Source organism: Polistes dominula, unplaced genomic scaffold, assembly GCF_049000335.1.
Source record: "Polistes dominula isolate Pdom_NZ unplaced genomic scaffold, Pdom_raw_medaka contig_11, whole genome shotgun sequence".
NCBI lineage: Eukaryota > Metazoa > Arthropoda > Insecta > Hymenoptera > Vespidae > Polistes > Polistes dominula.
The window spans coordinates 4086840-4663555 of NW_028301154.1; the positions used below are offsets into that span (position 1 = coordinate 4086840).

At 32.0% G+C, this 576716-nt stretch overlaps 44 protein-coding genes, 8 long non-coding RNA genes and 1 pseudogene across 86 annotated transcripts in view; 21 read left to right on the forward strand and 32 right to left on the reverse strand.

The window, feature by feature from the left end:
• Nucleotides 1-136477, forward strand: part of LOC107070562 (lachesin) — a 180661-nt gene extending 44184 nt beyond the window's left edge. For 2 of the 3 annotated variants that reach the window (XM_089178478.1, XM_089178480.1), the window contains exons 2-10: nt 50979-51345; nt 92360-92520; nt 112939-113124; nt 113866-114061; nt 115052-115180; nt 127948-128067; nt 130166-130336; nt 134386-134650; nt 135943-136477. In XM_089178478.1, coding sequence (XP_089034604.1) covers nt 51294-51345; nt 92360-92520; nt 112939-113124; nt 113866-114061; nt 115052-115180; nt 127948-128067; nt 130166-130336; nt 134386-134650; nt 135943-135976 — 1314 coding nt within the window. In that variant the 5' untranslated portion in view covers nt 50979-51293 and the 3' untranslated portion in view covers nt 135977-136477. The remainder of the gene's footprint in view (nt 1-50978; nt 51346-92359; nt 92521-112938; nt 113125-113865; nt 114062-115051; nt 115181-127947; nt 128068-130165; nt 130337-134385; nt 134651-135942) is intronic. The other variant, XM_089178481.1, reaches the window with a different exon arrangement.
• Nucleotides 136478-169043: 32566 nt separating this feature from the next.
• LOC149030599 (uncharacterized) lies at nt 169044-170926 on the reverse strand. The gene is made up of 3 exons (XR_016178569.1): nt 170827-170926; nt 170448-170729; nt 169044-170347 (listed from the first exon to the last, which is right to left on the reverse strand). It is a non-coding gene; the product is annotated as an uncharacterized LOC149030599 (long non-coding RNA).
• A 1160-nt stretch (nt 170927-172086) lies between these two features.
• On the reverse strand, nt 172087-173565 carry LOC149030600 (uncharacterized). Its single transcript, XM_089178661.1, has 5 exons — nt 173555-173565; nt 173054-173207; nt 172744-172904; nt 172523-172610; nt 172087-172372 (listed from the first exon to the last, which is right to left on the reverse strand). The coding sequence occupies exons 1-4, from the start codon at nt 173563-173565 to the stop codon at nt 172571-172573; spliced, it is 366 nt and encodes a 121-aa protein (XP_089034787.1). The 3' UTR covers nt 172087-172372; nt 172523-172570.
• A 1048-nt stretch (nt 173566-174613) lies between these two features.
• On the forward strand, nt 174614-175972 carry LOC149030601 (uncharacterized). Its single transcript, XR_016178563.1, has 4 exons — nt 174614-174656; nt 175291-175469; nt 175619-175779; nt 175887-175972. It is a non-coding gene; the product is annotated as an uncharacterized LOC149030601 (long non-coding RNA).
• Nucleotides 175973-197466: 21494 nt separating this feature from the next.
• LOC107070544 (RNA-binding protein 25) lies at nt 197467-208478 on the reverse strand. 6 transcript variants are annotated; one of them, XM_015328848.2, is made up of 12 exons: nt 208327-208478; nt 207120-207262; nt 205795-206149; nt 205436-205630; nt 205238-205353; nt 200781-200998; nt 199556-200174; nt 198886-199306; nt 198390-198608; nt 198129-198307; nt 197850-197996; nt 197467-197692 (listed from the first exon to the last, which is right to left on the reverse strand). In XM_015328848.2, exons 2-12 carry the CDS (start codon nt 207225-207227, stop codon nt 197600-197602), a joined length of 2670 nt encoding a protein of 889 aa, XP_015184334.1. In that variant the 5' UTR covers nt 207228-207262; nt 208327-208478; the 3' UTR covers nt 197467-197599. The 6 variants fall into 6 exon arrangements, with proteins under 6 accessions (XP_015184334.1, XP_015184333.1, XP_089034632.1 ...); XM_015328847.2 differs by lacking the exon at nt 208327-208478 and adding an exon at nt 207810-208033; XM_089178506.1 differs by lacking the exon at nt 208327-208478 and adding an exon at nt 207689-208033 and having other exon boundaries at nt 205795-206119.
• Nucleotides 208479-208769: 291 nt separating this feature from the next.
• Nucleotides 208770-213792, forward strand: LOC149030602 (THAP domain-containing protein 1-like). Its single transcript, XM_089178524.1, has 3 exons — nt 208770-209616; nt 210174-210343; nt 210487-213792. Coding segments are annotated over exons 1-3 (585 nt in total). The 5' UTR covers nt 208770-209615; the 3' UTR covers nt 210901-213792.
• LOC107070545 (opioid-binding protein/cell adhesion molecule) lies at nt 213626-218344 on the forward strand. The gene is made up of 10 exons (XM_015328850.2): nt 213626-213800; nt 213922-214023; nt 214206-214421; nt 215812-215933; nt 215995-216136; nt 216584-216681; nt 216774-217073; nt 217149-217374; nt 217457-217519; nt 217618-218344. The coding sequence occupies exons 1-10, from the start codon at nt 213761-213763 to the stop codon at nt 217746-217748; spliced, it is 1440 nt and encodes a 479-aa protein (XP_015184336.2). The 5' UTR covers nt 213626-213760; the 3' UTR covers nt 217749-218344.
• Nucleotides 218219-225679, reverse strand: tsr (Cofilin/actin-depolymerizing factor homolog tsr). The gene is made up of 3 exons (XM_015328851.2): nt 225523-225679; nt 219655-219897; nt 218219-219238 (listed from the first exon to the last, which is right to left on the reverse strand). The coding sequence occupies exons 1-3, from the start codon at nt 225523-225525 to the stop codon at nt 219038-219040; spliced, it is 447 nt and encodes a 148-aa protein (XP_015184337.1). The 5' UTR covers nt 225526-225679; the 3' UTR covers nt 218219-219037.
• Nucleotides 220835-225516, reverse strand: LOC149030603 (uncharacterized). Its single transcript, XR_016178573.1, has 3 exons — nt 223980-225516; nt 221418-223415; nt 220835-221004 (listed from the first exon to the last, which is right to left on the reverse strand). It is a non-coding gene; the product is annotated as an uncharacterized LOC149030603 (long non-coding RNA).
• A 187-nt stretch (nt 225680-225866) lies between the features above and the next one.
• On the forward strand, nt 225867-228329 carry LOC149030604 (uncharacterized). The gene is made up of 2 exons (XR_016178577.1): nt 225867-226138; nt 226232-228329. It is a non-coding gene; the product is annotated as an uncharacterized LOC149030604 (long non-coding RNA).
• Rtf1 (RNA polymerase-associated protein Rtf1) lies at nt 227144-232435 on the reverse strand. Its single transcript, XM_015328873.2, is given in 6 exon segments — nt 227144-229458; nt 229547-229817; nt 229902-230628; nt 230723-231489; nt 231491-231625; nt 232200-232435. Coding segments are annotated over 6 exon segments (2088 nt in total). The 5' UTR covers nt 232281-232435; the 3' UTR covers nt 227144-229351.
• A 301-nt stretch (nt 232436-232736) lies between these two features.
• Ggamma1 (guanine nucleotide-binding protein subunit gamma-1) lies at nt 232737-233715 on the forward strand. Its single transcript, XM_015328814.2, has 2 exons — nt 232737-232896; nt 233003-233715. The coding sequence occupies exon 2, from the start codon at nt 233056-233058 to the stop codon at nt 233266-233268; it is 213 nt and encodes a 70-aa protein (XP_015184300.2). The 5' UTR covers nt 232737-232896; nt 233003-233055; the 3' UTR covers nt 233269-233715.
• Polr1C (RNA polymerase I and III subunit C) lies at nt 233703-235376 on the reverse strand. The gene is made up of 6 exons (XM_015328812.2): nt 235177-235376; nt 235036-235083; nt 234561-234936; nt 234288-234476; nt 233962-234210; nt 233703-233876 (listed from the first exon to the last, which is right to left on the reverse strand). Exons 1-6 carry the CDS (start codon nt 235228-235230, stop codon nt 233764-233766), a joined length of 1029 nt encoding a protein of 342 aa, XP_015184298.1. The 5' UTR covers nt 235231-235376; the 3' UTR covers nt 233703-233763.
• A 195-nt stretch (nt 235377-235571) lies between these two features.
• LOC107070529 (gamma-interferon-inducible lysosomal thiol reductase) lies at nt 235572-242401 on the forward strand. Its single transcript, XM_015328813.2, has 6 exons — nt 235572-235892; nt 235968-236096; nt 236166-236302; nt 236386-236573; nt 236659-236979; nt 237074-242401. The coding sequence occupies exons 3-6, from the start codon at nt 236191-236193 to the stop codon at nt 237158-237160; spliced, it is 708 nt and encodes a 235-aa protein (XP_015184299.2). The 5' UTR covers nt 235572-235892; nt 235968-236096; nt 236166-236190; the 3' UTR covers nt 237161-242401.
• On the reverse strand, nt 239681-247689 carry LOC107070532 (calmodulin). Its single transcript, XM_015328816.2, has 5 exons — nt 247541-247689; nt 247181-247256; nt 243777-243951; nt 243151-243393; nt 239681-242745 (listed from the first exon to the last, which is right to left on the reverse strand). Exons 2-5 carry the CDS (start codon nt 247181-247183, stop codon nt 242717-242719), a joined length of 450 nt encoding a protein of 149 aa, XP_015184302.1. The 5' UTR covers nt 247184-247256; nt 247541-247689; the 3' UTR covers nt 239681-242716.
• A 399-nt stretch (nt 247690-248088) lies between these two features.
• Nucleotides 248089-257512, forward strand: LOC107070533 (uncharacterized). 2 transcript variants are annotated; one of them, XR_016178574.1, is made up of 3 exons: nt 248089-252838; nt 252928-253124; nt 257372-257512. It is a non-coding gene; the product is annotated as an uncharacterized LOC107070533 (long non-coding RNA). The 2 variants fall into 2 exon arrangements; XR_001476284.2 differs by lacking the exon at nt 257372-257512 and adding an exon at nt 253344-253808.
• Nucleotides 253709-262911, reverse strand: Sbf (SET domain binding factor). Its single transcript, XM_015328815.2, has 24 exons — nt 262131-262911; nt 261983-262068; nt 261626-261913; nt 261299-261518; nt 260959-261200; nt 260568-260873; nt 260299-260476; nt 260017-260221; nt 259076-259933; nt 258759-258996; nt 258486-258681; nt 258107-258416; nt 257840-258033; nt 257360-257758; nt 257062-257278; nt 256775-256976; nt 256555-256700; nt 255630-256475; nt 255409-255556; nt 255168-255313; nt 254875-255101; nt 254584-254790; nt 254390-254472; nt 253709-254318 (listed from the first exon to the last, which is right to left on the reverse strand). Exons 1-24 carry the CDS (start codon nt 262228-262230, stop codon nt 254226-254228), a joined length of 6135 nt encoding a protein of 2044 aa, XP_015184301.2. The 5' UTR covers nt 262231-262911; the 3' UTR covers nt 253709-254225.
• A 265-nt stretch (nt 262912-263176) lies between these two features.
• LOC107070518 (peptidyl-tRNA hydrolase 2, mitochondrial) lies at nt 263177-265224 on the forward strand. The gene is made up of 4 exons (XM_015328794.2): nt 263177-263591; nt 263672-263838; nt 263919-264110; nt 264524-265224. Exons 2-4 carry the CDS (start codon nt 263686-263688, stop codon nt 264704-264706), a joined length of 528 nt encoding a protein of 175 aa, XP_015184280.1. The 5' UTR covers nt 263177-263591; nt 263672-263685; the 3' UTR covers nt 264707-265224.
• A 71-nt stretch (nt 265225-265295) lies between these two features.
• Nucleotides 265296-273512, reverse strand: LOC107070519 (uncharacterized). Its single transcript, XM_089178505.1, has 15 exons — nt 273331-273512; nt 272899-272964; nt 272480-272737; nt 271993-272395; nt 271352-271909; nt 270965-271260; nt 270398-270863; nt 269900-270307; nt 269457-269834; nt 268584-269364; nt 267819-268492; nt 266858-267723; nt 266559-266796; nt 266270-266488; nt 265296-266192 (listed from the first exon to the last, which is right to left on the reverse strand). Exons 2-15 carry the CDS (start codon nt 272920-272922, stop codon nt 265507-265509), a joined length of 6255 nt encoding a protein of 2084 aa, XP_089034631.1. The 5' UTR covers nt 272923-272964; nt 273331-273512; the 3' UTR covers nt 265296-265506.
• A 149-nt stretch (nt 273513-273661) lies between these two features.
• sea (mitochondrial citrate transporter scheggia) lies at nt 273662-277123 on the reverse strand. 2 transcript variants are annotated; one of them, XM_015328799.2, is made up of 4 exons: nt 276626-277123; nt 275754-276188; nt 274872-275092; nt 273662-274801 (listed from the first exon to the last, which is right to left on the reverse strand). In XM_015328799.2, exons 1-4 carry the CDS (start codon nt 276783-276785, stop codon nt 274619-274621), a joined length of 999 nt encoding a protein of 332 aa, XP_015184285.1. In that variant the 5' UTR covers nt 276786-277123; the 3' UTR covers nt 273662-274618. The 2 variants fall into 2 exon arrangements, with proteins under 2 accessions (XP_015184285.1, XP_089034647.1); XM_089178521.1 differs by lacking the exon at nt 276626-277123 and adding an exon at nt 276265-276411.
• Nucleotides 277124-277414: 291 nt separating this feature from the next.
• On the reverse strand, nt 277415-279456 carry Snr1 (SWI/SNF related, matrix associated, actin dependent regulator of chromatin, subfamily b, member 1). 2 transcript variants are annotated; one of them, XM_015328798.2, is made up of 6 exons: nt 279350-279456; nt 278783-279252; nt 278580-278707; nt 278190-278502; nt 277935-278111; nt 277415-277862 (listed from the first exon to the last, which is right to left on the reverse strand). In XM_015328798.2, the coding sequence occupies exons 2-6, from the start codon at nt 279232-279234 to the stop codon at nt 277823-277825; spliced, it is 1110 nt and encodes a 369-aa protein (XP_015184284.1). In that variant the 5' UTR covers nt 279235-279252; nt 279350-279456; the 3' UTR covers nt 277415-277822. The 2 variants fall into 2 exon arrangements, with proteins under 2 accessions (XP_015184284.1, XP_015184283.1); XM_015328797.2 differs by having other exon boundaries at nt 278783-279414.
• Nucleotides 279457-279734: 278 nt separating this feature from the next.
• On the forward strand, nt 279735-284906 carry Lnk (SH2B adapter-like protein Lnk). 2 transcript variants are annotated; one of them, XM_015328800.2, is made up of 5 exons: nt 279735-280892; nt 280979-281868; nt 281969-282168; nt 282251-282499; nt 283079-284906. In XM_015328800.2, exons 1-5 carry the CDS (start codon nt 280456-280458, stop codon nt 283214-283216), a joined length of 1914 nt encoding a protein of 637 aa, XP_015184286.2. In that variant the 5' UTR covers nt 279735-280455; the 3' UTR covers nt 283217-284906. The 2 variants fall into 2 exon arrangements, with proteins under 2 accessions (XP_015184286.2, XP_015184287.2); XM_015328801.2 differs by having other exon boundaries at nt 279736-280892; nt 282251-282583; nt 283079-283270.
• Atox1 (Antioxidant 1 copper chaperone) lies at nt 284900-285494 on the reverse strand. The gene is made up of 3 exons (XM_015328805.2): nt 285361-285494; nt 285217-285292; nt 284900-285125 (listed from the first exon to the last, which is right to left on the reverse strand). The coding sequence occupies exons 1-3, from the start codon at nt 285370-285372 to the stop codon at nt 284995-284997; spliced, it is 219 nt and encodes a 72-aa protein (XP_015184291.1). The 5' UTR covers nt 285373-285494; the 3' UTR covers nt 284900-284994.
• Nucleotides 284900-287762, reverse strand: Poc1 (Proteome of centrioles 1). Of its 3 annotated transcripts, none has more exons than XR_016178572.1 (7): nt 287179-287531; nt 286892-287102; nt 286615-286814; nt 286233-286526; nt 285361-286161; nt 285221-285292; nt 284900-285125 (listed from the first exon to the last, which is right to left on the reverse strand). XR_016178572.1 is itself a non-coding variant. In XM_089178518.1 (5 exons), exons 1-5 carry the CDS (start codon nt 287527-287529, stop codon nt 285856-285858), a joined length of 1362 nt encoding a protein of 453 aa, XP_089034644.1. In that variant the 5' UTR covers nt 287530-287762; the 3' UTR covers nt 285708-285855. The 3 variants fall into 3 exon arrangements, 1 of the variants encoding a protein (XP_089034644.1); XR_016178571.1 differs by having other exon boundaries at nt 285213-285292; XM_089178518.1 differs by lacking the exons at nt 284900-285125; nt 285221-285292 and having other exon boundaries at nt 285708-286161; nt 287179-287762.
• Nucleotides 287763-288410: 648 nt separating this feature from the next.
• On the reverse strand, nt 288411-294158 carry Capr (caprin family member). 2 transcript variants are annotated; one of them, XM_089178510.1, is made up of 6 exons: nt 293709-294158; nt 292428-292646; nt 291977-292324; nt 291045-291866; nt 290630-290945; nt 288411-290525 (listed from the first exon to the last, which is right to left on the reverse strand). In XM_089178510.1, the coding sequence occupies exons 3-6, from the start codon at nt 292292-292294 to the stop codon at nt 290281-290283; spliced, it is 1701 nt and encodes a 566-aa protein (XP_089034636.1). In that variant the 5' UTR covers nt 292295-292324; nt 292428-292646; nt 293709-294158; the 3' UTR covers nt 288411-290280. The 2 variants fall into 2 exon arrangements, with proteins under 2 accessions (XP_089034636.1, XP_015184292.2); XM_015328806.2 differs by lacking the exon at nt 293709-294158 and adding an exon at nt 293440-293645.
• A 359-nt stretch (nt 294159-294517) lies between these two features.
• On the reverse strand, nt 294518-304798 carry LOC107070526 (uncharacterized). The gene is given in 11 exon segments (XM_015328808.2): nt 294518-297945; nt 298034-298216; nt 298321-298604; nt 298688-298812; nt 298893-299014; nt 299104-299241; nt 299394-299420; nt 299522-299658; nt 299661-299933; nt 300011-303703; nt 304034-304798. Coding segments are annotated over 10 exon segments (5073 nt in total). The 5' UTR covers nt 303450-303703; nt 304034-304798; the 3' UTR covers nt 294518-297600.
• A 634-nt stretch (nt 304799-305432) lies between these two features.
• Nucleotides 305433-309574, reverse strand: Tfb1 (transcription factor B1). Its single transcript, XM_015328810.2, has 8 exons — nt 309436-309574; nt 308524-308726; nt 308047-308248; nt 307812-307968; nt 307135-307677; nt 306703-307030; nt 306445-306620; nt 305433-306355 (listed from the first exon to the last, which is right to left on the reverse strand). The coding sequence occupies exons 2-8, from the start codon at nt 308675-308677 to the stop codon at nt 306233-306235; spliced, it is 1683 nt and encodes a 560-aa protein (XP_015184296.1). The 5' UTR covers nt 308678-308726; nt 309436-309574; the 3' UTR covers nt 305433-306232.
• LOC107070510 (uncharacterized) lies at nt 309427-311169 on the forward strand. Of its 2 annotated transcripts, none has more exons than XM_089178522.1 (5): nt 309427-309556; nt 310052-310233; nt 310324-310517; nt 310588-310840; nt 310909-311169. In XM_089178522.1, the coding sequence occupies exons 2-5, from the start codon at nt 310120-310122 to the stop codon at nt 311035-311037; spliced, it is 690 nt and encodes a 229-aa protein (XP_089034648.1). In that variant the 5' UTR covers nt 309427-309556; nt 310052-310119; the 3' UTR covers nt 311038-311169. The 2 variants fall into 2 exon arrangements, with proteins under 2 accessions (XP_089034648.1, XP_015184264.1); XM_015328778.2 differs by lacking the exon at nt 309427-309556 and adding an exon at nt 309837-309963.
• A 341-nt stretch (nt 311170-311510) lies between these two features.
• On the reverse strand, nt 311511-318116 carry LOC107070506 (uncharacterized). 2 transcript variants are annotated; one of them, XM_015328772.2, is made up of 13 exons: nt 317706-318116; nt 316956-317608; nt 316674-316892; nt 316487-316588; nt 316272-316409; nt 315912-316187; nt 315495-315769; nt 315266-315415; nt 315000-315185; nt 313880-314908; nt 313615-313806; nt 313235-313530; nt 311511-313148 (listed from the first exon to the last, which is right to left on the reverse strand). In XM_015328772.2, exons 1-13 carry the CDS (start codon nt 317870-317872, stop codon nt 311711-311713), a joined length of 5121 nt encoding a protein of 1706 aa, XP_015184258.1. In that variant the 5' UTR covers nt 317873-318116; the 3' UTR covers nt 311511-311710. The 2 variants fall into 2 exon arrangements, with proteins under 2 accessions (XP_015184258.1, XP_015184257.1); XM_015328771.2 differs by having other exon boundaries at nt 316674-317608.
• Nucleotides 318117-318296: 180 nt separating this feature from the next.
• neb (kinesin family member nebbish) lies at nt 318297-330444 on the forward strand. Its single transcript, XM_015328773.2, is given in 13 exon segments — nt 318297-318656; nt 318803-319345; nt 319432-319978; nt 320054-320278; nt 320364-320492; nt 326570-326730; nt 326823-327023; nt 327287-327568; nt 328117-328189; nt 328262-328431; nt 328522-328984; nt 329250-329593; nt 329595-330444. Coding segments are annotated over 13 exon segments (3669 nt in total). The 5' UTR covers nt 318297-318549; the 3' UTR covers nt 330019-330444.
• On the reverse strand, nt 321161-326597 carry LOC107070512 (uncharacterized). Its single transcript, XM_015328780.2, has 3 exons — nt 326154-326597; nt 325095-326069; nt 321161-322490 (listed from the first exon to the last, which is right to left on the reverse strand). The coding sequence occupies exons 2-3, from the start codon at nt 325195-325197 to the stop codon at nt 322105-322107; spliced, it is 489 nt and encodes a 162-aa protein (XP_015184266.2). The 5' UTR covers nt 325198-326069; nt 326154-326597; the 3' UTR covers nt 321161-322104.
• Nucleotides 326807-327546, reverse strand: LOC149030605 (uncharacterized). The gene is made up of 3 exons (XR_016178576.1): nt 327405-327546; nt 327067-327335; nt 326807-326946 (listed from the first exon to the last, which is right to left on the reverse strand). It is a non-coding gene; the product is annotated as an uncharacterized LOC149030605 (long non-coding RNA).
• Nucleotides 330053-332296, reverse strand: Pyroxd1 (pyridine nucleotide-disulfide oxidoreductase domain 1). The gene has a single exon (XM_015328774.2). The coding sequence runs from the start codon at nt 332294-332296 to the stop codon at nt 330848-330850; it is 1449 nt and encodes a 482-aa protein (XP_015184260.1). The 3' UTR covers nt 330053-330847.
• An 8-nt stretch (nt 332297-332304) lies between these two features.
• mRpS18B (mitochondrial ribosomal protein S18B) lies at nt 332305-333222 on the reverse strand. Its single transcript, XM_015328779.2, has 4 exons — nt 333083-333222; nt 332843-333014; nt 332650-332747; nt 332305-332580 (listed from the first exon to the last, which is right to left on the reverse strand). The coding sequence occupies exons 1-4, from the start codon at nt 333146-333148 to the stop codon at nt 332305-332307; spliced, it is 612 nt and encodes a 203-aa protein (XP_015184265.1). The 5' UTR covers nt 333149-333222.
• DEF8 (differentially expressed in FDCP 8 homolog) lies at nt 332871-337147 on the forward strand. 7 transcript variants are annotated; one of them, XM_089178515.1, is made up of 8 exons: nt 332871-333007; nt 333401-333670; nt 333769-334060; nt 334143-334313; nt 334472-334525; nt 334690-334931; nt 335027-335262; nt 335507-335930. In XM_089178515.1, the coding sequence occupies exons 2-8, from the start codon at nt 333470-333472 to the stop codon at nt 335751-335753; spliced, it is 1443 nt and encodes a 480-aa protein (XP_089034641.1). In that variant the 5' UTR covers nt 332871-333007; nt 333401-333469; the 3' UTR covers nt 335754-335930. The 7 variants fall into 7 exon arrangements, 6 of the variants coding, with proteins under 6 accessions (XP_089034641.1, XP_015184261.2, XP_089034642.1 ...); XM_015328775.2 differs by lacking the exon at nt 332871-333007 and adding an exon at nt 333217-333336; XM_089178516.1 differs by lacking the exon at nt 332871-333007 and adding an exon at nt 333278-333297.
• On the forward strand, nt 336951-338654 carry LOC107070516 (uncharacterized). 2 transcript variants are annotated; one of them, XM_015328791.2, is made up of 5 exons: nt 336951-337089; nt 337288-337886; nt 337950-338109; nt 338194-338346; nt 338441-338654. In XM_015328791.2, the coding sequence occupies exons 2-5, from the start codon at nt 337319-337321 to the stop codon at nt 338616-338618; spliced, it is 1059 nt and encodes a 352-aa protein (XP_015184277.2). In that variant the 5' UTR covers nt 336951-337089; nt 337288-337318; the 3' UTR covers nt 338619-338654. The 2 variants fall into 2 exon arrangements, with proteins under 2 accessions (XP_015184277.2, XP_015184278.2); XM_015328792.2 differs by having other exon boundaries at nt 336956-337089; nt 337292-337886.
• On the reverse strand, nt 338341-344702 carry su(r) (dihydropyrimidine dehydrogenase su(r)). The gene is made up of 17 exons (XM_015328781.2): nt 344563-344702; nt 344210-344367; nt 343024-343981; nt 342816-342926; nt 342163-342495; nt 341781-342089; nt 341354-341680; nt 341050-341260; nt 340774-340958; nt 340494-340709; nt 340261-340425; nt 340021-340173; nt 339574-339957; nt 339322-339498; nt 339033-339257; nt 338783-338940; nt 338341-338721 (listed from the first exon to the last, which is right to left on the reverse strand). Exons 3-17 carry the CDS (start codon nt 343066-343068, stop codon nt 338646-338648), a joined length of 3075 nt encoding a protein of 1024 aa, XP_015184267.2. The 5' UTR covers nt 343069-343981; nt 344210-344367; nt 344563-344702; the 3' UTR covers nt 338341-338645.
• A 105-nt stretch (nt 344703-344807) lies between these two features.
• l(3)05822 (SH3 domain-containing lethal (3) 05822) lies at nt 344808-347607 on the forward strand. 3 transcript variants are annotated; one of them, XM_015328786.2, is made up of 6 exons: nt 344808-344854; nt 345412-345496; nt 345756-345891; nt 345973-346767; nt 346869-347132; nt 347242-347607. In XM_015328786.2, exons 1-6 carry the CDS (start codon nt 344833-344835, stop codon nt 347371-347373), a joined length of 1434 nt encoding a protein of 477 aa, XP_015184272.1. In that variant the 5' UTR covers nt 344808-344832; the 3' UTR covers nt 347374-347607. The 3 variants fall into 3 exon arrangements, with proteins under 3 accessions (XP_015184272.1, XP_015184268.1, XP_015184269.1); XM_015328782.2 differs by having other exon boundaries at nt 347246-347607; XM_015328783.2 differs by lacking the exon at nt 344808-344854 and adding an exon at nt 344860-344993 and having other exon boundaries at nt 347246-347607.
• Nucleotides 347432-350864, reverse strand: LOC107070515 (uncharacterized). Of its 4 annotated transcripts, none has more exons than XM_015328788.2 (7): nt 350732-350864; nt 350465-350643; nt 350204-350376; nt 349891-350107; nt 349600-349782; nt 349325-349409; nt 347432-349260 (listed from the first exon to the last, which is right to left on the reverse strand). In XM_015328788.2, the coding sequence occupies exons 1-7, from the start codon at nt 350794-350796 to the stop codon at nt 348939-348941; spliced, it is 1224 nt and encodes a 407-aa protein (XP_015184274.1). In that variant the 5' UTR covers nt 350797-350864; the 3' UTR covers nt 347432-348938. The 4 variants fall into 4 exon arrangements, with proteins under 4 accessions (XP_015184274.1, XP_015184273.1, XP_015184275.1 ...); XM_015328787.2 differs by having other exon boundaries at nt 349325-349508; XM_015328789.2 differs by lacking the exon at nt 349600-349782.
• A 27-nt stretch (nt 350865-350891) lies between these two features.
• LOC107070517 (cysteine-rich hydrophobic domain-containing protein 2) lies at nt 350892-354224 on the reverse strand. Its single transcript, XM_015328793.2, has 4 exons — nt 353760-354224; nt 353475-353685; nt 353285-353401; nt 350892-353209 (listed from the first exon to the last, which is right to left on the reverse strand). The coding sequence occupies exons 1-4, from the start codon at nt 353876-353878 to the stop codon at nt 353159-353161; spliced, it is 498 nt and encodes a 165-aa protein (XP_015184279.1). The 5' UTR covers nt 353879-354224; the 3' UTR covers nt 350892-353158.
• A 330-nt stretch (nt 354225-354554) lies between these two features.
• Nucleotides 354555-356899, forward strand: U4-U6-60K (U4-U6 small nuclear riboprotein factor 60K). The gene is made up of 5 exons (XM_015328871.2): nt 354555-354741; nt 354942-355475; nt 355565-355942; nt 356014-356227; nt 356315-356899. The coding sequence occupies exons 2-5, from the start codon at nt 354953-354955 to the stop codon at nt 356772-356774; spliced, it is 1575 nt and encodes a 524-aa protein (XP_015184357.1). The 5' UTR covers nt 354555-354741; nt 354942-354952; the 3' UTR covers nt 356775-356899.
• A 267-nt stretch (nt 356900-357166) lies between these two features.
• On the reverse strand, nt 357167-362528 carry P5CS (Delta[1]-pyrroline-5-carboxylate synthase). Its single transcript, XM_015328870.2, has 6 exons — nt 361869-362528; nt 360643-360979; nt 359275-359922; nt 358381-359198; nt 358014-358304; nt 357167-357935 (listed from the first exon to the last, which is right to left on the reverse strand). Exons 1-6 carry the CDS (start codon nt 361965-361967, stop codon nt 357768-357770), a joined length of 2361 nt encoding a protein of 786 aa, XP_015184356.1. The 5' UTR covers nt 361968-362528; the 3' UTR covers nt 357167-357767.
• LOC149030606 (uncharacterized) lies at nt 360839-363552 on the forward strand. Its single transcript, XR_016178575.1, has 2 exons — nt 360839-360944; nt 362861-363552. It is a non-coding gene; the product is annotated as an uncharacterized LOC149030606 (long non-coding RNA).
• LOC149030607 (uncharacterized) lies at nt 363545-365938 on the reverse strand. The gene is made up of 2 exons (XR_016178578.1): nt 365816-365938; nt 363545-365481 (listed from the first exon to the last, which is right to left on the reverse strand). It is a non-coding gene; the product is annotated as an uncharacterized LOC149030607 (long non-coding RNA).
• On the forward strand, nt 365597-387589 carry Oct-TyrR (Octopamine-Tyramine receptor). Of its 4 annotated transcripts, none has more exons than XM_015328830.2 (4): nt 365597-365755; nt 374695-374832; nt 378077-378475; nt 378828-387589. In XM_015328830.2, the coding sequence occupies exon 4, from the start codon at nt 378913-378915 to the stop codon at nt 380233-380235; it is 1323 nt and encodes a 440-aa protein (XP_015184316.2). In that variant the 5' UTR covers nt 365597-365755; nt 374695-374832; nt 378077-378475; nt 378828-378912; the 3' UTR covers nt 380236-387589. The 4 variants fall into 4 exon arrangements, with proteins under 4 accessions (XP_015184316.2, XP_015184305.2, XP_015184317.2 ...); XM_015328819.2 differs by having other exon boundaries at nt 378077-378276; XM_015328826.2 differs by lacking the exon at nt 365597-365755 and adding an exon at nt 365857-365972 and having other exon boundaries at nt 378077-378276.
• A 1909-nt stretch (nt 387590-389498) lies between these two features.
• Ir25a (ionotropic receptor 25a) lies at nt 389499-394472 on the forward strand. Its single transcript, XM_015328832.2, has 5 exons — nt 389499-390260; nt 390398-391551; nt 391736-392568; nt 392714-393043; nt 393149-394472. Exons 1-5 carry the CDS (start codon nt 390113-390115, stop codon nt 393498-393500), a joined length of 2817 nt encoding a protein of 938 aa, XP_015184318.2. The 5' UTR covers nt 389499-390112; the 3' UTR covers nt 393501-394472.
• A 94-nt stretch (nt 394473-394566) lies between these two features.
• LOC107070537 (pseudouridylate synthase RPUSD4, mitochondrial) lies at nt 394567-395977 on the forward strand. The gene is made up of 4 exons (XM_015328834.2): nt 394567-394790; nt 394871-395057; nt 395131-395329; nt 395400-395977. Exons 1-4 carry the CDS (start codon nt 394577-394579, stop codon nt 395910-395912), a joined length of 1113 nt encoding a protein of 370 aa, XP_015184320.1. The 5' UTR covers nt 394567-394576; the 3' UTR covers nt 395913-395977.
• On the reverse strand, nt 395896-396464 carry mRpL34 (mitochondrial ribosomal protein L34). Its single transcript, XM_015328836.2, has 2 exons — nt 396304-396464; nt 395896-396222 (listed from the first exon to the last, which is right to left on the reverse strand). Exons 1-2 carry the CDS (start codon nt 396342-396344, stop codon nt 395964-395966), a joined length of 300 nt encoding a protein of 99 aa, XP_015184322.2. The 5' UTR covers nt 396345-396464; the 3' UTR covers nt 395896-395963.
• A 2523-nt stretch (nt 396465-398987) lies between these two features.
• Nucleotides 398988-407720, forward strand: LOC107070536 (alkaline phosphatase 4). 3 transcript variants are annotated; one of them, XM_015328833.2, is made up of 8 exons: nt 398988-399171; nt 400841-400948; nt 401680-401900; nt 402764-402956; nt 404242-404408; nt 404906-405217; nt 406136-406565; nt 406760-407720. In XM_015328833.2, the coding sequence occupies exons 2-8, from the start codon at nt 400858-400860 to the stop codon at nt 406996-406998; spliced, it is 1653 nt and encodes a 550-aa protein (XP_015184319.1). In that variant the 5' UTR covers nt 398988-399171; nt 400841-400857; the 3' UTR covers nt 406999-407720. The 3 variants fall into 3 exon arrangements, with proteins under 3 accessions (XP_015184319.1, XP_089034638.1, XP_089034637.1); XM_089178512.1 differs by lacking the exon at nt 398988-399171 and having other exon boundaries at nt 401700-401900; XM_089178511.1 differs by lacking the exons at nt 398988-399171; nt 400841-400948 and having other exon boundaries at nt 401007-401900.
• A 15558-nt stretch (nt 407721-423278) lies between these two features.
• On the reverse strand, nt 423279-428456 carry LOC149030608 (uncharacterized). 2 transcript variants are annotated; one of them, XM_089178528.1, is made up of 4 exons: nt 426944-428456; nt 426787-426867; nt 426550-426664; nt 423279-425689 (listed from the first exon to the last, which is right to left on the reverse strand). In XM_089178528.1, the coding sequence occupies exon 4, from the start codon at nt 425664-425666 to the stop codon at nt 423879-423881; it is 1788 nt and encodes a 595-aa protein (XP_089034654.1). In that variant the 5' UTR covers nt 425667-425689; nt 426550-426664; nt 426787-426867; nt 426944-428456; the 3' UTR covers nt 423279-423878. The 2 variants fall into 2 exon arrangements, with proteins under 2 accessions (XP_089034654.1, XP_089034653.1); XM_089178527.1 differs by having other exon boundaries at nt 423279-426204.
• Nucleotides 428457-500030: 71574 nt separating this feature from the next.
• Nucleotides 500031-504623, reverse strand: LOC107070503 (uncharacterized). The gene is made up of 8 exons (XM_089178523.1): nt 504308-504623; nt 504031-504240; nt 503736-503801; nt 503453-503485; nt 503225-503374; nt 502951-503150; nt 502446-502606; nt 500031-502378 (listed from the first exon to the last, which is right to left on the reverse strand). The coding sequence occupies exons 1-7, from the start codon at nt 504318-504320 to the stop codon at nt 502559-502561; spliced, it is 720 nt and encodes a 239-aa protein (XP_089034649.1). The 5' UTR covers nt 504321-504623; the 3' UTR covers nt 500031-502378; nt 502446-502558.
• Nucleotides 504624-511725: 7102 nt separating this feature from the next.
• On the reverse strand, nt 511726-511845 carry LOC149030609 (5S ribosomal RNA; annotated as a pseudogene).
• Nucleotides 511846-546449: 34604 nt separating this feature from the next.
• On the reverse strand, nt 546450-547807 carry LOC149030610 (uncharacterized). Its single transcript, XM_089178662.1, has 4 exons — nt 547719-547807; nt 547353-547540; nt 546929-547286; nt 546450-546828 (listed from the first exon to the last, which is right to left on the reverse strand). Exons 1-4 carry the CDS (start codon nt 547805-547807, stop codon nt 546450-546452), a joined length of 1014 nt encoding a protein of 337 aa, XP_089034788.1.
• Nucleotides 547808-576716: the final 28909 nt, after the last annotated feature.

The window sequence follows — 576716 nt, forward strand, 5'->3', positions numbered from 1 at the left end:
AATTAGTAATTAAAAATAATAAATAATTGTGATAAACAATGTGTTTTGTATAATGCAATTTTCTTTTTCTTTTTTTTTTCAAGTCAATAAAATTGTTTTATATGTAATTGAAATATTAATTTAAAAAATGCAGAAGTTTATGGTTCCAGACTTGTCTGATTTTAGATTTGTCTGATATTAGACACTTATACTTCATGTTATATATCAATACACATACACACATGTATCCAGAATGTAAATTGTCTTTGTCTTTCTCTCTCTCTTTTTGTTTGTTTTCTAACATGCAAGCCATTATTGAAAATCGATTATATACTTGATTAGATAGTTTGAATGTCTCTGGATGAAAAAAGGGACGAGTAAAGAAGAGTACTTATCTGATTTTTCTTTAATCAATTTATCTATCGTCTTTTAAAAGACACTTTTAGATACACTTAAGTGTTTTGTATTTCTTCCTAACTTTTTTTTCTAAACGTTCAATTGAACAAATAATATTTTTAAATAATAGATTCAATACTTGTATATATTATAGAATTTGAAGTGTATATAAATATATTTTAAGTATCTATATAATTTTCTTAATATATAAATCAATTTTTGTAATAAAAATTATTTTGGTAATATAAATAATATAATATATAATAAATATAAATAATTTTGGTAACACAAATAATTTTGGTAATATAAATAATATAATATATAATAAAAATATCAATAATTTTGGTAATACAAATAATTTAATAATATAAATAATATTATATATAATAAATATAAATAATTTTGGTAACACAAATAATTTTGGTAATATAAATAATATAATATATAATAAAAATATCGATAATTTTGGTAATACAAATAATTTAATAATATAAATAATATTATATATAATAAATATTAATAAATTTTGGTAACACAAATAATTTTGGTAATATAAATAATATAATATATAATAAAAATATCGATAATTTTGGTAATACAAATAATTTAATAATATAAATCATATTAGATATAATAAATATAAATAATTTTGGTAATATAAATAATATAATATATAATAAAAATATCAATAATTTTGGTAATACAAATAATTTAATAATATAAATAATATTATATATAATAAATATAAATAATTTTGGTTATATAAATAATATTAATAATTTTAGTAATATAAATAATATAATAATATAAATCATATTAGATATAATAAATATAAATAATTTTGGTAATATAAATAATATAATATATAATAAAAATATCAATAATTTTGGTAATACAAATAATTTAATAATATAAATAATATTATATATAATAAATATAAATAATTTTGGTAACATAAATAATGTAAATAATTTTAGTAATATAAATAATATAATATATAATAAATATAATAAATAAATTTCCCTATAATACAAATAATTTTGCTAATATAAATAATTTCCTTCATACAAATAATTTTATAAATACAAATAATTATATTCATACAAATAACTTTTAAATGATTCAAATAATATTTGTTATTTTCTTAATTATAAAATCTTACACCATAAAAAAGAAAAGATGAATACCAAGTACTATAAATATAAAGAAGAAATATGTTTTGCATTAAGTTATAGTCTATTAACGAAGGAGAGTAAAAGTAGGTTATATGTTATTATCAAAGTAAATTGAATAAGAGGACAGAAAGTAAGTAAGTAACTAAGTAAGTAAGTAAGTAATTAAGTAAATAAGTAAGTAAGTAAGTAAGTAAGTAAGTAAGTAAGTAAGTAAGTAAGCAAGTAAGCAAGTAAGCAAGTAAGCAAGTAAGCAAGTAAGCAAACAAGTAAGCAAGTAACCTAGCATACGTTCACATACAATAAATTACTCGCACGACCATGAAATTGACTGCGCCTACAATCCTGTGTGTAAACACAGGGTTGGTGGTTCATAACCGTCACGAAATCTGGGGAAGCGATCATCAAACCATGGTCTTGTGTACAACCAACCCAGGGATATGGCCTAAGGGGTAGTCCTCCGTGATATTAACCCCTGCATTGTAAGACGTTGCACGAAATATCCAACCCCCTTTTCCTCAACCACCCTCCTACTTCTCATCCTCCACTTACTTAGTTCATCTTTGCATTTCGTACAGCAATATTTGAGAGAAATATTGAATTTCCTTTTTTTATTTTGTTTTAACATATAAATAATATGTTTGTTGTTTATTATTTAAATAATTTTTGTTTGTTTATATTTTATACATATAAATAACCATACTTGTTATTTTTATTCTTGTTGTTGGGGGTGTTGGGGGTGTTGTTATTCGAGTATTTGCATTTTTATGCATTTGATTATTATTTACGAGGATCTAGATAAAAAAAAAATGTAAAAAACAAGTAGTGTGTTAACTCGATTGATTTATATTTGAATGATATTATTTTTTGTTTCTTTTTGTTTCTTATTGAAATGAAATTTTAGCACAATGGAATATTTTAGTTAGAAATAAAAGCTTTAATACTTACGTATTTATATACTTACGTATGTGTATCTCTTTGAGTGTAGAAATAAATAATGCTGTCTAGTCTTGTTGAACGAATACGACAACTAAAACAATAATAACAAAAAGATCTAAAAGAAGAAGGAAAGAAAGATAAAAATAAAAAAAAATAAAAAAAAAAAAAAAAGAAGGAGTTACATTTTAAAAGGAAGAAGAAGCACTTTTAAAATCTCTTTTTCCGTTCGTTTAGTCGTACCTCTCGTTTTCCCTGTGGAATTTTTCTTTCAAAGAACGAAATAGACGGTCAGATACAGACACAGAAAGAGAAGATAGTAATACATAGATAAAAAAGGAGAGAGAGAAAAGAGAGAGAGAGAGAGAGAGAGAGAGAGAGCGAGAGAAAGAGAAATAGATAGAAAAATAAAAAGAATGAGTTCTTATTCGGCTTTCATCTTATAAAAGATTTACGTCGATTACCAACGACTGGCAAAAGCTCATTGCAAGTAAAAACAAAACGTGATAAGTTGTTGTTGTTGTTGTTCTTATTATTGTAAAAAGAACGAACACAATTAGTATAAATATAAAAAGATAATGGAAAGAAAGATAGAAAATAATTCGAATTGACAATCGATGGATGAATTTTCTTTTTAAATGAATATAAAAATAAAATTTTGTACAATTGTGAATAATATATTAATAATAATAATAATAATAATAATAATAATAATAATAATAATAATAATAATAATAATAATAATAATAATAATAATAATAGTAATAATAATAATAATATAAAATAAATATTATACATAAAAATAATATGAAAGTACTAAATTATATATATTTTATATAATATAATAAAAATAAAATTACAAATATAATATAATTGAATAATATTGTAATTTGATCAATTAAAATAAAATATTAATTTTATTATATTATAAATATTATTAATTAAGATATTAATAATTAAATATTATTTATTATATTATATTATATTATATTTTATATTATATTATATTTTATATTATATTTTATATTATATTTTATTTTATATTATATTATATTTTATATTATATTTTATATTATATTATATTATATTTTATATTATATTATATTATATTTTATATTATATTTTATATTATATTATATTTAATATATCTATTATATATTACATATTAAATTTAATATATTGTAATTAAATATATAATATATTTAATTTATATTATTATATTAATTAAATATTATATTATAAATATAAATAATATAATATTATAAATTATACATATAATACATTTTTAACTGTGAAATTTGAACTTTTAACTTTGAAACTTGAAATTTGAAATTTAAAATTTGAAATTTGAACTTCGAACTTTAAACTTTGAAATTTAAAATTAGTTGTAATGACACTGTCAATTAATTTGTGACTACTTAAATAATTGACCATTCCTGACAATACTAGAAATCACCTATTTAAGTTTTACTATTGTTTCTAATAATAAATTAGAAATTCTATCTTAGTCATTAAACACGTACTTCTATTTCTCTCTCTTTTTCTCTCTTTTTCTAATTCATCAAATAATAAAACAATCGATCATGAAACCCCCGTCGTTTGAAACATTGAAAAACTTTTATCGAACCGTATAATCTTAGCACTCAATTTAGTTTAAAGGATATGCTAAAAGATCAAAAAAAAAAAAAAAAAAAGAAAAAAGAAAAAAAGAAATAGTAAAACCTTTTTTAGAAATGATTTCACTCGTCCTTATTTAACATGATCGATTCCCTTTCTATCAAAAACAATCCGATTAATAAATTAATTAATTTACTTATCTCGAATTAGATATCCATCAAGTAAAAACAAATTTTATCGACAATTGGTCGATTAGACGATTAAATAATTTTATTGGAAAAAGAAAAAAAATGAATAAAAATAGACGAACAGTTTTGATAGGAATAGAAAAAAAGAAAAAAAATGATAGTGGAATTATTTTGATTGATAGAAAATCTCTGTAAAAAAAAAAAAATAGATGATTCGTTTCGAATTGAATTTTACAGTAAAATAGTTATCAAGTGATATTCTATCACATAAACGTTTGATATCATTCCTTTTCATCCGAGTACCACCTAAACGTTTATGTACAAATATGCATACATACATACATACATCCACGTATGCATGCACGCACGTATTCACGCATGCATGCATGCATGAATGCATGTAAACGCGTACAATCTCGTAAACGTCACGCATTGACACCTATGTCTTTACCAACCGCGAATTGTCATGGGGTTTGGAAGGGTGGAGGGTGTTAGGTGATACAGAAAAAAAAATATAAATATAAATATAATAAAATAATAAAAAAAAAGGAACAACGTGATAAAATAATGGTAAAGAAAAAGAAATAGACCTCAAAAAATATCAATAAAATTAAGTAAAATAATAATAAAAATAAAACAACAAAGTGATAACAAAAAATAAAGAAAGGTGAAAGAAAAGTGTGAAAATTGTGTGTACGTGTGTTCCCCTGGTTAAATGGGTGGGGAGGTGAGGTGTTTTACAGTTTTCCTTTTTCGACAATCAGACTCGATCCGCTTTATGAGAGAGGGATGGGAAAAGGGAGGAAGGGAGGAAGGGAGAAGGGGAGAAGGGTGACTCTATATGTTTGACGGTTCGACACGCGTCATGCGAGAATGTGCATTGCAATGTTTGAATTGCTCAAACTGCACATATAACTCTCGTGGCCCAGCGTTACTGTGTTACATACGTCGACGCGTACAGAACCTGTGATACGTGACGTGCATACAGAAGAAACTTTGTAATAGTATATGTGGGTATGATGATTGTATGTATATGTGAAATATGTGTGTGTGTGTGAGTATGTGTTTCGTGAGAATCCTTTACTCTCTAGAGACTTAGAAAAAGAGAGAAAAATATTAGATACCTACATGTATTCTCCATTTCGATATATATGTATATATGTATATATAACTTATATACTTTGTCGATATACTTTACATTTTATTTTTGTATTCTTCTTTTCTACACTTATCGTATTTTTATCATTTCAATATAGTAGTAACTGCTATGACAAATATATATACACACAATATCTTAAATTTATATATTTATATAATTATATATAATTTATATATTTATATATCTAAATATATATAAATTTAAATAAATATAATAATAAAATATATATATATATATATATATATATATATATATATATATATATATATAATATTATTTACCTGTTAATAACCCCTAATTAAATATATATATGTATAAATATAAATTTACTAATTTAATATATATATATCTAATTTTTATATTCTTTATTTTTAAAATTTACCTATTTTAAAATTTACCTATATCTAAATTTACTAAAATAATACATATATCTAATTTTGTATATTATATTTTTTTATATTTATTAATTTAATATATCTAATTTTCCTATATAGTCATATAGAATTATATATAGTAATTTTATTTTATAGTAAATTTAAATTTACTAATAATATTAATTACTATATAATATTATATATATTATATATATTATATACCTATATATATATATATATAGATAGATAGATAGATAGATAGATAGATAGATAGATATTTATATAGGTAACAGTCATAGAAAAGTTCCTAAACAATTCAGGATTAACAGTGACTAAATTTACAAACAACGTTGGCCCGGAACGTTTGGCATGTTTAAACGATGAATGCCACGTTTTATCCTATCCTTTGCACATATACATTTAAACATTTTATTCACCAACCTACACATCCTCACACACACACACACACACACGCACACACACACACATACTTTTATATATATATATATTTATATATATCTATATCTACAATATATATATAAAGCAGTATATGTATATATATATGCACATTTTACATTGTTAACGTGAAAAAAGCTTTAAAACCCTTTTTCACTGGGCAAACATTATTGCGATTTATATCGTCCTCGTATTTCCACTCGGTACGGAATTACGCGCAAAATTCGCGGACTGTTTGACGTGTATAGGCGTCGGGGAAAAAAACAAAAAAAGACACATTTTTCGCATCCACTTCCCCCTACCAACCACCCACCCATCCACCCTCACTCTTTTTTCCACCTCCTCACTTCCAACCCTCTGGGTTCCCATGACATACACGCACGCATATACACATATATATATATATATATATATATATATATATATATATATATATATATAGATGAAAGTCCTTCTATCTATCTAGCAACCAACCACCCCAGTTTTATCGTGTCCTCCATCTCCTTCGATGCGTTTTTTATGGTCCAAGCTGGACGACCATTTACGTATTTTTTATTATCACAGAAATTCTCGACATTGTCTAAAAATGTATATATGTGTGTATGAATATATAAATATGTACGTGATGTTTCCTCTCTTATGTATTAACGCGTAAGCTTATTTTCTTTGTGAATAATATTGCATTTTTCTTTTTTTTTTTGTAAGGTTTATCATTCGTCTTGTAGCAAAATGGGATTAGGAAGATTAAGTAAATGTGTTAAAATATCTAACAATTATTTTTATAATACTTTTTATATTATTTTTTATTACAGTATTAGTTGCGTCAAAGTTGTGGTTTAGAATAATTAAACTAAATTGATGAAGGGCTAATTGCAATTTATAATTTTATATATTTAAATGAAAGTATGAAGTAGTATAGATCAACAATAACATCGACAACAACTTAAATTATTTTAATACAAGAAAAGAACAAAGTTGCAGAGCATATCATCCATTTTGTAGCAAAAGGTTTAAAGAAGATAAAGTAGAATTGAAAATAACTACAATTATTTTTACAGTATTTTATTTTTACAGTATTAGTTGCGTCAAAGTTTTGGTTGAGATTAATTAAACTAAATTGATGAGGGGCTAATTGCAATTTATAATTTTATATATTTAAATGAAAGTATTAAGTAGTATAGATCAACAACAACAACGACAACAACTTAAATTATTTTAATACAAGAAAAGAACAAAGTTGCAGAGCATATCATCCATTTTGTAGCAAAAGGTTTAAAGAAGATAAAGTAGAATTGAAAATATCTACAATTATTTTTACAGTATTTTATTATTACAGTATTAGTTGCGTCAAAGTTTTGGCTGAGATTAATTAAACTAAATTGATGAGGGGCTAATTGCAATTTATAATTTTATATATTTAAATGAAAGTATGAAGTAGTATAGATCAACAATAACATCGACAACAACTTAAATTATTTTAATACAAGAAAAGAACAAAGTTGCAGAGCATATCATCCATTTTGTAGCAAAAGGTTTAAAGAAGATAAAGTAGAATTGAAAATATCTACAATTATTTTTACAGTATTTTATTATTACAGTATTAGTTGCGTCAAAGTTTTGGTTTAGATTAATTAAACCAAATTGATGAGGGGCTAATTACAATCTATAATTTTATATATTTAAATGAAAGAATTAAGTAGTATAGATCAACAACAACAACGACAACAACTTAAATTATTTTAATGCAAGAAAAGAAGAAAGTTGCAGAGCATATCATCCATCTGTAGCAAAAGGTTTCAAGAAGATAAAGTAGAATTGAAAATATCTACAATTATTTTTACAGTATTTTATTATTACAGTATTAGTTGCGTCAAAGTTTTGGCTGAGATTAATTAAACTAAATTGATGAGGGGTTAATTGCAATTTATAATTTTATATATTTAAATGAAAGTATTAAGTAGTATAGATCAACAACAACAGCGACAACAACTTAAATTATTTTAATACAAGAAAAGAACAAAGTTCAAGCATATCATTTGAAGAATTTCTTCAGAATCAAAATCAGAAAGTTAAACCAATAAAATAGATAAATGTAGGATAAAGATAAAGATAAAGATATATGAAAGGAAAGCATAGGTAGGAAGGAATTCGTAGGTTTCTATCAGCAATTGCAGGAACAAGTGGGGTAGGATGTTCTGTTTTCCTGGGGCATTTAACTCGTAGCAGGTAGGCGAGTGCTTTAGGGGGTGGTGTGGTGGTGGTGATGATGGTGGTGTCCTAGCTAATAGGATTATCCGGATTCACTAAGTTTTGCTCAGTGCGAAATGACCGTGCAGAAGGACGCTAACGCACTGAGAAATTTCATGGGTTAGGGGTTTGAGTACGTGGAAGGATGAGGGTTGGGAAGTAGAGGGGCTTGGGTCAAGAATTTCTCTATCCTTTAACCGCGCTTATACTCACCTACTCTTACTTCTACTAGAAACTCGATATTCTGGATTTACCTCTCGTTAAGCGATTTCATACCTTCTGCCCTTCGATAGAAAGCCAGAAAGCTTTTCCCTTTAACTCCCTACAAATCTCAGCTAGCACTCCCCCTCCCTTTTTTCCCTTGTTACCCCACCAATCCCTATTTCTAAACCTATTGAGTTTCCCAACTTATCTTTCTTCTATCATCCATATATCATTTGATTTAGTTTCATAACGATCAAGGGGACCCAATTTACGATATTATTCTAATAACAATTTATATTATATATTATATATATATATATATACTAGAATGTTTTGGTCATGTGTTGATGTGGTTTTGTTATAAAACATTGTATTTAATATAATTCTAAACTATTTAAAATATAAAAAGTAAGGTTAGTTATGTCTTTATGTAAATCTGATAAAAACGTACGACATGAATATAGCAAAATAATTGAATTGTAATACACCGCCATCTAATGAAAATTTTCAGAACTTAAAGACTTAGATAATCTCTAAATAATAAATACTTAAATTATTAATAAAAAATAGAAAGTAATTGCTATAAAAAATATTTAAAATATATTTTATATATATATTATATTATTAAACTTATAAATAACGATTAAAACGCATTAAACGCGTTATAAATTACTTTATAAAATTATGAACATTTTCTAAGAGCAACAAAAGCATGCAAGAAGTTAAGAAGCTTTCTATCCCATCGCTAATCGTCAAGGAATAGAGTGGAAGCATGCTCGAGGTATTTTCCTAAATGCTTTCATTGTTCACAAACAAGCATTTTGCTAGGTATTACATCCTACCATATGTATGTCTATGTATAATACTTAAGAAACATAGTAGTACGTGACGATTATCCTCTTTGTAACAGGTATTTCAACAAATCCTTCGTAGGATTTTAGAAAATTTAAGAAAAATGTATTATTAAAGCTTATTTGAAATAATTTACACTTTACATCAATTTATTTTTCTTAATTACAAAGACTCAAATCACAAAGATATATAATACATATATTTCTAATTTTTTACTAACAAAAATTGGATTAATAACATATAAAACATTACATTTTATTAAATAACATTAATTTTATATTATATTATTATTATTTTTAGATTTATATAAAATCTGTGTAAAATTAATTATCAATTAATTCGAAATAAGTAAACGTAATGAATACTTAAAAACAAAAAGGTTAGGAAAAGTACAAAGAAATAGAAAAATAATACGTAATTATCGTACGTTCAAACCAATGGTTGGTTCCATTTAAAAAAAGCTTATAGCCCATTGATTTAAGTTAACATCTTAAGAAAAAGAAAAAAGAAAAAAAAGGGAGATAAAATTGTGAGAGAGTGTGAAGAAAAAGTATTGGGTGAAAGAGGTAGTAGAAGTAAAACCTCCCCACTAAACCCCCCAGCCCCCCCACCAAACGTAGTGGAATTCCAGACACAAGAGAGGAGTAACATAGTAGAAGTAGCTAGGAGTAGCAGTATCAGTCTGAAAGTTGCACGTGAAGGTGTGTATTCATCCCACCTACCAAGATACACCTCGTCTACCTACGAAACCAACGGTTTCAAATCGCTCGAGTGCCCGTTATATGGGTTCCTAACCATTCTGATTCTGCTGACCACTGCTCCAGCCAACCAACCAACCAACCCACCAACCAACCAGCCAGCCAGCCAGCCAGCTAGCTAGCTAGCTAGCCAGCCAACCAACCCCCTACCCAAGGCAAGCAAAGCCAAGTCAAGGCAAGCCAAGCCACCCTTCGTTCCTTCATTCCTTCATTCGTTCCTTTTCGTAGCACTACTGAAAGATACGTGGCTCGCCTTCGAAACCAAACTAAACCAAACCAAACCCTATTTTACCCCTTACCCTTTCCGTATCCTACACCCCATATTCCTACGACGTTTTCTTCGATCTTATTTTCTATCTCATTCACTCATCTTACCTCTTTAACTCGTTACTTTTTTTTCTTTGACAATTTTTAGTTGTTGTTGATGTTGTTTTACTTTTGTCTCTTCTATAGTTTTATCTGTTTTTATTTTTTTGTTTTTGTTAAAGTTTTTATACCCGTGTAGGTGTGTGAGTGTGATTGTAGGTGGGTGGGTTAGTGCATTTTTTTTTGCTTTCTCTTTTAATTAGAAATATTATTATTATTATCTTTCCTCTTTCAATTTGTTTTTTGTTGTTTTTTTTATTTTCATTTTACTTTCTAGCATAGTTTCTTTTTATCTCGAATAAAGATATTACTTCTTATTTGTAAAAATATGAAAAATTGTTATTGCTTCGAGATGATATTTTTATTTTCTTTATTTGATTAAATTATTTGTTCTATTTCTCGTTTTCTTTGTTTGTGTGTGTGTTCGTAGTGTTCAATGTGTTCATTCATTTTCATAATAAGAAAATATTTCTCATTTTAATTGGAATTATTTATTTGAAGCTTTAATATTTTCCTTTATTTATATTTGTTTAACGAATTATTATTATTATTATTATTATTATTATAATTATTATAATTATTGAAAAATATTTTTCCATTTCTCTTTGATTTTTTCTTCATTGTATTAGTATTGTTTTGAGGTTAGGAGTAAGAAATCATCGAAAGATACTTCGACTGGTGAAAACTTGCAGCTATCGTAAGTTTAACGTTTGGTTAAAGGCATTTTCTCTTTTCTTTGGGGTTGTCTACGGTCGAACGAACTCGAAGATTCACGAATGGAATTTGAAATGAGAATCTCCTTGCTCTTCAGCAGCAGCCTCCTTTTTTTCTCTTTCTCTCTTTCTCTCTTGTTACTGTTGCAATAGGGTAAGGGGAAGTTAAGGGAAAGATAGGGTAAGATGCAGATCCTTTTTCTCTTCTTCCTGTTCCTGCTTTCTCGAAGCTTTAACATTTTTACTCTCGGCAGTTTCGTGGAAAAGAAAGTAGCCTAGGTGAGTGTCTGTATATGTCTGCTGCTGTGTATGTATGTATGTATGTGTGCAGGATGTGAGGTGAAGGGGAAAGCTTGAAGAAAAGTCTCGTGAAAGTTGGTGGAAAGTCGTGGAACGTTTCGAACGAAACACGCCTGAAAATATACTTGTATATGTGTGTACATGTGAGTGTGTGCAAGTGATTGGTGTAGAAAAAGGGGAGGGATGAGAAAGATAAGGAAAGATAAAGAAAGATAGATAGATAGATAGATAGATAGATAAAGATGAAAAGAGTATAGTTTGCTCCCTGTGTTTCCAATATCGCCTAACGTCTTTGATGCATTCGGGGCGCAGGGGGTAGGGTGAGGTAAGGGGTGCTTGGCAAGTAGGTACGACGACGGTACCCACTTGTTCCTCTCGATCTTCGGAATAATACGAAAAATAGAATGAATTCCAACCGTGTCGAAAGTCAAAGACGTGCCCTTGCCTCGAAAAACGCTTGACCTTTCTTTCCCTTATATACAATCACCACCACAGACCACATACTTTTACCCTCTTCTTTTTTGTATTTTTATTTATCTTCTTCTTATTTCTACTATCTTTAACTTTTGACCTTTACCACTCAAGAAATTCTAAGTTCAACACTCGATCGACTTCTTTTTTCTTTGTTTATTTATTTTTTATTCTTTTGTTATTGTTAGAAGTATGTTGAATATTATGTTGGCTTATTTATTATTTAGTTGTATATGTGATATACACATATATATTAATACGTAGACTATTTAATAGTATATTTGGAATAATTATATATATTATGTTTGCATTTAATGGAAGTGTAATATAAGACTTGAAAAATTAAAATATTTTTCTATTTCTTTTTTTATTTGTTTTATTTTTATTATTATTATTATTATAATTAGCAACATGTTGAATATTAAATTGACTTGTTTATTTATTTATTTTTTTTTATTTAATTTTATAATATATAATTTATATTGTTCCTATTTAATGTAAGTATAACTATTAGACTTTGAAAATGAGATTATTTTTCTTTCTTTTCTTTTCTTATTTTATTTTTATTTTTTTTTATTTTTCTTCTTCATTTATTATTTTTATCCAATTCTTTTTTGATTGTATTTTTTGGTTCTTTTTTTTTTTTGGTTCTTTATCAGCACAGACTTTTTCTATATTTTCTTTTATTTGGTAAAGCGAGTGAACGAACGAACGAAGGAACGAACGAACGAACGAATAAGAGATTTTTGCGAGAATAAAATTCTTCGTAGAAGGTTACAAAAGTTGGACAAAGTTTCTGCTTGTTAGTAAAGAGAAGACGTTCTCTATGCTAGCGCATCCTTACGATTTTTCCTTAGATTTCAAACTTGTTTTGGTAAAAAAAAAAAAAAAAAAAGAGACAAAAAAAATGCTTTTCTATAAGTAAGATGAACGAACAAATTTATTTCTTCTTTTTATAATAATGGTGCAGATATAGTTCTAGAGAAATCAATTAATTTATCTTCTATGCATGCAAGATAAGAGATGTGTCGAGGACACAGTTACATACACACACATATACAATATTATATACTATATATACATATAAATGTATTTGCAGTCTTGAGAGTGAGAAACATTATGCAATGCACGCACGTAACGCGTTCATCGAGCGTGCACATCCTCTATCGAGATACCACCCTCTTTTCACCCCCTATTGCTACATATCTTATCACCCACACTTTTCACCTTCAACTACCACCCCTGTTTTGGACCCCTATCATCATCGAGAACTGAGTTTTCCTTTGGATGTGAGAATGCATTCCTATATAGATTATATATATATAAGTGTATATGTGTGTCTGTGTATGTACATTGGAGAAACTCTAGTGAAATTCTAAGCACTTTCGGTGAATCGAGAGAAAGGGATAGAAATAGGAATAGATAGATAGATAGACAGATAGATAGACAGTTAGGAAATAAAAATTGATTATGTTATTCTAAGAGAATATTCTACAAACTCAAAAAATATATATTTAATATTATTATTGATAAATAAAATTGTGAAGATAAAATAAATATTAAAAATATTCAATGATAATATAAAATAAATTAAGATAGATAATTATTATCTATAATAACTATATTGTTTTATAATACAAATAATGCATTTAAAATTAAAATAATTAAATAATAAAATTATATGTTTTATTAAAAATTGATTATGTCATTCTAAAAGAATATTCTACAAACTAAAAATATATATTCAATATTATTATTAATTTAAATGATATAAAAAATTAAATAAAATATTAAATATAAATGTATTTAAAATTAAATTATAAAAATAATAAAATAATATATTTAAATAAATAAAAACATATTAAGTAATGCTATTATATAGAACACACACACATACACATAACTATACTATCTTATATTACAAATAATATATTTAAAATTAAATCATAAAAATAATAAAATAATATATTTAAATAAATAAATAAATAAATAGTTTAGAAATGCACATTGAAAGAAACAAAGAAAAACAAAGAGAAAGGGCAGATAAAAAATAAAAAATAAGTTTAAGATAGGAAATATTTGGAAGGGTCACGCCCAGACACAGGAGGTTTTTTCTTTCAAAGCATGCAAGGGGTGTAACATTGAGAGGGGAGGGTAGGTCGCGTAAAAAACGTCAATTTTCGATCCTGACATTTTTCCGATTTCACTTTGGACTCTAGCGCGGAGAAATTCTGTCGGGGCAGCATCTCTTTTCAAGCAGCCCTACTTCCACCCCTTCTGATCCTTACTCGTCGTCGTAGACCCTTCACCCTTTACCCTGTTTCCCCTTCTTCTTCTTCTTCTTCTTCTTCTTCTTCTTCTTCTCCCTCTTCTCCCTTCGATTTTTCCTCGAGGTGCAAGTTCCTCTTGCACACATCCTTCCAAGTGGTGATGGTGTTGGTGGTGGTGGTGGTACCTTTCTTCGTACGATTTCTGGAAAATAAGGTTGAAGAAGGTTTTAGGTTGAGAGAGACAGAGAACGACTAGGAGTTTGGGGGTATTGGGGGTTGGTGGGGTGAGGAAAAGAAGGGTAAACAGCTTCCTGGTAGACGGAAATCGAGTCGTTGCGCGATTCGAATCGCTGCTGCCGAGTAGACGTCGTCGTCGTCATCGTCTACTGGGTTGGTGATGTTGGTTGGTGATGGTGGGTGGATGGGTGTCGTCCTTTTGGCGGGTCCCTTGGGAATACTAGGTAGAAGGACTCTTTTAGATCGGAAGGAAGGATCCTTGGGATTCGTGATCCGCGTTCCGATGTCGTCCAAATACCCCGATCGTTGACCCCTTCTTCAGAAATCCTATTTACTGTACTATGCTTGCTTAGGTTTGCTTAAGTTTTCATTATTCATTATGGTAACCATATCGAAAACCCCTTCACTCATTCCAACATTTTTTTACTTTAGTTCGTTTGGTTTATTGTTTATTTTTTTTAATTTTTTGTTCTTCTGTTTTGATTCGTTAAGTTTGGGAAGTATTTTCTGTAAGGTTTTTTTTTACTGGTATATATTTATTTAAATATTATTATTATTATTATTATTAGTAGTAGTTGGCAATAGGAGTTCGAAAGTTCATCGCCGCAAATACCAAATCCCGCCATTGTAATTTGGCTATATTCACGTCGTACGTATTTTTCAGATTTACATTTAACATAACTAACTTTGCTTTTTTAATATTTTTTCGTGTATTATTATTTAATTTATGTTGTTTTATGTCTAATTTGAATTCTCATAAATTATTATTGAATATTTATTAGACTAATTTGTTATTTTTTATTGCTACTTTAAGGATTTATTATTTAGAGGTTATCTAAGTCTCGAAGTTCTGGAAATTTTCATTAGATGGCAGTGGATTACAATTTAATTATTTATCATATTCACGTCGTAAGTTTTTCAGGTTTATTTATGACATAACTAACCTTACTTGTTATTTTATTTTAATCATTTTAATTAATATAATTCATCCACGAGAGATTATTACAACCCTTTTATTTATTAATAATAAAAAATAATTATAAAATAGAATATAGAAAGTAAATAAATATATAATTAGTAATAGATAATAAAATTATTCAAAATACTTAGTTGAAGGTATTACTAAATAAAAATTTATTAGTTCTGTACATATATACATATATATAATATATAAAAAGTAAGTAAATATATATATAATTAGTTGCATCAACGCAATAGTAATGAAAGTTACTTAAAGTTGAAGGTTGTTGAAGGGAAAAAAAAGGGGGTAGTAGTGTTGGTTAGAAGTAGACAGGTATATTTCGATTTAAGTTTTGCTGTCTGGCGAAAAATTTGTTTTTTATAATTTCATATATATATATATTGCTGGAACGAGAAAAGGGAATGAAGGAAGGAAAGAGTAGAAAAGGGTGGTGGTAGGGTAAGAAGGGTTTGAGGATAGAAAGGAAAAGGTTGTGGAAAAGACGGCGGCATCTTTGACCGACCAACCGAGTGTATGTGTGCGCGCGCGCGGGCGCACACACGAATCTTCACTTTTTCACATTTATTGCCTTATCGAAGTTCGAACGAACGTCTCTTCTTGAGAACTGCGGAATGCAAATCACGGTGGCTTAACTTAGATGAAGGGACCAACCCCCGACTATGAGAAGGAAGAAGTACCAACACCACCATCACCACCACCACCACCACCATTACCCCGTGGTACCAGGAAAGTCAGAAGTTTCGAATTACCAAGTGCATTATTGGCTCTCTTTCTCTCTCTCTCTCTTTCTCTTTCTCTTTTTCTACAGGGTAATCCGAATGCACGCCAATGAGTTGACTCCTGAGTTACAATAGACACCATAGAAAACGAAAAACTGGTGTGTAAGTCTTTTACATACAACCTCACCTTACAGAATTTCTACAATTCTTTTTCTTTTTCATTTTCTTTTATATTCTTGTTTCATTTATTTCGAATAGAATGTTGGAAAAATGAGATTTATTTTGAAAAACAATTACTCGTATCAATGTTCGATTTGTTCAACACCTGGGATTATTTTTAAACTTTAATTTTATACCCAAAGTAATATATTTTGCTTATATTATAAATGTTTTTATAGTTAAAAATTCGAAAAAAGTACTAAACTGAAATTTTTCTTTTTATTTTGTGTGATTTTTTTTTTTTAACTTAGTATATACGATAGTTCTTGTCGCGTTTATTTTGTATTTTTCATCGCTAATTTTTAGGATTTATTATTTATAGGTTATCTAAGTCTTTAAGTGCTTCTAAATTTTCAATAGATGGCACTGTATTACAATTCAATTATTTCACGTTTTTTTTTCAGATTTACATATGACATAACTAACCTTACTTTGTATATTTTAAATAGTTTAGAATAATATTTAATGAACATTTTTTATAACAAAGCCATAGTAACTCGTGTTCAGAGAATCCCTGTATATATATATATATATAATTATTATATATTATATATTATATATAATATTATATATAATAATTAATTTATTATATAAATATATAATATAATATAAATATATAAATATAAATATATATATATATATTAATTATAATTAAAATATATTATAATTAATATTATAATATATATATAATATATATATATGTAGGGATTTAATTTATTTAGGGTGAGAGGTGCGAGGTGAACATACACCCAGTTTAATCCTACTATAAGATTTATTTAAAACAGGTATTAGAAAAGGTACAATATTAGTTTCACAATCTTACGGTTACAACTTAGATGAGCGACTGAATTCTTACGACTGTTACAACTGATACGACTGCGACTGTTACAACTGATACCTAACTAAGGCTACGACTGCTACTGTGCTACTTCTACGACTGAGACTCTATTGCTTCTACCACCGAGACTCCACTCTCTTATTCCTTTCCATGTCTTTTATATCAGAAATCACCTACACCCCTTTTTGAGAGGGAAGAAGCTTACAAATCTAACTGACCAATAGCATAAGGATCCACCCCATAGTCCACCGACAGGTACAGCCTATGGTTTTTCGGTAGTGGGAACTATGCATACAGCAACTTAATCTAGCACATCGGAATGTCACACCTTTTATGGCATCGCCTATGTTTACACAGGTATCGGAAATTCTTCAAAGGGTCACTACACTGCACACATGGTTTTTTATTACACCAATATCCTAATAACCCTCAAGGTTCGTTTATGGTTTTATGGCCCAACTAATCTTTTCTTTTAATCTGGATAGATTTCTCTTTTTCAAATAAAATGAGATCTACAGAAAGGACTGAATACCAGCTTTTGTCTATCTCTGCTACACTTAAAACTCTCCTACATTCGGCCATTCTGCGAATCTTCGGTCCCCGAAGATTGAGTTTCTTCTTCGTACTGTTTATCGCGTTCTTTTCTTTTTCTCAACAGGCCGTTTTTCAACGTGAAATCTTCATATGGTCGTGGTTCTGCAATCGTCCTAATCGCTTCTATTTTCTTTTCTTCGAATATCAACATTGTTTCGTCTTTTTCAATCTCTTCTTCTTTGATTTCTCCCGTGGGTTCCACCTTAACCGTTGTTTTTATTTTTTCTGGAATTACAACTGCATTTACTGTAGGCTTTTCAAGTTTACTTTTTACAACATCTATCATTGGTATTTTTTCTTTGCTTTCTTCCACCGTGATCTTTATCAAATCTTCTACAATTTTTATTTCTGGTTTGATTTCTGCTTCCTCTTGTATTTTTTCAACATGTTCAGCTAATACTTCTTCTTTAATTTTCATTCTTTCCTGTACAACATCTTCTTTTAATTCCTCTTGGTCTACTGGTTCTGCGATCTCTTCTTTGGCTGGAGGCACGATTTCTACTTTTTCGTCAAACTCTTTAAATTTTTCAACTTCACTAGGTGAGACACTTTCGACACTTTCTTCCAAGTATTGCGTTATCTGTTCGTATAAAATTTCTTCATCACACGGAGCTAATCTACGCGATTTTAACACTTCGGATTTATTATCATGCAACTTAATTCGTACTTCTATCGGAGTTTTTACCTTTTCTACGGGTTTATGATCTTTTATCAACTGATTTACTTTCTTCGCACACTGTGGTCTAATATCTAACTCACGCACCGTTATATCAAAAACACCTTTCGCTGTCTCTTCGTTCAACACTGTGTCGGCGTCTTCTTCGTCGACGGATCTTGCATAATCTTCTTGATCGGCGTGGTTCTTAATTTCTTCTTCTACATCTTCTCGTTCGGCGTGGTTCTGAACTTCTTCTCCTCCATCTTCTCGTTCGGCGTGGTTCTTGATTTCTTCCTCTACATCTTCTCGTTCAGCGTGGTTCTTGATTTCTTCTTCTACATCTTCTCGTTCGACGTGGTTCTTGATTTCTTCTTCTAAATCTTCTCGCTCAGCGTGGTTCTGGATTTTTCCCTCCTCTTCGTTTTCTCGTATTGTACACATTTTCACAACTTTATCCTGTATCGCCATCGACTTTGAATCTTCCGAAGCGGCGATAAGGTTGACACGCTTTTCACAAGCCTTTGAAATGTGTCCAAATTCGTTACAACGGAAACATTTTGGACCTTTCTCTACCATCGGACATTGTTTTATATTATGATCGAGTGAACCACACGAGAAACATCGTAATTTTGTCATCTTAACTTCCTCCGTTCTTCTTTCTCTTTTGTCAACATTATCACCTCTGCTTGAACTCTTCGTAGCTCTTGACTTTCCTTTCATAATGTCGTAAATTTCCATATTTCTTTTTAGTTCTTCTAGAGATCGTGATTGATACAGAATACCTTTATTCATCTCATCGTCTACCACCCCGTTAATTACGTATTCTATCAACGCTCTTTCTTCTACTTTACCAAATGCTGCTATTCCCTTCATCACGTAGATATATTGACGACCTGTTTCGTCCGGCCGTCTCTTTCTTTCAACCAACTGAGCGTGAATCGTCGCACTACTGACATTATCTTTAAACTCACCAGATAACTTCCTTTTTAAAACTGCCCACGAGATGATACCTTGCTCCGATTCTACAAATTGCTTAGCGGAACCTCGCAGCATCAGTTTTCCATAGATCAACTTTTGCAGATCGTTCCATTGGAGGATTTCTGCCATCTCTTCGAATTGGTTTATCCACTTTTTTTACTGAGACTAAACCATCTCCATCAAATTTTGGAAGACTCTCTTCCACATCTCGAATCGAAAAAGGCGACGGTGCACTTCTCTTCGTTTTTTCGTATTCATATTCCGATTCTGTGTCTTCGTCCATCTCTTCGTCTGTTTCTTCGTCTGTTTCTTCGTCTGTTTCTTCGTCTGCTTCTTTATTTATTTCTTCGATATGTGTCAGCAGTCTCTTTCTTAATACTTCCTTCGTGCCGCTTGTTGATAACTGCAGCTTCCTTGCTTCTGCTTTTAATTCAACTGATTTCATTTTCTTAATCATTTCTTTTGTCAACTGGGTCTTGTTATTTTTGCAACTTTTGCGGACCACCGTTCTGTCCGATTCTTTACCTGAGCCGCAGTCTACGGGTTCTACGTGTGCGTCGGTCATCTTACGGTGTTACTTCACAACTTCACAACTTCACAACTTCACAACTTTACGATTTCACAAATTGGCAAATTGGCAAATTGACAATTTGGCAACTTGACAACTTTACAACTTTACAACTTTACAACTTAACAAATTGACAACTATGCAATTTGACAACTTTGCAACTTAACAACTTTGCAACTAAACAACTTAACAACTTCCGTTATGTGAAACTAACAGTAACTTTTTCTTTTACCTTTTCAATCCCGGCTGAGCCCCCAAATGTAGGGATTTAATTTATTTAGGGTGAGAGGTGCGAGGTGAACATACACCCAGTTTAATCCTACTATAAGATTTATTGAAAAGGTAAAAGAAAAAGTTACTGTTAGTTTCACATAACGGAAGTTGTTAAGTTGTTTAGTTGCAAAGTTGTTAAGTTGCAAAGTTGTCAAATTGCATAGTTGTCAATTTGTTAAGTTGTAAAGTTGTAAAGTTGTAAAGTTGTCAAGTTGCCAAATTGTCAATTTGCCAATTTGCCAATTTGTGAAATCGTAAAGTTGTGAAGTTGTGAAGTTGTGAAGTTGTGAAGTAACACCGTAAGATGACCGACGCACACGTAGAACCCGTAGACTGCGGCTCAGGTAAAGAATCGGACAGAACGGTGGTCCGCAAAAGTTGCAAAAATAACAAGACCCAGTTGACAAAAGAAATGATTAAGAAAATGAAATCAGTTGAATTAAAAGCAGAAGCAAGGAAGCTGCAGTTATCAACAAGCGGCACGAAGGAAGTATTAAGAAAGAGACTGCTGACACATATCGAAGAAATAAATAAAGAAGCAGACGAAGAAACAGACGAAGAAACAGACGAAGAAACAGACGAAGAGATGGACGAAGACACAGAATCGGAATATGAATACGAAAAAACGAAGAGAAGTGCACCGTCGCCTTTTTCGATTCGAGATGTGGAAGAGAGTCTTCCAAAATTTGATGGAGATGGTTTAGTCTCAGTAAAAAAGTGGATAAACCAATTCGAAGAGATGGCAGAAATCCTCCAATGGAACGATCTGCAAAAGTTGATCTATGGAAAACTGATGCTGCGAGGTTCCGCTAAGCAATTTGTAGAATCGGAGCAAGGTATCATCTCGTGGGCAGTTTTAAAAAGGAAGTTATCTGGTGAGTTTAAAGATAATGTCAGTAGTGCGACGATTCACGCTCAGTTGGTTGAAAGAAAGAGACGGCCGGACGAAACAGGTCGTCAATATATCTACGTGATGAAGGGAATAGCAGCATTTGGTAAAGTAGAAGAAAGAGCGTTGATAGAATACGTAATTAACGGGGTGGTAGACGATGAGATGAATAAAGGTATTCTGTATCAATCACGATCTCTAGAAGAACTAAAAAGAAATATGGAAATTTACGACATTATGAAAGGAAAGTCAAGAGCTACGAAGAGTTCAAGCAGAGGTGATAATGTTGACAAAAGAGAAAGAAGAACGGAGGAAGTTAAGATGACAAAATTACGATGTTTCTCGTGTGGTTCACTCGATCATAATATAAAACAATGTCCGATGGTAGAGAAAGGTCCAAAATGTTTCCGTTGTAACGAATTTGGACACATTTCAAAGGCTTGTGAAAAGCGTGTCAACCTTATCGCCGCTTCGGAAGATTCAAAGTCGATGGCGATACAGGATAAAGTTGTGAAAATGTGTACAATACGAGAAAACGAAGAGGAGGGAAAAATCCAGAACCACGCTGAGCGAGAAGATTTAGAAGAAGAAATCAAGAACCACGTCGAACGAGAAGATGTAGAAGAAGAAATCAAGAACCACGCTGAACGAGAAGATGTAGAGGAAGAAATCAAGAACCACGCCGAACGAGAAGATGGAGGAGAAGAAGTTCAGAACCACGCCGAACGAGAAGATGTAGAAGAAGAAATTAAGAACCACGCCGATCAAGAAGATTATGCAAGATCCGTCGACGAAGAAGACGCCGACACAGTGTTGAACGAAGAGACAGCGAAAGGTGTTTTTGATATAACGGTGCGTGAGTTAGATATTAGACCACAGTGTGCGAAGAAAGTAAATCAGTTGATAAAAGATCATAAACCCGTAGAAAAGGTAAAAACTCCGATAGAAGTACGAATTAAGTTGCATGATAATAAATCCGAAGTGTTAAAATCGCGTAGATTAGCTCCGTGTGATGAAGAAATTTTATACGAACAGATAACGCAATACTTGGAAGAAAGTGTCGAAAGTGTCTCACCTAGTGAAGTTGAAAAATTTAAAGAGTTTGACGAAAAAGTAGAAATCGTGCCTCCAGCCAAAGAAGAGATCGCAGAACCAGTAGACCAAGAGGAATTAAAAGAAGATGTTGTACAGGAAAGAATGAAAATTAAAGAAGAAGTATTAGCTGAACATGTTGAAAAAATACAAGAGGAAGCAGAAATCAAACCAGAAATAAAAATTGTAGAAGATTTGATAAAGATCACGGTGGAAGAAAGCAAAGAAAAAATACCAATGATAGATGTTGTAAAAAGTAAACTTGAAAAGCCTACAGTAAATGCAGTTGTAATTCCAGAAAAAATAAAAACAACGGTTAAGGTGGAACCCACGGGAGAAATCAAAGAAGAAGAGATTGAAAAAGACGAAACAATGTTGATATTCGAAGAAAAGAAAATAGAAGCGATTAGGACGATTGCAGAACCACGACCATATGAAGATTTCACGTTGAAAAACGGCCTGTTGAGAAAAAGAAAAGAACGCGATAAACAGTACGAAGAAGAAACTCAATCTTCGGGGACCGAAGATTCGCAGAATGGCCGAATGTAGGAGAGTTTTAAGTGTAGCAGAGATAGACAAAAGCTGGTATTCAGTCCTTTCTGTAGATCTCATTTTATTTGAAAAAGAGAAATCTATCCAGATTAAAAGAAAAGATTAGTTGGGCCATAAAACCATAAACGAACCTTGAGGGTTATTAGGATATTGGTGTAATAAAAAACCATGTGTGCAGTGTAGTGACCCTTTGAAGAATTTCCGATACCTGTGTAAACATAGGCGATGCCATAAAAGGTGTGACATTCCGATGTGCTAGATTAAGTTGCTGTATGCATAGTTCCCACTACCGAAAAACCATAGGCTGTACCTGTCGGTGGACTATGGGGTGGATCCTTATGCTATTGGTCAGTTAGATTTGTAAGCTTCTTCCCTCTCAAAAAGGGGTGTAGGTGATTTCTGATATAAAAGACATGGAAAGGAATAAGAGAGTGGAGTCTCGGTGGTAGAAGCAATAGAGTCTCAGTCGTAGAAGTAGCACAGTAGCAGTCGTAGCCTTAGTTAGGTATCAGTTGTAACAGTCGCAGTCGTATCAGTTGTAACAGTCGTAAGAATTCAGTCGCTCATCTAAGTTGTAACCGTAAGATTGTGAAACTAATATTGTACCTTTTCTAATACCTGTTTTAAATAAATCTTATAGTAGGATTAAACTGGGTGTATGTTCACCTCGCACCTCTCACCCTAAATAAATTAAATCCCTACATATATAATAAAATATATTATAATAATTAGATATACATATATATATATATATATATACATATACATATAAAATAAAAAAAATAACAAACAAATCGTACCAATCCTATGGTTACAAATTGATATATATTTCTAGATTCGTAAGAATGATAGGAAAGTATAAGAATAATACAAAAAAAAAAAGTAAAACATGTGTACAGATCACACACGTTAGAAGTGAAACCTTGAAAAAACCAAGTTTCGAGAGAATGAGACGAATGCACAGTATCAAAAGTAGACAAATTTAGGGTCTATTTATTATAATATCGTTACCATGTATAACAAAGGAATTGATAAAGGATATAAAAGGAATAGAATAGAGAATAGGAAAAACTGTATAGATATATTCTATCTCATTCTCTCGCAGGCTTAATCCTATATGTTTGCCTCTTTTTCTCTTCTTACTTAGTATCGCGTGGCCGTTTCATCGTCGCGTTACAATCGCGCCACGTTTCATTTTTACAAATCACCCCCCATTCTAAAGAAGTTTTCACTTCAAAAAGAAAAATAAAGAAGAAAGAAAGAGAGAGATATTGAATTTCGTTAACTTGATGGGAAAAAAAGAAAGTAGTTTTTTTTTATTCTAGATAACGAGAGAAAGTAAAAAGGTATAAGAATAAAATGAATAAGAATAAAGAAAGAAAGAAAGAAAGAAAGAAAGCAAGAAAGCAAGAAAGAAAAGATCTTTTGAAGAAGGTAATATTCAAAAGTAAAAGCCTAAAAGAAAAAGAAAAAGAAGAAAAAGTAGAAAAAGAAGAAGAAGAAGAAGAAGAAGAACATCTTAACGTCGTTCGTCGAGGATATAAGACTATCTTTGTACGCGCTTTTCCATCGTAAGAGAGAAAGAGAGAGAGAGAGAGAGGGAGAGAGAGAGAAAGACCCTAAAAGATCTGAACTACTCAAAGGAGTAGTGTGTTGGAGGTTTGCAAGGTTTTCTCGTCCGACAGGCTACGTCCTGCATCACAATACTTCTCCAATTTCCTGAGCACAAGTTACGGGACACGTTCCATCATGACGTCATGGGAACAAAGCTTTACTTCCAACCCCTCGAACCCCCCAAACCCCCAAACCCCCAACTCACCCTTCACTGTTCCTGCTTTTCGTCCTCCGATCTCTTCTTGGACCTTACCAGTCTTCTCTACTAAATTTTCTTTCTCTCTTCAACTTCAACACTACTACTACTATTACTATTACTATTACTATTACTATTGTTTTATTTCTCTTTCTATTCTTTCGGTTTTCTTTAAGAAAGAAAAGGAAAGCAAAACTGTTAGGGGTTAGGGGTTGAGTTTGGGGGTAAATAAGCACTCTGATAAACTAAGTTTTACAAACCCACGAACACTGATTCCTATGACTTTTCTTCTTCGATTTGATCATTAGCCATTTTCTTCATTCTTTCTCTTTCTTTTCTTTTTCTCTTTTTTTTTTTTTTTCTTGTCCATTGGACAAATAATTTCCTGACATTTCGATAGAATACAATGGTGGGGTATCCATGGTCTTCCATTTTCTTCTTATTTTCTTTCTTTTTCTTTTTCTCTAATTCACCATTCATTAAAAGATCCTCTTTTTTTTCCTCTATGAAATTACTCCATGATTTTCCTACAAGAGTCTTTCTTTTTTTTTTTTTCGTTTTTTTTTTTAAAATATATTTTCTTTTCATTTCTTTTAGTTTCAACTCTCGTTTCTCCATCGAGAGAGAGAATTAGAGAAAGAGAGAAAGAGTTGGTCCTTTGTCTCTCAACGAAGAAGAAAATTATTCCCATCCTATGAAGGAATGGGATACTACTTTATAAGGTCTTAAGTATGTAATTTAAGCAGTGCGATCTTACTGTGCCAGCAGCTATCGGTAGATCTCGTTAATTATGAAAAGGGATGATGATGATGATTAAACTCAAACTAAGACAATTAAAACGCAATTACCGATATACATATATATATATATATATATATATATATATATATATATATATATATATATATATATATATTATAAATATTATAATATATATTATTATATTATTATATATTATATTAATATATTATTTTAATTAATTAATATATCATTAAATTAAAAAATAAATTAATAAATTATATTAATAAATATATATTTTATAATTAATATATAAAAATATATATTTTATAATTAATATATAAAAAAAATATATAATTTTTATATATATATATATATTAAATACAAATATACAATTACAATATATGTATATTTAATATACATAGTTTTATTTATTATTTATTATTTTAATATAATATAAATTATTTCTAAAAACACACATTATTTTTAAAAACATTCTTTATGTAAATTTCAAAAAAAAAAAAAAAAAAATATATAGATAAAATTAATTGTATAAAAAAAGAAAGTGTACATATTATTTTAGAAACATCCTGTATAATAGACGTAGCCAAGGAATATATCCTTAATGGTCTTCCAAGATACTCTCTCTTCCACCTTCTCTTCATCTCATCTTATAATAGTAGTAGTAGTAATAGTAATAGTAGTAGTAGTAGTAGTAGTAGGAAAAGTGCAATCAAGCCGATCACTAATGCTCTTCCGGAAGAAGGGACAGGCTCGAGTATCCCGCAGGACAGGTTACAGTATCGCACAGGACGATTCTCTTCCTGGAAATGGAATTTCCAATTATCCGACATAGTGAGAAGAGTGAGAAAGAGAGATAGAGAAGGAGAGAGAGAGGAACGTGATCTCTCTTTCTCTTTCTCTTGTTCTTTCTCTTTCTCTTGTTTTTCATGGTTTGTGTAAAACGATTTTAGTCCGTTTGAAAGATCAACCGATCGATGTAACATCTAACTTTCAATATTATTATCCAATAATAACTAGTCGTACCTCTAAACGAAAACGATTAGATTAGAATTATTTTTTTGTTATTTTTTTTTTTTTTCATAAAATATATTTCAATTGATATTGTTAAATAAATATTAAAAAATCAGATTGATTCTGAGCCAAAGTATGACGTTTTTCTATAAATAAATGTTAGAATATGTTCAAATGTTTTGTACATGACACTGGACTTACCTGTATCTTTTTTTTATTTTGTTTTAAATGAATTAATTATTTTATAAATAAATTCATGTAATAGAAACATACTGGCATGCGAATGCAACCTTGTGTCAAAATTTTAAAACAATTGGTAAAGTATTTATAATATTTTTAGTGATTTGCGACTAGTCACTAACCAAATCTTCATTTTTACATATGTATATATATAGATAGATTTTAATATTATATATATATATATATATATATATATATATATATATATATATATATATATATATATATAAAATATATTAATTATTATTAAAATATATTAATTATTATATTTATAGAAAATTAGAGTATAAGAATTAATAATATTCCAATAATATAGATATATCAATTCTATAATAAAAATAATTAATAAAAAAACAACTCCACCACCAAAGAAACACATAATAACATAATTTTCATCTGCTAAAATGTTTATTAACGATAATCAACAATAGGGGTTGTGTGTGTATGAAAAATTTCAATCCAAATACTCTTGAACTGTAAAACTAACATAAAATTGATTAATATTAAAATAAAAAAGTGACAGTAGTGGGGTAAAAATGAGAATAAAAGAGAATAAAGAAGAAGAAGAAGAAGAAGAGGGTGAAGGAAGTAAGGGTAAAAGAGATGGGTTGATATTTGACGGCAAGGTTAGGTCGCACGTTTCGTTAATAAGGATGGTGCTACCCAAGTAGCAGGTAGAGAAGAGGATGAAAGGGTGGGGTGTAGCGACTGGGTGTCAGAGGAGTAGGAAGAGGAGGAAGAGTAGGATGTTGGAGGGGGTGTTATAAGGGATGGGGGATGGGGTTGAGGGCAAACTGCCATGCCGTAGCATGGACTGCACGCCCGCCACGTGCAATTAGCAATGTTCCGGGCTTGTCGGGACTCGACTTTAATGGAGCGCATCGCATTAACCTCGGCATTTACACGTCAGACACGAAGATCGAGTGGCATTGGTGGAAGGAGATGGAAATAGAATGAAAGAGAATAAAAGACAGAGAAAGAGAGAGAGAGAGAGAGAGATAAAGAGAGCAAATTTCCAAGCAAGGGGAGATTGTGTTCAATGAATGAGACGACAGAAAGATTTAAATGGATCAAAGGTTAACAACTTGTTTTGTATTTTGTTTTCTTTGGGGAGGGGGTGGATTCTTTTTTTTTACATTCCTTTCGTCGATTCAATTCTTTCCTTTTTTGTTTGTTTGTTTGTTTTTTTATTTCATCTTCTTTTCTAGATTTTTTTATTTGTCGAGAAACACGTAGGAAGAAAAGGGGTGGTGGTTGTAGGGTTGAGTAGTAGGGGGAGTCTTAGAGTTGGGACGAATTTAATTATCTTTTCTTTTCTTTTCTTTTTTTTTCTTCTTCTTCTTCTTCTTTATTATCTAGTGAATTCTATGCGGTTACTATATGTTAGTAGTGAAATTAGAATTTAGCAAATGTTCGTTTGGTCAAACGTGTTAGGATAATGAATTCAATTTGACTTTTAAAATTGGTGCTTTAAAATGGTTCTCTCAACAATCTTCAAATTTTACATCCTATAAATACGAATGAAAAACAAACAAAATAAATAAATAAATATATATATATGTATATATTTGCATATTCCTGATTAAAAATCGATACATTGCAAATGGTGTTTTGAGTAGAGATAAAACATGTTATATATTTATATTTATAATTTATATTTATATTTGTATATATATATATATTATTTAATTATCTCGTTAAAATATTAAAGTACACATTTATTTTTCTGAACATTTATATCAATATGTTTTGTTTTATTATAAAAATTTGATCACAACTATGAAATAACGTAATTTACCATTACTTAGTATTATATTAGTTAGTATATTATACTATAATAAATTATTATATATTATTATATAATATTATTATACTATATTCATATTTATATAATTATATACTATTATATAATATTACTATATTATATTAATATTAAATTATACACTATTATATAATATATTACACTATAATATACTAACTATAATATATACTAATATAATTATAGTATATATTATACCATTATTTAATATTAGTTAGTAATTACAGTAGTTAGTATACAATATTAGTTAGTATACGTAACGAAGTTTGAAAAACAATTTTTTTAATTTAATTTTACATTGTATCGTTAAATTAACTAAACGTACAAATATATACCCAATTCCCCCTTTCCTTCTCCCCACACACATATTCCTAAATATACACATTCTCAAATATATAATTAAGTATAATTAATTCTCTTATTAAAAGAAGGAATATTTTGGTTTTTTTACTCTCTTTTACTTTCTTTTTTTTTCTTTTTCTTTTTTTTTATACTTTTACATATATAACTATGATGTATACTAGTGCATATACTTATAACGATTTCACACAATATTCATACTTACTATACTTTTGCTATAGCAAAAACCTTAATGACTCCTCCTCAGCTTAGAATCAAACGTTTCAAAGCGTAGTGTGTGGCATACGAAACGAGAAGCAGCAGCAGCAGCAGCAGCAACAGCAACTTCAACGACTTCAATCTTCTCACGTGTATAGTATTTTATACATGAATGTATATATACACACACACACACACAGAGACACATAAGATCGACGAGAATGAGCAACGTGTACTCTCTTTTCAAAAGCCCTTTTTTTTTTCCTTCGTTCACACTTTTTTTTTTTTATTATTTCCTTTTTTTCTTTTTCCACTTCGTTTTCTTCCCCTTTTTATATTTTTTTATTATTATTATTATTATTTTATATTTTTTTTTTGCAAGCTTTAAGGAAACACACACAAACCACGCAACTTTCGTTAGAAGAATTTTTTTTCTTTCTATTTTTTCTTTTTCTTTCTAATTTTACTTACATCCCCCCCCCTCTTCTTCTCCCCCAGCCTATCCAGCCCTATAGACGTAGAAGAAGATTTGCTCGAGATGAGGTACACGAAGGGTTCGTTCGTTTGCGCTGGAAGAAAACGAAAAGGGCATAAATCTCCAGACACCTTTGCCGTCGCAGGGACTCGTTAACAAAGTTGATTCGCATATATACCTTTTTCAAAAGAACATATATACACAAACGAATGTGTACACATACACACACACACACACACACACACACACACACACACACACACACACACACATACCAATTTATTTATGTAATATAAATTTTATAATATATATAGTATACGTGTAGGTTTATGTAATCAGAAAAATAATATTTTAGTGGTAGTTGAAAAATTGACGATGATAGAAACTGCAAATTTTGTTTAAACTAAAATAATATAAAAAAAGAAAAAAATATAAAGATAACAAACAAATGAATATATATGTAAAGAATAAATAAATGAACAAGTGTGTGTGTGTGTGTGTATATATATATATATATATATATATATATATATATATGTGTCTGTGAAAAAGAGAAAGAAAGATTTGAAGGACAAATAAATGTGAATGTAAAGAGTAAATAAATGTATACAAGTGTGTGTGTGTAAGAGAGAGAGAGAGAGAGAGAGAGAGAGAGAGAGAGAGAGATAAAAATAGAGAGATAGAGATAGAGAAAAGGAGTAGGTTTCACGCATGAGCAATAACATAGGAGAGATAATAACTTTGTGGTATCCAAAGTGTAAGACGACGGAAGGAAATCACTTCGTGCATGTTGAACAGTTTTCCCTTTGTCAAGAAGACCGCTGTGTAATCGGTGCAACAGTGCAACTCGAATGCTTTAGCGACCGATTTCAAGTACTATGTATTACATTATTATACCTCATATTATTGTCTTCAACGATTCAATATATATATCTTATATATCTTGTTATATATCGTATATATTATAACGAATAATTGAATATATATTAATAATATATTGAATAATAATTTTACTAATATTATTAATACTATACTGAATCATTACTATATTGAATAATATATAATATTCTATATATATATCTTATTTTATTAATATATTATTATTATTTATTTATAATATAAATTATTTAAATTATTTAATTATTTTTTTTTATATATATATATATCTTATTTTTATAATTTTTTATAATTTTTATAATTCAAATTATTCTATATATATTTAATTATATTTATTATTATATATTATATTATATTATATTTATATTATATTATATTTATAATATATATATATATATATATAAAATATTGATTGATATATTTTTACAATTTTTATAATTTAAATTATTATATTGAGTTATCAGGAAAATTCGTATTATATATATATATAACAATATATATATATATTGTTATGTGTGTCTATAAAGAGGGTGGGATGTAGAAAAGAAGGTTGTGGCATAGAATGAATGAGAAAAGAAGAAGAAGAAGAAGAAGAAGAAGAAGACTTTACGTTATTTCGTAACGACCGAACTGTATTACCTGGCTATGTAACGCATTCGATTGGCGCACCTGTTTCCCTCCTTCTTCTCAATATTCATTGGAACGAAAAGCTTTCTACTATGCACTACCCTTCTCTCTCTCTCTCTCTCTCTCTCTCTCTCTTTTTCTACTTCGACACGGTAAAACTCACTTTTATTATTGACAGTCCGGCAGTTTCCTGAGAATGAAAGAAAGAATAAGATATAATATATTATATATATATATATATATATATATATATATATATATATATATATATATATATGAAAATGAAAATAGCAAAAGAGAGAGAGAAAAAGAGAAAGAGAGAAAGAGAAAGTATATCACATTTTACACCACGAAACTGTCCTTTTGTGATCGAAGAAACTCGCCTTAATAATTCTAAGGGATGCACAGAGTAGTCTGCTTTTTCGTAGCCTTTTGCAACGAATAGAAAAAAAAAAAAGAAAAAAAAAGAAAAAAAAAGTAGGAAAAAGAGTAGAAAGGGAAGGAAAGGGCAAGAGAAGGGTGGTGTGTTTGTGTATGTATATGTGTGGAAGAAAACGATCGAATAACGCAAATAACGAGGGAGAGAGACTTTTTTTCTTATTTCTTTATTTTTTATTTTTTTTATATTTTTCATTTTTCTTTTTTCTTTTTTCTTTTTTTTATTCCCCATCTCAATTCACCCCTGTTGTGCATCTTTATCGTATTGAAGAAAACTTGTGTGAAATAATATTTTTCTTTTTTTCTTATTTATAAATCTTTTTCACTATCTGCTGGACCACACTGAAGTAAAACTTTCATTTCATCTATATTTTCTATCCATTCTATCTTTCTATCTTATTTTCATATGTTTATGGACCATTATCAAAAAGAATAAGAGAGAGAGAGAGAGAGAAAGAGAGAGAGAAACTTAAACTACTTTAGTCAATAAAATTATAATACTTATCATATTACGTGCTAGATATTATTTATTATATTAATGTTAGAATAAATTATAAAATATATCCTCCCTGTATATATTATTTCTAATATATATCGTTCTCTTACTTCTTCTATTTCTATTTCTATTTCTTATTCTAATAGATAAAATTATAATATGTACCATACTACGTACTAGATATTATTTATTATATAAATGTTAGATTATTATAAATATATCTTTAAAATAATATATAAATAATATAAATAATATTATTTATATAATATAATATTTATTTTTATATAATATTTATTTAATCTATAATTAAATATATTTTATAAATTATTATATTCATATAATATAAATATATCTATAAAAATAATTATAAATAAGTAAAAATATATTTGTAATTATAAATTTATAATTATATAATTCTATATATCTTATTAATCATAAATAAGTAAAAATATATTTGTAATTATAAATTTATAATTATATAATTCTATATATCTTATTAATCATAAATAAGTAAAAATATTTTTATAATTATAAATTTATAATTATATAATTCTATATATATCTTAGAATTATAAAATATATATCTTTACTATCATTATTCTAATATATATATTATATCTTCCTATTTCTATTTTTATTTTCTATTCTAGTCAATAAAATTATAATACGTACCATAGTACGTGCTAGATATTATTTATTATATTAACGTTAGAACAAATTATAAAATATATCTTTCCTATTATTATCATAATATATTATATCTTCCTATTTTTATTTCTATTTTCTATTCTAGTCAATAAAATTATAATACGTAGCATTACTAGTACTACGTATCTATCACAATAATATCTAGCACGTAGTGATAGTATTTTATTGATTTATTATATTAACATTAGAACAAATTATAAAATATATCTTTCTCCTATTATTATCCTAATATATTATATTTTTCTATTTCTATTTCTATTTTCTATTCTAGTCGATAATATTATAATACGTAGCATTACTAGTACTATGCATCTATCACAATAATATCTAGCACGTAGTGATAGTACTTTATTTATTTATTATATTAACATTAGAACAAATTATAAAATGTATCTTTCCTATTATTATTCTAATATATTATATCTTTCTATTTCTATTTCTATTTTCTATTCTAGTCAATAAAATTATAATACGTACCATAGCACGTGCTAGATATTATTTATTATATTAACGTTAGAACAAATTATAAAATATATCTTTCCTATTATTATCTTAATATACTATATCTTTCTATTTCTATTTCTATTTCTATTTCTATTTCCTATATGATAGTCATTGTTTTGCGTTATCGTTATTCCCAACGAGCCATTCTACTTCTTCCTTATGACATCCTTTACGTGCACATTACCTATAACTATACAATTCGCATATTCAGTTAAAATGTACAATAGTAGTTTGTATCCCATATATTGGAATACGTTACGCTAGATATATCTTTCGAAATAAGAGAAGGTGGATGAGGTGGAGGTGGAGGTGGAGGTGGAGGTAGAGGTAGAGGTGAAGGTGGAGGAAGACAACGAGGGTACGTGGGGGTTGAGGGAAAATGAATTGAAGAGGTGGGAAAGGGGGTAGGTACGGGGGTTAGGGGGTTAGGGGGTCGAAGAGGTAAAACAAATTACTGTGTGCGGCTAGGTAACACTGTAGGTATAGTACATTAGTATTCAAAGGATGTTAAACGCCGAGTGTGTAATTTAATGTTTCTCTACAGTTTCTCTAAAGTATTTTTACAGTTTGTTCTATTTCCTACACCCTTTAACCTCCACCCCGAACTCTCCCAAAAATCTCTTTTCTTTTTCTTTCCTTTTCTTTCATTTTTTTGCAACAATTTATTTTATAACGCATTTTTTTTGGTATTATTTTTTTTTCACTATTTCTATAGTATAAATATATATATTTTATTGTTATAATTTAAAATTATCTACGAATTATTTTCTACTTTTATGTTAACAAATTTTGTGAAGATATTACAACAGGGGATTTGCTTTATTTATACAATTTATTTAAATAATGCATTTTTTGGTCTAATTTTTTGATTTTAGAATAAAATATAATAAATTAAAATAATTATAAATATTATCTTACAAATAAAATATAATAATAAACTTAAATAAAATAAAATAAATTAAAAATTATATTCGAACATTAACCAATTTTTTTGAACATATTATAGGATTTGCTTTATATATATATATTTGTTAATACAATTTATTTTATATTGCATTTTTTGGTCTAATTTTTTGATTTTAGAATAAAATATAATAAATTAAAATAATTATATAAATATTATCTTATAAATAAAATATAATAGTAAACTTAATTAAAATAAAATAAATTAAAAATTATATTCGAACGTTAACCAATTTTTTTTGAAGATATCATAGGATTTGCTTTATATATATATTTATTTATTTATTTATTTATACAATTTATTTTATAATACATTTTGTGTGATCTTATTTTGGTGACTATAGACCGAACTCAAAACGTATGTACGAATCAAGACCTTAGAAACCCATATGCATATGTATATATAAGAATAAGAAATAAAACAGTAGCATTATAGAAATAGTGATAGTAGTAGTACTAGTAGTAGTAGTAGTAGTAGTAGTAGTAGTAGTAGTAGTAGTATTCTAAAGTATAAAACGAAAGAAGATATCAGATTGAAACGTGTTAACGTTGGGAAAGATCGGATGATAAGTTCGAATCCTAAAATCCTGCTTCGATTTCTCGAAGAAGTTTCTTCCTGCAAAGGAAAGTAGACAATACTCTTTCTCTCTCTCTCTCTCTCTCTCTCTTTCTCTCTCTTTCTCTTTCTCTCACTTACTTTTACTCAAAGACGATGGCTTCTGTCGACGTCGCATTTACGCGAAATCGAGTCTACGAATTCAAAGGCAAAACTTTTCGGGTTGGGGCGACATACACGAAGAACGTGGTTGCAGCTTGACGACTTTTCCTAAGCTTTCTTCCCCCCTTTCTCTCTCTCTATCTCTTTCCTTTTCCCTTCATACTCTTATACTTACTCTCTTTTTGTATCTCTGTCACTCTTTCTGCTTTCATTTCTCATTTTGATACTTAGCAGAAGAGTCCTTCTCGTTATTAAAACTCTAGCAATACCAAACGATGTGAATGAAATACTCGATTTTTTATCTTTTCCTAAATGTTTACCCATGAACTATTACTTTATTCAATATTAAAGATTATTACTTTAATCAATGATTCACATACAAAATACTAACAATTAATAGTTCTTATTATATCAATAATAATAGTTATAATAATAACGAAGGATTGAAATAGAATATAATTATAATTAATATATAATACATTAATATTGCTTTTAAATTGATTGAAATTTTATCGTTAAAAATAGTAATTAAATATAAAGATGTATATATATATATATATATATATATATATATATATAATGTATTAAATATTAATATTATAATATATTATATTAATATTAAATATTACAATATTAAATATAATATTCAAATAAAATTTTAAATAATATAAATTAAATAATAATTTAATATATCTATATGTTAAAATAATAATTAAAATATATAATTTATTATATATGTATAATAAATAAATTATATTTATTTATATTATATTTATATTTTAGTTATATATATTCTATATTATTTATACTATTATTTAGTATATACTATACATATATATATATGTGCAGTTCATATATAAAGTCATCCAAAGGTCATAGTATACTACTTCGTTAAATTCATATTAATACGAGCTGTAATACCAGGTGTAAGGTCAAAAATATAAAGGGTGTCATTTAAAAAAACTAAAAGTAGCCTTAAAAAACATTAAAATAAAATATTTCAAACCTTATTTTATTACAATCTATAGTCAATCAAAAACACATCAACTTTTGTTTAATAATTTAATTATTGTTCAGATTATCGCAAATATTTAAAAGATCGTCGAATACAGTTTTATATTGTACACCCTGTATATATATGTATAAGAATATTGTCAGAGAGAGAGAGAGAAAGAGAGAAAGAGAAAGAGGTCCAAAATAAATGTTAACTATTTACGTATTTCCAGATATCTTCATATATACACATATACATACACATACACACATTCATAGAATAAAACACATACAACCATTGCATACCTTCTAAAACCTATTTTATAGTTATATACAGTATAGTAGTAGTCTATTAAATATCTACCCTTCGAATATTTGTTTCTATTCGCAATACTACACTCTCTCTAGAAACTACTACCGTTCACCTAGATGAAATTGATGCAATTCCAGTCTTTCTATATTCCCCCATCCTTAACCCAGCCCCTATTCCCTTTTCCCTTTTCCTTTATCTTTTCGGGTTGAGAATCAAAAGTTTCCTTCTCTCGGTTTTGTCGGTAGTTGATGTGATGTTAGTTGAGTATTGGTTTGTGTATTGGTTAGTGGTGTTGGTTGGTTGGTTGGTTGGTGGGTGGTGGTTGATGGTTACGATGGTATATTAACTGTGCTAGCACGGTATTCAAAAGCTATACTTGCACGACCAAAGCCAGAACCCAATCTCTGTGTACGATCGGAGAATTCCGCGGCATTACTACTAACCCCCACCCTTACCACCTTACCCACCAAGCTTCCCCCTTTTCCCCTCAAACCCTATACCTATCTTCCTCTTACTCCCTACAAGGATTTGTCAACGCAATTAAGCTCGGCGCGGATATAAGCGGTGTTTGCTTAAACGCTCGCGATAAGCTCGAATACTCCACCCTTCCACCATCCACCCTTCTTTTTCTACCCTACTTTCTCTACCTCTTTTACACTCCTCACCACCTACTCCTCTCTTTCCTTTTCCTTCTTCTTCTTCTTCTTCTTCTTCTTCATTTTCTCTCTTTTTCTCTCCTTTGATTCTATCACACGTTTTGTGTGTAGTTTATGGGTATAGGTATTAAGTATGTATAATAATCAAATGTAAAGTTTGTTAATATTTATCCTAGTTATTTTTTTATTGTTTATTTAATTATTATGTATACTATACATCATATCTGTATAGCAATCGGTTAGCCAGCTCAGAACCGGTGATGTTACCTGCAACTATTCAAAGACCATAGTTAGTAGTAGTAGTGGGGAAAATCGTTCAGCACTTCGTTACGCTTTGGCGTCAACGATATTTGATGATGGTACGCGTCGAACAGGGGTAGTATAGTAAGCCCTGAGGGTGATCAAATATTCCTCGAAAATAGTAGTTCGCTTTAACACACCCACACACACACACACACACACACACACTCTCCCTCTCTCTATCTCTCTTTTTCTCTTTCTCTGTGTCCAATAGTAGATATACGTATTTCTAAGCGCACCTGTAACAGAACTGCTTGCTTGTTCCACAATTACATTTTAGCTTTCAATGTTACACCTCTAGTAAGCTGGGTTACGGTTGAAGTTGGGTTTGGGGATGAGCCTGGGTTGTTGGTTTGGTGGTTTGTATTTCTATCTCTTGATATAGATCTTCGAAACGAAAATAAATGAGAATAGTAGGTATTTCTATTTTCAGATAACGTTTTAAACCCTCTACTCCCACTCTTAACACTTAAACATTTTTAATAAGTGAAATGAATTTTTGATTCCAAAATTATACGGGTTTTCTTTGATATATATATATGGTAACAATATTATAATAAAAAAATTCTACAATTATCTTATTATTGATACAGTAAAATCTCTTTTTGTGCGGTCCTTTTTTATGCGATTTTTTTCGTGCGGTTTTTTTTATGCGGTATATGAATCTCAGCGATGTTGGCGCCAGTTTAATGTTTCCTATCAGTGTACATATACATGTTGTGGACGAACCCTGATTACGGGGACTCCTTGACGACAATGCAGATAAAATATATGCAGGGATCCAGATTTCTAAAAAATTGGAAACGCATTTCCTTAAAATAGACACTAATGCCGAAAGAAGCTTGAGATTCCAAAAAGAGCTAAGATCATACATGTCCCACTATCGTGATGTTTACAAGCAACTGACTAATCGACCGTTGTCACAAAAACTGATAACTGATTTTATGGTGCCGAAAAATAAATCAATTGAGATCGTATCTTCAAGCGACGAAAGCGATTTTGAATCAATTAATCGGAAGAAGATGCGCGTTTTGGATTACGACGAGTAGCAGTGAATTATTTAATGTGCATTTTGAAAGCCTCTCCATGTATATGTACGATGAAAAATTAAAATTTTATAAAATATTTTCAGGTATAATTTAATTATTTAATTGGTTTGAAAGCATTTTCTTATCTATTTCGTAAATAATTGATGTATTTTCTAAGTGCGACTTTTTTTATGCGGTCCCTGTCCGCCGCATAAAAACAATTTTAGGTGATATATCGTACAAAGTTGTTTATTACATGTAAATATTTATAAAAATTCCGAATATTTTTTTGTACGATTTCTTTTATGCGGTCCCTATCCACCGCACAAAAAGAGGTTTTACTGTACTCTTAATTCGTTTCATTCTCCCGAAACTTAGTTTTTTTTTGAAGGTTTTCACTTTTTAACACGTGTGATTTGCACACATGTTTTTGTTGTTGTTGAATTTGAATGAATTTGAATGTTATTTAGATAAAGAAGGATTTATTTCTTTTTTTGTTCTCGAGTGTACAATTTGTTTATTTTAATTGTATTGAATTATAATGATTTACGTATAACATATTATGTTACATTATTTGATAGTTCATGAAATTATCATTAATTGATAAATCAATCTCAGTTGATTAATACATCATCAAATGATATATTTAATATTTTTGTTGTTTAATTTTCTGAACATTTAAATATAATGAACTCATTTAAATTAGATGCTAGAATAATAATAAAGAATAGTAACTTTTTTTTCTATTTGTTTATCTTGATCATTGCAAATGTTTAGAACATTATCAAATGACAATATTATATATATATATATTTGATAGAATAATAATTATTTCAATTTGTGTAAATTAATACTCGTCTGATTTCCTGGTTGTTCTCAATGTTTATTGTTTCTATGAAATCATGTTAGTATTACCGATCTATGATTTGAATAATATCAAATGACAATTTGAAATAAAATCAAAATATGAGAACAAAATAATCAAACTATATATATATATTATTTTTAAATTGTCTAATTTAGTTAATTTATAAAGTAACTAGATATCGAAGGTAAAATCATATATCAAAATTTAAATATAATCGAATGACAATTTGAAATAAAATCAAAAGATAAAAAAAAAAAATCAAACTGTATATTAAATTAAAATTATATTAAAATATAAATATAATATATTTAAAAAAATAATATATTTAATAATATATTAAAATTAAAATATAATATATTTAATATAAAAATATAATTATATATATATATATATATTAGGGTGGGTCAAAAAAATGACTTATTTTTTTTTTTTACAAGTGCCACGGAAAAATGGGTTGCTAGACACCTTAAAAAAATATTCAGAGACAAAAATCAGTACACATGAAAGTTTGATGATGAATATCTTTTGAACGCTTAAATTAATCGCCAAAACATACAACACCATTTTTATAGAGCAGTTAATTTCCTACAAAAATTTGTATTGCGCATTTCATAATAGTCATTTATTGTCGAGTAATAAAATTCATAAACGAAAATGAAATTTGTCTAAAAATCATTAAATTTAAATCTTCAATATCATTCAAATGGTGAGATTTGCGGAAAAAATATAAGATACCTTTTTTGTAGAGCATTAAATTTCCTACAAAATTTGTCCAAAACATTTTTCTGTACAATCAATAAATAAGGAGGTATGAATTTTAATCTATTGGACTAAGAAAAAAATAAAATATTGCGATGCGGAGGATTTTCCTATTAAAACTAAGAGCTCATATTTAGTGAGAATTTTTTTAAGGTGTCTAGCAACCCATTTTTTCGTGGCATTTGTAAAAAAAAAAATAATTGATTTTTTTGACCTACCCTAATATACATATATATATATATATATATATATATATTATAAAATACTATTAAATTGTTTAGTTACCATTACTACTTATAGTTAAGCTATTATTGTTACTATTATAACATGTTACTATTAATTATTTAGTTAATTTATAAAATAACTAGATATCAAAGCTAAAATTATATACCAAAATTTAAATATACATTTTATTACTTTGTACTCTTACGACAAATATATAACTAAAATATTAACTATTCATATTACCAACGTATAATCAAAAAAAAAAAAAAAAAAAAAAGAAAAGAACAAGATTCTTCTTCCAAACAAAAATCTCATTTAAGTTCTTGGTGTTTCGTGATACTAAAACGATATTAACTTGCCCCCACCCCTTTTTCTCGCGATAGTTGAGGAAAAAAAAAAAAGAAAAATATAGATTGTACAGTGTCTCTCCTATCACGTTGAAGCTTTTTTCGATCCGACGAATGACCTCGTTTCTTTTTTTTTTTTTTTTTTTTTTTCGTTAGTACAAAAAACACGAGGACAAGTCTTGGTACAGGGGAATGGGTGAAGGAAGGTGGTCTTCTCTTCGATCTTAAAAGAGGAAAAAGAAAGAATCAGAAGAAAAAAATTAGAAAAAAAAAGAAAAACGATGGAAAGGGAGTGGGGCGGAGAGGTGCGGGAGGGGTGGGGGGCTAGGGGGGGAGAATGTGATCAAAAGAGAGAGAGAGAAAGAAAAAGAAGAGGAGGAAGAAAAAAAATTGGTTGGTAGGTAGATAAGACGAAAGAGTAAGTAAGTAAGAAAGAGTGGGTTGGGTTTTGGATATGGCGGGGGGGGGGTGAGTGGGAGGTTAAGGGAGAGATAGAAAGAAGGAAGGAAGGAAGGAAGGAAAAGGGTGGTTCTTCTTTACTGGTTGTAAGGTTTAGAGAACCTGTCGATACCGTGACGTGACGCCGAACCTTTTTTCCCAGCCACTCCATTAACATCTCATTATGAACACTCCAATACCCCCACCAACCCTTCCCTTCATCGTCATTTTCTTCAATGTCGTTGTCGTTGTCGTTTTCGTAGTTGTGTTGATGGTGGTGGTGATGGTGGTGGTGGTACGCTTACACGAAATATCTTAAGTTCGAACTTCCATTAAAATATCTGCCGAGCTTCGCGCGTTTTCATGCCACCATGAGAGAGAACATCTTATATATATGTATATATATATATATGTATAGGTTTCTTCTTTTTTTTTTAATTTTTTTTTTTTTTTAAATCATTTTTCTTTTTCTTTCACATCTTCTAATCTTCTACTTCGTCTTCGTCTTCATTTTTATTTTCTTTTATCTTTTTTTTTTTTGCATTTTATTCTATCATACGTGTATGTGTGTAGTTATGTTAATTATATATATTGTATACTACTCTCTGTGTTGGTTATATATATATATAAAAATGGTTTTAATTATTTAAATATAGTAATTAATATTCGGTGATATTAATTAATGACGATATTAAATTAATTACGATTAAAATTTTACTTTGCAATAATTTATACATATTTATGTGTAAATCTATTTTTTGACGAATATTAGAATTAGTAAATAAATTATTTTATTTTGTTTTATTTTATTTTATATAAAAATTCAACGATTTATTACGCGATATTTATCAACACCTTTTGTGCTTTTATTCTCACCCCCATTAGAAAGCATTTGGATAGAAACGAATCAAAGACTGATTACCTAGATATTATCAAACCTCTTTTGCTTTTAGTTTTATATTATGTAACACACGTTTATTTTGTATTCATTGAAAAAATAAAAAAAATAAAAAAGAAACAAATATACCTAGAAAATTACTAAAAAAAAAAAAAAACCATATATATGACTTGGCATGAAAATTTATCCCAAAATCAGCTTTTACGTAAATATCGTCAAACATCATATCAAAACAATCATCCTAAAACATACATTAACATGGTACAAAAGAAATAAAAACGAAATGAAACGAAATGAAACGAAATGAAATGAATTGAAATGAAATGAAATGAATTGGTCAGGAAGAGAAACGAGGGGGTGTGTGGGGGTGGAGTGGTGGGATGAGATTAAAGAGATGAATTCTTTAAAATGATTCGATCAGGATAACGCACTCTCTGTCCATGACAAGTTGAGTAAACGATCGTTTATCAGATTGTCATAGAGATTGGGTATATCGTAATGAGGATTAATTAATATACTACTGGATCAAGGAGGGGGGGGGTGGAATGGGGTGGGGCAGTGTATAATGATGGATGAGCTTACCAACCACGCCTACTTTTCCCTAGTCAATTTCACTTGCAAAGTGTGATAATGTGATAATATATATATATATATATTTTATAAATATTATAATTATTATATATATTAATAATTAAATATTATTACCATATTATTTATTTATTATATTATATAATTTATAATTTTTTTTTATTATATATAATATATATATTTTATTTTAATTTTATTATATTTTTATTATTTTATAATTTTATTTTAATTTTAAATATTATTATATATATATATACTATATTATATTATTATATTATATATATTAATAATTAAATATATTAATAAATTATTATATATATAATAATTTAATATTATATATATATATATATTTTTTTTTTGATATTTGATATTTCAGATGCAACGTAAATCTATGTATTATGTCAAATACCAACCTTTGTTTTTTTTTTTAAAGAATTTTATAGTTAAATTTTTTTATGCACAAGTGCAAAAGTTCTATATTATTTTTAATTTAAATTTATAATATATATATATATATATATATATATATATATATATATATATAAGGGTTTAAGGTATTTCCCTTTCTTTACTTGTATAGTTCATAGTTATGATGTATTCTAAGCATGGGTTTAGTAAGAAAGTGTTCAAATTTTCAATTGGTTCTGATGTAACAGTTATTTTTTGACTTTCAACTTTTCTCTTTTTTCTAAGAAAATAGTTAGAAATTCGTTGAGAAAACTTTTACACCACATATATATATATATATATATATATATTTATGCATAAATAAAAACTTTTGACTTTTTTGAAAATGGGAGAAAGAGAAGAAGGAGGAGGAGAAGGAGGAGGAGGAGAAGGAGGAGGAGGAGGAGGAGGAGATGGTGGTGATGGTAGTGGAGAATAAAAGTTCGAGTTGGGTAGTAACAGTTAATAACCCTTTGAAAAAAGTTTCAATACTTTTAAAAAAGCAAATTGTATGGGGTTTGATATTAAGGGTTTTTTTTTTTTTTTAAATTATAGGTGGTAGTCCAAATTTATCTATCAAATGAATTACTATATATGCGATATCTCGTCATAATGAAAATATTTAAAGTTGAAATTATTTGTATTTAATTATATAATTAAATTTTGAACAAATTTAAATATGTTAACTCAATGAAATATGACATTTTAAATCTTGAAGAATTTTTTTTATAAATGGATTATTTTTTTTATAAATGGATCGTTGATGAAAAAACAACATTTCGAGTTGACAAGCGTGTGACATGTTTATTTTTAATTTTTTTTTTTTTTCGGTGAAGGTGGGAAGATTAAATAATTGACTACACTGAGACTTGTATATCACACGTCCCATTGACGTTTTCAAAATGAAAACGTCTAGACTGTGTATGGTGGTATTTCTTTCTAAAATAATTTATTTCATAAATATTTCAAATGATTTCTTTAGAATCTAAAAACAATAAATAATTTTAATATCTAAAATACAATCATGCTTAGTGCAGTGAGAAATACAATTCTTTCACAAATAAAATAAAATTAAATAAAATTAAATAAAATAAAATAAAATTAAATTAAATTAAAGTAAAATCAAATAAAAATAAAAGTAAAAATAAAATAATCTTATTTTATTCATATAATTTTATTTATATTAATATTTTTCTTAATTATATAATATTAAATAATATTTTTATTTTATTCATATAATTTTATTTATATTAATATTTTTCTTAATTATATAATATTAAATAATATTTTTATTTTATTTATATAATATTAAATAGAAATAAAATAAAATATAACAAAAAATCGATAGAGAGATCTAAAAAGAAATAAAAATAGAAAAAAGAAAGAAAAAAACACCAAGGACCAAATCACTTCCATTCTAAAGAAGTTTTCACTTGTAAAAGAAATTTGTAAGATTCCGAAAGGACAACAAATTCATAAAAGCATAGAGTTGATCGCATGTTGTAACCGTGGAAAAGGAGGAAAATCGGTTCGAAGGGTTGAATATTCACGATTTCTGTGAAAAAAGGGTTTTTACGCGTTATGGCTTACATACGAGTTCGCATATCTTACATATATTCTTTTATAGAAATATTTTTCCGAGTTTCTATCACACCTTTACACATACACATGTACACACATATTCACGCATTCACGTATTTATATAGATACCTTTTTCTACCTTTATTCATGGTCTTCCAGCAGTCAGAATTCCAATTTTATGTGAAAAAACTTGAAAGAAAGTTCAGGGACCAAAAAAAGTAGGACCAAAATTTATTTATTCATTTATTTATTTTATATAATATATTATATTATATTATATTATATTATAATTATACATATTTGACTTATATTATTAATATATGAGTTATATATTAATTAAAATATTATTTATAGTTTTATTTATTTTATTTAACATTTAATATTTAAATTACTTGTACCTACTTAATATTTCAATATAAAGTAATAATATTTAATACTAAGTAATATTTTATTTTAAATAATATATTATATTATAATATTATATTTAACTTATATTATTTATTTAAATTATTTAATAACTAAAATATTAATTATAATTTTATTTATTTTATTTAACATTTAATATGGAAATTACTTGTACTTACTTATTATTTCAATATATAGTAATAATATTTAATACTAAGTACTATTTAATACTAAGTAATATTTTATTTTAAATAATATATTATATTATAATATTATATTTAACTTATATTATTTATTTAAATTATTTAATAACTAAAATATTAATTATAATTTTATTTATTTTATTTAACATTTAATGTGGAAATTACTTGTACTTACTTAGTATTTCAATATATAGTAATAATATTTAATACTAAGTACTATTTAATACTAAGTAATATTTTATTTTAAATAATATATTATATTATAATTATATTTAACTTATATTATTTATATATAAGTTATATAATAATTAAAATATTAATTATAAATTTATTTATTTTATTTAACATTTAATATGTAAATTACTTCTACTTAGTAATTTATTATAAAGTAATAATATATTTAATACTAAGTACTTTAATATAAATATATATTACTAATACTTAATAACAAAATCTTGTTTATTTAAATATATTTTTTAAATAAACTTGTATTTATTTATAATATATATTTAATAAAATAAATATATTATTTTTCGTTTTGTAATGTGTGTTAGGTTTATAATTAAACATGTGATACATGATGATAAATATTGAATTACGTTTAATTCTACCAATCAATTATATTTATTCTACTATATTATATTGTACTAACCATAATTGGAATTATTATTATTATTATTATTATTATTGTTATTATTATTGTTATTAACAACATTTAAACACGTATATATTCATTCATGTATATTCATTAATAATTCATAATCAATGAAAACCCATTTTTATGATCAACCAAATATACCAATTACCAATAGAAATTCATTATTATTAATAATCGAAACATTACAAAATATCTATGAATATATACATATATATAATTAATAAATATTGATAACGTAAAATATCAAGTTACTTAACTTCCACCTCCACTTGACTATCCATTCAAGAAACCCAAAGGTCACCCATTTTTCAACCCCTTTCTTTCTTCCCATTATTCTATCTTTTACTCACCATTCTGTTATATATATATATATATATATATATATATCTGAAGATAAACAGAGTATTATTATTATTTTATTAATTGCATTATCTGTTCATAAAGTTATAACAAATTTTTATTATTATTATTATTATTATTATTATTATTATTATTATTATTAATAAAATATCCCACTAAAGGTGTATCTATTAATATAAAATAAAGTTAGAAAGTAAAATGGTAGTAGTGATCATATAGATGTATGTGAAATATAACTATGATCTATATACATATTATAATATATATATATATATATATATATATATATATATACATATATATATATGTGTGTGTAAAATATTGGCATGATATGTATATATATTATGTATGTATGTATGAGTAAGTGTTGAACGAAGAGGAAGAATAAGGTAACTTTAGAGACGTTAAAAGACAGATAGAAAGAGATAGAGATAGAGAAAATGAAACAGTGTATATGTATGTGAATGTGTTACGTTCATGTGTGAGAGAAATTCGCGTCGTGTTTAACAAAGAACGGTGATCCAATATATGTCGGCCGTACCGTACGCAAATGTCAGCGACAGCTTAAATAAACTAGTTTCATAAGCGTTCCCCCTTCCCCCATCTTCACCCCTCCCTATGCAATAGGTGTAAGTGAGAAAGAGAGAGTGAGAGAGAACACTAACACACACACACACACACATATTCTTTCTAACTCATTCTATCTCATGAAGGTTGTTCGCACGTTCACACGAGCTTTACCACGTTTAGTAGTGTGAACTAGTTTGTACAGGAGGTCGGAGGTCATGCGAGAAATGGCGACGTGGTGGAGTAAGGTGGGGTGGGATGAGGTAGGTGTAAAGGTAGGGGGTAGAAGCTTTAGATTTATTTCCTTCCTCATAAATTTGACGCAACCCTCCTCACCTAAAATACCTGACTATCTAGCCTACGATCATCGTTGATGAATCGGTCGTGCCATTTACGATCCGACACTCATGCAAGCACGCACGTGGATATGGTGACGGTGATATGGGGATGACTATAGGGTGGGGGGGATGTCAGGGAAAGGGTGTGTAGGGCTAGGCGTAAAAGCAACTACCTGGAATTTATTTATCGTTCATATTATTAAGAATAGTTGAAATAATTATGTATAAAGGTTTTCTTTGTTTCTTTTTATTTTTTTTTTATTTTAATATTTATTTTCTTTATATTTATATTTAATTATATTTATTAATATTGTAAAAGATAGTAGGAATGTTTGTTCAATTTATAGAATACTTGAAATAATTATATTAAAATTATTATATATTATATTTTAATAATAATTTATTAAATTAATACTTATTAATATATTTATATTTAATTATATTTATTAATATTATAAAGGTAGCAGGATAGTTTGTTAATTTATTTGGATAAATTTCTTATGGGTTATTGCTAATAGAATATTTGGAATAATTATGTAAGATTTTTGTTTCTTTTTTTTGTTTTTTATTTTAATATTAATAGATAATAAATAATAAAAAAAATATCTTTTTTATTTATTTTAATTACTTTAATAATTATGAGCACAATTATGATACTAATATAAAGAAAATATTGATTTATCAAAAATGAGATTGATTATTTTTTCAATTTTTATGTATTATATAATATATTTTATATATTGTCTAAAATTTTGTAATATACTGTATAAAATATTGAATGAGAATTGTTAATTAACCTCTTAGGCGCTACGCGCCACTATAGTGACTTCCACGGATGCCATCTTCCAGTACGACGCGTTACTATAGTGGTTTTTGCGGATGACATTTTTTAAAATATATCATACCTAATTGTATTATTAATTATTAAAGTAAATTGTTAAAGTTAAAGTATATGCAATATATTTTAAAGAAAAATTATAATTTAATCATTAAATACTTTATTTTAATGTACTCGCGTAGAGAACGACATAGTCTGTTGAACCCTGCCATACAGAGAAATAGCTCCGCGCAAAATTCAGCCGTGCCTAAAAGGTTAAGAATCACTTTGTATAATATTATACAATATTATATAGATACAGGTAGGTTTAATTTAGTTCAAGTTTATTAAGAATTCGATAGCAAGTGTATTTTCGAGTTTTTTTATGAACGTCTTAACTAACGCCAAGCGTTTCAGGTAGTTTTACCTGTCGTAAAATTGATCGATTGACAGCTCGAGAAGAGTTAAGAGAAAGAGAGAGAGAGAAGGAGATCGATTCTATATCGAGGACTTATTTTTCAAACGTCTCGTCTCTCGATTTTACAAGTGAAGTATCATCGATATCGTTCAAAAATATATGCATACCTGTTTAGATATATTTATATGTGTGTGTGTGTGTGTGTATGTGTGTGTGTGCTTGTGTGTTCGATCTCGTCTTTTGACTTTGAAGCTATTAGTATCACGAAGGTTACTTGAATATTTGGCATTCATCTTACAAAAATATTTGACAGGCATTAATAGTTAGTTGTAAGATGATTGAAAAGGGTTGTTAAATCTACAGAGTGTTTTCCATTATTCTATTTTACAAAAATACAAATACAAATTTTTATTAATATAAAAAATTGCATCAATTTCTTTTATTTTTCTGTTAGTTGTTCAATGCTGTTAAAACTATGATTTATAAAAATGTACAATACTTGATTTATAGTCTTTTGAAATAGTATTTTATGTAAAATTTATTTATTGCTAGAGATATTTATTTTAATAATATTTTTTTAAATATTAAAAAGTATTTTTCGATATTAGAAAAAATCATTTTTCTAAGTACTTAATTCCATATCCTAAATTTAATTCAATTACATTTTGATAATGAAAATTGTCAAATTTCAACCTAAAACAACAACTACATAATCTTGACACAACCCAGAACCATTCGTCAAGAATCTCTCAAGACCTAATCCACCCATTGGACACAATATTATCTTCTTGTGAAATAACAAAGTTTCTCAAACGGTATCCTTGACTCTTGAAAAAGGGAAGATAAAATGAAAACTACCCTTATCCCATGAATAAGATAACAACACAATACGTTATACCAATAAACACACACATACACATACAAAAAAAAAACATTATTTCTTATAAATATTCCTTTACAGGGTTTGATAGAAGAAGAAAAAAACACTAAACATTATTCTAAAAAAAAAAAAAAAAAAAAAATAACCATTGTCATTAATATTTTCTCTTGACAAATATTTCCAATGAAATCGATAAATCAATTTTAACGTATAAAAAAAAAAAAAAAAAAAAAAAAAAAATTTCGACGAATGAAATGGGGGCAAAAACCTTATGAAAAGCAAACAAAAGAAAAAGAAAAAGAAAGAGAACACATTTGTGTAGGTAGAATAGAATAACAAAGTATACGTATATGTATGTGTGTGTTTGTAACTGTGTACTATTCTACGAGATAGAGAGAGAGAGAGAGAGAGAAGTAAACCAATTCTCTATCTTTCTCTAAGGTTTTTACATGATGGTGATGGCAAGGGTTGTGACGGGGTTGTGACGAGGTTGTGTATAGTCAGTTTCGTGGTACAAGGGTTGCTACACATAGGCAAGCAGGAAAGTTCGTTCGGTGGAAACGAACGATAAAGCCGTCAATGACGAACCCCCCATTCGACGGAAGTCTGCCCGATGAAAACGTTTCCGGCCTTACCTTTCCCTCTGACGGTGAGGGACACATTCCTCTCTTCATTTCTATCTTTCTCTCATTCCTTCTATCTACCATCATTCTGTGTCTGCTCTACTATCCTATAACCTTCTGTCCTATTCTGTTAGTCTATCTCTCTAATAGTAGTTTTTCTTTTTTTCTATTTCTTTTAACTTTTGCAAAAATAAAACATTGTTGATGCATACAATTATTTTTTTCGATGATTTAATCAAATTTTGAATGATTTAAATGTTTGTTGAGTATGTATATTTATAGTTTAATATTAATTTAATTATATGTATTTAATTATATATATATATATATATATATACATATTATTATATTAAATACTAATATTAGTACTATTATAGTATAGTATAGTATAATACTAATATTAATACTAATACTAATATTGTATATAATATTTAATATTATTATATTATATATATATATATATATATATATATATATATATATATAATTATTTAATTATATTATTTTTATAATTTAATATTAAAAAAGTTAATTTTGATATTTAATTTATTATTTAATTATATTTATTAATTTTAATATTGATATTATAGGTAGCACTATAGTATCAATATTTGTAATAACTATATTACACTATAAATGTAACAAATGCATATTCTTAATTTTATAAAAAAAATAAAAATACTATACCCTTAAAAAATATATATATATTTTACATTGTTATTTTATTTTTATTTTTATTTAAAAAATAAACAGACAAAAAATAAAAATATATTTTACCACTGTTATTTTATTTTTATTTTTATTTTTATTTTTATTTTACGCAGTAGATATTATTTACTTATTATTTTTATCATAATTAATAATTTAATGAATAATAATTTTTAAATATGCAAATTATATTTTATATCCAAAATAATAATTTAAATAATTATTATTTAATTAACTTCTTTTTTTTACTAACAAATTATGATTGTTTTCGTTTCAGTCATATTATACCTCAATAAACTAACGACGGTGATTTATTATAATTAATAATTTAATAAATAATAATTTATATATATATATATACCAATACTTTTTATTTCATACATAACATAATAATATATATATATTTAAATATTTATCAAAATTATTTAATTTCTTGTTCTTTTTTTAACTAACAAATAATGATTGTTTCTGTTGCAGGGATGTTATACGTCAATAAACCAACGACGGTGGCTCGCGTGGAAGATGATGGGGTTAAGTAGATAAAAAAAAAGATAATAAAAAAAAAAAATAGAAAAGGGCAAAAAAAAAAATAAATAAAAAATAAGAACGAAGAAAGAAGAAGGAGTGTGCATGAGGATAGTGTGGGAAAGAAAAACGTGGAAGAAAAGAGGAAGAGAAGAAGAGAAGCATATTATTTCCTAACAAACCCTTCACCTACCCTTACCCACCACCCTCTTCATTAAAAGACACCATAAAGACGAATCATCAATAGTTGATTCTGATTGGCGCACGATGCTCTGCTATCGCGCACTTGTCTTCCTTTTTGCTGTCAACGTGCCAATCGGTGAGTAAATCTTTTTTTTTTTATTATTAACTTAACTTTATCATTAAAATCAACATAATCAATAATTCATAATAAATAAATCATTAGAAAAATCATCACTCTATTATATAATATAATAATTTATTATAGTTTATAAATTACTATTATTATTATTATTATTATTATTATTATTATTATTAATTTGCATTAGGAATGTGAAAGTTCATAGTTGCAAATTTGATGAATTGTATTTTGTAAATTTACTATACTTTGAGCGCCATGCAAATTCTTCGGGAAATTCCCATCACGCCACAGGTGTTACTTTGTATTGTAAAATAGTTGAATCTGTCAGTCATCGGTGACTGACGTTGTGCTCAAGGGTGTATTCATAAATTATTTATTATTTAATCAATTTAATCCTAATCAAAATTAATTGATTTATATGTTGATAGATAAAGAATGAAAAGAAAAATAAATTGTATAAAAAATATTTTTTACTTATTTTATTTCCAACGAAGTAAAATAATAATTTGAAAAGTGTCATCATAGTTTTGTCTATCCATTTATGTATATATAAGTGCATATGCATGTGCCTATACACATAACTATATATATGTAATAGAATAATTTTATCTTTATCCATTTTTCACATTTACCTGTATAGGAAAACACATGACACGTTTTATTGAAATATCCGCGATAGAGACAGTCGATATTTTATTCGATAAAATTCATTTAATTGTCTCGTACGTATGTATTCCAATATATTCGAATCAATTAAGTCGACCTATAAATATATATATATATATATATATTTATATCTATAAAGAATGAAAAAAAAATGAAAAAAAAAAGAAAGAAAAAATAGAAACTTTTCTTATAAAATAATATAAAATAATATTCAGATATTGTCTACAAAATTCAATAATTTAAACAAATCCACCATTTGTGTAATATCGTATACTATTGAATATTCGATGTACAAATTTATATTCATTTGAAAATTTCTTACATTTATTAAATAACAAATATAATAATATAGTTTGAAAGAAAATTACTAAGAAAAAAGAATTATTTCTGTATAAACTGTATAACCATTGAATCATTTTAATGAATCCTAACTATAAAAATATATCTAAATATTAAAATATTATAGAATAATTATATAATAATATAATATAATAATGATTATAGAAAAATAATACTATATTTCTGTATAAACTGTATAATCATTGAGTCATTTCAATGAATAATCCTAACTATAAAAATATATCTAAATATTAAAATATTAGAGAATAATTATATAATAATATAATATAATAATGATAATAGAAAAATAATACTATATTTCTGTATAAACTGTATAATCATTGAGTCATTTCAATGAATAATCCTAACTATAAAAATATATCTAAATATTAAAATATTATAGAATAATTATATAATAATATAATATAATAATGATTATAGAAAAATAATACTATTTCTGTATAAACTGTATAATCATTGAATCATTTTAATGAATCCTAACTATAAAAATATATCTAAATATTAAAATATTATAGAATAATTCTATAATAATATAATATAATAATGATTATAGAAAAATAATACTATATTTCTGTATAAACTGTATAATCATTAAATCATTTCAACGAATAATCCTAACTATAAAAATATATCTAAATATTAAAATATTAGAGAATAATTATATAATAATATAATATAATAATGATTATAGAAAAATAACACTATATTTCTGTATAAACTGTATAATCATTGAGTCATTTCAATGAATCCTAACTATAAAAATATTTAAATATTAAAATATTATAGAATAATTCTATAATAATATAATATAATAATGATTATAGAAAAATAATACTATATTTCTGTATAAACTGTATAATCATTGAATCATTTCAATGAATAATCCTAACTATAAAAATATATCTAAATATTAAAATATTAGAGAATAATTATATAATAATATAATATAATAATGATAATAGAAAAATAATACTATATTTCTGTATAAACTGTATAATCATTGAATCATTTTAATGAATCCTAACTATAAAAATATCTAAATATTAAAATATTAGAGAATAATTATATAATAATATAATATAATAATGATTATAGAAAAATAATACTATATTTCTGTATAAACTGTATAATCATTGAGTCATTTCAATGAATAATCCTAACTATAAAAATATATCTAAATATTAAAATATTAGAGAATAATTATATAATAATATAATATAATAATGATAATAGAAAAATAATACTATATTTCTGTATAAACTGTATAATCATTGAGTCATTTCAATGAATAATCCTAACTATAAAAATATATCTAAATATTAAAATATTATAGAATAATTATATAATAATATAATATAATAATGATTATAGAAAAATAATACTATTTCTGTATAAACTGTATAATCATTGAATCATTTTAATGAATCCTAACTATAAAAATATATCTAAATATTAAAATATTATAGAATAATTCTATAATAATATAATATAATAATGATTATAGAAAAATAATACTATATTTCTGTATAAACTGTATAATCATTGAATCATTTCAATGAATCCTAACTATAAAAATATATCTAAATAGGAAGATTAGAAGATAGTAAAAACTACAATTCTAAAGAAAATCAAATCTTTGGTGAAGTACGACGAGGGGTCGAGAGAGAAGTTAAAGGATGAAATTGAGGTGGCAGGGGAGTGAAGAGTGTAGGGTGAGGAGGAGGAGGAAAAGGAGGAGGAGGAGGAAGTGAAGGTGGATAGGAAAATCAGTCGTTTGTGCCAACGACGATGTCCGGAACAGACAAGATGTGCAATGCCAAACCCGTGTTATACGATTCTGAGGAAATAGATTTCCTATGTACATGTATAAATATATATATATATATATATGTATATACCGGGTGTGTATGTTCGAACACGATCAGTTCAAATTATTCTATCTTTAGATACATCAAGAAGTTGATCAATATATATATATATTTGATATACAAATTTTGATTTATTTGTGTGAAAACTTCTTAGATTAATTAAATAATAAATGTAATAATATAATTTGGATAAGAGAATTATTTGAAAAAAAAAAAAAATACAATTTCTATATAAATTGTTTAATCATTGAAACATTTCAATGAATCCTTATTATAATAATACATCTAAATAGGAAGATTAGAAAATATAAAATAATTTGAAAGAAAATGATTTGAAAAAAAAATACAGTTTCTGTATAAACTGTATTATAATTGTTTACATATATATTATTAATATATATTAATATTATCAATTATATTATTATCAATTATCAATTAATATATATATATATATATATATTTTAAATAATACTCCTAATATATATATTTAAGTATTTTGTTCATTTAAAAAATATAAATTTTTATATTGTATTATATTATATTATATTATAATTATATATCATTATATTTGATAAAAAATATATAATTATAATTGAATAAATTTAAGACCAAAAAATCTTTAATTAAATTATTAATTAAATACAGTTAAATTACATTAAAAAAAAAAAAAAAAAAAAAAAAAATGCTACCATATTGTAATATTTGTATTAAAATTGTATTAAATTAATTTTTTTCACGTATTGTATGAACAATAAAAAAAAAAAAAAGAAAACTAATGTGTAATATAAAAAATAATCACTTTAGTATATATTCTATTTGAGAAATATTATCTTCAAATATAAAATAGATTTGAAAAGATAAAAAAAATATATAATTTTTATTTTGTTTTATGAGTTCTAATAAAACAGTTGAATATTTTATTGCTGATCACGTTCACGTATTTCACCCAGTATGTATATATGTATATACCTATAGATAGAGAGAGAGAGAGAGAGAGATATTTGTATATAGATAGATAAATAGATATGTATAGAGTAAAGGGATTCCTGGTCAAGTTCTGTTGGTGATGTTTATTCGACGAAGTGGGAGATGGAACGGGGGAGGAGGGGGAGGAGGGGGGAGGAGGGGGAGGAGGGGAGGAGGGGCAGGGGGTGGAAGAGTATAACGCTGCACTTGTCGTTCGAATTAAATTGCCTCCTAATGCTTTTCCGTGCGAAAGGAAAAGCCCATCTGCTTTTGATTTCGTTCAAACCAGTGTTGTTCATTCAGAATCTCCTTGTCTATCCTTTTAACGTACAAGCATTCCTTTTCTTCATTCTTAGAATTTCATTACTTCTTATCAAGAACGTTAAGTTCGCACCCTCCCCCCCCTTCCCTCCCCTCCCGAATCCAGTAAAAAGAGAAAAAAAATGAAAGAAAGAACAAAAATACACACACTGACTTTGATCAATTGCATTTTTATCTATGGTGTTTTTCATTAATATTCATCTTAAAGTATGGTGATTATATTTCTATTTTTTTTATTTTTATTTCTGTGTGTGTGTGTGTGTGTGGGTGTGTTTTTCTCGTTATTAAAGTTAAATCAATTTCATTGTTAGTTATATTTTATTTTATTTTATTTTATTTTATTTAGTTGTTTATTTTGTTTTTTTTTTTGGTTTTTCTTTTTTGCAGGATAATATTTGAATGAACGTAATTTTTAGGAATATTTTGTATTATTTCGTCTTTTTTTTTTATTTTCACTTTCCTTTTGTCTTTTTAGTGGTATAGTTATAGAATAATAGAATATAATTTAATTAAATTATATTTCTTTTTTTTATAATTATTATACGAGTGAAAAGTATATATCTTTATTATTATTATTATTATTATTATTATTATTATTATTATTATTATTATTTTGTTGAGACGTTAGAACGAAATTTGATTTGTTTCCAAAAAAATAAAATGCATTCAATTGAAAAATAATTTTATCGATGAAATAAAACACAAAGAAAATGTATTTGATATTAAAAATATAAAATTTGTATCTTTGGAATAAAAAAATATCTTCTTCTCCTTCTTCTTTTTTTTTTCTATTCACTGAAAATATTTATTTTTCGATAAACATAAATATTTCGCTTATCCTCAGAACGACAAGAAAAAAAGAAAAGAAAAGAAAAGAGTAAAGTAAAGTAAAAGAAAAAAAGAAAATAAAAGAAAGAAACATAGTGAAAAGGGTGGATAAGAGAAAAGGGTTGAAACGAAGTAGAATTCGATCTCCCTTTGTAGAAAGAGATAAGATTGTTTGTCCATAACGTGGCCGGTCCAATTGTTAGAACCAAGCAAGCAAGCAAGGAAGAAGAAGAAGAAGAAGAAGAAGAAAAAAGGGTGGAGACGAAGATGAGTTCAAGGGAGAAAGGGAAAGGGTTCTATTCTTCTTCTTCTTCTTCTTCTTCTTCTTCAAACCCACTCTTATCTGAAAACAACGAGCCTTTCGGCTAAATTGCTTGGCCCGAGCAAAACGTGATTAATTGATCTGGTTTCTTATTTTTTTTTTCCTTTTTTATTTTTTTTTTTTTATTTTCCCTTTTTTTCTAATCTTCCTATTTTTTCGTATCTAAATTATGGTCTACATTTAATTCTCTATAATCGAATAAATCTTTTCATTTAATATTTAACTGGTATAAAATACTACTGACCATTAATATTACATATATATATATATATATATATATATATATATATATATATATATATATATATATATATATATATATATATATATTAAGAAATACTGTCCCACTAAAAAACTATGTTTAAAAGATCATATACACCTTCTACTACCAATTACAATTAACATAATCTCAAACTATTCATTGATTAGTAAAATAAATAATACAAATCAGTATATTGCATTAGGGTTAGATATTTAAAAATAATAAATAATGATATTTTATTTTAACTTTTAGTAAGTTTTATATTAACTGATATAATATTACTGACCATTAATATTAAATTTCATTATATATATATATATATATATATATATATATATATATATTATTAAGAAATACTGTCCCAATAAATAACTACCTTAAAAAGATAATATACACCTTCTACTACCAATTACAATTAAAATAATTTCAAACTATTCATTGATTAGTAAAATAAATAATACAAATCAGTATATTGCGTTAGGGTTAGATATTTATAAATAATAGATAATGATATTTTATTCTAACTTCTAATAAGTTTTATATTAACTGATATAATACTACTGACCATTAATATTAAATTTCACTCTATATATATATTAAGAAATACTGTCCCAATAAATAACTACCTTTGAAAGATCATATACACCTTCTATTACCAATTACAATTAACATAATCTCAAACTATTCATTGATTAATAAAATAAATAATACAAATCAGTATATTGCATTAGGGTTAGATATTTATAAATAATAGATAATGATATTTTATTCTAACTTCTAATAAGTTTTATATTAACTGATATAATATTACTGACCATTAATATTAAATTTCATTATATATATATTATTAAGAAATACTGTCCCAATAAATAACTACCTTAAAAAGATAATATACACCTTCTATTACCAATTACAATTAATTGGTAATCTTAAACTATTCATTGATTAATAAAATAAATAATACAAATCAGTATATTGCATTAGGGTTAGATATTTATAAATAATAGATAATGATATTTTATTTTAACTTCTAATAAGTTTTATATTAACTGATATAATATTACTGACCATTAATATTAAATTTCATTATATATATATATATATATATATATATATTATTAAGAAATACTGTCCCAATAAATAACTACCTTAAAAAGATAATATACACCTTCTATTACCAATTACAATTAACATAATCTCAAACTATTCATTGATTCCATAAAACATAATTCAACATTTCTACATAACTCACTATTAGTTCATTTCTTTCTCCCTCAATTCTCAATAGAATAGAATACCAAAAAAGAAAAAAAAAACCATAAAAACACACATAGAAAAAGAGATAAAAAAAAAAAAGAATAGAAAGAAGGTAGTCTGGTAGCCGTCGCTCTTGGGATTGTTTATAAGACTTCCGGTGGTTGGCACGCTTTTCAGAATTCAACCCTCTTTCAACCAACCCCCTTTTCTCTCTTTCTCTCTCTCTCTCTCTTTCTCTTTCTTTCTCAGGCAACTCGATGCCAGACAACAAGGGAGATTGTATGTATTACCTCGGCTGTCTGCCGCACGCTTGCCCCGGCTCTTCCCAATCTACTTTCGAATCTCACCACGACCTATACAAGGACACAGACAGACAGACATACACATACACATACACATACAAATACACTAAGCAATGCCAGGAACCGGGTACACTCATACTCCCGTGGCCACATTCTCGGCTAGCAATGCAATGCGATCAAATCGAACTCACCGAGTCCTCCTGTCACGAGCCTGTTTTCCTATATCCCCCTTCTATACCTAACAAAACACATACTAAAACAACCTTCCAAAACGAACACGACTCTCTAGACACACACACACACACACATATATATATATAGATATGTCTTCTATCTAACTATCTATCTTTCTCTTCACTTCGTTTATTCTCTTTAAACACAATGTGTCTTTCTATCTTTCTTCTCATCTTGTTTTGTTTTTATATCTCTACTACTACTACTACTACTACTACTACTACTACTACTACTACTACTACTACTACTACTACTACTACTACTATGATGATAATAATAAATAAATAAACTCAATACGTTTGAAAGAATATTATTTTCATTGTACACACGTATGTATTGTACATAACTTGTGTTACGATGGTATTTTATGTTTGAAAAATTGTACAAGGGATTAATAGGAATTAAATTGACGATTATCTATTTTATTATTTTATGTTATTTGATTATCTCGTAGGAGAGATTATTTAGGAATTAATTGATGATTAATTTTTTATTTTTATTTTTTTTATTTTTATCATTTTATTTCATTCTCTTCTTTTAATACAGATCGATTCGTTATTATTAATTTTTCAATTTTAATTATAATCCTGAGATAATCTTTTGAGCTTTGAATTAGTTGAGTATCGATTGTTACTTATAATCAATACACTACGTTGTATCAATTAAATTGTTAAACGTTTTAATAAAAATAGATTGAGATATATATATATGTAGAAAAAGAATATTTTGTTTATATAACAATTTTAATATATTTTCTTCTAAGCTTAATAATTATTTATTACACACAATACAACACAATTTTTGTTATCTTTCTCTTTCTTTTATTCTTTTTTTATTTATACACACAAAAATTTCGATTTGTTTCTATTACATTTCTAATCAATTCATACACAATTTTCATATCATTTAATGCACACATAAGATTTCTTTTTTTAATGTAAATTAAAGATTAATGATTTTTTATAATGAAATAATTTCAATTGAAATTTAAATATTAATGATTTTTGATAATGAAATAATTTCAATTTCAATTTAATATAAAACTTATTAGAAGTTAGAATAAAATATCATTATCTATTATTTATAAATATCTAACCCTAATGCAATATACTGATTTGTATTATTTATTTTATTAATCAATGAATAGTTTGAGATTATGTTAATTGTAATTGGTAGTAGAAGGTGCATATGATCTTTTAAACATAGTTATTTATTAGGACAATATTTCTTAATAATATATATATATACCCATGTATCCCGAAAGGGAATCATTATTTTAAATAAAAAAAAATATATATATATTATAAAATTTCATTATATATATATTATATATATATATATATATATATTATATATATGATGAAATTTAATATTAATGGTCAGTAGTATTATATTAGTTAATATAAAACTTATTAGAAGTTAAAATAAAATATCATTATCTATTATTTATAAATATCTAACCCTAATGCAATATACTGATTTGTATTATTTATTTTATTAATCAATGAATAGTTTGAGATTATGTTAATTGTAATTGGTAGTAGAAGGTGTATATGATCTTTTAAAGGTGATTATTTATTTTTTTAATTCAGTATTCTCCTTAATATATATAATAACATATAATATTAATGGTCATTAGTATTATACCAATTAATATAAAAATATGATCACACTTGTTAAAATACAATATCATTATTTATTATTAATAAACCTTAATCCAATAAACTGAGCCTATTTTCAATACTGACAAATGATTAACATGAAATAAAACATTCTATTTAATAAATCAATCATTTATTCTATAAAAATGACTTATAATAATACAAAATACTGACTAAAAATAAATACAATTTCTTTACCTTTTCCTTTTTTTTAATGTTCTTCTTCTTATCTTTACCTACTTTTTTTTTTTTTTTTGGTTTTTGTGTCAATTTTGTAACGCTTTTTAGAACTTACATACGTGTACACTACTGATACGGTTTGTTGTCGCAACCGAGGACGATCGAAGAAAAGCTCCTTTGCCAAGCGTGACTACAATGGTCAAGTTAAGTATTATATATATATATATAAGTCTTTCTCCGAAAGATACATTACAAAAGAGTAACAAAAAAAGAAATAGAAAAAGAAGAAGAAAAAGAAGAATATGAGAAAGTAGCGAAGAAAAAGAGGATTTACCAGAGTTTTATGGTACACTCGAACGAAATTGACATTTTTCATATTCCTTTTTTTCTTTTTCTCCGTCTTTCTCTCTCATTCATCGTTCTATTTTTCAAATGTGAATTATGTTAATTAAAAAAAAAACGCCAGTACGCATTTTTCATTACTCGATACACTCCTCTTCATATCTCATAACTATATAATAATATTTATTAAAATACTTTTCTTCTGGTATAATATACACATACTATGACAAGACATAAAAAAAAACGATTAACCCTTTTCATTTGAGACTTTTTTCGGTTTGCACTAACCAGCAACTCGACGATGATTTAGACTAAATTAGGGAAACATTTTACATGTACTTTAAAATCATTTATAAACAAACGTATACACAAATAATCAAATTTCATCAATTTATTTATTTTTATATTAAAACATAAGAAAATTTGACAAATATTATAATCTGTAATTAGTTTTTGTACGATATTTCGTAAAACAATAGCCAAGATGCATCCTAGGTGTTTATCAGGACACGTATCACAATAATACATTACTTCCAGCTTACCTCCAGGTATATTACGATCAGAACAAACCTTACAGTCCTTTTTCAACCCTATAAGTATTATCTTGAAGTATATCTTAAAAGAAATATCGTAAATAAGCTGATAGAATAACAAAAGACTTGAAATCAGTTACTGGGCGCCGTATCAGCGCCACTCGACTTGTCACTTAAATAGGCAACTAGGCGCCGTATCAGCCCCGTTCAAGTGCAAAGGATTAATAATATTTGTTCAAAAATGTATAATATATTATAATTAATTAGAATAAATTTTTCCAATGAACATTATATCATTCAAAGAGAAAAAAACATGACGAGACCATCGATTGGAAAAAGAAAAAACGGAAAGTAAGGGGGGGAAAAAAAGGAAAGAAAAGAAGAAAAATTCTGTCTCGCATTCACATTCGTCCCTTTTTCCATTCCTCCCTTCTTCCTAAACCACCCCCCACTACATTTTCACCCCCTTCGCATTGCTATGTATGATAGTACAGACAGACAGCTTGCATTATGCATTAAAGTTATAACACGACCCTTCTAGAATGAGGGAAGATTTGTGAATTTCTTTCATCCTACTTTTCCCTTACTCTTCTCTCATTCCCTTTTTGCCATTCCCTTATTTTCCTTTTTTCTACTTTTCTTCATCTTCCTTAACACACTTTCTCTATCTTTCTTCTTTTCAATTTGTAATCATCTCACATCACATATCGAATCACGCAACGATCAACAACCCAACATCATTTGCTATACCATTTTTTTTCTTCTTCATCTTTCTCTTCTTCTTCTTCTTCTTGTTCTTGTTCTTGTTCTTGTTCTTGTTCTTGTTCTTGTTCTTGTTCTTGTTCTTGTTCTTGTTCTTTTTCTTCTTCATTTTTTTCATCATTTTTTTTTTGTCGTGTCATTTTCTTCTTTTTCTTTTCTTTTTACAAGTTGCATTAAAGCTCAACCGAGAAGCAAGAAAAGAAAGAAAAAGAGAAGGAAAGAAAGAGAAAGAGAGAGAGAGAGAGTGAGAAAGAGAGAGAGAGAGAGAGAGGGAGTACCTTGTCGTCTTTTTACTCTTCTTCTTTTAGCAGAGTTTGCGGAAAAGATCCGTGCCGGGGCTTAAACGGTTTTCTCACGCCGTATTTACAGAGATGAGCGATCTTTCATCCGACAGGGGTTTGTAGTAAAGTAGAGGATAGGAGTTGGGGGTTTGAGGGGTTGGGGGTTTGGGGATGGACGACTCGTGGGAAGAGCCCAAGTTACCGGTGGTATAAGGAAATGAGGTACTAACGGTTAGAAAAAGAAGAAGAAGAAGAAGGGACATGAAAAGAAAGAAAAAAAATTGAAGGGAGTGGTAAAAAAAAAAAAAAAGTAGAAATTAGAAAAAGGGAAGAAAGTAATAATATTAATAATATACACAGGGTTGGTTATACGATAAACATGTAATTTAAATATGATTAGTATTATTTCTAGTTAATTATAATAATTACTATTTCTAATCTTATTATCATTTTTACGCGATTAATATTTCTAGTTAATTATAGTAACTACTATTTCTAATCTAATTCTAATTTAAATGGGCAATATTTCTAATCAATTTTAATAATTATTATTTCTAATTTAATTATAATTTTTACGATTACTATTTTTAATCTATTTGTAATCTATACGATTACGATTTCTAATCTATCTATAATTTTTACGCGCGCGCGATTAATATTTCTAATTAATTATAATAAATACTATTTCTAATCTAATTCTAATTTAAATTTGTAATATTTCTAGTTAATTATAATAATTATTATTTCTAATTTAATTATAATTTTTACGATTACTATTTTTAATGTATTTGTAATCTATACAATTACGATTTCTAATCTATCTATAATTTTTACGCGCGCGCGATTAATATTTCTAATTAATTATAGTAAATACTACTTCTAATCTAATTCTAATTTAAATGGGTAATATTTCTAGTCAATTTTAATAATTATTATTTCTAATTTAATTATAATTTTTACGATTACTATTTTTAATCTATTTGTAATCTATACGATTACGATTTCTAATCTATCTATAATTTTTACGCGTGCGCGATTAATATTTCTAATTAATTATAGTAACTACTATTTCTAATCTAATTCTAATTTAAATGTGTAATATTTCTAGTCAATTTTAATAATTATTATTTCTAATTTAATTATAATTTTTACGATTACTATTTCTAGTAAATTTATAATAATTAATATTTCTAATCTAATTATAAATTATACAATTACTATTTTTAATCTTATTATAATTTACTACTACTATATATATATCTAATTTAATTATAATTTATACGATTACTATTTCCAATTAATTATAATTATTATTATTTCTAATTTAATTATAATTCGACGTGATACATATTTTTTTCTTTTTTTAAATCTTTTATTTTCTAACTATCATTCAATCCATCGAATTTTTATTATATACTTTATTATATAAAATATTTATTATATAATTTATTATATAGTATATTATATATTATTTTATTATAGTTCTAGTAGTTCTCTCTTATCATAGATTTATTTTATTTTATTTTTTTTTTTTTTTTTTAAATAATATAGCTTTTCTTTTCCTATCTTTACTTTAGTTTTCTTTTTCATTTTTTCTTCTTCTTTATTTTTATTTATTTATTTATTTATTTATTTATCATTCATCTCACGTTATTAATTTATTATTTATTTGTCTCCTTCTCTCTCTTCCAAAAAAATATTTGGCATATTCTTTTATTGAAATTTCTTACCAAGCCATCCTCCACCCTCTTTCTTCCCTTCCTTTTTACCAATCTACTCTCTCTGTGTATCATCAACAACGTCACAAAAAAAAAATATTAACGACTAGGATAGTTCTTTAAATTGGCCGACGACGTATCTAGCATTCATGAAAACTGAATGGCAAATGCGAGCTTGAGTATAGTCCCGTAAAAAACTGGACGTTCAAAATTTCTACCACCTTCCTTCTATCTACTACTACTACTACTATTATAACAACTAGTATTACTACTACTACTACTACTACTACTACTACTACTACTACTACTACTACTACTATAACAACTAGTATTATTACTACTACTACTATTATTATTATTATGAAAAAAAAAGTGGAAATATATATTTGAGCTAGGTACGCAAAGTACTTACGTTCAAAATGGGGGAGGATTTTAAAAGTGTGTATAACTCGGATGTACTCTAGAAATTTATATAAACGTGTGTACGTGTGTTCTTTTTCTTTTTTTTTTTTTTTTTTTTTTTATACAATTAAATATTCTTTGTCGACTACGCGACTGTATTATATTTAATGCGCCTATAGTGTTTGCCTTTTTTAATTTTTATTTTTATTTTTATTTTTTCTTCTGTTTCGTTGTTGAACTACAATCATTTTTTTTTTTTTTTTTTTTAATGAATTTTATATACAAACAAGTCTTTCTATACAGTATAATTAATAATTATAATTGTTTCGATCTTTTGAGATACAAACAATAACAAAAAATATTAAAAATCGATTAAAATGAGATTTACACGTGTAATAAGTATTTTACTGTAATTTAATGTAAAATCCACCTTTCGTGTATTGAGTTTTACGCGTATATGTGGAAAAGGGGAAGTGAAAGATGTATACGTGTATGTGTGTATGAGAAAGAGGTGTGTTTACTCTTTGACATTAGAATTACCATAGAAATTGCCAACATTAAAATGTTTTAGTCACTTTTTTCTCTTATATATATATATATATATAACACTATCGTAACACGTTAAATAAAATTACAAATAATTAAACAAACAAAAACTAAATGGATGAATATTAAATATTTAAATTATACATAATATTAATTACTTGAATAATTGTAATATTGAAAAAGAAATAATGAAAAAAAAAAAAAAAAAACAATTGATTATTCAATTATACTCGATGATTGAAAATTTGTCAAAATAAAAAAAAATAAAAAACAAAAAAGAAATAATGGAATTAGTTTACATCGTAAATCAATAATTTATGTTTCTATCCTCGTGAAGGAAAAAAAAAAGGAGAGTATCCTTGTGATGAAATTTAAAAGAAAAGAAAAAGAGAGAAGTAACCCTTTTCCGAGGGTTTGAAAATACTCAAAGAGAAAAAAAAGAAGGAGAGAGAGAGAGAGAGAGAGGGGGATGCTGCGTGCCACGAGTAAAAATGCGATTCGTGGAAAGATGCGAGTTGGGTGGAAAAGTGGGGGGTGGTTGACGATGGTGAGGGATAGGTTGAGGAGAAAAGAGAGGGTTGAACACGAGGCGTGCTCGCTCGCTTGACGAGAGGAAGTATAAAGTAACGCAAAACAGTGCTGCATTATTCACAGCATGAATTATTGATGAGAGTCGCGTAAAATATGAACGCGTTTCGTAGAGTCGTTATCAACGCCGGCACAGCTCACCTTTAGCGTACATTCATACATACCACGTGGACTGATCTAATTCTTTTATTTTTCTAACAAATATTTATATTTATATTTATATATTTTTTTTTTACACAAGAATACGCATTTGTCAATAAACACAATGGATAAACACAAAAATAAGAAACAATTCATCAAAATTATCATGAGAATTCATTCCAAATTATATGCGGGATTTTAGAATATTTATATAGGAAAGTTTTAAGGGGACACGTCAACAACAAAATCGATTTTTTTTTTTTTTTTTGATTTTCTGAAAGAATATTATTTCAAAAATATTTCTTCAAATTTTGGTAAAGATCCGCCCATTATTTACGAAACTGTAGTAGTTTAAACGGAGCGCGCCGTAGCGCTCCAAGTAAGTGTTCTAAACTTTAAACGTTCATTTCTCCTATTCGCGTTTTTTAAACGATTGCCCTCGCTGCATCCAGACCATTTATCCGATCCTTACCAAATTTTGTACAGTAATACTAGATACACGTATCTAGGGAATGAACGAAAGGATTTTTCGAAAAAATGCCAATTCTTTTTTCTTTTCTCAAAAACTCGGCGAGTTTTCGGCAAAAATGCCAATTTTTTCGTAAAAAGTCGACTATTTTGAAAAAAAATTAAAAAATCAAAATCTCCTTTCGTTCATTCCCTGCGCCAACATCTCTACTAAAGGATAACACTCGGTTTTTATGTTTCTGATGAACCAATTTTTGCCAGTGAGGGCAACCGAAAATCACCTTTTTTTTTTTGACTCTTAGAAAAGTGGCCACAGACAACACAATTTACAATATTTTTACACACAAAAAATTGTGAATATAGTTCAGATATATAACTAACATATACCAAAAATTTGTATTGATATTAATAAAACTGGCTGCAAAAAAAATTCACAAAAAAACCGCTTTTTTTTTGCACTCGAAGGTGACGTGTCCCCTTAAGTGTAGCAGATGTAGACAAAAAAACTAGTATTCAGTCCTTTCTTTATATCTTATTTTTTGGAAAGAAAAACTCTATTCAAACTAAAAGAAAAGATCAGCTAGGCCATAAGACCATAAACGAACCTTAAGGATTATCAGGATATATTGGTGCAATAAAAAACCATGTGTGCAGTGTTGGGACTCTTTGAAGAATTTCAGATACCTGTGTAAACATATGCGACACCATAAAAAGGGTAACATTCCGATGTGCTAGATTAAGTTTCTGTATGTATAGTTCCCACTACCGAAAACCATAGGCTGTACCTGTCGGTGGACTATGGGGTGGATCCTTATGCTATTGGTCAATAAAATTCGTAAGCTCCTTCCCTCTCAAAAGGGGTGTAGGTGATTTCTGATATAAAAGACGTGGAAAGAAATAAGAAGCAAGCAGTCTCAGTCGTAGAAGTAGAGCAGTAGAGTAGTAGCAGTCGTAGCCGTAGTTAAACATCAGTTGTAACAGTCGCAGTTGTATTGGTTGTAAGAATACAGTCGCTCATGTAAGTTGTAACCGTAAGATTGTGAAACTAATATTGTACTTTTTCTAATACCTGTTTACCTCGCACCTCTCACCCTAAATAAAATTTACCTACATTTATAATATAATTATTAATAATAATAATAATTGATCCTTCTAAAGGTATAACAAACAATTCCTTTTTTCTCCATCCTTTTAATACATACATAAACTTATTTGTTAATTAACACAAAACAAATTAAAATTTATTCTGAATTATATGGGATTTTATAATATTTACGTGTTACTGTGACTTTGTTATAAAACGTTGATTTTTAATATTATTCTAAACTATTTAGTAAATTATAACAACACATAAAATAATACCACAATTACAATGGAATACATGAAATAATAAAAAGCAAGTTTAGTTACATCAAATGTAAATCTGATTAAAAAAAAACGTGAAATACTTAAATTGTAATAAAACTTCATCTATTGAAAACTTACAGTACTTAAAGACCTAGATAACCTTTAAGTAATAAGTCCTTAAATTAACAAAAATAAAATAAAAATAATCTTAATAAAAACTATCTTATGTACTAAGTTGAACAAAAAATCACACAAAATAAGAAAAATGTCATTAAGATCAGTTGTAGTAGTTTTCGATCTTCATTGGAAACCAACAATGTTACCACTGAATTTTTATATATAAAGATATACGAAGTACGTGTAAGTGTAAGTGTGTACTTTTTTACTTTGTTCATTTTCTAAAGAAGAAGAAAAAGAAGAAGAAGAAGAGAATAGAGTAGTAGTAAGTCCTTAAGTGGTTTGAGTACGACGGATGGTCATTGAAATTGTTCGAACGTGTCCACTGAGAAAAAGTGAATTTGTCCTTCCTTCTTTCCTTCCTTCCTTCATTCCTTCTTCTTCTTCTACTTCTTTTTCTTTATTTTCATTCTTATCCTTTCTCTTTGCCTTTTTTTCTACAATTTCTTTTCCAACCAACCAACCAACCAACCAAAAAAAGAAAAAGAAAGTCAGACTACAAAAAGAACCACCTTCCCCAGTATGTAGGAGTATGTACGTGTTCTAACTATTATAATGGACATTGATCTTATTGGGGTTGTCTTTCTCTGTCCTTTGTACTGCTGATTTGTTCAAGGACTTTTTTCTCGAATGGTAAAGAAAATAAAATGTAGGATAGAAAATGCCAATGGGATTCGTTTCCCTGAACGAGAAGATGGAAGAATAGGAGTTAGTAATAGAAGAAGCAGTTGAAGAAGGAAAGGGTGGGGTAAAAGAAAAGAATGTGTTAGGGCCAAAAAATAAAATCCTTGTTCGACACACGTAGGCAGACAGGACAACGCGATTGCAACGTGTACGTTTGTTCGTTCGTTCGTTCGTTCGTTCGGTGTTCGACCGGAATGAGAGCGAAAGGTTCGGGGACTTGATTGGGTGCTAGCAAACAAGAAAAACACTCTGACAGAGAAGAAAGACACAAGAATAAGAAGAAAAAGAAAAGAAAGAAAGAGAGAGAGAGAGAGAGAGAGAGAGAAATAGAATGAGAGACTAGGGTTTGTTCCTTCGTCTAGTTCAATGCTTCAATACGTCTGTCCAGCCATCATTTCCCGTATTACATCAGAAGGTCTCTCTCTTTTTCTCTACCCACGTCCAGTTATCTTCGCAACTTTCCAAACTGATCCAAACCCAATCTTTAAAACTATCCAAACTTATTGATTCTACTAACGTGAGGTTGGAAAAAAAGGAAAAAAGCAAAAGAACAAAAAAATACAATCTAATTTTCAGTAGGTAAGAATTTTCTTTTCTTTTTTCTTTTTTTTTTTTTTATCACAACATAACACTCATCTTTTCCTGAACAATTAAATCCTACTTGGATTAATTGAAACAACAAATACAAAATAATAATAATAATAATAATAATATTAATAATAATAATAATAATATTGAAAGATAAAAAAGAGTTTGTTAACCCATTGACTGCCAACTACGAGATATCTCGTAATGTGTGTTGCAATTTTAGATTAATTACAAATGGTTATTTGCATTAAGAATTATTAAAAATGTTCAATCAAATATTTATATATGATGTAAAAAACATTAATTATCAATTATTGTAAATATCTTTACAATATTATATCAGTAACTTAATATTATTATATTTTTACAAATTTAAGGCAAAACGCTCTTAATATGTCTGCCAGTCAATGTGTTAATATTTCAAATAAATAACTATTATTATTATTTTATTTCATGTCATTAAATTTGATTTATCTAATTAATAAATATTATTATATAAAGAAAATGAAAAAATTTGCAGATTATTAAATAATATTTCATCGATTTTCTAATCATAAGATAAAAAATCATCTGTCATTTAAATATTTCATTTATATTTGTTACTTTGAAATAAGTTCAATTAAATTACTACCTATTATTATTTTATTTAATGTCATTAAGCTTTCTTTATCTAATTAACAAATATTACAAGAATGGGAATGAAGATGATAAGAGAATTAAGAAGTGTAAGAGAGATAAGATTGTAATGGTAGGAGTAATCGATAGTAAAGTGTTAGTAGTAGTAGTAGTATCCATCGTTCGAAGCTTTTCTATCCCATGGGAATGTAGATATCGATCCTTGACAAGCAATCGACCCCCCGTATGAACTTGAATTACCGTCTATCTCTCTCTCTCTCTCTCTCTGTTCATATCTTTCTGGTTACCTAAAGCTATGGGAGTGGGACATCTTAAGTTCCTTATAGGATTGCACAGGGTGTTTCGTAGTAGAGAACCTAGAATACGACAGAGACAAAAAGAAAATGTTAGAGTAAAAGAAAAAGATAGGAGGATGGTGGTGATGGTGATGGTAGTAGTGGTGGGTACATGTTTCCCTTGAGAACCATACGCCCGTTGCTTTTTTCTTTAATTTGACACGGAACGTTGACTCGTTGTAGTATCAGTGGGGGTAACAGGGAAGAAAGGAAAAGGGATGGGTTGGGAGGGGGGTATCTTTGCTTCTCGTCTTATCCAACAGTAACCAACCAACCAACCAACCAACCAGTCAGCTAACCAACTAACCAACCAACCAGTCAGCCAACCCAACCAACCAACCAACCAACCAACCAACCAGTCAACCAGTTCTTCTTCAGAATTCCCAGAGAAGTTCTTCCTTCAGGAGACAGCTCAAGATCCTGGATGTGGACGAGTTGAGAAAGGACGATCGCTTCGCTAAACATACGTCGAGAACGCATTACCTAACAACCAAACACAAATCGTCTATGAATTATTCATCGATACTTTTATCGAATAACTCAACCTCCCTACCACCCACCCATCCTCCTCCTCCCCTTACCTCACAATCCTAAACTATATTTTCTTTCAACGTTTAGGCTGTTACGTATCATTTCTCCAACTCTGATTGCTAGTTTTTCTTGTTATTTAACCTTTTTTTATTTTTGTCCCTTTAGATGGATCGGTTTCTTTTCTTGTAATTCGATTGGCAGATTGTGTTTGTGTTTGTGTGTGTGTGTTTGTTCGTGGGGATTGAATGAAAGGAAAAATGGGAATTGTTTTGTGAGACGTTTTTAGATAGATCGATTTAATTATTATTAATATTTATACTATCTTTATATATAAAAATACAGTGTCACAATATGTTTATGTCACTAATAACTCCGAAACTATTTAACTTATCTTAATGAAATTGATTTTATTTCGTGTGTTTTTTTATTTTTGTTTCAATTTAAAATATAGGATAGTTTTTATCGCGATTATTTTGTATTATTTATTATTAATTTAAGGATTTATTATTTAGAGGTTTTCTAAGTCTTTAGGTACTGTAAGTTTTTAATAGATGGTGTCGTATCACAATTCAAGTATTTCACGTCTTTTTTTCAGATTTACATTTGATATAACTAACCTTACTATTTATATTTTTTCGTGGTATACATGTATTATTATTTTATATGTATAATATTATATTCACATACTAAACTGACATATAATTAATAATAATATTTATACTATCTTTATATATAAAAATACAGTGTCACAATATGTTTGTTCATCATCAAACTTTCATGTGTACTGATTTTTGTCTCTGAATATCTTTTGAACGCTTAATTTAATCGCCAAAACAGAAGACACCATTTTTATAGAGCAGTTAATTTTCTACAAAAATTTGCATTGTGCACTTTTTAATAGTTATTTATTGTCGAGTTATAAAATTCATCAACAAAAATGAAATTTGTCTAAAAATCATCAAATTTAAATCTTCAATATCATTCAAATGGTGAGGTTTACGGAAAAAATATAAGATACCTTTTTTGTAGAGCATTAAATTTCCTACAAAATTCGTCTTGAACATTTTTCTGTACAATCAATAAATAAGGAGGTATGAATTTTAATCCATTAGACTGAAAAAAAAAATAAAAAACTGCGATGCGGAGGATCTTCCTATTAAAATTAAGAGCTCATATTTGGTAAGAATTGTTTTAAGGTGTCTAGCAACCCATTTTTCCGTGGCACTTGAAAAAAAAAATAAGTCATTTTTTTGACCCACCCTAATAAACATATATATATTAAAACAAAAAATAACAACAATTTAACAACAAATTAAATTTGATATAATTTTAAATATATAAATTTATAAAAATAAATAATGATTGGTTTGGCTATCACACACATGTTGTGTGTAAGCGGCCATTAAAGTATTAATGCAATAATAATAATAATAATAATACTAAGAGTAACTACTACTTTTATACATATATATATATATTTGTTTTTTAAAAGAGGGTTAGTTTTTACAAACAACTTTTTGACTGACGTTTGACCAACCCAAAAAAAAAAAAAGAATTCAAAACAATACCCCAACTATCAAACTATGGTTTCTTTTTTTTTCGTTCGTTTAGTTTTACTCGTAAAAAGTTATCAGAAAGTTTGGGATAGTTCTGGGTACGGGATAGTTAAAAAAAAATATTTAAACAAAAAGATAAAAAAAAAAAAGAAAAGGAAAAAATAATAAATTAGATAAAAATAAAGGAATAAAACAACGATTAGATGAAAAATAATAAAAGAAACGTATTAAAATCAAGGAAGATAGGATAAAATAAAAATAAAAAATGATTGTTAATAAACAAATGGGGGTGTTAATGAACTTTAAAATCGAAGAAAAATTTGTTTTTACTTTAGTGTTGTATTTTTTTTATTAATTTTCATCTCATTTATATCATTGTAGTTGTTAAAATCGAAACAACAACAACAACAACAAAAATGTTTCTTTTGCGTTTTATTATTATTTTTTCTTTTTTATGTCATTGTAATTGTAGTTGTAGTTGTTGTTGTTTCGATTTTAACAATAACAAGAACAACAAGAAAAATAAAAAAAAAATTAAAAAAGGAGACCTCGTGGGAATATTTTCTGAAATAACCACGAAGTGGGACCCGGGACTCTCTATCAACGCGGAGAAGTTAATTGCTGCCACCCATTTCCCTTTCTACCCCTTCTCCTCGTTGCAATCCTCCTCGTTGCAACCCCCTTTTCGATTGCATTGTCCGTTCGATGGTATTTCGTTACAGATTAATGGCCTGCGATGTTTTATCGCTAATATTTCTCTCCGTTTTTGAATTCGACCACGGATCCGCATTGCGTGTCCTTTTTCTCTCTCTCTCTCTCTTTCTCTTTCTCTCTTTCTCTTTCTCTCTTTCTCTTTCTCACTCTCTTTCTCTCTCTCTCTCTCTCTCTCTCTCTCTTTTATCTTTCTCTCTTTAGTATTACGAACGAACACACATTAATTTTTGCAATAATTATCTCGCTAAATATTCGCGTTATTGGTATTACTTTTCTTTTTTTTTTTTATCTTTTATTTTCTTTTTACAAATTTTATTTCTTCAATCGTATATTTCTAATTTATTTATTTAATAATTAGATATTATCGTAATACAAATGTAATGATAAAAATTGTAAAATTTGATTTTATTATATTTAGTACATAATAATAATATATTTTTAAATATATTTGTTCTTCTTATTTTTGTTAAATGACACTCAACGAAATTTCATTTAAATTTTTCATGCGTTCATTTTTTAAAGTATACATAAACAAAACGCACTTAACGACGAATTTTTACGATCTACAAAAATAGTATCTCTTACAAAGTAAACAATTTTATATTTTATTTGAAAAAAAAAAAAAGAAAGATGATAGAAAATTTAGGTAAAAAAAAGTAATTGAGGTAGAATATTAGAAATATAATATTATAAAAAGAAATATACATATATATATACTTCTAATTATAAAATAAATATTAATTTAATAAATTAACTAAATAATATAATTTAAATTATAATATAATTATAAATATAATTATAAAATAAATAATTGTAAAAAGATATATATATTATACTTCTAATATATGTATATATTCTATATATTATATTTCTAATTATAAGATAAATAAATTATAAAATGCATATTAATTTAATAAAATAACTAAATAATATAATATAATTATAATATACTTATATAATAAAAAATTGTAAAAAAAAAGTAAAATATATATTATATTTCTAATAGTCTATACATTACATAATATTACAGATATTATTAGTACATACAGATATTATATAATGCATACAGATTACATATAAATATATATGTATATGTAATCTCTTAAATAAAGAATTTGAACGTGATGGAAAAATATTACAGTTCGCACCGAAAGTAATAATAACAATGTTAATGATAAAAAAAAAAAGAAAAAAAGAAAAAAGAAAAAAAAAGGAAATAAGTAAAAAAGAAAATCTATAATTCTTTCGACGGCTAACCACCGAGTACTACCTGCATTGCTCGAGGCAACTGGAATATACCTTTCCAGTAAACGAATTCCAATTTGCATTCCATTATATTCATTTACATGATGCGCTCTTTAAAACGCGCTGCTCGCCCACAGTTCACTCCGCTACTCTTTTTTCTTTTTTGTTTACCCTTTCTTTTTCTTTACTTTTCTATTTTTTTTTCTTTTTTTCTTTTTTTTTTTTTTTTTGAACGGTTGGACATTTCTCAAAGATGATGGAGTCTTATCTTTAGTATCTTTTCAGACGTATTAACTTTTTTCAAAATTGACAAAACCTTTCAGTCATTTGTTCCCTTTAACCCTTTGACTGCGGAGCGCTCTCGAACTAATCCATTAATATGAACGACGGGCGCGATTTTCGCATGTCAGTTGCTGTGACCTTTTTTTCTATTGACAGCTAACCAAAACAGATAATATTAGGTTGGGGAAAAGGTTATCCATTATTTTTACGTTAACTTCAAACCTTTATTTAACATACTTCTGGTTGTCTGATTTTGATCAAATATGCACAGTTTTGTTCGTTAATTTATTAACGTTTTAAAGGTAGCTTCATAATGTCTGTCTCATAAAAGTCTTGGTCCCTATTTGCGAAAAACTCTTGTGATCGATTTTTACAATCTTCTTTTAATGTCAATTTCTTATCAATAAGAAAGTTTTGCAGTGCAACAAAAAGATGATAATCGCTTAGTGTAAGGTCTAGTCTATATGATGGATGCATCAAAATTTCTAAACCAACCTCCTGGAGGTTCTGGGAAGTCACTATAGTCATGTGTGACCTGACGTTGTTCTGATCAAACACAACACCTCTCCTTTTGGCCAATTCTGGCCGTTTCTGGTCAATCGCTTGCTTTAAATGATCCAGTTGTTGACAGTAAAGATCCGAATTTAGTGTTTGGCCATATTTAAGCAACTCATAATAAATGATTCCTTTCCAGTCCCACCAAATGCACAGTAGAACCTTCCTGGCCGTTAGTCCTGGTTTGGCTACCGTTTGAGCTGCTTCATCGCGCTTTGACCACGATCGTTTTCGCACAATATTGTCGTATGTGACCCATTTCTCATCCCCAGTTACCATCCGTTTAAGAAATGGGTCGATTTCATTCCGTTTGGCCAAGGCTTCGCAGATGGAAATTCGATGCATCATGTTTTTTGGTGTTAATTGGTGTGACACCCAAACATCGAGCTTCTTTTTGAATCCAGCTTTGCGCAAATGGTTTAAAACTGTTTTATGGTCGATCTTTAGCTCCTGGGCGATGCTACAACTACTAAGAAGCTGATCAACTTCGATTATTTCTGTGATTTTATCGACATTTTCGACGATAGGCCAGCCTGTGCGAGGTGCATCTTTAACATCAAAAATACCTGAACGGAATCGACGAAACCAAAATTGCACGTAATTATCTGTTACAGTATTGAGAGTGTAAGCACCATTTACAATTTCACCCGCCTAGCTTGAATTTTCGTCTTTAGAAAAGAAAAAGTGTGAAATGTACGGAATTTTCTCTTTGTTGACTTTCATTTTGAACACCCTGTAAATCACAATTGAATAGACCAAACAAAAAATGGTAAAGGAATTTTTTTTAGCTCTAAATGTCACCTTTCTAGCAAGGATAAATTTGAAATTGTTTGATTGATATTTTGCGAGAAATCGATAACTAAAGTCATCTAACGAAAAAATAATGGATTACTTTTCCCCAACCTAATATAATGGCAAATAAAATAAAAATATAAATTTTGTAAAATTTTGTTTAAGTAATTTAGTTGCTATGTTACATATCAATAAATTTCATGTAAAATTAATCTGTAAAACAGCGATAAAGATGTGATAGTAAAAAAATACAGAAGACGTATATTTACGCCTTTCGAGTATATTGATGGATTTGTGAGAGCGCATTTATACGCCTTTCGAGTATATTTATGGATTTGTGAGAGCGTATACATATATACGCCTTTAGTAGTCAAAGGGTTAATTTTTCATTTTTAATCTTCCAATTTTATTTGTTTAATGTTAAAATATCGTTAAGTGTGTATTAGATATCAACAATATATTAAAATGTGTGTGTGTGTGTGTCTGATTGTGAATAACAAATTTTAATATATATGTATGTAGGTAAATTTTATTTAGGGTGAGAGGTGCGAGGTGAACATACACCCAGTTTAATCCTACTAATAAGATTTATTTAAAACAGGTATTAGAAAAAGTACAATATTAGTTTCACAATCTTACGGTTACAACTTACATGAGCGACTGTATTCTTACAACCAATACAACTGCGACTGTTACAACTGATGTTTAACTACGGCTACGACTGCTACTACTCTACTACTCTACTTCTACGACTGAGACTGCTTGCTTCTTATTTCTTTCCACGTGTTTTATATCAGAAATCACCTACACCCCTTTTTGAGAGGGAAGGAGCTTACGAATCTTATTGACCAATAGCATAAGGATCCACCCCATAGTCCACCGACAGGTACAGCCTATGGTTTTCGGTAGTGGGAACCATGCATACAGAAACTTAATCTAGCACATCGGAATGTTACCCTTTTTATGGTATCGCATATATTTACACAGGTATCTGAAATTCTTCAAAGGGTCCCAACACTGCACACATGGTTTTTTATTTGCACCAATATATCCTGATAATCCTTAAGGTTCGTTTATGGTTTTATGGCCTAGCTGATCTTTTCTTTTAGTCTGAATAGAGTTTTCCTTTCCAAAAAATAAGATATAAAGAAAGGACTGAATACTAGTTTTTTTGTCTACATCTGCTACACTTAAAACTCTCCTACATGTATATATTTATTAATTATTAATTATATACCGGTTGTGATGTAAAATAATTTTTGATTGGTAAAAATAGAAGATGAAGAAAACAAAATGTTAAAATGATTTATTTCGTTGATCTAAATAATATATATATATATATATATATATATATATATATATATTATTATTATTATTATTAATTTAACGTAAAAATGTATATTTAGAATACACAAGTGTGCAAAGGGGACAACAAAATACAATGAAAAAAAAAAATACAAATTCCTTTTTTTTAACATTCACCTTTTTTCTTTTTTTTTGTTTTTTAATTATAACGCATTAATGAGCGCTTGTTCAAGGCGAGCGAATGAGAAAAAGATGGAGGAGTAGTTGCAATCGTTTTAAACCACCCTCTTCATGGCAATTACAGTCAACGAAAAGAAGTGGTAGTAGTGTGGCACGTCGTTGAAGGGGAAACAATTTTTTGAAACAACACGATCTCTTTTCTCTCTCTCTCCTTTAGTCAGACTTTTATGCCCCCTTTTTGTGTGTGTTTTTTCTTTCTCTCACTCTCTGTTTTTATTTTTATTTTTATTTTTTTTTTTTTTACCGAGTTCTCTTCAACACTGTTTGTACGACCCTCAAGTAATTAAAGAGTAGGACCACTTTATATGCTCTCCTAATATAAAAAACAAAGATATATATATTTATTTATTATATAATTTTCTAATATTATAATGTATTATATATTAATATTAAATTAAATAATTACTATATAATTTTATAATATAATAAACAAAAATATATATTTATTCATTATATAATTTTCTAATATTATAATATATTATATATTAATATTAAATTAAATAATTACTATATAATTTTATAATATAAAAAACAAAGATATATATATTTATTTATTATATAATTTTCTAATATTATAATATATTATATATTAATAAAAATTAAATAATTACTATATAATTTTATAATATAAAAAACAAAGATATATATATTTATTTATTATATAATTTTCTAATATTATAATGTATTATATATTAATATTAAATCAAATAATTACTATATAATTTTATAACATAAAAAACAAAGATATATATATTTATTTATTATATAATTTTCTAATATTATAATATATTATATATTAATATTAAATCAAATAATTACTATATAATTTTATAACATAAAAAACAAAAATATATATTTATTCATTATATAATTTTCTAATATTATAATGTATTATATATTAATATTAAATTAAATAATTACTATATAATTTTATAACATAAAAAACAAAAATATATATTTATTTATTATATATAATTTTCTAATATTGTAATATATTATATATTAATATTAAGTTAAATAATTACTATACAATTTCATAACATTAATTTCCTATTTATTTATTTTAATAATGTAATTAATTTATATTTCTAACAAATGCAAATGTTATAATACATAATACGATAATATTAATATAATAAATTAATTTCTTTTCAGCATTGCACCCTCTCATGATTATAATATCACATTAAAATAAAAATAATAAAATAAGATATAAAATATTAATGATGATAATATAAATGTCTTAAGAGAGAGAGAGAGAGAATATTCCTAAAACAAAATTAGAAAATGAACGGTTTGTTTAGTTGTTTTTTTTTTCTATTCCTATACTCTACTCAATCGTAATAATTGTCACTAGAAGCAATCGTGATAGTAAGAAGGGATGAAGAGGGATGAGAAAAAAAAAGGGCTAGTAGAGGTAAAAGGAAAATACGTTTTACGAGCTTTGGTTGACCGTCACCATAAGTGAGTCAAGCGTAAAATAAAAGGGGTGGGTTGGATGAGGGTGAGTAAGTGAGTCTACTACGTGGGTTCGTTTCTGTTCTTTAAGCGAATGGTGTAAGGAACTTTTAGACGAATATATCCGATCTTTCCCATGAGAATACTTCCCTTTGGAAGATATAACGTGTGTTACTCGTTTATCGTCTTTTTCCTATCCCCCATTTTCTTCTTCTTCTTCTTCTTCTTCTTCTTCACTATCTTTTCAACTTTACTTTTTAAATACGTGTGTGTGTATATATATATATATATGTTATTTATTTTTAATTATTTCTTTTCTTCTGTCTTTTATATTCTATTTTTTTTCTTTATTTAATTTATACATTTATTATAATTAAATATAAAAAATTATAAATTAAAAATAATATTAAATATTTTTAACATTATTATTACAATTAAAAATGTTCAATTAAAAAATAATCTTATTTTTGTACACTTATTATATGTATTTTATTTTATTTCTTTTTTTCAGTAAAAATTAATATATGTAATATTTAATATATATATATATATATATATATATATATATATATATATATATATATATATTATCCATTTTTCCTGGGTTTCCCTTTTAGTCGCCTCTTACGACAAGCAGGAATAACTGAGGGGGTATTCTTCCCCGCCACCCCCACGGGAATATATAATATATAATAATTATAATACATAATAAATATAATTTGATTATATAAATAAAAATATTTATATAACAAAATTTTATTATATAAATATTATATTAAATAATATTAATATATATATAAATATTAAATTAAAAGATTTCTTATATTCTTTAATAAATATAATACAAATAATATTAATTTATAAATAATCAATATATTAATATATAAAAAAAACATATACTATCAATTAGTAATTTTTACAAACGTGTCCTTTTTATATGTGTATTTGATATATCCCTCCCTCCCCTTCCTCCCACTCCTCCGCTACTTTTCTTTTAATCAAATTCTCGTCTAGTTTCGAATACAGGTAAATCGTAGAAAACACAAAATAAAAAACAAACAAAATTGAAATGAAGTAGACTAACGTACGATCCACTTACCCATTTTACTCGATCTCTCTTCTTTCGTTGGGAAACAAGTATGCGAAAGGTTTAGGGTGTAAAAGGGGGTAGGGAGAGGGTGACAGAGGGTTTACGCAAATCGTACATTCTTTCTCTTCTCTTTCTCTCTCTCTCTCTCTCTCTCTCTCTCTCCCTCTCTTTCTCTGTCTTTCTCTCTCTATCTTGGAAAATGGGGAACGGGAAAGTATTTCGAAATCAAATCGCAACGGTACGTGAGCTTGGTGCGGAACAAAAAGGGTCAGGAACACAGTTGATTGGTCGTTTCGTCTTTCTTGTCATTCTAGATACCGCGTGACAGATCTGGCCAACCAATCTGTTTCACAATACGACATTCCGCATCGCCATTGTAAAAGCACACGGGGGTTCGATAGAAAATTCTCCTACCCTCTTTTTTTTTTGTTTTTTCTCTTTCACCTACACCACCCTTTTCCCCCTACTCCCTTCAAACATTCACCCACTTTACTATGCTATCTTTTTCTTTCATTATGTTTCTTTTTCTTTCTCTCTCTCTCTCTCTCTCTCTCTCTCTCTCTCTCTCTTTGTGGCTATTGTTTTTACGTTATTGTATTTGTTATTGTTTATTTGTTGTTGTTGTTGTTGCTGTTGTTTTTAGTTTTGTTGTACGATTAACCCATTGACTTTTTTCTGTTTCATCTGCACCACCATCCATTCCTTCAACCCTTCCTCCTTCTCACTCTCTTCAAACATTCACCCACTTTTCTCTGGTATCTTTTTAGTTTCTTTCTGTTTTGTTTTCTTTTTCTTTTTCTCTTTCTATGTGGCTATTGTTTTTACGTTGTTGTATTTGTTATTGTTTATTTGTTGTTGTTGTTGTTGCTGTTGTTTTTGGTTTTGTTGTACGAATAACCCATTGACTTTTTTCTGTTTCATCTGCACCACCATCCATTCCTTCAACCCTTCCTCCTTCTCACTCTCTTCAAACATTCACCCACTTTTCTCTGGTATCTTTTTAGTTTCTTTCTCTTTCGTTTTCTTTTTATTTTTCTTTGTTTGTGCTTTTGTTTTTACGTTGTTGTATTTGTTGTTGTTGTTTTTGATTTTGTTATGCAATTAACTCATTGACCCTGTGTGCCAGACATATTTAGAGGGTGGTGACCTGGGTTCCAAGGGTTTTATGTATAATAATATTTAAGTTTTACCAATATAGTATTGTAAAAGCAATTACAATAATTGATAATTATTGTAATTGAATTATTATTAAATGTATATTGGTAAAGACTTTTTTTATTTGTTATTTCAGTTTAATGTAATACTATAACAAAACGATTATATCGAATTCTGTAAAACGAAATTACCTGTAAAACATTTAAACCACGACTCGTAGAAAAATTTCAATTGTACGCTCGTTTCTTTTATATATTTTTTTATTTTTTATTTACCATTTATATATATATATATATATATATATATATATGTTTGAATTTGTTTGTTTTTCTTCTTTCTTTGGATATTGCAAAATATTACCCCATATTTTATGACAGATTTTAATGCCACCGACTAGTTCACAGAATCATGGAAAAAGGGAAAGCAACGGTGAGTGGAGGGAGAAAGGGGGGGAGGACCGGGAAAGGGAGAAATGTCGATAGAGGAAAATCGTGATAACGTTTTCATTTGTGAATATATATATATACATATATATATATATAGATAGATAGGACAAAAATAATATATGTATATATGCCCGTGAGCACGATTGACAATTTCAATACATTTACGATGTAATCGAGCGTTGCGGATCAACGAAACGAGACGAGCCAATGACGTGTGATTTTTCTCTCACGCACACGCACACGCACACATACATACAAACGCATACTCTTTCTCTCTCTGTCTGTCTCTCTTTCTCGTGTGTAGATTTTTATTTTCTTTTTTTCCTCGTATTTATTTTATCGTTATATGAGAGGTGGAGAGAAAAAAAAAAGGATGAAAGGAAGAGAAGGGAGAAGGATTGGGTGTATGTGCTTAAAAATGCATTCGTTCGATTGATGCGCTTTCATTTACCTATCCGTATTAAATAAATCTGTTTATGAAACGGAAATACATATATATATATCGAAATAAAGTGCGAATGCGAACGACACCCGAGGAATTAACTCGCGTTTTTAATGTATTTCTAATGAAAATGATCAAATAAAAATAAAATATATAAAAATAAAAAAGGAAGGGTGTAAAAGGGTAAAATTAAAAAGAAATGGAATGCATGAGTGAGCATATAGCAACGTATTATGTTACATATAATATAAATATTATAATAAGTGAGAGAGAGAGAGTTTCTTAGTTATATTAAATATAACATATATAATATACTATAATATAAATATTAATACATAATATAATATAAATATAAATACATAACATAAAATATAACTATAAATATATATAATATATTATAATATAATATAATATAAATATAAATATAATATAATATAATATAATATAATATAATATAATATAATGTAATATAATATAATATAATATAGTATAATATAATATAATATAAATATAAATATAATATAATATAATATAATATAATATAATATAATATAATATAATATAATATAATATAATATAATATAATATAATATAATGTAATATAATATAATATAATATAGTATAATATAATATAATATAAATATAAATATAATATAATATAATATAATATAATATAATATAATATAATATAATATAATATAATATAATATAATATAATATAATATAAATATAAATATAATATAATATACTATAATACAAATATAAAAATATAACATATTATAATATAAAAAAAAATATATTATATTGTATATTATACATATAACATACTTATTTTATGATATACATAACAAAACACATATTTAACATTGTTATAAACACATATAACATTTTTTTTTTTTTTATAAACATATCTACAGTAGATAAAGATAGGTATAGATATATATATATATATAATCGGTTGTTGGATAACGAATAATGGATACAGGGAGAGAAATAAATATAAATTTGTCCCAAGAGAGTATTCGCGACAAATCCATTTATCAACATTCCCCTACCACAATGACCACCACCATCACCATCAACCCCCATCCTACCTTCCTCTTTTGTTCTCTGTCTAACTCAGTTTGGTGGGTCATCTATGTTCTCTTGGATAATAAAAATATTCAATTGTGTGTGTGTGTGTGTGTGTGTGTTTGTAACAGGAAAATACTTAAATATAATAGTAGTAGTAAGTAGAAATAAGAAAAGTACAAAAGTAAAAGACAAACCGCGTTTCTCGAAGCAATAACGTAAAGGTGCATTTTAAAACTACCATGACGCACGCTCACACATATACAAAAACACATACAAATACTCACATATGTATATATATATACATATTCGTAGAATGGAACTCACGACCCAGTTACTTTATCTTCTTCGCTTTTCCGGAAGCCGAGAAAATGAAGTTCGGCTAGTCTGCTTGTCTGTTGTTGTATACTCAAATATATATATATATATATATATATACTAACATATATACATTTATATATACATTTTATATATATTTAGATATGCGTGTATATATATTTATATATATATATGGAGAAATGTATGTATTTATGTATATGTGTATGTGTATTTGAACGCGCGCACTTTAAACGGCGTACGAGCAAGTAACACAATGGCATGCCAGAGCATATTCACCCATCGTAAATAACATTGTATTGTGTTGCGATCGATAGAACTATGCGAGCGTTACGATTCTACCACCCTTCCAAAAACCCTTTTTCTTCTCCACCTACCCAACCCCCTCTTCCCATAGTCCTGATGCTATCACGAAACTCAAAAACGATTTTCTTCTAAGAGTATTCTCTTTTGCTTTTCTCTTTTTACTTTTTTTTATTTTTTTATTTTTTTGATATCCGATTGTTCTATATTTGCGTTTAATATAGGACATCCTGTATATATATTTTTGAGTCTTGTTTTTCTCTCTCTCTCATTCTTTTTTTTCTTTGTTATATTTTTTGTGGTTTTTGTAATTTTTATTTTACTTCTCTCTCTCTCTCTCTCTCTCTCTCTCTCTCTCTCTCCTTTATTTTTATTTTTATTTTTCTCTTTTTTTTTTGTTTTCATTATGGTTAATAAATAAAAAACGGATATATGAATATAGAATTTATAAAATTGGTATTTTAAAGTGCAGATAGATTTGGATATTGTTTTAATTGAGTGAGATTAAATTAGAGTTAATAGAAAGTTATACGAATGGATAGATAGAGTAACATTTCAAATTGACATGTAGATAGTTTTGTGGGGTTTCAAGTTTTAATATCAAAGTGTAAAATTAGAAATAATGTTAGTTTAAGAGAACTACAGATAAATAGAGAATTGTTTTTTTTTTTTTTTTAAGTGATTATTAATATCGTGTATTTATAAATTAAATGAACAATGAATTCGTTGTTTAAAAAAACAAAAATTAAAACTTTCCTTCACAAGCGTTTTATCGTTAAAAGTAAATTTCATTCTTTTCGGTGTCACGTAAGTCACATGGGAAGTGACTTACAAATGAAACTATGTTATTTATTGATTAAATAATTAATAATTTCATATATTTGTAGTATTCCTTCAAAATAAAAAAAAGAAATTAATTCATTTTAAATAAATAAAAAGTTAATTTTTATAATATTAAACAATTTGATTGCAGATCAGTCGTAAGTTACATTGGAAGTGACTTACAAATAAAAATATGTTTTTTAATAATTAAATAATTAATAATTTCATATATTTGTAGTATTCCTTCAAAAAGAAAAAAAAATTCATTTTAAATAAATAAAAAGTTAATTTTTATAATATTAAACAATTTGATTGCAGATCAGTCGTAAGTCACATGGGAAGTGACTTACAAATGAAACTACGTTATTTATTAATTAAATAATTATTAATTTCATATATTTGTAGTATTCCTTCAAAAAGAAAAAAATAAATTAATTAATTTTAAATAAATAAAAAGTTAATTTTTATAATATTAAACAATTTGATTGCAGATCAGTCATAAGTCACATGGGAAGTGACTTACAAATGAAAGTATGTTATTTATTAAATAAATAATTATTAATTTCATATATCTGTAGTATTCCTTCAAAAAGAAAAAAATAAATTAATTCATTTTAAATAAATAAAAAGTTAATTTTTATAATATTAAACAATTTGATTGCAGATCAGTCGTAAGTCACATGGGAAGTGACTTACAAATGAAACTACGTTATTTATTAATTAAATAATAAATAATTTCATATATTTGTAGTATTCCTTCAAAAAGAAAAAAAGAAATTAATTCATTTTAAATAAATAAAAAGTTAATTTTTATAATATTAAACAATTTGATTGCAGATCAGTCGTAAGTCACATGGGAAGTGACTTACAAAAGAAACTACGTTATTTATTAATTAAATAATTATTAATTTCATATATTTGTAGTATTCCTTCAAAAAAAGAATTAAATAAATAAATAATAAGTTCATTCTTATAAACAATTTGAAACAATTTTGTTGCATATATTTATCGAAAAAAAAAAAAAAACTACTGACAACTTTAAAATTAGTTACAATCATCAATATTAAAACTAAAAAAACCTGACGACCCTAATATAAGAAGGGGTTTAAGTATTTTACAGTAATTACAAAATAAATTGTTTGTAATAAAAATATATATTATAATAAAAAAAAAAAAAAATCATAAAAAATATATCGTAATTTTCTCTCACGTGTATTACATTAACATGTGAATATTTCGTTGTTGTAAAAAAAAAAAAAAAAAAAAAAAAAAAAAACAAAAACAAAAAAAAAACCAAGAAAGAAGTAGAATAACGTTTGTGACTGTAATGACATGCATTGTTCGAGAAATTTTCAATGGCAGTGGAGGTATGCGAAGCGTTAAGTGGAGCTCGATTTTCCCAATTTAAATTCTCTGCGAGTAAAAGAGAAGAGAAGAGATGAGAAGAGATGAGAAGAGATGAGATGAGATGAGATGAGAAGAGTAGAAGTGAGGAGAAGTGAGGAGAAGAGAAGAGAAAACTCAACTCGTGTGTAACTCGCACGCTTCTCCAGCTGCCATTCAAAAACTCCCCTACTCACTACTACGACAACTAAGAATGCACTTTCGTGCTTATTGTGAACGAGGAACAGTTTTGTTCACCTTCCTCGTGATCTAGATTTAAGTAAGTGCAATCTTGTAATTAAATGCGTCAAGTATGTCTGTGGGTCTTTTTTTTTTCTTCTTCTTCTTTTCTTCATTTTTTTTTTTCTTCTTCTTCTTCTTAGTCTCAACAACAAGAACAGTAATGAAAACAAATATGTTAGTAGATGAAAAAGTAGAAGAAGAAGAAGAAGAAGAAGAAGAAAATGATCTTATATTAAGTAAATCAAAAAAAAATATATATATATATATATATATATATATATATATATATATATTCTAATTTATTTTATCCATTTTAAATTCATATCATTGTATGGTGTGTAATCTTGTAATTAAATATGTTAAGTATGTTTATGAGTCTTTTATTATGTTCTTTTCTTTATTTTTATTCTTCCTAATTGTTCTAACACAAATGAGGATAAGAATTTTTAATATTATTCATTTAATAATGTTGTAACATTTGTCTTATGTTAACACAAGATTATTTTCCTTTATTATTTTTAACTTCATTAAAATAATAAAATAGAAAAGAGAAAATAACTAGATTAATATTTTATTATACTCGGTGGAATATAAAGTTTCTAAATGAGCTAGCCATTTGTTTTTTTTTTTTTTTTTTGAAAATTTGTAAAAGTTAAACCTACTCATTTTTTCAACTTGTTTATAAAAACCTCTAAACTTGCTTTTTTAATCATCTAAACTTGCAACAAAATTATTATATTATATTATTATATTTTTTTTTTTATTATATAATAATAAAATATAATATATAAATTCCTATAATATAATAGTAATTTTATTACATAATAATTATTATATATAATTATTATTATTTTAAATAAATTATATTATTATATTATATAATTATATAATAATTATTATATAATATTTCATTTTATATCACACAAATTCAGTTAAAATATTTTTTCAATTTTAAACATCACATCGACCAAGTTAACAAAAATCCTAATTTCTTTTTTTTACAAACCACAAAATATTATCAAAAAAAAAAAAAAATTGTATTTAAGAGAAAGACCAATTTGAAAAAAAAAAAAAACACAAAGATAATAGGACAAATATATAATAGTATATTTTTCTAAATAAAAGATTTACTTAAGAAAAGTTCAACGAGTGTAATGGTTGAAACGCTTAAAAGCTCGATATCCCATGGGATGAGTGGGTCGGTGGTGGTGGGATGGGTTAAAGGTTGTGGAGTGAGAGTGAGAGGGAGGGAGGGAGGGGGGGGGGGTTAGGCAAAACTATGCGGCAATAAACTCGACAGCGCATTCTTGGTTTGGGGGTTCTTGACGTTGTACGAGTCCGTAGTTCAACGAGCAGCTTGCCTCCTTTATCTTCTTCTTGTAGGTTGACACGGTAAAGATGAACTCGCTTGTGTTCCATTTGTACTCATCTTTCTCCCTTTCCCTTTTCCCTTTTCCCTTACCCTTTCCCTATCCCTATCCCCCTTTCTCTTGCTCTCTTATTTTGTTCTTCCTTACTTTCTTTATTTTATTTTTCTATTCTTTTCTTTCTTCCCTATCATTATGGAACAACACAAAATTACTTCTTATTTTTTTTTAACTAATTAAATAAAAATTAACATCTAATATATTTATTTTGTTACTAGATTAAATAAATATTTAATTTATTAAATGTTAATTACACACAACATTTTTGTAGTAAAATACATGTAATATATAATGCATGTAGTAATATGTTACTTATATTATATATATACATATATATAATCTTTTATATTAATACTATATTATATTTATATAGTAATAACTTAGTATTACTAAGTTAAGTATAGTAATAACACTTAGTATTGTATTATAATAACATTATATTGTATACTATATAATTATTATAGTAATATGTTATGTATATTATAATTACTATATTACATATAATATAATAATATGTAATGTAATAATATGTACATGTGTGTAGTACATGTAATAATAGGAATTATTACCAGACGAATTTTACTTATATGTGTACAAGAACTATTTTTTGTCTAATTAAATAAATATTTAATATAGTAAATTAATATTATGTGTAATAAAATACATATTATATGTAATATAGTAATATGTAAATGTAGTGTATCTAGTAATACATTTAAATAACTATTTTTTGTCTAATCTAACAAAAATGAACATCTCATACATTTTGTTTTTGTTTTAATTTAATAAAAATAGATATTTAACATAATAAGTAAATATTGTGTGTGTAGTAGTTCATGTATAATAGTAATATACATATATGCATTAGAACAACTTATTTATCCTCTTTCAATGTGATTGGAGAGGGAAGAAGGTTTTCTTTTCTTTTTTCCTCTTGTTTTATCTTTCGTGTCGGAAAAGAGAAAAGAAATGTTTAAAGCGTACTTTGATTCATAGATGGGTTACCTCGTTGCCTAGGCACAGAACGTGACCCTGCATTAAGTGTCCTATAAAATATTGCGCTCATGTAAATATCCCCCCACGTAAAATTCCAACGACAATGTTACCTACCCTCTTATACCACTCTCTACTTTTCCCTATCTTACTTATTCTCTAGTCTACATACTTCCCTTTTCCCTTTTCCCTTTTCCCTTTTTTTTTTTCCACCCTTCGACACTACTTTTGTACAGCAATGATATATTTTTTCATTGGTATTCCACAATTAAGGTTTCTTCTTTTTTTTTTTTTTTAAATTAAACATTAAACTTATCAACGAAAGGAATTAAATCGAGTGTTTATTGTTATTTGTTAAAACATTTGTTGAAAAGGTGTGAAATTTATTGACAATTTAATTATCAGTTTATAAATAAAAGAAAATATATTTTTTTTTTTTTTGATATTCGATTGGCTAGAATCTCATTCTGTGTTAGGATATAAAATGTTGTTTTTTTTTTAAATTAGAAAATATTAGAGTATAATTAAAATAAAATAATAGTATTTTAAGTTGGAAATAGGTGTACACAAATAAAAAAATAATTAAAGTAGTATTTTACATGAAAAATAGGTATACATGAATATAAAAATAATAAAACTAGTATTATAAGTTAGAAATAGGTATACACGAATATAAAAATAATAAAACTAGTATTTTAATTACAAATAGGTATACACAAATAAAAAAATAATTAAAATAGTATTTTAAATTAAAAATAGGTATACATAAATATAAAAATAATAAAACTAGTATTATAAGTTAGAAATAGGTATACACGAATATAAAAATACTAAAACTAGTATTTTAATAACAAATAGGTATACACAAATAAAAAAATAATTAAAATAATATTTTAAATTACAAATAGGTAGACACAAACTAAAAAATAATAAAAATACTATTTTAAGTTAGAGATAGATATACACAAATATTAAAATAATAAAACTAGTATTTTAAATTACAAATAAGTATACATGAATATAAAAATAATAAAACTAGTATTTTAATTACAAATAGGTATACACAAATAAAAAAAAATTAAAATAGTATTTTAAATTAAAAATAGGTATACATAAATATAAAAATAATAAAACTAGTATTTTAAATTAAAAATAGGTATACATGAATATAAAAATAATAAAACTAGTATTATAAGTTAGAAATAGGTATACACGAATATAAAAATAATAAAACTAGTATTTTAATTACAAATAGGTATACACAAATAAAAAAATAATTAAAATAGTATTTTAAATTAAAAATAGGTATACATAAATATAAAAATAATAAAACTAGTATTATAAGTTAGAAACAGGTATACACAAATATAAAAATACTAAAACTAGTATTTTAATAACAAATAGGTATACACAAATAAAAAAATAATTAAAATAATATTTTAAATTACAAATAGGTAGACACAAACTAAAAAATAATAAAAATACTATTTTAAGTTAGAGATATACACAAATATTAAAATAATAAAACTAGTATTTTAAATTACAAATAAGTATACATGAATATAAAAATAATAAAACTAGTATTTTAATTACAAATAGGTATACACAAATAAAAAAAAATTAAAATAGTATTTTAAATTAAAAATAGGTATACATAAATATAAAAATAATAAAACTAGTATTATAAGTTAGAAATAGGTATACATTAAATATAAAAATAATAAAACTAGTATTATAAGCTAGAAATAAGTATACACGAATATAAAAATACTAAAACTAGTATTTTAATTACAAATAGGTATACACAAATAAACAAATAATTAAAATAATATTTTAAATTACAAATAGGTAGACACAAACAAAAAAATAATTAAAATACTATTTTAAGTTAGAAATAGATATACACAAATATTAAAATAATAAAACTAGTATTTTAAGTTACAAATAAGTATACATGAATATAAAAATAATAAAACTAGTATTAAAAGTTAGAAATAGGTATACATTAAATATAAGTAATACTAAGTAGTATTAAATTTAATTGTGAAACATCTGCTATATTCTAAAATAATATTTTTCTTTTTCTTAATACAATAAAATATCCTAATTTGTATTTTATATTAAATTGATTTGATCTAATAAATTTATTCCAAGTAGTCTATACATTTAAATAAGAAATACCGAATAGAATAGAAATAATACGAATAGAAAAATCGAATTTATTTCAAAAATAAAAAAAGTAGAATGAAGAATAGGGGTAAGTAGTTAAAGTAAAGGAATAAAAATCATTCTCATTTCTGTTGTTTTCTTTTTAAGTATAAAAGAAAAGTAAGGTAAAAGTAAGGTAAGGGGTAAAGTAAGGCAGCAACAGTAGCAACAGCACACAGAGGGGAATGATATTCAAGAAGTTAGCGTCTTTTCGCCACGGCTTGGCACGAAGAAAAAAAAAAATAAAAAAAAAAACCCCATACACAGAGCTAGGGACAATTTATATCCAACGTCTGGCCTTGTGTATATTCAAATTTAAGCGGGCTAGCTTTGTACCCCACGACGTTAGCCAGGAACGCGGAAACGCAATGTAATTTTTTTCTACGAGTTTCTACACACAGACAAAAATATTTGTGTATATGCATGGTTGCGTTTCTACGTACGTGTGTATTTTTGTGTATTCGTATAATAGCCTAGGACTCTAAAGCTTTCGAGAATTTAAATTTCTAGATTCATTTCATCTCTTTATCTTTGTCTTTCTTTATTTCTATGAAATTATATTCGTCGTGTGTATATGTGTATGTGTGTATGAGTGAGTGTGTGTTGCGATCTGATCCAACGTTGTACAGAACAGGATTCTAAAATTCTTCACGTAGGAAAAAGAGAATTTTGTTTTGTTCAAATATTAATCATACTCCTTCTACATCTCTCTCTCTCTCTCTCTCTCTTTCTCTCTCTCTTTCTCTTTCTCTTTCTCTTTATTATGAATATTACTTTACATCTGGAAATATGAATATGCGTAGTATGCATGATTTTTTAATAACTGTACAAATTTTAGTACATCTCATACGACCAGGTATACTGTCGTACCATACAATAAACACATATAATATTACATTCGTTTGAATATAAAATTCTTAATTATTATACTCTTAATTAGATATATTTATAAAAGTTTAATATTGCAATAAGGCTCCCAGTTATTTTATCTCTTATAGTTAGGTAATAATCATACAATTTAATTGAATAATAAATATATATCTTATACTATTTAATTGTTAGTATTGCAAAAAGGTTGCGGTTATCTTGTTTTTTTGGTAATAAAATAAAATTTACAAATTCTAATTTAATAATAATTATATGTTATATATTTATAATAATTATAATAAATATCTTCTTCTTCTTGTTATTTTATTGTTCTTATCTTTGAAGAAGATAATAAATATATAAGATAAAATATTACTAAAATTACATTCATTTGAATATATAAAAAATTCCTAATTATTATATTCCTAATAAAATATATTTTATAAATATTAATATTGCATAAGGTTGCTGTTATTTTGTTTTGTTTTACCACTACATCACTGCATTTCATTTTTTCAAATCACACCTATTCTAAAGAAGTTTTCACTTCAAAAATATGAACCATCCATATCTCGTGTACCACCATAACACGTTACGTGCCAAGCCCTAGTTACCTACCCACTTGATTTTCAGTGTATTAAACAAATATGTCGTAAGTAAACTCCAGGTGGTACACGTGATAAAAGGAACAGTTTAAATTAAAACAAATCGTATGAAGATAATGAAACAAATGAATACATGATAACATATTTTTTTAAATGATATTTTTCAGTGACAGGGCTAGAGCCAGACTTCAGTTTCCCGCTGCAAAACGTAACGATTCCGCAGGGTCGAGACGCTACCTTCACTTGCGTGGTTAACAACCTAGGTGGATACCGGGTGAGTCCTTCCTCCTCCACGAGCGGAGATCACTCTGGCGGCGCCAAGGCCCGGGTAACTATTTAACCTTTAACCTGTGTCCGCCTATAATGGACCTAAATACCTTATATCTCTCTACTACTACTATCTCCTACTATCTTACTATCACTTTAACCAATCACCCACTATTACTATCTCATCATCATCATCATCATCATTATCATTATCATCATTATCATCATCATTAAATACCAATCATAACTATAATACTATCATTGCATAAAATATCAAATTTGCAATAAACTAATCATTTATACAACTACCATCTCATTAGGCTAATCAAATTATTTTTTGTGAATATTTTTAAATATTATATATAATAATAAATGTAACCCTGATAATATTACAGTATTTAATAATAAATAAATAAAATTATTAAAATAGATTTGAATTATTATGGTTAGCCTAATAATATCATTTAAAAAAAGGTGTTTGAAAGCAAAAACTTACCCCCAATGTTAATCTAGTAAAATTATATATTATATATATATAAGTTAATTATATAAAATATATAATATATTAATATTTAAAATTATATATAACATATATACTATTCTTTCAAACACCTTCTCATTCATCAATTACTAACACTACTACTCTTATTACTCTTATTCTCTCACTAGAGCACAGTAATCAGCACTACTTACTATTAACTAATTTATCACTAGTACAGTAAACTGCACCTATTTACTATATAACTATTATCACTAGCACAGTATAACCAGCACTTACTATTACTATTACTACTACTACTACTACTACTACTACTACTACTATTGTCGTCACTAGCAAGCACTATCACTATTATTACTTAACCAAACCACCACCACCACCACCACCACCACCACCACTACTACCACTACTACTACCACCATATCACCCCACTACAACCACCACCACCACCACCACTACCACCATCACCACTACCATCACACGCGCGTGCCTGCACCTCTCACAGCATTGCATTTAACTGCACTACCGCCCGGCTATGAAAAAGAAAACCACAGCAGCAGCCGCCAGCAGCATCACCGGCAGCCACCTCTGTGTACGACGTCCCCGTTCCACCCCGTTCCACCCCATTCCACCCCCTCACCCTATTCTATCTCTATCTCTATCTCTATCTCTATTTCTATCTCTCTATTTCCAGAGACCACCATACCACACCACTTTGACCTCATCCCTGATCCTTCGAACTCTCCATTTACGGCGACCAAACTCTGGCGCGATCACAAATTAAACTTTCCAACTCGTTACGCTCTTTTCCAAACCCCCTCCCCTCCCCTACAACCCTTCCTTCCCACCTGCCCTACTTCACCCTCCCGCCCTTTTTCTATTTTCTTCTTTGTGTCTTTTTTTTTGTTTTTGTTTTTGTTTTTGTTTTTTTATTTTATTTCATTCAAAGAATTTTCTTCTTTTCTTTTTTTTTTTAACCCATTTCTTTTTACTCTTTGTAGAAAAAAAGTTTTTGATGAAATAATACTATTTGCCCTATCGTTCGTTTCTCCCTACGCTTCTGGGGGGGTTTTGTTTTCTTTTTTGCTTTTTTTAATTTGTCTCAACTATAACGTGAAATAAAATTGTTGTAGTAGATACAAAATGTATTATATTTAATATGTTTTATATAAATATTTTATATATATTAAATGAGGGTTGAAGATTTAAGGGTAATTTCAATTGCACTCGTAGAAAAATATAAATTTGAAATAATAATAATTTATAATAAATAATTAATAATTTAATAATAAAGTTTAAAATATGAATTTTCTTTAGTTATTTATTATTTAAATTATTCAAATGATATTTTGTTAAATATATTGTACTACGTTATTTTTTAATTTCAATTCCACTCGTTGAAAAATATAAATTTTAAATAATAATAATTTATAATAAATAATTAATAATTTAATAATAAAGTTTAAAATATGAATTTTCTTGAGTTAATTATTATTTAAATTATTCAAATGATATTTTGTTAAATATATTGTACTACGTTATTTTTTAATTTCAATTCCACTCGTTGGGAAATATAAATTTGAAATAATAATAATTTATAATAAATGATTACTAATTTAATAATAAAGTTTAAAATATGAATTTTCTTGAGTTAATTATTATTTAAATTATTCAAATGATATTTTGTTAAATATATTGTACTACGTTATTTTTTAATTTCAATTCCACTCATTGAAAAATATAAATTTGAAATAATAATAATTTTTAATAAATAATAAATAATTTAATAATAAAATTTATTATACAAATTTTCTTTAGTTATTTATTAGGTTAATTATTCAAATAATATTGTTAAATATATTGTAGTACGTTATTTTTTGTTTGTATCTTAAACTAATCCTTATTAAATGTTACCCAACAAATAATAAAATTTGAACCCAATTTTTGTTACCCAACGAAATAAAAATTTGTCATTTTTCATATTATTATTTTTTCTTTCATTCACTCATATTCAATTCATATTTAATATAATATTTTTTTTACTCATTATACATTATATTTATATAATTATTTAAGATATATATTCAAAACTAATATGAAATTAATAGATAAATATATTTTTAATTGGTTTTACGAGTTCTTGTTAAATTAAAAATAGAAAAACAAATTTGATCTTGATAAAACCCATATTATTTGATTTCGATATAAAAGTACTCCAAAAAAAAAAAAAAAAACATTTTGAAAATAGTTAAATGTAGTAAGTTGAAAGTGTTAATCCCGTGTATCTACCCCAATCGTTCGTTTTCTTTTAAGATACGTTTTAATCGAGAGAACTAGTATAGAAAATCAAGGACTTTCTTTCGTTAAATTGTCTTTTACCCCTCTTTACCCCTCACCCTCTTTTATCCCTCATTCCATTTCGAATAAAACCAAACCAAACTCTTTTTCTTCTTCTTCTTCTTCTTTTTCTTCTTTCGTTTTTCTTTTTCTATCTGTGTGCTACTTGAACAGACCCTTTTTCTCCTCCTCTTCCTCCTCCTCCTCCTCCTCCTCCTATTCCCTTCGTGAATATATTTAATGGAAGTACAAGTCTAGCATATTGATGAGTTTAGATTGTAAAGTAGGAAGTATAACGTGGCGGATACACCTCGACCAAAAACGAAACAGCCCGAAAGCGAATATAAAATGTTTATAACGATGAATTACATTTTTAAACAAACACTTTTTACCCTTCATTTACCTTAAATATAATTCTGAAGTATACATATATAGAAAAGTGTAAATATTAATTAAATAATGTCATCAATTAGATCGATACTTTAAATTATTTCAATCATTTCTTTTAAATTAATAAATGTTTAACATAAAATGTTTCAAAAACGATGAATGATATTTTTCAATGAACACTTCTTACCCTTAATTTACCTTAAATACAGTTCTCACTTATACATACAAAGAAAAGATTGAACAAATCATTTGTAAACATTCATTAAATAGTATCATCATTAATATCGATCCTTTAAATTATTTCAATTATTTCTTAAATTAATAAATGTTTAACATAAAATGTTTCAAATGATAAATTACATTTTTTACCTTTAATTTACCTTAAATACAGTTCTCATTTATACATATAAAGAAAAGATTGAACAAATCATTTGTAAAAATTCATTAAATAATATCATCATTTATATCGATACTTTAAATTATTTCAATTATTTCTTAAATTAACAAATGTTTAACATAAAATGTTTCAAACGATGAATTACATTTTTTACCTTTAATTTACCTTAAATACAGTTCTCACTTATACATATAAAGAAAAGATTGAACAAATCATTTGTAAAAATTCATTAAATAATATCGTCATTAATATCGATCCTTCAAATTATTTTATTCGTCAAATTTATCAAATATTATTTTTTCTTTTTATACACTCAAATTATTTTAATAAGTTCTTGAACGATTTTAATACGTTTATAAAAATTATTACTAACGCGACAAAAAAATAATACAGGATTATGTTTCACTTTAAATCCCTAACAAAAAATATTTTATTTATAATTTATACTTCACGCACGTATAATTTGTATAATTCCATTACGTATATTAATATAATTCACACATAATAATAATAATAATAAAATAATCTCTGTAAAATAATTTATCCAAGAAAAAAAAATCTTCCCAACCGGTTCGATTGAATAAACAAAATTATAATTTAATCAAATAGGAAAATAATTTGTTTTTCAAAAATCGAACCAACCAACCAACGTAACAAAAAAAAACTCTTTATCTTTTAGAAGCTTAACAAAAATAATAATAAAAAAACTTTATCCTTATATTAAAATATATAAAAATAATTTTGTTCGTAGTTACTTTGTTGTTTAATTTAAAAAATCAATTATATATATATATTGTATATATATTATATAGAATATATATTATATCTAATATATATTATTTGTTATATTATATATATATAATATACAAAAGTAATTTTACCTTATAAAAAAATGTTACAAGTTAAAAAATATTTTTGTTCGTAGTTACTTTGTTGATTAATTTAAAAAATCAATGATATATATATATATATATATATATATATATGTATTACTTTTTTCTTCTCATTTTATTTCGTTTCAAACTTTATTTGTATGTTTTTCAAATTCACAAATTTCCATCGCAATATATTCTTTTCTTTTCTTCTTTTTTTATAGTATGTTTTTTTTTTTTACGAAATATATTTTTTGTATCCACCATAACAGAGAAGATATTTCGACGAGCGGCTAGAAAACGTGGATAGGTAATTCTCGAGAGCATTTGATTTTAATCAAACTCGTTCTGTACACACACACACACACACACACACACACACACATACATATATGTACATAGATAGATAGAGATAGTGAGAAGGGGATAGACACAATGTTAAAGTTTATAACTTGTAGTAAAAGCGATTACTTCCGGTAACGCGTTCTCATGCTTAAACTTTCTATCTCTCAACTATTACGATATAGATACAATTCTTCGCTCGAAGTCACACTAGTTAACGACACCCCTTATAATATCCCCTCTCCTCAAACTCCCTTTTACTCCAACATACCCCCTTTTATCTTCCTTTACTTGATAATGAGATTGAATTGATTAAAACACTATCATTTAAAGGGTTACTTCGATTATTCTAACTAACAAATTTTCTTCTTCAATTTCGAATACATTCAATTAACTTCTAATTATTCTTATTATTTTATTACTATCGTTTATTATAATACTTTTAATTATTAAATACTTTTTACACTCACTGTATATATATATAATATATAATGTTATCTTTGTAAGTAGTTTATCAAAAAATTTCCGAAATAAAAGTGAAAGATTGAATAAACTAATAATAAATAATTTAAATTTAATAAAAATATATGAAAATTCAAATAATATTATTTACAATTATATATAGAAATAATTTAATTGAATTGAAAAATAATTTTCTAAAAATCGATGCAACATGTATAGAATAAACCTGGTTGTTCTTATACATTATAAATAAATTATTATAGATAATATTATATAATAATATTTAATATATATATATATATATATATATATATATATATATATATATATATATATATATATATATATATCTTATATAAATAATACTATAAAATTATATTTATAAATACTTTATTTAAATATGAAAATAATTTTTCCAAAATTGAAGCAACGAGTATAAAAAAACCTGGTTGTTCTTATACCTTGTAAATAATATTATAATAATATATAATAAACACATTATATAAATAATATTATAGATAATATTGTATAATAATATGTAATATATATATCTTATATAAATAATACTATAAAATTATATTTATAAATAATTTAATTAAATACGAAAATAATTTTTCAAAATTTGAAGCAACGAGTATAAAAAAACCTGGTTGTTCTTATACCTTATAAATAATACTATAATAATATATAATATATACATTATATAAATAATATTATAAATAGTATTGTATAATAATATATAATATATATCTTATAAATAATACTATAAAATTATATTTATAAATAATTTAATTAAATACGAAAATAATTTTTCCAAAATTGAAGCAACGAGTATAAAAAAACCTGATTGTTCTTATACCTTGTAAATAATATTATAATAATATATAATAAACACATTATATAAATAATATTATAGATAATATTATATAATAATATGTATATAATATATACCTTGTATAAATAATATTCTCTAATATAAACATTAACTTAAAATTAAAATATAATAAATTTAAATATAAAATTAAAAATAATATTTATATTCTATATTTTTTTTATAATTATAATTACATATCAAATAACAAGATATATATTTCGTTTTTTTTTTTTTTTTTATGGTAAAAATACATAGGATTATTTTCTTCGCGGTTTCTGTTAAACTTTCTTTTCCTTTTCTTTTCTTTTTCTTTTCTTCTTTCTTTTTCTTTTGTATCTTTTCTTTATTTTCTTTTTTTTTTTCATAATTATTCGTGGGCAAATAATAATTAGGCTAATTGAGCGAATCGATTTTCGATTGTCCGGTTGATTGCTCAATTAATTAATAAATTTATTATTATTATTATATCGGGCATTTAATAATAATAAAAATAATAATATTATTATTATTATAAGGTCAGAGAAAAAAATAATAATAATAATAAATGTGTCCAAGATAATATTATCGTAAAAATTATGCCCATAGTTGAAAATAAGTGAACGAATGTGTATGTGTGTGTGTGTGTACTCTTGTAACGTATAGAGGACGCGTGGGAAATAAAAAGAAAGAAACTAATTAAAAGCTTGAACATATACATATACATATAAATATATATATATATACACGGCCTTAAAAAAGCTTGTTAGCGTTAAAAATGTTCCACCGTTAATAAGCATAATTGCTTCGCTGGACGACGATCGCAAGAGGGTTTGCTACTTTTTCTATATATATATATATATATATATATATATATATATATATATATATATATATATGTATATGTTATGATAGTACTTGCTGCCGCTCGCCATTGAGGGAAGGGGCATGATGATTCAGTAATTTTTTTTAACGAGTTGGATGTATATTTATTTTTACATAAAAAAAAAAACGAAACAAGTATTCCAAATTATCGACTGACTAACCTTAGTAACTTTATTATATTTTATTTTGTTTAAATATTTCATGTATGATTCCTTTTTTTATTTTTTTTTTTAATCGTTTTTCTTTCCTTTTATTTTTATTTTTTATTTTTTATTATTTATTTTACATATGTACTTTATATGTATTTATTTTTATTATTACTTTTTTTTCTTTTCTTTTGTATTTAAAGGGGTATTCTGGTTTAAAAATTGGAAAAAATCGATTTTTTTTTTCATATTTTTAAAGCTTAACCTTTTAAGAATATTTACCTTAAGTACCTTTAATTAAGTACCTTTAGTAAAGTTACCTTAAGGGGTTATATACAGTTAGAATTTTCAAAAAATCGATTTTTTTTTAATTTTATTTTCTTAATGTACATATATTTAAGAATACACACAGAAAATTTCATATCGTTCCGGTGAATATTTTCAAAGTTACAAGCTAATTTGAAAAAGCGTTTCAGAGTAAATGCAAAGTGCATTCCAAACTTTAAACGCGTTTTTCTCAAAATGGTGTTATCAAAGTCGGTGACCAACATTACTCGAAAACGGCTAAACCGATTAGTCTCAAATTTTAACACGACCTTCTTAAATATATTTTTTAGTAATTAATCGAAGATTTTTTTCTCTCCAATAGATATTTTTTTTTTTTTTATAAACAATTTAAGGCCGAAATTTCGGTGAAGAATCGATTTTTTTTTTGAGAAACCGCCATTTTGTCAAAAAATTTTATTTTGCTTATTCCTTCGATTAATTACTAGATTTAACATTATTTTAACGAAATCTGTTTGGTTTTTTAATTTCAAATGATACAGTTCCGAGATATAGTGGTCACCGCAAAACGTCTTTTTTGAGAGGAGCTCCTGGAGATCAGCTGTAGCTCTTTTTCAAATAAATATTTTTACTAGTACTAAGTCTTAAAATACAGTTAAAAGATACCATAATATGTGTATAAATTTTTGGATCAATAAATTTAAAAGGTTTCTCAGAAAAAATTCTGGAAAATTCACTTTTTTTCGGCCGTCTAACTGTATATAACCCCTTAAGTACCTACCCTTAAGAAGATTTTTCAAAATTCAAATTATTTTCGGAGATATAGGTGTTTTAGTGACGCGGCTTCCTATATCCTACTTTTATTATGCGAAACTTTGAACGCGTTTTTCTCGAAACTGTTTTTTTTTTTGTCACGGTTGCAATGATATCTCAAGTTCTACTTAACCGATTTATTTGAAATTTGGTGAGAGTCTTCTCTATGCATTTCTCTATCGTACTAATCAAACCTCTTACAACAATTTTCAATTTCTACTATTTTGAAAAAATTCGGAACAGTTAAAAAAAGTGGTAAAAATAATGTATCTTTTTTTTCAGACAGCCGTAATTTAGTGAAAGAAAAATTTTGTTCAATTCTTTTAGTTCGAACGATAGCGGCATTATTCTTAATTAATAATCTTGTTTATTTTTTTATTTCGGATTATTAGAAGAGCTGCAATCGTGACAACCGTCGAGCACCAATTTTTTGAGACCCCCCACTTCATCAGCCTATATCTTTTTCAATTTTGAATTTTTTCACTATTTTCTTTTTCTTTTCATGTATTCTTGAAATATTAATAAATATCTTGTAACATTATAGATAGTGAAAATATTATTCGTCTTTTTGTTATTGCACTTGACAAAGTACCTAAAATCCATGCTTCTAGACCAGAATACCCCCTTAAATCTTTTCACTTTTTTTTTTTTATTACTACAACTTTTATTTTTTTTTTTTTTTTTTTTTTTTTTTTTTTTTTTTTAGTAACGCATCGATGCAAATTATTTTCATAAAAATTATCTCGATAATATTAATTATTTTTGTTTAACAATATTAATAGAATTATACAAGATATTATATATATATATAGTGTATATTTTTAATAATTATATTACACATCATATAAAACAAAATATATTTCGTTTTTCTTTTTTTTTTCTAGAAGATTTAGAAATTATAGAACATTTTTTTTCTCTCTTCCATTTAATGATAGAAAATTATTTCTATTAACAAAAGAATATTATTTATATTAACAATTTATATTAACAAAATTCGTGTGTGTCACAATATCAACTTACATATTTTACTAATAATAAATCCGGATATTCAAAATCCTACTAACATAAGTAAAACTTATAGAAATATTTTTAGTGTTTAAAAAAAAATATAATAAATATATATATTATTTAAATTAACAAAATTCGTGTGTGTCACAATATCAACATACATATTTTAGTAATAATAAATCCGGATATTCAAAATCCTACTAACATAAGTAAAACTTATAGAAATATTTTTAGTGTTTAAAAAAAAAATATAATAAATATATATATATATATTATTTAAATTAACAAAATTCGTGTGTGTCACAATATCAACATACATATTTTACTAATAATAAATCCGGATATTCAAAATCCTACTAACATATGTAAAACTTATAGAAATATTTTTAGTGTTTAAAAAAAAAATATAATAAATATATATATATATATTATTTAAATTAACAAAATTCGTGTGTGTCACAATATCAACATACATATTTTAGTAATAATAAATCCGGATATTCAAAATCCTACTAACATAAGTAAAACTTATAGAAATATTTTTAGTGTTTAAAAAAAAAATATAATAAAATATATATATATATATATATATATATATATATATATATATATATATATTATTTAAATTAACAAAATTCGTGTGTGTCACAATATCAACTTACAAATTTGACATATGAAAAATCCCATATGAAAAATTCTACTTGAAATAAATAAAACTTATCGAAGTATTTCTACTTGAAAAATTTATTCGTGAAATATCTGAAAGATTTTTTTTTTTTTAATTTTTTTTTTCTGAAAAGATAGTGACGCGTGTTGAATATTCGTGCGTTAGGGGACTAGTTATTCACTAAAGTATTACTTATATATATATATATATATATATATATATATATATATATATATACTTAGTTACGTACATAAGCAAATCTTGAGTAAGAAAAGTCAGAGTAAAGTTAAATAAGACGTTAAAGTTCCCGTTCTCCCATGGGACTAGTTGAAGATAATAAACATACGTTTTACAGTTCGGCAGGAACTATCCTCCCGTTATAAAGTTTCGAGTTTCTATCGACATGGACATTTGAGAATGTATTTGAGAACTATTCGTCTATTTGATCGTTCTATTTTCAGGTTAACATATATATATATATATATATACATATAGAGGAAAACTTTTTTATAACCCCATAGATAATTTGTATTTATTGAAATATCAATCTCATTTTAAATACATGACATATAATATAATATATAAATATATACACACATATCTATAGATTTACTAAAATATTTTTATTATAATATAATATAATGTATATAATTATATAATAAGCTTTCTGGCTTTTTCCAGCTTTGACGCTTACTATAGTAAAACGGTGGATGGAGGTGTGATCCCGCCCTGTAGTTCGTAGTCATCGTAACAACCTTAAATATCAAAATTATACTACTTATTAAATGCATCAAAATATTATATATATATATATTATAAATATTACATTACTATAAAATATTTTATAATATTAATTTAAATTTATAATATTAATATTATTAATATAATATTATTAATTTATATTAAATTTTATTATATATCTTATTTTTTTATTATATATATATATATAATATTATATTTTATAATATAAATATTTTATTTATTATATAATTATATATAAAATATAATTAATATTATATTTTATAATATAAATATTTTATTTATATTAATAAAATTATAAATATATATATATATATATATATATATATTATAAATATTACATTACTATAAAATATTTTATAATATTAATTTAAATTTATAATATTAATATTATTAATATAATATTATTAATTTATATTAAATTTTATTATATATCTTTATTTTTATTATATATTTAATATTATATTTTATAATATAAATATTTTATTTATATTAATAAAATTATAAATATATATATTATAAATATTACAGTATAATAAAATATTTTATAATATTAACTTATTATATAGAATATTAATTTAAAATTAATTATTTTATTTTATTTTATTATTTTAAATTAATTGTTTTATTTTATTTTATTATTATATTTTAAATTAATTGTTTTATTTTATTTAATTATTATATTTTAAATTAATTACTTTATTTTATTTTATTATTATATTTTAAATTAATTATTTTATTTTATTTTATTAATTTAAAATTATTATTCCCATTTTTTATGGGTTTCCCTATTAGTCGCCTCTTACGACAAGCAGGGATTACTGAGGGGGTATTCTTCCCCGCCACCCTCACGGGGAAAAATTATTATTAATAATATTATATTTCTTATTATAATTTTAATTTATTATAATTACATTTTTATATTAATCTTACATTATATATTATAAAATATTTTATAATATAAATAATATATATATATTTATTTCGTCTCAATCAAAACTATAAACACATAGTATAAAAGTAGTAACAATATGTAGAATACTAACCACCCTTACCCTTTACCCCCTCTATTTACAATATCAATTCCAAATCGATATACTTTCGATAGTGTACAGTTAAGAAAAAATATTTTCCTAATCACTACAATAGGTTTAATTCATTTTTTAATCATATCAACGTGTAGAATATTGTTTATACTTGTAAACAATTCTTGTTTCACGTTTATATGATTTTTTGTTTAAATTTTATTATCTTTAGAAAAATTCTATTAACAAATTTATTTAAAAAAAATTCGTTCATGGGTTACAAACGACACAAATAATTATCATTAAATTCATTCATAAATTTAATACAGTTCATTCATAAATTTTTTACATATTCATTCATAAATTTAGTACAGTTCATTCATAAATTGAGTACAGTTCATTCATAAATTGAGTACAATTCATTCATAAATTAAGTACGGTTCATTCATAAATTTTCTACTAGTTACTATATACTGGGAATAAGGATAACCAATGGTTAGTTACTTTTTTTTTAAACTTCAATAAACTTTATCTAAGGTAATATTTAAAAATTTATCTAGGTGAGTGAGAAAGACATTTCTATATAAAGAAATCTGATAGTACGATTGGACGACACGATTAATTTAATTTCACTTGTTTTCCTTTTTTTTTTTTTTTGTCTTTTTATTGTGCTTGGAAATATTGTACACAGGTTAGTTGGTCAATAAAATAACCTATTGACCCATATATATATATACCGAGTGATTCTGTTGAAAAAGATTAAATTGCATTTTATAATTTAATTTCTTTCTCATTTTTTAAGTGTGTCATGAAAAAAAAATTGCTTTTTTTATTTATTTAGAAAAATATTTATCTACAGGGTGATGCATTTATTTTATTTTTTTTATAAATATATATTAATATAAATTATTATATATAAATTAATATAATTATTATATTAATATATATATTTATTTATAATGCAATATATTTTATAAATAATAATATTATTTTATTTTACATTTATTTTATTTTATTTATATACATATTAAAATATATTAATATATATAAAAAAATAAAAAATAAATATATATATGATAATAATTATATAATAAATAAACTTAAATAAAAAATATATAATAAAAATAAATAAAATAAACTTTTAATTTATAATTAGAATTGAAACGATTATTTTTTATTTTTTGCATCAACGTTATAATAGGAATATATACATTTTTTTAATAATAATTATAAATAAATTTTTTTTCCATATAGAATGACCACATTTTGAAAAAGAATTTTTCTATCGAAATAAAAATGCGACATTTTGACAAATATTTTTATAAATATAATACAATTTTTTTCATATAACTCATTTAAGAGTGTTTTAATTAAATATATAAGATGATCATTTTGAAATTGACTATTTTTGTTAATATTTTTAAATTAAATTAGAAATAATAAATAAACGTCCTTTGATTTTTTTTAATTTTATGAACAAATACTACGTTGAGATTTCGGGTATATTTTTCTTTCTTTGATTAAAAAGAAAGCAAAATAAAAAAAACAACAACAACAATTCGCAATCATGTTACAAAGGTGTACTTTTGTCAAAAAGGGATCTTTGTTTTTTGTTATCCCATAAAAAAAAAATAAATAAATAAATAAAAATGGTGAACGATGAAGCATGTGTCATGGATGCATGTTAACGCGAATTAAATGAACCATGGAAATCAAAATTGCATGAGCATGTTCTCTTCTTTCACCCACCAACCCCCTTCTCTCACAACCCCCCTAAATAAATAAGCATTAACTTAGATAATATTAAGCTAATAAATAAAAGAAAAAATAAAAATAATAAAAATAATATAAAAACGAAGATAAATATTATAGAATTTGTTTGAACTTAATAAAAATATTTTTGTTCATTTTTTTTTCCTCGTATCTCATGTTTCGACATAAAACAAGATTTCTCTTCAATTCCGTGTATTATTTTAATTCAAGGGATCATTTTTAATAAAAATATTATGTTCAATCCTTTAGGTACATTTGACGTATCAATACGTCATACATTTGTTTAGGTAAAAAGGCGCATGACGTTTTAATACGTCATTGAAACTGAAATGAGATTTAACTAAGTTCATTCCTTGCTTTATTTTAAAGTAATAAAGTAATTGTTATATTTTATAATTATTTATATTATAATATAAAATATTAAGTGTAAGTATTAGTATATTTTGTATTTTAATTAATATTATAATACTTATAATATTAACTATATTTAAATAATACTAATTTATTATAATATAAAATACTTATAATATATATTGCATAATATATAATATTGTATATTAATTTAATATATTTACTATTTATTAATTATTATATATATATATATATAAAATAATTTTATAATATATAAAATATATTATAAGCAAGTATTAGTATTTTATATTATAATTAATACTATAATATATATAATTATATATTATATCTATAATTATATATTATAATTATATATATATATTATATATAATATATATAATATTTATATATTATACATTAATATTTATATATTATAATTATATAATAATATTATTATATATAATATTTATATATTAATAATAATTATATATATATATATATATATATATATATATATATATATATATATATATATATATAAATATATATAATTATATATTATATATTATATATAATATATAATAATTTTATATTATATATTATATATAATAATATAATTATAAATTATACAATATTATATAAAATAATTAAATAATCTATAAAATATATTATAAGTATTTTAATATATTGTAATTAATTTAATTATAATATTTAATATTAATTTACAATTATTATATTTCGAAAAAATTTACAAAAATATGTGTACCCAAAGGGTTAAAAAAAAAAAAAACAAAAAAAAACAAAAAGGAAACAAATGACAAATATATGTCGTCAAATCGGACGATCATGCATATAAGGTTTAGGTTTTTTGTCAGTTAAGTGCGTTTCGATGTAAAACTAGTCTTATAAAATCCTATATTCAAGTATGAAAGAAACCCCATAGCATCAAAAAAAAAAAAAAAAAAAAAATGAAAAGAAAAATACAAGGAGAAAAAAATAAGATAAAAGAAAATAAAAAAGGAGTTGTACGTGTATAGGTGTGTTTATGTAACTTAAAAAGGTATTTCCGGTTCTAAGGGTGAACCCCATTAAGATGTGGGTGAACCCCGTTAAGATGATCCAAAAAAAAAAAAGAATTTTGTGAATGACTATACTCATTTGCATAAACATATACATGAAAATAAAAAATAATAAAAAATAAAAGAAAAAAATAAAAAGAAAGAGAGAGAGAGAGATAGAGTGACTTATATTGGGTGTCTCATTAAACTCGATCAGATTCTGTTAAACGTAAGATAAAACTAAAATAAGAAACGATTAATCTTTCAACCCTTAAAAAAAAAAAGAAGAAGAAGAAAACAAACGGGTGGGGGATATGTTTCTTATCTTTTTCAACTTTTATTCTTTCTACTTTTGTTTAATTTGTTTTAATATCATTTTATTTGATTTGATTTTATTTGTGTTGTATTTTTTCTATCAAGGTCATTCATTTTCCAAACTTTCAAAAGATACGGGTAAAGAAATACAATTGAAAAAGTATTCATTTGAAAGTAAGGAGTTTTAAAATGGCACACACACATACACACACACACACCTCCCTTTGTATAAGAAGAAGAAAAAATGGGGGAGTGGGAGGGGACAGGAGAAGGAAAAGAAGAAGGACGAAAGGACCAAAAGAAAGTTTTAATTAGCGCGAGTTTATCCCATTTATCTACGTGCCCTGTTGAAAAGTAACAGCAACACTCTTATCCCTCATCCCCCATCCAAATGGGGTAACAAACAGCATAGGAGGATCCTTTTTATCTAACCTAAGAAATAAAATTCTCACACCTTTTCTTATTTTGATAAAAGAAAAGAAGAAAGAAAAGTAACAATAATAATAATAATAATAATAATAATATAAATAATCGAATTAACCCTTTGAGTGATGAATACTTATAACTAAAATATTTTGTAAGAATGGACTAATTTATTATTAACTTAGATTCTAATAATAAATTATATTTAATAGTATAATATAATAATATTTATAATATATAGATATATTATTATTATAATATGTATTAATATATAATATGTTAATTAATTAACATATACATTACTTTATTTTACATTACTATTAACAAACACGTATATGCATCGATAGCACTCTAAGGGTTAAATATAGTAAAATATAAAATTAACAAAAAATAAAAAAGTATCGATACAGTATTGCCATAATAGAAAGGGGGGTTGATACCATTAACATAAGTTTCCAAAAATCTCAAAGTTTTCTAAAAAAGTGTTGAAATGAAAAAGAAATGAAAAAAAAAAGTAGGTGAAAAGGGGTGGGAGTTGTGGATAGTCATGAGGCTCCCCTGGCTGAAGAAGAAGCTAAAGGAAAGCTTCCATCGGAGTTGGAAGAAGGGATGAGATAGGGGTTGAGAAGGGGGTTGTTGAAGAAGCTAAAGGAGAAAGATAAGACGACGAAGACGACGACAAGGAGAGGGAAAGGTGAGGTGAGGTGAGGTGAGGTGAGGTGAGGTGAAATGGGGTACGAGAACGTAAAAGGAGTAGTGGGGTTAGGATGAAAGTGGGAGTAAGGGGGTGGGTTAGAGTAAGGGTAGAAATAAACGAGGTGTGTTAGGTAGACTGGACCCGAACCTACCTCCTGATCTCGACAATGGCCGACAATAGAACGTCGACTATGGTTTTGCATATGAAAGAGAGGAACGAGAATGGAACCAGCCAAAGATAGATGCACCCTTCGCGATATTATATCTGACTCCTTCTCTTTCCCTTACTATATCTAACTCTCTCTCTCTCTCTCTTTCTCTCTTTCTTTTTCTTTTTCTAACTAGAACACACACATATACAGACATATATATATATATATATATATATATTGTATATGATCTCTCTCTTTCTCTTTCTTTTTCTCTATTATCCTTTTTCTAACATACACCCACATATATATGTATATATATATATATATATATATATATATGAGTAAAAGAGAGAGTTAGTGATGGTTATGATGGTCGTGGTAGTGGTGGTGATAGTGGTGGTAGGTTTCTGTCTATATTTTATTCTTCTCTCTCTCTTACTTTGTGAATCCTTCCGTTTATCCTGTGAGGGGTCTCTTACCGACGAAGGGCGGAACGATCGTAAGTCGAAAATATCCGGAAAAGGGAGACCCTCCAAGCAAAGAGGATAAACCTACTCGAGATTCTTTATCTCTTCTAACGAGCCTCTTCTTCTTCTTCTTCTACATTTTTCTTCTTCTTTTTTTTTTTCTTTTTTCTTTTTTCTTTTTTTTTTTTTTTTGAACTTAACTCTTACTAGAGTACTATATTTTTTTATGTCTTTTTATTTTATTCATTCATTCCGGTTCCCTTTGATATATATATATATATGGTATAACAATATTATAATTAAAAAAATCCTACAATTATTATCTTACTTTTGATACTCTGTTCATTCGTCTCATTCTCTCGAAACTTAGTTTTTGAAAGGTTTCACTTTTTAACACGTGTGATCTGCACACATGATTCTTTTATTTTTATTTCATATAAAATACTAAATATTATTCTAAAAAATTTACATAAATTAATTGCAATATTAGAGTTCAATTTTTATCATTATTGTAATTTTTTTTTTAATTTTAATTTAATCATTTATTGTATTTTTGATCATTATAAAATATGAAAGAGAGAAAGAGAGAGAGAGAGAGAGAGAGAGAGAGAGAGAGAGATAAACATACGCACGTGTATTTATAATAATTATTATATATTTTTTATTTAAATATACTTTAATCTTTTATGTTTTTTTTTATTTTTTTTTTTTATTTTCTTAACTTTACTTTTACTATCGTTCTATATTTTTCTATGTCTTTATTTCATTCATTTATATTACCTTTATTTTATTTTATTTTAATATTCGTGTATAATAATTCTGATCATTATAAATTATAGGAAAGAGAGAAAAATAGTATACTATTGTTTTTAAAGTAATTATTCTATTTTTTATGAAACTCTCTTTTCATTTTTCATATTCTTTTTACTTATCTAATATTTTGTAAATTTTAGAATCAATAAAATATAAATAAGAAGACAGACTGTATAACTATTATATATTAAATAATTTTTTGAATCACATCGCAAGACTTTGAAATAAGATTTTTGAGTTACCTGATTCGATAGTTAGATCACAGAACCTTTTGTAATAACCAAAGTGTCACGTTTCGGTTCTCGGTCATACCAACACCATAATAGACAAACGTCTGCTTCGTCTATCCCATAAACTACCTCATCGAAAGGTAGTATCGATAAAATACTAGATACGCTTCTGTTACTTCAGTTACTTCCTTCGTATCTTCCTTCGTACCTTCCTTCGTACCTTCCTTCGTACCTTCCTTCGTACCTTACTAAAGAAACTTTGTATCTATAATCGAGGAAACCTTAGCGGTTTGAAGAAAATTAAAGGAGAGAAGAGAAAGAGGAAGAGAAAAGTGAACAGCAGAGTAACCATAAGATATAAATACATACACAAATACATATACATATAATACATACGTGAATACATACATTAATACAAGTTACAAGTATATAGCTTTTAGTAACATTGAAGTTTAAGTCGAAGTGCTGCTGCTACTTCTACTTCTACTTCTCCTTTCGTCTTCTCGTCAAGAGTTTCTTACACAAAATGACTACTGCATCATCATATACGAATACCTACGTAACTTAAAAGTAACTTTAATATATATGTAGTATAATACTCTGTAAAAGAGAAACCTAATCTTTTGGATTGTCTACAATATTCATAAACTCTCAATATATTTAGAAAAACCCTTTTCTTCATTCAATTCTTCTCAACAATAAACATACTTTAAATATGTACTGTACCTAATCTGCAGCAATAGAGTCTAACATTTAATAAAATGATTAAAAAAAAAAACAGAAATGAACAATCAAACTAAGAAAAAGAAAACGAAAGAAAATAAATATACAAAAAAAACATTGAACGAAAATTAAAAATAGAACAAACTAGAAAAAACAATTGTACAAATGATTATCATCATCCAGAATAAAATTATTTCTAATGGAAAAATGAAAGGATAAAAAGAGAGCCCTATAGAAATAGAATATACATCTATATATACACATATACATATACATAAACATATTTATATATAGAAAGGATATATTATATGAAAAAAAAAAGAGGAGAAAACGAAGGAAAAGGAAAAGGAAAAGAAGAAGAAGGAGGAAAAGGAAAAGAGAGGAGGATTCGTGAGCTTAGCATACTCCGCATAATGTATTATAAGTGGAGGCACTCACAAGGCCATCACTACCAAACACTCCAAGCCCTTTCCACCTTTTGCACCCCTTCCCTTTTCCCTTCCCATTTCTTTTTCCTCTTCTACCCCTTTTACACATCCTACACCTTCTTTCGCTTCACTCCTTCTCTTCTCCTCTTCCACCTCTTCTTCCTCTTTTCGTTCTACCCTTTCCCCTTCTTTTCTACTCGGCAAGCAGGGATCTTCAGTTAAGGTTCTACCTTCTGTTCCCTTCCCTCTCTCCCTCTCTCTGTCTGTCTGTCTCTCTCTCTCTCTCTCTCTCTCTCTCGATTTCTCTCTCTCTCTTTCTATCTATCTATACACTCCACTTTGGAGTTATCGATAAGAAGAGAACCGCAGACCTCTTTTGTCGGTTGATAGATAGCCTTTCAAAACGACGCTAAGGTCAGATACTCGACATAGCTAAGGGAGTTCAATTTCGTGCCAATAATATCTATGCTATGGGAGAAAAGCTATGGGTGTCGATAGTCAAATCTATATATCTATATATGTGGGTGGGTGTTAGGTAAGGATATGGAAAAAGAAAATAAGAAAAAGGACGACGAATTGATTTTTGTGATCCTTCGTAATCGAGGTAGGACAAAAAATGGAACAAAATTGATAGAAGTTTTATTTTTTTTTGTTTTAATAGTATTTTATTATTTATTAATTTTTATTATTTATATTATTATAATCGTTATGGGCTCGTCGTTCGTGCTGTGAGAGAAAAGCTATGGGTGTCGATAGTCAAATATATATATATATATATCTATATGTGGGTGGGTGTTATGTAAAGGTATTGAAGAATAAAAAAAGAAAAGAGAGGGACGAAGAATTTATTTTTGTAATTCACTGTGATCGAAGTAAGGACAAAAAATGGGAAGTATGCTAGTAGTTGTCAATTTTGTATAATATTTGATTATTTAGAAATGTATACCTTAGAAAAGAAAATGTTTACACATGTTTTTTTTATTTTTTTTTTTTTATTTTTTTTTTTTTTTTTGCAATTTGTTATACTTTAAAATTATTTTTTACTTTGTTTTTTTTATTATCTAGGAATGAAGAGAGATCTTCTTCCGGGGGTTGTTTGACAAAAATGAATTATTATTTTTCAAACAAATCAAATCATTCAAAATGATATATTGTCGTGATTGTATCATTGAGATGAATTTTTCGAATGAAACAATCGAAAATAAAAATAAAATAAAAATAAAATAAAAAACAGATCGTGTTATAACGTCATAGGAAAGTTAATTTGTGAGGATTAGAAAAGAGATTACTGAGAAATGGGTTTGTGAGGCCAGGTAGCGTGGATCAAGGCGGATACCAAGGCGATCTTAGCAATTCACGAGCACGTCATCACGAATAATGCTCGTCTATCTGTCACGCACAATGATCAAAACACCTGGACGTTGAATATACGTGGAGCCAGGAAGGAGGATGGTGGGGTTTACATGTGCCAAGTTAACACCAATCCTATGAAAAGTCAGGTATGATTTTTCAATCTATTATACAATCTAATTTTATTTCATTCAATCATATTTTATTTTATTTTATTTATTGATTTTTCTTTTTATACGAATAGAAATAGATCATTAAATCAAATTTGAATGAATTTCCTTCTACATTTTTTCTACTTAACATTTTTATAATAGAAATATCATTCCTCTCTCTCTCTCTCTCTCTCTCTCTCTCTCTCTCTCTCTCGCTCTCTTCTACTATTTATAATATTTTTTTTATTTCTACGATTTATTAATAAACGTGAATTCAATGACGTAAGACAATCATTCAATTATACTTTATATACAAGATCTTCCAATGAAAAAACTCCAAATAAGATTTGAAAGTAATTTAATAATTTTCATTTATTATATAATATTTTATCGAATATATTTTGTTGTGTTTCCAATGAAGACACAAAAATAAGATTAGAAAATATTTTAGTTTATCATATTTTCATTTGATACAATATCTTATTGAATATTCACTGTTCGTGTTTCCAATGATGACTCAAAAATAAGATTTGAAAATAATGTAGTTTACCATATTCTCATTTGATATAATATTTAATCGAATAATAATTTCTGTTCATGTTTCATTAGATAATATCATAATTAATATTAAAGATTGATTAATTAAAATATGGAAAGATGTTAATTAAGTTAGATATAGTAAAAAGAAAGAGAATGAAGGAGAGTAAAATGATGATCGATTTCTAACACAAATTACAGAGCGCCTTTCTCGAAGTAGTAATACCACCGGACATCATATCCGAGGAAACGTCCAACGATTTAATGGTTCCGGAAGGTGGTTCAACTAAACTGGTATGTAAGGCTAGAGGATATCCGAAACCAGAGATCGTTTGGAAACGAGAGGATGGTTCCGACATAATAACTCGTGGTGGTTCTACTGGCGGAAGAACGAAAAGTATGAAACGAAATTATATATAATCCATTTTACTTTCATTTTTCATTATTATCTTCCTTTCCTTTTTTTTTCTTTTTTTTTTTTTTTTTGCTAATTTTTTTTTTCTTCTATTAATTATAAAAATATGAAAAAATAAGTATCAATCTTCGTTCAATTTATTATCTATCAAATTTATGTTTTATTTTTTTATTTTTTTATTCTTTATTTTTTTTTCTAATAATTTATAATCAGAAAAATAATAAGTATCAATTTTTGTTCAATTATTTATCATTTATTTTTCTATTTATTTTCTATATAAATTATTATATTTGCTTATTATCTATACCAACACTTCTTAATATATATATAATTATATTTATTATCTACTCAATTTATTTATATCGTATTTTTATCTATAAAATTATTTATTATTTTTATTTATTATTTATAAAAATATATCTCTTTATACATTTATTTTATATATATATATATATATATATATATATATATATATATATATAAAATAATTCAAATTAACACGTACCTTGGCCAAACCCTTTTTATCATCTGCTTTGTAAATGTATTATTTGATTTTTTTCAATAATTTTAATATTATTCAGTATTAATTAAATTAATTTTGTATTAATAATTAAATTAAATTTACTAATTTAATAATAAATTAAATCAAAAAATATATCTACGTGTACCACCGGTGGCACAGGTGACCTAAGAATCAAGTTTAACGTGTACCATCGGTGGTACACGTGACATGAGGAACGTGTTAATAAATAAACAAATATAATAATAAAAAATTTAAAAAAAGAACCCCAATAAATATACGAAAATACGCTGATACCGTTTGTGGTGAAAGGGGTAAAAAAAGAAAAACAAAAAACACAAAAAATGAATTATTCGAGTTATACTACGTTATAATATTGATACAAACAATATATGCATATATATATATTTTTTTTTTCTTGGTTTTCCCCGCATGGGATTTCATTTTCACAGCACAAACTGCAGTCGGTGAGGTTCTAGTTTTATCAAAAATAACTAGAAGCGAGATGGGTGCTTATCTTTGTATAGCAAGCAACGGAGTACCACCAACTGTTAGCAAACGAATAATGTTGCACGTACATTGTAAGTATTACAATATTTCATCATCTTTATAATAACATAATCATTCTAAACAATAATAGATAATAATAATAATAATAATAATAATAATAATAATAATAATAATAATAATAATAATAATAATAATAATAATAATAATAATAATAATATATTTGCTTTATTAGTAAAACTCATTAAAATTCGATATAAAACATGTACCTCATATTATTTCATAATTTCTCACGCTATTATTTAATATAAAAATATATATTATGAAAATAAAAATATATATTATTAAATAATATATATTATATAATATATTGATAATTATTTAATATTAATATAATTATAATATATAATATAAAATTTATATAATATATAATATAATACAATATAATATAATATAATATAATATAATAATATATAATAAAATAATATATAAATATAATATAATAAAATAAATATATAATATAATAAATTGTATTATAATATTAAATAATATATATATTATTAAATTAATATAATATAATATATATATATACCTCATATTATTTCATAATTTCTCACGCTATTATTTAATATAAAAATATATATTATTAAATAATATATATTATATATTATATTAATAATTATTTAATATTAATATAATTATAATATAATATTATAAAATTAATATAATATATAATATAATATAATATAATAATATAATATAATAAAATAATATATAAATATAATATAATAAAATAATATATAAATATAATATAATAAAATAAATATATAATATAATTAATTGTATTATAATATTAATATAATATATATATATATATACCTCATATTATTTCATAATTTCTCACGCTACTATTAAATATATATAAATGTAGGTGTATGGGTGTGTTTGTGTAAGTGTGTATTGTGATTCCATAGAAGATATCCGAGTAATTCCATCGAAATGGGTTAATTGTCTGCAAATACAGTCGGTAGAGTACCGAGAATTTGATCTATTGATGTATAATCCGCGTACACTCGCGCTTAGAGAGATATTACCTGCACAACCTTGTTGTTTCCTAATCCCGCAAACACTATTAATCATCTATTCAAGATAGTACGCAGTTTACCAGACCTCGACTATACGTTGCCGCTCCTCCATTCGTCGTTCTAGTCGTCTTTTATCGTATTTCTATAATCCTATCATTTCGCCGTCGTTGTTCTCTTCGTATATCTGTAATCTTCCTCCCTTTCTCCTTTCCCTTTCCTCCTACTCTTTCTCTTATCTTACCTTTCTTTATTTGTAATAGTCTCTTAATTCTCAGAATAATCGAAATGAGATGTAAACAAAAATAATAGGAAAAAGAAGAATATATATATATATATATGAGCAGTTTATTTTGAAAGTGGCCTAACTCCATTTATGTTTGAATCGAGATATTGAAGGGTTTGCATTTCAATGCAATGAAAAAAAATATACGTACAAGATATTAACGAGTTATACTGCTTAAGTGTATCTAAAGGCTTCAAATTTATATTTCCTATTAAAATAGTGGCAATTATTTAGTAATTAATATGCGTTTTCTAATCACGAATGGAGTTAGGCCACTGTCTACATCAACAATTTGATTTGTTATACAATTTCAAAGGGACTTAACTCCATTCAACCTAATTTAAGATGCTTCAAATTGAAAAAAAACAATACTCAATTTATTTTACATATCTTTAAAACATTTCAAAAAACATAATTTATGCGATTCCAAACATTTTTTAACTACATAACGTACAACATTACAAACATAACCTACAAAACAATTTACTACTCATCTATATCTTGTGTGTGAAAGGGATTTGAAGAAATCATGATGTTCCGATGGTATATATCGTAATAGATCAATTATGTCCTTGAATTTTACTGTTGTAATTTGTCTGATATTTTATATAATGGTGTCAATACAATACTTTCGAACTTTTTTGATCTACCTCAACGTGGTAATAAATTCAGGATTTTCAAATTTTCATTCTCATTCATTGATGTCTTATAAAAAATTTTATATGGTTCATTTCCGACAAAACGCACCCAACATATTTTTTAACCAATTTATTGATTCTTCATCAGAATTCTTTACCCTTTTAAAAATTGCGTCTTCTAATAATTTTGTTCATACAATAACTTTTTGTCTCATTTTATTTATCAATAAAGTACTTATCATATTTACTTGGAATATAAGCAACCTCAAATGCTTTATTGATACATAACATGAAGTTGTACAATAACCACGTGCAATCGGAAAATAATACTTGACAAATGGAGTTAGGCCACTTTGAAAATAAACTTTTCATCATTCCATTGATCGGCAAATTTTCTTGTTACAAAATCTTCATAATTTTATTTATATTTGTAACAAATTGCTTCAGAATAAAAAGATCATGTAAAAATGTAACTATTAAGGTGCGATTTCATGCTGACGCTTGACGCTAGCTTTGAGCGTCAAATTTGACCACATTATATAATTTCGATTGAAGTGCCATCTACATAAGAAGCAACGATAAAGCTGAAAATATTTGAGCTTTAAATTAATTAACTCTGTTATCATTTACTTGACGCTAAAAAAAGTAAAGATACAGGCAGTTGCGCTTGTTAGATATTATTTAATAATTATTTACGAAATATTATAATATATAACATATTATGAATTTTGAAGAGGTAATACCTATAACAATTCTCTGTTTCATATAAATTAAACAAATCATTGTTTGCTTTGTAAAAAATTAAATACTACATTCTAACCTATTGATACTCATAAAAGTATAAACAAATATTTTAATATGCCTTACATGTTATACAAAAAAACAAATGGTCATTAATAAATTGCATTGATAATGTTCATCTTCTTACAAGTATTTTATAAATTATTATGTTGGCACTGTTAATTGTACTGTGTTGTTGTTGATCCGAATAGGTTAGGGAATAACATAAATCGATAAGTCAACTTTCGATTTTTTTTACTTGTAAAACGCTATTTTAATTCGTCAATGTCGCTTGACGCTTGACGCTCAGATTTGAAGCTGCTTCTTATCTAGATGGCACTTCAATCGAAATTATATAATGTGGTCAAATTTGACGCTCAAAGCTAGCGTCAAGCGTCAGCATGAAATCGCACCTTTACGGTAACTAACTCGATTTTTTTGGAAAATGGACTTAGGCCACTTTCAAAATAAACGGCTCATATATATATATATACATACTAGGGGTGCCCCGGCCACGCGTTGCTGTGGCTAATAAATATATAGATAGATCTGAATCTACGCACATAACATTTGTCACATAACATTCTTTTTCTCTTTTTTCTTAATGTCGAACCAACTGCGCATGAGCGATAACATAAGATCACCACTTACTTCACATCATATAATTTTTACATTGTCTGAATATAGGCACATATATCATTCGTCTTCTTTTTCTCTTTTTTTTTTTTTAATATCCTTTTAAAGGAAAAATAATTATGGTGGAGTTACCCTTATCACTCTGGGGTATAAGAAGTATACAAAAAACTATTCTCATACCTAGCGAATATACACACAAAAATTTCCTATAAATCGGTCAAGTCGTTTTGGAAAATAAGAATAACAAACACTGTGACAGGGGAAATTTTATAGAGATAAGAAGATATAAGTATAATATAGATTTGGTAATTGTAATTTAAACCTTTAACTCACACATTAAAACCCAAAACCTATTCCAATCTAACGATCAAACTACTCGTCCTCCCCCTTTTTATATCTTTTTTTTTTTTTTTTGTTCTCGATATTATCCTTGTCCAAAACTTGCGCGAACTATACTTAAAAGTAAAAGAAAGACATAGAAAAAGGAAAAAGAAATAAGAAATAAGAAACAAAAATATACAAGACTAAAGTAGAAACTGGTGTAATAATAGTAGAATAAAAAAAAGTACAGCATTGCAAAACAGCAATGGTAACGGTTCCTGCTACTGCTTACTACTATCGTCCTGATACGACAATCGTCTTCTTCTTCTTCTTCTTCTTCTTCTTCTTCTTCTTCTTTTTCTTCTTCTTTGCATAATTTCTCTCCTAGGAGAAAGAACCGGTAAGATTAGGCAGAACGAGGGAAGAAATGAAGGAGAGGAAGGGGTGTTAGAGAGGATTCGCCAAGGGATAAGTTAAACAAAATAAAAAAAATAAAAAAATACTGAAAGAAAAATGGTATAAGAAAAGATTCGAGGTAAAATACAACCTAAATGGGATAGAAAGAGAGAGAGAGAGAGAGAAAGAGAGAGAGAAATAAAAATAAAAAAATAAGAGATAGGAGGTAAGAGAGTAGGGGGTGGTTACGTCGCTAAACGTAAAGTAAGTTGAAAGAAGATAGAAGAAGAAAAAAAAAGGATATAAAAGATAAAAACTAAGAAGCCGGGAAATAGACCATGAGTTAAAGAGAAAGAAATAGAGAGAGAGAGAGAGAGATAGAATAAGGATAATAAAATTACACCCTTAAGACAATATACTAAATATATATAGTAAAAGTTAGGTTATATATACCTATATATTTATTAATAAATATATATCAATATATTATAATATATAATTATTATATACATATATTATATATAACCTAAATAATATATTTATTATATTATTAATTAATAATAATTAATTATATAATAAATATATATTATTTAATATATATTGGTTATATTATATATTTATTAACATATATATTAGTATATTAAAATATATAATTATTTTATACATATATTATATAAACTTAATTATAAATTATATAAATATATATATATAACCTAACGCGTAACCTTATATATATATATAAGGAAAGTATTGTGTTTTCACGATTTAACAAGTGTGAGAAAGAATAAGAATTTCTTTTTGGGGTAGAACGGTAAGTGTAAGGTTAAGGGTAACGCGTAACGGGTAAGGGTAAAAGAGTTTGAAGGGATCAGTTGAAGGCCATGGGATACTTTGTTCTCTTTCTTTCTTTATCCTTGGAAAGTTGGAAGGGTTGGAAGGGTTGGAAGGACGATAGTGAGTTAAGCAGTGGTTACGACCTCAACTGGCCGTGTCTTAGACACCCCCTAACCGAAAGGTAATTCTTCCCCGGAAATTGGATCTATGGGATAGGGATTCTTCTCTTCTCACAGTACGATCTTTTGCACCTGATCTTTCCTCTTTAAACTATAAGATAAAATCGTCATGGATAATCGAATTTCATTGAATACGTTTATAGTTCGAACATGTTTGTTAGTTTGTTCGTTTTTTTCATTAATTACTTGATTATATACTTGTTTTATTTATTTTTTATTAAATCTAATTAAAAGTTTGACTTATTATTTATTTGTTTTATTCTAATCTATGATTTGATATGTTTTATTCGAATATTTTCTTATGTTGTATTCAATTTTTATTTAATATTAGTGTGTGTAAGTGGATTTGTTTCTTATGTGTTTTTTCTAATTGATGATTTGATACACTTTATTCTAATATTTTTTTTATTTAATTATATCGTATTCAATGTTTTTTTTTCGTATCAGTGACTCGTTTATTATGGGTTGTTTTTTTTTTAATTTATAATTTGATATATTTTATTCGAATATTTTTTTATTTATTTATATCATATTCAATTTTTCTTTCGTCACTATCAAATCATATACAACATTTTATATAATTGTAATATTTAAAGAATTTTAATTTTAATAACAATATTATAATAACCAAGCTCCACCAATTCTTAAACCCAATAACAAAAATATTTCTATCACCCTAATCATCCTAATCAAATTATATACAACACTTATTGTAATATTATTTAAAAAATGAACTCCACAATGCATACAACTTTAATAATAATAATAATATTATAATAATCATCATCTATCAATTCTTAAACCCTAATAACAAGAATATTTCTATCACCCTAATCAACTAATCCAATTATTCGCTAAATCATCAAATAACAATCCAACATAATTCATACTTCTCTCTCTCTCTCTCTCTCTCTCTCTCTCTCTCTCTCTCTCTCTCTCTTTATAATTTCTATTACCGCACGTGACAAATCCAATATTATTATGTACATAACAATGAGCAATCTATTTTCATCCTTTCTATCTTTCTCTCACTCATTCCCTCACTCCCTCACTCCCTCTTTCACTCAGTCACTCACTGACTCCCCCTTTCTATTTTCTTACTCCAATATAGAATATCGAATCGAATGGTACAATAAATTCATCTTTACTCAATCTATCTTACTATTATCTATTTATTATGTGTCTATGGTGTGAGTTAGTTCTCGGTAAAAGAGATACCGTAAACGAAAAGAGGATTCTACATCCGTACGTTATCGTATCACCGCAGAAGAACCTCCAAGAGTGAAATCCTTTGCTCCCAATGCTTGTAGATACTACAACAACCCCCTAACTGGTTGGGTAAGAGGGTTGATTGTATACCATCCTAACCACCACCACCACTACTACTACCACCACCACCATCACCACTACTACTACTACTATTTCTACTTTTACTGGTTCTCTGCTAACTGGTAGGGGTCAATGTTGATAGTAGTAGGTGATAAAGTAGTAGGGGTTGAAGAAGGAAAGGGATGAAGGGCTAAAATCCTACTGCTTTCAGCAAAACCACCGGGCTACGAGCTGACCAGTCAGTCGACCTCGAAACCCATTAAGGGCTAGCAATGTTTCGGCTCGCAGGCTTATTTCATACCCACAATCACATCTATGAAAAGGGAAAGAGAATCAAGAGAGAATGAGAGAAAATATGTATGAGAAAGAGAGAGAGAGAGAGAGAGAGAGAAAGAGAGAGAGGAGATAGAGACGTTTTACCTTCTCCTAGAGAACACCGACTATTATTAGCACAGGATTTATCTCTCTCTCTTTCTCTTTCTCTTTCTCTTTTATCCAATTTAAATGATTTATCTTCACCGCGAACCTTACCGACAAAAACCAACAACCTCGCGACGCATTCTTTCTCTTTTTATTTTTCTTTGTAATTTTTTTTTGAGCTTTATTGGTGGTATGCCAACACCATCGCCCATCTTTTTTTTATTTTTTTGTTTTTGCTACTTTACTTTACTTTACTTTATTTTACTTTTTACTAAACACAGGTAAGGTGAGAGGAATAGGTTACAAGAAGAAAATATTTGTAACTTGTGTAAGGGGAGAAATGATTTTTTGTAAATGGTTTGTTTAACTTTGACACTTTTTTCCACATCCAATGTGCATTAATATGATTTGATATGATATATTTTTTGTTCTTTTCATTTTATTTTGAATAATGTTGGGATAATTATAATTAAATATAATAATTAATATTTGGTATTATTATTGAAATAAATAAAATAGTGGGTTAAAGGTTTGAACAATTCTGTTCTTAAATCAAATAATGTTAACTTACTTTCTTATGTAATCAAATTTGATCATTGAAATAATGAAAATTTAATTGATTTATTAATTTATTTATTTATTTATTTTCAAGAAAAAGAAAAATGAACAGAATTTATTTCAAAATGAATATAATCCTATTCGTGATAATGAATATCATTCTATTTTGTGATAAATCAATGAACATATTTATTAATTTAACAAAAATCTATTATTCTACGAATTCTAAAACTTTGACTTGTTTTTTTTTTTTTTAATTATTTTTTTTTTTATTTTATATGTACCATAGAAATGGTATTACTACGGATTAAGAAGAATGGGATTTTCGTCGTATTTTGTTTGAACAATCATCATTGTCTATGATTGAAATAAAAATATTCGTGTGTGTTGGTCGTTTGGGTTTTTCCCTATCATCGTAAGGATTGATTTATGGTTGTTGCTTGCTCTCTGCTTTTTCAACGTCGTATGATAACGAATTTTTTAATTGCTATGTCTGCTTAAAAGCGTTCGTTCGTTCCTTCGTTCGTTCCTTCCTTCGTTCTTTCGTTCGTTCGTTCGTTCGTTCTATTTTTCTTTAGGTATTTTCTTTTTATTTTTTTTTATTTTTCCTTCTTCTTTTCCCGTTTAACAGCAAGGAAGGAATATCGTGTTCCATTCTTTCTCTCTCCTGGCTTATGTTCGCTCGTTAAAACTAAAAGCGACTTTGATTAAAAAATCGACGCATAAAGCAAACCCACCAACGTTTTAAACTTCGACTTCTTTGAATTTTTCTTTTTTTTTTTTTTTTTTTTGATCGAGAAAAAATAAGGAAAGATATGTCCAAGTGAATTGAGAAATTTATAATAAAAATCAGAAAAAAAAATAATCATAATCCTAGTCTAAATGCACACGCACACACACGCCTGTCCATACAATTTAACACGTGCAATCTGCACACATGATTTTTTTATTTTTATTTCATATAAAATACAAAATATTATTCTAAAAATATGTATAAATTATTTACAAGATTAGAGTTCAATTTTTATCATTATTTATCAAAATATTTGATTTGCAAACATTTTTAAAGTGTTTTATTATTTATTTTCTTTGTAATTATTATAAAAATGCGCGCCTGTACGAATGCAACCCTCCAAACACACTTTGAAAATGTTGCTTGCGAACGCCATCTACTGGGACGGAATTTTTTTCTGCCCGAAAGATAGGCAACCCGTCATACATAGATGTATAAACAATTTTGACTGAAAAAAAATTCCGTCCCAGTAGATAGCGTTCGCAAGCAACATTTTCAAAGTGTGTCGGGAGGGTTGCATACGATCAGGCGCGCATTTTTATAATTAAATTAATAATTAAATAAATAATTACAAATTAAAAGTACAAATAATATTATAATAATACAATATAATAAATTATCCTCGAAACTTAATTATTTGAAGGTTTCACATAAAGTATTATGTACATTACAACATGCACAAAAAATGCACAGGGTCTGAAAGGGGTTAATGTTACTTCAAATAAAAAACTAGAAGGCGTACACAAACTTGAAATAGAATAAAGTAAACAAAAAATATATTTAAACAAATCCATATATATATATACATAAAATCACAAATACCTAAAAAAATTCTAATCAATTATCTGATTGTAAGTAAAAGATAATTCTTCTTATATTAGTACTTCAATGTTCCTGAGATCCAAAAATCCTGAGAAAATAATCGGTAGTATCCTTTCTTACAAATCCGGGATGAGAAAAATCGTGGAGAGAAAAAAGAGAAGAAAAAAAAGAAAAAAGAAAAAAAAAGAAATAAAAAAGGAGTAGAAGGAGTGATTCTCTGGTAAAGCACGTCTTTTCATTCTTATCTCGTAATATCATCTTAATTTTCTATTACCTACCACCTATGTAATATCCGGCTCACATTTAGCTCCTATCACTGTCATGATCTTTATTGCACACTGCAAGACTATTACACCATGTAACACACACACACCCACACACACACACACATACACACATATATACATGCATAGACTCAGACACAGCAACGTGTACAGACATCTTTAGGAAATGTTATCTTTTAATAACGATAGGGATACAAAAGCACTGTGAAAGTGTCGAGAAGAAAATTTGCCACTTTCCACCCATCCCCTTCTTCCTTTTTTTCTCCCTTTTTAATTAATTCATATAATCCTATAAAATAAAATAAAAAATATATAAAAACATGCACATAACACACATTACACGTTGTGTAACCTCACGAATGAATTTTAAACGTTGAAAATAAACAAAAAAGATTGAAAAATAAATCATGCGAATCGTTGGTACAGAACGAATGTGGGATAAAAATTAAAATTTAACAAATAAAAAAATCATTAAAAAATATATATATATATACATAGAAAGAGAGAAAGAGAGATAGAAAAGGGGTCAATTTTATTTCATTTTCTTTTTTTTTTTCTTTTTTTTTGAACTCGCGAATATTTTCCTGCAATTTGGAGAATTTGTCAATTAATTTCAGATACACGAGAACGCGTGAATTTATATATATATATATATATACGTAAATGAATTTAACGCATACGTGTGTATACGTGTGTGTGTGTATGTGCGTGTGTAATCACGAGTATTCCCTGAGAATGGATTGTTTTTCGATAAACGACCGCAATATAGCGAATGCGTTTAATACCTAAATAGAAACATTTTGGAGTAGTGCAATTTTCATTGTATCGAAAGCACTACTAAAATGTTATCTACCTTGGTAGGTAGATAGGTCAGTTGATAATATCTAATGTTAATTAATCGCACATCGAATTACATTATTTTCCTACACGTTTATTTTATATACTATTTTTTTTTTTGTTTGTTTTATTTTATTTTTATTTTTCAACATATATTTATGCTCCATATCATTTAAATGATATACATGTATATATATATATATTATGTGTTTTATATTATCCGAGTAATTTAATTTATTTTCAAATAAATTTTCCACATGTATTATGAATATTTTTCGTAATTTCTTTTAAAATAAGAAGAATTTATAATTATCGGTTAAATAAATATTTAATTTTAAATGCGTTCGAGATAAAAATTATTATACGTTTTATAAATATTTTCTCTTTTTCGTAAAAATCACATTGATTTGCTATGACAAAAATAAAATAAATTAAGAAGAGAATTGTTAATAACATTTAGGGGTTGTTAACTTCAACGTAAAAAAATAAATGAAATAAAACGCATTTATAAAAGGTGCGATTTCATGCTGACGCTTGACGCTAGCTTTGAGCGTCAAATTTGACCACATTATATAATTTCGATTGAAGTGCCATCTAGATAAGAAGAAGCTTCAAATCTGAGCGTCAAGAGTCAAGCGACATTGACGAATTAAATATAGCGTTTTACAAGTAACAAAAATCGAAAGTTGACTTATCGATTTATGTTATTCCCTAACCTATTCGGATCAACAACAATACAGTACAATTAACAGTGCAAAAATAATCATTTATAAAATACTTGTAAGAAGATGAACATTATCAATGCAATTTATTAATGACCATTTGTTTTTTGTATAACATGTAAGGCATATTAAAATATTTGTTTATATTTTTATGAGTATCAATAGGTTAGAATGTAGTATTTAATTTTTTACAAAGCAAACAATGATTTGTTTAATTTATATGAAACAGAGAATTGTTATAGGTATTACCTCTTCAAAATTCATAATATGTTATATATTATAATATTTCGTAAATAATTATTAAATAATATCTAACAAGCGCAACTGCCTGTATCTTTACTTTTTTAGCGTCAAGTAAATGATACCAGAGTTAATTAATTTTAAAGCTCAAATATTTTCAGCTTTATCGTTGCTTCTTATGTAGATGGCACTTCAATCGAAATTATATAATGTGGTCAAATTTGACGCTCAAAGCTAGCGTCAAGCGTCAGCATGAAATCGCACCTTAAAAAAAACAAATACGATCAAATTTACAAATGAAGTATAATAATATTTAAACATAAAACCTAAGAGAGAAGAAATCCTTTTTTGAAAGTACACACAAATCCAAAAGAGAAGAATGTTAGGTGAGGATGAAGGGTCCAGAAATTCATAAACATTTTCTACGAAATGAAAGTGCTAGGACGATGACAACGAAAAGGGCAGGGGAAAGAGTAGGTAAAGGGGTTGTAAAGGGGATAAAACTATACTAGCGGGTGGATAGTAGGATTTTAAGCAGCCTTTCTGTACCAAAAGAGCATTACAATGTTCTCTCACATTGGAAGATGCAGCAAATGCACCAATAGCATCGCATGAGTCGTTGAGTTTCGGTCAAAAGGAACGAACGAACGAACGAACACATCTAAACGAAAAGGATGTTAAAACCTAAGCAGCTTTTCCATGAGCCGTTTACAATATTCGAAAAGGAAGAGAAGAACCCTCATAGTAGTAGTAGTAGTAGTAGTACATCTAGGGACTTGTACTACTCGTTAATAATAAATGTTATATACTTGTCAAGAACTTGTCGGCATTTCATTAACGTAAAAGCTCCTAGTAGCCCGATGGTTGTTAATGAGTAGCAAAAACTTGAATATGAAAAAAGAGAAAAATGATAAAAATATAAAGAGAGATAGAAAGAAACAGAGAAAATAATAAAAGATTAAAATTGTTTCATATCAAATAATTCCCATATATTTATATATAAGAGGGGGGAATGGGGATCTAAGTATTTGTATGGTAGAAATATAGAATTGTATATAGGGTGGTTGTGATATTTCAAATTAGGACAGACACACTATAGTATTCTTTATGAAATAATCTAAAATAGAAGTGATATAATATAAGAAAATATTATATTGCATATAGTATGTTAGAAATTTTTTATTTGGTTATATTTTTTTTTTATATATGGATGCACCGATGTAACACCTATAAAAATTTTCAAATATTTGTAATAATATTATTTCTAATATAACGTGTGTTATTTCTGAAATGACATTACAAAAAAAAAGTTGTATAATAAATTATTTTCTTTTTAATAGTAAATATTATTATAAAATTTCTTTTTATAATAATAAAATAAAAACATATTTATGATTTATTCTATTATCAAATAATTGTCAAATATTAATAACAATATTATTTCTAATCTAACTTGTGTAATTTCTGAAATGACACAAATGTAATCACCAAAAAAGGAAAGAATATAATTATAAGGAAGACGTAAAGGTATCTTTTCGAGAAAAATGCCATTTTACATCTTCCCACCCTCTCATTGTTTTCATTTTCAAAAGCGTTATAAACAATGATAATAGATAAAGATAGAAGAAAGGTATATATATATAACATACACACAGGTTATATGTGACATCGTGATAAATTACAGTTCATCCGATGGTTCAAGTACCGAACCAACTTGTTGGAGCTCCAACTGGAACTAACGTCACGCTGGTCTGCCACGTAGAAGCATCACCAAAAGCCATTAATTATTGGACTCGCGAATCGGGTAAGGGCCCACTATGTGTTGTTTATCCCTATCCTTGTCCTTCGTTAACTACCGAGTAAACTTTCGATGTATACCGCTAAAACGAATTACTAAAAAATCCTTTTTTCTTTTGGTTTTTTTTTTAACAGAATGATCAAATGAATGATGATTTTTTTCTTTACACCCTTAATACTCTTATTATCACGTCCTTTGAATTTAATTAACTATGTTTTACATATATATATGTAGGAATAATTTATTTAGGGTGAGAGGTGCGAGGTGAACATACACCCAGTTTAATCCTACTAATAAGATTTATTTAAAACAGGTATTAGAAAAAGTACAATATTAGTTTCACAATCTTACGGTTACAACTTACATGAGCGACTGTATTCTTACAACCGATACAACTGCGACTGTTACAACTGATGTTTAACTACGGCTACGACTGCTACTACTCTACTGCTCTACTTCTACGACTGAGACTACATTACTTCTACGACTGAGACTGCTTTACTTCTACAACTGAGACTACTTTCCTTCTACCACCGAGACTACTCCTTTCTTATTCTTTTCCATGTCTTTTATATCAGAAATCACCTACACCCCTTTTTGAGAGGGAAGAAGCTTACAAATCTTACTGACCAATAGCATAAGGATCCACCCCATAGTCCACCGATAGGTACAGCCTATGGTTTTCGGTAGTGGGAACTATGCATACAGAAACTTAATCTAGCACATCGGAATGTTACCCCTTTTTATGGCATCGCATATGTTTACACAAGTATCGGAAATTCTTCAAAGGGTCCCTACACTGCACACATGGTTTTTTCTTACACCAATATCCTAATAACCCTCAAGGTTCGTTTATGGTTTTATGGCCCACCTAATCTTTTCTTTTAATCTGAATAGATTTCTCCTTTTCAATAAAATGAGATCTACAGAAAAGACTGAATACTAGCTTTTGTCTACCTCTGCTACACTTAAAACTCTCCTACATTCGGCCATTCTGCGAAACTTCGGTCCCCGAAGATTGAGTTTCTTCTTCGTACTGTTTATCGCGTTCTTTTCTTTTTCTCAACAGGCCGTTTTCCAACGTGAAATCTTCATATGGTCGATGTTCTGCAATCGTCCTAATCGCTTCTATTTTCTTTTCTTCGGATATCAACATTGTTTCGTCTTTTTCAATCTCTTCTTCTTTGATTTCTCCCGTGGGTTCCACTTTAACCGTTGTTTTTATTTTTTCTGGAATTACAACTGCAGTTACTGTAGGCTTTTCAAATTTACTTTTTACAACATCTATCATTGGTATTTTTTCTTTGCTTTCTTCCACCGTTATCTTTATCAAATCTTTGAAAATCTTTATTTCTGGTTTGATTTCTGCTTTCTCTTGTATTTTTTCAACATTTTCTGATACTATTTCTTCTATAATCTTCATCCTTTCCTGCGCAACATCTTCTTTTGGCTCCTCTTTGTCTGCTGGTTCTGCGATCTCTTCTTTGACTGGAGGCACGACTTCTACTTTTTCGTCAAACTCTTTAAATTTTTCAACTTCACTAGGTGATACACTTTCGACACTTTCTTCCAAGTATTGCGTTATCTGTCCGTATAAAATTTCTTCATCACACGGAGCTAATCTACGCGATTTTAACACTACGGATTTATTATCATTCAACTTAATTCGTACTTCTATCGGAGTTTTTACCTTTTCTAATACCTGTTTTAAATAAATCTTATTAGTAGGATTAAACTGGGTGTATGTTCACCTCGCACCTCTCACCCTAAATAAATTATCCCTATATATATATATATATATTTAAGTTATTTATTGAAGAATAAGAAAATAAAATTTTTAAATGAATGCAAGTATTTAATTATCCGTTGGTTATTATAATATATTTGCAATTCATTATTTTTATATCAAGAAAATAAATGCAAAATAAAATGTTTATAGGAAAGTTTACATGTAAAAAAAGCAAAAAACAAAAAATAAAAAATAAAAGAATATTTTTATATTTCATTCTATCGAAATATTTCAACAAATGATGAATTATTTGATCATATAATTATTTATATGATAATAATTTAATTTTATAAATTATATTATTTTTTGTTATAGGTGAAATGATCATAAGTAACATCAAATATTCGATGTCGGAGACAAAGACGTCATCGTATAGTGTGCAAATGAAATTAGTTATAATGAATTTACAAAAACAAGATTACGGTGGTTACAGGTGTATCTCGAAAAATTCGATTGGAGACGCCGAGGGTAGCATCGGACTTTACTGTAAGTTTTTTTTCACGAATTATAATAATAATAATAATAATAATAATAATAATAATAATAATAATAATAATAATAATAATAATAATAATAATAATAATAATAATAATAATAATAATAATAATAATAATAATAATAATAATAATAATGATGCCTTGATAACAATAAAAACACACGCACATCGTAAAAGTCCTGAGGTTTTTTTTCCGAAAAGTCCGTAGGGTATTTCCGAAAAGTCCGTAGGGTATTTTCGAAAAGTCCGTAGTATAATATACAAAATAATATATATATATATATTTAGATATATATAAATTCGTAATATTTTCTGTTAAGGGTAGTATATGTATTAATAATTCAAATATGTAATAAACTTTCTGTGTCTCTTTCTATTTTAATATGTAGTTAGATAAAGAAAAGGCAAAGGATACGATTGAAAGAAAATAACAAACGTACTACGTATATATGTATATCGGATAGATTTCACATGAAATTAATATCAACTTAAAAATATAACTATTTTCATCCTCCTACTTTTACCTACTCCTCTTACCATTTTCTTTCTCTCTCTCTCTCTCTCTCATTCTTCCTCTCTTTTTAGCAATATATATTTTGAATTGATATAATCCTTAGCTTACAAGTTAGGTAGAAATTGAACGAGTTTTGTTGCAACAGGTTTATCGGAGTTACAATCGAAACGATACGCGCGTTTCACGAGTAAGTGTATATATCTGGCTGGTGTATATGAGTATGTGTTTATTTCTGTGTATATGTGTGTGCACTAGCGTGCTTCATCAAAAAGATTATTTTACATAGAGAAGTGGAAAGGAAAAAGGCGTAAAGAGTGAAATAAAATAAAAAGTATGAAAGGGAAGAGGGACAAAATATACACACATATCCACACATATACACACATATACACACGCAATCATTCTCGCACGTATACACAAGTTCATAGAAAAAAAAAAAAAAAAAAAAAAAAAAAAAAAAAAACAATGAATCGCAGAGTAGAGTGAAAAGTGGAATAGTTTTTTGGAGTCACGCGATGAGCTAAATTCAGTGAGATTAACGTTTGAAAAAGAGTAAACGAGAAATGTTATATGGGGGTGTGTTATCTGCCATTCGAAATTGAATTCTTTCATTTTCACATTCATAACGATATGTTTTATAATATTTTATAATGTCCAATCAAAATTTTTATTATAATATTTCACGTTAATTAAAAATATTATATCGTCGTTCTGTCAAATAAAACAAATTTTTATTTTTATTGTTATTGTTATTGTTATCTTGTCAGCAATATCTATATGTAGAATATATTCGTTATTTATTCAATCCAATTTATTAATATAGTAAAAGAAAATGCTAAAAATTATTTTATTTCATTTTTGGAGACTGAGTTGTAACATTGCTTAATAATAATAAAATGATAATATAAAAGTAATAAAACTAACGTGTAAAAATAAAAATCAAAGAATAAAAACGTGATAGTAAAAAACAAAAGAAAACAAACAAACAAATAAAAAAAAGATAGGATATATTATGAAATGAAAAAAAAAAGAAAAAAATTACGCAACGCTAACACAACCGTAAAAAAAAAAATAAAAAATAAAAGATACGTATACGTGTTTGGAACAATTAAAACGATAGAGAAAAGAAAAGAAAACAATAAGTCATGTTTATCTCATAGAAAATAAGGTCACGTCGAAGATTAAAAGTCCCACGAAATCAAAATCTTAGCACAGCATCTTTTTCTCTTACAGTATACCCCTCTCTCTCTTCTTCTTACCTCACCCCCAATCACTCTGATGTGTATGTTGTGTTGTTGTTGTTGGTATCTTTCCTAATGAGAAAGAAAGAGAAAGAGAGAAGAAAAAAAAGGATGATGGTGTGTTTCTTCGTATTAGTTATCGTTTATCAGAAAAGAACCGTAGAAAGAAAAATCAGGAAAGGTAAAAGGAAGAAGATTTTCCACTCTCCTCTTCCTCCTCCTCCTCCTTCTATATATCTGTGTATGTATGTGTATGTGGCTTGCCGAGCCGTACCAACAACTATAGGGAATTGGCTGAGCCATCTGTTGCCAGACATGATCGATAAAACTCTGCCAAGTGTTATCAGTGCTAAACTGCTATTTCGACGAGCTGCCGCGCACGTTTTCTCTTAGCACTTTCCCCCACTTTTCTATCCACTACTACCACTACATTTCACCACTACTACTACTACTACTACTACTACTACTACTACTATTACACTTCGGATATTCTCGGGTTATCCTCTCGACGTATTTCTCCACTTTTCTCTTTCATCCTTCTATTTCTTTTTCTTTCTTTCTTTTTTCTCCCCTCCCTACCCTTGTATCCCTTCTCTCTCTCTCTCTCTCTCTCTCTATCTCTCTTTTACAAATACATGCATATATATGTTTCTGTCGTACAGGTATATATGTGACTTCATGTATATACATATAGGATGCATGTTTGCTGCAAGCATAGTAACGATTTACCTTAAACGTGTATATATATATATGTGTATGTATGATGGTGTGCATATAGAAGAACACACACACATATATGAAGATGATAAGAGTAAGAGAGAAAGTTAGAGAAAAAGAGAATACGTAAAGCTACGCGATAAATTGAATCGGGATTCCTTGTCAAAGAGGAATTCCTCTCGCGTTGGTACATGCATGTGCACTGACGAGGAAAATAAAACACGTGTATGTATGTGTATGTGTGTGTGTGTTTCTTGTATGAACACACCACCGAACCACAGGGGGAAAAAAAATAATATTCGAGGGGTTTCTCACGGACAACTGGTGTCTAGAAAACTCACACGCCAACACCACCACCACCCCCTAACTCTTTCTCTCTCTCTCTCTCTCTCTCTCTCTCTCTCTCATTTATATGTCGAAATAATGTTTTTTACGTACTATTGTTTTTGTTTGTTTGTTTTTCTGTATGTTCTAACGTTTACACGTAGCTAACAACAATAAAAAAAAATAACGGCGTAAACATCGAACTTTTTTTTCTCTTCAATGGATGTTTTTTATTTTATTTGTTTTCTATTTATTTCGTTTCGATTTCATTCATTTGTTTGTTTGTTTGTTTATTTGTTTGTTTGTTTGTTTACTTGTATATTTTGTATTTTTTCCTAATCGAGTGTCTTTTTCTTCTTCTTCCTCTTCTTCTTCTTCTTCTATTTATTTCTGTTGTGTTTACAGTGTCGGTATATTGGATGCCAAGAAAATAAAGTATATAAAGATAATTATGAAACAATTCGAAGATTTTTAATACTTATGCTATTTACTGAATCATATCATTTAAATTTGAAGATTTCATTAATTAATTTTATAATATAATAATAAAAATATAATATTCTAATAAATAAATATTAAACTAATAATTAATTGTATAATATACTTTAAATATTCTATATTCTTTCTCTCTTAAATTTGTTTATCTTGAAATAAATTCTTTTACGTTAAGTAATCAATTTTAATGAAGGATTTCACTGTCTGATTTTACAGAATGCAGAAATACAAACTTATTAATTAAAACGTAAATATAGAGACTTATCAAGGAAAACAAGAATACAGACCTTATTAATTAAAAACAGAAATACCAGGATTTATGAGAAAAATAAGAAATAATTCGCTTTGTGTTTCCTGATCTTCTTTATATACTTCTATTCTCTATTCCAACCATCACACCCCACTTCCTTCACCAGTTATTTTCTCAAATAATAAATCATATTTCTCAGGATATGCAAACCTTATTTTTTATTGGATAGTCACATTGACGTCTACAAAATCTCATTGGGTTTGAAAAATTATTTTGGACAATGAAAAGTATCAAACGTAAATCTCATTGGCTTAAGAATTAATTGTCTTTGACGATGACAAGTACCGAACGTAACAGATTAAAACAAAAAACAAATAAAGTAAACAACCTTAAAACGTAACAAATAATTGTCATAATTTACACCATAAAAAATACCTCAATCAAAATGATCTCTTATCTTCTTATTTTGTTTTGTTTTGTTTTGTTTATAATTTACAGATTTGGAGTTACCAAAACATTTGAAAAAAATAGGAGACCATCGTGGTGATGAGAACACGAACGAATCAATGAATGAAAGGGATCACAGGCTTCATCATATTTACCAGGGTTCACTTAGGGAAACTGGTTCAACCATGGACCCATCAGCAGTTGGTACTGAAGATTCAGCTTCGTCAACTTCATCCCCACCAGAAAGATGCTGGGCAATACTTTTATGGATATTCCTTCATCTTGCTACTAATCGAATAATACTCGTATCATCTATGTAAATAATATTAATAATAATAATAATAATAATAATAATAATAAGAATTTTCCCCCCGATTTCAAATTAACGATCTCGATAACGCGAATTTGATGATCATGCTAGGATATAATAATAATAATAATATGTTTTTGTATAAGTGCGAAAAAAAAAACAAAACAAAAAATTCATTTGTTTAAATTAATTTCAATTTTCAAACGTTTTCAACACAACGTTTAGCGCGTGGGGCATTTGCATTATCTCATATTTGCATATAAACGTTAATTAATAATTAAATTGTTTATGTTGTTATTGTTATTGTTATTCTTGTTGTTCATCGTCTTCGAGAAATCACGAATTTGTCCTTTCTTTTTTTTTTTTTACTCTTCTTATTAATAATTATTCCTATTATTCGATTAATTATTTTCTATTACATACACACACACATTACTGTTTTATATTTGGGAAATATAATTTGTTATTTAAAATAATGATTACGTTCATTTATTATTCTTTAATTAATTATTTAACATTGTAGATAATCTTTCAAAATTTACAGATATATATTTTCATTGTATTAATGATTATTTTATTTATTCGATAACACGTTATTCAAATAATAATGATTTATATTATAAATTAAAACATTACTCAACAGAGTTTTGGTTTAGTATTATAATATATATATATATATAGCTTTTATAGAAATATTAATTATTATTTAAAATCGTTTTTTTTTATATAATATTCCGAACAAATCTCTAATACATATTTATTATTATCTAATTTATTTAAACGATTATTATTAGTAAATAATTTAATAACAAATGAAAATCGATGAATTGTTTGTCTTATTACGATTACAATGAAAATGACAATGAAAATTAAATATTGCTAACAGATTTCAGTTGAAATTCATTTAATTGTTTATTAATTATATTTACGTGAGAGAAGAAAAATCGATTAATCACGTTGCCTATATAAATTCAATTGTTCTATTATTATCACTAGTTCTCTCTCTTTCTATTTAATAGTTGCATCTCTCAATAATTTATATATATTTTCCGTAACTTATTATTATAATTTTATGAATTATCCAGTACACTCATAATTACCTTCTGATAATAAACTTGATTATTATAAAATATATATACATATATAATATTAAATTTAAATGAAAGAAAGAAAATTGATTACTCGATAAACCAATCAACATAATTGCACAAACAAGTAAACAAAATTGATTTTTTATATTATTCATCTAACTTAAGTATCGTGATAACTAATTCCTTTTTTTATTTTTTATTTTCAAGCTGTGAAGGCAAACTTTTTGACGATCATCAATAAGGTACGTGTTTTAACTCTCTGAAAAACAACTGCAAACATGTACACAATTTTCCATTAAAACGATTCAAATTATTTAACAATATATAAAGCAATATAAAAACCTTTTTTCAATGTAAATTTTTGAAACAATTAAATTACCAAAAAAAAAAAAAAATACATATTGCTAAAATAAAGTAAAAAACAAAATTGGATATATACAAACGTATGAGTGATGTAACTGATGTAACAACTTTCTAATTGAATCAACATCATTTAATCAAAAATAAAATATTAAAAAAAAAAAAAAGCAGAAAGAAAAACTCCTTAGACACCCTATATGTATATACTATAAAATCTAATATATACATGCATATATATATATATATATATATATATATATATATATATATGTACAAGTATATTGAAGTAGAGTGTGTCTCGATGGAAAAATAACGCTCGTCTAGAGGGATGGGGATGGGGGTTGTGGGGGTTTACTTACGTTCGCTGCGAATAGCAGTTTTATTTTCACATAAAAGTGGAAAAATTTCTTCGCGGGGCTACGAAACGAACCGTAGTAAGAACATATAATAGAACCCAGGGTAACCGGATTGATTGTTTTACTACGTGCACTGCACCCCCAACCCTCAAACCCACTTCCAACCCCCAAAGCCACCTTAGAAATGAACCTACAGTACCAAGTTTCCGCCTGCGGGAGCTCTTTTTCTGTTACTGAAGTCTTCTACAACACACAATTTCGTGATACTTTAAGATAAATTCTTACCAGAGTGTGTGAGGAAGGAAAAAGAACAGGAAAAACAAAAATAAAAATAAAAATAAAAATAAAAATAAAAAGAAAACGAAAAAGAATCAGAGAAATATATAGTTGAGACGAGAAAAAAAAATTCTACTCGACCTGTACCACCCAACCTCTCTTCTATCACCCCTTTTTTCCTTTTCCCCAAACACCCTTTACTTTTCTTAGCTTCTCCACCCCCATTCTGGGTTTTTTTTTTCTTTTTTTTTTCTTTACGATAAGACATTTATTTTCCTATCAAAAAGTATCGTTTCTAACGAGTGCCACGAATTGGCCAACGGGGTTTATACGTTTTTTATCGATCTCTCTCTCTAAATATATATATATTATAAAAGAAAATACTTTGGAACAAGCACATATGATTGTTAAAATAATATTTGTTTGTTCTATTTTTTTTTTTTTTAATGTGTATATTGTATTTTTGTATGTGTATATTAAAAGAATATCTAATTAGATCCCTTATTGAATTTCAATATACCATCGCTATAATAATTTATTATTTAATTTATTATAATTTATTATTATGTATATAATTTATTATTAGTTATGTAATTTATTATAATTTATTATTATATATATATAATTTATTATTAGTTATGTAATTTATTATAATTTATTATAAATTATATATATTTTTTATAAATAATTTAATATAATTTATATATAAAATATATATAATTTATTATAATTTATTATTAGCTATATAATCTTTTATTATTTCATTAATAATTTCCAATCGTAAAAAGAAAATTAATTTTTCTATAATATTTAGAAGTGTGAATACTTTGAAACCTTGCACACACACACACACACACACACGATTTTAAAATAACATTTGTTTGTTCCTCTTTGTAATTTTTTTTTTTTATTCCTCAAACCTGCAGTTTTCTATGCTAACACAAAAACGAGTAATAATCTATCTCCCTTTTTTATCTCATTCTATCTATCCATCTCTTTCTTTTTCCTTTCCCTTCTCTTCTTCTTCCGTTTCTAATCTTCAAAGAGATGAAAATAATCTTTCTTAAAATATTTCCTGATAAGAGATTTCCGCGATCTCGCGCTCACGTATCCATTTCTCTCTCGTTTGAGGGAAAATCAAGATTCTCTTCCACCCTTCTTTTGTCCCCCTTCCCTCCCCTTTCCGTTATCCTGTTCCCATTCCTTCCTTCCTTCCTTCCTTCCTTCCTTCCTTCCACCCCATTTTCCTTCACTTAAACTTTCCTTTGAACTATCTTTCAATTTTCTTATTTTCAACTCGACGTGATTTTAACTCGAATTGAATCGTTCAATATTTGTGTTAGAATAAAAATTTTGTTTCTGGAAGAGAAAAAAAAACATAAAAAAAAAAAAAAGAAAAACATAAAAAAAAAACAAAGTTTTTCAGAATCGTACGATGAATATGTTTTCATACTAAAATACTTTTATCGTTTTTATTCATCCTAATTAACCCCTTAGAGTGCTATGGGAAACGCATATATGCGTTTTGTAATAATTACCAGAGAGTGGGGGGGGATATCGACGCATAATACGTGTTTTTTAATATTCATGTAAAATAATGTAATTATTATATTAATTAATTAAATTATATTCAAAAAGAAAAAACTTTAATTATTAAATATAATTTATTATTAGAATCTTCTAGTTAATAATAAATTATTTTGTTCGTAAAAAACATTTCAGTTAAAAGTATTCACCATTCAAAGGGTTAATTCATATAACGAAAATTCTGACTAGAAGATTACAGGTGCGATTTCATGCTGACGCTTGACGCTAACTTTGAGCGTCAACTTTGACTACATTATATAATTTCGATTGAAGTGCCATCTAGATAAGAAGCAGCGATAAAGCTGAAAATATTTGAGCTTTAAATTAATTAACTCTGGTATCATTTACTTGACGCTAAAAAAGTAAAGATATAGGCAGTTGCGCTTGTTAGATATTATTTAATAATTATTTATGAATTATTATAATATATAACATATTATGGATTTTGAAGAGGTAATACCTATAACAATTCTCTGTTTCATATAAATTAAACAAATCATTGTTTGCTTTGTAAAAAATTAAATACTACATTCTAACCTATTGATACTCATAAAAATATAAACAAATATTTTAATATGCCTTACATGTTATACAAAAAAACAAATGGTCATTAATAAATTGCATTGATAATGTTCATCTTCTTACAAGTATTTTATAAATTATTATTTTGGCACTGTTAATTGTACTGTGTTGTTGTTGATCCGAATAGGTTAGGGAATAACATAAATCGATAAGTCAACTTTCGATTTTTTTTACTTGTAAAACACTATTTTAATTCGTCAATGTCGCTTGACGCTTGACGCTCAGATTTGAAGCTGCTTCTTATCTAGATGGCACTTCAATCGAAATTATATAATGCGGTCAAATTTGACGCTCAAAGCTTTACGTCAAGCGTCAGCATGAAATCGCACCTGTAATCTTCTAGTCAAAATTTTCATTATTTGAATTAACCCTTTGAGTGGTGAATACTTTTAACTCAAATGTTTTTTACGAACAAAATAATTTATTATGAAATAAATTCTAATAAATAAATTATATTTAATAATTATAGTTTTTCTTTTTGAATATAATTTAATTAACCTTTTAGGCACTGCTGAATTTTGAGCGGAGTTGTTTGTTTGTATGGCAGGGTTCAACAGACAATGCCGTTTTCTACGCGAGTAAATTAAAATGAAGTATTTAATGTTTTAATTATAAATGTTCTTTAAAATATATTGCATATATATTTTACCTTAACAATTTACTTTAATAATTAATAATACAATTAGGTATGATATATTTTAAAAGATGTCATCCGCGAAAACCACTATAGTGGCGCGTCGTATCGCAAGATGGCATTCACGAAAGCCACTATAGTGGCGCGTAGTGTCTAAGAGGTTAATTAATATAAAAATTACATTATTTTACATGAATATTAACAAACACGTATTATGCGTCGATATCCCCCCCACTCTCTGGTAATTATTACAAAACGCATATATGCGTTTCCCATAGCACTCTAAGGGGTTAATTAGGATGAATAAAAACGATAAAAGTATTTTAGTATGAAAACATATTCATCGTACGATTAAAACAAACAAATTTTGTTTGCTACTATTATTTCATTTCTTTATTTGTAGTTATTCAATCAGGTCTTGTTGATGTATAATTTACAAGATAAAACCGTTTAAATAATAACAGATAAAAGATAGATTAAATCGTATGGTATGATCAAATAAAAAATTTTACATAAGTGGAGAAAAATTGATATAAATGGGTGGAAAGATATTTTCTACAGTAATATTTTCATAAGAATATATTTAAATCGAATGCAAATTTTATTTTTTATCGAATGTTTACGTTCGTCATTCTTTTTAAATCATTTTTAAGATATATATATGTAGGGATTTAATTTATTTAGGGTGAGAGGTGCGAGGTGAACATACACCCAGTTTAATCCTACTAATAAGATTTATTTAAAACAGGTATTAGAAAAGGTACAATATTAGTTTCACAATCTTACGGTTACAACTTAGATGAGCGACTGAATTCTTACGACTGTTACAACTGATACGACTGCGACTGTTACAACTGATATCTAACTACGGCTACGACTGCAACTACATATATATATATATGTTTTATTTTTTCTTTTCCTTTAAATATGTGTTTTTGTTGTTAAATGTTATAAAAGGATTTTCGTGAATTTCTCGAAAGACGTTGAAAAAAAAAAGGGAAGAAATATGAAATAAAATATGAATTTAAAAAAAAAAATAAAAAATAAAATAAAATAAAAAACACGATAGAGAGAAAGGATAAAAAAAAAAGAAAAAAAAAAAAAGAGAAAACGTGTGTGAAAACGTGCTGACATAGTACAATATTTAAATAAACAAAAATTAGTCCATATCCGTTGCTTACGCTTAAACTGTTGTAAATAAAATGTCAAAAATTGAACATCGGATTTGTACGATGTGAAAACGAGAGAGAGAGAGAGAGAGAGAGAGAGAGAGGAAGAGAAAGAGAAAAATAAAATGTCAAATATATGCAAAAATGGTTCACAACAATTTTTCGATAATATAAACAATAAATTAAACATTTGATAAATTTGACATGCTTCTAATTAACTCATTCGAGACCATGATTTTTTTTTCGAACACGGTTCAAGGTACCATTTCTTTTTTTTTTTTTATTATATTGACAATTTTACAATGCCAAATTTGTTTTTCTATACTTTAAAGATACTATTTATACAATGTTATATCAAAAAAAAAAAATAATAAATTTATTTTGACGAATACTTAACTTAAAATAATTCATAATAGGTCAACATGAGATTGCACACACAATGTGTGCAATTGGTCTCAAATGAGTTAAAATCATAATTTTAAATAAACCATCCCTACAATTTTATAATTTAAGACAAAATTAAGAAAAAATAAACAGACAAATAAATAAATCTCAATCAATGTAAAAGCAAAAGGACGTTAAAAAAAAAAGTAAATTAAAGTCTTCGAAATAAGTTGAATTCAATTTTGAACAACAGAAAAATAAAACACACTAACAATAAGAGTTCCTTTTTTATATATATATATATATATATATATATATATTCACCTAGTATATTTTGTAAAAAGTTGTTGACCCTTTAATTCTCTCTTTGTCTCACCCTTCTCTTTCTCTCTTATTCTCATGTGTAAATTTACTTCGAAAGCTCGTAGAAGAAAGAAAAGAAGGAAGTAAGTAAGGAAGAAAACTAAAGTGAGAGAAGTGGTAAAACAAAGAGAAAAAAAAAAAAACGAAAAAAAAAAGAAAATGTAAAAAAAAGAAAAAAGAAAAAATAGGAAGGAATAGACGAAGAAGAAAAGGAAATCGCAGTCCATTAAGACACATTAATGTGCCAAATCTATACACCCACACACATACACATACACATACTCATATAAAAAAGAAAGAGACGAATGATCAAAGCATTCACGTTTTACACTTACACACGTGGGTGGTGTGTATATGGTCGTCTAGTTAAAAGCAAAGATCATTAGACCGTTCTTCTATTGATTTTTTTCTTGCTTTTGTCAACGCCCGTTGGTTCTTCTATGTATGTATGAATATATGTATGAATATGTGTATGAATAATATATATGTATGAATATATGTATGTATGTTTCTTCTGTGTGTGTATGTATGATGCAGTGTAGTTGTTTGCATGAGTGTACAATCATCGGCGTAAATAATAATAAAAAAAAAAAAAAGAAAAAAAATATAAGATGTAAACAAATAATAGGAAGAAAGAATGAATATCGTAAAAAAAAAAAAAAACATCAAAAATCATCGTAAAATTCAAACGATAATTATTATAAAATCACTGTCATAATTATCGGCTTGTATATTCGAATAAATAACAAAGAAGAAAGATAGGTGAAGTGCTAAGGACTCAAAAAAAAAAAAAAAAAAAATAAATAAATAAATAAATAGGAAAGAGGGGAAAAACAAATAAAAAGAAAAGAAAGTTTGTCTGTAGATTGTATAAAATAAAAAAAAAAATAAAAAGAAAATGAATAAAAAAGTATAAAAGGTTTAATTATTATCAAAAGAGTTAACGAATTGTTGATTATAGATGTTCGCGTGCGAGAGTTATACATATAGATATATATTAAAAATTAATATAATTAAAACAGGCAAGTCAAACAGGCAGATGTATAACTATTTAAAAACAAAAACAAAAAATAAAATTAAATAAACATTATATTAATTATTATAATAATAACGACGTATGGAGAATAATATGATACACATATACATACATAACATATATGTATATATATATGTTATATTTTATGTGAAAGAAAAAAACATTATACTAAAATAAGTAATAACGCAATGTGGTATAAATGAAAATAATTAATCAATTATTTATTTGATTAATTATTTGTTAATGAATTATCAAAAGCTACTTAAATCAGCCTTTTTTCGCGATAATCACAAAACATCGAAAATGTCATAAAAAGAGAGAGAGAGAGAGAGAGACGATTTTGTTTATTACAAATTTTCTTAATTGTTTCAATTGTTTATTATTAATAGCTATATAGCACGTTGAGCGAAAAAACAATGATAAGTAAATAATTAAAAAAAAAAAAATGACAAGATTACGAAAGCGGAAAAGAAAGGAGAAAAAACAATTTTGTGATGCGATCGTATATATAAATATATTGTATATAAATATATATATATATATAATATAACAAAATAAAATATATACCATAATATATAAATAAATAATATATGCAAAAGTTAAAAAAATAAAGAAAAAAATCAGAGAGAACATTTCTCGACACTACAGTTACACAATAAGACACAATGTAACAAATTATTATTAACATTATTAATATTATTAATATTAATTATTAGTAATTATTAATATTATATATAAATTTAAACGAAGAAAACGTCGTCCGCTTCGTTTCGTGATAAGACCAATGTGTATGACTGTTTAATTAAATAAGAAAAATTTCAAACCCAACAAACAAATAAAAAAAAAAAAAATGAAAAATAAATAAAAATAAATAAACAAATTCACATAATAATAATAATAATATATCTATATCTATATATATATACATAAAAATAATGTGAGAAAATAATATCATCGAAAAGATAAAAAATAATAAATAATTCGATCGAGATGAAACAAAAATATACTTCGAAAACTGCCAAAAAAAATACATATGTGTACGTAGTATACATAACGATAAAAAATTAACACAAATACATATATATCTTCGAACGATAAAAAAAAGAACCGTGTATATAATTTATTATACATAGGGAAAAAAATAAAAAAAATAAAAAATAAAAATAAAAAAAAAAAGGAAAGAAAAGAAAGTTAAAAATGAAAAGTCGCAATAACGAAATCCTTTGGGGAGAGGAGGGGAGGAAAGGGGGGTGGGGGTGGGGGTTTTAGAAAAGATGATTAAAACTTTAGTTCTCTTTCATTTTAAAAAGAATAATTTTTCGAAACTGTTCACTTGTTCACTTTATTCTCTTTTTCTAATGTAATTGTATAATTTTCTCTCTTCTCGGCAAAAGGTAAAGGGAAAAGTTTTTAATCCTTCTTAAAACATAAAAAAAAAAACAAAAAAAAAAGAAGAAAGGAAGATCCTAACTCAGAAAGGACATTATTCAAATCTCTATCTCCCATATTGTTCGAATGATGAATAATTAATAATGAAAATAGGGAATATAGGATAGATAAAAACTAAATAAAAAAAAAAATTACAAACAAAACAAATTAACATTAATGGTGGGATACAAGTAAGTAAAGAACAAAATTCATATTATATCTGCGTACGTGTGTTGTGTTTTCACATATGTTTATATCTTAATTTTTTTCTTTTTAGAAAAATATATATTGAATAAAATGCAATCGTAGAGACATATCAAAAAAAAAAAAAAAGAAAGAACAAAAAATGAATTAACAAATATTTAATATCATTGGACATTCAATTAGAAACATACTATATATGTATAAATGAATAAATTAAAAAAAAAAAAGAAACCAAACAAAATCTATAATTGTAAAAATTTCAATGATTATTCATTATTATTATTATTAATAATTTTTCTATTATATATTTATTATTTGTACGAAAATATGCACATAGAGAAAACAAACAAAACAAAAAAAAACAAAAATAATCTCATAATCTATTATTCAATTAATTTTACCTATATGTATATTTGTTATATAATAATTGATTATACTTTGCGATGTTATATGTATGACAATTGATTGAAGATAAACAACAACAAAAAAGAAAAAAAAAAAGAAAAAGAAATATTCAATGAAAGAAGGTGACGATAATCTTTTCCCATGTTGTGTGTGTGTGTGTGTGTGCTGTGTGAAATAAAATGAAATGAAACGAAACAAAATAAAAAAAAATACATAAATAAAAAAGAAATCGTCTCCTCCTCTTATAAATTAAACATAAGGGGAAAAAAAAAATACAAAAAATAAAAGAGAAAAATGATTGCGCATATTGCACCCACCCTGTATAATAATCACACGCGTACATATGTTACATACGAGATATACATAAGATTAATCATACGAATGCTTATGCGTCGGTGTAATTAATTATTATTCCCCTTCTCCTCCATCTTCTTCTTCTTCCTACCCTTCTACCCCTTTCTATCACTCCCTCAACACCACCACCACCACCATTATCATTACCATTATTACAAAGTAGCATCACTTCTATCGTAAACCATACACACACACATAAACACAATCTCATATGTAATATCACTTATGAAAATGAAAACGATATACGAACAAAAAAACTTGTAACAGAATTCTCCGATTTATATTATACCGAAAATTCGGTCATGTAAAATCAGAACTATATATATATATACATATAATAAATACAACATATATGTAAATATAAATATTATATACAAATATACAGACATCAAAACAATATTAAAAAAAAAAAAAAAGAATACAATTCGTAAATGCGTACACACAAATAAAAATAACATAAATATAATATATATATATAAATATAAAAAATAAATAAATTATAAAACGTACGAGTATGCTCATACGCTTAAATATATATATATATATATAATTCCTAATACATGTATATACATTACGTATAGTCAAATAAAGATACAATTACTGTAAATCATTTTGTTTTATTCTACTTCTCTTTCTCAAATTTTATTATTTATATAATCTTTTTTTTCTATCTTTCTTTGAAATATTAAATTCTAATAAACTATCTCTTTTTCGTATCATGAATTATTGAATATCTTCGAAGGATGATAATGAACATATCGAGATCTAATTTATGCGATTACCCTTTTAAGGTAATAAAGTTAATCCCAGCTTTCAACATTCTCTCTCTATCTTTCTCTATGCATATATGTATACATAGAAGATACATATGGTATACATTGGGTGATTATTTAATCTAACGAACTGTTATAAATCAGAAATTTTCCCATTGAACTGTATGGTATGGTATGGCGGAAGTCAACGTACACGCTCGTACAAATCATTATAATACAGAGAGTAACATATAGGTGTGTTGTGTGTGTTCGATATTCCTTTATTTATCGTATCATTTGTTAGAAACATTTCGAGCAATGATTTTCCACAGATAATAACTGTATTCTCATAATAATGTCAATTATTATAAACGTTTATTATTTTTTTCTTCTCTCTCTTTTCAATTTACAGTCATTAATTCTTGTATAATTTAAATTAATATACAAACGTTTCCCCCTTACGAGAAAAAAAAACAAAACAAAAAAAAGAAAATAAATCATTTATTTGGTTGAATAAATCTCAAACACTCACACACATACCCAGTAAATTTTATAAAATCGTAATGTTAGATTAAATTCCTATTATTCTTGTGTGTTGGTTGAGTCTCCGACACGATCTACTACTACCTGCTGGGATCATTATTCAATTAAATGTGAACCATTATACAATTCTATATGACAAATAAAATAAATATAAAATAAAACTAAAATTAAAGTAAAAATAAAAGGACGGTGTCAATATACATATATTGTATGTATTAACCTGCTAAGGTATATAAATATATATATATAATATATTTAATAAAATTCGTAATTCTCGATGTCAGGGCTGAATTCCTGTTACCTGTGGCCTCGGATATGACCTCGATGATTATTCAATTTAATGAGCCATTGTAGACGGCCTCTGAAACGTGACGTTTACACCGCAACCCGTTTCCAGACTTCGATCGGTCGTTCGTGCTTAACGAGTTCGCGAGACTTTCTCTCTCTCTCTCTCTCTCTCTCTCTCTCATACATTCTCACACATACATTCACCTTTATTCATACTCACACTCAAATTCACCTCATCTACAAGAGGCTGAGTGAAAGAGAAAGAGAGAGAGAGAAGTAATATCAATCTCGTTTCTCTTTCCACTTCTCTCTCTCTCTCTCTCTCTTTCTCTCTCATACACTCTCACATACTCTCACACACTCTCAGTTGCACTAATACTAGCATACATATATCTAGAATTTCTATCCGATGACTAGCAGGCAACAAGACTCGACAGATAATTAGTAGACACTTGGAATCGAATTAATCCGTGATAGGAATTATCAACATGGACCATTAATTAAGAAACCACTCTCTCTCTCTCTCTCTCTCTCTCTCTCTCTCTCTCTCTTCTCTCTCTCTCTCTCGCTATATATATATATATACTGTTAAAGTCGCAAGAGTATTCATACCTTTTTTCATTATAAATTAGAAATAATTAATATATGTTTGCAATACGAATCTTCCAAATTTTTCTACATAAAAATAAAAAAAAAAAACCCCCTTATTTTTAGATAATTCCTGTTTTAATTTCATATCAATTTTATTGATAGAAAAATATGTATAATATGTTTTTACGTAAATGATAATAATATATAATATATAATTAATTAAAGTATTCCTACTTACTTTAAATAATATATAATAAAAATACATTAATTAGTTTTTTTATAAAAATTACTCCTGTAATTACTCACTTTATTATGTTTAAAAACAAAGATAAAGAAAGAGAGATAAAGATTGAGTGAGAAAGGGATAGTAGAATTAGTGGATACACAAGAAAATGTTCTAAAAAGGGTTCGTTAAATCGTCGATTTCGTTAGAAACTGATCGAAAGGAGAGAAAAGAGGATGAGGAGAACGAATGAACATCAACTTGAAAAAGGTACGACGGATTCGATAGGTATAAGATCGTACTATAGTAAGTCGTTTCAAGGCTGATCACGAACGGGCCGGATGGCCCAACCTTGGACCTCTCTTTCTCACACATCCACACACACACACACACACACACACGTATAAAATTTTCTTTCCTTGTCTCTTCAACAAGGGACTCTGAACGTGTACTGAAAGAAAAAAAAAAGTAAAAGAAAGGTAGGTCTACCATAGAAAAAGGGTTGGCTCGTTAATCCAAATCGCTAAAAGAAAACGTCAATGTGTGTGTATGTGTGAATGATAGAGAAAGAAAGAGATAGAAAGATGCTTTCGATCGTTCGATGACGTTGAAACGATTGTGCCCTTACTAACTGTGCAGGAGCAAGGGGATGAGTGAAAAGGGAAGACTGAGAAAAGTGTAGGAGGGAAGATGAAGGAGTTTAGGTGGTGGGAAGAAGAAAACAGAAAGAAAGAGAGAGAGAGAGAAGGGTTCGTTCGGCCCTTTGAAAAGGGGGAGGAGGAGGAGGAGGAGGAGAGGGAAGGCCGACGATAGGATATTGTAAGTGGCTGCGAATCCTTTATAACTGAGAGAGAACTTGTGGATGGGGAAAGGGCGAGGTTGGAATTTTTGATGTAGTAGCAGGCAGATATGAATATCGGAAAGTTCCCAAAGGAATTCCGTAAGGAGGGAATCTGGGGAAGTGAGAGAGGGAATGTGAAAGCTAACAAGAAAAAGAAAGAGAAGGAAAGGTGGATGGAAAGGAAGGGGAAGGTGTGGGTGGGAGGTGAGTGAGAAGGGTAGGTTTGAAACTAGCTCAGGCAACTTTGAGAAATCGCTGAAGAACCGATAAACTTCACGCCAAACAAACAACGACGATCCAATGGGCTGATACACCTTTGACTATCGATAAGGTAAGTAGAAAAGATATAGACAATGAAAATGAGAAAGAGAAAATGAGAAAAAGAGTGAGAGAGAGAGAGAGAGGGGAAGGATGCTGACGAACTGCTTATATTTTATCGATGTATATTTCTAAAGGCCTCGAGAATACGAAAGTTTTCTTTTTTTTTCTTCTTCTTCTTTTTCCCTGAGAAAGAATTCACTTAGAAAAATATTTACCTCTCGGATACTTCAACGCAAAAAAAAAATTGATTGAACGTTGAGATAGATAGATAAAAAAAAAGAGGGAGGGAGAGAGAGAGAGAGAGAGAGAGTGAAATTCTCGTCTGGAAACTTCACGAAAAAAATGATTAATTAATTAAAAATATTGTCCGAGAAGACTAACGTTGAAGTAGTATCCTCTTTGAGAGATATCATAATTATAATGTTGGATGTATCGTTTAATTCATTTTCTATTTTTTTCTTTCTTTTTTCCTTTGATTATTTTCTATATCGATAATATTTTTATCATGTTTTTTCTTTTTTTTTTTTAATTATTATATTTATACATATACAGAAATTATTTTTCCATTTGAAAGAGTACGTTTAATGCATAGATACGCATATATTGGATGAAAAAGGAAAAATATGTTTTAATTACGCTTGATTTAGCAATATTTATGTACCCATATAAAGCTCGAAATTTTCTGCTTTACAATTAAATTATTTATGTTGGTTATAAAGGTACTTATTAACGCACACACACACAATATATATATATATATATATATATATATATATATATATATATATATACACATACTTATGTTTATATAAAAAGGATTTTTCTGTATTTACCTATCGATACGAAACTGATATTAACAATTTTGGTGATATTTATTATTCTTCTATTCCCACAAACGTATATGTGCGTGCCACACGTGTTTATATGTGTGTATGTGTGTATAATGTGAAAAAGAGTATCCTTGTGCAAGAGAGGTGAACAAGGAGAAGGAAGTGAGAGTACAATCCCTTGTAGAAAGGGATTGGAGGTAAAATAATAGTGGAATACGGGGGGTGGTTCAAAAGGAGAATAGGTGTAGAGGTAAAGAGGGAAACCATAGCGAGTTTCGCGCCCTATCGCGAATCTTACCGCACGTGTAAACTCATAAACTGTCAAGCTCTGCTAGCTGAGACGAGAATCGTGATACGCGTTAAGACCTTTACGATCTAAGGGATCCTTTGGAAACGAAAATAACGACACGCCATGTTATGGAATATACGCTGTTTAGTTCTCGGTTAGAATAAGAAAAAAAAAGAAAAAAAAAAGAAAAAAAAAAGAACAAAAAATTTCGATCGAGATTAAAAAGGGTTGGTGGCATTTTTTTATTGACCATATTTGAAAGTCGAAACTATTGACATGGTCGAACGTTTAATAATATAAAATTTTCACAACCATTAATATTTATCATTTGGCTCAAATGTTGAGACAACGTAAATTGAAAAATAATTTGGTATTAAACCTTATACATTTGTTTTTCTTATTTCACAAAAACCAATAGAAATAAAAAAGAAAATATAATTCTACAAGATAATTCTATTGACTTTAATCTACAATATCAACTTATACGAAAAGCATTTACTTTAAAATTTCAGTTTAAAACTGATAATCGTTTTCCAAGAACATTACTCTGTTATAAACATCGTATTACATATCGTGTGGAAAATAATGAAATTATTGATTAAAATAACTATAACCCATAGATAGATGTTTTAATTAAAATACCAAACTATTTTTGTTTTGTTTTTACTTATCGTAAAATCGAGAATCATTTACGTGTTCCAATTATTTTAGTTTAAGTTCTTGATGAAAGAGAGAGAGAGAGAGAGAGAGAGAGAGATGTCTGAGAGAGAAAAAAAAATTATTTCTATGTATATACATCAAGTTAAGTTAAGTTAAGTTAAGATAAGTTAAGTTAAGTTAGTAAAAGCACATTTTCATTTTCCCACCGATCGATTTCAAAACTCGACGTATCTCTTTAAAGTTCAACGCTTGATTCGAAGAGTTCCTTCAATGTGACACGAGCGGAACGAAACCGTCCAACTTTCGAAAGGCAAATATCCGCTTTAATCGAAACGAACTTGGAATAGTCTACTACTACTCCTCTAAAGAGAGAGAAAGAAAGATATAGAGAAAGAGAGAGAGAGAGAGAATATTTTTAATGAAAGTATCACAGTAAATGAGAGAAATTTCTTTTATTTACAAAAAAAAAAGAAAAAATCACACAAAACTAGTTAAACCAAAGATTAAACTATAATATATATATATATATAGATGTATAAATAATTGTTACAAAAAACTTAACGAATTCGTACAAAAATTCTTATTACAATTTAATTTATAATATAATCAATAAAATTAACACGATATTCAATCAAATATTGTATCAACCTTTCTCCAATGGGAATTACAAAATATCTCTAGTTATTCCCCATACAATATATAACAGACTATAGTATAACTTTTGTAAATAAATAAATATTCGTATATCCTGCTACGTGAATAAATAATACAAATTTTGTAAATGTATTTTAAACAAAATGCAATTTTTTTTTTTTCAAGAGTTTAAACCGAACGAATATTTTTCTTTAAAATTAACACTAAACCTAACAACAAGAAGGAATCAAATAAACCACGTACTATAATTTGTAAAAAGATTCAATAAAAATGCATAAAATAAAATAAAATAAAATGTCATTCATTTGTAAATAAAATGAAGTATTTATAAGTTAAACACTATTATATTGGCTAATAAATAATTTCATTATAGTCAATTAATAATATTCCATATTAAGATATACTTTTTAAAGGTAAGTAGGTTTAATGTTAAATATTATACATGTAAAAAATAATATAAATCGTATTAAAAAAAAATAAATTAAAAAAAAATAAGAATAAATATGATTAAAGATGACTTCAAGAGATTTAGTTTATTATAAGAGAGAATCGCGACCTGTAGACGATCGTAAAATGCGGTTTCCCATAGCAAACCGTCGCGTTAATCAATTTCATTGAGTATCCGATTTCGGGTGGTCCAGGTGCGGTGTCGGTCTGCGTAAACCTGATCAAACGATGCCACCACCATGAGCGCTAGATTCATTCTCTCTCTCTCTGTTTCTCCACGTTCATGTTATTAATTGGGCTCCGCATAACACAGCAATAACATTAGCGAAATAATATAATAACACTATCGGCACTCGACCACCATGCCTGACCACCAATGAAAGCCAACAGAATTTAGCGTCTATCCTATACTAGAGCAACATTTGCATAATGCTTCCCTGCATTTAGCCACCCCCTCTCCGCCCCCTCCACCCTTGCAAGCTTCTCTTTTATTAAAATTCTAAAGGCAACTCACTCAACCATTCCTCTCTCTCTCTCTCTCTCTCTCTCTCTTTGTTTTTATTGCATCGAATAGTTCTCTTACTTTCCATTAAAATTCAAATAAAATATATATAGAAATATTTTGTTGAACGTTGCTAGATACAAAAATCAAATAAGATAGAATTTGTGATTTATTTAATATATTTTTTTCTTATCTCTCTCTCTCTCTCTCTCTCTCTCTCTATCCTGTAATAATAATAACTACAAAATTTTCTCAATTAATAGAAAAAAAAAAAGAAATAAATAGATATAATTGATTTCTTTTTCTTTTTATATAATTAACGTTTAGACTTCAAAATAATTTCATTTTTAAAAACGATTATTATAACGCAATTTTAATTAGAATTTAAATTAGAAAATTACATTTTCTAAATAAGATCATTAAACTTAAAAGAAAAGAAAAACTTTTTAGAAATAATTACAAAAGAATGAGAAAGAAAAAGAAAAAGAAAAAGAACAAGAAAAAAAGTGAACGATAGAAAAAGAAAAAGAGAGAAAGAGGGGAATATAAAAATCTCACAGTTAATTTCAATCGTAGGGTAGATTACGAAGAATACCCTACCGAAGTACCCCTATAACCAAGGAAATAATAGAATAGAATAGTAGTCATTTAGGAAACTTTGAAATCCTCGAAAGAGGAGAGAAGATTAGCAAGAGCAGTGAACAAAGAAGAGTCATCATCCTGCTTGATAATCCTGACAAAGTAAGAAGCGACAGGTAGATAGGTAGGTACAGATATCCTACACCATAGTTTGCTAGACAAATAATAATCTACTCTAATCATCTATCTATCTATCGACCAATCTATCTACCAATCTATCAACCAATCTATCTGTTGCAGATATATACATACACATATATATATATATATATAGATATATATTTCAACCACCCCAGCTCACTAACTTGGACACGTAATACGTTGTTGAAAAGGGGGCGGGCAGGAAGGGGCTGGGGGAGGAGGAAGGTGATGGAAGATGGGAAGAGAGCGAGTATGGGTTTTAATTATTTCCACGAGATGAGATTTCGCCACGGTGGCTAGTATTGAGCGTTAGTCCGGTGTAAATTCCAGGATCCCGGGCTAATCGGCATAATTCCACGGAATCCGTAATGGACTTTGGAATGGGTGGGACGTTAGTGAACGCTGGGCTAGCAACACCCACTCTCACCCTCTTGCACCCTCTCGGCAAAAGGTTGGTTGGAGGAGAAGACTGAAGGGGGAGGAAGAGAGGGTGGAATACCTTCAGCTTTTACACCAACGATCCTATGGCACACCATTGTGTCTTCTGTCCTTCTGCATCTTTCTCTCTCTATATATATTTATGTGTGTGTGTGCACGGTAGTCTCTTCTTTACCCCTCCCCCCACCCTCTTTACCTACGGCAAATTAGATCTTCCTAAAGTTGACCAACTTTAAAAGGGCTTAACGCAATAGATTTACCAATCGTAGAGAAAATCTGACCACAGAAGGATCGGTTTTCACGGTGTTAGCTTAGAAGATCCTATATATATATATATATTCTTAACTATTACGTATTCTTTAGCAAATGAAAATTCCACCGATAAGTAACACAATTAATAGATAGAAAACGTGAAACACATTTTTCTTTCTAAACGAATCTACAATTAAGAAGTAGAAAAATACTCTATAGAATAAAAAAAGATATACAAAAGATGATAATTATAAAAATAGACGTTGGAAAATCAGTTTTACCAAAGTTAAGAGTCCCCCCCCCCGGGTCACGCTCGTTAACGTGGTTTCCTCGTTTCCAAAAGACAACAAACATGAGAGAGCTAGAGAGAGAGAAAAAGTAAAAGAAGAATAGAAATACAGTCGAGTGAAACACGTAGAAGCTAGCAACTAAACCTCTGGTCTTCTAACCCTCTACCCTACCTGGTTTTTGGTACTCCTTCAACCCTCTCACGGTTTCTATCCACACACATACACACATTGTTGTCAGGAAACGAATAGGACGACCTAGGTACCTTCTACCTATATACCACAAGAAGAGGTAACCCATAAGAGGAGGAGGTGGATGAGGAGGAGAACTAGGACTAGCTCGAACGAACCAACAGCAGTAGACTTGGACAAGTGTAGTAGACTTGGACAGTTCGACCGGCAGCGTTCGATGCTAATGAAATTCCAACGTTTCTCGGTCGCTTTCGCGGATCGCGTAATCGTTCCGACTGACTACTAACTACTACTACTACTACTACACACCCAACCCTCCCACCCCAACCCTCATCTCTCCTTTCCACCCTCACACGTACACAGATATCTATCTACTCTTGTTCCTACATCTCTTTGTCTATCTATATATATATATATATATCTTTCTCTCTCTCTTTCTGTGTGTCTTGTACTATCTCGTTTTATCTTTGTCTAACTATAACATTTGACTTCCACTGGCCCAGCTTGACCTCCACTACTCAACTCGACGAGCCCATCACACACCGAACACGATTGACTATTACTACTAGTAGTAGTAATAGTAGTAGTAGTAGTAATAGAAATGAAGTGGTGGTATTGGTTACTGGTGGTGGTGGTTGTTGGGTACCGTTGGTGGAAGTAGTATTACTACTACTACTATTACTCTTTGTTCAAATCCAAATCGAGAGAGAAAGAAGCTCGATTTCCAGTCGGAAACGGTCTCTCCACTGAAAACGTAGGATGGAATTTTAGAGTCGTATTTTCTCGTCCATCTGTCAATCTTCTCCGATCATTTCTATTCTTTTCTCTTTTTCTCGTCGTTTCCCTTTTTTTTCTTTTTTTTTTTTTTTACCTGCTTGCTTGCAATTAGAATTGATTTCTTTTTTTTTTTTTTATGCGTGATCCACTAGTTCGTGGAAAATTTTCGAGAGGTTCGTTTAATAACTTTGTTGATTTATAATGCAAATTTATTTGATAATAGATCAAACCTATAAATAATTATATACTATTAATCTTTTATAATATCAAAAGAGTGAATATTCATATTCTTTCTTTCGTGATAATTAATGCAATTAAATAGATTCTTTGGAGATTGATCTAATTATGATATTTCTAAATTGATTTGTTAGAAGATTTAATATCAATTTTCTGCCGTATGTATATATATATATATATATATATATATATACATGTACCATCTCAAATCTGAATAATTTAAAAAATAAAATTGATCCCGTTTGTGATAAGTTTAATGTTTAAAATAGGGATAATATTTCGAAATATTTTCTAAATCAATTTAATTAACTATTAATTTTTTGTATGCAGATAATTTACAGATAGATAAGATACATATACATATATATATATATATATATATATATATATATATATATATATATATATATATTAGGGTGGGTCAAAAAAATGACTTTTTTTTTTCAAGTGCCACGGAAAAATCGGTTGCTAGACACCTTAAAAGAATTCTCACCAAATATGAGCTTTTAATTTTAATAGAAAGATCCTCCGCATCGCAGTTTTTTATTTTTTTCTCAGTCCAATAGATTAAAATTCATACATCATTATTTATTAATTGTACAAAAAAATGTTCTAGACAAATTTTGTAGGAAATTTAATGCTCTACAAAAAAGGTATCTTATATTTTTTCCGTAAACCTCACCATTTGAATGATATTGAAGATTTAAATTTGATGATTTTTAGACAAATTTCATTTTTTGTTGATGAATTTTATAACTCGACAATAAATGACTATTATGAAATGCGCAATACAAATTTTTGTAGGAAATTAACTGCTGTATAAAAATGGTGTTGTATGTTTTGGCGATTAAATTAAGCGTTCAAAAGATATTCATCATCAAACTTTCATGTGTACTGATTTTTGTCTCTGAATATCTTTTGAACGTTATATATATATATATATATATATATATATATATATATTTATAGATAGATAGATAGATAGATAGATGATATAATTAAAACTTACTCAAAATTTATCCTTGAAATAGTTTACATTAGTTACAATTTGAATAGTACGATAATGCAAGAAAACTCAGAAACAAAGTAAAGAGAAATCTTTATGTAAGAAGAATAAGAAGAAAATGTTTTAGAAGGAACTATAATAATCCTTGGGTGCTTTCGGTAATTGATCGGCGAAAGGATTCGTTGGCTTTGCTCAGCGCTATCTTCGGGGAGACTTCATTGCGTACGCACCGAACTATGAACAGTTTGTTGAAAGTTAAAGGCACTTATCGACGACGGCATATCTCTCTCTACTGAGTTTAATCTACCTTGGAATCTAGGTTTCCTTCCTTTCTAGGAAGTCTTTCGCGAGACACTCATTTCCTTCCACCGTCTGTAGCCGATTACCACCCGGGAATGTTTATTAAATCCGACTGTGAGACTCTTTCTTCTTTCCAAACCAATTCCTTTTTCTTTTTCTATTTTCTTTTCTTCTTACCTTTCTTTTTACAACAAAGATCAATTTAATCCTTTTATTTCCTTCCTTTCTTTCCGATTTTCATCGATTAAAAACTTTACCACCCATTTCTTGTTTTCTTTTTTTTTTTTTTTTGTATAAAACATATATATATATATATAGTTTATTTCTAGTAGAAATAACAAGAATCTCATTTTTAATACAAAATTATAAAAAAAATAATGAAGGGGAAAAAATGGATAACGAAAAGTACAGATAATGTTGCAATAGGACAGGTAGAAAATTCAAAACGTCCAAAATGGGAAAATTTGAATAACAATGAGAGAAAGGTAGGAAGGAAGGAAGGAAGGAAGGAAGGAAGGAAGGAAGGAAAATAGAAAATGAGAAAATAATATAATTGTGTCTTTTTAAAAAATTATCGACACATTAGCTGTGAACGCCATTGTCTTTCATTAAATTTATTTCTATAAAACAGAAAACGAAGAAGAAAAAATAATCAAAAGAAAAAGAAAGATAGTATACACATAGTTAGATAAAAAAAAAAACTTTTATTTCAATGGTTAAGAGAGAAACGAAAGCTACGGGGATGAACATTTTCGGGGGAGAAATTTGTTCTATTTTCCTTCGGTTGAATAAAACGAGAGAGAAGGAGGAAAGGGAGGAAGGGAGGAAGGGTTGAAGGGATGGAAAAGAGACACAGTGGTAAGAGAAGTTAGCGTCACTGGTGCGTATTAAATCGCACGCGTTCCGCTTGGTTTACCACGTTGGTGCAACGTGCAACGACGCAAACTTGACACTGGTCCTTTCCGTTTACATTCGCTTTGCGCTCTTTCACGTTGAATGAAATAGTAAAAGAGAAAGAGAAAGAAATAGGAAGCAACTTCGAACCAATTGCGGCACGCAAAGCAAACTGTTAATACATTCACAAAACGTTATTTAAACGAGAAACAGAGAAATGAAAGAGAAAGAGTGTAAGAGAGAGAGAGAGAGAGAGAGAGAGAGAGAGAGAGAAAATGTTTTACAGAGAACTATTTTCAATTCGTATTCGATAGTGAAATCTTGACAAATAGTATTTTTTGTTTCCTTTTTTTTCAACACACACACACACACACACACAATTGAAATATTATATTTATTATTTATTATATACAAATCAAGCTTTTAAATTTGATCAATCATTGAATAGAATATAGGTAGGATTATCGATATATTATTAACGATAGAATAAGATTATTAATAATTATGTGAATTTAATTTTGAATTGTTATAATTTTATTGAATAATTGATTTATATTTTATTTGTCAAATAAGTGAATCTATAGAATTGATTTTCAACGAAATTTATGAAAACTTTGTGATAAGTTATATCTTACAATATAAATGGTTTGTAATTTAATAAATACTCTTTAAAAAACTCTATTTAATGATGAATCGTTTTACTAAAAAAAAAAATAGAATATACTATTTGTTATTACTTGTTTATTTATTATTATATCTTTAATTTATAGTAATAGTTATATTAATGAAACGTATGAACGATCAATTAGAAACTTTCATCTCAACCGTACGAGAATTGATATTATCAGAGAATATCGATTTTAATTACGATATACCATCACTCCTCTTCCACCCACTCTCTCTTTGTTTCTCTTTCTTTCTCTCTCTTTCAGAGAAAATTACTCTGTTGACCTTTTAATAAAATTTTCTCGTTGAAACACTCGATACTGGGGGATACGGTCGAGTAACGATGATAAGGATGCCTTATCGTTAGCAAAAAAAAATACAATTTTTATACATATATACGTGCATAAATGTAAATACATAAGCATTTACATATTTTTATATACATATATATAAAACGAACGAATAAAAATCACGATATATAAGTCTCATGAAATGTTATAACATTATTTGAATACTTAAGTAAATACTTAACTAAAAAAGAAAAATAAAAGAAAAAGAAAAATAAATATAAAAAGATATCTTGCCTTTTATCTCTAGAAAACAAAATTAAACATTCATTTATAAATATAGTAAGTATAATACATAGTATATATATATATATATATATATATATATCTCACACTAACATTATAACATTATTTTAACCAAAGTAAGTAGTATAAAACATAATAATAAAAAAATAAAAATAAAAAGAGAAAAAAAGATAAAAGAAATATTATATCAAAAATCTACACAGATACGCTTATTATAAAACGCGTGCATTTAAACACGCGTATGAGTTTATATTCATATATAAATGTATATATATATATATATACATAAATATGTAAATACTATATCATTGGTCCATTAGTACGAACGAGAGAAGCATTAACACTTGTATTTCGCGGGGATTCGACGTTGCCTTGCTGCGTCTGCCCGTTCGCGTGGCTTACATACCGACAAAGGGCCCTTTGTTCCCTGAAATCGCGTATCCTGTGACCGACAAACTACGACGTTGCTTGCTCTCTGTACTCTAACCAAAGAGAGAGAAACAGAGACAGAGACAGAGAGAGAGAGAGAGTAACTTGGAGAAAGATCGAGAGAGAAACTCCACCCACCCACCCACCCACCACACCCTTCTATTTCTCCCTTCAACTCCTCACCCTTTCACTCCCTGTTTCATTCTCTCTCTCTCTCTCTCTCTCTCTCTCACCCACTCTATTCTCATATAGGCTTGTATACACATACAATTAGACATTTACACGGTCACACGAAGCTGAGTGACGACCGGTTGGGTACTGGCAGAGGGTTCTGCTGGGCTCTGTCTTTGACGTACTCACCGTTACAATGCCAGGTTCTACGCCTTTGAAGCCTAGCTTCGTCGTAGTCCCTAACGTCGCTAGTCCCTTCCTTCAAATATATATATATATATATATATAGATGTATATGCGAATACGTAGGTGGACGGCTACGCAGAACTCTGCACTCGGCATCAAAACGATAATGGAACCTAAGGTAGATATGTGTGTATAGATGCCTGATAGTGAGAATCTGTATGAGAAGAAGAGAGGAAGAGAGAGAGAATAACAACAGGCGTGAAACGTAAATCGACCATCTATATTTATGCTAGAATACAGAATAGAAGAGAGAAAACTCAGAATAATTTCACTGATTGTGAGAAATACTGAGAAATGATTAGGGATTTACTATTTCTTATTCGATTGAGAATATATTGAAGTAGTGTAACTAGGATATTAGTCAGACGGTCGAATAACGAAAGGAAGTAGTCGATACAATGGACTTATCAGACAATCTTATAAGTAGTATAACAGTGCAATAAAAGGTCTAAAGAAAGAAATCAAAGAAATAAATAATACGTACATTGTATAAACTAATAGAAACACATTGCTGTAATAAATAATTGAAATAAATTTCTTTTTGAAAGAACATAATTAATTGAACATATTATTAAGTATTTTTAAATAACCCCTCCTTATCGTACAAGAGTTTAATTCAAAACTACCTTTCGAATCAATTGAAAAATACTACCCTTATACAACCCTTATGCACATATTTTCATATCAGATAGAAATTATACGGGGTCAGTCGTATAATTGTAAATTCCACGTTAATTCGGATTCCTACTCTTCTATGTTTTATTTTATATTATATTATAAATATATATAAAAATATTTCGTACGAAATAAATTATTAGAAAACATTTCAATTAAATGTTTAGATTAGATTATTAAATGTTTAGAAAATACATGTTAAAGATAAAAAGAAACAAAGTTCTGAGATCAATAAAGATAAATATATAAAAAAAAAAAAGAGAAATGAAATGGTTATTATAGATCGATCGATATATAACAATCGATAATTTTCTTTGAAAATTCATTGAGAGAGTATCGATTCGTGGATATATATTTCGATTGACCTACCCCTACGTTACTGCTAATACACACCAGATGAATGACCCCCGTGCACGACATCGTGCCGTTGATTGCGCTTTTCCAACAAATCCAATTTAAATATTATCCTCCACGATCGGAAAGCGTACAGACGAGGATTGCGAATGTGTGTGTGTGTGTGTGTGAGTTTGTGTATGCTTGCGTATGTTGCGCTTAGCTTTATGGTAAAAAATAAAAAATTACAAAAATATTCAACAAAGAGAGGAAGAGAGAGAGAGAGGAAGAGAATCAGAGTTTAGAAAAAAAAAAAGACAAATTAATAGCAAACACAAAGTGAAACGAAAACGATTTAACGATATTTTCAACAAAATTATTATGAATATTTGTGTGTGTGTGTGATTAATCTATATATTAATAATGATATATTATGAATAAACATATTTTTAAAATAATCGATAAAGAGATATTTAAGATAATTAATATTTATTTTATCTATAATGTTATATCAAATATTTTAAAATAAACTCTGATTGGGGTACTTCCTACAATATCTAGTTATTCTAGAATATAACTGAATTAAATACTTTAAATATTTGATAACAATAAAACAGTAATTATTTAAAAAAAAAAAAACTAGTATACATTAAATAATAATAACTAAATTTTCCTAAATATCATAGAAAAAATAAAAATAGAAAATCAATTTTAGTTATCAATGAAACAGTGTAAACGTGTAAAACTAGAATGTGTTAAAATCGATTGGAATGAGAAAAAAAGGGATAGGGTGGGTTGGAATTGCAAAAGTAATATATTTAATCGATTAATTCGTATCTCTCTCTCTCTCTCTCTCTATTTATATATATATAAATAAATATATACGCACGTGTGCGTATATAGAGTGTTGTTATGTATAGGTGAATAGACATTTCCGCACGATCGCGAAATCTCTCACTTCGCACGATATGTCCCGAGAATTCAACGTATACCTAATTTAGTTTCGGCCACGGTTACGCGTGCGTATCCATATCCCATTTGTATTCCGTGTATTACGAAATGGAGGAAGAGGAGGTTGAACAAGAGGAGGAGGAGGAATAGGAAGAGGGGAAGGGGGTGGACACGAGGGGATATAACACGGGAAATCGCGTTCCCCATATCCGGCAATATCATATCCGTCAGACAACTCGACGTTTCTCTCATGCAAAAGCCGCCAAAGCGGACGTTCCTCGTGTCTTCCGCGTCATCGAAACGTCCGTTTCTACTTTTAAAAGATTTTTTTTCATAACTTTTCTTTCTTTCTTTTCTTTTTCTTTTTTTTTTCTTTATATATTAGGTCTACCAAAAAATTCTGTTCATTTTTAAAACAAAAGTAATACATTTTCATATCTCTTGAATTGACTAATATTTATTGAATAAGAATATAATTATTTATAACTTTTTATACCACAACGTGATGACAATTTGGATATTGCATTTTTTAAAAATGTTTTATTCCTAGAGATGAAAAATTGAGACCGGTGTTTGTCAGAACAGACAGAACTTTTTGGTAGATCTAATACATATCTATCTTATTTTTATAATATATATATATATACGTATATTATATTTTGGAAATTTTCTCCAATTATCTTTTTAGGAATTTTATTTTATATTGTATTATTGGTTGAATGAAATTAATAATGAAATATTAAAGAAAATAATCACAGTTTTAGTTAAAATTACATTTAGTATTAACAATTTTAAAACTAATTATAAACCATTAATTTAGATTGACCTAGAATCTTCTAAATTTTCTATTCTCTGACGTTACATTGAATACAATAAAAAAAAAAAAGGAAAAATCGTATTATTGTACACAAATAAATAGAAAAATAAATAGAGCAACAGCGGGAATATTAGAGATAGAGAAGCAACAGCAGGCGTGTTCATCGAGAGAAAGATAGAAAAGAGAGAGAGAGAGAGAGAGAAAGATAGAAAGAGAGAGAGAGAGAGAGAGAAAGAGAGTGAGAGGGGGGAGGGAGCTAATTAGCTTGGCGATGCGCGGAAATTGTACGTCGATTAGGATCGAAGAGAGATTGTAATTAACGTCGATATCATTAAATATTCCAAGTGTAACTCGCCGATGATATCTCGGAGTAGTTTAAATCGCTTTCCTGATTCTCACGAAATCCCGAATGAAATTCTCGTCGAATGAATCGTCATTAATTAACAACCATTTAAATAAATCTAGTTTAATCGTTTATCAAAACATACACAACACAACACACCCTATTCTATTTTGTTCTTCTCTATATTCGTCAATAGCAAATTATATTCTTTCTTTCTCTTTTTTCTTTTTCCTTTTTGTTTTTTTATTTTACAATATATCAATATTTCACTTTACTTTATCCTAATTTCCTAACAAATATTATTATTAACACTTTGTTGACCAATTACGAGTAAACTTTACGATTATTTATTTTTTTCGTATCACGTTATTTAAAAGAAAAACACAGGAAAAATTTAAATTAAAGATTACATTAAAAAAAAAAAAATTACATGAATAAAAGCTGTTTGTACTATTGTTACAACGTTTATCATATTAAAAAAGAAACATTCTATAAGTTTGATATAATAAGTTAAATTTATTCAAAATAACTTATATTGTTTTACTTTTCAATTCAATTACAAATTAATAGTCTGTTATATGAGATAAATTCTTCAAAAAATTGTCGGTCAACAATATGTTAAATAATAATATTACTTTTGTGTTTTGCTCAACGATATGAAAACAAAAAAAAAAAAACAAAAAAAAATTTGATTAAAAAGAATTATCCGATTGATCGTAAAGAAAGAAATTGATTTGAAAAGAAAATTACATATTTTTATCGATCGTATATCGTAAAAATACAAAAATAACATTTTAGAAAAAAAAAGTATACAGAGAAGAAAGAATATTGTAAAGAAAAGAACTTGACCTTCGAGTTCTCGTATCGATTGGAAATATAGTCGAACATATAATATTCTTTACGTGAGAAAAAGATCAAAAAGAGAGAGAGAGAGAGAGAGAAGGGAGAGAAGAAAATCCTGGTGAAACGAAGCAAAGAAAACTTGTGTTAGAGTGTAGACGAGAAAACGTTCCTGGCAATGGGGGTTGGATATGGGTATCTACGGGGGTTTACGCGAATATCGTCCGCCCTCGTCCAATCTCTTTTATGTCCTTCCAGTTTCTACAACTGCCTTACCATGTCAATCGATATCCATACTCGACTTGTCACCGAAAACGAGAAGAATACTAAGGTGAAGTCGTGGAAAGGGAAGGGAATGGTTAGAGTTGGAAGAAAACAAGATTTCTCTTTCATTTTCTTACCTATTTTTTTTTTCTTTACTTTTTTTCACTATCCAAACTTTTACTTGTCCACGTGTCTTTCCTTTGTATTTAATAAAACGCAAATTCATATTTATTCTTTTAATTTATCGTAATCGCGATAACGATTCAAATTTATGTCAATGACTCTCTCTCTCTCTCTCTCTCTCTCTCTCTCTCTATTTCTCTTTTTAAATGATTTAACTTTTGCGTGCATCATGAGCGTGACACAACACTTTTCGTTGAGATTTCGTTTTGAAATTCGTGGAAAATATTTTATTGGAGTATTGATAAATGACATCGTTTATATCAAAGAGTCGTTTAACAGAAATTGCTACAAATTATGTATCTACGTATATGTTTTAATTTAATTAACAGAAAAAGAACGTGAAATAGGGGGTTGAGTTTTTCAGTATATTCTCGTTTTTCATTTTTATTTAAGTTCATCAAATATACCTATCTTAAATTCATAGGGTGTTTTTTTTTTTTTTTTTTTAATCGAAATAGTTAAAAGATAGTTTATCCTTTTTTTCTTTTTTTTTTTCTTTTAAATTTATATCACAAAATAATTGGTTTTAATACGAATAATCTATAAAGTTCGAAAAGTTATACTTTAAATAATAATTATTAATAAAGTTAATTGACTCTTTGATTTAAATTAACGCATGCACACACACATACGCATGAACTTACTCGTGTGTGCATAGAAACATATGCAACTATTTTTTTTTTTTTTTTTTTTTGTTGAAAAAATTATCTCATAGGAGAAATTAGTTAAAAGATATTTGATTTAAAAATTTTTCCTAGTTAATTACATTTCACATCAAAGAGACCTTTTAATAACAGAAATTGATATATAACTTACAACGTAAGCATAATTTAATTATGAGAGAAATACATATACAGATATATAGAATGAGAAATTTTGAATACAACAAAATATAAATTTGCAATAAAATCCAATGAGAAATCTTTTCACTCTCGACTCGAATTTCCTAATTTTGATTGATTCCATGTTCAACACCGTGCTTGATTTCCCCAATTGATTGATTAATAACTAATTACGTCATCGATTACATACATATATATATATATATTTATATGTATATATATATATATATATATATATACATATCCTGAATAGAAATGAATCGTTAAATATCTCATTTTCATTTGCTATGTACTAACCTTCCCTCCTACACATACACATACACATAGGTACACATGGATGTATGTACAATTACATAAATTCATTATTTGAACAATTGTCAAGATTCGAGGTAGTATGAGGAATAGATGAGAAGGAGGAAGAGGAGGACGAGGAGGAGGAGGAAGAGAAAGAGGTAAAATAGATGAAATAAAAAAAACATGAGCTAAGGATTCCTGTGTTCTCATTTGTTAGAAGGATTCACTTGGTTGTAACGTCACTTATTCTTTCTATCGGTAACTCAGTTCGTCCCTTTTGTTCGAACGGATCGAAGGGTGAACTTTAACATCGGACTCGTACGAAAAGTGAATTTTGCAAAAGGGTTCAGTGGACTCCAAGTATCAGATAGTATGAATTATTAAGAAAGGAAGAAAGAGAGAGAGAGAAAGGTACATTCTCATTATTAAATTAAAATGATTTTGTAAGATCTCGTGGACATAACACAAAGGTAGAGAATGAGGAATCTATATATATACAGGGTGATTCAAAAGTTCTTAAATGAAGAATTATGATCCATATAATATTGAAATATTAATTTTGATATCGATAAGTAAACTATTTTTGGTTTATTTAATTATCTAAGGATGCTCACAATTTATCGATATTAATTTTGCAAGTTTTACGTTATAATTATCATTATCTTGTGGTTAATAATTATATTTTTTTTTTTTTTAGAAAAGCAATTGTAATATTTATATGACACGGATATTACAAACTTGTGTAAAAAAAAAAAAAGAAGAAAGAAAACAAAATATGAAATAAAAATGTAATAATTATCAGTAGCCTTATAAATAATAATTATATTTTGTTTCCGAAAAATAATTTCAATATTTATATGATCCGATTTTACAAACTTTTAATATACAATTTATGTGTGTAAAAAAAAAAAATAAAATAAAAAGAAGAAGAAAAAAGAAACATACGGGATAAAAAATAGTTGAAAATCTTGGCGTGTTCGTAATAAGTTAAAGTTAAATAAAATCGTGATAGAAAGAAATAAGTTGTTAACCGTATAGGATATCTAGAAGATGGTGTAGGAGAAATGAATGAAGAAGGGTGGGTGGGTTCGAACGAAGAAGTGTAAGATGAGGAGAAGGTAGTACTAGGGGTTGGGCAAGAGGAGCAACTCTTCCAGTATCCTGGAATTAGACCATGTAAGGAATGGTTGATGGGCGTCTCGGTAACCGGTGAACTAGCCGGTTTTATGGGAGGATGGTTTTACGAGCGCATCTGGCTCATACACGAACCCCCGTTTGCTGTTCGCTTAGTGCTAAGTTTCTATGAGTGAGTGAGAAAGAGGTGTAGATATATACATACACGTGCGTACCTATGTGTACATGCGCCTAATATACGTATATAATATATATATAGAAAGGATATAGTAGTAAGTACACATACACGCAGTAGTTTTACCTGGATAAACGATCTTCGAGGAACGTCCAGAAACGTTGGACCGAGGTCATGTTTCGAAAGACGACCATTTTCTTCGACTTAGGCTTTTACCAACGTTACGAGCTTTTCCTCCGCGATCACTATGAAAGCTCTTCTCTCATCGTGTCGTGTCTTGTCGTCCCTTCGCACTTACGTATACATATCTAAGCTATAGGATTATAAGGAGCCTCTTACGCGTTTGCTAAATCCATTAATTTTGTTTAAAGAAAAAAAAAGAGTAGCGGATAATTTATAATGTCGTATATATTTTTAAATTTGGAATAGGAATTTTTTATTTTAAATAATTATATGGCTATAGCGTTAACAAATATAACACGTTTTACTTATCTTTATAACATTATTTGTAATAATTCATATTGATAACTTCATTGAAATATTAAATTATTAATTTTTTTTTTCTACAAGTTTACACTAGCCCTTTGATAAGAAATTTTTTACATTATACTCAAAAATGAAAGTTGTTAAAAGTATCTGTACACAAAGATATATAAAACATCTTTAAATATTTATTTCATATAAATATACGTAGATTTCATTTATTAACAAATAATTTAATAAAACTTAAATACTTCATTTGATTACTTTCAAAAAAAAAAAAAAAGAAAAAAAAACAATGTGTCAGAAGGACCGAAAGGAAATAAATAATGATTAAACATGTAAATAAATTTAGATTGAATTTAGCACAGCCATTCGGCCCAGATAGTAATTGCGTTATACAGTTTACAATTAAATTTGGATAGATCGCGAATAATACCGGACCAAGGTCTGTCTCACAGCCAGAAAATTACTGTGTTTGGAGACTCACCAACAAGGATTCTACTTTTACGTTTATTTTTCTGAAAATTATCATTCCACGATACGAAATGAGAAAGAAGTAAATCAATAAACTACTACAAAAAAAAATTTGTGAAACTCTGTTAGAAAATAGTGAACCATTTCTTCTTCTGCGTATAAGAAATATTAATTTAGATTAAATATTTATTTTATTAAAAAATAATATGCGAAATCTGTGGTACATTTTAATAAATATTTAAAGCTATATTTAATTATAAAATATCAAATAACAATGTATATATGTCATATTTAGTTTATATGTGTGCCTTCAGAAATGTCTTTATACATATATTATAAAAAAGAAGTCATTGATTTGTTGTTAAATCCAACGAAGATCCCCTGTAACAAAAAGAAAACTATATAATTCATACAATCAAGTGATATAAAGTAGCCTAACATATGAATCGTTCAATTCGCAGATGCACTTTTCAATTGAATTCTTTATTTAATTTAATCAAATCTCTATTTACCGTTGCAATAAAATTAAATTTAAACGCGTAATTTTACATTTACATAAAATATATATATAAAAGGAAATAAAACATATTACGTTACAGAAAAAAGAAATTAAATCTATTAATTATTATAAAATACTTTTAAACTACTATTTTATAGAAAAGAAAAATTACAAGTTTAATAAAATACGATTACAGTGAAAAATCTTAAAGACAAAAAACAAAAAGAGAAATTATATTAATATTCACCAAAAGTTAATTGAACTTAAAAATTTAATAATAAGGGAATTTTCATGCCTTTGTCTCTAATTAACTAAAAACTTCTGCATCTTTTTGACGATTTAGACACGACTTTGATGTCCCCAGGAGATGGAATGGTCCATCATCTCCAATTACAACTAGAAATTAATGACGAGCAAAGAAATAATACAATAAAATATAAAATATGACTAAAGAACTATTCTCGAAAGGTTCGAACATGATGTTGAACCTTTGAAAATAATTCAGTAGTCTGTAGTTGCCCTCTTCAGCCACAATTATGTGGGGGCCTCTTCAGCATATGCCTCTTCTTTCTTCATTCCCTGAAAACTGCATTTGGACATTTTCTACGTGCGAGCAAGATAAGATTTTTCATACTACTTTTGCAAATAAACTCGTATTTTGTTATGGTTCTAGTTCTCAATTATAACAAAATTAATTTACATTTCGCGTTCACTTTTCTAGCTCGTGGACCATCAATGAATTTAGAGTTCATTGACCATACACGAGAACATTTAATCGAATGTCCAAGCAGATAATAATTTCCCTCGATGACCTAATAACACTTCGCACTATTAACGTCGTGTAAAAAAACCGAATTGAAATAAATATTGCAATAAATTTAATGCATTTTCTTGCAATACTTTTATTTCATTAATTTGTTATATTTAATTATATCACATATTTCTAGCTATAAGAGGAAATCGCGATAGTGCGTAGTGCTAATCCTGAAATACTTAAAACTAAGTATCAAATGCATCAAAGAATTTGCGAATATGATTCGACTCTATCTCGTTCGAGATAAAATCGAAGTAGAAATAAATCTTTCAAATGGTTGCAAATACCTTTGAATCATGATACATAATAAAGATCACAGAATAGTCACAAAATAAATTAACAAATTAGGCATAATAAAATGAGGTGATAAAATTTTGTAACAATTCTGTATAAACCAGGAGGCGGAATTTCCACTCCGGAGTGGAAGCAAGAAGTCTAATGCCTTTCCTGGATCCTACCTACTTAAAATTAAAGTTTTTACAGTCATTCAGAGAAGTATGCTACCTGCCTGCCTATTATCCATATTTTTACCCATTTTAAGAAAAACCATACATACCCACCCACTCACTCCACGGTTCTCACACATACCACCAGGGTGCTAAAGCCTAAACTAGAGAGCATGCCCCGGGGCACCTCCGACACCCTAGCTCAACCACGTTTTCTAAACTTATATGCTAATGGGTATACATACGTTTTGCTGTAATCGACTGCCAAGGCTAATGATTATTGCATAAAAAACTAAAGCAAAAATACAAGTATACACTAGCATATATATGCATACTAGTAATATACAAGTATATTGAAGTTTCCACAAATAAATGCAGTAACTATACTATGCAAACGAGATTATCAAACAAATTAGAAATATTTAATATAAATCTAAGAATACAAAAACGCGTATTTTTCACATCACACGTGATATGTAGAAGTAGTGCTTTGAGTATTAAATGATGTATTAAATGAATAAAAAATAACACGAAACGATGTACAATACACACTACCTAATACGCACACACAGGTGTAAAGTACATCGTACAATCACTAGCACAATAACAGCCGCCAATAGGGGAAAAAACTAAAACTAAACCCACGCTAACTGTTTCTCACCCATACGTGTAACACCTGGGCACACGCATACATGAGAACGCAGAAAGTATGGGGGGGAGAAACGGGAGATTAGTATATTAGAAGCTGAAAATCCTGATCTAAAAAATATGATTAAGACATAAACACATAAATACATTTGTATAAAAATTCATCTAAGCGACTAAGGACTCTACAAGTCATTTGGTGAATAATGACTTAAACAAGCGAATGAAAAAAAAAAGTTACCCCATATGAAACAATGATAGTTTCGAGGTAAGGATGTATTAAAAGACTCTACGGTGATGATGGATATTTTTTGCAAACCTCGGACGATTTTTTCACTAAATGGCTGTTCTAATGAAAGAACTGGGCTTTGAGCCACCATTTAATTGCCAGAATCTATCCGTTCGCGAATTTGGTTTGTCTTCTTGCTCATTTATTTAAATTATCAAAGTATTGATATATCAAAATTAATCTTGATTAGATAAACTATGTACGAAGCAATGCATGTAAGACATTTATTACATGCTTTTCTGGACGAAAACGAGTAAATGAATGCTCGATTTCATCACTACTGACCACGAACAAAACACGTAATAAATAAAGAGTGCATTTATTAATTGCATTATTAATTAAATGAATTTAACCGATGAGACAAGAAAACCTATCCTGAACTAATAATAAAACATACAATAAAATATACAATTTTCATGAGTAACTCCTAAAAAGGAATTACTCATGTGCTCGTCAATAATTTATTTAAATAATTACAACCAGTAACTCGTGCCGATTTGGACCTTTCATCCTCGGCATGATTGAGCACTGGAGGGACTTTAAATAAAAACTCATGGTTTAAGAAGTTCTGCGATGGCTCCTAAACACTCCTACTTCGCAGCAAGTATTTTAGTCTGACGATGGAAGTCGATACTCGATTTGCCATTGAAGAATATCCATCGAAGATCCACCAAAAATCCATCAAAGATCCATTGAAGATCCATCGAAGATCCATCGAAGAATTCATCCAACATCTTTGGAAGGAAGAGAATCCATGATTATATCTGTAAAATAAAATAGAACAAAACGATAAATTATCTGGAATATTATTCAAAATCATATAAAATAAAATCGAATAAAAGGTAAATAAAAATGAATACTTACAATGCATTCCAATGGGTCGAAGCTCAATGGCATCACGGTAATGCACACCTCGCGAGAATTTAATAACGCGGTATAAACGTAAATAAAAAACTATAGATGAGTTTCTTATCGCGGAACCGAAATTTCATTATACGACGAACAACACTGACTCTAATTCGCGTTTGATTTTAACATATTACTCGCCCGATCACTGATTCTACAACTAATTCAAAGACTGCATTGCACACAGTTTGATGTTACCACCATAAACACTGCACATATTGCTTCGTGCACAATTGCAATCTGAAACAGAAATAAAAAACAATACTATTAATATCATTACTATTACAGAAAAGCATTAAAATTTTAGAGGAATCATTTAATAGAAAAATATACTTACTTTGATAAGTGCACGATGAATGATGCATAATGGGTCTCTTATCCTTAGGATAACGATGACAATACACAAATAATGACTATAAAACTGCATGTAATGTAGTTAATTCAATTAACACTATATTTATTGACTAAGCAAATTTCATTCATTTTAAACTTTTTTGCTACACATATATAAAATAGAAATATTTTTTTTAAGTAATTTTAATTTAACAAAATTAAAATTTAATTAATTTTAAAATAGAATATTTTTTCTTTTAAATATATATTAAATTTTAATGCTGCAATGAAATATACGTAAATATTAATTCCTCTCCTCTACCCACTTTTTTATTTAAACAATGTTTGTAAATTTTTAAAAAATATTGAACAAATCTAGTGTTAAACGAATTAATAAATGAACTTATTGAATAAAATGTGAATACTATTCAAACGATGATCTGAAACACAAATAAAAACAAGATTATATAAATCGTTGTTATATAAAAATTACTATAATTATTGAGAAAATGTTTAATAGAAAAATATACTCACTTTGATGAATGCACGATAAATGCAGGATGGGTATCCTACCCTTAGGATGACGATGAGCACTCGTTTAAACCGAATAAAAGAAACTTGCGAGTTTCTTAACCGAGCAAACGAAACTTTAACATGCGACGATCAACACTGAATCTACTCTTGTCGACTTTTTTATATTTTATTTTAACACGATGCAACACACGAGAACCTCATTGCCTACGCGCTCGATTGCAATGATTTTCTGAAACATAACAAGAAAAAGAACAATTAATATCATTGTTGTAATAAAAATCCATTGAAATTATCATAGAAATTTTTGATAGTAAAATATACTTACTTTTAGTCTTCGTTGATGACTGCAGGATGGGTATCCTACCCTTAGGATGACGATGTATAAAATAAAATTAAATAAAAAGTCTGAAAAGAGCTGAAACATACTAAAGACTATATTACAATATTTCGTGTAAATCATTTCTGAAGGCAGGGCACACATTAAAACCTTTGAATATTTTTGATAAAATATTCAATGGTAAATATCAAAAAATAATTTAATAATCTATGAGAATTGACATAATTAAAAGTTAAAGTTATTAAATATTTGTGAAATTGATCAAAGTATGCAACTATTTGCTTACAATATTACATATCAAGTATGTTATGTTAGTAAAAATATTAATTCAAAATCTTTAAAGTTGTCTAAATAAAACAGTAATTGTATCAGCAAACTTAATAAAGAGTAACATAAAAAATAAACCAGATTTTATACCATTCTATGCAATGAAAAGCTTTTTTAAACTATTAAAATCAAAAAGATAACGTTAGAAATAAAATTATTAAATAATTTAATACGCCTCTTTTTCGTTCATGTTGTCTCGTTGAAAGATAGAAGGCGAATAAGAGGTATGCTACTACGTAACCTTGGTAGAGGAGATCTCGGGAGTGTCGAACGTTCGGCTATTATACCTATGTTATCGGCTGTTTACGTTTTGTCGTCGGAAATTCGACGAAGAAATTTCCTCGAGAAATTCCTGGAAATTAAAACACACATTTATAATAACCTATATGTCGAGTGTATTGTTTTCTTATTCTTCCTCTCTCTCTCTCACTCCTTCTCTCTCACTCTTTCTGTAGTATTTCTATATGCTTATATGCTTATATTTAAAAGAAATAATGCTCACCTCGCCATATATGGAGAAGATAAAAAAAGTTGCCACAAGGTTAAAAGATTAGTGAATTCGTGTTATAACTCTTCCCATGTTAAGAAAGCTAAAAGAAAGTAAAATATTAAAACGCATATAAAAATTATGCATGTAGTATGCATTTGATATATAACATTCGTTATATATCATTTAATATATAACAGGAAGGTGTACATTAAAATATTAATTAAAACAATTACCTGAAATTAACGGGATAACAAAATCCGCTGCAACACGTATACAGATGACAGATTAAAAAATTCGAAAGATTCGCCATATTGATGTGCATAAAACAGACGCGTAAGACTGGCGCGAAAATACTGCATGCGCGAAAATGTTGCGCAGTAGATCTTCTTTCCACCTATAATAAAGAAAAATTTCGAATGATTAAAAATACGATATAGGACCACAAAAATTGTCAAAAAATATTCAAAAAATCCAAATTGATCCTTTTATCCTTTATATATTATAATAGGAAGGTGTAAACCTTACAAAATATCTTTTAATTACCTGATCGTAACGGGACGATGACACTCCGATGTGTTCTCCACGAATGACGCCATGAAACTGAAGAATTCGGACGAAAGCTTGGCTGTGATTGGCTAATTCATTTTTTTGAACATGAAAAGGGTCATCATAGCTTCTTACACGTACAGAATCTGACCTTCTTCATGACCACGCTGGTCAAACTACATATGATAATTTATTTATTAAATAAATTAAAAATCATTTCTATTTTTCTAATAAATGTACACGTAACTTATAAATATTCTAAAAATAATGAATTGAATAAAGACAATGTAGACATTACGAAAACTTTGTCGTTTTGCATAAAAGAATACAATCGTATGGAAGAGAATTGTCGATATAAAAATATCTAATATAAAATGCAGCATATGAAAGAATAAATTCCCAAAATATGTATCGATAAAGAATCTTTACAATTGAAATACTTTCAGAGATGCATAATTTTTTTAAAAATATTTACAACAACGTTTATACATGATTCACACGAAGATCATTCTACATGATTTCTATGAGATAACTTACTATCTTTAGTCTACTTTCTCTTTTTTTATTCATTATTTTTAGAATAATCATAAGTAGCAAGTAACAATTTTATTTGTAATCGAAAAAAGAAACATACTTTTATAAAATATTAAAATTATTTTCTATTTAATGTACGTTAAAACATATGAAATGTTTAAACCAATGTATATGCATAGAAACAATTTGAAATGTAATTAGAGTATATTAGAATAATAATATTATTGTTAATTAAAGAATGAGTTTGCTTATTTTTATTTAAAAGCTCATTACATATAATCTATGTACCTTTTCCTCGAGATTCACCTTTTGACTAAGACATAATCCTTTATGAAAATACTTTTTTCCAATGTTATTTAGGTTATTTTTCAAATGTTGCCTATTTATTATGCTATTTATGCAATAATGAAAAAACATATAAATAACATTCAAAATAAACAGCAATTCAGAGTATAAATCTATAATTTTTACACTATTTTCACTATACACAATACTTTACACACATTGCATGTAAACATTATAAAAATAATGAATAAAATAAAAAAAGAATGCACAATAAAAACATTATCTCATTGCATTAGAGAAAATAATCATGTAGAAGATAAACTTTGTCAAAGAAATTTGTAAAACAATTGACAATCGTTCAAATGCCAGTATTATAAAGATAAATCCCTATCATAAAAAAAATTCTTACGTTATCCATAAAGATAATAGGGACTTATGTAATGTTGGCAATCGAACGATTGTCAATTGTTTTACAAATTTCTTTGACAAAGTTTCTTTTCTACATGACAATTTTCTCTTATGCAATGAGATAATGTTTACATTATGGATTCTTTTTATTCTATTCATTATTTTTATAATATTTACAAGTAAAAGTGTGTAAAGTACTAGTAAAAAAAGTGTAAAAATTAGAAAGTTATAATGTGAATCTCTTTTTAATTAGAATGTTTTATTTTGTTACATACACATGGGCAACATTTGAAAAATAACATAACCAACATTGAATAAAAGCATTTTCACAGAGGATAATGCCTCAGTTAAAAGGTGAATCTTGAAGAGAAAGGTACATAGATCATATGTAATGAGTTATTAGATAACAATATGCACTTGTATTAATTATTTAACAATTATTTTATCATTCTAATATTCTCTAATTACATTTCAGATTGTTTCTATGCATATATATTAGTTTAAATATTTCATAAGATTTAAGGTACATTAAATAGAAAATAATTTTGATTTATTATAAATTTATGTTTCTTTTTTTGATTAGAAATTAAACGTACACGTTATACATAATTACTCTAAAAATAATGAATAGAATAAAGAGAATGTAGTATCTTATAGTATAGAAATCATGTAGAATGATCTTCGTGTGAATCATGTATAAACGTTGTTGTAAATATTTTTAAAAAAATTATGCATCTCTGAAAGTATTTAAATTGTAAGGATTCTCTATCGATACATATTTTGGGAATTTATTCTTTCATATGCTGCATTTCATATTAGACATTTTTATATCGACAATTCTCTTCCATACGATTGTATTCTTTTATGCAAAACGACAAAGTTTTCGTAATATCTGCTTTATCTTTATTCAATTTATTACTTTTAGAATATTTATAAGTTATGTGTACATTTATTAGAAAAATAGAAATGATTTTTAATTTATTTAATAAATAAATTATCATATGTAGTTTGACCAGCGTGGTCATGAAGAAGGTCAGATTCTGTACGTGTAAGAAGCTATGATGACCCTTTTCATGTTCAAAAAAATGAATTAGCCAATCACAGCCAGTCTTTCGTCCGAATTCTTTAGTTTCATGGCGCTATTCGTGGAGAACACATCGGAGTGTCATCGTCTCGTTAAAATCAGGTAATTAAAAGATATTTTGTAGGTTTTACACCTTCCTATTATAATATATAAAGAATGTAAGGATCAATTTTGATTTTTTTAGTATATTTTGACAATTTTATGTTCCTATATCGTATTTTTAATCATTCAAAAATATTTCTTTATTATAGATGGAAAGAAGATCTACTGCGCATCATTTTCGCGCATGCAGTATTTTCGCGCCAGTCTTATGCGCCTGTTTTATGCACTTCAATATGGCGAATCTTTCGAATTTTTTAATCTGTCATCTGTATACGTGTTGCAGCGGATTTTGTTATCCCGTTAATTTCAGGTAATTGTTTCAATTAATTATCTAACGTACACCTTCCTGTTATATATATGGTGTTATATATAACGAATGTTATACGTGAGTTTTTTCATATTTTACTTATTTTTTAGCTTTCTAAGCATGGGAAGAGTTATAACACGAATTCACTAATCTTTTTTACCTTGTGGCAAGTTTTTTTATCTTCTCCAGATACGGCGAGGTGAGCATTATTTTTTTTAAGTATAAGCATATAAGCATATAGAAATACTACAGAAAGAGTGAGAGAGAAGGAGTGAGAGAGAGAGAGAGAGGAAAAATAAGAAAACAATACACTCGGCATATAAGCTATTATAAATGTGTATTTATATTTCCAGGTATTTCTCGAGTCGACGACAAAACGTAAACAGCCGATAACATAGGTATAATAGCCGAGCGTTCGACACTCCCGAGATCTCCTCTACCAAGGTTATGTAGTATCGTACCTCGTATTCGTCTTCTATCCTTTAACAAGACAACATAAACGAAAAAGAGGCGTATTAAATTATTTAATAATTTTATTTCTAACGTTATCTTTTTGATTTTAATAGTTTAAAAAACTTTTCATTGCATAGAATGGTATAAAATCTGGTTTATTTTTTATGTTACTCTTTATTAAGTTTGCTGATACAATTACTGTTTTATTTAGACAACTTTAAAGATTTTGAATTAATATTTTTACTAACATAACATACTTGATAGGTAATATTGCAAGCAAATAGTTGCATACTTTGATCAATTTCACAAATATTTAATAACTTTAACTTTTAATTATGTCAATTCTCATAGATTATTAAATTATTTTTTGATATTTACCATTGAATATTTTATCAAAAATATTCAAAGGTTTTAATGTGTGCCCTGCCTTCAGAAATGATTTACACGAAATATTGTAATATAGTCTTTAGTATGTTTCAGCTCTTTTCAGACTTTTTATTTAATTTTATTTTATACATCGTCATCCTAAGGGTAGGATACCCATCCTGCAATCATCAACGAAGACTAAAAGTAAGTATATTTTACTATCAAAAATTTCTATGATAACTTCAATGGATTTTTATTACAACAATGATATTAATTGTTCTTTTTCTTGTTATGTTTCAGAAAATCATTGCAATCGAGCGCATAGGCAATGAGGTTCTCGTGTGTTGCATCGTGTTAAAATAAAATATAAAAAAGTCGACAAGAGTAGATTCAGTGTTGATCGTCGCATGTTAAAGTTTCGTTTGCTCGGTTAAGAAACTCGCAAGTTTCTTTTATTCGGTTTAAACGAGTGCTCATCGTCATCCTAAGGGTAGGATGCTCATCCTGCATTCATCCTGCATCCATCAAGGTAGTATATTTTTCTATTAAACATTTTCTCAATAACTATAGTAATTTTTATATAACAACGATTTATATAATATTGTTTTTATTTGTGTTTCAGATCATCGTTGGAATGGTATATATTCACATTTTATTTATTAAATTCATTTAGAAATTCGTTTAACACTAGATTTTTTCACTATTTTTTTAAAATTTACAAACATTGTTTAAATGAAAAAGTGGGTAGAGGAGAGGAATTAATATTTATGCATATTTCATTACAGCATTAAAAATTAACATATATTTAAAAAAATAATACTATTTGTATTTTATATATTTATATATGTAGCAAAAAAGTTTGAAATGAATCTAATGTTAGTTGAATTAACTGCATGTAATGCAGTTTTATAGTCATTATTTGTGCATTGTCATCATTATCGTAAGGATAGGAGACAAATTGTGCATTCATCAATAAAGATTTAAAGTGAGTATATTTTGGTATTAAATAATTCTTTAAAAATTTTAATGATTTTCTTTAATAGTAATGATATTAATAGTATTGTAGTGCAATAGTAGTAGTGCAGTGTTTATAATGGTAACATCAAACAGCGTGCAATGCAGTCTTTGAATTGGTTGTAGAATCAGTGATCGGGCGAGTAATAAGTTAAAATCAAACGCGAATTAGAGTCAGTGTTGTTCGTCGAATAATAAAATTACGATTTCGCGATAAAAAAACTCATCTATGGTTTCTTATTTTCGTTTATATCGCGTTAATTAGATTCACGCGAGGTGCATTACCATGGTGCAATTGAGCTTCACCTCATTAGAAAGCATTGTAAGTATTCTCATTTTTATTAACATTTTATTTGATTTTATTTTATATGATTTTTAATAATATTTCAGATAACTTTTCGTTTTGTTCTATTTTATTTTACAGATATAACCATGGATTCTCTTCCTTTCAAAGATGTTGGATGAGTTCTTCGATGGATCTTCTTCAATGGCAAATCGAGTATCGTCTTCCATCGTCAGACTAAAATACTTGCTGCGAAGTAGGAGTGTTTGGGAGCCTTCGCAGAACTTCTTAAACCGTGAGTTTGTATTTGAAGTCCCTCCAGTGCTCAATCATGCCGAGGATGAAAGGTCCAAATCGGCACGAGTTACTGGTTGTAATTATTTAAATAAATTATTGACGAGCACATGAGTAATTCCTTTTTAGGAGTTATTCATGAAAATTGTATATTTTATTGTATGTTTTATTATTAGTTCAGGATAGGTTTTCTTGTCTCATCAGTTAAATCCATTTAATTAATAATGCAATTAATAAATGCACTCTCTTTTTTATTACGTGTTTTGTTCGTGGTCAGTAGTGATGAAATCGAGCATTCATTTACTCGTTTTCGTCCAGAAAAGCATGTAATAAATGTCTTACATGCATTGCTTCGTTTATAGTTTATATAATTGAGATTAATTTTGATATGTCGATACTTTGATATATTCAATAAATGAGCAAGAAGACAAACTCATTCGCGACCGATAGACTTTGGCAGTTAAGTGGCGGCTCAAAGCCCAGTTCTTTCGTTAGAACAGCCAACTTAATGAAAGGAGTCGTCCGAGGTTTTGAAATATATTCATTAACTATTTTAAATAATATTTAAAGTCATTATTTATGAAGTAACTTGTAAAGTCCTTAGTCGCTTAGATGAATTTTTATATAAATGTATTTATGTATTTATGTATTTATGTCTTAATTCAATTTTTTAGATCAGAATTTTCAGCTTCTAATATATTAATCTCCCGTTTCTCCCCCCATACTTTCTGCGTTCTCATCTATGCGTGTGCCCAGGTGTTACACGGATAGGTAAGAAACAGTTAGTGTGGGTTTAGTTTTAAGATTTTCCAGTATTAGCGGCTGTCATTGGGTTAGTGGTTGCACGATGTACTGTACACCTGTATGTGCGTGTTAGGTAGTGTGTATTGTACATTGTTTCGTGATAATTTTTAATTAATGCATTATTTAATACTTAAAGTACTGCTTATAGTTACTACAGTACATCTACAATTAGGTGCGATATAAAAAATACACATGGTTGTATTTTTCTATTTATATTAATTTTTTCTAATTTCTTTTTTTAAATAATCGTTTTGCATAGTAGAGTTACTGCATTTATATGTGGAAACTTTGATATACTTGTATGTTACTAGTATGTTATTATATACTAGTATATAGCAGTATTTTTGAATTAATCGATTACAGCAAAAAGTACGTATACCCATTAGCATATAAATTTATAAAACGTGGTTAAACTAGGGTGTCAGAGGTGCCCCGGGCATGCTCTCTAGTTTAGGCTTTTGCACCCTGGTGGTATGTGTGAGAACCGTGGAGTGAGTGGGTGGGTATGTATGGTTTTTCTTAAAATGGGTAAAAATATGGATAATAGGCAGGCAGGTAGCACCCTTTTTTGAATGAATGTGAAAACTCTAATTTTAAGTAGGTAGGACCCAGGAAAGGCATTAGACTTCTTGCTTCCACTCCGGAGTGGAAATTCCGCCTCCTGGCTTATACAGAATTGCTATAAAATTTGATCATCTCATTCTATTATGCTTGATTTGTTCATTTATTTTATGACTATTCTGTGATCTTTATTATGTATCATGATTCAAAGGTATTTGCAACCATTTGAAAGATTTATTTCTACTTCGATTTTATCTCGAACGAGATAGAATCGAATCAAATTCGCAAATTCTTTGATGCATTTGATACTTAGTTTTCAGTATTTCAGGATTAGCACTACGCACTATCGCGATTTCCTCTTACAGCTAGAAATATGTGATATAATTAAATATAACGAATTAATGAAATAAAAGTATTGCAAGAAAATGCATTAAATTTATTGCAATATTTATTTCAATTCGGTTTTTTTACACGACGTTAATAGTGCGAAGTGTTATTAGGTCATCGAGGGAAATTATTATCTGCTTGGACATTCGATTAAATGTTCTCGTGTATGGTCAATGAACTCTAAATTCATTGATGGTCCACGAGCTAGAAAAGTGAACGCGAAATGTAAATTAATTTTGTTATAATTGAGAACTAGAACCATAACAAAATACGAGTTTATTTGCAAAAGTAGTATGAAAAATCTTATCTTGTTCGCATGTAGAAAATGTCCAAATGCAGTTTTCAGGGAATGAAGAATGAAGAGGCATATGCCGAAGAGGCCCCCACATAATTGTGGCTGAAGAGGGTAACTACAGACTACTGAATTATTTTCAAAGGTTCAACATCATGTTCAAACCTTTCGAGAATAGTTCTTTAGTCATATTTTATATTTTATTGTATTATTTCTTTGCTCGTCATTAATTTCTAGTTGTAATTGGAGATGATGGACCATTCCATCTCCTGGGGACACCAAAGTCGTGTCTAAATCGTCAAAAAGATTCAGAAGTTTTTAGTTAATTAGAGACAAAGGCATGAAAATTCCCTTATTATTAAATTTTTAAGTTCAATTAACTTTTGGTGAATATTAATATAATTTCTCTTTTTGTTTTTTGTCTTTAAGATTTTTCACTGTAATCGTATTTTATTAAACTTGTAATTTTTCTTTTCTATAAAATAGTAGTTTAAAAGTATTTTATAATAATTAATAGATTTAATTTCTTTTTTCTGTAACGTAATATGTTTTATTTCCTTTTATATATATATATTTTATGTAAATGTAAAATCACGTGTTTAAATTTAAAATTATTGCAACAGTAGATAGACACTTGATAAAAGTAAATAGAGAATTCAATTGAAAAGTGCATCTGCGAATTGAACGATTCATATGTTAGGCTACTTTATATCACTTGATTGTATGATTAATATAGTTTTCTTTTTGTTACAGGTGATCTTCGTTGGATTTAACAACAAATCAATGACTTCTTTTTATAATATATGTATAAAGACATTTCTGAAGGCACACATATAAACTAAATATGACATATATACATTGCTATTTGATATTCTATAATTAAATATAGCTTTAAATATTTATTAAAATGTACCACAGATTTCGCATATTATTTTTTTAACAAAATAAATATTAAATCTACATTAATATTTCTTATACGCAGAAGAAGAAATGGTTCACTATTTTCTAACAGAGTCTCACAGTCAAGAAAAGTGCAATCGTAGAAAGAATGGTTTCGCTTCCTCGAGCAAAATTTAACGTCGTCTCATCGGCAAACGCATTCGTATGAAATGTGGACTAGTCCTTTGGAACCCTCTAGAGTAGAAAAAAGCAACGTTTATCCTATCTTTCATTCTTTTTTCATTCCCATCAGTCGTCTCCTTCCCTCCTTACCTCTCTCCCTCTCTAACCATTCTATCCTGGTCTTTGGTCCCCATACGAAAGGAACTTAAGGGCGAACACCAAGCGCTAACGTCCCTAAGGAACGATTCTGTCTTGGTCTGCTTCTTCCTTTCTTTCGTTCTTTCTTTCTTTCTTCTTTATCTTTTTTTATCATCTTTTTTTTCTTCTACCTTTCTTTTTATATTTCTTTATGGTATCAGAAAGTATGTCCCGTTGAATGTTCACGTTACTGTTCCATAAACAAAATCACTTCTATTTTTCTTATATCAAATTTTATTCTTCCTTTCTAACATCTTATCGATCTTATATAATAATATATTTTTTAAATAGAAATATTTCGTTGTAAAATGTTTTTCGTTATTAAAGGTATGATATTAATTGTTCCTTTATTTTTTGTTTAATGGTAAGAGTAAAAAAAAAAATGATTTCTTTAATCTCGTTCATTAATCGATGCGAAATAAATATACAAATAAACGAAATGACTAATTATTTGTATTTGGCAATGGTCTATATTGTATTGTATGTTAAAACATGTAAAAATATAAATAAACAAAAATATACAAAGGGATAGAGATAAAGAGAGAGAGAGAGAGAAAGAGAGGGGGAGAGGGAGATAGATTTATAGGAAAGGATAGAGTATGCGAATAAATCGGATGATAAGATTTGCATATTAGTAGCGTAACTGTCTCTTCAGGCAGAGTTTACCGCCCCTTTCATGTTGTGCCGGTAGCTGAGCCATTCGTTCGCATTCTCTCAACGAATTTCCTACTCCCGATTTTGACCAGGAGTTTTCCAAACCCTTTACCCAACCCTTTTCCCAAAGCATCATGGAGAGACTGAATCGAGCACTGAGAGAGAAAGAGAAAGGGAAAGAAAAAAGAAGAAAGATAGAAAGCTTCTCCGATAATCTGGCAAAAAAGTTGCCTACCTTCGAGTTTACATTATCAACTGAATGAATCAATGCTTTATATCATCTCTCTTTCTCTCATTCCTAATGCAAATTGCCGAGAGAGAAAATCATCTCTCGCGAGAGGTAGATAGATGGTCAATATAAATAAAAAAATAAATAAATAAAAATGAACAAAATAACGAAGAGAAAATTAATTTATTTGATACTTTTACCAAGATATTATCGAACTTAACGAATTTAACTTTAACGATATTTTACATTGCAATGTTTTATCGACAACATCGTTTTTCCCCTATACACCAACTTGTTTAATGATAATAATCTGCAATTATTTATTTTATTCCTTTTTGTCTCTCTTTCCTTTTCTTATTTTTTTTTGGGAGGGGGGGGGGGGGTTCCTTTTTTTTTTGCCATCAGAATATTTTAAATACGGGTTTTAAGTTACTAATCAATAATATCGTGTATAATCGTGAACCACTATCTATAACGACACACAATCACATTTCATTAACGATATTTCATTCCGATTAAATATCTCGTTTGTTATTATCTTTATGATATCTCGATATTGTAGATAATCGAATAGGGGAAATAACGATAAAAAAAAAAAATTGTGTGACAATTTGATAACCAAAATTCTCTTTCTCTCTCTCTTTCTTTTTTTTTAAGAACAACGTTTCTCGCGTTTCGAGTTTAAGCTTTTCTTTTTTTTTTCTTTTTTTCAAAGAACCATACCCACATTTTTGAGTCATTTCCAAGCCTCGACCCTCGACCCTCAATCCTCAATCCTCAACCTTCAACACTCAACTTCTACCCCCTGTCCCCTCTTCTCGCGCTTACATTACTTATGTAAATTCTCAAAGAAGAAGAAAGAAGAAAGAAGGGAAAAAAAAAGGCATCGTCCATTCTCATGCCAACGTAGCCTGCTCCTTTACACCCTCTAGTCTTCCCTTCCCTCCCTTCATCTCCCTTTGACCTTTTGGATAGAATGAAAAAAGAAAAAAGAAAAAGGCTTGTACTTTCATTGGTCGGTCGTTCGTTCCAAGCTAAAAACTCACCCTCTCAACTGGAGTGTAAGACTCAATGGTGAGGTGGGGTGGTGTGGGGTTAGAGGATGGTGGTGTGAAGTGAAAGGGGGAAAGGGGGAAAGGGGTCAGAGTAGAAAAGTAGAATGAGGATATGGATATCGCGATATCGAGAAACGTTATCCTGAAAGCAGCTTCTCACATTCACTTTCTCGAGAGAATATCGTTTACTATGAAAAAAAGAAAGAAAAAAAAAAATCACACCGAGGAATGTGTACTTCATAGGAATTTTTTTTTTCTTCTTTTTATTTGTTTACTTGGTTTACTTTTTACGATTGCATCTTTTTTTACATCGAATTCGAACTATTTGAAAGATATTTGATTTTTTTGATTTTTTTTTTTTTTTGTTAAGTTTGGTGAAAAAGGTTTCTAGAATTTCGTTGATGAATAAACGAGATTTATTTAATAAATAAATTCTATATATATATATATATATTGTTTTTATTTATATAATAATTAAATTTAAATAAAACTTTAAAATTTATACACTAAATTTTTTAGATACTTCAAAAAGTATAATATATAATATTGTATTAACATATGTTAGATTAATTTAATATTGATAATAATTTATTTTATTTTATTTTATTTTATTTTATTGACGGGATAATCCTGTTATTAAATAAAAAAAAAAGAAAGAATACAAAGAAGTGAATACAGTCAAACAAGAAAAAAAGAAAAAAGTTAATAAATAATATAAATATAAAGATATTTACAAAGAATGAAACAATGAATTAAAAAAATGAATAAATACAATTTGAAACAAGTTATGTTTATGAAAGTGAATGTGTTTATAAGGGATACACGTATAAAATGAAATAATTAAAATGAAATATATATGATTAGATGAAATAGAGATAGAGAGAGAAACTAGAAACGATGTGACACTCTTGTCACTTAAAAAGAGGATGACGAACGATCTTGAAAGTATATAAAACACCAATGTACCATTATATAAACGACACACATATATATATATAGAAAATTCTATCCATTAAGATACAATAACGGGCTCAAATATATGAATTTTTAATTTCTATCGGATATTGGGTAAACATTTTCGATGAAATAATAAAGTAATACTCGTATAAGTTTATGATAATTATTTCAATTATCATTAAAATCATCTCGCACACTATTACTTATTCTTCCTATCATCGATTTGCAACAATTGTTAGAATAAAATTAATAAAGAAAAAAAGAAAACGCGTGTTAACAGGTGATTGAACAAATTGTTTTCGATGATATTTAGATACTTAATAAATTTATATTATTAAATCAAACAATTTAATACAAATTATTTCACATGAAAAAGAAACATATAACTCGTTATTATCTTTAAGAAAAAAGTTTCTACGTAATTTAACAAAATTAATTAACTTTTTTTCTAAAAACTATAAGTCAATTAGAAACTGTATAAAAGAGATCAGACTATATTTCACTATAAGAGATACAAATACATTTTATTTTTGAAATACTGAAAAGAACGATTTAAAGAACTAGTGTTGGTCGACCCTTATAACAACATACGTATGTGTTAGTATTTTTTTTTTTGGATGGTAAATGGAAAAAGACAGGGACACACATAAACGACAAGATAGTTCGTTCTCTTTTTCTATCTCTCCTAGCACCCCCTCCCCAATTTCTTTCTTCCTTTCTATCTTTCTATCATTTTTTTTTTTCTTACCATCCTCTTTCTTCCATCTCGTCGAGACAGTAGCAGAAGCATCTAGCCATTCAGCACTCGCTAATGGATATTGCTCTTACTCCTTGCCCCAGCCACCAGCTGACTTTCGCAGGACGTCTACTCGCATTCCAGATAAATTAGAAGACCTCGGTTTTCCATCCCTCTCTCTCTCTCTCTCTCTCTCTCTCTCTCTCTCTCTCTCTCTCTCTCTCCCTTACTCTCATTCTCTCACGTACTCTTTTTTTTATCTTTCCCTTATATCTTCTCCCATATTCCATCTTCTTCTTCTTCTTCTACTTCTACTTCTACTTCTACTTCTACTTCTTCTTCTTCTTCTTTTATTTCTTTTCTTTCTTTCGAATCATCATTCCGTTACCGCGTGAACCGCAAAGCGCATTTGCATGACAAACGGTCGGCACAATGCATATTTGCGGCTTCCAATTTGCACACCAACCTTCTTTCCATAACTATATATATATATACATATATACATATATACAGGATATATTCAATTTTCAAGTGTAATAAATGACAAATTTATGACTACAAAATTATCGTATTATAAATCAATATAATAATCTACGAAATATGTAACGTAAATAATATATAATATAATATATAGACTACTATACGAATCTGTAATATCAAAAAGAATTCAATAAATAACTAACACACAATCATAAATTCCTTTACAAACTGAACTAACAATAAGCTTTGTCTTATTACAAATTGATTTCAAAACTTCCTAAAAAAAAAAAAAAAAAAAACACATAAAAGAAATAGAAAGATTAGTATAAAAATAATCTCAAAATCTTCTTCTTCCACATTAAGGTATTTCTACTCTTGTATCAATTATTATTATTATTATTATTACTATTATTATTATTATTATTATATAATATTATTATATCTCATTTTCTCATAAAATTGGTCAAGTTCGAGTTTGGTAGTAGTCGAACTCGTTTCAAGATACGAAAATGAAATTTTCACATCCCCCTTTCTTCCTCATATACATCCCACTCTCTTTCTCTCTCACTCTCTCTCTCTCTCTCTATCTCTCTCTATCTCTCTTTCTGATTCTCTTTATCCTCCTTCTCTCCAATCTCGAACGAAACCGTCAATATTAATCTACCGACGAACGCTCATGGAATTTCAAGAGAAGCTACTACCCCCTTTCCATCTCCTGGTTTCCCCTTTCCTCTTCATCCACCCTCTTTCATCCCTCCTCTTACTCCTCCTTCTTCTTCTTCTTCTTCATCTCCTCTTTCCTACAAACGGTCGAATTTTCGCGAGGAATATTAATTGATAAACGAACGAGCTGAACGAACGAACGAACGAACGAACGAATGGAAAGAACGGAACAGAACGGAACAGAACGAAATCTTCCACGATGCAATAAAAGGAAATAACGTTTCGTATTTCCGGTAACGAAATGATACACCATTGGCCGTAAAACTTGTTCAAGAGTAGAGTCTTCCTATCGATGCAATCAGGTTTCTTAGTTTGTTATGGTTTTTTTTTTTCGATTTGGTTTTTTTTTCAAGAGTAGAAGAAAAGGGGAGAGGGAGGAAGTTAAGGGGGTGCAGTGGTTGGGCTTTCATTTTATTTCTTCTTCTTCTTGTTTTCCATCTTTCTCGTAAATCATTTTCTTCCTTCTCTCTCTCTCTCTCTCTCTCTCTCTCTCCCTTTTATCAGAATGTTTCCGCTTTTCCTTCCACGAGATTTCGATAGAAATCTATTTCTTTATTATTTCTTTATTCCCCTTCTTTCCTTTTGTTTCTTTCGTTACACTTTTCTTAGCTTGTCGTTAACTACACGTTTCCCTTCTAATTGGTATCGTTCTTTTAACCCCCTCACCCCATCATCCTTAACTTGTTATTTTGTAATTAAATTGAAGAAAAAAGAAATGTACTTTTCTTTTTATTCTTTGTTTTGGTTGTTTTTGTTTTTTTTGTTTTTTTATTTATACGATTTTTTACATTTTTATTGTGAATTTAACAGTTTAATTATTAACGTTATGTTTGGTTTTATAAATTAATTACGTTTATTTGATCAATTACATTTGATATCATTTCATGATATTTCAATAAAGAAAATCATTTTCTTTCAATTAAATATGATTTCATTAACTTTTCGTGTTTATATTGTTTTAAACACAAATACATTTTATTTAATCAATTTATTTGTTATTAATATTACGTTTTTCTCTCTCTCTCTCTCTCTCTCTCTCTCTCTCTCTCTCTCTCTCTCTCTCTCTTCTGAACTTTTCTTTCTCGAATAAATGCACTTCCGTTTAATAGATAGCTACATATTTTGTCGCAAATGATGTGGAAAACTGTTAAGTTTTTAAAGTGTCCAAAGTTTTAAGATTCTTACCACTCCAGAGGTTTTTCCGACGACGACGACGACTACGACTACGACTCCCGATGCAATAAATCGAAGTTTTCCTAAAAGTTTAATATAAATAATAGAGAGTTATTGGCATTCTAGAGTCTATATACTTATACTACGATTTCTCATATTCTCTTTTTCTATTTCTCTCTTTCTCTTTCTCTTTCTCTTACACTTTTAGATGACTAGCCTCCATCATAAAGAAAAAGTTTCTTGAGTTATCTCAATAAGGAAATCGAGAGAAAAAGTATCGAAGTATCCCCAATCGAAGTAACTCGTTATTAAAGATCGAAAAAAACTCTAGCAAAGAGAAACAAACGGAGTAAAAAAGAGAAAGAGAGAGAGAGAGAGAGACAGGAGAGAGAAACTAACAAAACTCTTTCGTTTATCGATATTCGAGAGCTTCCTACTATATTACGAATTCCGAATGTGACTTTATCGTACTTGAGAGAAATTCATATAATTTCACGAGTAGTAATCTATATATACATATATACATATATATATATATACCTCAAATTACGAGGTCACTTTTGAAACTTGATCCGTGATAACTATTACTCATATAAGAACAAATTTGAACATCATGTACGTGTATAACTTTATATCATACATATACCGTAAATCATACATAAAGTATTATATAAGTATATATATATATATATATATATATATATATATATATATATATATATATATATTTTAAATACATTTATTTATTTTTATTTAATGATGATAAAATTGAATATGTATATAAACTTATAGATTGATATTTATTCTTAAATTTCAAAAGGGAAGCAAAATTAATGTAATTTATTATCTTGTAAATTAAAAATCAATATTTTTATTTCAATCCCAGAGATATATTCTACTTTAGAAAATAAAAAATAAAATGGAATGACTTCTTATTGGAAAATAAATTGTTACGTGAAAAAAAAAACAAAACAAAACAAACAAGCAAATAATTAAATTACAGGGAAATTCGAGAAAGATTTAACGAAATAATAATTAATTTATAAAAGAGAGAGAGAGAGAGAGAAAGAAAAAAGGAAAATATAAATAAAAAAAATAAATTGTGCAAGTTAGTTTTAAAGAGACACGTTCAAAAGAGTCGACAAATGAGATTTCACGAAAGAAACAGCACATTAGCTTAACGATTCTTAATAGCTCTCTTTCTCTCACTCTCACTCTCACTTTTTCTCTTATTCTCTTATTCTCTTTTTATCTTACCTTTTTTTTTTGTACCTCTTTTTTGTTCCTTTTGTTCAAAGTAGTTTCATTAAAAGACCGTCCGTCGCTTTAAACCTCGTTCGGTAACTCTCTATACTTACTGTCCACGGTAGGTTAGCAACAGGTACTGGACCCTAGCTAACACCAAGTGGTTTGGTTTCCTTCATCGCTTCGAATATAAAGGCCGCCAGTATTTTTAAGGTCAACTCTAACGAGATTTTTACAAATGAAATATTAATTTTACCGTCAAGTTCTATCCGTTTTTAGAATAAAACAAAAAGTCATTCATTTTCATATCTCTCGAATTGACTAATATTTCATTGAATCAAAATATAATTATCATCATTATTTATTTCTTCTTATACCAAAGCTTGATGACCATTTGTATATTGCATTTTTTTAAAAATGTCTTTACATCTAGAGACGAAAAATTGAGCCCAGTGTTTGTCAGAATGGGCAGAACTTTAAGGTAAATCTAATATTTTTACTAAACAAAACAATCATTTGATAATGATATGTGTTATTTGAATTACACATGATAGGATATAAAAAATCATTCGTTTTGTCATTGGAAATAATTTATTATCAAGAATATGTTGTATCTATCTATCCTATCTCTCTGGTAAGAGAAAGGGATGGGTATCCCTTGACCCGTTTTAACGCAACTAACGCATATATACACGAACCATTGATTATTCTAATAGCGTGGAAAATCCGGAGCTCATAATTACACGCTTCGGGATCCTACAACGCTGGGTTGAAACTTTATAGCACGATCGTGTATCAAATGTAATTAGCGTTGGGACGTCCAACGTTGTGCCCGGTCTATGACTAGACCATCTCTAGAATTTAATCTACGTAATGAGGAGCCATGGGTTTAAGAGTAACCTACCAGTTCACTATGCATCAAAGATATCTCTATCTTACTCTCTCACTCACTCACTCACTCACTCACTCACTCTATCACTCTCCTTATATATATAATATATTATAGATTATATTAATTATTAATATTATATACGGATATATTTATGTTTCTTGTATATCTAATGTTCTAATTTCAAATTTTTCGTAGTATATCTATATTAAATAAATGGAATATGTATTATAACATTTTATTAAGAAAGTTATAATATTATTCATTTATTATAAGTCACAAAACGAGAATAATTATTTTTGTTATTTTGAATATATTACATAAATGAAATATAAAAAGTTGATCGAATTTAATTATCATATTTATATAGATGAGAATATAAATATTAATTGATATTGAAAATTATTTACAATTGTAATTAATTAACTTTTTAACAAGGATCATGTTATTTTTAACAAATTCTTCCCCACTCCTCCCAACCCTGGGATATATCTACTTGATCGATCGAAAAATAAATTATATTATTTCTCTTTACTCTTCTTTTTTTTCTTTTTATTTTATTTTTTATTTTATTTTAAAATTAAAAGAAAACAACAACGTTGGCGAATAATTATCTATTTATTCTGTATTTTCTTTCCCCTGTGGGCCGTATAATAAATAAATATTTTTACAAAAATAAATTTTATTAATTCCTTATTCGGGCAATTACTAAAAGAATGAAAATCACGTATAAACCATTAACCATCTCTGTACAATGGCCCGAGGCCCCATAAGCTTCAAATAAACTTCATTTCTACAATCGTAAATATCATTCAATATATATATATATATATATATATATAAAAAAAAAAAAATAACAACAAGAAAAAAATGTCCATTTATATTCTTTAAAAATCTGCAAAAATATGATAATCGAATTTCAGTATATTCAATATTGCATACCGTTTTAAATATTTACCAAAAAAAAAATAAACAAATGATTATCATTTGATTAACGACGATACTAATATTCTTACTTTAATAAAACGAATATGTAAGGGAATAATGGTAACTGATTTTCGAATTAAGCGAAACCACACCGATGCTACCGTCCATTTTTTTATTTTTATTTTTTTGTCTCTTCTTTTCTATTTCCCTCTATACTCGTTTTTACTATTTTTTTGTTTTTTTTGTTTTTTTTTTTTTTGTTTCAGTGCTACGTCGACTTACAATCAAACGAAACGTTTGAGAAGTTAAAAGTGGTGGAGGTAGAGGTGGAGGTAGAAGTGGAGGTAGAGGTGGAGGTAAAGGTAGAGATAGAGGTGGAGGTGGAGGTGGAGGTGGAGGTGGAGAACGTGGACGCACAGCGGTTTTGCGTTCTATAGGCTTTACTAATATCCCTAAGTGCATCGTCAGCCGCTTCGTGCGGTCTTGCACGAGTTCCGCTACGATGCACCCTGCGGTACTACCACCCTTTCTCTATCTTTCTCTTCCCCTATCTATCTCTCTATCTATCTCTTTCTGAATCTCTAGCTATGTCGTCGTCTATCGTATCACTCACAAACGGGGAAAAGCTTTATCTACCTTCACCGAAATATAATACTCTTCCTATCGACTTTTCATTTCTTTTCTTTCTCTCTCTCTCTCTCTCTCTCTCTCTCTCTTTCTCTCTCTCTTTCTCTTTCTCTCTTTTTTTCATTTCTTTTCTTTTCTTTTTTTTTTTGTTGTCCCCTATTTTCCTTTTCTTTTTTTTCTAATAAGAAAAAAGTATAAAGTATTCACTTGTCTAGATTACTTTCAATATTATTTCACAGAAGTATACAAAATAAATCAATACGAGAGTTATCAACAAAATAAAATATAATATTATTACAAATTGATTTAAATCAAATATTTAATATAGTATTCAATTATTTCATTTGAAAGTGATAACAAGAAAATAAAAGAATTCATACTTAACATTCATAATTAACACTTTGACTAAATTTATTTGTTTCACTCAGGAAGTTACGATAGTATTTTTATTAATCAACATTTCATAGAAATTAATCTTTCATTCTCAATGTTCAATGTTTCAATGTTTTCAATGAGGCACGTTTTATTTCTAAGTGTATACAAATTAACGATAAGTGTTTAAAATACGCTTACTGTCAATTTTCATTCAACTTTTACAATTGTAAGTAAGTTCAAACACTCCGATCACATATGACCAACATGGCAATCAGGGTGTTAAAAAAAATAATACAGGGAACAATCATGCAATTTCAAAATTTTCATTTCGTATGGTATTTTGACAAAATATAGAATTATTGTCAAGTCCAAAGTTCTATTAGTATCTGAAAGATCAAGAATGATAATACATGGAAGATGTTTAAGTTAGAGACAAGGAATGTAGGAATACGAGGGACGACGATTTCGAAGGAACAAACTGGCCCAAGTTAGAAAGGAAACATACATAAAGAGAAAGAGAATGAGAGAGAGAGATAGAAAGAGAGAGAGAATAAAGGGGTAAGAGGAAGGACAATTCGGTCGTGTTATTCAAGATATTCAAACTGTACCAACCCACATCGGGGTTTCCTCGGAGGTGGCATTTAAGGATTAAGGGAGTTTAGCATAATATTATCAAGCAGTAGGGACAACACACACACACATATATATAATATATACACACACTTACGCAAACGTACACGCGATGAAGGGGGGAGGAGATATGTTTGTGTATATGTGTGTGTGTGTAGATCTGCCATAGGAAAGAGAAAGAGATAGATGTGGAGTGAAAGAGGAAGTAAGAGGTGGAATGGGTGGGGTGGGGGGTGGTTAGGTAGAAAGGTACAGGTATTATTCATGGATTACCTCACTTGTCTCGGCCACAATCCTCCCTAAGCCTCCATTAGAATAATTGCTTCTTCATCTTCGCGCTTACGCGGTTGCTGCGCTCGCTTTCGCGACGTAGAAACGATCCATCCAACCCTCAAACCAACCCCCCTCTCGCCCTTCATTCTCTACCTCATGTTCCACCTTTACCTCCACCCCCTGTTCCTCTTCCTCCTCCTACCGTGTTCCACCTTCTCATCTTCTGAATCCTCGGCACATCGTCTCGTTGTTTCATTCAACCGCATCTCATGCCGCATGTGCATCGGTGTCGTCTCTCTTTCTCTTATGCATTCTTCCATTTATCTATCTTTATCTTAGTCTTCCAATGTATGTATGTATTTATGTATGACTTTGTAATATGTGTGTGTGTGTGATTCCATATGTATTCGGTAGTCTTTTCTTTCGCCTTAGGTACTTTTTCCAACCACCAAAGAGAACATTTCTAAAGTACTGTACTACCTTATATATATATATAAACAATATATATAATTTAATATATTAGGATGAAACAAAAGTTCGTGCGTTTATTGTATTGTTTAAACCATTCGAAAACACTTGCACACCGTCTATGCAATCATACTTAGCTATTATCAGTTATTTTGAGTAAAGTATTCACAAAAAATAAAACTTTTTTTATATAAATAGTATCTTTAAAGTATAGAAAAACAAAATTTGGCATTGTAAAATTGGCAATATAATAAAAAAAAAAAAAGAAAGAAATAGTTCCTAAGAACCGTGTTCGAAAAAAATCATGGCCTCGAATAAGTTAAAATAGTGTAATTTTTTTGTTTGCAGTCAATAAAAATGACTTTATATGCAAATGAAACATTAAATTAAAAAATCACACGAATCATTTTGTTTCACCTTAATATTATTAGATTTAACAAAAAGTTCTGTTCGTTTTTTAGAATAAAATAAAATAATAATACATTTTACATACTTTGAATAAACTTTATTGAATAATTATAATTGCTATTATTGTTTTTGACTTCTTATCAGTGTAATAACAATTGGTATATTTCATTTTTACAAAATGAATCATTTTTGAGTAAGTACTAATAAGACAAGTATTAAATGGTATAATAATCACTTTAAAATAATAAAATGTTTTATCTTCATTTTACAACTGTTTCTATTTAAAAACACGATCCGTTCTTCTCTATTCGTGTCTAATATAAATTAGACATCAATGGGAAAGATTAGATTTACGAGGAACACACAAAACGTCTTGAACAATAATATAAAGGATAAAAAAAGAAAAAGAAGGAAGAAGAAAGGACTCTCATTCGCATTCAAAGATCAAACTCGGCGATAGCAAAGAAGAAAAGAATAAAAAAGAAAGAAAGGAGGGGGGGGGATAAAGTACAAGGAATAGAAAGGGAAGGATGGGGAAGGACGAGAAGGAAAGAGAAAAAGGGTCTAAGAGTACTTGGTAGCAAATGTCGCGTGAAGTGCGATTTTCAGTAAGCGTACTTAGTAAAAGGATCTTTTTCTTTCTCTTTCTTTCTCTTTTTCAAAGATTCGATAATTCTCGTTAGGCTCGTAGAATAAATTGCGTGATGGGTGTTGTATCGTATTCTTATAAAACAGCACTATCTACCATCCCACCCAATCACCTCCTACCTTCTACCCCCTTCCTTTTGTATTCACTTTCTTTCTCTTTCTTTCATAGTAACTCTGTCGACCTTTGGAGAAGAGGCTCTTGTGTGAGAATATTTAGTTACCGTGGACCGTACTCGTTACCGTTTCATCTCCTTTCTCAATGTACGTGCGACGATTCCTTGAATCTTCCTCCTTCATCCTCATTCCTCCCCCTCTTCGAAGAGTATATTCCTTTCTCGCTGATCGACATCTCGAGCACGTTTCACCTGTAAAATGCAAAACGCGAAATGCCTCTCTTCTCTGCTCTCTATCTATCTATCTATCTATCTATCTATCTATCTATCTTTCCAGTTAAGTCTTCGATACCAAGGTAAGAGGAGGAGACTCGTCGTGTCTAGATCGACTACTCGCGCTCGTTAACTCGAGTAGAAATAATATTACTTTATCTTCGAAAAGTTCGTCGTCCCACAACGAACAACCCCAAGTGAACAACCCCCGTACTTCAATAATAGCAGTAGTAGTAGTTGTAGTAGTAGTAGACAAGGCTGGAAGAAAGTTGCACGTTTTAAGGGGTTGTGACTTGTACCACTCATTCCCATTTCTTTTTTTTTTTTTGTACCTTTCATTCTTTATCTCTCTTTCTCTCTCTCTCTCTCTTTCAATAGTCGTCGCTGATGGCGTCGAAAACTGTCGTCGTTTCACTCGTCGGTTGGTCTTTCAAGAATCCCTAGAAATTATCAGACGGTGTGCTCGGCCGAGCAATGTACGTACCTACCTACCTACCTGCCTGCCTGCCTGCTGTTACTGTTGGTGGTCGCAAAAAATTCTTTTTCAGAAAGAACATAAAAAGAGAGAGAGAGAGAGAGAGAGAAATGTTAACTACACAGTTATAGTGTGTTCTGGTGTGCTCATGTGGTCGCCTTCGTCTATATATTTTCAAGCGTTACCGGTACTTCTTGTATTATTTGTTGTTAAGTGCATAAAAGCTTTTTTTTTCGAGGACTTAATACAAGCTCTCCGGTAATAGCAGGGCGTTATTGTGTTCGCTTGTAGAAAAAAAGAAAAAAAAAGAAAGTAAAAGAAAGAGAGAGTGTAGAGACTTACCCAAAGTGTCTCCTACTTTTCGGTACTACAGGAAAAACGCCTCCCCAACCATCTTTTATGGATTCTTTGTAACCGTGCGATTGCGTACCACCCCCAAGATCACTACCCTTCTCTTCCTTCCTTCCTTCCTTCCTTTCTTTTCTTTCTTTTCTTTTTTTCTTTTTTTCTTTTTATTTCAAACTTCTCTATAAGCTTTTCTATTATCCTCGTCTACTTCTCACTCTAGAATATATTATTATTTATGCATCCTTTTCTACATTTTGCGCCTATGTTCGAAACGTTATTTACAATAATACATTACACTACTACTAGCATATATATATATATATATATATATATATATATATCTTATGTTTGTTGTATAGTAGTTTGTTTCTTTCTCTTTCTTTTATTTCTTTCTTTCTAGTTTTATTACCCACTCGTTAACCCCTCGAATAGCTCTGCTACCCTTCTCTCGTTTAGGGGTTGAACGCTGAACAATGATAAATGTACAAGAAACGAAAAATAAGGATACCATCAAATCGTTGATCCTCTCCCTATTTTTATTTCTCTCTTATTGTGATTTGAAGATGAGTATATAAATAAGAAAAAAAGATATTAAAATATAAAAGAAAATATATTGCAAGAAATTTGTACTCGTTATATTTATGTAAAAATGATTTTTATTTCAAGTCATTTGTTTCTTTTTTTTTTCTTTTTTCTTTTTTTTTTTAATCTTTTTTCTGTTCTTTATATTTACATTAACATACTAGTACTTAAATTACTGATCTTCTTCTTCTTCTCCTTTCTTTTTTAATTCTTTTTTAAAATTAATTAATTAATTAATTAATTAAAAGGAACGATATATTCTTCTTGCGATTCGTATGTGTTAATATGGAAATTTCACATAATGATCTTTTAAATATATTTTCTCAATAATGAATTCCTACGTATTTAAATATTACTATTATGATATTATAATATAATAGTTGGTGTACAATTTTCTTCTACTCATTTAAATTGAATTTTGAAATCCGTATTAGACACATATTATATTTAACATATTATACGCGGTATCATACGATATTAATTTCATTTTATATATATATATTTATATGTATATATATATATATATATATATTTATTTAGAAATTTATATATAAGATATACAAGGAGACTGAGATTTTTCCGACCAAACGATATCAGCGGTATTCTTTGTTAGAAAATAAGAAAAACATATATTCTCTAAACATAAATAATTAAAAATTTAATTCCAAACTCTTATGATTTAAATGATAAATATTTAAATTTACTCAGCAATGAAATTGTCTTTAAATGTCCAATCAAATTACGTTTACCTTTTTTTTTTACACTTTTCTATAATGTTTATTATTTTAAAGTGATTTATAGAGAATACCAAATTGATATCTTAGATTTCTCTCTTTAAGTTTTTTTTTTTTTTTTTTTTTTTTTAATTACTATTACCGATTGAAATTCCGGAAGTATTTTTAAATCAAAAATACACGTGCTGTGTTGTAAGAAATTATCAAATGCAGATTTTGTGGCATAAGAAAGAACATCGTTCAATGTTTTTGAATGATCATTCGCAATTAAATAAAACATCTGTTGTTCTTTACATCTTACGATGATGTCAAACTTGCATTCTGAACAAGAAATCAAGTGATTTACAATTTTTATCATAACTTTTGAATAAATCTATTTTTCTATAACATTGTTTTTTTTTTCCAATACATACAATGTACTAACATCGTTTAGACGGAAAAATTTCGAGCACCATGTTTGTATATATATTTTTTGTTTTGTTTTGTATTGTTTTGTATTATAACTACAAAAATGGCTACAAAAATTGTTAAATATAGTTATTTAATTTAATTTCAACCACGAATGTATAATACTTACCTTTTTTTTTTACTGATATTCAATAATAATAATAATAATAATAATAATAATAATAATAATAATTCTTTTTTACATTTGATATATCAACGAAACAAACTTGAAGAGAACTCAAAAGTTTACAAATCGTAATTACAAGTTATATTTAACATTATTAACTGCTACACACGTAGATCATCTATTTTAATTAAGCAACTTGTCGTTATTTTCGTCTTGTCTAATGTGAATAGAGAGGGCAAGGGAGAAGGGATAGAGGGTAACAGGGTAAGGGAGGTGTAGGGATATTTATCCTACATAAAATTATGTATTTTCTTATAAAAGTGCATTGATAGGATTCGCGGCCTACGGATTATATTGTAATTATAGTTCTCATGTTTTGTTTTGTTTTTTTCTTTCTTTCTTTCTTTCTTTCCTTCTTTCTTTCTTTCTTTCTTTCTTTCTTTGTCTCTTTTTCTTTTCTTATTTATGTATAGTATAAATTGTAAATCGATTAACGTTGTAGATGTTACACATTTATTTAACTAAACCCATCTTTTTTGCTTCCACTTCGTAAATTAATAACCTCCACATTTTAACTACAAACACTTCTGCTTCTTCGTCTAATACCTGTAAAGTAAAAAAAAAGAAAATACAGAAGTCAAGAAGAAGAAAAGAAAATATTCTGATAGGATAGTTCTATGATAAAAATTAATTTGTTCGTTCATATAAAAAGTCAAATATTTATAGAAATAAAACAAAAAAAAAGAGAAGATTAAATACATACCATTTGTACGTCGTCGAGTATACCTTGCGGAGAACTACCAGCCATAACTTTGCTGCATATAAAATCAACCAACGTGGGTTCCGGTTCTCCAATGTATTCAATGATTTTTTTATTAATCCACGGTCTTATTCTTTTTTCCATTAATGTCTGAAAATATACATATATATATATATATATATATATATATATATATATATATAATTATTAATTTAATTTATTACATATTCCATGTGCATATATGTTATATGTTTAATTAATAATAAATTGTTTAATACTAACATTGTCTATAACCGTCCAATCAAGTTGATATCCAAATAGGGCATTTTTATCAGTAGGAATTTTATCGATAAGAGATTTAATGTGTTTTCGTTTTTCTTCTTGGCTCTTTGTACTTTCTTCTTTACCAGGCTTTGGAGTAGTTTCCTCATTTACCTTTTTCTTTTTCTCATCGCCATAATCTATGTACAGAAAATACATAATATAATTAATTAATTATATTACAAATAATTAATTGATTCAATTATATTATCACGTGTTTACCTAAAGGAACTAATTTCCGTTTCTTCGCATTATTAGTACCATCGTCGTCATCGTCGTTATTAAAAACATCCTTCACATCTATGCGACCTCTTTTCCTAGTTTGATTAGTCTGTTGAGTATTTGTAATGACTGTTGCACTAGGACTGGCTGGTGTTTTATTACCAACATTATGTTCTCCTCGAGTGCCACCACTTCCCATAGCGAAAGGAACAAAATTACCTGAATAATCAAAATAAAGGATTAGATATTAGCAAAAACTACGTGATTCTTAATAATTCATTATATCCACGTAAAATATTAAAAGAAATATATAGCTGCTATTTATAAAATCAGTATTATTAATAAAACATCAGTATCAGTACCGATGCAACCATACCCTACCCAGCTCAACAAATTCTTTCAAATAAAATACTGATCAAATAAATATAGAAAATATACAAGAAAAAGAAACATTTGAATTAACAATAAACAGCCTCTGCCACATTATAAAACCTACTGCCGCTTGTTTTTTCCGGCTCACTGACAAGGGACATACGCGAGTCCTCATCCAACGATGGTGGAATTGATTGAGCAGGTGTTCCAACCGATTGATGCATGGGTGATGCCCTAATATCTTTTTGACTCTCTTGATCAGGTTCAACAATAATTTCTTCGTTCTCTTCTCCGTCACGATGATGATTTTGATGATGGCGATGATGTCGACGATGATGATGATGATGACGAGGTGGAGTTCTAGAAGGTATTTCTGGTTGAGAAGCATCATCGAATTGGACACCATCGTCGCTGTCGCTTTCGATTGGCTCGGTTTCAATGGGCGGCATTACTTCCTTCTCTTTTTTCACAACCTTCTCATCCTCCTCGTCAATTATTGTTATCACTGGTTTAGGTTTATATTGCTCCTCTCTTTCCGCTTTAAGCTAACATAAATATTTGGAAATAATTAAATGTTCTTGTAATAAATAATAGTTTTTAATTAACACGTTAAATGTGGCTAAACTCTTTTGTTGAACATTTAATTTAGACTACGGTGATCCTATTTACCAGAAAGACATTAAAATGTAGGTTGACTGATGTAACATAGAGACAAAAATCTAAAGCCGTATGTTATTTAACGAGTTAATTAAATCTTAGAAAATTTGTTATAGGAATAATCTATTAAAGAATACCCTTTCGAATTCAGCAGCAGGATCAGGATGCGAAGCATCGGCATAAAGTTTATCACGAAGTCGTTGCAATTCCTGTCTTTCGGCGCACCGATCTTTAGAATCAGCTTCTGCTTCCAAAGCACGTTCCTCCAAACGTCGCGACAATTCTTTACCTTTGTAATATTTGGCATCGTCACGATCATCGTCATAATCCTCTAAGAATTCCTTTAATCGTTTGGCCTCTCGTTCTCTAGCTTCTCTTTTACCCCGACGTTTCTCATTTTCCTTTTCGTATTCCTTTTGTTTACGACGTTCCCGTGTCTCCCATGCTCTCAAACGTTCCTGATAAGCTGCCTCTTTTTCACGAGCTCTCCTCTCATTTTTCTTCCTTTCCTTAGCTTCCTCCTCTTCCTCCCTTTCTCTCATTATTTCTCTTTCAGTTTTTCTTGCCTCTTCCCTTTCCCTTTCTCTTTCTCTTTCCCTATCTCTCTCCCTTTCCCTATCTCTTTCCCTTTCTCTCTCTCTTTCTCTTTCACGATCGCGATCCCTCTCACGATCCCTTTCGCGATCTCTTTCACGATCCCTATCTCTGTCCCTATCCCTTTCGTTTCTTTGTCGATCCCTCTCACGTTCTTTTGACCTAAAAAAAGAAAAAGGAACAAAATATTTTGATATACTTTAATTGTATATAACACGTATATACAATGTTTATAAATATTATTTCTTATAATTCATAAAAATGCTTTTAATATTCCCTAAATTATTATACGTTATAATTAACGTTTCGTGCCAAGCCCTTTTTACCTGACTTGTCTTTCAAGCCATTTAATTTTGCTTTAACAAAACCAACCATTACATTTAATTATTAATTATTGTTAATATATAATAATTAAACAAACTTATGTGCTTTGTTCTATACTGCATTTTGTATAATGCATCAATATTTTAATAGGAATATTTTAAATTTGTTATAAACATATATTTTTAGCGCATTAAATGAATATGTCAAATGGTAAGTGTACCACCAGTGGTACACGTGGCCTAAAGAACAAGTTTAAAGTGTACCACTGGTGGTACACTTGGCACGGAACGTGTTAACGATCAAAACTTCTTAGAAATAAAATACTAAATCAGATAGATAAGTATGAAAAAAACTTAGTAAAGTTAAAATGTTCAAATGTGAAGTGTACGTAAGTACATTGTATGTATCAAGATGATAATGATGATGATTCAGATATTTTCTTACCTCGACTTAGAACGACGTTTATCTCTTCTACTGCTACCTGTACTACTACTTCGTCCTTTATGAGATATAGGACTACCACCAGGTTCACCTTCCTGATCATCTTTGTTAGCTCCATCGTCGTCTCTCCTATCTCTACGTTCTTTTTCACGTTTCTCTCGTTCCTCCTTTTCTACGGCCTCTTTTTTCCTTTTAACTTGGGCCTTCTCCTCTTCCTGCTTCTATAAAACACAAGAATGCGAGAGAGATGAGATCGGATAGTGTTAATACAAGATTATCGGGCTGATGTATAATAATAATAATAATGAATAATAATAATAATAATAATAATAATAATAACAATAATAATAATAAGAACAACAAAAGTAATATTAATAATAACTTGATAATTGAAAAAGAAGAAAAAAAAAAAAAGAAGAAAAAAAAACTAGCAATCGTATATTTGACGTATAAAGAGAAAAAAAAAAATTATATATAAGTGTGGGTAGTAGATGAGAAGTCGGTTCTATTGCCGCAATCAGGTGTAGAGTAAATATAACATGTAAATGAAAGTTTTTTATATTTCATAATAACTAATAAGATTAAATTGTTTGTTTATATTATTAATATGTATATAATAAAAAATGAATATAATAAAATATACGTTTCGAAAAATATATATCACATTTAAATCAGTATTTATTTATTATTTCACTGTCCAGCAGAACGATGCTATTGTATGTATATATAATATATATATATATATATATGTATATGCATCTGCTTGGATATTAAAAAATTTAGAAAATATATAATATGTTAAATTGAATTTTTTTTAATTCTTTTCTTTTTTTTTTCATTTTCATTTTTTTTTTTTTTTGTAATAACAAACGATTACTAGTTGGACAATGATTCATTGTTGAACATTATTTTATATAAAACTGTTCGTGTCAATGATGTATACTCACTCCACTGGAGCATGCTCGTTCAGCAGCATCTTACACGTAATCTCGTTTACATATCAATTACCTAAGTGCAGGTACAAATTTTGGAACAAGCATATAATTTTGTCCTTACATTCTAATTATTAACCCTAATTATCTTAAAAACTAACAGACGCATCGTAGTTAGGCCACCCAATGTACTTACAACATTGCAAATGTGCCTGGAAAACAGATTCTCTAATACTAATTTATTTATAGGAATAAAATATAGTTGAAAGGGGTGAATAATAAGAATTCTTGTCCAAATTCAATAATTATTAGAAAATATTATACCAATCAGAAGCGAAGTCATCATGGAGAGAGAGAAGGGTATCCATCAAAACATCATTTGCATTTGCCAAGAAATATGTTGTCACACGTCTGTCAACATTGTTTTCCTCTGGTTATGGTTATACGCGGCAGCTGATGCAGCAAACTGTTGGATATCAAATGCACAATAGTTTGCTCACCCTTATCGTTCCGTGTTACCCACAAATCGACTTAGAAATAGATTAGTATGCTTCACCCTTAATTTCATACACTAGTACTGATAATAACATCTGATAGATTACTGTTTGGAGAGCCATTACACCATTAATATTAATATTACTTACTATTGTTATACAAATGTAAATTATTCATATATATATATATATATATAAATATATACGTATATATTAAATTATAGAAGCTATTTAATGTAGTATCTAATTGCTTAACAAATAACAAACAAACGAGAAAAAAAAACGTAGTACAAAATAAGAATTAAAAAAAAAAAAAACAAAAAAGAAATTCAATAGATCTACTTTGAATAGAATTGTTGTTGTAAAAAAATAATCAATTAAGTTAGAAATTGTTATACAAATAATCTCCACACAGTAATCTACTAATTGTAAGCTATTAATTATAATGGAAGTTTGAGTGCATAAAAATAGATGCACATGTGAGGAGAAAATAGATTGTTGAAATACGAAATATATCAATGACCAAAGGGATTCAGACGGGCAGTTGACTAGCAAAACTACAAGAACCGAATGGCTGTGTTTGCTCATGGTTGTGGAGTTTACTCACGGTGTGAAGTTGACTTGGTCAGTCAGTGTGGTGGTACCGGAGAATGGAGGAGCGCGCACCTAGGTACTACGTACATGTCTGATCGAGACGCTGACAGAAGCTGTTTACACAAAATAAAGACAACAACTGAACAGTCGTCATTGTGATGATAAAATCATTTCATTGTGTAAATCGTTCGAAAACTCTCGTTCCTATTAATGTTCTATCTAAAGAGACATTAAGTTGTCAGCGTCTAATTAATTGTTGCTTAAATCACATTAATAAATGGTAATTATTACTTGTCCGATATATTATATAATTAGCCTGTGTGTGTATTGTTATTATTATACTCTGCTAGTATATAAAGAAAAGGGATGTAAATTACATGTTAATATAGACACGTAAGCTTATTTCCAATATTAACAATTCCCCTTTCTTTCTTTCTTTATTTATTTATTTATTTATTTATTTCTTGATCTTATTTAAATAGAAGAAGAAAATATCTCAAAATATTGATCTACTGCCATGTATCAGTTTTCCTTGAATGATCTCATCTCCATTCCTTAATATTTCAGATCATCTAGAATGTATGTTAAGTTTGTATATCAATATATATATACGTATATAAAAATAATTACAAAAATTGACTATAATAACAATAGCAAATTTCTATAACATAACTTTAAACTCCTTTTTAATAAAATAAAGAAAATATTCATTCAGCTATTTATAGGCATGCCCGTTACACAGTATGAATGATGCTATATTAGTTTTAGTTTGAGTTTGAGAAATTGTGATAAAATGATATATTTTAGGCAAATGATATTAAAGTGCAAATTTTGTTTTCCATACATTCTAAATGTAATAAAAAAAAAACAACAAACTAGAAAATAGTATTAAAAACTATTTGCGATTAATCATCGACATGATATATATTTCACGATGGAAATAAGACGCATGTTAATAAAATGTGATGTCAGCGTGTCGAGGAGAGAGTTCAAATATATTCTCCTGCCTGAATTATTTTATTACTCATTTTTTTTTCTTTTTTTTTTTTTAATTTTTTTTTTTTCATGTTTTGGTTGGTTGGATATACTCTGACTTACCGACGAGGCTGCAGCCGCCTGCGAAAATACGAGGGTTGTGCTGTGATTGACTCCCTTCAGAGCCAATGAGTGAATGAAAGGGTCGTCCCCACACACAGCATTCCTAGGCGTGTGCGTTTGCTGTGTGCGACGCACGCTGCCTGTTATTATAATTATAACGAACGAGTCACGGCTCCAATTATTTAGAGCTAAGGATAGCACACACGCGCATGTATTTAATTTTTTCTTTTTTTTTCTTTTTTTTTCTTTTTTTTCTTTTTTTTTTTCTTTTCTTTTTTTCGGGGGATTTTCATTTACCGTCAAAATACTTAACAACTACTATTTATTTCTAAATACTTATTATTTGTCCGTCTTGTATATCCAAATGCATTTATATATGTATATACGTATATCATTTTACATATAAATTAATGTACGTATATATATATAAATTTTATGCATATGCTGTGAGCTTAATTTCATCGTCAACTAGTATGAAATATAATAATAAAAACATAATCGGGCATACAGAATCTCTCTTTACATAGTTTTCTTTCTTAAATGTTTTTTTTTCTTTTCTTTTCTTTTTTTTTTCTTTTTTTTTTACTTCCTACAATTTGAAAATGAATTCAAAATCAATCATTAAAATTGTTCAATTGTTCTGATCTATGCATGAAGAAGTCGTTAATTATATTATATTGAATGAATTTAAACGAGAAATATGATTTAGATTTTTTTTTTATATGTGAAAAGAAATGATGTCCGATACAGTTATTAATTTTAAAAAAGAAAAAGAAAAAAAAAAAGAAAAAAAATAATAATATAACATTCAAAAGAAGATACTCTTTATATTATTAATCATTCAAGGAATTCTCAATATTTTTACCGATTATTTTCATTAATAAATTGGATTAATGAAATTTGAATATAATTGTAAATAAATGCATTTAAAGATATTGTTGAAACTTTTTGAATTCATTTAAATGCATTTAACTTGACGATTATAAACAAAAAAATCAATCCAAATAATTTGATACCAAAAAGATATATCCTTATCGGTGACGATAAAAAAAAAAAAAAAAAAAAAAAAGAAGAAATATAAAGAAACAAATTAAAAAAAAATAAAATAAAATAAAAATCTTTACAATACTAAAAAAAATTGATAAAGCTTCACAGATAAGAATTATGCATAAAAAGTAACAAATTATATGCTTTCAAATGCTCTCAGTTATTCTGTACCCCAATCAACATGCCGTATTTCATAGCACCTTCATATTTGATATATTCAAAACCAGGAGCAAAGAAATAGGAATTAAAATCAAGATATAAAATGTCGTCGTATTGTATATATCAAAATAATTACCTTCATAACTTCCCGGAATTTTCCAATTTCACGAGTTATCAAGTCTCTCTTACTTTCTTCGATCTCTGCATCATCCAAATTTAAAGACTTGGCGACCATTTTAGTTTGATGCTCCTCTATTAACGATATAGCGAAACATTAATAACACAGATATTATTTATATTATTTTAAATATATGTATATGTATATGTAATCTACCTGGGGCAACTTGTGCCATTTCTAAATCAGTAGCATGTTCCGTAATTATTTGATTAATACGCGTTAATGCATCAGCATCTACAACTCTCATTCCTTCGTCCATGTAATCTTCGCCTTCCTCTCCTTCTGTACCTTCAGTAGGTGTTTCATCTTGTAACGGGGATTGACCTCCTCTAAGTTTCTTCCGTCTCTCAGCTACAAATTCATATATTGAATAATATAAAAATTAACCAGTTAAATATGAATGAAACATTGTTTATTAGCTATACAATATGATAATAATAATAATAATAATAATAATAATAATAATAATAATAATAATAATAATAATAATAATAATGTAATATACGTATGAATACCTTTAAATTGATCAAGTACAACTTTAGCTTTAGCATCCACTTTAACGACAAGCTTTTTTGTGCCTATTGTCATATCGTGTAACAATCTTACTGCTCTTAAACCTGCATCAGGACCAGCGTATTCACAAAATCCAAAAGCTTGTACCCTTTTCCACGAAAGAACATGGCCACATGCGCCCAATATTTGTCGTATCATAACGTCGGGTGCTCTGTCCATTATATTTCCAATAAAGACAGTAACTGGTGGTCCAGATTCCCTCTCACGACGTCGATTGTTATCATGTCGGTTTTGATTGCGTGCATAACGTACGGCTGGTGCTGAGGTCTGCATCGCAGATACGGGTGTTGGAATCATCTATGTTTTATAAATGGTAGCTTTCTTAATAATGCACATTTCTACTCATGCACTGCATAGTGTTCCCTCCCATTAATTGTGCATTAGTTTGCGTTCTATCTCTTGCTGTACACTTCAACACCGGGTACTAAAAATTGTTCCTACATTGTTTTTTTAACCCGTGCAAATGAAAATTAATTGGAAAAACATTCACATGCATTAAACGACATTTTTTTTTTTTATTAACGATAAATTTCATTAATTTGATAATTAATTAATTTTTTTTCATTCAATTCATATATAAATAAGCAAACTAATTAGTAATTCTAGATCAATAATCTAAGCTCTTATTTAATGATTAAGTAAAAATGATATCTAATCTTAATATATGCATGCTAAAATAAATATACCTTTTGTTATTCACATCTAACCCATATTTATAAATATATATATATATATATATATGCTGCAGAAAATGCAATATTTTTCATATGCACAATCAGATATTAATTATTTATTTTTATTGAATGCAAATGTCACTGTGCTCATAACATTCATTTTTGATTATAAAGAAAGGATATTATTAAAACGATAATATATTGTAACAATGAATTATTTCTAGTTATTAATAATATAATATAAATATCAAAAGAGATAATTAATACATTAAAAACACCACACCAGAGTTCTTATAGATATTAGCCTTTTAAACTTTCCATTCAGACCATTTTGATTATCAACAATTGTTGACATTGTTTGTTTACTTTTCCAGATGAAAAATCATTGTGGTCTGAACAAAAAGCTTGACATTCAATATGTCAAATAGAATAATACAGAAAGCTATGAAATATTATGTTTTAGTAATGACAACATGAAAAAGTAAAATATTATGATAATATGATACGTAAATATTGAAACTAACACACTGACACAAAACAAACATGCACAAATAATATAAATAAATGAAAAGAAATAAAACGTTAATACTTACATGGGCCATGGGCATTACTCCGCCAATAATTGGTGGTGGTGCACCAACCATATATGGCATAGGAGGCATGCCTGGTATCCCCATGGGAGGTTGTCCAGGATACGACATAATGTATTTTAACTTAAATTATGGCAGTGCTCTTGCTGCAAAATAATTAACATACAATATTACATATAATTAAGAATGAATATTAAGTGTATGCACAATGCAATGTGAACTTTGACAAAATGCAGACAAAAAAAATATCTACAATTATCATACCACAAAGAGATAGAGAGAGAGAGAGAGAGAGAGAGAGAGAGAGAGACATACATAACTGTGTACAAAATGATTTGACAATAGTTTTGCATCAGCAATATATAAATAAATACCTGTAAATAATGTAGAATTTGTTAAGACATATGAAATACCTTCATGTTCTCTTATATATAGTTAATTATCAAAATTGTATGTAATGTATATTAAAGGGAAAATGAAGGAATTGTCAAAATGAAATATTAATTCGATTAAAACGTTCTCGTAGAAGAAAATGAGAAACTTTAAATGAAACTAATTAATATATTCACTACCGATAGCTTTTTTGATGGCAGATCAAAGAAGAATAATGGATGCCTTCAGATCCTAACCATTAAAGTAACGACGAAGCGCGGAAACACACACATATATTACTCCTACAATATTCTTACTTACACAAGGAAACCCGTTAACGTTAATATAATATATTATCATTTTTTCTCACTAATTCGCGTCATGGTATTATTTGAAATATTTTCAATACAACAAAAAGCAAATAATGAAGGAATCAAAAATTGTCGCGTAAATTTAATTTCAACAGTCGAATTGAACAACTATTCACGTCTTTGCACTTCCACCATTACAGAGCTTCGTGTATTCTTCCCTCTAGCATTGTGAAAGTTGCCAAAAGTTGTCTCAAAATCAGAATAGCTAACATAACATTTTTTAGGGAATTTTATTATTTGTTTATCAGGTATTAATAATTGTATAGATAAATACTAAATGCACTATCATTTCATTGATAATAATATTAATTAATAATAAATATTGATTATACAGATAACTTCTGCTTAAACCCGTTCACTAAATTTTTCGTATCCATCAATATTCCCATATATCTCTTTCTTTCTATCACTTTCTAACAATTTCTTCATCAATTATTAACAAATAACGTAAAACTTGGTTACTTAACTGTTATTTAACATGTCAATATAAATAAATAATTGTTAATAAATTTATTAATTAAAATATTTTTCTTCTAGAACGAGAAGCACGTTGTTGAAAATTTTTCTACGTTTGATTCACTTTGATTGGTTATTCTCGAATGATATCGAAAAATGTTCTCATTCGATTAGAAATAATTTAATTAATATAATAATAAATTATTTATATTATTAATAATATTATTTGACATTTTATTATATTAATATGTAAGAAAAACAAGGAAGAAATCAATTAATAATAGTCTGATATAGTGTAAATTAATTCCTACAGATGGCATCTCAGTGCTCTAGCAACATGTAGAGGGTTTCTCTATAGTACAAATGAAATTAGACTGAACTTTCTTTGTTACTTTTATTTAAAGGACGCGACTTGCTTTTCTTTGTTGTACACTTATCAACGGCTACGTACAGACTAGTGATCTCAGAGACTTTAGTTCGTTTGATCGACACAGGGGCGTAAAATTATCGTACACACGTCTTCAAGTTCAAAACCCTATCGTAAAAATGGTAAAAACGGCGTACGACAGGGAGAACAGTGATCCCATTCGTACGATCCAAAATTCGTGGCGTACGATCCATTTGGAATTTCGAAAACTTGATGACCTTTTTTTTTTTAGTCAACAAATTTGGGAAAGGTACACCCCCACCACCCCTACTACCACCACCACGTACGATCTGTGTACGATCCGGTCTTCCATCTCCCTGTGGACCGCCGTTTTTATCGTTTTCATGATAGGGTTTTGAACTTAATGACTTGAAAAAATTGGAACTAGCACACTTTTTCCACATTTTGAAAATTTCGTCCGAGAAATTGTAGGATTTTTGTCGAATTTCAAATTTTCCCGGGGCGTACGATAATTTTCTGCCGCGTACGATAATTTTACGCCCCTGTGTCGATCAGACGAACTAAAGTCTCTGGGATCACTGAGGGAGAAAGACTTGCTCGTACAGAGATCGTACACAGATCATATACAAATCGTACGGTGGTGGTTCTCGAAATTTTGATTCACAATCGGAAAATCGTTTGATGACTAAAAAAAAAAAAGGTCATCAACCTTTCGAAATTCCAAATTGGATCGTACAGGCTGAATTTTGGATCGTACAAGGCTTCAAATTATCGTACGAACGGGATTACTGCTAGTGACGGCTTCTTGTAGCGTGGTTCCCTAGCCTTCTAGTAACTTTAGAGGGCGCGACCTTCCGTCGTACCTAGAGCACTATAGAGATAAGTACTCTCATCCGCCATTTTCACTCCTCGAGTGAGCGGAAGTTTTAAAAAACGTATGTAGTGAGTGTTAGTCTGTAGGTTTTATCGTTATTTTTTGCAATTCTTTTAATTATTTGTGAATGAATGAAGAAGAAATTTTATTGAAATCGTTTAATAGTCATTTAATAGTCATTTAATAGTCGTAAACAACTATTAATATCTGTCTGAAAACATATTGAAAAATACATTTTCAATAAAAATTTCTAAGCTCGCTACAAAGATTTTTGGGCTTTGTCTAGCAAAAATTGAAGATATGTTTATTCTTCTTGTATATAATATATTTTGACGCTTGCTTGTAATCATTTCTAAAATCATATTTTACACAACAGAATTAATTATTTTACTTATTACTATCATAAAACCTATAAAACATAACTTCTTATTGACTTGCATTATTCACAAAAGTTACATATTATTTGTATCATTACTTAAAATGTATACAGCAATAATATTATCTTTTAAAAATATGTTTCACTTACATTTAAATTACATACATGTAGGAAAAAAAGTATATAAAAAATGTTTTGTTTCATAGACTTCAATTTTCAGTGCTTCAAAAAGAGAAGATGCCGTGCTGTGCTGCAATTAATTGTAGCAACAGATCAGAAAAAGGCTTTCGGCTGTTTACTTTCCCGGCAAATAGTAAACGAAAGTCGATATGGATCCAAAATATGCGAAGAAACAATTGGAAACCAAGTCCTTTTTCTCAATTATGTGAAGTAACATGTAGTTTTATTTTTGAAACATTAATTGTCTATTGTTATTGATTTATTAGTTATATATCAAAACATACTAACTTTTTAGCATGATTTAATTTATTTTTCCAACGAGAGGTGTTTTTAAAATTGTTTATTTCTTATAGGTACACTTTGAAAATTCTCAATTTGAAAGTAAACGTGCAGATGGTTGGAAAAAATTGAAGCCCAATGCTGTTCCTACATTGTTTAATGTACCAAATCCACCTCCAAGGATTGAACCACTTCCACGGAGGTCAACATATAAAAAAAATAATAGTGATTCTACTCCAAAGGATGTGCAACTAGTCAAGATGATACCTTTTCAACCCCAAACTATGGTTGAACAAGCATCAATTCCTACAATATCAAATAATGTGGATATAATAGAAAGTGATCCAAAGAGTATATTTAAGAAGAAAGATACAAATATATTATTAGAAGAGCAAATTGACGAACTTCAGAAAGAAAATGAAGATTTGCGTAATCAGTTACAACAAGCAAAAGCAACATGTTATGTTATATGTTATCCGTGTTTATAAATCAATCACTGAATAGTATTTTGTAGTTTAATCTATCTTATATTGTTAAAAATAGAAAGGTTAAGTACTAACATCATCTATCAAATAATTTTTTTAATGAAATTTCATACAATTATCAATAAATAATTCAATCTCGCTTGATGTTAACAAACGTGTTTACTATACAAAACCATACTGGTTTCTTCTCTGTAGGAGCAAGAATGGCGGATGAGTGTACTCATCTCTATAGTGCTCTAGTACCGCTACAAACAGCTAGGGACCCTAAAGGGTCTCTAGAAACATTTTAGGGACTCTGTAGGAGGGACGCGCCATGTACATTGCTGGGGGACAGGAACTCGTGTAGTCACGTGATTGCGCGCGAATGATTCAAACGATAAGTTATAGGTTAGGTTTGTACATTTATACTTGTAATTATTAAATGAGTAAATTAAACTTACACTTATAGAAAACTACTAAAAAAAAACAAAACAATTAAATATAAATATCACAATAAAAACTATAATTATTCCAAAATTAAACTAACCACAGCTGTTAATACATACTAAAGATAAACATGGCTGGGCTATGCAACGAAAGCTGTCCCCCCACATTTTCAGCCTAGCAATCACGGAGGATAGATACCAGGAGTCCGAACGTAATGTTGAAAGAATGCTATCAATTTAGGGGACAAGATATTTTGCCGGTAGGGCGCGCTACTTTTCACAAAGTACTCGTTTAAATATTTACGCGGGAAGTCTTGTCGCTATTGACAGCTCTGAAAAAAAATATTTTAAGAAACGTGGAATTAATATTATTTAAAAACTACACAAATGTAATAATCAATTATTTGTTAACATAAAATTTTTAATATTATTTTGAGGTTATTCACTTTTGGTGCTCTGAATAAAGTCACTTTTCCTAAATTTTCACTTGCCTTTCGGCCAGCAAGGCAACCATAAACGGCACAACACTTTCCCATTTTTTAATAAAAATTATTCTAAAAAAATAAATTAATATTTTATATTTAATTTAAATGTAATAATAATAATAATAGTATCGGTACGCTTTGAATACTTGCGTTGCTAGTGGCAAAAAAAGAGAACTATGATCTGGGTCAAGAAATGACTACCACAAAAAATGGGGAAAATCCCATATCGTTCGGACTCCTGGTATTTATCCTCCATGCTAGCAATGTACATGGCGCGTCCCTCCTATAGGGTCCCTAGAAGCATGTAAAACTTTAACGCGCGCAAACAACTGTGGTCAAAATCTGAACTAAAAATGCACCATCCCAATACGTCTTCATCTATATGCACCTAATAATAAGTGTACTTCAGTGATCCCATTCGTACGATAATTTGAGGCCTTGTACGATCCAAAATTCAGCCTGTACGATCCAATTTGGAATTTCGAAAACTTGATGGCCTTTATTTTTTGTTTGTTTTAGTCATCAAATTTTGCAGGTGCACCCCCACCACCACCACCACCACCACCCGCCACCACGATCCCAATCCGTGTACGATCTGTGTACGATCTCTGTATGAACAAGTATTTCTCCCTGCGGTACGCCGTTTGTACCGTTTTTACGCTAGGGTTTTGAACTTGATGACTAAAAAAAAAAAATCATCAACTTTTTCAAAGTTGGAACTTGCACTCTTTTTCCAGATTTTGAAAATCTCGTCCGAGAAATGATCGGATTTCAAATTTTTCCCGGGGCGTACGATAATTTTCCGGCGTGTACGATAATTTTACGCCCCTGTGTCGATCAGACGAACTAAAGTCTCTGGGATCACTGGTGTACTTGTTTACCTTGTAGGTAAACAAGGTAAAGCTTGTTTAGTTGTATCCCTTTTTGATCTTCGATTTGTCAAATGAATAAGAAGAAAATAAATATTATTGAAAATACATAATAATTACTATCAAAATTAGCGATTAAAAGAAAGAAGAATATATTTATGATTGTTTATACACATATACATCGATTTAAACATTACATACCTATTAATGTACTTTGAATAATAAATAATGTCAACCAATTATTAAGTTTCCGGTCGTCGACAAAAAGATGATTAATAAATTTTTGTTTGATAAGCATCGGTGACAAAAAGCCTATTTATAAGCTAGCGGTCGTTAAAGAGTTAATATGATTATATTTTAAATTAGAGAGTTTTAATTTATCTAGTATATTAACCCTTTGCACTCCTATGTCGAGTGTGACTTGACATCAGTTTTTATCTCAAAAGATATCATACACTTGACAATTACAAAATACAACAATTGTCTATATAAATAGATATATATATAATATTATTTAATAAAATAGATATTTCATTTCAATTTATAATTAATTTTTTAGTTAAAGTAAATTACAAATAAAACTAGAAAAACAATGAAAATATAATTCGATATGTTTGGTAAATCCCCGATTTTTCTTGTATCCTTTTAAATACAATAGTATATATTGTATGGTATAACGAATAGTAATATAAGAGAAAGAAAGAATATAGAAAATAAAAAAGATATTTTGTACGGCATGTAACATGGGCGTCTCTAAATCGCACAATGAGTAAATGGTCATAATTACAAGAGCAACGTAGTCTCTTTAACTTCTTGCGTGCATTCTTCAATGTATTCATGTATCTATTTGTACATGTGCGTGTGCGTGTGCGTGTACGTATGTAGGGTGCGGGTGAATTAAGAGCGAATGAGAAGGGATCTCATCTTCTCATCTTCAAAGGAAGATCAGTTTGTATTGAAATGTCTCAGAGATCGCACGCAAGATAACATCAATTATTATACAAGTGTAATTTGGTTCTTCTTTTTTTATTATTATTATTATCATTATTATTATTATTATTCATTTTCGATACGTCGATCAAGAATGATACCACTTTCTTGGATTATTTGCATTCTTGCTATAGGTGAGTTTAAAAAATAAAATTATTATACATATTTACTATTATTATTATTATTATAAAATATGTGAAAATAATTGTTCATTATTAATACTACTATTCGTTTAATTTGGTAATTTATAATCAGGAGTTAACGCGTCAGTGAATGAAAGTTTTGGGAATCACCCGACGGTTGTAAAAGTTTTCAGAAACCATACGGTTTTGCTACCGTGCTCTGTGCAGGATCTTGGTAAGTAATAAGCATGAAATCGGTCATTATAAATGGAATTCTCTAACATAAGCCCGTATATCTGTAGAAAACAAAAAAACAACAACTTCTTAATTAATTTTATTCACAAACTTACATTAGAGAAAAATAAATTGTAAATTCAATAGCCATTAATTATTAAAATAAACGTGAAAATATTGAAGGGGTACCAACCAGAGTAAAATGGTGGGGTAATGGAAGTCCTTTGGCTGACAGCGATGATCCTAAATTGATAATTCCCGAAAGAATTCGATTATGGCAGAACCTAAGTTTAGAGATTTCCAACGTTCAACCAGGAGATACGGGAGAATACGTGTGTCAAGCGTCACGACCAACTCCTTGGGGATATGTTACGCGCGTCCACGTTATCGAAGTTATGTGTGAGTATCCAACTATAATACCATTAGTAAATAAATAGAAAAGAAACTACCCCTATTGAGAAATTACTTAAATATTATATTGAAACATTTTATTAATATTTTCAAGAATGATCCCGTATAGGAAGATATAACAAGTAGGTTCTTTTTCTTTTATATTTGACAATGAGTCGAGTTAGATGAAAATCTCATGGAAACAAAATAGATATTTGTACTTTTTTTTTTCGGATGAGCCAACAATATCTTTTGAAAAATAATCATTTTCATATTGAAAATAATTTCGGAATTTTGGACAATCTTATTATTACGTATATAATACATTAACATAACAAAATTACATTGTAGCATACGCGAATATATTCAAAGAAAAAAGGAGATGAGATCTTGCGTAGGTCGAAAAAACGAGAATTAAGTCAATTCGTTTAACTCGCTGTTTACTTATTTTCTTTGCTTTTTATTGTTTATGAGTCAGTATACGAAATAAATGTACTTAACATTAGTTATATTTAAACAAAATATTCATACACATTAGGGTGGATAAAAAAAAAATGACTTTTTTTTTTGTTTCAAGTGCCACGGAAAAATGGGTTGCTAGACACCTTAAAACAATTCTCACCAAATATGAGCTCTTAATTTTAATAAGAAGATCCTCCGCATCGTAGTTTTTTATTTTTTTTTCAGTCCAATAGATTAAAATTCATACTTCATTATTTATTGATTGTACAGAAAAATGTTCTAGACGAATTTTGTAGGAAATTTAATGCTCTACAAAAAAAGGTATCTTATATATATTTTTTTCCGTAAACCTTCAACGTTCAAAAGATATTCAGAGACAAAAATCAGTACACATGAAAGTTTGATGATGAATATCTTTTGAACGCTTAATTTAATCGCCAAAACATAAGACACCATTTTTATAGAACAGTTAATTTCCTACAAAAATTTGTATTGCGCATTTTATAATAGTCATTTATTGTCGAGTTATAAAAATGGTGAGGTTTACGGAAAAAATATATATAAGATACCTTTTTTGTAGAGCATTAAATTTCCTACAAAATTCGTCTAGAACATTTTTCTGTACAATCAATTAATGATGAGGTATGAATTTTATTCTATTGGACTGAGAAAAAAATAAAAAACTGCGATGCGGAGGATCTTCCTATTAAAATGAAGAGCTCATATTTGGTGAGAATATTTTTAAGGTGTGTAGCAACCCATTTTTCCGTGGCACTTGAAACAAAAAAAAAGTTATTTTTTTAACCCACCCTAATACACATATATATTTATGGAATAGACATGTGTATTTTATTTCCTAGTCACGCCCTAGAAAGTTCGGGTGTCTGGTAGTGCTTATATTTCCTAACCAGTTTCTTTCTTATATTTTTTTCTCTAGATCCACCGAGTATTCACACAATACCGGAATCCGGTGTACTGGAAGTCAGTTTAAAAGAGGAAGTCAACATGGAGTGTGTCCCAAGTGGTGTCCCCACGCCAGTCGTCTCTTGGTGGGCCAAGGTAATAATAGAAAAAAAATCAATTTTCAGCAAAAAGGTTGCATTTTTTGTTCTTTTTACAGGAGGAGAATATACTATTGTTGACCAACAAACCACAATTAAGATTTTACGTGGATCATCGTAATCGTTCAGGGCAATACACCTGCATCGCCGACAATGGTATCGGTGATCCAGCCTTGGCAACGATCGATCTTCGAGTAAAATGTGAGTCTTCCGAACTAAACTAAACTAAAAACAAATAATTGCAAGACCACCCAATGAATAAAGTTATGATCGAAAAAGAAAAGGAAAAAGAAAAATAAAAATAAAAAGAGAATAAGCTCCACCCTTTTATATCCCTCTAGGTATTTATCCTTAAGAAGATTCGAGGCTACTTTATAATTAAATATTCTAACTCGTATTCAGATGCAATCGTGTCAAATTGTATTTAAACGATTATAATTAAATTAGCAAATTGCTGAGTGAGCGCGTTTGTCCTTCTTAGTATTCAAATCATATATACAAGCGTATATATGCGTACGTACATTTATACATTAACCAATTACAAAGCAATTGCTCTAACGGCGGATAACATTTAATATCGTTATGCAAATATCAATAATTATCTGATCAAATTAAGTTATATATTAATATAACGCTTATCAATTGCAGATAAGCCTGAAATTATTATACATAAGCCATGGGTACATGCGTCCCCTGGACTTCGTACCCAATTAGATTGCAATGTTATTGCTTGGCCCGATCCTGAAGTAAGTGTTGAAAAACAATTTAGAAATGATTTAAAAAAAGAGAGACACTCGTTATATAACATAAAATACATACAATGCAAACAATTTTACAGGTTGAATGGTTCTTCACTAACACAACGATACCCTATTCAACAAGAATAATGAAGCACAGTTCAGGACATAATCACAGTTTAATGATAAAAAACGTGATGACGAAAGATTATGGATTTTACTTATGCAGAGCATGGAATTCCTTGGGAATAACCGAAGCAGTTATACAATTGTCAGGAGCCGCAAATCCTGCGGTTTTCAAAGAAGTTAAGAGTATATCCAAAACTGCATTCAATTTCATTTGGGAAGTCGATTGCTATACTCCCATCGTTGAGTATCTCTTCTCATTTCGCCGATACAAAGTAAGTATTATTTATATATAGGATGTCCCCTCCAATTATTTATCTAATTGATATACACTTGATGAATATATACAGAAATACATATCCGAAGATGAAGATTCTGATGAGATGACCATGGCATACAAGTGGCACAGACTTTACATACCAAGCGGAAGCAACGCGATTGGTCCTGTACATGCTCGATCCTTTAATTTGACAGGATTGGATGAAGCCACTCATTACGAAGCTTTCGTGGTATCAAGAAATCGTTATGGTTTTAGTAGGCCATCTAAAATCATTAAATTTGCTACGGAAGGTGCTCGTAAGTTCAAAACAAATGATATATCATTGTTTAAAAGTACAACAAATTCAGTTTTTGCGTATGTTGTTGTTTTTTTCTGCAGCACCTGATGCTGAAGACTATTACAAAACTACCAAAGAAGTGCCAGAAGAAAAAATCAACACTGGTATATATAGATTATTATTAATATTACTTATAAAAATGATTTTGTAATCATATCAAATTTGTATTTACTTAATTTATATTTGTTTTGCTTCATCATAGTCATACAAATGGCTTCGGTATCTCAACAATCCAGTGTGGACAACAACAATGGATGTACTTCTATGACGAAGAAAAGCATTGCTCTTGTCGTATTCTTTTCCTTGTTATGTTCAAATATAAGGTTATTATAGGTTGTCCTACTGTAAGTACAATTATTGCATAAGGAGACTTATCTTCCCGTTATTTCTATAAAAATGAAAAAACAAAAGTTCGAAGAGAGTATTAAAAAAAAAGAATCGTAACAATCTTCATCCTATATTAGGATAGATGACAGTACCTTTTATAATTAAAAATAAATCAATATTATTTTATATACACATACTTACATAATAATGTATTACTATTATTTCTTTGAAATGAAAAACAAAAGATTATTATTTCAATAATAAATCGAATTTATACAGGAAACTATGTTATCAACCACATACTCGTGCAATCCTTGCTAAATTATCATGGAATATGTTCCACCAAAAAATCTAGAATAATATACTCTTATCAAACATACAAACTATATAAATAAAATGTGACAAATGATCCACAGGATATCTCTAAAAGGAAATAGGATTATCACATTATAAAAGATATATCATAGAAAAAGAAATAAACCATTATGAAATGAATTTAATGTTAACATTATACATCCTGTGACAAAAATGTAATGCTTTCATTCTTTTTTACTGCTTGTTGTTGACTGTTGCTTGTAATAAATTGTGTTCTTATTCTTTTACAGAGCGATTACCTTACAATTATTTTAATAATAATAATAGTATAATATTAATATTATCATATCGGAGCAATTCACATAACCGTCCGTAGTAGTAATACGAAAATGGGCGAATGTTTATCTTGTTCATTTTCTTCTTATTTTTTTTATCCTTTCTTATTCATTATTATTATTATTATAATTATTATTATTATTATAATTATTATTAATATTATTATTATTATTAATATTATTATCATTACTTTTTTTTTCATTATTTTAATTCGCATTATGAATTTCGATTCTCGTTTTATGTATTTAAATAATATTTACGCTCTATATATTTCACTTGATGACTAAAATACCACACGTAGCAAAGCAGTACGTGTTTTAGCGCAAACATTTCTCGCGACGCGACACACATTTGGGGGGCGTCACTTTTAAAAAGTGAAAAAATCTGTAAAAACGTGAATCTTCGATTCTACGACGAATATAGGACAGTAAATAGCACTGTTGATGTTGCTGTTGTTGTTGCTGCTGCTGCTGCTGCTAGTTGATTCTGCTGATGGTAGTGGTGTAGACTTTTTTTTTTATTTTTTTATTTATGCTTGATATTTTATTTTTTTTTTTAAGGGAAAGGAGATTGTTGTGTTTTTCTTATCGCTTGATGATTTCTCTCAATAATAGCAATTGTTTTGGATTCGCTGGATTAAACTCCTAATTCCTATCGGTGGCTCGAAGCTTCTCTTCGACAGCTTCCTCCGAGGCCTCCGAAAGGTCTGTCGCCTGTATGTACTTTTGCACCCCTACTAATGATTTCTTCAAGGCATCAAACGAACTAGAATACAACATCTTCTTCTTAACTTTGGCCGTGTCAGGACACCACGACATCAAGAAAAGTTTTTGTTTTTTGGAAGCCTAAAAAAGAAAAAGCATCAAAACATTAGAGAAAAAGTGGAAATTTAAAAAAAGGTCTATTCAATCTCGTCACTCGGGAAAACAACGATAAAAACGAAACAAACGAAAACAACGATAATTCAACGATGTCTCGTCAAAAACTAACATGATAAACCTGATAAGGTGATGATTATTCAAAGTAATCTATCTTTTTCACTCTAATCATAATTGCATATCATCAGACGTATGTACACGTCGTAGAGTGCTTGATTCTCATGTTATCAATGATATCTTTCATTTATTATTTTTATTCGATTACTATCCAAGTTTTTTTTTCTTTTTAAGGAAACGATGCAGCACAACATTTCTATTGTTATTATTGAGACATAGTAAAATTCTCTATAAAAATGACAAAAAAAAAAGAGATTGTTTCTTACTTCGGAAGTACCCTGACACTGATGGGTATATTCAAAGTCGAAAAGACCATAACGGCATTCTCCACTTCCGCCCTTCTGCAAGTCTTCGAGAAAAGCATCGTAGGCCGCGTCACGAGGTCCAATTACTTCAACGTCAATCTGTTTTTCATCTTTAATGTAAAAGATCACGTATCGGTGCTTTTTGTCCTTCTTTATTTCTTCGTACGTCGTCTTACATACGTCCGCCACGGTTACTCCTGATGCCTGAAACAAATCAAATAATACATGTATATTTTTTCTATCTTGTATGCGTGTCCTATAGAAGAATATATGCATACATGTTAATCATATTTTTTCAATGCAAATGATAAATATAAATTGGTTTATAATCTTATAATATTCAATGTATTGGTAGGAAGAATCGACGAGTAGAAATTGCAAGAGTTGCAGTTGCATAACTCAAACAGACAGAAGGGAAGGGGAGAGAAGAAGAGAAAGAGATGGAAACATTTATATAAATGAAGCGCACCTGTTGATGTCGATATTCACCACCACATTTTTACAATGCCAGTTAGAAACTCGTTTTCCATTATAAATTGTTAAAGTAGTCTACTTTACAATTGTATTACTAACAAAATAATATAACAAAAAGAATCTATCAAAGGTCATTTGTAAAATATCTAATTAATAAGATGATCTTTTGAAATGTAAATATTTTACATAGTTATAATAAATTAAAAGTAAAAAAGAAAAAAAAAAAAAGAAGGAAAACGCGCGCGTGACAAAATTCAGTGAAAATGAAGAACAATTTGAAAAAGTTCAAATCTTGCTTGAGAAACGTGGTCGAACGTTACAGGAATAAATACTTCCCACGCGCGAATCATCCAATTCTCTTTTAGAGTTTTAAAAGAGAGAGAGGGAGAGGGAGAGAGTGAGAGAGGGTCAGTTTCTAAAGTTATACCCTTGCGATCTTTGCTAAAAACACGTGCCACGAACAAGAACATGACGAGAGAAAACAAATATAAAACTAAGAGAATGGACAACATTGCAAAAATAAATAATAAAAACATTTATCAAAATAATAATTAAATCGTACGAAATGTTTCATTACAAAATGACGTCACGCACACACATCTAGAGTGAAAGGTTCGAATTCTTTTAAATCCTGATCAATTAGATAAGATAATGAGTGCAACATATGAAATTGATTATTATTGATTATTATTTAAAACAAAAATAGAATGTATTTTGAAATACACCTTTTTGACGTTTCATCGACATTGAATATATATATCTATCTCCCTCCATTTCTCTCTCCTAAAACTGCTGGTAACGTGTGTCGTTTAATAGCAATGAGTCACAACCAACATACTAAAAAAAAGAGAAAGAGATAGATAGAGAAAGAGAGAGAGAGAGAGAGACAATAAAAGCTTGCATTGTTACCCTGCCATATGCAATGCAAAGACAAATTACTTTATTTCACTAACTTATTGATCCTCTACGAAGGCATCGACAGGAGTGATTTTGACTAACGTTGTCTTGACTACGCGCCCGCGCCTATTATTTTTCCATTATAATCTACCAATATTATCTTGCATTCTTAGACATTTTTTTTCATGTATTTAAACAATTAAATTTTAAGTAAAATATAATCGCAAATATCCAATGTCTTAAATTCTCTATTGATAATTTGTTTAGAACTTGATGTGGCCAACAGGATAATAAACGCACGCTCGAAGGACATAAAAGCATCCATCATACATGCATCGTGCATACACACGTACACAATTGTGCAGCCGGGATGCAGTTCCTCGGTCGATATTTCGTGCTACACTACGGTTAGGAATACACTTGGCTCCCTCTAGGACGTACTGTAAACGCCCTTTACGTGCTCAGTCCTCGTCCTCATCCTCATCCCTGTCGCGTTGTGTGTCTCTTTTTTTCTTATGTACAGCTTGCACACATACATACACGATGAGAGTAAAATAGTATGTGTAAGAGTGCATGCTGACGCAAGGTCAAACGAAAGATGATTCACCACGCGCGCAAAGGAGAGGAGGCATGCGCGTGGTTAGACCTATCTTTCTCTTCTAATCGCATACATAAAACATTTTAAATATACATATGTCGTTCTCGCAGAGATATACTAGATATAATACTCAATATTTTCTATTTATTTTCTATTTATTTTCTTGTTTTCTTTCGTTTTACTTTTCAAGCTCTTCTAACGCGTGTTTCCCCATTTTATTCCTTACTCCACCATCTTCCTTTCTATCCCCACCCCAATCCTGGGACGCTACCGGCGTCATTACGAGTTCGACCGAAGATAGCCGATAACGGAATTAAGGACAATGTCATGGATCTGAATTTTGTATCTATATCGGGAAATATCTCGAAGAACATCATTTCCGATCTAAAATATCTACACATGCACCTAATTCCATTGATTTGTTTATTTTATGTTGGTCAAATATTTAACTACAAAATTAATGGGGTATTGAATGAAACTACGTTCACGTTGGTATGAAACGAAATCATATCGCGGTCACCTCTATCATCTGTTATCTATTGCTACTTGAGAGTGCACCATTTTGCTAGGCTATAATATAAAAAATATAAATCGCTTTAGAAAGGAACGTTGTTGAGTTAATGACAGCGAAAGAGAGACGTCGCTTCGTTAAAACGATCATTTTATGTGTCCTTGCTAAGCAGAGAAATAAAGCATATGACAAATGAAAACGATGTAATAGAACGTTTGATTTATCCATCCGTCTTATACTTTCTTTTCTTTTCTTTTTAAACGAGCCATCAGAATCGACCGCGATAGATTCGAATGGTATTTATATTTCAACAATTTGACTACAGTAGTACTATTTTCAGAACAATTTCTACACAAATTTGTTTGAAAATTATACAGGGAATAATTATACTCTCTTATAAATCGTGATTCGTCGAGTAGTTTCATTAGAAAGATAATGTCGTCGTCATTTATCCTAGAAACTATTTCAATTTCGTAAATTATTGCAATGAGATACCTTGACATCATCTTTCTAAAATTAATCGAAAAAAATAGAACGCGTAATATATAGGTTAACCTTTTTGAAGTTTCAAAACAAAAATATAAATTTAATGAAAAATTCGATGGCAATTAAAAGGTTAGGAGTGGCGAAAGAAAATTAGCAGCTGGTTAGATTAATAGAAGCGAAGCTCGATTGAGCAATAAATTAATCAACCTATCGGTCGGGACGTCAGTGAACTTTGAGAGTCACTGTCCGACAAAAGACGTACTGAGTGAGCAGAGAGAGAGAGAGAGAGAGAGAGAGAGAGAAAGAGATATTATGGTCGACCTCCTTGTACACGACGGTAGGAGCGTCGATAGACAAAATTTTTCCTTCTCTCTATCCCACCTTTTCTAGTTCATTGTCACGTCATTCATAGTAAGTAGAGTAAGAAAGCAGAAATAAATACACATATTTCGACCATGAAATTTATACGAAAACAAGTTTTTGAACTAACGACCAATGCGCGCCCTTTTTTCCTCCTTCTTTCTCTCTCTCTCTCTCTCTGCTGCCGCCATTGTGATTAATCACATTGTAACCAACTTCATTGTAGTCCTCCCCGCGCGCGTTCTCTCATTGTCGATACTAATATGATAATTAAAGGATTTTCATTTATTCTTTATTTCTAAAATAAATCATCGTTCGTAAATCTTTTTTCGATTGTTTTTAAACGTCATTTCGTCGTTAAATAAATTCCATCTCTCATACACACGCGCGCGCGCACTAGACCACAAAATACCGCGAGTGAACGTGCGAGAGAGAGAGAGAGAGAGAGAGAGAGAGAGAGAGAGAGCAGCACACGGCACAGCGACAGAGAAAAATAGATTTTAGCAGAGCAAGAATTTCTTGGAATAGGAATAAGATAATAATAGTAGAGTAGTACCAGAAGACTGCGTTACTATTTAAATTCAAACTTTGTCTTTTTTCGTTTTTTAATTAATATAAAAGTTCTAATGAACATATTTTCAAAAATATCCCACAGTCTTCTTTTCTTTGATCCTGCACTACATTATCGACTGTAACGGAAGAATTTTGAAACGCAACACAACATTGACAAACTTCAGGACTTTCCTTGAAAGAAAAAGACTTTTGCGATAACTAAACAAATAATACACATTGATAAGAACCTAAATTAAACTTATCTCTAATCGAAGTATAACAAAAAAAAAATAGGGTTATATATATCTCGAAAAAAAAAAAAAAGAAAAAAAAAAGTATCGTTTTCAAACGTCAAAACTCATCGACCATTCCAATCCATTTTTTGAATTCTCCTCTCTATCGTCCCACCTTTGTTCCACCTCTCTCTCTTTCTTTCTCTTTTTCTCGAACAGCTCTATTCGCTATGTCTCGTACGCGTCTGAAAATATCCAGGCTACCGTCAGAGGAGGAGGAAGAGGAGGAGGAGGAGGTGGAGCATCAGAGGAAGTGAAGAGAAAATGGTCGCGCGAAACGTTCGGCAATACTGAATACTTTTTCTCTCTCTTTCTCTCTCTCTCTTTCTCTTCCCCTCCCAATCCCTCACTAACTCACTCACTCACTCTCTCTCTCTCTCTCTCTCTTTTTCTCCCTTTACACCCACAGTATTCTCCTCACTATCTTAAAAACTCGTCCGACATACACCGATCACATTTCGATTCGTTTTGAAGCTTGCATATCGTTAACGGTACGACATCCATCTTTTTTGTATGTAATATTTCGCATCTGTTCTTTCTCTCTCTTTCTCTATCTCTCTTCATATGTACATTAGTTCTTTTTTATCGATCGAGTAAAAAAAAAAACCGATAAGTCGTTATTAAAAATATTTATCAAGAATCATATTAGATTTCAAATAAAATAAACGATTATTCAGTCGATGATGACTCGTCTTCGATGATTCGTTAAATCGATTCCGGCGAACTCTCAATGACAGCTCTTTCTCTCTCTCTCTCTCTCTCTCTCACTGGTTAAAACTAACACGTAACAAAAATCAATCAAAAAAAAAAAAAAAAAAAGAATAAGGGGAATAATATTACAATTAAGATGACAATGAACGCGAAACGCAAAGTATAAATTACGTGATAACAAACGTTACGTGAAATTTCATGAAAATTAAACGATAATTTAAAATTCTCAAGTATCGGTTATAAAAAAAAGTATTGAAGGAATCCAACGAGTTTGATTGGTCGGTTTCAACAACGGATTGTTGAAAAACATTCGCGTTCAACAGTTATGAAAAATATTAATGATTATTATAATTACATTAAGAAAACGAAAATTCTTTCTTCATGGAAAGAATTTTCAGAGAGAGAGAGAGAGAAAGGAAGGTGATTAAGAGAGGAAAGAGAAAGGGAGGTAGTAAGGAGGAAAACCCCCCCGCCGTCTGGACCGCGACCGGCAGAAGAGCCGAGTATCTCCTAACCTCCTAATGTCGAATTCTCGAAGATACTTAACAAATCAATCGTATTCTTTGACAAAAATAAACGAAAATGGGAGAAAGAGTGTTGTGTATGTGTGTGTGTGTGTAAGAAAGATTGATCGCGCTCGAATAAGGAGAGAACAATCGAATGGATGGTTCTGTGCCGCGGCATATCCGCCGGTTATAGAAATGGCGACCGGCGGCGGCGCGTCCGCCGCGGCCATAACCACAAAAGCGAATCGGTCTACGATTCACGAAGAGAACAAGAATTTAAAGCTTTTACGAAAAGACCGTTTAACTTGTTGGACGACAACTTGATAATTAGGCATATTTATATTTGCCTCACGAATCTTTTCTTCTATAATTATAATGATTAGAACGATTATTAATATTATTATGATTATTATAACGATATATAATAAGGATAATATTTACCATTTTATCGTGATGTCGTGTAGAAACGAAGAAGCGGTGTGTTAAGAATTGCGTTAACGAAGGACTCGAAGATCTCGACCCGACTCGAAAGTAACACTCGCGGTGGCCTCGGCTCCGGGTAGAACTGGATAAGGCGCAGTGTGTCCAGTCGCCGGGGGGTCGCGACACACGAAGGAACGAGAAGGGAGGAGGCCTTCCCCCCTTCCCACCCGCCACCCTCCTTTCCTCTCTCCCTCTTCTACACCCTATCTCTCTTTCCCACTCCAGTCACGGTTCTTCGCCTCTCCGCGAATCCTGTATTCCTACGCCTGCGCGCGCGCACTCCAATTGGCGGATAAGTCTCTATTGGCCCGTTGCGTCTACTTCTCCTGCAACTGCTAAATTTCTCTCTCTCTCTCTCTTTTTCTCTTTCTCGCTTCTTGTCTATCTGCTGTTTGTATGTATGTATGTCTGTCTCTCTCTCTTTATCTTTTTCTTTATCCCTCTCCCTTCGAGTACCTATCTTTTCTCACCTTTTTCCCTCTTCCTTCCAATTTGACAAGAAAAATCGCGATCGACTGCACGTACGAATTGCAGCGCCGCATCATTTGGAAAAAAGATCGTTAAAAGTATAAATGTACATAAAAATGAACATATTCAAAATAAATTTGCAGCATAGGATTATTTTTGATGTTAATGAAATTTCTTTTTTTTTGCAATAAAATTGAAGCCTCAACTGCTTATGAAATTTCTGGATCTAGCGTGGATCGTTGAACAAAATCGATCTATGAACGAGGAGTAAACTTATGTATATATATGAATATATTCGGATGTCTCATCCTCCTAGTCCTCGTCGTCTTCGTCATCGTCGTGATCACGATCGTAGTCGTGGTCGTGGTCGACATCGTCGTCTCGTCGAATCGATCGCGCAGCGCGGCCGATGACACGGAATTCATTGGAATTAGTCATCGGTAGGATGTACCACTCGTACTAGCCAATCCCTGCTCGGGACGTGGGGAAATTACCTTATATGGGCAGCGCCGTGCAAACGACCCGTACGCACCACTCTATCGTATCTTCTCGACTACGCAGCTTTCTGCCATCTCTGCGCGCGCATTTACGCGGGAAAACTCAAAAGCGCCAAATTCAAATCATGTCTTTTTCCTTCTACCGAAGTCCTTTAATATAAAATGCATTAATATATATATTTCTGTATATTAATTATTATTATTATAATTATTTTGGCAAATAAAGAATGATCGAGGATTATTTATAACTATTTTTCTTCTTTCAGATTATATTAATGTATAATATTAATGTCATCTTTATAAAGATTATTATTGATTAACATGACTTAATAATATGATTATAAAATCGAGTAATATTTTACAATCGAAATGAAAATTATTAATTATGGTAAAATAGTTACAACATATCTTAGTAGCACGATTTATATGTATATAACAAATATATCACTTTAAATAATATAATAAACATATTCTAGCATTGAGGGAGTGTACAAATCTTGTTATCGTTTAAATCATACAAGGATAAACTTACAACAGCAATTACAAGTATTTCTAATTTATTGATTACTTAAAGTTAGTTTTTACTTAGATGTAAAATTTTATGAACAAATAGATTATAGTTTCCTAATGGACTTCTATTATTTAGATTTATTTTACAGTGTCTTATAATACATATACATATATATATATGTATATAGCATTACATCTTGGAGTATTATTTTTTTAACATAGCAGTCAAAATTTTTCAATCACACTATTGCTGCGATCTTTCTCTCCCAACAAATATATATATATATATATTCGTCAAATTATATTCGATAATAATCGTCAAACACTCATTCTAATTTTATTGCTCCCTAATAAAATTATACAAGTGAAAAATCGCTTCTTCTTTGGAAAGCGACGACATGGAAGTGTTTCTAAAAATCTGTTTATATAACGTTAATCCTTTAACTGTAGGAATATAATTATCATTACAATTTTGTATGCTTTACTACATACAGAGAAATAGCAAAGATATTCAAAATATTCAGAGTAAAACGTTTACATTTGTCCATATATAATTACTTTTCATCTTTCTGATCTCTTCACGTTAAATATTTTGTTCATTATCATAAAAATGAATGACGAAAAAGACTATAACAGTTAAAGAATTAATTACACAGCCATTGTTTATATATGCACATGTATGATTGCGTATGTCCTACGCATACACAAGAGCAAATACTTTTATAGATAAACAGATTTTTGTTTATACAATGAATCAATTACAATTGACAGTTGCATATTACTAGCTATACAATGTCATTGTCCTTAATCAATATGCATTTAAAAACTGTCATGCATTTTAATAATCATTGAAATAAATTTCCTCATTTTCCAAATAATTGAAATAATGATTTGAAAATATATAAATAATTGTAAAATGTCTGTTATCTGTTAATTTCTTTTTCTTCATGATATTTACAAATTTCATTAATAGAATAAATCACCGCCGGTTTAGTCGTATTTCAACGAGATACAAAACTTGATATTGAAGATACAAGAATGTTGTTTTATTTATTAAAGATACCACGTTTCTCTGAATATAGTTACATATTAAAAAAGATATTTATAACCAGTAGATTTTCGTATAGATTAATGTGATAAAAATAATTTTCTTTAATGACACAATTGTTTTTTCTTTTTTTCTTTTTTTTCTTCTTCTTTTTTATAAGTTATTCTGAGTAGCAACAATTTTCGGTTATTAATCTTGATTATTTTAAAAATTTCATTCACTTTAAAAAGAAAAAGAAAAAGGAAATTCTAAAACGTTAACGCATACTATTCATAAAACAAAAACAAAAATTAGTCAAAATAAGATAATAAAGATATCTTAAATAAAAATATAAATTAGAAATCTAATTAAAATTTCTTTAAAACATTATCATTTTATCAATTACATTAACGTTAATAAACTTCAGTATAACATCAATTCTATTACACTTACGAGAGAAGAAAATAAACAAAAACAGAAAGAAAATATATAAAGTACATATATATACATATAAACATATATATATATATACTTTATACTAATGATACTATAGTAACACTATTAGACTTTAATAGTTATTTATAACTACAGTTTCGTATGTAGTATTTTTCGATGGAATAATTACAAGTTCTATTATGTATGATATAAAAATTTCATGAGAAAGAAAGAAAGAAAATGAGAGAGAGAGAGAGAGAGAGAAAGAGAGAGAGAGAAAGAGAGAGAGAGAGAGAAAAAAATATAAATATATATATGTATAACATTAATTGTTAGAGGAGTGTAAATTTCAGTACTTACAAGAAAAATATTAGAACACCTTGGCACTTAATGCGTTAATGACATTTAAAGAAGAAAAAGTGGAATCAAGAATTTCTTCCAATGGCCAAGTAATAATACCATTTTTTCTCTTTAAGTACTTCTTCCTATAAAACTATTGTTAAAGAAAAATATTTGATCGTAATACCGATAACAATATCTTTTTATACTTTTTAAAAGATCTTCCTCTTAATAATAATAATTAGTAATAGTAATAATAGTAGTAATAGTAATAATAATAATAATAATAATAATAATAATAATTATAGGCAGAAACAATCTCTCTCTCTGTAATCATTTTAAAAAGATGATGATAATAATAATAATAATAATTATTACGAGCAGCTAGCAATACTATAATTTTGACTTTCGATCAATAGTGATAAAAATAGCTATGATTTTTATATCGATTATTATAACATAACATTGATAAATTAATCTTATTATTATTCAGTCTAAAGTAAATAAACTGTTAGATAAGTCCTCGCTTTTTCTTATAATCTTCTAAGTTCAAAGAACGACGAGGTCCTGTATCCTTAATATTACTCACGGGTTTAGGTAAAACGCTAACAGGATTGTCTGAAAATAACAAATATAATATAATATAATATAATAGAAAAGGAAAAGAAATGAAATGGTAGAAAATGAAATGTAGTTGTCAACTTACTTGGAATTGGTACTTCTAAATCTATTGTAATATCAAAATCATGAGCATTGAATAAGTCTTCGGTGCTCTGTTTCTTTTTAACTTCTTGGCCATTTTCTTTTTCATTGATCGAAGAAATAGTATCACCGATTTGTTGAGAACCTGATTTGTCAGTTGTCATAGTCGCTGTAGGCGCGTCCTCTTCATCAGGTTTATAAACCATTCTTGGTTTTGTACTTCGCCTAGTGAATGGGTCATCAACCTTCTTCCCTTTGTTGGCTTTAATTTCCTCCTAATAAATTCACAATATATATGTTTAATATTTAATGTTATTTAATACATGTATTAATAAAAGATAATAAATAAAAAATATTACCATTATGGCTTTCTCCGCTTCTTCAACGTTCTTTTTTCTATTACGATCATTGATGTAAGAGATACTGGATATCGTAGCAGTTCTCATTTTGTCAAGTTCGGATGCACGTTCTTCTAATTCGCTCAATTCTTGATTAAGACGACTCGCTGTTTCGTCATCTCCTCTACAATTGGCTGCATCCCTTTCCCGCATTAATTGAGCTTTTTTCATAGCATAATTATATGGGGTTTGTTTAAATCTTTCTTTTTCTCGAACTATTTTCTCAATATCCTCCTCTTTGAATTCGTATACTAAGGCCTCTTTAATATCTTTCAATTTTTGTTCTACTTCGTCGAACGTAGGCATCGATATGCCTTGCGCAACACACGTTTCTTTCCATTTGGAAAATTCCGATTCGGTAAATTCTTGATTGGATACAAATTCCAATCTAAATACACGCTCCTGAATACCGTGTCTTAATTTTAATCCTTTGTTCGTTCTCGTACCACCCAATTGATAGATTTTACCGGTCTCGCAAACTCCGCTTATTTCTGCTACTCTATAAACTGCTTTTCCGTTATTATTTCCAATGCCGATTCTAACGAAACAACCTTGTACCACTCGATCGAAAAATGGAAGATGAACGAATCTTTCCATTTTATGACGAGATAATCTTATTTTATTCAATTCATCTTTAGTACTAACGAATAATGGTTTCTTCGGTTTAGTTTTGTTACTGCTCACAGATCTAAAATTTTCAAAAAAAAAAGTTACATTCAAATAATGCAATTTACTGTGAAATGTGTTTGTTTTACATATAAAAACAAAAAGAGAATACAAACTTTTTATCCGTGTCAGAGTCAGAGTCTCTACTTTCACTGGAAGATGATCTTTGGTGAGATTCCAGTTTATTTGATTCCTCTTCTCCGCTATCCGAAGAACCGCTATCATCAGAATAAATGTCGGAAGCTTTTAGCTTAGTTTTATTAGCACCTCCCTTATGGTCGTCCTCCAATTCTTCCTCTTCTATGTCCTTAGATTGTTGCTGTTGTTGTTCTATTCGTTGTTTCTCTTTCTCTTCCCTTTCTTTCTTTTCCTCGCGTCTTGCCTTAAGCAAAGACATTGCGTGAAACTTTTTATCTTGTTTCTCCTCTATCGTTTTCTTACGATCCTTACTTCTCTCCTTAGGATCCGGTGCCCTGTCTATCTTTTTATCTTCCACTCCCTTTTCCTTCTTCTTAGATTCCTTTTGTTTTTTCAATTCCTGTTTCTTGGCCATTCTCAATTTTTTCTCTATTTCAAATCTGGTCTTCATGATTTCCCTATGTTCTATTCTTTTAAAAATTTCTTGTTCTCTCTCTTTCTCCGTCATTTGTGCCAATCTTGCTTGATCTTCAGCATCTCCCATTAATTTGTCATCGTAACCATCGTTAAATTCTTCTTGACTAGAATCGGATACGCTAGCATCAGAATCTGATACTTCGCCTTCTTCCGGTTCAGAAACTTTGGCAGTTTCTTTATCGCTTCCGCTTTCCTCGCTGCTGGATTTAGTCATCTTTCGCTTACTCCTTTTAGTCGGAATTTTTTTCTTTTTCATCTTTCCAGTCTTTTGCTCCCCAATCGTCATCGGAATCTGATGTATCAGAATCATGTCTAACATCTTTTTTAGCAATGCTGTTGTCTTCATTGGATTGAGAGTCGTCTTGTGTTTTACCTTTCTTTTTCTTTGCCAGAGAAAGTAGATCCTACATTTTAGAAAATTATTTATATAAGGTACCATTGAACAGATGTTTCAATATTAATATCTCGGATATTTAATTTAAGAATAGATGCAAAATATACAACGAACGCACTTGATACTTGATCAACAATAAGTGTTGCCAATAAAGAAATACATATATATATATATATATGTGTGTATATAAGTAGAATAACGTATATAACAAATATTACCTAAAATCACATAATCTATAAAAACTATCAAAACAATCAAATACAAAATGGCTGTTCGCTATGTTTAATCTTATTTCATTCATTTAAATAAGAAGCATTAGTTTATAAGAAAAGTGGTAAAAGACAAATGATAGTACTATATCGGCAATTAGGTTAGATGATATCGTTTGACTACAATTTTTCTCGATAAAATACAATATTAAGAAATACAAAAATTTGCCATCGAGTTTAATTATAGCAAAACAATAAATGCATACTTTCAACAGAAAAAAATAATAATGTTTTTTATTTCTAAGAAAAAAAAAAAAACAACAAAATATCGACAAACTAAAATATGTGTATTGTGTGTAAGGTTAGGTTACTTACGTTATCTAAATCCGATCCGCTTTCGGATGCACTACCGTTACTTTCCGAATCTATTAACGCTTGATTCTTTCTTTTCGGCATTGTCAAATTAATATTCGCAAGAATATTGTCGAAAGCTCAGACGTTATTAACAAAGAATAATATAACATGCAATACTACAAGAAACAATCCGGAAAAAGACACCAACGCGGGAACTGTAGACGCTAAACGATGCAACTGTGTTGATCGGTAGTACAAGTGTTACAGGTGTGGCAACATAAAAAACCTCAAATTCGTTATATGTTAACCCTAATGATGTGGCTACATGTTCTAGAGACTTATTTTTTTTCTTAATTTTCAATAACATTTATGTATATAATTATAAATATAATAATTGATAATTAATTGATTAGATAATTAAAAGCACATTAATATTTAATTTTCTCAAAGAGCACTTAAATTACACGAGATTAAATTTGATTAGTCCACAATTTGAACCAATCAAAATGGAACCTATTATATCTCCATTATGATAGGTTATTTATACGAGAGGAACAAATAATCATATACGTCATACTTTTGTTGTATTTTAGGGTTTGGTTTCCTCCTTTTCAATTTCTATTTCCTTTTTCTAGTTTCTAAGTAAATACAGTTAATAAGTAGTACAAGAAAATATACAAATACAAAGTTTCTTTTTTGTACATTGAAAAAACCAAGTGTAAGTTTACTTATGAGATAGATTATTTTCAATATTACAAGTGTGGAATTTAACAATTTTTTACTTTGACAGAATTAATTGGATTTGTATGTATTTATTTTTCCAGTATTTCAATATTATTAAAATCAGAAGCATTTAATTAAGTTGATATTAGCTGTTATGGACATGGTGATAACAAATCTCCAACAGCAACGCATGATCACCGAGCAATTGCGTCGTGAAGCTGCGATAAAGCGTATAATGGTCAGCAAGGCTATAGATGATATTATGAAATACATTACTGAGCACGAACAAGAGGATTGCCTCTTGGTTGGTTTCTCATCGCAGAAGTCTAATCCCTTTCGTGAAAAAAGCTCATGCGCCATTCTGTAATATTCCATCATGTTTATAATTGAAATGTTCTATTGTATGTTAATCTTTAACTTCATTTAAATTATTCCAAATTATTTATTTGGCTTCCAAATGATAACATCATATATTTATTACCATGAATGATAAGAAATTTATAAACAAAACTGTAATATAGTGAATTAGATGGCTATTGTATAAAATGATAACTTTACAGTACCGCGACGTGCCTCATATTTTACAGTATGCATATACATTTTTAGAAACAATGTTATACATTTGTCTATTAATGCTCAAAGTTTTTATACAATGTTTCACATATCAATATTTTCATAAAAGTTAAAAGAAGAAGAAGAAAGTATTACTGTCGTCAATATATGTTTCATAAATGTTACAACGAATACACATAACTTGAAAATAAAATATACAATATATGAGGTTCTAATGATAATAAAACATTTATAAAAAGCATTTGTTTTCTTTTATTTAAAATATAATACATAATATCGAATCTATCTATTATGAGGGATTTTCAAGTTCTTCTAAAAATGTTCTACATTTGGATTTTAATATTTTGACTGCTTCTGTAAACAATATGGCTGATGATAATGCACCAACAGATTCAATAGTAACTGTAAATAACATAAAAATAAATAAAATATATATAAATAGGAAAGGTAATTTTTGTACTAATCTAAAATAGATAACAGAACTCACAAATAAAATGATTCGATACTCGACTTAGTTGTACAGTATCCTTCAAATCATCGTAACGAAAAACATTCCGAGAGCAGCTATCATAACGCGCATTCTTGACAACAGCTTCCCATGAATCAGGATTATCCTTATCATGTTCAACAATTTCTATAACACCAGGACTGAAACATTTTTTAAAAAGTGGGGCCAAATCTCCTCTCACTGGTTTTAACATTTTAATCTCCGGTAATAATCTATATGAAGCAGTAGCTGCGTAAAATAATATAAGTTACATTACTTTAATATAATCAAATAATAGAAGAAATTGATAAAAAAAGAATACATACCTACTGGAGAGAATTTGGCATGATCTCTTCCGATACCTTTGACTGCATGCATAAAAGCATGAATTTCTTGCTTTGGCCTCAATTTGCTGATTAAAATATCATCTTCTATAACACCCAATTGTTCTGCACCTCTAGGATACAATTCTGCTTGACGCCCAATCGATACCCACTTGATATCCTTACTGTAAACTAGAAAACAAAAATATGAAATATTTGTTCTCTTTGATATTACTAAATATTACTATTCTATAATAAATATAATCAAAGTATTACCATTATTACATTTATACAGGTCAGATGGTAATTTAGAATCTTTTGGTGGCTGTGGATTCCAAGTGCAACTAGCTTTAATTTCATATCTTAATGTATCCTGATCGCTAACTTCATTTTCATCTTTCTCGTTAATAGACGGATAATCAAATAATCTAGGATCAGCTTTTAGAGGTATAAGTCCAAGTCTGTGCGCCAATACTTCGTCTTGAATTATACTGCTATTATTCAATATAAAAACCTTGTCTATAGCCATAGATGGAACTTCACTTAGGAGTATTCTACGTATAGCATTAACAAACGATGAATGGCAATTGATTAGATCAAATTCTAATTCTCTTTCATTTTGAGATTCTTTTACAATATCTATTTTGAAATTCTGTAAATATATAATAATAAATTAATAGTTGAACATAGAAATTTGCTGGTAAAATCTCATACACCCTGAGTGCATGTTTATATATGCAAAATACTGTACTTTTAAGAAATCTTGTATGTTCCATTTATCGTAAGAACATTCAATTATCTGTAAAATAAAAAATTATAATATGAATAATAATAATAATAATACATACGTTTACAATAATAATAAAAATAATTCATATTTTAATAAACTTACGTTTGATATTCCACTCTCTTCTAATAACACGCGTGATTTTTTTTTATTCTCCATATTTAATTGTATAATATTAATATTAATATTTATTGATATCCTAACATTCCAAATTTTACAATGAATCTTTTATTAAAAACAATTAATAAAATGAATATACAATTCTCAATTGCTTATATCTTTGAAGGTTATATTCGGTAAGCACATGTCTATTTAATGACGCATGCGCATAACAGAGTCGATTTTTGAATGAATATCGATTAGTAAAATTGACGATAGTCGAAGTTACAACCATGAATTGACTCGTTCGATATTGGCGCGTTTTTTTTTTTAAATGACACGCATCGGTAAATTTTCATACTGCCACCCAACGAAAAAAAAATACAACTACGAGCTTGTTATGAGCACTTATAATAAAATATTATAAGAGAAATAAACAAACGTTATCTTTAAAAGTTATCTTTTTAAATGCAACTATGTATATTTTTTTTTAACATTCTTAACATTATCGATTGTACCAGATTATTATGCCTTTTATCATAAATAAGATCGATGACAAATCTTCTCCTTTCTTGGTTAAACCGGAATTCATGGCAATTAACATTTACACGTTTCTTTCTAACATAACAATGTGAAATAATGTATTTAACTGCATAAGAAAAATAAGAAAATAGATTATTTTTGTTTTATCATAAACACATGTGTATAATAAGATTAGGCAAGTACGTGTTAATTTAACCAGTGTTATTATTGTTAATAAAAATCAAATATTTAATGATCCTCTTGATTCTTGACAGTTAACAGAATCAGAATTTGTCTATGATGTCACGTTAAAAATATCATTAACATATGGTGGACCTTTAATAAAGGTATCAAAATAATGTCTATATATTTACGGTTTTTATGGATACATTCTTCACATATTGGTAAGTTAATATCTATAATATTTTATACACACAAAATAGTATTTATTTATCCTTAATTTTCTATTACAGTATTTGTAGAAAATAAATTTAGATAATGGGGTTAGGTAATTTTCGATGGAAGATATTGCTGATTATTTCTGCATTCCTATTATTGTGGCAATCTTCTAAACTATGGTTAATGTTAGCACAAGATAATGTTATGGAAGGTAAAATATTATTTTTATGCATGTTGTATGTACCTAACATAAAGTTAGGTCTTTCTAAACGATTATTTCTTAAACTTACATAGGAGAGTCTTGGGGAAGTAAGTCGATGACAATGAAGCAGGAAGATGAGAAAGAAATAGTTCACATAGGTGTATATTATGAGACACTTTGTCCTGATTCTCGTAGCTTTTTTATAAAACATTTATTGCCTACGTATATGAAACTTAAAGAAAATGTTAAAGTCAAATTAGTACCGTACGGAAAAGCTTTGGTATGAAAAACATAATGAAATGTTTGTCAATCATATGAGGAATTAAAACTTTGCGTAATGTTTAAAAAACTTTCCTACATTCCAGACGACACAAAATGATCATACTTATGAATTTAAATGTCAACATGGACCAATCGAATGTCAAGGGAATATGGTACATGCGTGTGCCATTGATCTTATTAAAGATCAATCGCTTCTATTGAATTACTTGTCTTGCATGATTAAAAACAATATCGAACCAATCAAAATAATGGAAAGTTGTGCGCAGAAGATGAATGTGGATGTTAATGCCATTTCCAAATGTTATTCGGGAGCTAAAGGAAAAGAACTTTTAGCCAAATACGGAGAATTAACAAGTGCACTTAGGCCACAAATTTCTTTCATACCTACGATTTCTCTTAACGATGTAAGTGAAATTTTAATAACACATACACTAGGCTATACTCTTTATTCTGATTTTTCTTTCCTATATTATTTCAATGCAATATCATTATTTGTAGAGTCTTAAGGACCAGCCTAAAATCTTGAGAAATTTGTTCCAAGAAGTATGTTTAATATTTAAAATCAAACCTAAAGGTTGTTTATGATTACATTATTATTATTATTATTCAACATTTATTCCATAATCTACGAGCGCTTCTTTATTTCAATCTAATTAATTGAAAATACATCTTTACGAAATATATTTTTGGAAATACTTATTTATGTGTTTTTCATTACTTTATGTACGAAACATATGTAAAACATAGACGAGATAAATTTGTAGAATATATTTTGTTCTCTATATATTAGTTGTGTTACAATTATATTAGTTGTCTTTATTCTAAGAATATTTTCCTTATTATAATACTGTTGCGAAATGAACGTTACTGTTGCGAAACGCAACACGATACGAATATACCATGAGTAACAACATAAAACAGGAATTACAGAGGACATGTGCACACTTTTATACATTGGAACAATTTATTAACTCAACATTAACATTTTATACAAATTGTGCTGCTTTCTTATTTACGATAAGAAGTGTTAAGAAACATCCATGATTAATTTTTACTATCTGAAAGATTAAACGCTGATTGCAACCATTTTTGAATATGATGCATTGAAAATAGAGGTAAGTACTTCTGCCGTATATTATTCTTTATATTTATAATCATCTTTAATAAGAAATATAAAAGGCGAGCAAATTCTAATCTTACAATTAAATTAATATCCTCCTTGGATTTTTAAGATCAGGATGAAACAATCAAAATCTAATAATGGAATATTCTTTTCAACATAATAAATTTAATTCATTAGTCAAGTAGCTATATATAGATATTTTAAAATTTCTTTCTTTTCTTTTGTTTTCCTTTCTTTTTTTTTTTGGCAACAGAGAAACGCCCTAGTTATCATTTTAAAGAGAAATCTTGTAAAAAGTAAAAAACAACACTTAATAATGGAGCACCATTGAATTGTTCAAACAACAGCATTGTTGATGAAGAGATGAACGTGTTAAATTGCAAGAAAGATCGTCATTGGAATTGACGATTGAAAGATAACAAAAAAACAAACAAAAACAACAACAACAACAAAAAAAACAAAAAGAACGTTCCCTTGGCTAAATGAGAAATAATCAAGCGTCGTGATCTCAAATAGAATTTAAAAAATACCAATTAGTTATGCATTTTGTTATATCAAGCAATGTATGTTACGATTTCTAATATTGATTTGTTGTTATCATCTTTCTTTCATTCTTTCTCGGGAGATATAGATGAAATTGAAAAATGAATCTTATAAAGTGAAAATATATATCGACACATATTGCTTAGACTAATTTTTTTTTTTACCGAGAGACAACTTTTTAATGTTCACAAATGACATCACACGTATGAAGCAATTACCAATTGCGTAAATGCATATTTCTCATCATCATCATCATCATCATCATCATCATCATTATCATCACTAGCATCATTAATCATCATTATCATTATCATTATCATCACTATGACCATCATCATCATCATCATTATTATCAATGTCCTGCGTTGCGATCTATAATATCTAATTTTCACTTTGAGGAAGAGGAAGATTTTACAAGCGAGAGATTTTATTTTATTTCTTTGAAATTACACGCAGATAGATATGTATGTATGTAAAATACGTCATCTTAAAGTTTTTTTTTTTACGAAGTTTGTTTATTAAAAGAAAAACGCGCGCGTTTTCTTTTTTTTCTTTTTTTTAATTGATTACTAATAAATATTTCTTAGCAAAGTAATCAGAGTGCCATTAAGTAAATGCTAAAAAAAAAAATGAGAGAGCTGAAATGAGAGGTCTATTGGTAATTAAAAAAGGACAAGTAATAAATATTTGTGACCTAAAAATGAGGATACATTTATTTTGTCTTTTTATAATCAATGCAATCTAGGTCACCGGAAATACAAGTAGTAGTTCACTCTTTCGATATTTTTTTCCTTTTTTTTTTTTTTCTTTACTTATCTCATTCAATTTCATCACTTCGATATTAAATAATAATAATAATAATAGTAATAATAATAATAATAATAACTAATAATGATAATAACTAATAATAATAATAACTAATAATAATAATAATTAATAATAATAATAATTAATAATAATAATAATAATAATAATAATCGTAATAATAATAATTGCAATAATAATTATAACAATAATAGTAAAGGACAGTGGAGGAATTATTTTTTTTTTTCATTCTTTCTTTCTATCTTTCTTTCTTCTCTTCATTTTGTCTCAAATTAATTTTTATGTATATATAATATATATTACATATATATTATGTCTCGGAACAACCTCCGGATAAGCACACACACGTATTTTTCTCTTGGATGTAATTTTTTGTTCATTTTTACTTTTACCTTTACTTTACTTTACTTTTCTTTATTAATTATTTAATATTTCATTTAATTTATTTTACGCGTCGTGTTACCATGTGTTGTTCTTCACTCTCAAGTTATTCATTTTAGTTTGTTTGTAAATAACATTATCGCGTTCGGATCGCACATAATTTACACCAATACTTCCCCATTTCTGCTTGTGATATTACTCTTTCTTTCTTTCTCTCTTTCTTTCTTTCTTTCTCTCTCTTTCTCTCTCTCTCTCACTATCTATCTTTCTCGAATTTTTATTTATTTTTCCACTTTAAACGAGACCGACGACACGAGACACATCCATGGGCGAAGAAAAGCAATACACCCCCCTCTCGATAACTTGTTGTGTGTAGCTTGACTTTCCTTTAGAACACCCCTATCATCATAATCATCTGCATATCATAATCATCATCCCCTGTTTATCCATTGAAACTTTTTCATCCAACAAAAGTGGTGTCGACGTGAGATGGTGGTTGTTGTTATTATTGTTGTTCTTTTATTTTATAATTTGTATTTATTTCTTTATTATTAATTTATTTTCGCACGAATGTTAATGAGGTTTCCTCGATGGAAGGCAAGATAAAAACAGGAGATTAATACGGAACTGGAGATAAAACACCACACTGTGTTATTTAAATGTTGTATAATATGTTGTTGGTGTTGTTCTTGTAATCGTTTTGTATTTTTTAGTTTTTTTTTTGTTTGTTTTTTAAACATTTTTTTTCTTTTCTATATAAGTATGTTATGTGTATATTATGCATGGAAATTGTTTATACATCTTTTCTTCTTTCTTTTTCACTTTCGCTTAAAAAACTCTCGTTCCATTAATCTCTCTCTCTTTTCTTATTTTATCAAACCCTCTCATAAGCACAATTTATTTCTTTTTCCCCTCTTTCCTTATACGTGTGTTATGTAAAATGTGTGTATGTTTTAAGTGTATAATAATATGTACGTGCACGCGCACAACTTGTTAACGCGTTACGACGCGAACGAATGCGAAACGAGACGCAACGTTAAAAGCACAAGGAAGAGAAGAAGCTTATTTATTCATCATAGGAACGCAGAGATCTCGATCTGGAGCTTTCTAAAATAACTAATCCGCGATACAATTAATTTTTTTCTCCTTGCTTTATCATCTTTTTTTTCTTCTTCTTCTTCTTCTTTTATAATTATAATTATCATAATAATTATCATTATTAATATTAATATTTCTTATTAATATGAATTTAATTTGTTTCCCCCCTTATTAACACGAGTACTACTCGCGTGTGGAGACGTAGACAATTAATCAATCGTAAAGGAGACAAGGTGCCAAAATGTATGTATGTATGTATGTATGTAGTACGTATGCATTATTATTATTATTAATATTATTATTATTATTATTATTTGAGATCTATAAGTAGTGCTGCGCTTGCTCATCGATTTTGTTCTTCCACTGTCTATGGTATAATATTTTCAATATTTTTCTTATACAAATTATCATCAATAATCTATTTAGATTGACGCGCAAGCTTAAAGTGTTCTTTATTTATTTAATTTTTTTTTTTTTTTTCGTAGTACGTGAAGTGCCAACTATCACCATCAGCGGATATTCTTTCTTTTGTTTGTTTTTTTTTTTTATATTAATCTCTTGAAATTTGTTTTAAAGACAATCGACAAAAAACTCAGATTTCTTCGCTATATTTTATTTCATATTTCCCTTCTATATTTCTTTCTAAAAATTAAGATCCAGACCGAAGTCTCCTTAATTTTAAATTGAAAAGATATAGTTAATACTATTTTCACATACACATATTCGCGGTGGAATTTAGATCCGCACAACTGCTCTCTGTTGGGATATTTTATTCTACCCGTAACTCTTTCTCTCCAGTTACTATACACTTCATTTGAAATAAAAAGAAAAATCGATAGATTTACGTACACGCGGTGTGTTTAAATAAAAATTGCGATACAATATATATATAACACGCTTGTAAACATGGCGTTTCTTCTTTCTTATTTCATTTATTTTTTCCCTTTCTTTTCTCTATTTATTCCGGATTAATATGATTTTCCTTCGAGCGCATTTTTATCTCTCGTTTAAATTAATTTTTATCTACAAATTTTGTTTAAGACTATTTCCCCAAGAACGTGTATTTATTATTATTATTACGATAATTGTTTTTTTTTCCTCCATTGATGTGAGAGTGAAAATGAAGATGAGTAGTAAAAGGTAAAACACGGAGAAGGAAAATATATATACATGTGACACAGATATAATAATAATAATAATAATTAATAATAATTAATAATAATAATAATAAGAATTAATAATAATAGTAATAATAATAATTAATAATAATAATTAATAATAATAATTAATAATAATAATAATAATAATAATAATAATAATGATTTACAATTTAAAGAGCGAGGAGGAAGAGATGAGAAGAGATAGATAGAACGAGTGTGGAAAAAACAGATATAAGATGAAAAGGAAATGCACTTCTCTTCTTTCTTTCTCTCCTTCTCTCTTTCATAAGTTTCTTTCTTTTATAATATAAGAGAAGAAACGCGCACAACTATGCATCTTACGTTTAAATGTGGTGGGTTGTGTGTTTGTTTGTTTGTTGTGTAATGTCACTTTTTAAATATTTTTTTTCTATGCTTTTCCTTTGTATTTTTTTTTCTTATTCTTGGTTGGTTGTGTGTTGTTCTTTTTGTTAAAAGGAAATAAAATGATTGTGCGGGTGTATTCGTGTAGAGTGTGTATATGTGTTATACGCGTGTATACGTATATTAGTGTTGTATACGTATATTAGTGTAGAAGATGTATGTGTTATGTATTTTGTAAGTATTATATGCTCGACAGAGAATGATTTTTAGCAGTATAGCTTTTTTTTAATTAAACAGTTAATTTGCCCTGTATTTTTTTTTTTTTTTTTTTTTTTTTTTTACTTATCGACAACGAGAGATGATTAACCGTATCGGGCGTTGACCTTCTGCGCGGATTCTTTTTTTTAATAATATATATATTATATATATATATATATATTTTATATATATTATATATATATATATATATTTATATAGACTTCACATCCGGATATAAGGTTTTGTTGTTTTCACTTTCTGGTTCGCATTTTGTGTGTTTTACATATATATTTTATACTCTGCATCTTGATTTATTAATTATTAATTTTTTTTTATTTAGTACGTCAACACCACTTCAAGTCGCAAGTTCTTCCATTATACAGGTTGCATTCACTTTGATGTCATCATTGTGACGAATTCTGGATAAAGAAATCAAAATATTACTAAAGATATTTCACATTAAATAGATAGATCTACTTTTAAATGTGATAAATAAACAAACTTAAAACAAACTAAAAAAAATGTTAAATTAAAAGTTCTTCAGTTATTTCATTTGAAATTAACAATATACAATCACCATATACTCGACATTAAAAAGGGATTTTGGTGTGGTATACAGCAAAAAAAAAAATATACAAAGGGGGGCCCCGTCAACATTTTGTAGATAATTTAAGAAAAATTAATTCTACAAATAAATAATTTTACATTTTTGTTCTTACAAATCTTTGAGAAAATTGGTACAAAAAACTTGTCTGTAAATGTAATTATTGTTTTATAAAAATAGAATAATAGAATAATAGATAAATAGATATGGATATACAAACCTTCGTAATTAACTTGGCCATCGCCGTCAATATCGGCCTCTCGTATCATTTCGTCTACCTCTTCGTCGGTAAGCTTTTCTCCAAGATTTGTCATGACGTGTCTAAGTTCTGCCGCAGATATGAAACCATTACCATCTTTATCAAACACTCTGAACGCCTCTCTTATCTCCTCTTCGCTGTCAGTATCCTTCATTTTACGTGCCATCATGGTCAAAAATTCCGGGAAATCGATGGTACCGTTTCCTGAAATCCGTCGTATAATATATATAAGGAAAATATGAGTTCCAAGAAGTAGTTGATTAAAAACAATGGCAAATAAAATACAATAATGTCGGTAGATGTAAAGTATGTTATCTTATTATAAAAATATAATGTACTTTTAGCGTTACTTTATTAGTTCGTTTAAATAAAACGCGTCTAAACTTGTTATATATGGTGTATATACCTACATAATTATGAACTAAAAAGAGAAATCTACTTAAGTCTCATGAATCGATAAAACACGCACACGCATACAACACAACATGTCGTAGTGCTCCAGAAAAAGAAAATAAATAGTTAGAAAGAAGAAAATATATAATAATGTTATAATTAAACGATGATCATTTGATTTTGTTTTTTCTTACCGTCTGCATCGACTTCGTTTATCATATCTTGAAGCTCAGCTTCCGTGGGATTTTGACCAAGAGATCTCATAACGGTGCCCAATTCTTTGGTAGTTATGGTACCATCACCATCTTTGTCGAATAGCGAAAATGCCTCCTTGAATTCTGCGATCTGTTCCTCCGTCAGTTGGTCAGCCTTTTTATACACACAAATAATTTCATTTTTAATAAACAAATATCATGAAAATCTGTTTGTTGGAAAAGTAATTAAATAATTGTAGATTTAGTGAAAAGAACAATTAGATGATATTAGTTGTTATCATTCGAGCGGTTAACGGAAAGATAAGAGATACGACGATGAATAAGACCAAGAATTTTTCAAAATATTGCAAGGTGCAGGAAAAGAATCAACTTCTTTATAATCTTATCAATTGATTGAATTTCTATGCGTGTTTCTGATTTTTTTCCTTTTTAATTTCTAATCGTTTTATTTACTTACAAGCGAGTAAAGTATTGTAGATGAATTTTTATAAATCGCGATTAATCGATAAACAAGACGTTCTTAGACATTTCTCTAGGTTGTTTTATTATCTTCCCTTAGAGAATGGCAGAACGAGAAGCACAAGGTCCGTTAAAATAGTATATTTTCTCCTTGAATCTTTTTATCGATATACGATACACGCGTGCGCTATTAGAGCGTCGTCTTATCTTAAAAAGGAAAATTAATAAATCCTAGGAAAAATCAAGAAAATACATACACTTGCAATTACATATTTGAATTTATGTAGAAAGTATAGCTCAACAACGCTACTACCATATCATCGTCATAATACCAAAAAAATCGACGTTAAAGTTTAAAACCTACAACGACGAATTACATTCTTCTTTCTTTTCTTGTAATATAATCTAGAGATATTTCGTTAAAAATGGGCTAAAGAATCATCAGCGATGTGTTGTTACGACTTCTCACACAGTACCCCAGCAAAATTTGAATTTAGTTGATTCCAGGTGACCAAGTTTTTTTTCCTTGTTTATATTTCATTGGTTGCCATACAAGTGTGCATCGCGCCTGCGTCACACCTTGCAATTCTAGGGTTCCTCAGGTATATGAGACCAAAATATCATTTCCAATCTTTTTTTTATTACAAAAGTTAGTTTATAGAATATTGATTTGAAGACTTTGGGACACCTTGCTGATGACAAACCCAGGCAATTGACCTTTTGGCCCCTAGGATAATGCGCCATTATAGAAAATATCTTTTTTCTGCGACATATGATACAAAAAAATCACGAAGGTTAGAAAATTCGTACGAGTTAAGGAATAAGATAGGATAGTAAAGTATACAAAAATTCTAAACAAAGTGTTAGAAATTGGAAAAGTGGGAGAGTGAAAGAGAGAGAGAGAGAGAGAGAATTGGCGTTGTACCGAGACCGCAAAAATCAATAGCAAGGTATATCGTAGAAAAGTTGACTGAAGAATGCCACGCCACGTTACAATACTCCTCTTTTCGCCACGAAAACTGTACAACACACAACATTATACACACAACACACGTATACATATAGAAAATATATGCAGTGTGTCAGAAAAGTGATCTATACATTATTAAATAAACTCTATCTTTACATATACATATACATATCATGCGCACACGCGTGTATGTGTGTGTGTGTGGCGTGTTATACATTTTCTTGAAAGAGAGACACATAAATATGCATGTTATGTATTATCGTGATGACCATAAGTGATTTGAAGAAAGAAGAATCATCGAGAAGCTCTGTCATCATCTCTAAGTTATTTCTATCGAATTACACATCGTTGCAATCAAATTCTATAAATATTGTTATTCTTATTAATTTGACAACACGTTTGAAGTAATAAAAAAGTATACAAATACGAATGATGCACTACAGATAAAAAATCAGTTGAGATTAAGATTATGAAGTTAGCTACATAAATTGTTCAACATCTTAAATTCGACTACGTCATTGGTTACCGGTTCTGTATCTAACTTCAGATCTCTCTTTCTATTGGGCAGTTTGTGATGATAGTTCCCTATTCAAAATATCCTAAAAAGAATACAGTTGACGTACATTTTTTTTTATTGTAATTTGTTATAAAACAATTGAAAATAAAAATGGACAAAATAATTATTAATTATCGATAATTTTCGTACGTATTTTTCATCACGATAAAGAAAAATAAAGCAACAAGAATGAGAAACTAACTACAGCAATACCAACTATACCGTACAAAAAACCCCCGACAGACGGGGAAAGAGGACTGGTCAGAAGAAACAAGAGATGATATTTGTAAGTTGCTTTTTGTTATGTGAAATAGTGATTTTAAGACGATTAACCGAATAGCATTGAATGTCGAGTTTCACAAAAGTGGAACAACTTCAAACTAAAACAAGTCGTGCGTATGCGATATGCTCGTCATCGATCTGACCGTTATACACGTTAACACGGTTTCTCGAGCACATAAGGGCGTTATTTCGCCGGCTGCGACACGATGCTTTTACCCTCTTTTCATCTTCCTCGTCTATTCTTTTTTAAGGAAATGAATTATAATACGTCTATTATATATATATATATATATATATATATATATATATATATATATATATATATATATATATATGTATGTATGTATATATGTATGCATTGTTGAATTTTTTTGTTGAAAATAAAATGACGCTTTTAATGGACGTGTCGCCATCACTCAAGTATAAAAAATCGGTTACATACTTTAATAGGAGGTAGCAGAGCGAAAATAAGAGAGTAAGAGAGAGATAGAGAGAAAGAGAGAGAGAGAGAACGGATCGATGTACCACGCAAAGAGAAAGAGAGAGTGGAAAGAGAGGATATCCGACACGATATCCCGATATGATCCCGGCTCGAGCCGGCTGCTGCTGCCATCGTTGCGACGAGTATTCCTATTTGCCGTTACTCGATGATAGAAAAGGAGCTATGACGATGACGATGATGACGATATAACAACGGCATTGGTAACGGTAACGACCACGAATAATACGAACAAGTTTAACGAGATACGAAAAGAGATATGCATGCTTTTTGGTATATACTTTGTAAAAGGGGGATTAGAACTTCAATGATGCAGATTGTTCACTGGCACGTGCACGCTCGGTGGCGCGTCAACGACGTTAAAAGAAATGGATGGATAGATTGATTGATAGAGTGAAAAAGAGAGGGCAAATAGAAAAAAAAGTCACATGAAAAATAGATGAATTGGATAGATAAAGAAAAAAAAACAATAGTCGTTGAATAGTCGTTGGTTTGGGTTTACAAGAGAGTTTAACTTCCCTTCCGTCCGTCCGTTTGTTCATAGGCTCGTTTGTGAATTAATAAGATATCGCGAAATAGAAATAAAAGAAGAACAATATGAAAAAATGGTGACTTACCATTTTTGTCACTCCTTTTTGCTTCTTTTCTCAGGTTCCTTCGAGAAAGTTACGGAGCTTTAGCCGTATGGAGACACTAGACACAGGGAGAGAGAGCGAGCGGTATTATTCACAATATCGTCCTCCTCGTAACGACGAGTATACGGCGTATATATTATAATTGCGCAGAGGGAATTGAAGAAGCAAGCGAGAATAAAAGGATAAGAAGAAGAGAATAGATATTATATTTATGTGTGTGTTGGTGCGTGCGCGAACGGGCGCGGCGTATAGAGAGATAGAGTAAGAGAGAGAGATAGATAGAGATAGAAAGAGAAAGATGAGAAACAGACAGACAGACAGTGAGAGAGAGCAAAAATATACCGGACAGAGAAATAGACAAAGCGACGGCGACGACGACGACTACGACGACGGACACAGCGATACGACACCAGCGGCCGACGAGAAACGCACTCAGGACAGCAATGGAGTCCACGGTTCTCTATCGGTGTGCGAGGGCTCTGCCGCAAGTCTCGGCCGGCCGGGTATCACTACGCCGGCCAACCCCCACCACTCAGCACTAAGAGCGCCAACCAATCGGACCTGCCAAGAGTCCAGTAGGCGGGGAAAGGTGTAGCGTACGCGCCACTCAGGAGCGCGCCGTTTGCTACGCGCGCGAGAACTAGCACCGGTAAGGACTTCCTACGTGCGAAAAGAACGTCGTACGTGCGTCCCTTCGACGCGTTTCGAGAAGGAAACGTACGCAAGCTCCACGTCGAGCCCCGCAACGAGGCTTCCTCCCTCGGACTTGCGAAGACGTTTCGCATGCGGGGTGGGTGCGGTCCCATGTTTACAGGACAAGTCCGGGCGAACTAAACGGCCCTGTGATTGGCCAGCGCGCACCTGCAATGCGTCAGGCAGCCGCGCGCGGTCTACCACCGCCGCCGCCACTGCCGCTGCTATCATCGCCGCAGTTGCCGCCGCCAAACTTGTCCCCGTCGTCGTCGTCGTTGTCGTCGTCGTCGTCATCGTCATCGTCGTCGTAGTTGTCGTCGTCGTCGTCGTCGTCGTCGTCGTCGTCGTAGTCGTAGTCATAGACGTAGACGATGTCCTTCTCCTTTTCATCTTTTATTCCTTGATATCGTCATCGTCATCCCCATCATTACAACATCATCTACATCGTTGGGACGATCAGGCACCAGGTCAAAGTCGTACCTGTTCCTTCCTTCCTTCCTTTCTTCCTTCCCATTTGCATCTTCCCCTTCATATTTTACTTCCTTTCCGATTCTGGACCACCCAAAGTTAATTTTCTTTATCTTTGTGTTATATACATACTAAGAACCCTACTTTTCCCTTGCCCTTTTACTCTTATCTATATTCTCGATTTTTCTTCAATATGATCGAGATAACTCTTTGACTCGTTTATATTAGACGATAGATTGTACGACCTTTTGAAGGAATAGTGTTGTAAGGGTATGAACCCTTAAACACTTTGAACGTTAAAGCTCTCTATCATTTTTAAAAGCATAGGGTTAGAGTCTGTCAGAGGGTAAAGCATCCCTTAAGAAAATAGATCCGCAGATTCAAATAGTTAGGCGTAGTAATATAATTTTGTTAGTTGTTTCGTCGTTAAGTAAAATAAGACTGACAAGAGGTCTAGATACTTCTATATCGATTACTTGGTCCGTACACGCAAACCAACCCTCCTCCATCACCTCTTTCTTCTTCTTCCTATCTTTCCTTCGATCTTCTAATTTTTATTCAACGATATGGTGTAACAACTAATCGATGTTTTGACGGATGTCATCTATGCGGCGTTGAATGAAAAAGTAAAGGGGGGCATCGTCGTAACATCTGCAATGCTATCATCCCGCCCTTCTCCTTCCCTTAGCCCCTCCTGCCTTTCTCGGCGCGCTATTGCTCCCTCTCTTTCTCTCCTCTAGTTCTCCTTCAAAGTGCCTTTCCGTCTTTTACAATTGTATATTATTAGACTTTCTCCAATATGCAAGCTCCAATTTGTCGGTTACGTTGAAAAGAGACATCTATAAATAAATAAATAAATAAATAAAATAAATAATTATATATGACAAATAAGCTATTAACCAATGAGAACATAAAGGCGGAGGGATAAAATAATAAGAAAAAAGAAAAAATGTCACTGAAAATTCCATTCGGAAAGTGTCTTTCGTGCACGCGGGGAATAAAACGTGAGAGATGCTATTATCTACCCCTAAGTGCTTCGGCATAATTTACACTCAAGGCGTGTATTTTCGAAACTCGAGACGGTACGCAGTATCCTGCATACAAGCTGTAGTACGCAAACAAGCAAGAAGGTAGGTAGGTAGGTAGGTAGGCAAGGGTGGAAGGAAGGCAGATATAAATTGAAAAAGGAGATTGGCCTGCACCAGGGAAAGAGAGAAAGAGAGAGAGAGAGAGCCAAGGGGCGATTATTATATTTAAAGACACATACAGTAAGTGTCCCTTTAAATCTTACACTGTTACGCTTACTAGATTTTTGCTTGAAAACTATTGAGATATAGGGAACGTCAAAACAATCCAAAATATTAGTAGAGTATCATATACTTTGAATGATTGTTAATTTATCGAAGAAAATGTATATTGTAATCTAAAAACATGGATTTACCTTTTGATGTGCCTTCTTCTTCGGAATCCCCCGTTAGACTGGCACATTATCTTCTATCAAAGTTTTTTTTATTAAATGTTGTTTATATGACTTTCCGAAAGTTGCGCATGTTTATAACGTGAATAATATTCATAATAAATAGAATTTCCTTTACCGAAAAGTCATATAAACAAGTTTCAATGAAAGAACTTTCATAGAGGACAACGAGCTAGTCTAAGGGTGAATTTCGAGAAGAACGCTACGTAGAGATCTAATACTTTATGCTTTTAGATAACGATCAATATTTAGTATTATTAATGCAATATAGTTATTTATTATTATTATTATTTGCAATAGTTTTCAAGGAAAAATCTAATAAACGTGAACGTTATATGATTTTAAAGTGTACTTGCATCAAATGTTTTTGACTCTTCTTCTCCCAAGTGAACGATTAATCGCAATTCGGGTTTCTATTCGTAGCTACTAATACCGTACTTGACCTAAAACTTTTGCAAAAAATCTATCTCGCCCTTAGAAAGAGAAAAAAATGAGAGGTTCTAGGTTTCTTTCAGTTTGCGTGCAGTGCGACAACCTTTTAAACATGATCGATAAATTCTCTCTCTCACTCCCTCTCTCTCTCTCTCTCTCTCTCTCTCTCTCATCCCCTTTTGTCTCTTGTAATATACATATGTATTGTATGTATTCTATAACCTTTCGCATATACAGTATGTATTTACGTCCCTTCTTAATAACGATCATTCTATGTTTATTTATCGAGTCGACGTACTCGTCAAACGAGGAGAGGAGACCAGACCAAAATCGCGCTACTGTTTTTCTCCTTTGGATCGATCGACCTGGGTGGAGGAGTCTTAAAAAAAAAAAAAGAAAAAAAACTGTGTCACACACGTCAGAAACCATAGGGCAAAAAAAAAGAAAAAAGAAAAGGGAAAAGAAAAAGAAAAAGAAATCGAACGACGATTACTCTTAACTTTTCACGAGGAGGATTGGTAATGAGATCAGAAAATTGGACGTGGCACATATGAGAGTAGCCGGAGGTCTTGATATGGCTTTCTTCAGCATTTCATTTCGAGTAAGAAAGAAATAAAAGATTAAGAGTAAGGTTAAAGTGTCGGTGGGGGTCGAAGGAAATGTTAAAGTTACGTAAGTGATTAAAAATGTATAGGGGGAAAATAAAGAAGAAGAAGAAGAAGAAGACAAGAGTAGAAGGATAATGGATGGTCTTCTTTGGTTCTTCGTATTTTACGCATAGTCGTAAGCTCTGCAGCAGCACACCACATACTATGTGTGCTATAATGCGCTAAGAACGATGCGAACTACACACACACACACAAACACACACACACGTTCCATCTAATTGAACGGACGTGTTTTCTTTATGTTCCTCGATGTCTGTACAGCACGCGGGTTGCGTCTTCCTATTATATACTATATATACTACATACATACATAGATGCACAGCATATAATAAAGGACAAAAATCAATGTATGACTTTTTGCAAAAAGTTCATCAAATTTGTGTATTAAATATCCCCACTTTGGGATATTTTAATATGGGTTTGGACTTTGTAAGGAAAGTTTTGGAAAAGTTTCAGTGTCTAACTCTTCCCCTGCATTGAGCTTGCGCAGGAATAGACGCGCAATGCGGCACGCGATAGAGTAGGATAGTCGCTTTCGGATTCATAATCGCTTTAGAAAGGAACAGAAAGAGTCGGATTCATAATCGCTTTAGAAAGAAACGGAATGAGTGCACTGGAGAGTGAAGGGGAGGATGGGAGGGCCAGCTTATGAGGAAGCAAGAGAGAAACTAACTGATTAATTTACTGATGCATCATCCACCACGACACCACACACTTTTTTCATCATTACTATTTTATCAATGAATGATTGATGAAAACCCACATTCGTTTAATCGAATAATTTATATGTATTTCTTTAAATCATCATTATGCTTATCAATAATCGTCTAACGAGAGATTGTGTTACCTTTTCAATCAACTATATATATTTTTCTTTTTTTTCCAATACTATACTATTTTTAGAAATATATATATATATATATATAAACGTACGCATTATCTTCGTCTCTACTTTTCTCTTTTGCAAAAGAAATATTTGACATTTATGAGCGTATGTATATTTATGTATCTATCTGTTTAAAAAACAAATGGACATCTTTTTTCGAGGATATGTCAACGATCTTAACGAAACAATAGCATTTAAAAAAAGATATAACGTAATTCTTCCTTTTTTTCTTTTGCTTGTTTTTTTCCAATTGCCATTGTATTACGTATACTTATGCAATCGTTACTGTACCGAAGCGGAACAATTCATTACTCAAATTTTCCCATTATAAAAATTGCAAATGCATTTTATATGCACTCCAATATATAGAAGATATATATTAATTGTACCTGTGTGTTATCATTAATAATAAACTAACAATAAGAAAAGAAAGAAAGAAAGAAGGAAAAGGGAAACAAGGAGACTGTGACGGCGGCAATGATGTGTCGTACGAAAAAAATAAAAAGAAGAAAAAGACACACCTGCTTCTCGTCCTTTTCTATCGATCATTATATCCATGACGAGATATGTAAGAGCGTGCTGCATACGTACGCGTATTATTAAGAACATAGTGCGTGCGTGTGTGTGTGCGAGCAAAAAAAAAACAAACAAAAAATTCAATTAAAAAAAAACCTGGACGTACATATTTTCAGATCGTGTCATAAATAGTTTTGTTCTATTTGATGACGTTCATCTTGCGAAACTGTCACGCTAATCAAGATCCTAAGCAAGATTCTCTAAGCGCTGGATAGATACCTTTCGTCAGGTGTCGATGGTAGGAGGGGGATGATCCAATCGATAGAGGGGGTTTTGACTCATTACCGACGCAAAAAAAAAGTGTGCGAATGAAGAAATAATGAATTAATGATTCATTTAATTATTATAATGAATCATTTCCATTTTAATTGATTATCGAATTATTTTGGATATTTTTCAATGTTATTTCATTGATTGAATTAATGAACCCTAATGTTGAGGTATTTACAAAAAATAATATAGATATATATATATATATATATAGGAAATGTTTCTATTGAATTATTTAATTAAACGTATGTTGAAATAGGAGGAAGAAAAATATTCATTATCGACATAGATAAATTGTTAGGATATACGGTAGTGCACTCTGTATTGGAAATACGCACCTTCCGTACTAAACTATCGTATTGGAGACCTTGGCCTATATTCTCTCCTAGTGGCTTACTTTTAGTATTAAAGTGCGCAGAATGTACACACATAGAAGATGCGATTTATAGACGACGTGTAAGTATTATCTATCTCCTCCCCTCTTCCTGGCATCTTATTTTATTTCTTGCGTACTCGCATTTCAAGATTTCATTCGATAGAATAAAATAATGCATGTGTGTATAATTTTGTTTTTATCTAAAATATCTAAACATTGTTTCATCCACTTTTAACATTTTATTCACCGTATATACATGTATATGTATATATATATATATATATATTTTTGACGATTAGTTCATGTACCTTGCGGTAGTACTCTGTCTGGCTGCCTGCTGCACCCTGGGTTTGACGCATCATTGAATAAATTGAGCATAGATCCTATTTGGGACATCATCGTTGATTCGACTTAACGTAGACGCGTCTCGAATGCTGCTCTGACCTATACAGAAACTCACGCGGTTTTAACGTAGTCACTTCAGCAATCCATTATGGCTTTTATGGGGGGTTTATAGAATATTGACGAGCCCCCAGATTGACTTATTAAATAAAATAAAAAATTAAATATATTCGTGTAGAACAATTGAAACAATGGTTGTGTACGTTTCAATGCTTTTTAAAAATCATATCAGAGGATTTAAATATTAATAATAACAATGAAGTAGTAATAACGTTACATTAATATTACATCAAGAGATAGACACACACATACATATGTGTGTATATATATATATATATACAGAGTGTTTAAACCTAACATTTTGACATTTACATATATATTTTATGATTTTCACTTATACTTTTTAACGTAAATATAAACAAAGTAAAATAATAAAAAAAAAAAGATATTACAAAGCAAATACAGCGGATCTCTCCTCTTCCAGCTGAAATTAACACTTTTAACTTAATGCACTAGCGTGATCACAATGTACACACGCATTCTCTTTCTCTCTTTCTTTTTCTCTACTTTGACATATTAAATCTACGATGCGACGATAATGATAGTACAACACTAGCAATTTTATAATACCTCTGTTCTCTCGAAAAATTGTCAAGTTTGAAAAACTTAAAATAAAATGATCGCAGTCTATACAAGATTATATAACAAAAATATAACTTGTATTATTCTATCAGTCACTTGCACAATTTAAATGAAAATATGATGATCAAGCAAAGGTGTTACTGTAAACATGCTTGGACCTTCTCGATCCATTCTTGCGCGGTCGCTGCATCACCGGCACAAAAATTGTATGTTCTTCGATTTGTACGAAGCTAAAAATATGAAGAAACATTTGACTTAATCGTACGATACTTTAGACAAAATTTGCATTTATGCATCTTACATCAAAAAATGATTTGTCATCTGTTTTCTTTGGTGGTCCTGGCATCGGTGCAGCTGGAGTTACAGACACAACTTCTGCCAAATCTGTCATATTTAATAATACACGTTTTTTTTATACATTCAAATACATCTTTGACAAAATTATTCTTTAATTGTATTAACATAAAACTTGTCTCTTGTACAAATATAACATACCTATATACCCTTTACAATGGGAATCTTCCATTGCATCGTAATACCTTAATTGATGCTTGATAGAATCCAACACAAACCATCTTTGTTTCCAACCTTTTAGCAGAGCACCTCGTTTGTAAAGATATCCTTCGTGAGTCCTATTTTCTGCAACGTTACTGGAGAATTGATCGTAATATTGTTGCGATGATGTTTGTATCGTGGTTACGCCTACAAATATAAACGACGCATATGTCATCAATGATATTTTTATATTTAAACGAATCATTATATAATTCGAGTTAATAATCTTACTCGAATTAACACTTCCATTATCTCCTCCGCTTCGCGTAAGAGTATGAGTCTGTAAATTATCAGTTACTGCTTTGTATTTTGTGCAATTTTTTGGCACCGCATCTGCACACTTATCATGACAAACGTGACCACAATCGACACATCGCAAACCAGCTTTTACGGGTCCCCATAGAACACCGGAACACGCATCGCAATGAGTCGGAGTCGCTGAATCTAATCTGTCAAACCTTTGAAAAAGAAAAGAAACAAAAGAAATATTCAATTGGTTGAATATAATTTCAATGTATAATTACCTATGCGGGTGCGCATAAACGGAGCCTTCGTTACCGGCTGTATTTCCGCCAGCTAATTTTCCTCTTAATAAAAGTTCGAAAGTAGAACGTTTATGTATTAATCTACCGTGATATCTTACAAGTGCTGTACTAAATGACGCGTGTCGCTAAAGAAAACAAAAAATAATAACAAAAATGACTATTAATTAAAATTTCAAAAAAGACATAGATATTTTGTTTCTTTTTATGGTGAGATACGTACGGCCAAAGAATCCGTATTAGGTAATTCGAGTTTATCCCAAAGAACTTTCCATTTTTGCGGTAAATGTCCCAATTCAGTTTCTAATTTATGAATTTCTTCCAAAAGATGAGCAAATTGATCAGGTACCATAACATTAACTCCATCATATCTAAAATATGGACAAAAATATGTTTGAAATAGGAATGTCCAATTTCTGATTGACTGATTGAGATAATACTTACCCTTGCGTAACTACTTTTCTATTACTCTTGACAATACCATCGGCAGCCTCGGCTTCTTCTTCTTGTTGAGAATCTTGTTGTAAAACCTCCAAATCGTAAGCCGGGCCATGGGCCAATTCTTCTTCTAAATAATATTGCCAAATATCGAGATTTGGTAAATGTGAAACTGGTCTTAGAACGCAATATTCAGTATTTGGCGAATACATAAAATTATAAAACAGAGGACACCTTGCATTTTGTCTTTCGATATAGTCAAATATACTCTGACCTAAGTTACAACCAGTATTTGTTCCAACTAATCTACCACCAGGATAAATAGTGTCATCGTCGCTACCAGTATCTACACCTTTGTGATGGCTCGTCAAAGAACCTCTTTTATCTTCTACGGCAGCGATACCACACTCAACTCTATCAGATTCACAATCTAACAAAAATGTGCGGAATCGGCAAGACACCGAATGATATGCCAAAAATCTGAGGTAATAATCATTAAATTCAAATGCCAATGGGAACTGCTTTTGAATTTGATGTATTATATCGAGAAATTGAAGAAACGTAGGCGTGAAATTGGTCGTTTGTGAATTCGCAGCTAAATTACTCCTATGGCCAAATCTATGACCAAAACCAAGCCATTCTTTTTCTATCAAAGTTCGAAAACCTTCAATAGTTCTGTAATGTGGATCGAGACAAACTTGAGCAACTGAACAAACGGTTGCTGTCGTATCCCAGCCATCTTCTAAACAAACTGCCACTGATGAACCTTGCACGTCCATCAAATCTATTACGGCTCCGGATAATTGCATTAAATTTTGTAATTGTTGTAGCCATTCTGAACTTTCAATTAATCTAAATAAAAGAAAAATGTTTCATCAAGAAATATATTCTATATCGATATCGATTTCTCTTACAAAGTTAGTAGACTTACTTGTAAAAGCTTTGATCAGGTTCAACATTTGGAGAACTTGGAACACATGCTCGCATAAGTTTTTTAAATGCAGCTTTGGTATGCCTAACGTCAAAATATTCTACTGGTATAAAATCAGTTTTAGGAGTTGATTCCGCTTTAACACCCTTTTAACAAACAATATTCACATTTATATCGAAATAAATTGCACATAATCAACAAACTGTTTATATTTAATTACCTTCATGTGAGATTTTTCTCCAAGAATATAAAGGGCGGCGCGTTGAAAAGTATGAACACATTCTGTTCCGCTATCCGAGTCAGCAGAATGTCTCACCGTACCACGTTGGTGAACAGAAGTTAACGAAGCTTGAGAATTATGCCTTTTATCTTTGAGTGAACCCCATCGTCCAAAATTTTTGGCTCCTTTACCGCCTGATGATCTTAAGTTATTAAGATAAAGATAAGCTATATTATTATTTTCATCATAAACAATATATAATAATATTACTATAAAAAAGAACATACCCTAATGTACCTATGGCTTTGTTAAAAGGATTTCGTCTAGTTTGTTCGGGAGTGGCATTACGATCCTCTGCAGCTAATAATAATGAATCTATGCTGAGAGAGGAATCGGACATGCCCCAAGCTGAACCTTGCCGTAATACAGATAAAGGAGTAGCAGCTACAAGAGCCATAAGATACTTTTCTTGCTCCAAGGAAGACGTTGTTTCAGATGAAGTTGCTGTAATCATGACATATGATTTATTTACAAAATGCTTTGATTTCATTTATTTACAAATTTATTCATTTATTTCATTTATACCTTTTAAATTAGCGGTAGACGTTGGATGAGCCTTCAACATACCCATGACGCCTTTACCGTGATAACCAGCACCCCTGACAAGAAGTGCTTTAGTTCTTGGATGCCTCCAAGTAATAACTGGAATTCTACTATGTCGATAAAGCCGACAAAACCTTCGGATATTTTCATCCGACACAAATGTAGGAACTATAAGAAGAGCTGGATAACTTCTGCAAATCATATATGCACAATTCACAGAAGATAATCGGAAAGGCTCGTTTCGTCGATTGTTATATGGTCCATTGGCATATAAACCCAATCGATACCAATCTCTAACATAACTACGTTCAGAAAGACGTTCCAGGGTCTTTGCATCGGTTGGAGGCTGACTTACAATTCCTGGTATTTCATAATCATCAACTGTCGATATTAAATATTGAACGTGTTAACTATTAGTCATTTCATGAATTTCTATGGTAATGTAACTACTGTATAACTTACTGCTGAGATCATCGTCGTGACTTAAATCATTATTATCGGTGACCGGTAAACTCATTCGACCAGGCAATGTCATGTATTTATTGTTGGTCATTAAATTCATATTTGGTAAAACATACTTTTGCCTTTTGGACGATTGTTTTGGTTTAAAACCAGCTTTTCTTGCTGTCTTTAAGAGAGTCTTCTTGGCAAAACCTCTGTAAAATCAATTTAAATATGAAACAAAATAAACTAATACAACAATTGTAATTTCTATTACGTTAAGCTTACTTCAGTGTAGCATTTTTTTCTTTTCCTTTATGATGGGCAGTCTGTGTAACGAATGCTTGACCATTAAATGCAAAATGATGAAATATATGCGGCGGGTACCGTGCTTTGTGAACTAATTTCCTTAATGTTTCTATATTTTCCGGCGTAACTTCTTCGTCGAATGCCAATTTGATCAATTGAAATGTACACGAGCGTAACTGCAGTCCTTCCTGAAGGCATTGATCTAAATGCGCCAAGTGTTGTACGGTAACACGCTTTTCCTTGGTTAACGATGTAACGGGAAAAGCTCTAACTACTAGTTGCTCGCAAGCTATTAAAAAAATCAAAGTTACTTTCAATCATTTGTAAATAATGAAATAATGAAATAATTAATAATTACCAAATGGATCGCACGGTATTCCCTTGAATACAATTCTATAATTGGTAAGGAAAATAGCTCCTTCTGCTGGCAACAATGGTGGTATTTTGGGAAGGCCTGCGGAACTTTCTTCTCTACCATCTGGTAGAAGATATACACGCAAACCATCCATAATAACTTCCTCGCCTGGTAACATATTGGGTGTCAAGATCTTAGGCTGCAAAACAAATATGATTTGTTATTTTTTACATTTCTATATAATATACATATATTATATTTGATATATTATACTACCTTCTGTATTGGTGGCAACCTCTTGCTTTCTCTGTGCACAGCCTCAAGAGTTTCAATATGCATATGAACAACGCCAGGAACCATTTGATGAAGACACCTAACGTGTTCGGCGCTAACACCTCCCTCGGTACAAACACGATCTACGAATCTTGAAACCATGCGTATAACTGCACTACCAGTTTCTCCAGGATCAGTTTCCTCGAATCCGGACTCTGCATCACCGCTATCGCTTGCAACACTTATATCCATAAACAATTTAATATCTAGAGAAAATGTCTTAATGACAATTAAAATGTACATATAGAAAAAATTCATACCTGTTTGTAATACTGTTACTAGCTCTTTCGTCGTCGTACACGTTATCCTGACGATGAGTTTTTGCACCGATATCTAGAGGAACTAATAAATATACCATTCTATTGGCGTAATGAATAGTCTGGCTATACATAGTACTTTCTTCACTCGCTATAAGTTCTTTTTGCTTATCCGGATCAATGGTCGGCCAAATTCTCATTTGTTCGGCAGCAATTTCTAAAGCCGAGGGTTCATGAGTTTGATATATAGAATAACGATCGCGAAATGGAAATTCCTTATTTTCTCGTGGACTGATAGGATTTAAAATGCTATCGTTTGTGAGTCTTGGCGGAGAATTATCGCCTGGTAGATATAAACGTTTTATATCCTTCTGTACATCCAGATAGAATGCATCTTCCCAAAATTGTTGATTTTGCCATACAGGATGTTCTTGAATACAAGTGTAGGCAAATTGTATGACACCCGTACATAGTTTCCTACAAAATGCAGTTGCAAGAGGAAGAAGAGCAGCAGCCACGCCGTGTTCGTCCATCGAGGAATCATCTTGTAACGCGCAATTCATCAATCGCACTACCAAATCAAATTGCTGATGTTCTAGCATGGCTTTATTACCGACAACGTGTTGAGATAATTCCATACAGAGAGCTAATCGAGCAGCTTTGCTTTTTAACGCTCTTAAAACTGCTGGGAAAGTTTTACGTGCGTCTGATATCTTATTTTCGAATATACAATTTATACAATTACGCAGAACTTCTAATCTGCGTGCTGAATTGCTCACCAAGTGTCTAGTGTCATGAACAAATGAAATGTGTGGCCCTATAGGTACAATACGTGGTTGAATTGGCCTTAGTGATGTTAATCTAAGTGACATGAAAAAAACAAATTCATTTATGTTTATATTATTATATACAAACTATAAACTAATGAAATATTATATACACACCTAACATTTAAATTGTTTTTGGCAAGACCTTCGTCTATAATTGCTTGTACTTGCTCTGGATTAACGCGAGGTAAAAGAGGTTGATGAATTCTTGCAAAGGCTCCTTCTGGTGGCTTCAAAATTTTTTGTACATATGGCTGAGGATTAGGATTTTCATTCGTATACAATTGTTGCGCAAGTTCTTGAATATGCGTTAAAACAAGTCCTAGAATGTAAAAGCAAAATCTTAGTATTTCAAATGAATACAATATCAATTGTATTCTAGAATTTATCGATACTGACTCTGATCTTGTGCTTCTTGTTTTAATTGGTCGCTCAAACTGCTGTACAATTCATCCCATACATCGCAAGGCCTCCACGGTGGGCCTCTTTCTGCGATAAAAGATGTAAAAAACATACAATCTAAAACTCTTGTTGTAAAGTCACAATCTGTTAAACCACGTTCTCCCAAGAAAGCAGCCTACAAATATAAACATTAACGTAATATATAATGTGCACTTGTATACATAAAAGTAAAAGTATTAGAAAAAATAATGTAAGATAATAATGACCTTGTGAAAAGTAATAACTGGTTTAGGATGAATTCGTATTAACGTAAGACAACTGCGATAACCCTGTAGCAATTGAGCAAAAGCTCTCATAAATACTGCTCTTAATTCTTTATCTAACATCGGAGGATGAGGAGCTCTTGTAGCGAGAGGAGGAAATGCATAATCTGCGCAAGCAAGTTCTGGTTGTAATACAAGAGACAGTGCATCTTGAGTTTGCGAAAGAAGTGGTTCCGGGAGTAAAGAAAGTGATACTCCATCGGGAACCATTATAGATCCGCCATCTAAATCAGCTACTATCACGTCCATCTGCGTTTAAACCAAATGATATTTGTAGAAATAATATTAAGTGAATATTATTCTTAAATTAAACAATAAGCTATAATAATCTTACAAGTTCTGCAACTTCGTGCTTGAGCGAACTGTGTACACCCATAATAAATGGCGTAGGTGTACTGAGTACTTCGACTAGAGCCGCAGGTAGAAGAGGAATGTAAACATGTGTATATCTGAATGGATACATCAATGCAGTTAGAGCGCGACATCCTTCCGTTAATCTAGAATAACTCGCAGAATGAAAGAGTATCTTATGTTCTGTCATAACTGCACAAAATAACACTAGTACGTTGCGAATGCCTAAATAAACAACAAGACAATTTATAGATTAGAAATATTTGAAATAAATAATATTCGATTGTATCCGTAAATATAGAATTGCAATTGTTCGTACATACCTAATTGTTGAAACAAAAGATTTACACTAGTATGAGTTATTGGAAGTGAAGGACTAATCGGTGGTTGAAGAGCCTGACGATCGCTAGCTCCAATACTAAACCGTACTTGTGGTCCTCCAGCTGGTGGTACTTGTATACATCCTAATATGTTTCCTACTAATGTTTCTAATGGTATTCCAAGATTTTCTACATATACTGTGTAAATAATGCCAAGACAATTCTAAAAAAAAAAGAACAAACATTTTGTTATCATTATTAAATCTTGTCGTTTCTTTATACAGTTTTGTTTGTTTTCTAATCAATTCTTTTCAATAATATAGAACATACCCTAAAGGTCTCAATATAATCTAATCTGGAGACCAGCACCAGACATTTAGGAGCATACATGATGCTATGGTGTGCGATGGAGGGCATCGATCTAACCAAAGAACGGCTATCATTGTCAACAGGTTCTTCCTCTTCGTCTACAGGTTTACTTGGCATTATAGAAACCGTCTCATTAAAACACATGCAAGCGCAATAATGACGATTGGCATCGATATCCGTTAATATGGATACGAAGAAGCGTGGCTCTTGTCTTTCCGTAGACAAAGCCCATCCTTGCGGTTGGCAAAACTATTAAATACAACAGGTATCAATGATATAGGACCAATCACATAGGACCTGATTAAATGACAATCTTACCCATTCTATACCCTCGATAAATGGCGTATCAGGCCAATCTTTTTCTGGAAATCTTTGCAGAATAATCCCACTACTAATACCAGCTCCTATAATATTACAATGTCATTATCCTACTGTTTATTAAGAAACAAATGTAATGATAACTTACTTTCTTTCTCATGATCATAGCCCACTACAACAAAGTAGTCGGCTAAACGAGACATTTCTGTATATTCGTGGGATTGAATGAGGGTGGTAGGGCCCAACATCCCACGTAGTATTTGATGAACGTGATTTCATGGACTATAATATCCTTTTCAATAACAATCAATATATCTTAACAACAAGTAATAACTTCTTTTCATTTGGAAATATATCAAAACAAAATTTTTCACAAACATGACACGAACACTTCCTCCCTATTCGTTGTCTTTCATTTCAACGTTGATTACCAAACATTGTTCCCCCTTTTTGATATGCTTTAGATTATATTATTTTAATACTTAAAAACGTTACTTGCTTAAAAATACAAATATGTATATATATATAAAAAAAAAAAAAATGAAAACGATTCACGTATTCAAGTTGTCGAAGTAAAGTTCAACGTCCATCGAATTTTTCCAAAAACGCGCGAAACTTACTGACTAATGATAACTTCTTATATATCCTTCTGACAAATAATTATTTCATTCAATGTTACACGTACAATACATTTAATTCGTTTTATAAATCACGATATGATGCCACACCCCGATGTATTAATCCATAACCTTCCAAACTCAAGCGCCACATTGAGTGTTTGTTGAACCGCGTATGAATGTTGAACGTACCAAAATCATATATGTATACAAGAAAGAAGAAACCTTCTTTCTGTCAAATCTCTACTTCATTTATTTTTTATTTTTAATGCTTCCTTTCTTCTCTTACATCTTTCATCTTCATCTTAAAACGATCTAATATTTGATTAGTCGATTTAAACTCATTTAAAATGTATCAACCAATAAACGTCGAGAGTGCGAAAAAGTTAATATTTTTAAATGAATTATATTTCTCTTTTATTTATATTATATTTATATTCTATTATTATTCATCAATATAGATTTAATATTTATTACTTATCTATAAAGTATAAATATATGAACTTTTAATTTAATTTTCATGAAAACTTGTCTTGTCATTTTATTTATTTTTCTTATATTTCATTATTCAATGTGTGTTGGTCTTTAAAATGGATTTGTATTATATGTTGTACATATGTATATGATATCGTTTCTTTAAGCATCTGGAATACACGTGATTATAATAGTCGATTTTAATATATAATAATTGTTTTAACTAAAATAAAGTACTATTATGCGTATGAAAATAATCTAAGTTATTTTATCATTTATTGTATTGTCACAAGAGAATCAGAGACGAGTTCTGCAAATTATTCACACTCTGTCGGCTCATTCAGGAAATAAAACCCATGCCATAACTGCCACTTCACACACTTGTAACATAAACATCTATTTTATCCTTAGATCACAGATGATTTGTTAAATATCTTTTAACAATAAGCCTTCAAAAGAAAGAAGATATTACAACAATTATAAGAAAGAAGACAAATTTTTGATAAAATATTTTACAGGTATAAAAAATATCTAATATATTACACTAATTTTTGATGAAATGGTGTTTGTTTGTTTTTCTTATTAAATCTTTTTACAGTATTTTATACAAAAATGGATATTATAAAATTAATCTCTAATAATGGCATAGATTCCAAATATGGATTTGCAATTTGTGTCATAACTGGTTATTTTGTCTATAAATATATAATTTATCGAGTACCGTGGATTAAAAAACCTGAGCCGAAAAACAATTCGACGACTGTTGTAAGTATATAGAATATTATTGAATGAAAGATATTTAGTATAATATAAGATATAACTTATTGATTAATTTTATTGTTTAGCCATATGCAAGGTTTAACATTAATGAAGAATGTAAATTAGTATTAGTTGTAAGGAATGACTTAAAAATGGGCAAAGGAAAGGTTGCTGCTCAATGTGCGCATGCAGCTGTAGCAGCGTATAAGAGTTGTTTAAAGTATCCTCTCGTTCTAAAAGCTTGGGAAAAATGCGGTCAAATGAAAATTACTGTTAAGGTATTGTTTTATAATTCTACTATTTGTAATTGTTCGTAATGATCCTACTAATGTTTGGCACTCAAACGGTTAATGATTTACACGAAAAGAAAGAATGGAACAAACAATTTTCTAGCATTTGCATAACAATACGTGTCTATCTTGTTAATATGACTCGTATAATAATATAGCTTTTATCAGACGATATAGTTCAAGATAATATGAGCATTATAGTAAAATATAATATAATATAATATAATATAACATAACAATATTTTCCCTTTATTATATTTTCTCTTTCGGCACGAATACATGTCACAATAATATAATCTAATTAGCTAACCGAAAACATATAAATAGACACATTGTGCGTTACTTTTAATGCAATAATTATATAAAAAGATAATTAATGAAAAAAAAAAACTAATGTTTAGGTGAATAGTGAGGATGAACTAAAAGCAGTATCAAAAGCATCCAGAGAAATTGGTCTATTGACAAATGTAATACAAGATGCGGGACACACGCAAATAGCTCCAGGAAGTAAAACTGTATGCGCGGTGGGCCCTGGGCCAGTGACATTGATTAACTTAGTAACTGGGCATTTAAAACTTTATTAGAATACTTATAAGGAAAAAAAAAAATAAAATAAAATAAAAAAAAGAGGATTTCGTATTAATACCTGTAATATATAAAATATATTTTTCTTCTACCTTTGGAAGGTTCGATCGTAAATATTCGAAATAAATTTCTATAACAAAATTTATTTACGTTAAATACTGAAAAGTAATTGTAAAGCATGAAATAGCTGTCAACCCTTTGGTTGAAAATACATAATCATTGATCTAAAGAAATTTTACAAAGAAGAGATGCACTCGATCGAGTGAAAACATTTTAATTCAAAGAAAAAAATGAAAAATACATACGCATAAAATATAAATTACTGGGAAATACAATACTGTATAGTTAAGTATGAAACGCAATTAATGAAGAATAATCAAAAGAATATTCTTCTAAAAAGAATCAATTGTTTTTAGAATAAAACGAAAAGTATTGCATGTTAAATTCTATTACGAATCTTAGTAGTAACTTTGTATCTTTTATATATTCTTAAAGATAATATAGTACATTGTTCTTATGTTCTTTTTTCCTTTTTCTTCTTTGCATGCAACTACCAAAACAAAAATCAGGTATATCTAGTCGATATGCTTTCTTTTTTTGGGGGGGGGGGGATTTTTCTTCAACCATTTTTGATATTATTAATTGAATAAAAAGTTGATAATGTATCTCTGATTATAATTAATATGTTCCATTCTTTGGTACCCAGTACTATTATCCAGGATTATTCTCTCTCTCACATAGTACTCATAAATATAATATATAAATAAACAAAAAATATATAGTGAAAAAAATATATAAGTTATACTGGAGGTGGTGGTGCCTTTCTATGAATTTTGTTAGAACTGGTGGCACTGCATTGCGATTCGGCAATCGATCTACCATCAGCTTCGTCCCTCCGACATAATTCCGTATCATTTTGTATCCAATTTTGCGTTTGACTATGATTATTATTATTATTATTATTATTATTATTATTATTATTATTATTATTCGTCCTAGAAGTTTGAATTTCCTCCCTTTCAGGCACAGAACTAACTTCTTCCAACAATTTGGACAAAGATGGAGCCAGACCTAATCCCAAGTTTCGTTCGTGATATACTTCGGAAATAGTAGGTGTTAATTCGCGTGTTAAACTTGTTAAAGATGTAGCTATATTTCTTAAGTTTTGTGGATGCGTTTCTGTTGCCTGCGTCGAGTCAGTTTGAGAACAAATATCTTCGCTGGATGTAGGATGTCGTGGTTTTCGAGGAGTGTTGGATCCAACTTCCGTTCTAACGCTCAATCTTTCTAATACGGTCGTTGGTAAAGGTGGCAGTGGTTGTCGTCTTAAAACAGTAGCATGGCCGTTGTCCCAATCTGTCACTGAACTACTTGAACTTGATCCCGGTCTTACATTTTGATCGGGATATAAATTTCTTATACGCGTTTGATGATTCAAATTAAGTGCCACTGGTGGACTAGGTGTAAAAGCCACATCCGATTCACCTGTATTATAATTAAGTATGTGAAATTAGTTTAAAACGTAATGTAAGAAGAATAATTTGAAATTATTAACAATATACCTCCGCCACTTTGACATTGCTGACGAGATATGGTAATTGGAATATTTAGTGGTTCCATAGTTTTTCCATCTGGTTCTCCACGATGTCGTACGTAACTCGCAAACGCTCCTCCTAATCTAGGCCTTTCTATAACATTTTTTTCAGTATGTGCAACCGATGCTAAGCTTTCCATCGAACTGCTAGAATCTATGCTAAGACTCTTTGGAGCCTCTTGTGTATCTGATATAAAGAAAATCTCGTTAGATTTGTAACGTTAAATATCGATCAATATACAAATAGAATAATTTACCAAATAAAGCAAGGAGTGCTTGCAAAGCGAATTGCACAGCTCTACGCGAAGCTTGTTTTCCTGTTCTTAATGTAACTTCAGATTGGCCTACTTCCATAAGATCGAATCCTAAACTTGCAAACAATTCGTGAGATCCGGGTGCTCTCCAAACTTGTACGGGTAAAGAAATTTCTTGTCCTTCGGTAGCACAACTGGCTCTTCTCATAGCAGCGATAACATCTTCTGCCGCTTCTGGGGCCTAAATCAGACAACAAATTATTACAAAATGATAAATTAATTAAAACATTGCTCATGTTTACCTGTAAAAGCCTAGCTAGCGCATGTAACGAGGATGGTCCTAATCCTAGAAGAGCTTGTAAGCTAGCACTACACCTCGTTAATCTTTCTTCGGGATCACTCTGTGGGAAAAATACGGAAGATGGTATACCATTTCCAGCTGGTTCAAATCTGAATCCAACGGACATTAAAAGTTCTCGCCAACCAGCAGCTGTTCCGACTTTATTCTCGATACTACGTTGCGTCGTATACATGGCATTCTTTTGACCGCGATGTATTCTTTGTAATGATTTTTCTACCAAATGAAGAGTTACACGTAAAGCGTCTCGACTCTGTTCAGGTCCTCCGCGTAATAATTCAGCTAAGGCTTGGCCCATAAGAGCAACCTTATTTGATAATCTTGCATCTCCTCCGATTAGTAACCACCCTGCCCAATTAGCTGGGTGAGCGAAATGTCGCGTATGTTGGACGGTTTGCATCGCTTCGGCCAAAGCTCTCGACGCTCTAGCACCTTGCAACATGGCACTATAAAATGCGCGCAATAAAATACTACCAGCTGTAGGAGGAACTGCCCACATGCCTATTAATACACATTGTGCTCCGGCATTTAATAACGCTTTTGTCAGATTCTGTATACCGTTTGACGAAGGTGTCGTATTTTCGTTACCGTTCCAACAATGTCCACTGGATATTACCACTAATCTAGCGGATATTCGTAATTTTAAAATATCCGAAGAGCTCAACAAGTATGCTGGTTTTTCCGATCCTTCTTCGCATTGATCTGAAGTAAGCGCTAAACTTGTAGAATTCCAAAATACCGGTACAGTTAAATGTACGCATTCCGCATCAGGTAGAGATCTTAAAATTGCTGATCTTGTAGCTTCCATTCCTAAAACAACGAAACAACGAAATTTAAATATACAAATGTTTTTAGATTACTTATGTAAACTTTAATGAAATTTTCATTTGAAATTTGAATCAAACCTATAAGAGCACGCGCTTCTAAAAGTTCAGCAACGATTTCAGATTCAGTTTCGGTAGAAGCCGCACTTTCCGGCCATCCATATTCCTCTCTAACATCCTCCGGAAGTGTAGGATTTCCTGCAACTAGAGCGGCCACGGTAGCACCACCCTCGGGCATAGGTGTCTTAGATCTTTTTTTAAGAGCTGCGAGCGATGGTACGACCAATAAAGAAAATCTTTCGCACAAATAATCTTCTCCTGGATTAGATTGTAAAGCTGGAAATGGTGCCAAATATAAAGACTTTTCGACCACCATAATGAGTTCCTTTCTAACAGGAGGCAATAAATCTTCGAACGGTGCCAAGAGTAAATCATAAAGCAACTGAATAGGTAACGGCGATTGCCAAGTGGGTCCTTTAACTCCTCGTCCCCAACGTGCACTTCCAGCTCGCGAACTAACCGAGCCAACGCTAAATAGACTGCTTAAACTATAAGAACTCGCATTTAGATGATGTCCTCTCGTTGGTATTTTTGTCGACTCTTCTGCAAATTCATTGGATTCGTCTAAGAGTGCTTCGCGAGCTTGCAACACTTTTTGTTCCAATGTCACACCATCGTCCAATGTTGTCGAATGAAACCTTAAAAGTCCTCGGCCTGGAGCTAAACACCATGCGTGCAACTGATTGCCCACTTCACTGAAATTTTCAATTTGTTTGTTGATTGTTTATCTTATTTTTTTGCTTGTATTTTTTACCTTATTAATTGTATTTTCATTGATTTGCTTACCTATAATACAATATCATTCCTCTTTGCCTATCTACGATCTCCGAATAATGAGCCGTATCATCCAAAGAATTGCTTTTAGATCGTCTGGATCTTTCGGCCCAATTTAGCGCTTCCTCAGATCTATTTAAACTAATCAATACTTTTTGTAACATTCTATAAGTTTCGGTTAATAATTCGCTTTTGCTAGGTTGTCCGCAAATCAAGGACGAAGATGATCCGTCTAATGATTCCAAAAGATTAGCAGCTTTTTCCAAATGTTCTACAGAAGTTGCTGTTTCTCCAGCTTCCCAATGGACAAGGCCGAGTCTATATTTTAATCTAGCTGCTTCTTCTCTCCTTCCTAAACCTTCGGATAAAGATAATCCTGATTGCAAGTAGCTTAAAGCTCTTGACAAGTCACCACACAAATGATGTAATCTTCCTAAGCTGGAAAATGCTGCTGCTCGGGCTAATTGATCTCCAGCAGCAGCTGCTAAACTCAATGATTGTTCTTGCAATCTTATAGCTTCCTCGTATTGGCCGAGCGCTTCCTGAGTCATAGCCAAATTCGCACAAGCCCTGGCTTGTAATCCAGCAGCATTTAAACCCTCGGCAATGGAAAGCTCTAACTGATGATGTCTTAATGCCGAATTAGGGTCATCCATTAATAAATGAACAGCACCTAATCCACTAGCAGCTTCAGCTTCGGCAGCTTTATCGCCAAGACCTCTGGCAAGAGCGAGTTGATGCGACAAACAACTAACAGCTTGTTCGTGATTTCCTAATGCTGCATGTACTCTTCCTGTTAAAATAAATCATCGATTTAAGAATATAATATAAACGTAAGCATGAGAATTTAATATTATTTATATTATTATATATTATTTGGCAAACCTAAATCGCCGTAAGCTGCCCCTCTTGCTTCTGGACTATCAACTTCGTGCGCGGTTACTAATCTCTTTTCAAAACAAACTAACGCTTCTTGTAAATTTCCTGATGCCTCGCGAGCTCTTCCTAAACCTCTATATGCTCTTTCTTGATCTCTTATGCTTTTTAATTTTATAGACGCGGCCAATTGTTGTTCATGACATTTAACAGCTTCTTCCGGATCTCCCAAGGCTTCATAACAATCCCCTAAGTTTCCTAGTGCTCTAGCTTTGTCAAGTAAAGATGTACCCGTGGTCAATGGTTCCAATGTTGCTAATTGTTGTTCAAAATATCCAATTGCATCTTCATAATGTGCCATATTAAGCCTAGCTATTCCCAGATTTCCTGTATCAATGGAACAAAATAAATGTTAGATGAAATAGTTAAACCTTGTTTATAATTATACGTACCTAATGCTTGTGCTTCAACGCCAGAATCAGCCAGTTCCTTAGCTCTTTCTAATTGTTCTTGATAACATTTAACAGCATGAGTATATTGACCTAACGCCATATGAACGGCACCTAAATTACCATGAGCTCTACATTCTCCTCGTAAATCGCCAGCTTCTTGTCTTAATGTAAGTTCTTGCGTATGAAATCCAAGAGCTTTATCAAGATTTTTCGTCGCTCTATGAGCAATTCCTAAAGCTCCGTAAGCGGCTGCTTCTAAACTACGATCAGCGGCTTGTCGTGCTAAGTTTAATTGACGTTGATGCATTTTAATGGCTTCTTCTGCTTCACCAAGGCGCAAAAGACAATCCCCGATATTTCCCAAAGCCCGAAATTTACCGGCTAAATGCTTAGTCATATGGGCTATGGCTACATTTAAGTAGACAAATATTCAGTGTTTATCCTATAATATAGCATGGTGAAATGATCTTAAAATATAATACAATAGTTTGTTCTTACCAAGATAATATTTCTGACACTCCAAGGCAGTATCCAAATTTTCTAAAGCTAAATGCGCTAATCCTAAATTACAATACGCTCTTCCCATTCCAGATTTATCTTGCAAATCTTTGGCTAATGCCAAATCTTGATCGTAATATCTGACCGCTTCTCTATGATTCCCTAAACAATAATGGGCATATCCTAAAAAATGGCATGCTTTAGCTTCCCCTTCAACATCATGTAATTCCTGAGATAACATAAGATAATGTTCGTAATATGGAACTGCCTCTTCGAATCTTCCTCGCGACGATAAACAATTAGCAAGATTAAGAAGCGCACACGCTTCACCAGCTGTATCCTTCAATTCACGAGCGATCGCCAAGTGTGCTCTGTAATGTCTTAGAGCAGCTTCGTGGCCTTGTACAGCCTGATACGCTACTGCCAAATTTCCGTGCGTGCTTGCTTCCGAACTACGATCATTGACCTAGGAAAAATTGTAATAGATTATGTTAATACAGACTTTGTTGTGAAAAACAAAATACAATTTGAAAATTGATTTGAAGTCGATACTTTTGAAAATATTACCTCTTTACTTATGGTCAACTCTTGCTTATGATACTTAATAGCCTGTTCATAATATCCCAAAGCATTATAAGCATTCCCAATATTTCCATAGGCCCTGCCCATACCAGCTCTGTCACCTAAAGATCGGGCAATACCCAAATGCGCTTGGTGTAACTTAAGCGCAGCATCATGCTCACCGAGTAATTGATAAACTATTCCTAGATTGCTGCATGCCCGACCTTCTGCTACTTTATCTTTTGTTGCTAGCGCGACATCGAGTTGTCTCTGATGCCAAAGCTTGGCTTGAGCAAGGTCGCCTACATTAGAATACATTTGAAAGAGATTACATAATAAAGTTCACTTCTCCATTGCTTTCCTCATTATTTTTCGTTCGGAAAATTATTTCACCTGCACATCTTGCAGCATGACCCAGTCCTGCATAAGCTCTTGTTTCTATTGCCCTATCCCCAAGTTCCTGAGCTATTCTTAATACACTTTCGTGATAAGCCATTGCTTGATTAAAATTTCTGCAATAGTGATGCGACGATCCCAAGTTACTGAATGCCTTTGCCTCTTCCACACGATCTCCCAAGCGTCTTGCTATTCGTAAATGTTGCGTATGACAGTCTACGGCGCTTTCAAATTCTCCCATAGCCAAATAAACTGCTCCGACGTTGCCAATTTCACGAGCTTCTTGAAGACGATCACCCATTTGTTTGACTAATTGGACACATTGCTTGTGAGAAGCTAGTGCATTTGGAAGGTCACCGATGGCTGTATAAACATGGCCTAGACTTGTCAAGGCAGATGCTGCTGCTTGAGTATCTTTACATTTCATGGCCAAAACTAATTGATATCGATGTGCTGTTAAAGCTTCTTTATAACTGCCTTTACTAAAATAAGCCGATCCTAAGTTTCCATGTGCTCTGCATTCACCTTGCGTATCCCCTAAAGATCTGGCAACGCCTGAAAATAATATTTATCAAATGTCAAATAATAATTCCTTAATCTTGAAATACCTTTAAATTTGTTTTCATTATCACACATACCCAAATCTTGTTGCATATAATTGATTGCTTTGTCCAAAGAATTTAACGCCCAATATGCACTAGACAGGGCAGAGAAAACAGAACCTCTTAATTTTAAACTGCATGAACCAATTGTGAGTGCAGCTTCTAACACACCAGCAGCTGCTTTGTATTGTCCAGCGCCAAGAAGTTCTTGACCAACGACAGATATTACAACGAAAGAAGATTCATCTAATTTCATTGCTCGCAATTGTTGAAATGTTGGTTCTAACGTTGGTCTTAAAGGTGATTTCAAGGAAGCTTCTACCAAACCAGACAATAATTGACAATTGGATGGATCGTGAGCTAATCCGGTACTGAATGCTACAAGGGCTTCTCCATGTCTGCCCAAACATTGTAAAGCAACACCTTGACGATAATATGCCTGAAAAATGAATAATATAAATATTGATTCTATTTGTATTAGCATCAATTTATGTAATAAATGAATGAATGAATATACATATACCTTTGGCCATTGTGGACTAAGTTCTGTGGCCCTTACAGCATCCTGAAGGGCAAGGGCAAATAAACCCATTTTTAATCGTGCAGCTGATCTGTTGGAATATAATACATGACTGAGTGGATCCAAGGCCAAGGCTTCAGTATATAAAGTAGCAGCAAGTGCGTAATCTCCATTTTGACATGCTGCATTGCTACGCCGTACAGTCTCTAGGAATAATGATCTGGATCCAGCGGCCAAGGCCGACGTACCTTCGGGCTCCACCTGAAATTTATTCAAATAAGTTAGTCAAATAAATATAAATACTATATATGTAATATTTATATATGTAATATTTATTATAGAAATAAAGATCTAACGAAAATAGAATGAAACTAGGGTATAAAAAATGAATAGAATAATAGTTGTAGACAAAATATGATTACCTCAGAGATATCCCTATGAGACATTGCTTAAGACGAGCCGGGAACATCCTCCTGCATGGGCATTATCTGCCGCAAACGAGCTCCATTAGATAAGGCTTCGAGCTTTAATACACACGTAAGGCCTTTTCTAGTCTTTCTCCCAACTTCTCTTTCTTTTCTTCTTTTACACTAAACTTACAATCTCAATAATATTATTTATTATTTCAAATTAAGTTTAATCCTAGTCCCGTATTTATATTTCACTATTTGGTCTAGGCACCTGAAGTCTTCTTTTCTCTAGACTCGATAAATTGATCCGATTAATAAAAAAGGAGGGAGAAAGGCGTCTTAGGGGGCACCCACTGCATTCCTTAGGCACAGCCATCTTGGAATGTGGGGGGTTTCTCCCTAAGGCCCCTCTTCTTTACTTTTACATGCGTACACCGTACTTACACTTAACTGACCTATGTGTCTCTGCCTGTGTATATATGAATGTAAGATATACATAAGGCCCCACCTGTAAGAGCGCGTAGAAAATTGGAATCTTACACAGGACGTGCATCTTTAAATATATAATCATTAAACATTCAATTCCTTTCTTACTTCTTTCCTTCCATTTTGTTTTTCTCTTATACCTTCTTTAATAATTTTCCTTGTGATTTTTAATTATTTCAATTTGAAAAATTTACAGGTGTGAATTAAATAAATAATATAAAAAATAAAAATAAACAACAGGAAATAATAATACCCAAAATATCTCATGTGGCATATGCGATTGTAAATATTCGATAAAAATATGTATATTATTTTTGGTTACAATATGGCAATATCATTTTAATTAATAATTGTATGCAATATAATACAATTAAAATAATGTGGAATGTGTACATAAATACCTCTCTGAAGCTTTATTGTTATTAAATACATTTGCGTCGTCTATGCAAACTTGTAGTCTCTCTTAAACTTTTTACTTTTCTTTTTTTTTCAACTGATTTTAAATTATATCTATGTACATCATTTAATACATCTTGAATAATGTTTTCTTTTTTCAAGTATAAAACTGTGCACATATATTTATATAAAATTATATTATTATTATTATTATTATTATTATTATTATTTAAACATAGGTATATATAATTTTTTAATATTTGATTTTGTTTTCTGGCACAGCATTGATTGCAATTATTTAGTTCATACAATACTCTCATGCATATGTATATGTGTGTATATTAATATCATGGAATGTTTATGTATTATTTACATATACCTTATTTAAATTAATAAAACCTTGTGCTTAATATACAATATGTCTCTCTATATATATATAAAAAAATGTATTTTGTGCAAACAATAATGTTTCTCTAATAAAATACAGTAAATGATCGGTTAATGAACATTTTACAAAATAAGTGCAAAAAAAACCCGACGCTGTATAGAAGATTTGTAAAACTGTAAATTTATCTTTTTCATGATGATTAGCAGATTATGTTTGTCAACCGACCAACTACTGCACATTAAATGATCGACATCATACGAGACGTATTTATTAATTTAACAAGATAATATCTTTGAATGATAATAAACTTATTATAAGAAAATAATATTCCAGTCATTATCATACAAACATATTACGCAAATGTACTCCCATAAAGGAATGTTCTAATGTTCATATAAAATATCATTTAAAATAATATAATATAATAAAATAAAAATTCTATATAAATATATATAAGTTTTTTCATGGCCATATTTTCTTAAACAGATCCATAAATGAATCGTATATCATGAATGTTATAGCAACATCTAAACATACTCTACTTAATCTTGGAATAGTGCCTTTATAAAAGGCTAATGGACCCTCTTTTTTCCATACTTGGATAACGCAGTCTATACTGCTTTTATATTTTGATGCCTCCAAACCCTAAAAATAAAAGTTCAATTATAATACTGAAAGTTGCTTAAATAATTAAGGAAAGAATATTGTTACGCACCTGCATTCTAGTTTTGACAACATCTACAGGGGTATTTCCAAAAACTGAAGCTGCTCCAGCACATGCACCAAACGCACCGACAACAACCTTAGGAACATTTTTATTATTGTCACCACCTCTGTACCAGTCTTTTAATGTTTCCATTACAAAAAATCGTATTGCTTGATTAGAGCCTTGTTTTAAAATAGTAGGCATAACACCTTGGTATACTCCTTTGAATCCTGTTCAACAAAATAACGATATTAAATAATAATAAATAATTGATTATATAATAATTGATATTGTTGTTAATGAAAACACATTCATGGTAGTAATTTAAGATACATGAAGTATATAATTATTGATATTTTAAGTGAGAGTTTTCAAGGGAATACACACGCATATGATCAATTAATAATATATATAAAAAAGGAGAAAAACATGTCTTACTATCTCAATCTTGTAAACGTCAGCTTACAAGCGGTATTATCTTTCCTTTTCATCAGTCAAGTTAATACGGTTCAAGGACTAAGTCTGCATATACCATTATTCTTATCATTCATTTAAAAGATACTTTTATGTATGTCATAATTTTGTAAATTCTTATTTAAACCAATTACAAAATTATGTATTAGTAGGATAAAAATAGAAATATGTGAAAATGAGCATTTCTTAAAAAACAAAGACTCACACTCATAAATATGTATCTATAGATATTATGTAATAATATATAATTCATCATACTTCAACTGTGTGTAATAAATTTGTGCCAGAATTTTCAACGCTAATGAAAAGAAGAAAAGAACGCTCATGATAATAAAAATGTATATAAGCAATATTTACATCATAAAAGAAATATTTTGGTCACATAAAGAAAAAGTGTAGAACAGTAGAAATGCTTACCATTTTCTTTGACTATCAAACTAACGCCGTGAAAAAATCCCTTAAACTTAGGATTAGGCGATCTCTGATCATTAATAAATTTAACTTTGACCGTTTCCATAGGAGTCACCGCGAAAATAGCTTCGCATACACCAGCGCAAAGTCCTGCCAAAAGTTTTCTCTGAGCATTGAGATTTCCATCTGCGTCGACCAATCTTTTTTTAACTGATTCGAAAGCACCAAAACGTACTGCTGATTTTGGTATAGAGCCATAAAGGAGAACGGATAGGCCTCTGTATAATCCAAAGAATCCACGAGTTTTGACAGTTTTTGTTACGCAATCCCATATTCCTGTATATTCTTTGCCAGCTCCACTTTTACCATCCAATTGTAGTTGTGTTTTTACATATTCAGTTGGGTATGTAATACAAATTTCTATACCTCCGGTAATACCACCTGCCAACAATAAGTACAAAATATATACATTAAAGTCAATATATTCTTTCTTATTGAAGGTTAACGTAGTTTTAACCTTTGAACTGTCGCACCATAGAGTGAGCATCACAAACATTATATTTCTCTCTCTCTCTCTCTTTCTTTTAATAGCTCATTCAATGACCGAAGTACACAAACACGCGTGCAAATCATGCGTGTGATGCATGCATAGAAATATATTTAAATACATATATACACATATATGTATATATATATATATCGAACCACTTGATGGAAATAAAAAATCTAAACTTGACAAATGTCAGAAGTAAATGTTTTTCAGTCAATTTGATAAGATAACGGAAAGTTTCTAGTTAAAAAAAAAAAAAAAAAAAAACACGACCTACTTATTACAAAATAATTAAATAATGAGAAAAAAAAAATAAACAACTGTGTACCAGCAATGATTCCTTTGAGACCAATATTAGTAGCACCGGCAGCAGCCAGAACCGAACCATTCTGAAGCCATGGTCTACTTGGGAATGGATTTTTATTATTGTATGATGATATTAATGACGTTTCTTGTATAAATTGATGCCTTAACCAAACTGGATCCATGGCGATCGCGAAAACTATGACAACACAACAATAACACAATGAGTTTAGTATTCTTCTTTCTTTGAAGTCTTTCACTGAAGACGTCGAAACCAAAAGTGATCCGATCAAGTCATGTGTGACCGTCAATGGTGCGTACAAATGATACTTCTACGATTCCCCTTCTTCTTATTTTTCGTCGTCGTCGTCGTCGTACGACTTCTTTTGATCGCTTCTTTTTCCTGCTACGCGCGACCTCATTAAATTTCGATATTTCATCGAAACGATTAGGTAAAAATAAAACATTTTGTTTGTTTGTTTGTTTTTTTTTTTTTTTTTTTTTTATAAATATCCTTTTTCCCCTATTACCGATGACTTTCAATATTTCTTGAAGAAATTTGATGACGTATCTTTTTTATTTGCTTACATACTTATATTACATTTCATTGTAAGATCTTGGAATTTTTTTTATTAAATCGACGACGTTTTATCAATTATAATTAGTTTTTTATAAAAAAACTAATTCCTACATATGGTATAAAATTGTTTTCTTATCTTATTTAACGTCTCTTATTTGCAAAAAGTACATGACACAGTTTTCTCATGAAAATAAATTCTATAATTTGTGTGGATCAAAATGATTTGTATTTACAAATGATCTATTCACTTTTATTTAATATTAAAGTTCACAGACGACGAGATATATAATTAATTGTTAAATAAAATATCACTTTATAAAAGTGTTTGTTTTATTGGTAGAAAAATTGTAATAATTTGCTTGAAAATTGTTAGAAAAAGAAGAAAAATAAGTAAATCGATAAATAGTTTTATATAAATTTCTTTGCTTAACATCGACACATTTTTTTTAGTACATATTTATATTTTTTCCTCCCCTATATTTTTTCATTTTATTTCATTTCTTTTGTCATTTTTTTTTTCTTTTATTTTCTCTTTTTTAATAAGAATTAGGAAAAGATAGAGTTTAATCTTCCATTCTAAATAAACAATTATAGGAAATAAACATTACTCCTTATTTAAAATAATAATGGTTCATACATTATTTACCATCCAGGTGTGGTATTTGCTAATCTTCGCATACGCCTGAAATATAAATCACAAATTATTTTCCGAATCAGAGAAATAATATTGTTTCTTAATATTGAAATATTTTACCGAGTATTTCTATCTTGATCTCTTATTTTTTTCTCCATTTCCGCGTCGGTTAAAGTTTCTAAAAATGGAGCCCACTGATCGGCTTCGGACGGAGGTCTAAATGGTACTTCTACAGTTGGTAATGGCGCTTCAGAAAATGCATAGGTTCTTTGGTGCCATGATAATTGACCACGAACGCTGACAACGTTCATAAAGTGTAATTATTAATGTCAAATAAAATGAATATTAATGAATCAAAATGAATAATAAAATTACCTATAAGCAATAGCCGTAACAAATTCTCCACCGAGTCCTAATTCAGCGCATAATTTCATGGCAAACTTTTCAGGATTATTTTCTTTCTCGGACATGTCCCATTCTACTTGGTCTACTAAGGATGTATTACCTACATGTATGTTCAATTTAATGATTACTCTTTGATCGCATTGTTCTTCTAAAATAGTTTCTTGCGGGAAGGCTTCTATTTGTTGTCTTATAGCTTGAGCTATCGCAGGAACAAAAGTTAATGGATTCAAATCTAAATCATCGCATAATACTTCTGCAAATTGTTCCGGTGTTATAAGACTTTCTATAAAAAAAAAGATTATTTAACTTTAACTTAATTAATTAAATATTGAAGAGTAAAAAGAATGTAGTAATGCGTACCATTTTTATTCCAAGTAAAAGTATCCCTCAATTTTTGACCTTCTATTTCCATGTCCAAACGTATGGGAACCAACATTTCTTGTTGTGCTGCGTTTTCTAAATTGGCAGAAGGATCTGTATCGTCGAAACTATAGCAGATAAAATAAATATAACTTCTATATTATTAAATGTCTTAATCTTCAATGACTAAAATGATTATTTACCACAATGGAAATGTTCTGACTTTTTTATTGTGGACCCTATTTCGATTGATAGGCGTAGCTTGTGGTACTGCATCTAAATGCGAACTGTTGGGCAAACTTGGTACCCATGCCATTGACTTTTTAGATTTTCCTTCTCTAGGTGCAGGTGGTTCAGTAGAATGCACTGATACAGCTTTATACTTATCATCATTACCTTCAATAATATCTTCTACTTCGCTAGCTCTCAAAAGTGATACACTTGATGCAAGTACATGCTGGCTCAACCCAAGTTCAACTAATTTTTTACGTTCATCATTAGTTATAGACCTTCTGAACATACCAGGATAACGTTTATATAACGACCCACGAAAGAGTCGCAAATAATTGCCCACTTCTGAGCCAATACAATAATATTCTCCATTTTCCTCTACTTGAAAACTTATAGGTTTATCTCCGTAAGTACGCAATGCCATATTATATTTCTTTTTTCACTACAAAATAAGAACGATATTACTTTTAAACATATCCTACAAATATGCTTGTATCAATTATTTATTATTAATTATGAAAAAAAAACTTTTCTCTAACCACTAAACATATAGAATTGAATTTTTGTAATGAAGAATGCTGTTAAATCAACCACTATAATATCAGATTAGCAATAGTAATATATTCCAGTAGATGGCAGAAGGTTCGCTTTATTGAAACTGCCATCTGAAGTTTGAACTAATTACTAACTTTCTAGTTACTCAGTCGATAATCAAATGTTGCGTTACCGACGGAAATCTTACAAAATGGTATTTCATTTTTCTAATATACTATTATATACAATTATATATAAATGTGAATAATTACAAATGAATAAAAGGTAATTAAATGATATAAAATATAGGAAAGGTTCTTTACATTGTAAAATATAAATTTGTCAAAGAAAATTCACATGATTGCGGCGTGTAAACAATATGTGCCGCCAAATAGAGTGCGCTAGTATTCAGAACTCGATGGATTAATTGCAATGAGGGCAAATATTTTCATCGAAAATACGATTATACATGAAAACAGAAGTAGAAAGTAATATCGTCAAAGGATGATTGAAAATTTCGAGATAACAAAGAAAATGCAGATCGCAAAGTTATTAAGATTGAAAATGTTTAACCTTTATCTGTCGAGATTGACATCATTTATAATTCTGTCTTGAGAAGAAATGAGTTGAAAAGTAAATGTGTGATCGGTTTATATATGGCCGGTTTATATCGATATAAGGAACAAGGATTAAAGGGTCGATAAAAATATTTCGTGAAAATAGAAAACATTTTGTGTACTGTTTTTCAATAAAAAATCCAAAATTGAAGTTTCAATGAAATTGAAGTATCAATGAAATAAATAATTGAATTTTTGTTGTTCAAAATAAAGGGTGAAAAATAAATAATAAAGATCCATGTGCGCTTAATCATTTCCCTTTGGTTGCGCATCGTTCCTATTACAGTTTCTATAGATATGTATGCGTGTTGTGTACGCGCAAGTGTACTGTCTCTGGTAATACACATTTCTTCGATTCGTAAAAAGGGGAGTTTTGCTAGGAGGTACTGCGCAGTGAAGCTGTTGTTTTTTAACAAGTTGTAATAAAAAGAAACAAGGCCAATAATAATCGCCTCCCTGTATGTGTTTCGCGCTTGCTAGTATAAACGCCGGTAATGAGTGTTTATACTGGAACGACTGTAACGATATCATCGACGACGACGACGACGACGACGACGACGACGACAACAACGACGGCGACGACAACGACGGCGGCGGTAACGACAACGGCAACAGCAACGGCGACAACAACGACAGCAACAACAGCTACAACAGATACAACAGCAACGACAGCAACAACGACAACGACGACGGCAACAGCTTCGGCGTCGGCGGTTCTTCTGTCGCCAGATTCCGCCAATGGTTGGATTGAATTTTGTGAAAGACACGCCCGTGCCTCGGCCTCTGACTTTGCCAAAGCTTTCTGCACTTATGTCAGCCTAAATCTACCTGAAAGTGCAAGATCAACTTTATCTCATCGTGACTTTCTTAGAAAATTTGTCGAAAGTTTTTGCGAACATTTTGAAAGCGAATACTTACGTCGTACTGTTAGGTCTGTCGAGTTTAATCTTTTGTCAATTTTTAACGTTAACTTGTTTTTTCTCCTTTTCCAAAGCTTATGTTTATTCTATTTTTTAGATCACTAACTGCATACGATGTTCGACAAACAGCGTTCACTGAAAGAGATCCAAATGCCATATCTCAAAATAACAATGCTCCGATTCGTGCTTCATCGCACGAAGAATTTAGCGATTACTCTGAACACGATGGTGAAACAGTATCACCTAAACCAGTTCACAAACCTTTCTTTCGCCGGTTGTCGTTTAAAGGACTTAAAAAAGGAAAGAGTTTCTTTCACAAACAACAGAGTGACGAAGTAGAATTGTCTCACAGTGAACACCGTAGAGATAAACATTCAAAAACTAAACTTTCTAAAATTGTTGTTGAATGTAGAAAGGAGGGTATTGTTAATTCTTTAATGGGGGAGTACATAGACGGAACTCAAAAATGGGAAAAATCTAGATTGGCATTGATAAAAGCAATCGGAGGTTATATGCTAGAATTTTATTCTCCTCCAAAAGCGGTCAAACCACGCAGCGGTGTATTTTGTTCTGCAATAACTGAAGCCAGAGAAACCACAGCACTTGAAATGCCAGATCATGAAAACACATTTGTTCTGAAAACACAAAATATGGAATTTGTAATAGAAGCTCATGATTCTAATGATATGAGATCTTGGCTGGCTACTATTAAATACTGCATGCGTACTGTACAGCAAAATTCTACCACACCTGTCTCTGGTACACGAGATTCAATAGTAGATTCCTTAGGACACTCTTCTACTATTGGAGTTAGTAGCGAAGGTGATAGATTAAGGGCCAATTCAGCAAGTAAAGGTTCTCGAATAACATCTCATGAGCCAACTACAGAGGAAGCATTATCCAATCCACCGGAATTGCCTCCAAGATTGCGTATGCAAAGTAGTAGTAATTTGGAATTATGTTCGTCACAACAAGAAATTGAACAATGTGAGAAATAATATGCATGTTTAACTATCGATTATATTATATATGTATATATATAGATATAATGGAATAAAATCTCAATGAATTTATTGTTTCCTTTTAGTAGCTACAAATGACGGTGAACTAGATTTATCAAGTAGCTTACGAGAGTATCCTTGGTTTCATGGTACACTGCCACGTTCAGATGCAGCACAGCTTGTTTTGCACAGTTCTGCTAATGGCCATGGTGTCTTTCTTGTTCGCCAAAGTGAAACACGAAAAGGAGAATTTGTATTAACATTTAACTTTCAGGGAAGAGCAAAGGTGATTCTATTTTAAAGACTATTAATAAATAACTACTAATATATTGCAATGATATATTATTCCTTGATATTTATTATTTTAGCATTTACGAATGACATTAAACGATCAAGGCCATTGTCGTGTCCAACACCTTTGTTTTCCGGCGATATACGATATGTTAGAACATTTTCGTCAGAATGCCATACCTCTTGAATCTGGTGGAACTGCAGATGTTACTCTAACAGAATTCGTGGTGGCTAATCCTGCTTATCGAACGACGCAACATCATATGATAGGCGTAATGCAACAGTCGCAAGAAAGAAGACCTCCGGTAGCTCCAGAGCCCAGAGAAGTAAGAGTCAGCAGTGGAAGTCTAACTCCTCTTGAATGAGCGCGAGTGGCCAACACCCACAGTCTGAAGTCTGATTTACAGACAGTGAGTAGATAACTAGATAAAGTGATGCGCTCTCTTTCCATTCATCTCATAAGTATAATGGCTCTACCAAATTCGATTTAAATTTTGAAATATATTGCATATAGAAATTGTCTTATATACCATTATTAGTCTCCATTCAAAAACTAATCCTAATATATGAAATTATAATGAATGTTTGGACAATTTCTTCAGATTTAAATATCTTATAGCGCGCTAATGTTTCTATCCTACAAAAGTCTAAGTTATATATTATTGGAATGTAATTATTCTAATAACAACATTTGTTGGCTAAAAAGGAAATGACAGTGGGGCAAAAAAGCTCGCTTTTTCATACGATGATGGTGTATTCTTAAAACTTCTGGTAAATTACGATCAATTGAAACATTAACTTGTAGTATTTTTCCTATATTATCTTTAACGATAACCAGAAAATTTAAGAATTTATCCACCAGTGTTTAGAAGAACATATCAAATAATTGTGTATAATTAAATTAGGTACACACATATGGAGGTTCTATAAGAACACGTACTGAGTCCTTGGAAAGACTGGAACAACTACATAACATTGCAGAGCAACAAGGTTCAACATCGACCACTAGCAGAGCGGTTCAAAATACGTATAGTTTTCTCTGACGATGGATACGTTATCATTTTTATCGTTAGAACAATATTTTATTTCTTTCAGAATTAAGTTGCACTGATAAGACCAACTAAACAAATCTAAATCCTATATTCTTTTCAAGAGCTACGTTGTATTGTTTAAGATTTCATATTTTGCCAATATCATTTTATTATAATCAAGAGTATGATTAATAACTCTATTCTTTTTTATCTCCTACAGTTAGATGACAATTAACAATTACCTTATTTTTTATTAATATAAATTTTACATTTGATATCGCGCGAGTTTTTCTAATCATAACAATTGATTACAATATTGATCAAATATTCATTTCTAAAGTAATCTATTACATTCTGCAATATATTAGAATGTTAAACTTAAGGTAGCATTTGAAGCAGCTTTTAAAAACTTGATTTCATTTTATGAAACATGGTTTTTTTTTCAATCATATATATTAGGTGTAGAAATTAATTCGGTGCCTTTTTTTAAACAATCATTACTTTTGTTCGAATTCAAATCAAGAGTAGTTCATTTACCGACCACGAAACAAGGCACGAAACATTAAAACGCTCAACCATATGTTGCTTTAAGCACGTCAGACGGACTCTATTTATACCTTGGGATGAGAAGTTCTCTTCTCCCTTATCGGCTTACTCTCCGGACCTGGTCTCTTCAAACTACCATCTTTTTAGGGCCTAAAAACACTATTTGTCGAAGGAGTGCTTCAAGTTGCTTGAAGAAGTCCAATAAATGCATAGAAGATTTCATAGCCAGCAAATCACCGTCATTCTACGAGGATAACATTTATAAGTTACCCAATAGGCGGTAAAAAAACTATAGAAAATAACGGTAAATATTACAAAACATAATACTGTACCTAGTATTTATAATAAAATCTCCAAATTAAGTAAAAAATGCACCAAATTAATGTCTACTCTTAATATATATATACATATATAGGAAAAATAAAAGACATTTTTAAATTTATCCAATAAATTTGTGTCGACGATACTATCCGAAAACATTTTAAAACTTCTTTTTTTAATATACATTCAAAAGAAAAAGGACATTTACTTTGTCAAGTAATAACTTTAGTAATAAGATTTACTTTTTCCTTCTTTTCTTTTGTCTATTATTAAAGAAGATAAAAAAAAATCTTATAAAGTTTTGTTGCGTGCGTGAAATATAAAATTGGAAATTTTGGAAAATTGGTATTTTTTTAATTTGTTTTATAATACGGCATCAATTTGAATTAAAATAGATGATTGAGACTACATGAATGAATATTAATATTTAATAGATTTTTTCGGAAACTTTATTTGCTGTCTGCTTGAAATAACATATGTAAGAAAACTTAGGATGTATGTACTTACATAATATCACATATAAGAACATGTTTATACATGATGTACTGCCATATATTACGATTTACATTATCCCTCTCACTTTCTTTTTTTCCTAATTAATGCAATTGATTTTTTATTCTTGCGGGGACTAATTCCAAAGTACTTGGGAGGACGGTCAAAAAGGATTACGTACTTTTTAATATATTTCAAATATATATACACATGCACAAACATAAAAACACCACCATACTCTTATTAATTTATATTTCATTATTAAGTTACCTTTTATGAATTCGATAAGTTTGTTTAGATGTTATCATTTTGAAAACCATAATAAATCCATTTAAATATTGCATTTAACGGTTTAATAGTTCAACAGAAGGAAAATAATATTTGAATTACATAGTATTAGATATATTTGTGTGTTAACGTTTGTGTCAAATTTATTGTTTAACACCTACAAATGTACACTCCTTGCCAGTTTTTTTGATAGTTTGTAATACCTCATCGGAGGATAATGTTGTTTTCACAGATACCATTTTATTAGCTAAGTTAACGTTAATATCACTTACACCTACCAAATAAAATTGTCAATATTACATGACATTAACAAATATTTGATCATTGGGAATATTTAAAAAAAAAAAAAAAAAAAACTTACAAACCTGCCTTTTTATTAAGAACATTTTGAACGGAATTGACACATCCTTCACACGTCATTTCAACTCGAAATTCGTAGACCTTTAAATGAAAATTATTTCATATAATTGACATTTTTGAAAAAGTAAATAAAATGACAATTTTCTTACCTGCGACGCCATAATATCACTGAAAAAATATATAAAAGATTTGACGTGGCATATAACACCAAAGTTACTTTTCTCCTTCTTTTTCTTACCACCAAGTACTATTTCTTGATATACCAAACAAGTTTTTATCAAAAGATAAGTTCTTAATTATTGATGATAATCGTTTGATCAAGTTTTCAACAATTTCACTTATAACTAATAACATACAATCATAGAGGCAATGAGTTGTTCTTTTAGTCCATTTAGATTGACGTGCGTGGCTCCCCCTTTTGTGATCTTTTTACAACAGTCTTTTATAATCATGGTTAAATGGTTACGATCAAAATAAACTAAGGAAAATTTGTCAATAAAGTTTTCTAACTTTTTATAATTATATTTATCAACAATTGTTCATTTATCAACAATTACAACCTACAAATTTTCATATCATTTATTAACTAGTATGTAATAAACTTGTTTTATTTGATGTAATTAATTCTGTTTATATGTGTATATTTATTTATGTTTAAGTTCTTTCTCAACTGCACTTAATCGTTGTTCTAATATACGAACAGTATTTCGTAATGATTCAACTTGTTCATTTAACATTTCTATTATATTACTAGATTGACTAGAATACGAATCAGGTACTTTATATTGTCCAATACAAGAAGAATCTTGTTTTCTTTCCTTGCGTTGTCTCTCTTTTTTCAAATTAATCACTTCGACTTGTATATTTTCATTAGGTAACTTGGGAATAGATTCTTTACAAATTTTAGAATCAAATTTAGATTCCACAGATTCCAGCGATGATAATAAAAACTAAAGAAAATGTCACTATATTCGTTGAAATGTAAACACAACATATAAATGTATTAGATTAGAATCAATACCTCTTGCTGTTCTGCATAATCTTCAGTTTTCTCATGTCTTGATTCTTCTCGAGTATCCGTGTCGCTTGACCATTCATCTTCATCATATTTAATATCTTGGACAGGCGGTATGAATACTCTAGGAACTTTTCTATTGTTATCATCTTTATCAAAATTAGTCTTCCATGTTAAAAGCTGAAAATCAGCACCACCCGATACAAAGTAATCTCCGTTGAGAGAAAAGGCGATTGATCTAACAGCACCATTGTGCCCTTTGAGTGTATAGATTGGACGGCCTTCCAATAAATCTAAAACCTAAAAGAGACATCACACGGATTTTGGTACTTCTTTTTCAAAAGAGAACAAAACTTTACATGTAAATGTATAGAAAGAATTCAATTACTTTCATAGTAGTATCTTCGGAAGCAGTTAACATAAAATTTCCTTTGGGATGAAATTTGGCTACGTTCACAGGACCTTTGTGGATGGCATAATGTTGATACAACGAACCCATCCTTAGATCATATAATTTGATGTATCCACCGGTATTAGCTGATCCAATAACACCACCACTTGGATGAAATTCTACGTATAAGGCTGGAGCTGTAAATTGAAGTTTTATTATTTCATTTGTTTTATTAATTCAAATGCGAAAAATAATTGCAATACATATAATATACCTTTAACTTCATTAATAGTTTTAACACATTTTCCAGTAGAGACATCCCATAATTTAACAGTCTTATCATCGCTGCAAGATATTATAAGTCTGCTATCAGGAGAAAACTTGGCACATCTGACCCAATTTGTGTGTCCATTAAATGATAGAAGAAATTTTCTTTTACATAACATCCACAATTTACAAGTTTTATCATAGGACGCGCTTAGCAACTAAAACACAATTAAATCTATGAGAATAATGTTCAAGGATAAATATTTAACAATTGATATATGATTTGAACAATACCCGTTCTCCATTTGGACAAAAATCTAATGAGCTTACAGCTCCCGAATGCGCTTTGAAATCTATGGATTGTCCTGTTATTCTACTAGGTATCCATATTCTTATAGAACGATCTCTTGATGCACTGGCTATGATTTCTCCAGAAGGCGCGTAACAAACATCCAAGACAGCATCTTTGTGAGCCTTTAATTGAAATCCTCTAATTGAATCACTTAAATTCCATAACATCAAACTTTTATCCAAACTACTAGATACGAGTTGATTATTATTAGGATGAAAGTGGAGACCGGTAATTGCATCCTTGTGACCTTTTAAATGTCTTTCTATAGCAGGATCGCATGCTGTTTCCACCATCACTATAATATATATATATATATATATAATATTACTACTAATAATTTTAACAAGAACGTTATTTAACTTAAATGTAAATATGCTAAATTAACGATAAATAACAAAATGATATCTAACATTGAATTGAACAAAAAATAAATAATCTAATTAATTATTGTCGAATAAATATAATAATGAATGAACTAATTTTTCGTTTAAATGAAATCTTTATAGAAATTCGAATTCAAACGAATATGTACTTGGTTCTACTACTACTCTAGTCTAATAACAGTCTAGATAGAAAATTCATTTTCGAGGTGCCAATTGTGTATCTTAGGGATCAAGGCGCCATCTGACGTAAGGCGGAAATAAACTAATATTCAAATGAAAAACTAATGGAGTTTTTTTTAGCAATATTTCCTATATAATTTATAGTAATACAGCTATGTATATATATATATATATTTTAGAGTGTGATTTTTCTTCAACTTTTATTAACATAAATAACATGTTTCTAATAAATATATATGTTTTTTAATAAAACAAACCACGCATGATTAATATTCTCTTTTGATAAAAAAAGAAGTCTTCAAAAGAGTCTATTGATTATATTTATTTAAATGCATAAAAATAGGCATGGCGATATTTGAAAACAACCGATGCTTAATCGTGTATATATATATACACAAAAGATAAAAGCTCCATCGATCAAATATATGTATATGTACCGTGAAAAATCGAAATTAGAAAATGTCAAGATTCACATGATCACTTGGAGTATGTCGAAATATTAATGTATAAGAATAAACCCAAATATTTTGGTATGTGTTGACAATTTACCATGTGAATCTTAACATTATCAAATTTCGATCTTTCACGGTTAACATATACACTCTATATAGTTTGATTTAGTTTAATATTTATTTTAAAAATATAGTAACGTGTTGCAATTAACATTAAAAAACGCTGAAATTGTAAGAACAATATAATATACAGTATTGAACTACTATATTGAAAGAACAATTGTACGTATAAAGACATTGCAATAGGATATACAAGATTGATGATATCGTTTACGCTATTAATTAAACACGTTATTACTTGGTTTTTAATTTTGTATATTTTTTTTTGTTTTTTTTTTTTTTTTTTAAGAACAGATGTAATGACGAAATGCCTTCATTTTAAGCTACGTGATAAGATAGGCTAATTAGCAGGGTTGAATTAGATCTTTATTTGGAAGATACACAGGTATTGATAGGATAATAAAAATGTAACTGTAGATTAGGGATGATTAAACGAAATACAGTACTTTTCATAACGCATACATAGCGCAATATGTAAAACGCAGTTTTTTTTTTTAAAGGCGTACTTTACAAGTATAACCTTTTATAAATAATTATACATTCAAAGCTCTTAATATTTGTTTCTTTTTACAAAATAATATGAATAATAATTGTTTACTTTCCAAAATAAAGAATCAACTAATCATGCATTTTCAATCATCGACATCGCACACAGTTATGTGTTTTGTTAATAACACTATTGTCGATTTTGTAATAAAGAGTATCATATAAAATTTTGAAAAATGGAATAAAGAACAAGAAAAGAAAAAAATATATATATATTTATAAATAGAAGAAAGGGAGAACAATATGAATCTTCGGAAGAGGAATCACGTAACTCATCCATGATTAAACATTTTTATAAATTAACGTATCCTCATCCATTTTACGACTATAAATCTCAGTAACATTTAATCTAAATGCTTCAAATTCGTAGACCGGAATTGGAATAGAGTCTAGAAGTTTATCACTAGAAGGCATTCTCTGTATCCTTTTTTTTCTGGTATCTTAAAAAATCTTCTAGAACGATGCGCCATAGGACAAAGAAATTAGTCTAGCAGATCGTTCCTATTCTTTTTTTTAATCGTCTTATAATTACATTTTTAAATACGTTCTTCTTCTGTTTCCATGAAATACGTGTGTAATATGAGTTCTCGCATATTTTTTTTTCTTGTCATTCTTTTTATAATAAAATTATTATTATACTTTTTATATATTTATGTAGTTGTTAAACATTTGTTGCCCTATGAAATCTGCTGCTTTTTGTTACAACACAATAATACTTGCATAGTAGGTTCACACTTCAATGAATTTGGTTGATCTTCTTCATCTTATCTCTTCTTTCTTTTTTTATATATCACAATATTACATTTTCATTTTTTCTTTTTCTATACATTAATGTTAATGTTATGGAATTTGTTTTCTTTCAATAATTATAAATACCAAATTCAAATGCAGAGTTATGTTATTCATCGTCCTATTTAAGAAACAATCCTAAGCCAGATGCATAAGTACCAGCATGTGTGTATTACAACAACTTATTGTGAAATAAGAATAAGACGACACTAGGAGAACGTTTGAAAGTTATGGAATAACTTTTTTCCCCATTACATCTATATCTTACTATATTACTATAAATAAAAAGTCATACTGCGCGCGCGCTTTCTTTGTACATGATAAACCTAGTGTATAATGCAACATTAAATATCAAAGATTCTGTTTCTTTTTTCTAGAGATCGCGCTTTTGCGTACATTATACATGTATATACTTATGCTGATGATATCTATTTGTGAATACATCACGTGCTCCGAGTATGCCGAAGATGATGTATTTGTGCCGACTTAGGTTTTTTCATAAATAGACAATTGAATAGTGATCTTAGAGCGTTAATATAACATTTTACTGTGCATTAATTCTATCGTTTAGTTGTTACTGTTGTGCCTGTTGTGGCTTACCGCGAGGTGCATAACCACCACCACCACGATTTCCTCCTCTTTGACCTCGAAATTGTCCCCCCGCTCGTCCTCCCCTATCCATTCCCCGTTCACCTCGAGGACCGCCTCTTGTGTTGCCGCCTCCTCCTCTTTTAAATCCTCCATTATATCCATTTCCTTCATTTGCCCAGGACCGTTGTTGGTAACCATTTTGATAGTTACTGTCATTGCGGTAATAAGCTATTCATTGTTACATAAAGCAAACAATTTCAAATCATCAAAATATATTTCTCGTGTTAATAAATAAATATAAATAATGCTACTAATAATGCTTTATTTTTTACCTTGTCCTGCGCGGCCATTTTGCTGATAACCACCCCTGCCTCTTCCATTGTATCCGTTTGAATTACCTCTCCTTCCACCTCGACCTCTGTATCCACTCCATGCTTGTTGAGCTGCTTGTGGTGGTTGCTGTGGCTGTTGTTGTTGTGTGTCTGGAATTGGCGGTTGTGCTGTTTCTGCTTGATTCCAATCTACAGGTTCTGTTAATTGAACCCAATCAAAAGACTCGCCGCCGCTGCTCGTCGGTTGTTGTTGATCTGCAACCTCTACTTCCACAGCAACTGGCTCTTCCTGTTGTTCTACTACTACTTTTGTTTCCTGTATCATATATATTTATATATTATTATTTATGTTTATTTCCAATTTAAATGTAATATACGAATTGTAATATATTTATATTAGATATTATGTACGTACTTCTGTGTGTTTTTCTTGGCCATCTTGTTGTTGTTGAGGTGATGGTTCAAAATTCGGCCCTGGTGCTGGAATAGGCTGAGATGCAGCTTGTTGTTGGAAACCAGCAGGATGTTGTGGACTAAATTGTATATTTGGTTGATGTGATGGTGGCATTGGTATGGGAGGTGGTGGGTTGGGATTTGAAAATCCAGGAATGTGTGACATGTCTTGTGATGGTTGATGCTGATATATTACCTGTTGGGGTACAACAGTTGCGTTTGTAAAATTCTGATTTGTAAACGTTTGTGAAGGTATAGGTGCATTAACTGCAGGAATGTGTGATACGATAGGGTTTTGGGATGTGACATCTGGCGAATCAAGTTCAGATTCTTGTAAAAAGAAAAAATTTGGTGTCCCAATGACATCATTAATTCTAGGTTGTTGTGGCTGTGTTGGTGGTTGCTGCTGCTGCTGCTGTTGTTGTTGTTGTTGTTGTTGTTGTGGTGGTGGTGGTGGTTGTTGTTGTTGTTGTTGTTGTTGTTGTTGTTGTTGTTGTTGTTGTTGTGGTTGCGGTTGTGGTACAAATCCAGTCGCATTTGTATAATATGATGGTTCAACGGGCGCAGTTGGATGTGGTGGAATTGGTTGGGGTACAACTGATATTGGGCCAGTAACTGGAGCAGTGCCCGATACTACAGGAAGAGGAGCTACCTGAACTGGAAAGCTAGGAATTGGCATTATAGATTCGGGTGGAATGTGCCTTTCGCTGTTATTAAACTCTTCTTGTTCTGGCACAGAAGTATCCGTCGTCGTTACTTGTGTTTCCGTACTAGTGTCATTGTTCTGTAACGAACATGATGAATACAATTAAAATTAATTCAAATAAACATTAATTAATTTAATTGAATAGAATATTTAATGTTACATGAACTTGAATAGGTATACTTGCTTACTTCTTCGACTGTGGGTTCTGAGGCATGAGTCTGATCAAAGTAACCAGACTGATGTATGGAATTAATGATTTCTTTTAATTTATTATAAGTTGTTCCAGCCACTTCTCTTTGTTTACCATCAACAATTGCCACATAATGTTCAGCAGCTTTTTGAATTTGTTGGACAATCGTTGGTTCTCCCTCTTCACGCTTATGCTTCATCATTATTTCCTTATACAGATCGTCTATGTATTTTAATTCTTCATTAGAAATTTGTATAGCTCCATTTGTACCAGATAGAAAGTCTTCTCGTACAGTACTTATACTCATACTCGTCATAATATCTTGTATCAGTAATATCTCTCTAACCTAAATTGTCAAAATGATGAGGATTAGAATTATTAGAAAATATTGTAAAAAATATCAATTCTTTAACTTGTTAAGCATATAGTAAGATCAATGAGATTTTTACTTTAGCAATATCTTGTTGTGTCCTTTCTGCTGCCTCTTTCCGTGCCAATTTTTTCTGTTGTTTGACTGATTCATTGGCAACGCCAACGACTTGTTTATGTATTTCGCGAGCAGTTTCCAAAGATTGCAAAACTCCATCGTATCTGGCTACAGCCTTGGTCTGATCCGCATTCAATTCCCTTCCATTCTTTTGGAGGTCTCTGTACGACTCCAATTTACCCTAAAGACAAACAATTTTTTTTCTTTATAAAAAAAAATGACAAAAAATGACAAAAAATGACAAAAAATGAAAACTAAAAGAAAAACACGAGACGAATAACAATAGAATATATAATCCGCGATAAATTTTCGTCCGTTCCAAATGTATATATTTCGGACTGCTTGAAAAAAAAAAAAAAGAAAACAATTTAAATAAATAAAATACACACACACAAGCTAAAATAAAATTATATTATTCAATTGAACGGACTATTAAAGTATTAAAAGAAATGCAGTATGAAGAAACCGGTGCGTGGAGATAAAAAAAAATGTCGCGAGAAATGGACAATATATATGTAAATATATATTTTTGTCCTAATTTAAGAGCTGTAAGGCATGAAACATATACAGACAAAAATCGAAATTTTTCGTTAGAAAATAGCCAAATAAAATAAAAGATAAATTAAGAATGAAGGTGTAAAAAGAGAAAGTGTTAAGGTAAATTACGGAAAGGAAGTTTTGATGCAACTAATAAGGTACCGCCATGACACGAGGTTTGAAACAACGGAATTATATTTTATACGTCAGGAAATGATAAAAATCTTCTGTAAAAATGACCAATATTGAATGATTCGTTAATTAATTATATAAAGAATAAAGAAATACTACTGATAGAATAATATTTTAATATCGGCGAATTTTCTAACGTGAAGCACATGGCGCATCAAAGAAACATGGCGGATTACACGATAGAAGCCGCCTTGACAGGTAGATTTGATACTAAATATCGATACTTTATTACTTTAATTACTAACCTTGCGTTTTTCTAGATTTCGTATCTTATGTTCGATTACTGTAATCGTTTGCCGTACACAATCTACGGGCTCCGCAGATTGCTGCTTTTCTAATTTTGGATTCGCGGAAGGCATCCTCGAGTTAACTACACGTACTGAAAAATGGAATGAAGACGAAATCCCAGAGGAGCGGGGAAAAGGAAGGGACCCTCGTGCTGTTACTTCGGAGTGGTTAGTGCACTATGGAGGGAGAATATGAGCATGCGCACTGCTAACTTCACGCTGCTTACCTTTCTCCGACTCTTTCTTATAACCAACAATTGTTAGTTTTTTACTTTTTTTCCCTATCTTATTGTCCATTTTATCATATTTATCATTTATTATTAATCTAATTAAATAACTTTTGTTAAATAAACTTGTTCGAAACGTCTTGTTAAAAATTTATTAACCACGTACGTGTATAATTGTTACGTGCAGTATATCGAGATACATCGTTCGATATATCGCCGCGCGCATTTTATAGGATTTCGATATATTTCAAATTCAACTTTTTCAAACAATTTGCTATACACATAAATATGATCTTTTTACTAATCTCTTTTTAATGAATTACCATAAAGTATTGTAATTTATGTAAAAGAGATCATTGTTTTAAGGTAGATAATATAATTTTATAAGTTATATCAAGATTTTGCTATGTAAAAATTCTATGCATATATATATATATATATATACACACACACAAGCAAGCGTATGTTAACTGTATGTCTTTTATTCAAAAATGATTAATAAAAACATAAATTATGTGATTAATATTCTACTATATAATATATTTTTATACTTCGATCAAGATAACAGAAAATACTACACGACTTCGCAGTATTGAAAAAAACTTTTTATAATTCAAACTGTATGATGAACTAAACCTATATAGAAAGCTTTACATAATATTTAATAATAAACAAAGTTCATAACCATCGCTTTAAAAAAAGGTCTCTCATATATATATATATATATATATAAATATGAATAGTTTAATATCGTATGCAATGATGAAAGTATGTTGATCATTGGGCAGGTACTATATACGATATTAGAATATTTTTATACAATTTAATAAGATCGTCTAATTAAATTTTTGTCGAGAAATTTTTCTTTACATCTATTATCATTTTTATATTCGTTTATTTAAAAAAAATCTATTCATCCCCGTACGATGATTTTTATATACAACACCTGCATTTTGTTGTTGTTTTTTCTTTGCAATATGAATTATTGCATGGCACATTTCGTCAGAAAAAAGATATCTTTATATGAATGTATCCTTGTAGCAAGTTCTTTTTATTGTTTCTATTTGTTAGTTAGTTTTTGGGTCCAAATGCCCTGCATCTTAGATTTTCAATATAATAAATCCTCCAATAAATTTATAATACATCTCAAATGTACCTCTTTATGATTCTATCACTGATACAATAATTATGTTTTGATACAATATATGAAATGTGTCCTAAAGCTTGCTAGACATTGCTTGGTTTCTTTTTTCTTTCTTTTTCCTTCTTATAGCCACTTTACAACACACTCCTGTACTAAATTATTTTTTACAATTTACAAATATATTTGATACATTTTCGAAAAATACATTCGCGCCACGCACGAATATTACCACCTTTTTTTCTTCTTTTTTTTTTTTTAGACAATATTTTTCTTTTTTTATTTTCATTTTTCTCTCTAATATAATTCTGAAAAACAGGTCATAAACTTAAACGATACAAGCCTTAAACAAAGATGCGATGACTGCAATGAGATTAATTATTTCATGAATATGATGATAATGACGATGATCAAGATAATATAATTATAAACGTAATAATAATAATAATAATAATAATAATAATAATAATAATAATAATAATAATAACGTAATTTAAATCTAATAATGGTATTTAATGTACAGTAAACTATTATTGAATATCCCTCTATCATTAGGTATCCAATATTGGAAAGTATTTGTAACGTTAATCATATAAAATGTTAGATATCTTTATATGTATATATGTATAAATTGTTGTAAATTAAAAAGAAATTCTATTGAATTACATTATAAAATACTTAATATTTTTACCGATGAAAATAAAATAAATCTAAAAATATTCTAATGACACAAAAAGAACTTTCCTTGTTATTTCTAAAATTCTCAATATTTACAACGCATTACAAAAGTTGGAACTTTATAAATTTTATAATTATACATCGAGGCCGAAAATCTAAAATACACACTTTTTATTATTTTGTTTATACATTTCGAGAATATGCTTGCAACGTATTATAATTTATTCATTTTTATTTTATCGCAATTGCTCTACATTTTGTCAGAATATAGAAACGAGTTCTTTTAAAATGAAGAATTAGCAGTACATTACTGTTTACAAATTTTGTCCTTAACAATGATATATGATATATATAATGTAAAGTAAAATAAATTTACATATATATGTTTATATACAGAGTTACTATATTTCAGATCAGATTTAGGGCCATTTATGTGTTCTTTAAATGATATCAATTATAAGATGATACATTTTATCTGATACTAAAATGATATAATTTCTGAATACAAAAGATGAACAAACTTTTTTGTTCAAACTAATGCTGTATACGATTTGTCTTAAGTAGAGGAAAAAGGAAAAAAGAAAAGAAAATTAATTCACTTAATATTTACGAGGACAAAACTTAGTAACAGTACTGTACAAGCACTAACTATGTATATAATGAAAACAAATAATTATTATTTATGCGTTATAATATAGAAAAAGGCCTCTGTGGAACCTGAATATTGCTATTATTATGACCACTATACGTAAATATTCATATAGCTCTAGGAGTATATTATGTATGCAAAATAATATTTGAAAGTAATTGAAGAACCAAAAAAATATAAATTATTTTCTTTTGTATGTATATATATATATAATGTGGAAGAATTGTATATCTAAATGTTGCACTGAAAATAAAAAATAATAATAATAATAATAATAATAATAATAATAATAATAATAATAATAATAATAATAATAATAATAATAATAATAATAATATTAATGATAATAATAATAATAATAATAATAATAATAATAATAAAAATAAAAATAATACTAATTCTACTAATAATAATAATTGCAACGAAAATCAGACTTAGATATACAATGCACAAGTATATAATGCGTATAGCAAAAAACATAAATTTATTGAAAAAATATTTAATACTTGAAAAAAATGATATAGATTAAACATAATTTCTTTTTGTTTTTGAAATCATGGTACTAATAACATACCTCTAAAGGTGTAATTCTTCAAAACACTTTAGGATACTTTGAACCTATTTGATACACCTGAAATCTTGTTTATATGCTTATTTGTTCTTAGTAAATATACGTATGTACACAACATAAATATTACATAAATATTAGTTAACTTGCCAATCGTATAAATAGCAACTACTTTGCAAAAGTAAAAAAGAAAATACATATTAAGTTTAAAAATGTATACGTACAGGAACAAATATTTGAACAGCTTTCGCCGTTTATTGTTAAGCACGGACTTGGAATCGCTTTTATGTGATGTATGCAAATATGTTACAGAGAAAATCTTTGTCCACATTGTTAACGTCATGTTTTAGTCATGTTAACGTCAAGTTCTATCTTCATACGTTTTTACGATTTATCACGTTGTATCTTCACTTTACATGAGATTATCACGATACAAATAAGTATGTTTAATTATATTCACACCTGTGTCTATCCAAATTCAATTCCACTATTCCACTATTTTGATATCACTATAATGGCAAAGTTTGGGCTTAGACTAATTGCTAGACTAAAAATGTATATATAATACAACATGTTGAAAGTGTTTTCATTTTCATTTATATCTCGATTTACTCTCAATAGCTCTTTCATCATTTCTATAATTACAGTCCCTTGTTAAACTTTAATTATAATTAATTTTTAGAGAGTTTATCGAAATAAAATTATTATTCACAGAGTTAGTTTTTCCCAAATGTTAATATAGAATTCTTCAATGTGAAAAAGAAAAACACATTTGTTCAACAATTATGTATACCACTATACTCGCACATATATTATGACGTTTAAATAACAAACAAAACCATATTGTATAGCACCACTAAGATGATACACTGTTGATTTGCGTATTACAAGACACCGTTAGCAAACTGTTATCAGTGTTCTGTATAGGCACCTGTGAATCTGAAGTATTAGTCGATCCTTCAGTTGCACGCACAGATGAATTATGAATTTTCATTTCTTCTGCATGATTTACTGAAATAGATGACGACGAAGACGAAGTTGAGGACGAAGATGATGTCGACGACGACGACGATGACGACGATGACGACGACGACGACAATGAAGATGACGACGACAAAGTTTCCGCTTGATTTGACTTTACTTTTAATTGTTGTTCCATACTATCAATATTTGCCCAAATCCTTCTTACTTCTTTGAATAACTGGAGGGGGAAAAAAAAGACGGAAAATGTATTTGAATAAATCATTAGTAAAGAAAAAAGTAATGAAAAAAATAAATTAATTAATTACTTGATTCAACCAAGCTTCATCCGCTAATAGCTCATTTAATATTATCGTTGTATCCTTATGAGGATTGGCTGATCTTTTATCCGTCACTCTTCTTGCACATTCCAAAAACATGAGATACTTTTGATGAGCTACTTTATTATATAAAGCTACCTTATTTTGACAAACTCGACATAGCAAAAAATCCTGTAAATTTATCTCATGTCAGATATAAAATAAGAACAATTAGAGTTAAAAGATATTTCATGTTTCATTAATAGACGTTTATGTGCATGTGTATTATACTGAACCTTTTCTAATGGTACTTTTGGATCAGGAGGCGAGCCTTCCAATGTAGTACTATTATATGGCTGACCGTAAAGTAAAACTCTAGCATAAATTTTAATTTGTTGACAACCAGCGCATGGTTTGTTCTTATATTCAGATGGTGGCAAATCTTTTATTACGTTAATGCACGGCCACGTTGAAATTGCAGTTATAAACTCAGATCGCCACTTTGTGGTAGAAAGTAGACGTTGTTTTCTTTCATCTGTTACTTCATCAACTGTCTTTACATTGGATAAGAAATAATCATCTGAAATAAAACAAAAGGAAGAAGAATAATTATAAAAACAATGTAATTATTAATGAGCTAAAATTATTGAATATTGTTTTAACCTTTCTCTTGGAATATCTCAGTTAAGAAATTAGAATCCAAAGCTTGTGAGATTAATGTTTGTATGTACACTTCAAAATTATCTTGATATTTTTCAGTGTCCTTCATTAACTTATTTATGCATTCACTGAAAGTGCAAAGAACAAATTAAATGAGATTTTTACATCCTTTTCTTTAAAGTTTAACAAAATATTATAAAATGTTCACCTGTCATCAATGGTCATTTCGTCTCTTAAAAATTCTACAATAGTTTCTAATTTGGATTGTTGCCAAAATTTAACTGGCACTTGTTGATACATATGGCGATTTTGTGGAGTCCAACCAGAATACTGAAAAAAAATTATATTTATTATATTAATTATATTAATATTAATATCCTTTATTATTATTAATTTTTGTTATTATATTATTTCATTACCGTAGATATGTTTCTATATAATGTCTTGCCATTGGATTTAAATGGCTCATATTTTTGCAACAACGTTTTACCGTCTATTCTCCATAGAGCCGGGTATTTTTCATCTAAATCTGTTTTGATTACAACAAATTCACCTGACTAAAAATATAAATCTATGGTTATTTTATTATTCTACGAAAAGAATATTTGATATACAACATGTAAATCATTGAGGTTCTTAACAAATATATATTTGTTTGCAAATGATCTATGTAAAAATAAAAAAAACAAACAAAAAGAATAGAAATTACCACATCTTCAAAATTGTTGATGGAATGCTGCATGCAATAATAATATTTATGATTTAATTTGTATTGGCGAACCTTCCTCAATGGTATTAACAAATATACAAAATATAATGAAAATATAAAGAAATTACCTGAAATGGAGAAATATCGATGTCATCGTCGCTGGCTGATGTAACCAATTTCTCATCTATTTTAGTCGATATCTTAGCAGAATTGCTACAATTTTTCGAATATACATCATGTCTTTTTCTGCCAGATTTTTCGGAACAATAATTTCGCCGGACGAATAACCATCTTCCTCTAAAGACCTTTTATTTTTTTTCGTAATAAGAGGTCGTCCACGTTTCTTTCTTTTGTCTTCTTCATCTCCAACTAATTTGACTGCCGGAGTCCATGCAGGATCAGAATCAGAATCACCTTGTTCTTCATCATTATCAAAATAATCTATACCCTGTTGTTTATCTAAAAATTGTTTTACTGACGTTTTTTCCTTAGCTTTTCTCTTGGATGTTTCTCGTCTTGGAGGTAAAAGCAGAGGATCCACTAAAAAGAAAAAGAAAAAGAAAAAGAAAATCATCAAGAGATTACAATTTATACATAAAAACGTATTCTAACTATACCTTCTTCGAACTTCTTTGATGCTTTTCCACTAGATGCATGAATAGGTGTTTCCGTGACTGCATTAGCACCGGCGGCGGCAGCAGCAGCAGCAGCGGCAGCAGCAGCAGCAGCAGCTTTTCGTTTTCTATCCGTTGGTCCTCCAGGCTTAATTGGTCTTCCTTTTTTAGATTTACCTTCCGGTTTTGTGATAGTAATATCTGCTGCATTAGTGGTTGCATTAGTAGTTGTTTTCTTTTCTGTTTTTTTAGGCGGAAATAGAAAATCATCATCACTGGTAAATCCATCATCGCTCGAGTCAAAGTTCGGCTTTTTTCTTTCTTTAGGCAATGGAAAATATCTAGGATCATTAGCATAATCAATTGTTGGCATTTCCTTTGGAGGATTTGATTTTTCAGTTAGGATTTTAACTGTTTCTCCATTTGTAGAAGTTTCCGAAGGTTTGCTAGGCTCCATAGGAATATATGGTTTCGACCTACTCCATGTTGCCTTTCTACCACCTCGTATTGCAGGTGGAGGCGAAGGATCTCTTTCACCTTGTAAAAATTTCAAATAACTTGTCATGAATCCTGAATTATTAGGATCTTTTCCAGGTTGTTTCAGATTTTTGTTCATTTGATTAATAGTTTGCAATGGTTGTTGATTTTGTTGAAGAAAACCTAATTCCTCTTCTATATTAGGAACGATAACTTTTGGTTGATCGTCTCGTATTTCTTGATTATAATTAGAATTTTGATTGACTGCATTTTCCCCAAAACTAATTGGCGTTATATCAACAGAAGATTGAAATTCATGGGTATGATGAGGATGATGTCCTGGGGGTATATGGAAAGGTGGAAAATAAGGAATAGGAGGAGGTGCATGATGATGCGGTACCATTATTGACTGATGTTGATGTGCTGGATTTCCAACAAAATTATTCGAATGATGTAACGTTGATTGAGAACTAAATGCAGCAGGTGCACCTGTAAAAATTTTAGACGGAGGTGGAGGTAAATTCCACCTTTCTAAGTCATAGTAACCATTTTGTTGTTGTTGATTTGTATTGTGATGCGCAGGAGGTGGTATTCTACTTAAATATTCTGCCATAGTTGCTCCTGAAAGTTCATTTAGCGTCGATCCGTGAACTACTCCCTTTTCGGAACTTTTCTTCTTTTTGTTAGCAGAATCTACTTTGCGTCTTTCTTCTACTTGTTTTTGTTGATCACTCAGAGCGGTAGATGTTGTATGCTGCTGTTGTACTTGACAGGAACTTTGTTGTAACGTTTGTAAATTTTTAACGATACTCATCGGATCTCCTCTGCAGCTACTTAAATCTTGCAAAGTAACTTGATTGGAATCGAAATAGGGTTGCTGTCTCTCAGAAACATTTAATACTCTTTGCACCTGCTGTTGAATAGGTAACGTTTGAGCATTTATTTCTGTGTTACCAGTTGCATACACTGCCACAGAAAATTTTCTGTTTGCGTTTGTATGCCTATTATTATCATTTTCCCAGCATATTTGTTGCTTTTGGGTTTGAGAGAAGTCCTGTTGTTGTTGCTGTTTGTCATAACTTTTAGCTTCCGTATTATAAGTTGGTTTATTATTTTCTGTAGTACCTAATGCCCTAGTTATCACCGAAGAATATGCAACTTGACCCTGTGATGCAGGCCGAGGAATGGTAACATCAAGTGGCGAAGGTGGTGTAACTTGTTGTTGAACTGTTGCTTTGTACTGTTGTCCGCTAGAACATTGATTTCCATTATTTTCAGTATGTTGTTGCAATGGTGAAGGAGAAGATATTGTTGCCATTGGGCTATTATACATTGGATATGCAGGACTCGGTACATGTCCTAGCGGACTAGCTTGCGAATGTGCTTGCAAGGGACTTGGTCTTCGTGGTACAACAACACTGCAGTCTGGACCATTTTGAGTTGAATTGTTAGAAGAATAAGCAGAATCAGTAGATGCTGTTGATTTGGATCTATTAGAATGGTGATATTCAGTATCGTTTGCTGAATTGGTTACATAGTGTCTATAAGATGTTGCTGATTGCTGCTGTTGACTTAAAACATGAAACTGTTGTTGCTGTTGTGGATGTGACTGTAAATTATTATTTGGTGGTGTCCTTTGGTTACTTGCAAGTTTACCACTATTATTATTACAATTTGTAGTATTATTAGTTCCATAATTCATGCTATGCGTATCCATGATAGAAAAACTGATAGGCGATGATTGATTACTATCATGTCCTGCTTGTTCATTCCTTCTATGTTCGCCATGATTGCTTAATTCGGGATATATTTTTGTTTGTGCTTTCGTCTGTATACTTTGCTGAGATGTTGACGTAGTTTTGTTAGGTGGAGAAGGAAAACTACTATTTTGTAAAGGTTGCTTATCTTGAGCTTGCGACGACACAGATCTAACAGGTGTATTTAAAAAAACTGCTGCCGATCCAACAGATCTTGCCGATCCAACAGATGCTGCTTGAGGAATTCTATATTCCTTGCTAGGAGTATTACTCGGCGTGGAGACAATGCATGATTGTTGATGTTGAAGAGATCCTTGTACCTTACCATTTGCACTTTGAGTCCCATTACCAGTTGTGTAATTATTTGTCAATGTTTCTGAATTAAACGTAGTTGGAACTTGTTGGAAAAATGTTTGACTTGAAATGTTATCTCCTTGAGTAGTCGAGACTACCAACTTTATGTTAACATTTGGAGATTGAGGTCTAATATTTACACTCTTTTTTGCATCTGGATAAGTTGAAGATTTAAAGTCTGCTGTTGAAACAGGAGTAGATAGTTGAGAATTGATGTTGTTTATTGCTGACGTCCCAGTAAAATGAGCATTAAATGTATTTTCGTAGGCAGTGCTGTTGGATTTTGCAGAAGGTGGTCCAGGGGAAGATGCAACAACACTTTCATGTGGTAATATACCAAAAGGACTCGGAGGAAGTTGCGAATTATTTTGTTGGGTCCAAGCGAGAGATGACGCAGTGGGCGAAGAAGATGAGTTTTGATGTTCAAAAAAAGTTTGATGAGTCGAATTGTAGCTTTCTCTCAATGGAGATATTTCTGATTCCGTAGTAGTATTTTGTTTGGTCACAGCTTGCACTTGACTAAGAACTTGTCGATGTTGTGAAACATAAGGCGATTGTTTAGAATTGGGATGATGAAACAAGGGAGAAAAAACGTCGTAGCCCACAGGGGGTGGAGTCATAAACCCCCCTGGGTTGAAGGGAGATGGTTGTCCCGCCAGAGTTGCTGTTGTATGTGCGGATTGTAATAGTAATTGCGATGTTGTTGATGGCACTGCTTGATTGGTAGCAGTTGTTAAATGATGTGATACAAAATCACTGTTGGCGCTTGAATTTATACCTTGAAATGTATTAGCTGTAGTTGCTGTTGATGCAAGGCGATTATATGATGCATACCATGGACCAACAGGATCCATTACCCAAGTTTGGCACAAGGGTGCCTAGTCTGCCGCCTAGTCCACTTACGGCAGGCTTTTTTGCGTTTAGAAACGTTGGTGATAAATTTTAAATCAATCATAACATAACTTTCAATGAAAACTTTTATACATTCTTCTTTGTAATTGCACATAAGAAAAAACCATTCTATATACCTCTTCATATATATACATATATGATATATATATATGAACTGATCATAAAAGCTTCGTCCCAATGTTAAGAATTCTCCACTCTATCCTACGAAAAAAACACATTTCTTTATTCGTATAAGCCACATTAACACGAGAACAAATGCAATAATACACATATAAAAATAGAAAAATAAGGAAAAAACAAAAACATTTACATTAAACTATTTACATTAAACATTCGATAAATATATATATATATATATATATATATAATAATATAGAGAAAAAAAAGAATGAAAAGGAATAAAAAACAACTGAATAAAGAAAATCACACAAGCACTTGTTTGTAATCGCGAAGAAGCGTAGATCGTGGAATCAATCGGGTAATATATATATAAGAAGAGAGAGAGATATTGTAACGAGCACAGTACCTACAACGGTTCCTATTGTCTTACGATCGTTGATTGCTAAAAACTCTGTATTTGTCTGGCAAACAAAAACAAGCACGCGCGCTCTCCTTGGAGTCGACGAGCATCCTTCGAATTAAACGTCTTTTCCTTTTGGTCCTATCCAAACAATACGGTGTACTAACAGTTCACTTCTAATGTTCGGTACTAATGATCAAAGAACGACGGATCGTCGTCTAGTTCTTTCCGTATCTTATAAACTTATTCTTATATGTAACAAATATTATTTCCTTCTTCGATGTCGTAAAACCTTGCTTGGAGATGTTAAAATCTCGCTTATGTTCGCCGGTATGATACGATGATATATAATGTCTTTCTTTAAGAATAACACAGTAAATATGGCCACAGAAACTTCTTGGCCAACGCACGACACACGATCGGGTGGCACCGTTGTTCCGCTCACATGATTCGAGCATACGCAAATATCTGAACATGCCGGGTATACCTCGAGACACCCGGCGCTTCTGCATATACACCAAGCTGATATGAACTCGCACAGGCTCATTTATCGCGGGGAATTTAACGGTATTGCCCCCGTACGCTCATTATACCTCGCCATTTTAATCCAAGTCAACAATAAACTGCGCCATCTATCGATTTGATCTGTATGACCAGCGGGAAAGGATCGATTTTGATTGGTCGACTAATAGGAGGCTATTAATGGCGCGATTTTTTGAAAACTTCTAAATTTTTATAATATCGTCTACTCTATTTTAAAATTATGTGTTAATAGTTAATGTTAACAATAAGTAATACATTCAATCGAGAAAATGTGTCTCGTTTCTTTCTCTTTCTTTTTTTTTATATATCTTTATACATATATATAAAGACAGGTTTTCCACACAATTATTCATAGACCAATCATTCACAATAATAACATTTATTAGAATGATAATGTAAGAATATATCTGTAATTGTTATGATAATAATATTAATAATTATTATAATAATAGTAAACTAGTTTGCAATTTAGATTAATTTCGTATCAATTGTAATAGTGATTATTTTCTGCACAAGTCATGCCAAATTATTGCTATATACAATGGAGAAAGAAAACAATTATGCTTAATAAAATTGTTAAATTTAAATTTTTTATATATAAAAAGAAAACCTTATCTAATAGTACAAAGAAAAAATAGGATTCAACAATAAGACACTTAGTTGATTATATTGCAGATATCAGATAATACGTAGCCACTGCAATGAAATAGAAAAAACAAATCGATATGCTAATTATAGAATTTATTAATAATAGTCGTAATATATTTTTTGTTAGTACTTAATAAATGTTCATACGAATTACTACCTATCATATCTATATATATCTTAATTTTTTTTATATTTAAAGAGACAATCAACAATATGTGTATCATGATATAATTTTATTATTATAACAAATTAAAAATATTCTTTTAAAGCTAATAGTAGTGATAAAATAGAAATATTTTATTCTTCATTGTGCAGTGGCAGTTACATCCCTATTTTGATATCTGGCAATATTCAGACATTTCGTTACTTTTTATTACTCGTACTTGGCAAAACGTTTGTATTTTACATTTTTCTTTTTTAAACCTCCATTTATAACTTCTCCTTATTATATATTTTTGCAAGTTGGAACATCAATAAATTTCTTATTCGAAATAAACATAAATTTCAATGAAATATTTAGAAATATAAAGAATATAACAAATAATCATTTTTGTTTAATCGACAACGACATTGATGCTCGTTCTCTAATAACTTTTACAAAATACCAATATTCTTTTAATTGAGAATGCAATACACGAACATTATCTTAACAATCTATAGAAATTAAATAAATAATCTATAAATTACATATTATGAAAATAAACATGTACTGACGGTATAATTATTATGATCTGACTTCATTTTCAATGAAAAATTTGTAAAAACAGTTTTTTTTTATGATATAAAACATATTTTAAGTATTAATAAATAAGAATAAACAATGCTTCGGGACAGCATAGGATGTGTAACTCAAGTCGGCTTTGGTTTTTGTGAAATACATCCATATCAATACCTAATTACGGTAACGTTATAAAATGCAATATATGTAGGATAATTGGTATTGCTTTGTTTTATTTGTATGTATGTGTGTGTACGTGTTGTTTTTATTTTCCTTTAAAACATATTAATAAGTAGCTATCTCATGTGCATTTTACGTTGTTGCCATAAGGCGAATTTTCTATATGCTGTATTTAATAATTGATTTAAATGACTGGTTAGATGTTGACTAACAGCAGAAAATTCTCTTTGAACGCGATCCTAAAAAATAACATTATATTAATTTATGAGAACAAAATCTAAGTCAAAATATTGATATGAAAAATATCAAAATAATATATGATACATACTTCAAATGGCTTAAGTTTAACCGAATGAAATCTATGTAAGGCTTCGTGCATCCTGATTGCTTTCTCCTCGAGTTGTGGTGTCGTTGGTGGGAAACTCCTCCAAAAATGCCTTAACAGTTGACATATGCAGACATATACATTACGTAGTTCTGTCTCCAAATCCTTTGGTATTAATTCTGTAATAGATAGCTCGAACAGTTAAACTCCATTTATATACGCATTTATTTCACAGATTTATATATATATATATATATTTACGCCCAAGACTTTCTTCTCTAAAGCTCTTCATAAGAGATCCTCCGGGTGTCAATTCTCCTAAGGCTGATACAGCAGCAGCTGGAGTAACTAATGATGTAGGAACTTGTCTAGGTAGACCGTTTCCTGAAATCCAAGAGGCTGCTTCTTTTTGTAATTGATTTACTGCCATTAAAAGTACATCCGAGGGTGCTTGTGTTACTCCAATCCCTTGTACAGGACCATGTAAATATCTGTCTACGTGTGCTAAAGATAATGGTGCACCATTATCTACATTTGAATCGCAAGTAGCATCGAGGTCATCATAAATTAATTTTTCTTGTATCCTAAGCTGTGAAAAGATAAGATATGTAAATGTAAAATCTTTCATGTCATGAATATTATTAAATATATAGGAAGAAAAAAGAAAGAAAAAGAAAAAAAGAACTTTCTTACCTTTTTATTCTTTGGTTGGACATCTGATTCATCATTGGCAGAAGTTTTACTTGCTGATGGCGTTGAACCATTTAACTGCGGTTGATAATTTTGTGTAGATTGTTTAGCAGTACTGGCTTTCAAAACCATGATACTATGCTGATTAAATCTTTTAATCATACTCTGATGAACGATATTCCCAGAAGTTTTGTCAGATTTACTTAAACCGCTTCCATAATTTTCATCTAACGTTTGATCCTCGAAGGAAGTAATATCAATCAAAGGATCATTTATTCCAGATTGAATATCTTTCTTAAGTTCTTGATCATCTATTTTGGCACATTCGGTAAATAGATCCTTGGTCCCTGCATTGATACGATCACGATGAAAATAATGTGATTGAAAAAATTTAGTCCAGAAATCTGCTTCTGTCATTTTGTGAGGCACATTTTCTTGATGTTTTCTTTTGACTGCTGGATAAGTTTTAAATATACATTCTATAACATCTATAGTTAAATTATATTTCAGCCCATTGCAACCATCAGTCTGTGGTTTAATATCAGCCTAAAACGTCGAACAAATGTTTAGTTAGTTAATTAGTTAGTAATTGCAAAATAAAGTTCCCAGTTCATACTTGTAACGTAAAAAAAAAAAAAAAAATAACTACAAACTTAAATAAGTTGAATCATTTGTCTTACTAGAAAAGCACCATTGACACCTATCTCTTGACGTTGGACTTTCTTAGCACGTGTGTATTCTGCAGCATGTTGCGTCCAAAATTCTTCAGAGGTAATCACTTGCGGTATTACAAGATCGCGATATAATTGTAACAATACAGGATTTTCTTGTAACATTCTATAAAAGAACAATATTAATATCGAATGGTAATTAAAAGAAAAAAATACAAATACAAATACAAATATAAATACTTACTTATTTTTTTCTTCCAATTCTTTATTAACTTTCCTTTTAAATTTTGGTAACAGTTGCTGTAATAATTCCTTAACATCGTCACGATCCTTAATTTGTGCTTCCTGTCCATTACGATTGACAAAATGAAACGTAGACGAAGATCCATCGTGCAGAACCACTTGTAGCTGTATCTTTGATTTTCCTTCAGGCGATATCTTTTGTACTAAAAACAAACGATAGAAATAGTTAACAAATGATATTTCATATTTATCTTTTAAACAAACACCATTGACTATATTAATTATATGTAAATAACTTACATATATTATGTTGTATGAAACATAATAATAAAATTTGAAAAGATATGCATAATTGTTTAATACATTTTTCAAATATTTCACAATGATAAATTCATCAGAGATAAAAAGCGCCTTGATTTTTACTATTTTTTTTATTAAACATTAATTTATTAATTACAAAAACTCATTAAGTTCTTACATTTAATATCAGCGTATTTGTGACTGACAGATACAGTATCTCTATTATCGAGCATCCAAGCTATTCGTTCATTCATAACATATAAAGTACCATCTCCCTTCTTGTAACGTACTTGTCCCACTTGCATTAAAACATCTTCCGACGATGTAGTCATGGTGGATGTAATTTATTGTATAATTCTTCTAAGATCAATAGATAATATTCTGTAAAAGATAAATCATAATATTGTAACAATTATCTATTACTATATATCAAGAAAATATTTGAGTTTAAAATTAGCAATGAAAAAATATCTAATTATATACATAATGTTACTTTTAGGTAACATTATGGTTTATTTGGATTAAAAAAAAAAAAAAAAAAAAAAAAACAGTAAAAATAAAATATTCATAAATAACGTCAAACAAATAATGATAAAAATAAAATCTAATAATTTCTCGTCTATACACACAACAAAGGAAATAAGTTATGTGTATGTGTGTGCGTGTATGTTTGTACATGCGCGCGTTAGTAGAGAACACGTAGTTCTATATAATGACACCGATTTGTTTGTCATCATGTCCTTGAGAACGACATTGGAAAGAGAAAAAACTAGAAAGGAAAAATATCATTTCAGTAAAGTGATCAAAAAAATTGGCCGAACATGTACATAATTAAAATCTTCGATAGGAATAAACATGTGTGAGAAAATGCTGTAACGGTGTGTCTCTTTCTTTCTTTCTTTCTTTCTCTCCCCACCCCCTTCTCTCTATCTCACTGTGGTAATACTAAAAGGATGCGGCAGTAGTACGCACTTATAACTTGTAATTAACATTTGCCGATGGAAAATTTCTATTTTACACGATCCTAATGATTAAATAAACTTTTCTCATTCACCTGAAGGAAAAATACAATGATAATAGGGGAAATTACCGGTAGTAAAGTGTGAAAAAGCGTAGAACGATATACGGTCCTTACGGGCGGCACGGCCATGTGCAGAAACACACATCGGTGGACGCATCGCGAAGCGAAGACGGCTACGGACGGACCGTAGGTATGAATAACACCATCGACCAGCTGAAGCCGGTATACTACGTTAATCGAAACTCATACCAAGACATTATTTTCATTTGCATACTTTTATTTTCTTCCCTTTTACTCTCTTACCCGATTATTTCTTATCAATAATATTTTATATTTTTAAACGATCATACTTCATGTTTAATATTTATTTAATTCTTTTTAACGATATCAATTTTTACACTTATAATTGTTTACTTGACTAAAATAGCGTTAATTCACGTATGTAATCACTTTTGCGCATGCGTTTATAAGCCTTACACTTTGAGCGCGCCAAATTTAAAACATCGAAATATTCTGATAATTTTAATTTATAACCTATTTGTGTTCTTTGTATTACAACGTACATACATACGAATTTTTAATTTAAAACAATGGAAGGTATGATGAATTATGATTTTATTTATTTTATTAAGTATATATTATTATTAATATTGAAATTAATGGTTATTTGTGTCCTTCTACAAAGATTTTCAGTATGTAGTTAAAAAACAAGAACGAACAAAAATCTGTTTTGGTTCTGGATGTCCACGCGATATGTCTAAAAAAGGCATGACTTCTTTTATGAGATATTATACGAAAGATAATTATGAAAACATTGCTCCTGGTACATACAACGTTATGAATTCATTTTTGGCTATTAAAAATAAAGTATGTTTATGATTGTGTGTGTGTGTATGTTACCACAGTTTAGTTACGTTACATTATTATCTTTCTTATTTTGTTCTTGAATTTTAATAGCCCTGTTCACATAGTATTAGTAATAAAGGATATGGCGGTATTATTAGAGCTGTAGGCGCAATTGAACATAAGAATGATTTTCCATCTCCAGCAGATTATAATCTTATTGATAGTTTCAAGCCTGTCAAAGAATCAAAAGCTCCCTTTTCATCTTTTACCAAAACATCTACTTTTTCTACTAACATAAATCCAGGGTAATCTATTTAATTAGAAAAAGCGAATAAGTGGTACCATCTATTTATGTTAGATTTTAAATTATCGTAGACCTGGAACATATACACCGGTAAGGAAGAAAGAAATTGCATTTGAGCATAGTTTTGGTGGTAGAGTTAAGATGAAACTGGGAGTTCAATTGAAATGTTGTAGTAATAATACAGATGTGTGTAAAAACTGTGGACAAAAACCCAAAGGAGATTATTGGCATTGGAAGGATAAAATTTTTCTTTGTAGATTGTGCATGATTAATTCTCTCGAAAAACAATCAAAGTATAAGAGAGAAGAACTAAATCATTTTTCTGTAAGTATTTTTACCTATCTCAATATTACAGTGACCACTATTTCATATCATAAGTATCTTTATTTTAGAGAGTACGCGATTGTTCGGACATTCATCGGCATGATGGTACTGATGCTAATATTTGGTTAATGCATCCCAAACTTCTAAGAGAAAGGCTTGTCAAGGAAACATATCTTTCTTCTTATTTAAAAAATTAAATTCAATGCTTCGTCAAATTTTGCATCTTTGTACTCTGACGTATTTATCAATCGATACAAGCAGCAAGGCATTATAAGTAGACTTATTTTATTTAACTTTTAAATAAACTTTATATATAATGCGATCTATAATTTGATGATCTTTTATCTAATTTCTAGCTTATAATGTATAATCAACTTCATATAATATAATCGTCGATTTATAATACATTATGTGATCTTATTTACACAAAGATGATATAAAAATATTGATATATAATTATAATACTTATAATAAATACTTCAAATAATATAATAGACGTATTTCTAATGATAGAATGTGGATAGTATTTAACATTTTTTTTTTTTTGATGATTATTTACGTATTTACGTATACAAGGTAATCAGTCGATAGAGAAAGGACGTTTTTGACAATTTCTTTTTAAATGTCATCTCTTATACCTACACTCTTACACGTTCATATTTGGCAAGTATTAGAAATTAGTGAGATTAGTAATAGCATAATCGTATTACTGTAATAGTACAGATTCATATTCGGTATTTTGATGTTACTAAGAAAGTATTACAAAGTAGCAAATTAAAAAGGCAATATATTTTGGTAAGAAAGTTAAAATTCTGATCAACATTGATTAATGATTTTTGAATTTTATGTCCCTTGTACGTCAACACAATTTTAACTGCTTGACGATAAATCTGACGTATCGGTTGTTTGCTTTTGGGATAATATTTTGGAACTGTCTTCTATAGGATTTCCACCATCCGGTGCTTGTCTCGATGCAGCAGAAACAGATATGTCCGATGAATTGTAATAACTATTTTCATCCAATTCAATTTCACTTTGTCTCGTCGATGACTTACCAAGAGATATAGTAGTTGTTGATTCAGTACTATTACTTGCCATTAAATTGTTATTAGTAGGATTATGAATAACAGTTACGTGAATATTACCATCAACATTTTCTGAAATACCAGAAGGTGTAAGTCTAAAAATTTCTGCATTTCCAGAGGATTCTTCTGTCGTTCCTTTATCTTTTTCATTGATCTTTTTATCTGGCGATAACGTTATTGGTTCTATTTTATCTTGCATATCGTCCAATCCATTGTTTATGACAATGCCAAAACTCTTAGAATATCGAGTATCTAATTGTTCAACTGCTTGTGTCTCCGGTGAGACGCTGTTGGATACTTGAAGATCTGGCACTAAATGTTGATATAAAAGTGGATTGAAAATATTATCTAAATCCATGTGGCGAACATTGGATGTAATAAGTAGATTTGTCAGCTCGTCATCATTTTTTAATGTATCATTATTTTCTTCCGCCACTAACTCTTCTCGTATAACCGTTGATATTTTACTGTGAGATGCATGTAAATTTTGGTTATCAATTGTTGTCGTATTTGTTGTTGTAGGAACGAGGTTTGGATGAGTAGAATTACTCATGTTTTCTACTTGCATAGGTTTCAATTTTTTCATAATTTCATGTTTGCTTTTGTTATTATTTTGTGCATTATCCTTCTGAACGGTTGTTAATAAATCAATTACATTTCTTCTCATAGATGAACCAACTGTTATGTAAGGTTCCACTGGACGTTCTAAAGAAAGCTTATCAAGCAAATGATTTATATGTACTTTTGTTCCTCTTAACGGATATGTCTCAGTATTGTACAACGCATTATCATTTTGCGTATGATAATCCTGTTGATAATGATTATTCAATAAATTAGAGTTTGATTGGGAAATAGGATTTAAAGTATCTCTGGTATTAGATACATTTACATTTGTTACTAAATTATCATTCATTCGTTCAGGTAATTGTTTATATTCATTATTTGTATTATTTGTATTATTTGTATGCACGCGCGTGTACATACAATTGGTTGATGTATTTTGGTGCGTATCGTGCATATCATGCATATCATGCATATCTGACACTTGAGCAGCTGTAGGAAGTATAACGTCTGTATTTCTATTTTCAATATTTTCATTATCGTTATGTATTTCGTTCAAGTCAAAGTCATTGTCAAAATAATCTTCGAAAGCAGTGTTTGTTACATCGTCTAAACGCGACTGTAGACGTTTCGTAATTTCATCTAACTCTGCTAATTTTTGTCTATGAGAAAAATAATTTGAATTAATTTAAATATTATTTATATTGCTTCAAATAATTCCATTATTCTTAGAATATTATTAACTTACTTTAAAGACGAAGAAAGAAAAGACATAGAAACGTCTTCAAAACTTTGAGTAATGTCTATCGTAGGGTGACCTATGTGATTATCAAAGTCAGTATAACTGCTTGTTGTTGTATTATATGTTGCTGTTACAGGAGCTTGTTGGATATTACTTGACTGTATATTGTTCAAAAATATATTATTACTGTATAATGATGATTTGTTTGATCTTGACGAGTCACAAAATGGTATTTGTGTAGTACTCGTTGATGTAGATGACTTTACAAAAGCTGATATATTATCCAAAGGAGTTATTCCTACCTAAAATTTAATTATACAATAAGTAGAGGAAAAAATTAAAAATTACTTGAATATATACGTGTAACATATACATCAAATACATACTTTTATTTGACCATTACATTTTCCAGTAAAATCCATGATATGAAACCATCCTGATACAGATGGAAAACCAGTTGTTAGCACGGATATATCAATGGCAGCAAATCCTATGACTACATCTCTTTCCATATCAATATGTGTACTTATGTCTGGATTAAATAAACGCCAGACTTTTAATATCAGCTGTCTTTCATCCTTAACGGGAATAAGAGAAGGATTAATTTTAATACAATTTACTATTAAACGTAATTATAGCATACATACATACATGCGTTAATAATTCTGTGGGTAATTTTATATCGCATTTCCATTCCCATCTTGGATTACAATTATGTGGATAGACATTAGTTATCGTGTAGGATTGCAATTGATTCGTAGAGTCAGCCTGAGTTGTTTGAAAAGTTACATAAGTACTTGGTTCTATACTTCCATTAAGTTTGTCTACTTTTGGTAAATGTAATGCGCATTCGATCTCGATAACCGCTCTAAAAGAGCTCTCGTCGTTGTTTGTCAAACTGATAGTTTTGTTTTCTACATTTTGTACATTAGTTGGTGGATAATAATAAGTGTTATTATTGTAAGTACTGCTTGGTCCTTGTTTTATCGGTTCATCAAATTCAGCTCCAACGCCAACACTTCTGTACATTTCTGTAGGAAATCTGTAAAGATTGTTCCCAGGACTGTCGCTGTTACTATCATCCGACATACTGTTGCAACGTAAAGAATTAATACATGACTCTTCTTCAATGTCTGTCCGTTTTTTTCTATTCGTTTCTTGTTCAGTTTGCGCCGCTTGATTTTTAGTTTTGGTAACATTTAACGCGTGCGCTAGTCGATCTACTAGCGTATGTAAAACTAGTCTATCTGAATTTAAAACATCATCCTGTGGTATATTGTTAGACATTAACTTTGGTTCTTTAAAAGTTGAAATATCAGTTTGACTTTCTTGAGTTTTAAAATTGATCACATTTGAATTATTTCTGTTAACAGCGTCCATGTGATGCATATGATTATCTTTATATTGAGATATTTCATTGTTTGTTTGCAAGCCAAGATCAACGGTTCTCATTATTTCACTTGTATTGTCCGTTTGTTTCCTTTGATCGTTATAATTATAGGAATAATCATGTATTGCCTGTGGTACCATCACAGTTTGACATTTAAGACCTCTCGACATCTCTAAAAGTGCTATTTGCTCAGCAGTTCCGAGAGCAACCAATGCGTGTAATTGTCCACACGATTGACTAGTAACTGGATTATTGATCGATATCCATTCATCTACACTAATTATTGGATACTGAAAAGAGAATTAAATAGTTTCAATAGTTTTATCCTTCAAATAAAACATCTGACATTTTGATATATAATAAATAAGAGATAAGACATACTTTAGATGACAATAAATGTGGTAGCACGATTGGATCCCTGTAAGCAACGTATAATTGATGCACAGGTAACTTTGCGATTCCCAATAGATTATTCATTCCTATTGAATTTTTATAGTATACTTCTACGATTATATAATTATCTTTGATTCGTTCTAGTAATGCATTACCATAAATTAAAGGTACTAACTGGAAAAAAAAACGAAAAATATAAAATCTTGAAACACAGGAAAAGAATTATCGAATAAATTACATGAAAAAGAACATACTTGGCAAAAATGGTAATACGGGTTTCGTGTGTTACTGCACAATTGACTTGTACCTTTGTCTTGCAACCAAAATGCTCTACATATTAAAAATGTATTTAATTCCAGTAAATCTTTACCTTCCGCTATATATATTAATCCGTGAAGTAAAATCTGTAATATTCAATAGATGTGAACAACTTGAACAATTTACGAACAATTTGAAATTGACAAATTTCGGAAAATTCTTTACATTATTATGATTTTTGCTGTTTGGATCTGCTACATCTACTTTTCTATCATCAATGTTTTGGTCATTATGTTCTGATGCATCTTTTCTCGTAATCATATTACTAGTATTATCCATGTGTAAACAGTCTATTCTTTTTGTTGAGGAAGATTGAGAAGAAACGCTATTATTCGTTTTGGATTTTGTTCCTGTTGCGGTTTTACATTTATCAATATCTGTATTTAATAAAGATTTCACATTTAACACAGGAATATTTTCCTTTCCGGACATTACAGCTTCTGTAATGAAAATGATTGATTTCAAATCTTCAAATCTATATTATAGAAATACTATTTATTTATTTACCATAACCAGAATAATTATATGGAAGAAAGCAGATAAAAATAATATAAATTATTTATATTTAAACTTTAAACTTACCGATATATTGTTTTCCAAAGTGAATCGAATCACATCCTAATTCTGTAGTAATTTTCAACTCTCCTATTTTAATACCTTTGTTAATTACAGCTAATCTTTGCGACAAACTCAAATTTTCTGTTTTTACAATGTCACTGATATACATCATACCCGAACCTAACTCAGTTGGTGATCTCTGATTGAGATGCCGGAAAAGAATTTTGAAACATAATGGAACATCTTGATGTACATTAAATTTTGGTAAATTATATATCCTCTCATTATTAAAATGAATGACTAGAAAAGAAAAATACAAAATTTAGATTATAGTTACTTATTAGTGTTAATAAATATTAAATATTATAATAGTATTATCCTTACCTTGTCCTGACTTATGTTTGGATGATATTCTTATTGATTTATCATCTCTTGGTAGTTTATGATTCGTTTGCATAACTGGCTTAAAATTAGTATTATATTGTACAAAATATGTTACAGACAATAGCATATTATCATTACCTGAAATCAAATATATATTTCATTAATTGAAATTTTCAATTTCATTCGAGATAATATACAGCATCGAGTTTACTTACGTGATACATAGGATGATTTAACACGACGATAACCTGCAGGACTTAACACGAATAATTCAATAAAAATTCGTATACTATCTACATGATCCAATGGAGACATTTCTAAAAAGTAATAATAAAATAATCATTTGTATATAATTAAATAATAATTAAAAACATTTCCACAGACACACAACTCAATATGTACCATTTTGTTTATCCCGAGACAAACACTTTGTCAATGATTCTATCATTGAGTTGGACGTACTTAAAGATGTTTTAGATGTTTTATTATCATTAATTGGCGCATTATTAGACTGAGAAGAAGCGATGGCTTCTGATGCCAAGTCGATTAAACTAGGCGTTGGTGATGTTGATCTTAAAGTATTTAGTGCTTTATGTTCATCGGATGCACTCATTTTTTTGCCTAAAAAATACTCATATAATTTTGCTTCTTTGCAAAGAGGAACATCATTAGGAAAACCATTACTCGAATCAGTGTCGCTCAATGCCAGAGGATCTTCATCATAAGTTTCTTTTAATATTGCTCCTCTAAGTTTTTGCGCTCTAGCAACAACTTGAGCAACAAGCGTATCGGTCACTGCGGAGTTACAATTGTACAAAGGTTCTTGGAACTTGGCCCTTTTAGTTTTTAAAATAGATCTATAGATATCTTGTTTCACAGGAGTGTCAGATCTGTTTTTGTTAATATTAGTAAATTTTTCACTCAAAAAAGTATCACCAATATCTAATTCTTTGTCATGTGAATCAGCATTCCTAGGAGAAAGCAAAACCTTATTCTTAGATTGCTTCTCTTGAAGTTTGTGTGCTTTCAAACGCATAGTCGCAGCTTTAGATGCATTTAAGTTAAACTTTATTCCAATGTGTACCTCGCCTATTTTACTTTTATTTATATCTAATATCGGGAAGTATTTAAAGAAAGGTTTTTGTTCAAAAATATCTAACAATCCATTGATCTCCGACGTTCCTACGATCTCATTTACCTCCTCGTTTATTACAACTAATTCTATAGTTTCACAATTTTTAATATATTCCTTAAATAGATTGCTGTTTGTTCTGATACTATATATCTCTGCTGTATCTTGGCTAGACCTTACTGTATTCGTTTTAACGTCAATAGGTCTAAAAAGAAAAGAAAATTTCTTTCTTGAGTAATATAATCATTTCATGAATATTGACATTTACTTAGACAATTTGGAAAATGTATTTAATAATTTACCTGAATTTAGCATTATCCTGTTCACCCCACCAAGATGCTAAAACTATGGTATTTCCTGGATTATTTTTATACCAAATAACTTCGTCTATGATTAGCCATAAGTAGCCATGAATTTTCCCGTCGACCATAGGTGGTAATGACCTACACAGTCTCACCTTCGAATCCATTTGATTTTTACTATATTATGCATATCTAACTTTCACTTAATCTTCCAAAATTTAGGTTAATTTAAATGGTATCATTTACATCTGATGATGTGAACGATATATATATGTTGATGGTACATTTCATTTACAATACAGCCTTGTCTAATAAAATGTAAATCCTGAAAATAACACTTTCTGGATTTTAACGAGAAAATATACAATTTTATTATTATTAATAATAAGTACAATCTCGGACGCCATATATAAGACTGATATCTCTTGAACGTTACATTATCCTAAAACTTAACTGAGCTGGTTCCCGTATAGGGAGAAGAGGCGCCAGTGCATCAGGAAATTTACTAGATTTCAAATATAGGGAAATTGATTTATTTTAAAAACTAATCTTTATATGTTTCCTATCATTATTAACGGTCATTTATTAAAAGAAATTAATTAATTAATTATTATTATAGCTTTAGAGAGAAGAAGTATCGTTTTGAATTTTTTGGTAATATCCAAAAATCGTAAAACATCTAATAGTGTAAATTTATAGAAAAATATTTTAGTGTCCATTCTTACTATAGTCAAAGGTTAAATGCAACTGTCAGAAGAGCGGGTTTCAGTAAATTTGTTCAGTTTAACCGAAATAGTTTATATTCATGTGTGTTTTTTTTTAAAGTTTTGCATGATTAATTAAAATGTCACACAATGTGTCGAAATCTAGTCCACACGGATTTTGCGATGCAATATTTTCTATGTCGCCGATGAAATTTGATAAAGAAAATAAATCTCCTAGAAAAGATGTGTAAGCTACAATTGTTGTTATTATATTTTCATCGACCACACGGAGTATAATTTGATTTGATTTGATTTGATTTGATTTGATTTAATATTATGTATTAATGTAACATAATAAATGTTTGATTTTAATTGAAAAATTGTATTTTCTAGATCAAGAGCATCATCACGTCGTGATCTATTTACCGAATCACACGTTGTTAAAAATCAAAATAAAAATGTACAATCGTCACATAAAAAACAAAAGTTATATACTAAGAATGAGATTTCACAATTTTTTGATCCATCGAAGAGTTGTTCCAACGTTGAAGATATACATTTGAAATCGACAACTGCATTACTAAATCATGATTCTTTCATATGTGGTAATATAGCAAAAACTCCTGTTAAGACGACAGAATCTACATCAAAAATATCTGGTAGTAAAATTACTTCCGGACATTTACATACGCCAAAACAACATAAAACGTGTTTAACTCCGCGTAATACTAAGATCAATGTATTATCTACCACAAAGACTCCTACTAAAAAATATGTCACCGATCACAATTTATCACAAGCGACTCCTGATTGTTTTAGTAGAGTACAACTTGAAACACCTAGTATTAAATCCAATGATCTTGGTATTGATGAAGGTATTGAAGGTGAAAACAGTAATTTAACAGTGGGTATACGTGTGAGACCGTTAAATTTAAAGTAAGTCGAAAATAATGAAAATAATATCTTCATCTTTCATCATTGTACATGTGTAATACAATGACGATACTATTTTATCTTTACAGAGAATTAAGTGAAGTTAAAATTGCTTCGGTTATAAATATTGATGGACAAAGTATAACCGTTGATTGTGAAACATCGCTACATAAATTTACGTACGATCATTGTTTTGCTTCTTACTCTGATTCATCAATGCCTAAACATGCTAGTCAAGAAGTTATTTTTAATACCATGGCACTACCATTAATACAAAATGCATTTGAAGGTTACAACGTATGTCTGTTTGCATACGGCCAAACGGGATCTGGTAAAAGTTATAGCATGATGGGTGTTGAATCGTTTCAAGAAAATTCCATCGATCTTGATAAAGAAGCTGGTATTATACCACGTTTTTGTCAGCAAATCTTTACACAAATACCCGATAACAAAAATTATAAGACAACAGTGGAGATAAGTTATTTTGAAATTTATAACGAAAAGATACATGATCTTTTGGCAAGTACTACCAATGGAGATAAAAGAACTGCTCTTAAAGTTAGAGAACATCCAGTTTTTGGTCCTTATATCGTAGATTTAAGTCAGCATTGTGTTACAAATTATAAAGACTTACAGGTACTTGTATACAATTTTATAACTACATACATACATACATACATAGGTAAAATTAAAGTCGGATGTTTCTTTTAGATTTGGTTAAAAGTAGGCAATTCTCAGAGAGCAACAGCAGCAACTGGTATGAATGAAAAAAGCTCAAGATCTCATAGTATTTTCAGTATTATATTAACTCAAACACAATTGAATGATTTGAAATGTTCATCCAGTGATGCAAGTCGACGTAGTAAAATAAATTTAGTTGATTTAGCTGGTAGCGAAAGATTAAGTCAAACTTGTGCCAGTGGAAATAGATTAAGGGTATGTATAAAGAGTATACATAAAGAGATGGAATGGTACACAATGAATCCAATATTAAAAATTCGTCATTATATTTTTTTAATAGGAAGGTGTATCCATTAACAAATCTCTTCTTACTTTGGGGAAGGTGATCGCATCCCTTGCAGAAAGTACTAACAATCGCAAAAGAGGTTTTGTTCCATACCGAGAATCTGTTCTAACATGGCTATTAAAAGTGAGTACATTTAATTATTTATTTTTATTTTATGCTTTATCTCGCTTTATCGTCTCAAAAAAAAAAAACAATAAGTTAATTATATAATTTCATATTTGAAATATTTCAAAAGTTTTAAATTAATACTTACTATAAAGTAAAAAACTACAATTTTATACTTACGTAATCTTTAAATACAGAACAACAAATCGGGTTAGAACAGTTTATAAAAAGATAATTATATTTTAATTGGATTGAATTCATTGAGTTGATTATAAGAATGTATCTGCTAATGTAGACGATATTAAGGACCATATTATGCTTGTCGGTTTAGTATTAGTCATCATTGATTGGGTGGTGTTACGTGAGTCCGGTCACGTAGGTTCATTCAAACCTTTTATGTATTTACTCACATGTTGTCTTGCAACATACAACCAACATGGTTCGCAGATTATAAAAACACACGTACATAAACGCGATAAGAAATATAATTATTCTTTTTTATCTTCTTCAGAATCCATCTGTAATTATTTTGTACAATATGATCGATAATATTTTGATATTATCATTCTATTTAAAAACACTAACAGTATAATTGTTTGCTTATCTTATTTCATGCGATACATACGCCCTTGGGATCCTGCACGTATTGCTTTTGTGTGCTCTAAATATAATTTTAAATTCCAAAGTTATTATTATTTTTGAAATATTTATTACAATATGCATTTGACACATATATGTATAATTTGTTACATCTCAAAAATATAATGCATGTCGCATACTTTTAAGTTTTATTTAATTATATCATAAAAAACGGGGATTCGATAGTAACAATAATGTTAAATGCGAAGATTTAGATATATTTTTATTATTTACAAGTTGTACGGATTATTTTGTAATATCCGCAAGATATAATAATAATTCGTAGAAAAGAAAATAATTCATTATTATAAATTCGATTATTATTGTCAAAAATAGCAATCAGATGATTCCATTTGTTATGATTCATTAAAAATGATAAAGGATTTATATATTTGTACTGATAATTTACTCATTCAGTCTTATCGCAGTATTCTCTAAATCAAATATTATAGTTAGAATCAATTAGTAAAATCTTTGTTATTTCTTTTTATAATTAAATGGCAACGAATAAGCTAAATTTGGCACAAAATAATTGCTTTTTTTATATTCGCATTGATAACATTAACATACAAAAATTATACCAATTTTATAGCTAAGATTTATATGGAAATGAACCAAATATAATATATGGGTGTATACATTTAGCTGAATAAATATTCATAAACTAATCTAATAATGAAGAAATAATGATAACGTGTAAATAATAATGTTACGTAATTCTTTTTTTCTCTTTAATTTACGATAAGATAAAGAGAAGGAAGATATTCGTAAATATAAAAAATTGATATGCTTGTTTTTTTGCTTTTTCTGTTTTGTTTTTTGTTTTTTGTTTTTTGTTTTTTCTTAATTTATACGTATAATACGTTTTCTTTATCTCTTCTCCTTCTTCTTCTTTTTCTTCTTCTTCCTTTTTTAATTAAAGTCTTAGAATTTAGGATGAAAAAATCTGAACGTACGAGTAATGGACGGCACGAGTAATCTTCGGGACATTTCACTTTTGCGTCATGCATTTATTTGCAAACTTTTCTTCCGCTTTGAACAATCTCTGATCGTTATTAACGGACGATACATTAATGTCATGGGCTTTATCGATCGATTTGTTTATCTCGTTATTTACGATTTGATTTTCCTCATCATCGATCTCTTCAATTTCCTCATGAATTTCATGACAAAAACTTTTTCTGGATTTTTCTCTAATGTAAAGTGCGAGACTTCGTCGTTTATTTTCTCGACATAGATGACAATTTTTTGATGTCTTTTTTCCTTCTTGGTGATGATATTCTTGGGGTATTATTTGTTGTTGTTGTTGTTGTTGTTGATGTTGATGTTGATGATGTTGTTGTGTATTTTGAAGACGCTGGCATCTAGTCGATCGGTCTAAAATTAAAAGAAACACAAACAAAACATTCATTGTAGAATTCAATATACAATTAATGCATTGTATATTTCCTCGTGATATCATGTTTTAATAACATTGATTTTTGTGGTGTTTCTATACTAATGGTAAGGAGAATTAACAGAGAAAACCGGTTTTTCGATATCTCTTTGTAAAATAGCACTAGCTCGGTATACACGACATATATACGACGACGACGACGACGACGACGACGACGACGACGACGACGACGACGACGACGACGACGACGACGACGGAATCGTATAAAATTTCTGCGTAGAAAATTGTGTTCAAATTAAGTTCAAATTGTATTACATTTTATCAGACAGCTTTCACTTTTGCGTTGCAACTTTATCTATAAGAGGTAGAACATTAAAGATTGTTTGTTTTTTTTTTTTTTTTTTTTTTTTTTTTTTTTCGAAAAACGAACAAGAGTTCTAATGAATTCTAATGGCATTCTAATGAAATTTTAATGAAATTCTAATGAATCTATTGCGTAATCGTAACTTTAAATCTACGAAAGCAATAACGTAGAAACTAAGCACATGTGCAACTATGGTATATATGCATAATACAAAATTGTCTATCTTGCATAATTGTTTTTTTTTTTTTTTTTAATTAACTTGATGGTAAAAAAGATTTTTACTTTTTACTAGATTAATAAATGTATAATATTTGCGTTTGTAACGAGGGCAACCAATTGTGTTTTTCCACTGAAAGAAAAAGAGAGAGAGAAAGAGAGAAATCTATTTTTAGAACGCATAACAATCTCTACTTTGCATATAATTGAGTCCTCTCGTCTCAAATGGTCCACGCATACCTTTCAACTTACGTTTTTTTTTTACTTGATTTTGTTATTTCGTCATAGTGCATTTTATTTCATATAAAAAGTTAATCTTGATATTTATTTATTGTTTTTGTTGAAAACAATATAATGAAAAAAGATATAAAAGACGAAATTGCAAATGGCACTTGAGCGCAACGCACCTTTAGTAAACAGGCCATCCAAAAATAGAATATTACGTGTATTATTATATGAAAAAGCACGATAGTAGTACGCACAACGTGCCTACGGACACGTAGCCCTTGTGTTCGATAAACACCTTAAGAGAAAATAGATATGAAGAATAACGCACAATTTTGATTGAGGATGAAATAAACAATGAGTACAAGAAGAACATTTCAAAGACGCAAAAATGATGGATGAAACATTGGTCTAATATTAGATCGTAATAGTTACTAATTTTCATCGATTGTGCAATATTTTGATCATCTTCAAAAAGTAATCACGCGTAAATAACTTTATTTTGGGATATTTTTCAAATTATCGCGTATATCATCGCGTATATATATATACATTGAATATGTAGTATTGCAATTAAATGTCGTGCATTAAATTATAATAGTTAAATTGTAATAGCGATTGGATTACATAATTGAATATTCTCGAGGTGTTGCTACGGTGAATCAATAGAAAATCAACTTTATTATTTCAATCTAATTTTAATCAGAAAACATCAATCAAAATGATGATGGACATTTAGTCGATAACAAAATGTACGAAATTAATCATGTTCTCTTATCTCCTTTAATATTTATTACATGAAGTCTTGAAAAAGTCATGAAAAAATACAAGTTCTTAAGTATTCGTCGTCATTTTTTTTTATAACTGTTTAATCTCAATAAAAATCGAATAAAATTTTCTTTTATTTTTTTTTGTAATTAACGTTGAAAGAATGCGACTATCTTGAATCTTTTGTTATTTCTTATTTTATCTTATCTATCATCGACTTCATATTATCCGTTATTTAATTGTACCATTTTTTTTTCTATTATTTATTTTTATTTTTTGTTTTGTTTTAACTTTTTGAACAATTTTATTTAATTGCACTTTAAGCTTTCATATCTATATATCAGTTGATAATAATAAAATAGAGTGTTTTTTTTTTAACGTTTTAAAGTCACCTAATTGATTCTTTATCAATAAGTGATTAATTTTAACGTATTATTAAGATTACGTGTTTATCTCTTTCGATAATATGAAGAAAATAATTAAATAAATTATATCGAAACATCAATATATAATAATAATTGGAAAAGATTAATCTATCGAAACGAGAAATAAAATAATATATGATTGTATAGTATTTTATAACATTTTAATGCAACAACTATTTTTAATAAGATAACAAAATTGAAGTAATAAACAATAGATATATCTAATAATTTCCTATCATTTGCTATCAGTGAAAATAACTTTCATATTTGATTGTCAAAGTGAAATCTTGAAGTAAAAATAAGTTTAATGTAATACGATTATCTATGTATATTTATTTTTCAAGTTCAATATATGTGTATATGTAAGATATCTTATGATGATAGTAGCAAACAGCAACAGTGTACTTTTAACGGATCGGAAATAGATATGCCAATGTACCGAAATAAGCACCAATTTTATTTACGTTTTATGACTAATCTAAACTTTATACATTACAAATATTACATCTTTGATAATGCAAGCAACGAACCGACAAAGCCGGGAAATATAAAAAAATTGTTTTTTATAAGAAAAATATTATACATACCATGTCCAAAATAATTCTTGTTCCAAGGTTGCTCGAAATCATGATATAATGGGCTCCTGAATGATCCATAAGTTAATACCTCAGGAATATAGACGAGATCCATAGTAATTTATTTCTCTGTCGAATATTTATAGCTTTCTTGTTATTCTATGTGTTTATATATGATATATTCTCAAATGAGTTTCGCAAGCATTTGAGTTACTACTTCTTTCTACTCTAGTATCACAATTAGCTCGTAACAATTAGCATAGTTAACTCAATGGCATGTTTCTTGCAGATATTCAAACTCAAGGATATATTATTTCTCTGTGCTCTAAAAATTCTTGTCCTTCTCCTCCTTCTGTTTTTTCCTCTTGTTCTTTTAAAAATTTGTCTACTATTTTACGTGTTTTTCTTATTACATTAGCCGAGGAGACAAGCTTAGATCTTTTTTAGATCTTTCTTAGATCTTTCTTAAATCTTTCAGTAATTATTGTTTTCTTTGAGAGATCGTATTTGTTAATATTTTTCTTGAATAACGATAACAATAGTAATATTGCTAAGTTACGATTACTGAACAACGTACGAATGTAAAGTCTTCTCGAACGTCTTGTTTTAAACTGACGAGCCTTGTTGACGGCACGTATGTTTAGCCTATCGATCTCTCTTTCTCTCTCTTTACCTTTTTTCGTTCTATATACTCTTCCCTACCACTGCATTTTCCTACAACTTCCCTCTCACTCTCCTTTAGTATCGTGCCTCCTTGTCCTTGATAATTTCCCCTTCCATTCATACGGGTACTAGGCGTACACTTGAAACGTCTTTTCTCTTTCTCTCAATGACTAACGCCTTGTGATAAGCTCTTTCATTTTATTTATTTATTTATTTTTTTTCTTCTTATCTCTTCTCTTTTTATTGATATTATTATTTTTGTTTCTTTATTCCAATTTATTATTCGCGATATTAACAATGCTAATTTTTATATTCTAATTAATCCTGTAAATATTTCAAAGACAGTTAGATTAAAAAGAAAGCTTTTTATATATCGGTTTTTATAAAATTATTGGAAAATTGTTAAACCTTGAGGCAGGAAGAACAGGACCTCCCAATGTTTATAATATCTTTATATTTATACATATATAATATAAATGATTGCATAACATAACTGCAACAATAATAAACTTTACATCAGGATTAGAATTTCAACTAATTGCCCTTGAATCTTTTTTTTCTCTTCTCCTATAATGAAGAAAATAGAACGAAGCTATTATTTACACTCGGTCTTTTCTTTGCTACAACTCACAATATAAATAATAACAATTATTTGAAAAAAAAAGAAAAATATAGTTTATCTTGTTATCAACGTTAACGTTAACGTTATCTTCGAAGATAATGGACTTGGGACCAGCTACGTATTATTTAAATATTTAGATAATAATTAACTTTAGAACATTTCCTAAATTTAATATGTACTGAAATTAGTTTGAATTTTGTAGGAAAGCCTGGGTGGAAATTCTCGAACAGCAATGTTAGGAACAGTTTCACCAGCTAACATTCATCTCGAAGAAACTTTAGCAACCCTTCGATATGCATCCCAGGCTCGAGCCATTGTTAATCGTATTCGAATTAATGAAGATCCACACGACAGATTAATTCGGTAATTTTCTTTCTTTTTTTTTTTTTTTGTCAATTATATGAATTATATTAATTAGAATGAAATGGAATGTGTTATACCTTCAAATTTTATAGCGAATTAAAAGCAGAAGTTTTACGATTACGAGGAGTTCGTGAAGGATATGAAAGACAACTTAGAATTAGTCCACATAATCATTCAACTGGCATTGAAACAAACGTCAAAGATCGCCAAGAAATCCTACGAAAGCAAGAAGAAATAAATAGATTAAAGGAACAATTGAAAAAAACAGAGGAACAACTGGTTGCTACTCAAAAGTAAGTTTTAAAAAAAAAAACATTTCATATCATAATTACTTACTTATTTCCTGTTCTTTTTTTTTTATATATACATATATATAAAGTGTATGATAATTATGTCGAATTTGGCGTGTTAAATATAATTTATGAACGAACATTATCTCCATTTTAAAGGTTTTAAGTAGGAATGCGGAAATGTTTTTGTTCTGTAGAAATGTTATTGTTAGTAGTAATAATATAACCTGACGTAAACTTTAATGGTCAGCGAATTTCGATTGCAGAAGCAACTTGAAGAAATTGCAGGAAACTGAAGAAAGAAAAAATTCAGAGCTGAAATATTTAAGGCGTTGTGGAATCGCAGTTGAAATAGATTTACGTGAGAGAGATAAACAACCATACTTGATAAATCTTGCTGCTGATCCTATGTTGTCTGGTACACTGTTGTATCTAATTCCACCTGGGTTGGTACGCATTGGAAAACGTTCTGAGAATTCAGATAAATTTCAGCAATTACCACAATTGGATATTGTTTTGGATGGGCCACTTGTTAGAAAATTGCACTGGTTAGTTTTCGTCTTGTAGGGTGATGGTTTTTCTTCAACAATTGAGAATGTTTTTCTCTTAATCTTGTTTTTGACGTCAATCAATCTACAATTTTCCGAAATATTATTTTTATAAATATTATTATATACTCTTCCTTATACTAATTTTCGTATTTTTCCTGGTTCTCCTTCATTGAAACTTCGTTTCTCGTCCAAACCTTCATGTAATCATGTCCTTTCATCATTGGATTCCAGGCGTGGTTGTCTTGTTACCATAATATCCTATTTAATGCATGATTATATGTATTGATTACTTGTTTTTATTGCTGACTTGTTTTTACAATTATCTATCTTACATGATCAATTGGAATAACAAAATACTAATGAAAAATATTTATTTACTACTGATAAGACGAACCCTTATGAAATATTTTCTTTTTTTCTTCTTCTTTTTTTCATTACATAAATTACGTTGCATCATTGGTTTTTCTTCATTATTGCGCATTTTCATTTGTAAAAAGATTATTCAATTTTTATAATCCATGTTTTTTCTTTTTTCTTCTTAACAGTACTATAGAAAATAAAAACGGCAAGCTTATGCTAGTGCCTGAGATGAATAGTGATACTTATGTGAATGGTCAGGTAATATATTAAAAGTATAATAATAATAATATTATAATTATAATTGTATATAATATCTTGAATCGTGCACAGGTGATAAGTGGCAAAATACATTTAAGACATGGAGATAGACTTGTCATTGGTGGCAATCATTATTTCAAAGTTTGTAATCCTCATGACGAGATTGGAAACATACAAATTTCTTCGCAAGCTATAGACTTTGACTTTGCTCATCAAGAAATACTTAAAATACAAGAAGAAAGGTAAATTCTTTTTTAACTTTTTCTTCTTTTTCCAATATTCAATTTATTTAATATAATAATATTATTATTATTATTATTAAAATTGTTTAGATTAAGAGCAGAACTTGAGGAATCAAAACAGAAAGCTATTAAGGAATTAGAAAATGCAAAGCGAGAAGTTGAATTACAACTTGGCTCTCAAAAATCTACTTATGAACATAAAATCGAGGTACTTGGTAGTACATTGGAAGAACAAAAATTAGCATTGGAAGAAATAAATCGTCGTAAACAGGAATTGGAATTAGAAAAAGAGATGCTAGCCAATGAAATAGAAATAAATAATAAAATTCGAGAGATTCAACAAGTGGAAAGTCAATCAAACGTGTCACCATACAAGTCAAATTTTCTTCAAGATTTAGAATGTATATTGAATGAAACGACTGCTGATTTTGAAAGTGCCCTTAAAATGAAATGTAGCGCTGATACTATCAAAGCTGGTGGTATTAGCTTGCACGAGATGCAAATACTCGTTAGAGAAGCAACCGAACGATGCAGAGAAGTTGGCATTAATTATGTGCGTATTCAATGTTATAATCATTAGGATTATCCAACTTGTTTACCTTATTTCATAGTCATTAGATTATATGAAACGATAATTTATTACTTATCTATTAATCGTGAATATCTTAAAAACCCTGAATTAATGGAATATACTCTTACAATAATAACAACTAAATTCAATAGCCTTGAATTGTAAATTATACTGATTATAACAACGTATATAACAACTTTCAGACCGACAATACAAACTTAATTTATTTGTGTTCTTTCTATTTTAGGAATTCAATCAACAACAGACTCTTATAGATAAGAATCTAAGACCCGTGATTCGTGTTCGAGATAAGGATTGTAAAAAGGAAACCTTGTGGGAACCAATGAGATTTTTAGATTGGGTTCATCAATTGCGTGATTATGATATAGAAAATTCATTAAAAGAGTTAACAAATTGTGAAAACGATTGGGTACCTTATGATGATACGGAAACGTTTGAGGATTCTTTAAATAGTAGTAGAATATCTATCAATTTAACACCTGTTAAGAAACATTTAAATGAAAATTTTCAACAATTATCTATGGATACGTCAATCCATGATTCTACGACACAAGAAGAGGCATCTGAATATCAACAACGCAAAAAACGTGTCTACTTATCTACTGCAGATAGAACGAGCTACGCAAGCTTTGAGTATACTATGTCAACGTTGCGAAAGTCCTGAGATCAACAATACAATAAGCGAATCTTTAGATAGAGTTCAAAATATTATCGTTGACATAAGGAGTATGTTGCTGGTTAAAAATTTAAAGGATAGTAAAAATGAAAGTGAAACTTCTAATGGATCTGTTAGTAATAATACTACTGTAATCGAGAAAACCGATTGTAAAAATTCAACATTATTAGGGGATATCGATCATTTCAAAGAAGATGTTAAATCAAACACTTCACCGATTAAATCGAATTTACGTAACAATACCACGACGCACAACAAAAATGGAAATATTCTTAAATCTGTTCGATTTACGGATAAAATTCAACATGATTTGACTTAATGTTACAAAATAGGAGGAAATTAAAACAAAAATATGAAATCTGTGATATTATATTCACTAACAGACTAAATGATTTTTATATTAAAATATTGAAAGCTTAGAAATAAAGTAACACCACTGCGTTGTTAGACGCACAACGAAAAGCTTTCGTAAAAATAAATTTGATGATTGTAATTATGATCTTACAATCTCATTCATTCTTGCCATCTTTATTTCTTAATTTTATTTTCTCAAAAAGACTAAGATATTATTATTATTATTACTATTGTATTGTATTGTGTTATATTTAGCTGTACTTTCATTTTAATCGCATTGATAGCTAAAGATATATTAATTTATGTGTAATGCTGACTATTATAGAAGTAAAATACTGCCAAAATGTAAATAATTAGAAATATATCATAATAGATCAATGCACATATGTAATTAGATTAAATAATTATTTACACAAGCATGATTGATAGCAATACATTGTTCAAATGTAACAGTTTATAATTCGTATGTCATTTTTTTGAAACTGTATTTTTTCTTAATGTAATCTTTTCATAATAACAACGATTATATTTTTCTTTCTGCATAAAAAAAGAAATACTTGAGAAAGGTGATTATATAAGAAGATAATTTTTTATATCTTATCTTACTACGTTGAAAAAAAATACTACGATAAAATTTGGAGATTCAAGCAGTATCATTTTAAATAATCTGTTTTTGCAAATAATCTGTTTAGAGAGAGAGAGAGAGTTATGTATACTCTTCTAATGAACTCAGTATAATAATAAAAAATAAACTAAACCATAGTGTTATACAGCTGTATAACAAGTTTATTTAGTTAATCAAAGTAATCTTCAATATCAATATTAGGATCAAGTATATCATCGCCAAATGGAGTCAAATCTATTTGATTAAGAACAAGGTTCTCACACATTTCTTCCAAATTAGTATCTCCTATAAGTACTGCTCCTTGTAATTTTCCATTTTCTAATATAAGTTTTATATATTCTTCTTTTTTGGTCATTCGAAGCAATATTTCATAATTTTGATTTAACTTTTGACCATTATACAAACCTATTAAGACTACTTTATAATCAAAGAATTTAGTGACATGGGTAAACAGTTCAAAACAAAAATCTTGCATGTAATCTTCTCCTTTATGACTCGATGTCATAGATTTTGCAGCATAAAAGCCCATTTGATGCGCTTGTGTCCAAAGTCTCATTTGAAACCAATGTTTTGCAATATCCCATCTTGCAGTACACACATCTCCCGCTGCATAAATATCCTTTTCTGAAGTTTCTAATTTCCAATCGACACATAAACCTTTATCTTCTCCTTTCTCAAGGTTTTCTAAACCTGTTAAATTTGAGTTTGGTACAACACCTGTTGCAGATACTATGAAATCACAACCGATAACTTTACCGTTTGTTAATTTTACATAGACAGGCCATTTATCTGTATCTTTACATTCGGTTTCTTCTTTTTCTTCCTCTTCTTCCAGAAGAATTTTCTTTACTTCGCATTCATATTCAATTTGGATTTTTCTGTTGGTCGATGAGGAGATGCCTTTTATAAAAAGATGATTATGCCAATCTGGACCAAGAGCAGGTCCTCCTTCCTTAGATGATTCACTAGTGATAGTATATCTCATTCTTCGTACAGGCTTAGTTTCATCAATATTTTCGGATTTATCTCTATCGTAAATATCGTCTAAAAAGAATTCAGCTGCACCTGGATCAATAAATGTCGCAGATATGTGTTTATCCTTAATCACCCAAACTACATCAACATTTTTGACTTCGTGTATAAGTTCAGTTGCGATGCCTCCATTTCCCACAACTACAATTTTTCTAGCATTTTGAATCTTTTGAGAAAATTGAATTACAGATTCAGTATCTCTAATACCTATAACATATTTATTATTTTCCGTTATAAGTTTTGCTCTACCGCCGGTACAAAGACATAATTTTGTATATTTTATTAATCTTCCACTTTCAGTTGTAATATATTTCTCATTAATGTCTATATTAGTTACAGTTTCGTGTATAACTCTTAAAGAAGGATACTTTTCAGTAAGCGTTTCTGCATGCTTTTCTTCAATGTCAAATTGCATCACTGTTTTACCCAATGGAATAATATTTGTTACTGTTTTAATTAATGGACTTGCAGTAATTAATACAGTACTTTCTTCAGGCATAAAAATGCTTATACCTTCCGCGCAAGAAACACCTGCTATACCACCACCTATTATGGCGAATGTACAAACTATGACTTGATCAGACATTTTTATATTTAATGTTGTTGTGTTTTTTCGTTATACCATTCAGAATAGTCGTATTCTCTAAGAGGGACGTCGAGCAATAAAGTACCGTATTCTTTTGCTCTAAGTACAGCTACAAGAAGTTGTTTATATCTTCTTTGACAAATGCCAGTTTTTCGATAACTTAATATTTCACCTGTATGTTTAGAAATGAATTGTTCTAACAATTTAACATTCCTATGATCCAAGATCAAATATTCATCTCTGCATATTGGACAAGGGTTACCAGTACTTATGATACCACCTCTCTAGAAATTAATTAATTAATAGTGAATTAGTTGCAATATAATTACAATAAATATAATATAAATACTTACTACACAGGTTTTTCTTGTTTTTCTTGAAGGAAATTGTCCTTTATGATTTCTTCGATATTTTGTCCATACAGGATCATCCCCGTAAGTTTGTTTATAAGCTAAAATGTTAGAACGTAGACAAAATATTCATTCTAAATCTCAATCTTAATGTAATATTTCTATTATAATATTGATTTAATCAAATGGAGCTTACCACTGCTTAACATATACTCTATACTAGTTTCAACGGGAATAACTTGTCTTCGGTCTTTAGCAGGATCTACTATTATCTCATCGGTATTCTCTATTTCATTACTATTTTCAATTGTATTACTTTCCTCTTGATAGCAAGTGTGTGAAGAAGAAATCAATCTTACAGGTATATCCTAAAAATCAATTGTACTTTGAAAACTAAAAGAAAATCAATTATCAATGGCGAAGATCAATCCCTTACTCTTTTGATTAATGTAGATTGCAATGTTGTTCTGGTTAAACCTAATACTTTTATGAGCAGTGACATAATGTGTTATATTTTAACAATGATTTATTTATTAAATACTTAACACGTTAAACGAAATTATTGGTTAGGAAAATATGCAGTTTATACTGCACTCTCTATAGGCCAACTTTGATACTAACCATAGTTATACTGTTTAACGTGTGATAAAGGTTATATGTTCAATTACAAAAAAGCAAATATTTGAAAATGTAAAGTTAGTTATTAACATGTTGGAAAATAATTAAATTCTTTTACAATACATTTTAATTCTAGATAAATCAATGTAAAACACTCGGTTATCGAGTTGTTATCATTGCAAATGTTAAATTAAAGATAAGAAATATGGTAGACACAAAAGTAATTAGTAACGAGGAACAAAATAGTCAGGAGACTAGAGCTCGTGCAAATAGTTCTGAAACGACAACTTCAACACCTTCTTCGTTATCCGATTATATGACAGGAGAAGCAGATGACAGTTCTGACAGTAAAGGCAGCATACCCTTTAATCTGAAATCTGTAGAACCTTTAGTTTCGTTGTCTCAGGTTTACTATACATTTATGCTTTTCTTTCAATGTTTACATTATCTTTGTCTTTATATATACACATATATTTATTATATGATCATCTTTACAAATGATAGGATACATCCGCTGAAGATCTACAAAGAATGATTGAAAAATGTAAACAAATGGTATTAGAAAGCGCAGAGTGTTCGGATGAAAGGAAATGGCTTGTAAGACGTTTAATTGAATTACGTTTAAGAGTTCAAGAATTACGAGAAACATCAGATCAAAAACTTCTTGAAACTCATGTAATACTTGGTCATCATTTGGTTCCTCAAAAGTATCATATTACTTCTTCTGGACCTGTATATTGCGATCACTGTAGTGGCACCATTTGGATGATGCTGCAGTCTTGGTACATGTGCAGTGGTAAATTCAACTAATTAGTAAACTGCAAACTACAATTAGTAAATGATTCAAATTTAGTTGATATTAATATTGTATGTAATAGATTGTAGGTTCAGTGTTCATTGGAAATGTTTAAGCAATATATGTCGTGTTTGTGTACATGTTATTGCAAGTGAAGCCGGTGGTTATACTTATACTAAAGACATTTGTCCCGAAAGAGGATTATCTAATCAAGGCTACCGTTGCGCAGAATGCAAGATACGAATAACTTTTAGTAAGTGATTTTCCATATTAAATTATCCACGTAAATGATAAGTCATAAATTTTCCATACTATATGATATCTATTTTAATTGTATTCATTTATTAAAATACGGCTAATCATATAGAAATGCATATTATTTAATTACATTAATATGTTATATCTTACAAGCATTCCCAAAAGGATTGTTATTATCTTGTTTTGGCAGCCCTTTTAAAAGTTCAGGTAACCACATAGCTAGTATTCATAATGAAGGAGTAGTCCATTTAGTACTTCATTTCATTTCATTACTACTTTCTTCTTCTTCTTCTTCTTCTTCTTCTTCTTCTTCTTCTTCTTCTTCTTCTTTTTCTTCTTCTCTGTAATGTGTAATAATTGTAAACTCGTAGAATCACCATGGATAGAGCCACGACTGTGCGATTACACCGGCTTGTATTATTGCCAGAGATGTCATTGGAATACAACTATGGTAATACCTGCGAGAGTTATTAGAAATTGGGATATGGAACCAAGGCTTGTCTGTCGTGCTTCAGCTCAATTATTGGCGCTTCTTGAAGATCGTCCATTCTTACTATTGGAAGAATTAAATCCAAAATTGTTTACACTGGTTCCAGATTTGTCTTTGGTAAAAGTAAGATATTAGAAATTTGATGACACAATAAATAATAAGTTTGATTAAATATATAACAATAAATACCTAATCAAATAATATTTATATATATATAGAAAATGAGAGAAGAAATGCAAATGATGAAGCGTTATTTAGTAATATGTCCAGAAGCCAATACGCAAGGATTGCCATGGAAAATTGGTTTACGTACACATGTGATTGAAAATCCGGGAAATTATTCTATAAAAGATCTCATTAATTTACAAAATGGTGCTTTACTAGAAGAAATTCGTACTTCTTATGATATCATGCATACTCATATTACTGAACAATGTGAATTGTGCAAAGCTAGGTAAACTTTCAATTATTTATCTTTTTTTATATATACAGGATGTTTTCTGTAATCGAGGAAAATTAGGGCAATTTAGTATACGTACAATTGCAAATGCAATGCAAAAACAATTTTATTTTACATTGTTTGGCTTGTTTATACCATTGATTACAGGATATCCTGTATATAAAGTATATGCAATTCCATATATATGTATGGATATTATAAATCATAAAGTACATGATATCATTTGTAATATTTTCAGAGGTCATTTATGCGAAATGTGTGGAAACAATGAAGTTATATATCCCTGGGATACTTGTGCAATAAGTTGTCAACAATGTTTAGCCGTATACCATCGTGCTTGTTGGTCTAAACGAAATCATTCTTGTCCACGATGTATAAGACTTGAAAAACGTCGAGCTTTAGAAGAAGGAGAATGTTCAGATACCAAAAGTCTATCTAAGAATGAATCACCTGAACATAATAAAGTTACAAATTCGATTGAGTAATCATTTTCTTCTTACATTTTTGTACAATTGAGTTGGAGAAAAAGAAGTAAAAGAAGAAAATAATGATGTGCGTAGTTACCATTCATTATAAGATGTTACAATTTGTGATGTATAATTTTAAATAACTGTTTTTCGTAAATGTAAACTTGCAATAAATTATAATCTTGTTAATATATATATTTTTGTATTTTAGTCTATTTGTATATGTATATTTATATATACGTATAAGTTAAAATTGATGATTAAGTGTTTAAATCAATATTGATTGACAAATGAATTGTGATTAATATGGTTTATAAGGTAAAAAGAGAAAAGTTTCGCGTTTAAAATTATTTTTAAATGGAAATATATATAGATATATATATTATCGATAAGTAACAAGATGAATATTCTTTATATTTCTTTATATTATTTAGAAATTTCCAATTAAAATTTCATTTCATTTTATCTTCGTGTAATTTTGAAATTTATTTATCGAAGATAACGCAAAGCTATTACTAATAATCTTTATTTTGAGAGTTATTTTTAATAGTAATATCATTAATAAGTGATAAGTTGAATATTCTTTGTATTATTCATAAATATTCAGTTAACGAATGTCTCTCTTACATGTTTTATCTTCATGCAATTTTCCAATTTATTGATTGAAGCTAGCATAATTATTACTATCAATAATCTTTATGTAAGTAATAGTACATATTCTTAGAAATACTGTGCAATAAACGGTAAGAACTTGACTTTGTTAGAGACGCTGATAGATTGTAATTTTATTCCACGAACGCGTCATGTCTTATTTCTTAGTCTTGACATGTAAACATTTCCTGTTTATTTTTCTTTTTTACCCGTATACTTTAAGTTATGTCATTCCAATACAAAACGTATAAAACTACTGATTGTGAGGAAAATTTGAATAAAAATAATAGAATTCATTACATGTTTTTAAATAATTAATTGTCACGGAAATAGAATATTTCTAATTTCTATGTTAATTTCATCTAGTTACTGTATCTATTTACCAGGTTTTTATCCCAACTGTTATTACTATTTAACAAATATATTTCCTGTATTTAAAAAGAAAAACAGAAAAAAACAAGACTACAAAAAATTGATGATAGATGATCAATCTTAACCATTGTTGTTTATATCGTTAAAAGAGGTAATAGTGTTTTTTTCGTTTATTTAGATATTTGCACAATTGTTAAAAGACTAATATTAATGGAATTAATTCCGTATGGCTGAGTCAGTTGGTAGAATAAAAGTTGCAGAATTGTTTCTGAACGAACAGTTCACATCCAACAGAGTCAAGCGACCTGTGACTTGACTTCTTATTTCACTGGTAAGTCGTCTAATATTTAAATAGTTGATTTATTTTTGTTGTTAAGCTTGGTTTTTTTTATAACAATAAAAATATTAATATTGGAAAATCTAAATATTTATAAAATATATCTAAATAAGAGAAACAGAATATAATTTTGTTGATATTTCAAAAAGAAATAATTTATCAAATGAATAACTTATATGAAATGATTTTCAGAAAGATAGATAATATTTTACCAATCAACAAAATGCTCTACTCACGTTTTTTTCTATTAACGTTTTTAATAATCTTAACGATCGACCAAAGTAGAGGGGTAGAATTTGGATCGATTTTTGGTCTCGGCAAGAATGTTGATAAGATTGAAAATCATGAAGAAAATAAACTCGAACACGAGCCTAAACAAAAGGTCGAGCAGAATAAATTAATCAATTTTATACCGATTTTTGATTTTGGTAAAAATGTTGATAAAAATGATGGTAAAAATGATAGTAAAAATGATGATATAAATATTGATGATATTAACAATCAAGGAGAAAATAAACTTGAATACGAAGAACCTGAAGAAAACTTCGAAGTTAATCAAGTTTCTACAAAGCTTTCCACAGTTGAAGAATTTCTTAGCACACTTTTAATACCGGTCGAAGCTTTGGGAAATGCAAATAAAATATTTGGAAAAGGTGTACAGCAAATTATATCGAAAATACCGGATAAACTTAAGGATCCAATTAAAGGATTTGAAATTAATAATAAGACCAACTTAGGATACGGTCAATTTTTGAATTCAATTTCTGATAGATTCAGAGCTATTTATCCAGGTATTTAATTATAATTAATAATCAATAATATAGAAATTTAATTTGATTAAAAATTGATTGCAGGTACCGTTTGGTGTGGTGATGGCGATATAGCAAAAAACGATGAAGACCTTGGTTTCTTTGCAAGTACAGATGCTTGTTGTAGAGATCATGATAAATGTTCCAGTAATATTAATGCAGGCGAAACGAAATACGGTCTTAAAAATGTTGGACTTTTTACGAGGTTGTATAAATCATTTTATATATATATATATATATATACAAATATATTTTTTTTTAGTTAGTTGCTTATTTTTCTTTTTTACAGGTCACATCGTTCATGCGATTCTGCATTTTACAATTGTTTAAAAGGCGCTAAATCAATCATAGCCACCAAAATTGGAATAACTTATTTCAACATTTTGAGTCCGCAAAGTTTCGACGAGGATTATCCTATTGTAAAATGCAACAAGTATTCTGGGTATATATAACATTTCATTTTTCTTATTAATATCTTTTTCTTATTGTATTTATAATAATAGAAAATGTTCTTCATTTCTTTTTTTTCATTTCAGCCTTATCAACAAGAAATGTGTCGATTATAAACAAGATTTACATGCAGATAAGAAATATCAATGGTTTGACAATCCATTTTTTTTAAATTCAAATTATTTGGCAATATTTGAAAGTTGTTTTAAATTTGTAAATAAGTATTCTATTGTGTATGTTAATGTACTTATTAGTAATAATTGATACTTGTTTAAAAATGTTTAAGCAATTTTAACCCAATGCTTCGATGTAACCTTTTGGTGGTATACCTCTTTTAATGATATGTGGCTTTGTTTTTGGAACCATTCTGCAAATAATGATTAATTATTCATTCAGTTATAATTCAAATAATAAATATAAAAACTTACTTGATACAATCAATAATCGGGCATACTGATAAACAAAGAGTACAACCAGTACAATCATCAGTAACTTTTGGTATATGAGTTTCCGAATCAAATGTAATTGCCTGATAACCAGAATCAGCACAAGCCATGTAACATTTTCCACAATTTATGCACATATCCTTAAAAAAAAAAAATAAAATAAAGAGAACAAGGTGTTCACATTAAAACAACATAAGTATGCAAAAATAATGAATATTAATAATTAACATACGTCATCTATTAATGCAATAACTTGCTGTTGATTGTTTAATTCTTTGTAAGCTCCAATATGAGATAATGATTTTCCAATAACATCATTTATAGTTGGTACTGTCCCAATTGGTTCTGGTGCTGGTCTTGTTGATGAAAATTTAACATCTAATGGATTCATTTTTTCTTTTATCTCTGCAATCTTTTTTTCTCGTAATTTTTGATATTCTCCAAAGTATGGTATATTCTGTCAACACGTGTTAATATAAATAATTCTGATGACACAATGATACAAACATATTGATACTTACTTTACCAAGAGCATGTTGCAAAGAAACTGGTTTGCCTTTTTGATGTTTAAAAGTAGGTGGACTCTGACCATCCCAATCTTTTGTTTGTTCAAGACTTTTCAAATACAATAATGTTTTTAAACCAGTCACATAATCGTCGATAAGTGTAAAATCTTGATTCTGAATAGCACTGCAAATCTGCAATAAATAATATCAATATACAGTCAGTTATATATTATATTATATATAGACAAAATGAACTTGAAAAATTACTTGAAGGATCGATGCTCCGCAATGTAAAAATTGCAAAGCAATTTCTGCGGAATCGATTCCACCAATACCAAGTATGGCAAATCCAGGAAGTTGTTTAGCAATAGATGAAACAGCTCTTAAAGCTTGTGGTCTTGTTGCATTTCCAGACATTCCACCGTATGTAGTCAATTTATGATATCCTACAGCAGGCCATGGTATCCCATTAGAATTTAATCCCATTAAACCTTGCACTGTATTAATAGCAGATACTCCATTTGCATTTCCTTCGTAAGCTGCTTTAGCAATTGAAACAATATCGGTTATGTTTGGGGTCAATTTAACAAAAAATGGGATTTTCACTGCTGCTCTGACCCATCTTGAAATATTTCTTACTAACTCTGGATCCTACAAATATTACTGGCATTTTATTTAATTAGTCAAATAAAGAAATAAATTGTTCATACAAACCTGTCCACATGCCAAGCCCATTCCAGATTCTCCCATGCCATGTGGGCAAGATAAATTTAATTCCAAAGCGTCAGCACCAGCTGCTTCTACTTTCCTTGAAAGCTCTGTCCAATCTGCACTGTTATAAGTGCACATAATACTAGCGATCACGATCTAAATACATATATGCACAGAGAAATATATATATATATACTTCATACAGTTAACAAAAATATAAAATTTTATGAAATCTGTAAAAACCTTTTCAGGGAAATCTCTTTTTAGTTCGGTAATACTACGACACCAATATGCTTCAGTTTTCTCAGATATTAATTCAATATTTAAAAAGCTACTTTGTTCAGGTCCAAAATGATGTCTTGATGTTGTTCCTTTAATGATACGTGGTGATACGTTGGTAACCAAATCCTTAAAGTTATATATCACATATAAGAAAATGTAAATTATGATTTTTTACATGGTTTTCAATGATGTACCTTATCTAAAGAAAATGTTTTAGTAACAGCAAAGCCCCAGCCAGCTTCAAATGCACGACGAATCATTGCACTAGTTGTACATGGTGGTGCAGATGCAAGGCCAAATGGATTCTCAAATTTTAAACCGCACATTTCTACGCTTATATCAACTTCATCAATCGGTGTATGGAATTTTGGTAATTGCGGTGTGTCTGGAACCATTAAACCAAAGGATTCCTATAAAATAATTCAATAATAAAATAAAACAATAAAGTAACAAGAGAGTAAGATAAATATGTACCTGTAAATATTTATGAATGTACCAAGCAGCCGTTTTTCCATCATTAACAGATTCCACAGTAGTTTGTGCAACTCCAGCCAAGTCACCACCACAAAATACTCCAGGAACGGATGTGCTCATGGTTTTGGTATCCACTATTGGTAAGCCCCATGTATTTAATTTAACTGGTACCATAGCTTGTTTTACTGTTGAATCATTATCGAGATTTAGTATTTATTTACATTTACTTAAATATATTATTGATTATTTATACTTATATGTTATTTTATTAGTTACCATCTAAATCATGTAATCCCGATCCAAAAGCCGATATAACAAAATCAGCTTTTAATCGGAATATCTGTTCATTGTCCTCAACCCAGTCGCCATCATCATTTTGTTCAGTTCGACAAAATTCAACAGCAACAATTCTTCCATTACGAACGATCACTCGTTTTGGTGATTGGAAAGGTATAAATTCACATTTTTCTTCTTGAGCCAGATCAACCTGAATTATTATAGGATCACAAATGAGTTTGAAGTTTTGTACTTGAGTCAGAAGTTAATGAAATATTTGAAATACACAGTCATAATTACATACCTCTTCAGGAACAGCACGAATATTAGTAAAACCTTTTCTAAAAATAACGTAGACCTTTTTAGCACCACATCTTAAAGCAGAGGTTGCACAATCAAATGCTGTGTCACCAGCACCCAAAACTATTACATTCCCTCGTAGTCGTGGTAATTCTTCGTTACTCTTACAAGAACACATTCCAGGTTTACTACCTTTAGCTACAAGAGGAAGGAAACTTTTGGACGTGTAATATCCTTCGTTTGATGTTAAACCGGAAAATATTGTTAACGTTTTTGGCTCGGGAAGGCCAATGCCCAGAAAAATAGCTTTGTAATTTGCTTTTAAAAGTCCCTGGAAGAAAAAAACAAAAACAAAAGAAAGATTATTTTTCTTTGATTTCTAAATACATAAAATAAAGAAAAATTTCATTGAAATGATAAAATAAATTTACCCGAATCGTTAAATCTTTTTCTGTTAACGATCTACCCATCTCGATTTTGACCCCGAGATCTTTAACCAGATTTATTTCAAAATCTACTACATCATAGGGAAGTCGATATTGTGGAATTTCAGAAGAACTGAGACCGCCAATGTAATTGTATTTTTCAAAAATAGTTACGTCATTGTAGCCTAATCGTGCAAGAAATGTAGCACAAGATAAAGACGCTGGACCGCAACCGATCAATGCGATTTTTGTATCAGCATGTGGAACGGATTGATTAGGGATTCGTGTTTGAGGAACATTCATCTGCTTGAAAATCTAAAAGCATAAATAAAGAATTCCTTAGAAATTGACTAGCAAAGATTTTGTTAAGTAAAAATAATTTGATTACATCGGTAGCAAATTGTTGTAAACCACCAATATTGATAGGTCCTTCCTCAGTGGCATAAAGATTACATCCACCAACACAAAGATCACTTGTTGGGCAAACCATTCCACATGTAAGACCCAAGGGATTGTCCGAAAAAATAGCTTTAGCTGCCCCATAATAATTTCTGTTCGATATTGAAGTAATAAAAGATTTAATATCCAATTGCGTTGGACAAGACTTTTGACAAGGTGCATCAGCACATTTCAAACAACGAGCCGCTTCCTTTAAAGCACCTCTTTCACTCAATGTCGTATGTTTGATGTCATCGAAGTTATTTTTTAATGGTAAACAATTCTGTAATTTTCAGTGAAGTTATTAGATTAAAAATGTATTTATTATACATTGTATGTACAATCTGTTTGACAAAAGCGTTTATGGTTAAATTTTGTTTTCCTATAAACCCCTTTATATAACGTTCGAAGTTTAATAGATTTTTCATTTCTCCATAGAAGAGAATTAATCAAACAAATTTGTGCGTGAAGAAGATACGAGTGTTAATCAGTGATAACTGATAATTCAACAGCTAATAGAAAACAGATTAATTTAAAACTTTAAATAACTATTGCTTCAACAGTGTTAAATGTTGTCAAATAATTATCATTAGTTAAACTTACGTCACATTTATCGTGGATATTTCTTTTCCATTTTTGTTTAATTGCTTTAGTTGCAGTGGATGGAACAACATTTGCAAATGATTTTATTCTTGGATTTAATTGTAATACATTCTGAAATACAATTATTGATACTGTTAGCTTATAATCAATGAATAAATGAATAAATAAAAAAGCTGGAGTCATATTTTATAAATAATTGAGTACTTACTTCAATATCGGTTATATCTTTGCTAATAAAAGTAGACGTTGCCATTTTCTAATATCTCTTATAATAAAAATGACAAATCTAATACTGCCAACTTAATCTTGTAAAGATAGTATCTTCAATATGGTCACTATTTTAACACTATTAATTAACAATTTTCAACTCTTTTTAAAATAACAATAACAACAGTACGAATTTACTGAAGCATCTGACTTCGAGTAAATCACCTCAATGATTTATTAACACCTCAAATGCACAATAATAGCCTCTCTCTCTCTCTCTCTCTCGATACTCTTACAGTTTCCTGCTATACGAATGAACTCGATTCGAAATTCCGAATGAACGTTCACGTACTATCTTATCTTACAAGATAACTTAATGATTACGTTGTATATACACAGATGTATTAGTGTGTATGATGCAATTGAATTTACACGTATATATATTTCTAAGAAAGAGAAACAAAAGATCAAAGTTCTTGTTGAATTTTTATATCAAATTTCACATATTTTGTAGTATGTGAATAATCACAATCTATGAAGTTAAATAAAAAGCGTTATGCTATAAAAATTTATATCACGGTGTATCATTGTAAAAACAAAAAAAAAAAAAAAAGCAAAACATGTATTGTGCAAGATAGCAGAAAAATTGGAGAAATGCTTATCTAGAAGTTAGTTTAAGTGCTTGAAATGTGAGCCATTGAGTAGGTAGTAATCTTGAACTTTTTGTGGTCTAAGCGCTCTTCAATATTTCGTTGTAACAGGTTTAAATTCATTATTCATGACCTTACTAACATAATGTACTTATGAAATCTTATCTCATTTAGACTAAGATTAGGATATAGTAAGATAAAACTTGATGCAAGATGCACCAGTATGCAATGTTGTTCCATGTGTTGATCCACACTCGACATAGGACGTGCCAGAATGAAATGTTATGTCGAGTCACACTTGATATAGGTCTGCAAAGGATTAATAGAGTCCATTTGCTTTACTGAGCAACTGCTATCAATTGAACTAAGATTATAGAGTGGAGTACTTATGTAAGTTATATAGACAACAAATTTATATATGATCCATAAACAAATTTTAAACAGAAGAGGATAATGAATTTAACTAAAAAATAAAATAATATATATATATATATATACGGAATTGAAATAAAAAAAAAATATAGATATTTATCTCACTTGTGTCTGATATAATTACTGGATGAAGAGAAGGATTTATTGTATATTCATCGTTATGCCAGATACAAATCACAAATATGTCATCGTAAAACTAGAACATAACAGTATCGCACAGCTAACATATTGTTTTCATTATTTTTATTCCGAATTAAGAATAACTGTAATGAGAAAAAGAAACGAATTAAGACCAATAAAGAAACTTAAGTTCTATGTACTAAATAAATCTCCAAAAATCTTTCATGATTGTGATATTGTTAGATTCTTCTTATCACAGTTGAAAGTAATGCGTAGTTTCTTTCAGTCAAACGATTATATAGTAATATAATATTTTATATTTAATTGTCGTTATTTACCATTTCACAATTGATCGTTTTGATTATTTCTTGCCATGACAGACAGCTGCATTTTAATGGCATAATAATTCACATTGAATTTCTACAAAGAAGATATTAATTCAGCACGTAATCACGTTATAAAGAATAATTTGGAAAGTTAATTAATAAATCGGGGAAATATTAAAAGAAAGAAGTTAACGGAAAGAGAAAGTATCAAAGTTGTAGTTGAAATTGATTATCAATCCCGCCGCGAGCTCGATAAATCGTCGTCAGCGCGTCAAGCGAAAAATGGCCGCGAACGTGAGAACAGGTGAGTCGTGATACTGTCCTTGTCATGGCCTTTTTTTTTACATATCTCCGTGACTTTTTCCATCATTCGATAAAAGTTCTATTGAAAGAGGTGTAAACGAAATGCTTGACCGATAAGGACTTGTTCGGAATGGAGTTTGGTAAAGAAGTCGATCAATATTATCTGTCTCTTTTTCAATTGTAATTTTCTCGCGTCAGCATACACACACACACACACACACATATCGCAGCTACGTCAAAGTTATCATTTACGAGTGGGGCCTTTAATCGTGCCGTTTTAGTCATCGATAACGAACGTGTCGCATTTCAAATGTATTATCACTTCGTTAATCGAGTTTAACGCAAATCGAGTGGGCGTATTTTTCAGAGGATCGCCCTCCACATTTTCTACGACTTTGAACAAATTATATGGATTTACATTTGACAAGAAATCGTTGTCATATACGTCGTGTCGTGATAGCGTCGTGATAGAGTCGTGACAAGACCGTGACATCGCCAGCTTTGATCTCTTTATTGTTTCATTTGATTACTGCCACTTCCTTGTGTATTTATTTACAGAGATGCGGATTCCTACGCGTACGGCTCCTCGTCCACCAGTCAATTCTCTTCCACAAAGAAGCAGCAACAATGTCTGGGGTAGCACGTAAGTTAGACGCATTACTATTTTCTTTCTTCTCCTTTTACACTAGATCTTTTTAAAGAAGTGTACCTAAAGTAGAAACTATGTTTACGTAAAGTCATTCTCGGTAGAGCGTGCAATAAACAACATGTTGCAATCGCATTCCATCAAAGAATGTCTATTACTGTGTTGCAAATACATTGCCAAATTAAACTGTTATGTCATTTTCTAACTTCCTATCTTCTAAAGAATCATTTAACTTAAACTTTTATATTTTCATTAGGAATGATATTTTTGGTAGCAATTTGATAAGCCAACCGATTCAGAAGAAGAAGCCACCACCGCGTCCACCTCCGCCTAAATTCAATCAGTACCAAAATCATACGCAAACTCAGAGGGATCAGAAATTAAAAAAACCTGTAAGACCGATAAGAGCTATTTTCTTGTAGATTTATATCGTTATAAGTTATTTATTTAATCGTTCTATCTTATTTTCCCAGACTCGACCCACGGAACTTTTGTCTAATTTCTTTGCGTGGAAAGCAGCCAAGCAAGAACACTCCAATACGTCTCGTTCTACTTTGAATTTGTCCCAGGTCTCGTGCCAGTCTTCTAATACCAATGGAGCACTATCTTTGATAGATCTTAGTCCACCTGGCTCTCCTACGTTTACCACGCGTTCTAGCAGCGATGGTGTTAGCATAGATAGTTTTGGTAGCGATGGTAATTCCAATCCTTCTGCGTTTACCAGCAGCGGTAATACCTCTCAGACGGAAAGTGCCTTTGAAGATGATTTTGATTTTTTTGGCATGTCTAATAAAAAGTTTCCGAGCAACGATCCATGGCAAATGAAACAACCAATGTCGGATCCATTTGGACCGATAGAGGACAAAAATACTGGTGGAAGGTTTGAAGATGTCAGGCAAATTGGAGATACCTCTTTTTTTGCTTTCAATGATAATTATACAGATAAACAAGTGCCTTTTGGACAAACTAGTTCTAAAGTGATTCACTCTGTGCCAACGATAATACGTCCAAAGCCACCTAAACCACCAGCACCAAAGATATTAAAACAAAAGTTGGAAGAAAATATCAATCAAATTCAAAGTTCATCTACTTTGAACTTACAAAGAACGATGAGACCTCTTAGCGAGCCAATATCCCTGGACTTGTCGTATTCGGTGAATGACGCGTGGGGCGATGATTTAAAAGAGGAGCCTTCTCCTCCGATGCCAACGATACCACCACCAGCACCACCTTTGGAATACTTAACTCAATCTGAAAATGAATTTCAGGTATATTGGAATATCAATGTATATTACATTCGTATTATCTTTGTTTCCTTTTTATACAATTGTAAGATAATGTAAACTTTGAAATTAATTGAAATTTGTAGGAAAATTCTAAAACACCCTATGGTATCGCGCTTTATGATTTTCCTGTCACACATTCAGATGATTTACCTTTAAAGGAAGGGGATGTTGTTACCTTGATAAGAGTTGTCAACGACGATTGGATGGAAGGAAGGGTGGGAAATCGACAAGGAATATTTCCAATCAACTTTCTTGATATAAAAGTTCCATTACCTGGATTACAAGATGACATTGTTGTTGCCCTATATTCTTTTAAGGGAGAGACCTCCGAAGATTTGCCGTTTGAGGTGAGTTAGCAAAAGTAACATTATTCTTCATTTATTTTGCAGTCCATATATACTGAAACTTTGCTATGTTTATACAATATATAAATATTGATTATAATCGTACTCTAAGGAAGGAGCCAAAATTAAAGTTTTGTCAAGACTATCGGACGACTGGCTATATGGCGAATGCAAAGGTAAAAAGGGTCAATTTCCAACTAATTATGTTAACAGAATTCCATACAGTATTTCTCATTCAACATAATCATCGTTTTACAATTTTCGGCCTTAGAATATAATAATTGCTTTGATATTGCAAACATTTTCTATTATTCCTTTGATATTCGTCTTTTAAATAAATATATCCTATATTTTTTTTAATAGAAAATTTCGAAAAAATTTATACTACAAAGTAGTATAAGTTTTTATAAAATTTTACTCGTATAAGGGAAGACTGAATTATACAAGCATATAGAAAGAAAACAAAAAAAAAAAACAATGAGAAACAAATAACTGTTCAAATAACTGTTGCCTTAAAAATCAAGATCATATTCTGAGTAAATTTATTTCTTGGAAAAATATCTTTCTATTTTGTAGCATATATTGATTGAGATTCTGCAGTATTGCAGTACTAATTTGTAATAACATCTTTATATTTACGCAAATGTTTGCAATATATATTAAATTACAATTTTTATCTCGTTTTAATAGCAATTCGTATTTATACAATTGAATGAAATCATGTGTTGTATTATTTATATACTTTGCAGTTAAAAGTTACAAATTATTAACTGCACAGTATTGTAGCATATCTTGTTATAAATTATTTTCCATTAAATATAGAAAAGAGTATAATGTATTATTTCTTATATTTAAAAAAACTCATTATAGTCTTAAGACGGCAACTTAATGTAAATTCGATTCGTTTGCGAATATTGTTAAAATATTTAATAATTTCAAGTATTTTTATCAGTACCATAAATTATTGTAAGCAGATCTTTAATATTAATATTGTACATCTCTTATGTACAAATATTATATATAAAATAATATTTAAATAATTCATTGAATTATGTAAAATATATATTTCTTGTACGAAACATTTAGTAATATAGAAGTTAGTGTAGTTTTAAAATGTGATGTATTAAAATTTGTTATTATTTATACATATGTAATTGAAAAGCTTTATACCTTTATAAGTTTGGGTATTTTTTGTAAAAGCAAATGGAACACACACATATATATATATATTTTGTTAGTAAAGGAAAGTACACTTGTTTTGTTATTTCGTGTACTGTATGAAATAATTCAATTGATGAAGTTTGTTTTACTCCAGTTACCAGACAAAGAGTGATACAGTTAGAGTATAGGCATATATACGAATAGAATAAGAGCATAATCTTTATACATTTTATCTTTTATTTATTTCAGTATATAAAACAGGAATAATTAATTGTAATTAACTGCATAATGTTCATAATTTGTCTCTATAATCAAAGAATATGAAAATATTCATGAAGTTGTATTAAATATAACAGATACGAAATAGTCGTATCCACTTTAGAAACTTCTATTGGGACCAGACATATTTTAAATATTTTTAATTACATATGTATATATGCATATATATATGTATTGTGATATTTTACTGCATTCGTATATAAATTTCTCTCATGTAAAAAGAAATAAATGATTCATATCATAAAATATCGCATTATCTGAAAAGAACACATTGGATTATAACTAATTCTTAAATTATTCTTTTTCATTTATGGCAGTTTACAACTGTTAAGTTTTATTTCAACTTAGTTGCACAATGATCCACAATGATTAAATGATCGATGCAACGTTGCTACTATTTTGCGTAGTAATATTATTGTTAACGAAAGACTCGTCGAACGTGACAACTTTGATAAGCAATATGCTCGGAGTTCGTATAGATTTGAATCGGTCTTCACACTTACACCAGGGAAGATACTTTGTTAATTTTGTCGATGTTAATATGATTTTGCAATCGATCAATTTTTGTATTACAACGCTTCGAAATTTTTCTCCCGTAAGATAATATAAAAAAAAATTGCATGCAAAATTCCAATGGTATAGATGAAAGAATAGTCCACGACACCACTTCAACAACATTTTCTCTTCTAGCCTAAAACATATATTTTCCTATGTATATATTTTATAATTAATATATTAATGTATAGCATTCTTACCAATTGATGTATTGTTTATTTTCTTTTATATTATTTTCTGGATATTTAATTAATATCACATCCCAATAGAGCTCCAAAGTTTCAACTATTCCAAGTGGTAATAGCAAAATTAAGTATACCATTGATACTGCTAATAAAGTCCTACTCTTTTTATTTGATTTATTAATATTTTGGCAGAAACTGCCTAAGGAAAAACGTGTGTATAGACAGACAGGTACAGATAAAATATCTGGAGAAAAATGTTGACCATACAAAAACTAATAATAACTACTTACGAGTTAATTGTCTACGATGCGTGTCCAATTTTTTCATATGTATAACTAGTAAAACATTACCAACAAATATAAAAGTAAGCGGTAGCCAAGTTGATAGTGCGATATATACATACATAGCGCTACCCCAAGGTTTGATTTTCTTTTGACAGGGTTTAAATTCAAAAACGCTATCAGTTTCGTATCCTACAATTATTCAGACTTGAAATACTTTTACTCTTCGAACAGTTAGATGTTACAGCTAACAGTTTATCTAATTTATATATTCAAATACTTCGTTTTTTATTTGATTACCTCCAGAGTATAATTTTGTTAATGATATTATGAAGCTGACGCACGTCAGAGTAGTTACACTTATTATTGCAGAACGATCAGGATTACTACTATGAGCTTCGAATGGAAAAATAATAGCAGAAACTCGAGCCCATGTTAAAGATACGACCAGCCAAGTAGATGTAAATTGAAAGAGTTCCATTGTCACAGAACTGGTATCGCATAGAAATTTACTGTTCTGCAAATGTTAAATGTGACATTAAAATATCTATAACATTTTATTATTATTTTATATTGAAACTGTTTTATACATATTCATTGTGCAACAACTTACCATGAAAAGATCATTGACAAATGTAAATTGTGATTTTGCTATACCTACTGCATAATTAAATATTAATGCTCCATTGTCGGATATAGCAAGAGCTTTTAAATATAAGGATAAGCTCGAGTCACCTGACACGGGTGCATTTAATATTGTAAACGATACGGTATTTAATATCACGCCTATATATATAGGACATATAAAATAATGTCATTCATTTTTCATCATTTAATCTATTGGTATGAAATAAAAGTAGGTAATAATTCTTACCGACAATTATAATAAATGGAGTCACATAACTGAGTAAAAATCGTACAAATTTAACGAATGGTTGTAACGACAACCAATAATAACGTGCTTCGCATGGCCACGTTATTTCTAAATCAGGTTCCGTGAAATTATATAGAAAATCCAAAACAGTTAGGTTCAAGGAACATTCCTTGTCGGTCCTTAAAAAAAAAAAATAATATCGTTTTATCGTTAACATAACTCATTACATACGAGTCGTCTATGTGTGGTGATGAGAATAATTCTTACCTGAAAGAATATGTATTGGAAGAATTACAAGATTGTGTCGGTTGCAACCCTGACGCAACTAGCATTGTAAATAACAATATTTGAATGTCTTTCAAATTATAAAACGAATATTTATGATTATAAAATTGAGGTAAATTACTATTTAGAAGTAAGGTAAACGTATTTACAATGATTTTTTATTATATGAACAACTAATTCACACTTTTGATCAGGTGACAAAAAAAGAAACAATGAAGCATTTTGTTGAAATTCTTATAATAATGAATAAATAAATAAAATATTAAGTTTTGTCTGTGCACGATCGATCACACATCTTCCATCGGACACTTTGTCACTATCGTGAACAGTGATGATCTCCTGTTATTAGAAGCTGCAAAGGCACCTGTCGTCAATTATCATAACATCGAATTATTCTTTGTAAATATCATTCCAATGCAGATACCAGCATGTATATCATATATGGTTGCGAACAGAGAGACGACTGTATTACACGCGTCTATAGATACATGACGATGTAGTAGATGTGTTCAAAGTTCCTTCGGGTGGATGGACGAGGGAGGATAAGATTAAGTACATTCATTATTTTCGATCAACTCGCGTATCTACCAACAAATACGAGACGATTCATATAAAACTCGAACTTTCTTTAACTTTTTTTTTTTTTAACCTTTATTGTTTCGTGATAATAAATACAAAAATTTCAAAAAGATAAATCCAATGCAGAAAATTGTGACTAGCATTTGATAAAACATGTTTGTTCGTTTCATACAAGTTTGATGAAATTGTTGGTAAATGCATATATATATTTAAAATTTACATACAATTGGAAAAATATTTTTTTTCTTTTTCTTTCTTTTTTTTTTTCTTCTTCACAGCCACTGAATAGCAACAAAGGTATCTATTACGATGTGTATCGATTACAAATTTCACTTTGTGTTCTATCATTATTTCTAATCGCATCGTTTCTAACAAATCAAAACGAATCGTATAGTCGTTAGATAAGTAAATGAACAATGAATCGTTATTTAATTATCTAGTAATAGTAACGTAAAATAAAAAAAAGATTATCCTGAGATATATATATATATATATATATATGTATATATATATAATACATGACATACAGCAGGGTACACCACTATCCAGATAATTGATATTATTTAGGATGACAAATTGCACGCAAAACATGATTATGACAGTAATACGAAGAAGAGACAATTAATATTTATTTTTTCTTGCACCGACGCCGATTATAAATTATAAATGTCTATTGTTACTATTTCGTGCATGATTATATAATTAATCAACAATATGCAGCGATTGTAAGGAATAGCAAGTTAAGTGCAAAAGCATATTTCAATATTTCTTTATAATAAAATAATTCTGCTTGTAACATTTGATTAAAATTGTATTTAAAATGAATTCGTAAGCTGTAAACGAGCTGTAAACGAGCTATAAACGAGCTGTAAACGAGCTGTAAACGAGCTGTAAACGAGCTGTAAACGAGCTGTACACGAGCTGTACACGAGCTGTACACGAGCTGTACATATACATAGCGTTATTTCTAATATCACTGTGGTAAGAAATCAATCTATACATAAAATAAATCTATACGTATACACAAATATATACAACACATGACGTATATGTGATATATTTTGCGAACTATACAAAAATTGTCCTACAGTCATTTTCACTTTTTTACATTACTTTCTACAATTGAATATGTTCGTTGTACTGATCGAGATTAATTTCTTACCTGAGAATTCAAATGTATACTAATTAGCCAATAAATTGTATTATTAAATATTAGTACATAGATAAAAGTAAATGAAAAATAAGAAATAATAGTGCTTCTTTCTATGCTAGTGCTAAATTGCGGATAGTACTTTTTTCAGAAGAGTATCCGTTAAAACATTGTTCTTCGTAAATGTCGTAAATTCGACAAAATACCTTCTTATCCCTTCTCGATTCGTCAATAATACATATCAACAAGAAGATTCTTTCATTTTATTATGAAAGATGAGAGTGTAAATGGCTCGTATTTCGATCGTTCATTTCAATCTTTCTCTCTAAGGTATCTTAAATCAATGGTAATAACATACGCGCAGACGGGGACGACCTCGATTAACGCCATTCGAATTTCTACAATCAATGTAACTTGTGTAGATTGTATTATCATATAATGCAACATTGGCGTCAATTGAGAACTATAACTGCTGCTATTGCCCATATATCTATCTTATTATTGTACTGTGTATTCCTACGCATAATATTTACAAAAATATGCGTTCCACCAAACATCTATGGCATTATGGCAATACCTACTCTGCCTTTTATCCATTCAATATAATTGGAAATTAACATTATCTGGCTAATTAAGTGCCTGTTATATTTCCTATTTCATCAATTATACAAGTCATTATTTTAATCTGGTCTGTATATCGGTATTTTGGGAATAAATTCGATTAAAAGTACCTGCAAATTAATAAATAGTATTATTTCATAAATTTTGGTTAACAATTAAATTGTATTGTAACTTTTTCAACATACGTATTCCATCATGGAGGAGCTATCACATCTTTGTTTAGTTAGTCGCCAATGTAACCCGAGTTTATGATACAGTCTACCATTCTCCCATTCTAACAATTTATTAAGCAAATGCTGTGTCTATTTAAAATAAGAACATAATTATAGTAATAGTATAAAAGTAGAATGTGTGATTAAACAAATGAAGACTCACCCTTTTACTTAGGCAAATGACTGGCCACAAAGAACATCCCAATGTACAGCAGCAACAAACGCAACCACAGAATAACCATTTAACGTTAACTGGTAAAGTCTTTTTTAAGACGCTATTTATTCTCATAACGGTTGCCTTGAATTCTTCCGGCGCTACTCTGGATACCAGGCCACTGGGAAACTCGGATTCGAAACGATTGCTAAGTCCAAACCTAGGATATCAAAGTATAATAAGTATTTCATTAAAAACAAAACAACACAATAGATATATTATGCATGTACTTACACAGTCATATTTCCAGCTCCACGAATAATTATAGGATCAGGCACCATCGTCACATAATGCTCTTCCAAATTTTGTTCATTTTCCTCTTCCTCCTCGTAAATGGCATCAAAGTCCGCCATATTCAATTAACAAATTCGATTGTTCCCGCTTTAAAAGGCAATGTATACGAATGAATATACAACAACAATATCACGTAGCAACTAAACCTTGACTATTCTTCTAAAGGCAACAAGGCAGCAAGCAATTTAGGGTTTCACAATCAGGGTTGCACGTTTTTTATTTTATTTTATTTTTAATATTTTCTTTCTCTTTAAATCCCACTAGAAACTTTCTCTTTAGCATGTTTTTTCTCCGTTGCTCTCGAAATCATCGTATCTTTTTAAAAATAAACGATGATGATAAGTATACGATTGAAGAACAGTTCAGCTGTTTCCTGTTCTAAGATTTCCTTCCTAATTCTCTGACTAATTCTCTTCTCGAAACACTAATCGATAGCCACTTCGATAGTCGATAGTCCATAGATTCATCAACTCGAGTTTCGATAATCGATATTAGCTCATCGTGTCGTCATCGTGTATGCAGTTGGCTGCGATACACTGATAATGATCCCATTCGTACGATAATTGGAGGTCCTGTACGATCCATTTGGGGGATCAAAGGTCATCAACTTTGAAAAAGTTGGACCTTTGACACTTTTTCCACATTTTGAAAATCTCGTTCGAGAAATTGTCGGATTTCAAATTTTCCCGGGGCGTACGATAATTTTACGCCCCTGTGTCGATCAGACGAACTAAAGTCTCTGGGATCACTGTACACTGTGGGCGGTTTATTCGGTTGATATATGTCATCACATTGTTTATGTATTATTTATTCTACCTATAACCGTTTTAAATATTAATTACAAGTGTCAAAGTATTTTGTGCATTAGAAGGATAATTCTTTAGGTGAAAAAACGTAAATTTCTACGTTAATTATTAATAAGGTATATAAAAGAAAATGTTAATACGTTATTGCATATAGAGGTTAAGTTTAAGTTTTGCTTGAAATTCATCTATTTTGTTCTTACTATTTATTATGTGCACTATATTTTTCTTCTATTTTTCTTCTATTAAATAGTTTAATATATTTCAATGGAAATGCTTATCAATTAATATGTTCATTAATTTATATGAATTACAATAGTTTCAGAAAATATGTCAGACGACGAAGATTTGGTATATGTAAAGAAACAAAAAATTGTACATTATGGATCTTTGGAAGAAGCAGAACGTGCTCGTCTTGCTGCAGCAGCAGAGGGTTCGGAAGAAGAAAAAGAAGCCAATAATTCTAACGATGCAATTAACGTATCCATGGCTGGCAATATACATATCTCCAATGAATATATGGAATTGGAAGATGAAATGTCGAAAGATAGGCAAGCATTGTTGGAAGAATTTGAACGCAGGAAGAAGGCCAGACAGATCAACGTATCCACGGATGATTCAGAGGTAAAAAAGAATTTAAGACAGTTAGGCGAGCCAATATGTTTGTTCGGCGAAGGTCCTGCAGATAGACGAACCAGATTAAGAGAGTTGTTGGCGAGCCTTGGAGAGGATGCGATAAAGAAGAAACACGAAGAAGAAGAAAAGCCTTCTCATGCGGTTGAGAGGGATACAGAATCTACGTGGTATCACGAGGGACCGGAATCTCTTCAAATAGCTCGTTATTGGATAGCAAGTAATAACAACCAACTTTATATTTTTCAAGAAAAACGAAATAACAAGCTTTCATTTTGTATGTTGATTCTTCTTTTTCTTCTCTTGCAGCTTTTTCTTTAGCCAGGGCAAAAATCAGGTTAGAAAAAGCAAGACAGGATTTTGAATTGCCAGGTGCTACCCGTACAGCTCGTAGACAAGAACTTTTGAAAAAGCTCCAAGCCTTATCCATATATTGTTCTCAAATCGGTGATACAAGACCAATATCGTTTTGTCAGTTTAGTCCTAATTCAAAAATTCTTGCTACAGCCTCGTGGTCTGGCTTATGCAAATTATGGTCTGTACCAGACTGTACTCTCTTACGAACTCTTCAAGGTCACGCCTGTAACGTCAGTTGCATCGTTTTCCATCCTAATGTCACCCTTTCCGAAGAGATTGTAGGAGACGAAGCAGGACAGACATGCGTATTGGCATCTTGTGCTTCAGATGGTATTCATATTTAAGGTATTTTTAGTATTTTTTTGTTTCTTAAGTCGCTTTATACAATTGTCTCTTTTTAGGTACTGTCAAATTATGGGCTGGCGGTAAAGGTGAAGAACCTTTAGCAGAAGTTGAAGGACATGAACCACACAGAGTTTCACGGATTGCTTTTCATCCATCGGGAAGATTTCTTGGAACTTGTTGTTACGACGCCTCCTGGCGGTTATGGGATTTAGAACAACAGGCAGAAGTTTTGCATCAAGAAGGTCATGCTAGAGCTGTACACTGTATGAGGTAATTTGCATACTATTCTAAAAAGTTATTAATGATATATATTAATACAGGCAGTAATAAATAAATACGTCTTCTATTCCAATATAGCTTTCAGTCGGATGGTAGTGTCAATGCTACCGGTGGTCATGATTCTTTTGGTAGAGTTTGGGATTTACGAACGGGTAGATGCATTATGTTCATGGAAGGGCATTTAAAATCTATCTTTGGCATCGATTTTTCACCCAATGGTTATCACATAGCCACAGCTAGCGAAGATAATACTTGCAAGATCTGGGATCTACGGAAAAGGTCTTGCATATACACTATTCCTGCTCATACCAATTTATTATCGGACGTGAAATATCAAAGAGGAGAAGGCCAGTATTTGGTTACATCATCGTACGATAATACGGCCAAAATTTGGTCGAACAAAACCTGGCAACCGTTAAAAACTTTGCCAGGGCACGATGGCAAAGTGATGTCCATCGATGTTTCTCCCGATCACAAATTTATCGCGACCAGTTCCTACGATAGGACATTTAAATTATGGGCACCCGAAAATATTTAACATATCTAAATAATAATAAATAATAGAAAAATTCCTTCTTTCCTAAGGAAGAAAGAACAACAGAATTATTTGTATACTTTCGACATACAATTTTAAGTAATAAAAAGAAATATCTTTACGTTGCATCACGTTGCATCACGTTGCATTGCGTTATTCGTATGCGAAGTGTCGCCTACGCAACGTGGATTTTAAAAAAATAAAATATTTTTTTTTTTAAATATCGTTCAACGATCGTTCAACGTTGTAAATATTTACTAATATATTACGCAATCAAAGAGGGATGGATCTATTGGACCCTGTACCCGTTGTTATGGTGCACCTTTGGTTGGCCCTCGTATCTAACTTAACGTCATCATCTCTGATAAAAGGCAATTGACGCAAGTATTCTTACATAATATTGTATTGCATTATTTATTTGTTTTTAACATTAAAGATATGTTACCCGGTTAACAGTAATTTTATTGTCGAAAGTTTGACAAAATAATACTAATAATGCGAGTACATTGATTAAAGAAACGGTGACTAAAGTAGAGTCTTTAGTAAAACGGATAAGAATAGAAATGAAGTAAAAAGAAGCTATTTCTTCTATATTAAAGCTTGCGCGATGAAAATGATTAGGCGTTATTAACAAACTTTTGCCGGCCAAACTTTTTCATTTCAACGAGGAATAACTGCTAGAACTAGGTTGAGTTCGTGCGTCAAGGTTTTTCCACTTGGCTTGCATCTCCTTTCATTTATAATAATTAGCTTAATCAGCTATAATTTTATTTACATTATATACAAAATAAAGAAAGAGAGAGAGTTATCGTAGCATTTATCGGCTCTTTATCATTTTGCCTTTTCCTTTAATAAAAATCCTTCGTTCAATTTTTCTTATGGTTCGTATACGTGAAGGAATGATCCTGGAATAATCTTGAAATAATTGTTTAAAAAATTGTCTTATAAATGTTTGTATAAGAATCATAAAAATATATGATCGTAATAGAAAAGATCTCATTGAGAGTCGTCCAAAGGCATAGTTTGATGCAACCAACTTATGCTACCGCCTTCAGCGAAGTCTGCAGCAGCGTGTCCGTCTCCGTGCAAAATCCATTTGGTCGTTAAAAGACCATCTACTCCTACGGGGCCGCGTGCGTGAATTCGAGCCGTAGAAATGCCGACCTTATAAACGTAAACGTAATGACATTAGGAAAAATTTGTTTGTAAATTAGATTTATTGTTCGACTAAATGAAATTTACCTCAGCACCAAGGCCAAATCTATAACCGTCGGCAAATCTGGTGCTCGCGTTATGGAAAACGCAAGCGCTGTCAACCTCTCTTTGAAAGTGAGCCGCCTTTTCTATATCCTCCGTAACGATGACGTCTGTATGCGCGCTTCCATATTTATGGATATGAGTTATAGCATCTTCGACATCGGAGACGACCTCGATGGTGCACTCGAGAGAACCGTACTCGGTTTTCATACTTTTAGCGGCAGGTGGTCCGAACGTCAGTAACTCTCTCAACCTTGGTCCAGAGTAGATCTTCACCTGCAAGTTGAAATATTTTCATTAAAACATTTTAGTTTACATAATTTACATAATCGATTAACAAATATTTACTCACTCCCTCCTTTTGTAACATGTTGCAAACATCCGTAAAGAATGATCCGCTCATATGTGTTTCATGAATAAGCAAAGTTTCCATGGCGTTGCAAGCTGCCGGATAATCGCACTTGGAGTCTCTGATGATTTTAAGCGCCTTACCTAAATTTGCCTGATTATCGACGTAAACGTGACAGATACCCTCGGCGTGACCCAGAACCGGTATATGCTTCGACTGTTCTTGGATGGTACGTACAAGTTCCGAACTGCCACGAGGAATGATTAAATCAATGTGTTTTTCCATCGATAATAGATCGCCTACGTCTTCTCTGGTCGAGACGAGAGAAATCGCGTTAGAGGCACCTACTGTATTCAGTGCTTCCTTCACCAATTCGATAAGATATTTGTTACTGTAGGCAGCTTCTTTTCCACCCTTCAAAAGGAGACCGTTCGCAGTGGACATAGCCAGGGCTGCTACTTGCGGCAAGCTGTCAGGTCTCGACTCGAATATAACGAGAAGTACGCCGATTGGTACGGTTATTTGTTTAAGTTCCAGTCCTTCTGCCAATTTGGTTCTTCTCACAACACGACCAACATTTTTCAAAGAGTCATCCGCTATTTGTCGTAGACCCGCGCTCAAAGATTTTAATTTACTAGGCGTAAGAGACAATCTCGAGAGCAGAGCTTTCGCGAGACCGGTCTTGCTCGCAATTTCCAAGTCTTTGGCGTTTGCCTCGAGGATTTCTTTCTGTCGGGTTTCCAATAAATCTGCTAAAACGTTGATGCAATTCGCTCGTTCCTCCGCTCGAAGAGCTTGCAATACTCTGCTGCCAACGCGTGCTATAATTAAACGTACAAATTAACGTGTAATAGGAGATTGACATGATTTTGGAAAGAATTTGATAAATAAGCTTACCATTTTCTGCGATTACTTCGACGGGTGTAGACGAGCCGGTAGTCTCCGTGAAAAACGTTCCGATTTTCCTACCCGACATTATACTCTTAATGGCTTTTTCCTGAGTACCGTTGCAGATGACTACTGAAACTCCACGATCCAAAGCCCAAAGAGCAGCGTTTACTTTAGAATCCATACCACCTGTACCGACTTTAGACTTTTGACCAAATTTTATGGTACCCCTCAAGTCCGAACTGAAGGTATGCAACATCTTGGCACCATCCTGCCATGGAGGAAGATTGTAAATACCATCGACGTCGCTCATTAGAATTAACAGATCGGCCTGAACTTCGGCAGCCAACATCGCCGCTAAAGAATCGTTGTCTTTGATGGATATTCCTCTTCTTCCACCTCCACCAGCAACTTCTTCGTCCACGTGAGGCGGAGGCGAAACTGCATCGTTCGTATTGATAATCGGTACGATGTTTAAGCTGATCAATTCGCTCAATGTGCTGAACAAATTTTTCCTAGTCTCCTCGTTGTAAAAATCAGGTTTCGTTACCAATACCTGAGCTAGTTTAACGCCATATTGCGCAAACATGGCATCGTAGAGAGACATCAGCCCTGATTGACCCACAGCTGCTGCCGCTCTAGGCTCCAAAAGAGTTCCTGCATCCGATCAATTCAAATTTGTCGCGAAAACCTTTACTATAATTTAGTATAATTTAGTAATACTTCAACTACCTACTTAAAAGAATTAACTTTGAAATATATATTGAAAGGAGGAAGAACCTAACTTCTTCCATACTTGATTTTATTTATTTAACTTATTACGAAGAGGAGAGTTGTTGTAAGTTGAAATTGGTAATTGGAAACGGATAATAGGTATTTCTTCGCTTTTAATGGAGTTCTCAGGTGTGAAATAACTCTCTTCGCGGACTTGGAGTTTGCCAGGCAGCTAATTTAATCTCTAGCAAAGGAATAACACGAAAACTTTCAAGAGAAATTCTTATCCTTGAATGATTTGATAGGGACTTTTATTCGCTTATTTTTCAACGAAAGGCGTTCCTTTCCAATTCATTTTTAATTCATTTCGAACGAACAAACGAATTTCCAGAAAGATGGATAAAATATATATATATTATATGGCATACTATTGGCATCGACATATATCAGAAATTTCTTTAGTTCAAAGAAAAACTTATTCTATTCAATTTGTTATATTTGCATACACATATAGCGAAAGGAAATTTATTCTTTTCTTGTTACGCGTGTGCAAACTCGTGCGTGCATTTTCAACTATAGGAAATAACTTGCTTGTATTTTTCTTTTTTCTCGTGGGATCATATAGAAAGTTTTATTAATGGTGTGTCGCTTTTCTTAACTTACCAGCATGTTCCCGTGTATGGTCAGCTGGACTAAGCGTCTCTCGCATGGACAGTGACATAAGCAACTCTTGTGTGAGTTTCTGTTTGCCGAAGGCAACAGCACCGCTAGTCACCATGATGCATTCTCGACCTTCATTCTGGCATTCGGCCACTTGCTCGACGATGGAAGCTAAACGTCCAAGGGCCAGTCCGTGTTCATCCTCTCTCGTGATCACTGCGCTTCCAAGTTTAACGACTAACCTACGAGCATATTTCAGCTGGCTGCGATCATTGAAGGTAGTTGCTCGTCGTGGTCTATCCGAGGTTTGTAACTCCCTTCGCAATTCCACTCGATTACCCTTTGAAAAAAACACCGAACGATTCTCTTAGTACATTCATTTATTATCTCAATTAGCATAACATTATTTGACAAACCAGCAAAGTTTTTTGTGTTATGATCATGTCAAAATCTAACTATAGCTAACTGGATTTTTTCGAACGTGGACTAGGCCACTTTCCAAATAAGCGGCTCATATATCGTAGGTTTATCCTTGCTCGATATCACAAGACGATATCATACGACAATATTATACGACAATATTATACGACAATATCATACGACAATATTATACGACAATATTATATTAAGATGCGCGTAAGAATTTTGTATGTTTGACTCTTCAACGTTATCTTCTTGGGATTATTGAAGATAAAAATTTGACGAGAAGAACGATGGACGTGTAGTTTAGATAACAATTTCTTCTTATGTTATTTTTTTTTTTTTCAATTTCTCAAAATATTCCTTTCTTTTTCCATCCAACTTTAATAAGAAGTTTTCACGAAATGGCGCATTATTTATTTTCTTTATTTTCTTGTAATTTCAATCATTTTTCCATTTGCATATCGTCAATAAAACTTCCTTTGACGTAAAACTCGAATAATTTCGCAATTGTAATGTAATCGTTTAGTTGCAAGAACGTGCCTCGGTAAACGATTTCGCGCAACGTTCTTATCTTTTAATCCGCTCTAGATTCGCGAGATTTATTTTTACAAAAATGCATGTAATTATAAAGAAGAAGAAGAAGAAGAAGATTAATTTTGCGTTATTATTTTACAAAAAATCCTCAGCAAGTTGTTTAAGCTTTTATCTTGAAAAGTTTTTCTCTACTCATACTCGATTTCACACTCGATAATTGATTATTCGTAAAAACAATAAATTTGCAAATAAAAGAATATATTTAAACTTACGGTTTGTTCCGGAATTCTCAATCCTGTCGAAGACGAGGCAAATCTCCTTCCGCATTGTCCAAGTCTGTTAAATTTCGTCAACACCAGGGATAAATACATGACGACTTGGTTTTTTTTCTTGAAATTTCTTTTTGATAATTCTTAATGATCCTTTGACACAAAAAGATTCTCGAAACGAAATGGTACACACTACAGAGTCATGAGTTTCGATTGCAAATGGGTAATTGAAGGAACAAGAAACAAAATGAGTCAGTGTGTTTGTGTGTATGTGTGTTTATGAGAGAAAAAGAATGAGTCAGTGTGTTTGTGTGTGTGTATGTGTGTGTTTATGAGAGAAATAGAGGGAAAAGAAAGAAAACCTCGCGAACGGAGGTAACAAGACCAGCCGCCACGATGGTCAACGACACACTGCTAGATAGTAAGCTTCTGAAGAAATCAACGATGACGAGGACGACAGCCGACGTTATCGAGCTTCTTTTTGAGATTACAAGAAAATTGATTTATTTCGAGAATCGACTTTACCTTTCGATCCAATTCGATCTGTTGAAAGAAAGAATCATACAAGATCTTCTTAATTGGGTGGGGGATAATCTTTGATCGTCATTGACCTAACGATTATGAACGATTTTTTACGATTCATTACAAGTTGCTAGGAATAAACAAATTCTCTCTCTCTCTCTCTCTTTCTTTTCCTCTGTCTATTATTTACTACCACTTCCACGAACCGTTCAAAGATCGTTCGAACTCTGATCCCTTATGATCGCGTTATCATCGTTTACAAATGCACGCAGCTCGTATGTTTCTTCTACAAACATTTTCAATTTGCTTGTATTTCGTATTATTTGGATGTAGAAATAAATAAATGAACAAAATGATATTACGGATTTTAACGAGCTTTGGTATATTTTAGTAGTATACCTTTAAGGTGTCCTCGTGCTAAAGTATAATACTTTTATGTATTTCATGCATGTTTTATATTGTTGCTGTTACAGGTACACGTCATACCTGAGTACTTGGAAACATTTCCTGGTAATAAGAGAACAATCATAAAACGAATATTCAATGGCTTAAGAACAACGCAACGCGTATCTACGTTGTGCAGTAGATTTTTTCTATAAACTGAAACTTTCTGTACTGATGCTTTATTGTTGAATGGAGAATACAAAGGGATGCGTCTCCAGGGTAAGTCGTCGATGCTGTCGAGGTTTACCACCACAGGCAACGAGGAGGATAGCATCCTGGGATACAATGCGGTGCGGTGCGGTGCGGTGCGGTGCGGTGCGGTGCGGTGCGGTGCGGTGCGGTGCGGTGCGGTGCGGCCTACCACCAACAAATCGACCACTTGAGAATCCCATTGCGGACAAAAAATCACTCACTTTCTTGCTTCAAATCTCGTTATCATACATCATGTTGAGTCGTGGTTAGAAATTGAACGAGCTGCTTCGAATGTAACTGTATATCGTTAAAACAATCATACTAACTTGTTATAGTATCAAATTTCAATCTCATACTTCAATTACTCGTCTCTCCCGTGAATAAGTAACAGTTTAAGCTAGTTATTTCCATGAATTTATCGAGTTATACATTTGAACGGTAACATAACTATGTTAGATCCAACCGATATGACAAAAGTATAAAGTTTTGTAAAAGCAAGCATAAAATAAAGGCAAGAGTAATTTTTGCATTTTACCTCGTAATAATATTAAATTCTTTTTACAGCTTGTAGGGCTTATGATGTACAGCTTGAGTACTAAAGCTAAAGCGGCGGCGGCAACATTTTCATTCGAGTCATTTATTTATTAAGCAAAAGATGAGCCAAGGGTGCTCAACACATTTTCTCGAGTCTAAGCGGATCAAAAGCCAAGAAAAACACTAAACACGTTTTAAAGTGTTAGCGGTAGAAAAATAAATAATGCCTTTTTAAAACACCTATACAAAATCGGCCTTCAATCCATTTTTTCTATTTTTCTATGGTGCGATTCATGTATGCGTAATGTTCTCCTCTAGCAAGGAAGCTTCTAGGTGATTTAAAAAATTCATTACTTTTCTCTGCATCCTTTGAATTAAATTTTCAATGAAAATAATTCATTTTTCAAAGTACTTATGAACTTTTGTTCTACGCGTTTTATTCAAATAACAAAGACTCTATAAAAAGACGACGAACGTTTGAAAATTATACCTAACATTATTGAACGATATTAGGATTATTCTTGCTTATTGACAAAAGCATTGTTCGTCGTTTGACGTAATATTGGTTCGACGATATATTGGTATATTGGTCAAAGTTGTCAAGTTTGACATATCGCAGGATAATAATATCCGTTTGTTTAGCTATAAATGCACGCGTATACATTCTCAGCCGTTCATGCAATCGTAATCGAATTTGCATTTCCGATTTATTATTACTATATTTACAAGGAGTAAGAAGATGCGACGAATGTAAAAGGAATAAAGAAAAGAAAAGTTATTCGTATAAAAGGATTTTAATAACCTCGCTCGAAAGAAATTGGGATTCCTTTTGATATGGAAAATACTTGCCAAGGATGTTCTTTCACGATTAAAACTCACGAATATTTTCCCACGATCTCATTTCGCTCACACCTACTTCCTGTTTATTCTTTCCTATTCGCACATTCTCCCTCCGTCATTCCATTCAATTTATCTTATAATTCGCTATACCGATGAAAAAATGCTACACAACAAATCGAGAAAGGGATAATCGTCGCGACGATTATCGTTATCGACGAATATATTAAGTTTTTGGGAGATGGTTGCAATGGATTCGTAATGGAGTACCGTAATGGAGTACCACAATGGAATTTCTAATCTACTATTGTCGTATTTGCGCATTATCGTGATCGTTTACATGATCCGTAGAGACGACATCTACGATTTATACGAATATCATCTCCTCGTTTCATATGTTTTATAATAATGCATATTACGATTGCGTGAACTCTGTGATAAAACGTAGAAAATTGTTTAGATCGAGGAAACGACGAGTTATATTCCAGACGTGATATTAGTAATGATGATAATAACAAGGTTATCTGATAACAATCAAGATATCATTAATACTTTTCAGATCGTATTTTAATCGTTGACCTCGTAATCGTTATTTTTTCTTCTCCATCTCTATTGTTTTATCTACTTTAATCGACTGGGGTGGTGAAGCCAATTTTTCGGCCAACCCTAACGCAACAGGCTGAGCTTCTTCTAACAACCCTTTTTATTTTTGCGATTCGAAACAGATATCATTTGTTAAAGTATTGCTAATAAAATCTATTGTCGTGTTAATACTTATAACTTATTAAATCCTGCCGTATTTTCCGATAATTTGTTATCATTTTTAATTACTGATAACGCCTTATCTTATTCTAGCTTTTATTTATAACCAACGTTAATGCTACTTTATTGGTCGTTATAGTTGGTAAACATAATAAAAGTAAAGAGAAAAGTCAAGAAAAAAGGAATTTTGGAGAAGTATAATACTTTGCTTGAATGTTGAGGAGAAAACCTCAACACTGGATTCTTCCTTGGCATCTGGCTTTCAGCAATTCCATAGGGGAAGATTCTGCGCAGATTCGGGTTGTAGGACGCAAGTGTGCGCAAACTGAGAGAAACAAGAGAGAAACAGAGAGAGAGAGAGAGAGAGAGAGAGAGAGAGAGAGAGAGTGAGAGAGAGAGAAAGGGAGGGAGGGAGGGAGGGAGAGAGAGAGAGAATTTGAGAGGGCGCAGGGTTTTGCGTTCGCGTCTTTTTGACGTCGACGCAACCCCGTTGGCGCAGAATACTGAGCCCATGTTGGGTGCTCAGTGCTCGTCGAACGGCGCTGTCTTGCGACGGGAGCATGCCGCCGCGCCCTGCACCACCGATCAACCGATCTCAGGTACGCGAGACCTACCACGAGATTGAAACACCGCCACCGCCCTTTTCTTATCATCCTTACCTCCTGCCCTTGTCATTTCCTCGCTTGGCTCCCTCGCTTGACTCCCTTCTCCGACTCCCTCCCCCACGTTCAGTGAGTGTGCACGAATTCGACCTGTGGCATCTTTCCATGACCACATTTATCTTTGTGTAGTGTAACCTAGCAAGGATTTGTAGTGGTAGGAAGTGTAGATTACATTTTTCCGAGTGTTTGGAGATTCGACGACAAGACCAATTTAAAATAATATCTTTGATGTTTTACTTGGGTACCATTCCAAATGCCATTCCAAATGCCATTCCAAAAACCTTTCTAAAAAAATATACACATATCTTAACATAGAATAAAAATAGATAGATTTTCTTTTACTTACAATGATTCTTTATTTCAAATTGAATGTACGTTTGATGTGTTACTCGGTGGAATTTTCGTTAAAAACGATAAGAGAAAGATGTAACTCTTGTTGAAAGGATTTTCGCGCGTAACGCGTTTTCCGATACGAATTTTATATCGATGCTTTTCTCGTCGAAACAAAAATACAGACAATAAGGTACAGGGTTATCTGTTCGATCCATAAACTTTTTCCAGATAATCATTTTTCTTCCAATTCGAAAGATAGTTCTCATCCAAGATAACAATAGCTACATATATCACTTTTGGATAATTTTAGAAGAAAATTCTTCATTCATTTGTAATCCAACGAATAATTATTGTTTTTCAAACGTATAAAACGAAATCCGATGGATTTGGATCGTGCAAATTCGGTAGCAGCAGCAGCCCCGATCAAAACAAATCTCGCAATAAAATCACTTCAATCTACGGGTATTAACTGAGAGAAAAAGAGAGAGGGAGAGAGAGAGAGGGAGAGGTATAATCAAATTTTTCTTTTTAATTCCAAATATTCTTTCATTTCGTGCAGCTTAGAGAGAGAGAGAGAGCAGGGATCTACGATCGATTTTTTCTTTTTTTGTCCTTTCCAAGTAATTCGTTCGAAATTGACTTTGAAAGATATTGAAAAGTAACTACGATCTCTATAGTAAATCAAATATTTTCTCGTTAAATCCAATTTATCATCTGACATGAGATATATAATATCGAGCAGGACTTTAGATTGGACACCACTACAGGGAATAAAAGGATATCCGAACGAGAATACTTTTTCTTATCTTACTAAAGTAAGATAAAAAAAAAAAATAAAAGATAGAGAACGAAAATACGAATTTTCCTTTTTCCATCCTTTTTCTATCTTCCTTCCTTCTCCGTTCGTTAAAGAGAAAACTCGAAGGGTTTGTTTGTTTATCGAGTGTTGCTCAATTTTCGCTGTTACAGGGGTAAGCTTTAGAAGAAGGAGAGAGAGAGAGAGAGAGAGGAGATATATAGGCATAGGTTATTGATTATCGTCAATGGTTTTATAAATAACCGATCGTGTAGGAGCACCCACAGGAGACGCATAAATATCGTTGGATGAGTTGGCTTCTTTAAAAGAAGGCATACGCTCTCTTTCCTTATCCATCTAAACGCGTTTAACCAAGTAATAGTAATAGTAGTCTGCACGTGCACGCGAAACTAATAAATAGACATGTCATAGTCAAATTCGTTTATTCTTACATTTGTTACCTAGTTATTTCGTACTTAAACTGCTTATAGGGTAAAACGCACAAGTAAACATTTAGCCAAAATATCAACTCGACATTTCGCCAATTTTTCTTCATCTGTTATAAAACAGATTCAATCTTTTCTCTCAAAGTAATTTTTTGTTTTATGGGAAAGATTAGTGCTACGACGAGTGCGTCTTTAATTTTTATCGGCTTTTTTTTTTTATGATGGGAGAAAAATTGACGCCGAGGTAACACATACACAAATGCCTGTTGTTGCGTTGCAGATTATTCACGGTTAGCAGTCACTTTGTAAAGACTCCTCTCGAAAGTGAATATCTTTGAGTAATAGCGAGCTGTATCTATAGAAATACCGCGAAATAAAGAGCAAGATTCGCAAAATTTAGTGAAAAATATTTGAACAAGCATTGCGATTATTCTCAATACGAAGCTTTGATCGATTCGATTGTAATTATTAGTAGATTATCTAAGAGTATCTTAGGTTAGTATTACCTTTTCATTTCGTTTGAAATGATTGAAATTGAAAAGAAAAGAGTAAGGTATTATTCGTACCACCTTCGTATCGATCGGATATCACGTTAAACTTCTAGCTGTTTAGAAATTTTTCAATTAAGCATCAACGTTATACTATGTTTTCAAAGTGTTTTAGTTTGTAGGAGGAAGAGATACTTGGAATAAAGTCGATTGAAAGTATAAGGACAGTTAGGTAGCATCTTTCCACTTAGTTGCTATAACACTCAAAGCCTTTTTCCCTTTTAAACGTTTAACTTAAGAGGTGCGTTTCGGTTACATTTAGTCTCAAATTAAAAGCATAGTAGCTCGCACGAGTACGAGTCGAGTCGAGTTTCTAAGTATTACTTTCTAAATACCCTGAAAATCCGAGAACTTTCATGTCAATTAATTAATTAAAAACAAACCTTAGAGTCTTTAATCTTGTCGATCTTTCGAAAGATACAAAAGCATTAGGTGTGTATAGCAAAGAACTAGCAAAAGAATTTACTTACGACGTTATCCTATCTATCAATCTACCTACTTATTTTTTCAATTGCTCTCTATATTGGTCTCTAAATTGATTCAATATTGATTCGATATTGACTCGAAGATGGTAGATACTGTTTCTACCAAGTTGGAATATTAAGTATCGAGAAATAGAAATTTTTGGATCGACGGGTAAAGCTTGTCAATAGGTCGATAGGTTAATAAGTATTGCTAACTTTTCGATGGAATACGTTTCAATTTCAATTTCAATTTCAGATCACGTTCTTATATTACAATACGTTTTATCGATTTGTCGAATTATTCATTTTACAAGTTATGCTTGAATCATACACTTCGATAAGCACCTAGAAATCCTTGTGTACTCATTAATGCACGAACGCTGCGAAAATGTTTCTATTAAAAGCTTTCGCCAGGAATTCGTTCTCTTCTATTTTTATGCGAAATCATCGATATTTCCAACAAGTTATGCCAAATAATTTCACTTGAATTATTCCTCTTCCATTAAATATCATTTCTTTTAGCGAATTTACGTAAGTATTCGCTGAATTATCTAAAGTTGCAATTGTATTAATCGAAAATCTAACTATCATCGTTAGTTTATCAGTGTTAATTTATTATACCTAATCGTTTAACGATCGCGACCGATGGAAAATGCATTAACGGGATGCACGAGTGTATTGCCATTGAATTTGATCAATTAATGCGAACCACTTCTATCTTATTATTGAGGAGTATACGAGTATACTCCCCTACTATTTGCTTTAATACTGGCTTAAAATTAGGGTAAAAGGTTCGTTCGGCGCTTAATCGGAGATAATAGAATCATCGAGTGGATTAGATAAATTTACTTTTAAAAAATAAATCAGAAACCTGTTAAATAATATCATTTATTTGTACAAAGATTAGCATAAACGTTAATTAATAACTTGTGACTGTAGGTAAACGATATATGATGATTTAATACAAAGTCTTGTTTTTTTATACCATTTATTCTATTTTTATTTGGATTTAGTAGCCTGTGCAAATAGTATTATCAAATATTCAAGCTTCTTTTCTCGCAGATATATTGATCTCGTTCCCCTAGATTCTTATGAGAAGCATTCCATCATCGCTCTTCGTATTAGGTATTCTTTTTCTCTTACATACTGTAAATGCATTCAAATAGTGACGCCTTTGAAAATCAGAATAATTTGAAATAAATGTGATATCGAACGTGTTGATAAGCGCCTTTTAGTAACTAACGATAAGCATCGTAAAAAATAAAAATAACGGTTCGTTAAAATGGCCGACGTAAAGGTGTCGAGACGGAAAGAATGTAATTTGCAGAAAGAAAGATGTGAAAAAAGTAATCGATCGTACACACACGAATACCATGTTTCATACATTCGTTCTCTCGTTTGTTCGTCTGTCCGTTCGTTCGTTCGTTCGTTCGTTCTTTCGTTCGTTCGTTCGTTCGTCTTAATAAAAACACGAAATGCAACGAGTAAAAACGCTCGCAGCAATTTTAGGATAAAATTTATTCAACGACTTTCATATCTTCCAAAATTACCGTCAAAAAGTGAAAGTCTTTTCTTTTTTATTTTTAATTGCAACGAGAAGAAACATAAATGTAACTTATCGGCAAATTTATCATAATAAAATAAAAAAAAACAATTGATTAAAGTTCAAGTAAATTATGCTTCTTTAATTGTAATTAGAAGAATAAAATTATATATGTAGAATACAACGAATAAAAGTATTTTCAATCGGATTAACAATTCTACAATATGGAGTTACTAATTAAAGATTGAAAAGATCACAAAGACCATCGTGAATCCGTTGGACGTTAAAATTCAAAGCGTCGATTCGGCAATCGTGCGGTTTTAAGAAAGTTCAGTAAAGAAGAAAAGGAAATTCTCTAAGGCAAGAAAAGTTTACGAAACACGAAACACGAAGGACGAAGCACGAAGCACGAAGCACGAAACACGAAACACGAAATACGAAATACGATTTCCATGAATTTTTCTGTAGGTTTCTTTCAGTATAGTAGGTTTTCTTCTAGTATTAATACACCTACATATACTTTTTACACCTAGAATATTTGACGAATCGTGTAGTTGCGGTCTCGTTCATATTACACAAGCATTACTCACTTCTATCGCAATTTTCTCTCTTTGCATTTGAGTGCGTAGGAAAGTTTTAATAGCTCTGGCCGGACAATTCACTTGCTCGGGAATATAAATCAGTCTTGAGTGTGTCGTTACCTAAAACTAAATAAATACCTACATTTCTTGATTTCTTTGTTGCTTTATGCATCCTAATGTTACATTGAGAATGTATTTTTTCCTTCGTAAGAATTTGTTGGAATATATTGATGTGTTGTTCTAAAACGATTTCATCCCCTACGTACGATACCGTACGATACCGTACGATACCGCCGTACGATACCGCCGTACGATACCGTACCGTACCACTGGGACTCGTTGCAACGCGAGATAACATCAAGCAAACTACTCCTAGTAGTACATGTACTTTTCCAACTATCATTTTCTCTTACGAGTATAGTAACAATGACATTGTTAACGATCCAATTTTGACAAACTTTTAGTCATATAAAACGACACATCAACTGTCGTAGGAAGAATAAATGAAAAAATGCGTCGACAGTTTAGCTATAGAAAGAAGCTTGAAATTTGGTTAGAATTCCATTTCAAGGTTATTCCAGAGATGTGAAACAAACGAAGCGAAGTTGAGTGCCATTGTATCTTTCAAGTACGTACCCCGAGAGGGTGGCTCGAGAGGGTGGCTCAAGAGGAGCAGTATGGGACACAGGCTCGATGCGGGATTCTTCCTTCTCTCTTGGTGAATTTAACAGAACCGAAGAGGGGACGGGAAAGTTGAAACGATAATCGCTCCTGAATGCTCTGTTGCTTTTATTGCGGCACATAATTCCAGATCAGTGATTTATAATCCAGGCCTATGCCTTTATCGTCTCTATGCCTTATCGTTATGTACGCCAAATCTAGACACAGAAAGTGAAAGAGACATTTTCCTAATTTCTTATTCAATTGAAAGAAAAACTATTCATATCAATAAAACGTTGAAGCGTTAAGAAGCAATATTCGAATAAATGCAAATACCCAAGGTAGGAAAATAAAATTTAAAAAAAACCAATCCATCCGATAATCGTATTAGCTTTCGTTGAAATTCTAATCGAAGGTCGTACCGAAATGAAGGATAATTTTCTTCATTTTTTTCTTGCTTACTCGTTTTTTCTTTTTCTTTTCGTCCAACGAGGTAGCTCGGAGTCTCGAGATATCGTTTGAATAGCAAGAAGAAGGGGATAAATTGAAAGAACGTAGCGCGACCGAGTATATTCTTCCGACGTAAATGGCCGTCTTTTCGGAACTTAAACTTCAAAGGAATAAGAAGGAAGCAGCCACTCTTTTGCATCAGCATCCTACCGCCGCCGCTGCCGCCGCCGCCGCCGCCGTTGTTATATATCATATTTAGGCTTGAGCGCGAAATTAATGTTCACATAGAATGTTTACATAGCACGGTACGATGATACTCGTGTGCAATACATGCATGCTATTCCTAGGTATCTACATAGCGGTGCTATTTTGCTAGGACATTTGGTCGGCAACATTCGCGAGAATGAAATGTGGGTCAAGCGCAGTGTGATTCCTCGATCGAGCAATACAATATTTTCTCATTACTTCTACGACCACGAGAAGTACTTTTTACCCATCGAGTTGTGAATAATTTCGTCAATTAATTTAATTAATTCAATTAATTGACGTAACTTGTTTCTTCAAGTTCCGATTAAACGACGATTGTCAGCGAACGGCTAGGTTTGAACGGCAATGATTTCCCTCTCGAACCATTTGTCGATCATTCAATAATATCTTTGAACCGAGTCTTGAAAATTTCATTTCCCTTTTGCAACATGAGGAAACTGTGTCGCGTGACCTAAATGTCCTCGCTTGCTCTCAACCTGACGCTTTTTCAACCTTTCACTTATACCTTGTTGGATGGAACGAGAAATCCATCTCTTTTCTGCTTCTAAATCAGACCATTGAGGATCGTTGAAAGATCGCCGAAAGATCACCAAAACCGTGAACTTTCAAAGTGCAATTTGCAGCAAACCGGCAAAATACGGTTCTCTCCAAAGTCCTCTATCTCGAAAAATTGAAGAATATTATTATATACATAAAGTGTTAACGGTGTTTTTTCATGAATAAATTACAATGATAAGGTACCTCTCTCCTATTTTTAATTCCAAAACAATTGCAACGAATCGTTATTTATATTGTTGAAACGTGCTTCGGCAAAAGAACATACTTAGAAATATTTCGAAGAAATCATTTTTAATGGAAATAATGAAAGATAGCAGAGATCGGTTAAAATCTCCATATATATTTTGATGAAATTGATGGGTTTCCTCGTACGCACGCAAGCAGGCAGGCAGGCAGGCAGATTCATATGCATTTTTGCCAACGTGTGTGTATTTATGTACTATCGCTCAAATATTGATTTATTTTTCATACAAATTATGTAGACTGTGAAACGAGATTGAAAAATAACTTGTTTATCTTAATATTAGCGATTCCAAGTTTAGCGTTTAATCAACTTATGAGCAATGAAAATTCTTTAGAAAGATTTGACCTTATTGAACGTATATGTTTAACGTATAAAATGAAATGAATAAAAGGAAAATTTGAAAGAGGAATACAAAAATATGCAATAATAGAAATCAGTGAGTAACCAATTTTCAATTGAACATACGGTTGACCCTGTACATTTAAGAAACTCTGGAGGAATTTATTGGTCCTCATCGAGAGTACTCTTCTTTGTCCAGCGATTTCCATTTCCTCGCATTGTTCCAATCGTCGTTCCTTTTCAACGACAGTAAAGAATTGAAACGAAGGAAGTAGGTATCGTGTCAGAGATATTACCGCAGGACGTAAAGAAAAAAGAGACAATTACCTCTTACAACAAAGATGAGAAAGGAAAGGAGGAAACGAAGGACGTTGAATGTCTCATTATTTTCATATAGAACGTATAGAACGTATAGAACGTATAGAACGTATAGAACGTATAGAACGAATGCCAATCGTTCTATGTCTCTTCTCAAAACGCAACTCCGCCAATCATAAAAAAAGAAACGACATTGATGAAACAAGAAAAAAAGGAGAATACTCAGCTCGATAAAGAATTCAACAAAAATTCATCTATTTAGGATTTTTGTTAAATGTATGTAGGGATGGTGGTGATTGCATAAGACACTCTCTAAAACCGATACGGTTGTACTTTTAAAACGAATCGAAATAAAAAGCTACGCGTCAGAGTGATTTCCACACAATTTGGAAATACTTTTAGAAGCATCGTCCTACTGCTACTATCATTAAAGCTCTCTCTCTCTCTCTCTCTCAGTCTTTCTAATAATCTGTGTCATCTTCGTATTCCGGTCACAGATGCAAAGCGTATCGACGAGTTGTTCAGCTTTTCTCGGCTAAAGCGCATTCTTCTTGAAGTAGGTTAAGACTAGAATTAAATTTTTCCACGGTCGAGACTTTGGGAAAAGATATCGATCTTCTTGCTCTCTCTTCAAATGGTAACTAACTTAAATTGGTCATATCATTTGGATGTTTAATTAGGCGTACCTCTCTCTCTCTCTCTCTCTCTCTCTCTCTCTCTCTCTCTCTCTCTCTCTCTCTCTCTAATAGCTAAAACATAATTCTAACTATAACTTATTGATATTTCCAAATGCAATTGGTATGCAAAGGAAATCTAATTAGTATCAATTAGAGATTCCTAATTGGAAACAATGCCGACGTATGTACATGCACGATAATTGCTACGATTTGTATGAGTCTCTTTTTCCCTTGAATGCATGCGAACTCATTCCTTCCTAATTAAACGTTGTTTTTAAATGTTGAGATAATATATAGTCATTGTGACATGATTGTGACGATCGCGTTACTCGAGAGCATTAGTCACCGACCGAAAAACACTGACTTTCATCTTTAAAACACGTGTTTCGTTTGTTATACTCCAAACTGGAAGAATAAATTAAATACGAATATAGATAGGTTGTTAAATTAAATACGAATATGGATAGACGACACACTTTTATCCAACAAATTAGGTTGATGCATATTGTATGACTTTTCTCATTAACATTGAAAGAGAGCATGAATGGATGCAATGAAAATTAACATATAGATATTTTGTCATAACGATTATTATTACAGGATGAAAAGAAAAATAATATAATGTTGTTTGTTTGTTTTTTTTTTTGTCTAGATTTTATAACCAGAATTGATGGCAGGGTTGTGTTCGTTGCGTCGAGGATCGACGCTCAGTCGATCCTTCTTGGACGAGCCATTGCAGCGAGTTTTAATCTCATCGAGACTTTATCAAAATTTCACCGTTCGATCTGCCGTAAGTATATTTTGAAGTATATTTTTCCTTAAAGAAGAAAAAAAAGAGAAAACAATGAGAAAAAATATTGCCTCCGTCTGGAGGCAATATCAAAGGGGTTGCTTGATAAGAGCTTTCCATTAAGCGATTTCATCCTCGATTGGCAGGTCTCTGTACTACCACGCATATATGTACATATTTGTTTAATTACCTACGTGTTTACGTGTACGCGTACACCTATCTACCTATCTATCTACACATAAGTGAATAAACCTTCGTCAATTTGACTAAATTTACTAATTTGTCTGCAATCGATTGTACGTACCGCTTTTTGCTTCGATGGCATTTATATGCTTTTAATCTTACATTAAACCACTATCTTGCAAGTAACCAGTGGAAAAGTTCAAGGTATATTTTATCAAATTACTACGTATATATTCCGAAACGAATATTCATACCACGTGGCATCCTTCTCATCGAAAATGATTAATCCTCTTATCAAAACTAAATTGAAGATTGGAGTTTTCAAAGTCAAAGTTTTTTAATCGAGGTATCGATTATAGATATATAAATTCCTATAAACTAGTCAATACGTTATCATATTTGCTTTTCCATATCCGTTCAATATTCATTCATTTATTAAAGTTCTACGGCCGAATCGTCGGATTGATTTTTCTTGTCTTCATTCGTCAATGACTTTTAACCGATAAAATATAGATAGATTGTGTATGAAAGAGAGAATGATTGATTCGAAAGAAATTCTTTTCAAAGCAAAATTTCGAATTCTCGTTAAACAGAATAATCAATGTACAAATATCCAAACGAATCTTTCTTTCACTTTTACACCTGCCTCTCACTGAAGAAAGATCAAAAAAGAAATAAAATGACATATTTCTAATGAAATTGTTAAAAAATATCACACGAGAAGCAAAAGTAACTCGAAGCAATTGTTCGATGCAAACGCAAATATAAATTATACTTGTCTTAGTCTTAGTCTTATGCAAATTTTATCCAATTTTCTTCAACTTCTTTATCAAAGGTGGTTAAAGTTTTTCAATCCCGAGGTAAATGCAAGCTCAGATATTTCTTAATAAGTCGCATAGGAAACAACAAAGTTAGTTGTGGAGCAAACAAAGTTTCATTTAATTTGGCCTGTAAATGTTGAACACAGATTATGCAGAAAAAAAGAAATACGACTTTTTAAATCCAAGGAAGAAATCGGAAAGAGATCGGAAGAGTCGAGATCATTGTTGTCACGCCATGTCATCTATGAAATATCAATACTTTAATATTAAAATAAGTATTATTCCTTGAAATTGATTACAATTCAATTTTCACGATATTGTCGAAATTCATTTAGTGTTCAAATGTAATCCTATAACTTTCATAATTATGAGTACATTTGTACTTCTGTCAAATACGTGGACTAGATAGCGCACTCCTTTTAGTGTTCAAATAAATCTCAATGGAGGAACATTATCCGTAATGCAATTTATCGTCGTATTATATGATCGTTCTTATCTAATCGTTGTTACGGATGCGAATATATTGTCTTCCGATCGCTTACCGTGAGTTTGATTATAACAAAGATAGGAAAACGAATCGCAAATAATCGATAGTACCAAAAACATATACCTATAGATATATCAAACAAGAGTTTGGAACGATGGAAGTGGAAATTGGATGAACGCAAAAGAGAACGGTAAAGCAACTGGTAGAACGTACAATGAATGAATGTATATATACATGTATGTACGTATGTTAGTGAACGGAATTACCGTAGGACGGAATTTTCATGAGCGAAATTTCATTCGAGTCCTTCTCTTTTTTACCTTTTTCTTTTCTTAACAACACTAAAATTCTTCAGATGGAAAAAGAAGAAGAAGAAGTAGTAGTAGTAGTAAAGGAACCGACGGCTTTATTTCAACTTTATCGTTTTCCTTTCTCAAGGTACTTTCTCTAATAATCCTCGTCGTCTTTTCTATGACTTTGAGTTTTTCCAAGAAAAACGAATAAGTTTGTGAAAGAAACGAAACCAAACGAAACCAAACGAAACCAAACAAAACCAAACAAAATCAAACAAAATCAAACGAAAACACGAGTAAGGGGGAAAAGATTTATTAATGACCTAACGAGAGAAAACGAAGAGAGGAAGGATGGAAAATGATTGAACACAATTGTTCGATCGTCATCGAGAAAATGTGAGTCCTTACTTGCCCTCCCTTGAGGGTACGAAGCGAAAAGAGGGAGGGGAGCTTCTTTATGCTTGCTTGGAAAAAGAAGGATGCTGCTCTCTAATTGATCCAACATATCCAGTGGTGCCTTCCACTGAGTGACGTTTATCCGTAATTAGTTGTTTCCCTTTTGACGAGAAACGAGAGCTAATAACTACCTAGTCCACCTTCTAAAAAGTATTTTTATACCTTCCAAATTTACATTAAAAATTTTCGTTTAAATATAAATCTTTTCGTTCAAGGTTTCGTTTTGTCATATTTTCTTTTGCTTACTCTTTGGCTTTAATTAACTTTGTTATTTAATTTGAAAGAAAGCAAACCTCTTAAAGAAATGAATATTCATGAATGACGTATAATATGAAACAAAAAATAGATTGACGATAATTCATGGTCACGCTCGTGTCCGTACTTTTGTAATAAATCTTTCTCAGAATAAGAAGCAAAATCATGTTTTACGCTCAAAGATAGAGTTCAACGTTGAACGTACCATTTCGTTTTTACTCTAAGGGAGAATTAAGTTACTTATCTACGTATCCTTACCAATGTCGGACGTAAAAAAGTTGAGAAAAAGATTACGGAAAACGAATGGTACAAAAGTCGTAGCAAAAGTAGTAGCAAAGTCGTAGAAATTTGTACGATCGAAAAACTTTTACTAGTCGAAGTAGGAAATAATTGGTGCGAGTTACTTAGCGAATGAGGACAACTTAAGTTGATGAGAATTCTTTTTAAATAAATAATCCTATAATCCTTTAGTTTTCTTTTTTAAAACTTTCAATGAGATATTTCACGTATGATATAACATGGTAATACCTTTATAATTGTTAAAGTTGTCCTATATGCTAGACCACATATCCTATTCGTTCCAACAGCATGAAAAGTTCTCATCCTCGAATCTTTAAAGCAAAGTTTTCTGCTACAATCTTGTTCTCTTTCTCACACACGCGCACGTGCACGTTCACGCACACGCATACGTTCGTATTTTCTCTCTCGAATTGAAAGTTTTTAACGACAAGCACGATTGCACATTTCAGGCGGATCCCTCGAGCCACGCGGAAACTCACGGATAGTAGCAGGTGCGCGTCGAATTTTAACGAGCAACAAATTCTACGACCTTCGATCTTTAACGAACGAGTATTGAAAAGTACGCTTTCGTGCTTACCTTGGAAAGCGCACAATACGATCGTTTAGATAAATAAAATGACGCGATGCGCGGAAGGAGCAACACAACAAGGTGACGACAACAAGGAGACGATAACAAGGAGAGATAATATTAAGTTTTGGAATTTCATTTCTTTTCGATAATGCATTAACGCATTTTACTACTAAAAATGTTCTTTTGACTTAAAAAGCCATCTATCTCAGTGTCTCCACTACTCGAATTTCTATTCGTTCAAAGATGATACTTAAAAAATAATCAATCGACGAAGAAGGTAAATCTTACTCTATGGCCAAGTTATTTAATAGTCGCGACGCAAACTCCTATTAGAAATGTTCATTCAAGCGTTATACCCACTGTGTTATACCCACTGTGCTCCTATAGAAATCAAAATGCGTTTCCAAGCCGTGCGCGCAAGCTTTCATAGCGGTTTACCTTTCGCCTTCTGAATTATTGATTTTCGGCTTTGACCTCATGTAGTGTTATCAAGACCTTGAATTATTTCTCTTTCGAAGTAATCCTAGGAATACGAGAGTGGATCCTTCGATGTATATTGATCTTTTTAAATGAGTCGACAAAGATATAAACGATTTTCGTTAGAATTGTTGTTTTGGATGGTGTTCCAGGATCAGCAGCAGCAGCAGCAGGCGATTGGCGAGCTCGTCCAAGATTCGAGAGGATAAAAAGATCGAGAGGGGAAAAATAGAAAAGATGACCGAGACGATGTCGGTCTCGGAAGATTCCGAGGTGGTGGTACCGAGGAGCGAGGACTCGTGCGAGGATGCCGAAGCACAAGGGAACTTTGGGATGCCAGGTTGGGAAGCAGCGGTGGCCTCGTTAACCCTCGGATTCATCGTTTTAGCAACGGTTCTGGGCAATTCCTTGGTGATACTGAGCGTTTTTACCTATAGGCCCCTGAGAATAGTCCAAAACTTTTTCATCGTCTCGCTGGCGGTAGCCGATTTGGCCTTGGCGATCCTCGTAATGCCATTCAACCTAGCTTACCTTCTCCTAGGCAAATGGATTTTCGGTATACACTTTTGTAAGCTCTGGTTGACCTGCGACGTTCTCTGCTGCACCGCGAGCATTTTAAATCTCTGCGCGATAGCTCTGGACCGTTATTGGGCTATTACCGATCCAATAAATTACGCACAAAAGCGTACGCTAAAAAGAGTCCTCGGGACGATAGCCGGTGTTTGGGTGTTATCCGGTGCGATTAGTTCGCCCCCTTTAGCGGGATGGAACGATTGGCCGGAGCAATTGGAGGACGACACGCCCTGTCAATTGACGAGGAGACAGGGTTACGTTATTTATTCGGCACTGGGCTCCTTCTTCATACCGTTATTTTTGATGAGCCTCGTTTATTTAGAAATATTTCTCGCTACGAGAAAAAGATTGAGGGACCGTGCTAGGCAAAGCAGACTCGGGGCTGTACAATCGACGAGGCACCGAGAAGCCGACGACGCTGAATCCGTCAGTTCGGAAACGAATCACAACGAGAGGTCGACGACAACGCCTAGGACCCACGCTAAGCCCTCGCTGATCGACCCTGACGAACCAACCGAGGTGACGACAGGTGGTGGTGGTGGTGGTGGTGGTGGTAGTGGTCACGCAGCTGCTACCGGCACTGGCACCGGCACCGGCACCGGAACCAGCACCACCGCTACAACCACCGCTGGCAGTATAACCGGAAATTCTCGACGAGCTGCTTCCGGTAGCGGTCATCACCAAAATCCTCCGACCACTACAACGGTTTATCAATTCATCGAGGAACGTCAGAGAATCTCTCTTTCGAAGGAGAGACGAGCGGCAAGAACGCTTGGCGTCATCATGGGCGTATTCGTAGTTTGTTGGCTACCCTTTTTCCTCATGTATGTCATCGTTCCCTTTTGCCCGGCTTGCTGTCCCTCCATCAGGCTTTCCTATATCATCACGTGGCTGGGTTACCTCAATAGTGCCCTTAATCCCCTCATCTATACAATATTCAATCTTGACTACAGGCGAGCTTTCCGAAAGCTCCTTCGCATTCGCTGATCCCCTTTCCTTTCAAAACTATTTACTTTTCTTCTTTCTTCTTTCTTTTCTAGCAAAATTAAAACCGACCAAGCGATATCGAGGGCTAACGAGTTTAATCCTAGTCCTATCAAATCAAAAATTTTTTTTTACAATGAACATTTACAATAACGAGAAACTAAATGAAATAAAACTGCATTTCTTCGTTGTTAGTTCCTCCTCTATACATAATGAGTTTCAATATTTTTCAATGAATTTTGCATAGATTCAAAATGCGATCCTTTCTCGTTTGGCTTGACATTTGTTCGATTTGCGTACAATCTTCATCGTGAAAGAGAAAGAGAGAGAGAGAGAGAGAGAGAGAGAGAGATTTGTTTTTACTTATTTTAATCGTAGGGGTAGACGTTTTTATTACAATTTCCTATAGATGGAAATATCTTTCGTGTTAAATCGTTAATCCGTTTTTCAACTAAAATACGAAACAAGGATAATCGAATAATCGGATCATGCCCGTTTCGATCATTTCTTTTTATTCTCCTATCAAAACTTAACATCGAAAGTCCATCGACCATGATATCGGTCTAATGAAAGCAAACGGGGTAGTGGGAGGGGGAGTAACAAGAACAGTAGTGCTTCAAATTTCATTCTTGTTCATTCGTATTTAACGAATAATCGCGTATTTAGTTCATCAATGATTTTCTATTATTTTCAATTATATCAAAGAATATTTTTCTATAACGCGAATGTGATCACGATTAATAATTAATCCATTTATTGATCAATTTTTAAGCTAGAGACAATTGAATTTGTTTAAAAAGTTTAACTCTCTCTCTCTCTCTCTCTCTCTCTCTCTCTCTTTCTCTCTCTCATTACAGACATGAAGAACATTCGTGAAAAGGGAAGCAGTATAATCGTACATGTACGTACGAGTGAGATATTTCGCGAAAACACTCGTTAGTTTCTGCAATAGTTTCTCGGTTGGAAATTCAAACAACTTCATATGCATAAGTACGTATGTACGTGTACATTATTATGTGGTAGAGAAACAAGGAATGATGGATGCTTCTAGACGATTTTTTCGCGAGAAAAAAACCAAATTGCCGTATCGATTTATGCAAAATTCGTTTGGAAATGGACAAAACTTGCGTGTAAAGATAATTTGACGTAAAATTGACGACTTGTTCAAAAAATCATTTGAAACTCGAGTATAATCTAGATAGGTAGATAAAGGTTTAACAATGTTGTAGTACGCAATACGACGAGTACGTTTGGATAAAGGAAGTGTTCGCGATCGGTGAAAATACGCCTTTTTAAATAGTACCAACAAATGAAAAAGAGATTTTCATCTTAAAACATAGAAACGTTGGAACGTAGTAGAATCGTTCCTTTATTTCTGCGTCCAAGAAGAGAATAGTTCTCTTGGGGAATGTTGAGAAAATGACGAAAGGAAGAAAGGAAGGAAGAAAGGAAGGAAGAAAGGAAGGAAGGATTCTCAGGGAAATCGATTTCGAGAGAACAGAAGAAAAGAGAAGAGAAGAGAAGAGAAGAGAAGAGAAGAGAAGAGAAGAGAAGAGAAGAGAAGAGAAGAGAAGAGAAGAGAAGAGAAGAGAAGAGAAGAGATTTTCCAGTAGGACGATTTCGTTGACTTTTAGTAGCTTTCTTATCAAACAAAGTAGGATTAAACGAACAAAAATAAGAACGTCTCGTTCCGATGGATTTTATCGTCTATTGCATACTCCGTTTCATTTTTTGTTCCCTTTGACGAAGAATCAACAAATCAAACGAATTAACCTTTTTGATAATAGAGACCAAAAAAAGAAACTCCTTTTTTTTCTTCTTTTTCTCTAACTCGTTCTTGTTAAATGGAACGTTAATTCGATATTCGTATTTAATTATTCGCTTTAAGCTGGCCAGATCGATCATAATGAAATATTAACGAGAAACTGTGGGAGACGTTTGGTACGATCAAACAGTACGATCGTGACAATTTATTCAACCAATGGGACACTCCAGTCGATTTGTCCTGTCGAAATTAGGAACAAGAAGGAGAACGGTTTTTTTTTTATCAATCACATATTATACAGTTTATTTAGTCAACAAATCGATTATTCGCATTACTCGCGTATTACAAGATAAATCATATAATTAAACATTTTTTTCAATTTATAATTAAGTCCACTGTCATAATTATCGTGTGTAACAATTAACGTGAACCTTTTAAAGCCACGCGTTTAAAGTTTTCTTCTTCGCTGTCAAAATGGAAGAATAGAAAATACTTTTAATTCGTATTACTTACTTAGCTGGCTTATTATTCTCTCTTTCTTTTTTTTTCTTTTTTTTCTTTTTCTATTTAACGTTATCTACGCGTTGCATTAGCTCAAAGATAATTTACAAAAGAAATGAAAAGAACAAATGTAATTAAACTCGTAGTCGATTTCGACGAATATCCTTCTCTTTCCCCAAGAGTACAATCATCTTTTTATCATCAAAAGGAAAAGATAATCGATCGAATATAAGTTTCGTTAATATTTAGCCACAATAGGAAAAGTCCTGTGTATTTTAGATAAAACCTAACGATAGAAGGTATATTATATATTTATCGTTCGTAAAACACGATTATGGTTGTGAGTATCGATATAACTAAAACTGCAATTCAAAGTTTTGAATTAAAAGCGAAATGAAAGAAAGAAAAAAAAGATAAAAAAAAAAAAGAAAGAAAATACGTCACGAAAGACGACCAATGCTTCAAAAATACAAACAGATTTACTAAGTAAAACGAAGGTAAAGATTCAAAGGTTGTGCTATTAGCCTGTAATACGACATACGTAACATATAAGAGATTATTTATGAAAATTGTTTTCGGTCTTGTATACATAACACGAATACATAAATACATACATACAAATATACACGTCGTACACAAATGTATAAAAAAAAAAAGAAACGTAAGTAAAAGCGCATTAAAAATGTGCGAAAAGAGGCGTGGTACACCACTACTCCATTATCTCGTCGCGCGTGTCATTGTTAAAAAATAATTTGTCGAATCGTATTGATCACCCGAATGAGCACAGCACAGGAGTGTGCATTTATTCAAGACAAAAAATCAACTACTATAAACAATTTTGAATCTTCTTCGTTATACATTATCATATAGATTTAAAAATAAAATAATAATAATAATAATAAGATGAAAGAAAATGCATAAAAAGTGACGCAAGCAACTCTTGCCACGAGTCATTTGTGTCTACGGGTGTACGTATATTCATTTGTCCAAAAAAGAGAAAAATATGTAAGTAAGAAAGTACGAGAGTACTTTTCTCTCGTTTCGAGGATTCCTTGAGAATTTGACTCGACGTAAAAGCGAAATACACGTGTATATGCATAGGAAAATAAGAACGTATGTTGTGTATCATGCGACTATAAAAAAAAAAAAAAAGAATAAGATCGAATTACGAAGAGAACAGGAGAGGATAATATATGATGTAGAGAGAAAGAACAAAAAAAAAAAAATGAAGCAAAAAAAAACAAGTGAGAGAGGGTTCCGACCCTTCCTTTTGACTCCTTTTTCCCTTCCAACTTGAACTTTCCCCTCTCGAGTGCCGCTCTAACAAATTAAGCCACGATTTCGTTGCAAGGGCACTCTATAATAAGGTTGTGATAAGGTTGTGAGATATATACGCTTCGTAGCCGTGCTACGGACGTCACAAGATTTTAAATTTAAGCTTAGCGAATAAAATAATAAATTTAATTGAATAAACAAAGAATGATCAAATAACAAATGTAGACATGAAGAGAAAGAGAAGGGAGAGAGAGAGAGAGAGAGAGAGAGAGACAGAAAGAGACATCGAATGAACTGATTATCGATAATACAGCGAGACTCTTTACGAACGAGGAAGGAAATATTCGTAATATTATTTATTCAAATTATTTATATCTATGGTCCAAAACGAACATTTCTTCTTCTTCTAGAGTCTCACTTATACATTACAATTTATATCATTAATCTTTCAACGAGTCATTCGTGAAAATATTATCATTGAATGATGAGAACAATTTAATATTGCAAAATTTGTCCATATATGAAATTAATTGCTTTTCTTTTCGTGAAGTAAATGAGAAATGTTTGTAAATAACATGTTAATTCGTTCAACGACTTTCATATAAATGATATTTAACTGTTTTATTTTAATCCTTCACCTGATAATGAGAAAACACACGATAATGCAATGATACTTGTTTTATCAATCGACAAATTCTATTTCTGTTTATTCATCTCTCTTTGTCTCTCTAAAACGAGATTTTGGAAATGCATAAATGTATTATTTGACGTTATATGAATATACATATGTATTATACGTGCGCGAGCATACGTAAAACATATGATATTTATATAGTATACAATATGTATTATATCGTACCACGTATTACAAATCATTCGGTCGATATTCATATTTATATACATCGGGCGATTCGCTAATCGAAACGTTTATCAATATGATAACTAAATCATTCGATCTTATTAAATAGAGAAATCAAAATCTACATTAGGGGTTCATTCTGGTTTATACGCCGAAAAAAAAGGCTATTTTCACGATTTTTTTTTTAGGCTTTGTAGGATACATAAACATATGAAAGTTGTTGGGTATGATAAATACACTCTAGAAGTACGATAAAAAATTTTTTTTTTATTGTTTTTAACATTTTTTGACATTCAAAATGGCTGACAAACATAAACCCTTCAAAAACAGGTATGCTGTTAGCGGGCATCGAAATTTGCGAACGGGTGATCTAAAAGAAAAAATTAAACGGTTTTAATTTCAGTATGACAATGGCTACCGGGTATGTTAAAACTATCAATTTTTATGAAAACAAAACAAAATGACGGCCATTTTTTTCGCACTTTTTTGTAAAAAAAAAATAGTAAAAATTAATATTTTGACTTGGTTGTAGCATGCGAGATAGCCATTCATGTTTAGAGTATGTGATTAAAATTTCAGAAGGATCGGTTGAGTAGTTTTGGAGATATCATGCCCGCCAACCGAAAAAACGTTGTTTCGAGAAAAACGCGTTTAAAGTTTCTTTTAACAAATTTTTAAAAAGTCTGACTTTACCTTATTCTGCGATGCCTGCACCATACAGTATGCCTTCTGCTTCTTCAAAATACTCATTTTCTTCCACTCTAGCATTTTTTCGTTGTGTCCTGGCCTCTATCAAAGATTCTCCGCTCAAACGATTGGTTGAGCGCACACGCGTGTTGTCGCGGTTTCTTGCGTAATTGACTGCGATAGGGCCAAGTTTTATCTCCAAAACGTGCATTATTTTCAGTATTGGATCAAAACCTTTGTTGAATATACAAGCTGCCAATTTACAAGCTATTTCAACAATTTTTTTACCATTAAATAGGTGTTTAGGCACCATAGCCCAAACGCATTTGTTGAAGCACTCATTATTATTTTAAATGTGTGGCCACCTAAACATCTTTTAAGTAATTCTGTTTTTGTCAGGTCAACATCAACCTTTTGTTTTTTGCTGCTATATTCATGCAGAGACATTTCCACTTACACCATCGCAGATGGTTTGTCTCCTCTATCTGTAATATCTCTATGTGTTTGGGTTGCAAAATAATATACTTAAACTGCTCGGATCGTTCTAAAATTTTTATATGATAATTCTACATATGTCTACTTTCGAAGAATGTAAAAAAAAAAAAATTGATTTTTTCAAAATGATAAACCAGAATGAACCCTTAAGCGTTTAGCAAAAAAAAACCAGAAATTTTCTTCAAACTCGTAACGTTACGATTGGTGAATCGAACTATCACCGTCTACGTTACAATGGACGTCCGATTTTCAAATAAAAAAACAAACAAACAAACAAACAAACACACACACACACACATAATGCCACATTAACTTATATTAGTTAATAAACTAATACTCCGTTGGTTGTGATTTACAAGTATAGCAATACAGGAGCTCGATTATGCATATGTAATGTATAAACACGTATGGAGCTTCTTTTCCTCGTTTGTACATATACATATAGATATAATTCTTCGTACAGAGCCCGTATCTCCGTCATTTTGTTCCGAGTTATCGAAATATTTCTATCAAATGATATGAAATGATATGAATAATGCGAGCGAGGAAATAGGAGAAAACGAGCTTCCAAAATCGGGAGACCATTTTGATCGTCGAGGAACTATGCTTGTTAGATTTATATTGTTATACGTGTACATATATGATATATAGGAATGTTGATCGATACAAAAACAATTATAACAATTATAGAAAATGAAAGATTATTGACGAGACTCATCGTTTTAGCAGAAAAATAAATGAAAGATTTTTCGAAAGGTGACAAGTTTTACGAGAAGGTATTGAAGGTTGAAAGCGACGTTTGTTCGTTTTCAAATTCTATTTAAAAAAGAAACAAATAATCGCGAATGAAATATTACGTGCAGATAGTTTTATCTGTATAAGTACGTAATTACTTATCCATGTATAATATTGAAATATTTCCTATATCGATAGGGAAAGAACAACATCATCATACATCTCGAAAAAGATTGAACAAAGAAAATGAAATGGAAAACGACGAACGAAAGATTAATTTAAAAAGAACAAAGATAAAAGAAAAAGAAAAAAATACAGAAAATAAACCAAACGTTTATCGTGCGATAAACTGCCTGCCGCTTGAACATGTAAATATATATAACAAATATCCGAATAATAACATATTATGATAACGTTGTCGAAGAGAAATTTAGTCGATAATATCTGAGCGTACAAGGAATATTCAAATACTATAAATATTCCTTTAATCAAAGTATTCGCGGAAATAATAATGCGCAATTATTTCCGAACTAAATCCCCGTACGAATAGGGGCTAGGAATACAAGTTCGAATGCAATTACGTGAACTCGGTGATAAGCGAAAGATGATATGATGAAAAGAAGAGACAGACACTAATTACGATCGACTTATTATACAGCATACACGATCCGATACTCGTGTCAGAAGCAACCTGTCACCCAATTGTTACAATATTTTCTTTTCATTATTATTTTCTTATCTTATTTTGTTTTCTTTCTTCGACTGCATTCCAAACAAATGATCCTTCGTCCTTTTAAACGTTTCGATAATCGAACTGTTACTTTATTATTAATATTATTATTACATTATACATCGTTACAATTATGCATCGTTTCGAATAAATGTGAACGAAAAGAAACGACCATTGATTAAAAATATTCAGTATCCGCTACACACAAAGATTCTTATTTGGAAACTTTTTATAATCCATCGTTTTGTCCTCTATGTTATAATATTAAAACCATAAAAGAGTTGGCGATTATTGATATTAGAAAATACTATACCGTCGATTGTTCTATTTTTCTTCTCCCTCTGTCCGTTCCAACATATTACCATCAACGACCAAAATGCTAATTAAGCCAAATCATATTACTTATATCATATTATAGTTAGAATTTAACTGTCGTGCTTTAATTGCGCTCATTTTCTTCCATGTATGTAACACATGTGCAACAACATCGTTATCTTAAATTGCACGAACGAGCTTGAATGAAGATTGAAAAAATAGAAATTTCAACAACAGTAATAGTAGTAGTAACAGAGACAAGTACCAGTAGTACTACTAAAAATGTACTTAACCATTTTTCCCTCACAAAAGACTAACATCATCCTACTAGAGCAACGTCGTCGCATACAAAAGGCCAAACTTTGCGTAACGACGAAAAAACATGCAATTAAAAATTTTCCTCGTTCGTTCACTTTTTACTTTAGAAAAAGAAAAGTAAAAAAAAAAAAAAGAAAAAAAAAACAGAAAAAAGCAAACCCCAGTAGAAATCTGATTAAAAAACAAGACGATTATGAATATGTTCTACTAGGACGTATATCGCATATTACTCACATCTTATCATATATCACTCTTGTCACATGTTCGCGCCCCCACCACCCTGACGCAACCATGGTGGATAAACAATTTCTCCAAGCTTTTTTGATGTCCATGTTCTTACGCACCTAAACATCCTGCCACGCGCTAGCATAGCATAGCCGCTTGCGCAAGCGGGAGCTTTTTTTAAACGCACGCACGCACACAATCATACTACGCCGGAACTTCCATCCACCCCACATATATATATAATACTTATTCGTCTTACAAAAGTCCATATATAACGTGCAAATCGCGATTAGATCTCGACTGCTTTCTGTCACTCGCTTTGCGTGTCGTTCCTTTTGTTCGATTAGTTTAACGTTCAAGCGATAAGTGGATGCATTTTAAAAGTAATTCTAGGATCGTTAACTATTTTTTTCCTTTATACTTTTTTTTCCCCCAAGATTATTAATGATTGGTGTTAGTTATTTATGATATAACTGAAAGAGGGGAAAAAAGCGTCGACGACTAAATATTAACGGATTGCTTCGATTAATTGTCAGAGTGATTAATCAATAGTCGTATGTACATATTCTATAACTATTGTTTATATATTCATTTTTTCGGTCTTTCATTTGTTTGACCTACTTACGAAAAAGTAAATTCGAGTAAATGGCGAACGAAAGAATTGCGGACGTGCACAAACATGGGATTAGGGAAGGAGAAAGTAAATAAATCGAAGTTATTTGCTAAACGAATGTTTACCATTTACCATTTACCATTTACCATTTACCATTTACCATTTACCGTTTACCGTTTATCGTTTATCGTGCGCTCATTCCCATAGAAACGCTTCTCAGTGGAAAACAAAAAAGTAGATTAGTGAAAGACGATTTCTTCCCTTAATAACAAACGAAAAACAGTTTACAGAAACGTGCGGACAATTGCAACGATAAGGAACAAAGAGAAAGAATGATCTTACAATTTTTCACAAAAAGAAAAAAAAAGGAAAAAGGAAAAAGAAAAAACGATACCTAACGGTTTCATTCGCGAGACATGAAATATCGAGATTAACCTTTTCGTCTAGGTTTCGTATAATCGTAGGAACAAATCTGGCCTCGATTTCAACATTTTCTTTTTCATTTGCAAAGTAGGTAAAGCAACGTTTCTCCAATTTTTTTCCGAGTTACATTTTGTCCAACTATTTCATTTCGCCATTGAGTTTCGCCAAAGTTAATCTTGTTGTCGGCAATATACAATATAATTAAACTAAATCGATTGGCTGATGTGAACTCGAGCACAGACCGAATTTTATTTTTTATTTTCATTTCTTTTGTGGTCTTGCAGCGAATATATATATATATATATATATATATATATATATATATATATATTTACGTAGAAGCATAATCGCGAGGCCAATTGCATAAATTAACTCGCACGGTTTCGTGGATCTCGCACGTAGATAAGTGCGAGATTTCAAAGCTAAAAGCGAGAGAATGAACTTTAATACCTATGCCTTTAATACCTCGGTTCTACGAGCTCGAAGCTTGTCCAATCCTTTATCTTAAAGACTCGATAACTTTATTAACATAAGTAGATAAACAAACAAAAAAGAAAGCAAAGTCCAATCCAGATTATGATCCAGCCATTTGATACGACGAAATGATTGAACAATATCGGATATAGGAAGAAAAGAGAAAGCTAATGATTAGATATTAATTAGGATGGCAATAATGTATAGATCCTTTGTAAAAATGAAGGCGAGAAAGTCCGAAGGATTGATTGGGTCATCCCCGCGGCAACCAATGGACAAACATAAATAAGGGAAGGGAAACACTGAACACTGCTCGTTCAGTTGGAAAACTAGCTTTGTTCGGGAAGCGAGCGATATCCTCGCGTCGCCGAAAATCAAGCCATAACTTTCTCGAAGTTAGGCCTCGGTAAAGAAATGTCGAAGGGAAAAGTTTGAAGGAGTAAATTATCGACTCATTTCTCGACCATGAACTTTGCATTTCCTATTTGTCTCGTTTCAATCGTTATTTGTATTATTTTGCCAAAGTCCCCAGTCGTCGTCGTCGTCGATGGTCAAGAAATAGAAGATCGAAAGAAAAAGGAGCCTACGACGAATTCCAGGCCGGTCAATATTTGTAAGAGAATTTTTGTATAGAAATATTTTCTGCACTCTCTTCTCTGTACCCATATCCTTTTTGTAAATACCAATCGACATATTAATTAATAGCCCACAAGAAGAAAGAAATAAAAAAAAGATATTTGGTTTTTGCAGTTGTAATCAACGACGAGAGCAACGAGATAGCTAACGCAAGCATAGAGGTAGCCCTAAAAACGCTTCGGGATAAATACCATGGGCATTTAGGACAAGTTTATTCAGTCCAAACAAACGGATCCGATCCCCAAGAATCTCTCCATCGAATATGCAATGCTTGGGAAAAAGCCATCAGCAAAGGTGCAGACACTGTGCCGGACTTTGTTTTATCAACGGCAATCGCCGGTTGGAGCGTCGAAGCGTCCAACTCGTTTTCCAGTGCACTCGGTTTGCCAACCTTATCCGCTCAATTTGGCCAAGAAGAAGATTTACGATATTGGAATAATTTGGACAATGAAAAGAGTTCTTATCTCGTTCAGGTAATGCCACCTGCCGATTTGTTGCCAGAGATGATCAGACGATTGGCCATTTACCTTAAGGTCACCAACGCAGCTATACTCTTTGATCGTAACTTTGATATGAGCTACAAATACAACAGTCTATTGCTGAATGTACCTACGAGACACGTAATTAACAACATTGCTCAAAATGTCAAAGATATGAAGGAACAACTTTCGCGTCTACGTGATTTGGACGTTGTTAATTATTTCATTTTGGGAGACGAAAAAACTATTCATATGGTTCTTCAAACCGCGGAGGTTTTAAATTTTATCGGTCACAAGTATGGTTGGTTCGTTTTCACTTTGGATAAAGATATTTGGCCAAACTGCAGTTGCAAGAATATCACTCTCCTCTTCATGAAACCAGAATGGAAAGAGACAGAGAGTAACAAGGGTTTCGACAAATCTCTCCAAGCTATTCTACCTAGTCCCTTTTTATCGTCTGCTTTTTATTACGATTTGACTTTACTCGGGGTTGAAAGTATGAAATTCGCGATAGAACAAGAAGATTGGCCACTTGAACCCTTTCACATTAGTTGCGACGATTACAACGGTAACAATACACCTAGCAGGAATTTTGATTTTCTCGAGAAACTTCGGATTACGTCGAAAAATTTAACGCCAAGTTATGCTGCTTTCCAATGGGGCGAAAAGAATGGACAACACGGTGCCGATTTTAGTATGTCTATTAATTTGGTCTACATCGAGAAAGAGACGATAGTTTCCACCGAGAATACCGGCAGTTGGTCTGCTGGAATAAACACGCCACTGGAGGCAAGTAACAGTCATAATATTTCCTAATATCTCCATAATTTCTTCTTTTAACTAAACAGCCTAAAGAGGCTATTTAGTTAGGGATATGAGCGATTATTTTTTTTATCGAGGGTAGGGACAACTATTTTATTTCATTTTATTGAAATATAAAATGAAATTCATATTATACTTGTCTTTTTCTAAGGTGAGCAACAACATTATCGTAAACAATACTGCAGTGACGAGCTACAGAATCGTTACGGTGATCCATCCACCGTTTGTTATGTACAAAAATGAAACTGGCGAATGGTATGGTTTTTGCATTGATTTGCTTAACGAGATACGACAAACCGTCGAGTTCGAATACGACATACGAGCGATAGATAATTACGGTGAGATGAGCGAGAATGGTAGTTGGAACGGTATGATAAAAGAGTTAATAGAGAAACGAGCTGATATCGCCCTCGGTACTCTTTGGGTTATGGCGGAAAGAGAAAAAGTCGTTGACTTTACTGTCCCTTATTACGACCTCGTTGGTTTAACGATAATGATGTTAAAACCAAAAACTCAAACGTCCCTGTTTAAGTTCCTCACTGTCCTCGAAAACGAAGTTTGGTTTTGCATACTCGCTGCTTATTTTTTTACGAGCTTCCTCATGTGGGTATTTGACCGTTGGTCACCATATAGTTATCAAAACAATCGTGAAAAGTACAAGGACGACGAGGAGAAGAGAGAGTTCAATTTAAAGGAATGTCTTTGGTTTTGTATGACCTCCTTGACACCCCAGGGTGGTGGTGAGGCACCAAAAAATCTTTCAGGACGTCTCGTTGCTGCTACTTGGTGGCTTTTTGGATTCATCATAATCGCTTCTTATACGGCTAATCTTGCTGCTTTTCTCACCGTTTCTAGACTCGATACGCCGATCGAATCTTTGGACGATCTTAGCAAACAGTACAAGATTCAGTACGCTCCTGTTAGAAATTCTGCGGCTTATATTTATTTTGAAAGGATGGCTCACATCGAGGCAAAATTTTACGAGTAAGTTTGAAGAATGATCAATTGATTCATAAGATACGGAGGATTTTATACGATTTTATACGATTTTATGAGATTTTATAGGATTTTTCATTTTCATTCATGTATGTATTATTCATTTTCATCATCAGTCAATTTTCATTTGCAGGATATGGAAGGATATGAGCTTAAATGATAGCTTGACGGAAGTCGAAAGGGCTAAATTAGCCGTATGGGAATATCCTGTCAGCGATAAATACACGAAAATGTTTCAGGCTATGAAAGAAGCTAATTTTCCAGCTACCGTGGACGAAGCAATTAGGCGAGTTCTTCGTCTTGATTCGAATAACGAATTTGCTTATATCGCAGATGCATCCACAATTAAATATCTCGCCATGACAAATTGTGATGTTACCCAAGTGGGAGAAGAATTTTCAAGGAAGCCTTATGCCATTGCAGTGCAACAAGGTTCACCGTTGAAAGATCAATTTAATAATGCGTATGTAATAATATCATAATATATGGAATAATCCTACTCTTCTGAGCACATTTCTTTATATATAAGAGATATTTAATTGGTCATTTTATTTGTTATCATACGCAGCATTCTAATTTTATTAAATAAAAGAAAATTGGAGAAATTAAAGGATAAATGGTGGAAACATAATCCCGAAAGGAAAGACTGCGGAAAGGAAGATGAGCAAAGCGATGGTATTAGCATTCACAACATCGGTGGTGTCTTCGTAGTGATTTTCGTAGGGATCGCTTTCGCTTGTATAACCTTAGCTTTCGAATATTGGTGGTATCGTTACCGACCAAAAGTCGCTAGAGCTTTCAAGCAAACCGTCTCATCTCCAAACGGCAAAACTGCCAAAGTCGTAAGACCAATAAGATTTAATTTACAGCCGGCACCTACTCACGGCTTTCAAGCCTCTCGATTTAAATCGAGGTTTTGAATTTTCTCTCTTTTACAAAGATACATTCCGATAAAGTTATGCAGGCTCGTGCACGTTTTTTTCTTTAAAAAAAAAAAAAAACTTCCCTTCAGAAAAGCTCGCCTATTAACTTTCATATGATAGTACATTATCTGTACCTAATCACATCTAATATGATAAGTCAAAATACAACTGTTATACTGTGTATAGAACATTATCTTTCTCAATATAAATAAACTATTTATTCTTTTTATTGAATTTGCATAAATATTTGCGGAATGTTTCTTTTTATTATCGCGTCTCCCGACGATTCAATTTTCAAGATGTATCTTTAATGTAAGTTGGAAGCCTTATTCATTTCAGAAAGGACTAAACCTAAAAAAAGAAAAAACAAGAAGATAAAGAAAAAGATAAAGATAAAAGAAAATTTATTATGTAATATATGTGCGTGTGTACTTATTATATTTTATTTTATTTTATTTTATTTTATTTTATTTTATTTTATTTTATTTTATCTATACCTTCTTGATCAAAGTTAGTAGTAACAAAAAAGATTCATTTCAAATTTTAGTTATTGCTTTATCATCTTTATCTAATCATTTATAATCTACAAAAAAGAAGGATTTTAGCAATAAAATAGGAAATTTATTTCTGGATTTTTCTGGAATGAAATAAATCTATTTTAGGAATGAAAAGATACAAAAATACAATGTATAATTTTAAAATTGGCGCTACGATAAACCGTATATTTCATTGGTTGTTAAATCTCTGCTGGAATCGGCCAATCAGGTTATATTTTTCTGCTCCTCATGATGGACATATGTAGGTACAATAATCTATTGAAATAGGTTAGGATCTTTCCGCTAAGTAATGTCCGTTATATGATGAGTATATTTTTATTTTGATAAATGCCGATATTTAAATAAAAGCATATTTATATTATATTGAATGTAATTTTGATCACAATTTTATTCTATACTAAACACTTAATCATTTTTAAGTGACATGTTGACATTTAAAAACATTACCAAATAATATATTTGATTATTATTTCGTTTTTTTTTTCAAAGTAACAAAAGCAGCAAATATTAATTAATATGCAGAATGCGAGAGAGATATTAAAATGTCGATCATTATTGGGATCATCATGCAATTGCATGATTGATAAACAACTCAATAAATATTTCAGTGGCAATGTCAAAAATATCTTGGAAAAAGAAAAAATAATCCATCATTATCGCAAATTGCATCCTTGGAAATCTCAGGAAAGTTTTTCCAAGTATTTGTTAAAAAATGTTTTATACAACAAAGGTTTGTTGTTAATTAATTTATTGTGCATAGTTAAGTGATTTTAATTAAAGTTAAATCATTAAATTATTTTTTCTTTACAGATGGATTGGTTGCAATAAATAAACCATACGGAATATCTCCTAAAATGTCAAATATTATAAACAAAAGGGATCCTAATATTTATACTAAAGTACTTAATGGAGTAGATTATACTTTAGACAATAGTATGGAATTTATTGCTAAGGAATTAGGATACTCTGAATTAGTTATAGTTAAAGCACCAGAAAAGTAAGTTATCTATAAGGAAAAATATTCAATATGTATATTTATAAATTTGTATGAATTTGATTAATTTGTACAGATTTATGAGTGGTGTAACACTGTTAGCTGCAAATGATACGGTACAAAAAGCTATCAATTCTTCTTACATAAAATCAATAGGAAAGAATATTTTGAATAAAACATACTGGATTATTACTGTAAGAGTACCAAATCAAATAAAAGGAGACGAACATTTGTGCATGAGAAAACAGTTTAATTCGTCTAGATCCCAAAGCAAGGTAATTTTATATATAAAAATATATTTAAGTAATATTAAATAGATAACATTTACTTGATTTTCATTTATAGATTGTCATAGACGATAAATGGAGTAAGAATGCAGAGAAACGAAGAGCAATCAAAATATTAAATGTCCAATTTAAAGTCATTTCCAATTCAACAAAAAATTTAAGTTCTTTAATCGAAATAAAAGCATCGACCATCAAATGGCATGCTCTAAGATTATACGCTTCGACCAGATTATATGCTCCAATTTTGGGAGATAATTTATATGGATCAAGAATACATAACGTCGCAGGCAAATGGTTATTGGTAAATCCTTTTTCAGAAGTAACTAATTATTTACCTACCATTAGTCCTGAATTATTAGAAATTTTATATTTAAATAAAGCTAAGCAAGAACTAATACCTTGCCATATTCATGCACGAAGTGTATTTTTACCAAATATCTCAGGAAAGGAATCTCTGACGATAGAAGCACCTTTAATATCACCATTTGACTGGACTTGCAAACAGTTGCAATTTAAAAACATACCTGAATTAGAAGAAAGTACAAAGTGTAAAGTTTCGTTGCAAGCTTGATCATAATCTTTATTAATATTGTATAATATTAAATACACAATGGCAATAACGTTAATGACTCAATACATGTTTGCCTTTTAATATTCTTCTCATAAGAATTCTTCTACCTTCAGGCGTTGACATTCTTGCATGCCACCCAAGTCTCGTAACGCGTTTGTATTCGGAAGGTCTTGGAAAATTATATCTCGGTTTTGTCATATAAAAGAATTTTGATTTAGATGCAAAATTTCTTTGACACTGATTCGGTGGTCCAAGTGCTAAATTCAAAAATCGAGTGAACCCATTGCAACCCATAACCCATTTGTTACCTCTATTAGAATCAAATATTTTTTCAATGAATTATTTCACACAATTGGATATTAATGATATACGAAAAGACAAAAATACTTACGGCAATGCATTAACAATGTTACTAATCAATCGAGCAAACATCTTTAAAACTTATATCAAGTACTTCGTAAAATAACTATACAGAACTGGCCTACAGAACTGACATACAGAACTGGCATCGTATTTGGAGGTTAGAATCAGTGATCCCAGAGACTTTAGTTCGTCTGATCGACACAGGGGCGTAAAATTATCGTACACGCCGGAAAATTATCGTACGCCCCGGGAAAAATTTGAAATCCGATAATTTCTCGGACGAAATTTTCAAAATCTGGAAAAAGAGTGCAAGTTCCAACTTTTTCAAAGTTGATGACTTTTTTTTTTTAGTCCTCAAGTTCAAAACCTTTGTCAAGTTCAAATACTTCTTCATACAGAGATCGTACACAGATCGTACACGGATCGTGATGGTGGTGGTGGTGGTGGGGGTGCACCTGCAAAATTTGACGACTAAAAAAAAAAAAAGGTCATCAAGTTTTCGAAATTCCTAATTGGATCGTACAGGCTGAATTTTGGATCGTACAAGGCCTCAAATTATCGTACGCGTACGATAATTATCGTACGAATGGGATCAACTTAGAATTGTAGTTAGAAAAAAGTAATCGCACTCAGTGAGGTCGCTTTCGAAATCAAAATTGGTGGCAAAAATAAAAGTATTTTATTTATTTCAATGAAATAACAAAAATAAAGAATTGAATGAAAAAGAATAGTTACATAAAAGAAAAGTTACATTGTAAATATATAATATAAGTTTTTTAACTGTAGTAAATATGTATTTAATAAACTGCAAACTGATAAAAGTACGATCGTAATTGTCGCGCACGTTAATGATTCATAATACATAGATACACAATATTGAGAATAATAATACAATGATTTGGAAATACTTATGTACATAGATATTTACGTAAAGATGATTCAGCAACTCTTAATATTCTTAATGTGTTAGTAATTATTAAACATAGATCACGAAATATATTTCCATATCGATTATGTTCTTACAGTTCAACTATATCTAATAAGTAAATGACTCGAAATCGAACTAATCAAAAGACTATTCAGTTGTTATCTTCCTTTTTTTCAAATTATATGAAACATGCGAATTACAAATTATGATGAAATATAATATCTATACGTAAATATGTGTATATGTATATACGAATAGTATTCTCGTACACCCATTTGCCACGTGCTTACGTACCCGCTAATTACGTAGATCACGCTCTCGATCCGATCTTTTAAATACTCTCTTTCACAAAGTTTTTTAAAAAGACTTTGAAGACGGTATTAAGCTAGCTTTCCTCAATATTGTTTCATAATTCTTTCCGAGATATCGAAAATTTAATAGATATGCAAACTAATTTATTCATGCATATGTGGATGTAATCTTGTTTTCTTACGTTTATGATCATTTTGTTGACAGAACAAAGACAGAAAATGTATTTTAAACAAAAAATACCTTTTCTTCTTTTTTCATGAAAATGTGATTCTAGTCTAATGAAAAAAGATAGGAGTTGTGTAATTGGAAGGTGTTACCATTACATGCTTCTGTAGAAGCCAGGTGCTGCTATTCGTCCCTTCTATTCGTCCTAATACGCGCATAACGTTTATAGAATTAGAAGTGCGAATAATATGTTGTACTCCTTTAATATCATATCGATATCAATACCGATATCAATAGTTTTAATAAAGAGAAACACGACTATTAAAATAATACGATTCATTATTACACGAAAAGAGATTTCTCTTTATAAAAAGAACGCTAATTGTAAAGTTTTACCTTGCACGTAAATACCTCGTGTAATCTATTATGAGGAAAAAAAGATGATTTTTACGTAGTCGTAGAAAGCGTCACTAGAAAAAAAATCAAACAAGAAATCTTTTCAAAGTAAATGTTATTTATTGGCAGGATTTTTCGTTAAAAATTTGAACAGCATATTAGTACACACGTGTTGGAACAGAACATTGTTTAATATACTTATAATTATCAATTTTTCGATAAGATAGATGTGATCGATAAGAATCGATAAGAAATGTATAGATGTAAGAAAGAAAAAAAGCAACAAAATTAAAAACTATCTTAACATTATTAAATAAGATGAAAGTCATCCTATCACGTATAATTGGTTAAAGATTCTCAAACGAACCCAAGAAAGAACGAATTAATAAAAAGAGATCTGTTTTGCAATTAATTTTACGAATAAGAACAAAGTATGCTCTATCTTACGAAGACTGCTATGAAATTATAAAGACTATTTTTGAAGATACAAATCATATAAAGTCAGAGTCATTAGAAAATAATATTTGTCTAGAAAATGTTCGCCATTCTCCTAATACGTATTTGCATTTTTGAAGTGTTATTATTTCTTATGCTCTCAGGACAAAATTTATTCTCTATTAAAATAATTGATCTTAGAATAATTTTGACATTATTTATTTTTAATGGTAATGTTTAAGTAAATACTTGTATAAAAAGGAAAGAAAATTTTTGGCGGATAGAAGAATATCTATTTGGTTGTTGAATCGCACTCCACGAATTAATCTATCCTGGACATAAGACATAATGACATTGAGTTCTCTTCAATTACGGTCGGATTAGCAGTGTATGAGGGGACACCCCCCTTCCGTACAGAATCCGTACCCAGTGTCCCTTGCACGCTCTCTCTACCTCGCGCACAATCTGCCACGGCCTTTGAAACGCTATATAAAGTGACAAACTTCCTCGGTGACTTGGTATTAGCGTTAACACGATATCACGATACAACCGGCTGTCGCTTTCGTTGGTTCTTGGACTCGGTCTACGTGGAGTAACGAACGAAATAATATCACGAATATTATCACGATAACATCTCAACAATATCAGTCATCTGAGGAGGTTCTCCTAATTTTTCATCTTTTCTCGAGTGTGCCAGTGATTTCCATCTTCCTCTTTCTCTTTCTCTTCCTTTTCCTCTTTTATTTGATACACATCGTTACTGATTTATTAGATCCAAATTTATGAGCTCAATATCTCTCTCTAAAATGTGTCTAATTGTAAGAGTTTAATAATTTAAATATCTAATTGCATAAAGCTGATTTGATTTTTTTATTTTGTAATTGATACAAAAAAACCAGAGGGAATATGAAAAGAGACGTATTTTTTGCATTGTATGCAAAAAGTTTCCTTACGCGAAATTCATTAGTTTCTATTAACAATTAAATTTATTTATATCGTTTAAACTTGTCGTTCATTCGCAATCGCGATTTCGAAGATATTTCAATGATCAATACAATGACCCTTTTGGCTATTTTACGTAAGGACGAATATAGGTTACTCGTTTATTACCACCATGCGAGGAGTATGCCGTTGACTGTACGATACCGTGCACACTTTACACGCTAATCGATTGAGCATCCTCTACATACGCACATAGTACATATTATATGAAGTTTCACAAATTTTTCTTTATTGCCTTTTCCCTTCTCTCTCTCTCTCTCTCTCTCTCTCTCTCTCTCTCTTCCAATTTTTATTATTATTTTTTTAAAAGGAGGAAAAGTATTTCCTCAGAAATTGGTGGATAGAGTTGTGAAAAATGTTTACCCTTGTATGTGTGCACACGCATCTTTGTTTCTTCCTTATCGCTTATAATATAAAGTAAATTTTGTGTAACATTTCACATTCTCTTTTCTTTTTTCGAAATTATCAAATGATCAATTCAAACTATATAAACTCATTTTATACAATTAGGATTTTAATAACTATCTGTAGATATTGTAAGAAGAAAATATGATATAATCTCTTGATCATATTAGATCGCATTATTTCGATTCGATTTTTATTTTTATTTTTTATATATGCTTGTTATGCATAATTAATGTAATTATTAACGTATTATCAGTAAATTATTTTTTATCTAAGAAGGGAAAAAAATGCGAAGAAACGTGTTCCCAGTTGTTGGACAAGTATTTCAAATATTTCAGAGGATCAACGATATAATATCGAACTTATTCAAACGATCGCAGTTCTTTTCATTCTATCTGATTGAATTTTTATCTTAAATTAAACAAGTCTTCATTAAAAGGGTAAAATAACGATAAGTTGAAGGATATTTAGTGTTGTTGATTCTTTGACTGCTACGAGCGCATATATGCTTTTGTTCAAAATTAACATAATGGTTTTAATAAACGTGTGTCACATAAACGTGTTTGTCAATATTAATGTAGTGTAATGTTATGTTGCTTTGAGTCTTGGTCACATAAAAATTCAAAATAAAACAAGAAAAATAAAACTTTAATTATTAAACATATAATTTATTATTAGAATCCAATGAATAATATTCAATAAACAGGAAAACATTTGTACTAATAATAACTAATTCATGAAAACTGTTTCACGACACACACACACACGACAATTAAAACTATTCAGTATTCAAAGGGTTCAAGTTTAATTGAATAATATTGCAATAAAAAAAATAAAGAAATAGAAGGGATTTTCACTGTCGCATATTTAAGTGAAAGTACAATATTAAGAAACCATTCAAATAATTATCTTTATTTTGCAGGTTGATTAATCATTAATATGAAACGTCTCGTCGGGCTAATATGTATAATATTAATTATGAATCTTCGAGATTCTACGGCTCTTCGAATGGGATCAACGGATTACGAAGGTTTGTTAGAAATGTTTTTTAGTGCCTTAATGATAAATATTCTGTCGTTTCTCTTGTACTATTTTTTTCTTCTAAATATTTCATTTTATATTATATATATTCAGTGCTCTTAATGTTTGATCGATGCTGATTTTTCTTATGACTGCAGATTTTTCCATTTCATTATTAATTTTGTTAATTGTTATTAAAAAGTATTATATTTTTGTGTCTATTTTAATAGCGCATTACACTTAAAAATACGATCGATAATTTCTAGTCAAACCCTAAATTGATCGATCATCGAAATCTATTATACATTGAAGATACTCATATGTGCATAGATAAATATGCATTTACCTGTTGTAGTTTCGAATTATAATGAATCTACGAAGCATAAATTAAGAGATCTTATTTCTTTTGTTTTCTTTTTTTTTTTATAATCGTTTTTATCTAATAATCTCGTATACGGAAAAATAAAAGATGGATGGTTAACGATTGTATATAGTGTTATATTCTATTAACAACATTTGCATAAATAATATATATATAAATAAAAATAAATAGGCGGAAATAAAGGTGGGGGAAAAGAAAAAAAAAGAAAAAAAAAAAAATAATGTGAGGGTGGTGGCATTGCAATATGCACAAACTTGCGAACAAAGAAATAAAAAGAAAAATAGAAAAACTGCGATTGCTATCGCGAAAGAAGAGAATTATTCCATTGGCAACGAAGCGAAACTTTGATCTCTTATCAGACATGTCCTTCTGGATGAAGTCCGGACAAGAGACTCTTCAAAGGATCTTGGCTCATCGAGATATCGAGAAACGTGCGAAAAATGTGATTATATTTATCGGCGATGGAATGGGCTTTAGCACTATAACATCTGGCCGAATTTGGACGGGACAGTCGAAGGGTTACTCCGGCGAAGAATACAAACTCGTTTTTGAGAATTTCCCCAGTACTGGCCTTTCCAAGGTATTGCATTTTCCATTCAAATTAATGAACTAACTAATAATTTAATTTATCTTTGCAAAAAAATAATAATATTATTATTGATATTATTTCAATGCATATATTTCGTGATGAATTATGATAATGAATTAATAAATAAACAAAAAACAAAATTATACAAATTTCTTCGATATGATTCATTTTACATTGTAATATTAATGATTTCAATATCACACAAATTCATTCTTTGACAAATGTTAAAATCCGCTGCCATAATAACCTGCACATATGTAAATACATAATTATTTGCAATGGGAGGAGAGATAAACGACTTTAATTTTCTTTCTTTCATATGTATACACGTGCATAATATTATTCCAAGGAGAATTTGACATTCTGTATGTTTTTTGTTGTACCCACGGCGACAACATTGTGTTCATCTTCTTATCTTGTTGATAGACAACCTACAGTCGTTAAGAAAAAGAAATAAAAATACGAAAGAAAAAAAAAACAGATATATCATTCGTAATGATCAAATATAGTGGAGGTACCGGGGCGTTCGAGGAGATGTACGCGAGATAATCTCTTGGTTCTAGTACTTGATTATAAAAATGTCAGAAACGCAAGTTGTTTTACATAAGTCCGAGAAAATATCGTGACACTAAATCACAATGTCAGGAGCGAACATTTATCTCGTATCAATCTCATTATATTTTCCTGTTTAGTTGGCATAAAACGTGACTACTAATTGGATATTCTTTCGCTTGAATTTTTATATTTCGTTTGTTCATTCGTACTCTTCGTTCATTTTATTCTCTCTTTTTCGCATTTTCGAGACTATTTTATTATCTACCTATTTTTATTATCTATCTATTACTATATTTCAGACATACAACGTTGATATGCAAGTACCAGATTCAGCAGGCACAGCCACGGCGATGTTTTCCGGTGTAAAATGCCGATATCGTGTTATCGGATACGATGCTAATGCACATTACAATCATTGCGATATAGCGATCAATCAATTGAGTAAATTAACCACAATCGCTGATTGGGCTCAGGAAAGTGATATGGATACAGGTGAGTGTGTCTTGTCGTATTATTATTTGAAGCGCAACTATTAACCTCCTAAGAAGAAATATCATAACTAGAAAGAAAGCAGTACTTTATTGTTAGTCAAATTTGTTTCTATCGCAAAAATTTAATTCCAACGATAAGATTCACTCTAATGATTGATACTTTTTATTTAAAATGCGATTTGAAATAACTCAAAAGCGCGATAAAATACAACAAGGTATTCGTTAAGTTGTTTTCATTATGAAACGAATTTGCCATCGAAATTTTAACATCGAACGAAGAATCTTAAAGGATTCCGAAGATTATTTGAGAATTTACGTAAGGTTTAGGAGCGATAACGTAATCGGAATGTAATTAACATATCTATTTGCATAGTGGAATAAAAGGAATAACATTTCTATTTATCGAATAGAATATACGTTAGTTGTACGTTAATTGAGAATTCAAAATAATGTAAATTCGAACTCGATCGTCTTGGATCCGCTAATCTATTAATTCGGTTTATATCAAGCGCCATGGACGTTTTAGTATGTAATATGTATTGTATTGTATCTGTGTTGAGCCGACCTTGTTAATAGTTGCGTCTACCACAGTGAAAGTACTTACGTTCAATCAGCCAGGGAGGTCGTGGTCCGACCTTCTCTCTTATCGAGGACGATTCTGCAATGTCCATGACTGATTTCTCCATTCGGGAAATGAAAATAAATTTGATGCGAGACTCGAGGTGGATCCTCGAAATGTCACACACGTTCGATTTTATATCGATTGGGAACTTTCTGATTTGAATATTAATTTTCAGTTAGTCTACGTTCTTAGAATTCAAATAAAGTTGATTAATATCGAAAAAACGCCCGTTTAATCTAAAACATGTTGCTTATTTTGTTCATTTGTTTACTTTTAATTATTATGATTAAAAAACATACCAAAATTTACACGATTTCATTAGAAAAATGAAAAAAAAAAATGAAGTAAAAGAAGGACACGTGCACTCGCACTTGTACTCGTTTATTATCACACGTTACTCTTATCAGTTCAACGACATTTTTAAAATCATTCGTCACCTATTTCTTTGGAGATTATTAAATACAATATATTTTTATCTTGATAAACTACTTCCTAATACGAATACTATTTGTATTCAAATTTTGTTATATGTCATATTGTCTGTATATGTACAGTTATATATAATAGTTGTTTGAACAATCGCAACTTTTAAAAAGGTTATCCTTGTTATATTAAACAAGGATAAAAATACAAAATCAATCCAGATTATAAAGTCATTTTGTAGGTTTCGTCACTACGACTCGTGTCACTCATGCTACTCCAGCTGGACTCTATGCTCACGTGAATAATCGTGATTGGGAATGCGATACAGAGATTCCACAGCAGTATCGAGAATGCACAAAAGATATAGCGAGGCAGCTTGTCGAGGATGCACCAGGAAATGGTTTGAAGGTACGTTCCTAAATTGATCTTACTCCCATCGTTTCGGTAATTCGTCAAATTAAAGTTATAAAAAGGTTTAATTGACAGTTGACAGCCTTTTATAGAAGACATTTCCGGTCTTTTTAGTCGATCTTACGTATCTCCGTTGACTAATCTCACGATCGAATCAGGTCGTGATCGTGACCTATTGCTCTTATTCGTGAGAACAAAAAGATAGATCGAAACAAGTTAGATCAAATGATTAAGCGATAAACAAATTTTACAAATTTTCATTTTATTCTATTATAATAAGATTGAGACATTAACGAAATGAATAGAACATTTGTGCGATTATCTAATTCGATGTATCTACATAATACGATATACGATAGGTATAGATAAGATCATTTTGTATAAATCGTTTATCGATTCGAGTTCAAGATTAAACGAAGTAAACGAAGTAAGCCGTCGAAGAAAAGAGAAACCGATTGAGATTGATTATTTAACCGTCCAATTGAAATGATCAGGTGATAATGGGCGGAGGAGCTCAACATATGGGGATGACTGCACGAAAGTTCGACAAAGGTACCTGTGTCAGAAACGACGGTAGGAATTTGGCTGAGACCTGGTTGCAAAATAATCCGGACGGGAAGCTGGTAACTGACCAAGACGAACTTATGTCTGTAGACATTGGGAGTACCAGTAAGATCATGGGAATCTTTGCACCTAGTCACTTGCCTTATCGCGCAGAAGAGAATAAGTCCGTTCCGTCCTTAGCTAACATGACGATGCAAGCTATTAGATTGCTGAGAAAAAATAAAAATGGATTTATTCTGATGGTAAGCAATGTTGTGCGCGGTGCACGTATACTACTCCTGTTATTACTCCTACCCTTTCCCTTCCGAGGAAACGAAGAAAAGGAAAAGCAGAGCTAAATGAAAGTAACTTGAAAAATTAATAATCTGTCGATTTTGTCTAATTTCTTACGAGAATTACAGTTTCCCGGATGTTTCTCAAGGCCATAGTACTTGTCTAGATAATTTTATGCGTAACTTTAGAAGTACGTTGATGGATCAACACGTTAACTTTACTTTAACTTAACTAAAACTCCTTCTTAACAATATATGCAGCACGTGTTACGAGTAAAACACACAAGAGCGACGATCCTATTGTTTGCACCGACTTGATAACGTTATGATACGATACTTCAGTATCATCGGATTAAATTGGTAGCATGGATTTATTCTAGCAAATAAATGAAATGATACGTGTTGAATAACTCCTGAAAATTAGAGAGATAGATAAAGATATTTCAAATGAAATCAAATAATCTATTACTCGTTAAATTGTCCAAGTTTCTTGGAAAATAATTAAATTCAACGATTGCATAATATTCTTGTTTAAAAAGTGGGTTTGAAAAATGACTAAACCATGGGGATCGTGCTATCCATAGAGATAGCATTATTCACTAACAGTTCTAGTAGTCAGTATGGTTGGATATGGTTGGATCGTTAATTCAATGTTCTTCTATCTTTCCCTCCCTCTCTTCCTCTAATGGATGATTCGTCTACAGTTAGCACAAATTTCGCCGAACTTGTTTCGCCTGTTTAAATTTCATCGAGTAGTCAAGATGAATATATATTATAATATTAATTAATTGATGTGCGCATAAATACATATAGACACATATTTAGAGATGTACATGATGTATATATGTAACTACTTCTAACTACTTAAACTGCTAATTTATTTATTAGGTCGAAGGTGGAAAAATTGACATAGCTCATCATCAAAATTATGCACAATTGGCACTTCGCGAACTATCCGAATTCGAAGATGCTGTGAACGTTGCTTTAAAACAAGTCAAATTGGACGAGACTTTGATAATAGTTACTGCTGATCATTCTCATTCTTTCACGATGAATGGCTATCCTGATAGAGGCAACGACATACTTGGTTTAGCAAATAACATAGCTAATACGGATAATCAAAGATACGAAACACTTAGCTATGCTAATGGTCCAGGCTTTTTTTATCATCGTCGAAATGACAGTGAAAGTGTTAACGATACTTGGAAAAATTTGGAAGAGGACAACAATCGTGATAATATATTTTACAGGCATATGGCTGCTCAGTACCTGAAAGACGATACACATGGCGGCGAAGACGTTGGAGTTTACGCTATTGGTAAATATTACATATTTGCTTCTTTAGACTAAATTTCTTTATGCAGGATTCTTAAATTTGGAAAATTCGGGATTTGAAATACTTCTTTTTATTAAGTAAAAATGCATGAAATATAAGATAAAGTACGATAAAGAACGCGATTCATTCTGTATTCTGTACATGTTATGTGTATTAAATATTGATTTTATTTTTAGGTCCTTACTCCCATCTCTTTCGCAGTACATTCGAACAAAACTATATAGCTCATGTGATAGCTTACGCTGCTTGTTTTAAAGACTGGCCATCGCACTGTGATAGCGCGTACAATCGATACTTTTATGAATTATCGAACACAAGAGGACGATCAACGGCGTCTAATTTCGTTCCTACCTACACGATATTCCTGATACTCATTTTCATGTCAATTTTCATGTCAATTTTCATGAGGCCTTGATAAACAATTAACTCCCTCGCTCATAGCAATCAGCACAGTGTACAACATTTTTCTCCATTCAAAATATTATATAATATATCGACGAATTTTTTAGAATTTATCAAGAAATTAACGGACGAAATTTTTGCGAACATTTTTCATGGGTTTACCTCAAAGTTGAAAATAAGTAATTGTTTGTAAGCAATTGTAAATAAGAAAGAATTTTTTATTTGATCTCTCTCTCTCTCTCTCTCTCTCTCTCTCTATGATATAGGAGAAAAATGTTAGAGACGATACTATTGCTGATTCTATGCAAGTAAAATTCATACAACGAGGTCAAATATCTACATTGTGATAGTTATATTGTTAATATATGTAATATTTATTAAACGGTACTGATCGCGCGCGCACTCGCGCGTTTCTGTGTTTTCAACTTGTATGTATTATATTTTTTAACATAGTTTTATAGTATAAGAGAAAACGGAGAATTTTTATTTTTATTACCGTTGCACACATGCGCAACATTCGAAATATGATATAAACAACATTGCAATAAAAGTATTATTAAATGGTTCACAGTCTGAAGGTGAATTTCGAAGAGTTCGAATACTCCGAACATATATTCTGTACTTTTAAACAACAATAGACATTTCTTTCTATTAATTAACGATTATTTTAATACTCTAATGTACACTATTTCTATTTAAGATTATTTCAAAGTATATAAATTTGAATAACCAATACATATCAGACTCTGAATTTTACGGTCCTCCTATACGTAGAAAAACTCTTCTTCTTTAATATATAGAAAATATTTTTCTGTATTTCATTTCTATAAATAATGTGAACTATTATACAAATAGAATGCGGCTGCTTTGATTAAAAATAATCTAGACAATAATATGTTAAGAGGTAAATATAATGATTTAGTTTGAAGAAGAAATAAATAATATAGTACTATTAAAATACACTTATTTTTATCATATAATAAATGATTAAGATTGTATTAATTTTTAATCAATTAATAAAAACATATTGGATAATCTATATTTTATTACCGACTGGTAAAATGTGTGTCGCCATCTAGCGGTACTAGTTATTACTTCATTGTATCGACTAGTAAAAATATGCTGTTATCTAACGATAGAAATTTTTACTTTAGTTACCGACAGGTAGAATATGTTTGGCCATCTAGACGAAAGATAGCACATCGCTAGGACAAAATCAAGATGGCTACCTGTCAATATACTTTGAATGCTGCAAATACAGGCTACGTGCAGTGTAAAGTATTTAATTAAAAAAATTCTTAGTGATGTAATAATCAAGTGAGTAATATTTTTTATTTGTATTAATTCGATTCATGTTCTTTTTTTAGTGATCACCTTTTCAAAATGAAAATAGTTAAATTTGATGACTTGCTGTGGAACAGTGTTATGTCATAACCTAAGAAAAATAATCTTCTAAATTAAATCCGAGAATACAGATGAAATGCAGACATTCTCTTTATCAAATTATTATATCAAATAATAGTAAGTAAATAATATATATTCTTTTATATAAAATTCTATTAATTATTGAAATATATGAATTATATCACTTTTAACTCTATGCATTATCTAAACTTTTTTTCGCTTCAAACTTATTTTGGTACATATATAAACTATTTTTTAAAAATATTTTTAGATAAGAATGAAGCTCTACATTTTAAATACCAACCCAAGAACGTTATACCCAAGAGAAGAAGAGTCCATTAGACCATGGGATCAATGTATATATACAGTGTGATCTGTAACTGGTGGTACAAGCGAAAAGGGGGTGATTCTACATGAAAATATAAATCAAAAATAAAGAATAACAATTTTTTCTTTGAGGTTTTGTTTTCGAGAAAATCGACTTTGAATTTTCGCAAAGTACGACTTTTCATTAGGCCGCGTCAGTCACTCGTGACTGACGTTAAACTATTTTTTCAATACAAAGTAACGCCTGTGGCCTGACGGGAATTTCCCAAAGAATTCGCGTGGCGCTCAACGTGTTAATCATGTCTCGTTATAACGGATCTCATTGTATATCATTGTTTCGATTGAAATTATGTTGATAAACACTTCTAATATCACGGAAGTGTTTTTTTATTTATTATCTTACTATCCGACTTTTATTGCAAAACATTATCAGTACCGATTAGTGTTCGGAATCCTTTATAGACCATAAATTTTATATTTTGTTATTTTTCTTAATATTCAATTTCTGTTAAACAAAATTATGCGAATAAGCCTATGAAATAAAATATCATAGAATAACACGTTGAGCGCCATGTGAATTCTTAGGGATATTCCCGTCAGGCCACAGGCGTTACTTTGTAGTCAGTCACGGGTGACTGACGCTGCCTAACGAAAAGTCATACTTTGTGAAAATTCAAAATCGATTTTCTCGAAAACAAAGTCTCAAACGAAAAATTGTTATTCTTTATTTTCGTTTTATTTTTTCATGTAGAATCACCCCTTTTCGCTTGTACCACCAGTTACAGATCATCCTGTACATACATATATATTTCATTTTCTTACGGCTAACGATTACAAGATTTGGATTGATTATGTCATTCTAACAAGAGTTTTATTCCATAATAATATGTAAATAGAATGCAACTGCAGTGACAAAGAGTAATCAAGACAAGAATCTGTATAAGGTAAACATTACAATTTTGGTTTTGTAAAAAACAAACTTATAATAAATTTATTGATAAACTGATTCATTCAACAGGGGAGGTAAATAATTTAACTGGAAGTGTCTACTCATTACTATCAACAACAATAAGAAGAATTCAATAGTACTGCAACCATGAAAAATTTTTGAATGCACTATTCTTATTATACTTGCACTAGGAGAAAATCATATGCAGTAATATTCCATTAGAAGATTAGCAGAAGGGATTGCATCTTTGTTTTTTTTCGTGATTAAAAATCAATAAAATTTCTTCCTCGTGTTCTAGACGCAGTTTATTTTTCGATAAAGCAATGAATTTTAATGTAATTCTACCGCATCATATAAAAATTGTACGTCATAGAAAACTTTGTAGCAAAGCCATCAAAGAAAAAGGCCTTTTTTCTCGATTAAGAAAAATCCTTTTTTAAAGAAAAAGGCCTTTTTCTTTGATGGCTTTGCTACAAAGTTTTCTATGACGTACAATTTTTATATGATGCGGTAGAATTACATTAAAATTCATTGCTTTATCAAAAAATAAACTTCGTCTAGAACACGAGGAAGAAATTTTATTGATTTTTAATCACAGGATTTTTCTTAGTATCTTAGCTTTGCTCGGATTCGAGAGAGACGTTGTTCAGTAAGTATCACGCGATTTTCCGAAGGTCTGTTTCAAAAGAATACACGACGGACAATCCACCAACAATGATACCACCATTTTTTTTGGTTACCACTTATGGGCCATTCTGTCAGAGACACCGACCTGTGGTAATGCTGTGTTAAGAGTAATACATACGTATTACTTCAAAAAGGATTTTGGAACACCCAAAATTTTCACTCTTTTATTTATAAATACCGAATATGGCGCCGAGCGACAAGCGATGGCTTGTTTAACTCAAAGCACATGATCTTTTAAATTGAACATATATAATTATTGTTACGTCCTAAAGGACGAGTTTAGTTAAGTAGTATAAGTAATTCCTGTTTATGGTCACTCTGCTTTCATCGAGTTTAACCGGGACCAGGCTGGTTCGTTTCTCGTTTAAAACAGTGATATAGTCTGGCAAAAAGCGTACGATGAGAGAGTGGATTAAGGAAGGTTTTGAAGCAAGGGAGAAGATTAGTGGACCGCAGCTCTGATTTAACAACAATTTAATGATAATAAAAATGATTGGTGACTTACAGGTTGTGATACAGTTGCTGGTTGCTTTCGAGATTGCACAGGAGGCTTGGGCTGGTTTCTTTCCAAAGGGGGTCAAGACACTCAAAGACCCGAAAATTAATAATTTATTATAACTGATCAATCGAATAGTATTTAAATATTGGATAGCTGGAAGCTAGTAGTAACGATAAAGATATAAGTTGAAGTAAAACTATAAGTGACTGTTGAAACTATAAGTTAAAAGTGAAAACTAAAAGTCGAAGTGAAAACCGTAAGTTGAAGTTAAATCTCTTAGTCCTTAGCTGGCCCAAGCTTCCTATGCATCCTCGTTCGAGAAGATTCCTATGTCCTCATGGACTACTAATATGTGGGGGTGGTGGTTGGCGTAGTTTCAGACAGACAGACAAATATATATATAAGATTTTATTGAATCGAAATAAAAGAAATGTTTATTATAATATAACAAAGACTTAAGTATTAAGGTTTAAGATAAAGACTGAAAGAAAAAGTAAGTAACCAGAGTTAGAAACCGTAACCACACTCGTATAACACTCACTCGTCACACCGAATCAAGAAGGGCCCGAGGACCGCCCTCTTCACCGAGCTTATATATGCATTCACCCCACCAATGGTCCCGATCACTTCCGTTAATCATTTTAGAAATCTCCAGACTATTCCTAATCGGTCAAACAAAAAGACTTCCCCCCGATTTCCGGTTCGGGAACATTCGAGAGATTTCGGGGTGTTTACAAACGATGACATCAGCCGATATCGTACGCTTTTCTTTCTTGCCACATACACTCGTATCCATATCGCTACAAATCTTTCATCAACCACTTCCATGTACACCATACACTCGCACTCTTACATATGTATAACTGAAGATGAAATGACTAAATACCAATTTTTCCTACAAATACATTTACATATTTAATAAATTCTTGCATATTCCATACATATAATCTCGTAGCTTGATACTCATGCGTTTATATCCTTATATTCCTTACGTCTTTGGTCAATTATTCTCAATTACATTTTGTTAATCCTTAATCAACATCAATTCGGTATTCTTGAACGATTACATTTCATTATCTTTTAATTAACTACATGCTTGGCGCGATTCTAATAATGAGGTTTATTTATTCTTTATTCTAGGATATCTCTAATTCCGCATATTTAGTCATTCATTCAATCCGGCGCATAGTTTCGCAAGTTACATCGTCTCGAAGCGAAAATATTTAAGAATCATCTTTGGTTCCAGAAAGTTCTAGAGAGTAACATTTCCGTTGGGTCTACGTGACCTTTACCATCGTCTCTTGGCTTGGCGACACTCAGTCGTGGGGAAAGGTTTTATGGTTTGAGAGGGTCATTATTCGGTTGCAAAGAGGTATGGTCATTTTCCAGGATTTTGGTAAGGGTTGCTTACCTGCGTCGTGGGTGGCATTTTTATGATAGGCTTCATATGTAGAACGTAGGCGGAGGTTCTGGACATTGTGAATGTGGAGGAAATCTTTGGAGGGGTTTTCTTTTTATTAGTGGTGCTTCTATGCCTATGCCTCAGTAAAATTTATGAGTTAGTTAATGGGTCCATGTAAAGAAATTGGAGCATATTGGTGGCTATTGAAAACCTTTCAGTCTGTTATATGACGAGTCTCGAATTTGACTCTTTTCCCTCGACATTTATTTGTTTGTTGAGATATTATTGGCGGCACGGAAAGTCTTAGAGTAGTGTTGGATTTTAATTTATGAAATTAGGGCGAGACAGACACGTGCGTTGCAGGAGGAAGAATGGTATTTTTTATTCTAAGAAAAGGGTCTTCAAGGGATAATTTATGGTTCCGGCTTGTGTCTTGCACGGGACAGTCCTTCCAATTGTTTATTTCAATAAAAAGAATGAATATTCGAGAAATGCGAGTAATAGTTATTCTTTTATGTGTACTACTTATAATTGTTTCTATTGTCATTTGGCGAACTACTGGAATGATGTCTTGCGCAACTGGATTTGAATCACTGCGAAAAAATTTGGGTGGCGAATCGTGGCGGAACGTCACACCTCCCCCTCTTAGAAAAAATAAAGTTATCGTGAAGGCGATGACTTTATTTTTCACTGGGCGTATGTATTTATTAGTGTGGGTGTTATCAAAGATTTTCCAACTATTACATACTGTTGTACGCAACGGCGCTCGTTAGTTCTCGCATTCGTTTATGTCCTCTTGATCTTTTCTTCGTAGTAGTATGGTGCTGTATCTTCTTCAACGGTGTTTTCTCCAGTTTGATTGCAGCGTAGTTGGCTGTACTTAGTTCGTTTCGCGCGGTTCACAGCAGGTAAACGATGCACACGTGACGGAAGACTTGGTGTAACCTTTTATTAATGAATCGACCAATGAATGATTTTACTGTTCTGAAAATCACAAATATTGTAATGAATCCGGCGGAGAGAGAGCCGAAATTAATGAAACCATCCTATACTTTCTTTGCGGTGGAATCTGCTATTTTTCCCAATGTATCTTCGGGTTATAAATTTGAGAGGTACAACCCATCGGTCAGCTGTTGTCTGCCGGTCCTTGTCCTCATTATATTGTTTGTATAATTTGTTGTTCAGAAGGATACATCAGATGGTCCTTTAATTTTCAATTTGCTGAGGCGTATAGATACTGCTGGTGGCAAGAGTGCTTGGTGCGGTATATTTCATGAGAGCCTTGCCTTTTTTCAATATTTCTGGTGCGAGTACATTTACTGGGTTAGATAATAGTCCAATCCATCCGTGTTCATCATTATTCTGCATCGAGTGTAACGAATAACTTTGTATTCGATGGTTTGGAGTAGTCAATGTGGGTGCGTGAGGCGTTCAAGCGTCAGGCTGGATATTGCGATCAAATCCGATGAATTCTTCTACGATGTTTATGGTGACAAGAACCAGAGCGACGTGACGCAATATTTTTTAATACATGATATCGTACTTATTACATGCTTATGATCGAGAGGAGGCTTTTTGCATACGATGACGATTCGTTTGCGGGGAGAGTCTGAGGTGTATAGCGGGTGGGGTTCGTCGCTTCTCCAGTCTCAGAGTAATTTATTTTGAAAGTAACATTTCCTTTTTTTAAAAGAATCGAGTTTAGTCAGGATAAGAGAAATGACGAATACCACGGTGTATAAAGTGTGTATATATAATCTGAATTTTAGTTTTTGTATACTTTCAGTCTATCGACGTGTACTCTTCTGGTTTTTCCCTCTTTTAATTCTATGATCGCATTGTTATTTTCTAACAGTTTTAATAGTTTGAAAGGACCATTGTAAGTATTACCGAATTTTCCCTGTTTCACTGCCAATAGTAAGACATCATCTCCGACTTTTAATTTCTGGGATACAACCTTTTTATTGTAGTATGTTTTGCTTTTGGCCTTTGCTTTTTCCAAATTTTTGCGAGCGAGGTTTTGTAATCTGTCCATTTCGTCGAAAAGATCGTTTAAATATTGCGCATAGGTAACGTCTACGTCTTCCTCTATAGGGGAAGAGCTTGGTAAACGGGCGAGTCGAGCGAAAACTAATTCGTATGGAGTGTGCTTTGTTCCTTCGTGTACGCTAGTGTTATATGAGAACATGGCTGAGTTTAACCATGAATCCCAATCGTTTCCCTTACTGTTTACATAAGCGTTTAAATATTCTAATAGAACCTGATGAGATCTTTCGAGTGATCCGTTAGATTGAGGGTGATAAGCGGTTGTAGTAAATTGTTTTATATTACATTTCTTGGCTATTTTTCTGAATACGGTGGATATAAAATTTCTACCTTGATCAGTAATTATGGCACGAGGAGCTCCAAAAAGGCAAATGTATTCTTGATAGAAAGCTTCGGCGGTAGCTTCGCCGCTGATTGACGCTAAAGGTATGGCTCGAGAAAATTTAGTTAATAAGTCTTGCGCGGTTAATATATATAAATTCCGTTTACGGGTCATGGGGAGAGGCCCCACGATATCTAATGCTACTTTATCAAAAGCTCGACCGGGAGTATCGGTGAGTATCATTGGCCTTCTTGGTTTTACTCGAGTCATCTTTTTCATTTGGCAAGTTTTACATTTACTTATGAAATTCCTTACATCATCTTTCATATTTTTTCAAAAATAATAATTTCTAATGCGACAGTAAGTTTTGCTCACACCTTTATGACCTCCTGTAGGGGATGAGTGATATTCCTGTAGTATATTAGGTTTTTCGTCCTCAGAAGGAGTACGAACTAATGATTTGCAAATGATCACGGCTAGGTCAGATTCGGAAAATATTTGTTTATTTTCTATTGTTCTCCATGGAAGATCACTCATGTAATTTGTTTTTGAAATGCTTATTGAATTCAATCTTAATTCGGTAACTACATCAAGTAGTGATTTTAACGCTTCGACTATGCTCTGTTTGGTTGGAAGATCGACTATCGGTAATGCTATTAGTTTCTTATCTTTTGTTGTATTAGTTACTTTCGCTCTTTCGGGCATGATGTCTTTAAATACTGGCAGCATTTTACTTTCATGAAGTTCTAAGGCACCTTTATCAAGGGGTTTGCCTTGGTATGATATGAATATTACTAAATTATCTTTTCTAAATTTTAAACAATCTCTGGAATCAACGAGTTTAAAAAGAGAGGTCAGAGCTACGGGGCGAGGGACTGCATGTGGTTCAGGTTCATCGGAGTCCAAGGAGCTTGAAGAAGAGGGGGATGAAAGTCTAGAAGACTGACTGTGTGGTGACTGTGGTGGAGATGGGTCAGGAGAAGAGAGGGGATGTTCGGAGAGGTCACGCGTGTTGGGACCCTCTGTAGGCGTGTCGACTTCGGTTTCTGCGCGGTTTGGTCTCTACCGGGAGTGTAGTTTTCCGGAGGCGGTACAGCCTTTTGCAAATCTTGCGTGGGAACGAAATGCATGATAGGACGATAATTATTCGGGCGGTAATTATTTTGGCGATAGGTGTTTTGGTAGTTATACGCGTTATTTTTATAGCTCGGGTTTTGTCGGTCAGTACCTTGTCTTGTGTCGGTGTAGCGACGGGGATTAAAGTTGTTATTATATCTAGGGTTAATAGGTCGTTCGGAATTCCGATGTTCGAAGTCGTTCGTTTGTCTTGGTTGACTATTGTCGTTCCTATAATAGTCGGTGCGTTTATTTCTGTCTTCGGTATTTTCGCGATAATTATTCCGGTAAAAGGATGATTGACCTCTCGGTGGGTACGTTTGGTTGAATAATAAACCGATATTTTTACTTCCCGCGATTTCTGCGGCTCGGTCTGTAGCTTCCCCTAAATTGGCAAAGGACGCGTTTTGCATGCCCGTACGTATTGACGGATGCAGTCCGTCTATGAACCTATCTATTACCAACCGATTTACTTGTTCGTCAGCAATAACGGCGAGGTCCATGGGGTTGCCTTGGAGCGAATTCTTTAAGTCAGCTTCCATTAGATGTGTTCTATGGCTATAATTTATTAATTTTTCGTTACGCCCTTGTTCCCAACGCGCTAGTTCGGCGAGACATTCGAGCGTAGATTTACACGGTCTGAAGTTAATTCTTATTTTTTTAATAAATGCTTCAACAGACTCAAACTCGGTGTTCGCGAAAATATCGTCTGCGATTCCGGTTAATCTGCTTCTAAATGCGGAAATTATCTCGGTAACGGGATAATTCTGTAGTGATTGTGCAGCCCGTAAGCAAGCTTTAATGAATATATCAGTTCGCGAATTGTTTCCGTCAAACTTCGGTATTTGTTCAATTATTTCTCTCGGTGAATATGCATGATTGAAGGTTGTGAATTGTGAGAGAGAGCGAGAAACGGGAGTGTGGGTGGAAGGAGAGTACGATGGTTCGGAGTTCGCGGATTTTTCCAAAGCTTCTAATCGCGCCTTTAATTTTTCTATTTCCTCGTTCCTTTGTCTAAGTAATTCCGCGACCCGTTCTTTTTCTAATTGTATTGTCTTTCTCTCTTCGTTAATCCGTTTTTCTTTCTTATTCATCTCCTCCATCATTATTCTGATTTCTTCTCCGGACAAGTTAGCATTGCCGCGAGTGCTCATTGCCATTTTCTATCACTATTTCCAACGAAAGACGAACTCGAGTCACACTTCTGACACCAATTTTGTTACGTCCTAGAGGACGAGTTTAGTTAAGTAGTATAAATAATGCCTGTTTATGGTCACTCTGCTTCCACTGAGTTTAACCGGGACCAGGCTGGTTCGTTTCTCGTTTAAAACAGTGATATAGTCTGGCAAAAGGCGTACGATGAGAGAGTGGTTTAAGGAAGGTTTTGAAGCAAGGGAGAAGATTAGTGGACCGCAGCTCTGATTTAAAAACAATTTAATGATAATAAAAATGATTGGTGACTTACAGGTTGTGCTACAGTTGCTGGTTGCTTTCGAGATTGCACAGGAGGCTTGGGCTGGTTTCTTTCCAAAGGGGGTGAAGACACTCAAAGACCCGAAAATTAATAATTTATTATAACTGATCAATCGAATAGTATTTAAATATTGGATAGCTGGAAGCTAGTAGTAACGATAAAGATATAAGTTGAAGTAAAACTATAAGTGACTGTTGAAACTATAAGTTAAAAGTGAAAACTAAAAGTCGAAGTGAAAACCGTAAGTGTGAACTAGAAAACTGAAAAAATGTAAGTGCTAAACTGAAGTGCTAAACTATAAGTGAGTTCGGGGGCGATGTCCTCTGGCTTTTATAGCCCCCGAAAAGTCCTTTGTGGAAGGGGTAGCTCTGGTACCCCCACTCTTAGTCCTTAGCTGGCCCAAGCTTCCTATGCATCCTCGTTCGAGAAGATTCCTATGTTCTCATGGACTACTAATACATTTACATATTTAATATATTCTTACATATTCCATGCATATAATCTCGTAGCTTGATACTCATATATCCTTCTTATATTCATTACGTCTTTGGTCAATTATTCTCAATTACATTTTGTTAATCCTTAATCAACATCAATTCGTTATTCTCGAACGATTAAATTTCATTATCTTTTAATTAACTACATACTTGGCGCGATTCTAACAATGAGGTTTATTTATTCTTTATTCTAGGATATCTTTAATTCCGCATATTTAGTCATTCATTCAATCCGGCGCATAGTTTCGCAAGTTACATCGTCTCGAGGCGAAAATATTTAAGAATCATCTTTGGTTCCAGAAAGTTCTAGAGAGTAACATTTCCGTTGGGTCTACGTGACCTTTACCATCGTCTCTTGGCTTGGCGACACTCAGTCGTGGGGAAAGGTTTTATGGTTTGAGAGGGTTATTATTCGGTTGCAAAGAGGTATGGTCATTTTCCAGGATTTTGGTAAGGGTTGCTTACCTGCGTCGTGAGTGGCATTTTTATGATAGGCTTTATATGTAGAACGTAGGCGGAGGTTCTGGACATTGTGAATGTGGAGGAAATCTTTGGAGAGGTTTTCTTTTTATTAGTGGTGCTTCTATGCCTATGCATCAGTAAAATTTATGAGTTAGTTAATGGGTCCATGTAAGGAAATTGGAGCATATTGGTGGCTATTGAAAACCTTTCAGTCTGTTATATGACGAGTCTCGAATTTGACTCTTTTCCCTCGACATTTATTTGTTTGTTGATATATTATTGGCGGCACGGAAAGTCTTAGAGTAGTGTTGGATTTTAATTTATGAAATTAGGGCGAGACAGACACGTGCGTTGCAGGAGGAAGAATGGTATTTTTTATTCTAGGTAAAGGGTCTTCAAGGGATAATTTATGGTAACGGCTTGTGTCTTGCACGGGACAGTCCTTCCAATTGTTTATTTCAATAAAAAGAATGAATATTCGAGAAATGCGAGTAATAGTTATTCTTTTATGTGTACTACTTATAATTGTTTCTATTGTCATTTGGCGAACTACTGGAATGATGTCTTGCGCAACTGGATTTGAATCACTGCGAAAAAATTTGGGTGGCGAATCGTGGCGGAACGTCACATTATGTTAGTCTAATGTAAAATGGTATAGCAAAATTTTTAAATATGACGCTTATTTTAACTTTATTTAAAATTTTAATAATTATTGTGTATTATTATTTCAAGTCATTTACAATATCTATAAATTATATGAGATCATACTATGTTTTGTCGGTGTAAATGTTTGTCTTCCATTAAAATCGAAAATACTTAACCGATCTTATTAAAAATGTAATTATTTTATTTCTTTTTCTCTTACCTAAAATAAAGAGTAGTTTATTTAGAGAATTTGAATTTTTTTGCGAACACTAAATGAGGAATAGAATTTCTTTTTTAAGGGTTGATTAATCATATATTGAATTATGTAAAAAAATATTTTCATTGATTTTAGATACAAAATAGCGTCGGTATTCGTGGCTGAACAAAACCCTGTTTTTGAAGTAAAAACTTCTTTAGAATGGATGTGATTTAAAAAAAATCTTGTGTGCAGATCACACGTGTTAGAAGTGAAACCTTCAAAAAACTAAGTTTCTAGATAATGAGACGAATGCAGAGTATCAGTAGTAGAATAATTGTATTGTAATAATATTGTTAATTTGCATAAATAGAATTCGCGGAGAGACAAGTCTTTCTGAAATTAATGGTGGCAAAGACCACCATTCGTATGTTTGGATATTTGAAATCGTTATATTTGGACATTGTTGGAATAACTTTCTTCTCGATTAATAAATAAAACTTGTTGTACAGTAAAATCTCATTAATTGTATTAAAATTATAAATTATTACACGTAAGAGTTTTTCATGTTTACTCGTAGTGGTTTTAAATCATTTTGAAAACATAATCGATCGCAAACTAATCGCATGCGTTACCGAACATATTGTTTAACAATTTTTTGCGGAAGTCATCATGGGCAACTCTATTTCTTAGAAATTGTGAGTACGGAATATGAGGATTTCTATCAACTTAAGAAACACCTACAAAAAAAAATTCATAATATTAACTGAAGAATCACCTAAATAGAGAATAGCAATAAATGTTTTAAACAAGATATATGAGCCGTTTATTTTGAAAGTGGCCTAAGTCCATTTATCTTAAAATCGAGATATTTAAGGGTTTGCGTTTCAATGAATTTAAAAATATACGTACAAGATACTAACTAGTTATACTGCTTAAGTGTATCTAAAGGCTTCAAATTTATATTTCCTATTAAAATAGTGGCAATTATTAAGTAATTAATATGCGTTTTCTAACCACGAATGGAGATAGGCCACTTTCAAAATTAACAACCAGATTCATTATAAAATTTGAAGGTGCCCAAGTCCATTCAACATAATTTAGGATGCTTCAAATTGAAAAAAAAAACAATACTGAATTTATTTTACATATCCTTAAAACATTTCAGGAACATAATTTATGCGATTAAATGAACTACATAACGTGCAAAATTACAAACATAAATTTATTACAAAACAATTTACTACATTTTGTGCGTGTGAAAGGGATTTGAAGTAATCATGATGTTCCGGTGGTATATATCGTAATAGGTCCATTATGTCCTTGAATTTTGCTGTTGTAATTTGTCTGATATTTTTATACAGTGGTGTCAATACAATATTTTCGAACTTTTTTGGTCTACCCCGACGTGGTAATAAATTCAGGACTTTAAAATTTTCATTCTTATTCATTGATGTCTTATAGAAAATTTTATACGGTTCATTTCTGACAAAACGCATCCAACATATTTTTAGCCAGTTTATTGATTCTCCATTAGAATTTTTTACTCTTTTAAAAATTGCATCTTCTAATAATTTTGTTAATACAAAATCTTCTTGTCTCATTTCATTTACAATAAAATTATTACCTTTCCGACACTTTTTCATAATCTTGTAATAATCTTGGGGAACGAACAGTAAATAATTTTTTTTAATGACATTTCTACCACGCCAAAATCTCTATCATTTGGTAAAAACGAATGTCCTGATATTAAAAATTTGTGATCTATGATTTCTACATTATTTTCCAAAGATTGGACAATTTTTAACCACATTAAAGCTATTTTAATGTTTCTATTTTGCCCGGTGCACATGTCACTGTAAGCTTTAATGTGTCTTTCACTTTTTATACTGATTTTTTTACTGATAAATAACATAAAGTTGTACACGTAACCATGACAACCGGAAAAAACTGAAAAACGGACTTAGGCCACTTTCTAAATAAACGGCTCATATAGTGATTATGTATGTGATCTATGAGCAATAAAAATTAATGAAGAAATATATTCATTAGAAAATATTTAAGTATTTACGATGATGGCTTTCACTATTTTGAAAAGTTATTAACCGTTTTAATTCATTATTACCCGCATTAGAAACATTATTATGCACATTCAATGACGCCTTTTGAAATGAAATGCATAAACGCGTTCTGTTAAACTCTTTGGAACAACCCTAATCGTTTTTTGTGTGTGCTTATTTTCAAATTTTTTGGTTCTAGTTTGCGGCATACTTTATATTGTTGAGCAGATATATCAACAATAAAGTCTTATGACCTTAGCGATAAGTTATGATGGGGAAAATGTGATAAAATAAAGGAAGAAATAAAGCATGTGATTAAGCCTAATTGGTGGTATAATAAAACATTAATTGCCGGCAAAGAAAAGCTTCGCTTAATAAAAAAAAACCCTAGTTGATATATTAGAATAGTATATTACTCACCTAGGGAGGTAAAGTAAGAAATGTCTCAGAATACATGTAATTGGTGGCCGAGGCGAAGCCGAGGTCAACAAACATGTGCTCTGAGGCTTTCTTATTTACTGTCCATGGTGAGTACATATACATTTTTTCTGCTCGACGTAGACGGAAAGCGGCAACTTCGTTTTGAACAGCGGGAGAAAAGTTGACGCTTTTCGCCCGGAGGGAAGAAAAATATTTAAGTTCGTCCAAGCAAAAATTGGACAATCCAATTAATTTTTTTCAAATCATACCCATTCTAAAAAAGTTTTCACTTCAAAAAGTGATGGATTATGGTAATATGTGGAAAATCAGGAAGGATAGCTACACTATTAATAATATAACACTTTGTGATTATATATTCTTCTAAAACGTAGTTACTGCTTTATTGTATCTTGTACAACCAAAACTTATAAAGGCACGTGCTCTCAGTATAACACCACAGTCAAGAGTAAGTGAGACAGTGATCCTAGAGACTTTAGCCTGTCTGATCGACACAAGGCCGTAAAATTATCGTACATACAGAAAAATTATCGTACGCTTAGGAAAAAATTTAGGATTTTAGATTTGACATTCCTGATTTCTTTTTTTTTTTCAGTCTTCAAGTCCAAAGCTGTCGTCAGGTACAGCAGTGAGGGAGCAGGTGGTACAGTGGTGATTGACTTCTCTTTTCGAGTCGATGTTCTTCGAATGTTTTTCGAGATCTCGAATCAGGATCGGATCGATATCTGTCCAACTTTTATTTAAGTACAAAAAAATAAAAATCAAGTTTCTTTTTTTCTAAATTTGGGGTGGACTCATCACACTGCCAACTAAATTCCGTCGACTGTTGATCTTCAAATTTTTCAAACTGGACTGTGGTAGTTTATAGTATATATGGATTGTGTATAACAGCAGTTGAGTGGGGAAAATTATTTACATATCGAATAATATCGATTAATATCGAATTATCGTAAAATCGAAAATTATCGTACAGGCTGAATTTTGGATCGTACAAGGCTTCAAATTATGTGACGCGTACGATAATTATCGTACGAATGGGATCACTGAAGTGAGACATAGCCAGTCAGTGATCCCAGAGACTTTAGTTCGTCTGATCGACACAGGGGCGTAAAATTATCGTACGCGGCAGAAAATTATCGTACGCCCCGGGAAAATTTGAAATCCGACAAAAATCCAACAATTTCTCGGACAAAATTTTCAAAATGTGGAAAAAGTGTCGAAGTTTTAACTTTTTCAAAGTAGATGACCTTTTTTTTTAGGTAAAAAACGTAAATTATTCGTTTAGTCTACTCGGCGGTTCGATAACTCCACGGAAAGATCTTCAAATCGAGAAAAAATAATTTGATGGCCTTTTTTTTTTTTAGTCATCAAGTTCGAAACCCTATCATGATATATATGATATATGATATATACCCTATCATGATTCATATAAAAACGGCGGCCGTTTGCAACGGAGATGGAAGACCGGATCGTACACGGATCGTACACGGATCGTACGTGGTGGTGGTGGTGGTGGTAGTGGTGGGGGTGCACCTTTCCTTAATTTGTTGACTAAAAAAAAAAAGGTCATCAAGTTTTCGAAATTCCAAATGGATCGTACGCCACGAATTTTGGATCGTACAGGGCTTTAAATTATCGTACGAATGGGATCACTGTAGCCAGTGATATAGTCGCTTTCCATGTGATGCCGGTGAGATACTACGAGCGGCTATAGTCGCTCCCGCTAAAGATGTCGCGTAATTGTATATATGATAAGCGCCTGCAGTTGCTATGCACAGAGTATCTCACTCTAGACATGCCGCGTGAGTCTTTCGTTTTGCATCATTTGTTTTTTACGGGCTTCAATAATAAACCAAATGCCTCGATCATAAGTCTTACGACACCGGCTCGAACGTTGCGTGCATCGTGCACTGTTTCGGTGTAGAGCGCCGTACTGCGGGAGTACCGCGGCGGAGATCCGCCCCGTAGCGAAAGGGTTAAATAGAATGACAAATTTTCTAACCATTTTTTTTCCTCAATGCTTATATAAAGCATTAGGATGCTGCAGGATATAAGCATTACGTTACGTATACTTATAGGTATTACAATTAAAGCATAAGAACATAATTTAATTAAATGTTAATTAATACTGATTTATTAAACAGAAGCATAACAAATCATCCACTTTTTAATTTTTTCGGTAATAACAGTGAATTAAACATTTCTTTTTTATTTTAATAGTTTTTTAGATTATACTTTTATATTATCTAATTAACAATCATTACAATTAAACTTTCAAAAAAAAAGCATAACAAAATTAATAACAATAAATTAAATTATTTCAATAGTTTAACACATAATCATTAACAAAACAATTAATTTGGCTTTTCTCAATCGTCCATGTCTGACATTTCTAAAATCACTTCTTCTTCGTTATTGTTTTTATCATCAATGCTTTTCTTTTCACTAACATAAAATGATTTTTTTATTAAGTTGTATTCGCGTTGACTGGGTTCATAATTAACACAATTTGAATTTACTCTTTGACTAAACAATAACAACCCGTTAAGCGTTTCAATAGATAACTTATTACGAGTCTTTGATTTAATTAAATTATTTCTACTAAAAATACGCTCACAATCTGCGTTTGACAAAGGTAGTGACATTATTCTTAAAAAAAAACTAGCTAGATTTTTAAAAGACCAAATTTCGTCTTTATCTTCAAATTTTTTTAATTTGTGCCAAAATGAATCTACAGGGTCGGTGACTTTAATATCTTCTGGTAAAATAAAGTTTGGTAGCTGTCGCCACTCATCGTCGATTGATTGGTAACATTCTTTAGGAACAAGTCGAGGTAGTTGTCGCATTACTGGTAATAAAGAAGGTGTTATATTCCGAGTAAATTGAGCAACAGCTTCTTCCGGATTAATAATAGATACATTTTTTAATAGAACGTTATCGAAATCATACCTTTTTTTTATTGCTAAGCAGCCTTTTACGAAAAAATTTCTACAATTATTAAGAAATTCGATTTGTACTTCTTTTAGTGGAGATGTCGAGTACTCAGGCTTGTTAAAAAAATCAATTGAATATACACCCGTGTAAACATTCAGAATATTTATATATTTCGATTCATCGGCCGGATTAATCAAACTTAACGGTGTTTTATTAACGTAATCAGGGACCATAAATTTTTTAAGTAATTCTGTATATGTAGAACTCATTTTTTTATGAACGACTGTAATTAATGGTTTCTCGGATTGAAAAAGTTTGTTTAAAGTTGAGAATTTTGGTAAAATCCACTCAAGAAAATGGTAATATAATTTTGTAATAGGGTTATTAAGATGTTGAAGTATAAATTCTTCTATTTCAAAATTTAAAGCCGAAGAAGTTTTTGTTTTTCGTGAATTAGATCTTTTTCTTTCTATATCGTAAACAATATTATTAAAATATAAAGTTAACGCGTACCACTGCTCTAGAAGCCTGGTAATTACAGCCGTTACTGAAAGCCATCGAGTCTCCACTGGACACAACATTTTATGATTTTTCAGCTCTAAAAATTGTTGATATTGTTTAAATTCATGCTGCCGCTTAGAACTTGATGAAAAGTGATTATAAATTGAATGAAATAATTGTTCACAATCAGACGGTATTGCGTCACAAGCTTCACTGGCACAAAGGTGAAGCGAATGACAAATACATGTCATGATGTAAATGTTAGGACAACTATCTTCAAATCTTGTTCTTACCAAATTATGTTTACCCATCATCGCATTACAACCGTCTGACCCGAAACCAATAATTTTATCAAAAGATACAGAGAAACGTTGAAAAGATTCCCGAACACAATTAAAACGATGCTCTGCTGTAGCAGAAACTTCTCTAGAATCGTCATTGAAAATTCTACATAACTCCCAAAAATGACTAACTATTTTTCCTAGAGATTCATCGTAATACCGTACGATAATGCACAATGTTTGAGTCATTGAAATGTCAGTTGACTCATCTATCATTACACTAAAAGGAGTTTTTTGTAATTTACTAGCTAGTTCTTCTTTTTCAGCAAATCCGATTACGTTTTTAATAATACACGCGCTCTTAGAAGATTTTAATCGCACTTGCTTTATAATATCACTATCAGGAAAACACTCCTGGAGTAACGGTGTTAAGTGATCCATAATCTTAAAAGGTACATTGTGTTCTGCAAAAAAACTACACAATTTAATTTCTGCGCGTGAAATTTTACCATTCATTGAATCATTTTGACCTTCATTTGAAGCTTTATCTATAAAACTAGTAATTTTTGTTTGTTTATTTAAACCTTTTAACATTATTAACTGAGATTTACTAGTCGCATGTTTGCGAATAACTGTTAACTCCGCAGTGATTGTTGCTTTGCAGAGTGAGCATTGAGCTTTTAATTTATTAGAATGAGGCAGGAGGCACGAACAAAAATCCTGATTACTAAGCCACTCCTTACGAAACTTTTGTGGCCGCCGTGTGCTTTGTTTTTTTAATTGCGTAAGAGATGTGTTATCTGTTATTGTAAATATAATCAATAAAAAATACAAAATAAATAAAAACTTGAATAATTAAAGAAGAAGTGTTACAGTAAAATGTTTCCAAATTAGTTTTAAAAATATGCTTAAAAATCAATAATAGATATAAAAATGTACTCTTCTCTTTTAGCAGCAAAACTCAAACGTTCGTTATTACCTAGGGAATAAATTTTTAGTTTAAAATAAAACATGTATAATTAAATACATAAAATGATCAGGTCATATTTTTTACTATGAACTTCTTCATTAGATGATGTTACAACAGTAATAATCTGCATAACATAATTAATTTATAGCGTTACATGACTGAATAAATAGACTAATAATTAAATAGTTGAAAAAAATTATAAGACTATATTCAATTTTGAGGATATGTTTATCCTTTAAAAATTACCTGGATTAATAATTATCAAATATTTACCTGGTCAATTTTTAACATACTTTTTTTTGCGCGATCTTACGTGATGTTACTATACATTTACATAGATTTATATAGACTTACTGTAATTATAGTAGATTCTGTAGTGGCTATTTTATCTGTCCTATCTGTTCAATCTGTTCTATGTGTTCAATCAGTTCTATATGTTGAAGGAGTCGCCCTGTTCTAAGTGTTAAGACTAAAATGACAGAATAAATAGAATACTAATGAAATAGTTAAAAAAAATTCAGACTTAATTGAATTTTGAGAATATGTTTATCCTTTAAAAATTACCTGGATTAATAATTTTAAAATATTTACCTGGTAAATTAGTAACTTCTTTTTTGTCGTGTGATCTTCTGTGACGTCACAATGTTAGAAATATGTTTAGTAATGTAAAAACTGAAAAAAAGAAAAACTGAAAAAAAGGAAAAACTGAAAAAATATAAAATCTGTAAAATGTAAATCTATAAATTACAGAGAAGAAGGTTTGGATGTTATCGCTGTTATTGCTGGTATGCAAATGCTGCTATCTTTTGCAATTTTTCCAACCGTTTTTTCAGTTTTCTTCTGTCATCTTGCTTCTTTTCTTTATATCTTCATATTTTCTTCGTGTCTTCTATTTTTACATTTTTCATCTCTTCAACTTTTGTTTAACCGTTAACCGTTCAACTGACTCGTTGCACAAGAAAAGTCATCAATTTTCATACCAGTGCAGTGATCCCAGAGACTTTAGTTCGTCTGATCGACACAGGGGCGTAAAATTATTGTACACACTAGGGATCCTGTAGGAGGGATGCGCCATTCATATTCAGCTCATGTGCCATTAGGTGAAAATTTTGGGGGACCGCTTGAATTTATAATAATTTTTTCGTGTAACCTACCCCGTTTTCCAATTACAGCACTAAAGCGCATTATGCGGCATAATGCTCAACGTTGAATGTTTCAACTAGAGCATCGCATCGCACAATCGAGCACTGTAAAAAGTGTTGCTCTCGAGCGATGCGTGCAATTGATACCAACTCAGTAGCAGAAAATAACCAAGTGTTTTTTCTTTAAGTTGGCATTGATCGAAATTTTAGTTATATTATGGTTAGTAATATTGTTTATTGTTGAAAAAATTCTTAAAGCTTTCTTCTCATCGTAGTTTTTTGGAAATAATAAAAAGTTAATTCAGACTGTTAAAAAATAAATATAAGTATGGATGAAGGTATAAACATTGACTATTTTTTTTTATATTCTACACATAAAATGTGAATACAATTTCATTTTAAAATACAAAACTATAAATAAATTTATTAAAAAAATGTTAGTGAAATAATCAAAATCCAAATTACTTAAAATAGCCGTAAATAGTTTTCGACCAATTATTATTGTTTACCACTTTATTTATACATTAATGAGGTTGCTAAGTCTATGAATATTTTTTGTTTCAACTGTAGCGGTACGACCGAAGGTCGCGCCCTCTAAAGTTACTAGAAGGCTAGGGAACCACGCTAACAAGTAGTGGTCACCAGACTAGAACAGTCTGTGCGTAGCCGTTGAGAAGTGTACAACTAAGAAAAGCAAGTCGCATCCGTTAAATAAAAATCATAAAATAAAATTCAGTCTAATATTATCTTTACTATAGAGAAACCCTCTACAGTTAATTGGTGCCGAAACCCGGGAACGTCCGCGTAAAAAAATAAAAAAATAATACAAAAACTAAAGTAGAAAATATAATAAAAAGAAAAACAATGGCGCAACCAACCAGCGAAGCCGACGTGGCCGTGCCGATACATACACAAAGGAAATCAACGCCAGTGAGTTAAGAAATGTAACGCTTCCAGCTTTTTGGAAAGAGGAACCAAATTTATGGTTCGTAACAAAGGAAGTCAACGCCAGTGAGTTTAGAAATGTAAATCTTCCAGCTTTTTGGAAAGAGGAACCAAATTTATGGTTCGTAATGTTAGAAAAGGAATTCGCGGCGTACAACGTTAAATCGGATGCCGAAAAAGAAAAGCAAATCGCATCCGTTAAATAAAAATCATAAAATAAAATTCAGTCTAATATTATCTTTACTATAGAGAAACCCTCTACACAACACTGAACTTAGCGCACTCTGCTGGTGCACTTGAAAACTAATTCATGTTCCAATTAAGCATTAGCACAATGCGGCATTGTGCGACACTGAGTCGCATTATGCTCTGTAATTGGAAAACGGGGCTATTCTATTTTAATATAAATTTTTAATTATCATTAAATATAGTTCTTTTTTCTGTATTTTATGCAATTCATTATTTCATAATTATTTCAATGTTTGAATCATTCGCGCGCAAAATCGAGTTCCGGTCCCCCAGCAATGTACATGGCGCATTCCTCCTATAGGATCCCTAGTACACACCGGAAAATTATCGTACGCCCCGGGAAAAATTTGAATTACTACAATTTGTCGGATGAGATTTTCAAAATCTGGAACAGTGCAAGTTCCAACTTTTTCAAAGTTGATGACCTTTTTTTACGTAGCAAACGTCGATAGTTACATGAGTCTAATCGGCGGTTTGATAAGTCCACTGGAAGACCACCAAATCATGAAAAAAAAGTTGACGACCTTTTTTTGTGTCTTTCATTGTACGGTGGTGGTTCTCGAGATTTCGAATCATAATCGAAAAATCGTACCCGTATGCAAAATTTGATGACTGAAAAAAAAAAAGGTCATCAAGTTTTCGAAATTCCTAATTGGATCGTACAGGCTGAATTTTGGATCGTACAAGGCTTCAAATTATATGACGCGTATGATAATTATCGTACGAATGGGATCACTGAACATAGCAGAAAAGACGGCTCGTAGAGACTAGTAACTACTTCTAGTTACAAATAGGTGGTGCCACTGTATGAGCAAAGTCAGGGATCTATAGGAGGGATGCTCTATGTACATTGCTGGGGGACCGGAACTAGATTTTGCGAGCGAATGATTCAAACATTGAAATAATTATGAAATAATGAATTGCATCAAATACAGAAAAAAAGAACTATATTTAATGATAATTAAAAATTTATATTAAAATAGAATAGGTTACACGAAAAAATTATTATAAATTCAAGCGGTCCCCCAAAATTTTCAGTCAATGGCACATGAGCTGAATATGAATGGCGCATCCCTCCTACAGGATCCCTAAGCAAAGTAACCATTTCTCACACTCCCTCCCTTTGCACATACAGCTTTAAAAGGATAATGACTAGCATATAGTTACAAAAATTTCATTTAAAATCGACTAGAGATTATGTACACTTATAATACAAAATATCGATAGCAACGAGAAGTGGATAATTGAGTATTAGCCCAATGCTCCAATTAAAAGGGACCTCAACTCCGCTGCGCACTCTATTAGGACTGAAAACTACTTTCTGCAAAAGATCAAGTGATTATATAATTAACCTCAGTTTTAGATGCTCTATACACATTTATATTTAAAAACTATATCATCTAAAATTTTAGCAACTAAATATTCGTCATTATATTTCTGAGTTTGATGTGAGATGTAGAGGGTAAAGGTTTAGTCATGATATCCGCAATGTTTTCTTTAGAGGATATCCATTTGACTATTATCTTTCCCACCAAGATACATGATTTAACAAAGTCATCATGAGTATCAGCCATTTGAGGTTTCTTGTCTGTCTTTTCTCTTTCAGCCAGGTTGGACTTGATGAGTTTGACGTCATCATCAAAGTCTTTCAATTTATGACTTCCCTCCATTTGAGTACAATCACATGCTGATTTATTGTCGCATCTAATAATGACTGGGTACATAGTTTTCCCTACTATATCTCTAGTTGCTTTATCCAAGGAAATTATTTCCTAACAAGACTCGCTCATAGCAAGGTATTCAGTTTGACATTTTGATGTAGCAGGAGAGGACTGTCTGTGGCTTCTCCAAGCTACTGAAACACCATACACCTGGATTATGTAACCACTGGTTGAAGTCGAATTTTCTCGATCTCTGAAGCTCTTGTCTGTCATAGCCTCCGTAACTTCGGTTTTCCCTCTATAGTACAGACCCAAATCAGTTGTTCCTCTATGGTATCTGAAAATCCTTTTGATTTCGGTCCAATCTCCTTCAGTTGGATTGTTCTGTCTTCTAGACAATACATTCACAGCATACGCTATATCTGGTCTAGTTGCACCAGCCAGATACAGTAAACTTCCTATAGCCTCTCTATACGGTGCATTAGTTGGAACATTGGAATCAACTAATTTTCCTTCGTCTCTATTGTTTCTGTTTTTGACTTGTCTAGTTATCATGGGTGTGTCTTGAGCATTACACTCTTTCATCTCAAATCGTTCTAGAATTTTTTCAATGTACTTAGGCTGTGTAATAGACATTTCACGTTATTGGAAAAATTCTATCCAATGATTTCCAACACTCTTGGTTAAGATACTGAACAACTATATTTCAGATATAATAATGTAGGGAAATCAATTGTTCTGTATCCGGCTAAGGATATCTAATTCCCCCGTATTGCCGACACCACTTGAGATATAAAAGATACTCTTTATTCTCACAAATTATTGCTTATTACAGTTACAACTACCCTTACAATAACAATTACAATAACGCTTCGCAACTTTTCGCACTCACTCACTACTCACTCGCTACTCTCTACTCACTATTCTTCTTCGTTCTCGTCACTCAGTTCTCTCCACGCTACTCTCCCGGAAAAACAACAACCGACGCGTGACCGTCCTCTCCTTATGAGGTTTCTCCCCCACCCCGCATGTCCCCAACGCACTCGGACCCTTGGACCCACACCGACTAACACACACAACATGTCGAACCTTTGGACCCACACCGACCTACACACACAACCTCTCGGACCTTTGGACTCACACAGACTTACACACACAACCCCTCGGACCTTTGGACTCACACAGATTTACACACACAACCTCTTCGATTTTCAACACACCCCACAATAATATGCATTACATAAAAGAACAAAAGAAAAACTAAGAATAAGAAACGCTACGTCCACGCATTTCGGTTGACGTCCTATAACTAACAACGCACGCACTTCGAGACGCACAGCACACAAAGAAAACAACGGAAGAACAATGTAGCGTCCACGAGTGCACCGTCACGACGCCACGCGGCACTCTCAATACTACATTAGCCTAAATATTCTTCCAATACTCCCACTTATTTAGACTAATACACCGATCCCGTGTCGTAATTTTTCAAATTGTTGCTTACTCAAGGGCTTCGTAAAAACATCTGCAAGCTGCCGTGTGGTATCGACATAATTTACAATAATATCGCCTCGTTCGAAGACTTCTCGCACAAAATGATAACGAACGTCTATGTGTTTTGTTCGTTTATGATACTCAGGATTACTTGCTAGTTTAATCGCTGATTGGTTATCTACATTCATAGGTATCGTTTCACATTTTAAACCAATATCTAAACAAAATTGCTTTAACCACAAAGCCTCCTGAGTACCCTTCGCAAGTGCAATATACTCCGCTTCAGTTGTTGACAATGCTACCACACGCTGCCTCTGACTAGACCATGAAACTGCCCCATTATTTAATACAAATAAAAAACCTGTCGTTGATTTACGAGTAGTTACACATCCTGCATAATCTGCATCCGTATACCCGCTTAGAATGCCATTACTCCCACTTGTTCCGTACACAATTCCATGATCTAGCGTTCCTTTCAAATATCTGAAAATTCTTTTCGCAGCTTGCCAGTGTTCCCGCCCATAATTCGTTAAAAACTGACTTAATTTATTCACCGCAAATTCAATATCCGGCCTACAGACCCTTGCTGCAAACAATAATGAACCTATAGCTTCCCGATATGGTACATCACACATTTTTACATTTTCTTGTGATGACAAATGCAAACCAGGCTCAAACGGTGTACCAACTGGTTTTGTATCCTCCATTCGAAATCTTACAAGCATTCTTTTGATGTACTGTTCCTGCTTTATTTTAATAGTACGATTTTTGCGGTCGCGCTCAATTTCCATACCGATAAATTGTTTTCCGTTTCCAATAGTGATTTCAAAATTTTCTTTTAATTTATCTAAAACCATTTTAACCGCTTCTTTTGATTTTGACAACACTAACCCGTCATCTACATATAAAGCTAAAATAACGTCTGCATCATTCACTTTCCCTAAAAATACACAATTATCATTTTCAGAATGATGGAAACCAAAACTCTTTAGAAAATTTGTAAATTTAGAATTCCAACACCGTGGTGACTGCTTAAGCCCATACAAACTCTTATTTAATTTACAAACTGCTCGTGGTTGACATTTATCGACAAAACCTTGTGGCTGCTCCATGAAAATAAGCTCTTTCAACTCACCGTGAAGGAAAGCAGTTTTAATATCAAATTGTGCCAACTCCAAATCATCTCTCGCCGCGATCGCCAATAATATTCTAATAGACTCATACCTAACCACCGGCGCGAAAGTTTCAGAAAAATCAATTCCTTCTCGTTGGGTGAAGCTTTTTGCCACAAGCCTAGCTTTATAACGCTGCACATTACCGTTCGAGTCCAGTTTCTTAGTAAAAACCCACTTACAAGCTACAGTCTTTTTATTTTCTGGTAATCTTTCTAGTGTCCATGTTTTATTTTTACGAAGCGCACTCATTTCTTCATTCATCGCACATTTCCATTGCACTGCTTCTACACTAGACACCGCACTTTCATACGTTTGGGGCACTACATCCGCTATGGAGGCATAACCAAACTCACTATAGCGGTCTGGCACATGTAATGTTCTTCTATCGCGCAATTGTCTACCGGTTTGTTGCACTTCATCCTGTTGACGGTTACTTACACTTGGAGATGCTTCGTCATTATCTTCACCTGATGATTCAGCCGACTCAAAATCTTCTTCGTCCTCTTCAAGTGATTCATTATAATTTCCAAAATCCAAGTTTACAGAAAAACGTTTACAGGACTCTTCATCAAAATTTTCTGCAGCTTCTTCATTAAAGGTGACATCACAGGCTATATGTATTTTCCGTGATTTCTTGTCCCATAGTCTATAATTAGTAGAATCGCCTTCGTAGCCAACCAAAACCAACCGAAGACTTTTACTATCCAACTTCTTCCTACTTTCCTTGGGAATGTTCTTGTAGGCGATGCTTCCGAAAATTCGCATATGTTGTACTTCCGGTTTTCGTCCAGTCCATTTTTCATATGCAGTCATTTCATCCAACTGTTTTGTAACAGTCCTGTTAAGAATGTACGCTGCTGTTTTTACCGCTTCCGCCCACAAATATTTTGGTAAGTCTTTTGAAATTAACATGGACCTTGCACTTTCCACAAGAGTTCGTATTTCCCTCTCGGATCGTCCATTCTGTTGAGGAATGTACGGCGTAGATTTTTCGTGGATGATTCCTCTCGATTGTAGAAAATCTCGAAATTCTTTCGAAATATATTCTCTCCCATTATCCGAACGTAGAATTTTTATCTTGTTACCTGTCTGCCTGTGGACAAGAGCTTCAAATTCCTTAAATTTATTTAGAACCTCCGATTTGTTCCGTAGGAAATAAATTGTTCGAAAACCTGTACAATCATCCTTAAACAGTAGAAAATACCGCGAACCACCTGCAGACTCCACATTTATTGGGCCACACACATCCGAATGCATCATCTCGCCCGGTTTATCTGCCTTGACCCGCCTACTTGAGAAATGAGGTTTTCGGGCCTGTTTCCCCAGCGTACAAGCCTCACAGAAAAACTGTTATGACCAAAAGATTCTTCAATGAAAATTTCACTGATCATTAATTGTATGCTATGAAGTGGAGACTAAAGGATTAGGTTAAGGTGTAAAATAAAACACGTGGTTGAGCCAAACAAAGAAACAATGCCTTTTTTTATTGGCTCGTCAGGGAAAAGCTTTGCGGCATAAAAACCCTGGATAATGTTTAATTATAAAAATGAGAGTCCACCAAGTGATATTACCACGCGGGAAAATACCGTCAATATAAAATGTATATAATGGAAAGATCTCACCTCTCGCTCGATTCACTTAAATTCCTTAACTAACTTAGCTTAACTCCTTTGATTTCGATATGTATTCACAGGCTTCCTATAATGGACTGTAAGAATGTCCTTTTGTACTGTCCCAGAAGGGCGTACGGACTGGGGGTTAGAAGTAAGGAGGCAAAAGGTGGGGGTGACTAGAAGGGCGCTTCGGTAGTTATTAGTAGTTGATCGATGCTAACAATGAGTATCGATCTAGACCTTTAATCGATAGAGGTGGATGCGCGCGAATTTTGAATACTGCTAATTACCGTACGATCCTTTCGGATCGTACAGTTGGTACACGGATCGTACACTGGTCGTACAAGCATCGTACAAAGATCGTACCAAGATCGTACACAGATCGTACAAAGATCGTACAAATATCGTACTAAGATCGTACACGGATCGTACAATGATCCTACAAAGATCGTACACGGATCGTACAAACATCGTCAACGGATAGTAAAAAGATCGTACACGGATCGTAGAGGGATCGTACACGGATCGTAAATAGATCGTACACTGATCGTACACCGATCGTACACGGATCGTACACAGATCGTAAACTCATCGTACACGGATCGTACACGGATCGTACACGGATCGTACACTGATCCTACACGGATCGTACAAAGATCGTACACGGATCGTACACGGATCGTACACGGATCGTACACAAATCGTACACGGATCGTACAAAGATCGTACCAAGATCGTACACAGATCGTACAAAGATCGTACAAAGATCGTACTAAGATCGTACAAAGATCGTACACGGATCGTACATGGATCGTACAAGGATCGTACACGGATCGTACACGGATCGTACACGGATCGTACACGGATCCTAAACAAATCGTACACTAATCTTACACGGATCGTACAAAGATCATACACGGATCGTAGACGGATCGTACAAAATGCTACACGAATCGTAGACGGATCGCACACGGATCGTACATAGATCGTACACAGATCGTACGTGGATCGCACACGGATCGTACACAGATCGTACACAGATCGTACACGGATCGAACACGGATCGTACACTGATCCTACACGGATCGTACACAGATCGTAAACGGATCGTACACGGATCGTACACGGATCGTAAACAGATCGTACACGGATCGTACACGGATCGTACACTGATCCTACACGGATCGTACAAAGATCGTACACGGATCGTACACGGATCGTACACGAATCGTACACAAATCGTACACGGATCGTACAAAGATCGTACCAAGATCGTACACAGATCGTACAAAGATCGTACTAAGATCGTACAAAGATCGTACACGGATCGTACATGGATCGTACAAGAATCGTACACGGATCGTACACGGATCGTACACGAATCGTAGACGGATCGCACACGGATCGTACATAGATCGTACACAGATCGTACGTGGATCGTACACGGATCGTACACAGATCGTACACAGATCGTACACGGATCGAACACGGATCGTACACTGATCCTACACGGATCGTACAAAGATCTTACACGGATCGTAAACGGATCGTACACAAATCGTACACGGATCGTACAAAGATCGTACCAAGATCGTACACAGATTGTACAAAGATCGTACAAGGATCGTACACGGATCGTACACGGATCGTACACGAATCGTAGACGGATCGCACACGGATGGTACATAGATCGTACACAGATCGTACGTGGATCGTACACGGATCGTACACGGATCGTACACAGATCGTACAAGGATCGTAAACGGATCGTACACGGATCGTACACGAATCGTAGACGGATCGCACACAAATCGTACATAGATCGTACACAGATCGTACGTGGATCGTACACAAATCGTACACGGATCGTACAAAGATCGTACCAAGATCGTACACAGATCGTACAAAGATCGTACAAGGATCGTACACGGATCGTACACGGATCGTACACGAATCGTAGACGGATCGCACACGGATGGTACATAGATCGTACACAGATCGTACACGGATCGTAAACGGATCGTACACGGATCGTACACGGATCGTACACTGATCGTACACGGATCGTACATGGATCGTACAAGGATCGTACACGGATCGTACACGGATCGTACACGGATCGTACACGGATCCTAAACGAATCGTACACTGATCTTACACGGATCGTACAAAGATCATACACGGATCGTAGACGGATCGTACAAAATGCTACACGAATCGTAGACGGATCGCACACGGATCGTACATAGATCGTACACAGATCGTACGTGGATCGTACACGGATCGTACACAGATCGTACACAGATCGTACACGGATCGAACACGGATCGTACACGGATCGTACACGGATCGTACACGAATCGTACACAAATCGTACACGGATCGTACAAAGATCGTACCAAGATCGTACACAGATCGTACAAAGATCGTACAAAGATAGTACTAAGATCGTACAAAGATCGTACACGGATCGTACATGGATCGTACAAGGATCGTACACGGATCGTACACGGATCGTACACGAATCGTAGACGGATCGCACACGGATCGTACATAGATCGTACACAGATCGTACGTGGATCGTACACGGATCGTACACAGATCGTACACGGATCGTACACTGATCCTACACGGATCGTACACTGATCCTACACGGATCGTACAAAGATCGTACACGGATCGTACACGGATCGTACACAAATCGTACACGGATCGTACAAAGATCGTACTAAGATCGTACAAAGATCGTACACGGATCGTACATGGATCGTACAAGGATCGTACACGGATCGTACACGGATCGTACACGGATCATACACGGATCCTAAACGAATCGTACACTGATCTTACACGGATCGTACAAAGATCATACACGGATCGTAGACGGATCGTACAAAATGCTACACGAATCGTAGACGGATCGCACACGGATCGTACATAGATCGTACACGGATCGTACACAGATCGTACACAGATCGTACACGGATCGAACACGGATCGTACACGGATCGTACACGGATCGTACACGAATCGTACACAAATCGTACACGGATCGTACAAAGATCGTACCAAGATCGTACACAGATCGTACAAAGATCGTACAAAGATCGTACTAAGATCGTACAAAGATCGTACACGGATCGTACATGGATCGTACAAGGATCGTACACGGATCGTACACGGATCGTACACGAATCGTAGACGGATCGCACACGGATCGTACATAGATCGTACACAGATCGTACGTGGATCGTACACGGATCGTACACAGATCGTACACGGATCGTGCACTGATCCTACACGGATCGTACACTGATCCTACACGGATCGTACAAAGATCGTACACGGATCGTACACGGATCGTACACAAATCGTACACGGATCGTACAAAGATCGTACTAAGATCGTACAAAGATCGTACACGGATCGTACATGGATCGTACAAGGATCGTACACGGATCGTACACGGATCGTACACGGATCATACACGGATCGTAGACGGATCGTACAAAATGCTACACGAATCGTAGACGGATCGCACACGGATCGTACATAGATCGTACACAGATCGTACAAAGATCGTACACGGATCGTACACGGATCGTACACAGATCGTACAAGGATCGTAAACGGATCGTACACGGATCGTACACGAATCGTAGGCGGATCGCACACAAATCGTACATAGATCGTACACAGATCGTACGTGGATCGTACACAAATCGTACACGGATCGTACAAAGATCGTACCAAGATCGTACACAGATCGTACAAAGATCGTACAAGGATCGTACACGGATCGTACACGGATCGTACACGAATCGTAGACGGATCGCACACGGATGGTACATAGATCGTACACAGATCGTACACGGATCGTAAACGGATCGTACACGGATCGTACACGGATCGTACACTGATCGTACACGGATCGTACATGGATCGTACAAGGATCGTACACGGATCGTACACGGATCGTACACGGATCGTACACGGATCCTAAACGAATCGTACACTGATCTTACACGGATCGTACAAAGATCATACACGGATCGTAGACGGATCGTACAAAATGCTACACGAATCGTAGACGGATCGCACACGGATCGTACATAGATCGTGCACAGATCGTACGTGGATCGTACACGGATCGTACACAGATCGTACACAGATCGTACACGGATCGAACACGGATCGTACACGGATCGTACACGGATCGTACACGAATCGTACACAAATCGTAAACGGATCGTACAAAGATCGTACCAAGATCGTACACAGATCGTACAAAGATCGTACAAAGATCGTACTAAGATCGTACAAAGATCGTACACGGATCGTACATGGATCGTACAAGGATCGTACACGGATCGTACACGGATCGTACACGAATCGTAGACGGATCGCACACGGATCGTACATAGATCGTACACAGATCGTACGTGGATCGTACACGTATCGTACACAGATCGTACACGGATCGTACACTGATCCTACACGGATCGTACACTGATCCTACACGGATCGTACAAAGATCGTACACGGATCGTACACGGATCGTACACAAATCGTACACGGATCGTACAAAGATCGTACTAAGATCGTACAAAGATCGTACACGGATCGTACATGGATCGTACAAGGATCGTACACGGATCGTACACGGATCGTACACGGATCATACACGGATCCTAAACGAATCGTACACTGATCTTACACGGATCGTACAAAGATCATACACGGATCGTAGACGGATCGTACAAAATGCTACACGAATCGTAGACGGATCGCACACGGATCGTACATAGATCGTACACGGATCGTACACAGATCGTACACAGATCGTACACGGATCGAACACGGATCGTACACGGATCGTACACGGATCGTACACGAATCGTACACAAATCGTACACGGATCGTACAAAGATCGTACCAAGATCGTACACAGATCGTACAAAGATCGTACAAAGATCGTACTAAGATCGTACAAAGATCGTACACGGATCGTACATGGATCGTACAAGGATCGTACACGGATCGTACACGGATCGTACACGAATCGTAGACGGATCGCACACGGATCGTACATAGATCGTACACAGATCGTACGTGGATCGTACACGGATCGTACACAGATCGTACACGGATCGTGCACTGATCCTACACGGATCGTACACTGATCCTACACGGATCGTACAAAGATCGTACACGGATCGTACACGGATCGTACACAAATCGTACACGGATCGTACAAAGATCGTACTAAGATCGTACAAAGATCGTACACGGATCGTACATGGATCGTACAAGGATCGTACACGGATCGTACACGGATCGTACACGGATCATACACGGATCCTAAACGAATCGTACACTGATCTTACACGGATCGTACAAAGATCATACACGGATCGTAGACGGATCGTACAAAATGCTACACGAATCGTAGACGGATCGCACACGGATCGTACATAGATCGTACACAGATCGTACAAAGATCGTACACGGATCGTACATGGATCGTACAAGGATCGTACACGGATCGTACACGGATCGTACACGAATCGTAGACGGATCGCACACGGATCGTACAAAGATCGTACCAAGATCGTACACAGATGGTACAAAGATCGTACAAAGATCGTACTAAGATCGTACAAAGATCGTACACGGATCGTACATGGATCGTACAAGGATCGTACACGGATCGTACACGGATCGTACACGGATCGTACACGGATCCTAAACGAATCGTACACTGATCTTACACGGATCGTACAAAGATCATACACGGATCGTAGACGGATCGTACAAAATGCTACACGAATCGTAGACGGATCGCACACGGATCGTACATAGATCGTACACAGATCGTACGTGGATCGTACACGGATCGTACACGGATCGTACACGGATCGTACGAAGATCATACACGGATAGTAGACGGATCGTACAAACATTGTACAAAGATGGTACACAGTTGGTACACGGATCGTACACGGATCGTAGACGGACCGTACAAAGATCGCACTTAAATCGTACAAGGTTCGTACAATGATCTTACAAAGATCGTACACGGATCGTACATGGATCGTACAAGGATCGTACACAGATCGTACATGGATCGTACACGGATCGTAGACGGATCGTACAAAATGCTACACGGATCGTACACGGATCGCACACGGATCGTACATAGATCGTACACAGATCGTACGTGGATCGTACACGGATCGCACACAGATCGTACACAGATCGTACACGGATCGAACACGGATCGTACACTGATCCTATACGGATCGTACACAGATCGTAAACGGACCGTACCCGGATCGTAAACGGATCGTACACGGATCGTACACGGATCGTACACGGATCGTACACGGATCGAGCACGGATCGTACACTGAACCTAAACGGATCGTACAAAAATCGTACACAGATCGTAAACGGATCGTACACGGATCGTACACGGATCGTACACGGATCGTACACTGATCCTACACGGATCGTACAAAGATCGTACACGGATCGTACACGGATCGTACACGGATCGTACACAAATCGTACACGGATCGTACACGAATCGTACACAAATCGTACACGGATCGTACAAAGATCGTACCAAGATCGTACACAGATCGTACAAAGATCGTACAAAGATCGTACTAAGATCGTACAAAGATCGTACACGGATCGTACATGGATCGTACAAGGATCGTACACGGATCGTACACGGATCGTACACGAATCGTAGACGGATCGCACACGGATCGTACACAGATCGTAAACGGATTGTACACGGATCGTACACGGATCGTACATAGATCGTACACAGATCGTACGTGGATCGTACACGGATCGTACACAGATCGTACACAGATCGTACACGGATCGAACACGGATCGTACACTGATCCTACACGGATCGTACCCAGATCGTAAACGGATCGTACACGGATCGTACACGGATCGTACACGAATCGTAGACGGATCCTACACGGATCGTACACGGATCGTACACGCATCGTACGCGGATCGTACACGAATCGTACAAACATTGTACAAAGATGGTACACGGTTGGTACACGGATCGTTCACAGATCGTACACGGATCGAACACGGATCGTACACTGAACCTAAACGGATCGTACAGAAATCGTACACGGATCGTACACGGATCGTACACGGATCGCACACGGATCATACATGGTTTTTACACTGATCGTACACGGATCGTACGAAGATCATACACGGATAGTACACGGATCGTACAAACATTGTACAAAGATGGTACACAGTTGGTACACGGATCGTACAAAGATCGTACATGGATCGTACACGGATCGTAAAAAGATAGTACACGTATTGTAGACGGATCGCACACTGATCGTACACAGATCGTACACGGATCGTAAACGGATCGTACACGGATCGTACACGGATCGTACACTGATCGTACACGGATCGTACATTGATCGTACAAAGATCGTACACGGATCGCACACGGATCGTACATAGATCGTACACAGATCGTACGTGGATTGTACACGGATCGAACACAGATCGTACACGGATCGAACACGGATCGTACACTTATCCTACACGGATCGTACAAAGATCGTAAACGGACCGTACACGGATCGTAAACGGATCGTACACGGATCGTACACGGATCGTACACGGATCGTACACGGAACTTACAATGATCGTACACGAATCGTACAAAGATCGTAACAAGATCGTACACAGATCGTACAATGATCGTACAAAGATCGTAAACGGACCGTACACGGATCGTAAACGGATCGTACACGGATCGTACACGGATCGTACACGGATCGTACGAAGATCATACACGGATAGTAGACGGATAGTACAAACATTGTACAAAGATGGTACACGGTTGGTACACGGATCGTACACAGATCGTATATGGATCGTACACGGATCGTAGACGGATCGCACACTGATCGCACACTGATCGTACATGGATCGTACACGGATCGTAGACGGATCGCACACTGATCGCACACTGATCGTACATGGATCGTACACGGATCGTAGACGGATCGTACAAAATGCTACACGGATCGTACGAAGATCATACACGGATAGTAGACGGATCGTACAAACATTGTACAAAGATGGTACACAGTTGGTACACGGATCGTACACGGATCGTTCAAAGATCATACACGGATCGTAGACGGACCGTACAAAGATCGCACTTAAATCGTACAAGGTTCGTACAATGATCTTACAAAGATCGTACACGGATCGTACATGGATCGTACAAGGATCGTACACAGATCGTACATGGATCGTACACGGATCGTAGACGGATCGTACAAAATGCTACACGGATCGTACACGGATCGCACACGGATCGTACATAGATCGTACACAGATCGTACGTGGATCGTACACGGATCGCACACAGATCGTACACAGATCGTACACGGATCGTACACTGATCCTACACGGATCGTACAAAGATCGTACACGGATCGTACACGGATCGTACACGAATCGTACACAAATCGTACACGGATCGTACAAAGATCGTACCAAGATCGTACACAGATCGTACAAAGATCGTACTAAGATCGTACAAAGATCGTACACGGATCGTACATGGATCGTACAAGAATCGTACACGGATCGTACACGGATCGTACACGAATCGTAGACGGATCGCACACGGATCGTACATAGATCGTACACAGATCGTACGTGGATCGTACACGGATCGTACACAGATCGTACACAGATCGTACACGGATCGAACACGGATCGTACACTGATCCTACACGGATCAGTACAAAGATCTTACACGGATCGTAAACGGATCGTACACAAATCGTACACGGATCGTACAAAGATCGTACCAAGATCGTACACAGATTGTACAAAGATCGTACAAGGATCGTACACGGATCGTACACGGATCGTACACGAATCGTAGACGGATCGCACACGGATGGTACATAGATCGTACACAGATCGTACGTGGATCGTACACGGATCGTACACGGATCGTACACAGATCGTACAAGGATCGTAAACGGATCGTACACGGATCGTACACGAATCGTAGACGGATCGCACACAAATCGTACATAGATCGTACACAGATCGTACGTGGATCGTACACAAATCGTACACGGATCGTACAAAGATCGTACCAAGATCGTACACAGATCGTACAAAGATCGTACAAGGATCGTACACGGATCGTACACGGATCGTACACGAATCGTAGACGGATCGCACACGGATGGTACATAGATCGTACACAGATCGTACACGGATCGTAAACGGATCGTACACGGATCGTACACGGATCGTACACTGATCGTACACGGATCGTACATGGATCGTACAAGGATCGTACACGGATCGTACACGGATCGTACACGGATCGTACACGGATCCTAAACGAATCGTACACTGATCTTACACGGATCGTACAAAGATCATACACGGATCGTAGACGGATCGTACAAAATGCTACACGAATCGTAGACGGATCGCACACGGATCGTACATAGATCGTACACAGATCGTACGTGGATCGTACACGGATCGTACACAGATCGTACACAGATCGTACACGGATCGAACACGGATCGTACACGGATCGTACACGGATCGTACACGAATCGTACACAAATCGTACACGGATCGTACAAAGATCGTACCAAGATCGTACACAGATCGTACAAAGATCGTACAAAGATAGTACTAAGATCGTACAAAGATCGTACACGGATCGTACATGGATCGTACAAGGATCGTACACGGATCGTACACGGATCGTACACGAATCGTAGACGGATCGCACACGGATCGTACATAGATCGTACACAGATCGTACGTGGATCGTACACGGATCGTACACAGATCGTACACGGATCGTACACTGATCCTACACGGATCGTACACTGATCCTACACGGATCGTACAAAGATCGTACACGGATCGTACACGGATCGTACACAAATCGTACACGGATCGTACAAAGATCGTACTAAGATCGTACAAAGATCGTACACGGATCGTACATGGATCGTACAAGGATCGTACACGGATCGTACACGGATCGTACACGGATCATACACGGATCCTAAACGAATCGTACACTGATCTTACACGGATCGTACAAAGATCATACACGGATCGTAGACGGATCGTACAAAATGCTACACGAATCGTAGACGGATCGCACACGGATCGTACATAGATCGTACACGGATCGTACACAGATCGTACACAGATCGTACACGGATCGAACACGGATCGTACACGGATCGTACACGGATCGTACACGAATCGTACACAAATCGTACACGGATCGTACAAAGATCGTACCAAGATCGTACACAGATCGTACAAAGATCGTACAAAGATCGTACTAAGATCGTACAAAGATCGTACACGGATCGTACATGGATCGTACAAGGATCGTACACGGATCGTACACGGATCGTACACGAATCGTAGACGGATCGCACACGGATCGTACATAGATCGTACACAGATCGTACGTGGATCGTACACGGATCGTACACAGATCGTACACGGATCGTGCACTGATCCTACACGGATCGTACACTGATCCTACACGGATCGTACAAAGATCGTACACGGATCGTACACGGATCGTACACAAATCGTACACGGATCGTACAAAGATCGTACTAAGATCGTACAAAGATCGTACACGGATCGTACATGGATCGTACAAGGATCGTACACGGATCGTACACGGATCGTACACGGATCATACACGGATCGTAGACGGATCGTACAAAATGCTACACGAATCGTAGACGGATCGCACACGGATCGTACATAGATCGTACACAGATCGTACAAAGATCGTACACGGATCGTACACGGATCGTACACAGATCGTACAAGGATCGTAAACGGATCGTACACGGATCGTACACGAATCGTAGGCGGATCGCACACAAATCGTACATAGATCGTACACAGATCGTACGTGGATCGTACACAAATCGTACACGGATCGTACAAAGATCGTACCAAGATCGTACACAGATCGTACAAAGATCGTACAAGGATCGTACACGGATCGTACACGGATCGTACACGAATCGTAGACGGATCGCACACGGATGGTACATAGATCGTACACAGATCGTACACGGATCGTAAACGGATCGTACACGGATCGTACACGGATCGTACACTGATCGTACACGGATCGTACATGGATCGTACAAGGATCGTACACGGATCGTACACGGATCGTACACGGATCGTACACGGATCCTAAACGAATCGTACACTGATCTTACACGGATCGTACAAAGATCATACACGGATCGTAGACGGATCGTACAAAATGCTACACGAATCGTAGACGGATCGCACACGGATCGTACATAGATCGTGCACAGATCGTACGTGGATCGTACACGGATCGTACACAGATCGTACACAGATCGTACACGGATCGAACACGGATCGTACACGGATCGTACACGGATCGTACACGAATCGTACACAAATCGTAAACGGATCGTACAAAGATCGTACCAAGATCGTACACAGATCGTACAAAGATCGTACAAAGATCGTACTAAGATCGTACAAAGATCGTACACGGATCGTACATGGATCGTACAAGGATCGTACACGGATCGTACACGGATCGTACACGAATCGTAGACGGATCGCACACGGATCGTACATAGATCGTACACAGATCGTACGTGGATCGTACACGTATCGTACACAGATCGTACACGGATCGTACACTGATCCTACACGGATCGTACACTGATCCTACACGGATCGTACAAAGATCGTACACGGATCGTACACGGATCGTACACAAATCGTACACGGATCGTACAAAGATCGTACTAAGATCGTACAAAGATCGTACACGGATCGTACATGGATCGTACAAGGATCGTACACGGATCGTACACGGATCGTACACGGATCATACACGGATCCTAAACGAATCGTACACTGATCTTACACGGATCGTACAAAGATCATACACGGATCGTAGACGGATCGTACAAAATGCTACACGAATCGTAGACGGATCGCACACGGATCGTACATAGATCGTACACGGATCGTACACAGATCGTACACAGATCGTACACGGATCGAACACGGATCGTACACGGATCGTACACGGATCGTACACGAATCGTACACAAATCGTACACGGATCGTACAAAGATCGTACCAAGATCGTACACAGATCGTACAAAGATCGTACAAAGATCGTACTAAGATCGTACAAAGATCGTACACGGATCGTACATGGATCGTACAAGGATCGTACACGGATCGTACACGGATCGTACACGAATCGTAGACGGATCGCACACGGATCGTACATAGATCGTACACAGATCGTACGTGGATCGTACACGGATCGTACACAGATCGTACACGGATCGTGCACTGATCCTACACGGATCGTACACTGATCCTACACGGATCGTACAAAGATCGTACACGGATCGTACACGGATCGTACACAAATCGTACACGGATCGTACAAAGATCGTACTAAGATCGTACAAAGATCGTACACGGATCGTACATGGATCGTACAAGGATCGTACACGGATCGTACACGGATCGTACACGGATCATACACGGATCCTAAACGAATCGTACACTGATCTTACACGGATCGTACAAAGATCATACACGGATCGTAGACGGATCGTACAAAATGCTACACGAATCGTAGACGGATCGCACACGGATCGTACATAGATCGTACACAGATCGTACAAAGATCGTACACGGATCGTACATGGATCGTACAAGGATCGTACACGGATCGTACACGGATCGTACACGAATCGTAGACGGATCGCACACGGATCGTACAAAGATCGTACCAAGATCGTACACAGATGGTACAAAGATCGTACAAAGATCGTACTAAGATCGTACAAAGATCGTACACGGATCGTACATGGATCGTACAAGGATCGTACACGGATCGTACACGGATCGTACACGGATCGTACACGGATCCTAAACGAATCGTACACTGATCTTACACGGATCGTACAAAGATCATACACGGATCGTAGACGGATCGTACAAAATGCTACACGAATCGTAGACGGATCGCACACGGATCGTACATAGATCGTACACAGATCGTACGTGGATCGTACACGGATCGTACACGGATCGTACACGGATCGTACGAAGATCATACACGGATAGTAGACGGATCGTACAAACATTGTACAAAGATGGTACACAGTTGGTACACGGATCGTACACGGATCGTTCAAAGATCATACACGGATCGTAGACGGACCGTACAAAGATCGCACTTAAATCGTACAAGGTTCGTACAATGATCTTACAAAGATCGTACACGGATCGTACATGGATCGTACAAGGATCGTACACAGATCGTACATGGATCGTACACGGATCGTAGACGGATCGTACAAAATGCTACACGGATCGTACACGGATCGCACACGGATCGTACATAGATCGTACACAGATCGTACGTGGATCGTACACGGATCGCACACAGATCGTACACAGATCGTACACGGATCGAACACGGATCGTACACTGATCCTATACGGATCGTACACAGATCGTAAACGGACCGTACCCGGATCGTAAACGGATCGTACACGGATCGTACACGGATCGTACACGGATCGTACACGGATCGAGCACGGATCGTACACTGAACCTAAACGGATCGTACAAAAATCGTACACAGATCGTAAACGGATCGTACACGGATCGTACACGGATCGTACACGGATCGTACACTGATCCTACACGGATCGTACAAAGATCGTACACGGATCGTACACGGATCGTACACGGATCGTACACAAATCGTACACGGATCGTACACGAATCGTACACAAATCGTACACGGATCGTACAAAGATCGTACCAAGATCGTACACAGATCGTACAAAGATCGTACAAAGATCGTACTAAGATCGTACAAAGATCGTACACGGATCGTACATGGATCGTACAAGGATCGTACACGGATCGTACACGGATCGTACACGAATCGTAGACGGATCGCACACGGATCGTACACAGATCGTAAACGGATTGTACACGGATCGTACACGGATCGTACATAGATCGTACACAGATCGTACGTGGATCGTACACGGATCGTACACAGATCGTACACAGATCGTACACGGATCGAACACGGATCGTACACTGATCCTACACGGATCGTACCCAGATCGTAAACGGATCGTACACGGATCGTACACGGATCGTACACGAATCGTAGACGGATCCTACACGGATCGTACACGGATCGTACACGCATCGTACGCGGATCGTACACGAATCGTACAAACATTGTACAAAGATGGTACACGGTTGGTACACGGATCGTTCACAGATCGTACACGGATCGAACACGGATCGTACACTGAACCTAAACGGATCGTACAGAAATCGTACACGGATCGTACACGGATCGTACACGGATCGCACACGGATCATACATGGTTTTTACACTGATCGTACACGGATCGTACGAAGATCATACACGGATAGTACACGGATCGTACAAACATTGTACAAAGATGGTACACAGTTGGTACACGGATCGTACAAAGATCGTACATGGATCGTACACGGATCGTAAAAAGATAGTACACGTATTGTAGACGGATCGCACACTGATCGTACACAGATCGTACACGGATCGTAAACGGATCGTACACGGATCGTACACGGATCGTACACTGATCGTACACGGATCGTACATTGATCGTACAAAGATCGTACACGGATCGCACACGGATCGTACATAGATCGTACACAGATCGTACGTGGATTGTACACGGATCGAACACAGATCGTACACGGATCGAACACGGATCGTACACTTATCCTACACGGATCGTACAAAGATCGTAAACGGACCGTACACGGATCGTAAACGGATCGTACACGGATCGTACACGGATCGTACACGGATCGTACACGGAACTTACAATGATCGTACACGAATCGTACAAAGATCGTAACAAGATCGTACACAGATCGTACAATGATCGTACAAAGATCGTAAACGGACCGTACACGGATCGTAAACGGATCGTACACGGATCGTACACGGATCGTACACGGATCGTACGAAGATCATACACGGATAGTAGACGGATAGTACAAACATTGTACAAAGATGGTACACGGTTGGTACACGGATCGTACACAGATCGTATATGGATCGTACACGGATCGTAGACGGATCGCACACTGATCGCACACTGATCGTACATGGATCGTACACGGATCGTAGACGGATCGCACACTGATCGCACACTGATCGTACATGGATCGTACACGGATCGTAGACGGATCGTACAAAATGCTACACGGATCGTACGAAGATCATACACGGATAGTAGACGGATCGTACAAACATTGTACAAAGATGGTACACAGTTGGTACACGGATCGTACACGGATCGTTCAAAGATCATACACGGATCGTAGACGGACCGTACAAAGATCGCACTTAAATCGTACAAGGTTCGTACAATGATCTTACAAAGATCGTACACGGATCGTACATGGATCGTACAAGGATCGTACACAGATCGTACATGGATCGTACACGGATCGTAGACGGATCGTACAAAATGCTACACGGATCGTACACGGATCGCACACGGATCGTACATAGATCGTACACAGATCGTACGTGGATCGTACACGGATCGCACACAGATCGTACACAGATCGTACACGGATCGAACACGGATCGTACACTGATCCTATACGGATCGTACACAGATCGTAAACGGATCGTACACGGATCGTAGACGGATCGCACACGGATCGTACACGGATTGTACACGGATCGTACACGGATCGTTCAAAGATCATACACGGATCGTAGACGGATCGTACAAAGATCGCACTTAAATCGTACAAGGTTCGTACAATGATCGTACAAAGATCGTACACGGATCGTACATGGATCGTACAAGGATCCTACACAGATCGTACATGGATCGTACACGGATCGTAGACGGATCGTACAAAATGCTACACGGATCGTACGTGGATCGTACACGGATCGAACACAGATCGTACACGGATTGAACACGGATCGTACACTTATCCTACACGGATCGTACAAAGATCGTAAACGTACCGTACACCGATCGTAAACGGATCGTACACGGATCGTACACGGATCGTACACGGATCGTACACGGAACGTTCAATGATCGTACACGAATCGTACAAAGATCGTACCAAGATCGTACACAGATCGTACAATGATCGTACAAAGATCGTACACGGATCGTACACGGATCGAACACGGATCGTACACTGAACCTAAACGGATCGTACAAAAATCGTACACGGATCGTACACGGATCGTACACGGATCGCACACGGATCATACATGGTTTTTACACTGATCGTACACGGATCGTACGAAGATCATACACGGATAGTAGACGGATCGTACAAACATTGTACAAAGATGGTACACGGTTGGTACACGGTTCGTACACTAATCGTACGAAAATCGTACACGGATCGTACAAAGATCGTACACGGATCGTACACGGATCGTACGCGGATCGTACACGGATCGTACACCGATCCTACACGGATCAGACATGGATCGTACACGGATCGTAGACGGATCGCACACGGATCGTACACGGTTCGTACACTATTCGTACGAGGATCGTACACGGATCGTACACGGATCGTAAGAGGATCGTACACGGATCGTAAGAGGATCGTACACGGATCGTACATAGATCGTACACAGATCGTACGTAGATCGTTCACGGATCGTTCACGGATCGTACACGGATCGTACACGGTTCGTAAACGGATCGTAATCGGATCGTACACGGATCGAAAACTGATCGTACAAAGATCGTACAAAGATTGTACTAAGATCGTACACGGATCGTATAAAGATCGTACTCTGATCGTACGAGGATCGTACGCGGATCGTACACGGATCGTAAAAATATCGTCCACGGATCGTAGACTGATCGTACCCGGATCGTACATAGATCGTACACGGATCGTGGACGGATCGTACTCGGATCGTACATAGATCGTACACTAATCGTACACTGAACCTAAACGGATCGTACAAAAATCGCACCCTGATCGTACACAGATCGTAAACGGATCGTATACTGATCGTACACGGTTGGTACACGGATTGTACATGTATAGTACAATGATCGTAAAAAGATCGTACACGTATCGTAGACGGATCGCACACTGATCGCACACTGATCCTACACGGATCGTACACGGATCGTACACGGATCGTACACGGATCGTACACTGAACCTAAACGGATCGTACAAAAATCGTACACGGATCGTACACGGATCGTACACGGATCGTAAACGGATCGTACACGGATCGTACAAAGATCGTACATGGATCGTACAAAGATCGTAAACGGATCGTACAAAGATCCTAAACGGATCGTACAAAGATCGTAAAGGGATCGTACACGGATCGTACGAAGATCATACACGGATAGTAGACGGATCGTACAAACATTGTACAAAGATGGTACACGGTTGGTACACGGATCGTACACAGATCGTATATGGATCGTACACGGATCGTAGACGGATCGCACACTGATCGCACACTGATCGTACACGGATTGTACACAGATCGTAAACGGATCGTACACGGATCGTACGTGGATCGTACACGGATCGAACACAGATCGTACACGGATAGTAGACGGATCGTACACGGTTGGTACACGGATTGTACATGTATAGTACAATGATCGTAAAAAGATCGTACACGTATCGTAGACGGATCGCACACTGATCGCACACTGATCGTACACGGATCGTACACGGATCGTACACGGATCGAACACGGATCGTACACTGAACCTAAACGGATCGTACAAAAATCGCACCCTGATCGTACACAGATCGTAAACGGATCGTATACTGATCGTACACGGATCGTACAAAGATCTTACAGGGATCTTAGACGGATCGTACACGGTTCCTACTTTGATCGTACAAAGATCGTACATAGATCGTACACGGATCGTACAAAGATTGTCCAAAGATCTTACACGGATAGTACACGGATCGTACACGGATTGTACACGGATCTTGCACGGATCGTACACTGATCGTACACGGATCGTACACGGATCGTACGCTGATGGTACTCGCATCGTAGAAAGATCGTACCAATATCGTACACAGATCGTACAAAGATCGTACATGGATCGTTCACGGATCGTACACGGATCGTACACGCATCGAACACGGATCGTACTCTGATCCTACACGGATCGTACAAAGATCGTGCCAAGATCGTAAACAAATTATACAAAGATCGTACACAAATCGTACGTGGATCGTTCACGGATCGTACACGGATCGCACACGGATCGTACACGGATCGTACAAAGATCGTACTAAGATCGTACATGGATCGTACACAGATCGTAGACGGATCGTACAAAGATTGTACCAAGATCGTAAACAGATCGTATACTGATCGTATATAGATTATCCACGGATAGTAGACTGATCCTACACGGATCGTACAGGGATCGTACACGGGTCATACGATGACCGTACAAAGATCGTACTCTGATCGAACGAGGATCGTACGCGGACCGTACACGTATCGTAGACTGATCGTACACGGATCGAAAACTGATCGTACATGGATCGTACAAAGATCGTACTAAGATCGTACATGGATCGTACACAGATCGTAGACGGATCGTACAAAGATTGTACCAAGATCGTACACAGATCGTACGAAGATCGTACAAAGATTGTACTAAGATCGTACACGGATCGTACAATGATCGTACAATGATCGTACAAAGATCGTACACGGATCGTACAAAGCTTGTAAACGGATCGTACAAAGATTGTACACGGATCGTACACGGATCGTACACGGATCGTACAAAGATTGTACAAAGATCGTACAAATATCGTACTAAGATCGTACACGGATCGTATAAAGATCGTACTAAGATCGTACACGGATCGTAGACTGATCCTACACGGATCGTACAGGGATCGTACACGGGTCATACGATGACCGTACAAAGATCGTACTCTGATCGTACGAGGATCATACTAAGATCGTACACGGATCGTACAATGATAATACAAAGATCGTATTCTGATCGTACGAGGATCGTACGCGGATCGTACACGGATCGTACAAAGATCGTACACGTATCGTACACGGATCGTACCCTGATCGTACGAGGATCGTTCACGGATCGTACACGGATCGTACAAAGATCATACACGGATCGTAGACTGAACGTACACTGATCTTACAAAGATCGTGCTAAGATCGTACACGGATCGTACATAGATCGTACACGGATCGTACACGGATCGCACACGGATCGCACACTGATCGCACACTGATCGTACACGGATCGTACACGGATCGTACACGGATCGAACACGGATCGTACACTGAACCTAAACGGATCGTACAAAAATCTTACACGGATCGTACACGGATCGTACACGGATCGTACACGGATCGCACACGGATCATACATGGTTTTTACACTGATCGTACACGGATCGTACACAGATCGTATATGGATCGTACACGGATCGTAGACGGATCGTACACGGATCGTACACGGATCGCACACGGATCATACATGGTTTTTACACTGATCGTACACGGATCGTACAAAGATCGTACACGGATCGTACAAAGATCGTAAACGGATCGTACAAAGATCCTACACGGATCGTACAAAGATCGTAAAGGGATCGTACACGGATCGTAGACGGATCGCACACGGATCGTACACGGTTCGTACACTATTCGTACGAGGATCGTACACGGATCGCACACAGATCTTACACGGATCGTACACGGATCGTAAACGAATCGTAAACTGATCGTACACGGATTGTACACAGATCGTACACGGATCGTTCAAAGATCATACACGGATCGTAGACGGATCGTACAAAGATCGCACATAAATCGTACAAGGTTCGTACAATGATCGTACAAAGATCGTACACCGATCGTAAACGGATCGTACACGGATCGTACACGGATCGTACACGGATCGTACACGGTTCGTACACTAATCGTACGAAAATCGTACACGGATCGTACACAGATCGTACAATGATCGTAAAAAGATCGTACACGTATCGTAGACGGATCGAACACTGATCGTACAAATATCGTACTAAGATCGTACACGGATCGTACAATGATCCTACAAAGATCGTACACGGATCGTACAAAGATCGTAAACGGATCGTACAAAGATCGTACACGGATCGTACAAAGATCGTAAAAGGATCGTACAAAGATCGTACAAGGATCGTAGACGGATCGTAAACGGATCGTAAATAGATCGTACACTGATCGTACACGAATAGTACAAAGATTGTTCAAAGATATAACACGGATTGTACACGAATCCTACACGGATCGTACACGGATCGTACACGGATCGTACGCGGATCGTACACAGATTGTACACAGATCGTACACGGAACGTACACGGATCGTACGCAGATCGTACACGCATGGTACACTGATCCTACAAGGATCGTACAAAGATTGTACAAAGATCGTACACGTAAAGTAGACGGATCGCACCCTGATCGTACACAGATCGTAAACGGATCGTATACTGATCGTACACAGATCGTACAAAGATCGTACACAGATCGTACACGGATCGTATAAAAGATCATACACGGATCGTACACGGAACGTACAATGATCGTACCGAATCGTACAAAGATCGTACCAAGATCGTACACAGATCGTACACTAATCGTACATAGATCGTAAACGGATCGTACAAAGATTGTACAAAGATCTTACACGGATCGTAAACGGATCGTACAAAGATTGTACAGAGATCTTACACGGATCGTACACGGATCGTACGCTGATGGTACACGCATCGTAGAAAGATCGTACCAATATCGTACACAGATCGTAAAAAGATCGTACACGTATCGTAGACGGATCGAACACTGATCGTACAAATATCGTACTAAGATCGTACACGGATCGTACAATGATCCTACAAAGATCGTACACGGATCGTACAAAGATCGTAAACGGATCGTACAAAGATCGTACACGGATCGTACAAAGATCGTAAAGGGATCGTACAAAGATTGTACAAGGATCGTAGACGGATCGTAAACGGATCGTAAATAGATCGTACACTGATCCTACACGAATAGTACAAAGATTGTTCAAAGATATAACACGGATTGTACACGAATCCTACACGGATCGTACACGGATCGTACACGGATCGTACGCGGATCGTACACGGATCGTACACCGATCGTACACGGATCGAACATGGATCGTACACGGATCTTAGACGGATCGCGCACGGATCGTACACGGTTCGTACACTATTCGTACGAGGATCGTACACGGATCGTACACGGATCGTACATAGATCGTAAACGGATCGTACAAAGATTGTACAAAGATCTTACACGGATCGTAAACGGATCGTACAAAGATTGTACAGAGATCTTACACGGATCGTACACGGATCGTACGCTGATGGTACACGCATCGTAGAAAGATCGTACCAATATCGTACACAGATCGTACAAAGATCGTACACAGATCGTACTTGGATCGTTCACGGATCGTACACGGATCGTACACGGATCGTAAACGGATCGTAGACTGACCGTACACGGATCTTACAAATATCGTACATATATCGTACACAGATCGTACAAAGATCGTACACAGATCGTACGTGGATCGTTCAGGGATCGTAGACGGATCGTACACGGATCGCACTCGATTCGTACACGGAACGTAGAAAGATCGTCTATGGATCGTATACGGATCGTACACGGATCGCACTCGATTCGTACACGGAACGTAGAAAGATCTTCTATGGATCGTACACGGATCGTACACGGATCGTACACGGATCGTACACGGATCGTAGACGGATCGTACACAGATCGCACTCGATTCGTACACGTTTCGTAGAAAGATCGTCTATGGATCGTACACTGATCGTACATTGATCGTACACGGATCGTAGACGGATCTTACAAAATGCTACACGGATCGTACGTGGATCGTACACGGATAAAACACAGATCGTACACGGAGCGAACACGGATCGTACACTTATCCTACACGGATCGTACAAAGATCGTAAACGGACCGTACACCGATCGGAAACGGATCGTACACGGATCGTACACGGAACGTACAATGATCGTACACGAATCGTACAAAGATCGTACCAAGATCGTATACAAATCATACAAAGATCGTACACAAATCGTACGTGGATCGTTCACGGATCGTACACGGATCGTACAAAGATCCTACACAAATCGTACAAAGATCTTACACGGATCGTAAACGGATCGTAGACTGACCGTACACGGATCTTACAAATATCGTACATATATCGTACACATATCGTACAAAGATCGTACACAGATCGTACGTGGATCGTTCAGGGATCGTAGACGGATCGTACACGAATCGCACTCGATTCGTACACGGAACGTAGAAAGATCTTCTATGGATCGTACACGGATCGTACACGGATCGTACAACTATCATACACGGATAGTAGACGGATCGTACAAACATTGTACAAAGATCGTACACGGTTAGTACACGGATCGTACACTGATCGTACAATGATCGTAAAAAGATCGTACACGTATCGTAGACGGATCGCACACTGATCGTACACGGATCGTACACGGATAGTACACGGATCGTACACGGATCGTACACGGATCGTACACGGATCGTACACGGATCGCACACGGATCGTACACGGATCGCACACGGATCGTACACGGTTCGTACACTGATCGTACGGGGATCGTACACGGATCGTACACGTATCGCACACGGATCGTACACGGTTCGTACACGGATCGTACAAGGTTAGAACAAAGATCGTACAAAGATCGTACTAAGATCGTACAAGGATCGTACACGGATCGTAGACGTATATTACACGGATTGTACATAGATCGTACACGGATCATACACGGTTCGTACACGGATCGTACAAGGTTAGAACCAAGATCGTACAAAGATCGTACTAAGATCGTACAAGGATCGTACACTGATCGTACACTGATCATACACGGATCGTACACGGATCGTACACGGATCGTACACGGATCGTACACGGATCGCACACGGATCATACATGGTTTTTACACTGATCGTACACGGATCGTACGAAGATCATACACGGATAGTAGACGGATCGTACAAACATTGTACAAAGATGGTACACGGTTGGTACACGGATCGTACACAGATCGTACATGGATCGAACACGGATCGTAGACAATTCGCACACGGATCGTACACGGTTCGTACACTAATCGTACGAAAATCGTACACGGATCGTACACAGATCTTACACGGAACGTACACGGATCGTACACAGATCGTACACGCATGGTACACTGATCCTACACGGATCGTACAAAGATTGTACAAAGATCGTACACGTAAAGTAGACGGATCGCACCCTGATCGTACACAGATCGTAAACGGATCGTATACTGATCGTACACGGATCGTACACGGATTGTACACGGATCTTGAACGGATCGTACACTGATCGTACACGGATCGTACACGGATCGTACACGGATCGTACACGGATCGTACAAAGATTGCACAGAGATCTTACACGGATCGTACACGGATCGTACGCTGATTGTACAAGCATCGTAGAAAGATCGCACCAATATCGTACATAGATCGTACAAAGATCGTACACAGATCGTACTTGGATCGTTCACGGATCGTACACGGATCGTACACGCATCGAACACGGATCGTACTCTGATCCTACACGGATCGTACAAAGATCGTACCAAGATCGTATACAAATCATACAAAGATCGTACACAAATCGTACGTGGATCGTTCACGGATCGTACACGGATAGTACAAAGATCCTACACAAATCGTACAAAGATCTTACACGGATCGTAAACGGATCGTAGACTGACCGTACACGGATCTTACAAATATCGTACATATATCGTACACATATCGTACAAAGATCGTACACAGATCGTACGTTGATCGTTCAGGGATCGTAGACGGATCGTACACGAATCGCACTCGATTCGTACACGGAACGTAGAAAGATCTTCTATAGATCGTACACGGATCGTACACGGATCGTACAACTATCATACACGGATAGTAGACGGATCGTACAAACATTGTACAAAGATCGTACACGGTTAGTACACGGATCGTACACTGATCGTACAATGATCGTAAAAAGATCGTACACGTATCGTAGACGGATCGCACACTGATCGTACACGGATCGTACACGGATAGTACACGGATCGTACACGGATCGTACACGGATCGTACACGGATCGTACACGGATCGCACACGGATCGTACACGGATCGCACACGGATCGTACACGGTTCGTACACTGATCGTACGGGGATCGTACACGGATCGTACACGGTTCGTACACTGATCGTACAAGGTTAGAACAAAGATCGTACAAAGATCGTACTAAGATCGTACAAGGATCGTACACGGATCGTAGACGTATATTACACGGATTGTACATAGATCGTACACTGATCATACACGGTTCGTACACGGATCGTACAAGGTTAGAACAAAGATCGTACAAAGATCGTACTAAGATCGTACAAGGATCGTACACGGATCGTAGACGTATATTACACGGATTGTACATAGATCGTACACGGATCATACACGGTTCGTACACGGATCGTACAAGGTTAGAACAAAGATCGTACAAAGATCGTACTAAGATCGTACAAGGATCGTACACTGATCGTACACTGATCATACACGGATCGTACACGGATCGTACACGGATCGTACACGGATCGCACACGGATCGTACACGGATCGTACAAAGATCGTACTAAGATCGTACATGGATCGTACACAGATCGTAGACGGATCGTACAAAGATTGTACCAAGATCGTAAACAGATCGTATACTGATCGTATATAGATCATCCACGGATAGTAGACTGATCCTACACGGATCGTACAGGGATCGTACACGGGTCATACGATGACCGTACAAAGATCGTACTCTGATCGAACGAGGATCGTACGCGGACCGTACACGGATCGTAGACTGATCGTACACGGATCGAAAACTGATCGTACATGGATCGTACAAAGATCGTACTAAGATCGTACATGGATCGTACACAGATCGTAGACGGATCGTACAAAGATTGTACCAAGATCGTACACAGATCGTACGAAGATCGTACAAAGATTGTACTAAGATCGTACACGGATCGTACAATGATCGTACAATGATCGTACAAAGATCGTACACGGATCGTACAAAGCTTGTAAACGGATCGTACAAAGATTGTACACGGATCGTACACGGATCGTACACGGATCGTAAAAAGATCGTCCACGGATCGTAGACTGATCGTACCCGGATCGTACATAGATCGTACACGGATCATGGACGGATCGTACTCGGATCGTATATAGATCGTAAACTAATCGTACACTGATCTTACAAAGATCGTACTAAGATCGTACACGGATCGTACAATGATAATACAAAGATCGTATTCTGATCGTACGAGGATCGTACGCGGATTGTACACGGATTGTACACAGATCGTACACGGATCGTGCACGGATCGTACCCGGTTCGCAAAATAATCCTACAAAGATCGTACACGGATCGTACAAAGATCGTACACGTATCGTACACGGATCGTACCCTGATCGTACGAGGATCGTTCACGGATCGTACACGGATCGTACAAAGATCATACACGGATCGTAGACTGAACGTACACGGATCGCACACTGATCGCACACTGATCGTACACGGATCGTACACGGATCGTACACGGATCGAACACGGATCGTACACTGAACCTAAACGGATCGTACAAAAATCTTACACGGATCGTACACGGATCGTACACGGATCGCACACGGATCATACATGGTTTTTACACTGATCGTACACGGATCGTACACAGATCGTATATGGATCGTACACGGATCGTAGACGGATCGTACACGGATCGTACACGGATCGCACACGGATCATACATGGTTTTTACACTGATCGTACACGGATCGTACAAAGATCGTACACGGATCGTACAAAGATCGTAAACGGATCGTAAACGAATCGTAAACTGATCGTACACGGATTGTACACGGATCGTACACGGATCGTTCAAAGATCATACACGGATCGTAGACGGATCGTACAAAGATCGCACATAAATCGTACAAGGTTCGTACAATGATCGTACAAAGATCGTACACCGATCGTAAACGGATCGTACACGGATCGTACACGGATCGTACACGGATCGTACACGGTTCGTACACTAATCGTACGAAAATCGTACACGGATCGTACACAGATCGTACAATGATCGTAAAAAGATCGTACACGTATCGTAGACGGATCGAACACTGATCGTACAAATATCGTACTAAGATCGTACACGGATCGTACAATGATCCTACAAAGATCGTACACGGATCGTACAAAGATCGTAAACGGATCGTACAAAGATCGTACACGGATCGTACAAAGATCGTAAAGGGATCGTACAAAGATCGTACAAGGATCGTAGACGGATCGTAAACGGATCGTAAATAGATCGTACACTGATCGTACACGAATAGTACAAAGATTGTTCAAAGATATAACACGGATTGTACACGAATCCTACACGGATCGTACACGGATCGTACGCGGATCGTACACGGATCGTACACCGATCGTACACGGATCGGACATGGATCGTACACGGATCTTAGACGGATCGCACACGGATAGTACATGGTTTTTACACTGATCATACACGGATCGTACGAAGATCATACACGGATAGTAGACGGATCGTACACAGTTGGTACACGGATTGTACATGTATAGTACAATGGTCGTAAAAAGATCGTACACGGATCGTATACGGATCGTACACGGATCGTACACAGATCGTACACGGATCGTAAAAAGATAGTACACGTATTGTAGACGGTTCGTACACGGATCGTTCAAAGATCATACACGGATCGTAGACGGATCGTTCAAAGATCGCACTTAAATCGTACAAGGTTCGTACAATGATCGTACAAAGATCGTACACGGATCGTACATGGATCGTACAAGGATCGTACACAGATCGTACATGGATCGTACACGGATCGTAGACGGATCTTACAAAATGCTACACGGATCGTACGTGGATCGTACACGGATCGAACACAGATCGTACACGGATCGAACACGGATCGTACAATTATCCTACACGGATCGTACAAAGATCGTAAACGGACCGTACACTGATCGTAAACGGATCGTACACGGATCGTACACGGAACGTACAATGATCGTACACGAATCGTACAAAGATCGTACCAAGATCGTACACAGATCGTACAATGATCGTAAAAAGATCGTACACGTATCGTAGACGGATCGCACACTGATCGCACACTGATCGTACACGGATCGTACACGGATCGTACACGGATCGAACACGGATCGTACACTGAACCTAAACGGATCGTACAAAAATCGTACACGGATCGTACACGGATCGTACACGAATCGTACACGGATCGCACACGGATCATACATGGTTTTTACACTGATCGTACACGGATCGTACGAAGATCATACACGGAGAGTAGACGGATCGTACAAACATTGTACAAAGATGGTACACAGTTGGTACACGGATCGTACAAAGATCGGACATGGATCGTACACGGATCGTAGACAATTCGCACACGGATCGTACACGGTTTGTACACTAATCGTACCAAAATCGTCCACGGATCGTACACAGATCGTACACGGATCGTAAAAAGATAGTACACGTATTGTAGACGGTTCGCACACTGATCGCACACTGATCGTATACGGATTGTACACAGATCGTAAACGGATCGTACACGGATCGTACACGGATCGTACACGGATTGTACACGGATCGTACATGGATCGTACAAGGATCGTACACGGTTCGTACACTGATCGTACGGGGATCGTACACGGATCGTACACGTTTCGCAAACGGATCGTACACAGATCGTACATGGATCGAACACGGATCGTAGACAATTCGCACACGGATCGTACACGGTTCGTACACTAATCGTACGAAAATCGTACACGGTTCGTACACAGATCGTACAATGATCGTAAAAAGATCGTACACGTATCGTAGACGGATCGAACACTGATCGTACAAATATCGTACTAAGATCGTACACGGATCGCACACTGATCGCACACTGATCGTACACGGATCGTACACGGATCGTACACGGATCGTACACGGATTGTACACGGATCGTACATGGATCGTACAAGGATCGTACACAGATCGTACATTGATCGTACACGGATCGTACACGGATCGTACACGGATCGTACACGGATCGCACACGGATCGTACACGGATCGCACACGGATCGTACACGGTTCGTACACTGATCGTACGGGGATCGTACACGGATCGTACACGTTTCGCAAACGGATCGTACACAGATCGTACATAGATCGAACACGGATCGTAGACAATTCGCACACGGATCGTACACGGTTCGTACACTAATCGTACGAAAATCGTACACGGATCGTACACAGATCGTACAATGATCGTAAAAAGATCGTACACGTATCGTAGACGGATCGAACACTGATCGTACAAATATCGTACTAAGATCGTACACGGATCGCACACTGATCGCACACTGATCGTACACGGATCGTACACGGATCGTATACGGATCGTACACAGATCGTACACAGATCGTACACGGATCGTATAAAAGATCATACACGGATCGTACACGGAACGTACAATGATCGTACCGAATTGTACAAAGATCGTGCCAAGATCGTACACAGATCGTACACTAATCGTACGAAAATCGTACACGGATCGTACACAGATTGTACACAGATCGTACACGGAACGTACACGGATCGTACACAGATCGTACACGCATGGTACACTGATCCTACACGGATCGTACAAAGATTGTACAAAGATCGTACACGTAAAGTAGACGGATCGCACCCTGATCGTACACAGATCGTAAACGGATCGTATACTGATCGTACACAGATCGTACAAAAATCGTACACAGATCGTACACGGATCGTATAAAAGATCATACACGGATCGTACACGGAACGTACAATGATCGTACCGAATCGTACAAAGATCGTACCAAGATCGTACACAGATCGTACACTAATCGTACATAGATCGTACACGGATCGTACAAAGATTGTACAAAGATCTTACACGGATAGTACACGGATCGTACACGGATTGTACACGGATCTTGCACGGATCGTACACTGATCGTACACGGATCGTACACGGATCGTACACGGATCGTACAAAGATTGTACAGAGATCTTACACGGATCGTACACGGATCGTACGCTGATGGTACACGCATCGTAGAAAGATCGTACCAATATCGTACACAGATCGTACAAAGATCGTACACAGATCGTACTTGGATCGTTCACGGATCGTACACGGATCGTACACGGATCGTAAACGGATCGTAGACTGACCGTACACGGATCTTACAAATATCGTACATATATCGTACACAGATCGTACAAAGATCGTACACAGATCGTACGAGGATCGTTCAGGGATCGTAGACGGATCGTACACGGATCGCACTCGATTCGTACACGGAACGTAGAAAGATCGTCTATGGATCGTACACGGATCGTACACGGATCGTACAACTATCATACACGGATAGTAGACGGATCGTACAAACATTGTACAAAGATCGTACACGGTTAGTACACAGATCGTACACTGCTCGTACAATGATCGTAAAAAGATCGTACACGTATCGAATACGGATCGCACACTGATCGTACACGGATCGTACACGGATCGTACACGGATCGTACACGGATCGTACACGGATCGCACACGGATCGTACACGGATCGCACACGGATCGTACACGGTTCGTACACTGATCGTACGGGGATCGTACACGGATCGTACACTGATCGTACACGGATCGTACACGGATCGTACACGGATCGTACACAGATCGTACACAGATCGTACATGGATCGTACACGGATCGTACATGGATCGTACAAAGATCGTACACGGATCGCACACGGATCGTACATAGATCGTACACAGATCGTACGTGGATTGTACACGGATCGAACACAGATCGTACACGGATCGAACACGGATCGTACACTTATCCTACACGGATCGTACAAAGATCGTAAACGGACCGTACACGGATCGTAAACGGATCGTACACGGATCGTACACGGATCGTACACGGATCGTACACGGAACGTACAATGATCGTACACGAATCGTACAAAGATCGTAACAAGATCGTACACAGATCGTACAATGATCGTACAAAGATCGTAAACGGACCGTACACGGATCGTAAACGGATCGTACACGGATCGTACACGGATCGTACACGGATCGAACACGGATCGTACACTGAACCCAAACGGATCGTACAAAAATCGTACACGGATCGTACACGGATCGTACACGGATCGTACGAAGATCATACACGGATAGTAGACGGATAGTACAAACATTGTACAAAGATGGTACACGGTTGGTACACGGATCGTACACAGATCGTATATGGATCGTACACGGATCGTAGACGGATCGCACACTGATCGCACACTGATCGTACACGGATCGTACACGGATCGTACACGGATTGTACACAGATCGTAAACGGATCGTACACGGATCGTACACGGATCGTAAACGGATCGTACACGGATCGTACAAAGATCGTACATGGATCGTACAAAGATCGTAAACGGATCGTACAAAGATCCTACACGGATCGTACAAAGATCGTAAAGGGATCGTACACGGATCGTAGACGGATCGCACACGGATCGTACACGGATTGTACACGGATCGTACACGGATCGTTCAAAGATCATACACGGATCGTAGACGGATCGTACAAAGATCGCACTTAAATCGTACAAGGTTCGTACAATGATCGTACAAAGATCGTACACGGATCGTACATGGATCGTACAAGGATCGTACACAGATCGTACATGGATCGTACACGGATCGTAGACGGATCGTACAAAATGCTACACGGATCGTACGTGGATCGTACACAGATCGAACACAGATCGTACACGGATCGAACACGGATCGTACACTTATCCCACACGGATCGTACAAAGATCGTAAACGTACCGTACACCGATCGTAAACGGATCGTACACGGATCGTACACGGATCGTACACGGAACGTTCAATGATCGTACACGAATCGTACAAAGATCGTACCAAGATCGTACACAGATCAGTACAATGATCGTACAAAGATCGTACACGGATCGTACACGGATCGAACACGGATCGTACACTGAACCTAAACGGATCGTACAAAAATCGTACACGGATCGTACACGGATCGTACACGGATCGCACACGGATCATACATGGTTTTTACACTGATCGTACACGGATCGTACGAAGATCATACACGGATAGTAGACGGATCGTACAAACATTGTACAAAGATGGTACACGGTTGGTACACGGTTCGTACACTAATCGTACGAAAATCGTACACGGATCGTACAAAGATCGTACACGGATCGGACACGGATCGTACGCGGATCGTACACGGATCGTACACCGATCGTACACGGATCGGACATGGATCGTACACGGATCGTAGACGGATCGCACACGGATCGTACACGGTTCGTACACTATTCGTACGAGGATCGTACACGGATCGTACACGGATCGTAAGAGGATCGTACACGGATCGTAAGAGTATCGTACACGGATCGTACAAAGATCGTGCACGGTTCGTACGCGGATCGTACACAGATCGTATACGTATCGTACACGGATCGTACACTGATCGTACGAGGATCGTAAACGTATCGTACACGGATCGTACACGGATCTTACTCGGATCGTACACGGATCGTAGACATATCGTACACGGATCGTACACAGATCGTACACGTATCGTAGACGGATCGCACTCGGATCGTACACGGTTCCTACTCTGATAGTACTAAGATCGTCTATGGATCGTACACTGATCGTATACGGATCGTACAAAGATCATACACGGATCGTAGACGGATCGTATAAAGACGGTACACGGATCGTAGACTGATCGCACACGGATCGTACATAGATCGTACACAGATCGTACGTAGATCGTTCACGGATCGTTCACGGATCGTACACGGATCGTACACGGTTCGTAAACGGATCGTAATCGGATCGTACACGGATCGAAAACTGATCGTACAAAGATCGTACAAAGATTGTACTAAGATCGTACACGGATCGTATAAAGATCGTACTCTGATCGTACGAGGATCGTACGCGGATCGTACACGGATCGTAAAAATATCGTCCACGGATCGTAGACTGATCGTACCCGGATCGTACATAGATCGTACACGGATCGTATACTGATCGTACACGGTTGGTACACGGATTGTACATGTATAGTACAATGATCCTACAAAGATCGTACACGGATCGTACACGGATCGTAAACGGATCGTACACGGATCGTACAAAGATCGTACATGGATCGTACAAAGATCGTAAACGGATCGTACAAAGATCCTACACGGATCGTACAAAGATCGTAAAGGGATCGTACACGGATCGTACGAAGATCATACACGGATAGTAGACGGATCGTACAAACATTGTACAAAGATGGTACACGGTGGGTACACGGATCGTACACAGATCGTATATGGATCGTACACGTATCGTAGACGGATCGCACACTGATCGCACACTGATCGTACACGGATTGTACACAGATCGTAAACGGATCGTACACGGATCGTACGTGGATCGTACACATATCGAACACAGATCGTACACGGATAGTAGACGGATCGTACACGGTTGGTACACGGATTGTACATGTATAGTACAATGATCGTAAAAAGATCGTACACGTATCGTAGACGGATCGCACACTGATCGCACACTGATCGTACACGGATCGTACACGGATCGTACACGGATCGAACACGGATCGTACACTGAACCTAAACGGATCGTACAAAAATCGCACCCTGATCGTACACAGATCGTAAACGGATCGTATACTGATCGTACACGGATCGTACAAAGATCGTACAGGGATCTTAGACGGATCGTACACGGTTCCTACTTTGATCGTACAAAGATCGTACATAGATCGTACACGGATCGTACAAAGATTGTACAAAGATCTTACACGGATAGTACACGGATCGTACACGGATTGTACACGGATCTTGCACGGATCGTACACTGATCGTACACGGATCGTACACGGATCGTACGCTGATGGTACACGCATCGTAGAAAGATCGTACCAATATCGTACACAGATCGTACAAAGATCGTACACAGATCGTACATGGATCGTTCACGGATCGTACACGGATCGTACACGCATCGAACACGGATCGTACTCTGATCCTACACGGATCGTACAAAGATCGTACACAGATCGTACACGGATCGTATAAAAGATCATACACGGATCGTACACGGAACGTACAATGATCGTACCGAATCGTACAAAGATCGTACCAAGATCGTACACAGATCGTACACGGATCGTACACGGATCGTAAACGGATCGTAGACTGACCGTACACGGATCTTACAAATATCGTACATATATCGTACACAGATCGTACAAAGATCGTACACAGATCGTACGTGGATCGTTCAGGGATCGTAGACGGATCGTACACGGATCGCACTCGATTCGTACACGGAACGTAGAAAGATCGTCTATGGATCGTACACGGATCGTACACGGATCGTACAACTATCATACACGGATAGTAGACGGATCGTACAAACATTGTACAAAGATCGTACACGGTTAGTACACGGATCGTACACTGCTCGTACAATGATCGTAAAAAGATCGTACACGTATCGTAGACGGATCGCACACTGATCGTACACGGATCGTACACGGATCGTACACGGATCGTACACGGATCGTACACGGATCGCACACGGATCGTACACGGATCGCACACGGATCGTACACGGTTCGTACACTGATCGTACGGGGATCGTACACGGATCGTACACTGATCGTACACGGATCGTACACGGATCGTACACGGATCGTACACGGATCGTACACAGATCGTACATGGATCGTACACGGATCGTAGACGGATCTTACAAAATGCTACACGGATCGTACGTGGATCGTACACGGATCAAACACAGATCGTACACGGATCGAACACGGATCGTACACTTATCCTACACGGATCGTACAAAGATCGTAAACGGACCGTACACCGATCGTAAACGGATCGTACACGGATCGTACACGGAACGTACAATGATCGTACACGAATCGTACAAAGATCGTACCAAGATCGTACACAGATAGTACAATGATCGTAAAAAGATCGTACACGTATCGTAGACGGATCGCACACTGATCGCACACTGATCGTACACGGATCGTACACGGATCGTACACGGATCGAACACGGATCGTACACTGAACCTAAACGGATCGTACAAAAATCGTACACGGATCGTACACGGATCGTACACGGATCGCACACGGATCGTAGACGGATCGCACACGGATCGTACACGGATCGTACAATGATCCTACAAAGATCGTACACGGATCGTACAAAGATCGTAAACGGATCGTACAAAGATCGTACACGGATCGTACAAAGACCGTAAAGGGATCGTACAAAGATCGTACAAGGATCGTAGACGGATCGGACATGGATCGTACACGGATCGTAGACGGATCGTACATGGATCGCACACTGATCGTACACTGATCATACACGGATCGTACACGGATCGTATTCGGATCGTACACGGATCGCACACGGATCGTACACGGATCGCACACGGATCGTACACGGTTCGTACACTGATCGTACGGGGATCGTACACGGATCGTACACGTATCGCACACGGATCGTACACGGTTCGTACACTGATCGTACAAGGTTAGAACAAAGATCGTACAAAGATCGTACTAAGATAGTACAAGGATCGTACACGGATCGTAGACGTATATTACACGGATTGTACATAGATCGTACACGGATCATACACGGTTCGTACACGGATCGTACAAGGTTAGAACAAAGATCGTACAAAGATCGTACTAAGATCGTACAAGGATCGTACACGGATCGTAGACGTATATTAAACGGATTGTACATAGATCGTACACGGATCATACACGGTTCGTACACGGATCGTACACGGATCGTACAAAGATTGTAAACGGATCGTACAAAGATTGTACACGGATCGTACACGGATCGTACACGGATCGTACACGGATCGTAGACGGATCGTACACAGATCGCACTCGATTCGTACACGTTTCGTAGAAAGATCGTCTATGGATCGTACACTGATCGTACATTGATCGTACACGGATCGTAGACGGATCTTACAAAATGCTACACGGATCGTACGTGGATCGTACACGGATAAAACACAGATCGTACACGGATCGAACACGGATCGTACACTTATCCTACACGGATCGTACAAAGATCGTAAACGGACCGTACACCGATCGGAAACGGATCGTACACGGATCGTACACGGAACGTACAATGATCGTACACGAATCGTACAAAGATCGTACCAAGATCGTATACAAATCATACAAAGATCGTACACAAATCGTACGTGGATCGTTCACGGATCGTACACGGATAGTACAAAGATCCTACACAAATCGTACAAAGATCTTACACGGATCGTAAACGGATCGTAGACTGACCGTACACGGATCTTACAAATATCGTACATATATCGTACACATATCGTACAAAGATCGTACACAGATCGTACGTTGATCGTTCAGGGATCGTAGACGGATCGTACACGAATCGCACTCGATTCGTACACGGAACGTAGAAAGATCTTCTATAGATCGTACACGGATCGTACACGGATCGTACAACTATCATACACGGATAGTAGACGGATCGTACAAACATTGTACAAAGATCGTACACGGTTAGTACACGGATCGTACACTGATCGTACAATGATCGTAAAAAGATCGTACACGTATCGTAGACGGATCGCACACTGATCGTACACGGATCGTACACGGATAGTACACGGATCGTACACGGATCGTACACGGATCGTACACGGATCGTACACGGATCGCACACGGATCGTACACGGATCGCACACGGATCGTACACGGTTCGTACACTGATCGTACGGGGATCGTACACGGATCGTACACGTATCGCACACGGATCGTACACGGTTCGTACACTGATCGTACAAGGTTAGAACAAAGATCGTACAAAGATCGTACTAAGATCGTACAAGGATCGTACACGGATCGTAGACGTATATTACACGGATTGTACATAGATCGTACACGGATCATACACGGTTCGTACACGGATCGTACAAGGTTAGAACAAAGATCGTACAAAGATCGTACTAAGATCGTACAAGGATCGTACACGGATCGTAGACGTATATTACACGGATTGTACATAGATCGTACACGGATCATACACGGTTCGTACACGGATCGTACAAGGTTAGAACAAAGATCGTACAAAGATCGTACTAAGATCGTACAAGGATCGTACACTGATTGTACACTGATCATACACGGATCGTACACGGATCGTACACGGATCGTACACGGATCGCACACGGATCGTACACGGATCGTACAAAGATCGTACTAAGATCGTACATGGATCGTACACAGATCGTAGACGGATCGTACAAAGATTGTACCAAGATCGTAAACAGATCGTATACTGATCGTATATAGGTCATCCACGGATAGTAGACTGATCCTACACGGATCGTACAGGGATCGTACACGGGTCATACGATGACCGTACAAAGATCGTACTCTGATCGAACGAGGATCGTACGCGGACCGTACACGGATCGTAGACTGATCGTACACGGATCGAAAACTGATCGTACATGGATCGTACAAAGATCGTACTAAGATCGTACATGGATCGTACACAGATCGTAGACGGATCGTACAAAGATTGTACCAAGATCGTACACAGATCGTACGAAGATCGTACAAAGATTGTACTAAGATCGTACACGGATCGTACACAGATCGTACACGGATCGTAAAAAGATAGTACACGTATTGTAGACGGTTCGCACACTGATCGCACACTGATCGTATACGGATTGTACACAGATCGTAAACGGATCGTACACGGATCGTACACGGATCGTAAACGGATCGTACACGGATCGTACACAGATCGTACACGGATCGTACAAAAGATCGTAAACGGATCGTACAAAGTTTCTACACGGATCGTACAAAGATCGTAAAGGGATCGTACACGGATCGTACACGGATCGTACACGGATTGTACACGGATCGTACATGGATCGTACAAGGATCGTACACAGATCGTACATTGATCGTACACGGATCGTACACGGATCGTACACGGATCGTACACGGATCGCACACGGATCGTACACGGATCGCACACGGATCGTACACGGTTCGTACACTGATCGTACGGGGATCGTACACGGATCGTACACGGATCGTAAGAGGATCGTACCGAATTGTACAAAGATCGTGCCAAGATCGTACACAGATCATACACTAATCGTACGAAAATCGTACACGGATCGTACACAGATTGTACACAGATCGTACACGGAACGTACACGGATCGTACACAGATCGTACACGCATGGTACACTGATCCTACACGGATCGTACAAAGATTGTACAAAGATCGTACACGTAAAGTAGACGGATCGCACCCTGATCGTACACAGATCGTAAACGGATCGTATACTGATCGTACACAGATCGTACAAAAATCGTACACAGATCGTACACGGATCGTATAAAAGATCATACACGGATCGTACACGGAACGTACAATGATCGTACCGAATCGTACAAAGATCGTACCAAGATCGTACACAGATCGTACACTAATCGTACATAGATCGTACACGGATCGTACAAAGATTGTACAAAGATCTTACACGGATAGTACACGGATCGTACACGGATTGTACACGGATCTTGCACGGATCGTACACTGATCGTACACGGATCGTACACGGATCGTACACGGATCGTACAAAGATTGTACAGAGATCTTACACGGATCGTACACGGATCGTACGCTGATGGTACACGCATCGTAGAAAGATCGTACCAATATCGTACACAGATCGTACAAAGATCGTACACAGATCGTACTTGGATCGTTCACGGATCGTACACGGATCGTACACGGATCGTAAACGGATCGTAGACTGACCGTACACGGATCTTACAAATATCGTACATATATCGTACACAGATCGTACAAAGATCGTACACAGATCGTACGAGGATCGTTCAGGGATCGTAGACGGATCGTACACGGATCGCACTCGATTCGTACACGGAACGTAGAAAGATCGTCTATGGATCGTACACGGATCGTACACGGATCGTACAACTATCATACACGGATAGTAGACGGATCGTACAAACATTGTACAAAGATCGTACACGGTTAGTACACAGATCGTACACTGCTCGTACAATGATCGTAAAAAGATCGTACACGTATCGAATACGGATCGCACACTGATCGTACACGGATCGTACACGGATCGTACACGGATCGTACACGGATCGTACACGGATCGCACACGGATCGTACACAGATCGTACAAAGATCGTACACAGATCGTACACGGATCGAACACGGATCGTACACTTATCCTACACGGATCGTACAAAGATCGTAAACGGACCGTACACCGATCGTAAACGGATCGTACACGGATCGTACACGGAACGTACAATGATCGTACACGAATCGTACAAAAGATCGTACCAAGATCGTACACAGATAGTACAATGATCGTAAAAAGATCGTACACGTATCGTAGACGGATCGCACACTGATCGCACACTGATCGTACACGGATCGTACACGGATCGTACACGGATCGAACACGGATCGTACACTGAACCTAAACGGATCGTACAAAAATCGTACACGGATCGTACACGGATCGTACAATGATCCTACAAAGATCGTACACGGATCGTACAAAGATCGTAAACGGATCGTACAAAGATCGTACACGGATCGTACAAAGACCGTAAAGGGATCGTACAAAGATCGTACAAGGATCGTAGACGGATCGGACATGGATCGTACACGGATCGTAGACGGATCGTACATGGATCGCACACTGATCGTACACTGATCATACACGGATCGTACACGGATCGTATTCGGATCGTACACGGATCGCACACGGATCGTACACGGATCGCACACGGATCGTACACGGTTCGTACACTGATCGTACGGGGATCGTACACGGATCGTACACGTATCGCACACGGATCGTACACGGTTCGTACACTGATCGTACAAGGTTAGAACAAAGATCGTACAAAGATCGTACTAAGATAGTACAAGGATCGTACACGGATCGTAGACGTATATTACACGGATTGTACATAGATCGTACACGGATCATACACGGTTCGTACACGGATCGTACAAGGTTAGAACAAAGATCGTACAAAGATCGTACTAAGATCGTACAAGGATCGTACACGGATCGTAGACGTATATTAAACGGATTGTACATAGATCGTACACGGATCATACACGGTTCGTACACGGATCGTACACGGATCGTACAAAGATTGTAAACGGATCGTACAAAGATTGTACACGGATCGTACACGGATCGTACACGGATCGTACACGGATCGTAGACGGATCGTACACAGATCGCACTCGATTCGTACACGTTTCGTAGAAAGATCGTCTATGGATCGTACACTGATCGTACATTGATCGTACACGGATCGTAGACGGATCTTACAAAATGCTACACGGATCGTACGTGGATCGTACACGGATAAAACACAGATCGTACACGGATCGAACACGGATCGTACACTTATCCTACACGGATCGTACAAAGATCGTAAACGGACCGTACACCGATCTGAATCGGATCGTACACGGATCGTACACGGAACGTACAATGATCGTACACGAATCGTACAAAGATCGTACCAAGATCGTATACAGATCATACAAAGATCGTACACAAATCGTACGTGGATCGTTCACGGATCGTACACGGATCGTACAAAAATCCTACACAAATCGTACAAAGATCTTACACGGATCGTAAACGGATCGTAGACTGACCGTACACGGATCTTACAAATATCGTACATATATCGTACACATATCGTACAAAGATCGTACACAGATCGTACGTGGATCGTTCAGGGATCGTAGACGGATCGTACACGAATCGCACTCGATTCGTACACGGAACGTAGAAAGATCTTCTATGGATCGTACACGGATCGTACACGGATCGTACGAAGATCATACACGGATAGTAGACGGATCGTACAAACATTGTACAAAGATGGTACACGGTTGGTACACGGATCGTACACAGATCGTACATGGATCGAACACGGATCGTAGACAATTCGCACACGGATCGTACACGGTTCGTACACTAATCGTACGAAAATCGTACACGGATCGTACACAGATCGTACACGGAACGTACACGGATCGTACACAGATCGTACACGCATGGTACACTGATCCTACACGGATCGTACAAAGATTGTACAAAGATCGTACACGTAAAGTAGACGGATCGCACCCTGATCGTACACAGATCGTAAACGGATCGTATACTGATCGTACACGGATCGTACACGGATTGTACACGGATCTTGAACGGATCGTACACTGATCGTACACGGATCGTACACGGATCGTACACGGATCGTACACGGATCGTACAAAGATTGCACAGAGATCTTACACGGATCGTACACGGATCGTACAAGGTTAGAACAAAGATCGTACAAAGATCGTACACAGATCGTACTTGGATCGTTCACGGATCGTACACGGATCGTACACGCATCGAACACGGATCGTACTCTGATCCTACACGGATCGTACAAAGATCGTACCAAGATCGTATACAAATCATACAAAGATCGTACACAAATCGTACGTGGATCGTTCACGGATCGTACACGGATAGTACAAAGATCCTACACAAATCGTACAAAGATCTTACACGGATCGTAAACGGATCGTAGACTGACCGTACACGGATCTTACAAATATCGTACATATATCGTACACATATCGTACAAAGATCGTACACAGATCGTACGTTGATCGTTCAGGGATCGTAGACGGATCGTACACGAATCGCACTCGATTCGTACACGGAACGTAGAAAGATCTTCTATAGATCGTACACGGATCGTACACGGATCGTACAACTATCATACACGGATAGTAGACGGATCGTACAAACATTGTACAAAGATCGTACACGGTTAGTACACGGATCGTACACTGATCGTACAATGATCGTAAAAAGATCGTACACGTATCGTAGACGGATCGCACACTGATCGTACACGGATCGTACACGGATAGTACACGGATCGTACACGGATCGTACACGGATCGTACACGGATCGTACACGGATCGCACACGGATCGTACACGGATCGCACACGGATCGTACACGGTTCGTACACTTATCGTACGGGGATCGTACACGGATCGTACACGTATCGCACACGGATCGTACACGGTTCGTACACTGATCGTACAAGGTTAGAACAAAGATCGTACAAAGATCGTACTAAGATAGTACAAGGATCGTACACGGATCGTAGACGTATATTACACGGATTGTACATAGATCGTACACGGATCATACACGGTTCGTACACGGATCGTACAAGGTTAGAACAAAGATCGTACAAAGATCGTACTAAGATCGTACAAGGATCGTACACGGATCGTAGACGTATATTAAACGGATTGTACATAGATCGTACACGGATCATACACGGTTCGTACACGGATCGTACACGGATCGTACAAAGATTGTAAACGGATCGTACAAAGATTGTACACGGATCGTACACGGATCGTACACGGATCGTACACGGATCGTAGACGGATCGTACACAGATCGCACTCGATTCGTAAACGTTTCGTAGAAAGATCGTCTATGGATCGTACACTGATCGTACATTGATCGTACACGGATCGTAGACGGATCTTACAAAATGCTACACGGATCGTACGTGGATCGTACACGGATAAAACACAGATCGTACACGGATCGAACACGGATCGTACACTTATCCTACACGGATCGTACAAAGATCGTAAACGGACCGTACACCGATCGGAAACGGATCGTACACGGATCGTACACGGAACGTACAATGATCGTACACAAATCGTACAAAGATCGTACCAAGATCGTATACAAATCATACAAAGATCGTACACAAATCGTACGTGGATCGTTCACGGATCGTACACGGATCGTACAAAGATCCTACACAAATCGTACAAAGATCTTACACGGATCGTAAACGGATCGTAGACTGACCGTACACGGATCTTACAAATATCGTACATATATCGTACACATATCGTACAAAGATCGTACACAGATCGTACGTGGATCGTTCAGGGATTGTAGACGGATCGTACACGAATCGCACTCGATTCGTACACGGAACGTAGAAAGATCTTCTATGGATCGTACACGGATCGTACACGGATCGTACAACTATCATACACGGATAGTAGACGGATCGTACAAACATTGTACAAAGATCGTAACACGGTTAGTACACGGATCGTACACTGATCGTACAATGATCGTAAAAAGATCGTACACGTATCGTAGACGGATCGCACACTGATCGTACACGGATCGTACACGGATAGTACACGGATCGTACACGGATCGTACACGGATCGTACACGGATCGTACACGGATCGCACACGGATCGTACACGGATCGTACAAAGATCGTAAACGGATCGTACAAAGATTCTACACGGATCGTACAAAGATCGTAAAGGGATCGTACACGGATCGTACACGGATCGTACACGGATTGTACACGGATCGTACATGGATCGTACAAGGATCGTACACAGATCGTACATTGATCGTACACGGATCGTACACGGATCGTACACGGATCGTACACGGATCGCACACGGATCGTACACGGATCGCACACGGATCGTACACGGTTCGTACACTGATCGTACGGGGATCGTACACGGATCGTACACGGATCGTAAGAGGATCGTACCGAATTGTACAAAGATCGTGCCAAGATCGTACACAGATCATACACTAATCGTACGAAAATCGTACACGGATCGTACACAGATTGTACACAGATCGTACACGGAACGTACACGGATCGTACACAGATCGTACACGCATGGTACACTGATCCTACACGGATCGTACAAAGATTGTACAAAGATCGTACACGTAAAGTAGACGGATCGCACCCTGATCGTACACAGATCGTAAACGGATCGTATACTGATCGTACACAGATCGTACAAAAATCGTACACAGATCGTACACGGATCGTATAAAAGATCATACACGGATCGTACACGGAACGTACAATGATCGTACCGAATCGTACAAAGATCGTACCAAGATCGTACACAGATCGTACACTAATCGTACATAGATCGTACACGGATCGTACAAAGATTGTACAAAGATCTTACACGGATAGTACACGGATCGTACACGGATTGTACACGGATCTTGCACGGATCGTACACTGATCGTACACGGATCGTACACGGATCGTACACGGATCGTACAAAGATTGTACAGAGATCTTACACGGATCGTACACGGATCGTACGCTGATGGTACACGCATCGTAGAAAGATCGTACCAATATCGTAGAAAGATCGTACAAAGATCGTACACAGATCGTACTTGGATCGTTCACGGATCGTACACGGATCGTACACGGATCGTAAACGGATCGTAGACTGACCGTACACGGATCTTACAAATATCGTACATATATCGTACACAGATCGTACAAAGATCGTACACAGATCGTACGAGGATCGTTCAGGGATCGTAGACGGATCGTACACGGATCGCACTCGATTCGTACACGGAACGTAGAAAGATCGTCTATGGATCGTACACGGATCGTACACGGATCGTACAACTATCATACACGGATAGTAGACGGATCGTACAAACATTGTACAAAGATCGTACACGGTTAGTACACAGATCGTACACTGCTCGTACAATGATCGTAAAAAGATCGTACACGTATCGAATACGGATCGCACACTGATCGTACACGGATCGTACACGGATCGTACACGGATCGTACACGGATCGTACACGGATCGCACACGGATCGTACACGGATCGCACACGGATCGTACACGGTTCGTACACTGATCGTACGGGGATCGTACACGGATCGTACACTGATCGTACACGGATCGTACACGGATCGTACACGGATCGTACACAGATCGTACACAGATCGTACATGGATCGTACACGGATCGTACATGGATCGTACAAAGATCGTACACGGATCGCACACGGATCGTACATAGATCGTACACAGATCGTACGTGGATTGTACACGGATCGAACACAGATCGTACACGGATCGAACACGGATCGTACACTTATCCTACACGGATCGTACAAAGATCGTAAACGGACCGTACACGGATCGTAAACGGATCGTACACGGATCGTACACGGATCGTACACGGATCGTACACGGATCGTACACGGAACGTACAATGATCGTACACGAATCGTACAAAGATCGTAACAAGATCGTACACAGATCGTACAATGATCGTACAAAGATCGTAAACGGACCGTACACGGATCGTAAACGGATCGTACACGGATCGTACACGGATCGTACACGGATCGAACACGGATCGTACACTGAACCCAAACGGATCGTACAAAAATCGTACACGGATCGTACACGGATCGTACACGGATCGTACGAAGATCATACACGGATAGTAGACGGATAGTACAAACATTGTACAAAGATGGTACACGGTTGGTACACGGATCGTACACAGATCGTATATGGATCGTACACGGATCGTAGACGGATCGCACACTGATCGCACACTGATCGTACACGGATCGTACACGGATCGTACACGGATTGTACACAGATCGTAAACGGATCGTACACGGATCGTACACGGATCGTAAACGGATCGTACACGGATCGTACAAAGATCGTACATGGATCGTACAAAGATCGTAAACGGATCGTACAAAGATCCTACACGGATCGTACAAAGATCGTAAAGGGATCGTACACGGATCGTAGACGGATCGCACACGGATCGTACACGGATTGTACACGGATCGTACACGGATCGTTCAAAGATCATACACGGATCGTAGACGGATCGTACAAAGATCGCACTTAAATCGTACAAGGTTCGTACAATGATCGTACAAAGATCGTACACGGATCGTACATGGATCGTACAAGGATCGTACACAGATCGTACATGGATCGTACACGGATCGTAGACGGATCGTACAAAATGCTACACGGATCGTACGTGGATCGTACACAGATCGAACACAGATCGTACACGGATCGAACACGGATCGTACACTTATCCTACACGGATCGTACAAAGATCGTAAACGTACCGTACACCGATCGTAAACGGATCGTACACGGATCGTACACGGATCGTACACGGAACGTTCAATGATCGTACACGAATCGTACAAAGATCGTACCAAGATCGTACACAGATCGTACAATGATCGTACAAAGATCGTACACGGATCGTACACGGATCGAACACGGATCGTACACTGAACCTAAACGGATCGTACAAAAATCGTACACGGATCGTACACGGATCGTACACGGATCGCACACGGATCATACATGGTTTTTACACTGATCGTACACGGATCGTACGAAGATCATACACGGATAGTAGACGGATCGTACAAACATTGTACAAAGATGGTACACGGTTGGTACACGGTTCGTACACTAATCGTACGGAAATCGTACACGGATCGTACAAAGATCGTACACGGATCGTACACGGATCGTACGCGGATCGTACACGGATCGTACACCGATCGTACACGGATCGGACATGGATCGTACACGGATCGTAGACGGATCGCACACGGATCGTACACGGTTCGTACACTATTCGTACGAGGATCGTACACGGATCGTACACGGATCGTAAGAGGATCGTACACGGATCGTAAGAGTATCGTACACGGATCGTACAAAGATCGTGCACGGTTCGTACGCGGATCGTACACAGATCGTACACGTATCGTACACGGATCGTACACTGATCGTACGAGGATCGTAAACGTATCGTACACGGATCGTACACGGATCTTGCTCGGATCGTACACGGATCGTAGACAGATCGTACACGGATCGTACACAGATCGTACACGTATCGTAGACGGATCGCACTCGGATCGTACACGGTTCCTACTCTGATAGTACTAAGATCGTCTATGGATCGTACACTGATCGTATACGGATCGTACAAAGATCATACACGGATCGTAGACGGATCGTATAAAGACGGTACACGGATCGTAGACTGATCGCAGACGGATCGTACATAGATCGTACACAGATCGTACGTAGATCGTTCACGGATCGTTCACGGATCGTACACGGATCGTACACGGTTCGTAAACGGATCGTAATCGGATCGTACACGGATCGAAAACTGATCGTACAAAGATCGTACAAAGATTGTACTAAGATCGTACACGGATCGTATAAAGATCGTACTCTGATCGTACGAGGATCGTACGCGGATCGTACACGGATCGTAAAAATATCGTCCACGGATCGTAGACTGATCGTACCCGGATCGTACATAGATCGTACACGGATCGTATACTGATCGTACACGGTTGGTACACGGATTGTACATGTATAGTACAATGATCCTACAAAGATCGTACACGGATCGTACACGGATCGTAAACGGATCGTACACGGATCGTACAAAGATCGTACATGGATCGTACAAAGATCGTAAACGGATCGTACAAAGATCCTACACGGATCGTACAAAGATCGTAAAGGGATCGTACACGGATCGTACGAAGATCATACACGGATAGTAGACGGATCGTACAAACATTGTACAAAGATGGTACACGGTGGGTACACGGATCGTACACAGATCGTATATGGATCGTACACGTATCGTAGACGGATCGCACACTGATCGCACACTGATCGTACACGGATTGTACACAGATCGTAAACGGATCGTACACGGATCGTACGTGGATCGTACACGGATCGAACACAGATCGTAAACGGATAGTAGACGGATCGTACACGGTTGGTACACGGATTGTACATGTATAGTACAATGATCGTAAAAAGATCGTACACGTATCGTAGACGGATCGCACACTGATCGCACACCGATCGTACACGGATCGTACACGGATCGTACACGGATCGAACACGGATCGTACACTGAACCTAAACGGATCGTACAAAAATCGCACCCTGATCGTACACAGATCGTAAACGGATCGTATACTGATCGTACACGGATCGTACAAAGATCGTACAGGGATCTTAGACGGATCGTACACGGTTCCTACTTTGATCGTACAAAGATCGTACATAGATCGTACACTGCTCGTACAATGATCGTAAAAAGATCGTACACGTATCGAATACGGATCGCACACTGATCGTACACGGATCGTACACGGATCGTACACGGATCGTACACGGATCGTACACGGATCGCACACGGATCGTACACGGATCGCACACGGATCGTACACGGTTCGTACACTGATCGTACGGGGATCGTACACGGATCGTACACTGATCGTACACGGATCGTACACGGATCGTACACGGATCGTACACAGATCGTACACAGATCGTACATGGATCGTACACGGATCGTACATGGATCGTACAAAGATCGTACACGGATCGCACACGGATCGTACATAGATCGTACACAGATCGTACGTGGATTGTACACGGATCGAACACAGATCGTACACGGATCGAACACGGATCGTACACTTATCCTACACGGATCGTACAAAGATCGTAAACGGACCGTACACCGATCGTAAACGGATCGTACACGGATCGTACACGGAACGTACAATGATCGTACACGAATCGTACAAAGATCGTACCAAGATCGTACACAGATAGTACAATGATCGTAAAAAGATCGTACACGTATCGTAGACGGATCGCACACTGATCGCACACTGATCGTACACGGATCGTACACGGATCGTACACGGATCGAACACGGATCGTACACTGAACCTAAACGGATCGTACAAAAATCGTACACGGATCGTACACGGATCGTACAATGATCCTACAAAGATCGTACACGGATCGTACAAAGATCGTAAACGGATCGTACAAAGATCGTACACGGATCGTACAAAGACCGTAAAGGGATCGTACAAAGATCGTACAAGGATCGTAGACGGATCGGACATGGATCGTACACGGATCGTAGACGGATCGTACATGGATCGCACACTGATCGTACACTGATCATACACGGATCGTACACGGATCGTATTCGGATCGTACACGGATCGCACACGGATCGTACACGGATCGCACACGGATCGTACACGGTTCGTACACTGATCGTACGGGGATCGTACACGGATCGTACACGTATCGCACACGGATCGTACACGGTTCGTACACTGATCGTACAAGGTTAGAACAAAGATCGTACAAAGATCGTACTAAGATAGTACAAGGATCGTACACGGATCGTAGACGTATATTAAACGGATTGTACATAGATCGTACACGGATCATACACGGTTCGTACACGGATCGTACACGGATCGTACAAAGATTGTAAACGGATCGTACAAAGATTGTACACGGATCGTACACGGATCGTACACGGATCGTACACGGATCGTAGACGGATCGTACACAGATCGCACTCGATTCGTACACGTTTCGTAGAAAGATCGTCTATGGATCGTACACTGATCGTACATTGATCGTACACGGATCGTAGACGGATCTTACAAAATGCTACACGGATCGTACGTGGATCGTACACGGATAAAACACAGATCGTACACGGATCGAACACGGATCGTACACTTATCCTACACGGATCGTACAAAGATCGTAAACGGACCGTACACCGATCGGAATCGGATCGTACACGGATCGTACACGGAACGTACAATGATCGTACACGAATCGTACAAAGATCGTACCAAGATCGTATACAGATCATACAAAGATCGTACACAAATCGTACGTGGATCGTTCACGGATCGTACACGGATCGTACAAAAATCCTACACAAATCGTACAAAGATCTTACACGGATCGTAAACGGATCGTAGACTGACCGTACACGGATCTTACAAATATCGTACATATATCGTACACATATCGTACAAAGATCGTACACAGATCGTACGTGGATCGTTCAGGGATCGTAGACGGATCGTACACGAATCGCACTCGATTCGTACACGGAACGTAGAAAGATCTTCTATGGATCGTACACGGATCGTACACGGATCGTACGAAGATCATACACGGATAGTAGACGGATCGTACAAACATTGTACAAAGATGGTACACGGTTGGTACACGGATCGTACACAGATCGTACATGGATCGAACACGGATCGTAGACAATTCGCACACGGATCGTACACGGTTCGTACACTAATCGTACGAAAATCGTACACGGATCGTACACAGATCGTACACGGAACGTACACGGATCGTACACAGATCGTACACGCATGGTACACTGATCCTACACGGATCGTACAAAGATTGTACAAAGATCGTACACGTAAAGTAGACGGATCGCACCCTGATCGTACACAGATCGTAAACGGATCGTATACTGATCGTACACGGATCGTACACGGATTGTACACGGATCTTGAACGGATCGTACACTGATCGTACACGGATCGTACACGGATCGTACACGGATCGTACACGGATCGTACAAAGATTGCACAGAGATCTTACACGGATCGTACACGGATCGTACAAGGTTAGAACAAAGATCGTACAAAGATCGTACACAGATCGTACTTGGATCGTTCACGGATCGTACACGGATCGTACACGCATCGAACACGGATCGTACTCTGATCCTACACGGATCGTACAAAGATCGTACCAAGATCGTATACAAATCATACAAAGATCGTACACAAATCGTACGTGGATCGTTCACGGATCGTACACGGATAGTACAAAGATCCTACACAAATCGTACAAAGATCTTACACGGATCGTAAACGGATCGTAGACTGACCGTACACGGATCTTACAAATATCGTACATATATCGTACACATATCGTACAAAGATCGTACACAGATCGTACGTTGATCGTTCAGGGATCGTAGACGGATCGTACACGAATCGCACTCGATTCGTACACGGAACGTAGAAAGATCTTCTATAGATCGTACACGGATCGTACACGGATCGTACAACTATCATACACGGATAGTAGACGGATCGTACAAACATTGTACAAAGATCGTACACGGTTAGTACACGGATCGTACACTGATCGTACAATGATCGTAAAAAGATCGTACACGTATCGTAGACGGATCGCACACTGATCGTACACGGATCGTACACGGATAGTACACGGATCGTACACGGATCGTACACGGATCGTACACGGATCGTACACGGATCGCACACGGATCGTACACGGATCGCACACGGATCGTACACGGTTCGTACACTGATCGTACGGGGATCGTACACGGATCGTACACGTATCGCACACGGATCGTACACGGTTCGTACACTGATCGTACAAGGTTAGAACAAAGATCGTACAAAGATCGTACTAAGATAGTACAAGGATCGTACACGGATCGTAGACGTATATTACACGGATTGTACATAGATCGTACACGGATCATACACGGTTCGTACACGGATCGTACAAGGTTAGAACAAAGATCGTACAAAGATCGTACTAAGATCGTACAAGGATCGTACACGGATCGTAGACGTATATTAAACGGATTGTACATAGATCGTACACGGATCATACACGGTTCGTACACGGATCGTACACGGATCGTACAAAGATTGTAAACGGATCGTACAAAGATTGTACACGGATCGTACACGGATCGTACACGGATCGTACACGGATCGTAGACGGATCGTACACAGATCGCACTCGATTCGTACACGTTTCGTAGAAAGATCGTCTATGGATCGTACACTGATCGTACATTGATCGTACACGGATCGTAGACGGATCTTACAAAATGCTACACGGATCGTACGTGGATCGTACACGGATAAAACACAGATCGTACACGGATCGAACACGGATCGTACACTTATCCTACACGGATCGTACAAAGATCGTAAACGGACCGTACACCGATCGGAAACGGATCGTACACGGATCGTACACGGAACGTACAATGATCGTACACAAATCGTACAAAGATCGTACCAAGATCGTATACAAATCATACAAAGATCGTACACAAATCGTACGTGGATCGTTCACGGATCGTACACGGATCGTACAAAGATCCTACACAAATCGTACAAAGATCTTACACGGATCGTAAACGGATCGTAGACTGACCGTACACGGATCTTACAAATATCGTACATATATCGTACACATATCGTACAAAGATCGTACACAGATCGTACGTGGATCGTTCAGGGATCGTAGACGGATCGTACACGAATCGCACTCGATTCGTACACGGAACGTAGAAAGATCTTCTATGGATCGTACACGGATCGTACACGGATCGTACAACTATCATACACGGATAGTAGACGGATCGTACAAACATTGTACAAAGATCGTAACACGGTTAGTACACGGATCGTACACTGATCGTACAATGATCGTAAAAAGATCGTACACGTATCGTAGACGGATCGCACACTGATCGTACACGGATCGTACACGGATAGTACACGGATCGTACACGGATCGTACACGGATCGTACACGGATCGTACACGGATCGCACACGGATCGTACACGGATCGTACAAAGATCGTAAACGGATCGTACAAAGATTCTACACGGATCGTACAAAGATCGTAAAGGGATCGTACACGGATCGTACACGGATCGTACACGGATTGTACACGGATCGTACATGGATCGTACAAGGATCGTACACAGATCGTACATTGATCGTACACGGATCGTACACGGATCGTACACGGATCGTACACGGATCGCACACGGATCGTACACGGATCGCACACGGATCGTACACGGTTCGTACACTGATCGTACGGGGATCGTACACGGATCGTACACGGATCGTAAGAGGATCGTACCGAATTGTACAAAGATCGTGCCAAGATCGTACACAGATCATACACTAATCGTACGAAAATCGTACACGGATCGTACACAGATTGTACACAGATCGTACACGGAACGTACACGGATCGTACACAGATCGTACACGCATGGTACACTGATCCTACACGGATCGTACAAAGATTGTACAAAGATCGTACACGTAAAGTAGACGGATCGCACCCTGATCGTACACAGATCGTAAACGGATCGTATACTGATCGTACACGGATCGTACACGGATTGTACACGGATCTTGAACGGATCGTACACTGATCGTACACGGATCGTACACGGATCGTACACGGATCGTACACGGATCGTACAAAGATTGCACAGAGATCTTACACGGATCGTACACGGATCGTACAAGGTTAGAACAAAGATCGTACAAAGATCGTACACAGATCGTACTTGGATCGTTCACGGATCGTACACGGATCGTACACGCATCGAACACGGATCGTACTCTGATCCTACACGGATCGTACAAAGATCGTACAAAGATCTTACACGGATAGTACACGGATCGTACACGGATTGTACACGGATCTTGCACGGATCGTACACTGATCGTACACGGATCGTACACGGATCGTACACGGATTGTACACGGATCTTGCACGGATCGTACACTGATCGTACACGGATCGTACACGGATCGTACACGGATCGTACAAAGATTGTACAGAGATCTTACACGGATCGTACACGGATCGTACGCTGATGGTACACGCATCGTAGAAAGATCGTACCAATATCGTAGAAAGATCGTACAAAGATCGTACACAGATCGTACTTGGATCGTTCACGGATCGTACACGGATCGTACACGGATCGTAAACGGATCGTAGACTGACCGTACACGGATCTTACAAATATCGTACATATATCGTACACAGATCGTACAAAGATCGTACACAGATCGTACGAGGATCGTTCAGGGATCGTAGACGGATCGTACACGGATCGCACTCGATTCGTACACGGAACGTAGAAAGATCGTCTATGGATCGTACACGGATCGTACACGGATCGTACAACTATCATACACGGATAGTAGACGGATCGTACAAACATTGTACAAAGATCGTACACGGTTAGTACACAGATCGTACACTGCTCGTACAATGATCGTAAAAAGATCGTACACGTATCGAATACGGATCGCACACTGATCGTACACGGATCGTACACGGATCGTACACGGATCGTACACGGATCGTACACGGATCGCACACGGATCGTACACGGATCGCACACGGATCGTACACGGTTCGTACACTGATCGTACGGGGATCGTACACGGATCGTACACTGATCGTACACGGATCGTACACGGATCGTACACGGATCGTACACAGATCGTACACAGATCGTACATGGATCGTACACGGATCGTACATGGATCGTACAAAGATCGTACACGGATCGCACACGGATCGTACATAGATCGTACACAGATCGTACGTGGATTGTACACGGATCGAACACAGATCGTACACGGATCGAACACGGATCGTACACTTATCCTACACGGATCGTACAAAGATCGTAAACGGACCGTACACGGATCGTAAACGGATCGTACACGGATCGTACACGGATCGTACACGGATCGTACACGGATCGTACACGGAACGTACAATGATCGTACACGAATCGTACAAAGATCGTAACAAGATCGTACACAGATCGTACAATGATCGTACAAAGATCGTAAACGGACCGTACACGGATCGTAAACGGATCGTACACGGATCGTACACGGATCGTACACGGATCGAACACGGATCGTACACTGAACCCAAACGGATCGTACAAAAATCGTACACGGATCGTACACGGATCGTACACGGATCGTACGAAGATCATACACGGATAGTAGACGGATAGTACAAACATTGTACAAAGATGGTACACGGTTGGTACACGGATCGTACACAGATCGTATATGGATCGTACACGGATCGTAGACGGATCGCACACTGATCGCACACTGATCGTACACGGATCGTACACGGATCGTACACGGATTGTACACAGATCGTAAACGGATCGTACACGGATCGTACACGGATCGTAAACGGATCGTACACGGATCGTACAAAGATCGTACATGGATCGTACAAAGATCGTAAACGGATCGTACAAAGATCCTACACGGATCGTACAAAGATCGTAAAGGGATCGTACACGGATCGTAGACGGATCGCACACGGATCGTACACGGATTGTACACGGATCGTACACGGATCGTTCAAAGATCATACACGGATCGTAGACGGATCGTACAAAGATCGCACTTAAATCGTACAAGGTTCGTACAATGATCGTACAAAGATCGTACACGGATCGTACATGGATCGTACAAGGATCGTACACAGATCGTACATGGATCGTACACGGATCGTAGACGGATCGTACAAAATGCTACACGGATCGTACGTGGATCGTACACAGATCGAACACAGATCGTACACGGATCGAACACGGATCGTACACTTATCCTACACGGATCGTACAAAGATCGTAAACGTACCGTACACCGATCGTAAACGGATCGTACACGGATCGTACACGGATCGTACACGGAACGTTCAATGATCGTACACGAATCGTACAAAGATCGTACCAAGATCGTACACAGATCGTACAATGATCGTACAAAGATCGTACACGGATCGTACACGGATCGAACACGGATCGTACACTGAACCTAAACGGATCGTACAAAAATCGTACACGGATCGTACACGGATCGTACACGGATCGCACACGGATCATACATGGTTTTTACACTGATCGTACACGGATCGTACGAAGATCATACACGGATAGTAGACGGATCGTACAAACATTGTACAAAGATGGTACACGGTTGGTACACGGTTCGTACACTAATCGTACGAAAATCGTACACGGATCGTACAAAGATCGTACACGGATCGTACACGGATCGTACGCGGATCGTACACGGATCGTACACCGATCGTACACGGATCGGACATGGATCGTACACGGATCGTAGACGGATCGCACACGGATCGTACACGGTTCGTACACTATTCGTACGAGGATCGTACACGGATCGTACACGGATCGTAAGAGGATCGTACACGGATCGTAAGAGTATCGTACACGGATCGTACAAAGATCGTGCACGGTTCGTACGCGGATCGTACACAGATCGTACACGTATCGTACACGGATCGTACACTGATCGTACGAGGATCGTAAACGTATCGTACACGGATCGTACACGGATCTTACTCGGATCGTACACGGATCGTAGACAGATCGTACACGGATCGTACACAGATCGTACACGTATCGTAGACGGATCGCACTCGGATCGTACACGGTTCCTACTCTGATAGTACTAAGATCGTCTATGGATCGTACACTGATCGTATACGGATCGTACAAAGATCATACACGGATCGTAGACGGATCGTATAAAGACGGTACACGGATCGTAGACTGATCGCAGACGGATCGTACATAGATCGTACACAGATCGTACGTAGATCGTTCACGGATCGTTCACGGATCGTACACGGTTCCTACTTTGATCGTACAAAGATCGTACATAGATCGTACACGGATCGTACAAAGATTGTACAAAGATCTTACACGGATAGTACACGGATCGTACACGGATTGTACACGGATCTTGCACGGATCGTACACTGATCGTACACGGATCGTACACGGATCGTACGCTGATGGTACACGCATCGTAGAAAGATCGTACCAATATCGTACACAGATCGTACAAAGATCGTACACAGATCGTACATGGATCGTTCACGGATCGTACACGGATCGTACACGCATCGAACACGGATCGTACAACTATCATACACGGATAGTAGACGGATCGTACAAACATTGTACAAAGATCGTACACGGTTAGTACACGGATCGTACACTGATCGTACAATGATCGTAAAAAGATCGTACACGTATCGTAGACGGATCGCACACTGATCGTACACGGATCGTACACGGATAGTACACGGATCGTACACGGATCGTACACGGATCGTACACGGATCGTACACGGATCGCACACGGATCGTACACGGATCGCACACGGATCGTACACGGTTCGTACACTGATCGTACGGGGATCGTACACGGATCGTACACGTATCGCACACGGATCGTACACGGTTCGTACACTGATCGTACAAGGTTAGAACAAAGATCGTACAAAGATCGTACTAAGATCGTACAAGGATCGTACACGGATCGTAGACGTATATTACACGGATTGTACATAGATCGTACACGGATCATACACGGTTCGTACACGGATCGTACAAGGTTAGAACAAAGATCGTACAAAGATCGTACTAAGATCGTACAAGGATCGTACACGGATCGTAGACGTATATTACACGGATTGTACATAGATCGTACACGGATCATACACGGTTCGTACACGGATCGTACAAGGTTAGAACAAAGATCGTACAAAGATCGTACTAAGATCGTACAAGGATCGTACACTGATCGTACACTGATCATACACGGATCGTACACGGATCGTACACGGATCGTACACGGATCGCACACGGATCGTACACGGATCGTACAAAGATCGTACTAAGATCGTACATGGATCGTACACAGATCGTAGACGGATCGTACAAAGATTGTACCAAGATCGTAAACAGATCGTATACTGATCGTATATAGGTCATCCACGGATAGTAGACTGATCCTACACGGATCGTACAGGGATCGTACACGGGTCATACGATGACCGTACAAAGATCGTACTCTGATCGAACGAGGATCGTACGCGGACCGTACACGGATCGTAGACTGATCGTACACGGATCGAAAACTGATCGTACATGGATCGTACAAAGATCGTACTAAGATCGTACATGGATCGTACACAGATCGTAGACGGATCGTACAAAGATTGTACCAAGATCGTACACAGATCGTACGAAGATCGTACAAAGATTGTACTAAGATCGTACACGGATCGTACACAGATCGTACACGGATCGTAAAAAGATAGTACACGTATTGTAGACGGTTCGCACACTGATCGCACACTGATCGTATACGGATTGTACACAGATCGTAAACGGATCGTACACGGATCGTACACGGATCGTAAACGGATCGTACACGGATCGTACACAGATCGTACACGGATCGTACAAAGATCGTAAACGGATCGTACAAAGATTCTACACGGATCGTACAAAGATCGTAAAGGGATCGTACACGGATCGTACACGGATCGTACACGGATTGTACACGGATCGTACATGGATCGTACAAGGATCGTACACAGATCGTACATTGATCGTACACGGATCGTACACGGATCGTACACGGATCGTACACGGATCGCACACGGATCGTACACGGATCGCACACGGATCGTACACGGTTCGTACACTGATCGTACGGGGATCGTACACGGATCGTACACGGATCGTAAGAGGATCGTACCGAATTGTACAAAGATCGTGCCAAGATCGTACACAGATCATACACTAATCGTACGAAAATCGTACACGGATCGTACACAGATTGTACACAGATCGTACACGGAACGTACACGGATCGTACACAGATCGTACACGCATGGTACACTGATCCTACACGGATCGTACAAAGATTGTACAAAGATCGTACACGTAAAGTAGACGGATCGCACCCTGATCGTACACAGATCGTAAACGGATCGTATACTGATCGTACACAGATCGTACAAAAATCGTACACAGATCGTACACGGATCGTACACGGATCGTACACGGATCGTACAAAGATTGTACAGAGATCTTACACGGATCGTACACGGATCGTACGCTGATGGTACACGCATCGTAGAAAGATCGTACCAATATCGTACACAGATCGTACAAAGATCGTACACAGATCGTACTTGGATCGTTCACGGATCGTACACGGATCGTACACGGATCGTAAACGGATCGTAGACTGACCGTACACGGATCTTACAAATATCGTACATATATCGTACACAGATCGTACAAAGATCGTACACAGATCGTACGAGGATCGTTCAGGGATCGTAGACGGATCGTACACGGATCGCACTCGATTCGTACACGGAACGTAGAAAGATCGTCTATGGATCGTACACGGATCGTACACGGATCGTACAACTATCATACACGGATAGTAGACGGATCGTACAAACATTGTACAAAGATCGTACACGGTTAGTACACAGATCGTACACTGCTCGTACAATGATCGTAAAAGATCGTACACGTATCGAATACGGATCGCACACTGATCGTACACGGATCGTACACGGATCGTACACGGATCGTACACGGATCGTACACGGATCGCACACGGATCGTACACGGATCGCACACGGATCGTACACGGTTCGTACACTGATCGTACGGGGATCGTACACGGATCGTACACTGATCGTACACGGATCGTACACGGATCGTACACGGATCGTACACAGATCGTACACAGATCGTACATGGATCGTACACGGATCGTAGACGGATCTTACAAAATGCTACACGGATCGTACGTGGATCGTACACGGATCAAACACAGATCGTACACGGATCGAACACGGATCGTACACTTATCCTACACGGATCGTACAAAGATCGTAAACGGACCGTACACCGATCGTAAACGGATCGTACACGGATCGTACACGGAACGTACAATGATCGTACACGAATCGTACAAAGATCGTACCAAGATCGTACACAGATAGTATAATGATCGTAAAAAGATCGTACACGTATCGTAGACGGATCGCACACTGATCGCACACTGATCGTACACGGATCGTACACGGATCGTACACGGATCGAACACGGATCGTACACTGAACCTAAACGGATCGTACAAAAATCGTACACGGATCGTACACGGAACGTACAATGATCGTACAATGATCGTACAAAGATCGTACTCTGATCGTACGAGGATCGTACGCGGATCGTACACGGTTCGTAAAAAGATCGTCCACGGATCGTGGACGGATCGTACTCGGATCGTACAAAGATCGAACAAAGATCCTACAAGGATCGTAGACGGATCGTACACGGAACGTAGAAAAAAAGTACAAAGATCGTACACGGATCGTACAAAGATCGTACTCTGATCGTACGAGGATCGTACGCGGATCGCACTCAGATCGTACCCGGATCGTACACCCATCGCACACCGATCGTACACGGATCGTATAAAGATCGTACTAAGATCGTACACGGATCGTACACAGATCGTATACTGATCGTATATAGATCGTCCACGGATCGTAGACTGATCCTACACGGATCGTACAGATATCGTACACGGGTCATACGATGACCGTATAAAGATCGTACTCTGATCGTACGAGGATCGTACGCGGATCGTACACGGATCGTAAAAAGATCGTCAACGGATCGTAGACTGATCGTACCCGGATCGTACATAGATCGTACACGGATCGTACACGGATCGTACAATGATAATACAAAGATCGTATTCTGATCGTACGAGGATCGTACGCGGATTGTACACGGATTGTACACAGATCGTACACGGATCGTGCACGGATCGTACCCGGTTCGCAAAATAATCCTACAAAGATCGTACACAGATCGTACACGGTTCGTACACGGATCGTAAACGGATCGTACACGGTTCGCAAAATAATCCTACAAAGATCGTACACGGATCGTACAAAGATCGTACACGTATCGTACACGGATCGTACTCTGATCGTACGAGGATCGTTCACGGATCGTACACGGATCGTACAAAGATCATACACGGATCGTATACTGATCGTACACTGATCTTACAAAGATCGTGCTAAGATCGTACACGGATCGTACATAGATCGTACACGGATCGTACACGGATCGTACACGGATCGCACACGGATCGTACATAGATCGTACACAGATCGTACGTGGATCGTTCACGGATCGTACACGGATCGTACACGGATTGTACAAGATCGTACACGGATCGTACACTGATCGTACATGGATCGTACAAAGATTGTACAAAGATCTTACACGGATAGTACACGGATCGTACACGGATTGTACACGGATCTTGCACGGATCGTACACTGATCGTACACGGATCGTACACGGATCGTACACGGATCGTACACGGATCGTACACGGATCGTACAAAGATTGTACAGAGATCTTACACGGATCGTACACGGATCGTACGCTGATGGTACACGCATCGTAGAAATATCGTACCAATATCGTACACAGATCGTACAAAGATCGTACACAGATCGTACTTGGATCGTTCACAGATCGTACACGGATCGTAAACGGATCGAACACGGATCGTACTCTGATCCTACACGGATCTTACAAAGACCGTACTAAGATCGTACAAAGATTGTACAAAGATCTTACACGGATCGTACACGGATCGTACGCTGATGGTACACGCATCGTAGAAAGATCGTACCAATATCGTACACAGATCGTACAAAGATCGTACACAGATCGTACGTGGATCGTACAAACATTGTACAAAGATCGTACACGGTTAGTACACGGATCGTACACTGATCGTACAATGATCGTAAAAAGATCGTACACGTATCGTAGACGGATCGCACACTGATCGTACACGGATCGTACACGGATAGTACACGGATCGTACACGGATCGTACACGGATCGTACACGGATCGTACACGGATCGTACAAGGATCGTACACTGATCGTACATGGATCGCACACTGATCGTACACTGATCATACACGGATCGTACACGGATCGTACACGGATCGTACACGGATCGTACACGGATCGCACACGGATCGTACACGGATCGCACACGGATCGTACACGGTTCGTACACTGATCGTACGGGGATCGTACACGGATCGTACACGTATCGCACACGGATCGTACACGGTTCGTACACTGATCGTACAAGGTTAGAACAAAGATCGTACAAAGATCGTACTAAGATCGTACAAGGATCGTACACGGATCGTAGACGTATATTACACGGATTGTACATAGATCGTACACGGATCATACACGGTTCGTACACGGATCGTACAAGGTTAGAACAAAGATTGTACAAAGATCGTACTAAGATCGTACAAGGATCGTACACGGATCGTAGACGTATATTAAACGGATTGTACATAGATCGTACACGGATCATACACGGTTCGTACACGGATCGTACACGGATCGTACAAAGATTGTAAACGGATCGTACAAAGATTGTACACGGATCGTACACGGATCGTACACGGATCGTACACGGATCGTACACGGATCGTAAATAGATCTTACACGGATCGTAAATAGATCGTACACTGATCGTACACGGATCATACAAAGATCGTACCAAGATTGTACACGGATCGCAAGTTTTTAAAAAAGAAGAAACTAGACATGTTACAAAAACAAATAAACCTTAATAACTTTATATTTAAAATAAGAATATAATAATATTACTTATTTTACAAATATGGAAAAAAAAATATATTAAATAAATTTTAAAAAAATGTTTAATATCATAAAATAAAACAACGAAAATAGAAATAGATTTTAAAATCGTTGTAATTCAAAACCAGATGAAACGAAAAAGTTACTACCACAATTGTTCCCTTCTTTAACAGCATTTACATTTATTAGTTGCAACACAAAAAGAAATACTTGTGTATGCTAACTCATGATAAATATATCACAAATTCATAGTGTGAAAGAAAAATTCATTTACCTGAGTTTAAAAAAAATATATTATATTTACTTCTGTTAGAGGAATACGTATCTTTTTGTCGATACATATTCTACAATTTTATCTCGATCTATGGCTATCGCATTTAGCATTCCATCTTGATGAATAGAATTTTGAAAATATTAGTTTTTGTCAGCTACCTACACCCCAAAGTCGGTTCCTTATCATGAGAAAAGAATTATAAAAAACAGGGAAAGTCTGTTGAAATTCGATCTACATTTATTATTATCTTTATTATCGATGAGATAATACTCATGCCTAAAGTTTTTTTTTACAACTTGTCATATCTTTTCTATTTAAAAAATGTTTCTATTTCATTGAAAAATTAGTATCAAATTTTTTATTTCGCTAATATTATAATAAATAATTATGAAGTACATAGAATATATAATAATTGCATTGTCTGAAATATTAGAAAAAAAAAAAAGGATTACCAGATACATCAGAGAAAAAGAATTAGAGAATACTGTCGAATAAATGAGGAGCAGATGACAAATTCCATTCAAAAGTAAGTAAATTACTGTTATATTTTTATTTTGCTTCTTTATAAAATATATTTGATGCATAAAGACAAAATATGTCTATTAAATTTGATTTTTATATGTTCTTATAAAAAATATCCAAAGACATATACTGACTCATGCATATATGAAAATTATATTATAAATTGTGATATTTGCGTATTTAAGAAACTTATACTAATTTTTCAATAAAGTAAAAACATTTTTAAAATGTTGAACGCCCAGCGTGAATCGGTGGAGCTTACGACGGAGCTGAAATCTGAGACTCGTAGTGTACACAGTTCGATAAGCTGAGAGAGCGATACGATTCAATAGTTTTTTTTAGATTTTTCGTTTTCCAGATTTTTATTTAGACGAGAGTATTTAGAAAGATAAGTTTGTTGTCCAAAGAATAAGGACGAGATATGTTATAAATAATAAGGGTCTCGCGAAGTGTGATAGGCTACAGAGTTGAAAAAACATTTCTAGAGAATATCTTTATTAGATCTTTCATTGCATTTTACCAGAACCTTCGTTCAGTCTAGCAGTATTTTCCATATGTTTTTCGTAACGTCTTTATTTCATCTATCCTAAAATGTTTGTTATATAGCGCAAGAATTTAGATGAAAACAGGAAATAGAAAACCATACTAACAAAAAAATTTTATACGTAAGTTTCAAAAAAAGGATTATTTATTTTTACTTAATTTCTGACGAATTATATTTCCTTTGATAAACATCCTACCATTTTGGTGATTATGTATAACTATCGCATTCAGCATTCCGTTTTTATTGCTTAAATTGTGAAAGTGCACTTTTTATCAGCTATTCCACCCAGAGACCATACCGGTGACCTTTATTATGTATGGTAATAATATTATAATAAATAAATCCTACAATTATCTTACTCTTAAAACTGTCCATTCGTCTCATTCTTTCGAAATTTAAATTTTTGAAGGTTTCAATTCTAACACGTGTGATCTGCGCACATAATTTTTTTCTAGTTAGTACTTTTAATTTATGATAAAGCATTAACTAGAACGAATCAAAAATTAGTATATTATGCAACTAGTGCGGAAAGTTGTCGATTACGCACGAGAGCGAAGTTGAGCGCACGAGTGAAGCGAGGGGCAAACATTGTTTTACACATTGTTCAAATGTGTTTGTGTCCATGTATTTCTCCGCGGCGCGTGGTGGGGGTATTGTTTCTCCTCTGTCGCTCAGCTATCTCGGCTTCCTTTGGCTTCACTCGGCTTCTTCGGTTTTCCGACACACCGACATGTAAATTTTTTTGCTCGAGGCGTGTTGGGCTTCCAGTGATCCCAGAGACTTTAGTTCGTCTGATCGACACAGGGGCGTAAAATTATTGTACGCGGCAGAAAATTATCGTATGCCCCGGGAAAATTTGAAATCGGACAATTTCTCGGACGAAATTTTCAAAATGTGGAAAAAGTGTCCAAGTTCCAACTTTTTCAAAGTTGATGACCTTTTTTTTTCTTTTTTTTCCTCTACTCCATTTTTTTTTCTTCGAACGCTATCGTTACAACAAAGGCGGAGCAATGCAACAAAATCGATATGTATCGAAACTTCGATATATCGAAGTTTCGATACATATCGATATCAATGCATATCGAAAACAATTCCACTGCACTTTCAAATCTATGCCAACATCATTGTTACATTATAAAATGGAATGACAAGTTTTCTAGCAATTTTTTCCCTCAATACACATATAACGCATTACGATGCTGCAACATATAAGCATAACGTTACGTATTCTTACAGGTATTACAATTAAAGCATCAGAACATAATTTATTTAAATGTTTATTATTACTGATTTATTAAACAGAAGCATAAGAAATCATCCACTTTTCATTTTCTTCGGTAATAACATTGAATTAAACATTTTTTTTATTTAAATAGTTTTTTAGATTATACTTTAATATTACCTAATTAACAATCACTTCAATTAAACTTTCAAAAAACATAACAAAATTAATAACAATGAATTAAATTATTTCAATAGTTTAACACATAATCTTTAACAAAACAATAACTTTAATTGCATTCGATTTTCATACTTCTCAACCTAATACATTTTTTATATTATACGTTCATACAACCTAATTAACAATCATTAAATACATTAAATAATTATTATACAATATTACAGTAGGCTGTCAAGTATGAAATTCGAATGCAATTAAGTCGCATAATTGCATTCGAATTTCATACTTCTCAACCTAATACATTTTTTACATTATACTTTAATATTACCTAATTAACAATAATTACAATTAAACTTTCAAAAAAAACAACAAAATTAATAACAATAAATTAAATTATTTCAATAGTTTAACACATAATCTTTAACAAAACAATTACTTTGGCTTTAATCAATCGTCCATGTCTGTCATTTCGAAATTCACTTCTTCTTCTTTTATGTATTTATCATTATTGCTTTTCTCTTCACTAACATATAAAGAATTTTTTAATAAATTGTATTCCCGTTGACTGGGTTCATAATTTACACAATTAGAATCTACTCTTTGACTAGACAGTAACAACCCATTAAGCGTTTCTACAGATAACTTATTACGAGTTTTTGTTTTAATTAAATTAATTTTACTAAAAATACGCTCGCAATCTGCGTTTGACAACGGTAGTGACATTATACTTAAAAAAACTAGCAAGATTTTTAAAAGAATAAATTTCATCTGAATCTTCAAATTTTTTTAGTTTGTGCCAAAATGCATCTACAGGATCGGTGATTTTAATATTTTCTGGTAAAATAAAATTTGGTAGCAGTCGCCACTCATCGTCGATTGATTGGTAACATTCTTTAGGGACAAGTCGAGGTAGTTGTCGCATTACTGGTAATAAAGAAGGTGTTATATTTCGTGTAAATTGAGAAACAGCTTCTTCAGAATTAATAATAGATAAATTTTTTAATAGAACGTTCTCGAAATCATACCTTTTCTTTATTGCTAAGCAGCCTTTTACGAAAAAATTTCTACAATTAGTAAGAAATTCGATTTGTACTTCTTTTCGTGGAGATGTCGAGTACTCAGGCTTGTTAAAAAAAACCAATAGAATATACACCTGTGTAAACATTCAGAATATTTATATATTTCGATTCATCGGCCGGATTAATCAAACTTAACGGTGTTTTATTAACGTAATCCGGGACCATAAAATTTTTAAGTAATTCTGTATATGTAGAACTCATTTTTTTATGAACGACTGTAATTAATGGTTTCTCGGATTGGAAAAGTTTGTTTAAAGTTGAGAATTTTGGTAAAATCCATTCAAGAAAATGATAATATAATTTTGTAATAGGGTTATTAAGATTTTGAAGTATAAATTCTTCTATTCTATTTTATTATAATTTTTTAATTATCATTAAATATAGTTCATTTTTTTTCTGTATTTGATGCAATTCATTATTTCATAATTATTTCAATGTTTGAATCATTCGCGCGCAGTCACGTGACTACATAAGTTCCTGTACTCCAAAATTCTTTGGCGCGTCTCTCCTACAGGGTCCCTACTAGAGATCCCAATACTATTTGTTATTATGAATGCGGGTAAATATTTGGTACATAATTGGGGTCCAGGGGCAGAGCCCCTGCGGGGGTAGGGGTTAGTTATTGGGGTTTAGAAGAAAATTCTTCTATTCTCATCATTTAAACAGAAACTGGGAAAGAATTAAGAAACGCCGAGCCTATTTAAACAGGTCTAATATTGTACTTTGCCCAGGTATCAAGGATACCTTTAACACAAATGGACGATATTAGATAAAAAGCTGTAGTTAATCCATTTGTTTATTCCCTGCGTATAAATATTAATTTGCATAGTCTTCATATATATGTACGTAGTAACGTATTAGTTACATTTTTATTCATTATAACATGGTTTTTAATGTTAAAGCAAGTAAAGTCTTAAAGAACTTTAACTAACTTATGATAAAAAAAACATTTCATTTACATAGTTTTGACATTCTTGAACGAAATTTTTACAAATCTATGATTCAATCATTACGCAACACTGCAGAAAGAGCCTAAGATTGGCTCTAAGATTAGGAGCACTAATCACATCGTGCCTTTTTTATAAAAAATGCTTGACTAAGATTCCTTAAAAATTTGTTTTTATGTAAGGCGTTTAGCTACATTTTATTTCTATCTCAACCTTCTTGGTTTATTAATTCCTATTTACTTCTCTATCCGATTTTATATTTCAACATCTAGTATTGAATGATCCGGCCTTTATTTTTTTCAAAATTTCATTCTTTATAAATAATTTTATATAATTACTAATTTGCATATTCTCCATATATACGTAGTTAGGTATTATGTAAGTAATTATTCACTAATCAATCGTAACTCCGAACATTGTAACCTTATATAATATTATCTTGTTGAGCAATATTAATGGTGCATTTCGCGTGAAGCGGACAACGAAAAAAATGTGAGGTCGTGGATTTTGTTCATAATTAGCTTGATTGTACTTCTATGGGACCTCAATAATTCTATATCTTTTTTTTTTTTTACCTTAGTTTCCAATTTATGGGGCTTTAAAGAATTGACAAAATATGAGGAATAGATTTTTCGAATACTTTTAAAATAGTCAATCTAATGAATTATATAAGAAATAAATCGTGTTTATTAGAGAATATAGATTAATTTTCTTGGAAGTAAATAAAAATTTGAAATTAAACTTTTTTTCGTCTAGAAAACCGCAAGTTAAAATTAAAAATGTGAATTTATTAAAGTTCGCATATTTTTATTTGTTTTATTTTTACCTTTTAAAAAATAGCTTGTAGTGTAGAAATATTATGCAAAAAAATTTTAATGGTATTTCAATTCGTTTAGAAGATATGAACTAAACAGTACGAAGGTTCCGTATAGCACGCTGTACTGAGCAGTTCCTCAGGGCTGTTGGCTCACTCGCTACTTACAGTTTACTATTGAAACTAATGAATTATACACTTAGAATACGCTTATAGCATTATGCCCCCAGCCTGAACCCCTCTCCTGCCTCGTAATTAAAATTATAATTGGTAAATTCAGGAAATATAGTTGAATAACATCTAAAAATAAAATAATTGTTATTATTTATGTTCTATATTTTAAAATTCACAAACGTTCTATATTTACCTCGAACATATTTATTTATGAGTGATTCACTTAAATTTACTTTGTTTTTTTTTTACCGAGCCATGTATTGTCTGCAGCAAATTTATCATCGTAAATTAATGTGAATACATTTTTCAGAAATCACAACCATTTTTTCCACCGATAATACGCACATATTCTTTCTGAAAAAATTTTATGTAGAAATTACTATACCTAGATTACATAGTAGTAGATAAAAAGGAAATTCCAGCTTTGGTGTGTGTGTGTGTGTGTGTTAAACGTATAGTAATAATATCTAGTATACTAAAATATCTCAGCTAAAATTTACTGCTTACACAGATGTACAGTGAAGATAAAAATTTTAACGATATTGTTTATTATTAAATTAAACTTTAATTATCATTATATTTATAATTATTTCAATTGTTATTGATATTATTATTATTATTATTACTATTACTATTATTATCATTATTATTATTATTATTATCAATATCAGTAGTAGTATTTACTAGTTACTACTTACGAACTCATTTTCTAATTGTTTAGTGAACAAAATTTTCTCAACAAATTCTAATTCTTGTTTTGTTTCAATAGGGAAATATTGTTTAATGTTCTCGACATTCGTGGTAATCTTTGCTAAATGACCTTGATCAAGACTTTGTTTTATATCTTTTAGATCCACGAGAACCATGCTCAGTAATTTAAATACATTTTTAAAGTTATCTGCAAATAAATATTTAATTTCTAGTCATTTTAAGTTACAAAAGAACGAATAATAAATAAATTTGAAGTCTTACCTATTAATATTGATGAAATATCAGTTATATTTTTATTATTAAAGTTAAAAAGATTGTCGAGTTGATTAAAATGTAAGGTATTTAATTCAAATGGAATGTTTTCGTTCCTATTATTATTATTTTCACAGCTATCAACTTCGTCTGGTTCGACTGAAATTTAAAAAATACAATAAGTAATAGCTGTATATTAAAATATATATGAAAATGAACGAACCAAATTTAACTTACCAATTTCTGGATGATGTTCGAGCACTGTATTTGCTGTAAATAGGTAGAAATATTCATAAATTAACAACAAAACTGTAGCTAATAACAACGAAAATTGGATTAATGTGAAAAGGTAAATACGTAAACTTTAACGAAAACAGTATTAACTATAGTGTAAAAAAGCTATGAAAATTATTTATAAGATTACATATATTTACAAATATGTCGATGTTGAAAAATTAGTGACATTGCTGTATTATGTTAAAAAAAATTACATGGACAAGTTTTTTTAATAATTACTTACATAAATTGGGTGTGTTACAGTTGCTGGATTTCGTTTCGTCACATATTTTCGGCATAGGTGTAGCTGCTGCAAATAACATGATAATTTGTTTTCTATACAATTGGTGTAATTTATTTTCTAGCGTTTCATTAGTGTTTCAAAAAAAATGAAAAAGAAATTAAATATTTATGTACAATACTTTTAAAGACGTTATACATTTTATCCTTTTTCCTTCTATAAGCAGTTTATAGAAAAACTGAGATATAACTAAGTACTAAGTATCTTGTAAGAGAATATTTTTATAAAGTGAACTTACGCTTAATAAATCCCCTTTTCTGTTTTTTTGGAGGCTCGTTTTCTGTGTCCTCATCAGTTGTGGGGTCAATAACTAGTGCTAATCTCTTCTTCTTATTGTATTGTTGCTCAGCAGTAGTAGATTTGGAAGATCGACAACCACGACCAAGACCTTCTTCGGAAGAAGTATAATCGGATTCAGCTGCGACTCTCCGAGCTTTTTCATAAGCGTCTATAAAGAAATCAATTTATAACGAGGAAAATATCAATTTAAACCATTTATCGATTCTACAGCATACCATAGTAGCCCATAATTTTGACATGTTCTTTTGTCCAGCTTGAGCTATCGGGTTCAAATTTTTATTTAATATAGATATTAATTTTTTTTTGCGTCTTTGGAGGCCACCAACAATGCCATTCGTCCTCATCACCGTCTATAGGTGGCATCAGCCAACTGCTTGGCACTTCCGAATATGTATTTTCATTTTTAAAATATACAACGGCAAAATTTTCATCTATAACACAAAACATAAAATTAATTTTTGTAATAATCGAAATAATTCAATCAAATTAGGAATGTTCAATAATTATTGAACATAGTTAATAGTTAATATTCTATCGCTTAATATGAAACTAATACTAATAATAGGGATTGAGAAAGATGACTTTGACGGCACCTGCTGGGAAAAATGTAAAGCAAAGTGATGGCAAGTGCTATACAAAATAATAGCAAATACATTAAATTAATTATTTTTTTAATCTGATTGAAAAGGAGGTGAAAATAAAGTTGACATTCGAGCCCCTTTGTCATAACCCAACAGCTGACGATGCGAGGGTTTACCCCATTCTTGCGATTGACTAGTTTTACTAGCTGCAGAATCCGGTGAGTTAACGAAGTGTATTGCGGACATATATGCTTGCATTGCTGCGCCACTCCAGCTTTACAGGTGCAATTAACACTGATAATATTTCGATTATTATCAATCTGAAAATAATTTTTAAGTTACTGAAAGTTATTTAAACAATGTAATTAATGTTAAAAATATAAATAATCTGTCGTTTTTTTATTTCATTAAAAATTGAAATAAAATTTACTTCTACACTTCGAAACTTTTAACCAGGTTTATATTTAGTTATAAATTTTGTGAATTTATAAACATTAAAAATAATTTTAAGAAAGCTTCAACGTAACCAGATTTATCATATTTTTAATATTGTATAAAATAATTGTAAAAATAATTAGTAACTAACATCAATTTTTATTTTGTACACATCGGAAATTTTGGTTTGAGCTACAACTGAGCAGGTTATTATTGAATGTTTATTGGAATCTTCTGTTTCCACAACATTTAAAACGTATCCTGACTCGAATAATTTTTTACCTTTAATGTCATTTTGATCCCTAATAAGGGTATTTTTGACGGGCAAGAACCAGAATTTAATTATTTTTTGCATTCTTAATGTCAACTAATACTAATTATTACAATGTTTTCATCACTAAGCTTTATATTTATTACACTAGATCGCTCCACTTTCAGCAATAGTGCTGCCTCTACAGTTCTTTCTCAATCCCTATAGCACAAATTTGGTGTAATGCCTACACAAACACTCCGTCAACTTTGTTACCAATTAACTGTGGATGTATATTAAATGATAAGAGATATGATTTCGATTGGTTTCTTGACGAGGAATGCCCTGAAAAAGTCAGTGATGAAATTGAATCGGATGAGGATGCAGGCGAATAAGCTGATGACATTATACGTAAAAAAATTTATTCTTACATTTTTAATTTGCACGTAACACTTTGATAATGAAAACATATTTATGTTCTCGAAGGTGATGAAGAAGAGAAGTCGGACATCGATGAGGACGATGATTCCGATGACGACTAAGTTGCTGATTCTGATGACGAATTATATTTTAAAAGAGAAACCTAATTTTTTTCATTTGTGTCCAAATTTTACTTTTACTTTTCATTAAACATATGTGAAATTATTCAATAAAATACTAGTATTTTTGGATTTTTATTATTATTTCCTAAATAAACAAATTATAACAATGTTTGAAGTATATATCATCAAAAATTATAGACAAATGGTAATACTGAATTTGATAGTTTTTATTTTTTGGATATAATATTCACACTGTTTGACTTTAAATAGACGGAATAATGAGTTTTACATATTATCAATTGTTGCCTTCAAAAATATGTTAATGCCGTATAGTATCAGATGACCATAAAGTACTCTTAAAACAGTAGTGTTATTTTTATCTGCCAAAGAAAATGTACGGACAGGAATGAAAAGCGAGCGTGCATAGCGATATCATCAGATATTATTGTTTTGTAAGCGCCCCGAAGTTTCTCGAATATTCCCGAATGGGAAATCGGAGGTCCTTTGTTTAATTGATGGGGAATAGTCTAGAGATTTTGAAAAGGATTGACGGAAATGATTAGGACCACTGATAGGGGTGAATGGGTATATTAACGAGGCGAAAAAAACAGCGAGCAGCTCCTTCATGATTCGGTACGATTAGTTTTGAGTGAACGAGTGTGATACGAGTGCAATTACGAGTTTAAGATTTTTAACTATTATTACTTACTTTTTATTTCGATTTCTATCTCTTTATTCTTATTACATTAAACACTAATATTTAAGTATTTGTTTTATTGTAATAGATAGATTTATTTACTGTTTCCCCGAAGGGTTACACTCCTTTTACAATTATCTCCTTAACCTATCTTAACACTACCCTCTCCCTCATTCCCCCCTTCCTTCCCCCTTCCCCCATGTCTCTCTCTCCCAACCACACACCCTGCATTGTTTCTTCTTCTCCTCCCAGTATCTCCCTTCCCTCATCTCATTCCCCAATCTAAATCTCGCCACTCTTGTTTTTCTCTCTTCATTCCACTTTCCTACCCAATATCCTGGCAAACCCTCCGCTACCACCGTCTTGTACCACACGTTATATCTGGACTCTAGTATTTTCTCCCATCTCTCAACCTCCTGTCGCCTTCTTTTCTTCTTCTCAATCTCTTCCCACCTTTCAACCACCTCCACCTTGCCCTGCGCTAACCACCTCTCTTTAAACTTTATCCTCTGTACTTCCCACTTTGACTTCTGTACTTCCTCCTCCCTTTCTCTCTCCTGCGCCTCCTTCCAACACTCTCTCGCCAGCTCACTTCCCTCTCCTCTCCTTAATTTCTCCTCGTACTTCCACGCTCTCTTCGCCGCCTTTATTTCCAATTTGTCTCTTTCCCCTTCTTCTCTTACCATGTACACTGGTGTCCTCCAGTCTACTCCCATAGCCCACCTCAAAAATCTTTCCTGCCCCCCTTTGATCTCCTTCCTCTCCTCCCACCCCCATATCTCCGCTCCCTAACTTAACACCGTCCACACTAGCGTGTCAAATAGCCACAACCTCCTCACCCAATCCTTGCCGAACATCCTCCTTCCCAATTCCCAAATCTGCCTCATTGCGACCCCTGCCTTCTTCACCCTCTCCTTCACGTGTGCTTCCTGACCTCCATTCTTCCTGAACACATAGCCCAGATACCTGAATTCCTTCACCTCCTCAATTCTCTTCCCCTTCCAATTCCAGTCAATCTCTATTTCTTCCCCCTCCTCTCCTAAATCTCACAATCTTCGTTTTTTCAACACTGACCTCCAATTTCCTCTTATCGCAGTATCTCTCCATTCTCCTCAGCATACTCTCCAATTCTTCCTCTCTTTCCGCCAACAAAACCACATCATCTGCATAAGCCAGTGAGCAAATCCTCCTCCCTCTCACCTTTACCCCACCCCATCTTCCTTTCAACAGCTCCTCCTCTAAGTCTGCAATCAGAAGGTTAAAGAGCATCGGGCTCATTGAGCACCCCTGCCTGACCCCTCTTGCCGTCCAGAGTCAATCACCCTCCTCCCCCCTGCCATCGCCCTATTCGATTTTTCATTCAGCACTTCCTTCACCCTTTCTCTGAGCCCTTCTCTTATCCCTCTCTTCTCCATCCCACGCAGCAGCACCTCCCGATCCACCGAATCAAAAGCCGCCTTAAAGTCTACGAACGCTGACACCAGCTCCCCCTCTCTCTCCTCCCTTGTCTTCCCACCAGATAATTCAATACAAATATGTTATCTATTGTTTTATTGTAATAAATACTTCTTTTAAATTAAATAAATCTTATATATATTATATGTCAATAACACGGAAAATTATTTTTAAATATGATGATAACAATATTATAATGATAATATTATACCAAATAAACCCTACAATTATCCTACTTCTGATACTCTTCTGCATTCGTCTCATTCTCTCGAAACTTAGTTTTTGGAAGGTTTTACTTTTAACACGTGTTTTCTGCACATATGATTTTTTTTTATACACCAGTCGTTTTGACTGGTGTGGTAGAAAAATAGTATACTGAAAATGGTGGTATATCTAGCGTTACCAAAGTTAATAATGCTTTAAAAAAAAACTTTTTTTCTTCACATGGAGGTATACGTGTCGATTCAGTGAACATCATTATTGCAGAAATATGCATATTCAAATAAAAACAAATAAACGTTTTCCTGTCCGATATTAAATTGCTTTCTATGTCAGCATATCCAGAGCTCAACCGTTTAAATTTTAATATTTTCTTTTTAAAATTTTGATCACTTTTTTGAGATTTTGAATCATTAAAAATAAGTAAAAATTCTATTCTTTCGACTCCCAAGACACTCATATAAATGGTTAATATTTTTGAAAATATAAACAATTCAGAACTAGCTTCGTCCATAAAAATGTATTTCGGTAAATTCCTTAGATTTTATATTATTTGGACTTCGTTTCATAAATATACAAAAAATTTTTCAATCTTAAATAATTCAGATATGTAAAACATATTACTATTTAAACTACTTATTTATTCTATGAAATTGTTTTAGGCTTCTTACACGATGAGCTAGAGTTCCGTTATAATTTTTTATGTATTACATTAAGAATAAAAAATATATAGGATATTTTATATTTTTTCTTATTTACAGATAAATCTATTCATAAGTTAACTAATAAAACTGTTATAAATTATAAAATTGTTTCTTCAAAGTAATAAACTATTTTCTAATCAAATCATCACCTACTTTCTGTTTCACTGATTTATGTCTCCTGTATTGTAGATAAATATAAAATTACCGCTTCTCAAGATCAATCTGCAGTAAAAACATGATTTAAAATATTAAGCATTTTAAATTACACAACAATTATTCCTAATATGAAATAGACATTACCAACTATCACGTTGTGTATTAATTCCTATTGTATGAACAGTTAATAATAATTATTAGCCTTTTTTTTAAATAAAATACTCCTTTTATCCGAAAATATAGTACACATCAAAAAATTTTTTGTTTAAATTCTTCTTTCTTTTTGAAATTTTAGTAACTGATGATACACATTTACAAAATTCAAATTACAAAGTAATTTTAACCCTTTGCGGAGGAGCGCTGCATATATGAGTTTTTCGTAAATCATCAAATTGGCCGAATAACTCATAAGCGCTCCGCTAAAACAGTTGATAGGGCCGAGAAACACATATATGTGACCTACGTAAATGCGTGTATTTCTACGGTATTGAGGCATTTATTGCATATTTAGCCACGTTTACAAAAAATTTGTGCAGGCACTTTTGAGTGACAATCGCGACAGACGCTCGGCTCCACGAACGGTTCGCTTCGAACCGTCTCGTCCGCAAAGGGTTCATTAGAATGGAACTTGATCTTGCCTAAGGCTTCTTGAAAGCATATTCTAAATTCGTTGCTTGTTATTCTTAATGATTAACTATATGTTTTAATGATACGAGGAATCTTCCAAGGACTTCTACTCTTTCAATCAAAAAAATTCATTATATACTCGTAACGTTACAAAAATATTATCAAATTTCTATTTGTTTAAATTTATTCTACGTATTTAATCGTGTTGGACGAAATTTTATGTTTAAAGAATGCATAGATATAAAACAAATGAAGCATTTTATCTGTAAGAGTATGTTCTTTAACTATGGAAAATATGCGTTTAAAATCTTTTGTTTACTTAAAATTACAGACATAAAAATAAGTAATAGTTTTTTTCCTTTTTTTATATATATGGTATAACTTTTTTAATGCTTCATTTTTTTTTCTTTTTTTTGTATTTTTCATTTTTTTCTTTTTTTTGTATTTTTAATTTTTTTAATTCTTCATTTTTTTTCTTTTTTTTTTGTATTTTTCATTTTTTTTTTCTTTTTTTTTGTATTTTTAATTTTTTTAATTTTTTATTTTTTTCTAATTTTTTTTTCTTTTTTTATTTTTTTTCTTTTTTTCTTTTTTTCTAATTTTTTTTTCTTTTTTTCTTTTTTTCTTTTTTTTCTTTTTTTAATTTTTTAATTTTTTTTTATTTTTTTTAAATTTCTTCTTTATATATTTTTTTGTAATTTTTCTTTTTTCAATTTTTTGTAATTTTAATTTTTTTTTTAATTTAAAAAAATTTTTTTTTTTCATATTTTCTAAATTACAATTATTTTTTCTGTGGACATTAATTTCTTTTTTTGATCCATTTAAATAACATGTACGTGGTAATTTACTATCTTCACGGTTAGTTTTCTTTTACAATTTTTATTAAAGTCAACCGGATGTCTACTTATCAATCTTTTTAAGTAGTTTACATCTTTGTGGCTAGTTAGATGGAGTGTAGTATTACAGTTCTCTTTTCATATCTTGTAGTAAAATTTTTGATTTCATTTGTCACTCTCGTTAATATTAGGTCCTTTCGTATATCTTCATTCCATATAATGCATGATGCGTCGACTTAGTTCTTAGTATTTTTCATTACATTGGTTAATAGCTTTATTCTATGACTTATTGTTGCGCTTCCACCATAATGATATACCCTTAAATCCTATAACAGGGTTTATAATGATATTTGTAAAACTTTTAATTTATTTTCTAGGCTGAACGTGGATGTTTGTCTAAATTGTTGAATAACAATGTCGTTTATTCTAATATCTAGAGAATCATTTGTACACAGTACGAAAGTGATATGATTTAGGTTTCTTTGGTTTTGCTTCTGTCCTATATCTTTAAGCTATTTATTTTTGTTGTATGATCTTTTAACAAGGTCATTTTTACTGATAGTTCAGAATGTATGGTTTTATAGTAGTGTTATCAGAAAACGTTAGTATTTTACTTTTATCAGTAGTTGGAATATCAGCTGTACAGAGTGTGTAGGGTACGGTTCTAAAGGCCCACTTGTAGAGGTATACCACTTTTGATTTCTTTAATTTCGATATAAGCATCATTGCGACTTGTATAATAACAATCCTGACTCTTAGATATGGTGAAAGAAGTTTGCGCATTTGCATTCGTAAGAGGGTTTTCTCGTATCTAGAAGCTCTTCATGTCAAACATTATGAAATAGTTTATCAATGACTACCTAGTCGTAATATTTTTTGGTTCCTATGTAGTATGTTTAGCATTACTATTATCTTCTTCTTCTTCTCCTTTCTTCCAAATGGGCAAAATGCCTGTTCCTCATCGCGACTCACTAGGCGAGTCGTCGGGTCTGTGAGCCTGTTATAGGTTTTTACGTCAGGCAGGGAACTAACCTAACCTTTTTTAACCCTCATCCTTTATCTGGACTTGGGACCAGCAACATAACCACTGAGCTGCTCAATCCACCCAGTGATTATACAGACGGATTGAAGTGTTAACGACACACGGTGTTCCCAAGCAGTTGCCCATCCAAGTACTAACCGTGCCCAGTGCTGCTTAACCTTAATGATCGGACGAGAACTAGTGTTTTCAGCACAGCTATGGTCGTTAACAGCATTACTATTATCTCCTGTTTAAATGAATTTGTCAACTATCGACCTGAAGTAATCCTGTATGTAATTTCTGTAGGGTAATTTTTCTTGTCTTGGCGATGCATATCTAGTCGAAATTTGAAATTTGTGTCAGATTTTATACTGCAATTGTGGTTGCTTGAAGGTGTTCTTGTCAAATTCGACTATACAGATGGTGTTTGATTTACTTTTAAATATAAATGCTGTGACTTTCGTTTATTTTCCCTGATTAGTGTCTTTTGTTCTATATATTGTAATATGGGATTTTTAAATAGCTTCTTGTAGTGAAATATAATTTAAGAACGAGAAGTATATCAATATTGTCTTTGTTTACAAATTTTCCTGTCTCTACGACTTTGTTGCATTTGTTGTTTTATTTGTAAACATCTCATGCATTGCGGTATTTTTCTTTATGTCTTCATAGTTATACGTTTATTGTAATGTTCATTATTTGGTTTATACTGAAAATATCCTTGTTATTGCTGCTAGGTTTGAATTCCACTATAAACAACAGCAATACCTGTTTCATATCATATTTCGTAATACAATTTAGTGCTCTTACTCTATATCCTAGCATTGTATATTCCTCCTTGATGTTTGTATTGGCTTGCATTCAGATGTAAGTTTTCGATGTAAAAATCCGATGACCGTTTTGCAGCTTTTTTTCGTCTTCAATTGGCATCTATGATAAGCTGAATTTTTTGTTTTACTTACAACTTGTTTTACTTTATGAAATATTTCAGGAGTGTTAGTTAGTATTTTAACTTCATAGAGTTTTAAATGTTTTAAAGTATAGTTTTCTATCCCTACTGTATAAGTAAAAGCAACTTCATAAGAAGTTCTATTATTTGAGCCTCAAGAAAAATAATTGTGATTAAATAAAATAGGATCTAGTTACGTTTATCTTTATCTCTTCTTCCAATGAGTTAAACGAAATTGAAAGGGGTGTTTTCCTGTAAACAGTGCTGGGTCTCGAAATTGTTTGCACATAAGATTTTTTTATGATTTTTTTTTTACTACAGCTTTCTTCGTAATTTTGTAATCCACAAAAACAACTTGTACTCCGATTTTAGGAATCCTACAATTTTTTGTATGTTTAAATTATTATTATAGTTTTTGAAGAGATATATGTGTATCAATTTTAGTAATAATTTTGAACATTTCCGTTAATTACATGGCATTATTAAAAAAAAAATCGAGCAATCAAAACACTGGCTAGTTGTAAATCATCATTTTACTTTAAACACTTAATATACGAAGCTTACAAGGTACATAAATGTTTATCAAAAAGTTTAAACAATGTTCGGAAAAGAAAAAGTCGCAGTCGCAATAAGTCTTCCTATTTTGACGGCTTTACTGTTCAGTCGGAGGAAAATTTGTGTAGATTCCTGAACATAAATAGTTTAAAACTGACTACTAATTGATAATCGATGATTTTTAAAGAAACATTTTGAACTTTAGCCCAATTTACAAATAAAAAAATTGTTACATTAGCTCTGACAATTTTGTTTCTTTGGAAATATCTGTTAAGACTTTTACTCTTAAACATACTGCTTTTTTTAAAGGTCTAATTTTCGAAATTAAAAGACATAAATATATTTTTAAATGATGTGTTAAAAATACTAGCTACAATTAAATATTCTGTTTTAAAACCAACTTAAATGTTTTAAATAGCAATCTGTTCTTGAATTTAAGGCCCTTTTTCAGTTATAACAAATTTTGCAATAAGCTATTATATTTTTTTATTTGTTTAGCGCTTAGATTTAGTACAACTTTTTTGCAATTAATACTATTTTTAAGGGGTAACACTACTCTAGAATTTTTAAAAGATCATTTTTTTTAGCCTAAAGTGTTCTTTAGATGTCTAAAAACAATATGCACTTTGTCCTGAAGCAAAAATAATGTTAAACATTTTTTTTAAAAGTAGCGCCATTTTCACAGAATTTAATTTAAGAAAAAATTCCTACGTAGTTCTGTAGGTATTGGTACATAGGTAAAGAATTTCTTTAGTTTTTTGTTTTAAGCCTTATACTTGTGCAGAAATAGCTTCTCACACGTTTTGGCAAAAAAGAAGAAAAAAGGATTTTGTTCAGCCACAAATACCGAGGCCATTTTGTATCTAAAATCAATAAAAATATTTTTTTACATAGTTCACTATATAATCAATCAACCCTCAAAAGAGAAATCCTATTCCTCATTTACTGTTCGTCAGAAAAATTCCCCAAAAAAGGCTTTTTTTAGGCTCTAGAGTGGTGTTACCCCTTAATAAAATTCCTTACTTTCTAAAAACAGTGGATATTATATTATCTAAAATAAATACAGTACTTTTCATGTTAAAAATTTTGTACATAATCAAAAACAAATGTCTGTTTATTACTAAATTGTTAACCTATCCGGTCATTCCTAATTTTTTTTAAATGTATACCATTTTTCGGACAGAAAGAATATTTTGTGTAATTAAACATAAATAATAGTTAATGTATTCTTGAAACTAAAAATTTATGTTTATGAACATCCAACATAGAAAAACTGCTTTATGTATACCTATTTCTATTAGGATTGTGTAAATGATTAATTTCTAGAAAACAGTTTTATTTTGTTATAATCATCGTAGATAAAAGATAAGTAAATAATATAATACTTATTATATAATATTATATAATACATTAAATAATAAAAACGTAGATAATATAACATAATACTGTAGTAATAAATTAACGTGTTCACGATTAGCTGCATCACTATCGGGTTAGCAACTAAGTTATTACGGATTTTGTCGACAGAAGGAGTTTACACTTACTTTTGTTTTGTTGACTTGTTCACAGTATCTATTTTTTCTTATTATCTGGACGTCTAACTTACATTCAGTAAAAAAAATTATATCGCTTAGTTCTTTAGTTTTGTTTTTATCCCGATCTAAAAATGGAAGAATAAGACGTGCACTTCAGACATATTTTGTTGTATTATTTCCGAAAAGGCCAGAACGCAACGCAAGCACACAAAAAGCTATGTGCAATATATGGCAATAGTCTTGAAGGAAAGGCAGTGTCAGAATTGGTATGCCAGATTTCGTTCTGTCGATTTCTCATTGAAAAATGTTCAATGATCTCTGGCCATCTAGTTGAAGTCGGTAAGACCCATATCAAGGTTATTATCGATTCAGATCGTCATAGCACAACACGTGATATTGGAGAGAAGCTCAATGTATCGTAAACATGCATTGAAAAAAGTTTTAAAAAGTTCGGTTATGTCAAGAAACTCGATCTACTGATTCCTCAGTAGCTGAAGTGGACACGTCACCCAAAAAACGATTTTTCTTTTTCGATTTTCTGAAAGACTGTTATTTCAAAAATATTCTCTCCAATTTTCGAAAAGATCTGCGTATTATTTACGAAACTGTACTAGTTTAAACGAAGCGCGTCGTAGCGCGGCCAGAACAGGTATACGAGCAGCTGCGTATACAGGTATACAAGCGCACTTAAAAAATTACGAAGGAGGCAAGAAAAGCTCGACGGCAATCGAAAATCACTTCAGAAGAGGCTGCTGATGCAGCAGAGGGTGGTACCGCTCATGGCCGAGGAATCGATGATTCAATGTAAGTATGAATGCAAAAGTTACCTTAACTTTAAACGTTAATTTTTCCCATTCGCGTTCTTAAAACGGTTACCCTCGCTGCGTCCAGACCAGCCGATCTTTACCAAAATTTGTACAGTAATACTAGATACACGTATCTGGGGAATGAACGGAAGGATTTTTTGAAAAAATGCAAATTTTTTTCTTTTCTTTCAAAAAATCGGCGATTTTTTGCAATCAATTTAATTTTTTCGTAAAAAGTCGACTATTTTGAAAAAAAATCAAAATTTCCTTCCTTTCATTCCCCGCACAAACATCTCTATTAAAGAACAACACTCGGTTTTTTTGTTTCAAATGAACCAATTTTTGCCAGTGAGGGCAACCGCAAATCACCTTTTTTTTGGACTCTTAGAAAAGCGGCCACAGACAACACAATTTATCATATTTTTACACACAAAAATTGATAAATATAGTTCAGATATAACTTTTATATACCAAAACTTTGTATTGATATTAATAAAACCAGCCGCATAAAAAATTAACAAACAAACCCTTTTTTTACCCTCTAAGGTGACCTATGCCTTGAAGAAAACTTATTTGGCGCAATTATTAGCATCTGCGCCCACATAACATAAAAACTTTCTAAAACATTTCTGGGAAAGTTTTAAACCTTTCAAAAAGATTTCTAAAAAATATTTCTACAAGGTGAAAATGTCCGCGTTCAGAAACTTGCAAAAGATTTGTAAAAAGGCTTTTAAAAAGATTTTTTAAAACCTTATTCCCATATTTATAGTATTTTTGTTTTACGGCCTTTGTGACAATATTAAAAATAAAATATATGAAATTATTATTTTATACTTGAAATTAAAAGAGTATTCATTAGAATTTAAAGTAACATACCGTAAATACATTTACATATCATGAGATTTTTGAAGCACTTGTTCGGTTGATTCGTTATTTTATTTATTTCCTGACCCTTATAGGAATATTAAACTAAAACTTTATCTGTAATGAGACTTGACTAAATTGTATTAATGCTATCTCGTGCATTTTTGCCGCTAAAAGATTTTATAAAAGTGAACTGTAAAATTGTTAATAAGATTTAAAGTTGATACACAATTGACTTTTATGATTTGGAAATGTTATTATAAATAAATTATAAGATTCACAAATGATGATAAAGTTGAAAATAATATTATTTTATCTACTGAAAAGTTATAAATGGTAAAATGATTATTAATATTTATTCTATAAAAAAACAATTACCAAAGCTAAAGCATTTTTCTTCTTTAGCAAAGCTGCTTCTGCGACCTCTATTATTTTTTGCTTCATTATCCACAGGAAAGAAAGATTCTACAAATATTCTACCTTCATCGGACAAGTCCGTGTTGGATGCTTCTGACTCAATTCTACTAGATTTTAAATTTTGCTTTTTTCGTTGTAAATTACTTATTGAATTATCAATTTTGTTTAAACGTTCTATCACTATCTTCATTGCTTCTGCCAATAAATTAGTTTAGCATTATAGCTTGCATTAAAATTGAGTTAAATCGTATAATTAAAAGGGCAGCGAAAATATTTATAATTTTTCATGAAATTTTTGAGTACAGTACAATTATTAGAATAAAAATATCATGCTCACTTTGAATATTTACTTTACATTGATTTTTTTACCCTAATTTTAATAGCTTTATAATTACCTAAATCTAATAATTAATGATGCTACGTATAGAAACGAGTAAATACAAACGGATTTCGTTAAAGTCCGTATGTTATTTTAATTAAGTTGTAATAAAAACATCCTATTATCAGTATAAAATTAAATTAAATTAAATTTAGTGCCCTTATTACAATAATAACAATATGTACCTTCTAATTCTTAAAGATGTTTAAGAATTTTTTCTTCTATTTTTATGTTCCCTTCATTTTTAGCAAAATTTTCAATGTTATCTGCTTTTTCACTAACAGTATTATTTTCATCAATTGTAGGAGTGGTATCATTATCTATTAAAAATATTTATAAAATTCATTAGTTGCGTTTTTTACATCACCTTAAAGCGATATATAATTTGAAAATATAATCTAACCATTTGAATCCATTGTTTCTTTATTCTCTGTTAATTCTTAAATGTTGAATTGTTGTGTATGTAATCCTTCATCAGGATATTCTACACTGTTATCGTCAACAATTGTATTAACACTCAGTTCACTTAAGGCAGATCTGCTCTTATCAATACACTTTCTTTTTTAACTAGGCCCAGCTTCAAGTGAGAATTTTCTATTACGTTTGCCTCTAGAAGTCCGCAACTTCTCCTCATCACTAAGCTCTGGAACGTTTTCTATGTTCGCTATTTTTGCCTCTTTTACTGCTTCATTGTAATCATCTACATACATAATTGGATAATGAAATATAAAAAATAAAAATATTAATTAAGTACACATGTTCGTATGTATCTTTTTGTCATGAAATTACTATTTTCTATACTATTTTTTGAATGATAGATTTGAAAAAAGAAGAAAATTTTTATTAACATTTTAACGTAAAAATGATGTTATATCCGAAAGCTTCTTTTAATGTAAATACATGTTTTTAAAAGAAATTTATTTACTTATGTAAGAATTTATAAGAGATAAATTTATAACGTAGATTTCAATGATTAACATTATTACCATTATAATTAATAACTTTTATCAAAGTTACTGAGATCCAGTTCTCTTGTGGATCTACTCTTCGCACAATGCATCTTTTAAAATCCCTATTATTTGGTGGCATAGTTATCATCTTTCCATTGTTAGTTAGCCATTTGCTAGGATACACCTTTTTTGTTGAATCATTATGTAATATAATTACAAACTTTTTCGTCATTTCGTAGCCTAGACTGTATAATTAAACTCACTATCTCGCTATCACTTTCTACTGTTGCGCTCACTAATTAAAACTTACAAACTAGCTCCCTTGTTCTTCCTTATGCCCTCTTTTATAATGCATCCTCCCCCTCCTCCTTTCTGCTTCCAACAGACTGCCTCGCTTAGTAACGCAGTTCCTTCAGAAATTTTCCAAAACGCCTTTTCTCGAATGTTATTTCCGTCCTTCTGTTGTTAATCAGTCTCCCTCCCACACGTATACTCACACACAACTCACCCAATCTAGAACCTTCCACGCTTTTCTTTCTTTCAAGCATAAATTTGATACTTTCCATATCTTATCTTTTTTTCCTTTTCCGCGTGTACGCACATACACACACACACACACACCGGATGCTTCTACTCCCACCCTCGGCCATCATAACGTCATACAACAAGCTTGTGTTTGTTTTTCGCCACACACGCATACACTTAACACACAGTAGTAGCCCGGCGACAAACAACGAAGAATCGCCTCTCGTTCCGTCATCCTCACGCTAGACGCACGCATCCTGACAAAGCAACCATTCCTTATCTCTTTCTTTCACGCAAATACCCACAATTACATGTCAATGAAAATCATTTTATTTTTATGGTTTACTAATTTTTTTATTTCAATATAAATTTTTGTCTTCTGCAATTATTCTATATTAAGTACTTATAAAACGAAAGAATTAGACGGAATATAGCTATACAGTTTTTCCGATTCTCGGTCTCCTCTTTATACTATGCTTCGTAGTTACCGCTTCCTGTTGTATATGTGTGGGTCAGACGAACTGAAGTCTCTGGGATCACTGGTTACTAACTAATGTAATTCTCATACAGTCTGTTATAAGAAGGAGGAGGGGAGGATGCATTATAAAAGAGGGCATAAGGAAGAACAAGGGAGCTAGTTTGTAAGTTTTAATTAGTGAGCGCAACAGTAGAAAGTGATAGCGAGATAGTGAGTTTAATTATACAGTCTAGGCTACGAAATGACGAAAAAAGTTTGTAATTATATTACATAATGATTCAACAAAAAAGGTGTATCCTAGCAAATGGCTAACTAACAATGGAAAGATGATAACTATGCCACCAAATAATAGGGATTTTAAAAGATGCATTGTGCGAAGAGTAGATCCACAAGAGAACTGGATCTCAGTAACTTTGATAAAAGTTATTAATTATAATGGTAATAATGTTAATCATTGAAATCTACGTTATAAATTTATCTCTTATAAATTCTTACATAAGTAAATAAATTTCTTTTAAAAACATGTATTTACATTAAAAGAAGCTTTCGGATATAACATCATTTTTACGTTAAAATGTTAATAAAAATTTTCTTCTTTTTCAAATCTATCATTCAAAAAATAGTATAGAAAATAGTAATTTCATGACAAAAAGATACATACGAACATGTGTACTTAATTAATATTTTTATTTTTTATATTTCATTATCCAATTATGTATGTAGATGATTACAATGAAGCAGTAAAAGAGGCAAAAATAGCGAACATAGAAAACGTTCCAGAGCTTAGTGATGAGGAGAAGTTGCGGACTTCTAGAGGCAAACGTAATAGAAAATTCTCACTTGAAGCTGGGCCTAGTTAAAAAAGAAAGTGTATTGATAAGAGCAGATCTGCCTTAAGTGAACTGAGTGTTAATACAATTGTTGACGATAACAGTGTAGAATATCCTGATGAAGGATTACATACACAACAATTCAACATTTAAGAATTAACAGAGAATAAAGAAACAATGGATTCAAATGGTTAGATTATATTTTCAAATTATATATCGCTTTAAGGTGATGTAAAAAACGCAACTAATGAATTTTATAAATATTTTTAATAGATAATGATACCACTCCTACAATTGATGAAAATAATACTGTTAGTGAAAAAGCAGATAACATTGAAAATTTTGCTAAAAATGAAGGGAACATAAAAATAGAAGAAAAAATTCTTAAACATCTTTAAGAATTAGAAGGTACATATTGTTATTATTGTAATAAGGGCACTAAATTTAATTTAATTTAATTTTATACTGATAATAGGATGTTTTTATTACAACTTAATTAAAATAACATACGGACTTTAACGAAATCCGTTTGTATTTACTCGTTTCTATACGTAGCATCATTAATTATTAGATTTAGGTAATTATAAAGCTATTAAAATTAGGGTAAAAAAATCAATGTAAAGTAAATATTCAAAGTGAGCATGATATTTTTATTCTAATAATTGTACTGTACTCAAAAATTTCATGAAAAATTATAAATATTTTCGCTGCCCTTTTAATTATACGATTTAACTCAATTTTAATGCAAGCTATAATGCTAAACTAATTTATTGGCAGAAGCAATGAAGATAGTGATAGAACGTTTAAACAAAATTGATAATTCAATAAGTAATTTACAACGAAAAAAGCAAAATTTAAAATCTAGTAGAATTGAGTCAGAAGCATCCAACACGGACTTGTCCGATGAAGGTAGAATATTTGTAGAATCTTTCTTTCCTGTGGATAATGAAGCAAAAAATAATAGAGGTCGCAGAAGCAGCTTTGCTAAAGAAGAAAAATGCTTTAGCTTTGGTAATTGTTTTTTTATAGAATAAATATTAATAATCATTTTACCATTTATAACTTTTCAGTAGATAAAATAATATTATTTTCAACTTTATCATCATTTGTGAATCTTATAATTTATTTATAATAACATTTCCAAATCATAAAAGTCAATTGTGTATCAACTTTAAATCTTATTAACAATTTTACAGTTCACTTTTATAAAATCTTTTAGCGGCAAAAATGCACGAGATAGCATTAATACAATTTAGTCAAGGCTCATTACAGATAAAGTTTTAGTTGAATATTCCTATCAGGGTCAGGGAATAAATAAAATAACGAATCAACCGAACAAGTGCTTCAAAAATCTCATGATATGTAAATGTATTTACGGTATGTTACTTTAAATTCTAATAAATACTCTTTTAATTTCAAGTATAAAATGATAATTTCATATATTTTATTTTTAATATTGTCACAAAGGCCATAAAACAAAAATACAATGGAGCTGACGAAGATACAATGAAAGAAAGCGTTTCTTCCTGGTCCGATTCAACTAAAACACGACTTAGAAAAAAATCTAGAAGGTTTAAATAATAAATTTTGTAACATAGATAAAAAAAGATAATTTAACAAAAGTTGTGAATCGTATTTTATGTAATGACGTATGCAAAAAGTGTTTTTCCAAAAACAGCTGTACGTGAAAGCAGGTTTCAAGCACGGATTTATGTAAAAACTTTAATTAATAGCGCGAAAATTATTCATTATTTCGATTGTAACTTTTTATAAATTCCTCGTAGATGAAGGTAATTTACAATATAAACGAATCCATTTGTTTTTGTTACAGTTCTTCCACAAGTAAAGGTTTTTAACCATTGGAGTTAAGCGCACTATGTGACAGTGACACAGAATAAAAATAGTTATTATTTTATTTTTTAGTTTTTTATGTAATAATAAACTCCCTGTGGAAAAAATAAATGTATTTTTATGAACTAATGTAGCTTTATTTAAATGTATGTAGCATTATTTATTAAAAGCAAGAAAATTCAAAAAATTTCAAATTTTGTAATTTTGCTTTGTATTTATATTTTTGAAAGATTTCTTGAAACATCTTAAATAAAATGTTTGTAAAAGATTTTGGAAAGGATTTATGGAAAGTTTAAAAATAGTGTAATCTATTTCAAAAATATTCTAAAAACATTTCAAAAATATTTCTAGAAATCTTTTGCAAAATATGGTGATAAGATTTTAAAAAATCTCTAAAAACCTTTTTAGAAATCTTTTGCAAGTTTCTGAACGCGGACTTTTCCTTCTTGTAGAAAGGTTTCTTGAAATATTTTTTCATTAAATTTTTGCAAAAAATAATATTTATAAAAAATATTTTAGAAATCTCTCCAAAAAATATAGCAAAAGATTTCACGAAAGTTTTTAAAAATGTTTTGAGAAATATGATTCAAAAGATTACTACAAGATTTACAAAACATTTTTAAAAAATAATTTTAAAAAACTTTTAAAAACCTTTCTGCAACATTTAATGAAATATTCTTTTTGCAAGGTTTCATAGAAATATATTTAAACATTATAATTACTCTATCAGTAAAATATTTGAGAAATGTTTTAAAAATATTTTTGTAAAATCTTTTATGAATCCTTTTCAAAATATTTTAGAATGATGCCTGCAAAGTTTCTGAAAGATTTTTTGGAAATATTTTACGAAAACTGTCGCTGAAAAATTTTAAAACCTTTCTTGTTATGTGGGCGATTCGCCTCTGAAAAGCAACAAAATTAATCTTTTTTTTGAAAAGACTAATTACTGGCAGCGAAAAATTGGTAGTTTATAACAACATCGAACGGAAGAGATCGTAGGTGATGCAAAATGAACCATAAAAACCAAAAAAAGATTATGCTGTCAGTCTGGTGGGATTATAAAGGAATTTTGTACTTTGAGCTTTTACCAAAAAGTTAGACGATCAATTCGAGCCCCCCTCTTTACTTTTTAAGCAAAAATTTGGAATTTTCATTCTTATTTAAAATCTGCAATCACTTAGTTGCTAATCTATTAGTTTTGAGCGTAATAAATAAAAATTTGACGACAAAAATGTGTTCTTTTAATTCAAGTTACTTTTTATAATCTGAAATATTTTTTTTGTAATTATCCTTATCGGAAATCTCTAGCTCGTCGGTTGTGTCAAATAGGTCATATTATATGATATATGTATCTTTAGTTACTAATAGTTTTTTTTTTTCATCGAAATCTGAATACTACTCTCATATGCTATTTATTACTTTTATTAATATATCTTTAGAATGCCTTGACATTTTTTTTCTATATAAATGAGTCGTTTATTTCAAAAGTAACTTAGTTCATTTATCATTTTTTTCACAAAAATTTTTTTATGACACTTCTTCTAGTTGTAGATGTTCTTACGGTTAATAAATAAATATTAGGACGAACTTAAGGCTACTTTTAAAATACACATTTCAAGTATTCGCTAGAAAATATTACACTGAATACAAAATACAAAATTTATATTGAAATAAGGATGGCTTACTTTACTTTTCTTTAAATTAGTACTTGAAACTTAACATACAATGGAAACACTTTTAAGCTTTTGTAATATTACTCTCTTTCCTACAGTTGCAAAATTGTTTTGTGACACCCACTAAATTTTAGTCTGCTTCCACTTTTGTAATGAAAGAAACTATTTTCTTCAGGCAATGTATTAAAAAACATTTAATTAATTAACTTTCAGTTTGTCATTCAGAGAACAAATTCATATAATCTTATTATTTGTACTGTATATACATTCAGAAACATGAATGTTATATTTTGTTAATTGGTCAAAATAACCGATTGTAGTAAGTAGGACAAGATGTAGATATTTTCTTTAAAAACAAGAAAAAAGAAGAATAAAATTAAAAAATAAAAAACTGTTGTATTCATATTTTAAAAAATTCTGTAAAAATAAATAATGATGTAATAATGGCTAAATATGATGGCTACTTAAGTTTTTTTATACTCCATAACAAAAAAGCAATGCAAGCTATAAATAACATTTCGTAGATTATTACTTTTTATTTTTATTTGTGATGAAAAACGAGAAAATATAGCTTAAAATATTTTTTTAAATTTAGATGTTTTCGACGAATAGGTAAAATTGTGTAATTCTTCTGTTAAAATTGCTATAAAAATATTACTTTTGTAGGACTTGCCATTAATTCTGTTTGTTTTTAAATATTTAAAAGTTATTCTTTTGGACACTTAATCTCTGGTTAAAATTCATAATGTAATATTAAACGGTCAGAAATTTCTAAAATTAATAGCTAGCAAATAAATAGCTCCAAGCATATAATTATAATATTTAAGTATTTTATACAGAACAAAATGACTAAAGTTAAATCAAATCCAAAAGCTGAAGATCAAGCTTTGAATAAACCATCAAAACTCATTAAGGATAACGTCATAATTAAGAATAAAAATAAAAATAAAAATAAGAATAATACATTTGCTAATACACCAACTGGTAAAGTACGTTTGATCAACGATAAGAAAGCGCAAAATAATCAGAACAATTTAAATTAATCTAATAAACAAAAACCAAAAAAAAATTTGGCAGCACAGGTTAATAATAACAATGCTTCCACACAAAAGATTAAAAAATCCAACAAACAATTAAAGGAAAATAAGAATTTGGTATCAAAGAAAACTTAACTCGATGAATCTTTGGACGATACGAATGAGGATGTAACTGAGTGTGATAGTAGTAGCAGTATTTCAGCTAATGATAGCAATATTAATATAAAAGATATTTTAGGAAAAAAGTTGGCAGACAGTACTGATGAAGATGATACAGATTTTGTCAAAGACGAGGAACCTGATGAAGATGACGAATATGAATAGCGATGCAGAAATAGCGATGCAGATAATTCTGCTTCGTTGAATAAAAGGAGAGAAAATGTTCAAGAGAATTAAAAATACTGACGATGACGATGACGATGACGATGATGATGATGATGATGATGAGGGTGATGAAAACGATGAGGAGGAAGAAAAGTGGTCCGGGTTTGAAAGCTCTTTTAGCAAGTAGTATTGCTACCGATGATGACAATGATGAAGTTTTCAAAGAAGAAGATGAAGATGATGAGAATATTGATATAAGCGATCTGTAAAGAACTCATGAAATAAGCAGGAGTGGATGACTGCACTCGAGTTGCTGGCTCGCCCGAGCGAAAAGGGCCTCGAGCGCAAAGGGTTAACCTCTTTGGAGACAAATTTCTATTGTACTATAAAAAAAAAAATCGTTTTTTTCTTTATTTCATTTATAAAATAATTATAAAATTATATATTATAGAATATGAAAAAATAAAATTACAATTCTCTAACTTCCTAATTAATTAAATGTTTATGTACAGTAAATAATTCCAGGAGCGAGATAATATTTAAGGAAATATTTTAAATACTATTTTAAATAATACATTTTTTGTGAATTCCTTAATTGAAATAAAATAATTCAAATAATAAATGAAATATTTTAATTTAATAATCTAAAAAACAAAATCAAATTCCTTATCTTAGAGTTTTAAGTTTTACATTTTTAACAATCCTTAACCTGAAAATAATTTGAGAAAACGATTAACGTAAAGAAACATGAAATAACAAAACATTTTCGATTTGCAAAATGTGACTATTATTGTATCTGGCTTTACTTCATATAAAGGGGTATTCTGGTCTAGAAATTTAAAAAAATCGATTTTATTTTCATATTTTCTAAGCTTAACTTTTTAAGAATGTCCTTAAGAGAATTTTTCAAAATTCAAATTATTTTCGGAGATATAGCTGTTTTAGTTACGCAATAGCCTGTGTATTCTACCCTTATTACACGAAACTTTGAACGCGTTTTTCTCGAAACTGTTTTTTTTTCACGGTTGTTAGGATATCTAAAGTTCTATTTAACCGATTTACTTGAAATTTGGTAAGAGTCTTCTCTATGCATTTCTCTATCGTACTGTGAAGAACTCTCACAAACATCATATACAGACATCTGTCTAGGAAGATTTATTGTTAACACTAAACAAATTATACCATATCTAGTCTTCCACGAACGGTCATTTGACCGTTTGAAAAATTTATGTTATATACGACTATATTTTTCGATAATCGCATTCTTGAAATTGTTTTACGAGTCTACAATGTAATTGTAGACAATCTACAATCTAATCAATGTGTCTACAATGTAGACAAATGTGCGATTAGAATCAATGCATGGCGTTTTCGTTGTTATTGGAACAAAAAACATAGAGTTTTTTGTACGACAGTAAGGTCTTGCGATACAAACAGAGAGCATCAAAATTTCAGTGTATAATAGAAATTATAATTATATTATAATCAAAATTATTACGTGGTATAAGTGATAGTTTCGACAAGATCAACAGAGCCAACAATATTTTGTGATATGATTTACAATTGTTTTTTTATTTCTGGTCTCAATGTTTTTGCCCCGTTTGATATATATTTTTATATTTTAGTTTTTACTTTATCATTTGTACATTCATCCCCTAAAATGTCAAGTCATTCGAGGAATATCAATTTATTCGACAAAATAAATAATATCGACGAGGATTGTTCGGAAGATGATCAAGAAGTTTACGATATTGATGATGATACTGCAGAAAATTATTGTGACTTATTTGACAGATTGATTTTTGGCCGATGGATTTCCAGGTATTTTTTATTGTCTTAGATTTAGCCGGGATAAAGGCTTGGATTTAGTCTTAACCATCTAATTTGCATAAATTGAATTCGCAGAGAAACAAGTCTTTCGGAAATTAAATCAAGTAGTAGCAAAGACACAGATATATTTGGATATTTGAAACCGTTGTATGTGGACATTGTTAGTGTGAAGAACTTTCACCAACGTCGTATACGGACATATGTCTAGGAAGATTTATTGTTAAAAAAAAAGGAAATATTTGAAAGGGCTATGCGGTCATAAAACCTAAGGGATCACTAACATGTGGGGTAATAAAATTCCACGTGCTGCATCGGATTTGGCGAACAATTGTAAATATTTTTTAGGTTTATTTTTCTGATAAAGATCTCCTTGTGCACTGTTCCCTCTAACGAAAACATATGGGGTTCCCATTAGTGGACCATGGACTATGGACCCTTGTGCTATTGGTCAATCGAACTGAGAATCTCCTACTTTTTCCAAAAGGGGTGTTACTTATTAGACTATAAATGTGTGGAAAGAAGGGGACTGGGGCGGTTACTGTTACTAAGGATTGAGAGTCGAGTGTTTATTATTAGAAATTATTCGTCTTATTCGTTTTATTCCTCTTATTCGTTTTATTCGTATTATTCGTGTTATTAGTGTTATTCGTCTTATTTTATATTATTCGTGTATTTTATATTATTCGTATATTTGTAACATTTCTACATACTGTAACATTCGTATTGTGCTTACTTGTAAAAATAAAGCTATTTTTGTTGTTTACCTTCAATCATCACGAGTTCCTAAAGTGTTTTACACACGTACTAAAACTAAACTCTTACAACAATTTTCAATTTCTACTATTTTTAAAAAATTCGGAAAAGTGAAAAAAATGGCAAAAATAATGTATCTTTTTTTCAGACAGCCGTAATTTAACGAAATAAAAATTGTTTTCAACTTTTTTAGTTCGCACGATAGCAGCATTATTCTAAATAAATAATCTGTTTTACTTTTTTTATTCAAGATTACTAAGAGAGCTACAATCATGGCTACCGTCGAGCGCCATTTTTTTGGGGACCACCCTCTTCATCAGCCTATACTTTTTCAATTTTGAATTTTTTCAATATTTTTTTCTTTTTATGTATTCTTGAAATATCAATAAATATCTTGTAACATTATAGACAGTTCAAATATTATTTGTCTTTATGTTATTACACTTGAAAAAGTACCTAAACTTCATGCCTCTAGACCAGAATACCCCCTTAAGTAAACAACAAAAGTTTAAACTTTTAACTAATCACATTTTTCTTTTATTTTATATGTAAAAAAAAATATCTTGTTTTGTTCCTATTTACGGCACTGCGCTTTTCAACGAACAGTTGTCCTCTTCCATCTAATTCGATTTTGGCTAGTAGTATACTTCCGTTAGCTATATGAACACTAACTTTTTATTATCTTTCTCCTCCTCCTTTTCCACCACCTTTCTCCCTCCCACCCTTCAACCATCAACTTCATCAAAATCATCTGCACGATAGAAATTACAAGGGAAAGTCTATCTAGTTCTATCACGTGTGGAAAGAAACGTTTTCTTATAAGAAAGAATTAAATATTGAATTGAAAATCTACACGTTAGTGCAGTTTCTTTATTTGAAAGAATATTTTGTTTTAAATTCAAAAAAAAAAGAAGTAGAAATGAGTAAGTATAACGGATATGAGGAAGCAAACTCTTATACTTGAAAATAAATTGTAGATTCTAACGTATATTGTCCAACACATAATGCTTTCATTTCTAAGAGTATGTTAACATTTCATTACACGTTAACATTTGTGCAGTTTCTTCATCTAGAAAAATATTGTTTTTTTAAATTTAAGAAAAAAAACATTAAAAGAAAAACAATGTGGAGATTATTAAGTATGAGAAAGTAATCTTACTTGAAAATAAACAGTTTCTATCGTGTATTAACTAATATATATATATATACTCTAGTTTTTATTTTATTTATTAATTATGACAATGAACTTAAGAAAAAATCTAATAAATTTTTAATATAAAATAAAACATGAAATCAAGTTTATCTACCTTTATAGGACATAGGACATGTTTCTTTTGTTCTTCAATATGACAAAATTTAAAAAAAAAGGAACATTTTCTCGTTATTTCAAATGTTGAAAAAGGATGATTTTATCGAATGTTTTATTACATTATTTACAGGAGTTCTATTAATTAATTGTTGAGACGTAATATATATTTTTCCTGTTTTGAACCAAAAATACTATATGAAAAACGAAAATGGAAAAAAATAAACGCTTTTTATGTTTATTTTAAATTGGATAAAATTAGACGAACGTATGTTAAGAACTAAATAACGTCTGTAATTAATTTAATAGTAGAACAGTACTATTAAATAATAAAATACTACTGTGTATGAAAGTAACGAACGACTCACGCGTATTCCTGTAAATTTTTTTTTTTTGCAAACAATCTATAAAGTGCAATTTACTCTTATCTTTTAATAACTAAATACTGAAACTATCAACAATAAAACATTTTAATTTCTACTTCTACTAAATCAGTTAATATGTGGATATTGATAAAATTCCCCGCACAAAAGAAATAAATATTTATTCATTATTTAAAAAAATGCATAATTAAAATAGTATCTATATTGTGAAAATAAATTAATAATTATTATTCGACTCATTACAAGTAGTATTTTGAACTGATAGCCACTTATTGATCAAGATATGAAAGTTTGACCAAAAAATAATATAAAGAATTGTAACGATAAAAGAAATTCAGGAATGAACAGGAAGCAGTGTTTTGTGCCGTATGTGAATTATGTATATAAAAACAGAAAAAATTAAAAAACAGAATAACAAACGTTAATGGAAGTGCGAATATAGATATTTTTATAATAAGATGACAATTTTCTTGGAAGTAAAGCTACAAAAAATGTTATTCTTTCTTTTGTCGCGTGTATAGATAAGAAATGAGTCTATGTATGTATGTGATACATGTGTGTATGTTGATGTATGTGGTACGTGTGTCGCGCGTACTTATTGCGTAACCGAAAACAAAACACGGTCATAAAATCGATTATTTGCTACGAAAGGAAGTAGGGATTTTAAAAAAAGAAAAAGTTAAGGAAAAAGATAAGAATAAATCACAATAGACGATAGAGCGAATAAAGAAGAGGTAGTTAAAATAGGAAATTAAAATGTTACCATAATGTTAGCAATATTGTGTGTATATATCGTTTTCAGATATTTTTGGACTGAATTGATTGAATTAAGGAATTAAAAATAAATTTTCTTGTTGCGTTACAAACGTGACGAAATCACGCGTATTCTCCTAACAAATGATTAACGAAAAAAATAGGAATGTCAACAGAGTCCGAGAACGTAAAAATCAGATGGACATTATAAATTACTGTACACATAAATATGTAAAGAAAGTGTATTTTCTTCAGTTTGAATTACGCGCGCTTTTATACGTAAGAAGGTTATAGAAAGACGTTTCGTGTAGAGACCACATTTAATATTTAAACAAGACAGATTTAAGAGTCTAAGAAAGTGAGTGTGAAAAGTGAGGAATAAGCATAATTATCGTTTTTCTTTTCAAAACAACAACTCATGCTATTCTTAACCGTCTGAGTGCCACGGGCTTTTCTCATTTCCTGATCGAAACTTGCCAAGCGGCGCGATAGCGCTTGTTATATTCCGCGTCGAAATTTGCCAAGCAGCGCGATTGCGCTGTTTTTAGTTTATTTACGTGCAGTCTCCTGTGTATCAGTTCTTAGTGACATCAGTGCGTTTAAGTCATATAAAAATATTATTTAAAGATTTTATTGCATATATAATGTGGAGCAATATTTTCAATAATTTCATATATAATCTATAATATAAAATAATATAATTGTATTTTATTATTATTTTATGCCCTTCAGCAATTCAATGACTTCAAAACGTAAGATGAGTAGCACATTAACGGATTCGAATTGCGACAGCACTGATGATGATGTTAGTTTTAAAAGAAGAAGAATTAATGTGATCGGCAATTCTGATTCTGATATCGAAATCCAAAACAGTAGACACACCTCAAAATATATTAGAATTATGGAAAATGAGTACAATCACAATGGTAATCCATACGAATTTGTAGAAAGATCCGGACCGCAACATCATTTACCTGTTAGTTCCAAACCGATTGATTACTTCAATCTCTTTTTTACTGATTCGCTTTGGGCGATGATGGTTCAAGAAACAAATAGATATGCCGAAGAATTAAAATCAGCATCCATTTCAAATTCTAAGTCGAGACTAATAGATTGGTATCCAGTTACTGCCCTGGAGATGAAGGCCTTTCTTGCAGTTTTGCTGGAGATGGGCATAACAAGAAAGCCCACGATATATTCATATTGGGCTACAGGTTCAAGAGCAATACCCTGGTTTAGTAAAATGTTCCCAAGGAACAGATTCCAAAATATTTTAAGATGTTTCCATGTAGTCGACAATAACAAATGTTTTCCACCAAACCACGAAAAATATGACGCGTGTGCGAAATTTGATCCAGTTCTGGAGCACGCCAATTAAGTATTTCAAATGCATTACACGCCACAGAAAATGTTGTCCATTGACGAATCTTTGGTGGGAACGCTATGTCACTCAAGCATCACACAGTATTTACCTAACAAAAAACATCATAAGTGGGGGATAAAGTTTTGGATGCTTTGTAATGCTGTATCCAAATATTGGATATCATTTTACTGTTACCGAGGCGCGAAAGCAAAGGTTCGAAAAACGGACTTGGGTACGATGTTGTGGAAAAACTACTAAAAGATGCTGATTGTTTGAATAAAGGACATCATATATATGTGGATAATTTTTTTACAAGTACTGCTTTGGCAAAATTTTTATATACAAAAAATACCTATATAACAGGCACAATAAGAAAAAATAGAAAAGACGTTCCAAGCGAAGCTCAACAAGTAAAGGTTGGAGAGACGAAATATTTTCAAAACGGGGAAGTGCTTCTATGCGCACATCGCGAGAAACGATCTTCGAAGAACCCCGTTTTGTGTATTTCCACGAAGGCGTCACCAACGAATTCAACAGTGGTTAAAAAACACTATGGAAGGGAAAGAGAGAAAACAAAACCAAACATTATTCATTCATATAATAGTTTTATGGGCGGTGTGGACGAATCTGACAAGATGTTGTATACTTATTTAGATGAACGTCGCACTCTAAAGTACTGGAAGAAAGTGACCTTTAATATATTTTCACGGATGGTGCTAAATTCGTATTTGCTTTATAAAGAAACTATAGAAGGGCAAGCAATATCACGACTGCAATACACGTCTAATATCATTTCTGAAATAGAAGATGAATGGACTCGAACAAGAAAAGACGCGTGTATCATGAAGGGGGAAAGACCATACGGGTTAGAAAAACTATCAGGGCGCAATTTAAGGCGTTGCGTAGTCTGCAGTACAAAGAAAAATGTTACTAAAAGGTCCAACTTAATTTGTGTAGGATGTTAAAAAGGTTTGCATCCATTGTGTTTTCACAAACATGTGTGTACATTTTAATAATATTTGCATCCAAATGTTAAATTCAAATTAAAATTCGTTTTTTATCAGCTATCTAATTCAACAAATATTTTATTATTGTTTTTTATAGTTTATTCTACATAACATAGTTCATTACATTATTATATGAATTTTCTATATGAATAAAAACATGTAGACCAAAAAAGTGTAAAATTATTCCAATTTTATCTTTTTTCTGCCTAGGATTGAAAGGTCACCGTAAAGTTGTGCATCGAGAGAAACCGCGCCTGCTGTAATTATGGGCTTCGCAGCTCAGAGCGCTGCAGTTTTCAAGACAGGACAGAAGAAGCGCGATCGCGCCGCTTGGCACTCAAACGGTTAAACATTTTTTTTTTTAAACACTTATTTTTGGTCTTATATATATATATATATGGAGAGTGAGAGAAAGACGAAGAGTGCGAGTGTATGGTGTGCGTGAAAACAATTGATGAATGTGAAAGATGTGTAAGAGTATGCAGCGATATCGGTATAAGTGTGAGTGCACGCAGCGATATGGACATGAGTGTGAGCGCGCGCAGCGATATGGGTATAAGTGTGAGTGCATGCAGCGGTATGAATATGAGTGTGGCTAGTAAGAAAGAAAAGCTAGCGTGCACCCCGAAGTCTCTCGAATATTCCCGAACCGGAAATCGGGAAAAGGTCTTTTGTTTGATCGGTCGGGAATAGTCTGGAGATTTCGAGAATGATTGACGGAAGTGATTGGGACCATTGGTGGGGTGAATGAGTATATAAGCGCGGCGAAGAATGCGGTCTTCGCCTTCTTGATTCGGTGCGACTATTTGTGAGTGAAAGAGTGTAATACGAGTGTACTTAAGATTTCTAACTATTGTTACTTACTTTTCTTATCTTTTCTATCTCTTTAAACCTTAATAATTAAACATTTGTTCTATTATAATAAATACTTATATTTTAAATTTAAATAAATCTTACATATATATATATATATATATATATATATATATATATATATATATATGTGGGGTGCGAGAATGTTAGTGAGAACACTGAAGCATAAGTGGGCCAGAGAGTATCGGGTATAATCGAGCCAAAGATAAACAATGTAAAATAAATAGCTGAATATCGATAGCGAGAGCGTCGCACAAAGAAGTAGATTAAAGAAAAGAAACAAAGAAGCAATCATCGTTTAGTAGCCGAGCAAAGAAGGCGTTTTATCATCACTTTGTATTTTTATTTCTTTATAGTGAATATATGGCATATCCGTGAAGAGAGATTTTTTCTTTCTATATCAACCTATTAACTACACCGCGGAATTCCTTCCTTTTTTACTTCTTAGATATCCTTTAGGAAGACTAACAGGAGAAGGGGAATCCCACATACATTATACATTTTACATTATAAAATGGTTTATTGTTCGGCATTTTGTTATTTTAAGAATAGTGTATTATAATATGTAAGGAAAACAACTTTTTAAAAATCAATTTTTCAATCATTTAATGTTCATTTATTATAAGAACTATTTTATGAAAGAAACATTAATTTTAAAATAGTACCTGATGAAAATAAAAATTTAAGTCAATTTTTGTTTGATAATTATTCAGATGTACTAAATAATACTTTAAACGAAAATAAACTTGGTGATAATAGCGACGACATTTTTGAATTAAGTGTAATGTTAGTACACCTAAAAAAAGCATCCAAAAATACAAAGGCACTGAAATAACAGAACGCCGTATGCAATGTGTTGAGAATTTAAATAAGATTCTTACCCTTTTTCGTAGTAGCTCTCGTGGATTGGGCCTCTAGAGCGCGCGCGCACACACACACTTTCAATAACCAATTATAAATTAATACTAATCGCAGATAATATCAAATATTACTAAAATACCTTCTCACAAATTTGATTATATTTAATCAAAATTATTCTTTTTTTTGTTAACGATTAATCCGTCTGCAAGATTCACTGATTTTATGTAAAACATATTCAAACTTAACACAGAAAAATAGAAACACTAGTCTCAACAGTTCAATCAGAAATGCCTCGTTTCGCTTCTTGATCCTATTTATAAGACGATGTCTGCCCCCTCTTCCTTGACGATTACTTCTTTTCTACAGCGAATCAGTTTTTAGGATATGCCCACTTTGTTCCTCATTGGATACTTATACTGACGCCTACGCAGCTCATTGGCTTAGAAAACTAACATGATCTGACAATTGCCATCAATGACGATACTTCCAAGAGAAAAAAATAAAAGAACAATTTATCGTGTCCGCTAAAATGACAGGCTATCTCCTGTGGTTACAATTTCGAAATCTCGTAGAGAATAAGAGAAAGAGAAAGAGAGAGAGACAGAAAACAAAATTATGTGTACAGATTACACGTGTTAGAAGTGAAACTTCAAAAAACTAAGTTTCGAGAGAATCAGAAAAATGCACAGTTTCAAGAGTATAAGATAATTGTAGGATTTATTTATTATAATATTATTACCATATACAACAAAGGGTACCGGTATTATCTCTGGGTAGAATAGCTGATAAAAACTACACTTTTCCGAATTGAAGCAATGAAAATGGAATGTTGAATGCGATAGTTATAGATAGACACCAAAATTGTAGGATGTTTATCGAGGGAAATATAATTCGTCGGAAACTAAATAAATATAAATAATTCTTTCTTTGAAACTCAGATATAAGATTTTTTTTTTTTTAATTTAAAAAGGTTTCTTTATTTTATTGGAAAATTAGTATAAATTTCCTACATTCGCAAACATTATCTTTAAAAAACATTTCTTTGAATATTTATAAGAAAAATATTCTACAATGTTGTTTAATTTTTTTCTCTGATGTATATGATAATCATTTCATTTTTTTGTAAAATATTGCAGACAATACAATTATTATATTCTATATATTTCATAATTGTTAATTATAATATTTGCGAAATAAATAATTTAATATTATTTTTCAATAAAATAGAAACATTGTTCAATAGAAAAGTAATGACACGTTTAGTAAAATAAAAACAGACCACCCACCTTCTTTCTTTATTTCGACCGTCGGTGCGTTCAGACCTTATACTTTTGTCGCATACCTACGTGCTTATCTCTGTTTATTCTTCTACCCTTCTATCGCTCCACCTACAAACATTTCGAGTATCGAAAGAATACGTGTCCACGCTTTGTAGTATGCAGTCGCACACAAACGCACACATATTCAACCAGGAGCGATAACTACGAAGCATAGCATAAAGAGGAGACCGAGAATAGGAAAAACAATATAGCTATATTCCGTCTAATTCTTTCGTTTTATAAGTACTTAATATAGAATAATTGCAGAAGACAAAAATTTATATTGAAATAAAAAAATTAGTAAACCATAAAAATAAAATGATTTTCATTGACATGTAATTGTGGGTATTTGCGTGAAAGAAAGAGATAAGGAATGGTTGCTTTGTCAGGATGCGTGCGTCTAGCGTGAGGATGACGGAACGAGAGGCGATTCTTCGTTGTTTGTCGCCGGGCTACTACTGTGTGTGTAAGTGTATGCGTGTGTGGCGAAAAACAAACACAAGCTTGTTGTATGACGTTATGATGGCCGAGGGTGGGAGTAGAAGCATCCGGTGTGTGTGTGTGTGTGTATGTGCGTACACGCGGAAAAGGAAAAAAAAGATAAGATATGGAAAGTATCAAATTTATGCTTGAAAGAAAGAAAAGCGTGGAAGGTTCTAGATTGGGTGAGTTGTGTGTGAGTATACGTGTGGGAGGGAGACTGATGAACAACAGAAGGACGGAAATAACATTCGAGAAAAGGCGTTTTGGAAAATTTCTGAAGGAACTGCGTTACTAAGCGAGGCAGTCTGTTGGAAGCAGAAAGGAGGAGGGGAGGATGCATTATAAAAGAGGGCATAAGGAAGAACAAGGGAGCTAGTTTGTAAGTTTTGATTAGGGAGCGCAACAGTAGAAAGTGATAGCTAGTTAGTGAGTTTAATTATACAGTCTAGGCTACGAAATGACGAAAAAATCTTGTAATTATATTTCATAATGATTCAACAAAAAAGGTGTATCCTAGCAAATGGCTAACTAACAATGGAAAGATGATAACTATGCCACCAAATAATAGGGATTTTAAAAGATGCATTGTGCGAAGAGTAGATCCACAAGAGAACATTTTTAAATAGAAAAAGATTATACGATTGGTAAAAAAAAAACAGACCACGCACCTTCTTTCTTTATTTCGACCGTCGGTTCGTTTGGACCTTATACTTTATTCGTATACCTACGTGCTTATCTCTGTTTATTCTTCTACCCTTCCATCTCTCCTACCTACAAACATTTCGAGTATCGAAATAATATGTGTCCACTCTTCGTAGTATGCAGACGCACACAGCACACACATATACAACTAGGAGCGATAACTACGAAGCATAGCATAAAGAGAAGACCGAGAATAGGAAATACTGTATAGCTATATTCTGTCTCATTCTCTCGCAGGCTTAATCCTATATTTTTGTCTCTTTTTTTCATCTTATTAAATATGCTGTTCATTACAGAGCCGCCTACCACTCCGTTGCCTGACGGACCATGTTTCAATTTTTCAAATCACTTCCTATTCTAAAGAAGTTTTACTGAAAAAGAACGGTTTAGTGCGTTACAATAAAGATATAATTTTCCGAGTAAAAAGAAATTTGTGAGATAATAAGGGCCGCATAAATATAAGAATAAGCGTATATTACGTGATAAGCTTCACTCCTGAGTAATCAACTAAATATCTAGATTATCTGTATATTATCTATTCTAGGCACTCGTTAAAATGAAAGAGAGATTTTTGCTAGAACAGCAACGTTTTTCTATGCTTAAATCTATATTTATCTATCTATTTATCTATATATATAAAAATGTAGATTTCGTTTGTACCTAATCGCAAATCGTCAAAAGTACTTCACCGATTGTCTTGAAATTTTGACACAACGTTATATTCGCATACAACTAGGTTTTTATTACATTAACTAGCTGACCCGGCAAACGTTGTTTTGCCATATAAATTATTTCTAGTAAATATTTTGATACTTAAATAAAAAATCTTATGTTTAAGGGAAAGGGTTGTAGTAGGGGTTAACCCAAAAAATGTTCTCTATGAGGAATTTCCTTTCTTTCTGTGTTACCTCATATTTACATAGTATTGTATAACAGTTCAAAGGACCCGACAATGTAAAAGGGTATTTTCTTCGTACCATATGTTTCTTTGGTCATTGAGATAGTATGGGATTTATGGCCCTTTGGAATTTCTTATTCTATAAGTAAACAATACCTTATACCTGCTAATTATTGTATTTTATGTTATTTTATTTTATAGGCTCTAAGCAGGATCTGTTTCACAGAAATTGAACATAATAAAAATAACGAATGTAAAGTTTATCGTCTACAAAGGATTTGGTACTTGACATCAGTTATCGTCCACCAAGGGTTGAAAATGATTAAAGTACTAATATCGCTATTAAAAAATGGGGGTTGGTAGTAGAAGGGTGAAAATTTAGGGTTGTATGTATTTTTTAATGCTAAATCATAAAAAAAATAAAAAATAAATTTTTGGGGTGGATAACCCTTATCACTTAGGGGTATGAAAAATAGTTTATGTCCTATTTTCAGACCTACCGAATATACACACAAAATTTCATAAAAATCGGTCAAGTTGTTTCGGAGGAGTTCGGTAACTATTATAACATTGTGACACAAGAATTTTATATATTAGATTTACTTCTGAAATAATTAATTAATTGAAAAGAAAATAATTGTCTATACGGCTATAGATTTCATTGAGTGCGGGGAGGAACATTTGAACATATGTAAATATGGTCACACGGAATATTTGAACATGTGTAAGAGTGAGAGAAAAGGTAAAGAGTACGTGTGTGCGTGTGTAGGAATATTTTTAAAAGTATCGATACATCTGGGAAACGTTTTTATTTGCGTGCGGTGATTGAATATATGTCTGTGTGGGTAAGTGTTCCGACTAAGAAAAGAACGAGCATGTGTAATTTTATTTAAAAGATGTAACCATTCGGTAATATTACTTGGTGTATTATAAATGCGCCGAAGTCTCCTGAACTTACTCGATCCAAAAGTATCGGAAAGATCCAGTCTGTAGCTTATCGGAAATGATCTGGAGGCTTCGAGAAAGAATTAAGGGAGTAGCAAAAAATAATGGTGAATATGATAAGCATATAAAGATAACGAAGAGAACCAGTGATTGATTGTCTTCTTTATTCGGTACAGGTTAACGACGAGTATATTATTACGAGTGTATTAAGGCTAATTTTTCAATATTTAAGTTCATTTTTGATTTCATTTAATTGAGTATTTCTAACATTTATTTGTGTGTTACATTGTTTTGAAATTGAGATTATTTATTTTGTGTTGTCTTCTAAAGGGAGGAGGGGGCAAGTTAAGTTGTCTTCTACAGGAAAAATGCTTTTTATACGTCTTTTCGTCTACGGAAAGATTAAGGTTCCCATAAAGGGCCGAGAGCTCGTCTCGGAAGAGGGAGATGTAACATTTTAGAGACTTATAATTTCTCTTTCTTTTCTTTTCTATTTAACACGTTGAGCGCTATGTCCGCCATCGGTGGCGGACACTAGACTTTCCGTTCAGGCCGCGTGCCTGAACACTCCTGCCTAACAGCGTATAACATGATATTTCTAAGCGGCGCGCGTGGCCTGACGGGGACTTCCTTGAAAATGAGCGTGGTGCTCAACGTGTTAATTAGACTGACCCGCAGAAACGCGGCACACAGCGTTGGTCGACGAGGCTCAGCTAATTAATATATAATGCTATTTATTTTGTGATATCTAAAGGATTAAGTTAATACAATTAGATAATTAAGAAATTAGTTGATAGAATCAATCATCAATCAATTTAAAAACTAGTTAATAGAATAAAAAGAATAAAATGATTTAAAAAATTATTACAATTGAAGAGATTAATTTACAAAACGTATGATAAAATTATTTAGATTACACTTTTAAAATTTAAATTACATTTATTAGTGTAATCCAGTAGTTCTTCAACTTTTTTGTCCTACGGCCCCTTGAAAATTTAATTTCTTAATATCTTAATTTGGTGACTTCTTTTTTTAGTAACTAAAACTATGATGAAACTGAAAAATGAGAAAAATTTTGTACTCATTGTACTCATGACCTTTTTTTGTTTGCACACCCGCACACTTAAAATTCCAATTTTTTTATCTTGTCATCGCCCGCCTGGACCACTTCAACGCTCAACAGGCCCACCAAGCGCGAAGATAAGAAACAGAAAAGCCTAAATAAGAGAATTTATTTCCAATATCTTATTACTATTGACACAGTACCGATATACCGGCATTGTTATGTAGCGTAGTATAGCAACGCAGGTCGGCCTCCGTGATGACATTTTTTCCTTTTCAGTAGTTCATTCCCCACACCCCCAAAGTTCACCTGTGTTCGTCATCGCCCACTCTAGAAACTACTAGTGTAATCTAATGATTATTTTTTTGTTTAATTAAATAGCAAGGTAAAATGCCGAAAATTCTTGGTTCCGCACATTTAAAGAGCAAATCAATCTACAGATCTACAGAATCTACAGATTAGCTATTACACTGTTGAAAGGGATTATTCAATCTTAATAGCTTAGATTTCTTAATATTCTGTTTAAACTGTTTTAAAAGGGTTATTTTGATAAGAAAAGCAAAGTACATTTCGGATAGTTGAAAAAATTTACAAATTTCAATTGCAAAAATTGAATTTGTGATATTTTGTATGTATTTTTATAAATATATTCTTACATAGACATTAAATAGAAATTGAAAAATATGTAATTAAATATTTATATTGTGGGGGTTCAGACAGAGAGAAATATAAAGATAAACTGATGATGAACTAAAATATATGTGTGTGATAGTTTATTTAATTAATTACGATCTGATGTCGAGCGGTATTTACATAAGTTTACAAAAAGTGCCATGGTTACAAAAATACAGAATACAAAAGGGTTACAAATATAAGACCGACTGACTGATTAGCAGAATAATAGATTACACACACACAGATACAGACGGACTAACTGAGGACTGAAGACTAAGGACTGTCTAAGGACTAATACAGACTAAAAACTAACTATGGACTGACTAAAAAAGGACACTTTCTTACTTCTCTCCACATATTTATATCAGAAATGAGCTACACCCGTTTGGAGAGGGAAAGAGATTATGAATTTTATTGACCAATAGCATAAGGATCCACCCCATAGTTCACCGATGGGTACAGCCTATGTTTTTTTTTTGTAGTGGAAACTATGCATAAAGAAATTTGATCTAGAATATCGGAATATTATTTATTTATGGTATCGTACGTGCTTAGATAGGAATCTGAAACTCCTTAAAGGTCCCGACACCGCACAAAGGGTTTTCATCGCACCAATATATCTCCATAATTCTTAGGTTTATTTATGGTTTTATGGACCTCCTAATCTTATCTTTTAGTCCCTAAATAGAGTTTTCCTTTCCAGAAAATAATATATAATGAAAAGAACTGAATACTAGTGTTTTTCTTACAATATTTATATCTTCTTTTCAATTTTCTGTCATAGTCCAGTCAGAATAGCCCTGAAATCGGGTTTTTGAGCTATACGGCTGAAAAAATATGGAAATTATCAGAAAAATGCGTACAAAACTGTGGGCCAAGTAAAAAAGTTCTTAACCACCGGGAAAGGGGAGAAAAAAATTAAAAACTACCCCAAAATACGATTTTTGGATTATATGTTGAAAATATCAAAAAAAGTTTCAAATAAAAGTTGTAGAGCATAAAATTTTAGGCCTATCTTTCTCAGACTATTTTTCCCCTAAAACGCATCCTTTCACCCCTACGACGGTTCAAAGTACTGAAAAAATAAAAATTCAATAAAAAATATAAAAATTGGACTTTTAAAATTTTTTTTTTTTTTAATTATCTTTAAAAAACTACAAAGAACAATCGTAGGGAAACAAAAATTTTTTTTTTCATCCCTTCTAATAAAAATCAAGGGGTGAAAACGGTTTTTGCTCGATATTTCGCTTAAAACGGGTTATTTAAAAAAAATTTCTTTTTCATATGAATTTTTAATTTATTTTTTAAATTTTGATGTTGGATTTATATTTATAGATATTTACCTGTAGGAAATATCCCAATTTAAAGTCAGGTAATTACTCCCTTAGTCCTACACCTTTGTAGAAAGAAACAGAAAATGAAGCTATCTTGCTCTTACTCATTGTGACATAGGTCGCCATGGCACGCATGCGCAAACTCTTAGCTTACATGCGTGCAAGAGAGATAGACAACCTATTGTTGGCTTCGTCTAAATGTAAACAGTATAACGCGATGAAACCCTTTTTCTTAAATATATTCTCTTTTTCTTCTATATTCTCTATAGCTCGAGAGTCTCGCGCGCATCTGTGACAGCATGATAGATTTTTGAAAATATCTCAAAAAGTAAGCGAGATAAAGCGATTTTGTATTCATTGTGTTTTGTAGACAATTTTATTTGCTACAAAAAAGGTTCAGTACTAAAATATTTTATCTTCCTTACTTTTCGAGATATATTAAAAAAATTAAAAAACTATTCCCACCTTTTCTTACATTTTTGAAAATATCTCAAAAAGTAAGCGAGACAAAGCGATTTTTTATTTATTATGTTTTGTAGACAATTTTATTTGCTACAAAAAAGGTCCAGTACTAAAATATTTTATCTCCCTTACTTTTCGAGATATATTTAAAAAAATATGATTACTCTCTTACCTGATACTTTTTATTAAGTTTCACCACTGACAAGGACAGCGCAAGGTCTTGTCCTCTCGGATTTTGTTCAAATTTTGCAGGATGATAGATTTTGCTTACCTTTTTACGAATATATATGGTTATAGGAGCCACTACTCAATAATTTTTGAGATATTTGCAATTAAAAATGCTTATGATGCTATCTAGTGTTTAAATTTACTTCTGAAGTAAGCAATGGTATGTAATAGGTTTAGTATAATGATAACTATTCGGCGATTCGTTCCAATAGTGGCCGAGTCTTTTAGGGTTCGAATCTTGGGAGGTAAATTTTTTTTTTCTATTTTTATATGTAAAGATACATAATAAAGTTTAAATAAGTTGAAAATGAGATGTCCTAAATGACTAGAAACCTTATGAGTTTTTTTTTATTAGCATTTGTATATGTTCTCAATTCTTCATATATAAATTTATAATAATTAAATCATATTGGTAATGCCTTTAAAATAATTGAATTTCGACAAAATGTACTTAAGAAAGTATATTTCACATCAACTTTTATTTTTGGACATATTTTTTTTACCATAATTCAATCGATTTAACATGGAATAAATTATTATGTGTTAGTATAAAAATTATGATCTTATTCTACTTTGAATTCCTAAGAAAAAAGGGTATTGGGATCTCTAGCCCTTGAATACGCTATGTGGTGGCTAAATTCAAAATTAGAGTCGTTAGGTCGAATTGCTGACAGCTGATTTCAACTACACGATATTTATGTGGAAATATTTATATTTTTAAAATTATGACTTGCTTATTTATTATTATAAGTAGAATTGAAATTAAGTAGTGTCGTTAAATTAAAAAGTTTAGCGCCGCGCGCTTTTGTATCGACTGCTGACGGCTTATGTTAAATAACAATTCAGACTGACTATGTTTTTTGGATTTTTCCTATTATTTGGAACTTGTATACTAATTTTGAGATTTTACAAAACTGTTGCGACATGCATGGTTTTTTCACAACTTTGACGCGCTACTAAAGCATCCCCTTATGATATTTTGAAGACTGACGGTATCCACATCATTTTTTTAGTTAATTCACTATTCACAAACCAATTTTGAGATTTCAGAAAACTGTTGCGACATACATGGTTTTAATACAACTTTGAAGCCATCCCCCCGCTAATCGCAAAAGAAACTGGTTGACTGACGGCAGTCTATTGCTATACACCCTAAATACTACATAATATCGAAATATCAGGATTTCGAAAATTGTTGCATTTTTTAGCCACTCACCTCCCCGTTTAAAAGTAGCGCGCTCAGATAGTAGCGTTGAAAAGGTAAAGTTTTAAATGCTCCGATCGTTCTAGAATTTTGACTATATATTCTTACATATATTTACTTATGAAAAATGCATAGAAAAAATTTCTAAATTTTAAAGGTGTCAAAGTAGAATAAGGCCTTATATAATATATTTATTTTCATATCGCAAACACAATATATTATTAAATTTTTGTTTTTATTGTTATTATATTTTGACGAAATTTAAAGTTTATATGAATTTAAAGTTCTATTGGAAGTACTAATAAAGTTGTAACATTATTACCTACGTGCGGTTCGATATTTTTCAAATACGTATAAAATTCTGAAATAAAAGTTAAATCAAAATGATTTTAATTTTTTTTTTTCTAATAATAATTTTACAAACCTTCGAGATTCTTTGCTAAGAATGGTCTTCTACTGAAAATATGAGCCAACTTTACTTCAGGGAAAATTTCTCTGAATGCAGTTGATTCTATTTCATAAAATTCTTTATAACGTGCAACAGATGTGCACATGAAAGCTATCCAGTATTTATAGTAACCTATTTCATTTTTCAAATCTTGAAATTTCTTTTGAATTTTTTCCTTGGAATTACAATGTTCATTTAAAATTAAAACCTTTTTTGCCAAGTCTTCGCCAGTTATATAAATTTGTATGCAATTTACTTCAAAAGATTCTGGTCGTTTGTACAATGTATTGCGAAATACCTGAGCTGAATTTATTGTACATCCCCAAATAGGACCATTTAATGGATACCTATGTAAAAACACAAAAACAGAATTTTTTTATAAATATTTTACGCATACAAATATTATTTTTATTTACGTAGTAGAAAAATTTCTATCAAATATATTACCATATTTTTAAATGTGCAATTATCTCTATTAACTCAGGAATATCGGAATATGTGCAAAATAAAACTAAAATAAAATTATTGAAAGTTTGGTCAAAACCCACTCTATTAAACCAATGTGACACATCCCGTAATTCTCGTAAATAATCAGGTACGTAACGTAGTCGTGATTTTCCTATGAGATCTAACCATCGTAATGTCGGAGCTGGAACTCGACATTTTGTGACGAAATATAAAGTATTTACAGTAAAAAAATATGCTGAAGGGAGAAAAATCGTCAAAACTGTATTAACATCTTCAAAAATACCTCTTTTCAATTCTACCAAAATGCAATTAGTTGGATTCAGATAAGACACATGTCCTTAAAAAAAATTTTCAATTAATCTTTTACAAAATAATAATTCTATTATTTAATTATCTTTCTTACTTTTTGCTATATTAGAATTGCAATCCTTGTTGGTAAAACATAAAAGTAATAACGGTCTCATATCAGTAGAAACAAATACGTGTTCATTTTTAGCAACTGCCCTGTTGTAACGATTTATTATTATTTCCTGTCTAACAATCTTAGGACATTTTATTTCGATTTCTTCATCAATAATTGTATTCCAAGACCTAACGTGTAGAAAAAAATCATTGACATATTTATACAATTAATAATACATTTAAATACATTTAAACAGATTTATCGTTAGTTTATTAAAAGACCAATAATTAATCATATGTTTCATTAAATATAGTTATATTATCAGACACAAGATATTAATAATAATAAAATATATTTTTTTCAATATACCTGCAAGTAGAAGCCGCACTAATCAAGCTCTTCATGTTTAAATATTTAACAACTAAACGCATAGCATCATCACGTAGATTGTACTCCATTTTTTACCTGTAATGATTATTATAATAGAATGAAATTTTATTCAATGAATTATTCGGTATTATTATCGAGAAAAAAATAAATCTCTAGCACGAGCGTAAAATTGATAATATTCTGCAGAAATTGTTATTACAAGAAATTAACACACACAAACTTTTATGTACAATTTGCAAGCTTGAATATCAAAATTGTACAAAATTTTGTTCATATTGTATTATTCTAAGTATTATAATAATACAGTTATTAACTGATTTTTAGAAGATTACCTAATAGATTACCTAATATCTAATCAAGATTATTATTTTTATTATATTATTATAGTTAACGTCACTTTAAATTATTAATTTTTTTACATTAATAGTCAAACAATTTAAGAATGTTTAGTAAAACGTTTGGTTACTTTTTAATTTATTAAACAGAACACCATACAAAAAAAGTTAACTGTACTTACTAAATTTAATTTTTTATTAATTGTATATAAATTTACAAATATTATATAAACAAGGGCAACACTTTTTCTTCATTTGAAAAATTGTAATTTACATACCACACGTTTACACACAGTTTTTAAACAATAATTGTATGTAAGCAATAATTGTTTGAGTTTTGATCAATCAGTTTTGAATTTCTTCAAAAAATTCTTAAGAACATTATTTTAAGATAACTTTACTACAATACTTATTATTTTTATACTAAAGACGTTGCTTAATTAGAGGATTACTTAGATGTTTAAGATTTTGTTTAATAGTTTATTACAGACTTTTCTAATGTTATGTAAAATAGAACTCGTCTAAATGGTAGAAATTTGTATCCTGTATTTATGATCCAATTCGGTAGGTTTTGTTTTTACTACATTTATTATTTACATAAATTTACTCAGTACTTGTCTCATAATATTTTGGTTTGTATGAAACTAATATAAGATTAGGACTACTCACTAAAGTTACTAGATTAAACTATAGATTATATTCTTACAATAGAATTATTTATTAATTTATCATAATTAAATCAAATGGTTGATGCTATCGAAATAACTTAAGTTCAACAAAATGTACCTTAGAAAGTATATTTCACATCACCTTTTATTATTCGACATATTTTTTTAACATAATTTAATTGATTAAACATTGAATAAATTATTATGTGTGACTATAAAAACTATCATTTCATATATTTTTTTTTCTATCGCAAGCACAATATATTATTATATTTTTGTTTTTATTGTTATTATATTTTGACATAATTTACACAATTTATATGAATTCATTTATAATAAGGAAATAATAATAAAGTTGTAACATTAATTGTTTCCTGTGATTTGATATTCTTCAAATACGTATGAAATTCTGAAATAAAAGTTATATAAAAATCGTTTTTATTTTTTTATATTATTATGCAACAAGGTAATATTAACGCATTCTATTTTTTTTTTCTAATAATAATTTTACGAACCTTCGAGATTCTCTGCTAAGAATGGTCTTCTACTGAAAATATGAGCCAATTTTACTTCAGGGAAAATTTCTTTGAATGCAGTTGATTCTATGTCATAAAATTCTTTATAACGTGCAATAGATGTGCACATAAAAGCTATCGTGTATTTTTCTAATTCTATTTCCTCTTTCAAATCTTGAAATTTCTTTTGAATTTTTTCCTTGGTATTACAATGTTCATTTAAAATTAAAACATTACTTATCAAGATTTCGCCAGTTATATAAATTTGTATACAATTTACTTGAAAAGATTCTGGTCTTTTGTACGATGTATTGCAAAACAATTGAGCTGAATTTATTGTACATCCCCAAATAGGACCATTAAATGAATACCTATGTAAAAACACAAAATATGAATTTTTTTATAAATATTTTACGCATACAAATATTATTTCTATTTACGTAATAGAAAAATTTCTATCAAATATATTACCTAATTTTTAAATGTGCAATTATCTCTATTAACTCAGGAATATCAGAATATGTGCAAAATAAAACTAAAGTAAAATTATTGAAAGTTTGGTCAAAAGTCATTTTATTGTGCCAATCTGACAGTTCATGTAATTGTCGGAAATATCTAGGAACGTAGTGTGGTTGTCCTACTAAAGGGAGATCTAACCATCGTAATGTCGGAGCTGGAACTCGACATTTTGTGACGAAATGTAAAGTATTTACAGTAAAAAAATATGCTGAAGGGAGTAAAATCGTCAAAACTGTATTAACATCTTCAAAAATACCTCTTTTCAATTCTACCAAAATGCAATTAGTTGGATTCAGATAAGACACATGTCCTTAAAAAAAATTTTCAATTAATCTTTTACAAAATAATAATTCTATTATTTAATTATCATTCTTACTTTTTGCTATATCAGAATTGCAATTTTTGTTTGTAAAACATAAAATTAAAAACGGTCTCATATCAGTAGAAACAAATACGTGTTCATTTTTAGCAACTGCCCTGTTGTAACGATTTATTATTATTTCTTGTGTAACAAGCTTAGGACCTTTTACGTTGGTCTCTTCATCAATAATTGTATTCCAAGACCTAACGTGTAGAAAAAAATCATTGACATATTTATACAATTCCTAATACATTTAAATACATTTAAACAGATTTATCGTTAGTTTATTAAAAGACTAATAATTAAACATTAGTTTCATTAAATATGATTATATTATCAAACAAGATATTATTAATAATAAAATATATTTCTTAAATATACCTGCAAGTTAACTTCACATTTTTCTCATCCTCTGAGTTTAAATATCGAATAACTAAACGCATAGCATCATCACGAACGTTGTACTCCATTTTTTACCTCTAATGATAAATATAATAAAATGAAATTTTATTCAATGAATTATTCGGTATTATTATCGAGAAAAAAATAAATCTCTAGCATAAGCGTAAAATTGATAATATTCTGCAGAAATTGTTATTACAAGAAATTAACACACACAAACTTTTATGTACAATTTGCAAGCTTGAATATCAAAATTGTACAAAATTTTGTTCATATTGTATTATTCTAAGTATTATAATAATACAGTTATTAACTGATTTTTAGAAGATTACCTATAATATCTAATCAAGATTATTATTTTTATTATATTATTATAGTTAAAGTCACTTTGAATTATTAATTTTTTTACATTAAGAGTCAAACAATTTAAGAATGTTTAGTAAAACGTTTGGTTACTTTTTAATTTATTAAACAGAACACCATACAAAAAAAGTTAACTGTACTTACTAAATTTAATTTTTTATTGATTGTATATAAATTTACAAATATTAGACAAACAAGGGCAACACTTTTTCTTCATTTAAAAAAAAATTATTTACATACCACACGTTTACACACAGTTTTTAAACAATAATTGTATGTAAGCAATAATTGTTTGAGTTTTGATCAATCAGTTTTGAATTTCTTCAAAAAATTCATAAAGTAACATTATTTTAAGGTAACTTTACGACGATTCGGATTTGAGACACCGAAGCGAGTAGACGTATCACGCGCGAGTTAGAACGCGAGTGTAAACAAATCGTGATTGTATTGAATTGTTCAGGGTATAAATTTCAAGTTCCATTGTAATATTTAACTGCTATTTTTGAAGTGATTAAATGACGCATTTAAACGGCTTTTGCAGTTTGAAATGCAAGAACAATCCAACAACATGGCTTCTGACAACAGGGGCCAATTATATAAAACTGCACTACAAAAAAATACAGCATCATACGCCAATGTTACCTCTCAATACACCAATCCAAAGAAAGAACAAGCATTAATACTTGATTCAATCGAAGGTTTTTCTAATGATGATTATATTGATGGTTTAGAGAATATTATAAATCCTCTGGAAATACGCTACATTTCTAAAATATCTGGCGCTCGTTTATGTATATTTTTATCCAGTGAAGCTTTAGTTGATACTCTTATAAATAAAACTCTGCAAGTTAAAAACATGAAATTAAAAGTAAGACCGTTAATTGAAAAAAATAAAAGAGTAGTAATATCTAACGTTAATCCGGTCATTCCGAATTCAGTGTTACTCGAAAAACTTAAACATGCAGGCATCAATCCAGTATCAAACATACATAGCTTAAGAGCAGGATTAATAAAACCAGGCAGGGCACACATTCTTTCGTTTAGACGACAATGTTACATAAGAGAAGAAGAAGAAAGTTTATTACCAGAATCGCTTCACATCAGCTTTGACAACGTTACGTATTGGATTTTCTTAAGCACAGATACAACACATTGTTTTCTATGTAAACAAAGCGGCCATATAGCTAAGACGTGTAATAAATACAGTGAAGACGGAAGTATGAATACGAATAACAACAACGATACGTTAACAACAGATAACTTAACGGACGCTTTGAAACCAAATAAACTTGTAAACACATTGAAAAGGCCACCTTCTTCTACTGTATCAGAAGTAACTACAGAAAATCAAGTATTGTATGACACAGCTAAAAAACTCTTAGAGAAACCATCTGAGGAATGGTGCTTACCTAGGCCTAAGTCCAAAAAAACAAAAATAGTTTATGATAATTCGAATGACTCTCAGTCAGATATGTCAGATGTGGAAAGTAATATAAATCATCAAGAGGCACTTTTACCAGCAAAATTAGCACTGGAAAATTCAAAAGAAAAATGTATTATTCCCTTTACAGAATTTGAAGAATTTTTCGCTGCTTCATATGGCGTTCATGACGTTATAGACTTAGCTAAAAAGTACACTGAAAACTCAAGACGCTTAGCTGATATGATTGATAAAATTTATCCTCATGTTATACATCGAAACGCTAAATCAAGGCTTAGTAGAATTAAAAAAAACTCTTAAGAATGTAAGTGCTGCCTTATACAATTTTAATACTTATTAAAATGGCTAAGTCGTGTGATAAAAATTTAAAAAATACTATACTGGAACTGTCACTCTATTTCTGAAAAAGAAGAAGAAGTACGTCACTTGCTAACTGACTTAGACATTCTAATATGTGTCGAAACATGGCTCACCAAAAACATCGAATTTCCTGGATTTAGAACATTCCAAAAAAATAGGCTACATTCAAGAGGAGGAGGTATACTAATTTTAGTACGCAAAAACCTTGTATGCTATGAAATTAAAAATTTAAGAGTGCCGGACATAAGTGTTGAATTAATGGGAATATGTATTCAAAATGTTAAACCTGCCATTGATATATTTGCGTGTTATAGAGCCCCAGGTGGAATCTTATCTGAGTCACAGTGGGATACAGTTATCAATAATATAGATAATACTAAATTTACTCTCTTCGCGGGAGATTTTAATTCCCACCATACAATCTGGAATTGTCCAAAAAACGATTCTAATGGTGAGAATTTACTAGAAAGTATTAATAAATCTAATCTTTTATTACACAATACAGATACTATAACATACATTCGCGAACCAATTAACTATACATACAATTTAGACCTCATTTTTTCTAGTATTAATCTAGCTGATAAATTACATGTACAGGTCAAAGATGAAACTTGTGGCTCCGATCACTTTCCTGTTAATATAGACGTAAATATTCAAAAAACGGTTTATAATAAAAAAAGTTTCAGACTTAAATCTATGAAAACTAATTGGACCCTATTTCTAGAAGTATTGGAATTAAATTATGTAAAGTTATTTACTGTAGAGTATAAAAGCTCTAATGCAAGCTCAAAATATTCAATTCTCACTGATTTAATAGTTAATGCACTTCAAAAAAGCACTCCAGAGAAAAAATTTGTCAATAATAATATACACAGAAATCCTGTTTCTTGGTGGGATCCAGAGTGTGAAAAAGCCTTAAGACTCAGAAAAGCTTCTTTTAAAAAATGGCGGTTTTCCAAAAGTATGAATGATCTTATATATTATAAAAAGAACTGTGCTATTTTAAGACGTTTATTCAAAACAAAACGTAGAGAAAATTATAAAAAATTTGCAGAAAAAATCAATATACATACTAGTCAAAGCTACGTTTGGAATTCTTGTAAAATAATGAAAAATAAATACACAAGAATAAGGCCTTGTCACACAATAGAAAACCATCAAACCGATGATAGTTTATTAGGCACAGCCTTAAATAAAATTAGTCCATCTTGGTGCCATACTGATCCTAATTTTTTACCAAATTGTGAACAGAATGAAATGCTTAGTAAATCATTTAATTTCTCAGAATTTAATATTGCCTTAGATAGTAGAAACATACATTCTAGTCCGGGTATGGATGGAATAGACTACGAAGTGCTAAAAAAACTACCTGTAAAGTATAAACTTATCCTATTAGACATATTCAATGAAATGTATAGTACTAATAACTACCCTGTTTCTTGGACAGACGTATATGTACATTTCGTCAAAAAACCAGATGGTACAAGCATGAGACCAATAAGTCTAACGCAGTGTCTATGTAAACTCTTTGAAACGTTAATAAAAAATCGTTTGCAATGGTGGGTTGAGAAAAAAATTCTTCCAAAAAGCCAAATCGGATTTAGAAAAGGGCAATCAACATCAGATAATCTATTAAGTCTAGCCCTTCAGGTAGAAGAATCATTTATTAACAAAAAAGACATTTTAGCTGCTTTTCTTGATGTCAGTGGAGCATTTGACAGTGTTAACATTGAAATTCTATTACTTAAACTCACACAAATAGGCTGTCCACAAGAATTGACTAAATTTATCAAATTTATTACATTCGAAAGATCAATATACACTGATAAAACAGGTAATGAAGCTAGAAAAGTTTATAAAGGAGTGCCTCAAGGTGGTGTGCTTAGTCCCCTACTATACTGTATATATGTTTCTAACGTTATTGATAGGATTCCAAAAAGTGTAAAGATATGACAATTTGCAGATGACGTTGCACTTTATTGCAATAGAGTTTCTTTTGAAACAAGTAAAAGACTGCTTGAAAAAGCGTTAAAACAAATGTTCGAAAATCTTTGTGAACTGGGACTCTCTTTAAACGAGTCAAAAACCATTTTTATACATTTTAACAATCGCAACATTAAGCCTGGCGAAACTAAAATAAATATTAACAATACGATCATAAAATCTAGTAACCACGCACGATTTCTTGGAGTTTTATTTGACTATAAATTAACATTTAAAGAACATGTAAATAAAGTATTGAACAAATGTACAAAAGCAATAAATATCATTAAATTCTTGCGAGGTACTAAATGGGGTGCAGATCCTGAAACTCTAATTATTATGTATAAAAGTTTTGTACGATCAATCATTGATTACGCTAGCTTTGTCTACTTTCCTATACAAAAAACTCAAATAGAAAAACTAGAAAAATTACAATATATGACTATAAGACTAGCCTTAGGATACAGAATCAGCACCCCAACTAATATTCTTATCTCCGAATCAAAACTAACCTTTATACAAGAACGTACTATATATTTATGCAATAGTTACTTGTACAAGATTGCCTCAAATACTAGTTTAAACATATATGAAAATGTTTTTGATTTTAAAAAACAGATAGAATGTAAAGAACATTTGTTTGTAAATAATAAACGTATTTTTGTGAATTGCATAACAAATATCAATCAAGTAGACTCTCTTATATTCAAAAGCGATTACTATACCTGTTACAAGCATGCATATGATATAATAATAGGTGATATAAATATCGATTTCGAATTTGGTAAAAAATTAAAAAGTTCTAATGATCCTAACTTGCTGGTGGACGAACTTACTAAAGATAGAAATACGTATGCAATATATACTGATGGAAGTAAATCAGAAAATTCTAACTCTGTTGGTAGGGCTTGCATCTGTCCGAAATTAAATATAAATAAGTATTCTGACTAGCACCAACAAACATGCTTCAATATTTACTGCTGAATGCATAGCCTTATCGAATACAATCGACATTACTTTGAATCGTCCACACTGTAACTTTATAATTTTTACTGATTCTCTAAGCACTTTAGTTTCATTAAAAAATTGTAAAAATAGTGTACATACAAACCCTTATATATACGTAATCAAAAAGAAAATCGTTGCATCAAACAAAAAGCGCAATGAAAATTGTAAAATTAAGCTTGTCTGGGTACTGTCCCATATAGGTATCAAAGGTAATGAAGAGGCTGATGCAAAAGCTAAATTAGTATCTGGAAAACCCTTCTCAACTCATGTTAAAATTCCGTATACTGATTTCAAAGAACTAACAAAAAAAAAAGCTTTTACGGCCACTAATAACATAATTATTGAAGAAGGACGTACAAAAGATTTTGAATTTTTCCAAAAGTATCATAACACTAAAGCTAAACTTTGGTTCAAAAATAAAAAATTACCACGTAAATTTATAGCTACAATTAACAGATGTAGATCTGGCTATTATAGTTCATCGTTAATAAAAATCAATGTCATTAATGATCCGTCTTGTAATTGTGGTTACCAACAACAAACTCTTGACCACATACTTTGGCAGTGTCCTCTGTATGAGGAACAACAAAATAAGTTTAAAAAGAGGCTTCACAAAGTTAAACTAGCCCAACCTCTAGCATCTTTTGTTTTGCTCCATTCTCCTACAAGGTATATTTGTAATAGTTTCTGTAATTACCTCGAAGACTGTAATCTTAACTTGTAGGCATGCGATTATAAAGTAATGTACTTGTATATCTTCTTTTTTCAATAAACTACACAAAATAATCTCTCTTTAGAAATTAAAATTGTTTATATAAAAAAAAAAAATATTTTTTAAAATATATCTCGAAAAGTAAGGGAGATAAAATATTTTAGTACTGGACCTTTTTTGTAGCAAATAAAATTGTCTACAAAACATAATTAATAGAAAATCGCTTTATCTCGCTTACTTTTTGAGATATTTTCAAAAATGTAAGAAAAGGTGGGAATTGTTTTTTTATTTTTTAAATATATCTCGAAAAGTAAGGGAGATAAAATATTTTAGTACTGGACCTTTTTTGTAGCAAATAAAATTGTCTACAAAACATAATTACTACAAAATCGCTTTATCTCCCTTACTTTTTGAGATATTTTCAAAAATCTATCATGCTGTCACAGATGCGCGCGAGACTCTCGAGCTATAGAGAATATAGAAGAAAAAGCGAATATATTTAAGAAAAAGGGTTTCATCGCATTATACTGTTTACATTTAGACGAAGCTAACAATAGGTTGTCTATCTCTCTTGCACGCATGGAAGTTAGGAGTTTGCGCATGCGTGCCATGGCGTACTACGTCACAATGAGTAAGAGCAAGATAGCTTCATTTTCTGTTTCTTTCTACAAAGGCGTAGGACTAAGGGAGTAATTACCTGTCTAGATAGGGATATTTCCTACAGGTAAATATCTATAAATATAAATCCAACACCAAAATTTAGAAAATAAATTAAAAATTCATATGAAAAAGAAAATTTTTCTAAATAACCAGTTTTAAGCGAAATATCGAGCAAAAACCGTTTTCACCCCTTGATTTTTAATAAAAGGGATGAAAAAAAAGTTTTTTCCCCTACGATTGTTCTTTGTAGTTTTTTAAAGATAATTAAAAAAAAAAAATTTTAAAAGTCCAATTTTTATATTTTTTATTGAATTTTTATTTTTTCAGTACTTTGAACCGTCGTAGGGGTGAAAGGATGCGTTTTAGGGGAAAAATAGTCTGAAAAAGATAGGCCTAAAATTTTATGCTCTACAACTTTTATTTGAAACTTTTTTTGATATTTTCAACATATAATCCAACAAATCGTATTTCGGGGTAGTTTTTAATTTTTTTCACCCCTTTCCCGGTGGTTGAGAACTTTTTTACTTTGCCCACAGTTTTGTACGCATTTTTCTGATAATTTCCATATTTTTTCAGCCGTATAGCTCAAAAACCCGATTTCAGGGCTATTTTGACTGGACTATATACAGTTTTTCCTATTCTCGGTCTCCTCTTTATGCTATGCTTCGTAGGTATCACTCCTAGTTGTATATGTGTGTGTTTGTGTGCGTCTGCATACTACAAAGCGTGGACACATATTATTTCGATACTCAAAATGTTTGTAGGTAGGAGAGATAGAAGGGTAGAAAGGAATAAACAGAGATAAGCACGTAGGTATACGAATAAAGTATAAGGTCCAAACGAACCGACGGTCGAAATAAAGAAAGAAGGGTCGTGGTCTGTTTTTTTTTTACCAATCGTGTCATTTCTTTTCTATTGAAAAATGTATGTATTTTATTGAAAAATTAATATTAAATTATTTATTTCGCAAATATTGTAATTAACAATTATGAAATATATAGAATATAATAATTGTATTGTCTGCAGCATTTTACAAAAAAATGAAATGATTATCATATACATCTGAGAAAAAAAATTAAACAACATTGTAGAATATTTTTCTTATAAATATCCAAAGACATGTTTTTTAATTATAATGTTTGCGTATTTAGGAAATTTATACTAATTTTTCAATAAAATAGAAAAGTTTTTAAATAGAAGAAACTAAACACGTGACAAAAACAAACAAACCTTATTTACTTTATTTTTCCAATAAAAATACAATAATATAACTTATTTTACTAATATAGAAAAAAAATATAGAAAATAAATTTTTATAAAATTTTTTATTATTATAAAATAAAACAACGGAAATGATAAATAGATTTTAAAATCGTTTTAATTCAAAACCCGATGAAACGAAAAAAATACGACCACAATTGTTCCCTTCTTTAACAGCATCTACAGGTATTAGTTGCAACACAAAAAGAAATACTTGTGTGTCCTAATCCATGATAAAGATATCTCAAATTCATAGAAAGTGTGAAAAGTGGAAAGAAAAAATTCATCTCCCTGAGTTTCAAAAAAAAATATATATTACATTTACCTAGGTTAGGACAGGATATCTTTCCGCCGATAAACATTCTACCATTTTTGTTTCTATTTACATCTACCGCATTCGGCATTCCATCTTGATGAATAGAATTTTGAAAATATTAGTTTTTGTCAGCTACCTACACCCCAAAGTTGGTTCCTTATCATGAGAAATGAATTATAAAAAACAGGGAAAGTCTGTTGAAATTCGATCAACATTTATTATTATCTTTATTATCGATGAGATAATACTCATGCCTAAAGCTTTTTTTTACAACTTGTCATATCTTGTCTATTTAAAAATGTTTCTATTTTATTGAAAAATTAGTATCAAATTTTTTATTTCGCTAATATTATAATAAATAATTATGAAGTACATAGAATATATAATAATTGCATTGTCTGAAATATTAGAAAAAAAAAGGATTACCAGATACATCAGAGAAAAAAGAATTAGATAACACTGTAGAATACATTAGGAACAGATGACAAATTCCATTCAAAAGCAAGTAAATTACTGTCACATTTTAAGTCGCATATAAGAAAATTATATTATTAATTGTAATATTTGAGTATTTAAGAAACTTATACTAATGTTTCAATAAAATATAAACATTTTTAAGATGTTGAACGCCCAGCGTGAATCCATAGAGCTTACCACGGGGCTGAAATTTTAAACTCGTAGTGTACACAGTTCGATAAGCTGAGAGAGCGATACGATTCAATGCATTTTTTAGATTTTTCATTGTTCAGATTTTTATTTAGACGAGAGTATTTAGAAAGATAAGTTTGTTGTCCAAAGAATAAGGACGAGATATGTTATAAATAATAAGGGTCTCGCGAAGTGTGATAGGCTACAGAGTTGAAAAAACATTTCTAGAGAATATCTTTATTAGATCTTTCATTGCATTTTACCAGAACCTTCGTTCAGTCTAGCAGTATTTTCCATATGTTTTTCGTAACGTCTTTATTTCATCTATCCTAAAATGTTTGTTATATAGCGCAAGAATTTAGATGAAAACAGGAAATAGAAAACCATACTAACAAAAAGAATTTTATACCTTAGTTTTAAAAAAAGGATTATTTATTTTTACCTAATTTCTGACGAATTATATTTCCTTTGATAAACATCCTACCATTTTGTTGACTATTTATAACTATGTCATTCAGCATTCCGTTTTTATTGCTTGAATTGTGAAAAGTGCACTTTTTCTCAGCTATTACACCCAGAGACCATACCGGTGACCTTTATTATATATAGTAATAATATTATAATAAATAAATCTTACAATTATCTTACTCTTGAAACTGTGCATTCGTCTCATTCTCTCGAAACTCAGATTTTTGAAGGTTTCACTTCTAACACGTGTGATCTGCACACATGATTTTTTTTTTTTTGAAAATATTTAATATTTTTGAAAAAATCCCAAATGGAGATGTATCAGGTTGCATGAAAAAAAAACTAATAGTCTGAGAGGTGAGTTGCAAAAAAATGCAACAGTTTTCTAAAATCTCAAAATTGGTATACAAATTGTCAATAATACGAAAAAACCAAAAAAACATAGTCAGCCCGAATTTTTATTTAACATACGCTGTCAACAGTCGATCGAACAGCGCGTCGCGTGCATCGTTTATAGTCCAAGAGCTGAGTAGAGCGTGTAATTTCGCGCGCGGCGCGTTTTTGTATCGACTGCTGACGGCGTATGTTAAATAAAAATTCGGGCTAACTATGTTTTTTTTATTTTTTTAAAGTGTCGTGCGGTTGGCAATCGCTATCCTCGTCTGACAAGTGATGTTGCGCGATAACTCTCACTCTATCTTTAATTTCTACCAGCTTTAACAGCCTGCAAACCTTATTTGCGGCCAGATTTAATTAGGCTATTGTATATCATAATAAACAGAAAAAAATAGCTTTAATTTGATATATAAATAATAAATGTTCATTATGAGGGTATAAATATATTAAAATCGTACCTGTTTACACCTGATTGCGAAATGGTGCGGTCAAGTGCGCAACGGCAATCGTAATTTTTTAAAGTCTTTACATATATTGCTGTGAAGTGGATGATATTTTATTTAAAAACCAAGTGAGTGAATTTTTTCCCAAAAATAAATAACTAATAATTTAATTAAAAATACTAGCGGCCACATTTTGATAGAAAATCTGACAGATATATATTCTCCTAATCATAAATATACGTAAAAATTAGGTTTTTAGCAAGAATTCGATAGGTACACTAAACTTGCAGCCGGATCTCGTATTAAAAAATAATCTTCATCAATATCGCACCAATTCGAACTTGGTGGTTGCTTCGCAAGAACGGCTTGCTCACATATCTCATACCCGTAAAATGTTTATTTTTTTTCCCTTATTTTTTATTTTATTATTTTCAATCTTTGCTGATACTTTATTAATAGCCTTATATAAGAACGCACGAGTACAGACTAATTTTTCGTTTCTCCGTACATTTCTTAAGCTTTCTCATAAATATCTTATAATCATTTTTCAATTTTTTTAGATAAAAGTATGTCTGTTCCAACTAATCCTATAAGATATATAAATATTTTTATTTAAATGTAATAGGTATATATATTTTAATTGTCATACGTGTAAATACATATATAAGAAATCAAATAAAAATCATGAATAGTAATTAAATTAATCAGTTAAGAGATACAGACAAAAAAGCTTACGCTAAATTCTTTTTTTTTGTTAGCTCTTTATCAATTCTTTTACTTATTCTGATAGAGATCAGATAAAACTATTAAATATCACCGAACTCATTAGTCTTTTTATTATCTAACTGTTCCAAAAAACAAACTTTGTGATATTATTTACAAACCTTTATTTTCTTGCTAATGGAAATGTTTCAATAAAATCATATGTTCGAACGTCAGAAAAATTGATTTTTATAAAAGAAATTTCTAATTTTCTTGAATTGTAAAAAATTGAAATATAAATGTGTGTGTAAAAGCTATTATACTATTGCCGGTAAAGTGAGGTAAGAATAAAATTCAGTCATTGCACGAGTCTATGAAAAGTTCAGTCAATGAACGAATGTAGGAAAACAATTTGTTCAATTTAAGAGAATCAATGAGCTACGAAGAAATTCATCAATGCCCGAGTCTACGAAAAGTTCAGTCAATGTTCCTTGATCATTGACGATTTTCTTCGTAGCTCATTGATCATTGACGAATTTCTTCGTAACTCATTGAATTTTTGAAGTGAAAACTTCTTTAAAATGGGGATGATTTGAAAAAAGCGAACGAATTTGTAGATCTGATTTTTTAAGATAAATAAAATTAATGGGCTAATAATTTGAATAATACGTGGCCCATTGCTGGGCCCATTAATCGGCCAATGATCAACTACCATTAATCGGCCGATGATCAACTACCATTAATCGGCCGATGATCAACTACGTTAATCGGCCGATGATCAACTACCATTAATCGGCCGATGATCAACTACCATTAATCGGCCGATGATCAACTACTATTAATCGGCCGGGGTTATCATTTGGATATTCAGCCCTCTATGGGCCATTAGAAAACGTCAATGATCGGCCGTTAGTTGTCATCCTTTGCCCGGCGATTGGCCATCCAAGGGCCTGTTTTCAAACTTTGTATGGGGAATTATTAATATCACTCGACTTGAAAAAAAAAATAAATAAAGATATAAAAGAATAACCCCACCCCAACTTTTAACCTTCACCAACCCCTACCCCAACTTCTTCTTCATATTCTTCTTCTGCCTCTTTCTTTTCCGCGTTGTGTTTACACTTCCCTTATTATTTTCATTTCAATTCTCATTCTAATATCTTCGACAAGGAAACATTTTTATTTCATAAAAAGAAAAAGAAATGAGAAATGTTTAATTGATCATTGGAGTTGAATTTTATAAAATAACAGATTCTTATGTTCTCAACCCTTTTCAAAGTTTGTTTGCATTTTAATTTATTTTCATTTCAACTTGTTCGTACACTTTCGACGGAGACTGTATCTTTCCTTACAAATAGAAAAGGATCATAATATCTCACGATTCATAAAAAAAAAAAAAAAGATAATAATAATTACCATACGTGTTCGTGTTCGTTTTTCTCGAAACTACGTTTTGAAATACTAGCTCCATCGTATCTCACGAACCAGTAAACCGATTCTTATAAAATTTAATCCACATATTCTACACATGAGCTGTAACAAAGTGACGGAGAGTTTTTTCTTATATTTTAATTTTTACTATTTATTTTTAGTCAAAAACAACGAAAAAAAAGGTCTAATTTACGTTTTTTTTGTAATTTGTCCACCATTTTTTCATTTATTAATAAAATTTTTATATATTACTGTCACTTTGTAGCTGAAGTCATACAGAATATAAAACCATTTTACTTTTATGTTTCAGGTAAGCCATTCTCAAGTTCTGATGGAGCTACCAAGGCACTAAAGTTTTAAGGTGTTTTTTTATACTACTGTTTTTGCAATAAAAAATTAATTAAAATGAAAAAATAAAAATTCATTTATATAGTTTAAGACTCAATTTAACAAACCCAACAACTTTTAGATCAATATCTTTATAGTTTTCTTGGAAAAAATTCGCGAAAATAGCCTTTTTTTAAGGTGCTCAGAGTAGAAGGTCCCCTTAAATTGATAAAAAATAATGTGAGATTCTATATTACTTGCTATTATCTTTTCCTTTTCACCTTAGGAAATACTTTATCAATAGCCTTATCCCAACTCATACATAAAACACTAATCTCGAGTTTTCCTGTACATTTATCGAATTTTTCATAGATTATCTTTATTCTTTTAAAATTTGAAGAAAATGGGATTACTGTATAATCCTTGAGAAGTTAAGATATTTAGGAAAAAAAATTCTCGTTAAGTTTTTTTTATCTTTTACGAGTTCGCTGTCTTTCTTAATATTCTGATAGAGATCAGATAAAACTATTAACTATCACTTTACTCAATAATCTTTTTATTATCTAAAGTTTTCAAGAAACTTAATTATGGTTAGAGATATTACTTAGAAAACTCTGTTCATTTTTTAATGAATTTTTAAAAAATACTTAGAATTGAAACTTTCAAAAAAACAAGTTTCGAGAGTTTGAGAAAAGTTCACAGTATCAGGAGTAGGATAATTTATTATATAATATTATTAAAATATTATAATAATATTATTTTGGCGTTTTTGTAATTATTTATTTAATAATTATAAAAATTCGCGCCCGTAAGAATGCAACCCTCCAGACACACGTGGAAAATGTTGCTTGCGAACGTAATCTACTGGGACGGAATTTTTTTTCCTCCCAAGCTGTTTATACTCGTGTGTATTACGGGTTGCCTATCTTTCGAGCAGATAAAAATTCCGTCCCAACAGATGGTGCTCGCAAGCAACATTTTCAACGTGTGTCTGGAGGGTTGCATCTCTATAGGCGAAATATTTTTATAAATAATGATAAAAATTTAATTTTTATTTTATAATTAGTTATGCGTATTTTTAGAATAATATTTAGTATCTTACATGAAAGAAAATTTTTACAAATTAAAATTATTCAATATTAGACATGTAATGGTCGTCGTAAAAATAATAAAATATTAGAAAATTGTCCATAATTTTATTAGAGAACGATCCATGACTTAAAATCATATATGTATCATCATATTATTCTATTTACGAAAGAGTTACACTTGTGCGAAAAATTGCTTTATCTTCAAACTCACGCAGCTTTCATCGTGAATATCCAAATTCCTCTTACTTTAAGGGCGGGGTAAGGGTTTTCACTTTCGAAAAATCGATTTTATTTTTTTTTCTTATCTTATTGTTTACCATTTCACGAATATGTCCTTAAAATTTTAATCCGATCTAAGCAATATTCTTGAAGTTATTGTCAAATTAGTCTCTGGGTCTTTCACGCTCTAACTTTAACAGCTACGGGCGTTCGGAATAGCAGTGCAGCTGTCGAACAGTTTATTCATTGCTATTGTCCAAACCCATTATCTAGTTTAAGAAATATTTTATTTAGTAAAGGCAGGTAACTAAAGCCATAAAGATATATTTTATATTTGTATGTATACTATACACTACAATATTTTAAAGCAAGAAATGAGCGTCAGTTTGTCGTTGTACGTTCGACCGTGCGCTTGTCATTTTAGAATTTTCTCAAAAAATTTTCTGTACAAAAATGCCGAAAGTAAGCAAAGTTTCGAGAGAAGACTGACAAAGTGGAAGGATTTATTTGTGTAGATCAAGAAAAAGGTTTAATCCGAATAAAATAATTAAAGATGAGGTTACCACAAAAAGTGCTTCATTGAAGAAAAAAAGAAAAATGGGGGAAATTTTCGTGGAAAATAACGGTTCACACTTTAGATGGCCGCCAAAAATTTTTAAATTAAAAAAAAAATAATCGGAGAACGTAGGGGGGAAGATTTGATTATAATTTGACTAAATTTTCATGGTTTTTCATTTTCAGATAATTTCCGGCCGAGTTACAGTGAACACCGCAAATGGTTTTTTTTTCAAGACGCTCTGGGGGGAAGCTCTGTTACGGGCTAATGCTTCAATATTTCTGCATGAAAAATTTACAGAACATTGTCAAAACTATGCTCAATAATGTATAGAAGGTTTGAATAAAATTGCTCAATCCATATTTGAGAAAAAAAATCGCAAAAAAAGTGTTTTTTTTTTTTTACGCTGAAACCCTTACCTCTCCCTTAAAAGAATTCTCAGATACCTTAAAGGATCAGCTGATATTAAATTAACTTACACTAGAACCGACTATAAGAACATATTGAGTGGTTATGTCGATTCTGATTGTAGAGGTAATGAACAAACGGATCGGAGAAGTAGAACTGGATATTTATTTAAGTTATACGAACAATGTACCATCAGTTGGAATACGAAAAGACAAGCATCGGTAGCTACTTCGTCCACAGAGGCGGAACATATGGCTCTCTTCGAAGCCGTGAAAGAGGCACTCTGGATAAAATCATTAGCGTTTAGTATTAATATACATATTTCCGAACCGATTGTAATATACGAGGATAACATGGGCTGTATCAGTATAGCAAATAATCCAGGCAATCACAGACGATCGAAACTTATAGATATCAAGTACCATTTCACAAGAGAACAAGTTGAAAAAGGTGTAATAAAACTCGAATTTATTCCTACAGGTAACCAAGTAGCAGACACTTTAACTAAGTCACTGCCAGCCGTCAAATTCCTGGAATTCAGAGATGGAATGGGACTGAAGTAGTTATATGGATAGCAGACTTAAAATCATTTACTATATATTCATTTATTGTTTTAAGTGGTCTGGGTGGGTTTTTTCTGGGTTTTCCCACTCCTTAGCAATGAATATTGGACCATATGTATTTGTTCCCAGAATTAGAGTCAAACTTAGTGGAAGTTTCGTCTTTATTTAGATAATTTATTTGTTAATAGTATAATCTTATTTAAAACGACATAAAAGCGACTTAATGTAAAAATTTAATCGATTGAATTTTGAGGGGGCATGTTGAATTCTACGCAGTATTCTTTATTCTGCGTTTATATTACCATATCTACCAAATGCAATCGATACTTTTATGTATATAAGTAATTAGTCCAGTCAGAATAGCCGTGAAATCGGGTTTTTGGTCTATACGGCTGAAAAAATATGAAAATAATCAAAAAAATGCGTACAAAATTGTGGGCAAAGTAAAAAAGTTTTCAACCACCGGGAAAGGGGTGAAAAAAATTAAAAACTACCCCCAAATACGATTTGTTGGATTATATGTTGAAAATATCAAAAAAAGTTTCAAATAAAAGTTGTAGAGCATAAAATTTTAGGCCTATCTCTTTCAAAACATTTTTCCCCTAAAACGCACCCTTCCACCCCTACGACGGTTCAAAGTACTGAAAAAATGAAAATTCAATAAAAAAATATAAAAATTGGACTTTTAAAATTTTTTTTTTAATTATCTTTAAAAAACTACAAAGAACAATCGTAGGGGAAAAAACTTTTTTTTCATCCCTTTTATTAAAAATCAAGGGGTGAAAACGGTTTTTGCTCGATATTTCGCTTAAAACTGGTTATTTAGAAAAATTTTCTTTTTCATATGAATATTTAATTTATTTTTTAAATTTTGGTGTTGGATTTATATTTATAGATATTTACCTGTAGGAAATATCCCTATTTAAAGACAGGTAATTATTCCCTTAGTCCTACACCTTTGTAGAAAGAAACAGAAAATGAAGCTATCTTGCTCTTACTCATTGTGACATAGGTCGCCATGGCACGCATGCGCAAACTCTTAGCTTACATGCGTGCAAGAGAGATAGACAACCTATTGTTGGCTTCGTCTAAATGTAAACAGTATAACGCGATAAAACACTTTTTCTTAAATATATTCTCTTTTTCTTCTATATTCTCTATAGCTCGAGAGTCTCGCGCGCATCTGTGACAGCATGATAGATTTTTGAAAATATCTCAAAAAGTAAGCGAGATAAAACGATTTTTTATTAATTATGTTTTGTAGACAATTTTATTTGCTACAAAAAAGGTCCAGTACTAAAATATTTTATCTCTCTTACTTTTCGAGATATATTTAAAAAATTAAAAAACAATCCCCACCTTTTCTTACATTTTTGAAAATATATCAAAAAGTAAGCGAGATAAAGCGATTTTTTATTTATTATGTTTTGTAGACAATTTTATTTGCTACAAAAAAGGTCCAGTACTAAAATATTTTATGTTCCTTACTTTTCGATATATATTTAAAAAAATATGATTACTCTCTTACCTGATACTTTTTATTAAGTTTCACCACTGACAAGAACGGCGCAAGGTCTTGCCCTCTCGGATTTTGTTCAAATTTTGCAGGATGATAAATTTTGCTTACCTTTTTCCGAGTATATATGGTTATAGGAGCCACTACTCAATTATTTTTGAGATATTTGCAATTAAAAATGCTTACGATGCTATCTAGTGTTTAAATTTACTTCTGAAGTAAGCAATGGTATGTAATAGGTTTAGGATAATGATAACTATTCGGCGATTCGTTCTAATAGTGGCCGAGTCTTTTAGGGTTAGAATCTTGGGAGGTAAATTTTTTTTTTCTATTTTTATATGTAAAGATACATAATAAAGTTTAAATAAGTTGAAAATGAAATGTCTTAAATGACTAGAAACCTTATAAGAGTTTTATTTTTCATTAGCATTTGTATATATTCTTAATTCTCATTATTTTCCAAATATATATCAATGATTTTACGCCGAATTTGAACTCCGAATCGTTTATTTAAATAATCGATTTGTAATATAGCGCCATCTATTGAAAGAATCTTACAGAATAAAGATAACTCTAAATAAAAATATTTAAATTTGGTATAAAAAATAATTGTAAAAAATCGCAATAAAAATTATGCTATGTGTAAAGTTGGAAAAAAAAGCGCGTGCAATAAAATAAAGGGTATAGCCGGTTTAATATGAGAAATCTGCCCCCGTGGCTTTTTTGATTTGCACTTGGGGGATCGATTTGGTGTCGAATAAAAATAATTCACCTCAAATTTTAGCTCTTTTACTCAAACGGTTTTCGAGGTTTTCAAAAAAACCGATTTTTTCGATTTTATTTTTATATTTATAGTAAAATTCAAAACTTATCAATGATGTTTTTTTTTCTAGTTCTTAGGAGTCCACAACATGAAAAAAAATATGATCATAATATTTAAACGAAAAGCCGATTTTTGGCGGACAAAAGAAAATTAAAATCTTTTTTTTTTTTTTTTTAACTTTTTTGGAATATGTCACTTACCAAAACTTGTCAGAAAATGTCTTTTATACTCCTCTACACTCAGGAATTTTCTTGAATTTTTTGAAGTGGTGGAACAATATGAAAAAAATTAAAAACTCATTTTTTTTCCAAAATCCCAAGTTTTAACTAATTTATATGTTTTTTCAGTTAAAAAGAAATGTGAAAAATTATTTTTTTACTCAAAATACACTTTGCCAGAAATAAACATAAAGATTATTATAAAACAATTAAGATATATTCCGTCTAACGTAATTAGAAGGGTTATTAATTATTGAAAATACATTTAAAGATAGTACTTATATATTCTTTATACGGTTAGATATTATTCTAAATCCTATGCAACAAAAATAAAAATTATAATAAAAGATGTAACTATATTAGTCTTCATCACTGTCTTCATTCACTACGAATAACTAATTTTTTCATCGATGAACAGGCCACTCAGGATCTCAGCAGGTCTTACAATTTTCGCCAAATATCGAGCGTAAGATAAATAATATATGATAGAAGCAATGTGAGAGCAACATCCAACAGTGCGTCTACCATTCGCACAATCACAACAATATCGAGTTATTCCGGAAATATCGTTCTTATCTGTCTGATATTCAATAAAACAACGATATGTCTTCGAATTAATATGTCGAGATCTGACTTCAAACTTTATAATATTAGGTGTCATTTTTAAATAATAGAATGTGATTATTCCGTTTTCATCCATCATCTCAGCTAAATACGATACAGCTTGAGACATTTGATATGATCCAGTGAAAAGAATTTTGAGTTCTTGCTCTGATAATTCTGGAAGGTCAGTTAATTGCTCTGAAGTTATTATTGTTAAGAATAGCGTACATATTAGATAGACTACAGGCCCGACCTAAAAATTCGATGGGTTATATGATCCCGCAGGAAACCTATATTGGACGATATAAGGGCATAAAATAATAATTTTTAGCACTATGCCGTTACTTGTAAGCTGTTTAACTGAGTGCAGGTGAGAATTAAAAAGCACAAAATAACCGAGTGCTTTTTTATCAAATGATTTTGTACGGCATTCTTACCACCTATAGATCCATCGAAAATAATGAGAAAACACGTAGTGCCGTTAAAAAATAGTAAGCCACAAAGTCGGAAAAAATTTTTGATTTTCTGACAAAACCCCGGGTCTATTACATCATTTAATTATGAACGGCGTTGGTTTCATACAATTTAAATACCTATTTTAATTGATTATTCCGCAACGCCGTACAAAAATCATGTAACAAGGGAGAAAAATCGAGGGTTAAAATCCACCTTTTTCCACGGGCCTGGGGGATGATCTGAAACTACATAAAATTAATTTATTTTGAAAGTATTTTATGCATGGAAAACATTTTTCCACATGCCGTACTTTTTTTTTGGTCAAAGGATCTGTAAGAGGAAAACAACTTCCGGAAAATCCATGTAAAAAAATGTACTTTTGGGTGATATTTAGTACGACATTTTTTTGTACGGCATTTAAATAGTTTATTTTTATTTAATGCAATCGTCTATAAAAAATCAATGCCGTACAAATCTGATAGTTCATATTTATAAAAAAGTAATAAAAATAATAAATATATATAATTTTCATTTTATGTTGTTTGCTTCGTAAAATGAACTCTCCTTTAAAATTAATATAAATCAAATAATAAATATTAATTATTAAATGAATATTTATTTATTAAAATACTTGTCTATTTTTTAATTTACATTTTAAATACGTACATATAGTGTTCAGGAGGGTAGTACGAACGCGAAGTATACATATAATATAATATATACGCATATTGTATATGTATGTGTATGTGTATATTAGATAAACATATTACAAAACCAAGCAATAAAAATTTTGTTGGTAGTGAAAGTGTATTAAATGCTGGACATGTGATTAAGTGTGGGCAAGTATCAAGTCCTGATTGTAATATTATAAGTATTTTAGCTTTTTATTTAAGAACTTCACATATTAAAGGAAATCAACATGAAATAACTAGTGGAATATTGAAAAATGGTCGAATAATTGGAATGAGTTGTTCATACAAGGCTGGTTTAAGTGGTATTTGTAAATATGTTGTTGCAGTATTGCAATATCATTAACAGTCACTAATTTAATTGATCTTCTACGTATTCTTTCTTTTCGAGAATCTATTTGATCTACAGGACAAGCACATTCTTTGGATGATCCTAAAGGAAGATTTTGACTAGGAATACTTGTTTTTTTTTAAATAAGTTCGAGTTGAATCAATAGCTATAACAATACACAAAAACAATATAGGCATGAGTAAATTTATTGATTTAACAATTAATAATAACCAGAAAAAATAATTGTAATAAATACTTACGTGAAGGTAAAAAACCTAATTTTTTCATCACGACAAGCTATGTTTGTACAACCAAATACACAGCAATAGACTTTACTTTTATTTTTTCTTGCTGGGAATTCCGTAGGAAAAAAAATTCTTTATAACAACTTTTTAATTTAACAATACTAGTTATTTTCAATTGTACTTTCAATAATAAATAAACAAGTCATAAAATTAAATATATATATATTTCCACATAAATATTGTGTAGTTTAAGTCAGCTATCAGCAAGTTTATTGTTTACTTATAAAACATATGTGAAATTATTTAATAAAATTGTAGTACTTTTTATTTTTTATTAATATTTCCTATATAAACAAATTATAACAATATTTGAAGTATATTTCATCAAAAATTATTGAAAAATGTTAATACTGAGTTTGATAGTTTTTATTTTTTGGATATAATATTGACACTGTTTCACTTTAAATAAACGGCATAATGATTTTTACATATTATCAATTGTTCCCTTCAAAAATATATAAATGCCGTACAGTATTAGATGACGATAAAGTACCCCCTAAAACGGTAGTGTTATTTTTATTTGCCAAAAAATATGGTCTGCATTAAAATGAACGGCATGATTTTTTCTTAATTCATTGACTCTTATACTATTTAAAACAACAATAACATTTAAGAAATTGCTTTATGTTATTAATGTACGACAACTTAAACTTTTACAAAAATTGAAAAAATTTCATTTTTTGTTTTCTCTATATTTTTTTTTAGAACAGCTTTTTTTTAACGACAATAACACAGAACAATTGTACTTAGCAATATCATGGTAAAAACAAGTTGCCGTACAGAGTCAAATGATTTTGCAGATGTAAAAATCAAATATACGATTTAATTAAGTTAATTATTGATATACATTCAAATAAACAACAATTTTTAAACAGCATTATTTTAATTAGTACTTCTGAGTGTTAAAAAATAAACTGAAACTGATGCCGTTGTTTTCAGATCATCCTTCAGACCCGTGAAAAAAGGTGGATTTTAACCCTCGATTTTTCTCCCTTGTTGCATGATTTTTGTACAACGTTGCGGAATAATCAATTAAAAAAGGTATTGAAATTGTATGGAACCAATACCATAAAAAATCAAATGACCAAGTTGATTCAAAAATTCGCCGGAAAATCAAAAAATTTTTTAGACATTGTGGCCTACTATTTTTGTACGGCACTACGTGTCTTCTGATTACTTGCGATGGATACATTGGTGGTAAGAATGCCGTACAAAAATATATGACAAAAAAGACCCCATCTTCCTATGCTTTTGAATTCACACGTGCACTCAGTTGGACAGTTTACAAGTGACGGCATAGTGCTGAATGTTATTATTTTATGCCCCCGCATCTTTTCAAATAGGTTTCCTGGTGGGTCAAATGACCTATCGATTTTTTAGCATGGGCCTGTAGTCTATAAACTGTCTGTTTCGTTAGCCTATTATAAGCGAAATATGTACGTATACAACTTAGGTTTCCATAATTTCCATAATGACAATGTCAAGATGGATATTGGGACATATGGGACATATGGGATGTAACTACAGCTTCAAGAGGTCGTAATAAATACGTACTATATCTGACTTCTCTTCTTTCGTATAACGATAAATCGCATTAAGTATCTGCAAACACTCTGTGAAATAATACTTAAATAATCCTGTATATCTTAGTTTAAGTAATCATTAGCACTGACTTCACACAAGCCATAAACATTGAACCTAAATTGTAAACATACCAATATGACATCTCAGTACGTACAATAATACGAGTCAGTACAGTAATTTTCATTTTTGACCTTGAATGAGTCTCAAGGTCATGATATGATGCATCGTTGAATTCTTGATATAATGTGAATCTATGATATAAAAAAAAATACAACACCACTTAAAAAACTTAAGGTCACCTTCATTTCTCATGAAATAATACAAATATGAAAATATTATTACCGTCATTACATTGCTTATAAAAAACAGTATTAATTTCTCTAATTTCGTTTTTTTTTCAAATATCTTTCATTTATGAGATAAACGCTGACTATAGTACCCACATAACATAAAAACATTCTAAAAACTTTCTTAAAACTTTCTAAAACATTTCTTGAAAAGTTTTAAACCTTTCAAAAAGGTTTCTAAAAAATCTTCCACAAAGTGAAAATGTCTACGTTCAGAAACTTTCTGAAACTAAAAAGATTTCTAAAAAGGTTTTTGAAAGATTTTTTTAAAATCTTATCACCATATTTTGCAAAAGATTTCTAGAAATATTTTTAAAATGTTTTTAAACTATTTTTGAAATAGTTTTATACTTTCTTTTAAACTTCCCCTAAATCCTTTCTAAAATCTTTTGAAAATATTTATTTAAAATGTTTCAAAAGTTATTTCAAAAAGTTTGTAAAAAATATTTTAGCAAGGTAAAAATTTCTGCATCAGAAATTTGCAAAAGATTTCTAAAAAGGTTTTTGAAAGATTTTCTGAAACCTTATTGTCATGTTTTGTTAAAGGTTTCTATAAATATGTTTAAAATGTTTTTAAAATATTTTTGAAATATTTCTGAAATATGTTTATAATACTTTTATACTGTCTTTAAAACTACTCCTAAATCTTTGTAAAATATTTTTAAAACATTTACTTCAAATGTTTTAAAATATCGTTCAGAAAGCTTTCAAAAAATATTGTTGTAGTAAAAATGTTTGCACCAGATACTTGCAGCATGGGAGTTTTAAAATGTTTTGCATAATTTCATGAAAGGTGTGTACAGAATATAACTTTCTACAGGTGATTAAACCTACCACATACCCACTATACTTCGATTTCTTTTTATCACCTACATTTCAAATGTTAAAATTGATATAAATGCGTAACGACCATAAATTTCTTTTTGAAAAACATTTGTGGTATAGCGACAGATTCTTCCCTATCTATCCTTTCTGTATTTCTAACTTGATTCGAGACTATAGGTGTTTTCTGAGAATAGGATTTTCCTTCTAAGAATTATTTAAGCATTTTATCGATAAGCTTTTCTTGATCCAAATGAAAGATTTTATTTTTCCTATCTCTTCGAATTCTAATACCCAAGTACTCTTTAAGGGGACACGTCACCTTCGAGTACAAAAAAAAAGCGGTTTTTTTGTGAATTTTTATTGCAGCCAGTTTTATTAATATCAATACAAATTTTTGGCATATGTAAGTTATATATCTGAACTATATTCACAATTTTTTGTGTGTAAAAATACTGTAAATTGTGTCGTCTGTGGTCACTTTTCTAAGAGTCCAAAAAAAAAATGATTTTTGGTTGCACTCACTGGCAAAAATTGGTTCATCAGAAACATAAAAACCGAGTGTTATCCTTTAGTAGAGATGTTGGCGCAGGGAATGAACGAAAGGAAGTTTTGATTTTTTAATTTTTCTCAAAATAGTCGACTTTTTACGAAAAAATTGACAATTTTGCACAAAAATCACCGAGTTTTTGAGAAAAGAAAAAAAATTGGCATTTTTTCGAAAAGTCCTTCCATTCATTCCCTAAATACGTGTATCTAGTGTTACTGTACAAAATTTGGTAAGGATCGGATAAATGGTCTGGACGCAGCGAGAGCAGCCGTTTTAAAAACGCGAATAGGAGAAATTAACGTTTAAACCATTACTTGGAGCGATACGGCGCGCTCAGTTTAAACTACTACAGTTTCGTAAATAATGGGCGGATCTTTACCAAAGTTTGAAGAAATATTTTTGAAATAATATTCTTTCAGAAAATCGAAAAAAAATTGATTTTTTTGTTGACGTGTCCCCTTAAATTCACCAAAGTCTTTCATTTCCAACTCAGCTTTGAGCTTTACTTTAATTTCCAACATTTTACCTGGATGATTACCTATTTCTATTATGTCATGAACATAAACAAGTAAATGTACAAAATCATTACCATCTCTCCAGATAAATAAGCATGGATTAACTAAATTTTTCTCAAGCCCTATTTTGAGTGCAACTTCAGTGAATTTTTCATTCCATTTCTTCGGACTTACTTTTAAGCCATACAACGATCTTTTAAGCTTGCAAACTTGATCCTTTAGCTCTTGACCTTCAGGAAGAAGTTCTTCAGGAATTTCCATATAGACTAATTGATCCAACTCACCATACAAGAAAGCAGTATCAACGTCCAATTGTCACATATCAAGGTCGTAAGCATTTGCTATCGCAAATAACGCTCTTATCAATAACAATCGAGAAACAGGTGCATAGGTTTCTTTCAAATCGTACTCGTTTCGATCTTTAACCCTTTCGCTACGGTGGGCCTCGCCGCGGAGTACCTCGTCTAGAACGGAGCGCCGTACCGAAAGTGGGAACCTTAAGCGCGCGCAGTCTTTAGCATTCGGAGCCTTTTGTCTCAAAAACGACTTTGTGACATTACTTTTAGAAACAAAATGATTTGTGTTCATAATTTTTCCATGGATATATTTTTAATTCAACAATACAATTAATAATACACGAAGCGATACCATTTATCTTAACATTTGGTTCCATTTTTGGAGCGGGTGACTATAGTCACCCGTCGTGTATAGGTGGCATCGTGTGACGGGTGACTATAGTCACCCGTCGTGTGCGGGTGTCGTTTTGTGGCGGGTGACTATAGTTGTGAAGAACTCTCACCTGCATCGTATACGGACATGTGTCTAGGAAGATCTATTGTTAAAAAAGGAAATATTGGAAAGGGTTATTCGGTCATAAAACCTAAGGTATCAATAACATGTGAGGGTAATAAAATTCCACATGTTTCATCGGACCCGGCGAGCAATTGTAAATATTTGTTTAGGTTTTATGTTTCCGATAAAGATCTCCTTGTACACTGTTCCTTCTAACGAAAAACATATGTAGACCTTGGACTTTGCTTGGACCTTGCACCCTTGTGCTATTGGTCAATCGAACTAAGAATCTCCTACTCTTTCCAAAAGGGGTGTTACTTATTAGACTATAAATGCGTGGAAAGAAGGAGACTGTGGTGACTGTTATTAGAACTATTAGAGTTACTGTTACTAAGGATCGGGAGTCGAGTGTTCGTCATTATTCGTCTTATTCGTTCCACTCGTCTTATTCGTGTTATTAGAAGTTATTAGTCTTATTTGTTTTATTCGTCTTATTCGTGTTATTAGTATTATTCGTCTTATTTTATATTATTCGTATATTTGTAACATTTCTACATACTGTAATATTCGTATTGTGCTTACTTGTTAAAATAAAGCTGTTTTTTGTTGTTTACCTTCAATCATCACGAGTTCCTAAGGTGTTTTACACATTTTCTGGCGACCGTGACAGGACCTTTCGGTGGTGATTGAAGAATTGTGCTGATAGTAAGTGTTATTTAACCTCAAAATGGAAGTAGCGAAGAAACAAAGAACGGTTCAACGTACGCTTTTTACGAGGAGCTTGAACGCCTTCTCCATGAAATGTGGTAATGCGACTGTTTCCCAAAGTGAACGGCTCGTGGCCTGGCAACTGCTTGAATCAAAAATGCAGGAGTTGGAACTAGCTAATACGAAATATATCGAGCTGTTATCAGAAGTGGCGGAGGAGGCAGCGATTGAAGCTGAAATGGAAGCTCATGATGCGTACAAACAGAAGTTTCTGGAAGGGAGGTTAAAATTTCAGACCTGTAATGGTACTCAAATTGGACGGGAAGCGAATTCGGTCCAGACAGCAGCACAAAGTGGGAAGCCGTTCAAACGCCCACTCTTAAAAGTGGTAAAGTATGGTGGTGGCGTGAGCACGTGGCTTCAGTTTTGGTCGCATTTTCGAAAAATTCATGAAGATGAGTCTGTTTCCAAAGAGGATAAATTAGAATATTTGAAACAAATGATGGAAGAAGGCTCAAAGGCTGAAGATATAGTAAATGGATTTCCTACCACAGCCGAAAATTATGATAAAGCTTTCGAGAGCATTAAAAATCGCTTTGGGAGAGAAGATCTACTAATCGAATTTTATACACGGGAATTGCTCTCATTAGCATTACAGAATGCGACCAATAAAGGAAGACAAGTAAGTGTTTCGACCATGTATGATAAGATATCGGCGCAAATCCGCGCTCTCGAGACGCTTGGTGTCAAAACAAATCATTGTGCAACGATGCTCTATCCGCTCGTCGAGTCCTCGCTGCCAGAAGAGATCCTGAGGACGTGGCAACGCTCGTCGTTGAGTTCAGGGGCGTATGACGACGCAGCCGAGGGTGGTTCTACTACAGACCGTCTGTCGAGACTTCTACAATTCCTGAAGGCAGAGGTTGCAAATGAAGAAAGAATCAGCATGGCGATCAACGGCTTCAAGTCTCAGGTTGCGACGGGGAGAAAGGACGAGTACAAGAGTAAGGACAAAGTTAGTTCGTCGGTGAAGCAACCGAGTGCGAGCGCGTTATATTCGGGTGAGAGAAAGGTAAAAAATTGTATTTTTTGCGGCGCAGATCACGAAAATGTAGATTGCGATAAAGCTAAACAATGGCCGTATGAAAAGCGTAGAGATTTACTTAAAGAAAAAAGATGTTGTTTTAGATGTATTGGAAGAATATTTAGGCTAATGTAGTATTGAGAGTGCCGCGTGGCGTCGTGACGGTGCACTCGTGGACGCTACATTGTTCTTCCGTTGTTTTCTTTGTGTGCTGTGCGTCTCGAAGTGCGTGCGTTGTTAGTTATAGGACGTCAACTGAAATGCGTGGACGTAGCGTTTCTTATTCTTAGTTTTTTCTTTTGTTCTTTTATGTAATGCATATTATTATATCTGAAATATAGTTGTTCAGTATCTTAACCAAGAGTGTTGGAAATCATTGGATAGAATTTTCCAATAACCAGGACACTTGGCATCGAAATGTAAAGAAGTAAAGAAAACCAACTGCTTTGTATGTGATAAACCTGGCCACATAGCTAAACATTGTTCGTTAGCCAGTTTACCAGCTCATCGACAGCAAGGTGTTTCGTCACTGAACCAGAAGGGCCGCGGGTATACTAACACTTATTGCCGAGGCAAATCAGGCAGATTTAGAGGTCAATTTAGTCAAAAGCGTAAGCACGAGGGTAGGTCTAAATCTGAAGGTGAGCGCAAGCTTGATCTAGGTCGTCGTGAAGCAAAGAGAGGCAGGTTTAGTATTCGTGGTGGCCGAAGAAATGGCCAAGAAGGTAGTCAAAGTGGCAGCACCTTTTCAGGTGGGAGTTTCGAGTGTGAGTCAAATGAAAAAGGTAATGTTCTGTTTGTAGAAAAATGTCAGCAATATCCGGGTAGCTTCAATTTTAATTACAGAAATAATACACTAGAACGGTTTATCGCGGACTCGGGTGCTACAGAGCATTTGTCGAATTTTAAGTTGATTTTCAAAAGATTAAATGAATCAGACATTAAATCGATTAAATGTGCTAATAGAAATTCTCAGGCGGACTTGCAAGAAAACGGTATAGATACAGTAAAATTGAATTTGCAGAATGGAGAAACGCGCGAATTGCATAATGTCATATATGCTAAAGATCTATCGGTAAATTTGCTCTAGTTAAGAAAACTAGTAGAAAAGGGTCCAGAAGTTTATTTGAATGATAAAATAATTGATATTTACAACCCAAAGACTTGTGAGTCGTTTATGACAGGGATATATAACAAACCTTTCTGGGAAATTGAATTCAAGTTTGATAATCATAGTAGTAACGGGATAGGCTATAATGAGAATAGATACTGTCAAAAGGCTTTCTTAACAGATGGTGAAAATGGAAACTCTCATGAACATAAGTATTTTACGAAAAGTTTTACTCGACTTCAGAATGCTGAACAAATCTAAAAAGAATCAGAATTAAAAGGGGAAATTGGAAAGACAAACTCTTCTGAAACTAGTGAGGCTCCTTTAATTACTGATGAAAATACAGAAAAACGTTTAATCTCGGATGTTGCAAGCTCTTCTGTAGAAAAAGTACAGGAAAGCTCAGCAGCTGAAAATATAGCTGAGTTAAATAGACCAGACATCTTCAATTCAGTTAAGGATAGAATTATTCATAATATTGATGAGATTCCTGAAATAGAATTATCGCAAGATGAAATTATGTCCTTGGAAGATACTAACGTAAAAATGAATAAATGAAAAATGCTTTGTTTGTGTGTGTATTTGTGTCAAACAAAGGCAAGCTCTGCGCGTGGCGCAAGCGCACGCTTACATTTTAAATCAGCTGTTTTTTAGTCGTTTGTTAACTTTTATTATTGTAGGTTGCAGACAATATAACTGTAAGATTTATTTAAATTTAAAAATATAAGTATTTATTATAATAGAACAAATGTTTAATTATTAAGGTTTAATATAATAATAAAGAGATAGAAAAGAAAAGTAAGTAACAATAGTTAGAAATCTTAAGTACACTCGTATTACACTCTTTCACTCACAAATAGTCGCACCGAATCAAGAAGGCGAAGACTGCATTCTTCGCCGCGCTTATATACACATTCACCCCACCAATGGTCCCAATCATTTCCGTCAATCATTCTCGAAATCTCCAGACTATTCCCGACCGATTAAAAAAAAGACCTTTTCCTGATTTCCGGTTCGGGAATATTCGAGAGACTTCGGGGTGCACGCCCGCTTTTCTTTCTTACTGGACACACTCATATTCATACTGCTGCATGCACTCATCACACTTATACCCATATCGCTGCGCGCACTCACACTCATGTCCATATCGCTGCGCGCACTCACA

Excerpts from the sequence above, each read along its gene's own strand:
- Atox1 (XM_015328805.2), bottom strand. Across the intron at positions 285,126-285,216 it reads TGTTCTTAATAAAAAGGCAG|GTGTAAGTGATATTAACGTT; the intron begins GTTTGTAAGTTT and ends TTTATTTGGTAG.
- LOC107070519 (XM_089178505.1), bottom strand. The coding sequence starts at position 272,922 with ATGTCTCATAGGGATATCTCTGAG. Across the intron at positions 270,864-270,964 it reads AGTTGACCATAAGTAAAGAG|GTCAATGATCGTAGTTCGGA; the intron begins GTAATATTTTCA and ends AATTTTTCCTAG. Across the intron at positions 266,193-266,269 it reads GCAATGTCAAAGTGGCGGAG|GTGAATCGGATGTGGCTTTT; the intron begins GTATATTGTTAA and ends ATTATAATACAG.
- Pyroxd1 (XM_015328774.2), bottom strand. The coding sequence starts at position 332,296 with ATGTCTGATCAAGTCATAGTTTGTACATTCGCCATAATAGGTGGTGGT.
- LOC107070544 (XM_015328848.2), bottom strand. The coding sequence starts at position 207,227 with ATGTCGTATCCTGGACAACCTCCCATGGGGATACCAGGCATGCCTCCT. Across the intron at positions 206,150-207,119 it reads GAGTAATGCCCATGGCCCAT|ATGATTCCAACACCCGTATC; the intron begins GTAAGTATTAAC and ends TATAAAACATAG. Across the intron at positions 198,609-198,885 it reads GCCGGAAAAAACAAGCGGCA|GTAATTTTGTTCCTTTCGCT; the intron begins GTAGGTTTTATA and ends TTGATTATTCAG.
- U4-U6-60K (XM_015328871.2), top strand. The coding sequence starts at position 354,953 with ATGTCAGACGACGAAGATTTGGTATATGTAAAGAAACAAAAAATTGTA. Across the intron at positions 355,476-355,564 it reads AGCTCGTTATTGGATAGCAA|CTTTTTCTTTAGCCAGGGCA; the intron begins GTAATAACAACC and ends CTTCTCTTGCAG. Across the intron at positions 355,943-356,013 it reads GGCATCTTGTGCTTCAGATG|GTACTGTCAAATTATGGGCT; the intron begins GTATTCATATTT and ends GTCTCTTTTTAG.
- DEF8 (XM_089178515.1), top strand. The coding sequence starts at position 333,470 with ATGGTAGACACAAAAGTAATTAGTAACGAGGAACAAAATAGTCAGGAG. Across the intron at positions 334,061-334,142 it reads GTCTTGGTACATGTGCAGTG|ATTGTAGGTTCAGTGTTCAT; the intron begins GTAAATTCAACT and ends TGTATGTAATAG. Across the intron at positions 334,932-335,026 it reads CAGATTTGTCTTTGGTAAAA|AAAATGAGAGAAGAAATGCA; the intron begins GTAAGATATTAG and ends ATATATATATAG.
- LOC107070512 (XM_015328780.2), bottom strand. The coding sequence starts at position 325,197 with ATGGATCTCGTCTATATTCCTGAGGTATTAACTTATGGATCATTCAGG. Across the intron at positions 322,491-325,094 it reads CAAGAATTATTTTGGACATG|ACCGATCGACTAGATGCCAG; the intron begins GTATGTATAATA and ends TTTTAATTTTAG.
- Capr (XM_015328806.2), bottom strand. The coding sequence starts at position 293,553 with ATGCCTTCCGCGAATCCAAAATTAGAAAAGCAGCAATCTGCGGAGCCC. Across the intron at positions 292,647-293,439 it reads GAAATCTAGAAAAACGCAAG|GGTAAATTGGAGTCGTACAG; the intron begins GTTAGTAATTAA and ends GTTTGTCTTTAG. Across the intron at positions 290,526-290,629 it reads AAATGGCCGCGCAGGACAAG|CTTATTACCGCAATGACAGT; the intron begins GTAAAAAATAAA and ends AACAATGAATAG.
- LOC149030608 (XM_089178527.1), bottom strand. The coding sequence starts at position 425,819 with ATGTTAAAAGGTTTAAATAAACAAACAAAAATTACTAGTTTTATAGAT.
- Polr1C (XM_015328812.2), bottom strand. The coding sequence starts at position 235,230 with ATGGAGAATAAAAAAAAATCACGCGTGTTATTAGAAGAGAGTGGAATA. Across the intron at positions 235,084-235,176 it reads AAGAGAGTGGAATATCAAAC|ATAATTGAATGTTCTTACGA; the intron begins GTAAGTTTATTA and ends TTTATTTTACAG. Across the intron at positions 234,937-235,035 it reads ACATACAAGATTTCTTAAAA|AATTTCAAAATAGATATTGT; the intron begins GTACAGTATTTT and ends ATATATTTACAG.
- LOC107070510 (XM_015328778.2), top strand. Across the intron at positions 310,234-310,323 it reads TTTTGGCTATTAAAAATAAA|CCCTGTTCACATAGTATTAG; the intron begins GTATGTTTATGA and ends GAATTTTAATAG. Across the intron at positions 310,518-310,587 it reads TCTACTAACATAAATCCAGG|ACCTGGAACATATACACCGG; the intron begins GTAATCTATTTA and ends AAATTATCGTAG.
- P5CS (XM_015328870.2), bottom strand. The coding sequence starts at position 361,967 with ATGTATTTATCCCTGGTGTTGACGAAATTTAACAGACTTGGACAATGC. Across the intron at positions 359,199-359,274 it reads CGAAGTAATCGCAGAAAATG|CACGCGTTGGCAGCAGAGTA; the intron begins GTAAGCTTATTT and ends GTTTAATTATAG. Across the intron at positions 358,305-358,380 it reads ACATGTTACAAAAGGAGGGA|GTGAAGATCTACTCTGGACC; the intron begins GTGAGTAAATAT and ends TTCAACTTGCAG.
- LOC107070515 (XM_015328787.2), bottom strand. The coding sequence starts at position 350,796 with ATGCTAGTTGCGTCAGGGTTGCAACCGACACAATCTTGTAATTCTTCC. Across the intron at positions 350,644-350,731 it reads TCCAATACATATTCTTTCAG|GACCGACAAGGAATGTTCCT; the intron begins GTAAGAATTATT and ends TTTTTTTTTAAG. Across the intron at positions 350,377-350,464 it reads TCCATTTATTATAATTGTCG|GCGTGATATTAAATACCGTA; the intron begins GTAAGAATTATT and ends CTATATATATAG.
- Oct-TyrR (XM_015328819.2), top strand. The coding sequence starts at position 378,251 with ATGCGCGGAAGGAGCAACACAACAAG. Across the intron at positions 378,277-378,827 it reads GGAAGGAGCAACACAACAAG|GATCAGCAGCAGCAGCAGCA; the intron begins GTGACGACAACA and ends ATGGTGTTCCAG.
- sea (XM_015328799.2), bottom strand. The coding sequence starts at position 276,785 with ATGGATCCAGTTTGGTTAAGGCATCAATTTATACAAGAAACGTCATTA. Across the intron at positions 276,189-276,625 it reads TCTCAAAGGAATCATTGCTG|GTGGTATTACCGGAGGTATA; the intron begins GTACACAGTTGT and ends TATTGTTGGCAG. Across the intron at positions 275,093-275,753 it reads TTTGATAGTCAAAGAAAATG|GATTCAAAGGAGTATACCAA; the intron begins GTAAGCATTTCT and ends TTTGTTGAACAG.
- mRpL34 (XM_015328836.2), bottom strand. The coding sequence starts at position 396,344 with ATGTTTGCTCGATTGATTAGTAACATTGTTAATGCATTGCC. Across the intron at positions 396,223-396,303 it reads AACATTGTTAATGCATTGCC|AGGTAACAAATGGGTTATGG; the intron begins GTAAGTATTTTT and ends TGATTCTAATAG.
- Sbf (XM_015328815.2), bottom strand. The coding sequence starts at position 262,230 with ATGTTGGGCCCTACCACCCTCATTCAATCCCACGAATATACAGAAATG. Across the intron at positions 262,069-262,130 it reads CTATGATCATGAGAAAGAAA|GAGCTGGTATTAGTAGTGGG; the intron begins GTAAGTTATCAT and ends GTAATATTATAG. Across the intron at positions 256,476-256,554 it reads CCTGATCAAAGCTTTTACAA|ATTAATTGAAAGTTCAGAAT; the intron begins GTAAGTCTACTA and ends TCTTTTATTTAG.
- LOC149030600 (XM_089178661.1), bottom strand. Across the intron at positions 172,905-173,053 it reads CATCGTCCCGTTACGATCAG|GTGGAAAGAAGATCTACTGC; the intron begins GTAATTAAAAGA and ends TCTTTATTATAG. Across the intron at positions 172,611-172,743 it reads TGTTATCCCGTTAATTTCAG|CTTTCTTAACATGGGAAGAG; the intron begins GTAATTGTTTTA and ends ACTTTCTTTTAG.
- LOC107070516 (XM_015328791.2), top strand. The coding sequence starts at position 337,319 with ATGCTCTACTCACGTTTTTTTCTATTAACGTTTTTAATAATCTTAACG. Across the intron at positions 337,887-337,949 it reads ATTCAGAGCTATTTATCCAG|GTACCGTTTGGTGTGGTGAT; the intron begins GTATTTAATTAT and ends AATTGATTGCAG. Across the intron at positions 338,347-338,440 it reads AAATGCAACAAGTATTCTGG|CCTTATCAACAAGAAATGTG; the intron begins GTATATATAACA and ends TTTTCATTTCAG.
- tsr (XM_015328851.2), bottom strand. Across the intron at positions 219,239-219,654 it reads AGTGTCAGGGTACTTCCGAA|GCTTCCAAAAAACAAAAACT; the intron begins GTAAGAAACAAT and ends TTTCTTTTTTAG.
- Lnk (XM_015328800.2), top strand. The coding sequence starts at position 280,456 with ATGAGTGTTTATACTGGAACGACTGTAACGATATCATCGACGACGACG. Across the intron at positions 281,869-281,968 it reads ACAACAAGAAATTGAACAAT|TAGCTACAAATGACGGTGAA; the intron begins GTGAGAAATAAT and ends GTTTCCTTTTAG. Across the intron at positions 282,169-282,250 it reads ACTTTCAGGGAAGAGCAAAG|CATTTACGAATGACATTAAA; the intron begins GTGATTCTATTT and ends TTATTATTTTAG.
- Ggamma1 (XM_015328814.2), top strand. The coding sequence starts at position 233,056 with ATGGACATGGTGATAACAAATCTCCAACAGCAACGCATGATCACCGAG.
- LOC107070529 (XM_015328813.2), top strand. The coding sequence starts at position 236,191 with ATGGGGTTAGGTAATTTTCGATGGAAGATATTGCTGATTATTTCTGCA. Across the intron at positions 236,303-236,385 it reads ACAAGATAATGTTATGGAAG|GAGAGTCTTGGGGAAGTAAG; the intron begins GTAAAATATTAT and ends AAACTTACATAG. Across the intron at positions 236,574-236,658 it reads TACCGTACGGAAAAGCTTTG|ACGACACAAAATGATCATAC; the intron begins GTATGAAAAACA and ends CCTACATTCCAG.
- mRpS18B (XM_015328779.2), bottom strand. The coding sequence starts at position 333,148 with ATGTCACTGCTCATAAAAGTATTAGGTTTAACCAGAACAACATTGCAA. Across the intron at positions 332,748-332,842 it reads AGAGTATATGTTAAGCAGTG|CTTATAAACAAACTTACGGG; the intron begins GTAAGCTCCATT and ends CTAACATTTTAG. Across the intron at positions 332,581-332,649 it reads AAACAAGAAAAACCTGTGTA|AGAGGTGGTATCATAAGTAC; the intron begins GTAAGTATTTAT and ends ATTAATTTCTAG.
- LOC107070545 (XM_015328850.2), top strand. The coding sequence starts at position 213,761 with ATGATACCACTTTCTTGGATTATTTGCATTCTTGCTATAG. Across the intron at positions 216,137-216,583 it reads GATCGATCTTCGAGTAAAAT|ATAAGCCTGAAATTATTATA; the intron begins GTGAGTCTTCCG and ends TATCAATTGCAG. Across the intron at positions 217,375-217,456 it reads ATTTGCTACGGAAGGTGCTC|CACCTGATGCTGAAGACTAT; the intron begins GTAAGTTCAAAA and ends TTTTTTCTGCAG.
- Poc1 (XM_089178518.1), bottom strand. The coding sequence starts at position 287,529 with ATGGTGGAAACAGCATGCGATCCTGCTATAGAAAGACATTTAAAAGGT. Across the intron at positions 287,103-287,178 it reads TTTGTCCAAATGGAGAACGG|TTGCTAAGCGCGTCCTATGA; the intron begins GTATTGTTCAAA and ends ATTGTGTTTTAG. Across the intron at positions 286,815-286,891 it reads AACTATTAATGAAGTTAAAG|CTCCAGCCTTATACGTAGAA; the intron begins GTATATTATATG and ends TTCAATTTACAG.
- LOC107070503 (XM_089178523.1), bottom strand. Across the intron at positions 503,802-504,030 it reads GAAAAGGGGATTTATTAAGC|CAGCTACACCTATGCCGAAA; the intron begins GTAAGTTCACTT and ends TGTTATTTGCAG. Across the intron at positions 503,151-503,224 it reads TATTTCATCAATATTAATAG|ATAACTTTAAAAATGTATTT; the intron begins GTAAGACTTCAA and ends ATTTATTTGCAG.
- LOC149030610 (XM_089178662.1), bottom strand. The coding sequence starts at position 547,807 with ATGGAGTACAACGTTCGTGATGATGCTATGCGTTTAGTTATTCGATAT. Across the intron at positions 547,541-547,718 it reads AATGTGAAGTTAACTTGCAG|GTCTTGGAATACAATTATTG; the intron begins GTATATTTAAGA and ends TCTACACGTTAG. Across the intron at positions 546,829-546,928 it reads ATTGCACATTTAAAAATTAG|GTATTCATTTAATGGTCCTA; the intron begins GTAATATATTTG and ends GTTTTTACATAG.
- LOC107070517 (XM_015328793.2), bottom strand. The coding sequence starts at position 353,878 with ATGGCGGACTTTGATGCCATTTACGAGGAGGAAGAGGAAAATGAACAA. Across the intron at positions 353,686-353,759 it reads GGAGCTGGAAATATGACTGT|GTTTGGACTTAGCAATCGTT; the intron begins GTAAGTACATGC and ends TTGATATCCTAG. Across the intron at positions 353,210-353,284 it reads GCTCCTCCATGATGGAATAC|GTACTTTTAATCGAATTTAT; the intron begins GTATGTTGAAAA and ends ATTAATTTGCAG.
- LOC107070536 (XM_089178511.1), top strand. The coding sequence starts at position 401,565 with ATGCACAAACTTGCGAACAAAGAAATAAAAAGAAAAATAGAAAAACTG. Across the intron at positions 401,901-402,763 it reads CCAGTACTGGCCTTTCCAAG|ACATACAACGTTGATATGCA; the intron begins GTATTGCATTTT and ends ACTATATTTCAG. Across the intron at positions 405,218-406,135 it reads AAAATGGATTTATTCTGATG|GTCGAAGGTGGAAAAATTGA; the intron begins GTAAGCAATGTT and ends TTTATTTATTAG.
- LOC107070537 (XM_015328834.2), top strand. The coding sequence starts at position 394,577 with ATGCAGAATGCGAGAGAGATATTAAAATGTCGATCATTATTGGGATCA. Across the intron at positions 394,791-394,870 it reads AAATGTTTTATACAACAAAG|ATGGATTGGTTGCAATAAAT; the intron begins GTTTGTTGTTAA and ends TTTTCTTTACAG. Across the intron at positions 395,330-395,399 it reads CGTCTAGATCCCAAAGCAAG|ATTGTCATAGACGATAAATG; the intron begins GTAATTTTATAT and ends TTTCATTTATAG.
- LOC107070518 (XM_015328794.2), top strand. The coding sequence starts at position 263,686 with ATGGATATTATAAAATTAATCTCTAATAATGGCATAGATTCCAAATAT. Across the intron at positions 263,839-263,918 it reads AAAACAATTCGACGACTGTT|CCATATGCAAGGTTTAACAT; the intron begins GTAAGTATATAG and ends TTTATTGTTTAG. Across the intron at positions 264,111-264,523 it reads AAATGAAAATTACTGTTAAG|GTGAATAGTGAGGATGAACT; the intron begins GTATTGTTTTAT and ends ACTAATGTTTAG.
- Ir25a (XM_015328832.2), top strand. The coding sequence starts at position 390,113 with ATGAACTTTGCATTTCCTATTTGTCTCGTTTCAATCGTTATTTGTATT. Across the intron at positions 392,569-392,713 it reads ATCGAGGCAAAATTTTACGA|GATATGGAAGGATATGAGCT; the intron begins GTAAGTTTGAAG and ends TTTCATTTGCAG. Across the intron at positions 393,044-393,148 it reads AAAGATCAATTTAATAATGC|CATTCTAATTTTATTAAATA; the intron begins GTATGTAATAAT and ends TATCATACGCAG.
- Tfb1 (XM_015328810.2), bottom strand. The coding sequence starts at position 308,677 with ATGACTACATCGTCGGAAGATGTTTTAATGCAAGTGGGACAAGTACGT. Across the intron at positions 307,969-308,046 it reads GAATTGGAAGAAAAAAATAA|AATGTTACAAGAAAATCCTG; the intron begins GTAAGTATTTAT and ends GTTCTTTTATAG. Across the intron at positions 306,621-306,702 it reads TAGAGAAGAAAGTCTTGGGC|AATTAATACCAAAGGATTTG; the intron begins GTAAATATATAT and ends TATCTATTACAG.
- LOC107070506 (XM_015328771.2), bottom strand. The coding sequence starts at position 317,872 with ATGGATTCGAAGGTGAGACTGTGTAGGTCATTACCACCTATGGTCGAC. Across the intron at positions 316,410-316,486 it reads TAAATCATCCTATGTATCAC|GTAATGATAATATGCTATTG; the intron begins GTAAGTAAACTC and ends ATTTGATTTCAG. Across the intron at positions 315,770-315,911 it reads CTTTGGAAAACAATATATCG|AAGCTGTAATGTCCGGAAAG; the intron begins GTAAGTTTAAAG and ends TTTTCATTACAG.
- Snr1 (XM_015328798.2), bottom strand. The coding sequence starts at position 279,234 with ATGGCATTGCGTACTTACGGAGATAAACCTATAAGTTTTCAAGTAGAG. Across the intron at positions 278,112-278,189 it reads GTTACGGCTATTGCTTATAG|CGTTCGTGGTCAATTATCAT; the intron begins GTAATTTTATTA and ends GAACGTTGTCAG. Across the intron at positions 277,863-277,934 it reads GATCAAGATAGAAATACTCG|GCGTATGCGAAGATTAGCAA; the intron begins GTAAAATATTTC and ends TTTATATTTCAG.
- LOC107070532 (XM_015328816.2), bottom strand. Across the intron at positions 243,394-243,776 it reads AAACGAAGTCGATGCAGACG|GAAACGGTACCATCGATTTC; the intron begins GTAAGAAAAAAC and ends GACGGATTTCAG. Across the intron at positions 242,746-243,150 it reads TGGCCAAGTTAATTACGAAG|AATTCGTCACAATGATGACA; the intron begins GTTTGTATATCC and ends TTCTTTATCCAG.
- LOC149030602 (XM_089178524.1), top strand. Across the intron at positions 210,344-210,486 it reads CTTTTTCTCAATTATGTGAA|GTACACTTTGAAAATTCTCA; the intron begins GTAACATGTAGT and ends TATTTCTTATAG.